This window comes from Xiphophorus maculatus, chromosome 8 (genome assembly GCF_002775205.1).
Source record: "Xiphophorus maculatus strain JP 163 A chromosome 8, X_maculatus-5.0-male, whole genome shotgun sequence".
Classification (NCBI taxonomy): Eukaryota; Metazoa; Chordata; class Actinopteri; order Cyprinodontiformes; family Poeciliidae; genus Xiphophorus; species Xiphophorus maculatus.
The window spans coordinates 10,242,835-10,819,550 of NC_036450.1; the positions used below are offsets into that span (position 1 = coordinate 10,242,835).

At 37.7% G+C, this 576,716-nt stretch overlaps 24 protein-coding genes and 2 long non-coding RNA genes across 42 annotated transcripts in view; 13 read left to right on the plus strand and 13 right to left on the minus strand.

Moving 5' to 3' along the window:
• Positions 1–51,905: 51,905 nt before the first annotated feature.
• Positions 51,906–64,927, plus strand: LOC102227176 (putative helicase mov-10-B.1). The gene is made up of 27 exons (XM_014470587.1): positions 51,906–52,081; positions 52,461–52,554; positions 52,856–53,022; positions 54,672–54,765; positions 55,186–55,361; positions 55,749–55,839; positions 56,054–56,199; positions 56,594–56,687; positions 57,385–57,532; positions 57,672–57,891; positions 57,972–58,055; positions 58,252–58,414; positions 58,508–58,650; positions 59,246–59,434; positions 59,529–59,635; positions 59,716–59,912; positions 60,106–60,209; positions 60,727–60,824; positions 60,901–60,999; positions 61,292–61,397; positions 61,889–62,003; positions 62,076–62,273; positions 63,583–63,651; positions 63,729–63,854; positions 64,491–64,579; positions 64,670–64,768; positions 64,843–64,927. Exons 1-27 carry the CDS (start codon positions 51,906–51,908, stop codon positions 64,883–64,885), a joined length of 3,435 nt encoding a protein of 1,144 aa, XP_014326073.1. The 3' UTR covers positions 64,886–64,927.
• A 1,651-nt stretch (positions 64,928–66,578) lies between these two features.
• On the plus strand, positions 66,579–72,030 carry LOC102226921 (syntaxin-2-like). Of its 2 annotated transcripts, XM_014470585.2 has the most exons (9): positions 66,579–66,732; positions 66,939–67,007; positions 67,993–68,086; positions 68,549–68,623; positions 68,969–69,042; positions 69,730–69,838; positions 70,425–70,498; positions 70,614–70,751; positions 70,850–72,030. In XM_014470585.2, exons 1-9 carry the CDS (start codon positions 66,616–66,618, stop codon positions 71,057–71,059), a joined length of 960 nt encoding a protein of 319 aa, XP_014326071.1. In that variant the 5' UTR covers positions 66,579–66,615; the 3' UTR covers positions 71,060–72,030. The 2 variants fall into 2 exon arrangements, with proteins under 2 accessions (XP_014326071.1, XP_023193765.1); XM_023337997.1 differs by lacking the exon at positions 66,939–67,007.
• A 928-nt stretch (positions 72,031–72,958) lies between these two features.
• LOC102219400 (phosphoglycerate mutase 2) lies at positions 72,959–74,974 on the minus strand. Its single transcript, XM_005803944.3, has 3 exons — positions 74,445–74,974; positions 74,189–74,369; positions 72,959–73,364 (listed from the first exon to the last, which is right to left on the minus strand). The coding sequence occupies exons 1-3, from the start codon at positions 74,859–74,861 to the stop codon at positions 73,195–73,197; spliced, it is 768 nt and encodes a 255-aa protein (XP_005804001.3). The 5' UTR covers positions 74,862–74,974; the 3' UTR covers positions 72,959–73,194.
• Positions 74,975–80,354: 5,380 nt separating this feature from the next.
• On the plus strand, positions 80,355–83,821 carry LOC102226660 (neurofilament light polypeptide-like). The gene is made up of 4 exons (XM_005803972.3): positions 80,355–81,483; positions 81,565–81,689; positions 82,619–83,046; positions 83,127–83,821. Exons 1-4 carry the CDS (start codon positions 80,443–80,445, stop codon positions 83,561–83,563), a joined length of 2,031 nt encoding a protein of 676 aa, XP_005804029.1. The 5' UTR covers positions 80,355–80,442; the 3' UTR covers positions 83,564–83,821.
• A 2,270-nt stretch (positions 83,822–86,091) lies between these two features.
• Positions 86,092–90,758, minus strand: nefm (neurofilament medium). The gene is made up of 3 exons (XM_005803943.2): positions 89,527–90,758; positions 88,742–88,866; positions 86,092–88,656 (listed from the first exon to the last, which is right to left on the minus strand). The coding sequence occupies exons 1-3, from the start codon at positions 90,583–90,585 to the stop codon at positions 86,964–86,966; spliced, it is 2,877 nt and encodes a 958-aa protein (XP_005804000.2). The 5' UTR covers positions 90,586–90,758; the 3' UTR covers positions 86,092–86,963.
• Positions 90,759–111,788: 21,030 nt separating this feature from the next.
• On the plus strand, positions 111,789–189,758 carry LOC102226400 (ankyrin-1). Of its 6 annotated transcripts, XM_023337956.1 has the most exons (45): positions 111,789–112,577; positions 143,309–143,410; positions 147,408–147,506; positions 148,021–148,119; positions 148,383–148,481; positions 149,534–149,719; positions 149,940–150,038; positions 151,447–151,545; positions 151,711–151,809; positions 152,539–152,736; positions 152,930–153,028; positions 153,500–153,598; positions 154,936–155,034; positions 155,225–155,422; positions 155,528–155,626; positions 155,806–155,904; positions 156,098–156,295; positions 156,408–156,506; positions 157,522–157,620; positions 157,715–157,813; positions 157,948–158,040; positions 158,216–158,288; positions 159,007–159,027; positions 160,243–160,366; positions 160,893–160,956; positions 161,174–161,286; positions 161,381–161,605; positions 163,287–163,441; positions 163,651–163,862; positions 164,905–165,109; positions 165,207–165,303; positions 165,429–165,657; positions 165,837–165,965; positions 168,177–168,296; positions 168,927–169,011; positions 171,112–171,186; positions 171,429–171,560; positions 171,823–171,981; positions 172,507–172,578; positions 181,297–181,942; positions 182,030–182,165; positions 182,256–182,300; positions 182,644–182,715; positions 183,669–183,763; positions 184,743–189,758. In XM_023337956.1, the coding sequence occupies exons 1-44, from the start codon at positions 112,452–112,454 to the stop codon at positions 183,735–183,737; spliced, it is 5,745 nt and encodes a 1,914-aa protein (XP_023193724.1). In that variant the 5' UTR covers positions 111,789–112,451; the 3' UTR covers positions 183,738–183,763; positions 184,743–189,758. The 6 variants fall into 6 exon arrangements, with proteins under 6 accessions (XP_023193724.1, XP_023193719.1, XP_023193720.1 ...); XM_023337951.1 differs by lacking the exons at positions 172,507–172,578; positions 182,256–182,300 and having other exon boundaries at positions 111,790–112,577; XM_023337952.1 differs by lacking the exons at positions 172,507–172,578; positions 182,256–182,300; positions 183,669–183,763 and having other exon boundaries at positions 111,790–112,577.
• A 554-nt stretch (positions 189,759–190,312) lies between these two features.
• On the plus strand, positions 190,313–193,990 carry LOC102218543 (eukaryotic translation initiation factor 4E-binding protein 3-like). The gene is made up of 3 exons (XM_005803942.3): positions 190,313–190,580; positions 192,926–193,123; positions 193,208–193,990. Exons 1-3 carry the CDS (start codon positions 190,445–190,447, stop codon positions 193,237–193,239), a joined length of 366 nt encoding a protein of 121 aa, XP_005803999.1. The 5' UTR covers positions 190,313–190,444; the 3' UTR covers positions 193,240–193,990.
• Positions 193,991–194,663: 673 nt separating this feature from the next.
• On the minus strand, positions 194,664–196,806 carry LOC102226148 (nodal homolog 2-A-like). Its single transcript, XM_005803970.2, has 3 exons — positions 195,892–196,806; positions 194,972–195,702; positions 194,664–194,880 (listed from the first exon to the last, which is right to left on the minus strand). The coding sequence occupies exons 1-3, from the start codon at positions 196,190–196,192 to the stop codon at positions 194,728–194,730; spliced, it is 1,185 nt and encodes a 394-aa protein (XP_005804027.2). The 5' UTR covers positions 196,193–196,806; the 3' UTR covers positions 194,664–194,727.
• Positions 196,807–198,411: 1,605 nt separating this feature from the next.
• Positions 198,412–221,055, plus strand: LOC102225628 (low-density lipoprotein receptor-related protein 2-like). 2 transcript variants are annotated; one of them, XM_023337793.1, is made up of 55 exons: positions 198,412–198,474; positions 199,342–199,464; positions 199,552–199,797; positions 200,216–200,329; positions 200,407–200,526; positions 200,692–200,817; positions 201,019–201,222; positions 201,325–201,493; positions 201,571–201,739; positions 202,341–202,563; positions 202,704–202,823; positions 202,967–203,185; positions 203,274–203,585; positions 204,031–204,249; positions 204,347–204,490; positions 204,591–204,839; positions 204,928–205,146; positions 205,228–205,473; positions 205,919–206,086; positions 206,195–206,443; positions 206,515–206,733; positions 207,204–207,452; positions 207,537–207,761; positions 207,929–208,177; positions 208,289–208,480; positions 208,596–208,841; positions 208,947–209,141; positions 209,967–210,218; positions 210,307–210,531; positions 210,642–210,890; positions 211,144–211,317; positions 211,392–211,658; positions 211,731–211,946; positions 212,112–212,282; positions 212,428–212,547; positions 213,089–213,256; positions 213,339–213,554; positions 213,636–213,865; positions 213,937–214,066; positions 214,969–215,162; positions 215,288–215,474; positions 215,876–216,085; positions 216,171–216,354; positions 216,436–216,637; positions 217,000–217,164; positions 217,258–217,491; positions 217,570–217,797; positions 218,016–218,150; positions 218,249–218,450; positions 218,536–218,661; positions 218,889–218,996; positions 219,665–219,901; positions 220,228–220,534; positions 220,762–220,852; positions 220,949–221,055. In XM_023337793.1, exons 1-55 carry the CDS (start codon positions 198,417–198,419, stop codon positions 220,994–220,996), a joined length of 10,548 nt encoding a protein of 3,515 aa, XP_023193561.1. In that variant the 5' UTR covers positions 198,412–198,416; the 3' UTR covers positions 220,997–221,055. The 2 variants fall into 2 exon arrangements, with proteins under 2 accessions (XP_023193561.1, XP_023193562.1); XM_023337794.1 differs by having other exon boundaries at positions 220,830–220,852; positions 220,949–220,983.
• Positions 221,056–224,139: 3,084 nt separating this feature from the next.
• On the plus strand, positions 224,140–229,326 carry LOC111609458. Its single transcript, XR_002753132.1, has 5 exons — positions 224,140–224,220; positions 224,604–224,726; positions 225,791–226,087; positions 226,654–226,723; positions 227,612–229,326. It is a non-coding gene; the product is annotated as an uncharacterized LOC111609458 (long non-coding RNA).
• A 5,296-nt stretch (positions 229,327–234,622) lies between these two features.
• Positions 234,623–236,125, minus strand: LOC102225366 (claudin-23-like). The gene has a single exon (XM_005803967.2). It carries the CDS (start codon positions 236,056–236,058, stop codon positions 235,219–235,221), a length of 840 nt encoding a protein of 279 aa, XP_005804024.1. The 5' UTR covers positions 236,059–236,125; the 3' UTR covers positions 234,623–235,218.
• Positions 236,126–240,006: 3,881 nt separating this feature from the next.
• Positions 240,007–318,891, plus strand: LOC102225103 (tankyrase-1-like). The gene is made up of 29 exons (XM_014470589.2): positions 240,007–240,548; positions 241,962–242,077; positions 242,651–242,759; positions 249,936–250,031; positions 270,666–270,702; positions 274,529–274,604; positions 291,540–291,634; positions 293,157–293,223; positions 293,921–294,107; positions 294,584–294,705; positions 294,793–294,884; positions 295,732–295,810; positions 296,197–296,368; positions 296,948–297,027; positions 299,875–300,020; positions 300,124–300,289; positions 302,265–302,484; positions 306,082–306,191; positions 307,068–307,256; positions 308,414–308,494; positions 308,938–309,124; positions 309,545–309,624; positions 310,473–310,593; positions 311,981–312,078; positions 312,647–312,721; positions 312,901–313,006; positions 314,319–314,505; positions 314,609–314,765; positions 315,329–318,891. The coding sequence occupies exons 1-29, from the start codon at positions 240,050–240,052 to the stop codon at positions 315,413–315,415; spliced, it is 3,837 nt and encodes a 1,278-aa protein (XP_014326075.1). The 5' UTR covers positions 240,007–240,049; the 3' UTR covers positions 315,416–318,891.
• A 758-nt stretch (positions 318,892–319,649) lies between these two features.
• Positions 319,650–328,987, minus strand: LOC102218109 (dual specificity protein phosphatase 4-like). The gene is made up of 4 exons (XM_005803941.2): positions 328,402–328,987; positions 327,514–327,638; positions 324,964–325,183; positions 319,650–323,094 (listed from the first exon to the last, which is right to left on the minus strand). Exons 1-4 carry the CDS (start codon positions 328,769–328,771, stop codon positions 322,706–322,708), a joined length of 1,104 nt encoding a protein of 367 aa, XP_005803998.1. The 5' UTR covers positions 328,772–328,987; the 3' UTR covers positions 319,650–322,705.
• A 17,468-nt stretch (positions 328,988–346,455) lies between these two features.
• Positions 346,456–362,922, minus strand: LOC106699760 (protopanaxadiol 6-hydroxylase-like). The gene is made up of 11 exons (XM_014470577.2): positions 362,387–362,922; positions 362,078–362,155; positions 361,903–361,987; positions 361,756–361,791; positions 361,383–361,522; positions 360,773–360,896; positions 360,322–360,466; positions 360,034–360,144; positions 358,244–358,371; positions 351,032–351,119; positions 346,456–347,322 (listed from the first exon to the last, which is right to left on the minus strand). Exons 1-11 carry the CDS (start codon positions 362,574–362,576, stop codon positions 347,176–347,178), a joined length of 1,272 nt encoding a protein of 423 aa, XP_014326063.1. The 5' UTR covers positions 362,577–362,922; the 3' UTR covers positions 346,456–347,175.
• A 191-nt stretch (positions 362,923–363,113) lies between these two features.
• LOC102224837 (5-hydroxytryptamine receptor 4-like) lies at positions 363,114–402,405 on the plus strand. Its single transcript, XM_014470586.2, has 8 exons — positions 363,114–363,519; positions 370,556–370,610; positions 382,608–382,689; positions 383,380–383,547; positions 383,939–384,139; positions 385,624–385,777; positions 386,528–387,186; positions 401,705–402,405. Exons 3-8 carry the CDS (start codon positions 382,667–382,669, stop codon positions 401,796–401,798), a joined length of 1,299 nt encoding a protein of 432 aa, XP_014326072.2. The 5' UTR covers positions 363,114–363,519; positions 370,556–370,610; positions 382,608–382,666; the 3' UTR covers positions 401,799–402,405.
• Positions 384,064–413,785, minus strand: LOC111609530. The gene is made up of 3 exons (XR_002753169.1): positions 412,870–413,785; positions 387,047–387,181; positions 384,064–384,147 (listed from the first exon to the last, which is right to left on the minus strand). It is a non-coding gene; the product is annotated as an uncharacterized LOC111609530 (long non-coding RNA).
• Positions 408,668–422,414, plus strand: LOC102224577 (sulfate anion transporter 1-like). Of its 2 annotated transcripts, none has more exons than XM_023338584.1 (8): positions 408,668–408,791; positions 416,279–416,762; positions 416,864–417,070; positions 417,597–417,843; positions 417,933–418,164; positions 418,759–418,942; positions 419,665–419,952; positions 420,250–422,414. In XM_023338584.1, the coding sequence occupies exons 2-8, from the start codon at positions 416,349–416,351 to the stop codon at positions 420,823–420,825; spliced, it is 2,148 nt and encodes a 715-aa protein (XP_023194352.1). In that variant the 5' UTR covers positions 408,668–408,791; positions 416,279–416,348; the 3' UTR covers positions 420,826–422,414. The 2 variants fall into 2 exon arrangements, with proteins under 2 accessions (XP_023194352.1, XP_014326062.1); XM_014470576.2 differs by lacking the exon at positions 408,668–408,791 and adding an exon at positions 413,903–414,042.
• Positions 422,415–425,875: 3,461 nt separating this feature from the next.
• Positions 425,876–432,548, minus strand: LOC102217859 (progestin and adipoQ receptor family member 3-like). 4 transcript variants are annotated; one of them, XM_023338753.1, is made up of 8 exons: positions 432,379–432,548; positions 431,858–432,103; positions 431,306–431,468; positions 431,136–431,159; positions 430,066–430,221; positions 429,760–429,957; positions 429,592–429,682; positions 425,876–428,541 (listed from the first exon to the last, which is right to left on the minus strand). In XM_023338753.1, the coding sequence occupies exons 2-8, from the start codon at positions 432,052–432,054 to the stop codon at positions 428,399–428,401; spliced, it is 972 nt and encodes a 323-aa protein (XP_023194521.1). In that variant the 5' UTR covers positions 432,055–432,103; positions 432,379–432,548; the 3' UTR covers positions 425,876–428,398. The 4 variants fall into 4 exon arrangements, with proteins under 4 accessions (XP_023194521.1, XP_005803997.1, XP_023194523.1 ...); XM_023338754.1 differs by having other exon boundaries at positions 428,448–428,541; positions 429,592–429,645; XM_005803940.2 differs by lacking the exon at positions 431,136–431,159.
• Positions 432,549–435,368: 2,820 nt separating this feature from the next.
• On the plus strand, positions 435,369–451,413 carry LOC102224328 (anthrax toxin receptor 2-like). The gene is made up of 17 exons (XM_005803963.3): positions 435,369–435,698; positions 436,716–436,787; positions 437,274–437,345; positions 437,468–437,549; positions 438,813–438,917; positions 439,309–439,377; positions 441,428–441,508; positions 441,603–441,663; positions 444,637–444,732; positions 446,057–446,126; positions 447,396–447,474; positions 447,650–447,745; positions 448,425–448,475; positions 449,414–449,509; positions 449,590–449,763; positions 449,870–449,950; positions 450,941–451,413. The coding sequence occupies exons 1-17, from the start codon at positions 435,571–435,573 to the stop codon at positions 450,977–450,979; spliced, it is 1,452 nt and encodes a 483-aa protein (XP_005804020.1). The 5' UTR covers positions 435,369–435,570; the 3' UTR covers positions 450,980–451,413.
• A 155-nt stretch (positions 451,414–451,568) lies between these two features.
• On the minus strand, positions 451,569–465,884 carry LOC102224072 (ras-GEF domain-containing family member 1B-B-like). Of its 2 annotated transcripts, XM_005803962.3 has the most exons (14): positions 465,681–465,884; positions 457,746–458,270; positions 457,530–457,652; positions 457,108–457,245; positions 456,654–456,869; positions 456,370–456,444; positions 454,756–454,848; positions 453,849–453,951; positions 453,484–453,563; positions 453,257–453,352; positions 453,076–453,171; positions 452,509–452,632; positions 452,350–452,422; positions 452,227–452,260 (listed from the first exon to the last, which is right to left on the minus strand). In XM_005803962.3, the coding sequence occupies exons 2-14, from the start codon at positions 458,262–458,264 to the stop codon at positions 452,227–452,229; spliced, it is 1,770 nt and encodes a 589-aa protein (XP_005804019.1). In that variant the 5' UTR covers positions 458,265–458,270; positions 465,681–465,884. The 2 variants fall into 2 exon arrangements, with proteins under 2 accessions (XP_023193898.1, XP_005804019.1); XM_023338130.1 differs by lacking the exon at positions 465,681–465,884 and having other exon boundaries at positions 451,569–452,260; positions 457,746–458,264.
• A 25,642-nt stretch (positions 465,885–491,526) lies between these two features.
• Positions 491,527–510,561, plus strand: LOC102223814 (chondroitin sulfate proteoglycan 4-like). Of its 3 annotated transcripts, XM_023337714.1 has the most exons (23): positions 491,527–491,592; positions 494,021–494,184; positions 494,715–495,824; positions 495,914–496,324; positions 496,409–496,530; positions 496,790–496,898; positions 497,217–498,545; positions 498,972–499,064; positions 499,587–499,730; positions 499,824–500,084; positions 500,183–500,317; positions 500,903–501,088; positions 501,200–501,382; positions 501,642–501,818; positions 502,813–503,011; positions 503,107–503,238; positions 504,007–504,182; positions 504,938–505,133; positions 505,216–505,387; positions 505,537–505,936; positions 507,036–507,188; positions 507,283–507,864; positions 508,307–510,561. In XM_023337714.1, exons 1-23 carry the CDS (start codon positions 491,532–491,534, stop codon positions 509,408–509,410), a joined length of 7,599 nt encoding a protein of 2,532 aa, XP_023193482.1. In that variant the 5' UTR covers positions 491,527–491,531; the 3' UTR covers positions 509,411–510,561. The 3 variants fall into 3 exon arrangements, with proteins under 3 accessions (XP_023193482.1, XP_023193480.1, XP_023193481.1); XM_023337712.1 differs by having other exon boundaries at positions 499,587–500,084; XM_023337713.1 differs by having other exon boundaries at positions 499,587–500,084; positions 505,540–505,936.
• A 2,778-nt stretch (positions 510,562–513,339) lies between these two features.
• On the minus strand, positions 513,340–522,663 carry LOC102223559 (sorting nexin-18-like). Its single transcript, XM_023338802.1, has 4 exons — positions 521,416–522,663; positions 521,047–521,340; positions 519,100–519,482; positions 513,340–515,322 (listed from the first exon to the last, which is right to left on the minus strand). Exons 1-4 carry the CDS (start codon positions 522,165–522,167, stop codon positions 515,096–515,098), a joined length of 1,656 nt encoding a protein of 551 aa, XP_023194570.1. The 5' UTR covers positions 522,168–522,663; the 3' UTR covers positions 513,340–515,095.
• A 1,361-nt stretch (positions 522,664–524,024) lies between these two features.
• Positions 524,025–526,064, minus strand: LOC102217610 (SOSS complex subunit C). Its single transcript, XM_005803939.3, has 4 exons — positions 525,703–526,064; positions 524,840–524,936; positions 524,531–524,618; positions 524,025–524,437 (listed from the first exon to the last, which is right to left on the minus strand). The coding sequence occupies exons 1-4, from the start codon at positions 525,725–525,727 to the stop codon at positions 524,339–524,341; spliced, it is 309 nt and encodes a 102-aa protein (XP_005803996.1). The 5' UTR covers positions 525,728–526,064; the 3' UTR covers positions 524,025–524,338.
• A 793-nt stretch (positions 526,065–526,857) lies between these two features.
• Positions 526,858–541,117, plus strand: snx30 (sorting nexin family member 30). The gene is made up of 9 exons (XM_023338633.1): positions 526,858–527,262; positions 530,210–530,425; positions 531,957–532,067; positions 532,156–532,314; positions 533,365–533,554; positions 534,360–534,559; positions 535,039–535,128; positions 535,338–535,490; positions 536,918–541,117. Exons 1-9 carry the CDS (start codon positions 527,128–527,130, stop codon positions 536,993–536,995), a joined length of 1,332 nt encoding a protein of 443 aa, XP_023194401.1. The 5' UTR covers positions 526,858–527,127; the 3' UTR covers positions 536,996–541,117.
• An 81-nt stretch (positions 541,118–541,198) lies between these two features.
• Positions 541,199–550,553, minus strand: slc46a2 (solute carrier family 46 member 2). The gene is made up of 7 exons (XM_005803958.2): positions 549,775–550,553; positions 547,721–547,891; positions 546,422–546,640; positions 546,124–546,295; positions 543,584–543,667; positions 542,818–542,974; positions 541,199–542,735 (listed from the first exon to the last, which is right to left on the minus strand). The coding sequence occupies exons 1-7, from the start codon at positions 550,390–550,392 to the stop codon at positions 542,678–542,680; spliced, it is 1,479 nt and encodes a 492-aa protein (XP_005804015.1). The 5' UTR covers positions 550,393–550,553; the 3' UTR covers positions 541,199–542,677.
• A 765-nt stretch (positions 550,554–551,318) lies between these two features.
• The window catches only part of LOC102222530 (A-kinase anchor protein 2), a 78,463-nt gene continuing 53,065 nt past the window's right edge, over positions 551,319–576,716 (minus strand). For 2 of the 3 annotated variants that reach the window (XM_023338460.1, XM_023338463.1), the window contains 7 exons: positions 560,449–560,667; positions 559,723–560,070; positions 559,433–559,531; positions 559,240–559,341; positions 557,468–558,863; positions 555,991–556,169; positions 551,319–554,464 (listed from right to left, as the gene is read on the minus strand). In XM_023338460.1, the coding sequence (XP_023194228.1) occupies positions 554,342–554,464; positions 555,991–556,169; positions 557,468–558,863; positions 559,240–559,341; positions 559,433–559,531; positions 559,723–560,070; positions 560,449–560,667 (2,466 nt within the window). In that variant the 3' untranslated portion in view covers positions 551,319–554,341. The remainder of the gene's footprint in view (positions 554,465–555,990; positions 556,170–557,467; positions 558,864–559,239; positions 559,342–559,432; positions 559,532–559,722; positions 560,071–560,448; positions 560,668–576,716) is intronic. The other variant, XM_023338461.1, reaches the window with a different exon arrangement.

The window sequence follows — 576,716 nt, forward strand, 5'->3', positions numbered from 1 at the left end:
GTAGAACCACATCATGTAAGAATTAATAGTCTTTGCCATGAAACTCTAAATGTATTACAATTTGAAACAAAGATGGAACAATAAAATGTGGATAAACTGAAGTACTGTGAATACTTTCCAGATGCATTGTATGACTCAATAGTAAAATTTTTATCTCAAAACCATTGTAGCCAAAATGAAACTGACTTTAAAATCTGTATCCCTTGGATATGATAGGGTGACAAAGGCTTCAAAAGGGACATGGTATTAAAAATAATATTTTTTCTCTACTTGAAAATATTTTAGAGCATAAATCACTTTATTCTAAGAAAGGAAATTATGTTTTAAACTAATTAAGTGAAGGGTTTAAAGGTAGACAAATATGTAACACTTCAAAAATAGAAATATTGTGATGTGTCCAACTGCTTGTTTTAAATATTTCTTAGCCTAACCAATTTCTGTCAGTAAGTAAATTATTTAACCTGTTCAACACTTTTTCAACAGAGATTCACAGCATGAATTCACTCCTACCTGAAAACAAACAAACACTATTAAAGGGTTTTAAATACAATCAAAGGTGTAAAAAAACTGCACAACCCTTTTTTAATGACAAGTTAGCTTTACTATTTAAATCAGCTTAGAGAATACCCCCCATCAGGGTCTCCAGGCCTAATTGTTGCTGACAAGTTTTAAGCCAGCTGTGGCTATTTGCCAAGGTCTTGGCTTTAAAGCATATCTAATTTTCTCCTGTGGGTCCTCTGTCCTCCAAACCTTGTATTGAAAGCTGATGCTGTGAGACTTCTGAAGCAGGAACCATTTGCTCTTCCATGCAACCACAGGCAATTATGATTTGACCCTGTCATCTCAAAGAAAGCTGGTAGGGCAGAATAAGAATGAGTCAGGGCTAGTAGCACCAACTAAACTTTGACAAGTTTTATGCATGCAACTTGGTCATCATTTGAAGGGTGTTCAACACCTTGAAATCTTTGATCATCATCAAGCAAACCATTAGGAAGTTTTAGTAAATTTAATACAAACAAGAGGTGCTCTACGTACAGTTCCAAATAAACTAACTCGCATTGCAATATGCAATGAGGTGGAATAAACATTTTTTTGTAAAGCATAAAGCCTTATGCAACTTTCATGAATTCCCCACTCTGACAAACTTGTGACCACTTTTCATGACATGACTTAAAGGGTTATGTTACTTCATGACTTCAAGGCATCCAGAAACGTTCAACAGAGCTAAGGTTACACCACACACTGCCATGATTAGCACTCTACATAGACCATGACAGTCTCAGCATTGCTACCTAGTGCAGAATATCTTTCATGTGCAAATGGCTGAGTGGGACAACTAGTATTGTAGAAGCTATCAATCCCAGTAGCAAACAGCACAGCCTGAAAAGGACAGATTTGAGCAGGTGGAACGTAGTGAGGCAGAATATCAACATGTCCCACATGTCCACTGACAGAAAGGCGGTGAACATAGTCTAGCGCTAGTCCCAGAAAGACAATATTCTGTGCTGGGGCATGCATGTTCTCATGGTTGATCATGAAATCCAGATTGAGTAGCTGCCAAATGAGTATCTGTGTGTGTGCTTCTGCTCTGAGCATCCTTCCTCAGAAGAAGTCAGTCATCCAGATATGTGGTCAAACAAGATGCCATGCTATCTCACCAAGGCCATCTGCCACTTTGGTACACCACCTGAACACCCTCTGGCTCAGGAACAGCACAGGTTGAAGGAGAACACGGAGCAATTGTAACAGACATCCTGAAAAACAAATGTCAGAAATATGGATACGTGCATCACTCAGGTCAACAGGTGAACTGAGTGTCTCAGTGCAACAGACAGTGAAAAGATGCATACAGATCCAGGATAGGGTGAATCCAGTTCCCCCCTTTTTGGGAACCAGAAAATACCTGGAGTAGAGACTCCTCTAACTCTGCTCTGCTGATACAGGGATTATTGCTCCTTTCCTCAGCAGAGCAGAAATTTCCTCTTACAGAGTGCAATGTGCCTGGAAAATACATAATATTGCTCCTTAAAAACTAAAATACTTAAGACAAGGATGATCATTTAGTAGGTATTGTAAAACTTCAGAAAGTGAGAAAGTGAGCTTCATAAATCAATCAGGGAACATGTCTTCAAACAAATTTAATTTGTAATGATTTATGTTTTCAGCTCTTTTTCTGGATATTTCTTTTTTATTTTTCTTCCCAACAGTGAAAATGTGTGTGATCCAGCAGCTGGTTCATGATTCTTGTCATGCAATTTGGAAACAACGGCCAACAGAGCTGGTGTGAAGAATGCAGCCTGAGGACGCCGATTGATTCTGGAAAGAATGACAGATGTACATGTTTTTGCTTTAAAGATTGCTGGGGTGCGTTAATCCCACATGTGAGTCCGGAGCCCCATGACATTGATTAAAATCACATTTTGGACGCTGGCAAAATGAAACCATCTGATCCATACTTGGGAATTGAGACCTTTGAGATTTGTTACTGACTTCTTCCTTTATTTTGTTGCAGGGGAGAGGGCCTTGTTGCTTTGGGGGAGGAATGGCAAATTGTAACACCACATATAATTAACAAATGTCAATCTTTATTACGTTTATTTTTCCAGAGGCCTTTGGGATCCAGTGTAACCAACAATGGGTCCCATTGGGTCCCATTGTTGGTTACACAACAATGGAAGATAAAAGACTACAATGAGTTTCTTCAAGGTATGCTTACTGCTAGATTTGTTTCACGTGTAAAAACAAATGTTAATGAAGCTTTCTGGAATGTTTTAATTGTTCAGTGTATACATGCGCATTCGACTAGTGTTGAATTCAGTGAAGTTTTCACTGCAGAAAAGCTTAATGTATGTCCTCAATATTAATTCCTTGCCATTTGCTAGAGGAAGAAATCTTTAAAATATTCAGTTTGGACTTTCCCACTTTCTGGTCTGCCACTTTGAACACTTGTGATCTGACTGCCACTAAAATGTTAGAATTAAAAAAAAAAAAATCCAATCATGGTGCAAAAATCATACTCAAAATTATTCAGTTAGATATCTGATTCACCAAAAGTTCAGTCATGGGCAACATGCACTCCTGACCAAAATCTTATGACCATGGGAAATAATTGCAAGCATTCAAGTTTCGTTCTGGTGAATCAAAACATCCGATGGGTCATTTGTAAAAATAAGAAATGTACGCACTTCATTCATCACTGTTAAGAATTATAAGCGTTAAATGAAACATTTTTTCTACTTTTACCTCACCTTCATAAACAGCAGAGAATGTACAAAATATAAATTTACCCATCTAAGGCATTAAATTAGGTGTTGCAATCACTTCCATGGCAACAAATGTGTAAATGCCAGTACTGAGGCATCCAAACTGCTTCTCTAAACTGAACGCAGAAACCTCATCAGTTTTTCAAAAGAAGACTGGCTGAAAGAATAACTATGTTACAACTCAGACATTTCAGTCTGAGCTTCTCTGACACTCATTGATCCCTCTCCCACTGACTTCCACCCTGTAAGCCCTTCTCCCTGCAGAGCTTTATTCCCCTCCAGAGCTCCATCACTGTGTACTGGAGACAAAACAGGCTTACTGTAAATCAGAAATCAAATCCCACAGGCAACAGGGAATCTATCCTGCGACAAAAAAAGAGCACCTTTTCTCCTCTTGAAATGAGCGACAAACCAAATCAACATAATTTTTCTATAAGTCATTTCACAAGAAATGCTTAAAAATAATTTTCTCAGAGGAGATGAATTTTGGCAATCAAAATTCATTACATGGAGTGATGTAATGCATCATATGCTGTTCCTTTATAAAGTAATGAGGTTAACAGTAAAAAAATAAATAAAAAATTATGCATATTTTCCAACAGGGATGTAGGAGATTCTCAACATACAATAACTTTAAGCAAAATTGCTAAATGGGCTAAAAAGTAAAACAAAAATGTAGACAAAAATATAGAAAGTTACCTAATTTAGCCTTATATAGGCCACATTGAAAATTTTATCGCAAACATGCATGTTAAAATGAGGGTACTTCACAAGTTAAACCTGCATCATAGATGTCATGGTGAGCATTGCATTGTTCTTTGAGTGTCTTTATCAAGCATCCAAAATAAAAGCACACAAATCAACTGTTGTATACAAATGAGAAATTACTTGGCAAAACATCTGTCCACATAAATTGTCCTCTGTTAAGTATATTGTGAACAACTGAGAATAGACATCCAAAAACAGCCTAGAGGAGGTTAATGAATACATTAAAAGTCCAATAAAATTAAGCTTATTAAGAGCTTATTTGAGCTTTTACTTATCTAAGTTGTTACCAGCAGGGCAATTTTGTAATTTAATTCCCAACAATGAACCAGCTATAAAGTACACACTAAAAGATAAACAATCCAAGATGCAGTGCCATTAAAAGGCAAGCTGGTGACATAATTTGATGAATGTGGACCAAGAAAAAGGATTTAAAGGGCTTTTGGAAAAGGATAATTTTATCTTTAGAGCTGCAGGCTTTTATTACTGTTGCTCTGTGGAAAAAAACAACAGATTTTGTCTTGAAGACACGTAGAAGTTATAACAGAATGTAGACCAGCAATGAAACAAACCATATTCTATATATATATATATATATATATATATACACACACACACACACACACATTTTGAAATCAAAGTGAAAAGAAAAACAGATATTTTAATGACGACTTTAGCAGAAACCTCACTGGAAAAAATACGTATATCTAAAGGATTTCCTGTCATTTGACAGATCCAGCTAAACTAGTTCCATGTTGCCCCCTAGTGAGTTCATTTTATTAACTCTGAGGTGTATAGTCTAGCCCAGATTTGTACTCGCGTAAAAGTAGTATTACTTCAATATATTTTTCTCAAGCTAAAGTAAATATTAATACTAGTCAAATTAAAAACATAAAAAAAACTACTCAAGTGCTGAGTATTTGAGTTGTGGCGTTTAATCTCATTTAATTTGTTAAAATTATTTAATCAAATATCCAAACGAGCCAGATTCTGGCACTAAGAATAAACAAATAAACAGATGTGGGAAAATAAGTAACATAACACATTGGAGCAGAAAGACAATTCCTTTTCACAACATAAAAGCTTTGAAATCAAGACTTGCACTAGATAATTTGTGTAAATTAAAATAATGATTCCAGTGACAATTTTTCCTATTCAAGGAATTTTGGTTAGATCTTGCTTTTTTTGGCATTCGGTAAAGTAATTACCCTGACCTGGCAATACTGTGGTATTATAAATACTACCAGAAAGTGCCTCTATTCCAAGAAGTGGCTACTATAGTATTTTCAAGATGTAGATCAACACTTTACAAAATCAAAAAAGGTGATCTCAATATTGCCTTTGAAACTGCAACACATTAAAATTAATCTACAACTTAAGATGAGCTACATTTTTACTGTCACAATACAGTACATATCCATGCTTGCGCAACATTCCATAGAAGAGATGGAAAAATGTAAATCTCTATGATCTCCCGCCACTCTTTCCAGTCAGAGGTGTTTACATGGCAAAACTGGGAGAAAATGTCTTTTCTTGAAGATGGATGCTGAAGTAAAACCAAAACGTAGGCAAGCAAGGGGCAGACTGGCAGAGTTGGTAGAAAAATGAAAAGTCCACAAACAAGTTGCAAAGGGAGAGGCAGAACCCCCAGATGGTATAAAAATGGTTGTGTAAACAGGAGAATCTCATAATGAACCAAATAAACCTTAACGTATAATGTGAGCAGACCGAGGAGGAAGAAACAGGTGAGACTAATTATTTGAGTGGAAGAAGCTGAAGGCAAACTGAAGAAACAAGCAGCAGGGATTGGCTAAATGAGTGTTAGTCCATCCTGAGGACTTGCTGTCTTGCATGTTTTATGTGTTTATCTGCCTCTACACACCTGACTTCATGCTTCATTTGATTCATGTGTGCTGGAGCAGGGAAACATTGGAAACAGGAACAACAGTGGGTCCTGAGGCCCAGGGTTAAACACCACTGGGCTAGACAAACACTACAAGACACACAGATCTGGAACACCAATAAACAGGCAAAATATTGATACATACAAATGTAAAAGAATTAACACAGAAACCTAAAAACAAAATATAAAACCCAAGGTCAACGTATGAAGTCTAAATAGTGAATGCAAACTCAATGCTTTGTATCGTGAGTGTCCAGCTCTAGTTCTGCCTCCTCAGCATGTCAAAGTTCTGCAGAGGCCTGCTAATGAAACACCATTTTATCCAGTTGCATAAAAATACAGGATGCTGGCTCTACAGGACTGACATTGGACAGCACTGCCATACATATTGACACATATTAATTCGACACATCATAGAAATTCCCTCCTAAACATGCCATCAAGTTTTTGCAGAGCACTTCTGTAGAATCACTAATTCAAACCAGGTGTGCTGAAGCAGGGTAACGCATGAAACATGTATAATGGTGTTTCATGGGACGCGCAATTGGACATGAACTATATCTACCACAAGTCCCCAACCTAACCACATAACATTCTTTTTTTTAAGAAAGAGAATAAATAAGTCATCTGAACAAGGGTTAGATTTACTCAAAGCTTTAACACAAAATGTTCCGCTTATTATTAAACTGACTGGATAATGGAAACTCAATCTCAAGATAAAGTCTTTATTAGCCGTTGCCCCCAAAATCCTTACATGCAAGTCAATGGGTTCAGAAGGACACTGGTGACCTTCTGACTTTTTTCAGGTTTTAATAACCTCTTTACATAATCTTGCCTGTCCCCAGTGTTCAGGGTCAAGCAGGGGGACATTTGAGAGCTTGGATTTAGTCTTTACAGCAAGAAAAAGTACCCTAATATATACTCCATATCAGTAAAAAGCATCCTCATAATGAATGTAATATTTTGAAACATGGGGTAGGCTGTATGCGTTCAAGACAAGTAAACAGCTACTTCCAGCCTTGATTGAACACCTACTTTGTGTGGAAAGAACTAAAGCAACATCAGTGGCAATAATTCCACTTGAACTGGATTAAATATCCACCTCATATATTTGGCTTTCAGATAAACAAGCTCTCAGAGAGGTGCTATGGGAAAGGATCAGCACATTAATAAATGGTGAAAATGATTTGAAATGAAAATCCAAGGCTGCTTTTTATCCAGATGCAGTTTAATAAGTAAACAAACTAGCCCTGCTCAGCAAATCAGAGAGGGAAAGTTTAAAGAGAAACAAATAACATGGCAAAATATTTAAAAAGAAAATATGTAGGAAAAAGGATGATAAACAGACTATCATTTAGATATGCAGTGTTAGTCCTTAACACAATAACCTTAAGAGTAATTTCCAGGCAATCAGCCTCCTAAATTACATTCCAAGGGTCTTTTTGATGAACTTTAATGAAATTTTGATGAAAACTAGCAGATTAACAAGTGAGGTAGGAACATAAAAGTACCAAAGGAGGGTGATGTTGCTTTGTGATCTCTGGAAATGGAGCAGTACTGATATGTTTGTCCTAACAAGACACCATAGCTCAGAGTTTGTTCATTTTGTTTGTTTTTTTTGAAGGTTCTAGTGGCCTTTATTTGATAGTGAATTGACAGGAAAGTGGGTAATGAGAGAAGGGGGAAGACATGCGGCAAAGGTCACCAGGCCGGGAATCAAATCTGTGACAGCCACTTCGAGAACTAAGGTCTCCATATGTGGGTTGTGCTTAACCCCTGTGCCACCACAGCACCCCAGTTCCGAGGTTTTTGTGCGCAAGTGGACACATTCTTTGAGGTTGCATTTATGCCATGTTCCATTTGCAGTCAGTAGTCCCAACTTCCCAGTTGGAGAAACCGACTGGAACGTCCCACCCAAGTTGGACAACACAAAGAAAGTGGGAGAACATTTAAGACCCTAAGTTAGGATTTCAAGATGGCTGCCAATTCCAACATTATTAGTAAAGTCGTTTACTTTCGCTGTTGAGGTTTGGGGTTTTTTGTTTACATTTAATCAGCCTGTACAACAAGTCTTTGGGGGAAAAAAACTTTGATAAAAAGGAACAACGACATTTAATCTCTGTTTGGGATTAATAAAGTATTTATGATATGACTTGAACTTCTGCATAGTGAGGGACTTATTAATATCCTCGGCTTACCAAACTGCTCAAATTTTTTTGCTGCTATTGCAATACGTTTTCCAATGTCATTTTGGAGACCTTAGATAGCCTAAGCTGTCTTGGCCAGTGACGCCAAGTTTTTTTTGTTTTTTTTTTACTTAGATTTTACAAAGCAGAGCTTCAAACTGTGCACATTGCATTAGAAGTCTGCAGTGGTAAAGAATTAATCACAGTATTTTCTTGAAGAAGAAAGATCAAGTCTCTCCACAGTGAGTCTCTTACATTAGGGGATACATGAAAAATGCATGAACTCTTACTCCCCACTCGACCCATGGCATTTTGTTGCCAACTCAGAACTCACTTTTAAGATAAAAGTGAGGTTTCTCTAGTTCTGCTAGTTTAATTTCTTTGTGAATGAAATACTAGTATATTATTCTGGGAATACTTGGAAATGCCAATAATAAACATAGCAGTCATACAGATTGTTCCATGATTTTCCATGTCTTTTTGCACAAGAAAGTGAAACAAGGCCACTGTCAACATGTCAGTTACAGTTGCTGGCTTGGCTTGAATATCAAACGATTTTCTATTGGATTTTTTTTTTTTATCCAATGGACTGCATTTTAAATTGTTCTCTTTCGGGAGTGGGAATCTTTACCTCAGATCATTTTGCAAGCATATTCCAGTGGATATTAAGCTAACAATACTCTCATGCAAAAACCAGTTCATACAAAGTATTAAGCATTAAAGCACAAACTCACTAATGTCGTGGTATATGCAGCAAGGAATGTTTAGGCTTCTACATTGGAGACATTTAACTGCAGATACTGGTCAAAACAACTCACAATTGCCTCATTAATGACCAACAGTCTTATAAGTGGTTCTTCTATACACCTGTTACTTCTCATCATGTTCAGAACTGAAAAAACCTTTTAGATGGGAGACAAAATGTCAGTGACAGTCACAATTTGAATCTAAATATCACATGTGAAGCAAACATTGAGAATTTCAATAATTTAAAAACTAAATATTTTGTTTAAAAACTGGATTTGTTTAGTCAAAATAACTTTGCACAATAGATGTAAAAGCTAAAGAATGAAGTCTGGCATTTCTCAATTTCTTGCAGCCATAGCTTTGTTCCTATCATTTCAAATATACAATTAAATATTCCGGGGAGCAGCACTGGAGATTAATAGCTTGCCTTCACCTCCCCTTTCTCAGTGTCAAAGGTACTCTTAAGCAATGTGCAACTCAAACACGTGGACTCTCCATCAGTCTTTGTGTCTGCAAGTGTCATATTCAGCAATCACGACAAGAGCCAACCAAACAGAGGAAACTTAACTTTAAATTTCATTTAACAGCAGAGAAATTCAGTTTTAGGAGACTGGCCTCCTCTACACAGTCACTCAGGAAGCAGCCATGTAGCCACTGTTGTAGCAGTCAGTGTTATTCAATATAATGGATTAAACAGCACTTACTTTTGGAAGAGTCAGCTTTAATTGACAAAGGAGTCTATAGGATGCTTAGTTAAATACATTGATATTTTTGTTACACTTAATGTTGTTAGTACTTTGTTGAAGATGCCTGTCCTTCTATATGATCAATTAACTCTTGATTTCTCATCTCAAAATCTTTAGTCTATATTCAAGCTTGACATTTTTCAGAGAATTTATCAAAAAAGAGCTTTACATTAATAAAAATCTAGCAGTTTTTTGTCATAACACACTAAAATATACTTCACTATCAACTGTGTTTAATGAAGGAGCCTGGAAACAAGTAGATGCATAATTTAATCCTGAATGTGCTAAGACTAATCAGATTTAGGTTTTTATTCTGCTGAAATTTATTTTCTATTTGTTTTGCTAATAAGTTGGTATGGTTAACTTTCAACTGACTTTGCACACTGAATATATAAACATCCAAGAAATCTTTCAAAAGATTAGGCAGCAGTGAAGGATTTAGGGCTTAATTGTCAACATCTCATCTCTCTCTGCTCAATTTTGAGGTCCCAGTTGAAAACAACAAACATTAGACACTGAATATAGTTAGTTCAAATCGACTGCTCCTATTAAACAATTTATCATGTTAACAGCATTAAAGATCACAAATAAGAAATAAAAAATAAATATGGCTTTTGATTATTCTGTTCATTTGTCTTTTTGAGAGTAAATGTCTCCAAGACATTATTGTCATAAAAAAATATGCCTGTTGATGTATTTATTTTTACATCCCGTTGTAAAATGTAAAGAAAAAAAAAAACATGAGTTCAAATAATTATAGTTTCTGATCAGAAACACTCAACAGTAGCGTAACACAAGGAAGTTTAAATGCCGAAGTCTTTTCTTTGATCACAGTTAATGCCTTCTCTAAGAGGATTATATTGTCATTAGACAGATCTGCCTTTGAGGGGATAAATATAAATCCTCCAAGTCTCACCAGTGAAATCTACAACCTTTTGTGTCCTGCCACATGTGGTAGATGTACTAAAAAATGCAAGCCTTCACTGTTAGGTTTAACATTGCTGGGGATAGATCAGGTGGAATCATGTGGGGTGTCTGATTTCATCTATGATTACAAGATTTGCAGGCGTGACTTTTCTTATTTATTAGCACTTTTTACAAAAGTGTACCGTGCAAACCGAATGAAGAGTCTTCTGGTAAAAATAAAGATTACATTTTTAAGCCTTTCTTCCATAAAGACAATACACAAAAATATTTAAATCAGGGTAGAAAAACAGTTTACTTTTGTATGTTGCGTCATTTGTGAAAAGTAAAAAAATGTCACTGTCACGGTGGAGTTGCCTAAAATTAGCAATTAAATAATTTGAGGATACACCAAGAGCTTTTAGTCACATTATCTGAGAACTATATGACTTAAACAATTGGTAGCAAAGCAGTGTGTTCCTTTTTCTTTAAGATTTTGCGTGTTATATTGACAATTTAACAGCTAGAAACCAATGGGAGTCAGCCAGCAGCTTTTTGCGCTGTATTAGCACTACATCACAATTATGCAAATGAGCTGCTGTTGTCCAATCCCTCCTACTCAGTATTTACATTAGTACCTCAAACACATAAAAATGGCATACAGACACACAGTGGTCCAGCCTTACAGCTTTGGCCCCGAAGCAGAACAAAAAGCACAACTGAGTACAGAAAGGCAACTTTTTTAAAATATACATTTGGCAGGTTAGAGGAGAAGCACTTCTCTCCACATGCTTTTTGGGGAAAAAAGAAACGTTGTTGGCAGTATCCAGTTGTCAGTATTTTCACAAATACTGCATCTTCTCAGACTGTCACTTCCATTTTACAACAGTAAATGCGAATATATTACCTGGGGTCAGACAGACAGACACAGGACTGGCAGAGGCGTCATTTAGTACGCATTAACGTATGCTAACGGACAAATCATCTTCATTTTGCTGAACAAAAATACAAAACACAACACATTATTGTGTACTTACATCGCCATCATCTGCAGATTTGCGACAAACACTAGGAACAGAACCTTCCTTTAGTCAAAGGCTTTTGGTAAATCCTGCTGTGTAATGTTGTTGTGAAGTTCCTTTGCCATATTGTCAAAGAAACTACAGATTTCTTTGGCATTTTCGCAGTGCCATTGCAAGCAAAAACAAAAAGAAGCCACACTGTTCTGTTCTTGTGACTGAGATAAAATAAATGGACACATTCTCTAGGGTGCTCAAGTCCAGTCCTCGAGAGCTACCCTCCTGCAACTTTTAAATGCATCCTTACTCCAACAGACTGAAATCAAATGGCTGAATTCCCTCACTAGCAGTCATTCGGCTCTGAACAGGTGTGGTAACGAGCCATTCATTTGATTCAGGTGTGTTGGAGCAGGGATGCATCTGAAAGTTGCAGGATGTTAGCTCTCCAGGACTGGATCTGAGAACCCCTGTCTTGGCTGTCTTGAATGAAGTAGGTGGAGCTCCACTTGGGTTGCCAGGTGAGGGGCTGGACTTGGCTTGGGGTTGCTTGGTAACAAATTGTGACTCAACAATTTTTAGAGGTTTTTGAAACAGACCTCTTTGCAGACACCAGCAGAACATTTGCTGTTTCTAGAAACAGAAGATACCCATATGGTTATATTTACAATTACATTTTGGGTTCAATTATTGTGTTAATACAATGAAAGGATGTAAATTTTACTAGAGACTGTCATCTTGAGAATCTCATAAGCATGTCTAGACTGAAAACAGCTCATTTCTATTGATTGTAATATTCTATTTTATTTAATGAGACACAATGAGTAAGCTTTTATATTGCTGCATTTAAGAAAATGTCTTTAAATGAGCAAAATTGATCATGTGTTACACATTTTCACCTCATTTCTTATCTGTATTCATCTAACCTGAGTTTGTTTACAATTTTTATTAAAAAAACAACACAAGCAAAGTCACAGTTTTATAAACGATACACTGGCAAAGCTGAACTATTATTTCAGTTATATTGCAGTGCTCTGGAAATTGTTTTTGCAATATCTGGACAGTGTGGAAATATATATTTGGGGTCCTGCACCAGCACAATTTGTCTTCCTGTCTTTATCTGACACTTCATAATTCCCTGTTTGAAGCCTTTCTCTTTATTCAGTTTCATGCTCATCATCCTTCCTCTCATTAATTTATTCACCTCTTATGATTATTTCTTCCCTCTATGGTTTTCCCCTCGCTGTCAGCGATGCATTGTCTATTCTCATTTTCATTCCTCCGTATCTTCCTCCTGCCCAATCTTCAGCTTTCTATTTCTGAAAAAGCAAAAGAGAAATCATCTGAAATTCTTCTTCTGAAATTATTTTTTACTTAAAGTGCAGATTCTGATGTTTCATTGAAGTACTTGGCACAAAGGCAACTTTATACTGTAGCTATAGGATGCAAAAACATTAACATGTGAAATTTTGACTTTTATAAAGATGAACCTATATAATATGGTATTTTTTTCATTGCTGGGAAAGTTACAGTATGTCCTTTTTGTGGTTCTGCAGTTTTTAAAGTAAAATAATTTCAGAAAGGAAATTACCATATTGAAAATGCAATCAGTCACTCGCATAACAGGAAAAGCCGCTCGGAGTTTTCCAACTGTATTAAGACAATCTTACCTTAATAAAACTGACTGTGTTTCAAATTTTGCAAATGGGAAAAAAACATATTTTTATGCCTACATTTGTGTTTGTGGTAAGTGAGGAGAAAGTGTAGTAGCCTTCTTTCTGTCAGCTGATTACTATCTAAGAGATAGATGAAGAACACCCCAATGTTGCTCAATGTTCCTCACAGTCATTTTCTGTGACATCCCATTTAAACCACTGGAACAGCATGGCACACTGTTGCCTTTTATAACTGCAAATTCTCAAAGAACTGTATTTTATGAGGCATTTTGAGAAACTTATCCAGATGTCTTGGCAAGAAATAGTGCAAGTGGGCGGTGAACTGTTGTAAAGCTACAAAAACACACATCAGGTCCAAGTTTAACTCTCAAATTTGTGAATGGCAAAGAAGTTATGTTTTATATTCAGCTTTGTTAACTGAACATCTTTGAGTTGACTAATATTTAGCTGCTCTCACACAAGGCATTTTCAGGAACTTTATCTTTCAAATTTAGACTTTAAGGATTATTTAGTAAATGCAAAAAATATTTTTGATTGTATATGTAAATGTGCCTTCCCTTACACACAACCAATGAGAATCCTTAAGAAAGTGGAGATTGTCTATTTTTCTATTTGAATAGGTGGCTTACTTGGTATGTAACCATTTGTTTTCTTACCTGAAATTCACTTTCACCCACACTAATGATGTCCTGTCTGGAATCAAAAGTTATCAGATGACATTATGGAAACATTTCTTGTTCCCACACCAAGCAGAGACTGTTGAGGTTTAATTAAGGAGGCTGTTGAACAAACTTATCTTTGGATATTTTTTTATGCTGCAGCACTATCTCTTCATGGCCTCAGAAAGAGAAAAAAAACATTAAGTGTGATCAAAGGAGTGATGAATCATTTGAGCTCTGTTACCACTGCATCTGTCAGAATACAGAGCAATCAATTGAATCACTTCCCCTTCATCTGTCTCCCCCCACAGCGGCTTACAGAGCTTTGGTGTCTGGTCACCCAAAACCATTTTCTCATTGTGACAAAACAGGAGAACTCTCCGTTAGCAGAGCAAAGGAAGAAAACAGATCAACAAGACCAAACTCAAAGCAAGTGATACTATTAAATGATTACGTCAGGATAGTTCAAGGTTGACAAGTGGGTTGATAAATCACCACGTCATGAAAGGAGAATTTTGTTTGCCTTAGTTAAACACTGAATGTTGGAGAGCAATAGTCATTTAGAACTGTTACCATGACTTCAAACACATCTCTGTGACAAAGTGACCAAAGTAACCAACTTTGCAAATGAATGACTAACAATAGTTTTATCATCAGAGACAAACATACAGTATATTGTCTTCCTGCAGCTCTAGCTATTTGATATAAAGAAACTAACTTCTTTAAAGTTGATGTGTCTTTCTGCCACCACAAGTGTCAAGGTTTTCATTCTCATGATTTCACAAGTGACACATATAGTCAAATGACCCCTGTTTCCATTTAGTACTTTCAAATATTTCATAATCCTACAAATGTCTCAAAGGAGTTGTCTGCCATGGAAGCTTTTGAACCAATCAATTGCCAATTCTAATTATGTTTTGGAACGTCATTTACCCATATTGTTGGGTAAATACAATATTGCAAACTAATAATTGTCGTTTATTTATTCTTATAGTACAAAAAATGAAAAGTGTGGAAATAAGGGACTAAGATGGAGAGCATTTACCAGCAGGCAGTTTTTCATATTTATTCTGAGATCAGGGATAAAATTACCTCAGCAATGATTCGTTGTAGCTGAGACTGGATAGTTTTTATGTTTGTTTGTTGCCATAATTTCATTAAAATATTTTGTTAGAGAGAACTCCTAAACCCTCCTACCACTTTCCATAATACAACGGAGTAGTATGGACAAAAGTTAATCATCATAAGACATTTAAGTGTCTTTTTTTTATCCATGGCTGCAAAATCATATTCAAGGCATAAGAAAATGGTGAACAGCTCATGCACTGCTAATATCACCATTTCCATAAAAGTGTGCCAGCAATAGAAAGAGAATGGTTCTTCCTGCACTTGCATCAGGTTTGGACAAATACTGCACATAAGCACTTCACATAAATGACTCTTACCACTTTACCTATGTTTGATTATTTGTCTTTCTTGGTGTCCAGTTGCTTTCATCAACGAGAAGGTGGTAATACCAGGGACAGTAGGAGCAATTGTTTTGGTATTCAGGTGTGACTATAGCTTAGAAAGAGGACAGTTTTGGCTAGAAAATTCTGCCAAGGCAGGTGGGTTGAATGCTGGGATTACTCTGAGGTTTAATGAACCTCTCATGCACCAGCGATTATTTTACACAAGAGACAAGCTGTTTGCTAACTCAAGTTAAACAATGTGTGAAATTAATTTATAAATATTAATGGGTTTCGTGATGAAACACCTATAATCCTCCTGGATTTTGTTTGCATAGGTGGTGTAGATTAGGTGTGTTGTGTGCTGGCTCCTTCAGGCTGTATATCTCAGGTGTTTATAATGAGAAGGGGATCAATGCATTGATTAAATAACACAAAAGATATATTTAGCTTTTTATCAGCCTCTTAACTCTGCCATCTAGGCTTTAGGTTGGGTCTCCTAATGAGACATAATTAGAGGCACACAGGAGAAAAATGATCCACAAATGCTGCAGAGGGTGACTAATAATCCAGGCTGTATCTCCCTGTATCTCCCACTTACCAGTCGAAAATGGAATTGGTGGCCGTAGGGAACTGTATTTGGAGAAAATGGTTAATTGGTGATGGAAAATTACAAATTCTAAATGTTGATATTAATATTAACCACCTAAAATTTACACATTGTCTACTTACATTTTACAGAATACTGAATACTGGTTATTCTTTATCATCATATTTAGCTGTTTAAATCTCTAAAATATTGTCTGTTAGCTAAAATAGGGAGGAAACAAATGCAACTTTTATTTGCCCCAATCATCACAGCGAATGAAAGGTAACCATTTTATTAATAAGCTCAGCATTCCCTCAGTGTATCGACCTTCTCCTGTGGCCTTTTCCCATGAAGGATGGAAATGCTGCAAGACAGCAGCTCTTAGCAGGATTAAATTGGTGCTGAGTAAAGCCTATTTTATCCCAACCGCTGCCTCAGGACATGTAGATGCTATCATGAAGCCAAGACTTGGCATTTCTTTCCCTGAACAGCGGATCTAAGGTACTTCACCATGGAAAAAAAAAAATTATAATGTACGACTACACACACAATAGCACCTCTTTTAACTGACAGTGAACATTAATGAGGTGAAAATGTGGTTATTTCAAAAAATGAGAAACGGTAATGTTACAGATGATCCGAAAGCATAATATGCTAAGTTGTCGATTTCATCTGGCAACGTATGGAATTTGTATGAAGATTTGAGAAGGAAAGAAGGAAAGTGGGAAATACAGAGACATTAAGGCAAACACACTGAATGGAATGAACAATAGAAAGTGACACCATACAAATAGACTAGCAGACCAGCATACAGTCTCTTACTATGTGTACCTGTGCTAATAGTACATAAAACAATCTGGATGGAACAAGTGAACTATTCTCAGTGCAAACCAAAGACTTCTTTTACAATATTACAACAGTCTGTTCTGGTAGTCATCATGATCAGCCTTGAGTTTAACAGTTGTATAATTTCTAAGTGTCCATTCTAAACTCAATTCCACCTCTTTTTAGATGTCATAGATATTCTCCTTTAGTTTTGTAAGATTTTTTTTTCAGTTAGAAGAATAGATGACTGTATTTTTGCCATAATTTTCTTTTTCTGCTTGAATAAGTCCCCATCAAAGTAAGGTCTTGTTTCTTCTTTCTTTGTATTCCTCCAGTTAATACAGGGTCCAACATCGCCCGTAAAACTCTGTCACCTCCTTCTGATGCCAGCTGACAGGCTCAAAAATCTGACCTTCATTAATAGTGGAGGTCCTGTTTTTGCAACATATTTCACATTCTTAAGTAAATGTGAGAGAAAGTGTGAAAAAATTAAAGTAGAAACAGAGGTGAACCCTGCAACATGTCATTGACGCAAAAAATGCAGTAAATCCACCAAGGACAGGATGAAATCTGAGACATGGAAAGTCAAGTTGTTTGTCCTTTTCAGATGCTGGGGGGTGACTTGAGATGAGGTGTAAACACAAGAAACCCACCAAACATTTTATAGCTGAATGTGAGGAGTTCGGCAAATGGTTTCTCAGCTTGAGGTTAGAGACTCATAGATTGCTACAAGAAACATCTTACTGAAGTTCAGCCAAACAGGGTAACAGTAGCCATTAGTGGTAGGTTCTCATCCTAAAATATTGCTTTGTTTAAGTGAGCATTGCTTAAGAAATGACTGTCCCAGCTTTTTAACTGTACTTGTATTTTTAATTAACCACCCACCTTCAAATAAATATACTAAAATTAGAAATCGACTTTTTCAAATTTCTTCAGTGTGGTGTTGGCTGCTACTTAAAAGTTATTTTATTCTGAAGGTTTTAACTTATCTTTACAAGAGGTTGCCAATAACTGAACATAGTTCTGTGTTAATGAAAAAACAAAACTTACTATTCAAATTATTAAGTCTACTCTTTTGATTTTTGTAATCCATACTTAGTGGGGATAAAGCATATGGAAATGTAATCATTTAAGGAGCAGCTCTGAAAATAAGTAACATATTTCATCAAAGCACTTTTGGAAATCTATTGTTCTGCAGCAGGTCCAAACACATCAAGATGCAAACAGGTAGGCTGTGATTATTTTAACAGAATAAAGATTATACACTTTATTGATTAAAAAACTGCACGTTTGTTTATCTTTTCCGCTATTTGAAGTGGAGAATGCTTTTAATGTTTGAGATTCAAAACATCAACTTTGTTCATCACTCATGAATAATGAGCATATGGTGTTTTACACATCTAATGCCGTAAGAAATATTAATCTAGAGAATTCATTTAACACTCCAAATGACAATTCCTGCCTTGTGCGCCAGAGTGACGTGAGCAAGGAAAGGAGACAAAATGTAACTATAAGTTCAATTCTAACATTTTGAGGCAAATTTATGTTATGTGAACTGCATTGCCTAGAACATTGAGCAGCACATAGTTTGTCTCGGCACCACCTAAGCAGATGCCTTGTTGTAATGAACTAACCTCTGTTCAGACTTTGAATCCAAGTCAATTGATGTTCCAAAATGGCTGAATAATAAGGCAGTTGTATTTTCTGGCTCACCTAATTGTTGAGGTGTCTACAAGTTCTGTAGGCTCACATTGCTTTTCATGTCACTCTTGCTGTTTAATTTCCCACTACAGAATAAATTGGATTTATTTGCTTCCAAGGTTATTTTGTATTGCGCCAGATGCTTCTGCAACTCTCATTGTAAATCTTCCAGCTTGCTGAGCTAACATGCTTTGTCATACCAATAACATCACCCAATGGCTTCAGTAATTTGCTATGCATTGCTATTTGTTTGTTTCCCAGCTTTGCGTAAATGGTTCGTATTCCAGTCCGACCATTTTATTGTGGAGTAACTGACAGGAACCAATGTGAGACACATTGAGAGCATTAAGCCCCCAGCTGCACCTCTTTGTGGTCTTAGTTCACCCCCCCAAAGCATCAGCTTGTGATGATCACTTTTTGTGGATTGGCCTGGGATGCTGCGAGGCATCATATAGATGGAGCAGTAATGAGGATTGCTTTCCAAAGTCCATCACCTGAACTGGAAAACATGTGTAAAGAGGAGGAGAGAAGCAGAAGGGTTGAACTAAAAAAGGATGGAGATAAGTAGAAGAGAAGAGAAGTGAAGTGAAGGAGGATATGATGGTGTTTGTGTGTTGCCACTGTGTCCCTAGGCTCTGTCTGGACCCAGAGGCAACAAAAGTACCATCTGCTCTGAGCTACTAGAGAAGCGGGGTATAATGCATCGGAGATAGAAGAACACGCTTCATTAAATCCATCAGTTAAACCTGTTTTTCCAAAGAGTAACCATGATACTGATGAAGCTACAGGAAAATTTTGAGACAACGAAAGAGACAAGAAATGTAATTTTATTGAATATTTCTAATATAACAACATAATTATAAGATCTGTTTATGTTTATGCATTTGGAAGGCACTTTTTTTCTAAAGTGACTCACAGATGAAGATGTAACAATGGAGTAAATATCAAAGCTAACAATAAAATACTTGGAAGGAAGACCAGCTGTCAGGCTCTACCATAGGCAGGGTTCCCACATGTCCTTGAAGTTCTAGAAAGTTTGTAACTTTGAAAAGATAAACTCAAAGTCCTGGAGAGTTTTGACAAGAGCTGCCAAAAAAACCCCCAAAAAAACACCTATTCTTGAAGGTCCTTTAATGCTTTTTGGCATTTGTAATTTCACACGGATGGTCAATTTTTTTGTTTTATCCACCATTCCTAGCCAATGTCTAAAGTTGAACTAGCCAAAAGACACATACATGTTAATGGTGATTGTAGGGATGGAACTCTGCACCCACATTTGAAATTTGAAAGAAAACTGCTGTAACCTTTGTCAAAAATGTAAACATAGAAAATGATGCAATCATAAAAACAATGGGCAGACTGAAATGAAGCCGACAGGTAATGTGGATGTCATCAATTATTTAGACAGTTCTTTTTCAACTCTAGCAGAATATGCAAACACCAGATTGTTATTATTCAATAAGGCTAAAATTTGTAGAGTTTAATTTCCTTTATTTAACAAAAAAATGATTGCTACAAAAATAAGCAGAAGCTCACAGCATTGTCAAGTGTTAAGTAAAACATTTGTCTTCACATCTGCGGGAGGTATTACTTACTTAAACACATTCTTGCAGCGTGAAACATGCTGAGACTAGGAACACATGATAAAACGAACATTGGAAATACTGTAATCACCAGTGCCTACAGGGACTCAGTCTGTCAGCATGTCCAGAACCTGTAACATAAGCACCAATGGCAAAATTAATCTCCTAGAATGAACTAAAATCTGTGTTTTCTCTATATCATTTTTCAAAATGACACAAAGAAAACAAGACCAGCCTTGATGATTAAGCACATGGAATCCAACTCCTAATAACACTGACATCTGGTGGATGTTTGAGAGAGAGATAGAGGGCAGAGTGGGCAGAGCAAGTAAAAATGATGCAAAAGGAGAGCATAATGCCAAAGGCTGGTGGAGGTTTTGATCTCGTTTTTTTTGTTTGGGAACTGTTCAGTCATGACTACCAAGTGCTTCACAAGCTGCCCTCTCCATCTCCCTCGCTCTCTTGTCTGATTTTTGGTAGTTGTATCATGTCTATGTCCCCTAAAGCACCTCACCAGCTGCCCTGGTCAGAAGTTCTTTATGTCTTGATTGCACTATACCATGCATAATCGAAATGCAATCCTTGAATAATGGAATCTGTAGAAGAAATATCAATTATTCTGATTGCACTATGATTAAATCTTAATCTTACCATTTTTGTCACCATTGAGTTTAATTTTGTGAGTTAGAAATCTCAAATGATACGCTTTTAATAACACATACTACGAAAGAGATGCAAAACATTTAAAAAAGTAATGCATGAATAGAATTTCATATTTTTGTCTGCAGCTCGTTTGCATTTGTACTTTTACTGGTAGCATCTTTCATGTAGTGGTGGATTTCTTCTTTTAGCTTTTACATTTAGGTCAACAATTGTTGGTGGCAAGACAAAGTCATTGTTCTACTTAAGGAACTTGAGCCAACCTTTTAGCAGTAACAGTCAGTTTACTCAATAATAATTTCATTTTATCACCAGTTGAATGCACACAATTAGATTAATGTCAGAGGCTACAGAAGTATAGATAATGTAAAAATTAATAAACCACTATAGAAATACAGCTCAAATTTATGACTAACTTGAGGCGCATTGAAGCCCTTAAGACTTGTGACTTGACCATTGGTCTGAGATAAGTTTTAGTTAACAGTTTTACATTTAATGACAATTGAAAGTTAGCTGCTATCTGAGCTGCAGACTACATATTTGCTATGTATTTTTTACTACAAAAGGATGATTTTGATTACTAGCCAATGCAGTTTAGATTGTAGGCTTGTTAATCAAGACAATCTGCAAATATTAACTCTAGTCACTCAATAATTAGATATGAATGCCTGTATTAAACACCTTTTTACAAGAACAGTTTGGGCTGAAAATGTCAGTCATATTTTTCATTGCTTTAGGAAGTTTAACATTTATTTACTTAATGAACATGGTCTCATTCACTATGTTGTAATTTCTATTTTAAATTTCAACATGTTCAGAATTGGGTAGCGCAGTTGGTAGCACTGTTGCCTTGCAGCAAGAAGGTCCTGGGTTCGATTCCCGGCCCAGGGTCTTTCTGCATGGAGTTTGCATGTTCTCCCTGTGCATGCGTTGGTTCTCTCCGGTTTCGTCCCACAGTCCAAAAACATGACTGTCAGGTTAATTGGTCTCTCTAAATTCTCCCTAGGTGTGAGTGTATGGTTGTTAGTCCTGTATGTGTCTGTGTTGCCTTGCGACAGACTGGCGACCTGTCCAGTTTGTACCCCGCCTCTCGCCCGGAAAGTAGCTGGAGATAGGCACCGGCAACCCTCCCGACCCCGTTAGGGACAAGGGTGAACAGAAAATGGATGGATGGATGTTTAGAATTGAGAATAGTGTAGAAGTAAATGTATGAAAAAAATCCTGGTGACACATATTTACTTCCATTGGTTGCTTCTTACCGGGAGCAGTGTATTTCTGCAGCTGGCAGAAATAATAATAAACACATATTAAAGGGAAAAATTAGCTTTGAATTTTAAAAAACAGATCTGTTGATTCTTGATTAGTGAACTGGTTCCTTGGGTGAGTTCCTGCTTTAACATAAAGGACCGAAACAGATCTTAAATTTCAGAGAACCATAAAAGAGAAACTGCTTCCAACAGATATTCTTTTTAGGTTTATCCAGTATAGAAGCTTACTGTCATCAGTCTTCCTTCTCTGCTGCTTCAGGCACAAGAAGAATTTGTCACTAAGGTGCAATAAAGCTTCTCTGCACTGTAAGGGAGTCTAGTCTCTGTTTGAGCTGTCTATTGGTGAAGAAAAGCACTATATTTAAAGTTGTCCTTAATCTCAACTCATGTCTTCTTTATGTCAGGATTCTGTATCGTTGATTTAAATAAAAGAGCAGACACTTATGCAGACAGTACTTTTATCGACTGATTTAAATGTCATAATTACCAAGAAAATTAAGACAAAAACAGATTGTGTCCTTACCTAACAAATGTTATCTCAGTTGATTCATGCGGCACTACTCTCAGATTGTTTGTTTTGTGAAAATGACTATATCACAACAAAGCACCTAAGGTTAATTTTGTGAAAGGAGTGACATACACTGATGAACTATTCAGGCTGTCTTTGGAAGAATTAAAATAGATCTATGCAAACAATGTACCAAGTCTGGCAGAACCATGTATGACTCAGACACAAGGCTAATAATAACATTGCCTAAAAATTGAGTTGTTTTCCTTTTCTGTCATCACAGCTTCAATCTTTGTTTTTTTGTCTTGTAGCTTGCTCACCAGGTTTGTGATTACAACTTGCTTTTAATATAGAATGAGACAGAGGTCATGTTAAATATTAATTCTGACCTCTGATTATCTTAGAGTGCTTAACCTTTTAATCTCTTAGGATTGTATTCCTGCTGCTAAAACGACAGAATGTGGTTTAGTTTGGTTTTTCAGGCAATGCAACATTTTATGGCCATAGTTCTGGTCATGGAACAGTGGACCACATCCTTACTCTCATATTTAGACCTTGAGCAAAGAACAAGACCAGGGATACTAGTAGCTAAAATAGCCTTTCTGCTTTGAATAGCCAGACTTGGATTTAGTATGCTTTTACTACAGTACAGTTCAGAGAACATGGTTTGAATGGGCTAGGAAACTGAAAAAATCCACACTTTCATTTAGTTTGGTTTACTTTCACACTACTCCTTTGAAAACAACCAAACCACCTGGACAATGTCATAAAGATGTCACATCTGCATCTTTGGACTGCTATCAAATGAAGCTGCTCAGCATCCAATTCCCATTTAAATTGTAGATATGTGAAATAACCATTTGTCCTAAGAATTGCATTTGCCCTATGCAGAATTTTCATGTAATATAGGATCAATATATATGTAGATAAGCGCATCTAAAAAACAATAAGCAGGAATAAAACATTTGAAGTCATTTATCCTAAGAACATCTTAGATTGCTGAAATGTTCACAAATGTTCTTTGTTTCTTAGTTTTTTTGGACACCTGTCCAAACGTATCTATGTCATTAAGAACATAACTCACCACAAGCTTAAAGTATCGATCACTTAATGTAATAAAGTTGGCCACAATCATGTGCCAAAAACTAGACGAGAACCTCTACCACAGGTAAAACAAAAACAGCTTATAAGAAAACATGTACCTGTGCAGTGTTCAACATTCTGTGACATGCTTGCACTGTTTTGATATTGATTTAAATTAATCACTTCTAGATAGTGGATATTCAACAAGTGCAAATAAATCGCTCTGAAGACCTCAAGGCAGCTGCCAATCCAAGAACATCAGTGGCAGAATTACTGGCAGGTGTTTAGTACGGGGAAAAACGTTGCCTAAAACAATTTTAAAAAGACAAAAGAAAACAGAAAGGAATATAAATGGTGGATCAGGTGCACCATATGCTGAGGCCACAATCTTTGACATATCTCTCCTGAGTGTGAGCCCTGGGGCCATTTTCTGCACATCTTTCCATTTTCTCTCAGCTCTTCTTCCCATCCAGCTACTAACAAAGATAACTTCTGACAAAAATCTCTTTAAAAAAATAAAATTGCTGCAGGCCACAAAGAAAAAACAACAGAATTACCAATAAATTAGAGGAAATGCTAATTCTGTAAAGTAGATAAAGTGACCGTTGAGGGAAAATAGCCAAGTTTTAGCATGTAAAGCCAGTCTTAATTCTGCAACTGTTACTTTCAAGGAAGGTGACATTGTATTATTTTGGCAGTCCTTTTGGCTGTTCCAACCAGCCAATTATACAGGTTTTTTAAGAAAAAAATGTTCTTCAGTGTCCTTCCAACAGATGATTAAAACCATGCTACAGTCTGGTCTGTTGTTTAGTTCTGGATTTTTTAAATTGTACTTAAACACTAAAATTGGCTTCATTCAGCTCAAATCTCACCTCCTCAGTCTGTAAACAATTCTGTATTTATTTATGAACTTATAGTCTATATTGTTTAACTGCTTTTGATTGAGCTGCTGTACATATTGGTCCTTTAGCCAAGAGATTTTGGCAAGCAGTTTAAATACCAAGAGGTTTATTTGGTAGATAAATGCAGGTTAAGCAAACTATTCTTTAGAGGGGAACAAAGCATACATTTTTTATACCGTCTGGTCCGTGCCAATTGCCCATTTGTTTCCTCGCAGTAGACAATTATCTTAAACCTCTATTTGCTGACTAATACATTTCACATGGTTACAATGTTTCAGTAGTTATTAAGCCTATGAAACTGCCCATTTTTCTTTTCTTTTAATAGAAAATATCCTTAAAAAAATATATCAATGCTGTCCATTTTCCATTCAGAAAACGGACAAAGTAGTCTTTTCGGAACATTTTGTTCAACTGTCAATTTTTTTGAAGGGCTTCATTTCAGAGAAAATCTCACAGTAAACAAATGTCAGTCCGCATCAACTTCCTGTGCAGCTCTTGATTTGCTGTTAAGAGCTATACAAAATTATTCCATTATTATTCTGATATTTATCACATAAAATGAATACAGTAATTCCAACTAATTTAAAACAAGAAAAGTTTAGTCTGATTCAATGTCAGTGAAAACGTTAGATTTCAACTTCAGATTGCTGCATTATTCAAACCCCTATTCTTTTCTGAAAGTTGCTATCTAAAATGGTAAATGATAAAAGTTTTTAACTTGTTTCAAACATTATCAGATGGTCAGAATCTGTTTTTAATCTATAATTTACAAAAGTGTATTACACTGCAAGTCTTTGTACAAAATTTTTCCATTTTGACTTAATTTTGAAGCTCCATTCACAGAGTCATTGATGTTGAGAACCAGAGGAGCTGTCTGAAAAAAGTGACTTATCTCTATAGTCGGGCAGGAACAGATCAGATCTCACATTCTGCCTGTTGGATCTCTATCACCTGGGGGGAAAAAGACAAATAAAGTCAGACAGCAAGAACATTACTGATAGAGACTGATTGATCAACATAAAGACGTGAAGGTAATGGAAACCAGAGGGGCAGAAATAGCTCTGAAAAAATTAATCAGGAGCTTGAGGGACTACTTTACATTCACTGTAAATTGAAACAATGAAAGCAACCGTCACGAGTCCAGATCATGCACACAACGGTATATATGTGCGCCCTGTTTTAAAGGCAGAGGGAGGAACTCTGGTAGTAGTCTACAGAATTTATAACTATTTAGTTTGTACAAGATTTAGTGGCCCGAAGTTCAATTGTATATATGGATAAAATATATAAAAAGATAATACAGATATTCAGTGGTTACCAAGAATTTTTTGAGTAAAAATCTGGAAAGCCTCTCAGTATTTGAATCACTCTACACAGTGATCTAAAACCGTGTTTCTCAATCCTGGCCCTCAGGGACTACTGCCCTGCATGTTTAAGGTGCTCCCCTTCTGCCACACACCTGCCCTGAATAAATGGGTGATTAACAGGCTTCTACAGTTCTTATAGCATGCAGGCACTAATGCTATCATTTAAATCAGGTGTGTGGAGCAGAGCCACGTTAAAATATCCAGGGCAGTGGTCCCTCAGGACCAGTAGTGAGAAACACTGCTCTAAAACATTTCAAAATCTAAAGTAAAGTTGAAATATGTTCTAATTTATGCAATTATACTCATCATAATTTGAAAGTAACTCTCTTTTTATCTTCTTGCTTTGGTCTTTATGTTGAAAAAGAGCAACCATTTGACCTTGACAGCAGAGTGAATAAAGGCCAACATCTTTGCATCGTTTTTTTTAGGCTTGTTCTGTCCGTTGAAACTTATTTCGGTTGAATTCATTGCAATTTTCTTCTTCTGGGTTACTGGAATTCAACTGTATCTGTGTAAGTACCTGCTGCAGTATGATTCCCGACGGCAAACCCTCAGGGTAGCCTAGTTTTGGAGTGAACATTTTTACCTGGCTTCGGCATTAAGCTCCTGCAATGCATGAATAAGGCTATTTGACAATGGTACAAACATTCAACATGCATTCATTTTGGCAAAGTAAAGCAAGTCATACTTTGCTTCTTTTGTTTTAAATATAGTTCTTTACGTTTTTTGAACGTTTAACAAAAGTGGGTTAATTCAGATCAAGTCTTCTGTCCTGTACACATGAAGGTTTCTGAGTGCTGTTCTTTGAGCTGAGAATCCTCCTTCAAACTGAACAAAAAGGTAGACAAGAAGCACAAGAAGTGTTTCAACCAAGTGCTGATTGTGGAAGTTCTTATAGCTGGTAAATTATTAGACTATAATGTAAATAATAGGTAAAACAGATTCTGATTAACTGACAACATTTGAAACTAGTTAAAAACTTTTGTCATTTACCATTTTAGATAGCAACCTTCAGAAAAGATAAAGGGTTGAATAATGCAGTAATCTGAACTGAGTTGAAAGCTAATGTTTTCACTGGCATTGAATCAGACTAAACCTTTCTTGTTTTAAATTAGCTAGGAATACTGTATCCATTTTCTGTGCTAAATATTAGAATGATAATGATTTTGTAAATACTAGAGAACATAATATGAGATACATTAAATTGAATTGTTGATTAGATTAAAGGACATTCTCTGTGAAAGTAACACAATATATAAAAGTCTTGATCTCACACAAAATTGTCATGTAAATAAATGGAGTAGGTTGAGGGCAGAGGATTGGTTTGATTAGCTCTGGCTTACCTAAACTCTTACGACTCAAGTTATTTATCAGGTTTGCATTCACATATGGTTTTTGTTAATCATGTATTTTGTATCTTCTCATCTACTTCAAAATGTACATATAGCTGTTGGTTTTTTTGTGGCTTGTTGATGACTCATAATGGTACTCTTTACATGTTAGTTCTTTTATGATCTTTGCCATAAGGAAGTTTTCATTCTACTGTTTTGTTTTAGTTATCTTTGAAGACCGGCAGCTTTGGCTATATTGTCAAGTTGTGTTCAGTGAAGTAGTTTTTCTTCAAGCCAGCTGTCTTTTTTTCTGTGCCAACTGCTTCCTGGGGCTTTATGTTTAGGATGTGGTCTCCCAAGTGCCTGGCTTCTCTCTTGCTTTGCCCCAAACGTTCATTCAGCTCTTCCTCTTTCTTCTTTCTCTCTTCTTATTCTTATTTCTTTACAATGCCCAAAGAAAAAAAACAATAGGAAAGATATTTCAAACATTCTTACACTGCAACTAATAGTTGGGTAATGGGGGTGAAAAGAGGAATTGCCTCAGCTTTTTCATAAACTGTGAGAAGCTTTTTCTGCTTTAACACCAGTTAGCTGTTTTTCTTTGTCTCTACTAAAACAAAACCAAAACAATTGTTTGCCTTTTTTTTTTCAGGAACAATACAAAAGCTTAAACACAAACTTAAAGGTGACAATTTTCTCCATACCAAACAAATCAATCATAAAATAATCTTGAAGTTTGCAGAGGCAATTCAACTGCATAATATCTAGGCATAGTCAAAAATCTGTGGAAACTATATTTGTTGTTTGAGTGGAACAAAGTATTTACGAATGTTGATAATGATTCAGGATTTCTTCATATCTTTGCACATGCGTTAGATTCTGTGCATATCATATTTTGAATTCTGTGCCTCGGCTTAACTTCATTGTGATCTTCATTAACAGACCAATCTGAGACCTACGATCAATGATGAGAAAAATAAAACAAAACAGAGAAAATCAATTGGTATTTTTCTTCTAAGCGCACAAGCATGCAAATCGGATTTTTCATGAAGTCACAATATCACACCTAAGAAATATATGCTAAACTGGATTAATCTCTTATTATTATCATCATGCAAACTTCATCATCGGCTTGTTGTGCAGCTCCTGAACAATTTCTGTGAACATTTATGATTTCCATGCTGGTTAAATATAGATTATATCAAGATACAAATTCAGACCTAAACACGAGTCTGTTGCTTACTAATTTATTTATCTATTACAAGTGGTTCTTAAATGGTCTGCCACAGCTAGTCTAAACATGAAACCATTGAGCTCTTTGAAGCACAAATATTTGTGAGCAACTCCAAAGTACGATGAAACTAAGTCTGAGTACAGACATGACTCCAGAGAAATTTAGGTCGGGTGTGATGGGTTATGTTTTGGGTGCCCAGTAAACAGGCTTTTTTTATTTAAAAACATAAATGAACATTTATGTAACTTTTCAAATGAAATAGGTCATCAATGATGATGTAAACAGTGACATGTAACTGTGCATGAGTCACGAGAAAATGCTAAGTAGTTATGCTCAGATTAGCATAAAAGTTGCAGAAACCTAAGAAACTAATATTTGCAGTCTTTGAAGTCTATATCTTTAAATGCAAAATCACACAATGATGTGTGAGAAAAAACAGTCTGCGAAGAAAATGGTATAGTGGCCATGCCAGCTTTTATTTTGGAGTGTGTACCTAAGGGACTTTGTAATATCCTGATCCCACACCTCAAACTCTACTGATGTGTGGTCTTGTAAATGTTAGGAAAAATTCGCCCTGTTGGAAATTTACTAATTTGAACAGAAATTTTAAAATAATTAGACTTACCACTTGTCAAAAGGAAGTAAACGTAGCTAAATAGTCTTATATACTGACTTGTTGTTGGTTCAAACTTTGCTCTAATTGAACTGTGAGTCCTTGACTTTTTTCCACTGCTCTTTGGTGTGAAGAAGTTTCTGATGGAGCAAGAATGAGTGTGATTGAACAATTTATCTTTCTGCTTGTTGGAGCTCATTAGCTCTACTTTGCAGTTAATTTGTTTGCATAAAGCTTGAAAGTCATCCACCATGAATCAGCTAAAACCAATTGTTTTAGTTTGAGAATCGTGGCTCTAAGGTCTGATAGTTGGTTTAGTGTCGTCATCCATTCCCCTCCTCTTCGTTATTTTAATGGTTATACCATCTTGGGATTTGAGGTCTGAGTCTGCCGCCTCCTTGCCTCCCTCCCTTCAGTCGCTAACTCCCTCCTTGTGCTCCAACAATCCCACCAGCAACTTTGCTTACAAGATAATGAGGTGTGCAGTGCCAGGGTTGGACACATAGTTGCCATCTCCTACACTTGTCTGCTCAGTGTTTGGGATTATGTTAATTGCTTTTCTGCATCTACGTCTCATGCAGATATGGGACACACATGGACATGCAGACAGAGTTAGCAGTGCTGCTGAAAATCACCACTGCACTCACACATTGATTTGACAAAAAAAAAAAAAGAAATAGAAGAAGAAAAAAACCCATCCACATTTATGTCATTTCCATAGGGAAATTATTGATTCAGACTTGGATAGCAATCCAGAATGTATAAGTTTTTGCAATAGCAAAGTGGCTCAATACTTGGATGACCCAGCAGAAATGTGCATCTGTTCGCTGGCAGTGGTTTTAATGCCAGCAATGACTTTCTCCTGAGGTCCTTGATGCAGCCACTGGAGCTTGGCTTTGCTTTTTGTTTCATTGAAGTATTTACCCAACCTGTGCAATACCCTTGTCACCTTCACTGATTTTCTGTCACTTTTATTCACAGTTATTTAAGGGACCACTATTGCATCAACTCTCCAAAATAAAAACTGCAATTTATTTAATTGTATAATTAGTTTTGGGGTCTCTTTTTAAATTTCATTTGAATTATTTGTCAACTTCCTTTTGGTTGTTAAAGCTTGAGTGATGAGGAATGACGGGAGGATAGACTCTTTATCTAAAAAAGTTGTAAGTGTTCAAATTTGTTGCTTGTAGATCCAAAGAAGGTTGTCAGTTAAATATAAAAAATTAATAAAAAATGAAGAATATAATAATATATATGGCACTTTTTTTTTTTTTTACCTCAAACTAACATCCATTTGTAAACCTTTCTTGCCTCCATTTTGAAGAAGAATTGAAAAAAGGCTCTCAAATGTTATTTTGGTTCTATTTTCAGTGATTTGTCTGCAAAAAAGAAAAAAAATCCACTTTGCTACTGATGTTGCATATTTTTAAAAACAACTTAAAGAAATTCTTTCATTTGCTTTGAGACAGAAAATTGTTTGAAATGGTGCGGAGAAGCTGGAACTCCACATGTTTCCCACTCATTGGACAACAAACTAGAACTACTTTGCATTAAGATACATAAAATGCATTTTGCATTATTAATACATTTCATTTATGAATTTAAATTATTTCTATAACTTAATATGCATTTTTTTTATGGTGTGCTTGCCTAAGATGCTGTAAAATGTTTTAATGGCCAAGGGAAAAGAAAGGAGGATCACCAACTTTAATACAAATGGCAGATATTCATTTTGTTGGGGAATGCGAATGTCTTGGTTCCGCTTTGAAGAACAGTGTTGCAAAGGATTGATTTCATGACATGACCAATGCATTAACACCTTTGAAAAGATGGAAACGAACGTCTCTGACTCTTGCTGATTAAAGAGGTCATGAGTCTATCAAGACAAAATGTTCTTTTGGGGTTTGAGTTGCGATGTTTCTGAAAACACTTCATGGCTAATCAAACTGACATATTTGACACTTTCTCTTGCTTAAATGAACTGAATCTTGGACTACATGGACTCTTAAAATTTATGATGTGCAGGATAAAATGAATTGTTTACTGAAAAGTGTTTCTCATTTCCCTGCATTAGAGAGTTTTCTGATAACAATCTGACTTTAAATGATTCAGTCAGGTACAACATTATTGCAAACCTCATTTTCCTCAGACAACAGTTCTTAGAATATTTTCCTGTGATGTTCAAACCCAATTACTAGATTAGGAATTAATTCAGCATCAACTTCTCTGATATTCTGAACGAACTGACTTTTAGAGAGCAGGAGAGTTTGATAGAACAGACTTGTGATGAAACAAAAGTTGCCTGAGTAAAATGCTGCCACACTACACGCTTGGGTTATGGCCAACACAAAATCTGACAAAACATCAGGGGTAGAGTTTAATCAGAGACTCTAAAATTGATTATTTAAAATTGAGATCTCAAGACCCACCTGTTTTTAATGTCTTTAATAAGTTAATAACCGAGAAAAAAGAAAAAAAAAACATTTATTGTAACTAACAACTCTTTGTTCTTCTATTTTAGGAAATGTACCTGAGGTTCAAGAAAAAGTTCTTGCTTGGAATTATTTGATGACTGACCTGTAATCCTAAAAAAGTGATGTTCATGAATAGATTTATGACGACAGTAAAATGTCTCCATAACTTTGTGTTATGTTGGACTAATTGCCCCTATTAAGTCAAACTATATAACAAAGAGATTTACAACCATAGATACTATATTAAATGTCATAAAACTTGTTCTGACATTAAATCAGACTGAACTTTTCCTGTTTTAGGTTAGGTAGGGTTATGATAATTACTTACTTTTGTTTGCATTCTTGCTAGACATGAACTGAAGATGTTACTTTAGAGATTTTAAAAATATATATATTTTTCCAAAATATTTCTTTTTAAATATTTTATAAACTTTCACTTCAAACTGTTTCACATAAGTTGCTGGAATATTGGCCCCTTTCTATGGAAGCCCACAATTTTCTTCGTGATATCTTATTTGACATCTTTAGATTTTTCATTGTGTTTTAGGTGTTGCTTTAAAATACATTTGCGTGTGTGATTTTATTCAACTGAAATATTGTGAATTAAGAAAGGCAAAACACTACCATCAAACATTTTTTGAAATCGCTTAAAGACAAAGAGATTTTAATGTATGTAAACTTCTAACTTTGAAGAAAGTGATTTTATCGCAGCAATAGATAATTGATGATGATAATAACCCTAATAGATGAAACACTTTGATTTAATAAATGATGTCTTTTTAAATGCAATGTATGGAAATAATTTATTTTGGCTGTGTGTTTCTAATATTTTTCATAAATCTCTATATTACAATAATTTATTTCCACTACATAGCTTTTCATGTGTTTTATGTTTCTGACTATTTCCTATTTTCAAAGCGGGACAATATACTGTATTTTATTTATTTATTATTTTCTTGACATTGTGCCGGTGGCTATCGAAATATGGTTGTACATTGAAAAATGAAATATTTATAATTTAATAACAAATGTAGATTTATTTCCATGTTCATATCAGTTTTTTCAATAATCAATAATTTCCATGTCATGGCGTAGAAAAATCATTATGGAAGAGAGGGAGTGCCATGAGTGAGGCTGCTGAACTAAATGTGCTGTCAGGATGTTGTCTCCAGGCAGTTGGTGAGAATTGCTGATCTAACACTAAAGTCTCACACAATATCCCCCAGTCCTGAGCCAAGATAAATACAAAGCTCTGCATGCTACAGGTAATGCTGACAGAGGATCAAGTGTAGCATATTGACCGAGCATGAGCTGCTCCATCATTTAAAATCACACCAATATAATCTGGAACTACTATTCATTTGTGATTGTTGGGGGGGGTTGAACCATTGTGTATCGGCTCAGTGTTTTCAAATAATTGGGTTTAGTTTTTCAATTCAACTTGCTACAAGATGCTTTGTGCCTCTTTCCCCCCCTCCCCCCAAGTGCTTCTCCTTCCTATTCCCTGCCAAGTTTGTGAAGATTTGTCAACCCTTTTTATGGAAGACTCAAGAGATTAAAGGGGAGTCTTAATCCCATGTGATTATGATTTCACATAAAAGTAGCTTTCTCTACATTGATTTTAATGTTCTAAATTAAACTAATGATTCAACAACAATACCTTTCTCCAGTGATGATCTCAAGATCGTCTCTGTAGATAATAGTAAAGGAAACGTTAGGATCTCTTTCTGGGTTTATATCTTACATTTTTTAAGTTCATTGTCGTAACATATAAAAGTTCCAGTGTGAGGTGAAATAGACTGTTATATAGCTCCAATAATTACTCTATAAATTCAGAGTTAAACTCTTGGCTGCATTTTAAAGCTGCAGAGTTCCTATGGAGAATACTTACACACATTATCTATGGCAACCTCATGTATATACAAGCAATGAGAGATGATACAAGACTAAACAGTACATAGAGGCACAGACAATTAAATAGTTGTAGGAACAATGACTTTTATGGATATAACTAATACTGGAAAGAGTAACTTTTAGTGAGTTTACAATTACTTGTCTAATAGCTATTTTACCGTATATTGCATCTGCATGGCTATAAAAATGGCTGTTATGCTGCACATTAGAATAAAAACTCCACTGGCCTTCCATCTTTGGGAATGTCTGTGTTTATCTACATATTCTATTCAGTTTTAAAACCAAAAAATGAGAATCAGTGACATTGAGATTTATGGTTTCTTTGGAAACAAACTGATTAGCGTTTTGGAGCTCCATTCTGTTCCTCAGTTTTGCAGAGTTTTGATCTGCTGATGCCAATTTTTGTGACTACTAATTTAAAACAAATTAAAACATCACAAATTTAAAACCATTCATTTATATTAGGACCAGAGAAAACATCAAACTGAATGTGTGAGAGAGAATTCTCTGTAAAATACAATTTTACCATAATTTAAACACAAAAACAAAATTGTTATGAAATTGACATTTTATGACATCTTTGGCAACTTTTTATCACAATTAGGATGGTTAGCATCAGTAAGCTTAAGAGAAAGTATTTTGATATTCAGCTTATCCTCTAAGATTGTGTATTGAAGAAGAATATTTGGATACTGTATACAAAAAAAGTTATTACTCCTGGTCACTGATTGTTTTTACTAACCAAAAAAATAATAAAAAATGTTCAAAAACTTACAATGAATCCATCCTTCTATTGTTTATGAAAAAAAAAATCTGCATCTCCTTGCAGCCAAGTTGGATGAACAGAAAAACATAATCCTGGCCTTTATATATCACTTAATTTATAGTTCATTGAAAGTATATTTCCATCTTCATGAAAAATGTCAGAAAAAATACGGGGGCAATTGTTTATGCACCGTCTTGAGGATGAGTTGATTTATTTGGAATGCACACGTCATTTTAACACCATTTTGTAAAAGTATTCCACTGCAAATGTCGAAATATAATAATGTACTTTTTGCATGATTTACTGTTCTAATATAAGAAAAGAGGCTTGTGCATTATTGAAACCTTCAGAATAAGTGGAACTATCAGAGCCTGGGTCTTTTGCTCAACTGATCCTGGATAGCTTGTTCACAAACAAGCAAGTAGACATGCGTGCAAACTCACACACACACACCAACATATACACACAGGTTGCTTTGAGAGGGAAATGAAGTGAAGCAGAAAATTGGCAGGAATGTGAGAGGTTTGCTCTGATATGATCTATGAGATGAAGCAGTGGAGCTTGTCGCTCCATATAATCCAACATGACAGCAGCATCTCTAGCCACCTATAATCCATTAATCACACAAAAAAAGCTCTCATGCATCCGCACGTAGTTATATACCCAATCATGCACTAATACAAAAACAAAGAGGCACATAGTTACTCCAGTGAGACATCACAAAATTGTCCATGAAAACTGTACCTTCACAGTCAACAGGCATTTATTTTGTTCAAACTATTTCACTTTCTTTTATTCCACATTACCTTTCTTCAGATGTTAATAAACTAAATTATGTTTATGTTTTTGAGAGCTGACCAAAATCCTATAGTCAATGTACTTGTAGAAAACCTTCATGCCCATTCTAACTAGTGGTGAAATATACACAAAATAACATGCTGCATGAGCTCAGTACAAAGTCACAAATATAAAAGAATTAATTTTGGCTGGATTATCAAATCACCAGTAGCAAATGCTTAATATCGCCATGTTTTCCCCACAGTTACACAAAACGGTTGAAGCTGTACGTGTCTTACAGATTTGCACATTTCTAGCCATAAATGTTTTTCTTCTTCTTTGCTAAATGGCTCTTAAGTATGAGCCAAACCATGGGATTGTAGCTCTGCTTTTTTTCTTTTTTCAATAGATCCACTAAAAGTTGACATGAATTAATGCCTTGTGCTGCATATCTCTGCAGTAACCCCAGAGTTGCAAACTTGATCCATTTCCATCTTTGGAAGGCTTGATTTGGGTCGATGTACACGGATACCAGCAAAATGACAGATTATGTGATTTTTGTGTTGTATTTGTAGGTCTCTTCATTCCAGGCTTATTCACTTTGCTAAAAAGGTACAAATCAAAATCAGATTCTCATTCAAATTACAAAGACAGAATTTACATTTGAAGGATGAATTTTTTCAGTGAGAAAACTAAAATGACACAAAGGGCTGCATCTCATCTTGGAAACCTGTCAAACAGATTTCATATTGCCACTATAACCTGAAAACACATTTTTTCAGATTACAACTGTAATATCAAATCAAACAAAAAGGCTAAACATTTTGATGCTGCTAAATTGACTGGCATTCAGTGGTTTAATCACCTTCTGAGTGACAGCCTTCTTTTTGATCACACATGAAGATTTCAGTCCTCTCTTTGAAGGATGCTTGCAAGTTAGAAAAATTGCTTCACTTGACAAAGAAAGCAACTATGCACTCTGGCTCTGAACTCTTGAGTTGCGAGGACTCTATAATCTCTTCTTGTTATGAGAATTGAATTTTACGTGAAGGAAATTTATAGACGCTAACAGAAAAAAAACAAAAAAACTTCCCAAACCCCCAGTTTTCTAACTCTCTAAGGAAGTGAACAATGGGCATTCAAAAAGAATACACATAACTGAATTAAACTGCAGAGCAGCTGCCCAGGTTATTTGCATATAGTTACAGTAAAGGAAATAGCTACAGTCTTCCAAAGGGGCTCTTCCTGTACAGTACTAATTAAATACTGAATGACTCATTGCTTATAAAAAAAGAGCAACTCAATCACCCCGTTTTCTGTTAGTAAAAGTAACTGAGGATTTATACAATAAGATCACATTTTGATTTGACTCTATTGTAATTGTGTCCCTTTTTGTCTCACTTAGCCATGGTTGCTACTGTTGTAAAGTAATAAAACAACATACATGTTGTGACATATTGATTATTTGGAAAAAATGGATGATGAAGCTCATTATGCTGTTTTGCTGATTTTGGTAGGAGTTTAATTTTTTGGTTTGACATTTGATCTACTCCACAATCTTTTGTGGAGTAAATGATCTATGATTGTCAACCATTTGAAATGACAATCGCTTGTCATTTTCAGAAGAATAAGGCGAACAACCAAATGTCCACATTAGGATAGTGATATATCAACTAGATTGGAAGGCATGCAGTCACTTTGACAGGGCAAGTGATACTTAACATATTATAGTTTTGCAGTTCCTGATTTACTCATTTGTATATAATTTATTGTATTATGTTTGTAAAATAAAACGTCTGTTGAGAGCATAGATTGATATAATGATTAAAAAGATTGTTTAGTCGGAATCACAGATGCAGCAAAACAAACAGGCAGCTGTGTTTTGGTTTTTTACAAAATGGAAGTACAAGGGAGCTAACAGATAACATTCCACTATAAGACCTTAAACCTGTGGCACACATCAAACCCAAAACCTGAAGTGGTAATGAAAGTTGTAAGGACTGCCATCAGCTATCAGACTGGACTCAGAATCGTAAATGGATACTTCTGACCAACGGGGAACAGCAGTAAATCTCCCTGTCGCTTTGGTGTCTGAAGATGTGAAAAGTGTCGACCCCAATATAATGATTGTCTGAACAAATTAAGGGATTTTATTTGTAGATATGTGCATAGAAAATTTCATGTTTTTAAATAAGAGAGAGGCAAATATGTATGCAGCCATTGCTCTGGTTACTGACTTCAAAATGTTCATCAGAGAGCCACTGCAAGAAACAATTTCTGTGTTGGTTGTTGGGAAGTTTCGTTACTGACCGCAAATTATCCAGGAATGTTGTGGCACTAATGTCTTTGAATACGCTTAGATGATATCAAACCATACTACCTCAAAGTTAAGCTCCAATTTAACTGAAAAGCTCACCTCTTATACTACTACAGATAAAGCTTGGCATTTATCAAGTCAAAAACCCTATCCCTGTAAACAGTCACAGTTAATCCAAATGGGACATTGGTGGACAGACACACTGAGAATGCAGCGAGTAAAATAAAATGTTTTATGTATTCCAATGTTGACCGAAGTGTTCAGAATGGCTGTGCTGGTTCACAAAGGTGCAGTTGTGCAAGACTGAATAAAGGAGATGAATGTGACAGCCTCTCTAGCAGTCAGCAGCCCCAGAATATAAACAGCAATAAGCAAATAGGATCAGAGTCATAATAAATCCTTTGCATGTATCATTATGCACTTAGTAACTCAGTGTCATCTCAATGTAGACGTGTTTGGGAATTTGTATTTTCACTCTGGCGAGAGTGAAATAATTGGAATCATGACTTGGCGCCACATGAAATCATTTAATTTTAGAAAGTGGAAAAGTGCTGTGTTTTTTTTATTTTCTAGTAGCAGGTATAATAAAACTTTATATAGACTCTTTAATGGTGGACAGTATTTGACGGCAACAATTTTGAGTGCGGATATCATGTGGCTCAAAACATCCAGGAAAAAATGTCTCTCAAAACCTGGAATCAGTGTTGGTATGATGCAGCTTTTTGTAGGCAGGCAAAGACTTTCCAAATACTTAAAGGTAAAATCTACTGGCTATAATCCTTGTTCTATTGGTCAGTTCAATCTTTCAAAATCATTTGAGCAAAGCTGACGGTTTCTTATGTTCACAGAACGTTTGTTTTAATTAAATTCTGTTTAATGTCTTGCATTTGCTGTGTAAAATCCATGAGGTTTCAGTTAAGACAGTTTGACAAATGCATTGATGTTGCTTGTTGCTTCTGGAAGTCTTCTTAGAACCTGGTTGTTATAACATTGTATTTTAGTGTCGCCAATTTAAGAAATAGCCTTGTTTTTGAATCTCCAAAAGGAAGTACAGGGAAAACTTTGAAATCCATTGAAATTACAGCCTGCAAATTCCTCAGCTTCATGCCAACACTGTTAACCACTTTTTCATAACTGTAAACAAAATAAATTTGAAGGCTAAACTTCACTATGTTCTTGTTGATGTCTAAATCTGACCAAACAGCAAAGGCTTTCAAAAATCATGGCGCTCCAAACAGCTTCTGGTTTCACCTCGAGGTGTTGTCAGAAAACAAGAGGTCCATTATCAACACTTTTAAAATGTTGAATAAAGCCGAAGTCACAAGGAGTTTATTGCACTTAAAACATTCAAGTGTGTCCTTCAAATTGTTCAACTTTAGGATGGTTATTTTCTAATCAAGACTTCATTTCCACTTATTAGCAGATTTGTGGAGAGTTAAAGAGGCTGGAGATATGCTTGTCAGGATCCATCCCCTTGAGTGATTGGTGTTGTGTGTGTATATTAGCGTGTGAGTGACTGTAAATGTGCATGAGTGTACTGGGGCATAGATCATAATCCTTTAATAAATATTTGTGTCACTGTGACTGACATTCCCCGCCAGTGCTCCGATAAAAGTCTCTGTTTGGTGCTGTCCTTTTGTGTCCCAACATCTCTCTATCTCAGAGAGACTGTTTGTTTCAGTCAGAAACAATCGAAAGCAGTGTTGGCAAGACATGTAGTGGAAGGGGTGCAGAAACAGAATGCTGTGCTTTTCACCCACATTCTGGGGGGAAAATAATGTGGCAACATGTTGGGATTTAATTTTTATTTTGTTTTTTTATGTGGAAAATGTTTCACTTATCTTTTTCATGCAAGAATACAAATGTGCCTCTTTTGTTTAATAAGCCTTTATTGTTATGAATTATAAAATAAAGTCAGAACTCATAGAAGAAAAATGTTTAAACTGAAATGAAAAAGTCTTCATAGAGCAAACAATATTTTTTTGTTTTCTTTCCTCAATAAACGCTACTAGTGAATGTGAGTCTCTATAAAGAGCTTTTCATATTTTATGTGTTTTAAAGGTAATTTTACATGTCTAAATGTGAAAACATCAAGTCCTGTTAGATCTTTGAAGCATGTGTGGTGCTTATGATGTATCCCTGTTTTGTACAATAGTTATAAAGTTTCTTTTTTCATGACATCAGGGTTGCATCTTCTTGTTTTTGCTATTTAATAATCACTCTACAGTCTTGGGATGAAAGTTCTGGGCTCCAAATGTTGTCTAAGAGTTAACCAAACAGGTCAAATAATTACTTGGTGAATTAATCAGGTAATAAGATTGCCATGTCTTTTGAACTTCTTCTGCACTCTGAGGTGAGAAACTTCATCCTTATGAGATAGAGTGAGATTAGGAAACAGTATTAATGGGTCATTGCCATATGGAATTCACACATCTGCTACTTGCGCTATATTGCAGCAGTGTTGCATATTTTTATTTTATACTGAGAGTCTTTGTGTTGCTCTTGAACTCTTTTGGAAATTCTTAGGGCGTTGGTAGACTGTCATTTACTTTGAGCACATTATTTTTGAAATGCAAGGTTGATACACAACAGTGTTACAGGTGTAGAAAAATATGCACATAAAACCTTTTGTTTTATTAAATTACATACCACTAAAAATGAAAATGAATAAACAATAGTGATGTAACTTTGCTTATAATTAAGCCTTAGTTTGCTGGCAAGCCAGAAAACATTTTACAGAGATTTCATGAGTTTGAAATAGTGATTGTATGTAGTTTGCTCGTAATCTGAGCAAAGTACATAATACACGTAATAACCCTTAGAACTGTTGGTATTTCTATGACAGAGAAACAAATATGCAAGGACTGATGAGCTGCATTACCCAATGCAATTTGTATCCTGGAAGGTAGTATTATACTGTTAAACATGTCATATATACTAATTTGTTGACAATAGCTGTAGTATTTATGATCTTACATGTGTTTAACAGTTTGTAAAAGGTACTTTGAACTTAGAGAAGAATTCCAAATGCATATTGTGTAACAAACTCTAATAAAATGTAAAAAAAAATATCAAGGTTTGAAAGTTTTACCACATCACAATTTGAAACTATCCTCTAATTAACAAGGTCTTTCTTAACAGTTAGTAGAGTCAGCTGTCTTTATATAAAACAATACTCAAATCACTGATAGATTCCAAGCCTCCCTAAATACCTCCTCCTTATTAGATGTACACACGTGCTCCTGTTTTCAAATATATGCTGATGTACCCTGCTTTTGCAGTGGCTCTGCACCAGATTGCATTCATTCTCTTCTAACTAACAATGTGTTACCACTCTGACTTTCTGCACTGTCTTGCCCTTGCATAGCATGAAATCTAAAAGCATAGGCTTTGAGCATCACTAATGCTGCAGCCAACACTTTAAATTAGGCACTCTGAGACCAGGAAAACTTTCAAAGTTCTGGCAATTTGGGAAGAGGGTAGATCCCAGGCCTATTTTGAGGACTATACTGGAGCACTCAAGTACAGCTGTACTTTATACTTTATGTAGTGACGTCAAGACCGCCATTCTGAACATCACCAGTGTTTTCTTGACCAGATGTTGACACTTGAAGGCAATCTCCCAACATTTGGTTGTTTTATTCTTCCTCCTATAAAACCCCTGCAATTTGAGCGACCGTAAGTATAGGTTTGGTATGCTTTGATTTGTTAACTCATGGATCTTAAACAGCTGTACATGTACCACTGGCTCTATTGTAGATGTCTTCAGTGAAAAGAATTCTGATTTCAAAAGTGCTTTAATGAAGAAACAAAAACACCCGAGGAAAGGTCTGTTTTCATCATTTAAAATGTTTCTCCGTATCCTGGTTCTTGGACTATTCTCCAAAGGTAAGACATGGATGTGAAATTTTGTGTGGGACAGATGCCTACTTCAAGGTGGAACATAAAAAATTACTCATTGTTGAATTTCAAAAAACAACAATAAAATATTGATGATCTTTGGCTCTTGCTGTTGAGACAATAAAGAATAGATTCCTTCCTTCAGCATTTTTTGAAAAAGTTGTTGAAGCCTATTGATACAACAATAGACCTCAATGATTCTCCATTGCTCCATCGTTGCTAATATTTGCTTAAGGCAATACTGGAGGGTGATGCTTTAGAGCTCAGTATATGTGCCTGGAAGATTTTTTTTCTCAGTATTCTTTTGTCTTACAATCATATGGGTAAACTGAAGCGAAGTATGAATGCGTCTTTGTTTATTTTAAGTTAATACATTTATTCAGAAAAAGTTTACGGCATTCAAAGTTTAGACATTTGTAAGGAAAGTTAAACTCTTCCCCTTCAACTGCTTTATTGAAATTCTGCTGGCGACTCTCTGACTCTTTCAGGTAAATTGAATTGTGAATGTGTTTCAAGACCTTGTCACTCAGCGAAGCAGACTTATCCTGAAGTCAGCTAATAGCCTCTCTGTCTTTAAAGCTACCCTACTTCAGTTCTTACCCTGTACACATGGAGATTTGATGTTTAGCCCTCCAGCAAAGCAAGTTATTTTTCTTTCTGTCTCAGCTGTAGAAAATATCCCAAAACTTTTCTCTGTGCTAAAGATGAGCTCCATGTTCTTGTTCTGGAAACTCACTTTTACATTCTATTATCATTAAAGGCTGCAACATTTTAATCAACCAAACGTTATAGACTGCGTTTGATGTTGTGTCAAAACACACCAATTAATCCATGTCTATACAGTTAATATTTGCTCCAATTATACATAAGCAACATAAAGAGCCAGATTAAAGCTTGTTAATGGACACAGGGATGAAGACCTTAATTTTTGGAGAAATATCCTTTGGTCTGATGAAATGTAGCTGAAGTATTCATCCATAAGGATCACATTAGAGTTGGACAAGGGAAAGGGAAGCTGGCAAATCTGAGAACCCCATCCTGGCTGTGGCACGAACAAGTTATGTAAATATTTTGTTGCAAAGGGGAGTTTTGTGCTTCACAAAATAGCTGCCATCATTAGAAACAAATAATATGTGGAAATACTAAAGCAATATTTCAAGATATTAGCCAGCAAATTAAGTTTTAGGTGAAAATGGGTCTGGCAAACGATTACTGAATCTAAGCTAAAACACTTGCAACGTGTGCTTTGGAATAGTCATCACACAGCCATGATCTCCCTCAGAAAATATATGGGCAGAGGTGAAAAGGAGCAAACAAGGCGACCTATAAACCGGACTCCATCTGTGTTTATTCAGAAAATTGCGCCAAAGTTCAAGGAACTTTTGGGGAACCACAAAGGTCAACCTTTGGAGAACAAAGGAGTAAAAAATCTGAATCCCACAAAGAACTATGTTTCACAGCTACAAACCCTGTGACATCACAGAGTTAAAATATCACTTTTTAATTTTGATAATCCTCACTGATCTAAAACAGTTTCGTTTGTAAAATATTTTGTGAAGGGCACTTCAAATGTGACATTTCTGCCATTTTTATACGTTAGGCAGAGCAAATTTCTTTGAATCATTTTAATTAAGGATTGTTCTTTAAATTGTTATTATTATTCCAGTAAATAAGACAGGCAGTTGAAGGCACTATTTAATTTCTAACTCCTAAATTGTTTTATCATTAACCTTTGAGCTCTTGTTCATGAAATGGATCTGCAGCGGGGATTTTTCTTTTTGTATTCATGTTGGCCTCTTTGGTTTAGGTCTTACTACAGATGGTCCAGAAGCTATTTTTTTTTTAAATGGTGTTATTTGTCACACTTGCCAGACCTTCTTCTCGAGTGTCGAAGCGGTGGCTCCTCGGCGCTCTTTTAAGGAGTGAGAGGTTATTTAAATTCTCTTCTTCATAAAAACTGCACATTTGGATGAACGGAATACAAATGAGTATTATTCTCCTCTGTTTTCACTTACCCTCCTCTCTGCCCCTACCATCTATCAAAGGTACGTGACGTGACGACGACAAACACAGACTCCATATGACCTGGGACGTGAGTCAGACTCTGAACAGATTCTTTCAGAGGGATTCTCCATTCATGTGTAGTCATCTTCAGTTTTGTTGTTTTATAAAGATTTGGTGAAATGGGATTTCATCTCTCTGTCCCTTTTCTATCCAACATTAATTCTCTGTCTGTGTTGTTTCCGTCTGCCTTTGCCTCTGTCATTTTGCTGCAGGCAAAATGAATAAAATATGGGAGACTAGTGGAAAACATAGAATGAGATCATTAAAAGTTGAAATAATACAGGAAAAGGGTTATCCTTAATTACTTTTCATCTAACTGCATAATCAGGTCATAATCTCTCTAAGTCCAGTTCACTGGTTTGTGTACAGTAGTGTTGATGCAATTTTTTTTTCTAAAGCATTTAACAAGGGTCTAAAACCACTTAAAAATCCAGGTAAGGGGTATTTTTTAAAGATCTACAATTATTACAGTTCTATGAATATATAATGATGTTTTCATATACACTTCAGGATATATAAATACAATAAAAGGGGGAGCTATACTTTCTATCTATAAATTCAAACGACGATCCAGTCAGAGTCAGTATTTAACTACATTTACTCAGTGATGAAAATATCACACTAAGAAATAATTGTTTTTATTGAAATCACTGGAGCCACAATCATTGAAATCCCTTTTTCTTAAGACAGTTAGTAGTCTCCAATAAAATTATTCAACGTTGGATCATGAAGAGAAAGTGTCCTGGGTCCTGTCATGATCTCTATTCTTTAATAATTCAAAATTGTAACTGACGTTAATTTTCTTATTCACAAGTTTGTGACTATGTTGCCCATATTTCTTTAGGTATCTCTTTCTGTCATTGAGGAACTTTGACAGAAAAGCCTTTTTCAACTGTGTGCTTTAAAGTATCACCAGCCTGAGGATCTTATACTTACCGACTCATAAGATAATACAAGAAAAATGTGATAAATCAAAAATTGAAGAGAAGCTTTTAAAGACAATTGTAAGAATAAAGATGATTGATATCCATCACAGGAAGTATAAAACAGGATTGGTGAGCTATCAACTCCTTGTTTCTTGTTAAAAGCCTGCCAGCTGAGTTCTGTACAACTCGATACGATTAATGGGTTTTTGGCTCAGGCAGGTGAAGAGGCAGCTGCTGCAGGAAAGGAATGAGGAGATAGAAGTGCATAAAGTGATTTCCATTTCTTTAAAATCCCACTTCAGCACTCAATAAGTCCTTTTAAACTTGCTCTGTAATATTGAAAGTCATATCTTTCAAAGTTTAGCCTCGAATTACATCAACCTGTGTCTTTAGTCTCTGTTGTTTAATCTTACACATGACAGTAATTCAAGACACAGCCAGACACCATCAGTCCAAACCGATCTGTTGCGTTTACCATTGAACCACCAATCCTTGAAAGCAATAACGTTTTGATGGGGTTCAGCAGGAGGAAGACTCTGTTTCAATTAGCATCACAAAATGAGAGTAAGCTGCAACAATGACATTAATTTTTGTTGGTTAAACTTCAGCGTTTCCACACATAAAAGCTAAGAATACACGTTTACATAAAAAGGAGCTGAAGCTCTTCACACAACACTGCCATCTAGTGGCCACAGCTTTCACTAAATTGATGTAACATTGTCAACAAATTGAAAGTCCATGGTTTCTTTTTTGAAACCACAAATTTTAATAAACAATTTACATATTGCCTTCAATTTGTCATTGAAGAGGATTTTATAGCTGTAAACCTAAGATATGGACATGCAAATAAACAGACTGGTTTGGCGAGTGTAGCAATAATCAGAGAAGAGGACAAAACTTAGGTGGGAGAATATGCTGACAAGACAACTATGAGTCGTACCCTACACAAATGTTGCATAAATCCACTAGTGGTGATGTTTTGCTTCTTTAGAGAAAGGAAAGCTTTGGAAAGTTGAAAGATGGAGCTAATGCAATCCAGCAAGAAAAACTCTGAGGCTGCAGAAGTTCACCTTCAACCTGGACATGGACACCAGTCCAAAAGCAGCAACAGCGAAACTGGTTTAGAGCAAAGCATGGCTGTGTTTTAAATTGATGATACAAATGAAATCTGTATAGTCTTTGGGATCATTTTATGTAAAGGAAAATGCCTGTATCATATTCAAACATTATTACTTCTGGGTAAACTTACATTTATTTTATTTGATAAGATGACATTTCAGAGTCAATTTTGATATAATAAACTTTTGTATTTTATTACTTTAATTGCAGATCTTTACATTTAATATAAAAGTCCATGCAGAGGTGGTGCAGACATAGTTAAATTAGGTGTCAAAAACTTGCGAAAAGCAGCCCTGGGTTCTTATAGTAAACTATCTTCAAGTCTAAAAACAACATCATCTGTAACAAGAGATTTTTACCAAAAAATTCAAATAAACTGCAGAGTGTCAGTTTAGTAAGAATTTTATTGGCAATGTCAACCAGCTTTCATAGATTTTGTTTTATATTTTCCTTCGAACAGCTACACCTAAAATATGTTTTGACTAATGCAGAAAATACAGTGTTCCTCACCATGCAGAGCAGATTATTTTAATTTAATTCTCATTCTCATCAACTTTTTAGTTTTACTTTGGCCTTGATTCACCATGATCCAGCAGCAAGTGAAGTTCAACTTTAGTGAATCTACCTTATATCTGCTATTCTTGATTGTCAGAGGAACTTTCTGTTACACTCTTTAGCTTCCAGTCGCCATTTTGCTTCATCCCTAAATAAGTAGCAGTTCATCTTAGGGCATAAAATGGATTAGTCATGCTTTGTGAATGAGCATATAATTATGAAACTCTCTTGCTACATACACAGTGGCATTTGTGTGACTTATCCAAAGAGAGCACAATATAATAAAACCAGAGATTTGGTTTTGAATAATGAGATTTAGAGCCAGTTTGTCCTCTGAGGGTTCATCAGCCAGAAGTTTTAAGTCTCTTGAGTGGGCCATAATGACACACAGTGATTTACTGTGGAGCTATAATCTGTCTATGAAAAATTAATTTATGAATAGCCTTTTCCACGAAAGGATCCTATTGTCTGTTAATTAACCCCTTTTTCCACAATGGAAGTGTATACGTGGACTTGCGAAGTGTATGGAAGTCTCTTGCAAAAGTATTAATTCTTAAAATATTTCAAATTTTGTATTATGTATTGTCAAGAGGAAGGTGAGAGATACCAGACCCAAGAATGCAGATAACCTACAAGATGATGTCAAAGGAATAATGTCAGAACCGTAAGCTGATCACACAACCAAATATTGTGTATAGAAATGAGCATTCTTTTCAGAAGCCTGACATTTCTGTTTAAAATACAATTTTTATATTAATCTTATAAATACAAAATTTTGGGTTTTTGTTACCTGTAAGGCATATTCATCAAACTTAAGAGAAATAAAGGCACTCTATGTGTAATGAATGTGCATAATAGGAGTTTAATTCTTTAAAATAAGTGACAGCACTTTGTTATATTAATAATTTGATATATTATTATATTGATATAATGCTATTGTATTATATTATTCATTTTCATTAGATGCACCTGTGCTCATGTCCAAGAATTGAGACAAAAAATGTTAAAGTCAGATCAGTTTATATTCAATTTGAATGTTTTGCAGACATCTGTCTTCTTAAGTAGTATTTATGCCTTCTGAGCCTGCTTGTATCACATGTCCTACACTCATTCACCCATTGAATGAGTGTAGGACATTACGCAACAAAACAAAATGGCAGCTTAATTAATACACATTGACATGCTTTGGTCTTTTATTCCAAAGAATTGATCTTTGAAGGGTTAGTACCACTCTAGATTTTGTGTAATGAATGGCATGAAGAGAATATGAATACATTTTGAAGGTGGCTCATTCATTATTGTCCACATGGCACAAAGAGGAGACATAGGTTTCAGTTAGTTCGACTGACTAATCTGCCAAACACTAATTTTCAATTTGATGTCTGGACCGAATCACATTGGGCAGAGCTGTTAACTGGACTGAATGGAAAAATGGGATTTCCATGAAGCATTTCCAGTAATTTAAAAGCTCATAATTTCATATAGTGACTGATACAGTTCAGCAGCATTATATTGGTTGTGAATGCATTCATAAAATGAGCATTCATGGAGCTCTTTCATGTTGGTTGCTTGTAGAATTGACCAGCTGACATTTTTATATGATTTTGCACCTATATATGCACTACTATATGTGATGGGATGAGTTTGTACAACTAAAAAAAACATCTTTAAAAAAAAAAAAAAATATATATATATATATATATATATATATATATATATATATATATATATATATATATATATATATATATATATATTGACTGGACACATCCCTGTTGCATCCCTGCACCTGCCTCACCGGGGGCTCATCATCAGCGAAGTAGCAAAATTGCTTCCCAGCTGCCTGCCTGTCTGCCTACTCCTGGGTGTACCACTCTGTGAAATCACTGCTAAGCACCGGTGAGCCTGCCAGCAAGCATGTATTATTGATTTATATTGAAAACTGTTAACAAGATAAAGTGTGGACTTGCACTGCTTTTGCTGAAAATCGCGGCAACAGAAATGCCAGGTCTGCCGTTACTTTCTGCTGCAGGTTATACATTCTGAAAAGTTACTTTTGTTTACATTTTTTTGTCTTCTGTAACAAACATAATTGATCTCATATTTATATGATGCATTAACTTATAAAGGTTTGTAGCACGCTTTTGGACATTTCAGTTCCAGGTAGGATTTTTTTAACTTTTCTCAATAACGTAAACTCTTCATTCAGTGTTTTAACAGATGAAACAAAATGTCATTAACTTCCATAAAGTTAGAGTGTAAGCACAGTTCTTCCACTGTTATCCTGTCACAAAACTATCAGGAAAAGGCAGAAACATGCGAGCTGTCTATAAGGGCTGGGGTAATAGCAGGGTGCCACAATTATAAGCACCCCTGCTGTTAATATTGTTTAAAGGCCTCTTTTGCCAGTAAAACGAGAACGTAGTCTTTTCCTATTGTATTTCAAAACAAAGATGGGTCTTTGATCATTCCTCTTCGCACAATCTCTCTAGATCATTCATTATCCTCTCATGCTCTTCAGCTCAACCCACAGGCTTTGTAAAGGATTCAGGTGTTGGAAATTAGGTATTTATGGCAAAAGGTTGTTTTTGTTTATCTTAATTTTTATTAATTTAGACCAAGTTTGAATTATTTTTATCTGTTAAAATTTACAATGATCAGTTTTTGGTTAGTGGTCACCATATTTCTGTTTAAATGTCCTGCTAGTTCAAGGAACTCTTGACTGTTTACTTTAAGCAGGAACTTTTAAAGTGAAACAGGCTCTTATTATACTTAAGGTGAGCATGAGATGTTTTACCACATATTTAGTCTTTGTTTGACACTAAACCAACCCCAGAAGTGTTTGTTCCTGACCAGCTCAATGTCAAACTAATCTAACCAAAGCACACAGTTGGAAATAATTTTCTGGTACAATTTGCAAACTCCCTTCCAAACAACCACTACTCATATAAATGTCATTTAGTACTTGCAATGAAGACTTACTGACCTAAAGATTTCACACTTTGCCAACAACAATGTCCATCTTAGTTTGTCACAGTCCCAGTTATTTCAAATATGTTTTTCATTATTACATATATGGGTCCATCTGCCTCAATTCAATTGCATTTTCTCTATTATTTCATATTTTGAAAAGTTTTTTTTGTTTTTTTTTTAAATAGGCCTCTCGGTCACATTGATTGATAAATGAAAGTCTCAAGTTGATTAACAACTTAAAAAAATATATTAAAATGCATTGCAATTTGATAGAAATTATTAAGTTGCCAATAAACAGTTTAGTAAAAAAAATTGTTTTTAAATCAAATTCATGAACAAGTTCAAATTAAAGAATGTTTTCAGTTGTTTAGTGTGAGGATATGCCACTGAAAAAACTTATAGTCACATCTGAATAAACTGCTTAGAAGTTGTTCAATACTACAACTGGTTGAAAATTGGAATAACATTCATTAAAACTAAGCTGCAGGGATAAAGCCCTGATTTAGTAATGTTCAAGCTACCTCTAGTGGTCAAAAGATGTACTTACATGCATACCTAATACTAATAAAATTCTAAATACTGAGACAGTAAAGACTTGTGTGTTAGTTTGCTTGTGAAAATACAATAATCTGTGTTTCTGTTTGCTTTATTGCATTTTCTGACAACAAAAGAGATTGGAGAGCATTGCATTGTTTTATTTGTATATTTGTCTCACAAAGCCTGACAAAGTGTTAAAATAAATATTTAAAAAGACAACCATTGTGAGGGTTTAGAGTCCTCTACAAAAGTTTAACTAAATGACAGAAAAGGTTAAAGGTGGGTTTTTTTGTAAAGTAAATTTAGTCACCGGCTTCTGTTGCTCCAAATTCTGCATTCCAAAAAGAATTTGAAGCAGTTTGGAGAAACTGCGGGTTTATTGTACTACAAAAAAAAAAAAAAAATTAAATAGCGTTCAACTGAACTCACTCTTGGTGCAGTTGCAGGTTGAAAAAAAGCAAAGATGAAAGAATAAAAGATGTACTGTAGCATTCTTTGAGGCTAATAATACGGTTCTTTATTCACTTTAGCATATTATTATAAACCAAGATGTCTATAAACATTGTCTATGCAATTAAAAAACTAAGAATTTAGTTACACAGTAACAAGAAACGAAAACATTTCAGGATTACTTTGTTTCATTCTGGTAAAAAGTTTCACTGTTGGGCTTTTAAATAAATGTATTTTTTCTTTTTCATTGTTTGAGGCTGAAACACACAAACTTAACCTCAGCTCTTTGAAACAACAGAGCAACCCTCAGGACCTGGTGAGACATAAACTGCAGTAGACACATCAGATACTGTTACGGAAAACGAGTACATTTACAGCTTTGATCAACGATTTCCTGGCTCGAGCATTATTAATCGCTGCGATTACGAGAGCTTGCCACTTTGTACACATCAAATTCGTTTTAATGGCTGCACCTGAGTCCCTCCTGCCTCCACCCTGCTGTGATAAAAGGTTTGCCAAATGTGCAGTGACACAAAAGTGAAGGCAGTAATGGCAATTTGTCAGCTGAGAAAGAGCATGGACAGATCGTTTTTGGCCTTCTGTACGTTGCAGAATTTTTTTAATTACTTTTTCTGCATGAAATAATTCTGTCTTTCGTAAAATAATTTAAGGTGAAGCACAGTAACAACACTGGAATTAAACACAAGACAGGAATAGAGGATAACAAATCTTTATAATTCAGTTATTTCAATAAATGTAATAATGATCATTAATACACTACCACATTCTACTTAGGGGTATAACTATTGCAAATATTTTTGTTGTATTTTGTTTTGTCCTACATGCATTTTTACCTTAGAGACGTTTTGGGGACTTTTTTTTAATAGGTTTAAATAGATCTCTTCTTCTGACACTAAATGAGAGGTTTGTAAGTGAACTTTTTTTATGTCATCTTAATACTGAAGGTTAAAAAATATTGTTAAAATACTCAGACATCTAGAGAGAAATCAAACCTTCTAAACTGGAAGATTTAATATAATTTTCACATATTTCTTGTTTAATTAAGAAAAATGTACTATAATCTCTAACCAAGAATAATAACCTTCCAGGGTTTTTTTTGCCTGCTTTCTCCCTGTAATTATTCTGTTCAAACTATTGAGAATTTAGTTCTGCACTCTAGATTTCCTGTTTTTGAAACCTACTTCTGCATGCAAACAACTACTGTGGCCATGGTAATAACACTGTTAAAAATGACAAACAATGCTAGAATTGCACGGAACATCAATAATATACAACAGTAATGTTGTAACTAAATTACAATGACAAAACAAGCAATAAAAGAAAACAATTTTAAAAGCATCAACTTGCAACTGGAGTATTCTAGAACAATAAATGAAAACAAATAACCAGACTGTTGCCAAGATATTTTCAAATTTCAAATATGCCTTGTTTTAAAATCAGATAATAACACATTTAACTTCAGCTTCAACATTAACTGGGGTCTCCACCTGAACAAACTAAAGAGTAAGTGAGACTTTCCAAGAGGTTGTGCTATTTATGTTTAATCTTACTCATAGTGTTGTACATAGGTTTTAAATCTGGTTAACAAAATTGACATGCAACTTTCAAATATTTAGTAAACTTCTGAACGAGTAGCATATCCGTGTAAAAGACATGTCAGGTGTATGGGTCATGTGAATATGTTAGGTTCTATTCAGAAATATAATGGCCATTTTATGCTTGTTTCAATGAGCTTGAAGCCTCGTTCTTGTGTACAAAAAAAAGCTGTTTGTCTATTTGCATTTTTGTCACATCAGGGAGTTTAGGCTTAAAGGTTTTTAATTATATAGAAAAAAAAATTGTGACTGTGACTCCAGATGCCCACTGTGCATCTAAATCAAAGTTGTTTTTTTTGTTAGTTTTTTTTTTTTATTATTCTAGGGGGCACATTTTAGATTAGTATTGTATGAACACTACAATATCAGTAAAGTATAGTTTAGATACAACTGTTTCTCCTTAGATTTTTTTTACATCATGTGTGATTTCTCAAGTTTAAACATCCATTTCTTAATAAAGGAAGTGAGACATTAACACAGACACACAGCCTAGCCTAGAAAAAAAATATGTCTATTTTTTCCCCTTGTTTAACCAGAAAAAATGGATGAAGCTGAGGATCTGCAACTGAAGTCTGAAACACAATCAGGGGAGAGAGAACCAGGTGGCCAGGACCCAACCTTCTTATATACTAAAGTAGAGATAGCAATACAAGTCAAAAAATATATTTTGTCTCGTCATAAGAGGGCAAAGTCATTTCAGAAATTCAAGAATAAACGGTAATCAATTGAAACATTACAATTGTTCAAGGTTTATCAAGAAAAAACATCTATTAATTATAGTCATGTTCAAACATTTGACATCCTACAGGCATGTAGGACGTCAAATGACTAACACATGTCAAATAATGAGTTAGTCACTGAGACCTTCTATTATCATTTTCTGACAGATTAACAGGATAAATACTGATACTATTATTAATGTGTTTAAAGTTTTTATTTTATTCATTCATATTTCAATACAACCTTTGAACTACTGGCAAAGATTGGAGATCAAATAAAATGAATACTCAATATGCTACCAAAATCATAGATACATTTGGCAGTGCAGATGTAGCACAATGATCACATGTATTTTATTACCTTGCCATCTACACAGGCTTGAAGAAACCTTCAAACAATATAAACTCAGAATGACTTCAAGACACTGTGCACTGAAAAAGAAAAAATCTGTCTCTGTGAAAGAAAATGAGGTAAGACCAAGCTAAGTAACTTTAACTTTATTTTTTTAAAGCACTGGTTTAATCCTTCAATACTAATTAAATTATCAATACTAATCAAATTATTATCACAATTTGCAAATTGTGATTACCTACAAATCCTTCTTAACTCATGAAGCTAAAAAGAAAGATTGGACATAAACAACTTACAATTTTATAGAACTATTCCTTTCTTCAGAAACTGAGACATTAATTACCACAAACACAAACCGACTTTACTGGCTTTCAAAAAAAAAAAAAAAAGTATTTAATAAATCTAATCCCGTTTAATCAGAAAAAAATGGATGAAGCTGTGGATCTGCCATCAACATTAGAGAGAGCATCAAGTGACCAGAACCCAACCGTCTTATTTACTGAAGAAGAGATGGCAACACTAGCCCAACAAAACATCTTGCTTCGTCAGAAGAAGGCAAAGTCATTTCAGGAATACAAGAATAAATGGTAAGCAGTTGAACCATAAGAAATATTTGAAGTTTAGCATGTAAACAATATACTAATTGTTATCATTGTTACCTGGCTACGTAGGATGGACTGAAGGTAAGGTGGTTACTTTGTCCTTTCCACATGTGCTGGTGCAATATAGAAAAGATGAGACACAAACATAGAGATTCCATTAGAATTTAGCAGGAAGGTTAAATGCTAATTCTTCTTCTGTGTAATAAACATACTGCGTATTCAATACTTCAGGTACCAAATACTTCAGGTATCACTAAGTAATTGCAATAAATTGCCTTGAGATGACATCACAAATAGCCATAATATCCATTTAAACTGAACGGTTTAAAAGAATATTAATAAAGACATTATTAATATCCTTTTGATTCATAAGGACATTAGGAATGTTACAAGTGGCTTGAAAACAATATTATTTTTTTAGTTGGTGCTTTAACTCAAATACCTTGTCCCTTTTTCCCAGACCTTCTGTATTTTTAACTCTCAAACTTAAAATATATGACTTTGCTTTTAACTATTTTTAATAGCTTTTACAAGTTTTATTCTGCACAAATAAAACATACTTTAATATTTAAGCATTTCAGCTTTTAACTGTATTCATTGCTTTAAAAGAATAAGAGTATTTTATCTCTTACATTAAAAAAAGTAACTACAAAACTGTAATGCTCCTTTAATGCTGTGTCTCTTTACTAAGCTTTAAACATAGGCAACCATTACTTACTCATCAAATGTCATAACAATATGGTTTCTCTGGCTTTTGCAATAACCCACAAAGAAATGTCCAAATGGCAAATAAAAAGACCAAAATTATGTCCTTTGTGGGAAAACCGTTTTGAAAAGTGCAAAAATACAGAATTAATTCTGTAATCATTTAGCTGTTTGTCAGCTAGCTTAACACACGTACGAAGTCCGCTAGCATTAGTATTTAGCCCGAAAAAATATGTCCTGTTTTACACGAAACTGATCACAAACTGCATAACATGGCTCACTTTTTGACTCTCGGTTCAAGAACTTCTTCAACTCTAAAAGGTAAATAACATAAGTGCATCAAAATACAGTTTTACTGACCTGTGAAATAGAAAAGATGACACATATTTTGAACTTACATTAGCGTATAACAGGAAGGTTTATTCTTCTTCTGTGTTGCCACCCTGCTCTATGCCACCAATGCGACAGGCGCCTCGAGTGGCTATATGTGGTATTGCACTGAATGACTGAAATAACACTAAAGAACATATCACAATGAAAAATTAAGGATAGAAAAAGAAAAATAATGTTGGGGTGCCTATTTTTATACTTTGCGTTTTATTTACTGATTACTGTACCTGTTTTTCACCCCTCTACATCATGTTCAAGCATTTATCTCCATAACCAATCAAGAATTGGTCAGACAGACTTTCTATTATAACGTTCTGACAGATACATGGAATTAATACTGCTGTGATTATTTATAATATGTTAAATGTTCTTTTTTTCCCTTTGCATATTTCAATCCAATCTTTGTGCCCCTGGCTCACCATAGATTAGAGGACAAATATAGCAAATTCTCAATCTGCTTGCAAAATTATGGGTAGATTTGGCAGTGCATTTATAGCATGATGATCAAATGTCTTTTTTTCACCTTGCCATCTACACAGGGTTGAAGAAACCTTCAAAAAATATAAACTCAGAACTACTTCAAGACTTTATGAAGAGAGGGACAAAAATTCTGTTACTGTGACAGAAAACAAGGTGAGACCAAACTGCGTAACTTCAATAAGTCTTAAGTATGAGTTAATTTTTAACTGTAAGGTTTTTAAAAAAATCACACAGCATGGACACTGTGTCCCTCCCTTGGTGACCAATCGTTACTATGTTCTATGTGCTGTATTAAATGTCTATGGCTTTGTATTTTTAAGGCATTAGTTTAATCCTTCAAAGAACATTTCAAAATTGATCATAATAATCTAAATAATCATACAGCATCAGTCAGTTCTGATTACCTGGAAGTCCTTATTAACTCATAAAGCTAAAAAGAAAAGTTGGACAAAAACATCTTACAATTTTAATATACTATTCCTTTCTTACTTCAGAAACAGATACATTAATTGTCAAACACAAAAACACTACTGCCTTTCAAAAAAGTATTTATTAAATACTTTGTTCACCCAGAAAGAAATGGATGAAGCTGAGAATCTGCAATTGAACTATGATACTCAAACAAGAGAGAGAACATCAGATGGCCAGGACCCAACCCTCTTATTTACTGAACAGTTGGCACAAGCACACCAAGGCATGTTGCATTGTCAAAAGATGGCAAAATCATTTCAGGAATACAAGAACAAACGGTAAACAGTTGAATCATCAGAATTATTTGGAGTTCAGCATGAAAATAATCTAGTAATTGTTGTCATGTGTAAGCAATCAGGTCCATATGCAATCAATAATTAGTCAGACAGACAGACAGACAGACAGACAGACAGACAGACAGACAGACATTTTATTATAATGTTCTGACAGATTTATGAGATTAACACTTATTAATTGATAATGTAGTAAAGGCTCTTCTTTTTTCCCTTGCATATTTCAATACAATCTTTGCTCTCTTGGCTCTCCACAGACTAGAGGCAAAATAAAATGAACTCTCAGCATGCCAGCAAAATTTGGATATATCTGGCAGTGCAGTTGTAGCATGATGATCAGATTTTTTTTTTTTTACCTTGCTATCTACACAGGGGTGAAGAAAACTTCATAAAATATCAGCTCAAAGTGAATTCCAGATCTTGTGAAGAGGAGAAAAATGATGTCTCTGTGACAGAAAATGAGGTGAGACCAAGCTGAGTAACTTCAATAATTAGTATGATTTCATATGTTAAATCATTAATCCTCCCAGGAACATTTAAATTTATATTAATGAAATAATCAGATTGAATTTGTCTATTCTAAATGTCTAGAAATCCTTCTTAACTCATAAAGCTGAAACAAAAGACTGGACATAAACATTTTACAATTTTATTTTAATGTCACTTTCTTTCTGAAGTCTGATACACAAACAGGAGAGAGAGCATCAGGTGACCAGAAACCAACCCGCTTATTTACTGAAGAAGAGATGGCAACACTAGCCCAACAAAACATCTCGCTTCGTAAAAAGATGGCAAAGTCATTTCAGCGATACAAGAATAAATGGTAAATGGTTGAAACATTAGAAATATTTGAAGTTCAGCATGAAAATTAAACCTACTAATTATTATCATGTTAAAAGATTTAATAAAATAAGCTATCAATAATTAGTCAAACAGGCTTTGTATTATAATCTTCTGACAAATGAATGGGATTAATACTGATGTTGTTAATTATAATGTATTGAAGTTTTTAATTTTTTTTCTTGCACCCTTGTTCCACCACAGATAAAAGGAATACTCAAGCAAAATTCTGAAATTAAATAAAATGTATTTTTAACATGTAAAACAAAAAAAGTCATGATAATAATCAAACTCACAAAAATGTTGTATTATGGGTTTCTTTGGTAGTGCAGTTGAATTACCAAGTGTTTTGTTTTATTTTTGCGTTGCCATCTCAGGCTTGAACCAACCTTCCAAAAATGTCAAGTTAGTGTGACTTCAAATCCTTATGCAGAGAAGGAGAAAATTTCGATCACTGTGACAGAAAATGAGGTGAGACCAAGCTAATTAACTTCAACAATTCTTATGTATCACTTAAATACTAGCTTAATCCTCCCAAGAACATTTAAATGAATATGGCACTGATCGCAAATGACGTCACTGTTGCCCGGATGTTTGAGTGACAGTGCAGGAATCTTGCCAAGTTTTTGCTCAGCAGTTGGTGTAGTTGAAATTATTGATTCATCAATGCTCAGCAGTTCATTTTTCTAATTAGATATCAATTTGGAAAAGCAAATGAGTGCGGTGAGCAACACTGTTGTGAGCAACTCGTACCACTATATTAGCGCGGTGACATATAAAACAGTTTTTCATCTTGAGTTTGCTTGGGGTTAGCAAGCAACAATTTGGTGGGGATTAATTTGACATATTTATAACCTAAATCAGCCAATCACAAACAAAATTAGCTTTTCAGACACACATACGTTTCCCCAAAAACACCGCTCTTGTTGGTCCGAAACTAAAATGGTTAAGGTGCAGTGATATAGATTTGGTAGTTTAATGCAATTTGTGATCAGTGCCATTGAATCTGGCAATTATGCACAGGCTCAACATTTAGATATTTATGAATTATTCCATTCATCCTTTTTATTGCAGTTGTTAATGATTTTACAATTGTTCTTTACATAAATATGTGCTTTTCTGTGACTGATAGTATTGCAGTTATTTTGTGAGATGTTCTTTCTGACAGAAATTTGTGCCGTTGCGCATACAAAACACAGGTGTCGAACGGGTGTATTTCACCTTTAAGACCTTTGATTTTGTGAAAAACATTTTCACTGTCAAAAGTCAGGATGGAAACATTATCAAAACCATCAAAGACCACCTTCTCAGGCCAGGTATGTAAACCTCTGACACAAAGCATTAATCATTCACATACCGTAATTTTTACTCTGAAATCATAAAATAAGTGGACCCAAACTTATCACAAGCTGAGCTAATGAAATGAAAAAATGTTTCCCTACATTTTGGCTCCAGGAGAATCATACAGAATGAAAATTCATTTCTCCTCCGACCACTCCGGCCTCTATGAGCAGCTGCTAGTCTTTAAGTTTAAAAGAGACTGTCAGCATTCAGAAACATTTGACATTATGCGCCTCTTGGAGGTCATCCGTCAAACACCTCAGAATGAGGACTCTCAAGCCAGGTCAGAAGTAGAGAAGAACTTCCAGACTGCAAAGAAGACATCTCTGACAGGGTAAGTAGTGAAACATTGAGCAGTTTGTTACTATTATTTCATGTTGCCCAATGTAACTTGTTTGTTTTTCACTTCTGCAGATGTGAGGTCTTTCTCAGACCAATGGTGTATCTCAGGAAATATCCATTGCCTAAGAACGTTGCAAACATCAAAGACATAGATATGTCTGTTCAATTTTTGATCTCTCACATTTTTTTGTTGTTCTCAAATGTTTAAACATGGGGGTGATTTGATTATATTAATCCAATACCATGGACTTATATTACAACTAAGACTTTTGCCTGCTATTAATTGTCATCACTGAAAGCTATATGGCTCTAAATGTACTGTCACTTTTACCATATCAATGATTTTTTTCAGAGATTTGGAGAAAAAGCCACTTAAGTGGGGGAACTACTCTTGGCGATTTCACTTGCTTCTTTATCTAGAGGAGTACGCATTTTCCACCGCTCTTGAGAAATGCAACCAAGAAGATATACTTGTTGTCACTCATCAAAGTGAAAAACGTATACTGATTTTAAAGGTGACACGTCCATCTGAGACACAAAGTCTAATAAATTACAACCTTGTGTCACATTAACAATAAACTTAAATCTTTTTGCTAATGTTGCATCAGGCAGAAGATGTCTCAAACATGTCTAATGTTGTTCTGACTGGATGCAAGGCACTGGTGACTCCTTTGAAGCAGGGTGACAGGATATACAAAGGATGGGTCGATGACGTGGACGAGGAGCAAATCTACATTAGATTTGAGGAAATGTAAGAATGCAGCAAAAGTAATTGGAAAGTAACCTATTTTTTTCTTTATAACCTTGTCTATTTTTAGACTATTAATTTAGTCTCCCTCTGCAAAAAGAAGTATCAAGTTAATAAAATTAGTTCAAACTATTTTCCAACAAACGAGTGAGTTTACATTTTAAATGTAGGCTTGAATGTGCAGACACTCTATGCAGTTTGATTGAGGTTAAGATATTTTCCATAGCATAAAAATCATAAATTTCTGTAAATAAACGTTCGTGGAGAGACACCCCAAAGGACTTGTAGTATCTACAAAATACAGTAAAAGATGGCTCTAAAGTGCTGGCTAATGGTAGCTGAATATACTGCATGTGCCCCACAATTTTCTGATTTCCGAGTCATGAAAAAAAAAAAATTGAATTCCTTTTAGTTTATGGTACTTTTCATTGGTTTATCATATAAAATACTGATAAAATAAATAGCAGTTTGTTGTTCTAATATGTCAACATTGGAGAATTTCCACAGATGTGAACATGTTTGCAAGCTACAGTATATTTTAACTTTTTTGTCGTGTTCTTGTTTGGTACTGACTCAGTTGCTTTGAATTTAAACTCAGCTTTCCAAAAGAATACAACATAGGCATGAGGTGCAGTGTTGTGTTTTCACTTCAAAGAATACCACTACGTATGCAACACAGAGCAGCAGCACTAGCGCGCAAGCATTTACTAAGGGACTTACTCTTCCCTGTTGGGCTATGTTCTGCATACAATTCATGCCTTGCACCTGTAATCCCAAAATGCACCAGGTCAGTATGTAATAAAGTTAACACTACCTTGAAAATCAAGTTGCTTTGCCTGGTTTGCCACTGAAGTAACTACAAATGGTTTCTTCATCTCCAGTCCACCAATGATTGTAAACAACCCAGAGCAACAAAAGGCTATTAAACACATTTTAGCCCGTTCTGCAAAACCGGCCCCTTACCTCATATTTGGTCCACCTGGAACAGGTATGGTATGAGGTTTTGTATGCCAAGACCAAACTGATTGGCATGTAATACAATATGCATTTCTCTTATCTGTGGGTCAGGCAAAACAGTAACTTTGGTTGAAGTCATCAAGCAGATTGTGTCAACTCAAGACTCCAAAATCCTGGTTTGTGCACCCTCCAACAGCGCAACAGACTACCTCTGTGAGAAGATCCTGGAAGAAAACATTGTACCCCACAAAGTGTTTCGCCTTTACTCTATAAGCTACAAAGTGGAAAAGATCCCTCAACATGTGAAGGTCTGGATTCTGTCTGTTTTTATTTTGTTTATTACAACTAAAATGAAGGAGAGAAAAGACAGCATGACTAACAATGTTCAATATTTTAGAGGTACAAATACCATAAGGCATTTTTTTGTAAAAGTTAACTTCTATTGCATTCATATTAATGTGTACTAGACATGCTTGTATGTGCTGTCTGTTTTAACTGCAGATGCACTGTAGCTTTAATGTTGCAACAAACTCTTTTGAGATACCGACCAAAGGGGAGCTGATGACATACCAGATCATGGTCACCACCCTTCAAACTGCTGGAAGGTATTATATTCTACTGGAGATGTCACAATCAGAATGCTTCTTTGTCCCAAATACTAATCAAATGATACCAAACATTTAAAAAAAAAAAAAAACCTTCATAAGTATGCTGAGCCCCACTTGTTACTGAAATTGTAAAATATTTCAGTATATTTTTTTTGCCAACTTTCTGCTTCAGAGAAATTATTTCTTTGATGATGGCACAATTTTTACACAAATTCTCACATATTCAGAAAGAGTCAGAAAGGCTAAATTGATTTAATGAGTTGATGTTCAGATCTGTGGTATCTCTAGCTGATCTCAAATTTGTCATCTTTGCCATGTTCATTCTAAATTATTTGTAATTTATTTGATCTATTTGAAGGCATCAAAGAAATTGGGCCCATTTGCAGCAGGTTAAAATCTTCTGTGAGAAATTCCTTATTGAAACAAATGAAATATGATGTTTATCCAAGCTGCAACATGTGCAACGATTAACGTTAAATTACTGTATGTAAACATACACTTCTTTTTTTTACAGGCTGGTGACAGGTGGCATTCCTCCAGACCATTACAGTTACATCATTGTGGATGAAGCAGGCCAGGCTATAGAAACAGAGTGTTTAATTCCAATAGCTGGTGAGCAAGGTGACTTTGTTTAAAATACTATATACTAAGAACATATTTTACAGTGTATTCAATGGATTTCTGACAGGATTGCTGAAACCACATAGTGGCCAAGTGGTTCTGGCAGGTGACCCGAAACAGTTGGGACCTATTATTTTATCAAAGATAGCAGAGAGAAACGGCTTGGGTGAGCACCATGCATACAGTGTTATTGATATGTAAAGGTCTAAGTGAATTAATCGAAATATGATTCAAAACATGTCAAACATTTCTGGATTAAAAAAACTTGATAAGCTGCTTTGGTAATTAGATAATCTGACTACCTTAAGAAAATGGAATGAAACATATCATCTTAGCTGTAGATGCTGCAAACTATAATTTCTAAGCTCAGTTTTTGCCTTTTTTAAGTGTGTGAAACAGTCAGAAAACTGCGACTATTCACATGTTTTGAGTAGGAAAATAGTGTTCACTATTTTCAGGTGTGTCCATGCTGGAGAGACTAATGACGGATATCAGACTGTACAAACAACACAAGATCAACGGCTTCAACAGTCGCTATATGACTAAACTGCTGAGGAACTATAGGTTTGCTTTCTGTGAAAATGTTTTTGTGACATAAATTAGTTCATCTCTTTGCCAATTTGAATCTGGTTCATTCCTAATTCATCCCAAACTTTTACCATTTTCAAGAAAACCTTTTGTATCAGTTTATGGGGATACATAAAAGGCTCAGTCTCAAGGTACTTTTACACTGTACAATATAGATTTACCAATCCACATTGTTTCTAATCATTTCAGGTGTAATATCTGTTTTGAACCAACCACATTTCCTTGTTCTAGAAAAACAAGTAGATTATAATTACTTTCAGATCAGTGGTTACCAGAGTGGGTAAGCAATAATTCCAAAGTTTGTGCAAATTATTAGTGTGAAACATCCAATATGACCAAAACTGCAGACGTAAAGTGGCACAGGGGTCAAATGATCATCACTGTTTTCTTTGTCACTATATCCTATCAACAAAAAGCTTCCATCCCCAATTCTCTCCAAACGTTTCCACATCTTTGCTTTTTCTTAGGTCTCATCCTGCAATTCTGAAAATACCCAATGAGTTGTTCTATGACTCCGAACTCCAGTTTTGCAGTTCCCTTGAGGATTGTTTATATAGTAATTGGGAACTTCTGCCAAGGAAGGTAATTAGAACCAAGAGAAAATATCTTGCCATCAATTTCTCTTCATCTCTAATCTTATCTTGTTTCTCTGAGGATCAGGATTTTCCTCTAATGTTCCATGGGGTTGCAGGCATGAAAGAACAAGACCTCAACAGCCCATCTGTTTACAATATGGCTGAAGTGGATGTATTGAAGGAATACTTAAAATCCCTAATCAAATATCGCCGCAGAAATGGTCTAGACAAAATTGGACCAAAAGAAATTGGTATTGTTACTCCATACACAAAACAAGTAAGTATTTAATCTTTATGTTCATTATTAACCCTCTGATGCATAAGTGGGTTCTTTTGGACCCGGTGAGGTCATCTTTTTGCAATATCTTTTTAATGAAAAGTTTTCATCACTTCATATTCCAGGTATTCCTCAACAAACATGCCATTGATATCATGCAATTCGAATTTCTAATTTACTTTTTATACATTTTAAGAAATAGCATGTTTTATATTACTACCCTAATATTCCATAAGTGGGTCCAAAAGGACCCGCATTCATTTCCTATGGAATTTAATCGGAATCTTTGTTTCTTACCAACTGTGACTGTCAGGAAAAAATTGTTTTGTGAACCATACAGAGTCCTAAGTCTCACCCCTGAATAATATTTCACAAAGCAAGAAGTTTTACATATAATTATTATCTTTATTTTTACCTCACAAATGTGTGGGTGTGTGTGTGTGTGTCAATCATCAGTGCTGTGACAGTGTTATTGTCACAAATCAACCTATTAGCCTTCTTTGAAGTTAGCTAATACTAGTTATCTAATCAAGCTAGCTAACATTACTGCCTATAATTTATTGTGCATGTGTATTATTTGTGTGCATGTGTTTTATGTGTGTCTGTGTCTCTCTCTGTGTGTCTGACACCCTGGATAAGAAAACCAAAAGAGAAAATGTGGCCCCCGGGGAAGACCCAGGACATGCTGGAGGGACTATGTTTCTCAGCTGGCCTAGGAACGCCTTGGGATTTCCTCAGAGGAGCTGGAACAAGTGGCTGGGGAGAGCAAACTGTGGGCCTCCCTTCTTAGGCTGCTACCCCGCAACCTGACCCCAGATAAACAGAGGATGGATGGATGGATGGATGGATGGATGGATGGATGGATGGATGGATGGATGGATGGATGGATGGATGGATGGATGGATGGACGCATCCATGATACACAGCATAGCTGGGTTAGCTAGCTAGTTTCAAGAAATGGGTTCTTTCTACCCCCCCCCCACGCACACACACACACACATAATGGGCGCTGACATTGTTCCAACACAGTATCATATTAAACATGATTTTGAATCCAAATGACAAAAGTAGCATAAAAACATGTTGATTTCAACTCGGGTCCAAAAAGACCCACTCTTGGAAAACTGTATAGTCAATATGTCATGCATCAGAGGGTTAATGTTTTCATGACTTCCACAACTGAGGGAAAGCTCTGCAAATTCTTTGTGTCAAATACTGTAAAGACTTTTTATTAAGACAGTCTTTATTACCAAATCAGCAGAACGTGTAATTCTCTTTGCCTTCATTGTCCTGTTTTATGTTCTGACAGGTGGAGAAGATTAATGCAGCCTTTCACAAAGACAAGGATCTAGTCAAAGAGGACTTGGAGAATGTCCTGGTATGACACTTTTCAGAAATTACTACAATTTTGCAAATATATTAAATAAACTCTAAATTTGTTTCCTTTTTCTGAAGGTTGGCACAGTTGAGATCTTTCAGGGCAAAGAGTCAGATGTAATCCTGATGTCCACGGTGCGCAGCAATCCCGGCCTGACTGCACCTAATCAACATTTCAGCTTGGGCTTTGTAAAGGATGAGAAGGTGAGAAATATCTCATTGTTCTTAGATGTGTACTCCTCACATGTTTTTTAACTCATTGCCAGAGCGGTGGTAGTATACATAATGCAGGAGCATCAACAACTTTTACTCTGCTAAAATTAAAAAGGCTTCATTTTTCTCTCATTGCAATAGCACAATCTTACAATTTCTTTGACACCATCAGAACTACTGGAAAAACTTTCAAATACTTCTCATATGTGCAACTTTTTTCTTTAGTCTTGACAATGATGTTTGTTATAAGTCTTTTAATAGGATGTATTTGATTTTCTTCTGAATCTTCCACAAGATTTGTTTGAAAAGAAGATCTTGTTTTAACATTTATTTTTACTTTTCAGCCTAGTGAGCAATTTATTTCCAACACAATCATTAGAGTTCCCTCTACATTTATTTGCACTCAATCTAAAGACGTGCAAAAGCCTGAAAATAGTTGCATTTTTCTATCGCAGTTACATAATCTCACCCTGTAGCAAATTTAAGGACCATAAAATAAATCTACATTTATTCCGATTCTTTTTTAAGTTTATACTACTTTGATAAAAGATACATTTATTAGAAGACCTTTGTCATTGGGCTGTCAATATATTAGACCCTATGTATTTACAATCTGAATCTCTTCAGAGATTCAACGTGGCAATGACTCGAGCCAGAAGCCTGCTGGTTGTGGTTGGAGACCCCAGAGTCCTGGAAATAGATCCAGTGTGGAACAAGTATGGCTCTGTATTTTCTTACAAGTACAAGTAAAAAGATTTAGCAGAACTCAGTCTGACATGCCTTGTGTGCTAATCTTTCTCTCTTAGGCTTATCCATTACTGTTTAAGAGAAAGAGCATACCGTGGCATCAATATTTATGATCTGAAGGCAGGCACAGAGGTCGCTTACCCCTTGTCAAGCTCCGGGTAAATGGCAGATTTGCAGATCCAGAGACACTGTTGTCTGCCAATTATTTTAATAATAAATGTTTGTGTTACAGCCCTCAGCAGAAAATGAAACCAAAGGTCGCATTCAGCTGGTAGAATCAAAAGCATTCAACACAGAAATAAACTTCATCCAAAGCATGTTTCACTATTTCATTCTGTCTTAAGGTAATCAAGAATCTGAAGTTTGGTGCATATTTAATGTAGCATGTGCAAGACATACAAAACAATGTACCATTCAGACAACACAGCCGATCATACAAGTACAAAACCTTCATACAAAACCATTAATAACATTTCATGTCATGGAGACTTTCAGACCCCAAAGTGAGTATATTCTTCAGTTATCCAACATTGAGGTTTTTACCTGCCTTCCTATCCTTCTTACTATGTGAGATTTTAAATTAAACCCACATCCTGGAAAGAAATGAAAGAAGCTATTATCTTGTGGCTTTTTTTTTTTTATCTCTCTATTAGCCCATTTTGAATTTTAAATAGGCCGTGTTAGATGCATATTTCAGGTAAATACAAAGACATGGAATAACTGAAAGTTAAACATTCAGATCAATTTAAAAGACGTTATGCAGTGGAGTAGTAAATTATTTAAACCCAAAAATGCTTCAATTACATTTATTTTTAATTGTATAAAAATATACTTTATTGTTAATGAGTATGGATGCTTTTACCAAGATTAGAACAAATCAGAGAAGAAATTAAACAGAAAAAAACTACCTCAGGGTAAAATTACCTCAGTATTCCTAACTCTTTTTTCGCTTGCTGGTGTTTTATATAAATAGAAAAGAAGAGCTAACAGTCCTGAATATTTTTTATTTTTTTAAGAAAAAAGTTTTTTTTAAGTATTGTCTTGTTGCTTTGGTTATTTATTTATTGTCTTGTTTTGTTTTTGTTGTTGTTGTTGTTTGTTTTGTTTATAAGGCACCAGAGGATTTGCTGGGTGATTTACGCACCCAGTAAATCAAAAGAAACAATTCAATTGAATTTATCTATGAACAATTTCCCCAATGATATAAAAATAACAACAACTTTAGAGCAGCTAAAATTGGTGGAATATAGGCTACTCAATTTGACTTTAATAATCATATATTGTATAGTTTACAAGTTTACAATTGTAAACTATACAAGTTTATATTGTATAGTTTACAATTGTATAGTTTACTCTTATTATTGTACAAAGTCGCCCTTGCACAGGTCATGGAGAGACAGGGTGCGCCCCTTTACTCCTCCAGAAAGCAGGACTGTCCACCGAGTAGGTGGAGTTTATAGCCATTTTACATTTGAAGCAACTCGTAATTATCAACTACAGACTTACTCATATGAAAGCAATACGATAGCTTGGTTGCATACATAACAACATCGTCTCAAACAATGAATAAATTCAATGATTCGGCTTAACATGTGCCATCTGTTACACATGGCAGTCAGTGGTTATGACTTACAGGAACTCAAATCCCTCTAACAAGCTGGCCTCGACGTTACACCTTCGGCAAAAACTCGTTTTCCTCAGGAAAACTCCTCTTTCATATTTTGGTCATCGCCTATTCGTAGGTTGTTCGGCGGCTGACTGTTATGAAACTCACCCAGAAGCTGTAGCTCTCGTCTTCTTATTGGTTAATCCGGCTGTTTACAGGTGTGTCACTCTTTCAAAGTAACCAATCCGAAAACGGGAACCAGCTTCATATTAACGGGAAACTCTGTAAGGGTTTGCGTTTTTGTTAACATTTCTCTACACTTTTTCGCAATAGGCGTAAAGCTTAGCGATAAATATCCATAACTTCGTTTTAATAAATACAGTCATTTTCTGTTCAACCATGGCTTTTGCTGAAGCTCTCTTTGTTTGTTTAGACGGGAACGCGCCTGCGTGCCCACGCCTTTTATTACAGGTGCCTTCGATGACCTCATCCCCCAGGAGGACGGACAGACTTCAGGTGAGGTCTAATCCCGTGGGTGACCTGACTGTTAATAGTGTAGTATTTTGTAGCTGTGACAAATTCCACCGAAGTGGAGTTAAAAACCGTTTTTTCATACAAAGCTTTTAAAAGAGAACAGGAGCTAGTTTTGTGTGCAGCGAAGCACTTTTATATTTATGCCAAAACATTAAGGTGGCGTAGTAAATTTCCACTCGCTTTTTTAGTCACGCCAAACGGATACTATGAGCAATTCAACAACGATAGGAGCCGAAATGGAGGAATTTTTTGAAACGGTAAGTTTGCACCTAAAACTGAGTTAGTCACAACATCACTGAGACCAGAAGCTTTGGCCACATTCTGGTTGCAGTCATTGTTTGTCATTTGTTAGACTTATTAACAGCTGCTTCACAACGCACATGATTAAAGTTACATTTTACAACAGTAAAACTTAAATGGCCTGCAGGGTTGCCTCGCAGCAAAAGCTCCATGGTTTGAATCTTGGGCAGTGGTCATTGTGGGTGGCTTTTGCATGGTTCTTTCTGGTTACTCTGTAGCTCCCACACAAAAACATGGCAATGGTTTGTTGGTTACTCAAAATGGTCCTTTTGTGTGAGTGCGTGTGTGTAAGGTTGTTTTGGGTATTGGTAAGCTGTCCAGACCATGGTGGTTTTTGATATAAGAATTGGGGGCAGTTGTATTGGGCGGCATTCAAGAGGGGAACAGTGACCAAGAACTACAAAATAAAATGTATGTTATGAATCTGTTGTGCCCTTAAAAGTTTACTACTTATATTCATGTGCACATTATATTCTGCTAAGTATTAGGAGACTATAAGCTACCTACTTTCTGCTTGAAAAAAATTCTAATTGCTTGCATTTTAATTGATTGAGCGCATTGGAGTCTCAAATGTGTCCTATTCCTTTTGCAGCTTAAATATGTCATAATTTTATATATAATTTTCAGGTTGCTAATGCCAGCTGATCTACTTTAAGTTCCTAATGTGAAGTGATGGACCACCATACACAAAACTAATTTTAGCAATTTGTTTTCTTTTACTGTCACAGATTCAATGTAGTTTACCAAGAATGAACACTTGCAAAAAGAAGTGAGGAAATGCAAGTTTGTATATGTATAACATCATTTACATAAACAGTAATTTAAAGTTCTCTACAGAAAAAACAAAGAACAGAGATGAAAACATTGACAACATTGGTGGTTGTTTTTTGGCTTGTTCTGACATTTCAAGTAGCCTAATGTTGGTGGGATTTTTGTGTGTAGGTGGGTGAGATAAGAAACCTCATTGAAAAAATTTCCAGCCAAACAGAGGACATGGAAAAAATACACTGCTGCATCCTTTCCTCTTCGCACAAAGGTAAGACTTTCTGGAATATTCAGTGAAGCATTTAAATTGTGTAGCAACTCAGTGTTCTATTAAGCTCCCTAAAGATACACACACAAAAAAACAACAAGAGCAACAGAAATATGAGAAGTTTAACAGAGCTTTATTTGTTTACAGAAGGGACGCGGAAACCAGTATAGCAATGCCCTGTAAGCATATCTGTGCTATTTGGAGATGAAAAAGATTATGTAACCATGCTTCCAGAATTTAAGATGGGAACAACCAATGTTTTGGGATATTTCTATACATTTTCTTTGCACTGGCTAGATTTTGCTTAAATACACTGTTTTATGTTACACAAAATTACTGAATTACAGTTCTACCATAAAGAGAAATGTAGTCTAAGCTTTTTAGATTGGTTTAGACACAGAAAATGCTGAAAAAAAAGAGTTCCTCACTTTATAAAGCAAATTTGTTCAATCTGGGTTTTTTTAGGAAGTAAAGATGAACTGGAGCTGATAAACAACGAGACCAGGAACAACGCCAAGTTGGTCCAAACCAAATTAAAATGTAGGTGTTACAAAATGGAGTCAAAATTGCTCTCTGCTGGAACCTATGCAATATTTGTGTACATTTTTAATATTTCCCTTTGAACAATCATTTGAAATAGGTGCAGCTTTGCTGAACACCAAACTTCCTTAAAAACTTGGAGTGAAGTCAGAATGGTATAATTTGATTGGCAAATGAATAGAAGAGGAAATATCACTGTCCACTACAGCTCATCATCATTCAATCATAAAAAGTTCTCAGAATATTTTGCCTTGCTATGTAAATTGTGAAGGGAAACCTGGAACGCATGTTAGTTGCTATCTGATGTGGTTTGTAATTACATTGGATCTGTCTTGTGTATTTCAGTAATGCAGAAGAACTGTTCATCAGAAGACAACAAAACTAATAACTCTGTAATTTGTCGAATTCGGAGGAATCAGGTTGGTACCTAATACTTTAATTTTTCTCATGGATAGTAATTTCATTTTTTTTAAATCAAATCATTGCTTCTATACTTATGTTCTGAGAAACTAGTGCCCTCTCACTAGCTTCTCAGTCTTTTTGAAAAAGAAAATTATCCACAGAATAACATCTTTGTTTATAATGAGCATGAGGTGCTTTCATACAAAGACATCCTTTGTTTAAGGCCAAACCGACCAGAAGCATTATTTGTTTAAAAAGCTCAAATTTGGTCTCATCTGACCAAAATAAACTATTGCTGTCAAAGTTCCTGTAGGAATTAGAAAACTCCACATTTATATTTGTGATGTAGAAGAAAAATGGTTAATGAGTTCAGTGAAGTTCAACAAACATCAGCCTTAAATGGCATTTCTTATCTTCCACATTTTGTGGAAAAACAAAGAAATTGCTCTGTGCCACAACAAACAAAATAAAAATACATTATTGATTTTTTTTGTGAGATTATGCTGTAACAATAATCCTAATGTCACAGTTTAATTGCATAAAAAATGATAAATTAGCAAATATAAGCCTAGTATCATACCAGGTTGTGATTGTAATTGCATATGCCCTGCTTTATGTCATAGGCTGTCATTGTACTAGTCATTGCATTGCAAATTTTAACCTTGGCTTCCAAATAAATACTTTTGCCGACTCCCTTCTGCCAGCACTCACACCTGACTCGTTGGTTTTCTGAAGTCATGAAGAGTTACCATAAGATACAGATTTCCTTCAGAGAGAAATGCAAGGCCCAAATTCAGAGACACCTCGAGATTGGTAAGTCATTATTGCAATAGTAATTGCTTTTTATTTCCAGTTTCAATGCTTTTCTTTGAGAGCAAACTGAGATCAAAGTCAAATCCCTCATTTGTGTTCATAGACTTGGCCAATAAAGCAGATTCTGGTCTTGTTCTTTACCATTTCTAGTCATAAAATTGCAGGATTGTTTTATTTAGCATGTAAATAATATGACTTACATCCACTCAATTTCCTGCCAAGATTGTTTTGAATTCTGTTACTTTATGTATCGCTGAGCCGGAAAAGGTTGATATATTAAACCACATTCCAATAGAGTATGTGTTAATCTCTTTATCCAGTTTGTTAATTGGGATAACTTTGAAGCAGTGTTATGTGTGCTGTTATGTTTTAGAATAGTATTTTGTCTTAATTAAGGCTTAGAATAACACACTAATTGTGACATTCTACGGCAAACTTCCAGAAATGCGAACAATTTTTCACTTCTTTTACTGCAATGATTCCATTGTTTTGTGTAAAAGATTTTATTTCATTTTGTAATTTCTAATTTGCCTCCATTTTACATGCTACAGATTCTAAGTACTAATTTCTCATTTGTTTCCCATAGTGGATAAAGTCACAACAGATGACGAGCTGGAGGATATGCTGCAACGTGATAATCTTGCCATTTTCGTATCTAATGTGGGTGAAATCCCAGATATTCTTCCAATACAATCTTGTGGTATTTGAATAAAAAAAAAATATTTATAGATGTAAGTATATAAAAATAATGTCCCTTTTTTACCCTCTAAAAAAGATCCACTTTGATGCCCAATTTTCAAGTCGTGCTCTCTCTGAGATTGAAGGACGTCATCAGGACATCATCAGCCTGGAGTGCAGCATTAAAGAGCTACATGAGATATTTACAGACACAGCCATTCTGTTGGAAATGCAGGTAAAATGTCTGCCCCAAAAATAAATGTTCATTGAGAACAGATTTAAAATATAACTGATGAAATGACTAACATTGTGTCTTTTTAAAATTTCCACCAGGGAGAGTTAATCAACAATATAGAAAAGAATGTCACCAGTGCTGGAGGCGATGTACGTGCATCAAAAGAAGAAACACAAAAAGCACTTGAATACAAGAAGAATCGTTATAAGGTTGTATCTCTCCCAAGCTTCTTCAAGTCCTTTAGGAGACAAACCAATACTAAAGCTGCTGATGAAAGTTCTTCTGAAGACTGCATCAAGTATTCCTGACACACATCAGAGCCTTGGAGAATTATTTTTATGTATTGTTTGCAGTTCTTCATTCAGTTACTCACTTAGCCACTAGGTGGCAATGCAACAACATTGAAATATCAGGCTGTACCTCGTCTAAAGTTTCTTCTTTTGTTTAGTTTTTTTTTTTGTCAAAGAAGTTTTCAAAATATATTAAGCAAAAAATAATGTCAAGCCATATGGATACTGAAAAAAGATCGAGTGTTTATAATTTGATGTATTTATAATTGCAATAAAGTTTTAAAATTGATTTAGAAAAGGTAACCTGAGTGTCCAAACTGTTGACTTGTAAAATTATGTTTTGTGCATACTACTTGTTCATAATGAATGCTGTGAAATAGAAGTTTTTAAACTTTGTGTTCTGCCTCTTCAAAATTTGTGGTCTCCTGCTGTGATTAATTAACAAACAGTTTAAATAAAATGTATAAAAATAGCTTTAGTAGTTGCAGTCAACTTGTAAATTAGAAATGTACTGATCAGAGTCTTACTGGCTTATGTCTCGTTTTGCCTTTTTGTGGGTCTGATCTGGTGACTGTAAAATCTTCTGTTTTTAAATTAACAATGACATGTAAATAAACTGCTTTAAAGTATAAGGAACGAAGGCTGGCATAATCAACAAAACGGGTAAAAAAGAAAAAGTTTCTCAATAAAATAATGATGATGGCAGAAAATAGAACATAAGTAATTATGTTAAATATTTTTGATCTATAAAAAGTCTGATGCAAATTTATATTTTGGTATCTAATTTGGTACTAATAACTGATTTATTCGCTTTACCTACGTAATATGCCTATTAGGTTTATTATGTCCAAATTCCTTTTATATTTATGTTCATGTTATTTATACGTATTGCTGCTTCAGTTTGTTTTGTTTTTTTCATTTTTTAATGCACAAATTGGATAGGTAATGTTCACTTATGGTGTATTTAATAAACTGGGAAAAACATCAGATTTTTCAGTGTGTGGCTTCCAGTTTCTAATCACAAGCTGCTCAGTTGGTAAATTACTTAGAAACTGGATAGCATCAAAAAGTGTCCCCAAAGAGTGTATGCATCATGTACATGGAGTAACTTCAGTAAACACACTTTGATATTGTGACCTTTGTGAAAGTGCAGTCTCAGATAGCATTGGATTTAATTTGATGCTCCACTGAGAATAAAGTGGGACTAGTGTGGCTGTAAATATATTTTTTAAAGGTTGAAATTATTTTACTCATGCCTTAACATAAATGAACTGTTAACAGTGTAACATTTCTAATAGTGCACATTAAGTACCACATTGTCTTTAATTCTTGTTAATAAATATAAAAACTGAGAATTTACATAAAGGCTTCATTTGACTTTTATCCTCACTACTGATTCTTATTTGTGATGTTGTTGGACACTTGCATTAGGCAATACCTATAGGGTTATAATTGAATGACATTTGTGTAATTTGCTGCTGCACTTGCTAAATGTGCAGGCTATTGGAGTGATAAGAGTGATGCCATATCTATGTTTAATGTATTATTTCCCACATGGTCCATATGTCTTAAAAGCTATTGACTGGCTGTTACTTGTGTGATTTGTAGTTACTTAAAACCATTTTGTTATCGCATTTTTCTCTTTGATCTGATTAGAGTTGAAAACAAACAAGCCTGCATTGTGGGAATACTGCCAGGATGAACCCATTGACTTTTCTCTCAGACTGCATTTCACATCCAACCCCTCCGCCCCTCCGCTTGTGCTACCTCAGGATAAAATTTCACAGCACCTTTGTACTTTGCTGAAACCACTGATTTCCAAATTGCTATGGAAAAGTGTGGGTGTATAGAAAAAAGATGACTGTGAATATGGGGATAAAAAAAGGACAAGATGTGAGGATAAGAAAAAGCCAGACATACAAACATGACTTATTTATTAGATGTGCCAGAGTGGTGAACCCAAAAAATAGAGCTTGACCACAATTTAAAAGGGCTGAGTGATGTGTGGCTGTGTAAAATGTGGGGGCCTGGCCCTCCTCCCAAAGACCCATTAACCATTTCCCCAATCTGGAATGAAATATGAGGAAAATCTGGAAGAATTAGGGGATGAAAAGTCTCATTTTCTGCTTCCTCGTGGAGCCTCCGTGGCCGGCTTACTTCTTAGCTTTTCCCTGGGCAGCCACAGCCTCCATGGCCTTCTTCACGGTTTCCTCATCACCGAGGAAAGACATGGGCTTGACCGGCTTCAGATTTGCATCCAGTTCGTATACGATTGGGATTCCTGTTGGAAGGTTCAGCTCCATGATGGCTGCATCAGACATATCTGGAAAAGACAACACAAAAAACCCCCTGAAATCAGAAGTATGAGTATTTGAACTGATATAAATATATGGCTAGATAACAGTACTAATTGTCATTGTTCTTGACAAATTGCCCCCAACTTTATTTTGGTTAAATGTGCACAGGAAGTCTAAAGCAGACCAATAAAAGTGTATAGTGCAGCCTTAGCACCTCACACTGACTTTGATGTTATGACAGACTGCTTAAATGAATATTTATTTGTTGCATATAGTGAAAATAAAATTATTTGAAAAATACATTAAAATATTAGATGCTTTTTGTGAATAAAATAAGTATTTTATTAAATTAAATTTAAATGTCTATTTTTCAAATAATCTGTGTTATTTTTAATGAATCAGTGACAAATTTACATAATTGTTTAATTAACCATCCAGTTTCTTCACATTTATTATGTTTTAAATTAATTACATATTTTTATATAGATACAAAATAATCTGCCTTTCTTATTGTTTGCCAGACACTTCTTCTATTATTCCCAGTGAATGAAACTCCCTTATTCATCCCTGACCACTGCTTAAAAATGTACAACCTTTCAACATAAAGGTCGTGACTGTAATGGGAACCAGACTCATGACCCTCTACCCTGCACTCCAGTGCAAGAGTCTTTGCAGACTATTTATAAGCACTGGAATCAAAAGCTTAGTATCTCAAGGTATTTTCTTCTATGTAAATCTATTCATAGTTGTGCTGTTCTCTTGAATTAAATCTCTGGAAACTATTTAAGAGTTTTAGATTTTATAAATAAAAACAACACAACTGTGCCCGCTTGCTCACTGCAAAACTCACCCTCTAGGTGCTTGACTATGCCACGGAGGCTGTTGCCATGGGCAGCGATGATAACATTCTTTCCTGCTTTGATTTGTGGAGCAATAACCTCGTTCCAGAATGGCAAGGCACGTGCAATGGTGTCCTTCAGAGACTCGCATGTAGGCAGCTCACCAGGCTTCAGGTCTTTGTAACGCCGGGACTGGAATGAACCAAAACAGAAGCAGACTGTTGCCCTTGTAGGGAGCTATATCATGGTTAAGTTTAGGTGTCTCACCTCACTGATGATTTTGTGGTAAGAGTGGTCCTTATCCATAGGTGGAGGTGGGATGTCAAAAGATCGACGCCAGATCTTCACCTGCTCCTCACCGTGCTTCTCGGCGGTCTCTGCCTTGTTCAGACCAGTGAGGCCTCCATAGTGGCGCTCATTCAGGCGCCAGGTGCGAATCACGGGCAGCCACATCTGGTCAGTGACCTCCATTATGGTCCACAGGGTCTGAATAGCGCGTTTCAGCACTGAGGTGTAGCACACGTCAAACTTCAGGCCTGCCTCCTTAATAGCCTGGGCTCCACGCTTGGCCTCTTCCACACCCTTCTCACTGAGGTCAGCGTCAAACCAGCCGCAGAAGCGGTTCTCCTGGTTCCAGGCACTCTCTCCATGGCGGACAATAACTAAGCGGTGGACAGCAGTCATATTTAATAGTTTTCCTTGGATTTTTAGCTCTAAACTAGGCACAGAGCTCTCAGCCCTTCTAAGTTGCTCTTTCACACACTCACTGGCTGCCCAACAGTGAGTCCAGACCAACATACCAAAATCTTTTTATAGCGGACCAGCCCCCCAGCATTCCACCTGTGAGGGCATTTCACCCTCTGATGGACACACAAAGCAGGCCAGTAAACCAGACCACAACTGGGCTTATGGGAGAGGCTGGGAAGGCCAGAGGTCAGGGATAAACCAAAATAGCAACATGACTTTTAAAATGAGATCTGTGCAACAAAAGTGTAAAGAGCACAGTTGGTGGCACATAGTTTTCTCATCCTAAAATGAATGACTAAAAAGCTGACAATAAAACTACTGTGAACAATTCTTAGTGACTTTTACATTTGCCATCCATTTGTTTGCTAAACCTTTGACCTTTTATCAATCTATACATGCATCATCCACCTGTCTTTCCATTTGTCTGCCATCCATCCATTCTTTATTCATTCATCATCGATTTGTGTAAAATCTGTGTTTCTGTTTTCTATCAGTCATTGGTCTACTGTGCATACATTCATTTTTTTTGTCATTCATCCATTTATCCATCTGTCCTTCCTAACACTCACCCTTCTTGATTCTTTTGTCATCATCATGAGTCCATTCATCCCTATATCTGTCCATTTGTCCTTTCAGTTTTAATTTATTCATCCAGGTTCCATTGTCCATTTTTTTGTCCATAGTATTTTTAAATCCATTGCATTTTGAAATGTATAGTTTTATATTTTTATACCATATAAACTTTTAAACTTTATGATTTTCCCTCCAGGGATTAAGAAACTAACTACTATAACTTAATCCATTCATTCTTCTGTAGTCCATTTGTCAATAAAGGAAATCATTACTTATAGGTTTAAAACTGTGAATGTGAAATTTTGTACAAATTCTGAGTTGTTTCAAAATCTCTAGGTTTGCAACATAAATTCACCATGAAATTCTTGACAAATATTTAGTCTGATGTTTAGTGTTGTATCTTATGACCACTAGGTGTTGATCTTGTAAAGAATAAGCAAGTGATGTTTTTACCGGTATTACTCCTTCTTTTTTTACTTTTAAAAAAGATGAATTGCAAAAAATTGTATCAGGTTTAATCAAAAAAGTTTAAAAAAAAGAACACTTTTATTTTTTTATATAAGAAAAGTCAAACATTTAGTTTACTCTTATATGTTCTTGTGTTGTATTGAACAAATGCAAGTGTATACAGTATTCTACAAGAACAAGTCTTAGAAGCTAAATATTCTGCTGCATTGAACAGGAAATGTAATGCCAGGAAGGAGCAATGCGCAGAAACTCCCAGAACGGACATAATGGAGCTGGCTTGGAAACTGAACCACAAAATCCAAAAGCTGAAATATGAAGCAAAGTGTTCTGTCATCCTCCTGTGAAATTATGATCCACTAGAAAGGCAGAGGTCCAAAAAAAGAATATTAATGGAATTCTAGGATTAATGCCAACCTGCATCATGTGACCTTGGATTGTATTGTATATAAAAAACTGCATTGTAAGGAAAAAAAAACTCCTTTGCCTTAAATTTCTCTGGTTATATTTTTTAACAACCATATTAAATGTAAGTAATATCGGGAAACTGGTGACCACATTCACCCGTTTGCTAGTTACAGGTTTTGTTTCAAGTTGGTATAAGAAAATGTAGCCTTTTTCATGTTTTTATTAAATTACTGATTCACTATCAGTGTTTGTTAATACCTGACATTCAGTACTCATCATCTCTCTTGACCTAACAAGCTACAAGTTTGTTATTACGCCTTTAAGCATTTTCATTTGGTTGAAAAGGCGACTTAATGATCTGCTGTCTCGGTTGTATCTCCCAGAGTTCTGTAAGCATCTTGTCTGCAACAAATCGCCTCGGTGCAGACTGTGAAGCTGCTGTTTGAGATGGAAAAAGTGGACACAAGGGAGTTTGCGTGATCACAACTGTTCCGATGACTCAGCCTGCAGAGTCATACAGCTTTCACTGTATATAGAAACACAGAACTGCCTTTGAGGGCTCTACTGGCCTTTGGTGCAAGGAAGAATTACACAAACAGCACTGGTTACAGATCAAAGCACGGTCAAATAAAAATATACCGCACTCACATTCAAACTATGTTCAGTGATATTGATGCAAAGCGCTGCAATGAACAGCAAAAATGTATGATGCTGACTGGGTGAGATGAGACTTCATGTGCAAAATGTTGAGCAGGTCATTGCACATTATATGCACAGATTCATGTAATCATTAGGCATAGGAAAATAAAAAATATAAGTCAGCATTTAAGGGGCATCTAATTAACTGCATGTATAGCCAAGCAGGACTTGACAAAAATAGTTTTTACAAAATTAAAGTCAACAGACAGCAAACAGGAAGACTTGCCTTAAAAAATTTAAAATATGCCTTTTGAACATAAACATGCAGCCCACAGTATGTATTTATCGCGACAGATAGAAAACAAAGTACGGTAGTATGAAAATGTAAATGGGAGGACAATTATGTGCAGTATATTGTTTTTTAACAAAAATGTAAATGTTGCGGTCTGCACTTAAATTCAGCTTCACTTTGTAGAATATTTTACTGCAAGCAGTAATTACTTTGAGGTAAATATGTAAATTTATATTCTTGTCCAGTCCTGCAAAGCTGTCCGACCCCTGGCATACTGGACGGCGTTAATCTGTAAACATTAACATTTAAGTCTTGCCACACATTGAATTTATGTCTGAAGTTTTAATGGACCACTCCAAAGTGATATATTGTGTTGCTTGTGAGAGGACCAAATGCAGGCAGCGGGCAGAGTAATTGCAAAAACATATATCTCTTAATGATAACTTTTAAATTTTGCACTTTTAGTATAATAATTTTACACCAATTATTTCTCATGGATGATTTATTTGCAGTGATCTATCATTCCTTAAAGAGCTTTAGACAATGTTTTTTTTTTTGTTTTTCTTTCCAATACAAGTTTAACTTGGTTGTACAAGGCTACTAGTGAACAAACTATACCACCACCTAAGACCTGAGTAGCTTCTTTGTTTATTTAGAATTGACAACTTTGCTCGCTGCGGCTTCAAAAAGTCAAGAAAGGCACATTTTGCTCTGCTCCAAATTTCTGCTGAGGGAGGAGTTTACAGAAACAGCAGCCTAATGAAAACTTTTTTTTTCCTCTCTGTGATGAGGCTTGGATTGTTGTATATCTACCCATCCATCCATTTTCTTACACCCTTATTCCATTGGGAGTGGGAGGGGTGCTGGTGCCTACCTCTAGCTGTCAACAGGCGGGAGGCGGGGTGCACTCTGGAAAGGTCGGCAGTCCATCGCAAGGCAGGTTGTTGTATATAGGCACTTAATTTATTGCGTGTGGGCAAATCTTACTAACAGAGCTGTCTTCCTTCGTCACAAAACAGACAAACGGTGAGACGACAGCACTCTTAACAATCTGTCTCCGTAAATGTCAAAGTAAGGATACACTTTGAGCTTTGGATATTTGTAGCATATAATGCAAAAAACACCAAATTATATTATATTCCATTATTTGTATGCCAAATTCAGTTATTCACCTTAAATTGGCAACTTGGCTTGATTTTGGACTTGACCTGCTTGATCTGGACAGCAGTCAGAATTTTGAGAAAGGAGGATGGCATCTATACTCACCTGAACACTTCTGGGAGTTAGTAGAGAGTCTCTGACCCTAAGGAAGTGCTTGGGTGGTAAAGAAGCTGAAAAGAACCAAACAGAAGTTGGCAGCAGGCAGAAGCACATAAATTATAGTGTACCTTTTAGGTTTTCAGCCAAATTGTTTGGATATGCCTGACATATTCAGCAGAGAGTGAGAGCAATTAAGTATGAAGCAGCTAAAGTGACAAAAAACAGGAACAATAGGAAGTAAATCAAACCAGACATCAAGGAAAGGCATATTTCAAAATGAAGGAGGAAATAAAATTTACTCTAAAGAAAACCGTGACTGGAGACTAGATCATAGATCAGATTATCAAAGACTTAAACTACACTAAAAGTATAGAAAATTAACCTCCAAAAAGTCTAGTAAACCAAACCAACACATATATAGGCTTTGATCTAAACTATTCCAATGTAATTTTGTGTGTATGTTTAGACTTGGTGATCTACTGGAGTGTGATGATCTCGTATGTCTCTAGCAGCTTCTGACAGTTTGTTTGTGAAGGATCACTGTGTGTTTTGCTCCATCTATCATTCCAGTTGCCTTTGTTAGTGTATCCCTAACTGCAAAGAAAAGTATCCAAACGGGGCATTTTTTCAATAAGATCAAATTTGGGAAATACACTATTATTAATTGACCTTCCAACAGATTTTCCCATCTGAGCTGTGGATCTCTGGTTCAGGTTGTGACCTCAGGACATTTGATACATGTCTTCCTATCCTCTCTATTTGCTTGTTTCATGTCTGATAAATGTTGATGGGTCCACTGGTCCCACCAAAAACATCTTACGGGGGAAAAAAATGACAATAACATTGACTTCCTCCACAGTTAAGATGAGGCAATTGGTTGTACTATTTTTATTATTTATGGGTATGCTAGTAAAGGAGGCTGAATACACTTTTCATTTCATCTATCATTTTTGCTTTTACTTCAAAATTATAAATTACTTTGTGTTTGTGTACATACAATCCCAGTAACTTGTAGCAAAGCTTGTGGTTCTAAGTAGACATGTACAAATTACAGCTGAAAAGTTGACACACCTGATGAACAAGTTGAAAGATGACGTCTCTCTCAAGCTTTGGATTTTCTTAAGAGACAATTTGCCTTATTTAAACCTTAACATGCAGTTTAAGCAGAAGTATGTTTTATTAATAGTTGTAATAATGCTTTGCTTTCTTTATGCATCCATATTATTAACAATATGAATTCTGCTCTGGGACAAAAATGGGAAGAACCAACTTAGTCTTAAAAAATACATATACAATGAGTATTTTTGCTGCTTTCACTATGTCATCGTTTACCTTCTCTTTGTGAGGAACCTTAACAATGCATGTTTTTGAGGTCACAGCTGTAATTCTTGTCTCTACCAGAAGAAGGCAAACTGTCACGACTGATGCATCAGGAGAACCCATCTCCTTATGCAGTTTGTTTCTTCCATATTTTAGAAGAATATAAATAATGAAGACATCAAACAGCTGTTTGTGATGCTGTAAAGTCCAGTCTCAAGATTTCAGATAAATCTGGCTGTTACTTGAGTTTTTGTTTCTTTACCTAAAGAACCATAATGTGTTTACTGTCTAAAAAATGTAATACCAATTTCATAGGAGTCTTTCTCCTCCTATGCCTATAGCAGCTCTCTCTGATTTTATGCTACTGCAGTGAAAGCCTAGAGAGGCTGCATTGTCAGAGTTTGGAGAAAGTGCTTGCGTCAGACTCTGTCCTGCTATAAAAGCTCAGCCTGCCGCTGCAGCAAGCAGTCGGGGCTTAAAGCTGAGCCCTCTATACACCTCCCCACCCACACAGACACAAAGAGAAGAGGGAAGAGCAGCAAGTCCCTCCAACACTCAGCCATGAGTAGCATCGGATATGACCCCTACTATGCCTCCTCGTTGTACAAACACCTGTATGTGGAGCCCACCTCCCGGGTGGTGGTGAGAGGGAGGACCCATGCCGGCTACTCTTCCCGTGCATCCCCTCAATCTTCCTCCCGTCTGCAGTACTCCTCCCCCAGCCGGGTGTTGTTCTCCTCTTCCTCCCCGGCCTCTTCCTTGGAGCGGGAACTCAGCCAGGCAGCCCAGATCAGCTCCGACTTCCGAGCCGTACGCACCCAGGAGCGCAGCCAGCTGCAAGACCTGAACGACCGCTTTGCAGGCTTCATCGAGAGGGTGCGTGAGTTGGAGCAGCAGAACCGTGCTCTGGAGGCAGAGCTACTGCTGCTGAGGCAAAAGCATGCTGAGCCATCTCGTCTCAGAGCATTGTATGAGCAAGAGGCCAGAACTCTGAGAGCAGCTGTGGATGAAGCAAGGGCAGAGCAGCAGACTGTCCTTGGCCAGAGGGAGAGGCTGGAACAAACCCTGAATTCAATGCAGGGTCGTTATGAGGAGGAGATGTTGGCTCGGGAAGAGGCTGAGGGCAAGCTGATGGAGGCCCGTCGTGAGGCAGATGAGGCTGCCTTAGGAATGGCCGAGCTGGAGAAAGGTGTTGAAACCCTGCTGGACGAATTGACCTTCCTCAAAAGGATCCATGAGGGCGAGGTGGCTGAACTTCAGGCTCAGGTCCAGCTGGGGGTCCAGGTAGCAGTTGAATCTGAAGCTGCTGCTCCGGATCTGTCCGGTGCTCTCAGGGACATCCGATCCCAGTATGAGAGGCTGGCTGCAAGGAACATGCAGGCGGCTGAGGAGTGGTTTAGGGGGAAGGTGGGCTCTCTGACGGAGACTGTGGCTCAACACAGTAGTGCAGTTAAAAGCTCAAAGGATGAAGCAGGAGAGTACCGCCGTCAGCTGCAGGGCCGCATTCTGGAGATTGATGCATGCAGAGGCCTCAATGTATCCCTGGAGAAGCAGCTGCACGAGATGGAGGAGAAACAGAGTGCAGAGATAGCTGCTATGCATGTAAGTACAGGCATGCTGTAGTGTGATGCTTATGCAGATATTGTATTATATTTAAGGTACTCACCTTGCTTTTCTATTTAGGACACGATTGGAGAGTTGGAGAATGAGCTGAGGGGCACCAAACAGGAAATGGCACGCTACCTTAAGGAGTACCAAGACTTGCTGAATGTCAAAATGGCTTTGGATATCGAAATTGCAGCATACAGGTGAGATCTAAATACAGATGCATAGATCATCAGAGTGTTGATTAATCAAGTTAAAGTAGTCCTGGAAAACAAATGTCTATTTTTAACAGTTTCTCTCATTTAAAAGAGCAAATTCAAAACTTTGAAGACTCAATGTTCAACTTCTATCTTTGTGTAATAAGGGCCAACAGTACCGCAATTCAACTTGAAGTAAATAAATATTAATAAACACAATACATTATTTTAATAAATATGTAGAATTGTATATATTGAATAATAAATATCTCAAATTCTTTAAACATTTAATTAATTTAATAAATCATTAAATGTGAAAATAATTGCTTACAATTTTGATTTGTCATATTTTTAAAAAATAATTGTATGTACTATCTAAGGATTATTATGAATTTAATGAATTGGTCAGCCATATGTGTCAGTGAGTGGGCGGGGCTAGCCCTTCTATGGACAAAATGAGTAACTCAGTAACTGTACAGGTTAACTAACATTTGCTAGGTTCTATTTAATTTGACATAACGACTCTTTCAAAAAATGCATGAAATGAAACAATTATTGTCTAATATTAATAAGGTAGATGATGAACACATAAAAATTATTTTATTTTAAATTTTTCATTTTTTATTTTTTATTAAATATGTATACACAATAAGTTCTTAAGTATGTATTTATTCATGTATTTGAATTTCATTTACATCACATATATAAACACTGAACAAAATAATTTACTATTGAAAAAACTAATAATACATGCTTTTAAATTATACCATGAATCAATTCTAACAAGTAATATTTACATTTAGTTAGAAAATATTAAAAATCTTAGTTTCAATAATGACTAGAGACAACTGTCCTCTTTAATTATAGCACATGTAAACATTTATTTATTGACTTAATTGAATTTAGCCTCTTCCATGTTTTTTTGGCTGAAACAGGAAGCTTCTGGAAGGGGAGGAATCTCGCTTCAGTGTTGGGGTTCCTGGGGGCGTGGCCTCCCTCTACAGCCACAGTATGGCGACACCCTCCTTTGCCCGGCCCATGCTCTTTAGTCTGAGCTCTGGTACCTCGTATCTGATGACCTCCCGCCTGCTCAGCTCCAGCACTACTGAGGGGATAATTTCTGCCAGCCACGCCCAGCAAGCAGAGGCCAGCCCTCCTGCAGAAGAAGAGGAGGAGGAAGAGGAGGTTGAGGAGGTAAAGGAAGAAGAGGAGGATAAGCAGGAAGAAGAGGAGGGTGTAGAGGAACAGAAAGAAGAAGAAGAGGAAGAGGAGCAGGAGGAGAAAGAAGAGGGAGGAGAGCAGGAGGAGGAGAAAGGAGAAGAAGAAGGGAAGGAGGAAGATGAAGAGGCTAAAGAGGAAGAAGGTTAGTGCTTTTATTTTCAATATTTATAAACTCAATAATTAAGACTATGAATAATTTGAAAACTTAATGCGTTTTTTCAGGTGATGATGGAGAGGAGCAAAAGGAAGATGTTGAACAGGCTGAGGGAGAGAAGGAAGAGAAAGATGAAGGAGGAGAAGCAGAGGTCAAAGCAGAAACACAAGAGGAGGAAAAAACAGAAGCAACTGAGGATGAAGATGAAAAGGCCAAAGATGAAGAAATAGAGAAGGGAGAATCTAAAGAGAGTGAAGAGAAAGAGGAAAAGGAAGAATCAAAAAAGAGTGAAGAGAAAGAGGAAAAGGAAGAATCAAAAAAGAGTGACGAGAAGGAGAAAAAAGAATCTAAAAAGAGTGAAGAGAAGGCTGATGCCAAGAAGGAGGACAAACCTGATGTCAAAGAAGCTGCTCCAAAGAAAGATGCTACCAAAAAGGAGAAAGTTGAAGGAAAAACAGCCAAGCCCGAGCCTGCTGAAGATAAAAGCACAACAGGTAAAAAGTGAATTCTTTGGTTGCGACAGTGAAACTCTCTGCTCATTAATCAGATAAGACGCTGGCAATGCTGCTTGGTAACATGGTGCTCAATAAAACAGTCTGATAGCCATTTACAGCAACAAGTCAATCTAAACTGCTTCCCAATATCAAGAATAAACCATTAAAGTCTGACCGCACAGTTCCTCATGTCTGTAAGATGTATAACTGCTGAATGCTAACTTGAGTGTTTGTGTTTTGGGTGAATAAATAAAGATATGCCTCTTGAAGCCACATGTGTGGGTTATTTTTTCCTCTCTTTTCAAATTTTGAACTTCCACAACCATCAGAACTCCTTCATTTAAGTACATTTCTGTTAGTATCTTTCAGATCATCAGTTACAATATATGTTAAAAATGCATTTTAAAATGGTGAAACTTCCTGTTTTAATGAGACAAAATATCTGAGCTCCAATTATAAAAAAAAGACACCCAGGTTTTGAGTTATTGGTGACTCTTTGAAAACTTAAAGTTGGAAGATTAGGTCAAGCTGATGACGCTCCATTGTGATGAAAAATCTGAAAGCCTTTTTGCTATAGCTGGTTAAGTTGGTAACCACTTACGTATCCTACAAAGGTGACAGAGATAAATTGTTTTTTAAATCACTTAATACTCTTAAACTATACATAAGACACAAATATAGCAAAAGTCACTACTTAACTAAAATGAAAGCAAAAATTCTTATTTCTAGAAGTAGAATTCTGTTGTGACATTGTAAGCAGTCAATATTACTCACTTGTATAAAACAGATGTCTTGTCATTGAACTGACTAATATGCCAACAACTAGTCAATTTCCCAAAGTAGCATACACAAGGCTTATTGGAAACCCTGTTCTATAAATCTCAAAGCTGCTGTCACATTTGAAATAGATTACTGTATAGAGATCCTAGAATTTGTTTTGGGTACAATTAAGACAAAAGTATTGTGTTTGCAAAAAATGTGTAACACGTCTAAGCAAATTAGGTTAATGGGAAAAATTGTTTTTTTTATTTTCTAATCAAGTTTTGTTGGGAGGAAAAACACGTACTCCATTTAGAACTAATACATCAGAGTAGAGCTGAGATAAGTTCAGACTTATCCCATGTTAAAAAGTCTCATCACTTTTTGAGAGACTTTTTACAGAAAAAGCATTAGCAGTTAGTGTTATTGCTATTTACTATCCCTACAAACTATCATCAGGTTTGAGTCAAATGACTATTTACGGAGAGTTTTTATTTTTATTTTTGTACAATTAAGCTTGTGATTAATGTGATTCCTACAAAAGCCTATGTCTTTTGTAGGAATTGCCTCCAGTGTAAAACATACCACTACAAAAAGAGAAAAGCTGATGGTATAGGTCCTTATTAAATTGAATTGCTTAGTTTAAAAATAACATTATGACCAATAAAATGTCTTACTTGCAGTAGACGATTAAATTAAAGCCATATCAGAAAAGATACATCATACCTACTGTCCAAGATGGTTGTGGTAGTGTATTGATCTAGGGATGATTTACTTCTTCTGGACCTGTTCTACTTGCTGCAATTAACGATGCATTGCTTTTCAGTCTTTACCACAATATGCTGAAGAATATCCATCCACCAATTAATTCACTCTAGCTCACCCAACTATGACAAGAAAAAGAAATTTAGGAATCCAATTGAGATGCTATGCCCTTGGAAGCATTAACGGCCTTCCAAGGGCCGTTTATGCTGGAAAAACCCTGTAATGAGTCTGAATTAAAACAATTATGCAAAGAAAAGTGGGCCAAAATGTATCCACTGATATTAAAGACCAATAGCCATTTATTCCAATTGCAAAAGCTTGATATCAATTACTGTTGCCAAGTGTGGTACAAATCCTTTTTCTGTTAAGGGGGCAATTATATTTTTTATGTAGAGCCAAGTTGGTTTGTACATCTGTTATCCATAGAATGTGAAATCAACTATTGTAAATTGCTACTCTTACGTACTTAGCTTACATTTCCCTGATAATAATTTGTTTGTTACTCTGAAACTTACATGCATGACACAAAGCAAAGAAACAATTAAACTCTATGTTATAAACTTTTATAGTCTGTTATGTACTAGTAGCCATCTATTGATTTATTTAAAAAAAAACAAGTCTGCTGTATCAATGATGTCTACTTATGCATTAATATGAATAGACTGCAGCACTCTTAATCAGATAGGCAACACAAGGTTGCCTTTGTGGTTTTTTTTGTTTTTTTTAAACACAGTCTTACACACTTTTTGCTGACTAATGTGTGGACATTTACCTTCCCTGTCATCAAATCAATCATGTCTTATTGGGCTTATTTTTATACTTACAGAAAAAAATAGTCCTTCATATATCTAAAAATAACCAATAAAGCTTCATTTAAAGTCATTCTTTATATTAAAATGAAGAGTAAAAGAGTAAAGTATTTATTATATGAAATAGAAACCATTTCCAAAATATCTGGAGGATAGGTTTATTCAAACATAACCCAGTATGACTGCAAAAATGACAAGAGACGATGTTTTGGTTTTGTTATGATATTTATTGAGCAAAGGCTGCTGGGAAGTAGTTCAAGATGAGTAAAGTTATGGGACTGCAAACAGTAGCACCTCATTTATTTCTGTAATTAAATTCAAGTTCATTCTATGCATACAAGGATGCACAATTACATTTGTCTAAGTTGCTCTCAGGTAAACATAACAGACAGTGATAAAAAGCATGTTTAAGGCTAGGAGTTTTCTCAGATTTGTTAAGCTGTCATTGCTTCAGTTATTGGATGTATACTGGTATGGTTATGTGTTTCTCCAACTCATGTTTCGCATTTATTGTTTGTTACTGTTTCTGGCTCAGATGGCATCTTCACAAGTCAAGTAAGGCTTCTTCAGTAGAGTGCATGTCTGCGCCGAGGACCCTCCACCTGCCCAAACCCACCCCCACTACTTTAACTCAAAAATCTCCTCAACAGTCTCATGTTAAGTTATCTCTTTAAAGTGCATTTCTACCAAACAAACAGATAAGAGAGGAAAGTACTCCACTCTTCTGAGCTAGCATGCAGATACCCCATCCCTTCTTCCTACTCCTGGGATCACCTTATAAAAGCAGAAAGAACCTAAAAGAGGATAAAATGTCTCAGTCGCTTGCTCTTCGCTGCATCAGCGGCGAAGCTCGCTTAAAGCTTTCACTCAACATGCAGGTTTGAAGTTTGTCATGTTTTATTTTGGCTTCTCTCTATAATTTGCTTTTAGTGTGGTTTCGTTACATCGCTCTAGCTGTATGTATTTCATTGTTACGTTAGTTCTTTGTGGATTGCTTATGTTCTCTCCTCTAGCTTATGCCCCTCTCACGATTGCCCCCTCCTCTCCTTCTACTTTAGCTACGCCGTCCGGAGTCTGCTCATTCGGCTTCTGCCACTTGCTTGACAGACTGGGTAGACTGCTTCTCTGTCTTCTTGGTGGACACAAGCTTCTCCTGTAGCACCTCCTCCACCTCTTTCACTGTTTCTGTCACTGTGATGGATTTTGTGACGTGCTTGGATCCATCTTCTCCAGTGGTGATTGTCTCCACGGTTTTAGTGATCACCACTTTCTGGCTGCCATCTTCCTTAACAGGGCTCTCATCTACACCGTTAGCAATCACATCTGCATCTTTCTTCTCCTTTTCTTCTGGGCTACTCTTCTCCACCTCGCCATTCATGGCAACATCTTTCTTTTCTACCATTTTATCTTCTGTTGAATCACTCTTCTTTTCAGATTTGTCGTCTTTGGGAGCCTCAGCTTTGGTGGTGTCAGACTTGGGGGACTCAGATTTGGGGGAGCTAGGCTTTAGGGATTCTGCCTTGGGTGAGCTTTCTTTGGGTGATTCAGGCTTTGGAGAAACAGACTTGGGGGACTCAGCTTTAGGAGACTCTGGTTTTGGAGATTCGGATTTAGGAGAACCTGGTTTGGGTGATTCAGACTTGGGAGATCCTGGTTTGGGTGATTCAGACTTGGGAGATCCGGGTTTGGGTGATTCAGACTTGGGAGATCCTGGTTTGGGTGATTCAGACTTGGGAGAACTTGGTTTGGGTGATTCAGACTTGGGAGAACTTGCTTTAGGTGATTCAGACTTGGGAGAACCAGGTTTAGGTGATTCAGACTTGGGAGAACCAGGTTTAGGTGATTCAGACTTGGGAGAACCAGGTTTTGGGGATTCAGACTTTGGGGAACCTGCCACTGGAGATTCAGACTTAGGGGACTTTGATCCCTCTGGTTTTGGGGCTTCTTCCTTGCTGGCCTCAGTTTTTGAAGCTTCTGACTTTGGAACAGCTTTTTCTGTTTTATCTGCTTTCTCATCTTTTACCTCCTTTTCATCTTCCTCTTTATCCTTCTCTGCTTCATCTTTTTCTTCCTTCTCATCTACACTCTTTGATGCTTTATCATCTGCACTCTCTTCTTCTTTTTCAGCACCTTCCTCTTCGGCTCCGGCCTCCTCCTCTTCTCCTGCACTACCTTCTTTTTCTCCACCTTTCTCTTTGTCAGGAGAAGCTTTGGACTCTGGAGCTTTGGAGCACAACACTGTTTCCTCAACTTCTTCCTCTTCTCCTCCTTCTCTGCCCTCTTCATTACCTTCCTCTGCCTCACCCCCCTTTTCTTCTTCATCTTCTCCCTCCTCTTCTTCCTCCTCCTTTTCTCCTTCATCACCTTCACCCTCACCTTCTTCTCCCTCATCGTCACCTTTTTCCTCCTCATCCTCATCCTTAGAAGGAGCACTAGCACTAACTTTGGCTTTGGTGGCAGCTACAACTTCCTCTTCTTCTGCTGCCTCTTCCTCAGCATCCTGCTCTTCCTCTCCCCCCTCCTCTTCCCCTTCTTCCTCCTCGCCTCCTTCTCCTGGTGTAGCGGAGAGCTCCTGTGCTATCTCTGCCAGAGCCTCATCAATGTCCACCTTATCATCCTCCACCCGTGTCTCCTCGATGATCTCCTCCACAAACTTGTGTTTGACTTTCAGCTTTGAGGCCTCAGATTTAGGTTTGGAGATTTTACTAGAAGTAACAGCCTGGCGATATGGGAAGCTGCTGAAGTGGGTCTCCTCTCCCTCAAGGAGTTTCCTGGTTAGAAACAGAGTCCATTTATTGATCATTTAGTTTGAGTAAGTCCAATGAAACAATTAGGAGTAATGTTTCAATACTTTACCTGTATGCAGCAATTTCAATATCCAGGGCCATCTTGACATTCAGCAGGTCCTGATACTCACGGAGATGACGAGCCATCTCCCATTTGGTGCTCTTCAGTTCATTGTCCAGCTGGTGGATTGTCTCCTAAGAAAAAAAAACAGAGAAAAATCAACTTATTTAGAATGACAGCACTATTCTCTTATGCGCAACCTGTTGTGTATCTGGGACTTTCTCAATTTTCTGTCTGAGCTTCCACTGCAGTAAAACTCCTTCTACTTTTGCCTTGGCTGAGGGTGTTGGTCTAATATATTCTGACGCAATTCAGCATTCTAGAGATGCTGAGCCTCTGTTTCAAGGGTAGCCTCCGCCACCCCCACCCTCTTCCAAACTCTGAGCGGTGTGATGCAAGGACATAACCAATGAAGGCATCGATCCATGCCTCTGACTCAGCAAGAGAGAAGGGAGGGGGAAAGAGCGTGCACTGCAGTCTGCCTTTAACCATCTGGAAATCTCCCAAGCTCATAAAGAAATAGGAAAGTCCCGCAGTCATAATGCAGCGGAAAAAACAATTTAACATGTCTGATATATTACAATTTTGATATCGTTGTGTGGGGAAATTATTTTTGTTTAAATGTATCAAATAACAAATGCGTCATCATGACAAAACAGTGAATATTAAATTACTCCAAAACATAATATTTTATCACACACACACATTAAGACAGTTCCTCACATTTCAAAATAAGTATCTATATTTCCTTCCATGTTATTCTCTAAATAACTAAGTTCGGAGTGTCTCCCTACCTGTAGGCTGGCCAGATCGCTGTTGTGTCGATCTTCAATATCATTTAGCTGTCGCTCCAGGGAGTCCTTCATCCCGCGGACGGACTCCAGCTCCACTGTCTTCGCCTGCAGCTGGCGCCTGTAGTCGGCAATCTCGTCCCGGGCGGACTTAATTGCGTCCTTGTTCTGCTCCGCAGCCTCCGTGAGCTTGGCATAGCGGCACATGAACCAACTCTCCACCTGCTGGAGATTCTGGTTGGAGTGGCCTTCCAACTCGGTGCGTATTTCCCGCAGAGCCTCTGTGATGTCGGTCTTCTGGAGGTCCTTCCTCTCCACGGTTACCTGGGATGCCTGGATCTGGGCGATGAGGTCGCCCACCTCCTCCTCGTGGTTGTTGCGAATGAAGGCGATTTCGTCTTGCAGCGACTGAACTTTCTTGTCTAACTCGGACTTCACCAACTCCGAATCACCTGTGTCTTTCTTCAGGACGCGAATTATGGCCTCCGTCTCCTCGCGGATTCGAGCCTCCTCCTCGAAGCGGTCCCTGAGCCGCTGGATGTCCTCCTCGATGTGCTCAGTGTCGAGTTGGATCTGCGCCTTGTCGCGGTGGATCTGCTCCAGAACGGTGCGCAGCTCTTTCAGCTCCTGGTCGTAGAGATCGTCCAGCTGATTGCGGGACACCTGCTTCTGCCGCAGCGCCTGGATCTCAGCCTCGATCTGCTTGTTCTGCTGCTCCAGGTAGTGCACCTTGTCGATGTACACAACAAACCGGTCGTTGAGCCCCTGAAGTTGTTCTTTTTCATTAGATCGTTTGTAGTCACCGTTAAGGATCGAGGTTTGACTGTAATCAACACTGTCGGCGGAACTCAGCACAGCTGAGCTGTAAGCCCGGGGAGCTGGTGCGTTCACGGTCCTCTTGTAGGATGCGGTCATGGTGGAGCCCGGGCTTGTCCGGGACCAGGACTGGGAACGAAAACCGCTTGAGGGGGTGCCGCTGGGGCGGCCGTAGCCGTAACTGGTTGTTCTTGTATCCATAACTCTCCTGAAGGGACTTCCTATCGTGTCCACCGGGTAACTCATCCGGTCAGACTAAAGTAGAAGATGCACACGGGAATGAAAGGAGACAGTGCTGGCGGTGCAGAGGCGTGTGGGTGTAAATGTGTGTGTGCGCGCAGGTGAGGGGTGTATGGCTTTCACAGCGACTGAGAGAGCCCCCGTCTTCTCCTTATATACCGAAGCTTCTGCCGCTAACAGGGCATGTCCAAGCAGTTTTGTTTCGTCCTATGAAGGAAGGGAGGGGATAGAAAGGAGCGTCAGCTGATGGTCCTGGGACCCTGCTCAGCCTGAACCACGTGGCTCAGATGAGCTACGTGGGTGTGGGATTTAGAATAAACTTAGAGACAATGAGGTGATGTGTCTACTTACGTTCTATCCAAGTTATAATTGCTTACTCGTTCCGATCATTTCAGCACCACAGACAGCAACAGTCAGCTGTCAGTCGATTCCCCGCTGAGGGAAACAGCAGCATTTCCGTATCACAGAATATTGACAACAAAAGAGCACTCCATCACAGCTTTGCGATTCTGCTGACTACTGCTGAGCCAAGGTCTGCAAGCAACTCTGCTTCATTTATCTTGTTAGTTCAGTGACTCAAATCAAGGTTAGGCGAACATATCTACAGTTTTTATGTGGTGTGCAGCTGTATTCAACCCCCCTGAATTACTAACTTTCACGACAATTACAGTTGCAACTGGTTTGGGCATAAATAGTTTACACTTAGTCAATATTGATAAGGCATATCTGTAGACAGCATTGTTCACATTTCACCACAGATTCTGGATTCTGTTTTGACCAATATTTAGCTCCATCTCTCTTGTCATTAGCAGACTTCCTTGTATCAGGTGAGAAAAAGTCTTCCCACAGCATAATCTTGCTGATATTACGTTTTACCTTGGATATGATGTCCTCTGACTGTGCAGACCAAGGTTATGAGCAATTCAACATTCAAATTGCACTAGAAGCAAATGAAGTGAAGCACATATTGTTTGTGGCCATTTTTAGGCTTACCAGTAAGAAGACAGGCTGCTGCATTCTGCACTAATTGCAGATGATTAATAATTTCTGATCTATACCGAAGTATAATGAATTACTGTAGCCGTGATAATATTTAAGCATTAATTTTATTCTCTAGATCCATGTGAGGGGTACCATGTTTTATGTAGCCTTTTATTTATCTGCTAATCTAAGGTGGTAAGCCTGATTTAATAACAGAGCTCACCAGCTCTTCAATTTTAAAACCTCCATTAAAGGCCACAAGAAATGTTTCTCTACCAGATGAACACTGAAATATCACACACACACACTCATCCGTCTCTTCTATGTTAAAAACATCATGTCCAACCTTTGTACCAGGGGTAACCATGGAATTGATATTAACCCCCCCACGCCACACTTCCTTTTAAGTTGTGTTGTCTGAGAGTTTTCTCTGAAGGCTTGGCCTCATTAGCCGATTATTGATCACCATCACTCTTGATGCCTTTGTTCATTATTTAGTCACTTGGATCAATGTGAAACCATTAGTAGTTGTTAGAGGTAAGGTGTTGATGGTATTTCTATATGTTTGTTGTGTAATTTTTTCTAAATCAGCCAAATGGGAAAATACTTCCTGAGACATTGTTTAATAAATGTTTCCCAAGAATTATACAGATTTTGAGATTTGAGTTAGTGCTTTCCCCCCCCCCAAATAGAGCAAAGACAATCTGCATTCCATTGCTGTTCGCTCATTGGAATTCCCCTGGGATCTTTCAAGAAGCACAACTAATGCATCAAGGTTAGCCAATTTTAGCTCCAGAGACAAGAAGGCAGACAATGAGAGAGAGTGAGCTAAAATACAAAGAGAGAGAGATGGACACAGTGACTTCCTCACCGTATGTGTACCTTTTTAAAGCTGTGATACCTGTAGTAAATTACTACACTTCACCAACAAGCCACTCTGTTGCTGATGTTGCAGTGTCCTTTGCCTTTGTCCCATGACTTGCTTTTCTTTTGTAGGATTTCAGTTCTAGTTCAGCTTTTCATGTAGGATCTATTAAGGGCAGTGGTTGCGTGATGAACATGATGTACTGAGGGTGTGTGGGTACACAACAGTTCTAGGCTTCGGCGCATTGCAGGAGTGTTGAAGTGTTTTAAAAAGGCAATGCAGCAGAAACAAGCTCGAACAGCTAAGACAAGCCCATTCTAGCCGGTGTCAGTCCGTCCCAGCCTGTAACCTGCAGATGCACATCCACAGGGGTAGAGAGGCTATTGATCCTCTGAATGGGGTCAAGGCCAAGTATTGCTGGGATAGGAAATATATGTATTCACATTTGTAGGCGTCAAAGTCAACATGACCTCATCGCCACTTCGTATACTGTTCTGAACAGCATATCAGGTCCAGATATTGATATATTGACATAAGGTTTTAGACAGTAAATTAATTAAACAATATCAAGCTAACAAAAAAGGTTATACAATATATCATGTAAACTTTCAGTGTAAAAAATAAGCTCTTCCCGTATTCTTTTCTACATTAAGCTCATTTTTATTTGGTTTAATTAATTTAAAGTTTTGATATAAAACGTACACAGCTTGATAAAAGGCTCTGAAAAGCTATTTGTGGTGTTTCCACTGTTGGCTGCTGGTTTTAGCTATGTCTTAAACATATTCAGGAGCAGAAATGGAATGATGCGACTCAGTGGAGAGGAAGAAGGACACATTGATAAAGGCGTAAATAAAACAGGATTGAAGCAGCTCAGTGCTTCCTTTTGACCTCATGGGGGCTAACATCTCTTTATATGTGCAAATGTGTTTAGAGAGAATTAAATAGGCAAGTCAGTAATGATATTAGTACAAAAGCTGCATCAAACTGCCTTTCGCTTATATTTCTCAGCACACATAACTGTGTGTGATGCCCAGTCTGTTAAACCACAGTCTTATTTTACCTGCAGTCATTATGCAGGTGTCCTTCACCACAGAGTAGGTTATTGTGCCCAGACTGTAACTACTGTCTTCAGGTATTATTGCACCTAAGGCTGAGAGTAAAGAGTAATAGCATGAGGCAGACAAAGAAAGTGGGTAACACTTTATTTGACGGGTTGTGAATAAGACTGACATGACACTGTCATAAACATGACATAACACCTGTCGTGAACATGAGTAAGTCTTCATGAACTATTAAACTTGATTAAATTATTAAACTTTAAAAATTATGTAGCTTTATGTTATTCAAGCTAATGTTTAATCCGTAATACTTTTATAACAAATGTATGTCAGATCATGATTTCTTGGTTAATGTCAAGTTGTCATAGCAAAGACATTTTGAATAATGTCAACTTTGCATTAAAAGTGTCCTAATTTACCAAATGACACTTTATGACAACAGTCATAAATATTCATGAAGACTTACTCATGTTCATGACAGGTGTTATGTCATGTGTATGATGGTGTCATGGCAGTCTTATTCACAACCCATCAAATAACGTGTTACCAGAAAGTGTTTATAATCTTAAGGTTAACTCATCCAATCCTTCAGGTTATATGCATAACTTTGTTTACATAATTAAGAGCCAGTTTTAATTAGTGGCTCCAGAAACGTACTTATTTGACTAATTTACACAATCATTGCATTTCTAAACAGTACTGCATCAAATACTTCTGTTTTCATACTCTTGGATCTTGCCATGAGTTTAAGTATGTACTCCTTTAAAATTAATAATTTTCTTCTTTTCTTTTTAAAAAAAAATATTTTACAATAATCTTTAATGTATTTCTTCTCCTATGTATTGTTTTAGCGTTTCTCCTTTTGTACAGGATAGTCATAATTTCAGCCTCTAAAATCAAACTGAAAGTAACCTAATAAACTTGATAAAATATGTCTAGTGATTAATAATGTGTAATTATGGCTTCATTAAGTTTTTGTACAGTCTAAAATAACTTTACAGATGTTCATGGCTGTGAAACAAATATGTAAACTCCAACACTTTATGCATTATGACCCCAAAGACTGAACATTTCAGCTGACATTAGAAGAGAAACCAGTAAATGCCAATACTGTTCACTTTTCCTATTTAGTTACTTGAAAGCTAGCTCCTTTACTTGCTGATTAGGCTAATCGACAACAATGTGGTGCAACACATTCACACTGAATTTGCATATTAATATCATTAAGCAGATGCCAAGTGATCCAGAACTTCTTGTGTATGGAGGGCTGGCTCAGCATGCAGGATATAGACTGCATCTGGGCTGCAGGTGAGTTGAAAAATTGCAGCTGCCATATGTGTGACCTTTTCCCATCGTCAATAAGAATGTAGTACATAAATTTGAAAATTGAACTATAGAAAGTTTGAGATTTCTTCAATTACTATGTTTAATGCATAAAAAGAGTGTGTAAAATGCCTAACTAAAGCTGGTAAAAAAAAAAGTATATTTATTAAAAAAAAAACATTTTATTTTCTGAAATACAAAGAGTTTGATTAAATTTTTTATAAAGTACAACATACTGTTTAAACGCTGCATTTGTATGAATGCAACATTAATTTTGCCTATAAACTTTGTAATATGCTTCAGATGTCCAAACATCCCAAATTGATTCTTCTTTATAATTATACTGTTACGCAAGATTCAATACTTTGAATAATTTGTTGTAACATAAAAAGTCATCCAAAAACTGTCTACAAATATTATTATTTTAAATAAAAGTTAAAAGAAAATTGAACTTTTATTCAGTGAACTGATTTGTAAAACAGTGTTTTGCTACTTGTGCAGTGAAAAACTATTTCATCACGGTCATTTAAAGGGCTAAGGTTTTCTTGGTTTTCTGAGATGGATTGGTTGGACTTGTGAGGGCAACAGGATCAGGTGGTGAGGTGTGGCAGCCTGTGGCAGGTTGTAGATATCTGTATGGGGTGATGATAGTGGGTGGCCTGAAGGCAGTGATGTCATTGAATACATCAACAGTGGAAGGGGGGAGTAAAAGAAGGAAAGGAAGGGAGGGGTTGCACTGCGATCTGCAGTTTATCTGCAATGCATCAGTAGGTCCTCTCTGCCTCCCCCACCTCAGAGAGTGAGCAGATGTAGATGGCTCTATTTCTTATATGTGATCCACTGTGGACGTCTCAGTAGCAAGAGAAATCTGATTCTTGATTTGTGTGTTTGTTGAAGATGGCTGGCCAAACTCCAAGCCGTGTTACCGCAGACACATATTGATTGCAAACGCATGCACACACATATACAAAAGGGCTCAGCCAAATGGGGTTTAACAACAACTATGCAGATGATTTATTGTTAGGACTGGCTGTTATTAATCAGCTGGGTTAATATTCTAAAATCAATAATGGAAATATGTAGGAAATAAAGACGATTGAGGGTATACCTCCATACAAATCACCTGCTCATTTACATTCACTTGTCGGCCATAACTGTAAATCCCCCAGCTCTGCCTGTTTTGTGGTTTTCTTCACCAGCCAGGTAAAAGAGCGTCTATAGGGGAGTCTCAGGTGCTTCACTTGCACTACGCGGTGTGGCATGGATTGTCAAAGCAGCCCATGCAACTGAGCCATACAGCACCATTCTAGAAGCTCCTTTAGTTCTAGGTTCATAGAATAATGTTATGGTACGGTTAGTGTGTCACATAACACGGTCCATTGACTGGAAAAACATAAAACATCACTCCTTGTGACAAGCACAAGACATGCTAATGCGTATGTATTTGTTGCCACAGTAGTATAAATACATTGTTAGGTGTTTACGTTTGATTTGGGACAACGTAGCATCAAAACTCCACCTCCTTGAGTTTCATTCTCAACTTGTATTTAAAGGGGAGATTACAAACTGCACACCGGTTTTTAAATTGTGTTACTAGGCCAGGAAAATCTGGAGTAATGCTAAAATATTTAAACCATCTTTTTATTCAGAATATCAGGAAGCAGATCAAACAGAGATATGAATGCAATTAAACCCATTTTCTGTTTTAATGCAGTTAAAATTAGAGGTGGATTCTAAACAGAAGGACATGAGGATGAGGAAAGTTCTGGAAGAACTCATGGCTGGGCAAAACAGGAATGCAACACACACACACACACACACAAATAAAGCGAGTGCTTAATATATACCACTCACTGAAAGGTGACACTAAATTTAACATTTTCTATCACTGAATTAAACATGTAGATCAGAGAAAACGTTTTCCTTGTGGCCATCCCACAAGTTGTGCAGTCCTACTGCCCAATACCACATCATAAACTGCCAATGTGTAGGGCTACTTTAGACTGATGTAGAGCTTGAGGTGCTGCAGTGGTGCAGGGAGTAAAGCCTGCAGCCCAAATAATGGGTAGAATCCCAACCTTTGCTGCATGTCTTCCTTTTCTCTCATATCCCACTTTTATTTCTGACAACTGTCAAATAAAGGTCACTAGAGAAAAACCTTTAAAAAACAGTTGTAGATCTGGTTTTATTTTAATTAAGTAAATGTTATCAGCACATAAAATTATGTTTATGTAAATCCCTCACATTCTAATGATCCTCCACAATCAACTGTTTGTCCAATTTTAGAGCAGATTCTCCATCTGTCAGTTTACTGAGCAAATGAAAACCTAATCTGAAATCCAAAAACATATGATACAAATTTATTTCCTTGTGTCTCGGCGATGAATGAAAATAATAATGTTATTTAATCTGCAATTGATTCTGCTGTTTGCACCTTATGCAGTATTTGTTGCCACAAATAAATGACTTTGGAGTCTAGCCTGGTAATCACAGTGTTTACTCTAGTCATGCATTATCTAAATGGATGGTCTGACTTGTAGCAAAGCCACCATCAGTTACTCTGAAAGCTTTCTGCTTCTGCTGTGTGTTAAATGTATTGCACACTTAATGGTCACACAACAGTACCATGTTCAGCAGGACCTTGAATTGTTACTTGACATCAGGTAGCCGTTGTAAACAGTGATGTCCTTGTGGGATTTGGTAAAGTTGTCTTTTTTGATTTTTCTTTTGAGCTCTTTTGTCTGGCATTTTGCAGGCATTAAACATGGGAGTGCTAGTGAAGTGGACTTATTTCACATAAAGAATCATGTAAAAAACTGATTGTAGTGTTTTACACAACATTTAATTTTGACAGTGAAGCAACAACAGAAGAAATCCATATGGGGCATTTCTTTGTAGAATGTTTGTATATTAATCCATTTCTTCCCATGTCTGTATTAAATTTCTGGGTATGTGCATATGAGACCGTGGTTCTGAAATGGATGTCAGCAGGTATTATGTGACTGTGTAAGTTGTCAATATGTCCTAGCACCAATGTCATCTGAAGAAATTTGTTTACGCATGTTAGTTTGTAAATAGACGCATGCAGCACACCCGCAGACGTATATCTGTATGTTGGATGTGGTTGTTTAGGCCTGAGACAGACACATGGTCCACATAATATCAGTGTTTTTTGTTTTTTTTTCTGTCTACACACGTTTTGACCAAAATTTTCCCTCTCAACTAACTGTCAAGCCAATTTTAGCAGCTTTCTCTCAGGAGTAACCAACATCTTCTTACCACAAGCCCAGCACATTAAACTGCATCATCCCACTGAGGGTGATCACCTGAGACGCCATAGTTATTGCATCTTCCTTAAAGAAAATCTGCCTGACTCAGGCACAAATTTCTCTTTATAGTTTAATTGAGTCAGGTACCTGGTGGGTCAGCCATAGGGTGCCAACTACTATAAAAATGATATGAAAGATACAGTCCTGTGAAGATGGCAACCCAGATATCAAGAAATCTTTCTGTTAATCCAGCCTTCTTTCCTGTTATCACTACTAGTGTTACAGATTTTCTCAACAATGTTAACTGGAAGATACTTTCTGGTGTTTAATGTCATCCAATTACATACCAGTCATCCACAGTCCCCAGAAGTCAGGTACTTATAATTTTGCAAAGTCATGCATCACCTTTTTCTCCTGCTACCCCTGCAGTCCTTCCTCCACTGTCTTTGCCCATACACAAGCAGTTTTGCAGTCTCTTATTTATGTCTCTATGACCTCCTAAATCATGTATTGGACATTTTAATGTTATACCCCTCCGTGAATTGTCTCCATGCACTTCCTCGGAAAATTACTTCAGTGCGTATTTTCTGTTGCACCCCCACTGCGAGAGAAACCTGAGAGAAAGATAAAGACTTTTAATGACACTTGCACGTGTAACTGCAGCAAAGACTGGGCACGTCTGCCTCATAGCCAAGCACGAGTCATTGAACATTCTCTTTGAGTTGAGGTCACAACAACAATGAAAATCATTCAGATCAAATCCACAGTCACACAGAAATCAGTATAAATTGCCAAAAGCATATTCTCACCGCATCTAAAAGATTTTGCTACAAGAACAAGATTAGATAATTATACTCTAATTTTATTTAATTTTGGCTGACCAACTATCAGGAGCATCTTTGGTCCACTGGCAAACTTTAAATCAAACTGTCGACCTTTTTTTGAGCCAATGATCATGTTTACTGCATCAAAGTGAGCAACACGTCATTTTACTTCAGATCAGCATTTTGAAATCACTTGTCCTTATTACACTAACGACTAATCTTTTCTCAGAATGTATGATGTTATGCTGAATCATTCTGGGTGCAACTGATCAATTATTCTTCATCTGTTCCAACAAATTTAATGCCTGTCAGAGAAAATACATTCACTAAGACCATAGAAGGATGGGGTATATTCACTTGAGAGATTTTACAAAGGCTAAAACAAGCAGGAACGAAGTTAAAAACCTGGAAGTCTGAGTCGTATCTTTGACTCAGGTTTTAAAAGATCTTCAGCAGCAATTACCAGTTATGAAAGAGATAAGCTGTGATATGCTGAGACCTCTGTACGGTTTGGCTGACATTGCTCCCCAGTGACTTGTGGAAAACAAGGACACTGCCTGAAAAAGGTTTGCTGTCAAGTATTGGTAAAAAGAGAAGGCATCAAACCTCATATTTAAAAAGCAGTGATGAAAAACATGACAAGGTTTTCATATATTTCTAGAAAGGTTATGAGGGTTTACCTGTCTTAAATATAGATGATTTATGGTGGAGTTTCTGCATTATCCAAATGATGTTCTTAACCAGAATCTGACACAAATATGAAACTGAAAGAACCTTTTGAGTTAAAGCAATGAAGCCTGTGTGTATGCCTTCTGTATGTCTGGTTCCCTTCAGTATTTCTCAGACCTGTCAGGGGTTTGCCGTAGAGGCTGATTGAGGTGCAGAGAGGAAAGTGGAGTCATGCTGCAGAGGCTGAGCTGCAGAATCATGATCCAGCTGAAAGAGCGGGGATGTAAGGGTGAGGAGGGGTGATTCAGGAAAAGAGGAATAGAAGTAGGTAGGGAGAACATTGTGTTGTGTGTGCTTTTGGGATGTTAACTATCAGTCTAAACCTTGTTATGTAACTGTATCTGTTGCTGCAGAGAAAACACTGATGCAGTGAAGGTGTGGTTTGTCATTTTCATTCTGACCTTGTAATTACTGCTCATCTGTTTATTGAACTTTCAAAGTCGTTGTGTAGTGCAATTTGGATAAGAGAGAAAGAGTTTTATATGACGAGGTCTGACTCTATTAACTGCATGAAGCAGCTAATAATAATAGTATGTTTTAGATAATTGTTTTTCCAGTGTTCTTTCGTTTTATTATTTCCTTAGAATTTAGTGGAAAAACCTTTTAAGATGTATGACTTGAGTCCAACATCTTGGGTATTCTCCTACAACGCCTTTGTGGTCAGCTAACCCTCCACGTCAGCCACATACGAGGCTGATGTGGAGCATCAAGGCAGCATCAGATGCCCGCTTTTATGATGCATAGATCCCTGTAGTGATCTATGCACTACTCACTCCCTGCAGTAGTCCATAGATCAGAAGCGGAGCTCTGCTCACTTCATTATTTGAAAATGAGCACTTTTGGTCAGCTGGTTTTAGCACTGTACAATGGCTGCTGGAAAAGCAAAGCATCTTGTTTTGTTGGTTGCAATGAACATCATGTTCTGGAAAAAGGTTATTGGAAACTGCAAAATTTAAAATAACTACCTCAATTTTGCAAAAAACATGCTTCAAAATGTTTTCCGCTGAAAAAGAGTGAGTACTCTAAAGGGGACATGGAAACACATTTGTCAAATAAGTTCTGTGGTCGCAACTCCCATCTAATGGTGGGTCTATGCCTTAACAGAGGCATAAAACTAAAAAATTTCTAAATCTAAACCTCCAGCACAGAAAGGAGGACTGGGGTGGCCGTCTGAAGGCACTCCAGGTTGGGAGGGGAATGGTGGAACGCTCCCATCCACCGGTTCGTCTGTCGGCAATCTCACAGCTACATTGCCAAAGAAAATTGTAGTTTGCGCTAATCACTCCCTAAAAATGCATGAAAAGGATGGGTTGTTATCCTAATAGAAATTACTTGTAGACGTTTGAAGCCTTACATCAGGTTTCTGTTTGAGGTTTGCTCCTTTTTGCTGCTTCTCTTTGAAGTTAAAGTTCCATATTTTTCAACATGATCAAATTCCACTTTTCTCTGATCCCACAACTACTCACACTTTCATTGTGAACTGTGCATTGTAATTATTTTTTACACTTTGGAGTCCAGATTTAATATTTATATATTCACTGCACCTTTAATCCTCATTTCTACAGCTTTATTGATTATCAGCTTCTCTTTGCAAAGTGTAGTTTTATAAGAGCAGCAAGCCAAGTGACACATTGCAGCAGAATATAATGTGACTTGTACTTACAGCTTAGTGTTTCATAGTTCTCTACCGTTTTTTCTGTTATCTTATTGAAAATTCAAAAGCTTTATTATCAGCTTACTTGGAGTAAGGCTCTTACTATGAGCAGTGCTGCAGTAGGGTCACGGTTGAGTAAGCCGTCTCTTTGGTTTGGGTCATGAAACTCAGAGTCAAGCAACCTCTGCAATTGCATGGCAGTGGCTACGGGTAATTCTACATATTTCATGAGATTGATGCAGCCTGGAGAAAATTGCTGTACTCTGGCAAAATGTGTATTTTCATGTGTGTCTGTTTTAGACAGGCCTGCTTCGATATGCTACAAACTCTTTAAATAACATCTGATATCACTTTTAAAAAAAAAAGACTCAGTCAAAATTAAGAAGTGTTGATTTCCTTCCATCTAATTCCTTTTGCTGATCCACAGTCAAAGGTAGCACTTTTTCTCTTTGGGGATAGATCAGAAGGTTCTAGGCCTGCCGGGATATTTTTTTCTTGCAGGAAGTACTGTGAAAATCTCCAAAAGAAAACATCTAGCGTGTATCCTTAGCAGATGTCTGAACCACATCACAGGACTTTCCAAAATAGGGAGAAGCAGTAATTCTGAGGTCTCCACAGCTAAGCATTGCCTTCCTCCTAAGGGTGTTTTTTTCAGTAGTTTGGGATCCTAGTCTTTGAGCCATGACTTAGTTGTCATGGCTATAGGTGAGGTTTGGACCTCTGGTAGAAATTACTCAGCTACTTCTTCACTGAGATGGCATATAGCAATCATTCCTGAAAGTGAATCTCTATTTTTTAACCAATCAGAACTGATAGACAAGACATCATGATGCTTTAATCTTGAGGCAGAGATTCACCAATCACCCAGGAGACAATGCATTGGTGTATGTACATAACTACCATTAAAAGGCATGATGAGAGTAGATCGGCATGAAGGAGATCAATACACATTGGTAACAAGCTAAGAAGTGCACTGAGAACTTGGGGACAATTCTGAATTTTTGTTATGCAAGGACTGAATGACCTCTAAAAGAGAATGCAGCCCGCTATAGTGTTAATGCAATCCCTTAAAAAGGCCTAGAAGGAGACCGTCATAACTTTGCAAGAAAATAAAAATTTAACATCTGCACCACAACCTGGTAAAAAAAAACAACAACTAATTAATCTTTTTGAATTGCATATTTGCTTGCCCCTTCTGTTTTGACAGTGATAGGCATTTATGTTTGCATTTATTACAGCTTTCCAAGCGATAAAATTGTCAAATAAATGGTGCAGCAGAATATCTAAAAAAGCATGACAAGAGATTTGGATTTTCCTTTGAGAGACTCATGCTATACTCTCAGAACACCCTCAGTGAGAGAAAAACAAAAGGAAACTGTCAGAAGCTGACATTCTCCCCTGGCTGACTTACTCTGATGGCTCTGATGTGCTAAAATGCTTCGTCTCAGCCACATGGGGCAAAACTTCATCAGCATATTGGGTTTCCTCTGAGGTTGGAGAGGTAGATGAAAAGACTGCAGTGTAAAAGATGTGAAGTACTTTTCATAAAGCATAAAGTTTCTTTTCTAAACATAGCCACAAAACTTTTACATCTTTTTTCTTCTATTTTACTCTTGTCCCTGTTTGTACTAACTCTTCAAAGACAAATGATGTTATTTAAATGTAGGTTGCACTGTAGTATAGCAGTTAACTCTCCTCTCTGCAGTGAAATGGCCTCCAGTTCCAATCTTGGCTCATCTGCCCATTGTGTTGTATTACAATCTCAAACTTCAGTGTTCATTACTGAGCTTTTGTATGAGAGAAACTAATACAAAGTCCTTTACATTCTCTAAGATAATTTGTCTTTTATTTAATATCTTGTATTAGAGTAGAATTGATTTGCACACAATGTTCTGTTTTTTTGTTTTGTTCTATTTTGTTTTTGTTTTGGTACGACAATTTGAAATGCCCATGTTATTTCCACTGTTTCATGTGTTTCACAGTTATAATCCATTTTAGGTGTATGTTCCAAATAAAATCCCCAAAAAGCAAGTAGAGTTTGTACGTCAAGGTGACTAAATGTGAAATGGTTCAAAAGGAATACTTTTGCAAGGGACTATAATTCCTCGTAATTAATATATGTTTTTCAATAAAACTTTTTGTACTGTGCAATGTATACATTGCGTTTGTGTGTGTTTAGCACTCATTTGCTTTGTCCCATCTTGCATTACGCACGTTTACATTTCCCTTATTGTTGGAGCCTATTAAGAATTAGATTAATTTATTTTTTTGCTAAATTATTAATGTTACATGCCCTGACTGGCGACCTGTCCAGGGTGTACCCCGCCTCTCGCCCGAAACTTTAGCTGGAGATAGGCACCAGCTGACATTCCCCATTATGGACAAGGGTGTACAGAAAATGGATGGATGGATATATTAATGTTACAGATCTAAGGTTATGTGAATGGTAGATCTATTGTTGTTTGTTTATTTATTTGTTTGTTTGTTTGTTTGTTGTGCTTAGACCCTCCTCCTAGTCAGTTAGCCTCCTGCTGTGATTAACAAGCAGAAGCAGCTGCTGTAGTTAATCTGATTGTTTGGTGAAGGAGTGAGGAGTGAAACAGTTTTTCTAGCACCCATTAACATAATTAAGTCAACTTGGAGAATATTTCTGTTATTTTTATAAGTAAAGAAAACACACCTTTTGAAATCAAAAAACTCTCCGCGAGTGCATTTTATTTTTTCAGTGAGTCGAAAACCTCCAGTTATTTGTTTTGTCTTACATTGTGTGTGAATTGTGAGACAGTTATTTTTTTGTTTTTAAGCATATGCACTGACTGATGGCACTTTTTAAATTTTGTTGTTCTTGTGACAATGACAATAAAGATCTATCTATCTATCTATCTATCTATCTATCTATCTATCTATCTATCTATCTATCTATCTATCTATCTATCTATCTATCTATCTATCTATCTATCTATCTATCTATCTATCTATCTATCTATCCTCTTAAAATCTGCTCTGGCATTTTTTGATTTTTGGGAATTTATTATGTTGCAACAGTAGCCTTAACACTTATAGTTCCAACCTGAAGTCACTAAGAGGCTGAGCTATATGTATCTCATCAATATTTAGAAACACACATTAAATCAGGTTTCAAGTAGCGTATTACTCATACCACTGAATCACTTGGGATAACAATGGGCTTATTTTAGCTTGTGTTGTGTGGTGAACTTAATAGTTTACATACCACTGTCACATCCAAGTTGCTCTGCTTTTCTTTTGTAAATTGTTGCAGAATTTGATATGATCCATCAGATTGACACATTGTATTGTTGCTACACTGCAATGGACTAAAGATACAGAAACAACATTAATATGTAGCTTTACTTTAATCAATCTTTTTACATCAGTTAATGATGTTACTTCTTTTAATTTCCCTTTTCGAATAACACAGTATTTTTAATTGAGTTGAATTACTCAAACATTGAGGAGACATAAATGTCTTCTAGAACTTTTATGCTTAAACTTTTTAAAATTTGTATTAAGAGCATAATTTTTTAACAGAATGTTCAATTCTCTGATTATGCTGCTTAAAAAGAAATATTTGAGTGGGACATATGAAACTGTACCAAACCAGAAGATGAAAATGTGAAATTGAGTGACAGAAAAGACCAGAAATATATGCCAATGACTGAATATTTTAGCACACTATTGTAGGATTAAAGGAGACATAATTTCTCAAAGATAAATCTCAACCCAGTACCTTCTTTGATATTTTTCATTATTCTGAATGTTAACAATTTATGTAACATCAACCCTATTAAAAGCCAAGTATGTGCAAAAAAAACAGCCAAATTTAGTAAACGTAGCCAATTATGCCAACAAGAGCAGTGAAATTAAGCTAGACGTGTGTTGATTGCTGCAAAAAATACATGGTTTTTCTGCATGACGCTAAGTGACTCTTAAGTGGGTAGTGGGGCTGTGTGTACATATTTGATTCTGGATTAGAGAAAATCAACATTCAACATAAAATCAAAACTTTTGAAGCTGATTATTTCTTTACAAATCTTTGAAACTTGTTTTTTTAGGTTCTTTCTGAAAGCAGAGTAATTTAAATCCATTATTAAAATGAAAAATTTATATCATATCCATGTCTGATTATTTAAGCATCTGACTGAAACTGTAGCTACATATTTTCTGTACAGTATCTTATATAATATAACTAGATTTAACAAGTAGTAGAGTAAGACAAGTCCTTAACAATTTGTATTCAGTTAATCCACAATCCACGCTAACCTTTTTAGGGAGCAAATAGGGAGGATATTGATTATTAGTCTAAGTAGAAACATTCAATTTAGAAAACAAAATGCAAGAAATAAAAGTAAGGCAATAAGTACTTTTAAAAACTGTATTTATTGCAGCAAAAACAAGCTTTCACAGTTATACAGTGATCTACTGCTCTATTACATTGCTTTATTTTTGTTAGTGTTATTAGTGTTTCCCATATTTTCCAATATTTTTGACAGATAATCAAAATATTTGGAGTGAAGATTAACTTTATATTGTGATCAAAGTGTGTTTGGATGATAAAACCAACTCATCAGAAAGAAACTGTTAAAACAGGATAATCAGTTTTTGCTTGCAGTGACATTTTACATGCTGCCTCGCCTTCCTTCTCCTGTTTTTTCCTGCCTCCCCCCATGTGCCGAGCCAACGCCCCGTTGCTGCAGTGCAGCTTCTTTCTGTCTCTGCAGTGAGACAGTGAGGAGGCAGCGGGACGGGTTTTACATGTTGGCAGTTTGTCGTGTTGTAGTTGGAGAAAGAATGTTGCTGGGACCTTTTTTTTTGGTAGATTCAATCACAGTACTGCCTCAGTCATAAAAATTATGTCTTTAAAGGTTTTTGGAAATTAATCTGATAAAGTGCAGCAGCTCCAGCAGGTCATTTCACTTCAGTCCTCCCACTCCCTAAAACATAGTTTTCTTAAGCTATTCCACAAGTTCTGAGGAATCATTAAATGTCTAAACTGAGATGTTCCCAGGATCACTTACTAAAATACAATCTTCAAACTCAGACGTCTGCAAGACAGCCAAAGCTTGCCTCTTCCTCCATCAGGATTACCAACTGGTTTGTGATTGAAAAAGCTGTTTTTTTTCCCTCAAGTAAAAGGAAACATTGCCACAGACAAATCATTGCATTCTTTTTTTTTTCTGGCATCCTTGTCATTGCTGCAGGTAAACTTAAGGAACCAAGTGAACATCTCCTCCCACATTACATCACCCAGCTGTCTGAAAATGGGATAGATTTTTTTAAGCAAGCAGTAAACTGTGGTTTTGGCCTCTGAGAATAATGGAAAAGCGAGACCAAAAGCTTAGATTTTATCTTAGAAGATGGATGAGGCCATCAGGGAGTAAGGAAGAGTCGGATGCTTGATGACAATGCTACATGGAAGTTAGTGAACTGATAAATGGAGCTAATCAAAGCCTCACAGAAAAAAAGATTAGGAAAAATCTCAGTAGTTTTTAAACTAACACTGATGGCAAAAAGAAAGCAACTGAGAGATGAAGTTTATGTAAAGTTGTTTTAAAAAAATTTGAATTTCTATTGCTTTAGCATTTTTTCAATACACCAAGATGTTTTACAGTAATTTAATTTAGTATTGAATATGTCTTTGGAGTCATATCTTAAATTTTGACATTCAAACTGGTGCATCTACAAAGTTGTACTCCATATCAAAAGCAAGAAATTTATGACCAGAACTTTTTTGTGGACTCTGTACTTAAAGCTGTTGCCCTGTCATGGTCACCAGATTGGTACAAATCCTCTGTTTAGCAGCATTTTCAAAATCCAGCATCTTACATGTCTTTTATAACCTACTGATACTCAATATAGCCTCTAAACACCTTCCGGGAAAAAATGTACACAACATATTTTGCAGAATCATCAAAGATCAATGATTTTCTACATAATACAACACATTGCAAAAATACAAAAACTCTTATGAGTCAGCTTGCTGGAGTGACTGTTGAGTCTGGTGCAGTACTTTTGATGTATCAAATAGCAACGTTTTTCTTTAAAACTGGAACTATGAAAAATAAATTGCCCTCATGCACATCAGTGGTTCATGCATGACAATCCAGAATAACATCAAAAGCACTAGAGACCTCACCTGCATCTGATAACATCAGTGGTCATAGCTCAACAATAAGTAGGAGATAGGCATATGGAGTGCATATGGACTAAAAGCTATAGCTACAGTTATTCAGGAAAAATAACAAATTACCAACACATAGTTTGGGAATGCTTTGTTACTTTTCTCAAATGGCCTACTCAAAGTATGGGTTCAAATATAATTGAGATCTAGGACCATTAACAGGCCCATGAATGTTGGTAAAGCACTATTTTTCTTCATTAGACTATTGTCATATTGACTGAGCTGTATCTGTCCCATTAATTATGACCTTGATTTCTGCCTTGATTTCTGACTTGTGTTACTCCATCATGACACAATCTGACATAAATTGAAGATCACAACTGCAGTAAAGAGAGACGCCCACTCTGTCAGACTGTGAAACTGGAAGAGGACTAGACTCCTGGCATCTCTGCAGCACCTGCTAATCTATGGAACATTGAAGTTTGCTGAAACACTGCATGGCAAACACATTTACTGTAATCTAGCTCTTGTAAAATTCTAAAGAAGGAGAGAGAGAAAAGATACAAGACACTATAGATTAGTATTGATTGGCAGCAATGCGGGTCTTGTTCTCAAGTGCTTGTGAGTTGCTCTCTCAGGGTGTTGCCAGGTAATCTAAGCCTCAGAGGTCAGCAGGATTCCTGGCAGGTTGAATTAGGCATTCCTGCAGCACCAAAGGAAACCAAGGCGTAGCTGTTAAGACCCTTCATGACTGTTTTAGAGATGATCACCTCATTTCACTTTCATTTTTGTTTTTGAAAACTATCACAGGATGCCTATGCGGTGTTGGATGTCGTGTGTTTAAGGGGAAATACAATAAAGTTGAAGAATATGCAAGCTGAGCTTCCTGAAAAGGTTTTGGCAATAAAAAAGGAGACTGAACTAAAACCAGGACGAATTTCATGTGCGTGCAAGTCTTTCCATCAGCAGTTCAGGACAGAAAGAGAGGACGTTTTTATTATTCCTCTCCTAGGCAGGACAAGGGTCTGCAGTACTGTTATGCCTTGGCTTCAGCATGGGTGACTCTGTGATAATTTGTTGGGCGACTGCCAAATGCATTTCGCCCCCCAAAGCACTTTGATTCTCACAGAGTGCGTCTGGCACGCTCTGCTCCAGTGATCAATGGTTCCTAATGGAGGGACGCTCATGTGCAGCAAAAGTTTTAATTAGAACGCTTTTTTTCTGAAGCCATAAATGAATTTAGACAATGGTTTCTGTCTTTCAGATGTGTGGGAACAATTTTGAGTTGTCTGAGGGCTTTACAAAAAGGACATTTCAAGGATTTAATCAGTAATGGAGCAATTTATAAAACAACTGATAAAAAGTAAAAAGTAGACCAAGAATTATTTAATTGATGTTAATGTAAGTTATTTATACATCCTTGTGTTGCCAGTTTGTCCATCTATCTATCTGAATGTATATATTTGAGAAAATCCACTGGACAAAATTACATATATATAGCATACAACAGAAAAAGGAAAAGGTTACTTGTTGACAAAAATATTTATTTAAAAAAAAAAAAAAGAAAAACCCAGTGGTACAACAGCTGAAATATTTAGAAGACTAAAGTTCTTTTTATTACAATTATGTGTCAGTGCTATACACTAGAAATACAGCATGAGTTAATTGTTCTGTATATTTGTGAATATTAAGCACAGCTTAAGTTAGAATCCAGGGACTTCCACAGAAACAAAGTAGAGACAGAGTTTTGTAGCAAACATTTTAAAATTTGCCCTGTAAAGGATAGTGGTTGATCAATTTTTTCACAATATAAATATTAAAACTTTGCTGTCACCTACAGTTTAAAGTCTGCCAGTGCATGGACTGACCTAGACTGCAGAAGCAGTCCATGTCTATTCTTATTCCACTAACAAGACTAGAAGATGTAAACAAATAAAAACAGAAACACATGATTTTTTACCTCTTCTAAATAAAAGAGTGACTAGGATGCTGCATGTATTTGCAGCAAATTAACAGTGACTCAAAGTGAAAAATCATCATATATGAGTAAAAGGAGGTGAACATTTTTTTTCTTTTTTTAATCTGGCCAGGAGTGGTTGCTTGTGAAGGTGAACTGAAATGAAAATAATTCTGAATAAAAACAAACAAATAAAACAAGTGAAAACCAGAGAACGTCCAAAGACAGTTCCTCACATTTTAAAAATATTATTACTCTCTGACAAAATAACAAAAATGTTTTGCACTGTATGTTTTAAAACTTACCAAACCTTTATAATACTATTATATATACTTCTCCAAATCTGACAATCTGAAGCAAATTCAGTAGTTTATGCATAAGTAAATAGACAAACACATTTTAATTAATTTGAAAATAACAAAAAAAGAAATCAAGGTGAAGGGGACAATATGTCCCTTGTTGCAGTGACCAGAGCTTTTCAATCTACTTTTTGCACTTTACATTGTCCAGAGCAAAACTGGCTGAGTCCCAGTGCGTTTAGTGCTGAGGTAAGCACTCGTCATTGTCAAGGACAAACACTTCAGGACACTCTGTATGTTTTGGAGTGAGGCCAAATGACGTATGACAGAAAGGTAAGGGTGGTGTGAAGGAGTTTTAGGACATTTTAGAGACATTTTTAACATAGGATGTAATATTTATGCAAAAAAGAAATACAAATTTAACTGAGCTCTATGTATGAAAGAATCAGTGATGCCAAAAAGAGAAATATGTTTTGAAAAGTTCTGTAAAATAACATTACACTGTCAAAAATATATAAAAAGATTTTATGTTGTTTATATGAACTTAGGACACATATACTACACATAAAATGGCATTACAAATCTAATCATATTGTTAATAAAACATCTCTGCTGTTAACTGGTATAGACACATACATTCACTTCTCTCCATCACAGCTGATAAAATTACAGTAAATATTTAAAAAATACATTTTATAAAGAAGCTATACAGAAGTTATTTTAATCATTCATTGAAAACCTGAGCAATATTTTATGTTTGAAACGGGGGGAAAAAAGCACAGAGAGAGTAATAACATCTTTTGGCCACCAGGTGGTAGAGTGATACAAATAATGTCACAATGCAAAAGCTGTTGCAATCTACCTTCAAGCTTCAAACAGTAAATCATCAGACATCATCGACTGGAACCCTTTCAGTACTGAAATGTGTAGAGCATGACATCCTGGAGTTAAACAAAGCACCTTTGTGTTTTTAAACACAACTCTTTCTGGTGACAGTGCAACACTGTCTGATTTGGCAAAAACTTTGCTTACACATTTTTTGTGAATAAAATCTTAAATGGCTAAATCATGACAATGCAACATCTCTTTGAATGTACAGCAGCATTTATTTTAAGTCTTTGGGGTTGATTGAACTGTGTGTTACTTGACATCTTTGCTTGTCTACCAACAAAAAACACATCATAACGGAGACTCATCACCTTGTACGTTTGGGTGTTACCATGGAGCACTAAGAAAATATTACTGACCATTAAGATGATACAATATTCATATTCATGTTCCTTACATATTTTCAAAATGCTATGTAGACCTGGCAGGGTGGAGTGCAATAAGTTAATATTATCTTAATATGACAAAAAAATTCATCAGGCATATAATATATAACGGGCCTGACTGTTTATGTTTTTATAGCAAGTCAACAATAAATGCAGCTAATTAATCATTAGACACATTTTAGCCCCATTCTATTATAACTTGCTGAGCCTATTAGTATTCATGTACTCAAAGCAATAGTCGATATACTTTGCTTCATAAAATTTTTGAGAGTTTATTAAATGTCTCATGTTTATGCCATCTGAAAAAATAGAATGAACATTGGTGTGATTGTTAAAATAAACTATTGTTCCTTTTAATACAAATTTACAGTCTGCATCAGAGATTCTTGTTTTGTCAGATGAAAATAAAAAAACATCTGAATTTATTGGTAATGAACTTTAAATTAAAAATTTTTGTGAATAATTATCTGTCAAATATTGAAATCTGTGCCAGCTACTCTGTGTTTATTCAATTCTCTGCCTGTTCTCCAGCATCAAACATCCATGTGGGCATTTCTGATGTGATGGTAAGCGGTGGAACAAAAGGAGGGAGAGGGAAGACATGCAATTTTAATGACCAGTTCATGTTGGGTTTTTTTTTTCCTCTTTTCATTTCTCTGACACAAAAACGTGATAGAAGCAGCCTGATATTGTTTCCATGCTGCCACAACATATGATATTCAACGCATGACCAAGATACTTATGATAAATACTGTATTCTGTCACCTAATGTGTGTTGTGCACCTATTTCATGCGTTTTTTCCCCCCTTTCTCCATCTATTCCCAGGAAGGAGGTGTCACAGTCAGAGTCGGGGAAGACGTGAGAGTATTTGGAGGCATTCCGTGTCTTTGGCGCCCTTTTCCTTTTGTACCTCACTTATGCAATGTGCAGCAACAGCTCATGTACAAGATGCGTGTCACACAGAAAGAAAAGACGCGGAGCGGCTTGAGTAGAAGGATGCTTGACAGACAGAAAGGAGAGAGCTCTGCAGCAGGATCCCCACGGCGCTGCTGAACATAAAACTGCGTGGCTGGTCTCCGCAAGCAGAAGGGAGGAGAGAGGAGAGAAGGGAGGAAGGCAGAGAAGAAAGCAGGGGGAGGGGAGGCAGCTCAGTTCAGTGCGGTGCTGTAGCTGAGTGGATGAGGCAGCAGCATCAGCACCACTAGCTGTAGCATCCTCTCCTTTTGTGGAGGCTGGGGCGGGGGGGTGGAGGGAGCTGTCTTGTAGCTGCTGCAGGATCAACATTATCTGCATACACAGAAACATATCCGGTCACCTCGTCACACGCACCCATGCCGTGGCGGCCAGAGACAAGGAGGTGGTGGTAAGTGACGGGGTAAGCTCGGGGGACAGGAGGAAACAGGGACGGCTGGAGGGATCCCAAACGTGAGGAGGGCTGGAGGGACGGTGACTGGAGCAGAAGCAGCAGCAGCAGCAGCGGCAGCAGTAGCAGCGGCACCATGGCGCAAGCTGCCAAGCAGCTCCGCAAGACCAAGGACCTCGCAGAGGCCGCCGCCCAGGAGCAGCGGGAGAAGGAGGAGGAGAAGATCAAAAAGAGGAATCGATCCAGAGACCGCAGACGCAAGGTACGAATGTTCTACCTCAGGAGGCTGGGCAGGTGGTGCTTACATTCTTGTGTCCATCTTTCCCATCATAGCTGTCGTTTTCCCCCTCGCAGACTCTGTCACACTGCAAACATCGTGCATGATTGGTTGGAACGCAATTGCAGAAGTATAATTGCACAGATGGATTTGTAGGCTCAGCGTGTGTGTGTGTGTGTGGGGGGGGGGGTATGTATGTGTGTAACCAGTCAAGCATTGATGCTCTGGTGCAGGTTTTGTCTGCTCCGTCAGATATTTTGCCATCGGGGGAAATGGCTCTTAATACCAGTAGGGATGTGACTAATACCTGCTGTTTGCAGAATAACACACTATGCCATTCATTTCTTTTACCTGAGAACCCTTGCAGTGGGTGCAGCTTTTTCATGTTAACAAGATTCAGTATTTTATATGTGCACATATTGTTTCCTTGCGCAAAGCCCTAAACAAGCTCTACTCTCTCTCAAAAAGCTCTGCCAGAGTTAGATTTGCTGTCTTCCCCCATATTGCATTTTTTTTTTCTCACTGGGAGAAAATGGAGGGGGAAGATGGAGGTACAGTCTAATAATAGATGCAGTTTTAATGCTTTTGTGCATCTTTTTGGGCTGCAGGTGTTATTTGAAGAAAAATATAACAAATGTTGATCAAGTAACATCTAAACCTTTTGTTACAAACTTGATACATGGAATAATATCAGATAAGTGTGATGCTTTCAGTCACCTTCACATTCCATGCCTCCTGTTCACTCTCCTGCTCTAACTGAGCCACTAAGTGCAGATTTGACTGAGGTTGTGCTTCCTTGCTATTGTGTTAGGGTGATTTATAGTGATAATGTTTGAGAAAAGTTGGCTGTTTGTTTGTGGATCAGTCAGAATCCCGATTCTGATTGGATAGAGACACACGACTTCATTCTGTTTTTAGGTACAGCATATACAGCATAGTGTTACCATCAAAGAAAGAGTCTGATTTTATGCATTTGTGTTTGTGTTTGTTCAAATGCATTTGGAAGTGAGAGCATGCTTTCACAGGATGACAAAATTGCACCAAATGAGTTGTTTATCAAACATTTAATGGAAACTGTGGAGTATGCCAGGTGTTTGCAGAGAAGAAAGCTGCAGCACTCGGGGACTACAGACTTCTTATTTACTGGCTCTCAGCGTGAAACGGATCATTTGTTCTAAATGCCAAATGGTGAAGATGCATCTGCCATTATGAGGCTTTTAGAGAAGAGAGATACTTAACTTGTCAAGCTAACCAGAAAACTAAAACATTGTTGTAGTACAACATAATTATAACACAATGTCTGTCCTTCTAATCTAAAAAAAAAACACAAAACAACTATGATCAGGTGTTTCATTTTAAAGTAGGACTGATTTTACCAAATGCTAGATGCTCAGTCTGCAGAGCACAGAAAGTACACAAACAACAAAAGAATCTCTGAAACGTGGATTAGTATTCTGAGACATTGCAGATGCTTGAGCACAAGCTTTGCTGAGAATGAATTTGTGTGTTTTTTGTAGATGTATTTAGCCCAACCAAGCAGACAATGGTCTCTCTTTGATCACTAAGCATCTATGCCTATTGGCTTATTTTGTATTCTCTGACCAAAAATAGACTTTTTACGTGAATTGTTGGAATCCAGTTGAAGGTCTGCTGTGTTCCTCATAAGAGGCAGTGTTTTGTCTTGGTGTAGCAGCAGAAACATGAAAGTTTCATGATTCTGCTCAGTTTAACATGATAACTTTTCTCAGCAAATTGTTTGTTTTAAAAGAAAGGAGCATATTAAGAACACATTTACTGTAGTAACTGTGGTTCTCATCAAATGTTGATGTTGCACAGGATGTTCTTTTGACCTTGGCAGTTTATTGCCTTCATGATAAAAGTTTCTTTGGCAGTGAGCCATATTCCAGAGTTTGCGTGATCAGCAATATATCGATGAGCTAAAAGTGTTCAATAAATTATCTCTAGGAAGCACCTGCTGCAAGAACCTACTAAATTAAATTTATCTTCAGCTACTCCTTAGAAAATTAGCCTCCTATGTGGTTGTATATTGATGCATTATATAATTGTCTTAGATACAACAAATCTATCCAAATCTGACTCTGATAGTGTCAGATTTAGACAGAGCTATTTATCTGAGTTGATCTGATTTAGCTATTTATGTATATTTGTCTAATAGAGACATACCCCATAGCACCTGTATTTGCATCTGTGACTGCAATGAAAGAGGATTCTATAAAGTGCTGATTGAATACAAATTCATGCCACACTTAAAATATTTTATTAGATAAGCAAATAAGAGAATCTTGAATCATTTCCTATTTACTTCTCAATAAATAGGAGAAGTAAATAGGATCCGATGCCTGTATCTGATAGGTCAACCTTGTGTTGACCTATCAGATACAGGTACTTTTGTAATTCACTGTAGAAACAGTAAGGACAGAGAGGGTTGCCCATTTGTTTAAAGTGTTTTGCTGGGTTTCATAAGCCCAAGGCATATGCAATACAGCAATAATGGAATGTTCGTAGCTCAAATGCAGCTCTGCCTGTCTGGCCATCCTCCCTCAGCAAAACCACTCTCAGCAACCAGGCCCTTTCACTGTGTTCTTAACATGAACCAGTCTTCCTTCTCTCTGAAATATTTGCTACGTGCCCTGAAGTGCAAAGTCAAAGAGACAGAGAGGAGAAGAGGCACGTGCAGGTCTTAGAGTTCAGAGATATTAATTAGCTCCAGTCTACGTAAATCAAACTCAGAAGCATGGGATCTCTCTTCCCTACTTGTCCCCCTTTAACTAATCTTTCTGTCACTTCCCTGAACTGATGAGCCCTGATATAGCAGCAGGAAACGTTCTGCTGTCTAAGGTAAATGCTATGCAGATGCAGAACAGTTTGCAGTCATTTTTTTCTTTGTCTCCACATCTTTAAAAATAAAAGTGTAGACCATTAGTGTTTGCTAATATTGGTCTACTCTTACTCAGGATTATGCTTTGTGTAGAATTGTCAGCTTTTGATATTTGTGAGAGATGTCTGACCAAAGATTTAAACTGATGTGATTAAAATAGCTTTATATGCAGTAACTGTTGTGGTTTTAGCCATGGGAACTTTCTGACCAGGGAGAAGTAAAAAGTGATGTAGCAAAGGATATGGATGAGCAAAAACATGAGTTTTTTAAAATTAAACCATACAATAATACAATGCATTTGATATCACTTACTGAAGATGGCCAGTAGAATAATTATTACTATTGCTGTGATACTGGGACCCCAGTTTGGTTCAAGTTGTTAAACTGAAAGGAGTAATGGACTTCTATGACATGCAGGAAAACAACCCCACACTATAATGCTACAATCATTATAGTTGGTAACATTTATTAGTTTGAAAGAACTTATGCTTCTCCAGACACGTACGTTGTTCTTGTGACCACATCTTTGCCTTGTCTGGTCAAAACAGTTTCCTCAGAAGGCGGGCAAATTAATTTTGGTGGAGGGACTTATTCCCTTTTAGACACCTTTGTCCATTGTAATGTGAAACTACTGTACAAACAGATTCCAGCTCATTCCAGGTTTTTCTGACCCCAGCACCAATTTTCTTTCTTTTCAGAGGGACAGTTTGAATCAGAGGCCTAAAAGTTAGATCAAATTTGGTGTTCTATCAAAACAACGGTTTCAAATACACATCAAAACTGATTTTGGAGAAGACAAATCTGTCTATTAGAATGGCCATTGGTGTCTCCCACCTACACCTTGCTGAAAATGTGTGATCTCTAATTAAAACCCATTTCCGAAACTAGTCAATTTAAATGAGCTCTACCAATTCTAGCAGGAAGAACGGGTTAAATATCCAACTGGAATTAGTTCACAAGCTTACTGGTGGCTACAAAAAGCATGTGGTTGAGGGACAACTTGGTACCAATCCTTGTTTGTTGCATAGTAGATCTGTGCCTTGTCATTTTTGATTGTCAGCAAAAGTATTTCCAATATTCCTATATAGTAAAATAAAGGATTCCCACATAAAAATTCCACCTTGGAAGGGTAGACCTTTAAATCGAGCACTGTAGTCAGCAGAAGCCTGATGGATTCTAGTAATACATTATTTTGTCAATGGAGTTCATGAAAATGATCAAGATAGCACTACTCATGACGTTACTCTGTAGCATGAACCTACTAGGGAGATTAAGCTTTTACTGCAATGCTTAACATGAAGCTCCTTAGGCCCATGCATTTATTTGTTTGTTTTTATTTGCTCCAGGCTTGCACTTACATATAAGTGCCAGATCCAAACGGATCCAGGATTTCATAATGGACATTGCATGCTCTCTTTGTTTCCTCTTTTTAGATAACTTTTTGTGTGCACACATGATATCTTATTCCAATTGCCAAAATTCTGTCTGATATGTCCTTGTACAACATGGATGGCATTATCATTGACATTTTGGAGAAACTACATAAAAATAGGTAAAGATTGCTCTTGTAGAACAAGATAGAATTTTGAAAATCTAAATTTTCTTCAATAAACTGTAAAGATCAAAAGGAAATTATGATGACAAAATTGCTAACATGATGAAATTGTTATAAAGTAACCCAGTTTTCCCCATGCAAGGTGAGGTTTTCCATAATGGCACGGTATGGAACATTTTAACAAGTTCCCCAAACAAATGGTATAGATTATTCTATACTTTCTTCAGATCTTACTGAAACTATATATATATTTAAGACAAGGTAGATTCAGGAGTATGTTTCTACATTCTTTTTTGAAACAAAATGTTAAAGTTGGTTCCTTTGAAAAAGTCTCCAACAAAGTAATACAGCATTATTGGCTCCTTGTGGCCTAACATTTTTAAATATATTGCTTAATTTAAAGAGATGTAGTCAGAGGGTGAATCTATACTATATACTATAAGGAGGAATCTTACAGTAGATTATTTGGGGATTTAAAATGAAATTGTTCTAGGCATCCTCTACAAGCTCTCTTATTATGAAAACAGTGTATAACAAGATTTGGCTTCAAAATAGCTACAACTTGTTCATAACAACCATTACGAAGCTTATTGTGTAAAGTCTTGAAGCTAGGCTAAGGACAGAATTAAAAAAAAGTTTGTATAGTTGTATAGATATTTAGCTGTTTAATATTACTTAACACTAGACCGGCAATAATGTGGGGTGAGAAAAAAGCATCCACACAGATTCATAGAAGTTTGACATATTTTTGCACAGCATTGTACATAGGTGGCACTTCTAGAGATTGTGTTTTTTCCTCTCCTTTGAGGAGAGGAAAAGTATATGAGCCAAGGTCGAGCAGAGCAGACAGCACTCATGACCAACCCAAAGCTGCCACAGGCTATATTTACCTGGCTGCCTAGAATTACACTGCATCTGAGAGCAGAGCTTTCTATCTGTCTACACACCACTACAGTGTGCTAGCTAAGCACCTGGTCTGATACTTTATCTGATGTTCCCTTGGATCTGTGTCTGGCGAAACAACATGGATGATTCCAGAATACAAGCACAATGGAGGATAGTCATCAAACCTCTGTGAAGTTTTATCTAGAGCACTGACACTTTGTGATCTGCAGATCAAAAGAATTGCATAAAAGTATGTCTGGTCAGACGTCTTTTATCTGTGGAAGTCATTTTGTTCTGTTAATGCTAGTCTTAGTAGACATTTTTTCAGTTATATGCCTACAATACTGTAAAATGTTGAAGATTTGCATCTTTCTTGCCAGCATTTTCCACAAATGAGTGTTCGCTATCACTGCTTGCAAGTGATAGTGTGTAGCTCTGGCCTGGTGGGATGGGATAAGAAAAGGATGGGAGACTTTCAGCAAAGTCTTTTGAAATATTTAGGTAATTTAGAGTGACAGATGTCCCTGTAGTAATTATGAATGGACTGAGCACATGGTGGATGGTTGAAGTGGTGGATGAGCAAGTGTCTTGTTGATGCAAGATTATACTTTTGACAAATTACTGGTAGGACAAAAATTGTTGTTGGGATATGAGTTGGAGCCTCCTACACTGAGTCCTGGATTTCTGCATATTCTGAGCAGGATATATGAGAGATCTTCTGGAGTGTGTCAAAAAAAGGTGTACACTCTCCATTATGCATAACTTACCGTGCCCACAACTTCCCCAGTGAGATTGTGGTGGTTATTACCATTATTAAACTTAATATTGAGTCCTGGATGCAGTGTGGAAGAACCTGGTAGCAGTATTGGCAGCTAATCCATGACATGTGACCCACAAACACACTGTGGATCGGTGACAACTTATTGTTTTTAAACAGTGATCTTTAAACATGATCCATGTAAACAGTCTCAAACATGTATTATACCCTAAGCTTTTCACATGTGGAAATACTCACATTAGTGATCTGTTTGACCCATCTGAGCCTATTAGCAAAATCCCTAACATTTTTGTGGGATTAATTAGAGGAAAAGTGAAAGTGAGTGATGTGGACTGGAACAGTGCCACACACACTCTCGTATATAGACAAAGAATGTACACCCCCGCACGCACTTAGAGATGTAACACGGCATTATGTAATGGAATTAGAGCTCCTGAAGGTCTGCAAGGATCATGTGGCTTACAGGAGCCAACTAATGCACTGAAGCAGCCTCTCCCAGGCACACCCTGACTCCATCATTTTCCTCCACCGCTGGCCTGAACACATTTTATAGTGCATGCAATGTCTAATGAATGTAGTGGTAGCATGTTCAAAAATCAAATAAAATTTTATGGTGTTCTTCAAAATGCCATCAATGAAATCATGAGGTTGTGAATAGTATAGTATTGCAGGTTTGAGTTTATTTTATGAAATTGATCTCTGGCTGCCAGCAAAACAAAATTTGACAAAGACTGACTTATTAAATTATAGGAAGTATAAGTTCAGTTAAATGAACTGCAATAATTGCCATGCAGTAAATTAAATCTTTGTCCGTTATTTTATAAGACTATTTATTGATTGATATATTTTTCAAACTAGTCTTTTGTCCACCATGGATAATAGAATATATTTCATTGAAAATACAATGAATCCACAAAGCACAATCAAAAGTTTTAAATTGAAATCAGTGAAAGCTAAATTTCTCTTACTATTTACTAGTTGGTAAATCATCTAATTATAAAACCATTTAGGGGTCAAATAATTGGTAGCATAAAATGTGACAGATAGTGTGATAGTTACTTTTTAAATGAGATATTTACAGTTCCAGTAAATAACTGTAAACATTTTTGTCCATGCTAATTTTTTTCTTTACAATTATCCATACCTGGAAAATATTATGATTCTTAAATTTGACAGATTTTGCAAAACCTTTCCCACCAAAGTTGGGGTTTGACGCAATAAAACTCCAGTTTTCTTACTACTTTAAACTTCTTCAAGCATACGTCTATGTAACTCCCGTAACTGATTTGATTTTTGTGTCTCTGCACGGTGAAAGGGGATGCAGAGATACCCCCTTTCACCAGTCAGTCCTGTTACGTGTCGGAGGAAAGTTGGAAAGCTGTCTCCATTTTCTGGCTTCATCTTTCACCATAACCAACTTTCCGTTATGAACAACTTTTTCATAAATGCACCCAAACAGAAAATAAATAAATTTTAAAAAGCAGCACATTTGTAAACTATTGTGATTTTTGTGATTGGGGCTACCAAAAAGGTCTAAATAATATTATATGATTATCTGACCTTCATTCAAGCTTTTCTCTCAGTGATAGCAGCTGGGTTCATGGAAACACCAGGATACTGACTCAAAGCAGGAAAAATAACAACTTTTAAAGAATTTACTGAGGATGAAAATTAACAAAATGCCGTGTTTGCTTGCTGTATTGCTGCGTTCCACTGAACACAGAGGCATCGAGCTGGAAAATTCACACTGCACTTGTATAAATACTTCATTGCTAATTTAATTTTAAACTCTAGATGGAAGACAGAAAACTACAACTCTTCGTTCCCTTTGTTCCATCAGCTATGTGTCTGTTTCTCCGATGTAGCTGCATTCTTCCATTTTAATCTGATCACTTACCACTCTCTGCTTCAAACACTCTGTCTGCATCGTCCATCGTACTTCATTAACTGCTCTCTTGATTGCCGTTTTATACTGCAAGTGTAAAGTGGTCAAATCTTATGCTCCAGTTTTTGCTAACTCAAAGGGGCTTCATTGAATGAAAAGATTAATGACAACATAAAATATTTACAGTGTTTCTACTGTGCAAATGAGTTGCAGGGACACGAACAGAACAGCTGAATAAGTTCTCTTCTGTGCACTTGACAGTCATTTGAAAAGAATAAATCAATTTACAAGTCTGTAGAAAGAATCTATGAATAGTAGAATCGAGCATGCATTTACCTTATTGGTTTAAAAAACTGAAATAGATATGTTTTTGTTTATTCATAAGTAATGGAATCAATAAACCAATATTTTCAACTCAGAAAAGTTGAAAATATAGGAACATTTATTCCTGCCAACATGAATGAATGCTCCTGTTAGCAGATCATTTATTTGGGTTTTTGTGCCTCATAGTTTTGACCTATCATTAATAATTTGCTTCCGTTGCACACAACCAGATGATTTCTCATCATCATAATTAGCCTTAGCTGTCGCTCTATGAATCACTGTATGAATCACTCAGAGCAACGCTGCTGGTTTAAGGAATCACTGAGAAAAAGTATGGTTATACAGATGGATGAATATCTGACCAAACCATAGAGAATCACAATTCATCATCATTTGCTTTGTCTCACTTGAGCTATGAATTTACTTCAGAGTAATGTTCACCAAATTTTCTCCAAAGTTCTTAAAACTGTTATGTCTTGTACTTGTGACTTACACAAGCTAAAACCGCCGTTCATGACCTGATTGTAATGAAGCAGCAAGTCTGAGTCAGCTTTTTTAAGGTCATATGACTGACTGACAGGGCGACAGGGTGTGTCCTGCTGGCTCTGCACCAATACTCCCAAAGGGAAGACGACCAAGGTGAGAGAAAAAGCATACAAAGTCTTAAATATGCATGTAGCATAGATTAAATCAACGCATTAATCTTAGATTTGGATTGTGACCTACTCGCCTTCACTGAAAGTCAGAAACACAGCTCAGCTCATGCAAAAAGACAAAAATAATTGAATACATACCAATTTACATTATTTTTTTTGTAAAAAATAGAGAAGATGACTCAACTTTAAAACATGACTAAAAAAACTGTTTCTGAGTTCGTAGAAATGTTGGAAGTAATATACTCATGAAGGAAGAATGCTTTTCTTAGGGGTTTTTTTCTAGTAGTGCAGTGTCTTATAGTTAGGACAAAGGCAGCAGTAATTACAGGTTTAATCATTCTGGTATTTTTGCATGTGCGGAAAAAATCCATTCAATTTGTCAACCTTCTTTGTTTTGCGCAAACCTGACATTTGGGACTGTGCGGGCTGTTTCTAGTAGACAGCTGCACACTTTTCTGGTCACATGTTCAATGCACAACACAGAGAACAGGCCCCAGCGACGGGTGAAGGATGATTGATGGTGTTCTGAATGAAGTGCAGCTTTCTGTAAATGCAGTGTGTCAGCTTGTCTTGCCCATATTTTTAGCTTTCCCTTGTGCATAAGATTTATTATAGCCTGAGCTTTGAAAATAGCTCAGTATCTTCCCATTGTGACACTATGTGACTGCTACCCTACTTTTCACTGTTCACAATGAGTGTAGGGAATAGTTGATACTGCATTTCAGTGAACTTATTTAACCTTAAATTAAATGTGTAATGTTTTAAACGACTTAAAATTGTGAAAATGTGATTGACCGGAGAAGCTGCATTTTTAATATGCAGTATTTAATATTTAACATGTGACAGACTTGTTCTGGAAGCCAGGCTGGGTTTATTTTTATTTAATTCACTCTATTTATTTGTTTATTTTGCAGAAATTCTCAAAAATGTCACTAGATAGGCAATATCCAGTCCATTGCAACACTATCCAATCATGCAGTGAGATTTAAATGCAACTATACACAACCAAAGTTAAAATGCAGTGCTATCAGATTTAGTTGATCATTTGATGACTTAGACTTAGACTTAGACTGACTTTATTGTCATTTTGCATGCCGATGACAAGTTAGTTACTCAAAGACGACCAGCAGATTACATCGAGTCATTGGCTTTGTCAGAATCCTTAATCTTGTGCAAGCATGTGGTGACAGTGAAAAGGAAATACTACCTTCTAACAGGATGAAACTTCTAGCAGAACCAGGATGAGACTGACTGGTTGTCAAGAGGACAGGGAAGAGTTAGGGTCTCAGTTAGGGTCACAATAATGGCTTAGCACCACAACACATTCAAGATCTGCTGTTGTTGTATCAACCTTCCAGACCTCTCAGGTCTTCCGGTTCTGGTCTCCTCAGCATCCCCAGAACCAGAACCAAATGAGGGGAAGCAGCATTCAGCTTCTATGCACCACAAATTTGGAACAAACTTCCAGAAATCTGTAAAACAGCTGAAACACTGACTTCTTTTAAATCTCGACTAAAAACCCACCTGTTTAGAATTGTATTTGAAATGTAATCAATTACAAATTTATTGATGGAACCTGACTTAATGCTTTGTTTTGATTGTTGATTCTATCTTGCATTGTGTTTCTGTGTTTGTAATTATGTAAAGCACTTTCAAATGCCTTGCTGCTGAAATGTGCTATACAAATAAAATGTGATTGATTGATTGATTGAATAAACAGGGACAGACAGCATACATAGTTATTCCCAGTGTGCACAACTGGAAAATGTGTGTTCCAGTGTGCAGACTAACTAGATTAATATGTGAAAAGTGGCACCAGGTGTTGGAAAGAGCAGGAGAAAATATACTGCTCTTAATATTTTGCCCAAAAAAGCACCAAATTAAAGATCTGACTTTGTCTGACTCAGAATACCTTTATAAACTGGCCAATAGTTTAATATTTAGATTTTTCTTTCTCACACCAAAACATTGTTATTGTCTAATAGACAATATTAACCAGATCTTAGTTTAAAAGCAATCTCCATTATAATAATGGAGCGAACTAACAAACATATGTGATGTTAAATTCTTCCTTTAATGATTCCTGTAAAAAAAAAAAAAAAAAAAAAAAAAAATATATATATATATATATATATATATATTCTCATATATTGGTCATCACCAAGCAAATCAAAACTTAAATCCACCTGGTTTCAGTTTCATACTGGGCAATTAATGCATTCCTAATTTTAATGGCACATATCTGTTCCTATTTCCATTAAGCTGACAGGCTGTAGTTGCAGAACATATTGCACCTTGCACATCAGGCCTGACCTGCTGTCTGGAGCTGGCTGAGTTGATGAATATCTCCCTGTTGGCTAAAATGACCCTTTCTGTGTGAGCCAGAATGCTGAGTCATGAGGAGATGTTTCTGTTGACTGATTTATGGAGCAATGAGAGTCTTTTGAAGTCACACTGTCAGTTGCAGCATATTTCTTTCTTATTGTCATGGATGGAAAACCTTTCTATGAGTTTATGTAACCAACTTAGCCGTATTGTTTAATAACCAGGAATGCAAGTAATTGACTTTATATCTGCGCCTTAAGATTATATTTGTGGTAAATCGCCTCTTTACATATAAACTGAATTGAAAGTAAATTGAACCGTGTAATTAGCAACTTTAATTGCAAATCTCAAATGTTTGTGATTGAAAAATCTGTGTGATCGAGGCTAATGTCCAGAGCATTAACAAATGCAGCTTTACATTATATTCTGTAAAGTAACTGCTGTGTCATTGCTATTTTTAGCAGCTACAGGGTTCCTCATAGTCATCATGCTCGTTGCAGCCTCACAGCTGAAGGTAGTCGTGTCCTCCTCTTAGCTTGTCCTCTGCCGTCTCTTGTGACTTTTTTCCTCCTTGATCCTCCATCAGCCCCCCTACCTGTACACCCATCAGTCTCTCAGAAAGATACTTACTGGTGTGGATCTCCACCCACTGGGTGATTAGCGATGACCTGCTGTCATTTACACAGACATGCACAGCGGGGAGGCCTTGTGTTCATTTGCTCAAGCTTAAGTGTAGGTCCTCATAGGTACTGTAAGCATGTCGCTACAAACAATGGTGTTTCCTGCTAGCAGAATTGATTTCTTGTTACTTAGCCAGCAACAAAGCTTCTTCAAATACAAATAATCAGTGATGCATTTCAGGAGGCCGTAGGTTCAACCTGAGGTTCTCTGAACTGTAGGGTTGAAGGGTTTCAGGTCAGTTTATTCTAGCTTGAAATACGAGAATAAACCCAGAGAAGCAAACGATACCACAGAAAGACAGAAGACATTTCAAAATTAAGAACTTTAATAAGTGCATCAAAAGTTTGTCTGTTTGATCTGTGGTTCTATACCTATCTGGACTTTGTTATTTGTATTTGAAATTGGTACATAAAAAACAGTGAACAATTTGAAAAATTGTGAATTTTAAAATACGGTATGTGGGAGACAATGTCATGTTTTATTTTCACTCATCTTCTTGAAGTCTTGAAACCTGCAAATGTCAAGTGTATATAGAAAATAATTTAGGTCAGATAGATCCAATGTTTTTTTTTTGGTTAACATTTTAGGAGGTTTTGAGGTTTGTTCAGTTTTTACAACTATGGTGCTGGATTTGCTAAGAGTCCATTGTTGCTTTAAAACCTTTGTCACATTCTTTTTTAGATTTTCTCCTTTTAAGTTTGTCTCAATATCTTGCAGTATTTGTGATGACAATAAAATAGATCATGCAAACTATTTAAAAAGACTGGATATGAATTTGTAACTTCTTACAATCAGAGACTTACATACAGAGAACTTGCTGTAAAAATTTCAAAGAACTTTTCAAAAGTCCCGTACAAAGTAACAATCTTATTTACCATTTATTTAGCAAGCTTTTGAGGTTTGCAAAAATCAGTAAGTAGAAGGATTTCCTGTAGAAGGGTATTTGTCCAGGTGAACACCAAGGTATTTATACTCCTTCACCATTTCCACTGTTTCTTCCACAATAGGCTTTGACCAAACCCTATTTTTCTTAAAATTTACAATAATCCTTGTTTCGTTTACATTCAAGGCTGACTGTTACAAAGCAGTCCACTCTGTACTTAGCTTCTTGATCATGTCTGATACACCTGATGACTGCAGAGTCTGTTTTATACAGGAAGTCGGAGGTGTACAGAGTGAAATGTCTATTGTGTGGTAGTGATAGATCCAGGCGATTGCTAAGGCCTCCACTTGTGTCTTTTGGAGTTTCTCGCAGAGCAAATCAGACTGAATTGTATTAAATGCACTGGAGAAATCAAAGAACACGATTCTCACAATGCTGCCTGCTTTAACCAGTTGACAGTTGATTTGTTGAAGCAAGTGTTTGATGGTGTCATTAACTTTAGCGCCACAGTGATAAGCAAACTGCTGGGTGTCTTGATATGTGATTGTCTGCTCACTTGAGTGGGGCAGCAAGAATCTGTCCAGGACCTTCATAAAGTGGAAACGTCAAGTACAAGACAGAACATCTTCAATCTTCTCTTGGGTCAGGCTAAGGTTGAAGCGTTGTTGCAGAATCCCACAGAGCTGATCTGCACAGGCCTTCAGGACTCTGGGGCTGACACCATCTGGACCTGCAGCCCTGTTCTGGTTCAGTTTCTCCAGCTGCCTCTTCATCTGACTTCTAGAGTCACAGGAAGGTGTGAGGCAAAGAGCTCAGCTGCATCTCCTGATCTGGTTTAAGAGACACTCGAAGAAACAGAAGAGTTCATGGCCATGGTAGCTAAAATATTTGAGATGTGACAGGAATGCTGCAGGTCAAAGGATGGTGGAATCATAGGTCAAGTGTTTCTGTACTTTAATCATAATAAATACAATTTGTATAGAGACATACAACCTACATCGCCCTTTAAAATTTAAAAATTAAAAAAATTAAAATTAAATATTGAAAATCATGAAAATAAAAACATAAATTAAAAAACAAATAAAAAAATTACAATTAAAAAATGTATTAAAAATTAAATATTTTCTTTAAATTATTGTAAAGATGAATTAATACCTCTAATTTGCTTATATTTTACTATTACATTTTTGTTGAGTAAACATTTTCAAATAAGAAAAGAGAAAAAAATGCTCATATTTTGCAGAATGACAAAAAGGAGTGAATAAAAATGTATTTCATGGAGTGTTGTCCTGTTCAGGGATTCTACTATAGCCAACTGCTAGTACCAGGCCAATGGAAATGCTAATGGAAGACATTAACAATGATGCTAAACACTGCTGTCTCAAATGCTTTTAGGAGATATTACAAATATGTTACAGTTGGTTTGAGTTGCTTTGGACCATTCTGTTTTGTATGATTTGTCTCTGTTGTGTGCCCAACATTCTGCTAATGCTAAGCTGACATGCAGGCTTGTATATGTTGGAGTCTGCATCCTGCAGTGAGGAGCATATGTCAGCTTCTGTGACCGCCTGTTGGCATAGAAGTCAAAGATGATGTAGCATGAAAGTGATGAAAGTGTGTTTATGCAAACATGTCTGCAGTAAATATGTGGTCCAAAATCATGATCATGCAGGCCTATATATTTGTACCTTTTAAGCCCACTTGCATTCACATGTATAAGACAGTCTCATACTAAATAAAAGCAACAAATATTACATTTCATTTAAATGTATTTATTAAATGACAGGAAAAAATAAATCCCACATAAAACTGGCCACTTCTGGTAAGACAGGAAAACATGCCATTCAAACACTACAATAAAAAAGCTTTGCAACTAACGTTCCCTATGACTATTATTACATCCACAATAGAACTATAAAGAGTGGCATCTTGGCATCTTAAATCATTAAGTCCTGTTAAAAAAAAAACATCTGCTATCTATGTGAGCACAAATCTCCAGGGAGGCGTGTCAGGAAATGTGTTTTTTCCTACCTCCACAAATGTAAACATGTAGAGTTAACAAACTCTACACAGACTTTATCTTAAGATGTGTGCTTTGATGAGATGAGAGTAAGATATCCAGTTTTTCCAAAGAGCCTAAGAACCTTAAAGGGTGTGACATCATCAACATGTAATACCGGGAAATTTAAAATGACTGTTAGCTTCTTCTAGTGAACTGAAAATGAGCTTTGATTGAATCTTTTGACATAGAAATAACCCAAAACGTTTGATAAAATGAAGAAACAAGTGAAAAATACCACACAACTTAATTATCCAACACCAAGAGTCTTGGATTCAAGTGCTGTCCCAGGGCATAAGGGAGTTTTGCATTTAAGAAACTATAAGCAGGGGTAGCAATAATACTGACAGAGGTAATTTTGTTAAAAACATTTATGTTTTTGAATGGTTGTACTTGGTTGTATGATCTTGTTTCAATCAAATATGAACAAATTTCAAGTCTATACATGCATCTTTACCCGCATACTGGTAAATGCTGAATAGATTTGTTCAGGTGTAGTAGTTGGTATGCACCGGAGCCTTACGCAGCTTTAAAACTCTGATGATGTGGTGGTTAATCTGTCAACGCTACGATGGGACAACAGCACCTGCAGAGCACATCAATCAGACATTTCTACTTGTGGACACACACACTCAAACACCAGGACAAAGCCACAATTTCTCATGATACGTGTAACAGAGGCTTCGTGTGACTGAGTGATACCTTGATGTTGTTAAAGTGTCTTTCCTGGTAAGGATGTTAATTCATCTGCAAGTTTTTTTTTAACTTGGCTGTTAAAATTTTTTTGGTTTTGTTGCCATACTGACACTAAATTGTGAAGTTTTTCTGTTGAATAAGTGACATTTCTTAAAATCTGAAACATTTTTCAATGCAATAAAAACAGGAATACACAAGATGATTCACAAAATACATCACAAAGTCTCTGTCGCTTTTAAAATATCCTTTTGTTTGATATGTTGAAGGCCAAATCCAATGACACTGAACTCATAAATCAGAGACAGAATAAGATGATCACTGAAACCCAAAGTGGGAGCACAGACTGAGCCGTGATAAAGAGCTGTGTAAAGCATTTTTTTTTTCTGTCTCGATTGCAAAAAAAATATCCAGAGACAGCTATTCACAGAGAAATGAACAAGTTGATGGACTGCAGATGCGTTGCTCTAAATGCTGAGGTTATAGCTTCGGACATACAAATGTTACCAGCTGGGACTGAGTCATATTTTAACTGCTGTAGCAGGACATTAAGATCTGTGTAAATTCACCTCCTGGCATTTCTGTCAGGATACCACTGACCTTGGTTCAGATTCTTTACAGCGTCTCCTCAAGCCGGTGGAGCTGTTGTGTTGTTTTTGACCATGACCCCCTGACATCTCCCTGTCAGCGCAAAGCGAGTCAAGAAGCAAACTGCTCTATGGGGATTCATCGCTCTGGGAAATCCATCTTTGCTACCACACGCAGAGAAGGATACTTCAGCGTATTACTCCTGTTATATCACTTTTTTGTTTTTCCATACTTTATTTCTAAAAGCAAGTACAGTTTATAGCACAGTTATCAATACTTCAGTCTTCCTCTTTCACCAATAGGTATAATATTTTTTGCACTCACAAAATTCTGAAGATTTGTTTGCAATGTATAAATGGGATTAAGCAGGAAAAAGTGCCAGAATGAACAGGGATGTCTGTGCAAATCTACTAAAGTCGTGTTTTGGTTTAGTTTTCATTATTTAATGTCATGTTATCTCTTTTTTTTTTTTACCTTAATTTAAAGTGAATTATTGATTTAAAGCCACATTTTCTCTTCATATGTTGTTCTTGTCTATATCTTCTTTATCACTCTGACTCCTCTATTTGCTGACTGCTTTTTCCTGTCATAGCAGATGTGAGTCTGATGGGAAGTATACTGGAATCGTAGTCAACGTGCAGCTGAGTGCTGCATTAGTTACACACACAAGACTTTCAGACACAGGGGCTCTTAGTTGCTTTTTCTGTTTGTGTTTTTGCTGTTTCTGCATATTTGTCAGGTGTCAGAGCTAGAAAAAACTGTCTCCAGCTGATGAATACAATGTAAAAGTCACTTGAAAAATTCAGAAAATTCATCCATCATGTTTTTCCACCACAGCGTTTCTTGTGCGACAGAGTTGATTTAAGAGGCACTTATTTGCTTGTTCTATGAATGAAACAGTTTGATTTTTCCCATCCAGAGAGCCAGTCTGGTGCTCTTCATTATGTGATGTAAAACATCTCTGCAGGAAATGTTTCATCTTCCATCTGTTGTAAATTTCTATAGAGGATCGACTCACAGAGATACACTTTACCGAACAAATCACATAATTTATCACAACACCCCTGGAAAAACTCATCAAAATAACACCAGATGGGGACCAAAGCTGGAGGATTTTTTTTTTTTACCAACTTTCTGACAAGGTTGTCAGAAACTTAAAAATTCAATCTTTTTCCAATCATACATTAGGAATTAGACTGACAGCACTCTTTAGGGTGGAGTTTGTAACAGAGAAAAGAAAACTTAGTTATATATTTTCAGCATGAGCGAGATGCTTAAAACTGAAATCAGAGGGAGCACAAGAGGTATAAGAAGCTACTTAAAATCTTTATACACTACTAACTTTTTCTACAAAGGCACACCAGCTGCTCTTTTAAAATGCAATGAAAGAGCATTAAACTCATGTGGGTGCTGGTCAGTGCTCCATCACTTCATACTGTTGTTGTTTGGTCGTTTGTTACTTGACTTTTTTGATATAAATAGATGTACCATCTGCTACAGATGCCTATTTGTATTCATCCTGGGAACCTTTCATCGACTTGGCAAAGGAGTGAACTGACCTTACACTGCCTTCATTAGATCTCAGTAAGGTTAAGCATCTCGCAGAAAAAATACTTTATTCTTTTGAATTTTCCACCAGTCTGTTTGTCATGGAAATTGATATATTGGGAAATGTTGGCAGCCTTTTGGAAAGAAATATTTCTGATTATAGTTCCAAACAACAAGTTGGGATCGGCTAAAGCTGGAGAGACAGTGAGATTCTGTTATTTTGAACGATGTTGAAGCTGCATGACTTTACTGTTTGTTGTAGATACAGCAGATCGTAAACAAAGCATTTCAAACCATGATGCTCACAACATTTTCATTTTTGGTTGGTCTCACTGAGCCTGTCTTCATTTTGTCATGAAAGCTTATTTGTGGTTCAATCGGCAGTAGCTCTTCAATGCCAGAGTCGGTGCATGCGGTACTGGAAACAGAAAGAAGGGGTGCTAAGCAACTCGTCACTCTTGCATTCAAACCCAAATGGTTGAAAAATCCCTTACGACAGCAGGTATTGTCTTTTAAAAAATAGAAAGTAAAGAACAAAATAAGAAGGAAACTTAAAAAAGAAACCTGCATCTGATGAACTGTGTTTGAAAGGCATGTTTTGCAAAGCAATGAAAAAAAGTTTAACAAGAAAATCCTAGGGACGCATCACCCTGTTCTTAAGAGACGTTTTATGTGAATTAACAACTAGCAGCTTAGCAAACAAGCAAAAAAAAGTATATTCTTATGGATATTACCTAACATGGACAGAAATAGGTAAAAAAAAAAAACAGCATTAATTCAAATGTAAACTTTGAAAATCTTTCAGAAACACTGCTAATTAAATTTTGCGAGACAGTCTAGCTCTTTGGAAGCTAAATACAAAAATAGTGCATTCAGCTGCAGCTTTATGTTTCAGGAGGCTTATTGTGTAAGAGGCGTGTTTCCTAAAATATCGAGCTCCTGCTCACAATGAGACAGACGGCAGACTGTCTTCAGTGTGGTAAGATACATGATAAGTTTTACTGATTTTATGTAACTGTAGTCACAAGTATCAGATGCAGTGACTCCAACTGAGTGTGTTCAGTGTTTACAGAGCTCATGATAACAGACCTTCAGCCACAAATGGTTTGAGGAAGATTGGAAGATGGTTAATAAGAGAAAATGACCAGCTACTAACAAATCAAAATCAGTAGAACAAGTCTGTGTTGTTGTTATTTCTAGAGCTGGTTGATGACACACTGCTTCCTGTGTGCTGCTAAAATATATCAGTAGTTCTGGCAGGGAACTTCACTTTGGTAAAGACATTGAAGCAGGGCAGGGAGCCCAGAATGTCAACACTGAGTAATGACGTCAGGCGCAGGCTTGAAGAAGCAGCTTTACCCAGCATGCTTTGCCAGCAGCATTTCTGCAGTGCTTATAAATATTGAAAGATTACAAAAACAGAAAGAGAGGGTGGAGAGGGATTGGAAGGTGGAGGATCGGATACAGAGGTGAAAGGAGTGGATAGATAGCTAAAAAACTCAAGAAGTTCAAGTGAACTGGGGACTCCAGGGTGGGGTTAATGCTTCACTTTGCTGCTTCTTACTGTCACTTTCTTTTTATGTGCTACAGGGAAAAATACTCCTAACTGTAACGGAATAGCAATCCAGCCAGCCAGCCAGTAATTTCTGGCACATAGAGCAATCATGGTAATTCACAAGTGGCCCTATAGTTCATAATTTTGATCATTTAAATGGTTATTCAGTCCACAGAGATACATCACAAATCTTTTTTAAAATAACTGCGTTAGGAAGCTTTTAAAAAAGTTGAAACATTTCTCATCCACAATCCTGCTGGCATGTGATAGAGACAGAGATGATGACTAGACTTTTAGTCTTAGACTTAAGTTGCAATTAATGCGGTGAAATTATGTATTATATTACAGGCACACAGTGGCATTTTATAGCACAATCAAGAAACAGTGTTACCTTCAATTATTATTATGTGTATTGAACATGACTTAAAATAAATTTGACTTTGCAATTTAACACATTGAGATTGGGCCTCTGTCCCTTTAAGAAACTTCTGCTCTTTGTGACACCCGGGCTTCAGCATGTCATCAGAACAATGTTGCTCCATTAAGCCTTTTACAAACTTTCTTATGAGCATTGGACTGAGAAGTAGTTTGTATGATAAGCTCAGCAGACTCACTTTGTGGAAATAGGTGCCGCTTTGTGAGAGAATGCATTTAGATGCCCTCTGAACGGTTGCCATGGGAGTTTCAATGCATCCTCAAAGAATGAGAGCAACACTGCAGGTGTGTTTTAGATGAGGAAATAACATTCTAACATGATGCAACACTCTAGACCAGTGGTTCTTAACCTTTTTTGAGGTACCGAACCCATCAGTTTCATATGCGCATTCATCGAACCCTTCTTTAGTGATAAATAATATATATATATATATTTTTCCAAATTCAAGACATAGGTATGAACTCACAGCAAGTTACAGTATCACTTTATTCTGGCCCCCAAAAATATTTTGGCCCCATAAAAGAATTTCAGCCCCCCAAATTTTTTTTTTTACTATTTTACTAATTTAAAAATAAATTTGGATTTTTTTCAAAGAATGACAAATTTTTTAATAACTGAATTTTTTTTATTTTAAATTTAATTTGTTTTTTGTCATTTTGAATCCACAAAATACTTTTTTGGGGCCAGAATAAAGTATTGCACAAATGACATACCTGCAAATCAGTGTCACTTCTGCTGTAGTTTTGTGGGAGACCAGTTCAGAGAGGCGTGGCTTCACCTTGGCAAGTGCATCTTCAGAGCAAAGTCTGTTCATTTTCTTCTTTTTTTGCTCGACATATTTAGTATGGATTAAAATATTAGGAAAGAAACCACGCGACGTACAACTACGACAGCCGCTGATACTGCGCGCACTAAATTCCCCGCAGCACTGATTGGCCGAGCAATGTAACATGGTCCTCTGCAGCAAGTGATGGCCAAGCGGGGCGAGTCAACACGACTTTACACAAGTGAGTCTTTACCTCCGCGGCAGAGGCTTCGCCGAACCCCTGAGACCGACTCATCGAACCCCTGGGGTTCGATCGAACCCAGGTTAAGAACCACTGCTCTAGACTTAGACTTGCACTCTAATGACTCAAGACTTAGACTTGCAATCTTCATCTTGTGTAACAAAGGAGTGAAATGAGTCTGTATGTATTCTCTCCCAGCTCTGACAGATGATCTGTGTTATGCTGAAACTGCCTTTGAAATTATGCCCTTGAATTATTAGCCAGTGACATTCATGGAGTGTTGACAAAATATGACTCATAATTTGTTCCTTATTGCTTTATCTTTATAATGTTGACCATTACAAAGGCCCTTCTGGTTTGTTAACATAGTTACACTTGAATAACTGCCTTCAGACATTCAATATTTTCTTTCAATTACTCTCTACATTGCTCATTAAGTTGTGATTTATTTATGTGTACCTTTGACAGTGTTAATTGTGAAGACTTGACAACAAAAGCTTTAAATACAGATGATGAACATGGCTCATAATAAGGGTTTTCATCTCAATGTAAGAAGAACCAAATTCTCCAAGCCCTGTTTAGACCAGTACAATAGTAAAGGAGTAGCTAATATATGAACACTGGGATTAATAGATTCTTATAAAGTCATTATAAAAACAAAAAAAGACAGTTATTTTTCTTGGAATGAATATCCACATTTTTTTAAAAGGTAAATATAGACTTGAACATTTTTTTAAATAATCTAAAGCAGCTCATAACAGTTTGCATGTTGATAATGTGAAACGCCAAGATTTTGCATTATCCAATTTTTCAATACCATCTAGTATAGTCTTGCCATTTATACTAGATGGAAATACTCTGCTAAGAAGAAAAAATAATTTTCAGTCATCAGAGGCTTCACTTCCACTTGCCGCAGAGATGACTTGAAATTTGAATAGTGCAGAACATCTCATTTTGTAAATAGAGCTTATTTCTAGTATTCGGAGAAGAATATGGGGATAAACTGTGAATGGAAACTGGTAAGAGAATGCAATTTAAAAAGTAAGTCGTAAGGTTCTGCATTTAGATGATTTTAGTAAACAAGACAGATATGTTAAAAACTTCAACAAGGTTGTAGTATTTTTTAGCATGCAGTGTCATGTTATATAACACATTTGATAAAATCTTCCTGCAATTTCCCATGACGGTGAAATTTACTTCCAGAGTGAGTGCTTCAAAATTAGATTTTTCATTTTAAAATGAACCCTGAATATCAAAAGCAAGTTTTGTAAGATAAGGACTGTATTTATGTTTAAATACTTGTCCTTTCCACGTGTGATATATGTCTGCGTGAGCATTAGCATGCAGTATGACAGCGTGCACATTATGTGTGTGCGTCAATTTACAAAAACAGGAAAAAAACATGCTTTGATTGTAATGGGCTGCAGAAGCAGTGGCCTGACAGGAGCTATAAATAATTTAGCAGCTCTGTTTTAGCACAGAAACAACAGGAAGATCCTCGTTTTGATGTGTCCCATCTTTTCGGAGGAGGAAGGAGAATGTTGGGTTCTGTGAAATATATCAGCCTGAACGAACCGTTTAATATTTTATTCAGTCTGGGTCTGCTTTTAGAGTGTAAGATAAAGTACAGATCAGTCACATCTGTGAACATTTTATCCTGTTTGATTGAAATGTTGGGTTTGTTTGATATTATTTATTATTTCAAATATTTTACCTTGTTGATTTTTGTGAGAACTATGCTCCATTGTCATTCTTTCTGTGCATCTCTAAATTAACTCAAGTTTGAAATAGAAATGTTTAGGTTGTCTGACCTGTACACCTCAGATACTTCCTCCATTTACCCATCAACTCCATTCTGTTGACTATTGAATTTTAATTTTTTGTTCAGTGACTTCATCTTGTCAGTCATACTCTTTCTCCTCATTTGGTTTTATATTTCCTTGGACGATATCTGTCTTATGATTATCTAAAATGAACCGTTCACATTTTATTTAACTCTGATTTCAAGCGGTTTTGATCAATGTCAAAAAGTTTTTGAGTCTAGCATAAAGTGTTTGCACATAATAGGAACAACAAAATAAATGTAACTAAAAATAAAGTTCAGTTTATAGTTACAAACATTGTTTGCACACCAGGTAATCTTATAATGTAATCTTCTCTTGTTTCTGAAATAATGAGCTAGCAATAAATTATAGGAAAAAGCATTTTTGAAAAGAACACCATAGCCTCCACAATTACTGCCAACCTTGATGATGTGTAAAAGATTCTTCTTTTGCCAACAGTTGTACAATCTCATGCCAAGATTTTCCTTTATTCAATTTCTCAATTTAACTAGATTTATTCAGTGAAAAAAGAAACATCTTAGGAAGAAATTGTTTGGGTTTTCTTACACATATTTTTTTCTACGTTTTAAGCTAATCAGAGCATCCACGAGACTTCCATCATGCTTAAAACAGAAATCTATTTGCTTAGCCAGTTTTTAAATAGGGAAGGCAAGAAAACATACCATTCAAACTGAAAATGTATCACTTTAAATTTTTTTTCCACATTCAGTCCTCTATAAAGGAGGGGAAGAAAATTACACAGCTCACCATTAAAGCTTCATAAAAAGTTGCATCTTGGGGTCTCAGAGCTCAAAATCCATAGTTAGTTTAATATTGTTTAATGTCTCTACCGCCACTGCCAGTCATTATGGTAATGTGTTGATCAAACATGTACCTCTTCTAGATATCAATATTGTTTCAAAACAAATCAGAGTACAGACACGGAAAACCTACTTTAAAATCATATTTATATATTCCATGTGATTACAGCAATCTAGATTTTATTTAGCTTAAGATTTTCTGAACAAAATAATAATAATAAAATAATAAAAAACTACATTGAGGGAATTAGCTAATGTTTCAAACGACCGAAGGGAAATAAGTAATGCCAGGAATAGTGAAGTGATGAATTAGGTTGCCTCGGTACATTTGTTCCTGTGCTCCACATTTCTGTATTTTGCCACAAATGGCGCCTCCAGGTGTGGAGGTTCCTTTTTCTTGTCCAGACCCCAAGCATGGCGTTAACTCTGGTGTGTGAGCAATCCTGGTAAATGATTTCACACATTTCTATAAGGGGATGATACCTTGTTTTACACAGAAAACGATCAGGAACCCTCAATATGATTTGATCAGATTTAAAGCAGCATGGTAGAGCTTTTAAGGGGTCCTACACATTTATTAAGTAGGCTTCTGCAGATAGGTTATCCGTAGTCATTATCTTACATTAATGACTACAGGATTTCTGTCTTCTTAAAAACACTCCTGTCCAATGTATTTCATAGCGGTTTGTGCAAACACCGATTTAAAAACATTTGTAGATCTTTGTGCTGCAGATTGTTTTTTAGATGGAAGTTGAAGATCATAGACTTGAATTAAGATGCCATTTGTTGTTTACAAGTACTGGAAAAAATGTGCAAGCAACAAGAAAAAAGAAGACAACAGAAAAAACTGTGCATCAGGAATGTAAACACAACACGTTCATACTCTGTATATGTAGAACTTGGATCATAACTGAACAACAATATGTTGATACAAATACAGTGTGGTGTAAAGAAACAAGGAAGACACAGTTCTAAACATAACTGTTATTTTATTGTTAAATTAGCAAAGTCTGTAAAATGTTTACTTGAATGTGTAATTTGTTTTTAGTTGGTCTCCTGGTGAAGAAGTAAAATTCCTACTTACAATTTAAGATCTGTGACCAATTTTTCAACCACCAAAACTCAACTATAAACCATTTAGCTTGGAAGACCAGAGTATTTGCATATTCAATATTTAACCCTATCTTAAATTGATTATGTTTTGATGCTTTTTTGGGTTGGGAGGACGACTTCCAACCAATTGATTGTGTGACAAAGACTATTGTTTTATGAGATATTATCCTATGTCTATTTTACAAAGATAGGCACATTCAAGATGATCAACATGTCACCAAGCAACTTTATTTTCTTTGTTTGACTGAAGTTTTCCACAATCCAACTGGCTGTGATTTGAAATGATTGAAATTAGATCAAATAAATCGGACAGGATTCTATGTCATTTGATGTGCTTTGATAGGATATTGTTGTGAGCTGGTCGATACAAAAGTGATAAAATTAATTTAAGTCAGAGTGTTGTGCAGTTTCCACACTTTACATTTCAGCGTGAAATGTGAAATGTATAGGTTGTTCAGACTGTTTCTTTTGCGAAGCAGGTTTTTTCTGATATTTCACAATAATTTGCACAATACTTTGTATTCCTTATTTACCCTGGTTGTGGATGCAAATCAACTTCCACTACTCGTATGCTGAACAGAACTAGCATGCCATGTTATACAGAGTGCGTGTATTTAATTATACGGTTTTGTTCATTTAAAATCAGTTTCTGCGTTTGTTTGTTTTGTTGTTTTTTTTCTTTTAGCTCTGCATTAAACCAAGGCCTGGAAGGCTTAAAGTTGTTTTCATCCTGCTGTCAGAATCTAAAAAATTTGTTCACTCGCTTACACATGTGTGTGTTTGTAGGTTTCCTTGGGAATCTGTCTCCTGTAGTTGAAGTGTGTCTTTGCTAAAGCCCATGAGGGTTCATTACTTTGATCTATCTCCCTCCCTGTTGCTGCCAACACTAACATACCGTGGCGTTGATGCAACTATTTTTAGTTTTGTCCGCATGAGTGTGTATCTGCATGAGTTTGTGGCGGTAATTTGTCTTAATTTGTGTGTTAATCATAATGAATGATTTTCTTGTTTATGCTCTCAGCCACAAAGAACCACCATTCCTCCGTACACAAACATAATCAGTTAATGTCCACTTTAGTAATTTGAGAGACCAGAATCCAAGCTTTGGTTTGTGCGTCATTGGTTTCAATCTAACAGGCTCAAGCTCTTTGATGCAGAGTCCACTGCTTTGTAAAAACCTTTTGATTTCTTCCCTCCCATAAAATGCATAAAAGTCATCCCTTATTTTGTCTGAGCTTTTTTAAATGTTACATTCAAAATCACATAAGTAAAAAGAGCCATCCTAGAGTTACCCAAGTCTTGTGACTTGAGCGAATGTTTAAACATCTTACTTTTTAAGACAGAAGCTTGTATCTCGTCTGGGAGACGAGATTCATGTTGAAATGCACGGAGAGGTCAGAGCTTGAAGTGACACAAAAAGTTATTTCAAAATCAGAACTGACAGGAGCTGTCACTGGAAAAAGTTTACGTGTTTAGGATTCTGCCAATGACTTCTGTCAGAGGAGAGCCAGAGTGCACAAAGTCATCAGATATTTCCAGGAGAGGCAGTTCATTAAGGTTCTGTTGGAATTATTGTGTTTCTAAAATAATGACAGCTTTGACACAGAGAAACCATTAAGCTCAAAACACTGTAGTATCATGGAGTAGACACTGCTTAAACCATTAGTGCTTTAGTATATTGGCTGGTGTCCATGAATCCATTTAATATAATCCTCATTGCTTTAAATTTTGTTAGAGAAGACATATCGATTAAAATTTTCTTATGTATTTCAAACCTTTTAAGTGCATTTAAATGACATTTGATCTGAAAGTTCAACGCGATGCATAATTGTGAAGTTGAAGGGCAGTTTGTATGTTCAAGCTTATGTGCTATGTTAGGGTTTGGTTTGACATGGTTAGGTCACCTTCAAAATGTCCATGTCAGGATAGTCCAGAAAAGACTCTGTTGACATGGAGTTTATTGTTTATAATTTTTCCATTTTTGGATGATGCATTAAAGTTTTTTTTAAATATAAGCCTGTTTAAAACTTCTCCATAACCTGAACCCGGACCTGTCTGCTGTGTTTCTTGGTCACACGTGACTTTACTTTATTAATGATTTGATTCTTAATTGACAAAAATCGGCTGCACTGAATTTGTCACTATTAGACTCAAAGTAGCTAAAATGAAGGCCTGGCATAAATTCAAACTGGAAGACTTTCAACCCCCACCTGCATCATCCAATCGGCGCGTCTCGCTCATCGTCGTCGACCTATCAACGCTGGACCAAGCCACGTCACGGCCAATCACCGACCAAGCCCCAGTTGATAAGGACCTCCATCCATGGCACCTTCCGCTTTCCAGCTGAGCTGCACTAATCGCTGTCTTTCTCCGTCTGAGTCTCTCCAGATTGAATACAAATAAACAGCACTCTTTACAGGTTTGCATTTGTAAAATAAGACATGTATATTAAATGCTACCGTATGCATTTGAAAACTATGGTTAAGTAAAGTCCTTTGTGTATAAATTCAGTTTCATGTTGCTTTAATTAAAAACAGACCTGCTCACCAATCAAAATAGGCATTTCAATAGTTATAATTAAGAAAGTTTAAACGTGTGCTATTCTGATGTTTATAATGTCATTTTTCTCATTTAGAATCAGCTAAAATTTCCATACTAATGATCTGTCTTGTGGTTTCTGTCTAATACTGCAGCATTTTATGCTTATTTATAGTTTTAAATCAATCTCCATCTGGGTTTCTCTTTTTTCACTCCTTCCATTTATGTGACCATGATATAATATGGCGTCATTTAAACAAATGTTCATGTGGCTTTTTCTGTTCGAATGTCTCTGCCAGTTTCTTTTGCTCCTGTCTCGGATGTGTGGCTTAGCTTTGCACTCCTCCATGAGTCACTTCTCTGGGTTTTGAGGTCTACTGTTCTTAAAAAAAAGTTTTTCTTATTTTTAGTTTTGCATTGTATACCCATCTCTTATTTGTTGCATTGCTTATTTCCGTTGGTCTCATCTGAGGTGGCATTTCTTGCCTTCTGGCAGAATTGATTATTTTCTACATGATAATTATTATGATTTGTACCGTACTGAGTTTGTCTAGTTCTACCAATTCAGTCTCAGTACATCACTTCACACGTTTCTAAAAATGTAAGTAAAAAGACATACATTTAGGTTATATGAGTGGTGGTGTAGGGGTCTGACCCAAACACAGACATGAAGGTGGAATTGTTATTGTATGGTTGTTTAATGATAGAAAAAAGAAACTCTTACAGCAGGAGTCTCCGAGACTCAAGATCAGCTGTTGCGCAGGTTTAAGATGCAAATCTTCTCCAACACACCTGAATTTGAACGAATGGCTTGTTATCAGGCCGTTACCAAACTTGATGACATGCTGAAGAGGTAATTTATTTATTTTTGTTATTCTTATCAGTCTGTAGACTGTACCGAAAACAAAACATAGCAACTATAGTGGTGTATGCGGAAAGTAAAAACTGATGAGCTCCAAATTTAAAAATGAAGAACGGACGTCCCCTGAAGGGGACTTTACCAATTTGGAGAACAAGCGGTTCTCCAAATTGATTTGCACTTCTGTCAGTTTGTGTCTCATTAAATTTTCCAAAAGGATAGTACTATACGACCTCAACTGAAGTGTTCAAATACAATAAGTGAAAAGAAATACATGTATTTTTTGTTATTTGTCCATATGCTATCATTAACAACACATAAGGTATTGGAAGCCATAGTTATCATTAAACCATAATAGCTTCTATTGCTAATGGTGTACAGCTTGTCAATGACCACAGTTGTTAACTATTAACAATTACCAATTTGAAACTGAAACAGGGAATTCAATTGAACTCAAATCTCATATAAACTAGGTTTTGCATAATTTAAGATCCATGTTCTGACTTCAGAGGTAAAGAATGAGCCACAAATAGTTGTTGTTCTTTGTTCTCTGCTTTGTCTGCTTCAGTTTATATTAGGAGTTATGGAAATAGACACAGCTGCTCTTCTTTTTTTCGGGTTAGGGGAAAAATCAATCTGTTTGAACAATTCAACTGTTTAGTAGTTAAATAGTCGTGGATATTTGCTGTCTGTGGATTACACAAATATTATAGTTTGATTATTTTCTTCATATTAAGACTTTACCTTCCCCATGCTATTAGCTATTAGATAGAGGTCTATTTTCTTGTTTTGCAGGTGAGGAAAGTTTATACACCTATTTGTATTAACTGTGTGGATTTATTTATAGTATCGTCTTGCTAGATGCTGAAGGAAATTTTCTATTTAATGAATGATTCACTGTCTAATCTCAAGCATAATAATCAGTCGCATTATTTACAGGTTATACAGACATAAAATTATTCACTACAGTAGTCAGGCAGCAGTAAGGGATTGTAAGTCAACATTACTAATACAGTGAACTGTTAAGCAGGTGAGTCCATAAAGAATTTGAAAAAAAAAAAAAAACAACTCAACGCTTTATAGTTTTGACTTAAACATAGGGAACTTGAAGAAAAGTAGATTTTATCTCTAGTAGATCTATATCTATTATCTCTAGTAGATCTATATCTCTTGCTATAACCCCTTATAGTCCATACATACATAGTCTTGTACATCTGTAAATAAATATTTATATCTCGTAGAGCACTTCTGGATAGATGCAAACTACATCTCGTTGCTTGTACTTGTGACAGTGCAATGACAATAAAGTTGAATTCTATTCTATTCTATTTTGTTGCAGGAAGGTCAAAGAGAGAGAGAATTTATGCTGTTCAGAGTTGTGCAAAGGGAGGGGTTCAGTTAATCAAATTACTTGATGCAATTGACAGCTTGATTGCAAATAGAGTTAAAGAACAGAAAAGGGAGTGAAAGGTTGGATGATGGGAGCAGAGAAGAATGAAATAGGAGTGTCAGAGATAGTGGCCAAGCAGGAAGGATAGAAAATAGATTGTAGCCTTGGAGCAACATGAAAACCAACTCTCCTTTGTGCTTTTGAGGATGGCACTAGATTTTTGCCAGCAACACAAATCAAGACTCATTAACAAGCTCAAAGCCCCTCTCCACTGAATTCAGACAGAAAATGTTGCCTGTCATGAGGCAGTAATGTGGTGTGAATACAGGAGTGAGGAGGGTGAGGAGTGACACAGGTGGGAACTATACACAGGGCAGTAAATGTCATTAACAGAACGAAGCAGCATGAAGAGAAACATCAAAGGAGTTACCAATGTACAGCTTTTGACTCTATATTACTTGTCAAAGCATGTAAATTTATTCAGCTTTGGAAGAAACAGAATGAGTTGACAACTATGTCTTCCATTCTGCTAAAAACAACACATCTAAAGGTAGAGGAGCTTGATTTTTTTTAAATTTTCTTTTTATTACGGATTAATTGTCTTGTAACAAACTGTCACAGTAGTGACAAACAACTGTTTGTGCTGCAAGTTAATTTAAGTTACGTTTTAATCTTTCATATATATATAATATACAAAAAAATGTCTAAAGCAATGTTTAATTTATAGAAATGGATAGCTGTCTGATGCATCTCCACTAATGAATTTCTTATATAAGTCTGACATGTGAGGAGAGAAGAAGTAAAATGTCTTTTGGTCTGAAAAGGGTTTGTGCTTCTTTCAACGATTCAGTATAATTAAACCACTCGGGAATAAAAAGCTCTAGCAGATTTATAATTTAGTCGGTGACAGAGGTGGAGGCGGGGTCAAGATTACAGCGCAGGCATCAGTTATCTCCTCTTCAGGGGAAATGAAAATATTTCATTGTTCAGGGCAGCCGTGTTACGTTAGCTGTCAATGAATGAACTTAGGAGTGGGCGTACAAACACTGAGGCAGGCCAAAAGACAAACCACAGGAGTTTTTCCTGGCTGAGATCAGACACACAAGAAAAAAGCAGAGCTCGTGGCAGAACACGCTGAGATGGCCTGCCAAACTCATAGCGTGGGCACAAATGGGCTGCAAGGAGTCGAACATTTTTGTGTTTAAAGGAGAAAATAAGCAATAAATGTATTCTTACTACCGCAGTCCTTGCAGACTTACTTGTAACCTTTGTGGCTTTATTTGAAAAAAAAAAAAAAAACTGGCTAAAAATCATTCCGGTTGTAACCTTGGATGACAGCAGAATCTGTTTTTGCGAAAGGCTTAAACGCATTTTACCAACAGGCTCTCATTTTCTGTTATCTGTTTCCTTCCCAGGCGGATGCAGCCACCAGTTTCCTACGTGCAGCTCGATCAGGGAACCTGGACAAGGCCCTGGATCACATCAAGAACGGGATAGACATCAACATCTCTAATCAAGTAAGATGTCCTGTGCTGACTGAGTCACACTTGTGCAAAAAATATGAGTATGTGTGTCGGTGAGAGTAAGACTTCAGTAAACATGACAATGGATTACATGTCAAAGTAGATTAGAAGATTTTATTAGTATTCAGAGGGTTTTAAAAAACTTGAAACTTTAACTTAATATCCTTAAATAACGAATATACAACTGGTATTGTGTACTAAATTAGATTATTCTTTTGAATATCACCAAAATATTTATTTTCTTATCGCCTTTATGTGCACTTTGACATTTTTACTTCTTTATAAAAGAAAATTATTTATCATTACTAGCTAAGACTGTAGTTAAATGAAAAAATGTTTTCCACCTGTACATGGAAAAGTTTTTTAAAAAAAACACTGTTAAAGCAGAGCATGTTAAAGCTGCCTGCTATGGCAGGAATGGTTTATTTCTTCAGTTATTAATGTTTTAAGTTTCCACCACTGCAGAGTAAACATGTTCACAGTGTCTGTGTTTTTACCCACAGAGACAAGTTAAGAGTTTTTCCTCATTGCTCTCGTCTATTGGACTTGTAATTTCTGTAGGAAAAAGGCCTTTTCTGTGTCAGATCAGCTGGTTTAACTTCACATAAAATTTTGAGTATTTTAGATACCTTTTGGCAATTTTTTGTAAAGATTTGATCTTCAATGTTACAATAGCCTAATGGTTGTATTTTGATTTTTCGTCTCTTCCTCGCTTTTCTTCTCTTGTTGCTCTGTACTCGTTTTATGAGCGGTCCAGTTGTGATTTATAACACTCTGTCTGTGGTTGTTGATTTATGTTGCTAGGCTGTCTGCCTGTGCAGCCCATTTGATTTGTATTCTGTGTGTTGTAAAGCATTTTTAGCTCATCACCAGCTTCATCCAGAGGTTTCTGATTTCATTTTGACTCCGAAAGTCATTTTTGGATTTCAATAAGGCTCTGCATTCCTTATTATTCTGAGTGATTGTTTTACTATTGGTAAAACAGTTGCATTTTTGACAAATATCAGGAAGGATTGCTGGAAGCTGGATGAATCGCTTCTAAGAGATGTTATGAACCCAGAGTATTTTATATTATTTAATATAATGTTTCAGAAAAACAACGGACAATATAAATAGCAATAACAATAAAAATATTAATGACAGAATAGAGTATTTTTAACACTAATATGAAAAACATTCATTGATGTTTTCATCAATGAATGCTTGAAGTAACTTGTTGTAAAGTAGTTGTCTTTATACAGCTAATCCACCACATTTAATGCTACATTTATGCAGAAAATATCTAATCTTTTCTCAGATAACCACCATCTGTGAAGTAGTTAATATGTTACTTTAATTGGCTAAAATATAAAGTTCATTATGTATCTTCAATAGTTCCCAGGAAGAAGTGGTTACTTTAGTTTGGAGCCAGTAAACTGAATCTGTGTCTAGTTTGTTGTTAAGATTTAGAAAAACTGTTCTTGTCAAATAATTCTTGTGCATAAAAAAGATCTAGATGTATTTAAGTTAGATGCATGTTTTAAAGTGGATGTATGACTTTAGACACGTCAGACAATAAATCTCAGTGAAACACTCGTGTGGAGAATCAGCAAATTGAGTCCAATCAGAGGCTATGAAGATAATTAAAGATTCATGCGTTCCAGATAATTTTTCTTCTCTGTCTTTGTTTAACATGCTTTAATAATTGAGATATTAAATTATAGCTTCATAAATGTTTAGTTTTACCTCCTGTACTTCTGCCCCTTGCTGAATCAATGTCATAAAACAATGAAGTTTGACCATACGTACAGGAAAATTCCTGGTCTTCCAAACGGTTGTTATTCACAGGACTGAAGTCTTATTGAAAACTCGACTTTAGCTGCCAGTGTTTGTACTGTAGAGATTAAAAAATGCAGATAGTGCATGTCTGTCATGTCATTTGAACTCTGCAGCAGACCTGAATTTAAAATGAAGTCTGCAGCATCTTCTTCAGAGCATGAGATAAATACAATGATGTTATATAATTCTGCATCATAATTTATAAACAGCAGCCAAACCACAAATGTGGAAAGTAAAGACAAGCATCCTGTTGGTCTTAAATTTTATTTGAGCCATAATCTGATACATTTTTGTTTCATTTGTTCAGAATCAAAACCAGTAGCATCCACAATGGCATTTTTCTGTTAGTTGTTCTTTCACATCCCCATGAGTGTGTATCAGACACGTAATCAGATTTTGAAAAAATAACTCGACATTTTGATCAAATAAAAACACACTTCACCAGCTGGAATGAAACTTTGTATACATTATCAATGACCTTAACCTGATATAAATCCTCAAACTTAGTCCTCAAAATCAGCTAAATTCCTCTAATAACGATGCTCACGTTTCCAGATTCACAAGACGTTCCTTATAGCACCCACATTTCCCTGTTTTTTGTATTCCTTCTGTGAATTTTTTACTCCACGTTGACACAAGGGCAGGTATTTTTATTTGTGATTTATTGGGCTCTGTGTCCTTGCTATAGACACAAACCAGTGGGCTATTTTTAGTATTCTCCTTTTCTCTTTTTGTCTTCATGTTCTTGCCATCACCTGAATTTGTTCAGACATCTAATTACCTTTAATTGTTATACAATACGATTTGTGACTGTCACTAAATACATTCACATATTTTAGAAAATTAAGATGTCTACTATATGAACTACACACAACTATAATAAAAGAATGTTAATCAGATCTTGCAATTGTGGAGGAAAGAGTTTCACATAGCAGGATGTAATAAATATGATCTGAAGGTTCTAGAACAATTTATATCTTACTTAATCAAGAACACACCATTGATTCCACACTATGACTCCTGTATTAAGGACAAAGCCAAAATGCAAAGAACTAAATATACAACATAATACAACAACTTGTAGAGTCACCTTTGGCAGCCATAATCTGAAATAACTTTTTTCTTTTTTTCTCTACATTCTATAAATAACAATAATCCAGTCTAGTTAACAATCAACATTTTCTAACATTGCCAAAAGAAACATTGAAAGTGGTGTATTTAGTTCTTTTTCTTGTACTTTTCTAATCTTTCTTTCTTTATTATTTCTGAATTTAACCAGGAAAGACAACATGTAAAATATAATTTACAAGGATGACCTGAACAAAAATAACACTAAGACTTTTTCTTTGTCTTTAGCTGATTAGATTTCATGTTAGATTTAAATGATTCTACCACGTTTTGTCTCTCTTGGGTTTACATTTTGTTGACTCATAATTACATTTCATATTTAGCAAAACTTAACGCAATATGCTAAAGTACTCTCCCTTCAACAAAGAATTTGATTTATGCAAGGCAATTTTAGCTGCAGCAGCCACGGCATTTATTGCCTATCCATCTCTAACATTGTTATGGAGAATGTTTTGCCCACTTTTCTTTAAAATATTTCCGTATTGAGTTTTGCAGAAACCTATTTTTCAACAGCTCTCTTTAGGTTTTGCCACTGGTTTTTAACCACCGAAAAATGTTTTGTTCCATTGCAGATGAGTGTTTGTATTTTGTATCTTCTAACTTATAAATTAGTTTAGATGTGTGACAGACGGCCTCATATTTGACTCCTGAAGTCTGTGGTGTGAAGACGGGATAAGAGAGTGTGTAACTGAGACTGATACGCAGCTTTCTCCCCATTACTGTGTGCAGACTTTACACAGGGAGCTGCCCACTTGAAAAGAGTGACACTGCAGTACGATGAAAAGGCTGAGAACAGAATAGATCACAGTGACCCCTTGTGGAGAGATTGATTACAGCAGGCTAGCTGCAGCTAAAACATCAATAATTCAAACGATTGTAATAAGAAGATAAAAGAAATCTAGCCAAGAGCTAGATGTGTAAAACAGCTGATAGTAAAATGATAATCACAATTACTGAGTAACTTATTGTTTTAATTTATTCATGAGTTGACGTAAGACTTTTAATTATTTTTTCTCTTGTACCTTCATCTCTCTTTTCTCCTAAGAATGGTCTTAATGGGTTACACCTGGCCTCTAAAGAGGGCCATGTCAAAATGGTTTTGGAGCTGCTGCACTCTGGCATTGAACTGGAAGCAACCACCAAGGTAATCTGACCTCTTAGCACATTAAAAACTTTAGCTTTCACTCTTGGTCATGGACACTGGATGTGACACCAGAATTTGATGATTTGTATGAATGCAGATTATTTATTCTAATGTCTTTTATTTATTATTATTTCAAAAGAGAGGTGAAAAAATTACAGATGTCAGTGATGTAATTCTATCTAATCTGTGAATTATTTTTATTTTTTTTTTTTTTGTCAGATGGATTCAGGGAAATTGCCCACTTCTCACCTTTATACTGTAGCTCGAGCGGCGGTATTTAGTACCTCCACAGAGATCTGAGTAACCTTGATGCCTAAAATGTAAATTTAATTACACTGGACCTGTTTCTAGAGCTTGTATTTCAGTGTTAAGTGTGGAGATCTAGGCCATTAGGCTGCCATAATTGTCTTCTCACTCTCTTTAATTTCCTTTTTCTGACCTTCCGTGTTTTTTTTTTCTGTGGGCGTGTGTGTGTGTGTGTGTGCGTGCGTGTGTGTGTGTGTGTGACCTCCAGAAAGGGAACACTGCTCTCCATATCGCAGCTCTGGCAGGGCAGGAGAAAGTGGTGGCTGAGCTCGTCAACTACGGTGCCAATGTTAATGCTCAGTCACATGTAAGTCTCTCAAAGCTGTTACTCAGTTAAAGCTGGATGAGCAAGTGTGCAGATATTTGTCTGTGTTGTCTAACTGGGGCAAAACTGCTGAAAGTGAAATCTTGTTTGCATATTTATGCAGTGTCCTCTACATTTAGGTTTACGGGCTGTAATGAAAATGTGTCTCTAAGAGTCTCACTCAAATGATCCTGAGAAACAAACTGACACAGAAATCTACATGCATTTGTTTGTGTTTCATGCATGATGTTTTGATGCCCAAACAGAAAGGCTTCAGTCCGCTCTACATGGCTGCACAGGAGAATCATTTAGAGGTGGTCAAGTTTCTGCTTGAGAACGGTGCAAATCAGAGTCTCCCAACTGAGGTTTGTGTTTATGAGATTCTCACGGTATGAAATGCTTGGACAAAAATAAAACTGTTTTTTATTAAAAATATGAAGCAGAATGGAATAAAATAAGAATATCTTATATTTAAACATAAAAACATAAAAGCAACATTTATTCTTATCGATGTTAAAATAATGAAAATAATGGTTATTGTTACGTTATGTTACCTATAACGTTACAGACCAATTCAGTACAATTAGAATATTACTGAAAAGATATTTTATTGCAACTTTCCATTTCTCTATATAGAAAAACTCCAGTACATCTGGTTTTTGTTTGGCATCTTAATACAAATGAATGTATAGGAAGAGAATATTAAAAATTGTAAGTTTATGGTACGTTGAAATGGGCCAGTCCCATTTTCTTTTATTGTGGTTGAAGTCAAAGATGAAAGTTGGAGTGTTTTGCAAAGATGGAAAAAAACTCTTATTAGAAACTGAGGCAACATTGAATCCAAATGTATTGGAATCAAACAAAAGTGGTAAATGTTTTCTTTTGTAATAAATTGTCTCATTTTTCTGAGCTGTTGCATTTCAATTAAACAAATATAATTGAAGATCATCAATTTGCCAAAGCAAACATGTAGCGATTGTGAAATAGAATTTCACATTTAAATTCAAAAATATTTTATTGATCCAAAAAGGAAAATTAAATCATGATAATATTTTACAGGAAAGTGAGTGCATAAAGTTAATCATAGCTACATCTCATTCAGTGACTTTTTTACATTCACTTGAAAAGAGAAATAAAATCATCACCAATACCTGGCCAAGAGTACATTTATTTTATAACACTGTTATGAACACATTACAAATTCACTTTGGCAAACAGCTCATCTGAAAGCTTAAATATCTTGCTGTAATGATAATAATGCAACAGGTCACAGAAGGAAAAATATAATTAGCAGTATTGTATTTTACTGGCAAATGCTCATAAATAATTATTATATATCATATTTGTCTGTATTATTTTAAAGCATCTTGTTTTCTCTCCTTACTTCTTCCCCTCCATCGTCTGTACTGTCCCTCAGGATGGCTTCACGCCCCTCGCGGTGGCCCTCCAGCAGGGCCATGAAAACGTCGTGGCGCTGCTCATCAACTACGGCACGAAGGGGAAGGTCCGCCTTCCAGCACTTCACATAGCTGCACGAAACGACGACACTCGCACTGCAGCTGTCCTCCTGCAAAATGATCCCAACCCCGATGTACTTAGCAAGGTATGCACTCCTTCACATTAGGTTTGCTGTGTAAAGAAAATAGCAAATGAATTAAACAAGATGGAGAAAGAAAATCAGAGGAAAAGTACAGGAGTTTTTAAGTAAATCTTAGTGGTTAGATTGCAATTGGAGATTAGGATTTAAAATACAAATAAATGTGTGAAATGTTGTTCATCTCTCTCTCTTTAACCGTCATGTTCTCACTTCCTTTTCTCTGCAGACTGGTTTCACCCCGCTACATATCGCAGCTCACTATGAAAACATGAGTGTAGCGCAGCTGCTGCTAAACAGAGGAGCAAATGTAAACTTCACCCCCAAGGTCAGTTTTCCTGAGCCTTGATGCATTAAACATTAGATCAAGATGCTGCAGTGTCTTTGCATGAGCCAGGTACAACAACATAACAATGTCTCAGCAAACTTTCACATATAATAACCATCTCTTACGCTCTACCATAGATTCCAAAAAATATAGATTCCCTTGCTTCTTCCACTACCGACCCATAGATTTCATATAATTACACATTCTCATTATCCAGCAAGATGAAGGAAAATTGTTTTGCTTCTCCAGTTCATGCTGCATCCAATAATTACTAGCAAAGGGCCCATGATGATTATGGGTAGACTGTACAGGCTGTAGAGAAATGGATAAAAATCTTCCTCATCACTTCTGTTGGAGAAGAATTGCTCACCATCTATTTCGCTTCTCTTTCAATAAACATCATAGTAGAAATCTGCCAAAAAAGGGAAATAATTGCTATTATTATTATTATATTTGTGATTATTGTTTTGTGATTATTCTGATTGTCACTAATGGTAAAAATGTCATATGTATGTAATACCATTAAACATATTCAAATTAGGTATCCAGAACTTGTAACATGTTAATAATACTGACACCAATCAGTCAGATTCACCATTTTTACCATTAGAAATATTATGAGTATATTGAAATTTTCAAAGAATCACTATATATTGTTATGCAGCCCTCTGGCAATGTAGTCATTTACTACAACTACTCAACCATGTAATAAAATGTGAGCGAGAGTTTCATGAACCTAACATAATTGATTTTTGAGAATCAACTGTAAGTGTCAAAGAAAACCAAGCACGAAAAACACATGTTCAGGATCCAGATACACATGAAAGTTTTGGGCATCATGGATGTCATTGTCTGGTTGGTAGAACCTTGCAGTGGTGCATTATGTGACTGAGCCAGACCTCTGGATGACCGAGTGGCATTAAGTGGTTCTAAAATCTTCTGAAGTGGTGCTATGACTACTGGGAAGATTTCACGGAAAGTGACTTAATATTGTCAGTTGACCTATAAAAGGTTTTAAGTAAGGTGGAGGATCTACAATGCCGGACGTCTGTTTCTCTTCCAAAAGCCCTGAAAACCTTATCTGTGATCATGACATTAGGGATTCCTTGAAAAATCAAGAGATTTTACATCAAAATGTGTCCTTTGTAAGAAGCTGAAAAAAAGTAATTGTTGAGTATTTTACCATTATGATGATCATAAACAGAGATATACACTGCCAGTCAGAAGTTTGGACACAACTGCTTATTCAATTCAATGGGAAGTTGTATCCAAACTTTTGTCTGGTATTGTGACAAATAAAATAAATACTGGTAACTTAAATTTATTTCAAAGACTTTTTCAACATTTTCTGTTTTTCTGGTTGTGACCAATAACATGCAGCAGCTTATATAATTCATGTGTTCTCCAGAATGGAATCACACCTCTTCATATAGCCTCCAGGAGGGGCAACATGATGATGGTCAGATTACTACTGGACAGAGGAGCTCAGATCGATGCCAAAACAAAGGTAGACATTTCAGCTCCAGTCTAACTATACTTTCATGGGAGCTTGTTGATGCACAGAACCATCCCATTGCTTGCTAGTTATGTGTTCTGGTGAATTTTCATGCTAAATGATACTATTATGTAACTATTTTTATATTTACGTCTGACTTCATTTATCTTGTCACAGGACGAGCTGACTCCTCTTCATTGTGCAGCCCGGAACGGTCATGTTCGCGTTATTGAAATCCTCCTGGAACACGGTGCTCCCATCCAGGCTAAAACTAAGGTAACATTATTGCCACTTTCTCTTCTCTCTGTCAGCTGATGATCAACACAAGTAATAACTTGAAATAGTAAAGCGGTCACACAGCAAATGAATGAAACGTTGGTCAGAAATAGGACTCTTTCACACAATATTTCTGTTCTTAGCCAAAGGACAACTGCCATTGAACTATTACTGGCAGCGTAGTATGAAGTATCCCCATCCCATTATTTTCAAAGCAATGATGGTGAATGGGAAGTAGACCACAGAAAATGCTTCAAAGTTAAGTGATGTATCCCACCTTCCTACTTATGTTATTTTTTTTATTGAAGTTATTTCTGACTCTTGTTGATGCTCTTAAATCCTGTGGCTGACAAACTGCACTTCATCACTGCATCACTTCTTCAGTGCACAAAGCCGGCATGCTCTCTTACAAATGAGCTGGTGTGGAGCTGTGACTACTAAACTCGGTGAGTTAGGGGCATAATAGAGGAGGGTTGACCTCGGCCTTCCTCGCCCGATTGGTCTTTCACATTGAACACATTGAAATAGCAAAAAGGGGCCATTATCCCACCTTGAAGTGTTTTTTTGAAAGGGACTAATGACTCTATTCAGTCAATATTAGGACTTCTCTTCAGCTGATTTTCAGAATAAATTTTCCACTATTAAGAAAGCCCCATTCAGACCAATGTTATGCCTCCATTTCTTCCAAATTTGCCCTTTTTTGCTTATCTTCCTTTATTTCTTCTGTAGAATGGTTTGTCCCCAATTCACATGGCAGCTCAGGGGGATCACATGGACTGCGTCAGGCAGCTACTGCAATACAATGCTGAGATTGACGATATCACACTGGACCATCTAACCCCGCTTCATGTAGCAGCCCACTGCGGTCACCATCGCATGGCCAAAGTCCTTCTGGACAAAGGAGCCAAAGCTAATGCTCGTGCTCTGGTGAGTTTCTGTTTTGTTTTGGTCGAAATTGTCTTGCTTAACCCAGCCATACTACATAGAGTAATCTGAAAGTGATCATTCCTTGAGAGTTTTTCTGCTGGAAATATTCTATGCATTAGGTTGTTTATAAAACAGAACTTACTTCAAAGGTTCAAAATGAGTCCTGAATGTTTTTTTCCTCTCGTGCCCTCAGAATGGCTTCACACCTCTTCATATTGCTTGCAAGAAGAACCACATGAGGTCAATGGACCTGCTGTTAAAGCACTCTGCTTCCTTGGAAGCTGTCACGGAGGTGAGATGATGGGTCCAAATATCATGTCAAAGTTTTCAAATAGAAAACAACACCTGGCAGTTCTGTTCCACAACTTTGAAATGAAACGTCATTCAAACATGTAATCATAATCCTACTCAAATAATGTTAAAAGTACTACATTTAAAAAAACACACACATTAATTTAATGGCATTATATAGAATATCTTACAAACAGTGTTCTATTCCTTTTTATGTATGCGTTTTCATTTAGGAGTGAGCACACACTGCTTGCTGCAACTGCATTGTATTAATCCTGCCTCAGACTTTCATTTTTGATTGGTTGGGAAATTCATTCAAGAACTAACACCATCTATTTGAATTTTTCAAAGTTTTACAAAAGGTCTCTTCTACTTGAATACACTTAAAAAAAACAAGAATGCTACTGGTTGTATTGCTTCCTATTTAAATCACAGTGATTTTTTTTCTGTCTCTTTCTGTTCATGTGGATAGTCGGGTCTCACTCCTCTTCATGTAGCAGCATTCATGGGCCATCTAAACATAGTAAAGAACCTGCTCCAAAGAGGGGCTTCACCTAATGCTTCGAATGTGGTAAGAACCATTGATATGCTGAACCCAAACAGGTTATTTTCATCAGTCACTGATTCTTATTTTTATCACATTTTTAATACTATCCAGAAACTTTATCTAAAACATAAAAGTATTGTATTTACTTTTAAATATCATGTATGAAATTTATAGATGGGTGTAACTTTGATGTGATTTTTTTGTTTGTTACAGGAGTATGAGTGGACTACCGTAATTATTTTAAAAAGAGAGAAATTATTTATTTGATTTAAAAGGGGGACTGTAGTACAAAAATAAGTAGGTCTTGTGTTGCATCCAGTTTCATCACCCAGTACAACACTGTCACAACAAGGCTCATTGACTATTACAAAAATGTGAAAGAATGGTTTCCAGGTAATCATTTTAGAGAAAATAGCAAAAAAAAAAAAAAAAAGATGTATGAAGTCATTAAAATACATCATGTTAATATAAACGAGTGAACATGTTGAATGTAAAGTGAGTGAGTGATAAATGACAGAAACCGTAGCGCGACCAAATGCAAAGTAAACAAATTAGGGCCTTGGGGACATGCATGGCAAAGAGAGGGAAGAGAAAAGCCTCCCCTCTCTACATCCGGTCCTCCTTGATCAGAGGGAAGGAGCTTATATGGGGCAAAGGTCTCATAAAGTCAGTTGCAGCCAATAGGTCCATTCCTTCAAATAACCAGGGCTGTCACAGGACTGAGTGAGGATTTAAGTCAGCTGCAAATTTCATCGCAAGGCTTACGAAATTACTTTTTAGTTGACATTGGATTTAATTTATTTCAGCATAAGGTGACACTAAAAATTTATTTGGGAAATGAGCTCCAGATAATATTATTTCATGGTAATGAAATGATTACAATCACAAAATTGGCCTAAGTTTTATTTATTTATTTTTTTTAATATATGTAACCATTATCACTAAAAGAAATGTGCTTGTTTATTGAAGATAATAAGATAATCAAATAATTGGCACAACAAAATAAAGTCAAGGTTTTTGTCATGTCAAAATAATGAAATTACAAAATTGTTATCACGTTCAAAATTTCATTGTCTTGATATAATGAAAAAACTACGGAAGAGTATTGCTGTCACGCAGGGAAAAAAAAATTCGAGAGCTATCACGTTATAATACACTTCCGTAGAAAACTACTCAACTAAAGACTAGAAACATCAGAAATGGAAAATGGGTTCTGCGCATTATCCAATCAGTATCCGATTTTAGCAATGGTTTTTCATTGATCAGCAGTATCAACTGTCTACTGCTTAATAGAGCAAAAATTTCATCAGTTGAGTATTTGAGCAGTTCGATTAAGTGTCTTTTTGTACTGTATGCATCAGAAAGTGGAGACTCCCCTCCATATGGCCTCCAGAGCAGGGCACTGTGAAGTGGCTCAGTTCCTGCTACAGAATGCAGCACAAGTGGATGCAAAGGCAAAGGTATCATCATTTGTACTTGTATTATTAAGAAAAGCACATTTTTTTTCTCATTAGTGGCTCCTTTTAGCATTCACAAAGACTTACATTTAGTTCAGGTTCTGAATATCAAGTTTGCATTGGCGCTGTGATTAATATTATCATTTAATTTGCTGTGTAAAACAATTTCAGCACTATTGTTATGCCCCTGCAGGATGACCAGACACCCCTACACTGTGCGGCTCGGATGGGCCACAAGGAGTTGGTCAAGCTGCTCCTAGAGCACAAGGCTAACCCTGACTCAGCGACGACTGCAGGTCACACGCCTTTACACATCGCTGCACGTGAAGGACACGTCCACACCATACGGATATTATTAGACGCAGGAGCTCAACAAGTAAAGATGACAAAGGTGGGGTAGATTATGAAATCATGGTGTCACATTCTGCAGTGTCAGTGTGCAAATGTATCTGTCAAACATTTGTCGTGTGTTTCGTTTTTCCCGTCTCTGGAGCAGAAAGGTTTCACTCCTCTCCACGTAGCTTCTAAATATGGAAAAGTGGATGTAGCGGAGCTTCTTCTGGAAAGAGGCGCCAATTCAAATGCAGCAGGGAAAGTGAGTCATTGCTTAACTCCTGTACCTCAATAGTCAAACCTTAGTGAGGAAATGTTGCTTTATCTGCTTTTTACCATAGTTTGTGTCCCATACATGCATACATGTTTCTGTGTCATATTTGTGTATGTACATCTCTAGGTTTATATATGTTTACATGTGTATATGTGTGTGGTTGACAGAACGGTCTGACACCCCTTCATGTGGCCGTGCATCACAACAACCTGGATGTTGTTAAACTCCTGGTCAGCAAGGGAGGATCTGCACACAGCACTGCCCGAGTAAGATGCTCACCGATGAGTGTGCACATGCTCACACAAGCCCTCAGCTTATGGGGAAACTCTTGAACCTGTCCTTGTACTTGCTAGAGCTCTTTTACAGAAGCATTCAAGTATTTACTGTGTGTTGCACTCGGACAGGCGTTCCAAAGACCAATGTCCATGCTGGTGTGTGTGCCTTTGTCTATTTCTCCAGAACGGTTACACTCCTCTGCACATAGCTGCCAAGCAGAACCAGGTGGAGGTGGCCAGTGTTCTGCTTCAGAATGGAGCGTCCCCAAATGCAGAGTCCCTCCAAGGCATCACGCCCTTGCACCTGGCTTCACAGGAGGGGCGGCCCGATATTGTGGCTCTGCTCATCTCCAAACAGGCAAATGTAAACTTAGGAAACAAGGTAGGGTAAAATGGAACTAAATGTTTATCTCTTGTATTTTAATATACAAAAGGTGCTAAAGGAGGCAAGCTAAACTGAACTTGGCTGGTTCTTTTTTGCTGTTGCTTTTCAGAATGGACTGACTCCTTTGCATCTCGTAGCTCAGGAGGGTCATGTGGGCATCGCAGACACTTTGGTCAAACAGGGCGCATCCGTTTATGCTGCTTCACGGGTAATTCACACCACCGGACAAGGGCATGGGTTGGCAAGATTCGTTGGATCTGATAAAATACAGAGACTGACATCAGAATCTGAGAGTGGGATCATTAGCTCATTAAACAATATGCTGCTTCATAGTTCTGTGCCTAATTCTCATTTTTGACAGAGGTCAAAACTGAGAAAAGGGACTTGAGATGAAGGAAAGTCTATCAGTCGGATTCATTGTTTTCATAAGTAGAGGTGCTAACCAAGACGATGTTAACCGTAGCAATGTTACGGAGGAGAAAAGAATTGGAAATGGAAATTAAAACAGTTGGTTTTTTAAAAGATTCTTTTTAAATGTAATATGTTAAATAAGATTTAAGCCTGAAACTACTTGATTTAATTTGATAACCTAAAGAAAGGCAGCATCACCAGCATACTAAATAATAGGCATTCAATAAAATTAGGATTTTTCAGGCATGAGAGACTTAAACTGCGTCTCCAGCACAAAGGCTTGGCTTGGGCTTGAAAAATGTGAACTGTAATTTCTGTAATACAGAATGAGCCATTTGAACATAATGGATCGTCATCAGATGGCATTTTTTTTTTCATAGCCAGTGACATGATCATATTAACTATAGCAATGTTTTTTAAGGAGTAGGTAAATGGTACAGCTGAGACATAATCTGCACTTTTTTGGTGAAATTCAAAAGCTGTGAATAATCTTTACTGTCATTTTGTTATTTTTACACTGTGTGAAACATTTAGGCAAATATGTAGGCTTTTGGAAATAGGCAAAATGACAATAGCTAACAGAACTACAAACATATTTAAATAGGAAAGTATTCATGTCGATGTGCTCATTAGTTATTATGTTTTATAATTGAATTATAAATTATAAAACACACCTTCTTATTTGTCAAGAAGGTGTGTCCTGTTTAGATAATGCATCTTTTGTTGCCATGTCTGAATCATTTTAGATTTATTAATCATGTTGAATCAGGCAATTAGAAACTATTCATAAAGTCTTTCTTATCTTCCCTCAGATGGGCTATACCCCACTCCATGTGGCCTGTCACTATGGAAACATAAAGATGGTGAAGTTTCTTCTGCAGCAGCAGGCTCATGTGAATGCCAAAACAAGGGTAAAACTCTTATGCTAACTTTAAGAGCTAAGAACTTTGCTTTATGTCTTTATACTTTTGAATGAATGTACATTTGTTGTTTGTATTCCTGCAGATGGGCTACACCCCTCTGCACCAAGCAGCTCAACAGGGCCACACTGACATTGTGACTTTACTACTAAAACATGGAGCCATGCCTAATGAGATCACATCAGTAAGATATTCAAATATTTTTTTTATTTACCTGCACCTAACAGTTTTGAATTCCAAACTCTGCATAGAAATTAAATATGCTGATATTTTATATGGAAAAGGAGAAAATTCCTGAAGTATATTTCTATATTGCAGAATGGGACATCTCCTCTTGGCATCGCTAAGCGATTGGGTTATATTTCTGTCATCGATGTGCTAAAGCTGGTTACAGAGGAGTCTGTTTCCGCTGTGAGTAACGCATCACCCTCTGTGTGCAATGATTTAAAAATCAAGCTTCAAAATTAGGTTCACTGCAAAAATGTAACTTTTTTAATCAAATTCTTGGAAAAAAATTGAATGCAATGTTTCCTTTCTCTACTCCCACCATTCATCTTACTTTTAATCTCTGTTTGGTTTTTCACAGATGACCACAGAGAAACATCGGATGAGCTTTCCTGAGACAGTAGATGAAATTTTGGATGTTTCTGAAGATGAAGGTATGTTTTCTGTTAGAATTATGTTACATCATGCAGTTTTCAGCATCTTTCACAGTCATTGGCATCACAGTAAATGGATGTTATATCTAGTCATCAGTTAAACATGTTTTCTTTCAGGTTTTAAATTTATTGCACACTTATATTCCATAGAAATAGGAAATCACTGACATTGTAATTGCAGTTCCTAATCACCACAGCTTTAGAAAAAAAGAAATTATTTTTTTAAGTTTGAATCTTGCACTTTATCAAATTTTTGTTTCGTTTGTTTTTTTTAAGATAATTTTATGATGTTTCAACTATGTGTACCTTTTAATTATTGTTTTGAATGCTGTACTGTATGGCCTCTGGGCCATATCTCACTCAAAAAGTAGATTTTATCTCAAGTTTTTGTAGAAATGCACATTTTTGTATTAGAATCGTTCAGTGTTATTGATAATTGTGGCTTCAATGATTTTATAGTTAAAAAAGAATTTTCTAACGTAAGCTTTGTTTCTCCCTTAAATAATTATGATTTTCCAAAGTGTGATTAATTTGTTTTTCACTCATCTTTGCCAAGTATGCCAATAATTGTGGAGAGTGCTGTTGCTTTTATTGTGTTTATTTCCAACTTTTCCTTATTTAGCTAGAGGAAAACCTCATGGGAAATATAAAAAATGCCACCATAGATATTTGTTTATATGCATACAGTTTATAACCTTTCCTTCTATTTGTTTTGTAGGAGTTTGCCAGCTAACTTTAGGTATGATTGTATCCGTTTCTCTGCCTTGTCCAGTCCGGTGGCTAGTGAATGTGTGCCGTCATCGCAGTTACTTTCATTATCTCTGTGTGTCACTAATTGTCTTTCTAATTATTCTTTGTATTTCAACTCCAGCACTGTTTTCTTGTCTTTATCCTCATCCTCTCTATTGTATCTCTGTTCTTTTTTTCTATTCCAGCTTCTTCAGAAATTTATTGAAAAAATATTATTCCTGCTTTTCATCAGCATGTGTAAATGTCTCATTTTGCTTTCACCGGCGCCCGATGCAATTTTTAATGGGTTTATTATGGACGGCATTCCAATTCGTCAAAAGCGGCTCTCTTCCAATATAATGTTGCTCTTCTTTTTGCAACTTAATTGACCCACTAGCTAATTAAGCACATGCTGTGCAGCAGCTGCGACTTTCCTGAAAGCAACACACAACCCCATTTGCTGTTTGATATGAGCGCAGGCAGTTGCACATCAGCCTTGTTTTTCAAACCTCTTAGTCTTGTTTAATGTTTTTGGCGTTTGCGGAACAGCCTGTCCTGATGGATGTCTGTAAACATCTCTGTCTGTTTAAGTGCCTAATTTAGAAGTCATACATATTATTTCCAATATTATTTCTGTTTAATAACTGAGTTGTTTTCTCCTACACAGAACCACGTTATTTCATCCTTAACCAGCATGCTCACAAACAACCAGCTGTCACCAGGTTGCCTTGCAGTCTCCCTTCCATGCAGTGTACTAAGCTCTCCTAATGATCACTGTCTTACCACTCTTCTTTTTTCCACTTCTGTAGTTTCCATTTGTTCTCAGTGTTGTTGGTTTGACTCCATTGTTACTACAATGTTTACAGTTGCCTTGTGGCCGTTGTTCTCTGTGGTTTCTCTAAGGCGAAGGGATGTGAAAGAGATGTATTACCAACTATCTTAACCTTTTGGATAAAATCAGCTGAAATCATTGACATTTAAGTGTTATAGATATGTTTTTAAAATACACAAACAATTAATTACATTGGCATGCATCTATATATATATTTTTTCCTTGCTATAGAAAATTTGTAGAATTTGGGAGATGAGATCGGCCACCATTTTGCATGGGCTACCTTGTTCTTTCTCCTAATCCTGTTCTCTTTACAACCAGTTTCTTTTACCTTTTGAGATTTTTTTTGTCTTTACTTTTCAGCCTTCCTCTTCCTTTTTATTGTATCAACAGGAGATGAATTGCTCGGGCTGGATGGAGCACGCTACTTGAAACTTGATGACTTCAAAGACCAGGATGATGATTTTCTCTCCCCAAAGAAAACCCTCAGAGATTTTGAGGGTGGGACGGGAACCACGTAAGTCAGGTTTCTGAGGTTTAAACCACACATGCTGATTAAATTAGATATTTTTTGCTTCAAAGCTAAGGTTATGCAGATGGTTACTGTTTAAGGGCGTCGCCGTTCAGTGGATAGATTGTTAGTTTCTCTACATGTTGAATCAGATTTCTGGACTTGTTTTTATCAAACAGTATGCGCTATCGTTAACCAAAACTTCATCAAAAGTTTAGTTCAACCAAGTTTACGACCTTGTAAGGATTACAAACTGGTCTTTTATTTATGACTAGTTAGAAATCAGATTCTGTTAGCTCTACCATTATTGTCTGTCTATATATAAAACATTAGCATTGCTTGTACATTTGAATGCCACTGTATATTTTGTCATAATACATAACATCATGCATTCCTGTTGAGAGCAAGCATGCATATGGTTGTTCTTGACAATTAGATACAGAAAACATAATTACCTAACTAATATTTTATTGCATAGCAATATTAAGTCGCTGTGTTCTGCCTTTGATTTTCCTGATTTCCTCCCTCGCAGGCCATACTCCCCTGCTATTCCCAGGATTCCTTGTGTGTCCCCGGAGACAGTGCAGCTCGACCAGGTAGCCTTCAGCTTCATTCACATTTAACAAGCTTATGTTCCTCAATAAAATATTATTTTAAAAAGGTTTTTCTGGCTGTTTCTGTCCTTTCTTTACATTTCTTACATTATGGAGCATTTTTAATCATTTTATTTTCTTCCTTGTTCCTTTTCTGGATCTTAATATTTACCATTCGTGGTTGTGTATGTTTTTTTTTATTTATTATTATTGTTCTCAGCACACGCCCATCCCTTTACCAAAAGAGTATGATGAGGATTCTCTTATCCCGAGTAGTCCAGCTACAGAAACCTCAGACAATGTCAGCCCTGTGGCCAGCCCCATTCACACAGGGTGGGTTAATCAATTAATAATCCTTAATTGCTTATTTTAAAAGCTCTTATCAGTACTATTGCATTAAAACCACCTGTCACCCAACAATGCCCAGGTTTCTGGTGAGTTTCATGGTGGATGCACGTGGAGGTTCTATGCGAGGAAGCAGGCACCACGGCTTGCGGGTGATCATCCCTCCCCGCACCTGCGCCGCACCGACACGCATCACCTGCCGTCTTGTGAAACCCCAGAAACTGACGACGCCTCCTCCACTGGTAGAGGGAGAGGGCTTGGCTAGTCGCATCATCTCCCTGGGACCCTCCAGTATGCAGTTTCTGGGGTGAGTCGAACTTGTCAGTTTGTGCTCAGGAGTCTTAAAGTTTGCAATTTTAAGTATTTCTCAAATATGAGGAGGTGAATTGAGGAAATAGCATTTTCATAATTACAAATGTTTTCACAATAAATGTTCATCCATTCATCCATTGCTTTTCACTCTCTGGCTTTTGCAGGCTTCAAATTTAAAGGCAGACCATAGTAAAGAAATATCTATCGCAAAGTTGGAACGATGTTGTGGATAAAAAAAAATAATAATTCTGGAAATTATAATCTAGAAAGTTTGGATATTTGACCTGAAAAATGTACAGGAACAAGTGTCAAATGAAGGTTTACATGCAAATATGCCTGCCCACAACAGACCATCCCTGCCCAATCAATTATTTTTTTTATCAATTAATAAACATAATAAAACTTTTTTTATACATTTCTAACATCTGCATCAATTAAAACTTGTTTTTAGTCCACAAAAGCATTTTTAAGTTTTTATTTTTATTGTTTGAAACTTTTTAATGTCTTATTTTAAGTATTGTTTGTGTTTAAATGCACTAAGTCACACATAATACTATGTGTGACTTAGTGCAGTCTCTTGCATGTGACTTCACATACAAGTGAAGTCAAAACATTAATTTTGTCTTCTAAATTAATGAAGACAAATTAATTGTCAACAACTATATCTAATATAGCTGTTTCTATATCTAATATAGTTGTTTCTATATCTAATATAGTTGTTGGGGTATATTAGATAACGAGTAACCATTTTGTCCTTGACATTAGAAGCAGGGAGAAGGAGCAAGCATAAGGACTTCAGCCAGTTTGACCAGACACATTTCTGTGGCTATACGGCTGATTCAGAGAATCTCCATATTGAGTTGTTGTTCTTGGTTTGCAGAACTCAGTATCTTTCAAAAATGTTCCTGTGAATGAGCAATGATGCTCAGACAGGACTCATTAAGACAAGTGGAGAGTGAAGAGTGGCCCGTGTGGTTTGATCCATTATCGGCTAGGCGAGCTATTCTGGCTCAATTAAGGAATGATCACAAGAACAACAAACATCCTTATTTCAGTTTTCTCTTCAAATTTTGCCTCTCTGACCTCTACCAAAGAGTTCTATTTAGAGTTCTGCTAAGAACCCCCAGTGATCCCAGAATGCAATACAGAATGATATCCATACCTATTCTCTATGAGAAGTTAATGCTCTAAACAAGTCAATGCTGGTTGCAATAAAAACGTTCTAGAACAGACAGTGTTCTGCAGTTTGTTACGGCATTCTGGTCATAATGTTGTGGTCTATTACTCAGACTTTGGACGGTGTTGTTGGTCCGTTCATTTTGGTTTGTTGTAATTCCTACAATGTCCTTGTGATTTCCTCAATTGTCCTTGTTTTCAGCTCTCACCACCCACATTCTTCTCCTCTTTCCTCTCACCTATCATCCCTGCAGATCCTCCTCTGCTCATGCTTGTCACTGGTCTGGTTGTGCTTTGTTTGCCTCTGAATTCTCTTTGCCTTTGCTTTACTGAGGTCTTTGTTCATTACAGAAGTATATTGTATTATTCTATTGAAAAACAAGAATTTCTTAAACCAGTACAAATATATAATTGCCTCTAATTCACTGAAGACTCTTGATTCAAACTGAAAAGTTTATAAAGACGTTGAAGGCTTTTAAAAGCACTTTTTATCTTTACAGGCCTGTCATAGTGGAAATCCCCCACTTTGCCTCATTGGCCCGTGGGGACCGGGAGCTTGTGGTCCTACGAAGTGAAAACGGCTCCGTTTGGAAAGAGCATCGCAATCGCTATGGAGATGAAGTGCTAGAAACCATTTTGAATGGCATGGATGAAGGTCAGTTTCATTTGAACAGGTACTGTTTTCCACAGCAACTTGCATGTTCTCAGAAAAGTCACTTGTCAGCTTGAGATGCAACCCTCAAAGGAAACTTTCTCAGGGCCACTGCCTCAGAAAACTTTGAAAGTCAGCTGCTCCTGATTTACATTAAACTGATAAAAATCCATCGTTTTGCCTCCCTCTGACCTTTGTTCACTTTGCTGTAGACTTGGAGAGTCAAGAGGAGCTGGAGAAGAAGAGGATACGTCGAATCATCTCCACCGACTTCCCCCTCTACTTTGCTGTAGTCTCTCGCATTCAGCAGGAAAGTGATCTTATCGGCCCTGAAGGTGGCCGGCTCACCAGCAAGCTGGTGCCCCATGTGGAAGCAATCTTCCCTGAGACGGCTGTTACCAAGAGAGTGAGGCTGGGATTGCAGGTAAAAAAATTGGAAGACATTTCTGCAGAAATGCATAGAGAAATAACTCCTTGGATATTTGATGTTTCACACTGTCTTGGAGAGAGAGAAACTTTGTGGTCTGTAGTGGCACATTTACCTGCTGGCTTAATGTTGCCTTTCATTGATTTATGTTTTTGAGCTGCTCTTTTGAGCAAATAAGGGAATACACTACACTTTTAGTTTTTAGGACTCATGTTGACACTGTGCTGCCCTCTTAAGAATATCTAAGCATCGTAAGTCACTTCTTTTCTCAGCTGTAAATCGGCGTCTCAACCTTTCTGTTTCAAGCACAAGATTAAGAAATTTGCCAAACTCTTAGCTAATACCCCTTTTGACAAATCTAACGCAACACATGCACTAGAGTCTAAAAATAAACAAATAACAACTGGTCACTCTATACAATAGTTATTCCTGGTTGCAGTGAACATGAAATAAGTGTGTGAACAAGTGTACATTTCAAATAGCTTGTTTAAACTGCAGTCCTGAATATAAAACCATATGATGGACTATAAAACCAGTACAAGGCACCAGACATGCAATCTTTTTTGTTGTACATAACATGGGCTTTCATTGTATTTTTTTTCTTTGTTTGTTTTGGTTACATTCCTTATTAACATTTTTTTTGTCTTGATAACAGTCAATGTAAAATAAATTGCATGAGTCTGCATTTTGCTTTGCCTTACATTGGTTTGTTTTATGTTTTGCTTTTATCCAGCCGTCCGTCTCTCCTCAGTTGCCTGATTTAAGTTGTGAGCCACACTGACTGAGCTGATGCACTGGTCTGAGTTGGGTCAGATGTGAAATATGACTTTGTTGCATGTGTGAGTATGGCTGTGAGCTTGTTGTTTCAGTTTATTGCACATTTTTTCTTAAGTTCACTTTTAGCACTAATCCCACACTTATCCTTTGAAACTTGATACGCTGGTTTTCTTTATTTTCCTATTTTTTTTCTCTCTCTCCTGCAGTCATGTTTTTTTCTGGGTTTTCATAAGAATGTTTTGTCCCCCTGAATAAATTTCAGGCACAACCAATCCCTGATGAACTGCTAACTAGGCAGCTGGGAAACCAGGCAACCTTCAGCCCGGTGGTTACAATCGAACCCCGGCGGCGCAAGTTCCACCGTCCAATTGGTCTGCGCATTCCTTTACCTCCATCCTGGAGGGAAAGTCCACGTGATGCAGGGGAAGGAGACACCACCAGCTTGCGCCTTCTCTGCAGTGTTATAGGTACTGTTTAAAAAAAAAAGTCCAACTTCGAATTGCTAAGGACTGTAGGAAGCTGTGTCTTTGCAGATTAAACTCACTGTTTGTTTTTGTTACTTAGGTGGAACAGCTCCAGCTCAGTGGGAGGACATTACTGGAACCACCAAGCTGATGTACGCGAGTAACTGTGCCAGTTTCACCACCAACGTGTCTGCAAGGTAAGCAACTCAGCATGAACTTTGTGAAAAGAAAAATTTTCTTTACCACCCTTTTTTTCTCCATTTTTATGTGCAAACATTTAGTTTCTACTGGCTTGAATCATTTGTTCTTCTTTCCCATCCAGATTCTGGCTGGCAGACTGTCCTCGTACAGCAGAGGCAGTGACCTTTGCCAACTTGTTGTACAAGGAGCTCATGGCAGTCCCATACATGGCCAAATTTGTCATTTTTGCAAAGATGAATGAAGCTCGGGAAGGTCGATTGCGTTGCTACTGCATGACAGATGACAAGATGGACAAGACTCTGGAACTGCATGAAAACTTCTCAGAGGTGGCCCGAAGTCGAGATATCGAGGTAAGTGCAAAGGAGAACAGTAATCACGCTGACAGAAAGAAAAAGTGGCAAAGAATTGACTTTTTTTTATGTTCTCCCTTATTTTACTTTTCAGTCTCAGAGATGTACATTTTAGAAATGTATGTAAAAGTGGATGGTCATAGCCTGCTTGTTTTCTAACATTGGCATGGTTTTCACAGCTTATGGAGGGCATGCCACTGCACCTGGAGTGTTCTGGGAATTTAGTGCCCATCCGGAAGGCCACTCAGCAGCCTCGCAGCTTCAGCTTCCAGGCCTTCAGAGACAACAGACTGCCTGTTTCTGTCAAGGTCTGTCTTTATGTGGCTGCTCACTTGCCTAACTTTCTATCACTTACCATTCATTCCATTTGGTTTTTGTTTTTATTTTAGTTAGTTTTGGGGTTTAACACACCAAGGATCCTTTCTACAGATGATCAGTATTCTTTCCAGATTACTTATTGATTAACAGACACTTAATTATGAACCTGACAGTAACTCTTTTTAATGGTGTCAATATCATGTACAAATGTATAGCAGGGAGTGCTATTGAAACAAAAAGACTATTGAAAAATTGATGATGCAAACAATAAAAGTTGAATTTATGCCAACTGTATAATAGGATTTGCTCTGTAATATTATATGGAGAACATGTGACATTTAATTATTTTTTTGCCTTTATTGTGAATTTAGCATTATCAATTTAAAAATAAAGCCTGTCGTTTATCATAGAATTATACAATTACTTGGACATACTGTTGGAAAAGTTTGGTGAAAAAAACGAATAAATTTGAATGATCAGGACTGAGGCAGGATAGCAGTTTTGTCAGATATCAGATTTCTCCTAACATGTTCTAGCTTTCAAAGCCAGAATGTGTTAAAACTCAAGTCCATTCAAATATTATATTTTTCTATGTAACACTGAAATCTTTGAACCGTTGATATTTGACATTTGACATTGGACATTCACATCGCAGATCGCTGTGAAATGATGTTTAATGTCTGGGGAAAACTTGGGAAACCGCAGAGGATATAGTTCTCTACTGCATCAGAGATTCTCACAGAACCACCATTAAAGTTTTAACACCCATTATTTGTGTGACTTCATACTGACAAGCTGTTAAATTGTTGACACTTTTTTATGAAGCAGTATACTTAGTTTTTAAATGAACATCCTCCAGACACAATAGTGGAGCGAAAACTGTGTCACTACAAAGAAAAAGAACAAAACCAACTAAAAGAGAAACTTTTCTAAAGTTGAACAGAAATGCTTTTTTATTTTTATTTATAATAATGGTTGGGAATGTTTTGCTTTCCCAGGACCTTTAGCAAAACAAATATAAAAAAATAGACAAAATATTATCCCTGCAATGACACGTTCATGAAAAGTTCTCTGTTTAACTCTGAATTTTTAAAAGATTGCTATGATTATGTTGTTCATAAATACCAAGCATGGCTCTGTACAATGTAGTTTCCTTTTTATTAGCTTCCTAACTCTCCTACTCCCCCTGACTTACTTTTTTGCACCTTATTTTTCACCAGTCTGTTTCTCTATGCTGGTGAGGTTTAAAATTACCTGCGGTCTGATTTTAACTATTAATGTAGTATTTCAGCCCTTCGCTGTAAATCCAGGACATGCAAAAAAAAAGAAAGAAGTTTTTAACACTTTTTTTTAGGTGATCTCAAATCAACAATGTCAAATCTGTATGTGCAGAGAAAAGAACAATATACTGTATGCATGAATGATGTGTAAACTGATTCAGAAGAGTCAGCCAACAAATTGATGGAGCTTCCAGATTAAAATTAGATCACACTTGGGAGCAAAGTCTTTGAAAACTACATGGAATTCTGTGTATAAACCTTGTCTTGTCCGTCCTGTGACCATATTGATGTAATTTCATTGTGTTGTACGGTGTTCTTTTTCCCTAAGTACAGTCAGTTCTTTTTTTTTTTTCATCCACATCTGTCTGTGTGACTTATGGTACTATGTAGTATCACCTACCTAAATTCTTGTAGCCATGCAACAAACAACTTACCTATCTGTCCCCTGACTCTCTTGGGTAATTGTTTGCATGCCCTGTGTCTCCCTCACTTTCTTTGCCTGCCTTCCAATCTTTGCGGCCTTGCCTGTCTGTACGTGTCTGTCTCACTGTCTCTCTTTCTTTCTCTCATGGTCACTCTGTAACTGTCTGATCTGACAGACGCCCAGGTAAAATGTGCAGGTAAATCTCTCTCTCTTGCCTGCCTGTGGACTGCTTCCATCCCTGTTTCCCCCTGCTTCTTGTCCAATGTTACTGCGCACCAACCTTCGAGGCTCTGTGGAGAGATCTAACTCCTCTTTCTGATCTGTTTGTCCTTTCCTCTTACTCCTCCCTTCTTTTTCTCTGCTTCACTCTAATATTTTCTGATGTGCATCGTCTTGTGCACTCTTTCTTTCACATTCTCTTCTGTTCTGTTCTCCACCTACTTCTATCTATTTTTCTGCTTTTTTTCCTTCTTTGTTCTGTCATCTACATGTGCCAGGTCAGGGATAGTAACAAGGAAGCCACTGGGTTTCTGTCTTTTCTGAGGAAATGCACAAAGTACGAGGACTCGCAGCACGTCTTGTGTAACCTTAATATAACTATGCCACCTTGTGTCAAGGTAAGAATTTGCCATGATACATGAGCACGCATTTAAACATGAAAGCTTATAAAATGAACATAAATGAAGGTTGTGAAGTCAAATTCTTACTGGGTTATGAATTAGTACACATCTCAAGTAGCACAAGATTAATAATGAATAGTCATTTTTTTAGTTATCTTGAGAATTTAATAACTCAAAAATGTGACCAGTTAGAATATTCAGATAAATTTGCAGGAATTCACTTTACTGTTGGGCTAAAATAGTACTTTGAAAGTACGGGGACTTGCATTTTTGAAGATTTTTACTTATAATTTGCTTTCCATATTGGCAAAGTAGATTTAATGACAACTCTCTTGGTACATATCTAAAACTCATGCCTTCTGTTGCATTTTTGATTATGTGGGCCTGTATCTATATTACTTTTTAAAACTTTGTAGCAAAGATAGGATGTTATTAAAATAAAGACATGTCATTTATTTCAAAGTTTTTTATGCATGTTTACCAGAGATGCAAACCAATTTAAAGGCTGCTTTATTCCTTTTATATATTCAGATGTTTTATTTTACTGTTGCCGTTTCCATGTTTTCCAATTAAGATGTTTTTCATACAATTATTGTTTACCATAAGCAACCATTGTCCCTATTTTAGGTTGCTGGGAGTGAGGAACGCAGGCGAACTTTAACCCCTCTGGCCCTGAGAGAGCGCTACAGTGCACTGAACGAGCCCGGTGTGGGTACGTTTTTATTGTCTGTACTTCAGCCCTCTCCTCATAGACACACACTGGAGATGGGCACAGAATGTTGCTCTGCCCTTTTGCCCAGACCCCCTGCTTCCCTAATCTGCCCCTACTCCACCCTCTCTGCCCCTATTTGTCTCATGTGCACGCATGGCACAAAGACTAAAGCCTTGGATGCAATGCACTGCTGTACAGTATGCCCCAGAGTTTGTGGCAGTGCAGTTCGATGAAAGCACACAAGAATGTGAGGCCGATAGACAAGCAGCCGTCTGGAACATGGCCTGAAGAAGCTCCATGGCACCTGGAAAGTCTGACTTATTCTTTCCTGAGTGTCTTGGATGTTCGAACAACGACTTCTGTGATTGGTTAAGCATGGCGCTGGTGTCTCCACTGCGACATCCAATGGCATGGCAGCAGATACTATTAGCTTATGAGCACTGAGAATGAGCAGGACCTCCCAGTGGAGCTAGACAGAGGAGCCCTTTATACTGGTTTTTGGTAAATGCGTAACAGTAACTCTTAAAGTTAAAAAAATGTGGTTTCCTGATGGAGGAGGGAGGAGAAAAGGTCTCTTCTGTCTATTAAGTACACAGCACTGCTACATTGCACCTTGGTCCCTCTGTAATGTTTACGGAATGCTACTATGGGACTAACATTTCAATGAACCCCAAAGTCTTACATCTTATACCCACACTCAGTCCTAACCGTGACGATTACTTGGATAAAAACAATGTTGTGGTTAGTGCTTATTTGGCTGGACAGAGAAGAAGAGGTACGTATTATCATTAGATCTTAACAGAAACCTTGCTCAGTTTTAAATCTTTTTAGTTCACACATGACAAACTGTAATCTTATAACTTTTTTTATAGCTATACTTTACTTAACTTCATAAGGATAGATCAAATGTTACGATCCTGGATGTCCCGGTCAGGATGTATTAGCCCCTGATACAGAAACACTGAAAAAAAGACATTTTTATACTATGTTCTTGAGAACCTTGGCAAGAATTCACAAACTATATTTAGTAAGTGTTATGTGGACAACAATAGTGTTCTGATTGCACAGCATTTTACTCACTCTGGAATGACATTATGAATGGTGAAGTCTATTCTGTCTGCTTTTCTTGATTGTGGCAGATGTTTTTGTTTGAACTTTAGTTTCTATAGGTCAGACTCAAAATGAGGCAAAAAACCTGATATTAATTTGATCAGGAAAGTTTTAACCTCACAAATTCACCTTAAACTACCACTTAGTCAAGTTGGTATATCTACTTCCTATTGATGCAGATACTTCACATACAAAGGTTTATACTGCAAGCAATTTGCTAGTATTTTGAAGTTGAACTAATTCCCAATAATTTTACTAATATCCACTGTGTTATAATTAAAATAACTTACAAATTAGTTGAAAAACAAACAAAACATTTTCTCCTTTATAAATGAAAAGAAAGCGAGGCAGTTATTGGCTGTTCAAATAACCGCCTACATGATTTGTGCATACATTTAAATTGCTCTTGTTGCTGAAGTGTTAGGCTAACACTAACATGCTTAGTATCTCATTTAGTGACTTTAATAATTCAGCTCATGTTTTAGTGGTCTTCCAGTTGCTCATGATACAAAGTCTTAAGAAAATTGAATGAAAATGTTTTAATTCTTCATAAACTTAGCACTTTGAGCCTCATAAAAACTTAATAACTAGTCTTACCAAAAGCTCTCCTGGTACATATGATGATAACTAAGGACAGTGCACAGAGCAACAGCCGTACACTGTTAGACCAGGAGCTGCAGCAGTCAATATGGTCTCTCCCATCCACATTTGTGAGATCAACAAAATAATATTCACTGTCAGATATGTTCACAATATATTTGCTAGTTGTGAATATAAATACAGATGGTAATCTTTTAAAATCACCAGCACGAAACAAATCTTCTTAGGGAATCTAATGCTAGTGAATGCATTCCATCGTGAATTAGGATTAGGAAACCTGGAATCAAGACATTCCTGATTACAATCTTCTGAGTTTAGAAATCTGGTGTTTTTGACACTGTTTTTTCATGATGTTTTGTGGGTCCTAAACTGCTCCTATTTTCTCTTTAGCTTCAGTGAACGCCATGGAGAGAACTGAGATCAAAATCAACATCATATCTGATCAGCTAGGCTTAAGCTGGGCAGGTTAGTAACTTCAGATTTGTACAAGCTTGAGACAAATACAGCGAGTAAACACAAACTAGTGATTGATTTGATTTAGTCTTGCCTGAGGAAAAGTTCCCTTGTCAGGTTATGTAAACTGTAAGAGAGCTTACAGTTTACAGACCAGGAGATAACCTGTGGTATTTACTTCATTTGTTTTTGATTGTAATGTCTTTATTTACTGGTGCAGATATCCAGTTTATTTGATCTGCTTTTTCCTTCAGAGTTGGCGCGAGAGCTTCAGTTTAGTGTTGACGACATCAACAGGATCCGTGTAGAAAATCCAAACTCCCTTTTGGACCAGAGCTCCGCCCTGCTCAACCTGTGGCTCAGCAGAGAGGGCAAAAGGGCCAAAAGTGAGTGAAACAGTTACAATTCTTATTAAACTGACTACCGATTTACTCTGTAGGGGATTAAGAACAATGTTTAAAGCTGTGGAAAGGCTTTAGATTTCAACCAACAGCAAGCAACAGAACAAATGGATCTGTATTAAAAGAAACTCAGAAAGTATTTGAAAGGGTAACTTTACAAACACTTTACTATAAGACATGTTCTCATTTTAAATCTTTTCTGTTATTTTCTCTTTTTGTCTTTCATTTTGGTGTGTTTGCTGCTTAGTGGAGAGCTTGTACACAGCTCTGAAGAACATTGACCGTGCAGATATTGTGTCTTCACTTGAGGGTCAGGCCCCACAACAGGGGCCCGGGTTGTCAGAAGAGGGGGCCTGTCGTCTGGCTGACAGAGACTCTACATTGTTGTCTCCTAGTGTCATTAATGGTAAGAAACATAAACATAATATAGCATGAATTTAAGAGAAATAATTTTATCTATCAGCAAAGCCTTATCTTTATGTATTTAAATAACAATAGCTTATGCTTGCTCGTGATTATCTTGAAGATGATGATGAAGATGCCTTAATGATCACAAAATCCCTTCTACAATGATATACGAGTTTAAAGGAGAAAATGAAGGTTTCTTTATTGTTTATATTTATTCTATTTACAATGGTTTGAAATTACAATTTTGACAATATCCCAGTGTTAAAAATAATTTGGAAGCAAAGGTTACTACAAAGAAAATAACTACGTACATAAAGTAAGGAATTAAAATTATGTTGCTCTGAGGAAACAGGCATTTAGCCAAAATCTCTGTTTTCAAACATCAACTTGCTATTCAATTGAAACATTTACCCTGTTTGAGCCTGAGAAAGTGCTCTGCCGTTCCCCTTCATCTGTGAAAAATTGCCTGCTTCGTTAGAGTGTGGGTAACAGCCATTGTGCCTTGTTTCTGTTGCCCCACAAGAGATCACGGACACAAGGCCTTCACGCATAGTGCACAAGCCGAGAGTTATTAGACCCCCGTTTTTCAGAAGGGGTAAGTTGATCAGAAACTGGGGCTGCATGGTGGTTTGCTGCTCATGATGATGATGATGATGTTGATGACGATGATGAGTCTCAGACGATGATTTTGAGGTCTGAGGAATGGTGTCGTTCTGCCACCATGAAAATGGCTTTTATCAGCATGCACTAACACCGCCTCTGTGCATTTCTCACTGGGGCACAAGTCATCTTTTTTTTTAAGTTACACTTTGTTGCACCTCATAATTTAGATATGAATTATAATGTTTCTACTCATCTAGGAAAACCATCATAGCTCTCCTTTATATTCTGGATTTTAAGGCGATACAGCCATAAAGGTATGAATCCGACAAGCACAGTGTCTTGAGAACATATCCCTTGACGTTTTTTCACATTTTTTCACCCTTCATCCACATACTTCAGTGTATCTAATAGGGATCTTATGTGACAGACCAACAAGGGGTGCATGACACTGAAGTAAAGGAAAGTGACTAATTAATTCATCTTTTTACAAATAAAAGTCTGAAAATGCAACCTAGCTGCATTCATATTCAGGCCCCTTTACTCTAGATAGTCTTCAAAAATCACCAAATTAAAGTGCAGGATTGTTGGAGAGCTCTAGTAAACAAAAAGCATGAAGAAGGGTAATGTTATGGAGATGTTTAAAGCACGGGTAGGTTATAAAACAGTAGCCAAGGCTTTACATTTTTCATGAAGCACTGCAGAGATCCATGGTTCAGGGGGGATAACCAGTTGACATGGCAACAATGGAAAAGTCTTTGTTAAACAAAAGCCTTAAAATTTACTTGCAGTTTTCTACCAGCCATGTAGGGCGCAGAACAAGCATGAGAACATTTTGTCCCACAAGCAAAATACTGTATGTGGCAAAAAATAAAAATTAAAAAACGGTACTGGAGATCAGCCCATTATCCCCATCAATGCTGGGGAACATGGCAGTTTGATCAAACAGAGACTGGGAAAGTGGTCTCAGTTGGTTGGAAGACGATGTGGATAAATTCATCCAGTCCTGAGAGAAAACCTGTTAGAGGCTGCAAGAGACATGAGACTGGAGTGGAGCTAGTTTAAAACAAAGCATATTTATATTCAGGTGTTCTACTGGTCTAAGGAAAGTTCAGTTGTAACAACAGGGGAGAATTTCTGGCAAGACTTGACATTTTTAATACACAAATACTTCCAAACCAATCCGATGGAAGATTTTTGCTGAAAAAACAAAGGATAACGCTGGTGGAAGCATAACACAGATGATGAGTTCAAGGTATAAACTGCTAAATACAAATTCTAATCACCCTTTTCAGATTTTTGTTTAAAAAATTTTATTCCTCTTTACAATTATGCACTCTGTTTTGTCAGTCTGACACATAAAAACCGGATCAGATGTACTGAAGTGTTTGGATTGTGATTTGAAAAGAAAAATAAAAACAAGGGTTATGTGTACCATCTCAATGCACTGTGCAAGAAATTCCTTCCATTTACTATGGATGTCTGGATTACATGTGGGACTGGTTGCGTATGTGTGCACATAAGTATGTGTGTGTGCATACATATCTTTGTGTGTATGTCTGGGATGGATAAAAGAGTCAAAACTGAACAAAATGAAAATGTGCTCTGGGCCTTCATTCCTTGTTTCTGTCTTTCCCTCTTCCTATCTTGCTCTTGCTTTCTTTTTACCTGAGAAAAAGACAACATTCCACACATCTTACTGCAGATGATGTTGGAATTATCTCTCTTCCTCAGGATTCTGTCCAACTTCTTCCTCTTTCTATGAACCTGTGACACAACATACAAGCTGCCCAGCTGCCCTGCTTTTCCTCCTTCTTCTTTCTCCTGCTCTTCCTCCTCACAGCTCTACCTGTCTGACCTCTGACCTCATAAGAACCTCATTTTGACCTCTGGGCCTCCTCTTCTCTTGTCATCTTATTTCCCCCCGCGCTCCTCCCTCGTTCAGTCGAGTGGGGACCCTCTCCTCCTCTTTAAATCCACAGCTCAGTGTGTGTACTACTGTTTGTGCACGTGCATGCTGCATGCCTTGCTGTTACTGTACTGGAGTGTGACTTTGTGTAAGCATAAAAGTGAGCTTTTTGTTTCAGACTAGCTTTTAAAAGATACATTTGTTTAGATACAGTCAATTAGGTTTGAGTCTTATTTGCACAGCAGATAAATATTGAAATTCTGTTGGATTAACTGAGTGAGGTTATTATTTCCAAAGTATTTTTTACATATGGGTTAAGTCAGAAGTTTACATGCACACATCAAAGGCATGAGCACCATATTAATTTTTGGGTTTTACTCATCCTTTTATCCCTTTTCATAAAGTTTGACTGGAGATCAGCACCTTATCACCATTAAGTGTTCAGCCATTCCTAAAAACAAGAACTAATTGTACAAGTTAGAAGTTGTTTTCTTATTGTTTGTAATCCACACAGGATTAAAAATTATTCAAAATGGCCCAAATCAATTCAGTTCAAATCAGATAGTTACATTCACTGTATATAAAGACACTTTTTTTCACTGACTTGTTTTCCTCACAAGCCTTGATGATGATATTATGGCTTTTAAGCTACTAACACCTTTATTCACAACATTTGAGTTAAACAGAGGCATACCTGTGGGTGGATTTTAAGGCAGCATGTCAAACACTACTTCCTTGTGTGACATCATATTAAAAAAGTTAATTAAAATCAATCAGTCAAGAATTCAGAATAAGAATTCAGAATTAGTTCTTTTTGCACAATTTCAAGATGTCCTTAAGGTGCAACATTTATCGGCTAACTTAAGTAAATAAATGCAACTACAACACCCAGTTGTATTTGTTCTTATGCAGATGCAACAGGGTGGTTAAAAGGATGAGGTCACACATCATTACCGGTTTTGAAAAACACATTGCAGCTTTACACTAAGCTCTAAATATAGCACATCTATATCTATATCAATAAAATGTTTGTATATATTTTGGCCTGTATTCCTAATTTTGAACCTGTCTGGAGCAGAGAAAATTGACCAAACAAAAAAATTAAATTCTTGGTCTTGCATCTGTTATATTTCCAGTCCAGCACCAATAAAGAGGGGTTTAAGGAAACAACTAAAGCTCAAAGATAATATATTATTAATGCTGATGATGAGTACCGTACATGTACATTTCTGATAAACACTGTGTATGAGTGGGTGAGGATTTTGTACTGATGAATTGTGGTGTCTGCAGTTTGCCGTTTACGTTCTTAACATCAAACTGTGCCTGGCATGCTTTCAGTGTCTGAATTAATCTTTGCTGTGTATAATGTTCTCTCTGTTCAGTGGGTGCATTCTAATCTTGTCTTATGCTAAATTAACTCAAAAAGTGTTTCCTTTTCTTTTACTGTGAAATAAATGGTGTCATTTTAACAATATGCTGTTAACACATTGACTTCTGCATCGCACATAATGTTCAGAGAACAATGCTGCTGCAACATGAAGTCTTTCTCTCATGGGCAAACTCATTAATCATACAGTTGTCTTTAAGATTTTAAGAGGTCAGTGTTACTGAGGAGGGTTTGTTGGGTCTTTACACTTTTTACTGAACTTAATGCAAAAATTTGCCCAGGTCAGAAGGACTCTCAGCATTGTTGAAACATTATCTGCTGGCAGGGATACTGGTGTGAGGGTGTGTGTTTGTGTATGGTTTGGATGTTCGGGATTTATTACCCTACATCTTAACCTCACCTGTGACCCAAAAAAACTACTTCATTCATTATATATAAAAGAATATGAGTGTAGTTTTGTGTGTCTGTGTTTTTATTTGACCGTTGTTAAAACAGTGTATCGTGAAGCGTGTTGTGAAGTGTGGTGTCCTTTTTTTTTTTTTAGGGCTTTTTCAGTCTCAGTAGAGCTAATCTGTGCTTCACCATGTGTTGTGCCTTGGACACTTGTGTGTGTTTTTTGTTTGTTTTTTTAACAACAGGAATAAAAAGGAAGGACTAACCCTGACTCAGCTAAACTCATTCAAGCTGCCATTCTAACTCATTCCTTCCTGTTCACCCTCATTCTGATGCCACCTCTGATCATCCTGGCCCTGTTCCATCCCAGAGACACACACACTGTAGTTCATAAGTCAATAAATTCTGGGAATAAAACAAATGCATCATAAAGAAGTATTTCACTCACATAAGGAGCTATAATAATTGATTCTTGCCGCTTAAAAGCCTTAAAATACCTTGAAATCCTTCTTTTAATGCAGCAGATTTGCGTCACACTGAAAAATGTAGACAAAATTGATCTTTGCTTTGCATACATTCATTCAGCAGGAGGAAAATCCCATGGAAATAATTGCTTTTAGCAAAATCAGTAGTGTCACAATTGTTGGTACATCAACTTTTAATTCTCTTTACAAACTCACAACAAGTTTTGGCTGTAGGATACCACTTGGTCTTCTAGATTTTTGACAATTCCTGGATCTCTTGTTTTCAGAACTTGCTTTCAGGAGGTGGAACTGAGATTTCCTTGGCAAAAAGTTGATTTTTGTGTCTGCTGAATTATTTATGTGTAGATTTGACCATATGTTTTGCATGATTATCCATGACTTTTTAAACAGTCCAGGTAACACACTCCATGTTATGTTTATCTGTGTGAAGGTGGAACAGGAGAAGCTTTTTTGTGACATTGCTCCCACATAATCAGTTGCCCTATAGATAAATTATAATGTTTTTATTGAACCTCAGAGAAATGATATGATCAACTTTAGAAACTAAAAAATAATTTAAAATATTCTGCAATTACACTTATAAGTCCAATGAATTGGTATAAAATCATTATGATGGCAGTGTCATTATAAGAAACACATATTTTTCCAACAGAATAAATGCACTGAAGTTTTTGCTTCTGTGCTCAGTGTGACATTAAGCTCCTGTAATAAAAGATGAATTTGTGTGAAGGCTTTTTGCACATCTTTACTACGGGTGCCAAAACGTGTTGAGGTTATTTAATAGATAGTCTCTGTAATAACATGTGTCAGCTGTTCTAAAAATTTAATTAAGCTGTAAGGCTTCAAGCTACTACATGCCAAAATGTTCACATCTCCATTACTGGGCCATAATGGGTACTGCTTTTAACATTAAAAGTACGACAAAAAAAATTTTAAGCTGCAGATCTGCTGAATTTCACCTCTGTTAAATGACACATTAAGCACCAAAAACATGTCATTTATGCTCAAACTTGATAGCATGTTGGTTAAATATGTCAAGTTTGGGAACCTTTGCCACATCTACATCCATTAGTATTTAACTATTGCGTATGCCTTTCCTGAGAGTTAGCTTTTTCAGTTAATCACTGACAGAATCACATAAAACATGTTTTCTAAATCCATTTTCATTCCTTTAGATAACAGTCAATAGATTTTGCTATTAAAATTAATTAACAACATTTTGAAAATTAAGATTGAGCTAAATATAGTTTAAGGCTTTTAGTGAGGCCAGGTATGACGGACAACATTAAAAATGTTTAATTTGCATTCATTATTAAAACCCTTGCATTAAAACCTGTACTAAGTGTACGTTTCTAGATATATTTGCATGGATATGTTTCTCACAACTATACTTTGGGCTTGATTTTGGATGAAGACCTTTTCACCTTCACTAATGTAAAAATTGCATATGTTTACATAAGAAATCCTAACTACAATTCCCTCACATTTTCCATGTTATGAAGATATTTTTGACTTAAGTTTTACAAGAAATCGGTATAAGTGACGTGCATCATAATTTTCTAATTCTGTCTATTTTTTCAGCCGTTTGTTTAGCTAATGTTTTAAGTAATACAGAAATTAGAATTACATTCCACAAAATTTAAAATGTAAAATTCTTTTAATTTCCCTTGCTTAATTCCTACAAAAATTGCTTATTGTGATTCAAGTGAGATTCAGAGTGTTCACATGGTGTTCATTAGAAAAATCATAATTACTTTTTGAAGTTTAAAATTACCACCAAAAACTGCGTTAATTCAATTTTGTGTTTGAATGTGTATGTTTGTGTCTTTCATATACTGTCTTTGAAAAGCAAATGAAAACTTTAGTCACCTAAATTAATTATAGGTGGCACTCGAATTAATAATAAAAGTTAAACGCCAAAAACATATATGAAAACATGGAATATCTTTCATATACTTAAAGAAACAGTTTGGATTTTTTGAAGCGGAGTTCTGTGAAAAGGTGTTTTGTGGTAATTATCCTAATTGAAGGAGATAACTCTTTCAGTGACCTCAGATTAAGCAAAGAGATTGTCCATAATTTTCTGATGATCTAACAACGATTCAGAGGACAGCTCAGATAAAAGTGGATTTGCTCTGCTGTTAATCAAAAAATATCATTTCAATTCATTTCATTCTTACAAACATTTAAGCCACTGTGAGGGTTGAAATGATGAATATCTGCATATTGGTCTGAAGTTATTTACTCTGAAGATCGTATTAGCTTATGCTGTGTAACAATTATTATAAAAGTGATGCACTACAAAAACAAAAATATGAGCTAAGTGAATGTTATTCATTGATTTTTACCTTTAAATTAAATTGTTATTCTGGTCAAAGTATGCATTGAAACTTTTTATTTCTTCAATTTTAACTGGAAGTGGAGCCCCAGATATGTTTTTATTAAGGGAAGCATACAGACTGGCACAGCTTAAAGGAGGTGTCTTCTGCAGGTAAAATACTAATTACACCTAATGACTCCACCGTTTATCCAAATTAAATTAGTTTTAAATCTATTAACTGTGTTTAATGTGAGTATGTGTAATGGGGTGTGCGTATGTGTGAGTGTTTGTAGAGGGACTTGTACTTACATGCCCGAGGTACAGAGTAGGATGCATGTTTCTGAATTGCTGCTGTAATAAAGGAGAATGCAAGAATAACTGTACCTTGCATTTTTCTTAGCAAAGCCTACTGCTGAGTCCCACTCAGGAACTTATGACATGGGTTGGAACGATACCAGATATTTCAAAGCATTTTTGTTTATTGTGTTACATTATAACAATAATATTGCAGAGATGACAATTCCTCCAAGCTGCTTTGCTTAGTTTCGGATTTGTATGAAATGAAAGGTCTTTAATTGGGCAAAATTAAAAGACCCATCTACAAAAACGGATATCCTTGCTTTAATGTAAATGAATATCGTGCCAACCCCCAAATCAACATGTAGCTACACTCACTTTTCTTTTTTTCTTTCCTGGGACAGTTTATGTTCTGGGAATTCACTTTCTTTCTTTGGTAAAATTTTAAAAAAATCAAGAGCCCTGCATCATTCACCTCACAAACAAAGGATGATCCACGAAGCTCTGATGATCCACGAAGCTCTTACTGTTTGCCCTCACAGCTTGCACATTTTGCTGTGTCCCAATGACAAAGACCTGGACTGAATTCTTTACACCAGACTAACTTTCTTACATCAACTGGGCAAAGTATTACTGCAAAGAAGAAAAAAAAAACTTAATTTAAAATGTTCTTGTGTTCTATTCAAGGGCATGCAGATAAAATATAATCGCAGGAGTACTGCAGTTCTGCATTAAATGACTATTTTTAAACATAAAATCAAACTCAGATAACAGGAACTTTGAACCAATTTGTGCTTAATTTGTCCTTCTATCATTTGAATAGGTTACTTTATCTAAAATAGGATTTGCATAAACTATCTCTTTTTTGTGACTCGAATTCTTATAACTGTAGAAATCAACTTTGCCTTTTTGCACCACTGTTACTAGTCATTAGCTGGGAAGCTAATATGTGTTTGATCACCAGGGAGAGTCTACTAATAGAGATCTACTGGATCAGAATTTTGTGGTCAAGCTCCGGTCTCTGATTTTATAATGCTTTGACCTGCCAATGCTTTTAGCCATTTCTCTTTTGTTTTTAAAAATGATCATTAATATAATTCAAAATACTCTTTTAGCCTTACACCTGTTATTAGTGATTTATATTAGGGGAATAGTTGTGTGTAAGAATGTAGTATGTAAAACAGGATTTTACCATCCTATTATTACTAAAAGACCAAATGAATATTGCATCGATATTGTAAAGTTTCTTTAGCAACTTATATTTAATTTAGCATGACTAGTACAGCTAGCGAAAATTAAAACAGCAATCTCTTTGTGTTTCACAAGGTAGATCCTTACATTAACTCGAACATTAATGAAATGCTGCCAACATTTGTGGCATAACACATTAAAAATGCAGCTTCCTAATTAGTAGCATAGGCATCTCTGGACATCATATGACTTCCATTATCAAACACTTCAGTGATACACAACACTTTGAAGTTTTTCCCCTCAGTAACAATATCCACTCTGAAGATTGTTGTCAGCATGACCTGGTAGCTCTTCCATAAAGTGACTCTTCCTTTTCAAGCATTTAATTATCAAAACTAGTTTAATTAAAACTAGTTTCTACTTTTGCACACTAAAAGAGCTCCTCTTGCAAATTCTGAGCATCCCAACATGTAAAATCACTGAGGTTTTCAAAACTCCTGTCATCTGAGTCTGGTTTTAATGAAATGCAGCACCGGACAAAATGTATTTCTGACTGATCGGTCCAAATTCTTAGAATGTAGAGTCTCTACTTGTGTATTGGGACACGGCTAAGCTCCACTGTTTCTTAGGTAGGTTGGAGAAACAGTCGACATACAACCTCCCGACCCTCCCCATGGCTGTGCCTGCTCGGTGTTAGTGTTTCTCTTGTCTCGCCCCTGTCTTCCTTCCAGGTTATGGGCTGGTGCAGGAGGAGCTTGTGTCCCCGGCCTCCATGCAGTACAGCTTGCCCTCTCCATTGGGTGTGGAGCCATACTGGCAGGAAGTTTCCAGCCTGGAGTGTGCGCCCATTGCCACCACGGAGGAAGACACACTAATGGAGATGTCGGATGTTCAGGTGTGGCCAGCAGGGGTTAGCCCCTCGCTGGTCACAGTTGAGGACTCATCGCTAGATGGTAGCAGTCGAGCAGATGACTCTGAGGGTGCGACGCTTTCCTTGCCCTGCAGCTTGGGTCGTCCAAGCAGCGGAGCCAGTGGGGCCAGCGGTTCCATCATGGAGCTGGAGGAAGAGGAGGAGGAGGAGGGGGAGGTAGAAGAGGAGGAAGTGCCACAAGAGCCAGCGAGTGCACTGGCAGAACTGGACAGGGTGAGGGCCAGTGGCGCTGTTCCAAAGGTCAATCTGAACGGGCAAGCGGGAGGTCAGAGGTCAGACGCAAGGAGAGGGGACAGTGTGGCGGTGGGAGGAGGAACTAAAGGAGGAGTTGGTGGTGTGGGGCTGGGCTCAGTGGAAGGGATTTCTCTTGTTGCAGGCCAGCAGGTGTATGCCCAGCATGGTGAGATGACTGGGCTGAGGCCACCAGAACGCAATGGGGACAACCGGTACGTCATCTGTAAGGTGCACTGTCTCAACGCATTATGAGATCATAGTTCCCCTGCTAACATCAAGCTGTGCTTCGTTCCTTGCAGGATGGTGGGAGGTGGAGCATTTCAGCCATACTTACCAGACAAGGACTCCCTGCAGGGCTGGGTGGGCTCGGCATCATCAGGACATGATGGAAGTGTGCCAGGCTTGCACACAGCCCAGGAAGCCCTACTGACTCCGGTGTGTGATACGGGTTACTCTTATGTGCTGCGTGGGCACTTCCTGAAGGGCACGCAGCCTTTTGACAAGGGGCTGGGCTTCTCTCATCAGGAGACGGGCCAACAAGCTTGGGAGCAGGAGCAGAGGCGAGGCCAGGTCAGGTTGCAATGCCGACCACCCGCCGCTTCCTGCGCCTGGAGAGGGAAAACATCTTCATTTTGTTAACTTTTTTTTTTTTTTGAATACTCAAATTTATATCCAGCCATTTACTTTTTTCGAATCACAATCATCTGTACTTTTTAATCTTTTTAAACGACTCAGCAATCATCAGGACTGATGATTGGTCATTTTGATCAATTCGAAGACCCAGACTAAAAGGATTTTTTCAAACGAAAAAATTGTTTATCATTAATTTTTCCGATTCAAGAAAGCATCTCAAGCATTCAAAGCTGATATAAATCATTATTTGATTGTATTTTATTATCTTTTCTTTGTTCAGAAAGAAGAGAAGGCGGACTTCTCTGCTGAGGGAAAATTTGTTGAAGAACGCGGAATTGCGCTCTCTAGAAAAGTAAGATGACTGTTTGTTTCACATTTTCCATGAGTCACACATGAATTTTCAGCTTCATGTATGTTATTATTTTCATTCCACATAGAAAAATCATTAATTTAAAAGTAGCATATAGGATATTGGTCTGTTTTAAACAATGAAACAAATATTGCATTTGGACAGCATTTGTTTTCAAGGATATATTAACTACTTTAGGTTTTACGTTGCCAGATAAATATACAGTAGCCAGTGGATGGATAGGCTTAGTCTCTGAACTAAATACTTGCAGGCCTTTTTATTAATTCTTTCAGAAATATACAGGCAACTATTTCATTACCTCTAGTGTGTTTTTGTGTGCACAAACGCTTGTCAACAATACAGTTTAATTTCTAAGATTTTCTAAACGTTGCAGGACCTTGTTGCGTAGAAAAATATGATCAATGCTTCAGTAGCATTTACCAGCTGAGCAAAATGAATGAGAATGAGTTGTAACGATGTTGTAAAATAGATTAAATGTGATTGCATAAGAGACTTATTTTATCTCACAGCACAGTAAAAACATGGTGGATTTGCTCAAGGTTATCGCGATACCAAAATCTCACGCTACCCACACCATCACACAAAGACTACAAGTCTGAACTCACATCTTGTCATTGTAGATCAGCTACTTAGAGTGAAACACACAGAAGATCATACATAGAAGCCACAAGGATTTTGGTTCATGGTGGTTTAAGGAATTTTGTACAGTTAAATGGAAAAAAAAAACAACTATGACTCAGATCATTCAAAGAATGAGAAATTTCATATGGAACAAAAGACAAAATGAGTTAATTTGGTGTCTGATTTGGTTGGTTGACTGCTAAAGCCCTTTGAGACCCTGAACATGTGAGCCATAGTTAGTTTCCTACTTTGGTTTCAGCACTTAACTGGTCCAAGTGTTGTCTCCTTCCTTCCTCCTGCCCTCCTTGCTCCAGGTGGGGATGGATGTAAGAAAGGGTGCTCAGTCATTGCAGCGCACCAGTCTCCGGAGAGTTAAACACTGAAATACAAATACTGCCCGGTCCTTCAGGTACGGGACAACAAAACAAGCACTTGTGCATCCCAGTGCTTGGACAATAACCTGTGTGGTGACTGCTACCAATCTGATAGAGCCTAATAGTTTCTTACACCAACTTTGTTTGTATTTATTTATTTTTGTTTGTTTGGTTTTTTTGTTGTTGTTGTTGTTACTCCAAGTGAGAATCCCTTTTTGTAATGCTTTGAGGGAAAATGTTTGGTTGTTGTGTAAAATGCACAGTCTGCAATTATTTGACAGTAATTTAAATTTTATACTAAACAAATGAAATACAAAGACAGGAAGGTTTTCCTTTTTATTTGAAATATAAGTGGTTAATTCTATGTGATTGCCACGAACATGCTTCAGAAATGACGGATTACTACTTTTTGAATCAACGTTAGGAAATAAAGTAGAGGGGAAATAAAGTTGTTTTAAGCCTAGAAAAACATACTATAGCTGAAGCATAGGAAGAAAAGAAGTTAAGAAATAAAATAAACAACTAAGTAAGCTTAAATCTGAGTATGGAAAATTATAGCATTTAGAAATGGAAATATTGTGGGAAACCTACAAAAGAAACTGCTGTGTTTTTATTTTGACTGTTCCTGTGAACAAACTAGCACTGGTGGCAGCCTACATTCTTTTATGGAGTAGCCATACTATGGTTAATATGTGGGTGGCACTACTACCACCTACTGTCAACTCTAGTGGTATTTGTCAATGAATATATTCAGATTCTTTCATTTTGAAATTCATTGCTGCAAATTTAGCAAATCCATCTATATAAACGTCCCGCTTTTCCTGTTTTCTGTGTTTCCGTGTTTTCAAATCATGACATTTAACAGCATTTTACACAGCTTCCCAGCCTTTTCGAAAACTCGATTATATCATTGTCTACGCTTTCATCATAAAATTTTAGAAGGCCAAAATAATTTTGTATGCATATTAAATCCGTTTTTATATTTCTATTGTTTTTTGGGGGTTTTTTTTCCAGGACCGGAAACCCACTGCCAAAACACCCACCACAAAAACACGACCGGAACGAAGATGGAAATGAAGAAGAAGAAGAAGAAGTGGGGAGGAAGTGGAGAAAACATACCAGGACAACCAGAAACATCCTCAACCTGTGATCATGAAGCGCCACCAAACAAAAGAAGACAAGAACAAAAAGAGGAGTTGAACTTGTAGTTTTATAACATTTGTAAAGAAAAATATAACTAAACAGAGGCATGGTAATTCATTTTTATACAAAAAAAAAACTATAAATGTTCGTAAAACAACTAAGAAAAAAAGCAACAAAGTGCTTCCTGTGAACTGTAATCGCATGATAACTGCTGGTGCATGCCCTTTGACCTTTTGAACTGTCATTATCTACAAACTGAAGGAGTAAAAACTGAAGGTACAGGGGCCGACCCGTGCATGGGTCATAGGTCTTTTTAAAGGACCTCATCCCCACTAACTGGAGTCGTTTGTCAGCAAGTTGAGTCCGTTAACACTGCAGCCAAAAAAAAACAACATACAACTCCCTCAAAGGATGGCTGTATATGCAGCAAAGCCTCTGCTGAGCCAATGCTTCTGTCATCGGACCCTTTCTCCTCTTATTCTTAATGTGATATATGCACTCTATGCTCTGTGGACATGTGTGTGCGCGTGTGTGTTTAAATTGCTCTGCCGCATGTGTTACCTTGCTTCGAGCTCTGCGTTGAGCCTCGCCTGCCCTCCCCTGATTGGCTTGTTGTCTCTGTGATGTCACGGCGTGCTCGACCTCTGCAAAGAGAAAGCCGCTGGCTCTTCCACGCTTGTGAGTTCTCGTCTGCGTGTATCTACGTTTTTATTTAGATTTATCCTTAAACGAGCTCGCTTCCTCTTCAGTATATGTCCGCTTTGGTTCTCCACTTTGTTTGACTTTGGCAGAGAACTGAATCTCTTCAATTCCCTCGTGTCTTCAGGAGTAATGTGTTTTAAAGACATGGGAATGTTTTTCTTGGAAATGAGTTGGTTGCTTGGCGGCATTGCACAGCAGCTCTATGATAAATATCTTGACTTTTTTCTTCCTTATGAGCTTTCTCTGGTTTTTTGTGGTAGCATATCTCATTTTGAGCCATCTTTATTGGTAGCCCTCGTTTATATGCAGTAAAAATCGCAGGTCTCTTCTATCCATTTTACTTCTCTGCTCCATCTTTTTTTTATCCGTTTGTGTCAGCTGCGGCATCTTGCTGTCAAATATTTATTTATCCATTCAATACAAAAGACATAGAAAGAAGAAATACTGAAGAAGTTGACTTTTAAGACATTGTTTGGAAAATTCCTGGCAAGTGTGAAGTTGCAGGTGACAAAATGTAACGCATGGACAGAGAGGTAGCACTGTGACTGTCCGGTTATCACTGACCCCGGACTCGTGAACTTTCTATATGTGGCTTGCAAAGGTATTTATACTTTGTGAACATTTTCTCATTTTAGAACAAACTTCAATGCATTGTATTGAGATTTTATGTAATGGTGAAACAGAAGGTATTGCATAATTGTGAGGTAAAAGGATAAGTATATGTTGTTGTTAATGTTTTATTACAAATAAAAAAAAGTATAGGATGCATTTTCAACAGCAACCCTGCAATTACAAGTTGCACACATTGTTTTCTTTGTAATAAGTTTTCCTATTTAAAGACACCATTTTTCATTTAAAGCGCCCCCCATGAGCTTGTTGTTGTGTCATGCTCTTTCCATCAACAAATGACAAAAACAGTGCTATATGTGTCAGAATACATCCCCAAAATATATACTGACGTTTGTGGTTGTCACATGACAAAATGTGAAGATGTTCTATATAAATACCGTTGCAAACCTCTGTACATTCAGATATAGAACATGAAAAAGCACATAAACAAACAAAATAAACATATGGTTGAAAGATCAGAATGTCAGACAGCTTTGCCACAGCAATAATACCTAACAAAAAGAAAAGATGGATTGATTGTCCAGCACTTATGATCTGTGATGTTTTTTTTTATTATAGTTATTCATTGTTTAAAGCACTAACATAGAAAATCTAATTTCGCTTAAGTTATTTTTAAAAAGTTTGTTTGTTGAGATGGAGTCACCCAAAATCAGTTTTGCTTTCACTGAGTTATTAAGGCTATTAGTGTTTCACACGTTAAAAAAAAAAAATCAAGCTTACATTACTGAAAGTCATGTATCTTTCAACACTTTATGCAGAAACCGGACAGCAGCATTATGTAGACTTTGTATCACAGTAGCACACATTTCTGGAGCGTCTCAACACTATTTTATCCCACAAGTACTGTAACTGCTACTGTAGCCTGAATGAGTGCAGCACAGAATGAATGCACATATTTTTCATATGCTCTCCATGCAAGCAACCTTCATCAGATAATAGCACATGTTTTATAACTTATCACATTTTACACTCAGGTTTTCTTTTTTTGTTCTGCTATGTAAAATGAAAATGGGGTTGAAATACGGATCGCTCGATGGAAAATGAGGATGAGTAGGCAGGAGTACCGGAAACGAGGGTTGTGAATTTTGTAGTCCTTTTGAAGAGCGAAATCTATGTATTTTTATTATTGTTATTAGTATTTTGGGGGACCGCATGAAACAGAAAGGTTTGTGTACAGATGTGTGTCAGATTCTGTTGATTCAAATGAGACCAAAAAGTACTTTTTAATGAGTCTGGATGAGTCCTCCTAACACATAAACATAAGCTTATGTTTATAAACTTATGTGTTATCCTAACACATAAGTTTATCCTACTAATGTGTTAGGATAAACATATAAGTAGTGTTTATCCTACTTCATTTTAACACCTGACAAACAAAACCTAACCAGAAGCACAGAGATGACTGCATTTATTTATTTGTTCATGTCTTTTTAGTTTTTTTATGTTTGAATTGAAATCCAGCACTTTCTAAAATTACTGGCAGTAGCATAATCTTACACTGAAGACTGTAGAGAAATATAACTTTGGGGGAGGCAGAATTAACCTGTGCCACAATTACTGGAACCTCTATCAATTAATATAGAAATAAAAATAAATTTTAAGCTAAGAACTGCTTCAATGAGTAGCCTTTTGGGGTTACTGTGTTTCCATAGCAACCACTGGAGGTTATCTACATACTAATGTGAGGTTTGGGGGAGGAATATCTTGTCAGTCCATCCGTCACAAACTTAAACATATAGAGTTTGCTAAGGTCTAATGTAACTTTAACTGATAAATGTAAATGGACTGCTCTTGCAGTCGCACTGACCACTGTTTCTCTTTTAACAGCACTGGAAATCTTGTTATAGGGCATTGCATCATCATCTCTCTAACTCTCTATTAGATTATGCTGCTGCAATAAAAGATTAATTTGTTTGAAAGACTTTTATGTATCTTTACCCAATGAATGTGGAGAATGCTCCTTGGAAACATTGTACAATCTCACCAAATCAGCTTTATCTGAATGAAACAGGGCCCAGATTCTCGCAATCGTTCAGCTATATTTTATTCACTAATTTTCAGAGTACAAATAATATCAGTCAGCTCTATGTTAGTCTGTACTCAAATGTAAAATATATTTTGTGTTGTACCTGTGTTAAAGTAGCACTACCACAAATATTCACTCTGTACTCCCACCATTTAGTGCTTTTATTGATAATGGTAGCTTTAAAAGGAAACCCTTCGACCTAATTCATAACGTGAGGCACAAAGCCAAAATTTGTAGATCAGTTTCACAGATTGTGTAAAATAATTTGTAACATTGTTTTTTGTTAGTTTTATTTTTAGGAGAGTTGAAACTGTCAGTTGTACATTTGAGAAGGTTGACAGCTGTAAAGTTATTTAGGGCAGTGGTTCCTAAACTGGAGGTCATGACCCTTCTGTGGGTGATGAAAGACCCTGCGGTGGGCTCTCAGTAGAATCTCCAAACATCAACTTAATTTTAAAAAGGAATGAGCCCAGCTTATTTTTGAAATACTTAAATAAAAACAGTACTCGGCTTGAGGCTAGCATATCTGTCATTACCCATGCCAGCCCCTAAGAGGTGAAAGGATACCATTGTTGTTGATAACCTGTAAGGTTTCACTAAAATAAGCAAAACTAAAATCTCAAAGATGTATGCATTTGATATTCCATTATTTTTGTATTGCATACCAGATTTTTGCTTCACATTCAGTGGCAGTTCTGGGATGGGTTTCAATCTGCAGCCAGCAAACATGCAGATCATTGATTTAAAACTCACATGACATGCTCTTCATTTTATTTTTTATTTTCAGAGAGCTTGTGGCGCCCATATTAAGAACCACCACTCCTCAAATTTCTTATACTGGTCACTTATAAGAAAATATGTTAAACAATTTTCTTGTTCTTTAAATTTGTTTCAACTTTGAGAAGAACTCTCTTGTACTATGGTAAGCCTCCCTGCCACCATGTTTGTGTGTTTGGTGTGAAAGTGTGTGAGCATGACAACACCTGGTTCCAAACCTTGTCGAATCAGAAGAAGAAAGAAGACATTTCTACCAAGCATGTGAGTGAAGAGGGTGTGTAACCTACGACAATGTATTTTAAAATGAGTATTGTAAAATATTAACTGTTGCAAAGAATAGAGATCACCTATACTCCTTTAGACTGGATACATGACAGTGTAAACGCAATATCATATAACTATCCTAAGGAATGCAACCGCGCACATGCACAAAAAAAGATGGTTTTTATGAAAATGTATGTATAAATATATGACAAAATATATTTAATTAGAATGCTATGCACCCTCATAGAGTTGTTATGGATGTTCTTTAAGCATTATCTAGTTTAGGCCGACACCCACATCATGGGGAATGTAGAGGCTTTGTAGCTATGACCATTTGTTTTCTTTTCTATTGTATTGTCCTGGAGAGGATAAACAAACGTGAATATGTATACAAGCCTTTCGATCAAACATGAAGATATGTATAGATCATGTTACCCTGTACACCAGCTCTTACCATTTACAAGACTTAATAAACAGAAAAGATGGGACATAACTTTGTGAGAGTTTCTTTTGTAGTTAAGTGCTTAATAATCATGTGTTTTAATATTGTTAATTGACAAAAGTTCTGGGGACTTATGTTAATTCAGTTGTGAATTTAAATCTTAAACAAATGTTTAAATGATCAAGATTAATACATTTTCAAGACTTGCAAATTGATGTTCCCAGATCTCTTGTATCAAATGTGCCCTGTTTTGCTAACAAGTATGGACAAAATATATGTATATATTTTTCTGAATGTGCAAGACATATGACAATTGGGATATACAGATGTAATTAAAGTAAATTACATCTAATTATACATAATGGCATTATAAATTATTAATAAAAATACTTCCTTACCCTTGAGTCAAGTCACCATGATTCTCTAAAAAACTAAAATTGGGTGCTTAATACAAATATTCATGTAACTTGTTAATTTTTTTCAACACATCAATGCTTAGCTGGTTTGACAGCCAGCAAAGGGAAAACTACATCTCCCAAGACCACCGTTTTCTGACGCCCCCTGTTTTCAGCCAATCAGCGCGCTGCGCTCACGTGATGTTTTGTAGGAATCCTGTCACTTGTTTAGAGTTTTTCCTCTCAACCACGTGGAGTGGCGGCTCTAATTCATTGAAATCAGAGGCTTTTACGTTATTATTACTGTGCGCGGCATCGACGCTGCCTCGTGTGTGAGATGTCAGCAGCGGGACAGGCCTCCAGGAGCCTGGAGATCCCGGCTGTCCGGAGGATCGCTATCCACGATGCAGCCCACATGCCCAAGGAGTACTCCACGACCCCGGGAGGAACTCTGTTCAGCACCACGCCAGGAGGTAAACATGCGTTGGACCCTGACAGATGGTGGAAAGTTTAGGATTTGTGTGTGAGTGTGTGTGTGTGCGTTTGTTTTTGGATTATTAGGTTATAAACTTCAGATTCAGTAACATTAATCAGACAAGGAAAACATGCAGTCAGTCATAGACTATTTATAGTGCGGCTCTTTCAGCTGCTGCAGAAACATGTTTACAAGAGGAGGACCCAATTGTGTAATACTAAACATTATAGAAATGTATTCAGTTGTCTCTTGTAAAAACTCAAATTTAAAGGACGCACTGAAAGCTATATTATTACTTTCCTTATTACTGTATTTAAAACTGTTCTTCAGTGATGAAATGGACAGTGTTTTTGCTGTAGATTTTGAGTTTTTCACAGTAGAACAATTTTATTCTCAGCTGTTGTGTTTTGTATGTTGACACAATTTTGTAATAAGTGCTATAACTGAAATTACTGAAAAAATCAACCATTATTCCACCTTACAATAAAATGGTATTTTTCTGAAATAATTACAGAAGGTTAAACATTAGAGATGCAACATGTGTTCACAGTCAATCAGAAAGCCTTTAATCTACTGCTGTAAAACAAAATAATGTTTTACTGTTAGTTGTATTGTGTTAATTTAATATTCATTTTACAGTTAACGTCTATGTATGTTGATGTTGGCAATGAAAACTTAGATAAAAAGAGTATGCATATTTATATTTTTGTTTTAGGATTAATGCTATTGCACAAAGTCCTAACCAGTCATCAATAAGCTGTCAAATAAAGACATCCTGGAGCCTCCTGGGGACATTTCCAGCTTGGGGCCTTTGTTCAAGAAAAGTGTAAAACCATCCTATTTGCTGTGAAAATTTGGCTCAGATGCACATGCTCGTTTTTACTGATAACATGTTCAGTGACATTATCAGCTCAGACCGTTTCAGCAGATAGTACACAGCGTCATTAAAGTTTGGGACTGAAGTCTAGATTCTCGGTCATAGGAACGCATGGAGAGCAGAAAATAGTAACTTGTCACTGACTAACAGCATTTTTCATGCATTTCAGCATTTTTTAAAATCTTTTCTAGATTACAAGATTTATTTAACTCATTTGTCATTAATGCTGATGCTACATGCTGCGCTGATCAACTACGGTACTTGCACCCGTATCAAATATTTTCTAAAAATGCTCAAATAAATTGGATCCTTTGATCGTAGTAGAATAATCACTGAAAAAAATGTGGTGCCCTTTGAAAATTTTTTTTACTTCCATCGTTCTCCCCACATTTGTTGGAAGATAAAACTGAAATATATAAAACGCCTGTTAGATTGTTAGAAATCAAATGGACTTTACCACATCTTTAGTTAGGTATTAAACATGTAAATGAATAAATACCTGTTTTAACTCTTGTTCTGTTTAAATCCTGATGTCAAAACTGTCAAATTAAGATTTGAGATCTAAAAGTTTCTAATACAGCTTCACCAACTGCCAAGGTGCATAAAGAAAGAAAGACTACTTCTCCAAATTAAAAGTTCTCATATGCCACAAATGTTGGCACTAAATAAACACAAAATTTTACAAAATGGTCAGATTGTTTTGGAAAAAGGGATCTATAAATCATCTTCGGTTTGAAACATTGAAAAAGGGTCTTACTTGCTTATCTTTGCTCTACAAAAAGGCTATCTCATGCTGGTATCCTAATTCTGTGTTTGACTTTATGAAATCAAGGCCGCGTCTGGCATCGTTGCACTCAAACTGATGAAATAGTTTGCGTTTGTTTGACTCTCAACTATATGCATGGGTGAGTGAGTGCGCCCAAGTCTGCTTTTGAGAAAAAGTGACAGCATGTTTGTTGTCCTGCGTACTATGAATTTAAAAAGACGGCAAACCATGTTAGAAAAAGCCAAATGTCTTTTGTTTTGTTTATTTTTTGCCATCAATTATTCTAAGAAAATGTGTCCATCTGCAACAACATGCTTATTTTGACATGCTACATTTGTACTTTTTTTTTTTTACTACAGTTGTCAGCCAAAGTAGATTATTCTGGGAGCAACTAATACTTTGTAGCTACACTTTGGACAAAAAAGACACATTTATTTTAGACAACTTTAAAGATGTGATAATAGGTGAAGTTGTGCCATAAGTTATTTTGAATTTATTAAATTTATTATGGATTTTTAGATGTTCGTACCATTTATAAAGTTTTTCTTGGTGGAAAGAAAACCTACATAGCACACTTTAAAATACTTCCATAATCAGCTGCTGATTCCTTTGATTTTTATAGTCCTGTTTAAAATATAACTCAACAATAAATGTTCTTGTACATAACTTTTGCCTGCTGTGTTATTGCTGCCACCTGCAGGCACCAGAATCATTTACGACAGGAAGTTCCTGCTGCAGTGTCGGACCTCTCCTCTGACCCGTACGCCTCCCAAACTTCCCGATATTCCCGGAGTCACAAGGCCGCTTGACCCAGAGTTGTCCAGTAATGAAAACCAGCCTGAAGAATTACCCAGCAACAACGCAGATGACCACAGCCTGAACACAGAGGAGAACTCGGGTACTGTTTTTTATTTACCAGCTGACTTTGTACTCTCCTATTTCTGTCAGCCTTATTGTAATTTTTTTTCTCTCTCTCTTACAGCGGAAGACGCCCAGTTTGAAATGGACATCTAAATGTTAGCAGCAACAAGCAATGAAGTAATGCTGACATTTATGTGGTTATGAGATGGTTGAAACGACAAGTCCAGTCTAAGTCAGCTTTATAATCTGACAGAAAACAACCATGTCTTTTCTAATGTCAACTATTTGCTAAAATGTTGAGCCTAAAACATTAACTAACTAAAACTGCTTTTTCACTTTGTTAGATGTATGACATGTAATTCCTTAAATTGTTTTTTTGTTTTTTTTTTGTGACTTATGTTTACTTTGAAAATAATATGATATGAAGTCTATTAATAGGACTAGTCTAGTTGAGAACCTAGTTTTGCAATCTGTGATAACTTTTATGGCCACATGAGGGCAGCAGACACAAGTTCCATACTTTGAGATCCCGTTGTGTTTGTCAATTTCAAGTCAATTTATTTGCATTACTTGCAGTTGCTTGAACACTAAGTGATTGTGAAGTTACATAAATTATCAGCAGAGGTCTTCTTAATATATGACTGTATTTTACTGTCACTCATCAGTTGTTTGTTCCTTAATTTCCAAGATCATTTTAGAATTATTTCATGCATTTTTTAATGAAAAATGAAACCTCTACCAAGATGGTAAAATAAAAATATTTTATGGCTGCAAAATGTTACATAATAAGCTAATAGTTTTTACAAACTATAAGCTTGTAAAAAATATATATGTTGGAGCTTTGAACTTTTTTTTTACTGTGAACATCATTAAAAGTCACTGTTAATGCATTCTTTAACCAAAACTAAACTATTGTTTCTTTTCTGTTGGTTTTTTTTTTTTTTTTCTTACTATACATCAGAAAGTGCTTGAAGAAAATGTGCAACCATTACAAAAAATTAGCTGAAGCAAAACTGGACACTGCAATACATCATTAACCCAAAACACACTAGTATATCCACCAAGGGCTGGCTGAGTTAAGAAACATGTCATCGCTGAAACTGACCAATATGAGAGGCTAGTTGATGATTTCAGGGTAGAGCTTTTTTTACATAACCCAGTCATATATTGCAATACAAAAAATACATTAATAATGCAAAATACATTAGTATTAAAATTAACCTTAATCCAGAATTTTTGGGTGGAAAAAGCTGATGAAACAGGGTCAGTCCTATCCAAAATGTTCTAAAATTATTTTTTGTAATAAAACACATAACAGTTCTCATTCAAAATTGTGTTAATTTATTGTATTATCAAACACAGCAAACATACAGATGGGTCAGTATGACCTAAACATTCCAGTTCCACCATTCTTATTTTGTCAGTGGCGTTAAAAAATAAGTCACTGAACATAATATGAGTACAACTTGTGCATAAAAGGCACAACTTGATGTATTGTAAAAAATCTAATAGTGCTTCTATTAAGAGAGTCCATCTCAAGTCCAGCTATTACCTCCCTACTGATTTCATTTCTCTTGCTTTTGTCCAAGTTTGAGATTAGATGTAAAGTGCCTGTAGTTTTTTTAGCCACTTTTTGTGTCCTCAGTGGCAGCCACACTCCTCCACGACCATGTTCTCATGATGCTTCATCACCATCCTCCCGTTCTCGTAGTACAGCATTGAAAGTGGTGCCAGGCGTGTGGGCACACAAGACAGACTTGGTACCTTGTCTGGTAGGTGTAGCTTCAACAGGCTCTGTAAGGAAAAACAGAAAATTGTTAGATCATAACTCCTCAAATATGTATTGGCATCATTAGATATGTATACTGCAGCATTTTAGCCTTACCTGCATGTATGCATGGTTGGTTGGAGCGAAGGTCTCATCTACAGGTGTAGGACATGTCCCTTCACAGCGATAAGCATTGAACCGTTTGGGATAGACGATCCACTCGCTCCAGTTGAACTTCTCAAAGTCTATCCACATGTCCTCCTTCCTGCAGAGATCACTTTTCCCCTCCTCCCTTGCAGCGTCTCTCTGCCGCTGCCATTCCTGTCCATGCCTCTTTTTCCTGTGGCTCCTCATCGTGGCGGTGGGCACCCTGTCCAGGTTGACGTACTTGGAGTGTTCTGCAGTGCGGATCAGTGTTGGCATTCGCTGGCTGCGTGGGCTCTGCCTAGAGAAGACCACTATCATCACCCTATTGGCCGTTGGGTGCTGGATTCTCTGCTGCTCATGATCCTCTTTCACCTGAGTTACATCCTCCTCCATTCTCTGAACTGGGGGTCGCCGATAAAGCCAGCGGCGGATCATCTTGGTCATGTTGAATACTTTCCATGCTGAGGTTGAGACCACTGAGCTTGGATGAGCTCTCAGGCGTCCCAGAAGCAGCCTGCTCTCAGAGCAGTCCGTAACAGAACATCGTTCCCAGTTGGAGTGATAGATGTCTATGGAGGCAGTGGAAGACTCTGTGAAGGCAGGCTGACGGATGTGGAGCTCAGCCAGGTGGATGTTATCACTTGGAGACATGGAGGACAAGTCGAAGATAACTGACCATTTCTCACTAATCTGATAGCAACCTGGAGAAAAAGAAATTAGAATTTTAGACAAAGATGCAAAAGAAGACTCCATATTTTCCATCTTATTTGAAACTCGTTGGTCAAAAAAAGGGAAAAAAGGAATAGAATCCAACAGCTTTTCTACCTATTAACTTTAGACAATAAGACAGATGTTTCACTATAATGATGAATAGGAGTCCTACTACTCACTTTTAGCGACTAGGCTGGTCACTGAGTCGGATTCGTGGAGGACGGGGCTATCCTCCCTCTCGATGCTGCTGATGCCTGCCGAAGATCTGGTCCGATCCTCGGTCCTCATTGTCCGATAGAGCTGCATCATGTACACCGGAAGCCTGTTTCCAGCGCGTCTGGAGCCGACGGACCGACCCGTCATCCCTCGGAACAGCGCGTCGGGAAGCATCCCGCGGAATGGCTGCGCACAGAGACTCAAAACCAAATCCACCAGAAGAAAAAACGCAAACTCCACAGTGAGACCGGTCATAGTTCCCATTTATGATGAAGATACTTTCACGAGCAGATGCAGACTGGTCCCCGTGGGATGCTTAAACACAGTTTTATAATCCCGCCTTTTCATCCTGTAGTCCTTTGAAGAGACGCGTCAAAGCGGGGATGTCTCTGATCCAAAGACCTTAATGTGACAGGTCGTTATGAACCGAAACCAAAATGCTCTTTGTAGTGTAACAGGTGTGAAACTTGTAAAAGGAGCTGGTGGGTGCTTTTCTGTGCGTTACAGATCCCACTTGAAAGGAAGCTCTAACAAAAATATTGGTTAATGAGATTACAGGCCGAAAGACCTGCAGTGATTAATGAGATTATGAGTTAATCAGGTGGAGGAGCGCTTTCTGTATCAAAGGTCCTGACATGCTTGGAGTCTGTTGGGGAAGAGCTTGCAAAAAGAGAGAGAGACGGGGACTCAAAAACATAACAAGAAATCATACAAATGTTATTTTAATTCTCAGAGTTTATAGGGAAAAGTCATATTTGAATAAAATTTGTATTGCATTTTCTTAAAATATTTCCTTGCCTGTATTGAAGTCTACACTTTGGCCACTCTACTGATGTAAACCTACTTCTTTTAATGAAGTTAGTTAACACTATAGAAATTGTTTTAATAACACCACCTCTTGAAGATGTATGTTCTTTATTGAGTGATGCAATTAAATGACTAACAGTTGTAAAGAAAAAAGAAATACATCAGTCTGTGAAAAAGACACACAATTTTTAAAAATTACTTCAATTCAGAAAATACTTTGTTCAACAGAAAAGGAAATTAAAAGTTGACTGCTAGCAATCTTCCAGACTTTTTTGTCGTAAATTAGACCATTTTTATTTTTGTATTTAGTCACCTGACAGGGAAATCTTTGTCCTCCAACCCTGCATCACATGAAAGCTTTACTTTGACAGGCCTGCTAATTGTCACCCATTTATAAGACAAACATATCACTTAACTTCTTAGCAGTCTTCTAAGCTTTTATTTTTTTCATTGCAGTGATCAAAAAAGGTCTTTGTATTAAAGAAGCATTGTGCTTAAGAAACTCTTTATAGGGACAAAAACTTCAAAGAAAAAGAGAACAGTGATGTTGATGCAAATCGTTTCTTTTGCTTTTCATAAACATGTGAGTTTTGTTTTAAGACAAAAGATATGCCAGATTTGAAATGAATGAAACCAGTTGTTTTGTTTTGTTTCTTTTAATCAGGGGTATAAAATTTGGGCCGTCTGAGCAGATTTGAACACAAAACATGTAATTTAAAAGCATTACAAATCCTAAAAAAGAATAAAGTGGGGACAAAACTATACAGGCTAACATTTCTAGCATTTGGAAAATAATAAATAACATGCAAAAATGTATTTTGAGCCATATTTTATGAGAAAAGACAATGTTATGTTCACATAAGAAAGAAGAAAAATCTGTACATTTAACCGCATGCTAATAAGATCTAGACTCACAGCTGTGGGGTGATGCATAAACTCACAACAACAGTGAAGTTGATTATTAAATCTGTGCTTATAATAAATTGTGATCTCTCTAAAAATATTCGGACATTCCTTAATTGAGACTAATGTAGAAAGAATAATAATTATCTTTCACAATGTATTCAGAAATCAGCGTCACAAATGACCCGAAGCCTAATTGGCTACTGGTTTGTTCTCGTCGAAAAAATTCATTACATTCAAAATAAAAAAATATAAATATTTTTAACTTATTACTGAAGGAGAAGGTGGGAAATTTAAATGTTTCTTTAGCAACCTTCGGGAAAAAAAAGATTATTACTCTGATATTTTTCCCAAAATGTTTCCTTTCCTCTGAGAAGTAATTAAGTCAGCGTTAGATATTATTGTTAGCAATGTCTGTTTCTCTCAGTATGTGGGCAACTTTTGTTTGTCAGCTTCGTCCGACTCTCACTATAAACAAAATAGGTCAAGATTAGCATAATACGTAGCTCCTTGTGAGATTAACAATGATGGCCTAAAGATAAATAAATAAAAACGTTATATTTTCAAACGTTTTTCTGTTTATTTAAAACTTTTAAATATGTATTTGCTTCAGGTACACGTTTCAGTTGCATAATTTGACTTTTCTATCATTTTACGAGGTAAATTTGACCGGAAGTCAGCTTCTCTGCGGTAATCACGAGCACCTGCAGCAGCACAAAACTGATTAAAAGCTCCGTCTCAGGTGTTGATGTTTGTTCGAATGAGTCGCGGGGCCGACATGGACCTGCGCTTGGTCGTTTGCTTCATTTTTCTGCCGAATCTAAGATTTTCCTCAGGTAAGTTCTGTGTCAGTCGAAAAGTAATCCTTTTCTAGCTTGACGTTCTTACTCCGACACAAACAACTCAAAAATGCGCTCGGCGTCTGCAAGGTCCTCGATGCCTGCATTGTTTGTTTTTTGTGGGGTTTTTTTTATTCAACGTTTAAAAATCTAAAAGCCGTCGAGTAATACAAGGAGAAATGAGTCAAATGGGCATTGTGCCTGCAACTTCTCCGAGTCACATTATAAGTGCTATAATGAATCGATTACCCAGTGATTTATTTAACATTTCTGTTTTGTTTTTCCTATATGACTGGCAGATAATGAAAACCTAAAATTTATTTTCTCAAACTTGAATTGTAAGACTAATTTCGAGAGGGATTTTTTTTCCTCATTTGAACTTTCTAAATGCATAAATCAGTATACTAAAAAGTATTTTAGTACCTTTAAATGTTTATTTAATAGAAAAATTAAAGCGCATAATTTAGCATATCTTCATTTTGAGCTCCACTATCCCTGTTGCTTCTGCCCCTTTTATATAATCTTTTTTTCTTCCACTCAAGTTTTAATTGATATGCTTCCCCAGTTTTGTGACCAGTCACAACATTTCTGTTTAACTTTTTTTTTTTTTTCTCGGCATCAACTCTGAGCTATTCACTTTTTATGCGACTTTGTAAACCTGCTCTTTTGAAAAACACCCAAGTGGAAAAAACTTTAAACATTTATATTTTTTGTTTGCTTAAGCAAGTGAGAAAAATTCTTATAAAATGAGATTAAATTGCACTGTGCTCTCTATCACTTAATTTAGGTGTTAACATAATCTGTACTGAACGGATATGATTACAACTTTTCTAATATGCACTCTAACCTTGTCTTTGTCTGTAGGCCAACTATTGTCTTGCCCTGAGGGTCAGTGGCAGTGTGATGATGGAACCTGCATTACTGCTGTGTGGAGATGTGATGGAGAAGGAGACTGTCTGGACGGATCAGATGAAATGGACTGTAATGGTATGTCAAAAACTCTTAAAACAAGATTGTCAAAGAACTGTCAGATTTTACATGGCATCTGCTTTGACTTTTTCTTGTTGCAATCAGCTGCCACAAACTTGGATTGTCCAGCTGGTCAGTTTCCATGCATGGACTCTGTTGGCTGCGTAGACATGTCAGCCCATTGTGATGGACAGAAGCAGTGTCCCACTGGTTCTGATGAGGAGAACTGTCCAGCCACAGAAGGCTGCCTGGATTCTGAGTGGATGTGTGGAAACCACATCTGCATCCCCAAAGAACAGTACTGCAATGGACAAAACGACTGCATGGACAACTCTGATGAAGAAGACTGTGGTGAGCTGAAATAGTTTGTGTGGATCTATAGATTGTTGTAAGAGTAACTTAAATGAGTTTTCGTAAGAAAACTTTCTCTCTGGAAAAAGAAAATGTGCCAAATGGTTTTCATTGGCTATGTTTGAGATCTTTCAGATTGGAAATGAATATTAGAAATGTTGTAATTCCATAAAGGGGACCAAACCTTTGGATGCAGAAAGCACCATAATTAGTAATTGCCAATCAAATCTTCTGTTGGTGCTTGTTTTGAGTCTTTGTGATGAAGAGATCGGGGTTTTCTGGGGTAGTTGGAAAGTGAAATATTAAACCCTTTAAGCATGTATTGAAAATGTGTTTTCTGACTTGCAGTGATGGCGGTTTTCAGGAGTCTTTCTTGGTTGGGTTGTACCAACAGAGTTTTTATTGTGTCTTTTTCCAGGTAAATGTAGTGAGAATGGCCTTCAGTGTCCTGAGGGAAAGTGTCTGTTTGCTGAGGAAAGGTGTGATGGACACATTCACTGTTCTGATGGCAGTGATGAGCCCATAACCTGCGGTAAGCCTGACTACATTAACTCAAGCTCTGTAAACACGACTGTCTTCATTTTGTAACCACTGTTGCATCTGCTTTAGGTCGTACCTGCTCTATGTACAATGGCGGCTGCAGCCATATATGCGCAGATGAATCCTGGGGAGTTCGATGCATTTGTCCTGTTGGACACAAGCTCTCCCCTAATGGAGCTGTCTGTGAAGGTGAGTGGGTCATCGTACTCTGCATGTCATGAATGACCCTTCCTTTTTGAATGTGTTGAATTAAAATGTCTGTCACTGGTTGGTTTATCCATAATGCTTTTATGGTCTATCCTAACCAATTTCAACATTTTTGCATTTGACTCTCAAACCCATTTCTATTTTTAGACTTGGATGAGTGTGCTTCATCTGTTCCTCGATGTGCACATCACTGCACAAACACCATTGGCTCTTACTACTGCCACTGCAGAGAGGGGTTTATACTCAACGGACACAGTACATGTCAAGCTTTAGGTAAAGTTTTTTCAAACTGGAAATGTTTATCTAAATGTGTGTGTATTTATTTTGGGCAAAAAGTAGACATTTGGACAAAATTAATATGTTGGAATTACATACTTTTGTGAAAAAATAAATTGGAAGCCCAGAAAAAGCACTAAAGTATCCTACTAAAGTGCCCACACTTTGTACAACTTGTGCTGTTTTTGAATCCATCAGGTAATGCTACCCAACTGCTGATGATGCAGAGGAACAGTATAGGACTTCTGAATGTAAAATCCAAACAGTTCACAGCCATCAAGGCTCCAGTGTCAGACCCAGTGGCGTCAACATACGACATTACTAGGGGGTGGTACTACTGGGCCGATGGCAGCGGGAGCATTTACAAAACTAATGGCCGAAACACCTGGACAACTTTTACTGGTGGGTGCATGCTTATTTTAAGTTTGTGTTACCACCATGGTTATTGTTGGATTCCTGATGAAGCTGCCATGTAAAAGGAAACGCATGTTTGTAATAAAACAGGACCACCTGGAATCAAAGGTCTAGCCTGTGATTGGCTAAATGGGTACCTGTTCTGGACCAATAAGAAGACTGAGTCAATCTATATGCAGTCATCTGATGATAAAAGCTTTGCAGCTCTACTGAGCAAAAATGTCAGTCCTTCAGAATTGGTGCTTCTACCCATTGAGAGGTGAGTACAACTACCTGTTTAAATGCTCATTGTCAATTATTACAATATTTAACTTTTTTTTTATATATCCTTGTTAGGTTTATGTTCTGGATCAATGAAGGTCTGGGTGACAGAGTGACTTTAGAGAGGTCCTGGATGGATGGATCAGACAGAAGCACTCTTGTGGTTCTTACTGCCCAGTTTGCTCACAGCATCACAGCTGATGTAGCTGCTAGAAGACTCTACTGGATCAGTGACTCAAAGAGGGTGAGTTCTGGAAAGAAACAGTTTAGGATGATTTTTGTCCCATTTTGAGGTTACTTTGGAAATTCAACTAAACTGTAAAAGCCCATCCAAAAACCCTGAACTGGCTATTTGAATGTCCTTGTACTTTTCACACAGATTTCCTACTCAACCAGTCTTTAGGTAAACGTGACATAGCACAATTCAGAAGCAATAACACTGCTATACTATGTATAAACAGTGTTTCATTTTCAGTGTCTTGCTTTATTTACAATGCTCATATTTCAATTCAATATAAAGCATATGTTAAAGTTGTCTTGAGACAACTCTCCAGCTATTGCTAGATGTTTTGATATTTTGCAGTGTTCAATACTTTCCTGTGTATTTTAGTGGATGTTCTAGCATTTCCAATTTAAGAACACTTGGACAAAGCAACTGGGTCCAAAGTGATTCCTTTTCAAAAAGCAAGACTGTTTGAAATGTCACAGTTCTATAGACCCTGGAAATACTTGTGAGCAGTGGACCAAAATCAACATTTTGAATATGTTTTTATTAAAGACCAAAGAAATGTGCGAAAATACAGCAACTGTCAACCTAAACATTTATAAGTATTTGTCTTTTTCAGTCTGTAGAGACAGTGAAGACAGATGGGACTGGCCGATACTCTTTCACAGGGCTCTTTAACAAGAGACCAGCTTTCAGCCTTGCCGTCTTTGAAAGCATGTTCTTCTGGGTTGATCAAAAGGGACTTTGGCAGGCTCCCCAAGACCAGTCAAATCCAAAGAAGTTTATCAGGAAAACTGACTTGCCTCTGCTGTCGGTCTTCCATGAGCTTCAACAACCAAAAGGTAATTTGTGGATTTAAAATTAGTCTTTCTATATGTTGATACTGATGAGGGGGAAAATGCCAACTTCTAATACTAAATTGTTTTATAATATATCAGAATGTTTTTGTTTTTTTTCCTCTGACTGTCTTGAAAAAATTTAGGCTCTTCTCCTTGTGCCAAGACTCATTGTCTCCTCTGTCAACTGACTAAAAATAACCCTGCTGGATTCACCTGCGCCTGTCCATATTTTAAAGTACTGCTACCTGATGGGACATGCAAATGTAAGTTTATAGTAACTTTAGGTTGTAAAATGTACAAAGTGAATCAGATGTTGAGCATAAATGAAATCTTTTGTTTTTAAAGCTTGTGCTATCACTCATTAGGGGCTGCATTTTCAGAAGAATTTCTGTACTTTATTTTACAGATCCACGGTTTTTATATGGCACTGTAACAACAATCAGCTTGTTGGAGTTTAAAGGCAAAGAGTCCTCTGAAACAGAACTGTTTTCTTCAAAAGAAGGAATCCTTTCTTTTGATGTCGACTGGTTCAGAGAATGGTTGTACTGGGCCAACCAAACTGGCCATGTTCAACGCACCAAACTAACTCTGGACAAGACTGAGTTCATTTCAACACCTTTGCCAGGTGTTATTTGCAAGAAGCCAAATTGTAGCATAAAAATTTATTTTGCTGTCATGCAATTTAACTGAAACAAATTGCGTTTCACTTTTAGTTTGTCTGCTGTCTGTGGACCAGAGGAGTGGCAACCTTTTCTGGGTGTCATGTGACCAGAACATCATTGGCACCAGTGCAGCCAGTAGAAATTACCCACAGCAGCTGTACCACACCACAAAGGAGATCAGCAGCTTTTACCTGGACTGGCTGAGGGGTGGAATGTTCTGGTTGGAGGAGGACAGGATCTTTGGCATGGGGATGATGGGAGAAAAGGCTAAGGAGCTGCTGCAGATAGCAGCAGGAGGAGTCAGAGGGAATGTCGCCTTTGACCTCAGAGCCAGCAGTCTCCTCTGGAACTCGAAAAGAGGAGGTTGGGACAAGTTTCTTAAATATTTAGCAAGTTTTAGATTCCAAGGATAAAGTTCTCCCTGCAGATTCTGCTTGGATTATGAAGCAAAATGAAAAAAGTAAATTTACTTTTAACCACTGCAGTGACTTGTTCATGGAACATTTGTATTGCCAGCATTTAAAGAATTGTCTTTTTTAAAAGGTAGAATTTTATATCCCTTTTTTCATAGCCATTTCTGTGTATAAAGAAGTTGTCGCAAGGTTAACATGACTTGGGGGATTAAACAGAATGTTGGATTCTAGGCCACAAATTAGTTGTGCTGCTATTTTTAGCTCTAGTAATTAAAACCACTCAATTTTTTTTATTGGAGCATTAGGTGTCCAACTACTGAATGAATTTTTCTCGAGGCATAGAAAACGTTTTGTTGTGATCTGTTAAGGGTATTATGTGTGGTCATCTTTTCCAGGTCTGACAACATTGAGTTTGCTGAAGGAGAAAAGCCACCAAGCAGGAAGAAGGTGGAATGTCTCAGGCTCAGTAGTGGCTGCTTTTGAGCCTTTCCTTTTGTCGATCTCCAACAAAGTGATAACTTTGTGGGATCGGCGGGATGGGAGCAAAATTCAATCAGTTTCTGTGAAAGGTCCAGTGTTGAGTATTATCACTGTACTCGGGGATATTCAAACAGGTCAGGCACCGTTCTGTTCCCGAGCTTTTGCTTTAATAAAATTCTAACTTGAGCCCACTGATAAGAAATATTGTCAATATTTATTTTTGTTCCTTAGTGCCTGATACCCAAGTCTGCAATGTGCCGTCTTGGTTATGCCATCAGTCGTCCATCTGCCTTCCACAAAATCTGCTCTGCGATGGCAAAAGGGACTGCCCTGGTGGAGATGATGAGGAGCTCTGTGTCAGTGCCTGTCCTCAAGGTAGATCTATATTTGACACATTTTAATAGCAACTCGGGTTTTAATCACAGGAATGTGTCTTCACAAAGTAACCAAACATTTTGTTTACTTTTAATTTTAGAAGACTTTATGTGCATGGATAGAAGAAACTGTATTCCCAGAATCCTTCTGTGTGATGGCCGTGCACACTGTCACGATGGCTCCGATGAAGTTGACTGTCCGACGGTTGCAGCTCCTTTATCGCGGACAAATGTCTTGAAGTGTCGCAGCGGCTCAGTGCTGTGTCAAGATGGCACGGAGTGTGTTCTGTACACTCATGTCTGCGACGGAGAGGCAGACTGTAAGGATGGATCTGACGAGCTGGGATGCGGTAAGTTGAGCACATTTTAGGGGTTTTTGTTTAAAAACAAGTAACAGAACTTAAAGCTCTAAACATATTTTCTCTGCTTTGTTTCAAGATGCAACTCAAGAACCCACAAGTTCTACGAAGCCAAACAAAAAGCTTCCCATTACCAAAGCTCCTCCCTTCACTCTGTCGGCCTGCCTCAGCCCTTCTGTCCTCTGCCCTTCCTTTAAGGCATACATTTGCATTTCTCAGAGCCAGTTTTGTGATGGCATTAAAGACTGTCCAGATGGCTTTGATGAACAGGACTGTGCTGAGAGATGCCGTTTAAGAAGTAAGCCCCAAATATTTAGCCAATAATTCTTTTGATGTATAAATTTTACAGTGCACACTAAATGTACGGTATGTTTTGTAGGTGATTTTCTCTGCAAGAATCATCAGAGCTGTGTGCCAAAGAGTTCAGTCTGTAACGGCCGACCTGACTGCCTTGATGGCTCGGATGAAGTGGACTGTCCAAACGTAGCTCAAGGTGTACCTCATAATGGGTTAAAATGTCGCTTTGGGTCCAAACGTTGCAGAGATGGCCTGTCATGTGTTCTCATGAGCCACATCTGTGATGGTGAGAGGGACTGTCGGGATGGATCAGATGAAGATGGTTGTGGTAAATATTTATCCTAAACACTGAAAACCTAAAGCTTTAATCCACCTGGGATTTTTCATGTTTGAAGTCTTTACAGAACAAAGAACTGCTTTCATCTAAAATTGTTGGACATTTTGATATTGGCCATAATTTATTGTGCCAAATGACGGCATTCTTTTTAACTTGGTAATGGAAGAAAATGTGTTGCATGTGTGTCTAGCAAATATTCAAATGTGTCCTGTACCACTCAATTCTGAATACAAAGTGAGAAGCCAAGACATGCCATTAAATGAACCACTGACTTTTTCCAACCAGACGAGCTGAGAGGTAGGAATATTGGTAACGCTTGGAATGAGCCAGTTGGCTTTATGAGTGGCGAATTTGGGGGTTGAAACAGAGTTCCTAACTGTGAATTAAATAAAATTAAGTTTAAATTACAATTATCTGTTCTTTGTATAATTTTTAGACACTGCAGGAATTACAACAATCGCTCCCACCACAGCTCCATGCACCAGTCCTTCAGTTCTGTGTCCAGGTTCTTCTAGATGCATCAAACCAACACAGATGTGTGACGGGCAGAGAGACTGTCCTGATGGATCTGATGAGAAATGTGTGAAAAGGTGTTCCTCTGAGTGTAAGTGATGCCCTAAGCACTTTACTGCTCCAAAATTCACATTGTTACAAAAGATATTTCATATTAAGTGTATTGAAACTCATGCAAATTTCTTCTTGTCCTCAATAGCTGATTTCCACTGCAAAGACCGACGAAGTTGTGTCCCACTGAGCCAAGTGTGCGATGGTCGCGCTCAGTGTAACGATGGCTCAGATGAGCTCAACTGTCCAAGTGAAGCACCTCCTGCAGCTCCAAATAAAAGCCTAAAATGCCACTTTGGATCCAAACTCTGTCAGGATGGTCTGAGATGTGTCCTTCTCAGCCACATTTGTGATGGCGAGAGAGACTGTCAGGATGGATCAGATGAAGACAGATGTGGTATTTATCCAAAAACTACTACAATGCAAATGTGAGATTCAGACTTGATTTTGTCCCTTTTTTTTATCTAGACAGTGCACAGAGAGGTGCTATTGAAAATGGGCCACTTATTAAAGCTCCTACACCCACTAAAGAAGTAACTCAGCCTCCCACCATGCCTCCATGCACCAGTCCTTCAGTTCTGTGTCCAGGTTCAACAATATGCATCAAACACACGCAGATGTGTGATGGAAAGAGGGACTGCCCTGATGGTTCTGATGAAAAATGTGTCAAGAGATGTACCTCTGACGGTAAGTTTTTCTTTTGTACACCACATTTTTTATGCTTTCACTTTTTGTTGCATTAAAACCAGAAACGTAATTGTGAAGGAAATGGTTAGATTTTTTTTTTTCCACAACTTGTAACCATGATCGGTGTTCGGCCTCTTTACTCTAAGTGAAATTTGCGACAAACTGCTCAGGAGTCAGTAAATAAGTACATGGGCTCTTAAATTACACCTCTGTGTAATTTAATCTGTAAACGTATAGCTGCTTGAAGGTCAGGTTTATTGGAGAACAAATTGCCTCCATGAAGATGCAGGAATTCAGAGAAATGGTTATGGAGAAAGCTGAAGCAAGGTTAGGTTGGAGAATAATCCCTCACTTTGAAAATCTGATTACAGCTTTTTCAATTATCTGAAAATGAGAGATTCTAAGATCTGGTTGGTGATTTATCTAGAAGTATAAGGGTAATCAAGTTGATGCCATTTTATCTTTTGCAGCTCACTTTCGTTGCAAAGACCGTCGGCGCTGTATCCCAAAGAGCCAAGTCTGTGACGGGCGTTCTCAGTGCACTGATGGTTCGGATGAGGTGAACTGCCTGAGCGCAGTGGTTCAAGAAGCTCCAAAAGAAGTGTTGAAATGTCGCTTTGGCTCCAGACTTTGTAATGATAGGATGGCGTGTGTTCTGCTGAGTCACATCTGTGATGGAGAAATGGACTGTCGGGATGGATCAGATGAAGAAGCCTGTGGTATGCATCTAGAAGTTTTAATTGGATCACAAATGTTTTCATTTATTCATTAAAAATATATCCTGTCTGATTTTTACCTTGAAGATTCAGAGAGTGCTCCTGGTAATTCTATGGGAAATGGGCTCTCAAGTAAATCTCCAGAGCTGACTAAAAAAGTAACACTACCTCCCACTAAGCCTCCATGCACCAGTCCTTCAGTTCTGTGTCCAGGTTCATCTATATGCATCCAACACACACAAGTGTGTGATGGAAAAGAGGACTGTCCTGATGGATCTGATGAAAAGTGCATAGAAAGATGTCCTTCTGAAAGTAAGTGGAGTTTGAAGATGCAGTTCTTAAATTAAAACAGTTAAAATCTTTAAATGCATACATATTTGCTATTTAACAATTGACTAAGATGACTTGGTACATTTAAAATGTAAACTACATCAGTGAACTGAAAACTAACTTGTACCTTTTTCATTTTTCTTCTATAGGGGACTTTCTCTGTAGAGACCGCCGGCATTGCATCCCAAAGACCCAAGTGTGTGACGGTCGCTCTCATTGTAACGATGGTTCAGATGAGATTAGCTGTCAAAGTTTAGTGCAGCCTGCATCACCTACTAAAATCCTAAAATGCCGGTTTGGGTCCAAACTGTGTCGAGATGGGACATCGTGTGTCCTCCCAAGTCACATTTGTGATGGAGAGCCAGACTGTCAGGATGGATCAGATGAAGAAGAATGTGGTATTTACCATTAGTTAACTTGCACTTTATTATATTTTATCAATTTATTTGGGATGAATGTTTTAACTTTGACTTGTAGACTTTACACAGGGCATTTCTCTTACTTTCTAGATGAGAGCTTGACTCAGTCCCCAACACCCACAAAAGAAGTAACTCAGATTCTGACTAAGCCTCCCTGCACCAGTCCATCAGTTCTGTGTCCAGGTTCTTCTGTATGCATCAAAACAACACAGATGTGTGATGGAACATGGGACTGTCCAGATGGATACGATGAGAAATGCGTGGAAAGATGTCCATCTAACTGTAAGTGATTAAGGGCTTATTCATTGTTTTAATACAATTGGAGGCATTGACTAAAGATAAAATATGCAAATGTAATACTGCATCTTGTGAATTTTCTTATTGAACTCCATCGCAGATTTCCACTGCAAAGACCGTCGAAGTTGCATTCCACTGACCCAAGTGTGTGATGGTCGCTCTCAGTGCAATGACGGCTCAGATGAGGTCAACTGTCAAAGTGCAGCGCCCCCTGCTGCTAGTACTAAAGTCTTGAAATGTCGTTTTGGGTCCAAACTGTGTGATGATGGTACATCATGTGTCCTTCTGAGTCACATTTGTGATGGGGATGCAGATTGTCACGATGGATCAGATGAAGAAGGATGCGGTATCTATCAACTAGTTGTCTTTTACTTTCCTATCATGTAATAAATAATCCAACTTCAACAATCCTTTTAAGACTTTACAGAAAACATTTTTCCATTTTCTCTAGACAATGGGAGCTTAAATCAGTCTCCCACACCCACTAAAGAAGTAGCTCTGATTCCAACTAATCCTCCCTGCACCAGTCCATCAGTTGTGTGTCCAGGTTCTTCTATATGCATCAAACCAACACAGATGTGTGATGGAACGAGAGACTGTCCTGATGGCTTTGATGAGAAATGTGTCGATCGATGTCCCTCTGACAGTAAGTAGAGCTGGCCTAAATGAACTTCAGGTTATCGATAAGAAATTGTAAGATGCACAAACAATTAAATGATCTTGATAGTTTCGTTCATGATTCTTGGTTAGGCTTGACCTAAACTGGCAACAGGAAGCCTTTTCCACCTGGACCCATAATCTCCATGTGTAATGTGATGGTGGTAGAGTGGTGTGATGGGATCTGTGATTTCAGCGTGCTATAGGTGGACTCTTCTACATAAAGCTTGACCTTTTACACTGTACTACTTGAGGAGATGCACTGGAATTGCCCATTGAAAGGGGCATTGGGCAGATTTAAGCAAGCTCACAAGCCCCTGCATGTAGCTTGAATTTGCAGCAGTGAATATTTCAAACATTTGTGCTCATCTGCCTAACAGCATAGTAGTTGGCCTCCTTGCATTTTTTTTGAATAATTTTCGGTAATGAGGGCCTCATTGTGCTCATTTCAGGCATTGACATCTGGAGGGGTATGACTGACGGTTGTCTTTTTCTCCAGCTTTAAATTGGGGGAAGGCACTCAACTCAGTTTTTAAAATTGTGCCATTAGATCTACAGCTTTGTCTCACACTGAAGATTAACCCAAAGCTCAACTTATGTCATGTAGACATTGGAAATATGGTAACTGTGGCCTGAACATCTTTGGTGTTGCAGCAACCAGCAGGGATAGATTTGTAGACACTTGTGGTCCTGGAAGCTGTTGAGCAGAAGGTGTTGGGACTTGATGGTCTCTGATTAGCATAAAGATGCCTTGTGAACAGACTACACCCTTGTGGCTGCAGAACATTTTTTTTAAATTTTTTTCTCACCTCAGCTGACTTCCGTTGTAATGATCGTCGAAGATGCATCCCTAAAACCAAAGTATGTGATGGGCGTTCTCAGTGCGACGATGGCTCAGATGAGATGAACTGTCACAATGGCGAGGTGGCTCCTAAAGCGCCATCAAAAGTCCCAAAATGTCGCTTTGGTTCCAAACTTTGTCGGGACAGGATGAAATGTGTCCTTTTGAGCCATGTTTGTGATGGTGAGACAGACTGCCAGGATGGATCAGATGAAGAAGGATGTGGTGAGTTTATCTAGATGCTCATTTTACACTCTAAAGGATGAAATTCAAGGTAATAACTTTACATGTCTTACCTGCTCGTCACTTTAAGATGCTACAGAGACTGATGCCCAAAGTTCTGTGGATAATGACTACATGAATGAGTCTCCCAAACCAGTCAAACGTTTTAGTCAGCCTACCACCTCTCCACCATGCACCAGCCCTTCAGTTCTGTGTCCAGGAACCTCCATTTGCCTCAAGGCCACACAGATCTGTGATCGAAGGAAAGACTGTCCTGATGGGTCTGATGAAAAATGTGTGAGAAGATGTCCAGGCAGTGAGTGGTTAAAATATAATTGTAGTATTTTCATTTACCCCTCAAAGCTTAATTTATTGGAGTTATAACATATTAAACTGTAAATTTGGAAAAAAATTCTCTCCTTCAAGCTGATTTCCGTTGCAAAGATCGTCGAAGCTGTGTCCCAAAAAGCCAGGTCTGTGATGGTCGCTCCCAGTGCAACGACGGCTCAGACGAGGTTAATTGTCGGTCAGTAGAGTCTCAACCATCTCAGACAAATGCCCTTAAATGTCGCATGGGGTCCAGAATGTGTCGCGATGGGACCAATTGTGTCCTCTTCAGCCATGTCTGTGATGGGGAAAGGGACTGTAGGGACGGATCGGATGAAGAAGGGTGTGGTGAGTCTGCTTGCCTAACATGTACAGTAGATATTGCCAGTGTTCAATGGTAGATAAAAGTGCAAACTTTACAGAAAACTTTCTTATTGCACAATTTTTAACGGTTTGGATAGATAGGCCTAGGGTAGATTTGTTTTCTTTTTAAGATTGCAGAGAATGATCTTTAAAAATTGATGTGTATTCTAAGAAACTTTCAACATTAACAGCAATCGCTAAGCTTTTGATTTGATTTTTCTCCGATCCACATTTTTAGATGCTGCAGAAACAATTGATGAATCCTCATCCCCCAACAAACAGTTCTGTAGTTTCCCTTCAGTTCTGTGTCCTGATTCAAATGTTTGCATCAACCCGTCTCAGTTATGTGATGGGATCAGAGACTGCCCTGATGGATCTGATGAGAATTGTGTGAAAAAGTGTGCTGACAAAAGTGAGTTAAAAGCTTTATTTTTTTTTTGTCTAAACACTTTTTGATGTATGCAAAACATTCTTTTATTTTTGTAGCCGACTTTCTCTGCAAAGACCGTAGGAGCTGTGTGTCTAGGAGTCTGGTTTGTGATGGGCGCGCTCACTGCTATGATGGCTCAGATGAGGCTGACTGTCGGAGTGTAACTGCTCCACCGCTTAAGTCCAGTGTGTTAAAGTGCCGCATGGGCTCAAAGCCATGCAAAGATGGCAAAGATTGTGTTTTATTTAGTCATGTTTGTGATGGAGAAATCGACTGCATGGATGGGTCTGATGAAGAAGGATGCCAAGAAACGTGTGATGAAGGTTGGTTATATTAACTAACTTGTAAAATTGAAATCTGTTTCTAGTTGGTCATGTTTGTGCACTACTTTTTAGGAGAGTTTCAGTGTGCCCATGGGAAGATGTGCATCCCTGAGAATGAGGTTTGTGATGGCAAGCCACAGTGTCGGGACCACTCTGATGAGATGGACTGCTGGCAGCGAACAAAGAGCTGTGAACACCGTTGTGCTGATGGCAAACGGTGCATCCCAAAGAAGTTCCTCTGTGATGGAGAGCCAGACTGCTTAGATGGAACGGATGAACTGAACTGTGGTAAGTTTTCAGAGTTGGGTTTTTTTACACAACTGATCTTTAATGGCAATATCAATTAGTAGGTTAAAAGCTGTTATAAAAGTAACATTTGCAACAAGAGTAAGGCTTACTTAGTTGCACAGCATGCAAAATCCAATTGTTTAATTTTTGGACTTTCTATTTCAGATTCTGTTCCAACAGATTTTCCTATTACATCAACATCCGCTTGCATCACTCCTTCAGTTCTGTGCCCAGGCTCATCACAGTGCATCTCTCAACACCAATTGTGCGATGGACAAAGGGATTGCCCAGATGGCTTTGATGAAAAGGAATGCATAGTTCAATGTGAAAACCCAGGCAAGTCCACCCCTGCAAACATTGTTTAAACCATATCCTGATGGCGTAACTGAGTTCTGCAGCCAGCTTTTGGAATGTAGGAATTTTTGGATTGATTTTCATAAAGATTACTAATTTTATTGACCATTTCTTGTCTAAACATTAGCGGACTTCCTGTGCAAGGACCAGAGGAAGTGTATCCCAAAGACTCAAGTGTGTGATGGCCGTAACAATTGTCCAGATGGTTCAGATGAGAAGCAGTGCCAATCAGAACTTACATCTGCATGTAAGAGGAAAAAATACCAGCACAATAACATGTAATAGTACACTGTTCATAAACTGGAAAATTTAATATAAACACGCTTCCCAGCAGTGAGTGTCAAAAACAAACTTGTGGAGTTTATTCAATGCCTTTGGACAGTAGTGGTGTTTTCTGGCATTTGGAATAAATCTTAGGGTTTACAATTACATCTTTAAATTTAATTAAAAATGATAAATTAAAGTGAAGTCATGTTGCAGCAATAAAAATTGGGTTGTTTTGCATAATTTAAGTAGGAATGCTAGTAGGACACCTAGTACTGTACCTACATTTAAATGCCTACTGACCTAAACCAGCCTCATCACAAGCCAGTGTTTTTTTTAATTATCCTCACAATTGCAACATTCTAACATAGATGGGGTTTTTTTTTCCCCTTCATTACTAAGCACCACATTAGCAAAAGTTTATCTTTGCATTTGTAAGGTCCACCATTCTTTCACCCCCAAAAGTAAATTTGCAGAATTGCAATCAGTTCATTTAATGTAACTGAACTTCTCTCTTTTTAAAGCTTCTGTTAATGCACCAAGAACAAGGCATGGGCCTCTAAAGTGCCGCACGGGTTTCAAGCTGTGTAAAAATGGCCTGGAGTGCATCATGTACAGCCATGTCTGTGATGGAGAGCGTGACTGCCTGGATGGGTCTGATGAGGAGGGATGTGAGAAGCAATGCAAGCCAGGTTCGTGTTATGCATTGGAAGAAAATGGTGAATGGGTGAGAGAGGACCAACATGACTGTTGAAAATGTATATTCCCCATCAGGACAGTTCCAGTGTTCTCATGGGAGAAGATGCATCCAACAAGAGCAGGTGTGCGATGGGCAGAACGACTGTCAGGACCATTCGGATGAAACGGACTGCTCAAAACCAATTGAAGGCTGCCATCACCTTTGTGACAATAAGACTCGCTGCGTTCCGAAGACCTTTCTTTGTGATGGAGAAAAGGACTGCACTGATGGGTCAGACGAAGATAAATGTGGTGGGTGAATTTTAGCTGTAATCTTTAGACACTTGACACATAAGTTTACAGAATCCATTATTTGAGTTCATATTGTTGCAGGTTCAGTAGCCTGTGCTCCACATCAGCATCGTTGCGAAAGCGGGCAGTGCATTTCTGAGGCGTTTAAATGTGATGGTTATCCTGACTGCCACGACCACTCGGATGAGGCGGGCTGTCCAAGAGCCCCTCGTTGCCCGGCACAGCTCCAGTGCCCACACAGCCATGAATGCCTGCAGAAAGAGTGGCTTTGTGACGGAGAAGAGGACTGTAAAGATGGCTCAGATGAGAATGTGAGAACATTGATGGGTCTTTATTCCTTATTGTGAAGAGAGTGAACATTGTCTAATAATCCTCTATTCAGAACTGCAACAACCCTCCAACAAAGTGCAGGAAGTACCAATTTCAGTGCAGAGGCAGCGGTTTGTGTATTCCTCAATCCTGGAGGTGTGATGGAAAAGAAGACTGTGACAATGGAGTGGATGAGGATAAATGTGAGTACCTTTATTCACAAAAACAGTTTCCACATTTATGAAACAAAGGTGAACGTAAAATGGAAATACCTTATGATTCAGTAGCTTGTAGAACCACCTTTAGCAGCAATGTCTTGTCTGTCCTTTAACAAATAGTAATTCTGTCCTTTTCCTTCTACAACAGTGCTTCAGTTCATTGTTTGCACAAGCATTTTGGTTGAGGTCTTGAATTTAATTGGGAACACTGTTGTACAAAGGAGATGTATCAAATTCCTACAGCTGCAAAATAAGCTAGTCTTGCAGGATGTTTCAAATTTCACTTCATACAATAAGCTGTTTTTGTTCTGATCACTGTACCTCTTGGAATTTAGATGTCTAAATGTCATGGATGACTGAGAATTTACATCTAGTTTGAACGACTGAATCACAAATCCATCTCTGTGCTTGACGGTTTATGTTATGAGATGCATAACTCTGCTTAAGATGTTTGGCCATATGCTGTTGGGAATTCTACCTGTCAAAAGAACATTGTTCAAGAAATTGTGTGGTTCATTTAGATGCAGCTTTGCATAAAAGTTCTCCTACCATCGTTTTTATAGTAAGGAGGCCTATTCCTCATCTCCCAAACAAAATACCTGTTCAGTTGTTGGACTGTCTTGTCATGAATTTTAACTTCCTAACATACATGCATAATCTAAGATGTTTTATTTTTTAAGTCTCATGAATATTGTGCAAGGTGAAAATCTTAGGTGAAAATCATTCATCAAAACATCTGAGACCAGCTACTCTGCAAAGTTTTTTTTTTTTTTTTTTTTTTTTTTAACAGAAGCCATTTGAAAATTGCTGTCAATTCTGTCTTTCCATTATGACACAGTAATGCATAACTGCCTTTGGTGTGAAAAATCTGTAAAACTGCTTTACAGGCACCCAAAGGAAATGCCCCTACCACCTTTACCAATGTGGCAGCAAAGAATGTCTGGAAACCAGGCTGGTGTGTAATGGGATCAACAACTGTATTGATGGCTCAGATGAAGGTGTGGGATGTGCTCAACGCAACTGCTCAAGTCCTTCAGCTCCTACCTGTGACCACAGATGTGTCAGCACCCCTAATGGACCGGTTAGTGAAGAACTGCTGGTGTTGAATTTCTGTCCAGAGCAGCTTTAACTGTATTTAGATCTTTTTAAAGTGACACAGGAGGACTAATGCACATATTTGGTTGTGTTTGATCTTTCTTACATTAGAGGTGTTACTGCGGTGCCGGTTTCAGGCTGCAGTCCAGCTCCAAGTCCTGTATGGACATTGATGAGTGCACTTCAACACCAGCTACTTCATGCAGTCACCTTTGCCAGAACACTCAGGGATCCTACAGCTGTCTCTGCCACCCTGGCTTCTACCTTGAGCCAGATAACAAAAGCTGCAAGACAAAAGGTGCTGTCAAATTAAATCAAATCTCTGCATTTAATTAGTGGTTTGTGCAGCATGTACATTAATTAAACTTGTCTGAAAGTTTAATTAATATACATTAAAGAAGCCATTAAATACTTAATGGTTACTAGCATAAAGTCAGAATTACAAAATTGTACTGTCTTTTTCACCTAAATGCAAACATTTAGGTTTGCAGTAATCCAATCTGTTTAATTGAAAGATGGCTGTTTTTGGTAGACAACTGTCAATGTTTCTTGCAAAGTTCAAATTTCACAACACAATTACAGTTGGTTGCCATTTAGATTAAACAGTTTTGTATATGTACAGATTTTTCTACTGGGAAGAAAGTGTAAAACAATCAAATTATTTTACTGTTTAATTAAAATCATATTTTTAATTTGTAGATGAGCCTCTGCTTTTGGCTTCGGTGCAGTCCGAAATTCTAATACTTGGAGTCCATAGCGGTACATTGCAGCTTCTCTCCTCTGCTGACCGGCCAGTTTTTGCTCTGGATTTTCACTGGGCTGAGCAGAGAGTTTACTGGCAGAGCCCCGACCACCAGAGCATCCGCTGGGCTGACATGAAATCTAAAACCAAAGGGACGCTGACCAAAGGTAGAGCTGTCCTTTTCCTGTATTCCCACAATTATTTCAAGGTTTCACAAATTAACTTTTCTCTTTTTTTTTTTTAATAATAAAGGCGTGAAGTCTGATTCAATTGCAGTGGACTGGGTTGGTAAGAACCTGTACTGGGTGGATGGACTGGTTGGACAGATTCTGGCTATAAAGCTAAGCAGTTCAATCATGAAATCTCAGGACTATACTGTAGTTCTTGGGGAAAACCTGGAGCAGACAAGCTCATTGGTCCTGATACCAGACAAGGGGTACGACTTATTTATTCATTTGTCTGGCTTAAAATTTGTAGAACAAATATTTGAGCATTTTTGTGTCATTGCTCTTCTCAGATTGATGTTGTGGTCTGAGATTGGCAGCATCCCTCAAATCGAGCAGTCTGGGATGGATGGCTCCCAGAGGAAAGTACTGGTGAGCCAGGACTTGAGCTGGCCAGTCAGTCTGGCCTATGACTTCCTGGATGACAGGATCTACTGGGCTGATGAGAAGCTGCACTGCATAGGCTCAGCCTCGCTGGATGGAGACAACATAAAGGTGGGTGAACCCCAGTAAAAGAAATGTGTAGTCTATTCAGTTGAAGATCTATTACGCCTCCTTGAACAGGTGTGCTCCACATCACTGTTTTGGTGTTTAGGGTGATGTGCAGTTTTGGTTTTCCATCACACTCTGAATGTTGGCCTAAAAGTTCATTTTCACTCATTTGATCAAACTAGAGGACTCTCTTCCTCAGGTTTGCAGTCCTACCACTCCCATGAAGTAGCAAATTCCAATGAAATGTGATTTTCTTTTAATAATAATAATTAGGTGACTTCATTAGCAGTTTCTCCCAGATTTTTTGAGTTTTTACTTTCAGTTTTCATGAATCACACAAAATCTTGTTGGCTTTCTTTTACCAGATCCTCCAGTTGACAGAAACTCCAAGCCCCTTTTCTGTGGCGGTTTTCAGCGACCGCATGTTCTGGTCTGACACCAAGAGAAGAACTGTTCGTTCAGCTGACAAGAAAACTGGCAAGAATCAAACTGTTCTTCTGAAGAGACCTGGGCAGCCATTTGGATTAAAAGTTGGTCTTTCTACTGTGATTACATTTGTATGTGGGGGAAAAGTTGTATTGTGAGTTCTATAACTAATGTCACCATTTTAACTTTGTCTTTAGCTGATGCATGCCCTCTCCCAACCACCTGTATCAAGCCCTTGTGATCATCTTCGATGCTCCAATCTCTGTCTTTTGGCTCCAGCACCAGGAAAATCTAGAGCTGGAGCTCCAGCAGTAAATGCTGCAGTTTGTCGATGTCCAAAGGGTCTGCTTCTTTCTCAGGACAGAATGACCTGCGTTCTTCCCAAAGAGTCATCTTTCATCCTGCTTTTGTCCCGCAACAAAATATCTCAGGTAGAAGTACCGCAAAGAACTGTTTGCTTGCATAAATATTTTTTGTAAAGTTTAGTGAAAATATTTTTTGTGTTTTAGATCTACTTGCGCTCTATGCGCCGTCACGGAATCGCACTGAAGAAAATGCCAAATGGCAGAGACTTCAATCTCCCAGGAGTACCTGAGGCTATGAGTCTGGACATTTCCTTCTCAGAGCTCTTGGTGTTTGTTGCTTATTTAAGACATGGATCTGTGGATGTGCTAAAACTCACCAACTCCCTATCAAAACCAGAGCTTGTGCTTGCTGGACAAATCATAAAGTTACAGGTATGAATACTATTCCTGGGAAACGTCTTAACCATTCAACCCTTGACGGTTAAAGCTACAGTAAGTAACTTATAAGTGGGTTTTTTACATATTTGTCAAAACTCAGAGTCCTGACCGTAAAATGAGATGGCTAGTCTTGTTCTCTGAGCTACAGCGCTTCTTTAAAAATGCAGTTTGATTTGTTTAAATATGAAACTTTTTGTCTTCCATCCTAAAAGGATGACTCGGTAACTGCTCTGGCAGTGGACTGGGTGACCTCCAATCTGTACTGGAGCAGCATGAAGAGGCCGGACATATATGTGACGTCACGTCTTGAGAACCACACCACCTCTCTGCTGCAAGGACCCCTCATTGTAAATTTTCATGGCCCTTGGCTGTACAAAGATAACTTCAGATTTTCAGTCAGGGCAAGCCAAGATTTTAATTGCAATTTTAATTCATTTTTGTTCAGGGAGTTGCATCAATCACCCTCCATCCTTCCTCGGGTAGGCTCTGCTATTTTGCCATAGTAATAATGGGTTCAAGGAGCCAGACGGAGATCCACTGTGCATGGATGGACGGCCGTAATAAAGTAGTGCTGTGGAAGCGGTTAAGCATTCCTATCTCCATGGTTTTCACTAATGATGGAACCAGAATCTATTGGGCTGACACTGGTGAGAAGTTTGAACTTATTCAATGCTTCCATTGCTTTTGTTCCTGCATCATCAAAGTGCTTTTTTTGTTCTGTTGTTTTCTCAGGTGAAGGAATAATAGGATCTATTGGAGTGGATGGATCGGCGTATAGGGAGTACAAAACGGGACCCAATCTGCTTGTGTCTTTCACGCTTATTGAGAACTTTTTCTTTTGGGTCACTCAAGACAAAGGTAAGAAAGAAACAGGACTTCTGTTACAGATGCTTGAGATGCAGGTTTTCATTGGAGCAAGTTTTATCCTTGGAATTGACTAGTGTTGACCTGTGTTTCTCCACCTCATCCAGCAGATGGCATCACAAATTTTATTTTTATCTAATCTCATTTTCCTTTTACCCCCGAAACATTTTTTGTACTGAAATTCTTTCAGAAATTTTAAATGCCGCTTTTATCCTATGCAGATGTCAGCAAATTGTGGTTCAGTGATGGACTCCAACCGAAGCAGTTGTGGTTCCAAACAAAGACAAAGATATCCGAAATCAGGTCCTACAACAATGAAACCCAGTCGGGTAAGTATAACACAGTTTGTAGTTTACCATGAGAAAATCCGTAATAGAATCTTTTGAAAAGCAATTACCAAAATGGAGGTCTAAACTGCCATGAAAATGCTTTAGATTAGGAAAAGTCCAAATTTCCGTAAGTATTACATCCAACTCCATTCACCTTGCATTTTATAAATCACTCTAATTTTGGGGGTGTGGGGATCACACAATGCTTGGAAACAATTTATCCTAAAGATTATTCATTTGAGAATGACCGGAAGAATATTGAATACAATATTAATCAGTTTTAGTTCTTTCTATGCTAATGTGCTTTAACTATCAAACTCTGAAATAAATGATTGATTTAATGTGGTCAATTATATTTATGCATTCATTCACACCATTGATGCCAATAATGCATCAATCAGCTTTTAGTACTGTTTTGTGCATTTCAAATGGATCTTGGTGACTGATCTTAAAAGCTAGTGGAGACATAATGTAGTAAAACATGAGTTTGGTGCAACAAGTGGAGTTGTCCTAATACTCTTGTACCCTGATTAAGAATCTGCTTTTTCTTTAGTTTGTTAAATTGTTCCATATTAACACGGATATCCTCTTTTACAAGGCAACATACTGTAAATACTTGCAGTTTCTGCTACTGAAAAGCTACAATTCTGTTTATCCATTTCATTTAGGAAGCAACCATTGCTCAAACAGCAACGGTGGATGTGTCCACCTCTGCCTGCCCTATCCAGGAGGTCGGACTTGTAGGTGTGCATGGGGCTTTTACAGTGTAAATGACACGTCCTGTGTCCCACTTCCTTCCTGCCCCTCTGGAGAGGAATCCTGTTTAGATGGCAGCCAGTGTATCGGAAGCAAGAAGTTCTGTGACGGGCGTGCAGATTGTCCAGACCAGTCGGATGAACAGGACTGTGAGTTTACATTTACTACAAGTAATAAACATTTGTTCCATTAGTAAATGGTTTACTAGTAAAATCAAGATGATGATGGTAAAATATGTTTTCATGTTGGACTGATTTACACAAAGCCTACTCTAATTCTGTTGTGTGGGTTTAGTAATATTACAGGAATATTTAACACTCTTGAAAAGTAATCCGAATATTACGCTGCAGTGATTTTAAATGAGGATTAGATACTTTGTTGCAACTGCTAATTCATGGCCAATTACCTACTAATTGCTATTAGTCTTAAATGTCTTTGTTAGGCTGTTAACTGTAAACACTAAATCTGTCTTTAGGTCCAGGATCTGCCTCATTTGGAACCGTAGTTGGTGGTGACCAATCCCCACAGTCTTCCCTTCACCAACCTGACACTCGGAAAAACCCCATTGTGCCTAATGAAGTCTTGGCATCATGCGATCTCCAACGCTGCAATGGCCACGGCAACTGCATCACAGAGGGCGAAGTCACTCGCTGCCACTGTCTACAAGGTTACATGGGAGAATTCTGCCAGACTCAACAAAGACAAAGTCACCCAGCGATCATCCTGGTGTCCATTTGTCTGGTCTCTGCAGTAGTAGTGGGTGCACTCGTCTTCACTAAAAGGTAGCCTGAGTGTCATGTCTTTGGCAGAAACTTTGCTTTTTTTAGTAAAACCAGAAAGCATTTAATCTCCAGCAGCTTGCCACTAACCATATTTTATGTGGCATCTTGATTTTTCTGCTTTGATATTACAAATTCTCTTGCACACAGTTAAAATTCTGTGTGGGACGCTTTAAAGTACACAGCCTTCCAAATCGAAAGTAAACTGATGACTTGTTTTGTTTAAACAGAAAATGGGAATACATGAGAAATAAACCTGCAGATAAAGAGAACCTAATGACAAATATGGTTATTCCAGGTGAACAAGATTCTGATTCTGAGGTAAAAACCAATATCTTTAAGAGTATAGCATACGCTCGCTTACACTTTTTTGAAGGATTTGCAAATATCCTAATGTCTCAAACCTTTCTTTTGCAGGAGCTGGAATCCCCTGTAGATGTGAAGAACCCACTGCCAATTAAATGAATAAACTGCAAATGAAATGAACTAAACTTTTACTGTATATAATAAAAAACATGAACCAAAATGATTTTTGTTGTGATTTAGAGAAAAAGCTCTACCATAAATGAAACTGCCCTCATATACACCAACTGCTAATTTTGAGAAATGGGCTTTAGAACAAAGACGTTTTAACTGATCAGGCTATTTCAATAATTTTGCACCAAGATTTTCAAAATGAGAATTTACTACTGAACTTTTCTATTCAACCCAAATACTAATCACCTGCATGATTTGGAGGCTCATTTCCTCTTACCACCAACTTAGCCTGTATGTTTTAGTAACACTTCTGTGTCAACTTCACGGCAACATTTTCCAACAATCTGGTTCCTGTTTCTAATTGTTGGCCATTATGTTGAAATTCATAGGAAGAGCCATGTTTCTGTGCTGCCCTCATAAACACCATTTTGTCAGAGAAACCAGTTTCAAGTATTTGATGGATGATTTTACTTCAACTTTCTGTTTTTGGTACAAAGCGCATGTGAAACACAAGGACCCATGTAATCATTCTCAGTCCTACAGATGGCATATGAAATCAGATCCTGAGGTTGAAAAACTAAATTCCAACAAAGTGGTTTGATGCCCAATGGCTAACAAAAACCTGAAAATCAGGTTTTGAATTTGGATGGGGCTCATGTTTAATACAGAGTATTCATTCACTGAATGTGCCCTTAAAACTTGCAACTCTGGCAAAAATTGCATCTGTGCAGCATGGCATGAAAGCAATAAGCATATGGTCTGCTGAAGTGTTATCGCTCAGCATGGTTTAATCAGCATTACTGGTGCTCCAAACAGCCACATGTTTACCAAATTACTGATTCAAGTATATTTATTTAATGCCTTTTTCCACTTGTGTGAAAGAAAATGTTATGAAACCTAGATCTGTATTCTACTTCATGTGTAAAATGGTGCCTTTTGTTCCTCATTGAAGTTCACTAATCTTCAATAGTCAATGTATGTCTACTATCCTCCAGTGTGTGCAGGAGCATGCATGCATTGAGTCATGCATGATCCTCTCTGGATCTCCGCCTCATGCCAGAGCATGTGAAAACAAACATCTGGCTTTAAACATGCTCAATAGCCAAAGGCGTGCACTGGGACATTCTCAGACATTGATCTTGAAATGAACTGGTCTGAGGCAATATCTTTTCAAGTTAACATTGCCAGAATGTGTTTTTGAGAGGAAAAACCCTTATGTTACATGACAAAAGAAACATTGGCTATGAGTGACTAAACAGCATTTTATCAAATGTAGCTTACTTTCAGAGACTTATCTCTTGCTTTTGCTAATAGCTAGCTGGTTAGCTTATCTCATCCATGCAGACTAACCATCTCTTCATCAAATATCTACTTTAACCTGAAGATTGGAATGTCTGCCAATCATTTATGAAGTCATGAACAGACACTCATACTAATTTGTTTTGGTTACAAAAATGATATCTTTCAGCTTGTTAGCTGGTACTTCTTGCATTCATCTGTTTCCGGTTGAAAACGTGACCTAAACCTGACTCACCTGGTGAGAGGACGGTGTTCAACTGGCAGAAATTGCCAGTTGAACCCATTTAACGTACTGGGGTTGTGTTTCCCTGTTCAAGAACTGAATGAGTGTTTTTTCTGTTTAGTTGGCTTTTATGGGTGTTGATTCCAGCAATGTTTACTCTAACTTTGTCCTCTGTAAATACCCAACAAGGAAGAAAGAAACTGTTTTAAGATGCTGACATCTTAAAAGTTATTGAAAAAATATATTTTCTTTGCGTTTGGTCCTTTTTACATTTCTAGGTATTTTTATTTAATATAGAAACTTTGTGACATTTGTTTTGAACATTTTTTTGTTGTTGTTAGACCAAGGCTGCCTCTTCTTTTGAATTTGAGAGACTGAAATAAAATTGATATTGTACAAACACAAAGAAAGCTTTCATTTTGTTTTATTTTTATAGGGGCTGTGTGAATTCAACATTGTTTCATTAATACATAAAACTGCATTACTCAATTGCTTAAGCTTTTCAAAACATTGCTAGTACTTTGAGAATGTGACTCATTGGTGGAATAACTTTTTTTATGATTATTATTAATCTCTAGTATTGAAGCAATGGATTCAGCAACACAAACTCATCTACCCTGCTTAACTGTTTAGCATTAAAATCAGTACACAAACAGTTTCATGACTGTCATGCCAATGACTCATGTTAATTTTAAACTATCTTTAGCAACTTTCTGTTGCATTTATGTATTGCATTTTTGTTTATTTTTATTTTATTTTTTTCAAACATGTTTTTAAAAACAAAACAAGCAATCAGTTGGACAGAGAAAAGATTTACATACGTAACCAAGATCTAATAAGTGGAGGTTGGATTTCATTTCTGTTTTTACCTATGAACATTTTTCTTTCCACATAATTTTTCTTGTAAAAGGAATAAAATGCTCACTCTTTCATATTTAACTATGTATGTTGAATGTATACATACATGACTGCCGCAGCTCTTCTCTATGTACAAGCTATTTTAAAAGGACAACGGGGTATCATGTCTCATTTGACATTTGTCCAATGCCCATTGTCCTGAGAGTATTTGTTACTGAATATTGCTTCGATGTGGAAATAGTTTAGTTCTCTTTAATCATTCCTTCCCCATTTTTCTGTTGACATCAGAAGTGCTGATAATCCTTGTCTAAGATTACTTGACCAGAAGAAAAGAGGGAGGGGGGAAGTAGATACCAGAGTTGAAATCAGATGCACATAAACCAGTTTGCATCCTTGAGATCATCTTCGCAAATAAAACTATGTAGTAATAAGGTAAAAGATAGTTCAGCTTGCAGCCTTGTTGCAATGACCACATTCTAATGACTGTGATTTGTGCTGGCTAATTTGTGTTTGGATTCAGCAGTGAGCAATTACAGAACCAGTGTAACACATGTGGTACCTAGTTATGGTATGACATGGACATATAAACGCTGTTCAGAAGTGCAGCACTGCCGTCTGAAGAGTTCACAGAAGCTTCATTTGGTTTTGCCTCTCAGTCTGGTTTGCATAAGGGCTCCCTGGGCTTACACACTTGTGTGAGTGTGTGCACATAGACATGTTGATTTTGTCATGTCTTGTACGGTGAGTCTTGCGCTGACTTGTCGGCTCCTCCCATGCCAAAGCTTCCAAACTCACCTACTGTTACCGCTCTGATCAGGATATCATATTTTCAGTAAGTATAAACCTCTTCTGTTCTTCCTTATGCTCATTTAAATTCTTTCCACTTTCACTCCAATGTTCTCGTGACCGTTTTTTTCCAAAATTCTTCTTGTTTTCCACATGCTTTCAAATTTGAAAGCATGTGGGAAACGATGCAAAAATCCAAAAAGCTCTGGAAATCAGGTTGAGTCACTAGCAAACCGAAACATGCAATGAGGTGGATATAACCTTGTGACATGTCAAATTATGACATCCCTGACAAAGGATGTGTGTCTGATGTGGTTCATGTGGAGAGGGAGGAGGGGATTTTCTTTCCTTGTTTGTGGGGGGGGAAACAGGCATTTGTTCACGGGACTCAGTTTTCGTCCTCTGTTCTCCGCCCATTTTTTCCCCCAGGTGATCAGACTGAAAGGGAAGTTGAAAGAATCTTTAGCAAACAGACGACTGGACGAGCCAGCAGCAGCAACAAAACCTCCAGCTCACACTTTTGAAGATCCCAGAGTTTTTTTAATTGCTTCTGTGAGTTTTTTTGGTGTTTATATATATATATATAAAATTTTTATTTTTTTATTTTTTTTACTTCAGAAAAGGGGTGCAGCACTCTAAAGCTATACTAACCAAATCAATACTATTTTTAAACTGGAATATTGACACAAATTGTTTTGCAGAAACTGATGTACATGTCTGGATTCTGTCTTGTGGCAACTTCAAGCTACTATAGCTCTTTTAGACAGAAAACCCGTGTTATAGATTGAAACAGCATGTGTCAGATTAGTCTACCAATTAAGTTAGGACCTTAAGCTCAAAGCAGAAATGGCAAAAACTGATAGCATTTCGTAAGGCCAAAAGAGTAAGGTCATTTTTAAATGTCTTTTTCTTTAAATGGACTGGTAAACTGTGTAAAAAATTTGTTTGTGATGTTGCCTTTAAAATATTTAAGGGCAGGGCGCTAAATCACCAAACAATGTTCTATTCTGTAGATGACAACGCCTTCAACTATTTCCCTGCAGAGTCTGCAGTTTTAAAAGTTAAGAAGTTGCAGATGATAAACCCAGTGAAATTGTAGCGACATGAAAATGTTTGTACTGTCAGTGATAAGTAAAACGTCTAGAAGCATATTTAAGCTGGCCCAAAAACGAAGTGGAGATGGTAAATTTAGCTGAATAAAAGGTTAATTGTTTCAAATGTGATCCGGTGACCTAATTATGAAATTAGCTTTTTGAGAAAAGTTTGAGCCATTTTGCAAGACAAAAAAAGAGTTGGGTTCCACACTGTCCATTCTGACCACTCTTGTCAAACCTGTTTTCTGACTAGTTTTGTTCTTTTTCTTTTTTTTCAAATTCTATGGTAAAACGTTTAGCTTTTGCACGATAAAATGTAGTGGCATTTAAGAGAAAATTTGCTCTACTGTTTTTAATTATTTGTAGAAATGGAAAGATTGCTCATGTATTAAAAGGAGCATTGCCCCAACCCGTCCTCAAGACATTCCAGCTCCTGTTTTTGTCATGCTTGTCATTGTCTTTTAGGGTGTGTCTAACCATTTATTTATAATCTTCCCTCCTTCTGTTCTGCTTTCCACTTAGCTTTACAAAGTTGTAGTGTGTTTTGTCCTCCCCTTGAACTTCTTCTAATACCATGGAAGAGGACCACTGCAGACAAAGCCAGTGCAACAGCCACGGGGCCTGCGTGCCTCCTCCAGATGCCGATGCTAATCTGGTTTGTACATGTGATCTGGGCTACCATGGGGAATTCTGCGAAACAACAGTCAATGGGCATTTGAGTGTACCACTGACCGTAAGCATAATTGTGATCATCGTCGGGCTGGTGATCTTCGCTTTTGTCTTCGCTAAGCTGAGGCAGAGGCAAAAGAGGAATAAGAGGTACTTGGACTTATTATATAAAATAAATTATTGTGGTTTAGAATGTCTTGAAATGTTTTTTTGCTTAATTTTGTTTGTTTAAAAGATTTGTCCATGTCTCTTGCTGACTAAAATGAGAACATTCACTGGTGCTTGATTTGTAGCATTAATTAAATATTTTGAATTCTTAGTTGGTGTTTAACAGCATTTATTTTATTTTATTTTTTAGAATTGGGGAATTCAGGATTGTATAGCTGTCTGAATATTAAGCTACATATCTATTTCAAGATATTTGTTTTCTCATGATCAATTCTTTATTCAAAATTTACACCTCAGTTTGTATGTCCTGTATGGTGTTTTTAGTCTTTTGGGGGAGAATTTGTTTGCCTCTCCAGTAGAGTTGCCTTTTGTAGTTTGCCCCTACAGGACATTTGTAGTTTTGCACTCATAGAAACTCATTGATTTGCACCCATGGTATCCATGGGTGTGTTTTCGTCCCATTGGTGTGTTTAATGGAAAGTATGACAATACTGAAAAAAGAAAATTAACTCAATCCCACTGTGTTTTATTTCTTTCTTTGTCAACAGAAAACAACTGGCAGCAAAACAAGGCTACAATGTATCAGCTTAATGTGGATAAATATGAAATATGTCTAAGGTAAGCATGTTTTGACCTAAACAGCTTCTTATTTTTGTATATTGAATACAACTAAGAGAAATTATTTACATATTTCTTCTTACTTGGGAAATGTGGGTAATCAAATGTATTAATTTAACATTACACATACTGTCAATATTACTACCAATGAAAAAAAATGCATCACGTGTCACTGGATCACATTGCTACAAGCCTGAAGTAATTAACTGTTATTTTTCTAAAAGTAAAATATAATAAACATAAAATAACTGTAGCCTTATTTCTACTTGTTTATATCGGACAATTCAGGCTAACAAATTACTAAAATTAATGTAAAATGCGTTGAAAAGGGGAAGTATAAACTAGGAAGATAGAACTACAACATTGATGTAGAAGCCTATCTAGTTCTAATTAAATTATAACTAAAACTAACCTAATTGAAATTACTCTTGTATTTCACATAACAGGAACAATTAGCAAATACCAGCCAGAAAATGAAAAACTGATCAACTAAAACATTTTTTGAAATGCCTAATATAAACTATAAAAGAAACCCAGAGGATTAAATATTAAAACAAATAGCAAAAACCTGACCTAATGTGAACAATTACAAATTTAATAGAAAATAAAAAACATATAAAATAAACGACTAATTGATAAATACCAAGATTGTTCAAATTAAAGCAGAAATAGGAAATATAGTTAACTTTGTCAGTTGTTGCCAGTTTATGTTAATTAGGTCAACAACTGAGCAAGATCAGCCATTTAGCCATTAATTAGTTTTCCATTAATGTCATATTTTTGTCATATTTGCAGTGCAGTCTGTCATCTAGATGTTAGTTTGTCAGCTGTTTTCTTCAACTTTATATTAATTGATTAAAATTAAAAATGTCTCTCATTCTTGTCCAGGTAAACAATGTCTTGGATAATTTCCACCCCATCATGTTCCTGGTTGTTTGAGTGCGACCCTTCCAAACGGAAAGCAGATATGCATTTTTACTCACTGCAACTGACTTTGTGCTGCAACCTCTTAAAGCCACAAACACTGAATTTACTGAAGCACCTTAACTCATGAGCCTGTTTGCTTTATTCAGCTGACACTCTATGCAAAGAATGTTTTCTGCAGGACAAATATGAGGTTATGTTGGATTTTGTTGTTACAATCGTCACTCTTTGACATTTCTTTCATGCAAAGTCTTCCAGCGCAATTATGCAAATGTTCAACCACTTTGTATGACGAAGCAGGAGCTTTGGGCGGAGGCATTGATCTCATGAGAACCAGCTTGTTGTGTTTAACTGGTGTTAGCAAGGATTTTTCAAGGTCATAAGGTTTTGATATCTCTTTAAACGATATATAATTTACCCATCCCATAATTGCATAGTTTTATGATGGAAATCATTTATGTACTGTGTAGTTCACCGCTTTAGTGCTTTTGGTCTGTTTTTTGTTTTTGTTTTTTGTACTGGTATGTTTTTTTGGTCTGTTTTTTTTTAAAGCTACACAAGGAAAGTTTTATTACTTTTTATGTCCTGACACAAAATACACCATACCTTACTGACTTTTTTATACTTAGAAAAATATGTGGGTCCATTTCATCATTGTCTAATGAAGTGTCATAATTTTTTTTAATCCATTTTATTTCCTTGATTATGCACACAACTGTCCCATAATAATTACAACCCCTACCAATGCAAGCTAGACTGTATAGTTTTCTGTCCTTCTGTTTATGTAAATCTTTCTTTTTCATTTGTTAACCAAATCATTTGTTTGTGTTTGTTTTGGTCTGTGGAGCATTTTTTTGGCGTAAGTATCCAAAAAATATTTTTCTCTTTAAGACGTAGTCATTACTTATCAGATATTTGAGCAATATCTTTTTACAGTCTTCCTTGTAAATAACTATCTGATCCATGTAGTGTCTTAATTCATGGATCAGATCATGGCTCTGTCATGTAATTTCATATAAAATTAGCTTCAGTTTAAAACCTCTTAAATGTTTGAGATGTCTGAAGAAGGCAGAGAGTCAGTTTGGAACCAACTCAATTCTTATTAGCCACTGATTTGACTGTCTGGTTAGAACCTTTATTTCTAAGAACTAAGGTCCTTCAGATGGTTGTCTGCTATAGGTAAGATGATGACTGCACTCAATGTCCCCACAGAACTCTTACGTCAACGATCTAGGTAAACCCATTTTAAAGTAGCGTAGTCACTTTATACACTCTACAGCACCAGTAAAACAAAAAGGTTTGTGTATATAAAGAAGACATTAGATATATGTTATGTTTGAAAAATAGCTTTTTCTTGTACAAAACTGAACTATGAGTGTTAAGCAGATCATTTGTAGATTTCTGCTTTAATAATCTGATTTTGACAAACTACAAGACTCGTTTACAGTCACTAGACACATTTCTAACCACTGCTGCTGAACATCTATTTTGTCACATTACGGTAATTACTCCTTAATTTCTCAGTAGATATTCTGGTGAGTTTAATTTTATCCATCTAAAAATGAAAAATGCAATAAACTTTTTAAGTGCTTTTTATATACACTTAAACAGTGTATCTAAAACAATATAACACTTGTCTTTTTTTTATTCTAATAAAGTCTATACAACTTTTTCTTTCTAAAAACTGTCAGTTTTTGTATTGTTTTTATTGCTGTCTTTAAGATTTGTTGAAGCAGCACAGCTATAAGTCTGTCTCTGCTGCACTGTGTCACTGCAGTTAGAAATTAACTTCTGAAAACCATTCAATAAATTAGACTGTCCATTCTGAATTTGCCCACACAAACTTAATTATTAAATCAACTCATTTTTTTCCCAAATTTACCATCCAATCTGTCATTATCTGACAAATTTGATGGTGAAAATCCTTTTATAATTCTACACTTTGATTTGGCCATTCTGATGCATATGATTTTGACCAAATCATTCTATATTTTTAGTCTCAAGTGTTAAGTTTAAGGAAATAGCAGGAATGTACTTTATTTGCAGAGTTCATACAGTTGGTATAATTTTTTTCCAATACTAAATTATGCCAGCATTTGAAAACTGCATGTTGTATCTAGTTTATCTCTGCCTAAAGCTACAAAGCAAAAACAGAAGATGTTTTTATCAAAACCCTGGAAATGTGCAGCACGAGCATGAGAAACTGTGGGTTACCATCATGGACAGGCATGTTGGGTGCATACTGAAAGATATTTTATTTCAGATGCCTCCTGCTCAGCTATGTTAATCTCAAATTTCTGCTTCAAAAGCAGAAGCGGTTTTTGATATGGCAGATATGCCTCACAAAATAAGGTGGCATTCATTCAAGGACACTTCAAAAAATCTATCACTTGTGTCCTAAACAAGTTTCCTGTTGCTATCAAATCCTCTATATAAGCTCCTTGTTAAAGCTTAGTGTGTTAATCCTGTCCTTGCATACTCTCGCTCATCTGTTTTGATAAACTGCCAACCTGCCTTGACATGTTGTACAGCAGCCACAGAACCTACCAAACTCCTCCAGCAGGTGGTGCCAATCTGCTTTAGGAATGATGTGGGCTACACTGGGGAACATCTGCTGCAAAACGGTAAAGGGGAAGTTAGATTTACCACTGACCATCATCATCATCTTCACTTTTGTTCTCACCAAGAGGCTGCAGAGGCCAAAGCACAGCTTCAAATCAAATTCTCATAATGAATGTGTGTAGAATGAAATTATTTAATTTATTTTATTAAAATTATAAATGAAGTTGAAGGATGAAACCTTTTGATTGACTTCAAGTTTATAGTCTGTACTTTATACCTTTTGTAACAGTAAATTATTTTTATGCATACAAAAGCAAACTCAATGTGTTTTGTCAATTTCTACCTAATAAATTAGGTATGGACTATTTCATATAGCTTTCTTAGAATTAACTTGTGAAGTATCGGCACTGGGCCTTTTCTCAAAGCCTAGTCCCTGAACTTTTCTTTGTCCATTATTCATATTTCACTCACATATATTTAATTTATTTTTTTCTTTAAACATTCTCTTAAAGCATATTTACCCAAAAATGCCTCGTTGTGTTTTATAGAAAATGTATTTACTATCTTGACTAAAAACGTTTTGTAGTCCCCCCCCTAGAGGCGAGCTGGGATTCTGCGATTAAAGCACTTAGTCAAAGCCTTCATATTCCTCAAAAATGACTTCTATATTTTTGTAAATTAATCTGGCTTGTTTTCCCATCTAATTTGTTCAAAATTATCAGTAAGATTAAAATTAACTAAAGTTTGTTTTTCTTTAATCTACAGAAATGTTTGTAGGCACCGATTCTCTAAAATTCACATATGATGAACTCTACGTAAGCTTGTGATTGGAAATATTAAGTTATGTGTGTACGTGTGTATGTATATATATGTGTGTGTGTGTGTGTGTGTGCATATGTATGTGTAACCTACCATATATAGATTAAATGGGTGAATATTTTTTTCACAATAAAATAAATGTCCATCAAATTTTCACGTTGCTCAACAAAATTGAAGACATGTTGCATACGTCTGCTTCACTGCTCTCTCTAGGGATCAGCCAAATATTCACTTGCAGACAGACCAGTAGACTGACAGAATAACAGGTCTAAGGTATCTGCTGAAAATGAGACAAGCTAACAAAACACATTTGTTTTTCAGTATTATAAGTGTTCTTTTCTGATTTTTTTTTCACTGTTTGACTGCCTTTCCTTAATAGAGGTGAATTTGAAGGTCTTTACCTTGGGCTGTAACTGCTGCTCGTAAATATACATGCAGTTATGGAGATTATATTTTGCTTTCTAATTTTGATCACGATTAAGCCATTATTATTGACATGTCTTTCAGAAAAATGCAATAAATCTTCTGCCTAAATATGTTTATGAATACTCTACAGTTTACTTTTAAGTACTTTTAAATTCTTTAGACTTTATGTAAAATGTATAAAATAGTGTTCTTTTTAACTAAGGAAAGAAATATTGTGAGATTTAAAATGGTCAGATAATTAGATGTTCAAACTTTCTTGTATATTACATAAACTACTACAAATATAGGGGATCAGATAATATAGGAGGGTGTTATTTCATTTAGAAGCAAATCCTTAAATTACTATTCATTGACTAGGATAGTTAGATGGTGTACGTACAAGCTGCATTTTAATGTCTTTCTGTATTTGATTGATGAGCTAACATAAACCCCAATACATAAACTCCAGTAGTCATACAAGACCACAAGCAACCAACCCTGGTTACCTGAGAAAGTGTCTGAGACAAGTTCAAACTCTTGCCATGTCAACATGTGTTTTTAAAGTAATGGGCAAACCTCACGATTCCGGTGCGTAGCGACATGAAACTTGAAACTTTATGCTAATATTGACTCTTCTGCATACTAAATAGAAAGTTTAACAGTGCTATAGCACTTTCATTATGTAACTTGCTGTTGGGGAATATATTTTTGTGAAGACTCAAAGTTTATCTTGGCCAGAATCAAAGTGTAGAAACCTTGCAGCAAACAAACTTTCAATGGAAAGTTATTTTAGGTCGTTTGAAAAACTTGCCCCTGGTCAAATAAAGAGGGATGATGATAAAAGTGTTTCATAAGTGCTTTGCTTTTAAACTTTTCACTGAATATATTATTATGCCATTGGTTGATTTTGGCAAGCTAAAATGTAACTTCTAGTTACCTCCTGCAATACGTTCTTTAATAATAATTTTATGTTGGGTTAGTTATTTTATTAAGTGAATCATCTTGTTTCTCTATGAAAACCAAAAAGCATCTAAAAATAAACTACAGAAGGAAAGATTTATCTGTTGAATAATATTGATAATTTTACACCACGACACACAGACATGATCCGATTTTATGTGGAAGAAGAATCACCAAGTGTCTCCAGATGGCTGATGGTTAAGGAACTAGGAAAAAAAAATACTGAATAACTACCACAGGTGGTTATATTTTTTGTTAAACTCTAATTACGACCAACCCAGCACTCAAAGCACAATTAATTGGGAGGACATTTCCTGCAACCAAGAATTATGACAGCATTAAGAATATGGATGAATAGACGAATAGAATAATAAACATACAAAATGGAGGATGGAGTGAATGATGGTCAATGAATGGAAGAAGGGACACACTGATGTAATGTTGGATCAAACAAAGCATGAATGAAATCATGGAATGATGGATTGATGAGCAATGAACAGATGGATTTCAGGAGTCAAATTCATGGATAGATTAATAATGAATGGCTCAAAAGACAGATGGATAGATTAAAGTTGAAATTGAGTGAATACAACTAGAGATTAAAAACCTTGTTTTTGAAAATGAAAGAGAAAAAGACAAAAATATAGATTAAAACCTGTCGCATTATAGCAGGCAGACCACACATACACATCATATCAGATTAGACGAAATGTTTACAGTCAGAGTTTTCTGCCTCCGAGTTACTGAGAAACTACTTAAAATGTTCAATGACCCCATTAGTCATGTGTTGGTGTTTATTATGGGTGGTTAGGTTTCTTGCATTTAGATCTGTGCTTTTGTTTCTCATTCGCTTTGTTTTGGACAGTCTTGCCCTTTGTGTTCTGTCTTCTCTTTACTTCCTGATTTCTTACTGTTTCTGAGTTTCCCAGTCTCTTTATCAAAATTCTGTAAAGACCATAAACCCTGCAGTCAACCAGTAGAATCTGGATAGAACTGAACAGAAGCTCCACCCACAACCTTGTTTATCTGCAATGGTTTCATCCAAAAAAACAATCACAACCTAAGTTGGATTTAAAACTGTCATTAGCACTAAGAGAACTACATTCAAGCATTGAGAGAAAACTTTATTTCTTAAATAGCTGGGTTTTAACTTTGTTCAGGTGTTGGAAGGGTGTGAGAAACTATGCTTGCCGCACTCCAGACACGCCTTCACCTGTCATAAACTAGCACTCTCTTGGGTATTCAATATATTCATAACAATTTACATCTGTAAAGCAGAGAGTCATCACCATGTTTCATTGTGTAGGTTTATTACTACATGCAACACTTTGCCAGCATGAAAATTGTAATTAAAATTGTTTTATTGCATTAGTATTTCTTATGTTGTGCCAGATTCTCCCTCAACACCTTTCTTGCTAAAAAATATTCCACTGACTTCCATGAAATACACTTTTTAATGTCACTGTGGTTATATGCAACTGCTAAAGTATTCATTTTTATTCAATTCAAGTTGTGATTATACATTGTTTATAGTATTCAACCATCTCTGACCACTACATGTTAATACTGTTAATCCAGTATTTATATTATGGAGTAATCTGACTATCAGGAGGTCCCAGAGAATAAAAATCAAATTCATATATATTTAAAGAATTCAGGAAATATGTCACTGATCAGGGCTGAAGCATGCTTTTTCTTCTTTGACCCCATTCAAAACTGCAATGCTAATCAAAACCTGACTCCTACTTGTATGGAGGAAAATACTTCATATTTTGGTTCTCTTTTAAAATAACATTTCAAATCCATAAACTCAATTTTAAATATACAATTGCATAAAAATATACAATGTTGAATATACCGAGTTCAGCAGTTTTGAAGTAATAGTTTTTTAATGCATTGTCATGAAGTTGCAAATTTGAGAAGCGCGTATGTATTTTAAAAAAATGCTTTCATTTAAGCCTGACTGAGACTGTGCCTTAAATAACAGGTTCTGCAAGGAGAACTGCATTGCAATTTCTTGCAGGACCTTGTAGTGACAAAAGACTCACCAGGAACCTCACCTTTCTTTTTTGCTCGAACAAAGAAAATAATGCTGTTGTACAAGATGTACAACAGCATAAAGCTGCCCAGCCTCTCAGACAGGTCAGACTACATTGTCTGTATACTTTGGGAGGAGAAGCCAGTAAACATGTGGAACTGAGGAAAAGAGAAATATAAAATGCAACTTGGAAAGAAGGCAATTGCTTTGTTTCTTTGTGTGTAGGGATGCAAAAACATTGTCCTTAGCCATATTTTTCTAATTTTATCATCATTGCAAATATTTTTCATCACACTTTGCTCCCACAGCAAATGCTCCACCCAGCTTTAACCTAAACCAATAGACATGTACAGCAAACATAAATTTCCACCTAAAGCAAACATCTCCAATTCTTTGCACTTTTAAGTAAAAACGGGGGCTCAGTTAAGAAGCAGAGTGCACATTTAATAGACATTCAGAACAAATGGCAACACATTATCCATTTGGGGAAGCTTCTTTCAACAGAGACTGCCTTTTATAAAGTGCATAAGAACACAGTATTTACATAAAACAGAAGTACAAAAGCTGAGAAGATCATAAGCAGCAGCATTTACAAAAATTATTTCTTCATTCACAACAGATTGATCGCTAGACATACTCATTTTTGTTCTCCAATTACAACAAATGTAACTTTTATAGTTGATGCGTTGCCTGTTTAAAAACTACAATACTCTTCATTTTTTGTTCCCTATCTTCTCATTTTCCCCGTTTTATAACAAGTCTCTGACTCATTTCCCTCAGATGGGTCTCATAGATCAACATCGTAGGGTCTGCCGGTGAAGGAGGGGTTGCTGGCTCCTGAGCGGGCCCCGGGGCTCTTGGCCCTGGGGAAGGACACATCTATGTCATCATCGACGGAGGCCGGATAGCTGCTGGCGGGGCTGCTCCTGGGTCGGCTCAGGCTCGGCACCTCCACACGTCTCGGTTCCCTTTTCGGTTGACTCCTGGGGCCGAGGACTTCTTCAATCGGCCTCTCTCCGCGGTTCCTCCCGCCACAGCAGCGGCAGCAACCGAGGGCCATGACGATGCCACCCAGGACTTCAAATATTCCACCGATGAAGCCCAGTACGATACAGTAGCCGGCGCGGATGTCTATCCGCGCGGTGTCTGTAGTGATGTCCTTGATGATGTGAGTGTACCAGGAGACAGGGATGAGGGTCAGGACGCCTGAGCAGAAGATAAGAACGCCGGCCACTGTGCAGAGCGCCCACCGAGGTTGGTCTTTCCAGCAGCGCACCCCCGGGATGGCCACAGCAATCCCCACCAGATTCACAATCAGGGAGCCCAACATCAAGCCCTTAGAGATCGGAATGATGTTGTTCGAGAAGTAAGCGGTGTCCGTTTGACCACACTGCTGTCTTTCAGTGGCTGTGGCGGCAATGCAGACGTCAAAGATCCCTTGCTCGTAGACCCGATTAGCTGGAAGATTGGTGAAACCTTGCAGAGTCCTCCAATTTGGGGCCACGGTAGTGACGAGACTCAGGATCCATCCGCAGGGAGCCATCACCATTCCGAAGATCAGGATCCCCGGGGTGCGCATCGTCGTGCGGACCCATTCTGTATCTCTTCTTCTGAATAACGACGGCATGGTTGTTCTCAGTCCTTAACCTCGTGTTCAGAGACTAGGTGCGACTGACTTTTGACACCTATGAGTGAGGGCATTAAAAACAAGTCCGACTGAAACTTTGCAGTGGGAGGACACTTTCCAGTTTGTTCCCGTCTCTAAACAGGACAGGTGCGGCGCACCGCGCTGGAGGCGGGCGGGGCTTTTTTCTCTCTCTTTTTTTCATCTTCACCTGCTACCAAAAACAAGGGCAGGGGCCAGTTTCGACGAGACTTTTCTGTTTCAAATGTGCGTATCTGATAAAGATCACACCAGTTATAAAACACGTTTCAAATAGTCAGTCAGAATGAAGACAAACCCTCAATATTTTTCTCAAATGCAATTAAAATTGCGCTACTGATTGAAACTCACACTATATGTAACACCCATCTAATCCACACAGGCTACAAGATGAAAACAAGTCCAGAAATCAAGCCATTAAAAAAGGAAATAATTGAGTAGGCCTATATGACGACAAAAAGGCAAGGAAAAGAAAAGAAAAATCCCTCAAATCTGTCAATATTCAGAAAGCACTGATTATCAGTTTAAATTAATACCAACTGGTTTAGTTGATGGCCTTTAAAATATTCCTCATATTATCACAGCATGGCATAGGTAAAAAGGAAAGGATGAGTGAAGAAATCATTATCAAAAATCTGGAAATAAAACAAGAGTGGATTTTTCTGCACACCATAAAATCAACCTCAAAGTCATATAAACTTTCAACAGGTTTCACGGCGACAAAGTGAATGGCTGTGTAAATGATCTGATTTGAATTCAATTGGAAAGAACAATATCATAAAGATAAAATTTTGATTAAATGGCAGTTTGTGTGGAAGGACATGTTAAACTCAAACGTCAGCAATACATGTGACTATAGTTCCTCCACACACGAGACACACTGACGCTGTCAAAACCAAAAAAAAGTATTTTTGACTAAGTATTTAGTAAAGTTTTATAAGACAGGGTCAATAGTCTATGAACTGATTTGTGTTGGGTTTTTGGTGTTTTTATCACTTCGGTTGTTCAGGAATTCTGGTTTGAGTTTCCTATCCATCATCCAAATAGTAAGATATTGAGTGAGATTTATTATTCATTCAATTTATTAATTTACATTTGTGTATACTTGTGTGTATGTAAAGTTTACCCATTTTATTACAGCAGCATTACACAGCCTCAGACATTTGTTAAGGTTTTTAGGTTTGCTTCGCCACCCCAAGATTGGTGATCGGTGGCCTCCATCTTGCCAGTCTTTTCAAAACTTCTCACAAATTCATCTAAAGCTTCAGAGACAGAGTCTTGTTTTGACTGTAGTTTGAAAAGGTCAAAATGGCTGCAAGAGAACTATTAATGGAAGGAATGCTGTTCTGCTGGATTCTTTTGTGCTCCAGCATCTTTCTCTTTTCTAAAATGAAAATAAATACTCAGTGAATTTCAATGGGCTCAATAAAAGCCCATTTTATTTAGGTATATTCACATATTTCACAGGAATATGTGAATATGCATTCAGTATTCCAAACATATCAAGATTCTTTCAAAAGCATCTGTAAAGTTCATACAGCTCTCAACCAGTCTTTAACTATCAACAAAACAGATTAACTTCTAGAAGGAAAGTTAGATTCTAACCCAATGCAAATGATCTTTTTCATATTGTGACTTTAATCTTATGTAGTTGAAAAATAATTACCTTTTTAACTGATTGGGATCAATCAGTGATTGAATGCTACTTTATGCTAATATTTTCACTAAAAGTGTGAAAGTCCAAGTTTGAGGTCGCATTTTTCTGAAGGTGCATGACGCTGTTTATAGTTTTGTTCCCAGAACGTTGAGAGTTGTGACACATAAAGAGCAGCTGACAGAGGAATGGCAGGCATGTCAACCAACCAGACTGACTTTGCATGGTCATGGTGATTAACCCTTGATAACATCTTATTTTTCTGTCCATATTTACAAAACTGAATCCTTGTCATCGTGACTGTAATCATATATCACCAAGTTTTTTTTTTATTACTAACATGAAACTCACACAAAAGTCCAAATACTATCCACACCACTGAATTATGTGATTTGTTTATCCGATGTCCTCAGTGTGACCAACTTTGTAAGAGCAGAGGTTTTGCTTGGCTGATGCATGCAGGTGTTTAAGACAATGCCAAGGACAGAAACATTAGCGGTAAACTTACAGGAGCAACCATCGCTTCCCATCAATGTGGAATATGTTATAATGCCATCTACAATGCCATCTATTAATCCATCAATGAAAGGTGACAAGTGTTTTCAAATGGAAAACAATTCTGAATTTTCTCAGGAGGGAAGGTCCAAGCAATTTCCCCATTGCCAAGTTTCAATCGTGGTGTTAGAGAAGAGAAGATTCATGCTATATAGCTAACATAGAACCATGACACATTAGAATCATTAGGATGACCATTAAATCCTCTGAATATTAAAGTATTCTGGAGTCAAATGTGTGACCCCATAGCTGAATCGTAGCTAAAACTGAGTCAGCAAAAGGACAGTTTTGCCAAACACAGTAGAATAGATAGAAAAGAATCATAGTGTTGCAACAACCCATTCAAAATTCAGAACTCAAACTGATTCAAATGCCATTTTCAAGCAATCTGTGAAGAATGTGATGTATTAATGTGGAATTGGTTGTGGCATAGGTTCTGATATGCAAAACACAATAACTAAAAGAGGGTGTGCTCTCATTTTATGTTCACTTTCTACACCGAACAGCCTAACAGATTTTTTTTGTCTATGTTTGGATTTTAAGGTTAGCCTTGCAAAAGTAGGTTGATCTAGTTGTTTCCTGTAACTGTTGCCAAATATTTAAAGGTTCACAGTTTCGACTGACGAGCTGACTAACGAAGTGTTCAGATGCCAATGATCCCATTTTAGATGTTTCATGATTAATTTAAAAAGTTGTTAATAAACAAAATATATTGGACACATATGATTAATTTGTATTAATCATTTTTGCTTAGTTCTGGGACAATTATTGAGCTTATAAAAAGCTAAAGAGGTAACAGACACATTAGTCTAAACATATATCAATACATTTTGTTTTAATTGAATTCATAATATTCTAACTTTGAATCATGAATTTTTATTTGTTAAAACATTTGTTTGAGTTCATCTTTAACATTTTCAAGGCATGCCCCAAAAGCTAAACCTAACCAGGCTTTATTCTAGAACTTCTGCTGCCATCTGATGGCAAATAAATGTAAAAGCTGTAACATTGCTGGATACACGTTTAAGGTTTCTGTTTCAAAAGTGCACTTAAACATCCTTATTGTCAATACTGCAGACACGTTGGACCTTGTTGTTTGTCTACTCTGGGTTTAAAGATTTATTTTGTTTATTTTATTACCTTTAGAAATCTGAAAGTGTAAAAAATAAATAAATTGATTTCTGCACCTGGGCAGACGGCCAGTCAATCACAGGGCAACACACAGAGCCACATCCAACAACAAATGCACCAATACATTTACACCAAACTGGAATTTAGAGGGACCAATTAACCTATAAGTTGTGTTTATGGATTTTGAAAGGAAGCCTGGGAAAACCTAATTGAGCCACCGAGCAGTCTGTAATTATTTTTAAGAAAATAAATTGAACTATGCTCCCAGATATGTCAATAATATTGTTCAATATAGCAGCTATAAACTACTGAAACTGACACAAAGAACAACAAATCCGCGCATAAAATAATTACAGAATATAACAGAACAAGACACAATTTAGAAATCTAACGATGTAATAAAGCATTTAATAAATTCCTTCACAAAGCCTGGGGTATTTTCAATTTTTTTTATTTTTGTTTCCGTGAACATCCACCAAAGATGACTTATGTGTCATTTATTGAGTTTTTGCCAAGCAGCTGTTATCCTGGTAATCCCGAGCGGAAGTTGGGTTTTCCTGGCAGGAAATTGTCAGCAGTGTTTTTGTTGCTGCTGGGGACTGTTGTGTTGTGAAAATGGCGACGCCTCGTCGCTCCTCCCAGCAGCAGCAGCAGCAGCAGCTGAGCGCCCTGCTGTCCTCACCTCCTCGCAGCGCATCTATACCCGTCAGCCCGCCGGACTCGCCGTCTGCGCCCACCGAAGATGCTTCCCCGCTTTTCCTTCGAGCTGAAATGGAAAACGTGGCTGATGGTGCGGTAGCGCCGACCTCTCCCAACACCACTTCCCCGGCTTTGGCCCTCACGCCCAGCAGCAGCAGCAGCAGCACTACTAGCTCCCCGACCACCACCGAGGGAAGCGAGACTAGCCCTGGCTCTACGCCGGACTCTGGCGGTGCTAACCCCCGCAGCAGCAGCGGCAGCACTATTAGCGGCGATGCAAACGGCGCTTTTAGAGAGCTATTTGAAGCCTGTCGAAACGGGGATGTTTCCAGAGTCAAGAAACTCGTAGATGCGGTGAATGTGAACGCCAAAGACATGTCTGGACGCAAATCTACACCCCTGCATTTCGCTGCAGGTAACTATATGAAAACATCGCGAAAAAACGATTTTGTTTGGCTATGAAAAGATTATTTTTGTCGAGCCAGAGAGCTACAAGAACAGGAAAAGTGTGAGGACCGAGTGCATTTAATCGCTGTGTGCACGTGCAACAAGTTTTCTTGCGCAACGGAGTGAAAAATAACAGAAATAAAGAAAGTACAGATTTTTTGTCTTCACGTCACTTTCTGATTTGTCGAAATTTGGCCAATATTTAACTTTCGACTGATATCGTTTCGATCTCCAATGCCGATATTTAGAGATCAGGATCGTCAATTCTGTTGTCCGTCATTTTGACTGATGGAATTTAAAAAAAAACGTCATAATCTATTTTACCCGTAAGTTTTTTTTTAAAACATAATGGCATCCAATTACATTTAATTTTCACTTAGTTTAATATTCAAGCTGAACAGAGAATCCACATTGTCCCATCATACATTATGCAGATGAATGCATGTCAATTTCCCTACAGTGACAAAAACCGCCTCAATAATTACATAAACAATAAAATTAAGTGTAAAACTGTGAAATAGCCCTTTATTTTAGCACCAAATAGCAATATTTAGTCAGATACTAAAGTAGGGCCGATACCCCAAGTATTTCTCCCCAATAAATAATGGTTGTTTTTTTCCAAATGACTATTAAAGTTTTGATTTTAGGTTTTCATTGTATACTTTTTCTTCAGTCCAGACATTATAACCAAAATAGCCACAAATACTCAAAATAACACAATTTTAGTAACTCTAATAATGAATTTATTAGAGTATTTTAGCACAGTCTGGATTAACTGTTGGTTTTCTGTTGTAATTAAACATTCTTTTCTATTTTTACTCAAGGTTATCATGCTGTGAGAATATTATGCAGTTAGCTACATATGTGTACTGGTGGGGTGAAATGAACTTCCTGAAGCATCTGCTGCTTTTTGGCTCCATAGATTTGGTGGTGGAAACGATTTAGGGGATTCACATCCCATCGTCTTTCCTCACACACCCTCCAAAAAAAGATTGATTTCCCCGTCTAGATGAAACTGTCAGAGCTTCCAGCCTGAACGCATCAACCAGCATTTATGTTAACCTGTTTCTCCAGTGAATCATTATGTGATTCTGTACTTGACTTCTTAGTAGTTCAGCCTCAACAGTGTCATAAAAGTGACATAACACATCTCTAAGTATTACCTTTGAGTCAACACCCAGATCAAACTGTGCATATTTAATATGGTCATCAGCATGGATGACACAACTGGCTGACTTGAATGTATGCAAATAAATCATAGTCACAGCAAAAAGTGTGAGACTATTTAACATTTGCAAAGGAATTCCCTCAATAATAGCATGCTGCTGGCCATTTTTTAATTTCTAATCAGCACCCTGTCCACTTTCATTTTTTGTCTTAGGTTTTGGACGGAAAGATGTGGTGGATCACCTGCTCCAGACAGGCGCAAACGTGCACGCCCGAGACGACGGGGGCCTCATCCCGCTCCACAATGCTTGCTCTTTTGGTCATTCTGAGGTGCGAACCTTTAACTATTTTACCAATGTCTTTTTGCCTTTCTGCCTTTTAACCGCAATGATCAGACTCATGTCTGTAGGTTTTTGATGTTTTAAAGACATGGCCGACAGGGTTGAGAAATATATATTACGTAATATACATGCGTTATCGGTAATATTGGTTATCGACCACAGCAGAAGTATTAATATCGGCCCAAATTTTCATATTGGTTCCCTATGTGGTTCTATTAAAAAAAGTAGCATTTGGATACATTTGATATTTTTGAGTGGGAAAAGCTAAGTTGTAGTTTTGTAATGACTCTACAATTGCATTCTCATTAAAACAACAAGAATCAATCTGTGTTTCCGAATGCATTCTACTTTTGTAATTAGCTTAAATATATCACAGTTAAAGCATGTTTTTTGTGATATTAGCATTACATACAGTCATGCTGTGAAAACAATATATTTTCTATACTTTGTGCAGCCCTGCTTGGAGCCTTGCTAATACATCAGGATACCTAATTCTGTAAATTTGTAAAACCAAATGTGGTTCTTCAATAGAGTATTGATGTAATTCTAAATCCTGTTTTAGGTGGTGTCCTTGCTTCTGTGTCAAGGCGCTGACCCCAACGCTCGAGACAACTGGAACTACACGCCGCTACACGAAGCAGCTATCAAGGGAAAGATTGATGTCTGCATAGGTAAGCCCACAGAAACAGATGCCAACGCCTGTACATTACAAATGGTTGTGTGAATGGTAGCCGTTTACTGTCTCACTGTCCGGTGAATGTAAATGTCTAAGCTTATTGTCTTTTTGCCCTCTAAGACAAAAGTAGACCATTGTGTGAAGGCAACAAAACGAGAAAAAAAACCTGTGCTGCTTTGTTAATTTCAGCACAATAAAATCTGTTGGCTCCTCTGTGATGTGAATACATCCCTTCATTTCTTTAGTTAATGCCGTGAATAATTTCTTGATGTTAAAATCTGTATTGGCATTATCATAAAGTGTATGTTTGTGGTTGTGTCTGTTAAGGAGTGTGTGTGCGTATCAGGACACAACCTTGAGTTTTGTGGCGTCACAGATTCGTTTTAGAAACTGTAATGAACCACCCACAGGCTGGATGCGTTCATTTCCCATCTACAATAAAGCATCAAATATCCTATAAATTGCAATTACCGCATCAGTGTTTATACTCATCCTGGGGAGAAGAGGCCATTGATTTTTGTGTCTCACTGGAATTTCACATTAGTATTTCAGTGGCTGCCTCAAAAGCATTGCAGAGGTGTTTGGTTCCTTCACTCCATGCCAGCCCTAGCCTTTGTTTGGACATATCTGACATCACGTCTAGATGCCTGTCAGTTAGCCATAAACTGAAGCTGGCAGGCGAGAGCAGGCTGACTGACAATAGACAATCTTCTGAACAAAAATAAGCTGCGAAATTATACTGGAAGGAAACAAATTTGACAATATTGATTGATCCATTCTTTTCATATCTCCATCCTCGCAGTTTTGGGTTAGCAGAATGAGTCTTGGGTAAAATAAACAGATAAGCAACAAACATGTCTGTCAGTGTTTTTGTTTTGAACTGCTTTTGTTGTAAAAATCGCCAAAAACCAACTGAACATCCATTAGAATCCATCTCAATCCAGGCTGTCTGTGCATTCTTAAAAAAGTCTTAAAATTTTTTTTTTTTTCAAAAAAGGAAATTGGCCTTAAATTCATTAACAGGTCTTAAATGTTGTCATGACAACACTATATAATGTTGGAAATTTAGTTTTTTTAAAATCTTGCTGGTTGTTTCTGTCAAGCAAAGTTTGAGTCGTGCGTAAACATATTCATTGGCTTCTGTGCTAGCTAGCTTTTTTTGCATCTATCATGGGTAAGTGAAAATATGTCACCAGTTGGCTGAACGACATTCTTTTTCGCCACTGGCTCACTTCTGTTGCAATCAGTAGAAAAAAGAACAAACTTCTAAGATTAGCACTATTGGGTTTAAGGCTGCAAAGAGCCATAAACCAAAGAGCCCTTTGCTCTTTGCAAACCCTCTGCAAAGAGCAGAGGGTTTGCAAAGAGAAAAGCACAAAGCCCCTGCAGGAGGCATAAACAAAAAATTTACAGTTTTTACTATTATTGATTTTAATACAGAAGAACCAACCATCCCTTATATTTGTAATGTTTTGGTTTTACATTTCATTCACAGTGGCCTCAAAAGAAAAAAAAGAAAGAAAAGAGGGGGGTCTTAAAAACTGAGTCTTACAAACATAATCTTGTACAGGAGAGTGCAAAGCCAAGATTTAAGATTTAAATAAATGATACATGACATTAAGTTGTGGGCTGTAAGTTGAAAAAATGTGGAAATGCCACTGCATACCCATGTACATTATGTGAACAATCGAATTTCATCATTTTGGAGAATATCAAGTGCTGAAACCTCCATACAGTTCAGTCTGACAGAAGGTTAGAACCTGCTAAAAGCAAACATTTTCAGGTCACATTATAAAATAAAATAAAATTCTGCCACCTTCAGGACTTCAAGGTTCAGCGTTCATCGTTTTCACCCCTCTGGCAAAAAAAAATCTACAATGCACTTTCTACTTGTCATTCCTCTGCTGGATCTGAACGTCCTTGACTGCAGTAACAGGGGGGTCTGTCACTGCAATAAGGGAGCAATGGTATGCTGTATTGAATACAAATACTCGTGATGATAATAAATGTGTTTATCTTCAAACAGTCATGTTTTAAAACTGGTTTTCTCACCCCATGTTTGTGTACTTTTGTTGAGTTTAGATATTTCAGTCTTAACGCCAAACAAAACAAAGCATGTACAATCTCATTTTAAAGCAGATTAAGTTTAGAATCCGCTATGAACAACACTACGCAATGCGCATGCTGGCCTTCGTCAAGTTGTTAACTTTTAAAAGAAGAAAAGTTGTTCCTAGACATTCAATAATTGGAAATCTTCCAGCTGATATAAAATTTCAGTTTTGGCATTTCTCTGACTTGTCCTTCTTTAGAAGGTTTCAATTAAAGTCACTGAGAAATATTATTTCAAATAATTTCTTGGTTTATTTAAAACCCTTGTTCAAGAAATTTGAGCCAAAAAACACAATGACTCATAAGTTGCAGAGCTTTGTCTCTTAGTTGCTGAAGTTATAATGTCATCTGAAGTTCTTAGAAAACTTTAAAAACTTTCATTTTCTTCTGGTTCTTTTGTTGATTAGGACTCATACTGATAAATGAAATCCTTCTCCATTTTCAGCTTCTTTGGGTTAAAACTAACCAGTTCATAATTTCATTACCCTTGACAAAAGACATTTTTTTTGTCCTAATCCTATCATCCAAGGTTCTTCAAAGTATAGTTCTGGGCAGTCAGTATCACACTGACTCTGAAAAAGCCTCTGACTGAAGACTGTTGTTGTATATCAGTATTTTTAGGTTTGATTACTGCATAAATTAATCTTAATAAAACACATGGGCGCTGTTATTTTTACAGCTACCCATTTTGAACAGCTCTCTTTATATTTACAAAATTGATTATAGCATAAGGCAGCTCTAGTTATAACTAGATGTGTGTTTTTAAAGGGTGGACCCTTAACACAAAGATTAAACTTTAGCTAGCATTACTAATAATGAGAAACACACACATGGCAGCCATTTATCTTTTAAGATTTATTTGCTAATGTTAAAAGTTTTGTGGTTTACTGACCAGTTTTACCTGCATTTAATAACACATATGTGACTTTATAGACCATTCAACAGTTGCTTTTTGTATTTATGTTGTCTACAAGAATTATTTGACTTGTAGTTGATTGTCTAAATAATCCTTTTGTTTTTACATTCAAGTGGAAGTAAAGCCATTAAATTATGTCCATCATCAGTCTTTTATAATCTGGTTTGAAGCCAAATGGAGAAGGGACATCCTGCTTTATTGGAGGCGTTAATTTATCGGATTTGAAGAATAGGTCAATCAAGTCCCTTGGCGTCACTAATTTCAAACCAAGCAACTAATGTAAAACCTGGCACTGATGTAACAATAAACTCCATTAAAATTTTTTGTTTCTGATTATTATAATTGCCTTAGCTACTGGCTTAGCTAGTGATGGTGCCTGTAAATATGTTTGCCACTAGTTTTCAGAAGCCTAGAGTGAAAACTTTTTTCTTTATTTAGCACATAAAAGATTTGAGGTTCTCTCTTACTAGGCGATGAAGCACCCACACTCGAAAAAATCAGATGTCATTTTCATATTTCTGCATTTAAAAGTTGGAAATAATTGGTTATTTTGCAGTAGAGATAAATAGTTTTACATTTTGAAACAGCGTTAGAAGTTTTTGCTGTTTAAACACCTGAAGGCTTTTATTTGAACTCTGATCGACAGTCGTGCCACGGCACAGCATTTTCTCACTTCTAAAAGTGTGATTGTACTTGAGAAGAACTGCTTTTATTAATGTCTTCCTCTTATCATTTTACACATTTAAAAGCTGCAGGCCTAGGAAGCCCATCTGAATGTGTGTGACTTCTTTTTGTATCGGTTACATGCTTTAGCACAGACGTTGTCCGTCATAAGGCTGCAAATCTGACATTGTCCTGAAAACTAATCCCGCACAAAAATAAAAAAGGATTTGGGTTGTTTGGCGAGGGCTTTAGCAGCTATTATGGGAAAAGCATAATCTTTGGAGATTCAACAGAAAGTGAGTTAGATGTTGACGGTTGTTGATGGAATTGGAGTTGTTAGCTTGCGTGAGGTTGTTTTGTTTGAAATCAGACTGCCATTTTTATAGGCATGGATTTATCCTGTGGATGAGAGTTGTAGACCTACAGTGTCATGGCACTTTTTTCTGATCTTGTCATGTTACAACCACAAATATTATTGGACTTTATGGGGATGTTATTTGATGGGCCAACACAAAATATTACAATCTATAAAATTTATACGCAGACTCTCAATTCACACACAGTCAACTTAATCTCTTTTGTAGTACCGTATGTCGTTACCAACTTTGCATAACTAGTAAAGGCAAAGACTATACAATATATTGCAAATGTATTTTCATCCCAATATCAGTGTGTGCAATATTCACATCGCAAAGAGTGCAATAACTTTTGGCTAATCAGTGACGTGCGGTCAGGGGAGGCAGGTGAGGTAGAGCATCACCTGTCATCATGGAAGAATAATATAATGATAAGATAAATTATATTGCTATTTTCACCCTGTGTTTTGTACTATAAAGTATTTATTTTTCACTTAGCTTAACCAATTTTGATGATTTTTTTTTTCAAAATCGCTGAATTTTCGCAATTTCCCATTCACATGCTCCGAAGCGAAGCTGGTGAGACAGCAGCGAGCTGAGCCTCACCTGGGATTGTGCAACCTCTGGGTAACTACACTGGCTGCCATTCTATGGGAGCATGCTCCTCCTGTCTGTACGTCGCCAATAAAATGGTTAAAAAACATTTAATAAATGAACTGATTTTCCATCATTTAGCTTATCTATATAATGTGCAGTGTTTGTTGTCACCAACTGTGTGTGTTACGTGATTTCGTGTGCTGAGGAGCGATCAGAAACGGCAGAGAACAGACTCGAGGTGAGGCAGGCAGTTCTCTTGCCTCATGGCAGGGGGCGCTCATGATCCCAGACATTGTGACTCCGCGTCTGCAGAGTAAGAGACAGCGACAGGGAAGCTACACGCAACGAGGCTACGTGTAGCTTGGCTAATACAGAGAGAAAAAGGTGGTTTGAGTTGTACTTCAACGTGTTTCCCCTTTGCTGTGCAGCATAGCACTAAATTAATAATATCTATATTTCCAAGTTTCATTGAGTTAACGGAATTATTCTAGCGCGGCTATGGATGGCATGTGAAAGTAAAGTTTTTGCCCTTCAATGTTGTCCGCATGCGCGAAATTTCCGTATGTAAACAATAACATGCAGGGGGTCTTATGATTTTGATTAAGTCATTGCCTCACCAACCATGAACCTCACCGCACGTCACTGTGGCTAATATATTCAAAGTGTGATGATCCTGTGTTTTACATGCTGATGTAATCTTTTGCCAGTTGGAGAGAGTCTCACTGCAGCAGATGCTCATAAATGACTTTGACCAAAATGCTAAAAGTGTAGGAAGCACAATGAGTAATAAGAGCCCTATACTTATTAATTCTCTAAGGTGGGATATGAATAAAAAAGGCAGACGTTTTTGTGAATGTCTTTAAATCTGTCAGGCTGTAAGGAATTAGAGCTTTAAAAAATTGGAATACTTTGATATGCTCCCTCGTATCTGAATCTGAGGAAAAGTTGAGCCACATTTTATGTTGTCAATTGTGTGTATTATTTTTTTTATCGCATTCAACATATTTCATTGTTACACATGTTACAACTTGTTTGTTGTTTGTTGTAACATGTGTCATGTATGCTCCTCCAAATTGCTTTTTTCCAGAGCTCTTCTACAAATGGTCTTGCATGTGTCACATTTATGCCAATTGGTTGATCTTAGCTTTGAAATTAGTGTTGTTGTCCTTATAGAAGGAGAACCTTCTCACCAGTTTCAAGCCTCTAATGACATTTAACAGAATCATCCAACATTGCTCTGTATTTAGCTTTCTCCATCTTCCAATCAGCTGAAGAAGAGCCGTCCCACTGCATGAAGCTGTCATTTCCTTCAGGGTCATGAGCAGTGTTAGTTTCATATCACTTAGCGTTTTGAATATAGAGCAAATGTTGAAAAGCTGTTGCCTTCCAGTTCAGTTGTGTGCTACTTTTGTTGCTCTGTCACTTCCTTCCCCATTAACACACAACACGGTTTGTGATTATGACTCTGAATCCTTTTTCTAGGCGTCTAGTTGTTATTAAGAAGCAGCTATGTTCTGCCTCAGTCCGAAAGCAGAAGTATATGCCCGATCGTCTCTGTTTTTTCTTTCCTCTCTGGTGGATTTTAGCAGTGCATTGTTAAGTGTCTCTGAGTCAAAGGGCATGTGCAGTGGGAGCCGCTCAACAATCACAATAGTGGCACGTCGGGAGGCAGAGAATTGACACCGTCGCCCTCAAAAGAGCTAATTTACAGCAAAACGGAGTCCAGGCAGAGTTTATTATTCAGCTCATACCTGTTTGCAAGGCACACAACTCTCTTCTCTTCCTTTTTCTATCCTCGCCTCCTTCAATCTAATCTGAATCTTTCTATTCGCTCTGCCGCTATTTCCCAGTCTTCTTGTTTTTGCTTTCCCTTCCCATCTTCTCATCCCCTCTCCTCCCTCCCTCCTTCCTTTTTTCTTCTCTCTCTCATCTTCCTCTCCGCTGCATCGCTCACTCAGTCGGAGAGTCGAGAGTCTCTCCGCTCGCACTTCCTCGCTGCCGATGCCTCGATTAGCTCCCCCCTGGTCTTGCTCCTCTCTACTTATCCGTTTTGCTCAGTCGGAAGCTGCCCCTTCCCGATATTGTGGAAGTGCGATGGCTGTCACGTTGCCGTTTAATTAGGTCCCACTGTTATTTTGCGGCGGAGTGCCTCAGCAAAGCAGTTCGGTGCTGTTTTGTTTTGACATGTCTGTTTACATCAGCGGCATGGCTCGCAGGGCAGGGGCACCCGGGGGCAGCGGAGGGAGCAGCACTAGCAACAGAGGAGGAGCTGCTGGGGGAAGAGGAGGAGATGAGAAGCGCGAAGCAGGGCTTGCCGTAACGCTGCCCGGAGGTCCAGGAGCCCTGGCCCATGGAGGGAGAGGGCCAGCAGAGGAGGAAGCTGGGGAAAGAAGTGGCGGCTCAGCCAGGCCAGTGTATGGAGCGGGAGGCGGAGCGTCAGGATGGGGACTGAGTGGAGGTGTTTGTCGGGGAGTTTGCGTGTCAGTTCAGGAGCTCAGCTACTGTCTGTGTCTGCCCTGTTGTTGCACAGTGCTACTGCAGCATGGAGCAGACCCCAACATCCGCAACACCGACGGCAAGTCCGCCCTGGACCTGGCCGAACCCTCCGCCAAGGCCGTGCTCACAGGTCAGTCATCTGCAACACACACATGCATGCACTCAAATGCACATACTTCCTATAAAGTTTGGAAGAGTCTTTAAGTATTACATTTAGTGAGACTTGATTTTTTTTTCCCATCATACAAAAAATATCCATTCATGAGTCATCATCATTAACTTTTATTTAACAAGGATAAAAACATCTTGAGATGAGAAATCTCTTTTACAAGAGTGTCCTGGTAAACATGTCCATCTATCCCTTTCAATCCATCCATCCATCCATGGGCCACTTCAGCCCATTCATCCAGCTGTCCAGTCACTTTGTGTTTTATTTGTAATCAAAAATGGTCTGTAAAAAAGCTAAGGGATTCTTAAAACTTTGGCCTAGAAAGTGAACCTTACGCAGGATAATGCACATATAGACAGATTCTGTTCTGGTTTTTCTTACGCTGCTCCTTTGTCCTACTTTCTTGTTTGTTGTTTTCCCTTTCTGCCCGTTTAGCATTCTGTCCGTTACTGGGGCTACAGGCAGTGTCACCTTTCCATTTTATCTATCATCCATAGACACAATCTTATTGTCATTCAGACTACACACCATACGGCGCACACCAGGAGGAAATATTGTTGCAGTGACTCTGAAAGACAGAATCCTAAGTTGATAATAATGAAAAATGTATACCAATTCTTATACATTAAAAAGAAAAGTTAAACATTGCACCTTGCATTTGTGTGAAATATTCAACTGTTACAACTGTTTAGAATCAGAGGAACATCTCCCACACTCTGCATACGGTACATATGCGCAATTTATTTCTCACACTTCCCATGCCTTTAAGGTTCCTGTTCCCATTTCAAGCTGCTTTTGGCTCAAACAGCATTCATCAGTCTGCAGCTCAACAGAGCCACTGTCTATGGAGGAACTTTCTGTTTCCTACCTTCCCGGTCCCTCTCCAGTCTTTGCCTCGCAGCTTCTTTTGTCATTCTGCAAACAGCATGAAAACACTTTGAGCCCAGAAGGAGTTGGCACCTCTCATTCATTACACCGTTGGTTTGTGGAGCAAGGATCATTATCATGACTACCCTCATCATCATAAGTGTGCAGCTTCAGCTAACATGATGTGACCTAAATGATTTGAGTAAACATTATACAAGTCCTGGTAAATAAGAATTTTCCTTAGAAATTAAATCCAACTTTTGCTGCAGGAAAATCCAAACACAAATAGCAGCCTGATTGGTCTGTGTGCACAGGAATCGAGTCATGCATCTCAGTTTAATTCATTTTTATAAATTGGTTCCACAGAGAGCACCATGAACGTTGAAGTCTTTGGGTTTTCAAAGAGTGCAGCATCTCTGCTTTGTGGCTGCTACAATATGAATCTGAATCTTAATACCCAATTAAATACATTAAACATACAAGAGTAGCAAATTAAAGTTCCCTCTCATTTGGCGTTTTATTTGAAAAACTTTCATTTGGATGGAGCAAACAAAAAGCCCTGTGAATACAGTTTTAATTCAATTAATTTGATTATTACTTAATGAAATAAAAGCTTTCTCTAGCTGGCTTTGCATAAGAATTCAAGTACAAGTTTTAGTGTGATATGGAAAATCAGCCATATCAGTCTTTTCAGTTACTCAGCAGGGAGCACAGAGATGTATTTTGTAGATTATGAGAAAGAAACGGAAACTCTCAGTGAGTGAGTGATTAGAATAATGCATATAAATTTACACATTTATTCACACTGCATTATAGCCCACATGCCATGCAATGATGCGTTTCTGCAGGAATACTCTTTGATCTACTTACTGGTAAGTATTCAAGCAGAGATACATCAAACCATCAGCCAAAGATTTAGATTAACCGATTTTAGTTTGATCAGCTCTGATTAGTGACTGGGAGGCAAAATACTGGCTGACTCAAAGTTAAGACCATCCAACATTTTTGGTCTTAAACACATCAACCAGCCACATATAATTTGCTTTGAGATTTCTAAAAAATGGATAAAGGACATACAACTTCTATCAAAAAACCTGAAGTATAGTTCTTAGAAAAAACTAGCTTCATAAGCTAGGTTTCATTTAGCAATACGGCCATTTTAGTTTGGTTTGTCTTGTTGCTGTTGTTTTCCTTTGTTTTGAGTTTGAATTTTTTGAGACACAATGTACTTCAAGTGCTAATTATTAGCACTTTCTTAATCTTGATATTGTTTGGAAAAATTGCACATAAAGAGATTAGTTAAAAATGTTATTGGGACTAAATTCTCTGTTGTGATTTTCACATAGGGTTAACTGTGATAATGTCACTGAGTCATTCATTGACTTTTTATTGAACATAAGCCACCCAAATAAGGTTATTTTTCAGCATCTCAATTGTATTTGAGTCAAGACTTTTACTGGTCCATTCCAAAACTTACACTTTAGTTTGTCATTTAGAGACGGTGTTGCTGCTGTGTTTTGGACTGTTGTCCTGCTGCATAAGCCAAGTGTGCCAGAGCTTATTTGCCAAAATTGATGGCTAGTCATTCAGCTTCAGGACATTCTGGTTGAGAGCAGAATTTATGGTTCTGTCATTACAAGTTGTCCAGGTCCTCAAACAGCAATTCTGCCTTAGAGCATTAAACTACCAATACTGAGCATTGTTGTGGTTCTTGTTTTTCTTTTTTTTTTCCAGAAATGTTTTAAAGTAGATCAAACGTTGTGTACACCTTTCATAAGGTTCCACTTTAATAAAAATTAAGTTGGTCATCCAGATGTTTTTGGCAAATATGTATTGCCAGCTGTCCCATGGATTCCGTTTTGGAACAGTCTCTCTTATAATGTTTATGCATGAAAACTGGATTTATCTAAGGCAAGTTAAAGTTATGCAGGGTTCTTTTATGACCTCGTCGATTAGTCGTCCATGAGCTTCTGGAGTAATTTTGGTTGTCCACTGTTCTGCGTTTTCTCCATTTGATGGTAATGAATCTCACTGCAGCTCATTCTAGTCCCGAAGTCTTAAAAATGGCTCTGCAATCCTTTCCACACAGATGAAAGGTCAATGATGTTGTTTGTCATGTGCTCTTGAATTCTTTTAGATCAAGGCATGATGTGTTGCTGCTTGACATCTTTTAGCCTTCATGTTATTGGACAGAATCTATTGAAGTGATTTGTGGTTTTCTTCATGGCTGCCAGGGGTCAGGTCTGGGTGTGGCTGGTGAAATTTACTTCAGCTTTCCAAAACAGTGTAGTTGATCACTTAATTAGTGAATTAAAAAAGTGGAGGTTATTACTTGTTTTAATATCGGTTAAGTATAATTTAATAAATTACTCATAATTTAAAAGGTACTTTTTGTATTTAATCAGTTTCTTTGTTTGATTTAAAAGTTGGCGGAGTAGTGAAAACTGAAATATGCAAGAGGCCAAATACTTTTACACAGCACTCTAACTAAATTATCTTCATTTTGTTAGCTACACAAGTAAAAATACATTAAAATCCTGAAGTTCTAACAGAACTCATCAGCTCTTCTTCACTATGGCTCTTGACATTGACTATTGATTTTCGCAGCATCAGATCTGTTTTTGCACGCACTTGCATCATCAGTCCCCATTGTTCTGCATCTGTGGTAAATGAGATGGACCTCTGGACACTTCAGAGATGAGCCAGACTGTGGCAGAACATGAGGGCCAATGATCCTGTGGAGAATGATTTATTTATGGAGGCAAGATCTGGTGTTAGTGTCAGGATTATTAAATGTTACCACATCTGTAGCTAACTACACAGCTGTTGTCAAAGTGGATTTAACACGAGGGGAACTAAGTTGGTACAGAAAGTGTTTCCACATATTACACTCTCAATGAAGTCAATATGAGTGTGCTTGTGGAATATGATGGCATTTGAAGTGGTAACAGTTTAAGATTTATTTTAATCTGTCAAATATTAAGGAAACTATAAGCAGAAACCTCTGCAAAACAATATTTTGCTTCAACAAACACAATCCTCAACTAAGAAAGATGTAGGATGATGATATAATTGGAGCTACAGTAAACAAGTCCATTCTTGTCCAAAGCAAGAACCTGGTGGTGAATTAATTATTGTGGATATCCGTGCTGATTTAGTTTATGTAGAAGCAACTATGGTAACTACAACTGGGACAGAAACTCATGGAGGCAATTAAAATGTATTAGTCACCTCTAGCATTTCTTACCCCCCAAACAATATTAACGTTGGAATCTATAGGGACAAAAAACAATCTATAATTCTGCCTAAATTAGAAATAGCAATGAAAATGGTGGCTACACCTTCATTTGGATCAATAAGCAATCAAATGCAGAGTGACTCAACTTCCAAGTGGATTAAAAATACAGCAATAATGATCGAGGAATCAGCATAACCAAAGTTGACCAACCTGGTCTTTAATATTCTTTAAAAAAAAGAAAAGAAAACTAAAGCAAAATCACTGGAGGAGTAAACAGAAAGCAGCACAGATTTACTGTCTAGATAAACAAAACAAAAAGTATCAGCATAATATCTTAAACATTTTGTTTTTTAATGTCTGACAGCTAACACTTAACCATTGTAAACTGAACACTTTAGGCTTAGATTTAAGAGGTTCAATCCTTCCAATTTCTTCACTCTGTTTATCCATGCATTGTCTCTTGGGGGCTAATGTCTACCTCCAAGCAGTGAGTGGGGGAAGATGGGGTAAAACTAGGTTGTCTGTTAATGTAGGTTCAATGCAGAGATATGTGAGACAAGCAAGTGTTCACACACAGATTCAGAGGGCAGGGACATTTAGGAATCTATAGACCAATGTAAACGGCATTTTAAAAGGGCTAAACTGTCACTAAAGAAGATAGTACAGTGTTTGTAGTATGTCATTTAACAGAGAGCACACAAGACAACAACATAAAATAAATTGGAGAAAAACAAAAATGGGACTGATCTGAACAACTGGGGTGAGTCCAGTTCTGTGTGATGTCAGTCTTTGGTTGTTCCAATGTACATGGTACAAATCACCAGGAAACACATCAACAAACAGGCCAGAGAGAGACGTGAAATCAACTATCATTTAGCCATCCATTTGTGGGAGTGGATGTAAATTTTTGAGCTTGTATCTGTAATTGTAACCCTATTTTGGATCAGAGAAAATCTTTTGCACGTCATCAGAACTTACCAAAGCACCATTAATAAATAAACTGAAAATGTTTTTGCAACATTCAGAGAGCTATTTTGAGTGTAGCCTTTTGTATGTAAGGTTGCTCATTACAATGCTTAATGAATTAAAATAGGTGTGCGATTCTGGAAAAATGTCCATTTATCCCAGCGGGCCTGAAATATTCTCTGATCCTGTAGCTGATATGTTTCTTATGAAAAATAATTAAAACATTTACTCTTGGCTGCTTGAAACATCTGAATCAGCTTTCTCTTGTTGCAGATGATGATTGAAAAATAACTATTTTACTGTGTGTTAAGACAGCCATTTGTTGCTGCTGTTCTTTGATTTCAGTCAGGTAATGTCTTGAAAGTGCAACCTGTCTCTTTATTTGTATTGACGGGCACTAATTACATAAACTATCATCCTGCCACACTTTTTGCCATTCTGGTAGAATCCTACAGTTGTAATTACTGCAGTAAGTGGTGCGTTTAAGCGTTTAATGCGATGCACGGAGAGGTTGTTTTATTAATGGATAAAGGGTCACGGTTCCATACAAGCTGTTACATTTTTACCAAGGACATTTCGTTTCCAGAAAAAAAATCAGATCAAATAGCATGTGTTTATTTCAAGGATAATACTGCCTTGGTAAAGGTAAGGGCTCCGTTTTCTTTTACTCCACTTAGAAGCTTTACTCTGTTCTCTATGCTGTGTTGCAGCACGGCTTTCTGGTTCAGTCTGCAGCAATGAAAGCTCATATTGAGTCATAAATTAGCTATATTGCTCTGCCAAATCCAACAGGCTGCTCTCAGACATGATAAACTCAGATAGAAATGTGAAATAAAATGTGTAAGAAAATGGCTTCTCTAAAAGTGGCTCTACTATATCACAACAATATCATAAAAAAAAGGTTTTAATTTAATGCATATGCAATTTTGTTCAGCTCTGCTTTCACAACAGTTGCTTATTTGTGGTGTTAAAATAGAAACCTACCTATGTTTATACTTATCAAGTGATTAAACAGAACATGCACAAGTTTGCTGGCAAATTATTAAGCACCTCTGGAGCTAATTATGGATGTTTATCATTTACTGGAGGGAATCTGCTTTGTTCAGCCTGACTTAAGGTGAGACAGGTTAAAGAAGCCTGAGCAAATTAGCATTCTGTGATCAAGCAACACAATTTTAAGCACAACCTCAAGGAGCTCCTGTCTGTGAAAAAGGTGAATGAGAATGTGACTCTAGAGGTGCTCATTTAATCAATTATGCACAGCAGATGATGGACTGCACAGTTAATATTGTAACAAATACTTTTCAAAGTTTAGGAACAGTGGAGTTATAGGAACACAAACCTATGAAGTAAACAAGGGCTGGTTGGCTCTGAGTGCCAGTTAGGAAGACACGGTTAAGGCTACATAATATTACTGTAGAACATGTGCCAAACCTGGCTAGGGGTGCACAGATTGCATTTTTGTGACTGATCACAATCTTTAAATAACCTGACTTGTGGAGGTGGTTATGATCAGTTTTACTTGCAAGTATTGGCTGATTATTTAGATAGGCCCAAAAAATCCAACCCAACCCAAACCCGTAGACAATGTGTCGGAGACCCAATCCAACTCCACTAATTAACTTTAATTGTATGTCCGAACCTAAATAAACCCAACGTATTATAATTATGTTTTTACTGCTTTCATTTTTAGGACATAATTTGAGTAATCAGTGTAACTTCTCTCATTTTTAGCTTTTGTTTAACGTCTTCCGGCACCATTTTGTGGCAACGCAGAGTGATTGATGGGAGCGCAGCACGGTGGAGCTGTGTGCGCTTTGTGCCAGTGTGCTGCACTTGTTACAATCTAATGAACTTCTGCCCCTTTATTTCCTCAACTGCCAACTCCTATATTTTGACAATAGTAAGTAGATTAACATAACTTTGTATTGTATATTCTTGTTTGATTTTCTCTGTGCTGGATGTATTGCAGGCTTATTAAAAGCATCACAGAACTCAAGCCCCACTTGACCCGACCATCAAGCAAATAATTTTGGTCCGGTCCTGCCCGAATTATGGGTCATGTTCTGGCTTTACCCATAAATCTAAACTCTTAACACCTGATCACCGATCATCCAACATTTAATAAATGAATGCAGATTTATCGATGTACCCATGAACTTTACATTTAATTTTAATGCGGCATTGTTGTTTTTTTGCTTTTTGCTTTATTTAACATTTCATGATATCTAAAATCTTACTTTTAGACAGAAATCCTATTCAAGATATTATTTAAATTTCTCAATATTGGTAAAATTTGTATTAACCAGGTAGCTTTATGTTCAGATATTTTTAGACAAACAGGCTGTTTTATGATGTGGAAATGTTTACACATATGTTTCTATAGCATGGTTGTGTTGACATTTCCACTTAGATTTTTTTAAAGTGTTTATGTATCAACACTGACTTTTTATTTGCCATCTCTAGTATGATAGGGAACATGGAGCTGTTACACAATCAGTATATTTTTAAACCGTGCATTTCTTAACCCCCCACATCTCTACTAAACTGCTTTCAGCTAATTACGTAAACTGTGTTTTGACTGAGTCATGTTTGTTTGAATCATAGCTTTGATTCACCTGATTCCTATCATGAAAAAAAAAATCTGTTTTGATCTCAGCTGCCTTAGAGCTTAAAAGCAGACACATCCATTACTTTTCTACCTCTATTCACTAGTGTGTAACTGAATTGCTTTCATGCAAGGTCAAAGCAGTGATTTGAAGTTCTTTTTACAACTCTGAGGCCAAGGTCACTTTTTTACTCTCCAGTTTTTGCAGGTAAATGGGAAATTATTAGTGATAAAATCATAACATACATTTTTTTGTCATTTTAATCATAAATGGTCAGTAATTAGTTCTACATGTTCATCAAAGTTTATATAACAGGTTTGGTAAGATGCTATGATAATTTGTAATTAGCTGATAAAATCTAGAATAATGTTCCTTAAAGAGGCTTGGGCTGTCATCAGTTTTGGTATCAAGTATTTATGAGGTAATGGAAAGCACACTACTCACTGAAACTAAGTTCAGTGATACTGAATGGTCGTAATGGCTACATATGAAGCTGTTCTATTTATTTCCAAAGGCAAACTTTGACATAAGTTCTTTATACTGTAAGAGATTCATCTTTTTCATATTAACCTACTTTACAAAAATATAAAAAGGAAAATTGGTTTACATACTTCTCCTTAGGGTATACAGAGAAGTAGACACGATACGAGTCTACTTCTCATACAGCTATGTCAATGGTTTGTTCCAACATGTTTCTTTGTCTTATCACTTTTCTGTTAATGTGAAAGTGACTCGACTCAGTTGTTTGGTTAATTAAAAATAATTTCTAAGTACTGACTGGTGCTAATATTCAGTAATGCCTGGAGCTTGGGTTCATTCCAAGTGCAACAACTAGCTAAGGCACTTGTACACTAACAGCCTGAAAAATCACTTTAGCAAACTGTGGATAAGTAATTGGGGAAAAAAAACAAAGTAATGATGTGAGAAGTCTCAGGGGAGCCGATGTTGGATCACCGCAGGAACTTTCCTTTACATCAGTCTGCTCTGTCGCTGCTGATTGATCTTTTTCTGCCCAGAAAGCAGTGATTAGGACACTTTCATCAAGTTGCGTCTGCCCTTGAACACTCCCCCTTGGATCCAATGATCTCTCAGCCACACTTTTTTTTCCTCCTCATCAGCTAATGTGTTGTTTAATGAGCTTGCAACTACAGCACCCGTCCCCCTTCGCTCTTCATCTTTTCATCAGCCACAGTCTCTGGTCTCACTCTCTTTGACACTTTGTCCATACTTTTTTATTTTCTCCCCCGCTGGTGTTTCTGATTACTTTCACTTATTCCATTTCAGCACTTGAAATATTACACTTGGACCCATCCTCTGCCAGTCTGACAGGAGCACATGACTCGAAACCCTTTCAGTTGAACCGTTGGGTAATCTTCAGCCAACCACCCACACGCTAAAGTGAAGATTACACTGCCAAACATCACCGCCAAAATTTTATAAACCCAGTATGAGGATAGGTGTTTTATCAAGCATATTCAGCCAAATTAAGTGATTTTTACTGGGAGGAAAAAAAAACCCTGCTGAGTTCATTACATCCATCTGTCACTGGTTGGGTTAATAATGTTTCTAAGTTCTTGGTGTTTTACTGCTCAATTGTAGAAAGTTGATTCTATTAAATTTCTAAAGACCAGTAAATAACCTATATTCAACAATATATTATATATACATATATATTACTATCCGTTAGACACCGTGAAAGAAACAAGTGAAGCAGTGACTTCACCACTACAATGATCAGATGAAAAAGTAAAAGGTGCTTGTGTTCAACTCGAACACAAACGATGTGAATAACATTTAATGCACAAAGACAAATCTAGAGGCCGACTGAATCTCTGTGGCTTCAAAATCTTCACACTGTTCCATTTTTAACTAGCCATAACAGACAAAAAGCATGAAAAACAAATGCAATGTGAGGATGTTTATATTCACACCTTTTTGTTTCTTCTCTACTTGCATTGCTATAATTACCAATAAACTCTCTCAACTTAAAATAATGCAAATAAATACGGGTGGGTCATTATTTATTGTCAGTGAATAACTTATGTCTTGTGGGGTGTTTTTTATTTTTATGAGAAATATATTTACAAAAGGCTGGTCTACATATCTGAATGGTGAAGCTTAAACAGAAGGAAGGGTAGCATCTACATTTAGTATGTTTAGATTTCTGAAAAAACCTTATCTAGTTTTTAATGACTTTTAGTATCAGTCTTATTTTCTACTCTTGTTTTTGTAGTTGGCATCATGTAACATTAGGAAATTTGTGTCCCATTTACTTTTCTGTAGGAGAAGAAACCCAACAATCCTAATTGAGGGTTCCTACAAAGTCTTAACCACTCCTGAAATGTTCCACTTAAAGTAAAATATTGAAGTTTGAAAGGTTTTAATGTAGGAGACAAAAATAACTATTAATATTCATTTGTGTGAACTGTGAGTGTTCAGATTTTAGGAGTGAACGAAATGCTGGAATGAATATTCACTCAGAAGAGAAATTAGACCAGAAAGAGCGACAGTCCATTAGCTCCTCTTAATTACCTCTATTGCTATTCAAAGATCAGCTGCTTCTTCGCCTTGAAAATCAATTCTTTTCTCTGGGCCAAGTCACCACACACACTCCGACACGCACACGGAAGAATTTCTCCTTGATCCACAATTTTTCATACTTATACCAGACCCACAACTCAAGTTCAACTTTTTGCTCCAGTTGCCATGAAATGTAAATATACTTAAAGTGACGGTAACACAAAAAATGAATAAAAGGTACATTTAAAAAACTTTTAATTTAGAGATCCACCAATCAAACTTTTATGGTAGATTACCAATTGCCAATTTTTAACCTGGGCTATTAGGGCGTGAGCACTGATTTGGAGAAACAAAATCAAACATTTGAGTTTCTGAGCATTTGGTCATCAAGCAGAGCTGATCCAGCTGAACTTCATATGGTTGCATCGGTGCAACTAAGATGTCATATTTTTCAATTGGCAGATCTGCAGCCGTTTTGTACTGCTTAAATTCCCTTCTTATAATTGTCTGACCAATTTAAGTTTCTCTATAGCTGATATTTATACCTTATATATTTACAAACCAGATTGACTCTTGTATCCATCTTCTATCATTCTGTTGTTTTATTGACTTAGGTTTTTTGTTGATTGTGAATTGGGTAGCTAACTGATTAAGCAATGTGTAACTAGTTTGTATTTTTATGAGTGCTGTGGAAACAACTGAAGTGTTCAGTGAGTGAAAACACTGTAATCTGGATGACAACAAAGAGAGACGTCGTATTTTGAGCTACAGCTGCTCATTCAAGCTGAAAGAATCACAGCGACTGTCACATCAGAGCTGGCATATCTCAAGATGTCCGTTCTAAATTGGTATTGACAAAGCAGGACTTCGACTTTTTGCTCTCCGAATTGATCTAAGGGAATAGACTTCAGATGAGGATGACTTTCTCTCTCTTTGATGCAAAGCTTTAGACAGGCGCAGGGGGTTGTAGGGTTGCTCAGTATCTGTCAGAAACTGCAAGACAACATCAATGTGACATTTTATATAACTGGTTTCTACAGACCTGTGAAGGTCCAGGATTCACTTGGGAATAATATGTCAAAAAGTGTGACCGTGTTTTCTTCAAGGTTGTACATACTGAAGCAGCCTGGAACAAGTAAACAGATCAGAATTGTTTTCATTTTTGTTATTCCACCTGCTTACTTAATTCCGCTACAACCTTGACACTTTAATAATGCTATTCTCACATACCACAAAATGGTACCTAAACAAATTTGTTCAAGTGTGTGAAAAGGTAACAATGCATGCATTTGTTTTTGTTTCTTAAGTCACCAGGTAGTGACACACTCCTGACCCAACCACAAAGTGACCATAATGTGCTAATTTGTCAGAAAAAACTGCTTTGTTAGAAAAAAAATGTGTGTGTATATATATATATATATATATATATATATATATATATATATATATATATATATATATACAGTACAGACCAAAAGTTTGGACACACCTTTCTAATTCAATGGGTTTTCTTTATTTTCATGACTATTTATAAGGCAAGAAATCCCACTTATTAACCTGACAGGGCACACCTATGAAGTGAAAACCATTTCAGGTGACGACCTCTTGAAGCTCATCAAGAAAATGCAGAGTGTGTCCAAAGCAGTAATCAAAGCAAAAGGTTGCTACTTTGAAGAAACTAGAATATAAGGGGTATTTTCAGTTGTTTTACACTTGTGTTATTCATAGTTTTGATGCCTTCAGTGTGAATCTACAATGTCAATAGTCATGAAAATAAAGGAAACTCATTGAATTAAAAGGTGTGTCCAAACTTTTGGTCTGTACTGTATATATATATTTTTTTACCAATTTTTACAAACTCAAAACTATTGTCACTAGCAAAGCTCAGGATCAGCTACAACCACTTAGTTGTTTTGTTTTACCACTAATGTGCCACTGCCAATTGTTGTGGTATATGAATTTGCACCATTAGAGTAAAAGGAAAAGTAAACATAATTGTTAACATTCAGTAAATAGCACATGTACCGAACAAATGCAGCGTTTTTATATATGAACTCTCGCAGAATATTTATATGCAGAACTAAGTGCAAAATGCAGCGTTCTGTTTCTTAACTTTAAAATGTGACACCAAACCAGAGATGACCCCCAGCTGTCACTGAACTCTGCTACATAAGTTTCTCATGCGACCATTAAGATTAAATCTTCAAAACTTCTTTTGAAACTTCATCTGAATGAAGAAAATACAAAAATAAACAACTTTACTTGAGCTTTTTTGTTTCTCAAGAATTTACCATCAGATGGTCATGGTTATTTTTTTCAGCTTCTGGAGAAAGTTCCAGATGGCAGAAACACAGAAAGGTTGTCTTGATGGAGCTGCTAGCTGGCATGAAATGGTCAAGAAAAATGTGTTCTCTGACTATTTAATGGCTCTCAGACATTTTTATATTGTATCCCTGTCATCTTGTCACAGCTGGAACATCTACTAATCTAATTTTTTCCCCTCCTGCCAGACAGATTTTTTCTTGTCCCTTGGAATCAATTAGAGTTTGTGTCCACCGTGTGCTGCCTCTTACACTAACAGAGCTCAATAGAAGCTCCTGGTGCTGTGCGACTGGAGCGAAAAGGGAAAACAAATATAACTTATTCGAAGCTGCGTTCCTGTCTCTCCATGAAGGTTTAGTGCTCCTGCGGCACCAAGATTGCGAGGATCCGACATGAGCAAACACTTCTCTGTTGTAAATAACGTGAAAAAGAAATTGACGCTGTGAGGAAAGGTCCATAGTGGGCAGACAGATTTAACACAGAGGAAAATTGGGCTGCGCTCTTTAACGAACGCAGGCGGAAAATGATCAGATACTGTAGTTAGAGGTGCCATGGGCGTCTGGGAGATGGAGAGAACGCCAATAAAAAGAAAGAACCTTCATTGATGTCAAAAGAGGGAACAAAACAATGTCAGGGAAGATGAAGAAACCTTCTGGTCTGGCTGACAGATAAAGAGATGAATTGATGCGACTTCCAGTGAATGTGAAGAAACTGGAAGAAAAGGGATGGTTGACGGGAGCATATGGAAATCATGCACACAAAGAGCCGCTGTGAAAGCTCCCTCCTGCTAATGCACAGATTAGTCTCACACCTTTAAGTGCGTATGACAGAGAGAAAGTGAATTTGTGTTGCTTTCAGCTCCTTATCTGAGACAAACCCATTGATTACCATGAGGACTGCTGTTCGATTGGTCCCCTGTGATGAATGAACCCCAGTCTTAGTTCCCCTGAGATGCTCTGTCTCTTTCATAAACCCAGACAGATTTTTCTTTCACTATCTTAAAAGGAACAAAAAAAAGGGGGATACCCTAGTGAAAAGAGGCAAAGCAAAAATAATATGTATTTTTATATTATGTGTGCGATGCTTTTTCAGAGTTCACTCACCCCATTTGGGCTCTCTTCCTGCAGCTGAAATTGGCTAGTTTTCCACATCGCTACACAGCTCCACAACTCAAAATGAATGATGGTCAGCCGCTGTGCAAGAGTAAACTGACAATAAAATGAATTAAAATAAAAGTTCAGTGAATTTACATGAAAATTAAGACAGGGACTTGAGTGTGTGGGTATAAAAGACATATCCATATGCATCACTCATCCTCTTTCAAGATTCTGCAGGTTTGAAATTGATTCTCAATATAATTCGAGTGGTATAAATTTGGAAATATTGAGTTATCATGAAATTTGGAGACTATCTTTTGTAGAAAGAGAACTATGTAAACGTGCCATAAATCTTTTTAATGGTCCGATTGTGTTTTTATGGAGTCTCATTGTGTTGAGCTGTCCGATCCGGTGTGGTTGGAAAGCTGCTATGAATCAAATGCAGGAAATTGGTTGCGTGACTTTTTGTTTACGTGAATCGGTCAGGACTGCCACGCTATGGTCTAATCTTATACAAGCTCATCTGTCCAAAAAGGAAGAAAAAAAAACATCGCTGTTTTTAGTTATTTGTATGCAAAAGAAGAGACGATGCTTTTGTGATACACAAAAGCAGACAAATGTATTTGTAGCCTTACTCCTCATTGAGTGGTTCATTTATCCTGAAAGTAGTATAATTAAAAGGAAATGTCTAATGTTCATCTGCTTGCCTTCAGGCAAGGTTATTTTATGTGTGTTGCACATTTCAGCAACGGGTAATTCAAAGTGCTTTACATGATTAAAAAGAAAAAAAGTGAATGCTGCTACTCCGTGTTAGGGTGTTTATAGGGGTTAGCACTCGCTCTTGTCTGGGATTGTAAAGTTTTACATTTTGTCTGCTCGGGCAGATGCCACTGGTTGAGGTGATAAAACAAATCGGTGGTATTATATGGCCTCGTCAGAACATGTGCTCAACCGAATTTGCAGGGCACACTGTTTTGTATTTTGTCCAACTTTAAATAGCCAAAGTACTTCCACATGACTGAAGTGTTCTGGCCCTTCTTCTTGACAGTGAATAACATGTCATTCACTGTCTTCTCTGTCTTCTTTTCCTTTGGGATACACTTTTTTTCAGTCCTGTAAAACCATTTATCTGTAGCTGCACAAACATCAGCTGTTGGCACATCTGACTGCTAATATCCTGTAACTTTACGTGGCTCTGTTCCAGAGATTCTTCTCCAGAACAGCACCTTTGGTTGGCTTTGAACATATCGACACTTGCTGTGCTATGTTAAAGTTTACATTTATCAAGTCCACTATTTCCCAAGAAAACACACTTTCATCTAAATGTTGGCATTTCCAAGTAGGCATGTTATATTTTATTTTTGTTCGAGCTGCTCTTAAATTTCTCTACCTCACTTTAAAATCAAACTAAGCATTTTGTTGCAAAGATTTTAAAACAACCAGCTTTACATAATACCAGAGAGAGACCAAGAAATGTTTGATGATTCTTTACTAAAGCTTCCACAGACGTATTGAGTCCTTGAAATGTTTATTCAGGAATAAAAAATGGGAAACCCAGCAAACGTACCCTGGCTAACTTCTGGATGCACTGAACAAAAGGTTTCTCTAAGGAGATTTAGCTGCTGTGCTCGGATAAATCCCACAACGTGGTTTTTAGTGGTGGCCAGCATCTACATTCAAATGAGAAGGTGGAGGTGGTGACCAGAAAACACATTATTAATCCAGAGCAGCTCTCCTTGGTGCACTTTTGTGAAGCAATTAATCACATGATGTAAGAGGTGAGTGCTGAAACAACAGTCTTTCACAATTTTCAATCCACCTCCCATTTATTCACCCTCCCTCCTTCTCTTTGAAGGGTCTCCTTGCACACAGATCCACTTACAACGTCAGCTCTTGTGACCTTGCTGCAGCTCCAAGTACATCGGTCATCTCCTGACTCAGAGCCGGTCATTGTGTAACAGCAGATAAACCGCTTGTAGAATAAGTGATGTGTGATTTAGAAACACACACACACTAACCCACGGAAGCAGACAGCTGGGCTGTGAGGTTACTTGTTTCTCAGTGAGCATCATCTGCTCTGGTGGAGCTGCTTAATACACACACTGTATACTAGGCCCTTATTGCCTATAAGATAATGAAAAATAAAAGCTCACCTTTGCAGATTCACATATGGAAATGCACAATCGGGCCCTTCGTTACACAAGAACTGGGATTTAAATGATGGTTACTGATGTCTACAGGAAGTTACACGCACGCACGCCCCCACACACTCATACACAGTATCATCATTCAGAGGGTTGCTGGCCTGTCCTGGGCTATAACATGTCCTTGTGTCTTCTGTTTGGGTTCAGCCTCATGCACACACTTTACCTCTCTGGGACATGTTCCTCCATACCCCCTAAAATTCAGCTTTACGCGATGTGGAACACCAAACACTTGCATATGATTTACTTCTCAATGTGATGCACCTAGAATTTAAATGAATATCCTTAAATTAGCATGTGGTTTATGACTTGTGACTCAGAGAATCTTATCACGCAATCTGGTTTTAAAGAAGCAAGAACCTAACATCGTTCTCTGCTCCCCCCCCTCCCCCCCACCCTCTGTAATGTCATGAAATATGTTTAATTTGCCCTTTTAACTTGCATCCATGTTAACATTTTAGAGAGTCTCACCAACTTTGAATAATATAAATTGTCTCCCTTTTTGGCTTTACTCAAAGATTAAATAAGCATATCAGAAAGGGGGGATTGACTTGATGGCACAGTCTTGTTTTCAGTTATAAACTCGCTCTACTCTTCACTATGTTTAGTGGGGAAGGACTAAAGTTCAAGACAGCAACAACATATCTGTCCCAGCCCCTTTTTGCTGTTTAGTCAGTGTATGACACCACTAGAAATGAAGAAATTACTGCAACACCACAAAATGCTAATATTAACATCACAAAGGACTGTTTAGAATTAGGGCTGCAAAGTATATTTTGTATTTATTATTATATCAGTGTAAGTAATATGCATATTGTGAAGAACTGCAGTAGATTTCTGGTATTCATGAGGTTTAGGAATCACAATCTCCCACAAAACGCTGAAATCCATCTAAAGACACTTAAAACTGTCTGTTTTAATGGTTCGAACACCAAGTGCACCTTAAGTACGCAGAGTGGAAATTGTTCTGACTCAGCTGCAAAAACTAAAATCCACGGGTTTTATCAGTTTCTAGAACTATCTAACATTTATTGTTAAAACTTGCATCTATGGTAAAATCTCTAAAAAATATGAACACTTCTAATCGGAATGCAGAACATAATTTCTTGAGACTCGAGTTGAAAATTTGGTGTGATTGATTTTTTTTTAATGAATGTTTTTGAAGGCATTTTTGTAGGTAACCAGGTGTGAAACCAATACATAAACTTAAGAAAATATTTACTCAGGTGACAAATAAATAGAGAATTGTAATTATTGTAAGGACAAAACATCTATTTTTCCCAAGAAGATTTTTTCCCTGCTGGACACATATTAGCACGTAATCCAGGTGAATTTCTATTGGATTTTTTTATTTTTATTTTTCTGTATTTTCTCTGAATTTGCAAGCCTTGGAGTTGGATTCCAAGACTGTAGTTTTATTTAGAATGCAATTTGATTGGCAATAAAATTGTGGCGGTGGATATACAATTATGTAGAAAAGTTAAATGCAATCATTTTGTGTGAGAGAAAAACATCACTGACAGTGAGATGGAGAATGATTTGCATAACAAATGTAATCCAACTTGAAGCAAAGGCTGTCGGTTTACTTATGGGAAATTTAACCTCTCAGCTTAAAAATGGCTTAGAAGTCAAATTTAGTGTCTTGACCTTTTTCTTGTTCTGTCTGTTCCTCCCTTCTCTCTCTCCCACTTTCCTCTGTCTCTCCCTGTTCAGCTCCAGCTTCTGTTTCACCAATTATACTGTGTCAAATCCATGCATGTCAGCTTCCAGATCCCTAATCATCCCTTCTCTCTTTCATCTGTAATCCTTTGTTCCATCCTCCTACCCCACTTTTTCCCCTCACTGGTAACCTCTCCTCTCTTCTTCGGTCGTCACACATCTCCTCCCCTCCGTCTGCTCCACATACTAAACCCATCCTCTCTGTCCCTTCGAGTTTTTGATTCTATTTCTAATTTCTGTTTTATGGTTCTTCCTGAGACTTAAGCAGCTCTGAATTTAGAATTGCTCTCTTGTTAATTTTTCAGTAGAAATAGCAGTGGTAGTTTTAATAGGTGTGTTTTAATATCAAAAATAGTAATATCAAAAAATTATCAAACTTAGTAATTTTCTTTGGTAGCATTAGTATTCTGCTATGGTTAATAAGTTGCAGCTAAATATTTGAATTTTAAAGAAAAACAAGTGTATTATATATACCTATATATTTTTAGTTTCCACAAAACAGTAGATGTGCACAGAAATAACTACATTTCAGAAGAATATATGGTAACAGCTGGTATTTATTGTGTTAACGGGGGCATCAGTGGCTCGGGTGGCGGAGCAGGTGGCTGCTGCCTCGAAGATTTCCGGTTTTAATCTGAGTTTTCCTGGGGAAAATCAAGGGGGTAGCATCAAGAAGGGCATCCGGTGTAACATCTGCCAAGTCTGTGTGCATGCAGCTGCAGCTTGGGGGGAGGAGCCTTAAAGCAACAACATTTATTTTGAGAACAATAAAAGTTGTGCTAAAAAGTTATGTTTAAAAACTATCTGCAGTCTTTTTTTGGTAATGGCCTGGTTGTGGTTTCATTTTACTGCAGTCACTGCCTCACAGGCAAAAAACAAAAATCCACCAGACACATTAAATATTGCATTTTTTTATCATCAAACAACTTAAAATATTCTCCATTTAAGTATATTTTTTAAAGACATTGATGGTTATTATTGCTCTATGAAACAAAATAGGAAAAATATTTTAAAAATCCCAACATTACATTGCTATACAGCATTACATTTTTTTATTTGCACAAGTAAAAATAAAAAACTAAAGCAGTAATTGAAGAAAGCCATTGCATGCTCCTCATCACTGCTGAAAAAATTTGATGGTTCGTTCAATCAATCAAATTTTATTTGTATAGCACATTTCAGTAGCAAGGCATTTCAAAGTGCTTTACATCATATCAAGCACAGAAACACAATGCAACGTAGAATCAACAATCAAAACATGACATTAAGTAAAGTTCCATCAATAAATTTGTAATTGATTATGTTTCAAATACAATCCTAAATAGGTGGGTTTTTAGTCGAGTTTGCATCCATAAAAGATTTACCTGTTACACTCTTACTGTGTTATATGGAACAAAATACCTATTGCTATTTTTATTCCCACTCACGCTCACAATCATACAGTTTACAATGATGTAGACAGCATTTTAATGGGCTTCTAGCACAAGGCTCCGTACACCTCTTTCACGGAATTTCGAGCTGGGACTCCACCGTCCCTCACGGATTTTTGTGCAATTCTATGGTACCTGTTAGTGTCTAGAATTTACAGGGTTTCTGTTACGTTATACCTTTTTCCCCCCATCATTGTACCTAAATAAGAAACATCAATGTTACTAAATAGCAGAGTTTCATGATGAGTAGGAGCCAGTTGAGTTTAGTTTGATTGTTTTTTTTTAAAGTATGCGCATCGTCGTGCGTGATGTTTTTTGCCATTTGACATCAAAGTAGGTTGGATTAATCTTGACAAATGATTACAAAAAACTGTTTATTCTTTTTTAGGTAACTCATCCTAATTTCTGTGAATGCATGGCACAGTATTCACAGCCCACAAACACAAAATAGCGTAAGAGAAAAACATTCACACTTGAAACGGGCTTCTTCATGACGCTGCTTAGTCAAATATGTGAGATGTAATCATACCGATTTTTATTGATGCTCTAATGGAACAAATAGTGGAGAAATTGTAAGAATAACATTTCTGATAATACTGTCAGGTTTTTTTAAATTTAATATCAAATTGAAATTTATGGAGACAACAATAAATCAAAGTACTTCATCACGATAAATGATATGATAATTGCCCGCCCATACCTTGACATAAGTTGACAAGAAAGCAATTTGACCATGGTGCTTCAGGAAATTTCTTTCTTTCCTATTTTAGCAACTTTTTAAAGAAATAGTTCGATCAATGTTATTTTGTTTAACTTGCCCTTTTAAACAAGCAGTTTCTAACTAATAAAAAGAATACAATTCAACTAAAGGACATTTTTCCTTTTTATTCTATTGAAATGATAATAGTAAAAAAGAAATCTTCCATTTTCTGTTTGATTATTATTGTTTTCATAAATGGATGAATAAAAAAGATAATTTGTGGATAAGGCTTATGTCTCCCCCACTCTTGTCCCTGGCAGGAGAGACACATATGGGAAGGTGTAAATGTTGTGACTGTAGCAACAGGGAGGCAGGAGATGGAAAGGGAGTCAGGGCGAGGGAGATAAGGGGGAGGGGTTTGTTTATTTCCCTTCTTTAAAAAAAATGATAACTGCGCCCCCAGAGTCCACTGGAGAGAAAAAAAAGCCAAAAAAACAAAGGTAGTCGGATGTAGGGAGACGGGGAGACAGATGACTGAGAGCGGGGGACAATGGGACGCGGCATGAGCAGCGGCCGAGACTCCCCACAGCGACGCGTTAAAGACGGGAGGGACGGACGGACATACGGACTCACGGAGGCAGCGCGCGTGCCGGTCCGCCGCTCGTTGCCCTAACAATGAACGTGCTGTGGTCGCTGCCGGCAACACATCGTAGCCAGAGGGGTGCGCACTGAGTGAGAATGGCAGAGACGGAGAACCAGAGTGGGGGGGTTAAATAGAAATAGGAAAGATGGTGTCTTCCCCCCATAGATAGCATGTGCTTTTGTTCATGGTTGTTCTGTTTGCTCAATCATGTGTGTCTCAGTCTGGCTGATGTGCATTACCGGGAAACTGTCTGACACCATGATCTTCTGTAACCATTTAGGTGAATACAAGAAGGATGAGCTGCTGGAAGCGGCAAGGTGAGTACCAGACTCTGCATGCTCTTTGTTTTCATTTCTCTCCTCTCTTATCTTCCTTTCAAGCCTTTTAATGCGTTTTTTTAAAAATACTTTATTGCATCTTTGTTTTCTCCTTTTTTAGTCATGCTAATATTTGTTTTCTTTTGCTCGTTTTTATTTTCTTTTTTCATCCATAAATCTTCCAACCTTGTTTTTATTCTAATCTTCATCCCTCTTTAATCCATCTTGTCCTTTTTCTCTTGTTTGATTATATTTTTTCTCCACCTCAGTGCACGCACACACACTTACACACACTCAGCTCCCACACCAGTTCTGTATTTTCAGATCCAGAGAGCCCGGTGCTTGTGGGCCAGCGACACTTGTTCATTTTCGAGGCGTGTTATGGTTTCAGGCAGTTCATGTGGGCTGTGTGCGGGCATGTGTGTGTGTGTGTATTTTATCTATTTATTTATTTTTCCGTTTTTGCCAGGCTCTCCCATTTGGAAGTGAAGTAGCTCTCGATTTGGGATTGTGTGTGGGTGGTGGAGAGCTTGATGCCTCAACAGAACCCCCCTCACCCTCCTTTCCCTCCATCTCTTCAAGCTCAACACACACACACACACACACACGCATGCATGCACACCCCCACATATAAGGAAGCAGCTGGTTTAGAATGGACGTACCCCAGTGTATTGGAGGTCAGAGGGCTGTTTATGTGTAAATCCAGAATGGTCGCCTCCCAGCTGAGCCCATGACTGCCTTATCACCCTGTCATTATGAGGAACTTCCTCTTTTATTTTAGGGTCATGCTCAGTCAGTTCACTCCCACGTTTGGCCTACAGAATGCAGATGTTTGTCTAGTTTATTTATATATCTATTTATGGCCCAGATAGGGCTTCTGTTTGTGTTTGTGCAAAGTTATGCATGGCATGGGAGGAGCCCTGTGGCCCGGCGCACTGCTAGGAGGAAAAATGTTGCATGGATTAGAAAGCTAATGCCGGGTTTCTATCCAGTATGGAATTTGATTCCAGCATTCTCCAGGTCTGAATAAGTAAATAAGTAAAAAATAAGACACTTTCCTGATTTTATTCCCTTTCTCATCTATTAAAATACCAAATCCTCTCTTCTTTGTGCTCATCTTTTCGTCCTTCTTTTTTCCTCTTCATCTTTCCCCATCCCTTTTTTTTGTGTCCTACCTTATTTCTTCCTTGCGTCCTTTATTCCTTTTGTTGTTCCTTGCCCTTTTGTTCCATTGCATCTTCAATTCATTCCTTCCTTGTCTTCCTTTCTTTCTTCCTTCCTTCTTTCATCTTTCCCCCATCCATTTTTCTTGTGTCCTGTTATTCCCTTCCTTGCATCCTTTCTTCATTTTGTTGTTCCTTTTTGTTCCATTGTATCTTCAATTTGTATTCCTTCTTTCCTTCCTGTTTTCCCATCCATTTTCCCCTTTTTCTCTATAATTTATTCCCTCCTTGTATTTTTTCTTCCTCCTTTATTTCTTCCTTTCATACCTTCAGTTTGTACTCCTCCCTCCTTCATCTTTCCTACCTTCTCTGCCTACCTACTTTCTCTCTCTGATACTGAAACAAGCTTTTCCCTTCCTTCAGTTCCAGCTTCCAAACCAAATATGTTTCAGTTTGTTGGACATGTTAGAACATATTCTTGGCGTATTCACTGATCAGGAAATTATTTGATTTTTGAATCTTCAAGCAACTTGTCACCTGTCAAGGCTGGTCAAGTTTAACATTTCTGTCGCCAGCGGATTTCTTGATGCATTTTTAGCTAAAATAGGTTGGACTGTAGTATAGTATGTAGTAAAGGAAGACAGAAAAATGGCATTCGTATGGCACAAAAGATTTTCCTACAGCACTAGATTTAAATATCAAAAGGACTAGTGGTATTTTCAAGTTTGAGTAACATTATTAATTTCAGCTTCATAATCACATCTAGGTGTAAAGTAAAAGGATCTGCTTTTAATTTTTTTATTTTATTTCTTCAAGTCATTAAGTAAGAGCTTAGGTGGTTTGAAAGACTTTAATGAGATGAAAGTCGGAGGGAAGAAGCTTAGCTCATTTTGTAGAGACTGAGCTAAAGAACATCACCAAAAGTTTTACCTTGTAGTTGCTGCATAGAGGCATCAAATATGAACATGCTTGTTTTATTATTTCTATAATATGCTAGAATGTCACATCATATTTAACAGGATTGCCTAGCAATTGATTAGGGTGCTTGATTGGAGTAGTCCGTAAAGTATCTATCAGTAATCTGGAACTGAGTTTAAAAAAGGGGTTTTGAGTGAAAGCAAAGACGAATGATCTCCAAGTCAGCCACCTTATGTCCATCAGCAATAATAATATGGATCCTTACTTTGGTCCAAACTAAAATTCCCAAATCTTTATATATATTTCCACAATCAACTATGGTTGAGCTGAGAACATCGCTCTCAGACCAGGGTGCTTTTCCTCTCCTAAAGCTGACCTCTGAATGCCTCAGTTGTTTCCCTTGAACTTCCAAACCGCATTGTGAACAGCAGAAAACAGAAATCTTGCTCTTCTTTCTTTGGGAAGATTTTAAAGAAAACGCAAGCTGCCCAAAAGCACTGCGGGTAGAATAATTATATTTAAGTGAATCTTAAACAGACTGATCTAATCCGATTGAAGCAACAACATTTGACGTTTTTGACGACTCTTTCTTCACCTTTCCCAGACTCTCAAAAATTAAGCATTATGCTGTCTCCAGGAGAAAATTGTGTTTGTGGCACATTCCTCGATGAAGACCAAATTAAGTTCTGTTCTTTGTTTTGAAACCTTTTTGGTTTTTAAGGAGATGGAAAACACAAGTGCATTACATGCTCCAGATTACCATCAAGTAATATTTGAAAGAGAAACATACACAAGAATACATTCATTTCAACAGCTTTCTGAGTTCTAAACTGGCAGAATACATCTAGTTTAAGAGCATTATTTGACATGGAATGCTTCTAAATGAATAATTTTCACAACAACTCTAGAATCATAAACATTAAGAGCATTAGAAATTGTTAGTTTTGTTGAAAGTCTTGATGTAGGCCTTCTGTAAAAGTTGTGAGATAGCAAGAACGTAAAATGAGATTTCTGAGGTTCTTATTCTTTAAAGTTGTGATTGGATTTTAATTCTGCAGTCACACTGGGAAGATGTTGGGATTTGAAGCAAGGTTGAGCAGGGAAAAGCTGTGAAAAGAGATTGAGGGAGCAGATCAAAAGAGGTAGAGTAAGAGGTGCAAAAGGGCAAGAGAGATGGGAGGTAGATTTGATTGAAAAAGGAGAAGGAAGGCAGCCAGTGTTGGAAAAAGATGAAAGAGTGCTAGAGAGCTTAAAGTCAGAGAATAGGATATAAATGTCAATTTGGCTGGTGGTTGTAATCAGAATTATTGAAGCAAAGAGAAATGGAGAAGACAGACAATAGTAGATGGTTATTGGATAATAAGGCTGCACTACTTTTTTCCTTAATATGTTGAAACCTTCTTCCTTTAAGACTGTCTGGAAGATGAGGCATGACTCCACTTGTCCTGGCTGCATCTCCCGATGGCCAGTCGAGTTCCAGAGCAGTGACCTTAAAAATCAAAAACATAGATCAACATCAAATCCCTTTAGTCGGGCCAAAATACTCGGGGGCGTTTCAGCATGACAGAGCGCCTTCAAATCATCCCCCGAACATTCAAACATTTCCCTGGGTCTCTTCAGTTTCAAGCTTCTGATAACGTTTTCCTCCAATGTTTTTCTTCCAGTCTTGCTTCTTTTCTAAACCTCTGTGGTGGTGGTGGTTGTTTTTCTACTTAATGTGTGCCTTGGTTTGTGCACATTTTCAGGAGTGGAAACGAGGAGAAGCTAATGGCCCTGCTTACGCCGCTCAACGTCAACTGCCATGCGAGCGACGGCCGCAAGGTAAGAGTCAAAGTGTGCGCACAGAGGGACTGTAAAGCAGTAACGAGCGCATCACTGTCATCTATGCAACTGCATTTTTGGACGGTCATTAGGGTTACAAAGCCAGCCTGCAAGTGTTTTTTTTTTTTTCTCAAGAGAAGCAAATGCTGGTATGACAGCTGTGAGCCTGTTTTAAATAATCTGAGCATTCACCAGCAGGCATTAGTGTCCTTTCTTGGCTGTCAGTCATTTAAATGAATAGATGGAGACACAACTTTTTTCTGAATAAATTAGCACTCATGCTGAACAAAAATGATGCAGCACAGCACACAAAAACCTGTCAGAGTGATGGCCAGAGCCATGGAAGGATAAGCTTTTTCTGATGTCTTTTTTGTCCCCCTTCAGACAAGTTTTGTCAATTTGCATGCCTATTTGGGGTGCACCAATTTTCTTGCTGATCACTGATCTTTAAAAACCCCTAACTGCCAATTCTGATTTTGTCTGAGTTTTTTTTTGTCTTAAAACTTGCTAAATATAGCAAAGAAGTTGCTAAGTTGGCAACAGTGGGGCAGTGTTGGCAACAGCCCCAGATTCCTTAATTTTGGGAGATCAGCTGATACTTTATTGTATCATAAGAATTTTTATTTATTGTTGTCCTGATTAAATTTAAATTAATGATGTTAAAAGTCTTCTATTGAAAATTTTATTTTTATTAGTTTTCCTACTTTGTTCCACAAGAGTAACATAAGTAAATTTGAAAATATAATGAATTGCACTTACTTTGGATAAGTCTCACTTCTTTAAATAACATCCTGATGAAGCCTATTGCATATAGGAAAGTTTTTCAAGAGAAATATCCAAGTTTGCAAATGCCATGCCATGCATTCACAGACATACAGTTATCTATAAATGAAGGAATAAATAGTGTTTTGTCATTACTTGTATCAGTATCACAATACTACTGCAAACTATCATAATGTAATTCTAAATCCATATCGCCCACTTCTAGAGAGAGACTGACAGATCACCAGGTCAAATCTGCACACGCACAGTTAACACTAGTCATCCCACTGTTGCCAATTTAGTGACTTTGGTTTTATAATTAGTGATTTTTCAGACAAAAAATTGATAACATCCAAATTTGAAATCAGCAGGCCAGGCTTTTTAATAAATATTGGTGATCAGTCGGAAAATGCAACCAGTGCACCCCTTCTTTTTAGCACATTTTGGATTTAATTTTATTGAAATTGCACCAAATTGCAAGGTGCTTAACAGACGAATCATACCCAGCGGTATAGAATCTGATTGGTCCAAATTAATCTTCATCTTCAATAGATTGTATTTGTTTGCAGTGGAAATAACAATTCTTCGTCGTAAGTTGCAGCAGACATCTTCATGTGTCCAAATACATAACCATGCATATTTGGCTAATGCACCTTCACTTGCTAAATATGAGTTCCAAGTACAAATCTAGAAAAGAAGCAGATTTAAAACGGGTTTCTTACCGAACGGAGTTAACTTAATTGAGTAGTTGAAGCAGGCTGCCTTTGATTTGCTGCTGATGAGCCGTGAAGCAGAAAGAATCCTGGGGTTAGACTTGAGGGTAGGAGGTAAATCTGGGTTTGCTAAATGAAATTCTAGGTACAACACAAGTACGCCGGCCTTTGGAAAGAAGCTTTGTGTTATCATCCTGTGACTCCAGCATCTGCAGGGAGCCCTGAGCTTTGGGTTTAGTTCTGCTGCTTTACAGCAACACGTCTGGCTTATGACTGATTAGTTCCCTGGATGAATGGGTGGAAGGAAAAGCAGACTGCTCTCTGGTTTTAGTGGCTTCTGGCTTTAGTTGGCGAACTCCCTCTAGTCCTCCACATTATTCCCTTCCAAGCTGACAGAAATATAAAGCCCTGTTTGTCTGGTCTTCTCGCATTATCTTGACAGCAGAGTGACAACGAGGCTCCACTCAGCAGAGATTATTATCCAAACAATTTTAGGATCCCCAGTGGATCCTCATTGGTGTCTCTTGGGGGAATAATCTCTTTACATTATCAAACATTTTCTGAAACGGCATTTAAATCATCCAAGCTCAAGTGGAAAAAGTTAAACTCCAGTCTATTTCAAACAAGGCGTAGCTCAGTTTCACCTCAGTGATCAGATTCAGACTTTTCTTTTAAAAGATCACTCTGGTTTATTGGACACTGAAGCGAGGCTCGCTGAGTTTTATAGTGGCTATGACAACTGCAGGGCCAATCCGGGACCCAAAGGGAGCGTTTTACCCTTTACTCTCGGTGGCTGCCAAATAAATGCCACAGAAGCCTAGAAAAGGCTTTTTTCTCTAATTATGGGTCCTTGAGTGATTCGGATGATGCTCAGCTGCAGCTCGTGTTCATCATATTGCCTTCATATCCATTTGTGAGAGAGCATCTCCTAGCTGCGGTGGGTCCGCGCGCCCTGTCGGGGAGGTGATGCCTCCGGGGAAAACCGTGCAATATGAAATCTTCCCAGATGCAGGAGACACACTCATGAGATCATTTCCAATTGCTTGAATTTAATGGAGCGTGAGTACATTATGGCAGCCATATCCAGAAAATAAAAACTGTCCCCAGACAGACAATGAAGCGACCTCTGCTGTACAATCTTCATTTGTGCTGCTCTTTAATTGCTCCACATAGACAGCGTTCAATATGTTTTCCTGCCTGGTCTGTTTAATCCACGCTGTGTTCTGGGAAGTTACTGCTAATTTAAACCGCAGTGGATCTGAGAGCAGAGATTTACCGAGTTATACTTTGCGGGTAAAAGCATTAGATTAATTATGAGTGTTAAAGAAATAAGATGTTCATGTTGAAAATATATTTACTACATTCCTTCACTAAGCTGGACTAATACTTGTCGTTTCATTTTTGGATTGCTTTCTCATGTATGCTTAATAACTAAATTTTTCACCTTTGCATATGAATTATGCCTTTGATGATTTTTCTGGGCATCTTGACTTTGTTTACTGAAGTAACGTGAACGTTTCTAGGAGATCTGACAACTTTTGACTGCAGTACTAATTACAATAGATCGGAATGAGGGTTTGTAAGAGCGGAGTTTCAGCGGCTGATCAGAGGGATCGACCGTCCTGTTAACTAAAGAGCAGCACCGTAGAATATTAAGAAAAACAAATACCTGCAGCAAACAGGTATTTGTTGTCAATTTTTGAACAAAGAAGAAAAAATTATTAAGACTGAGTTACAAATAAATTGTGTAGTATCAATGTGCAAATACTGAGAGCATCTCTAAATACACAACTGCCTGTTTTTATATCCTAATGTACACTAATATGGACAGTCAAGAATATCTTAGCACTACTGCAGAAGCTAATATCTACAGTTTTTTTTTATCTCAGCCAATCAGCTCTAAGGAAAATGAGCCACTGATTTGGCTGCTTTGTAAATGCCAGCAACATGTCGAGTAGCATTGCGGCAAAAATATTTCAGCTTCCCTAGATGAATTTTATTTTGGAGATTGAAGGTGAAGATTAATTTTAGATTTCATCTACGAAAAAATCCGTTGGGAGTTAATTGCCACAGAAAAATCTACAAATGATTGAATTTGCAAACAGGCGGGTGTCCACTGTAACCGCAATCAATGTGGCAATTTTCAGTAAGTATCAGTGAAGTTGTGCAGCCCAAAATGATTTTTTCTGCTGCTTCTAACTAGATGGTACAACACAGTTTTTTGGTGTTCTGTCTGTGATATTGTCAGCCATGTTTAATGTAACTGTTATAACAGTCACATGTTATTTACCTAAGCTATATTTTAGGCTGACTACAGTATTTTTATTTCATCAAAACAATCAGACCAACACCAAAATGTGATAACCACTGATGGAAAAAGAAATCTCAGAAAATTTGAGAAAGGTGGTGTGTTATCAGACCACCATTAACTCCTCTGACCCATATTAGAGCAGCATGTTGGAGCTCCTGCAGAAACTCCTGCTTGGAGAAATATATCTAAAGAAAAGAAAACAACTTGGCTAAACCTCAGCATCATGAACATCAATAGCAAGCAAGTGCAACTCTGATGAAATGTAGTTATTTCACTGTGCTTTAAAGCAATAAAGTTTTAAAGCATATACATGCCTCTGATTTTATTCATTTTAAAGACAAAGACTAAATGGGCAAATGTTTAACTTAAATAATTTGTTCATTACAAAAGCATGGGATGGGGTGTGGGGGAAATGGAGTGGTCACAGCTGCATCAGTGATCCTTAGATTAAAGAAAAATAGATTTTCTCCAGCTCCTAAACATTTGTTTGAGATGGTGTCTCGTGGACATTTACTAGGCAATCTAAATAATAGCAAACTGAAAATAATACACAGAAAACCTGAAGCCATTCTGGGATCACTTTCCTGTTTGTAACATGGGGCCATTAAGATGCCAGATGTAACCTTGGAAAAACTGCAGCAGAAGAATCATTCTGTGATCCAGTTAGTTGTCCTGTTGTTTCCTAAAGCTCCTCCATGTCCCCTATAGAGCAGCAAGTGTAGCAGAACAGTTTCTGTCTCAGCTGCAACAGTCCAAAGCAACTTTCAGCACTCTCAAAACATAAAAAATAGGTGTTGTTTCCCTCTTAATGCTAAAATATGCACATGACCTTCTGATTCAAAAAGGCTAAGTTGTGCAGCAGACTGTTAGCCGACAGAGACAACGTCCGCCTGTATCTCTAAACTTTAAGCAACCTGGGATATCACATGAATATATCTGTTCTATCTCTTTAAAACATCTGTTTATAAGCAATGGATTAGAATACTGTGTATTTTTCAATGCCTGAGTGTACGACAATGCTTAAACTTCAAGAGTAATATAGGCCAAAGCATGCACAGGAGGATGGAGTCTGGAGTGGTGGATGAATCAGGGGCTTCAGCTTGACATTCATTTAATGACATCAACAGCTGGACCGATACTGATATTGGATCCGATTGGTCTTTACCACCTTCGTTTTGTTGAAGCAGAGATAGCGTTACAGTACTTCTGTAATTCGAGACGGTTGACCATGACATATTTTTGGAGATCTGAGTAGGACTCTCTGGTCCAGTACTCAATTGGTTCAAAACTTACATAAAAAAACTGGAATTTCTTTCTTTTTATTGACAACTTCTCATTGGAGCAAACTGATACGGGGTAACCCAAAGTTCAATCCTGGAACCCCACTTATTCAATATAGTGCTCCCACTATTTCAGGTTATAGCAAGAAATTAGTCACCATAACTACACAGTTGATACACAGCTCTGTCAGGTGACTCTGAATCAATTCTCAGCATGCTCACTGAATGCTGAGAACAAACACAAACAAAACGGAAGTCATTGTCTTTGGACCTACAGAGGAACAATCTACGATCAGCACACGGCTTTGCACTAGATGTCATTTATAGATGTCAGTTTTGACATCTATAAACTAGCGATCAGGCCCAAAATCTGGGCATAGAAAACGTATAAAAGCATATCTTTTCATGATGTAAAGCATTTTGTGCTGCCTTGTTGCTGAAATGTGTTGTACAATTAAACTTGACTTGATTCATACTCAGACTTTGAGCTGAAAGTTAAAAGTAGCTGCTCTACGGAGCCTAACAGGATTTGTTTTGGCACCATAACAAGTTATGGTCAAATTGCCACCCTGAGACAATCCATTCAGACACATACAAATTGTCATGAACACTCCAGCAGTAATCATCACAGCCACGACAGAGCATTCCAAGATTCAAATGATTGATTATAATGAAGCTATACTGTAAAGGTGGAGAGCCACCTAATGTTCAATTTCCGTCTTTTTGGCTTTCCTGCACAAACAAATCCAGTTCAGGTGCTTCGGTGATGAAATGCAGCATTTGGGGAGTTGAGAAACTGATTGGATACTTTATGCTCAGATGACTAATCGGATAGCTGTCTTCCCTTATATTTAAGTCCTTAATCACACCTAATTCAAATAAATGTGTTTTTAGTGGGCTTCTGCAGAACCTGATAACAAGCAGGTTCATTTATTGGAATTAGGTGCGGTGAAGCAGAGAGGCAACATTGAGCAGAGCAGAGGGGTAATACCATCTAAACTCAGCTAAGTTTACTCATGTCAGGTTGTTGGGTAAATGATTTGTTTGACATCTGACCAGTTTTGATGCTTTGGAGCTGAGTTCATTTTGACAGCAATGCAGAGATAATTGGTTTCTGGTAGCCATTTTTATACTTGCTCACATGTAGCATATCTACTCGGCTGCAAGCTGCGAGCCTCCTCTACCTACCACTTGTAATCAGTGTAACTCATGGGGGATGATTGGAGTTTCTCCCAATTTGAAGTGAGTTAAACCCATGGTGAGATGGGAAGCTGTGTGAAACTTTCAGAAAGAAGGTTGTTTAGCTTTAATGACATTCTGGCATAAATCAGATCCAGCATTTGAGGAAAAGAATCCGAATCCAACTATAGAGCACAGAGGTGGAAGAGTCATGGTTTGAGAAGGATTGGCTTCAGTAGGACCTGACCAGTTCACCATCTTAAAATCAACCATAAAGCCTACCTATTAAATGGTGCTTCGTGTAAATTATGACATTGTTAAAGAAAATAACACCAAAAACAGAGCTGGATTGTTAGAGATTTTTTGGTATTATCATTTTATTCTTACTTTAGTGCACATTCAGCCTATGAATCATTGTGATTTTCTGTTTAAAGTGTTCTCTTCCTTACGTGTGTATGGAGGTCACTGCTGTCGGTTCAACTTTACGCACCTCCTAATTTAGTAACTACCTGTGAGCAGTCGTATTGTTTTATTGACAGTGCTGACCGAGATTTGAACCGGGCTCAGACCTTTGATCAGATATCACATCTGGAACTGGGTTGTTAGATGTTTGGGTTAGAAGCTTTACGACCTCTGTTGTTTTCCTCACTGCCCCCTTGCCTGTTCTTCTTTGACAATAAAAACAGGAGCTCATGTGAGAGCAGATCAGAACGCTCTGTAAAACTGCTCGTCGGAGAAGTTTGGCAGAGCCTTCCCTTTTGCAAAAGCTCCACGTAAAATTCATATACGTTGTCTGTGGTTCTTTCTTTTATTTAGGTTCGAAAGGAAAATACCTATCAGGATATTCTAATATATCCTGAAATCCACAAAAAAATGGCTAAAAATCAAGAAATGGAAAATACTGGGAAGACAGAAATCTGAGGAATGCATGGCTGAAACTTGGCGTTTACAGGGAAGGTTTATCTAACTTTTTCCTTTGCCGTATATACAAAGACAATTTAGTCTGGTAAGCACCATTGTCTAACTAAACTATAAAATAAAGTTAAAGTGGCTCATACTGAATACAAGTTTTAATATGCATGGGTTGGCTGCTGGAATACAGGCTTATCAAGGTTTTTATAAAGTTACTTTTAGAGTTTTAAAATGGAAAAAAAAATCTTTCTATTCCTAGGCCGTTTACTGAGAAGCTGTAGAAAGTGAGAAAATTTTTTTCTACCTTTGTGTGACAGTCATGTAGCGCTTTTTTCTGAGATATTGTTCTCCACTGCCAATCAGCCCATAAGAAAGCTGCAACACTTTTCTCTCACTAAGAGAAAATTGACTGTTTTGAAATATTTCTATGCGAGAAAGACACTGATCATCATGCTGTAGACTCTAATGGGTACTTCCCGTCACTATTGTAATTAGTTCCAGTTTTCTAGCTTCTGGAACAGATGGCCTGACTAATTCATCAGCTAATATAAGGTAGGTATAATCTATTAAAACACTTCTACAAAATTTAGTGCCTCTTTATTCTGGATTTTGTCTAAAGTCTGTGAATCAAAAGCTAAAGAAAAATTAATTTCTTTTATGGATAACATATAAAAACAAAAATGTTTTGTTTAAGCAGCAGTTGCTGTTGGGTTTATGTCACATTTTGTTTTATTGTGGTATTTTTACTTGATGTAAAATTGATCCTAAAATTGTTGGTTGCAGATAGAGAATAACTTTGGTTTGAACCAACTCTAAAAGTGTGATGTTAAAGGATTAGCATAATTTCTCTCCAACCACTGCAGAAATTATGTACGCTCCAAATTTTCCCTGCTTATTTTGTAACGAGAAACGTATGTTTGGGGCAATATGCGGAATGCAGCTGGATATTTTCAACATTTATCCCTCTGACACACACATATGTGTTTTATTTTGAATGCATTCCTTTACTGTATAGTACAGCCTTCACCTGTTGAGTGCTAGAGTGTTACCACATGCACTCAGGTGATTGAGGACATATCGCAGAACGCTATTATTACCTCAGCTGAGTGGAGAATGTTATCAACCTACCTCCACTGATCCTGCTGTTCACACAGACATGCTCACATACCACCAACAGCGCTTGCTCTTTAAAATGCTTCCTCCTTCCTGTCCTCCCACTGCTGGCAGTGTGGCTTGTTTTGTGTTTTTACCGTCCTCTTAGATAGCTGAAGCCCCTCAAGTGGATCAGTTGTGCTGCTGATTCTATATTCTGCTTTTTGCTTTGATTAGCACACTTCTAGTTTGGGTTTTTTGTCAATCTCCTTCTGTATTAGATGTGTGACTTTGCAGAGATCTTGTGAACATTTGATCCGTTGGCCAACCCCAGTCCTGTCCTCGCTGGTGGAAATATCAAAGCGCCAGATGACTGAAAAGCAAATTTCAGGAATCTGAAGGAGAAAATAAAAGATTTTCACTTGGAGCACTGTTTAAATTTTAATCATAGGTCCATCCTGTTGAGATCTTCAAGCTTACAGGCAGGGTTGATAATCTCTTTTTGATGAGAGACATAGATCTTAGAGGTGAACCTTAACCGCCAAAACAATGGATATTTGATATTTTCCAAAGAGGTTCTCAAATATAGTTTTCCTGTTCTGTGAAGCCCTACAGTATAAACTGCCTTTTTATATTCACTCAAGCTTTCACAGATTGCTGATGGAGAATTTCATATAATGCCAAACATTTAACCAACACCAACACCTTTAGATTTACTATTTTATTGCACTGCACCATTCTACTTGCCATTCCTTCTCTTTGAATCATGATTTGCTAAGTTATAGAAAAGCTTAATATTTTTTTACACATTTTGCTCTAAACTAAACTTTACAGATTTTGGTGATTCTACTGCAAAATAACAGTTAATCAGCTGCTTTAGTTTTCCTAAGCAAATTACTTTTTAAGAATGTGTCGTCGCTGCATAAACACTCTCCTGAGATTGTTTGGTAGTGTTTTGTCGTTTTTCAGAAGATAATTAAGGAGGCACAAAGCTAGCATTTCCAAGCTGGAGATTGTTTCCGTAATAATTATGTTATTTAAGTGAAATTGTGGAAATTGAGCACATTTACAGCATAACAGTTTTAACTGTGTTGTTTAGGTAGATCAGGACTTAACAACTTTAAGTCTAAGCAAAAGGTAGAAAGGATGTTCTTGTCTTCCAAAAGTGATTTTCTTAAAAGCCTGAACTGAACTTTTTTTGTGATGTCCTTGGAAAGGCAGCGTTTCTAGGTGGTAGGCAGAGCAGATAAGATAGACAGATGTAGGCTTAGACACCAGCTCATGTGCTTTTGTGTCCCGCTGCATGAGTGCACAAGAAGAGCATAAGATGAGAGCTCTAGCTGTGGGTTATTTATCTTCCAAGATGCTGGCAGGGCAGAGCTGTCAGCGGCTTTATAATGTGTGTGCATGTGCGTGTGTGTCAGTCAGAGGAAGCACAGACAGTTTTGCTAATATGTTTATTGATTCCAGTAATCTGACACTACTCATCTTGTTAGAGCGTCCACCGACTCATGTCCAGCCCTGACCTGAGTACTTATGCTGTCAAAGTCCAAACTTTAGAGGAATACTACACTCTTCTTAAAGTTCTAATTTCATGCCTGAGATGATCCTGCATTTCACTTCACCTCGGGTGAGGAGCGGGGGGCGTTCCGTCAAACTGGAACCGATGCAAAATCTGCTTGCTCAGCAGTGCTTCTTTCTTGTTTAAATGAGTGGCACTGACTGTTGGTTATACTTTCTGCTAAAAACAGAGAGTAAGTCAATCTGTATCTATAAAGATCATAGGAAAGTCATTAAAAAAAAAACCTTTACAAACATCCAAAAAAAACTAACGTCCTTTGTACTTGTAGAGTGTACATCGACGTTCAGTGTGTACATGCTTCAATTCAAACATTGTTGGATCCCCTTTTCATTTCATTTCATCATTCAGATTTCTTTCTTGTGAACCTGTCAGCTGCCTACATTTAGACTTGGCAGTATGCGCCCACTGTAGCCTGTAAAGAACCTTCTAATGTCGCCCACTGGGGGAAAATTTATTGTCCATAGACTGCTTCAGTTTGTCTTAAAAAAATACCACCAGCATGATGTTTGCTGACAGTGCGACAGTTTTGAGTCTCATTCTTTTGTCTTGGTCATTTGTAACTTTTCTTTGCAAATGGAGGCTTTAGCCATTGGATGCAATTGAACAAATGTCAAGAAAATCCTACTAGGACTGTTGAACTTTATTTAAATATCACTGGATTTTATTTAATTGATTAGTTGTGTTCCCAAGAATACTGAATGCTGGAATCAAAATTTAATTAAAAGGTTTTTATTTAAGGATGCAGCCAGTTTATCCAACACAACTCAAAAATTCTACATTTACCCTATAAAAAGGGAAATTAAATGTTGTCATAACTGACACCATCCAGGTATCTTCAATGAGTTGTGATGGATAGTGATGCTGTGGGCAGGGTGGATCTTTCGTAGCAGTCAGTCGCAAAGATGTGAAGAAGCCTCTAACTGAATCCTCTTACTGTATGACAGCATCATGACTGTCACAACATGCTATCAGCTCAATTTACAGACAGCACAGTGACATCATCACATGTTGGCATGAACTGCTAATCCATCTCATTTTCTTTTGATTCTCCTCTTTAAATCAACATCGGGCCATTAGAAAAACAAAACGACAGACGTTACAGTCGGGTATATAATCCTTTCTGATTAGGATCAAAGGAAAGGATGATTTGAACTTCATCCTTCTTTCACTTTTTTGTCCTTTGGCATCAAGTCTGCTGGGATTTGGAGTCATGGTTCAGGTATTATTTGAGTGTTTGACATGCTAATCAGCTTGTTGCTACTGTTACATATTGTCTGAAAATAAAAAGGTGAGTACAAATTCTTCTAGCTGGATCCAAAACCAGAGGGAATAATTGTCCAAAGAATTGGTGCCTTCACCAAAAGTAATGAATAAATGTTGGAAATGACTTATGATTCTGGTGGTATTTGCCTTGTCGTGGTCAAAATTTCCCTGGGCTGAAAATCCTGTAATTTTCACAGGGCTGCGTACACTTGTGAGACCCACAGTAGAAAAACTATTTCCTTACTCTGTGGTCCCTGCAGATTCAGAATACAAAAGTGTGAAGATCAAACATTTACACAGAAATTGTTTTTCTGCCTCATGACGTGCAAAAACCAAATAGTTTCTTAGCTGTTTTCGTGTTTTTTTAAGGAACCAGTTAAGAATGAGATCCAGCCCTGACCTGAGTATAGGAACAGTTTTTCGTGCGACTTTCATTCCGTAGTGAGTTCCTGTGTTTTGTGTTGAGTCGATAATTCACTGTTCGGAATCTGAAAGGGAGACCTGAAGAATAGCATCCTGGCTGCACACGCAGGCGCTTCAACCACACTAAATAGAATGGGCCAAATCCACCCACCGCTCCTCAGTACATCATTTCCCATTGCTATGGCAACTGCTGACAGCCAGCCGTCACCGTTGTCATGGAAACAGCTTGACAGGCTCGTGAGGAAAAATAGTGAGAAGGTAGGATGGAAAGAGGGATGAGGAATAATGGGAAACAAAGAGGGGAAAGACCACAGCTGTAGATTAAACATCCAGTTATTTTGAGAATAATTTATATGCATGTCGTTTTAAGATGAAAGCAGCATTGAGTTTTCAGTTTTCTTTCAGAGGCAGTGCTGATGAATTCAAATTGAAATCCCAACAAAATGCTTAGGAGACGTTGTTTCCTGACTGAAAGCTGTCCTCTTCTCCTTCCTTCCTAATTTGGCTTTTCTTCCCATCTTCTTCCCCTCCGCCACTCTGGCCCCCCTCTTCACTGAAAAGCTTTTAGATGATTAAAACTTGGGGAGAGAGGGATTGCTCTTTTTATTGTTGGGTGGGCTACTGGAACTCTTGGTTCCACTGAAACATGTCATACAATTTTTTATTGCAGTTACTGTGTTTTGGAGTGCAGAAGAACTTTATGCAGGGTGACTACACGATCCGGAAACATCTGGAATTGGTAGTTTTCAGCTCTGGATTAGTGTGGTGTCAGTTTTATTTGCTAAGCATTTTTTTTTTGTGGAAAAAAACACAAACATAAAGATATCTGTATGATAAATATAAAAGGTGAACATCCATCCATGAATCTTTCACATCTATTGATCCATCAGTTTAGCCATCTTTGCTGTTCATCAGTCTTTTCTCCTTCCATCCATTTTTTGGTTCCGACAGCCAACAGTTCATCTATCCAGCGTCCCATCGAGCTATTTATCAATTTATCAGTCGGTTTGTCCATCTATTCATTAGCTCATTTATTGATCTTGTTCTGTCTCCTCATTAGGTCAGCAATTGTTTTGGTTATCCATCCATTGATTAGTTTATCCATCCATTTGTTTTTATCCATTCTTTCTTCAGTCAATGCATCCATTCTTCCCTATCATCATTTCAGCCATCAGGACACTTACGTCCTTCCTTATGTCCTTCAGTGAAATATTTTCAGTTTTCGGCTCCATCTTCTTTGAACCAGTTGCAGAAACCCATAAACCTAAAGTTGCTGTTTTCATCAGTCTGTAAATGTTTTAACTGAGGAATCTTTAATTTATTTATGATGGTGTTAACTTTTTCTGTTTTCCTCTGAAAGTTCTGTGAACTGTGTGATGCTGCCAGTCTGGGCCAGGATTTTTCTTGTAAAAGAAATTTTTAGTCTCAATTGGATTTTCCCGGTGAAATTAAAGTTAATAATAATAATAATAATAATAATAATAATAATAATCAATCAGTACATTTATCTCTTCATCCATGTGTCGTTCTCGTAATTTATTTTGCGAGGTACGTAGTTAACGTCTGACTTCTATAGAAATGTCCACCATAAAGCTCTGAATGTTTTGAAAACAAAAATGTTTCGGAAATGCATTATCACATATTCGATTAAGGTTGCTGAATTATTTGCTTTTAGAGCATTCTTTGTGTTCTCCTTTTGAATAATGGCAGTGAAAACCAAACAAAAGTTTGCCATACTTTCAGTGTGTCAGACTGAATACTCACCTGTCACATCCCACAGGATTTTTACTCGCGCATCTCTTACGTAAGCTGTAATATTTAGAGAAATATTCATTTCAGGCAATTGTGTAAACGGCCTAATCTGATCTTCTGGCGATATTGGTGCTGGCAGAATTTATGTGCTTATGTAAACACAGAGGCAGTAAAAGCTACTTTTTCTTTTCTTTTTTTTTTCTTTTGCTCACAGCATGGCTTCTGCCCAATTTCCTCTGAAAGCTTTAATTTAGGAAGAAAAAAAAAGTTATTTTTCTCTTCTGCCATCTCTCATGTTCGGTAATACCTGCCTGTAGCTTTAGATGACAAACATCTTGGCATCCTTAATATAAAACAAGATCATTTAAACCAGTTGTGATTTTTATAAAGTGGCAGCAGGCTCGATCACACACACTTATGTAGTGGCTCATACTGGGTTGCCAGATTGAAGAGGCGGAGCTGAAATTACTCAGTCTGACCCTGGCAACCCCAGCATTGTGATGCAACTCAGGGCTCATGCTTTAAGACGGACTAAGATGCAGTTTTTTTTTCTTTCAATTTACTTCTGTTTATTTATTCTTTTCAAGCTATTTGAAATAACAAGTGCTACAGTACAGGCATAGTGAGAGAGACTCTGCATTAGAGATGAGGATGGTGAGTAAGCGCTTACTGTGTCCTGCTTCCAAATGCCGCCGCTGTCACATCCTGTAAATACGTCTCCGCCATCTGTCCCTGCAGCAATGCCTCGCTCTTGCTGGCTGCCGCTGCTTCTCGGATGAACTCCTGAGCTGGCAGCAGAGATCGCTGAACATGATTTATTTTCTAGTGTTTTCTCTGAAGCTCGTTGGGCATTAAGAGTTGTCCAGAGTTGGAAACATGCCGGCAAATCTCAGCAAATTGGAATGTGATGTAACAGCTTCTTTTTTTTTTCTCCCAAACTGTTCCAAGTCAAAATATGAAACTCGTAAATACTATAGATTTATTACATGGTCATGTTTTTTTATTGCATGTTTCTGTTAATTTCGCTGTAAGCTGAAAGCTACTGAAAGCCAAAATTTGCATGTTACATAAGACCAGTAAGAGGATTATTAATTCAGAAGTGTTACATTACAGCTGGCCATTAACAACTCATGCACAAGGAGAGCAGTCATACAAGGCTGCTGCTAAGGCAAGATTTGCAGTATGGAAAGTTAAGTGGAAGGAAAATGTGTATTTTAAAAAGGTGGAAAGCCAAAAGGGATAACTGCAATATTGAGGGGATTGTGAGTCAAAGAGCAGTGAAGAATTTAGGAAAGATTCCCAGTGACACTCCTGAACCAGTGGCAATGTCAGAAGTTTCCCACATGATCTGAGAAGATGCTGATTTAGATTGCTTGTTGCTGCAAAATCCTCTTTTTATATATATATATAAAACCAAATTTAGCATTTTATTGGGCCTTGAAGCACAATTCAATTGAATTAGGAAGAAGAGGGAGAGACACAGAATCCTAACGGCTCGAGGTCCAAGGTGAGGCTTTTGTTGTTAGAGATGATTGGGTTGATCCGCTGTTTTATCATTTCCAAAGTCAGTAAAGAGGGCTGCAAATAAATTGTTGCTCTGCAAGCCATTGAAATGTATAAAATGAGTTTTTGAACCAAATGGCTTAAATTAACAAACTATCCAGTAGTATTGTTATTTCTAAGATGCACCAGTAAAACTGATTAAAAACTGATTTAATTTAAGTGCAGAAAACTGTGGAATTATGACCCTGATTAAATATCGGTGGGAGATATACCTTTGAACTTTTCTGAAGGCATGCACCTGAGTCCAGTGGATTATTTGCTCCAAAGTCAGCCGCTTCAGTTCACGGCTTCACAGATTGTGGTTGACTGATGTTGTGACCTTTGCAACTGTGTTTTCATGGTCCCAACTGATTCCTTTATGGAGGCAGCTGTGGAACAAACACAAGCAGAGGGGGCATGATGTGACTGCACTGAGATTTAGATGGGCTTATGTTCCTTTAAATCCAAAAAGTAAATGGCAAACAAGCTAGGACATTGTGCTAGCATTGTGATATCTAAATTTGAATAAACGTGTCGTCTTGTTATGGCGCCATACAGAGTTGCTTTACCACGCTCAGTGTGAGTAAATCAACAAACATGTTAATTCAGATTTTACACGCTGTATTATCTCCACCAAGGAGTGCATATGCTGCGCTCCGTTTATTTAATTATCAGCGGGAAAGCTCTAAAAGTAGAGACACATTCACGTGTTCCCATAGATTTGGCTGGCTGAACATTTTCAAGCATATTTATGTTTTACGTCAATCTTGATTCATATCCATATAAAATCTATCAAGAAGTTGTTTGTCATTATTTGAGAAAGAAAGTTTAAATTAGTTTGGTCATATTTGATCTGGATATTTTACGACACTGCGGTTTCTATGTTTATGATTCCTAATAACTCAGACTGTGTTGTTTCTGTGTTTGCTCATAACAGCATGCCTCAGTGATGGGAATCTATTATTTCTTTGCAACAAATGTAAAATAAAACAACACAAAATAACCTCAATTAGAGTTATCTGTATGAAAGTCAATGAAAGCCTTTATATCTTTGCAACATTGATGCTACATGATTTTGGGTTAAAATACTTAACATTCTAAGTAATTCAATAATAATCATCCATATTAAGCAAGCCTATTGATATTTTCCTGTTTAATTGCAAAGCCATTGTAAACAGAAATTAAAAGTTCCAACACCCTCAGATTAACTTTAAAAGTAAAATATAAAATCCAAAGATTCTTCAGTTTTCTTTTCCAGGTGTAATTAGTTCTGAAAATAATCTGGGCACCTATGATTTTGTAAAAATTTGCATAACAAGATAAATAGATTTTTTTCTTGTGTCTGATTATACTAGTACTCCAATAAAAGCTGGATTTTTAGATAAGCTTTAACATATCACCAGGTGAATGATACTTAATTGATTTTTTTTATTGGTTAATTGTAAAATTGGTAAATATCCAACCCTAAAACTGTAAAAGGCCCTGTTGAAGTTTAAGGAAATCTTTTCCTCATAATGTCACTAGGCATAAATCAGTTGGCTGATTTGCTGCCCAAATACTGTACTATGCATAAAAGAGGTTTATGTTTAAGCTTCCACATGGATCTCCTATAAACAGATTTTGTTTCTTTTGTTAATGTAATATTTCCCACTATCTTTGGGTTTTTCAGATTTAAACCAAGTCCTATTCACAGTTGGTTCTTTAGTTCATCCTGTTCTGCAAAAAGCTGAGACTTGGTGGCTGTTTGACTGGAAACTTCCCACTGCTGTAGGTTTTCCCTTCAGGCTGGGTGTTGCTCCTGCTTTGAGGAAGACTGGCCTTTGCAGGGAGCAAATGAAGGAAATGCAGCATATGGAGCTGAAAGTATTTCATCCGTCTTATCGTAATGTATTGAGAGGTTCGGCTTCTCATTTACTTTTATAGGAAATTATTCTCAGACTTACGGGCTGTAGATAGGGTTGGGATAAAGACCTGTTCGCTCTTGCAGAAGCTCACTGACTCTAAATTAGCATTTTATCAGCACACACTGTAGAACAAACCTATTGGCTGACATTTATTCTCCATTTTCTGCTGTTTTCCTGCACTCTCTTACTCCGCCTGTCCTCTCTGTCTCTGTCTCTCCAGTCCACTCCTCTCCACCTGGCAGCAGGATACAACAGGGTGAGGATAGTTCAGTTGTTACTGCAGCATGGAGCCGACGTCCACGCCAAGGACAAGGGGTATGTATGACAAAAGCTGTTTAAATCCAGTTGAGGGTAAAGATGGAAAACATCCCTAGAGATGTTCCCAACAGTTGTGCAAAAGACATTTTTTTCTTTGTTTTTTAAGAATCAAAGCATCTTATGTGAGAATAAATGTGTTTTTCAAGCAGCATTTAATACACATGAACTTTAAAGTAACAGCTGTAAAAGATGAAGTGAAATTTATTATACACCAGGTAACCTCTAAAGTTTCTCTAATATCTAAAGAGTTCAAGATTTTTTATTTCCTTAGCCATCATTCTACCTCACATAAACTATATTGCCGTAAGTGTTAGGTTCAATCATTAAAAAATTACTACCCTACTAAATATTCCACCAATAACAGTTAGTGGTCATATAACAAAGTGGAAGTCATTGAGAACAACAGAAGGTCAGACACAAAGTGCTGGGCCATGACGACGTGAGGTCTGCACATTGATGGGCTACAAACCTCCAAACTTCATTTGGCCTTCCCATTATTTTAACTGTAGAGAACTTTATATGATTGGTTTCCATGGCGCCTAAGCATCTGCTAGTACAAAGCAAAGTGTCGGATGCAGTGGTGTAAAGCACACCGCCAATGAACTCAAGAGCATTGGAGATGTGTACTAGGGCGTAATGAGTCATGCCTTTCTGGCATTTTAATGAACCAGTCTGGGTTTGGCAGTTGCTAGGACTACAGCACTTGTCTGACTGTAATATGTTTAGTTGCATTGCTTGGTGCAGAGGGGATTATGGATTGGGTCTGAACTTAGAAAGGAACTCTTAATGCTTCAGCAAATGGACAAGTTCATTATCCCAACTTTGTGGGAACAGTTTGAAGATGGTCACTTCCCATCCAACCGACTGAAACAATGCAGGGCAGCAAAGTAGTTTAGTGTAGAAAACCTTGACTTTAGAATGCCTCAGAACGTCAAGCTAGACCTTCTCATCCAGCATCAGTGTCTGACCTCTCAAATACTGTTACGGCACAATGGGTCAGAATTACACATAAACATATTTAATAGTCCCAGAAGAATTCATTACCTTATGAATTTAGAATAAGGTGTCACTCATATACAAGTGATTCAAGACAAGCAAATACTTTTCCCTAAATAGTGTTCGTTTAGCATTTTGGCTGTCATAGATTTCAGGTTCTTTTTCTAAAACCTCACCACCTGTTTTACCTGAGTGAAGAGCAGACATTCCTCCATTCTTTCTAAAAAGCAAATCACTGATACAGATGCTATAGTTCCTAGGAACAAATTCCACTTTAAAGGGTGTTTTGTTTGCGGAACATGGTAGTGGTTTGGTACTTGGCGATCACTAATTCGAGCATTTTTTCCATTTCTAATCGACCGACTACCACCCCTAGTCTATTTCCCAAAGCATTTTTAATTTCAACAACTGTTAGATAGAATGCCAGCATTCCTTTAGTTTCAGCATTACTACAGATCTTGGAAATGTTTTTCAAACTAAAGAGACGCATTATTAAAGACAACTCTGTGTTTGCTCCTTCCAGTGGACTGGTGCCTCTACACAACGCCTGCTCTTACGGACACTATGAAGTTACTGAGCTGCTGCTAAAGGTACAAGTAAACACACAAACAGGCTATTTTTAAAGGTTTACTAACAGTTGACATATAGCTGAATTTATATTGTGTGTAAATAGTAAAATCTGATCTAAATTAGGGATGTAACTAATGATTATTTTAATAATTGATTATTTTGTCTGTTATTTTGATGATTAATCTGGTAAAAGAATTGGCACATTCTTCAGATCTTTCATTTAACCACTTAAGCCTTTTTACACAATATTAGAAATACATTAAAAGGTATAAATAAATCAATGTATTTTTTTTTAAATAAGAAAACAAACATGTTAGTGCTTTAAATCCAAGAACATAGCATTCCTTTAGTGAATTTGAAGCACTTGAAGATAAAATTGTGCCACTTGAGGAATTTTGGGTAAAACATATTTTCAGACAAATGTGTTTTTTTCTTACATTCAAAATGTAAATATATTTGTTTTGCATATTTGCTTTAATTACTGCTCTGATTATGATGTTTCTTTCAGCAAATTACTTTATTTTGAGTCTGTGTGCTCCAGGTAACAATTAATCGACTATTAAATTAGTTGACAATCATTTCAGTGATTGATCTGATTAATCATTTCAATCCTAGCCTAAACTGTTAATTAAAACTTCAAAGCATCTAATTGCTCTCTCTCTCTTTTTTTTTTTTACATTTTCATTCATATTGTGTCATTTTTTGCTCTACATTCAGCATGGAGCTTGCGTGAACGCCATGGATCTGTGGCAGTTCACGCCTCTGCATGAAGCGGCTTCCAAAAACCGGGTGGAGGTTTGCTCTCTCCTGCTGAGCCACGGCGCTGACCCCACCCTGCTGAACTGCCACAGCAAAAGCTCTGTGGACATGGCCCCCACTCCTGAGCTGAAGGAGAGACTCACATGTGAGCATGGCTGAATGTGACGCTGGTGAAATGAGTGTTCAATCAATCAATCAATCAATCAATCAATCAATCAAATTTTATTTGTATAGCACATTTCAGCAGCAAGGCATTTCAAAGTGCTTTACATCATATCAAACACAGAAACACAATGCAACATAGAATCAACAATCAAAACACGACATTAAGTCACTTTCCATCAATAAATTTGTAATTGATTACGTTTCAAATACAATCCTAAACAGGTGGGTTTTTAGTCGAGTTTGCATCCATGAAAGGTTTACCTGTTGCACTCCTACTGTGTTATATGGAACAAAATACCTATTGCTATTTTTATTCCCACTCACGCTCGTGTTACCTTTAATTAGGATTAGCATTGAAAAAACTCATGTTGGAGTTCTCAAATATGCACTAAAACTGACAAATTATTCCTTTTTTGTAAGCATATTTATAGTTACTTCTTCTCTTTGTTCCTTCAGATGAGTTTAAGGGCCACTCTCTGCTTCAAGCAGCTCGAGAAGCAGACATGACCAAGGCCAAGAAGACCCTTGCTCTGGAGATCATCAACTTCAAACACCCTCACACACACGAAACGGCGCTGGTGAGATTAACACTTGTGCTGCTCACATGCTTACACACTGAAGGCACACTGATTTGTCTAACACTCTCTTGTGTGTGTTCGTGTTAGCATTGTGCAGTGGCATCTCCACACCCCAAACGGAAACAGGTCACAGAGCTGCTGCTGAGGAAAGGTGCCAACGTTAATGAGAAGAACAAGGAGTGAGTGCTCTTTTCAGCTTCTTGTACCGTTCATAAACGCCAAGAGGTTATTTCAGACGCGCCCCGACACTGATTTATTTCAGAGGTGAAGATGACAAGTTGCTTTTCTGACTCGAATAATCAAAAGGAGAGTTTGTTCCCGAGTGTATGCAAGGAATTAATCAGGAAAGTGTGATGCCGGTCCAAGATTAATTTTGGGGCCAAGACTATGAGCCAGGTCCGAATTTAGTTTGAAACCATAAAACTTGTTTTGACCGTTTCTGTTTTTTACAAGGATGTAACATCCTGTGGGTCACAGGCTGGGTTGAAAATGGTGGTCTAGTTTCTAGGTACACCAGTTTTAAAACATGAAGCTTTCAATACCACATAACCTCTCAAGTTAAGCCCTTTTTTTAAGGATTTACCAAAGACAACCCCTCCTTGCCCTGTTGCTGCAAGCACAATTCTTTAAAAAATGTTTCCCCAAATAGATCTGGGTTGTTAAAAAATGGATAGGAAAGTAAGCTTTACTGTTTTTAGATAAAACGCTGCAACAGTTGGCACGTCTGCTTCAAATTTATGGTTCTTTGTCTACAAAATCCATATTTAAATGTCTGAATTTCAGTTTAGCTTGTTTTTTCTTCGCAAACAGTGATTAAACACACTTTGAGCGTTTACTCTGGAGTGATTAAGCAAAAGTAAAGAACCAATAAAGAGCATGGCAGCCCGCCATGAGGCCTCACTCAACAACAGAGATATTTTATCTGTATTTAAATCTGTGATGATGCTGTTTAAAGGAAATCAACCAATGTTTCTGGGAGGCGAACAGTTGGTGTTAAAACTTGCCATATCTGCTCTCTGGTTCTAGTTTCATGACGCCTCTTCATGTAGCAGCGGAGCGGGCTCATAATGACATTATGGAGGTGCTCCAGAAACATGGAGCAAAGGTAAACGAGTCATTTTAAATGTATTTTTCATATCCGTTTTTTAATTTAGCTACTTGTTCAATATTATAAGTTTGACAAATCGCAAAAGTAACATTTTACTCATCTTAAATATCTTCTTAGATCAAACATCATGTTTTTGCAATATAATTTGGTTGATCATCATTCTCTCACCTCTGTGTTTTACTGATGGGAGGTTACTTGGGTTCTGGGTTTTTTAAATCTAATTTACCCAGAAATGATTTCCTTAGCACACATGCAGATCTTTTTTTTTTTTTTCCCAAAATAGATGTAAATCATTAACAATGGGAACATTTATGTGAGTTTTAAGTACATAAAGTGCAGCAGCTCCTTGGAGAGTCCTAACAGCGAGATGTTTGTGTGTGCAGGTAAACGCCCTGGACACGCTGGGCCAGACGGCGTTGCACCGCGCGGCGCTGGCAGGCCACCTACAGACCTGCAGGCTGTTGTTAGGATACGGGGCGGACGCCACGCTGGTGTCCCTGCAGGGCTTCACCGCCGCTCAGATGGGAAACGAAGCCGTGCAGCAAATTCTCAATGGTATGTTGCGCTTTGTGTGGGCGGGCGGCGGCGGGGGGTGGCAGGGTAGCAGGAAGAGCACATGTGTAGGTCGTGCTGGGGTTTGGTTGCTAAGCATCAGCTGCAGATTGGAGGATTATCCGGGAATTGTTCTGAAAGGTCGATATTGATATTTTCACTGTGAAAGAGCAGGGAGGTAAGCAGGCTTTGAGTGAGCCGACTAGGGATTGAAGAGACTCGACGTTACAAGTTCTCACAGGATTTTCTGAGTAAAATGTTTGTTTTTTTTAATGAATGAATTACATCAAAATGTATTTGTCCTCATCTAAACCCCTCATGTTTTTACATTACTTTATGAGCACTAAAGGAAAAAGGCAATTTATCCTCTATAGTGGATCATCACCCATGTATAAATTGTTTCGCTCATATCTCTGTGTACATGTGAAGAGAATTCAAATTCCTTCCTTCCTTTCCTAAAACAGGCGGCTCAGAGTTTGAAGTTATCTTTTAGTTTTTTTTTTCTTTCTTCCTACTGATGTTTGTCCAAAGCATATTCAGGCTCTGCCGCCTCCATTGATCTTCTGGCTCGCTTCTCTACAGAGAACGTCCCGGTCAGAAACTCTGATGTGGACTACAGACTTCTGGAAGCTGCCAAAGCTGGAGACCTGGATACTGTCAAGGTAGTTTATTTATTTTGTAATGCATTTCTGTTAAATGATGGATGATTTTTTTAGCCTTTCACTGGAGGATTACTCAGCCTAACATCTGAAATCAACTAAATATTTACCTCAAAAGCATACAGGGACAAATAGATATGGTAAGACATAACGTTCATAAAAAGGGAAATATAAATACACATCTTGACTCAGCATAATCAAAGTTAGCAGCTATAACAGACTAACTTGCTCTGTCTCTCACATTGTTGTTAAGGAGTTTGTCATTTACAGCATTGGTTGAATCTACTGAAGTTTGCAGACATTTGTTTTGCACAGTTAAGGTGTTAAATAATAATAAAAAACACTTAAAGGTTTTCTAAAGAAGATGCTTACTGAAACCTGCATGTTTCAGCTAAAATGTACGGTAACATGAATTTTATGCTATGCCTTTGTCTCAGTATTTCTTTTAACGTTTTATAACTTCATCAGTGTTGCTAATATTTGTTATTTATTGTATTGTTCTTATTACGTGTTCTTCCTTCCCTCTGCAAATAAAAATGTGTTCTTAATAACTCATGTATAAATAAAGGTTAAGTAAAAGGTGTGAACTTAGATTGAGCAATTATAATCCCTTGATTTTCTGTTTTTTGAAGCAGGTTTGTTGTAGATTTGCTCTTGTGTTTAGGCTCATTTTCCTTTTAATGTCCCAGTCAGATCGGCACAGACAGGTGGCTTCACATTTCAGTTTATAATTATGTGCTTTAATATACGGAAAAGTTAATTGCTGCCTTGATAAATGCAAGATGTTAAGGCTAGCTAGTCTGCAAAACAATAGTGTGTTTGGAAATTGGCTTGAGGTTTTTGTAGTGTAAGTTGTTTGTGGTTTCCTGCAGGGCGGCTCTTCGGTTTTACCTCTGATGTCGACATTGTTAATTTTGGGGCAACTTTCCTACTGCCATGATTCTAGAACCGTTCCAAACAAGAAACACTTTTCCAATTTCTTACTAACATGTTAACTAAATCCTGCGAAAAATTCAAGCAATGGAAAGTTTTTTTTAGCTTCTCTGAGCATCACAGTGTTTTTTTTTTCTTTTCTGGATTCAAACACATCCATATTATTCAGTTTTAGACTAATCTGTCCAACGAACACCATTCCAGAAGTTTACATCAATCTGGCTTTTATGCTTTTCTTAGAGAGGAAATGTTTCCTCCTTGCCCAGCTCTAAAGGAAGTCAAACATGGCTGTACAGATATACTCTTTCATATCCACATTAGCAGGAACCTGGTGGAGCTTGATCCAGGATCGTTCAGGGTTCTTGGCCATTTCTTTTAGCATCTTCCTGTCTTCATCTGCCAGATTTAGAAATGTTTTAAATGTCCTCTATAAATCTCTCACAAGCTGCTCCTATCTTCTTTCTGCAGGCTCCAGACATCACTTTCAGTCTCATTATTGTGTTCGTTCAATAATGAGACTGAGTAATGATGTTCTAATCATGTACACCTGCTGTGATACTCTTGTGTATGCCCAGCTGTAAACAGTTTGATATAGACTGGTTATGAACCTTTGGTTGCAGTAGAGCCAGTGATTTTTCTTTTTCTGTCTTAAATAAAAATGCCCTGACCTTTAGAGCGATTCCTTCTGCTCTGTTAAATGTCATCTGATTATTGTTCAATCTGAGTTGAAGGACTTGTTTATTTTTGCCCTTTTTTATTTTAAGAATAATAAAACCTTTATTCTCATGATTGAATGAACCATGCAGCATTTTGTGTTTTTTTTCCAGTGATAGTGAACAAATGCCAGAGGAAGGTAACAGTTGCTCCAGGGAGACAGAAGACTGATGCCTGGCTTGTTTCCATGTTCGTTTTTAGACAATAGTTGTTAAATGGGTCAAAAGAGGCTCTGAGCCCAGAACGGATGATGATTTGATAGATTAGCAGAGGAGGAGATGAGCTCTGCTCTTTTATTTATGCTTAGGCTTGTTTTTTTTTTTGTCACCCACTGTATGTTTTTCTGAGCTCAGATGCAGAAAAATATAATCCTGTGTTTAAGTTTATGAAGCTGCTGTTGATGCTTTCATAAATGATCAGCCTGTTTGATGACACTTGTTCAGAGAGATTTAGACTAAATACATACAAGTGGGATGTAGCCCAGCCAAGATTACTGTTGGCTTGGAAAAGTAGGAACTTGAGTTAAATATTTTCCAGATCTAGATAAGTATGTAAACGGAAAATAGAACATTTCAGTTTTTAATTTTTATTTGTGTATTGTCTAAAAGCTAAATTTATTCATCCAGTTAAGTTGTATTTACAAAGCAACTTGCACAGATAAAAAAATCACTACATTGAAATATTAATGACATAAATGAATATCTTGCTGCCAATTCATCTGCTCTTCTGACTGTTTAAAATCCGTCTCTTCATCTTTCCATCTTTAAATGTATCCAGCCAGGTAGACTGATGTTTAAACCATTGTAAAAAAAAAAAAAAAAAAAAAAGTTTGACTACTGTAAAAAACATTTGCCATCCTGGTAAACTTTTGCTTTAATACTTTAAATTTATTTCAAAATAAATTATCTCTTGAAAACTTTGACGTAAAATGTTATTTCATTTCAAAGGTATGGGATCCTGCTGTATTTTACTCAATTCAGTAACACTAGGAACGTTGATATCAACTTATGCTGTTTACCAGACAGTTTTTAGGATCAACAGTAGAAACCTGTTGTAATCTTTTAAGTTTAAGTTCAACATGTTTCTCTAAAACAAAGAACTAAGTTATTGCATTCATTTTCTAAGCATTTGTGTGCATTCAATTCAGTGTGCATGTTGAATGTATTGATTGAGGATTCTTTACTCCCTCTTGTTTCTCTGCAGTCGCTGTGCACAGCTCAGAATGTGAACTGTAGGGATCTAGAGGGACGGCACTCCACTCCTCTCCACTTCGCTGCCGGCTACAACAGAGTGTCAGTGGTGGAGTACCTGCTGCACCAAGGGGCCGACGTGCATGCTAAGGATAAAGGGTGTGTGAAAATAAGAGAAACATTCAATTCATTTTTTAAAATTCTTTTTGCATACAGATTTTTAGCAAAGCAAGTTTTATTTTTGACTCTGTCCCCCCGATAGCGGCCTGGTTCCTCTTCACAACGCCTGTTCCTACGGTCACTACGAGGTGGCTGAGCTGCTTGTCCGGCATGGCGCCTCAGTCAATGTGGCCGACTTGTGGAAGTTCACACCGCTTCACGAAGCTGCAGCAAAGGGCAAATACGAGATCTGCAAGCTGCTGTTAAAGGTTGGACTCAAAACTCCTCGTCCATCAAATATAATTCAGATCTTTTAAGGGCGGTTTGTTGTGCTGGCCATTTAAGTTGTAAATCGCATGCAAACCTGTCTGGAAATTAAATCAAAGTGATTTTGAAGCACAAGCACACTTACTGAAATTAAACAACATCACCTGCCTTATATTGATGAAGCAATCAATTATTCAGTATTAGTGGAATGTTTGCCAGCGAAATCACTAAATAAGTCATTTTCTTGACCAGACTGCAGACCAATTAAATCAGACTAAAGGTAACTCTAATTGGAATAACTGCTTCCTTTTTCCCTGACACGTCCACACAAGTCGACACGGCGAGAGTCTAGTGAGAGCTGCTGTCAAAGCTGTGTAAAAACTCCTTTTTACTAACACTCTTAATCACATCTGATGATGTTTTATTCAGCTTATTAAAGTCAACGTTGCACATTAAACTGTTTTCTGGTTGAACTAGTGAAATACTCTCTGATTTCAAATAAGAGGCATTCATTTACAGGAAAGCCTCAGTCGATCTTGTTGAAATGCTGATCTTTCACAGTTGTTTTAGGATATTTATTGTGCAGAAGCTGCCAAGTCTACATAGTCATTTGAAAAATGTAAGTGTGCCTTAAATTCACCAATCACAGGTCTTAAATTTAGTCTGTCACCAGATGCTAATATAGCGTTGGCAGCTACCCTACCTACCTATCACCAGATGGCTGGATGACACCCCAACCATCCCATATATTTAGTTTTTTTCTGTCTTAAATTTTAGTTTAGCTGCTGTTAAAAAGGTTATAAAAAGTTTGAAATTTGTCTTGAATTTGAATCTTGAGTCTGTCTTGAACCTGTAGATGCCCTGATAAAGCATCATGAATTATTCTAAACTAAAGATCAATCTGTGTTGTTGGATGGACATGTTTGATGTTTTCTGAAAAACATAATTTATTTTTGCTGTCAGTCTGAATCAATTAAAGATTTTTTATTTTCTACACATGTACATTTCAATGTTTAGGATTCAAATGAGGGAAATTAGACAGAATTAGGCATACCTTCAACTACCAGATAGCGATAAAGGACTTTCGATACAATCCTTGGTTTGTGTGGAATCGGCTCTAGAGAAACAGCTGATTTGTGGTGATTTTGCAAATTTGGTCAACAACAAGTTATTCCCTTTCACTCAATTCTTTCTTCCTAGGTGGTCATCCTTCTTTTTGTTTTACCCTGTTCTCTATTTGCATGATACTGCCACCACCTTGCTTGACAGTTTGTTCAGTGTTTCTAGCTTTGAAAGCCTCACCTTGACTCCTGCGAACATACCTATAGTTCAGTGAAGCTTAAAAGATGCTGATTTTGCTATTTGGGATGTCTGACAAACATCAGGGTTTTCTTTGAGTCACGATTGCTAAAATCCAAAAATATTTCATCTTTGTCATTTTCTAATGTTTTTCTTGCTGTTTTTTCCTAGACAGATGATAAATTATTTTGTCAGAATGAAATCATAAAGTAGGGAATAAAACTCCCACTAGACATTAGGATCCAAACAGCTTTAGAACCAGCAGTGCGGTAATGGACAGTTCCAGGACACCGGTGGACACCCAGTGGAGTGGTCCCACAACATCCAGTCCTAATGAGGACATTTTAAATTGTCCAATGAAGTGACAAGTAGAAACTGTAACCTAGGAGAAGGTTGAGCGATGAGAGTGTCTGCTTTGCCTTCTTCCCTTGTGGTTTCTGCTTCACTGAGCGTCTCTTCCTCACATCTCTGCTTTTTATTATCATTTCTCCATCTCACCGACTCCTTGAGGACTGTCCAATGTCTTCATCTTACTCATCAAATGTCATCCTCTTATTCTTATTGGCATCAGGGCTCTGGCATTTTTACTGGCTTTGTGTTTTCTTCTAACAGTGAATAATTTTGGAGCGTTTTCCAAATTTTGTTAGCTGAATTTTTTTGTTGTTTCCCCACCGTTAGCACGGCGCAGATCCCACCAAAAAGAACCGAGACGGGAACACGCCCCTGGACCTGGTGAAGGACGGCGACACGGACATCCAGGACCTGCTGCGGGGAGACGCCGCGCTGCTGGACGCTGCGAAGAAAGGCTGCCTGGCTCGGGTGCAGAAGCTGTGCAGTCCGGACAACATCAACTGTCGGGACACGCAGGGACGCAACTCGACGCCGCTGCACCTGGCAGGTAGTGTGTTCTCAAAAGCACAAGCAAACACATATCCCTTTTAGTGGGTGAAAATGCAATGTTCCAGTCGAATGAGCATCACAAAGGTTTCCAATACACTGTAGATCAGAAAGGTCTCGTTAATCCTGAAATATTCAGATTTCATCTTGTTGTTAAAATCAGGTTATAAATGATATATAAAGACCAATAGAACATTATTGCCTTTTGAAAAGATGGATTGCAAAAATAATAAGCATAAAATTAAGCATTTTGTATATTAAAAAAAAATTACTCCACAATGATAGTTCTCCAAACTGTCAATATTATCAAAGCTATGTGTTGTGCACATTAATTTCAGAAATGTTTACATAAATCAGGGATTTTCAGTATGGAATAACTTTTATAAATATTCATCAGGCAGACTGCAGTGCTGAACAAGGCATGCAGTTGCAGTCAGAAGTTTACATAAACTTCAGATTTAAAATAATTTCAGTGCTTTTGGAGTTTTTAATGATTCATAATATTTTTTGGTGGTGTGATGTTACTTATGTAACAAACGTTGGCAGTGAATTTTAGGAACTGGAAACACAGATTTGAATGTATTCTGCTGCTTTTAGTCCTCCAGGTAAAATTATTTACACACACACACCCCCACGCCCACACACACACACACAATATTGGTATAGGAATATAATTTTAACAGGCTTTTTCTATTTAAAATGACTTCAAAGTGTGTTTGAATTTTTTTTTCCTGTAGAAACACCCAGTTTATTTCCAAGTTTCAAACATATTATTGTTGAAATTCAACAATACTGCCCACTTATTGCAGTGTTATCAATAGTAGCCTAACAGCATGATGTTGCCGACGGCAATTATTGCAACATCTTGTAAAGTGTGTTGGCTCCATAAATGATTAATGCAGATACCTTTTTTATATACAAACATAATGCAGTCAATTTGCTTTAAAGTTATTATTTTGCCTTTTAATTATGTATTTTTAAGGATTTTGACATTAATTATTCCACTTTGTGCAATGCTCCAGCATTACGGGCAGCAAAATAGTTCTATAGACTTCTACTGCCACCACCATCTTCTTGAATTTAAAATCCTCACGTCGATTCCTAAAGACAGGCTTTTCATCACTGAGCCCAAAAAGCTCATTTGTTGTTTCGTCTGAATGTAGAAGATTTCTGCAGAAGGTGTTTGGTTTGACCAGTGAAGCTTCAACATGCTTCAACATCCAACCAAATAGAAGTATCTAAAAGGGCTGAGAATGCTGCAGCATGTGAATGGAAATGTAGGTAACCTCGTCTTAGACTGCAGCCAGGAAAGTGTTTCCTTTAACACGTCAGAAAGTGAACGTAAGTATATTTTTGATGCCAATCACTCCCTCAGTCTCCTCCAGTTTGTCTGTCAAAGCCGCCCTTTGTTTTCTGGCGCTGCGTCTTGCCAACAGTGAGGAAGTAAACACAACCACGCAACTGCAGCCTTCAGGATGAAGTCATCCTATTGGCCCACAGGCTCAGTTATGTAATAACATCTAGATCAGTGTTTTACCAGAACTCCTCTATCTTTAGGATTTGACACTCATGTTTTTTGTAGTGGTATAAATTTTCTAGCAGTAAAAATGAAGCTAAAAGAGCTTTACCTATTTGTCTGATCAGCATAAGAAAGCTAATGTTCTTTTAGTTTCTGCTTGCTGATAACATTCAGATACAGCTGCTTGAGGGCATCTTGTACAATTTCTATGTCAAATATTAGCTACAAATGTAAGTATTTATTTAAAATCATGCCCCAATTAGCCAAATGTTTAAAGATTTACATCTCTGTTGTGCTTACAGATAAGGCGAGGCGACCTCAAATAGTCTCACCAGCCAGAAATAATGTTATTTTGGCCCCGAGGCTCAACAAGCCTCATTGTTATTTATATATTCAGCATCTGTAATCATTGTGTCATCAGTTAGAGCGATAACAAATCTGTTTGTTCCACCAAAGACACCTCTCAGGCTCCAACAGGCACAAGCAATGGCTTAATGAGATTCATACCTAAATGAACATCCGTCTGTACAAACCAGAGAAGGCTTTCGTTTCTAATGGGAATTATAGACGTATAAAATCAGAACGGGTTTGTTTGGCCTTTAACTGGCTTTATTGCTCTTTTTGTCAGCATTAAGTGGCTTTTAGCATCAAACTCTGGCATAAAAACCTGTGCTGTAAACAGATTTGATGTAAACACCAGCGAACAGCATAAATGGAAAAAAACACTTTTGGAAAGTAAACTGCAGTTTTTTTTCTTTCTACATTGTTTTTATTTTTATGATTTTTCTTGTGTTTACTTCTATAGAGTTTCCCAAAATGAGCATCTAATTTAATCGCTTGGTAGGGATTCTTGTGAGAATAAATTATATTTCAGATAAATGTTTTGCTTACAGGTTTTTGTCTAAGCCAATTTTCATTTCTGATTTTTGTAAACACTATGAATTTTAGATAACTTTGGAGTCTCTTTAAAAAAATATTGGTTTTAAACTCATTTCCTGAACAATTAGTATTGTGTGTGTGATCAATTTTAACAGTTCAAAAAGAAACAATTGAAACAGACACAAATAACAATAAGATGGGTTTAGTAAGAAATGGGAATTGAGTAAATAGAAACAAAGTAAAAAAAAATAATTAACTGATATATTTTTAGTTTTAGATGTAAAAACAAAACCATTCACATCATGAAGCAACCAAGTTTGTTTTTTTAAAATGTATTATTATTATTATTATTATTAATAATTTAAAATTTTCAATAAAATCCAAAGTTTATGCCCCAGAATGTTTAAGGTTCTTCAAAACCTTTTTTTCTCTTTATTTTTAAGATTTCCAGCAAATTGTATTTTCTGTCAACATATGAGATTTTAACTGTTTGATACCCTCAGAATACCTTACAGTTAGTATTGTTCAGAACCCTGGCAAATTTAGGTTTTAGATGTAGACCTGGAGTACATCGCCAAAGAAAAATCATCAAAATATCACCTGAATCATGCAAAAAGCTGATCAGCAATTGTAAAGGTTTTATTTGCTGTAATTCTAACTGAGATTATAGCGTCAATTGTTGAGAAGAATATAAATAAATGTAGACATGTTGAATTTTTTTTTTGTTGTTTCTTTATTTTAATGTAAATCCAGTTTACTTTTAAAATCCACCTGAAATGCTTCCCCCAACTTCATTCAAACCTTTAAGAGTTTTTTTCGCTCAGGAAAAACTTCCACAGAGCATCGAATCAGACTTACTAGTTGGTCAAGATGAAAATCGGACCAATTCTCTACCTGAGCATTTGGTGCATCCATAGTTTCTGCAATCAATCATTCATTCATTCATTCATTCATTCATTCATTCATTCATTCATTCATTCATTCATTCATTCATTCATTCATTCATTCGTTCAGTAGATTGGAAGACTCTTAAACACTGGCACACTTTCTGCCTCAATGCACTTTCCTGTAAAGGAAAAAACAAACAAACATGTTCAGTTACTTTTTCAGTTCATACAGATGGATATTTGATCCAGCTTCTTCATCTCTAACGTCACAGTGTTGCTTCTTCTCTCTTCTCTGCTGTTTGCTGATTTCCAGCCGGCTACAACAACCTGGAGGTGGCTGAGTATCTGCTGGAGCACGGAGCCGACGTGAACGCTCAGGATAAAGGAGGGTTGATTCCTTTACACAACGCGGCTTCATACGGGGTGAGATGCTTCACCTAGCATTTATATGAGATTAGGGATAAAAGTTATTGACACGTTCTCCCTGATCATTCCACAAACTACGCTAATCAGCTCACCTATTTGAGCTGCTTAAACCAGCATTAACATCATAAACTTTGACCTATGATTTAGGACTGAGTAACAAATTAGCTTTATCTGTTGTGAAATTTGCTTTACTGCTGTAAACCTTAAAGGTAAATTAACTTTATTTTACTGGAGTCCTTGTAAAAGCAACAAAGTTTTTTACTTGAATTTTAAGTATGTTTCTCGGGTTGAATTATAAACAAAAATTTGATGTGCAAGTTTTCTTCCTTGTCACAATTATTTGCTACATTTTTGGTCTTTAACATAAAATGGTGTAATGTGATAAATATAATAACAAATTTGGTTATTTCTTCTTTAATTGCCCCTTGTATGAATCAGTGTATGTGTAGATTCTCTAGAAAAGATACGTGATTTAGTTGTTTTTTTTTCTCCTCCATCTGGAATCCCACGAGCTTTCGGAGCGGAACAGTTCTCCTTTTTAGGCAGCATGGCGCTACTAAAAAACTTATGAAGCGCATGTTTGCATGAACGCTTTATGAGCTCTGCGTTGTAGAACACAAACGTAAACACACTAGGGCATTCCCCACTGTTCCTCATAAACACGTTACAGTGTGTTTGATGCTGAGGAAGGAAATCGAGGACAAACAACAGAGGGAAGCCATGTAGTAAAACAAGAATCCTGACAATTTTTTTTGTTATTTTTGTTCAGCATAACATCAGATGTCATAGTTACCAGACAACTCTGATCCTTTTTTGGTTTTCATCTGTCTCGATCCCCGCTCTCTTCTCGTCCCTCTTCACTTCTCCGTCTAGCACGTGGACATCGCCGCCCTGCTCATCAAGTACAACACTTGTGTGAACGCCACCGACAAGTGGGCTTTCACGCCCCTCCACGAAGCGGCGCAGAAAGGCCGCACCCAGCTCTGTGCCCTGCTGCTGGCCCACGGAGCCGATCCCACCACAAAGAACCAGGAGGGACAGACGCCGCTGGACCTGGTCACGGTAACAACAGGCCGTCCAAATGTTCCCTGTATGAAACTATAACCGTCTCCAAGTGATTATAGCTCATTACTTTTACCAGCGGAGCACCAGGTGAAGAACATGTAAGAGTAAGGATTGTACTTTTTCACTAATGAGGCTCCCTACCTTGACTCCATGTTTGATTTGAGAATCCACAGCTCGTCTTGGACAAAAAACTTTTGCTGCTGACATCCGTGGGCAAGAGGTGTTCCCTTATTACAGCACTTTGTAAAAACATTCATAGCCCTTTAACTTTTTTTTTGTTTAGCATTTGTTTTCCACAAACAGCAATATGTTTTATTTGGATTTTATGAGTCAGCCCAGGAGGCGACAACCTGCGGCTCCGGAGCCACATGTTGCTCTTTGGGCTCCTCCACTGTGGCTCTTACATCATTTTTAGGAGATTTTTCGTAAATTCCTGTTCAACAACAGACTTTTAAAAGTAACTAGCTTCAAACTAAGTTACCTAGTTTTCTTTACTTTTCATATTTATAGAAAAATAGTTGTTGTTCTGGTAATTGTGGATTCATTTTGTTTTAAAATCTTAGCTTAATTTTTTTCTTAAAGCATTTTATGTAGTACATATTTAGAAAACTGATTTTTGCGACTCTAGGCGAGCTTTATTTTGTAGGGACAAAAGTGGCTTTTGAATGGAAAAAGTTGCTGACCTCTGAGCTAGATCTACAGAATATAGATGCGAAGCAAAAGAAGGTCATTGATTCAAGTTTGTAAACAATTTTTTTTATTATTTAAAAGTCTGAAAGTGGTGGCTTAGATTTGTAGTTTTGCGCCTCTCTATCTGAATTTATCGGTTCTCTGTGATATCTTCAAAGTTTATTCACATTGTTTTGTATCTGTTTTAAAGTTCTCATTGTCTCTGACCTGAGGAATGGGGGCCAATACAAATATCAGATTCTAATTTGAATAATTTTCCTGCCACTTCATTATGATGAGCTACTTTGGGTTAGTCTACTCCATAAAACACCAATGAAATACATGGAAACCTGCAGTCTAAACATGAACTCAGGTTTTTGGTTTTTAAAGAACTGTATCTAAGTCGAAGCATAAAAAAACAAAGATGGAATCTAACTCTTTATAAGTTTCCAAGTTATCACACTTTCCGTTTCTCGCTGCTGCAGGCGGATGACATTAGAGCGCTGCTGATTGACGCCATGCCACCAGACGCCCTGCCGAGCTGTTTGAAACCGCAGGCCACTGTGGTGAGTTCCCATCAGCGGTGTTTAAGTGAAGGCTTCTGAACACACATAAAGCAGACAGTTAGATCTCAGCATGTGCAGCCATCTTTAGGAGGCGCCCTTTGAGCTAAAGCACCAAAAAAAAAAAAAAAAAAGAAGCAGAAGAGTCAGCTCCAGGGTAATATCTGAAAGGATTTCAGACTCGAGCTTGAACTCTACAGACAGTTTAGTTGGGAGTGAAAGATGTAAACTAAAACTAATCGGACGTGAGAAACGCACAGAAGCGGGAGAGATGAAAGCAGCGGAGCCATCAGTCAGACTGGCAGCTCAGCAGCAGGACATGAAAGCTGCACAAACTTCAGCTGGAGTGTCAAAGTAGTTAATGCATGTGAGCACGCTAAGAAGTTTCTCTGTTGGCTTCAACTTCCAGTTTCAACGAAACAGTCAAATCTCCCTTTCTCACGCAGGTGAGCGCAGGAGTGGTGAGTTCAGGTGCAGCAGGTGGCGTGGTCATCTCGCCGTCTCCGTCTCCATCCTGCCTGTCGGCGGCGAGCAGCATCGACAACCTGGCCGCGCCTCTCGGTGACATCGCCGCAGCCGGGGCAACGGGCGTCGCCGACGGAGCTTCGGGGTCTGACAGGAAGGAGGGCGAATGTACGCCAACGGTTTTAGTTTCAAAAGTCTTGGTTGTGTTGTTTTTATTTGACCAACAAATGTTTATTTAAGAATTAAACAGACTAAATATTAACACAGACGGTGTCCAAACCTTTTGCCATAAGGCCAAAATCATCTTGATTCTGTTTCATATAAAAACATTCAAATTAATTAATTATGAAATTTTTTCCTATTTTTATCAACTTAGTAATAAACTAAACATGTAGTAAATCTGTAAATCATTGCATATTGAAAACATATAAAGGGTCAGGCTTATCTTTTGGGTAAAATTCCAGTAAAAGTTGCTGGAAAGGCCTTTTTAATGAGTAATCCCTCGTTGTTGTGTGTAAATGATGTTTTAGGCTGTTTTCACATGAGTAACAGCCTCCGGTGAACCTACTGACGTCTCTGTCTGTGCAGCTCTGCTCGACATGACCATCAACCAGTTCTTGAAGAGTCTGGGACTGGAACACCTCCGAGACATCTTCCAGAGAGAGCAGGTACCCTAGAAAACGTCCTCATTCAACTCATTCACTTCTGCAACTTCATTTGTTTTGCTTCCATTTTACATTGCTCATATTTGTTGTTAATTACAGGAACTGAGTCTTTCCTCTGAGATAAAAAAAAACATTTTAAATCCCACAAACCTGAGGACAGTGGTTATCTTGTAACTTTTTATTCTAGGGCTATAAACATTTTAATGAGTCGTCTGCATTTATTATTTACTACGGTTTGTTTTTGTGGGCACGCATCTGCAAACCTCATGGCATTCCCATCTGCCTCATCTGTAATTTGTTTTTAGTCCTAATTAGAAAATTCTAGATAGCTAAGACGGGCAGAGAGACGGGAAGTAGACAGATGGAGAAAAACGAACAGGAGGAGAGGAAGACAACCGTTTTTCCACAGGAAGAAAAGACCGGGCCGAGTGCCAGAGTAGATTCCCCACAAACGCCATTCAGGAAGCGCCGATTTATTCCTGTTATCAGCGAGGAGCCGTATCTCCCATCTGATCTTCGTGAACAAATTTGCGAAGCAGGAAGAAAAATCCGCCATAATTTATTTGCATATCAGTTCTGTGATTACTGCCAACAGTTCGGTGACCTTTTCATCCTCCCTCCTTCCCTTTTCATGAATATTTGTCAGCCCTATTTCCTCCAATATGTCACAGATCTTTCTGGCTGTCATTATTAATGAGTGCTGCTTCTTTACGATTGGGTTAAAATGATGCGCATGCATGTATTTGTCAAATGTACATCTACTGTGGGTATCCATCACAGTGTGTTATTTTCCAGTTTGTGTTCTCTCTGTAGCATAAATCTGACGAGGCGTGTCGTTTGTCTCCGGGCAGATTTCGCTGGATGTCCTGGCAGACATGGGCCATGAGGAGCTGAAGGAAATCGGCATAAACGCTTACGGCCACAGACACAAACTCATTAAGGGCATCGAGCGGCTGCTGGGCGGCCAGCAGGGTCAGGAAAATACACCAACACACACACACGCCCGCACACACACACCTATTGCTTAATTACTGCTTATATAAGCTCATGTTCCTGATAAATGTTGGAACAGTGATAGATTGCAGCATCATCTGAATCTTAAAGTCTCAGTTTATGTATGATAACGTTTTTTAGACACTTTTGTGTTTTTCTGTGTTGAAGCCATAAAGGTAGAACAAATTTTATTCCCAGTTTGGGGGGAAAAAAATAAATAAATATCCATTCTTCAGTCCGTCCATTAAACTTAACATTTTAGAATTACACCTTGTTACGACTGGCTCAAGGTCAGACCATGCAGTGGTTAAAGTGCATAAAAAGGAATATTTATTAACAAAAGCAACAATGGATTGTGGATGTCAGTATCAGTGGTGTAATGCAAATGCTTGGATGTGGTGTATGAGTGCATATGGAAGTGTTGAAGTGCAAAAACAGACACTTAAATGTGCAAAAGGAGGGGAGCTGAGGCCTGGCAACAAAACACCACAAGCATCAAGCAGCAGAGTGGACGCCGAAGGCGACCCAGAAAGTGGAGCGGTCAGGTTTAAATGCTCTGTGCTCCAAATTAACAAATCAGCAGCACCTGTAAAGGGGAGGAGCACAAAGACAGACATGACACCTGCAACCCAGCCCATAAGGCCCAGGGCCGTAACACTCCTAAACAAAAGAGATTCCTTTTAATTAATACGCCTTGGTTCTGTTTCCATTCTGTCCTGTTCAGATTTTACACAGCATGATGCTGCCACCACTGTATGCCATTGTTTTAGACTGGATCTTAGTGTAGTTTATACTAAACATGACATTTTTAGGCTTAATAAAGATGAATGTTGCCACTACAAATGGGATGATTTTAGTCTGGATTTTTATTTTTTTATTTTCTTTTTGAAAACCTCCGTTCTTTTTAAGTTGTATTTGAATTCTCTCTCTACAAATCTGCTTTGAATATCGTTTGGTACCTTTTTTTTATGTTCTTTGTCCATGCATTGTATACTTGTATTTTTAGACTTTGCTGGTACATTCTTTGACAGTGGCTTTGTTTCTACATGCATTTTTAAATGCTAATGTACTCTTATCAGTTTAGTTGAAGATGTGAATAAGGGTAGTGAAACTGGAATGTGATTAGCATAAAACGTCCCATTTTAAATTTCTTTAACTATGATGTTTCACTATTTTTGTTAGAAATTTGGAAAAATCCACAAAACTTTGCCCTCACTTTAGCTATTTTAGCTCTTAAGCTAAAAGATGAACGAAGCGTTTGATTCTTAAGAGTGCAACAGAATACTGTATGTAATCTCTAATTCCATGCTCAGATTTTTTCCATTTGCACCATTTGAGTTCTGAGTTTTCTAATCTGTGTATTCAGGTGGAAACCCGTACCTGACGTTCCACTGCTCCAGCCAGGGCACGGTGCTGATCGACCTGGCGCCGGACGACAAGGAGTTCCAATCTGTGGAAGAGGAAGTAAGCACGTCCTCACATTTCACTTCGCAATCCGCCTGTTTCCATATCAAGTATGAATATGCATTTAGTTTTTCCTCGGAAAACACTGGAGTGAGTAGACGAGACACAAAAAAACAGCGTCGCAGCCGCTCCGAGCATCAGTGACTGAATTACTCTGGTAATGGAGAAGAAGTGATTGAAGGAGACAGCAGATATCTGTGTAAACGGGCCTAAATTAATGAGAAGTGACAGATGTTAACTGGAATTTCACAGGTAATTTTCGACGTAAAATGACTTGACTCTAGTTTGTGATTCGCTCATTAGGGCTCTGTTTCCATCGTCACTTTCCGTACTTTTGTAAGTCTGCGCAGCACAGTTCTTGCATTCCTGCTGAGGCTTCACCTTTGCAGCTGAATTCCTCTAAATTTCCCTCGGGTCCCGTTCAGGTATTTGGTTTAATGAGTTACTGCTCCACATCAGCAGTAAATATATGGATTCTGTAGCAGCTGAGATAGCGGATAAGCAGCACGTTTCCCGCGTGCTTTGTTCTTGTTTTTAATGCGCCGCCGCTTGTTGATGTCGCCCTCAGCTGCAGAGCACGATCAGAGAACACCGCGACGGAGGCAACGCAGGCGGAGTCTTCAGCCGGTACAACATCATTAAGGTGCAGACTGGCAACGCGCTCACACTCAGCCTGCACTCGCACATAAAGACACGTGCTATCACTTTTTTAACCAGGTTACTGCTTACAGCTTAAGATTTAGTCAACTTTTTATACTTCTGCACAAACGTCTCCACAAACCTTCTGCCAACTTTCCCCGCTGACTTTCTTCCTCTCTGCAGATTCAGAAGGTTGTGAACAAGAAGCTGCGTGAGCGATACGCACACAGGCAGAAGGAAATCGCTGATGAGAATCACAACCACCATAATGAGCGAATGCTGTTTCATGGTAAAAAAAATTAAAAAATAACGTGAAAATAATGTTTATGTATTTAATTAAAACTTTTTAAAATAAAATAAAATCAGAATGATACCTATTTTTGATTGAAATAAGTACACATATTTTATTATCTAGGTCATTTAAATTTATTATCAAGTTTTTAATAATTAAGTAAAAAAAATTAAATAAAATCTAAAAAATTTTTTAGAAACATAAAAAATGATGTATAATTTTATCTCAAACAATGAATTTTTCTGTTTATGCTTTTATAAAAAATTATTTTATTTTTGTTCAATGTATCCATCAGCCCAAGTTATATTGTAAAATTTTGTGTTAATAGAAAATATTTCAATGCTTTATAAAATCAATTTAATTTAAATAGTATCACATAGCTTATTATTGCTATTATTTTATACAATAATGAATTTATATTTTAAAAAATTCAATTAAAACATCTAAATACATTTAGATGTATTTAGGTCTTCAGCTGTTAATTGTTTGGTCAAAATTGACAGTTATGTGCAAAAGTTTGTATTTGGCCAGGTTTTTTTTGTATTAGTGATTTTTACTCTACAGTGATGTGAAGGTAGGCAGTGGTTACTATACACTACAAGGTTCTAAGATATTTCTTTTTCTGATTTGATCCAGAAAGCAAAAAAAAAAAAACTGACCATAAAACAAGTTAAACCTCAAAATTTGTTCCAAGCTTTTCACTATTTGAGAGAAAGATCAACAAAATGAGGCAGAATTTTCCCACCCATGTTGGAGATTCCCTGGAGTTTGTAGTGACTTTCTCCTGTTTGACAGACACAAAACGCAGCTTGGCCAAGGTTCAGCCATTCGTGCTCCGGAAGATCAACTTTGTACTTCCACGTTTTCTTTCTTCCAGCTTGACTGGAAGCTTGAGCGGATCTCGTTTATCATCCTTCTCCTTTTTACCACACGGCTTTCTGGGGACAGCGGCCTCAGGACCGCAGCGTAGAGTAGTTCTTTTAAGGCGGCACGCTTGCAGAGCTGGAAATCCCAGGAAATAATCTGGCTTCTCTGATGCCTGAAATGGCCTGTCTGGCTCCAGTAATCTTGGATCATAGATTTCCCAGGAAAAACATCCTGTGATGCTCCCCATCTTTCACACTTTGTGAATCAGAGGCGATCCTTCACATCATTTACTGAGGCATTCAGAGCAACTTGTTTAAGTTTCTGACTAAAGCAGAAAATGAGGTTTAAACAGATTTGCTGTGGAAGATTTTAAAAGAAATGTCCATAAGGAGATAAATTGAGAAGATGTACTGATTCAACAATGAGTTTCTCACGTCCCCAGGTTCTCCCTTCATCAACGCGATCATCCATAAAGGTTTTGACGAACGACACGCCTACATCGGCGGCATGTTTGGGGCGGGGATCTACTTCGCAGAGAACTCCTCTAAAAGCAACCAGTACGTCTACGGGATCGGTGGAGGGACGGGGTGTCCCACTCACAAAGACCGCTCCTGCTACGTGTGTCACAGGTCAGCCACTCCTCAGGACTTCAACTCTTAATCAGTGCGCTGAAGATTGAAGCACACTGGGTGGGGAATTATATATATTTTTTCCTTCTGCACGCCTCTGCAGACAGATGCTGTTCTGCCGGGTGACTCTGGGTAAATCGTTTCTTCAGTTCAGCGCCATGAAGATGGCGCACGCCCCCCCGGGTCACCACTCAGTCATAGGGCGACCCAGCGTCAACGGTCTGGCGTACGCTGAGTACGTCATCTACAGAGGGGAGCAGGTCAGTGCACAGACTGTATCAGATTTTTCAAAATTCAAAACTGAAAAACAATTCAGATTAAATACTTTTTGTTGGATTTTCAGTTATTACGTTGTTTGCACTAGTACTGTAACTAACGATTATGTTAGTAATCAGTTATTTCGTTTCGTTTAACCATTTATGCTTTTCTACGTGGTATCAGTAATACATTAAAAGATGTAAATAAACAAATTCTTCATTTCCTTTTTTAACTATAAACATTTTAGTGATTAAAATGCAGTTCAGTAGCATCCATTTAGAGAAATGGAACTGGGTGAAGTTAAAATTACTGCCAATTGAGGAGTTTTGAGTAAAATATATTTAAAGACAAAGGTGTTTTTACCTTAAATGCAAAATGTATATTTAGCTTAATTACGGCTCTGAATATGGTGTTTTTCCTGCAAATTCTGAAATCACTAATGTATGCTAATATATATGAAGCACCAAATATTTTCATTCATTTTCACTTGTACATCTAGAAAAGATTTGGTTTGTGCTGAAATAACACAACTAAGATCCACATTCATGTTTCCTGTCTCCTTCAGGCTTACCCAGAATACTTGATCACCTATCAGATTATGAAGCCAGAGAGTCTGGCTGCGCCCGCTGCCACTGCAGAGCAGAAGTCCTAAATGACCATCACAGCTGGAACTGAAGATGACCAGAACAATTTCCTAAACGGACTGTAAGCGAAGGAGGGGACAAACAGTTCACACCTCTGACATGAAATCTCTGGAGCTGACTCTAAGGGGGTTGATGTGAAATAATCCCTCGAAATATGCTAAAAGAGCAGGCTGAGTCGGGTTTAACCTTTAAGTTCAGTCCAAAGTCAGCAGACAGCAGAAATCCATTCTTATTTAGTGTGATAATATGGAGGAGACACGAGTTGTTCAGCCGTTTTGCGGCTTAGTCACAAAAACCAAACAGGCTGTTTAGTGTTTTGGTACCTGTGTGCCGCTCATCCATTCTGTCCTCACATTTTAATGGTTTGTTTTGAGAGCCGGTCCTCTTTTGCGGTTTTGAATCATTCACAACGAGAAATTTAGCAACGGTCATGCTGAGAGAAAAGAAATTCAGAGCGTTTAATCTAACATTTCCACCCTGCAGGACTGGACAAGACAGAGGAAGACAGCGTGAAATGAGTCTAAACTGAAATAACAAGAGCGCTGTAGACAAATTACACCCCGGAGGCGAAAAACCAAAGGCTAACGGGACACAGTCGGACCACAGTCCAACGCTGCAGACGTTCCACTGCACTCTGTTAAAGGGACCAGCTTCGCTTTGCATCTAGTGTTGGGATAAATCGGCTCATTTACAGAGTTCAAACATTAAGCTCAAAAATATGGACGCTAATAATAAAAATAATACCAATACATACAGTACTTTGCAAAAGTATCCATAGCCACTGAGCTTTTTTGCAATTTCACATTATAACCACAATCCTCAATGTATTTAATTGGGATTTTATTTTGTAGACCAACAGGAAGTAGTACGTTATTTCAAAGGGGAAGGGAAATTATCCAATTTTTTTAAAGTACGTTACTTGGTCTGACGTTACTTGGTCTGTCTGTTCTCTAATGTTCCCCAACATTCAAGGCCTTCATGCACAACTCCGTCAACATGAGGAGAGTTGCTTGCATTTTATTTTATTTTGTAGTAACAGGGTAAAGAGGGCTAGACTTAGAAGTTTTAGAGGACAGAAAATGTAGATTATTCTTCTGTCGACTGAACTGTTATCCTCTATTACATAGTTGGAGTATCAAAGAAATTTTTTTTGAAATTCATTGGAATTTGTAGCTGTACAATTTGTGATGTACGAAGGTTTAACTGGTTTGAAGACTTTTGCAGCGTACTGCATGTTTGTATTGTGTTTCTGCTCAATTTCTGGGCTAAATTTGAGAGTATATGAGATTTTTGAGGTGTTGAGTGCTAAATCTCTCCTCTCTGCTTTTAGAATCACCTAAAATAGTTCTGACTTTATCAATAAGAATGTCTAGAAATGTAAAAATACACTTACTGGTGCCTTTCCAGACCGTAACTAATATTTTCACACAAGCAGCTACACACAGTTCATTTGGCACAAGTTAAAGACACTACTGTGAAGGATTGATTAAAAAAGAACAACTTTCATTTTTATAAACTTTCAGTGCAGTCACTTTAACATTCACAATTCATTTCAGTGTAAACATCCTAAACATTCCACCAGTAAATGTTTAAACTGCAGTAGTGGGACAGACCAGCTCCAAGTTTAATTACTGCAGCTAAAATTTGCCATTAAATGCCAGAAACACCCAAAACCCAGAGGTGAAATTTTAATAAGTTTATTCCTTTCTTGTATGGATTTTAACTTTTTTTAAAGAAAAAAGTTTAAGATTGAGATGAAGAAACTGAATGTACCGGATTTAAAGATGGAAGATAAAAGGTGCCTCTCCTCTGTTACTCATTCAAATCACATGTGAAGCTAGTTTTGTATAATTATTATTATTATTATTATTATTATTACTATTATTATTCTGTATCACGTATTGTCTCCGAGATGTTTGAAAGGTGTGTTTGTTTACATGAACCTGCTGCCTTCTCGTCCCTTTCCTCTCTGGCTGTTATCTGTTGCCGCCCCCCAGTGGCCGAACAGTGTAACCGCCCGCTTGTGCTAACGAGTGAAAGGGTACGCTTTTATTTCCAGTTGTAAAATTCAGGAGGGCATTACTGTAAAGCTGTCGGGTGGTGGGTTAGTTGTAAATAGTGATGTTTTCTCTCTGTATTTTACTGAGCCATTCAGATCACAGACTGAACAGATCGCTGGTGTTTATTTATGCCACAAGTTCTCAATAACATGAAGCAGAGGCCGACACACACACACACAGAGAGTTTTCCAGCGTTTTATATGTACACAATACATACTGTCTATTTTATTTTCTGACCATGCTCTCCTGTTGATCGCTGGCTGTTTTCTAATAATGACACTTTACATTAGAAGGGACCACATTAAGGCAATTATAGAGTTAAACCAGACTGACAGTTTAGAAAAAAAACACATAATTTCATTTCAACATTTTCCAGCTGTGGAAAAAATGTTTCCAGATTTTATTTTCTATACCATTGACCCTCCCTTACTTCCTCCCTTTGTTATGTTCTTCCTCTATCTTCTTCCCGTTTTTATTTTTCCAGGTTTCATATGAAGAGCCTGGCACAAATTTTTAAAATTAAAAAAAGTGTGGAATTCCCACCTGATGCCTTTGTAGAAACCTGGTCTGTTGTGCTAAATTATGAAAAGAGACTGCTGGTTCCACACATTTTTAAAAAATTACTGAAAAGTTTCTTTGCTCCGATAGGATTTCATTCATGTTTATACTAATTGTGTGTGTATGTTTTATTATTATTATTATTATTTTAGAAAGTAAAGTTCTCACTTCATTATTTGGCATTCCAATGCTTTGGGAAAATCAGACCGTTTTCCTTCACGACATAAAACCAGTGAGCAATGAGACGCTTTGACAAAATAAAAATTCAAATCATTACGGAAAATACCAGAACGTTAATCAACCTGTGGACAGAATAAATTACCGCAGGAGAAAATGGGGAAAAACTGATAAGCATGAAATTAGGTTGGCATGGAAATGTCCATCTGATGAACACTGCTCACATTAAGAGAAGAAGAAGAAGGCTATGTTAACAAATCTTTTGTGGATCACCATGATGCCAGTCTAAAATTTAATTAGTTTTTGGTTCATACAGAATTTTTAATGACATTATTACGCTGAGCATTGTTTCATTAAAAATTGGTGAAACTCCAGATGGATTTTTTAATGGATGATTTGTCTGTGAAAACAGTTTTTATGACTAATTCCTGTTCAGTTTAAATGGTCTGTCTCTTGCTGGTTTTGTCTCCGTCAGCCATGTTTTTGTGTGTATACTGGAGGGACTGTGTGTTTGTTTGTTTGTAAAATAAATCCGTGTTCGCTTTCTGGCTGCCCAAAGCATCAGATGAAATGACACATTTCTTTATCCGTTATGTCCGACCTGCTGTTGTACAAATGGTTGTACAGATCTAACGTGAAACACAAAAACTCCTGTATAGAAGAAAATCCTTAATAAAAAATAATTTTAACTTTATTTTACAGTGGAGGTTTCTCTCTTTTTTTTTTTTACACAAAACAATTGATAATTAAGGAAAAACATTTGTTGGAACTACAGCTGTACCTAATTAAGTGACAGGTTATGTAATTAGATGAGTCAGATCTTTCAGTCCTGAAAATAATCTCTAGGAAAATGTTTGCAATGGGACGGTTCTATATGTAAATACATTGATCTAACATAAACTGATCAAATCTTTTAAAGAAGTTGCAACATTTTACCTAACAGCATCATGATCACATTTGTTTTTGTTCCTTTGCCCTCTTATAAAAGGCTGAAGTTATGACAGTTGCATGTTCTTTCCAGTGGGTGGCGCTGCTAACTAACAACTACTCCAGAATCATTCAGGTCTCAAAAATAATTTCCAGTTTTTCAAAGGAAAACATTTTTCATGTGAAAATGTTTTAAAAATTTGCTGGTTTTATTTTCTTATCGATCAATCCATTTCAGAATGAAGACTTCTAATAGTTGTGGAAAGTGATATAAATCTGTACTTTATTGTCTCTGTTAAAATATCACAATTTTAATCTAAAATAAAACGACTGGAAGTTATGCAAGGAAAATATGCACACACAAAAAATCAGCTGGTATAGTTGTCTTTGTGTTTGCCTGAATGCTTCCATGACTGATAAACTATTTGCTGCATTTATGTCACTTTTAAATGCCATCATTTAGTGATGCCATTTTTTAAACAAAATTTTAAACATGGAATAAAACAAAACACTCACTTTCAAGTTATGTAAGAACATTATTTATTCAACAGTAGATCTTCAGTAATAAATAAATGCACAGGTCATTCATTCCACAATGAAACTGAGGGAAACATGTTTCCATTTGAAGGGTCGATATTGCCATGGTGAACCGGAGAGAGAGATGCGGATGGGACTGAACACAGAGAGGCATATCTAGACGTACAGATACAAACTACACACATCTGTACAAAGTATTGCATTTTTCATCCACTGGCCCCCTTTTTGTCCATCTCTCGGTACAAAGATCGACTCGGTCCGGAATCACCAACGATGTGCAAATCAACCAATAAAATTACAAATACAGTATTGCATCACTTCAAAGTGCTACACAGAGAGAAAGAGGTGCTGACAATTTAAAAAGAAAAAAAAGAAAGTATAGAAACCCTAAACATGTTTGTGAGTCTGTATGGGCTTTCAGGTTTGAGTCTAGTATAAAAATGAACTTTTTTGCCTTTATTGGTCTAACACAGTGTTCATCTTAGCCTGAAACTTTAGTAATGCAGGAGTGCCCACCAATTGTGATGTAAGGATGTGTATATTTTTTGTGCTTGACTGGTTTTGAAGTACAACAGTTAATTCCTGATTGTGTTTTCCTATGTATATAAAAGTGCTCGTTTGGGTGATTTAACACCATTAATTTATTTAATCAGGTAAACCCCGTTGAGCTCTAGATCTCATTTTCAAGAGGGACCTGAAACAAACTTCACTCCCCGTCGGGGAATCGAACCCCGGTCTCCCGCGTGACAGGCGGGGATACTCACCACTATACCAACGAGAAAATTAATGAATAGTAATTTTTTTATGTCGATGAGAAATAGGCATGGGTCGGGAACCAGTTTTAAGGGATGACAAAGATACGATTTAAAAACTTGTAAAATATTTCCCATACAATTCCTAGGGGTTAAAGTCTTTATCGAGAGATACCAATATAAAATGAGTAGTGACGCACCATTGTCCATCCCCAACCTGTTTCTGTTCACTTCCTGTGGAGATTCTACACTTGCCCCTCATTTTCAAGAAAGCTAAACTCCTCTGTTTTGAAGGAACATCACTCATAATTTATTAAGAATCAAAAGCTGATATTTCACAATGTAAACAAGCTGATCTAAATAAAGATAAATTGTCTTATGGTCTCTCTCTGTGCTTTGTGCCATTAAACTTGTGTAAGAATTGTACCACCTGTTTAGCAAAGATGAGTTGAAATTGAATTTAAGGCAGCGTGCTAGCTGGGCCTAGTTGGGAGCTTGCTAGCATGCTTTCAGTAGATTAGCTGTTATTTTGCTGTTATAATTAGACTTTAAAACTAAACTAAACATTTTACAAACATCAAAAGTTAAATCCTGAAGTTTCCTCTAACTTTATCTTTAAAATAACATTTGGTAAATCCACACAAATTAGCTTGTTAACTCCAGCTCTGGTTCTTGGTTAGCTAGTTTGCAAGTGAATTAATTTGTTTAATCATCTATGAGGTCTAGTAAAAGTAATATGAAAAACAATAAAATTGTGCAGGCGTTTATTCTAGATATTTACTTACACTTTAACACTTTTTTTTTTGTTTTTTTTGGATAGTCTATCGAAAAACCTTGCCTGTGAGAATTTCCTACCGGCCCATGCCTATTGAGGATTTTCAGGGGTCTGCCAAACATTCATCAGTTTACTGTCTGGTAGTTACAAAACGGAAAATAAATGCCAAAAAAACTTACTCGGGGGATACCTTAATGAACAAGGCACAAACATCTTAGTGGACCATCCACTGACACCGATGCTTATTTTTGCTTTTTATCTGAAAAACCTTTTTCAAGGCACCAAGCAGGAGCCACTTTGTTCTTCATGTCAAATCACTGTAAGAGATAAAACACTGCTGAGTAGAAGTGAAACCCAGTTTGTTTTAACTTGGGGGAAAAATATGAATAGTTTACTGCGCACATGTTTAAAAGGAACATGTGCTTAAACAGACCGTCTTTCAGGGAGTTCCATCTAAAAAGAGAATCCCAACATTTCTGCAAAATATCCCCGAAATCGTTTCATTCTTGTCAGAAAACACCTCCTACTTCCAGAAATATCAGCCCTTTTTGCCTAAAAATATTTATATATGATGCAGAAGGGCTTTTATTGTGGTGTCAGGGGTTTTCCAGTCCATTTACAAGGGGCCCCAGCCTTTTTATTTGGCATCTAGTTCTATTTATTTTTAACCTCCTTCGTCTTCTCGGTTAGAAGACGAAGACCAGAGAAGGAAAAAAAGAGGGAGGGGGACAAGTCTGACATGAGAGGCAGAGATGAGAGGATGAGGAGGAGGGAGGAAGCATAAAAGGATGAAAAGGGAGATGAGAGGAGAGGAAGAGGACGTGTGAAGGGCAGGAAGCTCCGGTCGGATCCCTGGCAGAACACCTGTCACTGAAGAGGCTCCTGCTCTCTGTCACCCTCTTTTTTCCCTCCCTCTTTCCTTCTCCATCCGTCTCCTTTGTCCAGCGACAGGAGGGACACCCGAGGAGGAAAGAGGGAGTGCTTAAAATTCCCCCCTTCCTTCCTGTGTCCATCTCCTCTCCTAAAGACCTTGTCTCCATAGAAACAAGCTATCTTCATACTGAGCTTATTCAGTCGGCAGGCATGAACGTGTGCGTGGGAGAGAGGGGAAGATAGGTTCGCTGCTGCTCAGGCCTCACCGTGTTAGGTTTCTGTGGGTGTGTGTGCGCGTGTGTCAGTGTGTCTCTGTGCATGTTGGAAGAAAAGTGTGTCTTTGAGTCGATGTCAGTCCAACACTCCGTGTGAATGACGAACAAGTCTAGAACAGACATTTCGTTTTTGGTCAACTGGAATAAATCTCTCGTGAAAACTGACTGAGTGTTGGCTGGTTTGTGAAATTAAAAAAGAAGAAGAAGAAGAAGAAAAAAAAAAGAAGGTCCTTTTCAGGCACCGTGACGCTTCTCGCCTCCGTGTCGTGGAAGTACAGACACACTGCAGAGGTCAGTGACACTGAGAGCTCCTCCAGCCCAGTCTGCTCTCACTTTGAGTCAGGATTTGGGGTAAAGCTGTCCATTAGCAGCCGGGTGAGGTCGTGATGGGGCTGTGGTGCAGGTAGGCCGGGTTCACCACCGACACCGGGAAGTTGAAGATGAACGGAGACGTGGGCGTGACGGCCGTCGAGCTGTTGGCCACCGTGGACTTGGGTCCGAGCAACGGGCTCGCTGTGGCCGCGGCTTCGGCGGCACAGGATGTGGCGAGGACCTGGGACTCGAACTGCAGCAGCTGGCCCATGAAGCTGAAGTTGGGCGAGATGATGCTGCGGCGGCGGCGCACGAACTCGAAGGCTTCGTCCAGACGCACCCGCTTCCTCTTCATTAGGTAGGCCAGGCAGATGGTGGCGGAGCGGGAGATGCCTGCTTGACAATGGACCAACACTCGTCCACTTGAGTCTCGTACTGAATCTGGGGAAACAGATGAATTACAATTCAGAGACGTCTGCTAACAATAAAAGCAATCAAATCTCCAACCAAAACATATGTTGACACAAGATCCAGGTTTCTTTCCTGTTTTGAAATACAGTTATTTGGAAAAGTACAGATCTCTTCTGTGGAAGGGTGGGCGATATGGATTTAAAAGTTTATCACGATATTTTGTGGTACTATTGTGATAACGATAAAAGTGATGATACCTATTTATTATGTATTCTTAGGTAACAATTATAGCCCCACAAACACAAATAATGCTCTTGAAAAACATTCCAATTAGTAATGAACTTATATGGATATGAATCACATTAATAAGTATAATTTATATCACTAAACTACATACTGTAACTGTATTTTCAAATGTATAAGTATTTATTGATACTTTCATTGAAAAAAAATGGTAAAATATCAATCCTGACAACAAGTATAGTTTTGAGGGAATTTTAAACACCATTAATTGGAATTTATCATGATAACGATAAATCAAAATTCTCACCATTATATGAAATGTATCATGGTAAAGTATTGTCCACTCTTACTTCTTTGTTTTGCTTTTTTCTCATGCTTTATTAGTTGTTTAGGAACATCAAATACATTTTAATATCAGAAAGATGACAAGGCTCAAAATATTTCTTTAGTTTTTAAGGGGGAAAGATTTCCAACTCAACCCTAGTGTCAATATAACTGGCTCCTTTAATTATCTAATGTCTCTGCTTTTTCAATGCATTTTTCCACTGAATAAATCTCTTAGTAAAGACATAGCATTTACAAATATAAAAGTAAATGTTGATTGTGTTTTAAAATAAGTCATACTTTAAAACCTCTAACCCTTTCCTCGCCCTTTATGTGCATTATTTTTACACCCAGCAAGTAGCTTCTATCACACCAGATGTACAGTGACGCCTCGGCTAAAAACCGCTGTCGTTTTTCTCTCCTACGCACTTTCATGCCTCTCTGCGCTCTCGAACCGATAACTAACCTCAAAGTGAGAACGCTGCAAATCACATTTACAGTAACTGAAACACACAAGTGCAAAATTTGAATCATTCTCTTTGTTACACTTCCTCCTCTGGCCTATTTATGGCTCCCTCTCAGTGTGCATGCACGCTCTAACTTTCTCATGAAAAAGAAAGAAAAAAACCCCGATTTAGGTAATGGTGTGATTACAGGATTTACAAGAACTAGATTTTTCATCTCGTGTGGCTGAATGCACAAAGTCTGAACCTTAAAGTATGAGGATGGATTTTATTTTTGCAGTACTTCTAAAGAATCTTCTCAATTTTTTTACAAACAAATTAGGCAAGAGGTAGACTGGCATGGAAATTCACTATTCTTTAATAGTTTGCCCTAATTTGCCTCTTTAACAGACACTCTCATGCAAACAGATTGAGAGCTAACTTCAGCATCGCGTTTATTCACTCGGTAACACCGGATGAGTCAGACTCTAGTCCCACAGCAGCTAACTATGACGCATACCAGCAACCTTCACCTGCACACACACGCATAGACACCATGTTAACACTAACTCACCAATATGCAAAATAAAAGCGCACTTGAATACATAATGCACTCAAAAACAAAAATGAGTTACAAGCGCTGCAAAAACAACATTTTACCGAGTGTGTTTGTTCTAGTGTGCGGTGCAGATATTTTAGTACACTTGAAATAAGACAAACATAACTTATCAGGAAGATGTAGGATGTTGTTTTAATTCAATAATTCCTTAATATTGATGAAAATTGCTATTTTCATCATGCTGTGTAGAATCTACACAGCACAAAGCAAAACATAAACATTGCAGCCCATCACATTATGCAAACACACTCCCATAGGTCAGGCACTGACCTATGAACTCGATGGCCTCCAGGAACCAGCAGCTGATGTCTTCTTTGTGGTTGTCCTCCACTGGGATGCACTTGTACTGGTAAGTGCCCTCGAAGTGGTTGGGACAGTCGGCCGACACGTTCAGCAGGGCGGAGATTCCGACGCTGTCCAGGACCTCCTTCTTGGAGGCGTGAAGGGCGCTGCCAAGGTAGAGGAAGGGCAGGATCTCGACGGGGCCACCCTGGAGACACCAACATGAGGAAGATCTTCACTAGCCATCCCTGAATTAGTAATAAATGGCTCATGTTGGAGAGAACGGAGCATTCGCAGAGGCCCAGTGACTTGACTACAGCTTTATATTTTCTAAATCGCATTAACAATGCTTCTTATTAGATAGAAATGGGTTTATTATGTGTATGAGAAACACAGTCGAACTGTTTAGGTTGTATATTTATGGGTCATGTTGATCCCCTGATGAAGCCACATAATTCAGCTGAAATATCGACGTGTTTTTAATGTGGTTTCACTGCGCTGTGCTGCTCTGAGAAGGCCATGTTTGCAGCTGCTCCTCTGTAAGCAAAAGCATCTCGGTGCCATGTGCAATACTCAGGCAAGGAGCTGACGCACATATTATGAATAATCATAAAACTTCCTTGAGAATGGAAAAAATCAACAGCAACATAAAGGTTGTTTTGGCTTTGACTTGTTTAAAAAAATATGACTTGCTGATCAGACATTAAATGTGATGTTGGCTACCATCTATATGAAAACTTCTTCCTCACTTTTATTTCTGAGCCCCTTGTGAACACATTACCTAATGAGCGTGGGCCCCCCTTTTACCGGACCTGAGAGGTCAACGGGTCAGCAGCCATCCATACCGGCAGTACAGCTTATTGACAAAACCTCTGTCTGTTTATGTCACCGCCGCTGACGAATTCGGTACTGACACAGAGTCAGGAAATGATCAATATGGCTAAGAGATGCGGAGCAGGGAGGGGCGGAGTGGGCTGCATCGCTCTCGGCCAGTCACTCCATCATATTTGTCACAGGAAGTTGCATCCTTCTCTTAAACTAATAACAAAAATGCACCTGACAGGACAATGAAGTGATTTTCTTGGAGAACACAGACATGCACACAGAAGCTGGGTTGTCTAAGTCTCTTGGCCTCGTGAATTCCAGGGGAATTAAACCCAAAGCGCATGTGACTGCGAGAGTTGCGTAAAATCCGCAGGCTCAAACAAACAGATCACTGTCCAACAAAAAACAAGGCCAGCTAGGTCACAGGAAGTCATCGAGAGCTGAATCGATGCCGAACTTTCAGCCCACTCCATTAGGTGACTTATTCAAAGCATTTTAATCAATTTAAAGTAGCCCCAAGACTGGTAAAAATATGAAAGTTAGTATAAAACATGAGTCCTTCAATAAAGCACTCATAACCCTGGGATCTGTCTGAAAGAAGGCATGGGCCTGTCTGACACTCTCACTGTAGAATAACCTCAATTAAACATACCACAAAAAAGCAACAATGATTTAGGCTACTGCTAAACTGACATAAGATTTTATTTGTTACAGTTATAATAATGTGATTTGTAACATTTATTTGTTTTTTTTTATTTGTATACTTGAGCAAAATATGGAATGATGACATGCTAAAATAGGTAGCAACTTTCAGGTGCTTATTGTTTGGAACATGAGCCAGCTGACAGACAGTGCACACCAAGAGAAGAGTTTCTCTGACATCTCAGAAAAAGGAATAAATCATTTTTTAAATAAATTTATTACAAATTTTACGTTGGATGATTCCAGAAAACTGTGTAGAACAATGTATGTTCCTACTTGCTAAAAGTAGGCGACAAGACTTTTCTCTTGCTTTCGTGAAAGACAAATATAACTTTATCAATATTTCCGGTCACGTAAAACAAATACAGTCTGGAACCTAATCACTCTTATGAAGGTTATGTCTGTTTATGAGCTGAAAGCAGGCTATTGAAGAGCAAATTCACCACAAGGAGCAGAACAGCAAAAGGGAAAAACATATTTAGCACAATAACCAGCTGAAAACATTATTACATTTTCCAAGTAGTCATTCTATGAAGTGTTTTCATAAAAACAAGTGTAACCATATGTGCTGCTAGGACATTAACATGTTGCAAGAAAAAAAAAAGAAATCAAGCAAACAAAGTGAATATAAAACTTGTGAATGTAAAAATGAATAAAATATAGAAAATCCGATCAAAATGTGTAAATATTACAGCCAAATTGATAAGAATGTGATAACTGGTGATTATTATTATATGAGCTCACATAAACTAAAAGCAAAACTACCATGAAATGTTTTCAGTTTTCTTCTAAATGATAAATATGTTATATTATTTCCACAGATCTAAGGGTCATTGTTAGATTTTGATTTGAAACACATTTGGCCATGTTATACATTTCTGATATTTTAAATATCTGAGGAAATATCACAATGATACCTTACAAAAGTAAATATTTTCAATGTGTTCAAGGTTTTTTATGTATATTTTCTTAATGCAGGAAACGTATTGAAGCAGAGGGTGACGGTGTTACCTGATCGTTGTGTGGTGTCCCACACGATGAGCAGGAGTCGATGCTGGACTGGCTGGTGAAGGACGGCAGTGATTTGTTTTTTAAGCAAAACTCGGGATACTCTGCGTAAAATCTGTCATATCCCCCTAGAAACAAACAAGAAAAAAAAATATTATTAACCATCATAATAATGTCTGATGAACACATTTACACATAATGAAGATCTGCAAACTGAATGTGCAGCAGGATCTCCCAGCATCTTTCAACTGATTTAAAACATTTTCTTCAAAAGGGAATAATCAACTGCAGTCTGACCACAGCGGCTTGTGTCAAACCGTATGAACCATGATGTGTCATGTTTACCAGCCGCTCAGACTCTTGTGCTTCAAGCCGTCTGCATCATTAGGATGCAGGCACACACACAGACGCACACAGAAAAAAAGGGGATGCGCCACGGCTTGCAGCAGCTTCTGCTTTCAGAATATAAAACAAAAAACCTGACTTTCCAATTTTCCATTTTTTTTTTTTAAATTATCATTATTCATTTCAATTTGTCCCTTTTCACTCCCCACGGAGGAATCCTTGTGAAATAATACAGGCTGTGCTGAGTGTCACCAACGTTTTCATGTGGCTTCAATGCATCAGCATTACCTCATCCACTCAGCCACTGAGCTATGAACGGGTGGATGTGAGAGATTGACTATATAAATATATATACATATGGATGTTTCCATATTACCTGATATCATCTGACATCAATTAATCGATTATAATGTCAAATAATTGTGATAACTGTGCACATTATTATTCATATTATTAGTATTATTATTGTTATTATTATTATTAATTTATTGATTTATTTATTTACAAGTGAATGAGTAAAGGTGGTCTAAATGGGAGGTATTTTACCTTTGAGCAGGTACACCAGTGTTCCCTGGGAGTCCCTGAACAGCGCGTTGAGCACCAGGGTCACCGTGCTGTCTTCCTTCACCGAGTCCGAGTCCGGCGTCCTTTCGTCGTACAGCACCACGACGGAGTACATCCCGGAGCGCAGGCGGCCCCGCACCTCCTCGTCCCCGGCCAGGACCTGGTCCAGGCTCAGCACGGAGCCCTTCGCCCTCCTTCGAACGATGGTGTTGCAGCGCGCGTTGACGGAGCCTCGGATGTGCCCGGCGCTGAAGGCGAGGAAGGAGCGGCAGTCCAGCACCAAGCACCGGCCGCCGTCGTCCTTCAGGAGCCGCTTCAGCACCGTGCAGTCCATCTCGCCCAGGTCTTCCATGGCACCTCGATGCAGATTGCGTGTATAAGGGTATGGGGGTTTCACTGGTGTTTAATCTCTTCGCCTTCCGAAGCTGAAGAAAGCTCGCGCACGGATCCTGTGGTGGATTCCCCCCTCGCGCCTGTCTTCTATCTGCGCATCACCGTATCCATTCAGCTTCTTGTTTCCTCCTCTGTGTGTGTCTATCCTAAGAACTCTTCTGTCTTGTTTTTCTTTTTCTTTTTTTATGAATGGGTACATCGCGTCACGGCGGAGGTGACGTCAACCAGCAGCAGCCAATCACAGAGTCTTCGTTTATTCATTGAAAAAAAAAAAAAAAAAAAGAAAAGCAAAAGACATCAATGAAACAGCTCAACAGTCAACAGCTCTTAAACTCTCGAAAAAGCTCTGGATGGAAATCAGCTGATAAAGTTGTATGTCCCTCAATCCAAAAGTCACAACAACTTAATTCAATATTATTTTTCACAGACTCATCAAAGGAAAATTTAATGATCTAATTTTCTTGGCCAAAAATGAAACTTAGGTTAGGAAAAACACAATCTTATGTAGCCTGAAAACATTAAATTAAGAACCTTCCCATATGCATCACCATACTACACTTTACGGCATTGAAGATTTAAAAAAACTAATGATTTACTTTTTAAAACTTGTATGTACTTTTTAAAACTTTAATGCACAAACATCTAGTAAGTGCATCATGTATTTGTTTTCAGACCACCAGAGTCAATATTTTGTATTTACCACAACTTTATTCCTGACTTTTGACTGTGTTCTCTGTTCGCCATTGTGCCGTTTGTTCAAAAACAGGATGATGAACCCTAGAAGAGAGCATAATTAAGAACCGAAACTGACTCACCAAACTTCAACCTGTCTGTACAGGATAGAATTAGTAGTGCATATCGTAGTAGTGCATATAGTAGATAGAATATCAGTAGGTTTTAAACATCCAATGAGCCTCTAGTTCTAAAGCTGTGAGGCTGTTTATGAATATCTGTTATTTGTTGTGAACAATATGAAAATCAATGTGAATAGTGGTTTTAAACATGGATATTTTTGAAGATGTGGCTTTTTACTGATGATTAATGGCCATAATGACAAAAATTTATCTACCCTCAGTAATATACTTTCTGCGTTAATAGGATGACATAATGGTTATAATTGTATCACTTAAGAAACATTCATAAGCAGTAAGATGTTCCTGCACTAGACATGAACTTCAGGTATTTCAATCTGTACTTAACTTAAATATTAATATTATTTGTGTAAGTATAAATTGCTTTAGATTAGGGGGGGAAAACACATAGATCATTACATTATCATTGCTATGTGCTTAGTTTTATTACATTCCCCAACACTTTATCTAATCATGTAGTATTTAAAACTCACCTATAACTTCGGCTCTGTCTGTTTTCGGTGCTACGGGACCTCAGGTGGGAGTGCTTACGTCCCTGCATGCATGTGCGTGTGTGTGCATAAGTCTGAGCGCGCATCGACGTGTACGTGGGTGTGTAATCCTACAAGCGGATGCAATTTGCATCTCCTATCACACAAGCCTCAGAGCCTGCTCAGGTATTTGCATGTTGATCTCATTTCCATGGTTACAGGGGAAAGAGAGCAGCGAGGCAGCAGACGACAGGAAGAGAATTCAGACAAAAACAGACTGAAAGCAAAACAAGCTCAACCTGGAAGAGAGAGAGAGAGGGAGAGAGAGCAGGTGGAGGGACAAATATGGATGGGTAAATGTGGCAAAATATGCAAATGTATTTGATTTATGATTTATATGCAGATACAAATCTGTGTTAGAAGCTTTGAAATGTTCACAGTCTAATTGCGTTTGAAATGCTTAGAGGTATATCTCATGTAATCACTAGTTTATATTGCAAATCCTCCCATCTAATTGAGTCATGTCTTACTGTCAGATGCAAATAAACAAAAAACAACAAATGCAAGGAAAACACGGCAGAAGTTCATGGCAGTGACACGTTTATGATATGTTTAAACTACTTTTGTAAAACCTCAAAATTCTGTGTTTTTCTACAGAATTAGATAATTCTACAAACAAACATAATTTGCTACGATAGAAAGGTCACAATGGTTCTAATGCTTCTTGTCATGAGAAGCTCTTACCTATGAATTACTCAAGAGAGGGACTATTGTTATGTTTCTACAGCTCAGAAAGAAGCCAGTTTCACTGCCAGCAGCCTGGCAAGAATACAGTTGTTTTTCTTTGTCGAGGTCATAAAAACACCAAACGTAACACAAAAGAAGAGTAGAAATATCCTTTTTTGTCCCACAAGGGGGATATTTCTGTGCAACAGCATCAAAGTGACAGGCAATCAAAGCAAGTAGATTCAAACAAAGATAGAATATAAAATACATAAAAACAGAATACAATAAAAATACTGTACAGGGAGAGAAACGTTTCAACATAAATACTGTTATTAGTTATTAGAAATAACCTGCAAAGTGCTTTTAACTGAAAACTAGACACGCATTAGAAAATCAGCTGATTAAGGTCTTTCTGTTTGCCTGCTCAATAGACTGAGATAATGGGTGGAGTTAGTAGGGTTTGTTTCTTATTTGTCCCATCAAACATCCTCTATGATTAATTTGGGGTAAATATTATCTCCCACTCCTCTGACCTATGGTGTACCGCAAGTATCTGTTCTAGGGCCCTCACTGTTTCCTTTACAGTGGATTTGAAAAAATGTACACTCATCTGTGAAATAAGGTTTTTATAGCTTAAGAGGGACACCATGTTGAAAAATTACCATTAATGTCTCTGGAAAGCAGTACTATTTAAAGAAAACAACAACAACAAAAACTGCTAGAGGGGAAATGTGAAAAATAAAAAACAGTAGCAATCTGGTTGGAAAATAATGCACACCCTTTAGGTAATATTAAATGTAACAGTTTTTTTAAGTTCAGTATCAGCACTTATCCTGTTTTAATACACACTTATCTACGACTACTTTACAGAACAGGATTCTAGTGACATTTGCATCATAAACCCACTGTTACAAAACAATGACATTATTTGAATGAAAGATCAAATTTATTTATAGTTGAAATGTATAGTAAAAATCTCACCTTATATTTAAACACTTTGAAATGTTCTATCATGGTCCAGTATTTTACTTAACTTTTATTTTTGTCTATCTTATTGTCCACTTTCTCTTTGAGCAAGTGGGCAATAAGCAAGCAAAAACAAAAAATTTAAAAAAACCTCAGATAAGGAGTGATTTAAAACTTTTGCACACTACAATCAATGCTCTGAAAATCTGGAATATTCAGCAGCTGAAATCTCACATTTGCATGTGAGCGTTGTTGAATACCAACAAAATGTATTCAGATTTGATCCCCAATTTGTCCTTTCTGCGCGTCCTAATTTGTAACTGATTCTGTTATTTTCATTTTACAGGCAATGAAAACAACAATACACGGAAAAAATTCCTCTGACATAGACATGGTAAGATGGAAGATGCAGAACGGTGTAGGGAGAGGAGTTGAAGCAAAGGAGTCAGAGGTAGAGATGGACGACTGGATCTGATAGAATATAAACAGAAAAGCCAGGAGACGACTTCTTCTGCTGGACTGCAGATACTGACGCATCACATGCACACCATGCTGCATTACTATCAACCCCAAACAATGCCTTAACCAGGCGGGATGGTGCTGCTGCCGTAGCAACAACAAAGAGGTGTGGGAGGGTGGAGAGAGAATGGAGTTGGGGTGGGGAGGGACTCTGAGGGGATTGGCCGGAAAGAGACTCCGCGGTGATGTCATCGCTCTCTCCCTCCCGCTGCTCTCTGGTGTCCATCCATTCATCCCCTCACATCACATCCCCCATCTGCACTCCGTCATCCATCAATACAGTGGACAAGAGGGAGAGGACGGGGTGAACAGCTATCCTCCTCCTCCCTCCTCTCTTACTTGCTCCGTTTTCATCCTCTCCGTAAATAACAGAACACAATTTAGCATGCGACCAAATAGCATCCGGGATTCTTCTCATGATATCGTGCAAGGCTGAATTTGACCTTGAAGCAGAAATTTTTATAGGAGAGGTCTAATGTCAGTGTGGCACAAAACGCGTCACTTCCATTTGGTTTGATTTAACAACACAGGTGGAAAAAAAAATACCTAAAGCAGCCCAAAGTTATTGGAGAATGTAACAATTTACAGCTGTGCCACAGCTGGTGGAGCACATCCTCTATCAAACATTCATTTCTGCTCTCCTGTGTTGTATGTCTCGCTCTTGTCCTTGAGCGAGACATACAACACAGATTGCTCCTGGTACTCAAGACAACAAAAGATGTATCTTTTGCAGGTTATATATTAATTGATTAACCCCTAACATAAAAAAGTGATGAACTGCTCTAACCCTTTAAGGCTCTGTTGTTGTTTCAAGCCTGGTGGCTGTGTTAATCTTTTATTTAGGTTTTGCTGTAAGCCTTGCAGCCTGATGAGAAATGAACTGAACTGAACTATTTCTTGGATTGTAACAGTTGTGTCTAATTAAAGCCACTAATTGTCTGCAGGCCCAGCTAATGTACTCTGACTAATCAATAGAACAGTTAGCAGGTTGGTGTTTTCAAATCCAAATCAGTAAAGACGAACTAGCCTAATGTATCAATAAAAACAACACACCAGCACCCACTTGTATCGCTGCATCGTCCACACATTCTGAATTTCTCCCTCTGTCTAATCCCATAATCCACGATTAAGCTTTGACTGACTGCTGCGTTTTCATGAATCAGTTTGTATCGTTTTATCACGTGTTTGTGTTTATTGTCAGACAGGCAGAAAGAGTCCAAGTGAAACGAAAGATGAGAGCTGTATTAAAAATAAAGGGAAAAAAACGGTTGTTATGGAAAGAGGGCAGCAGAGAGAGAAACGGGATGAGCTAAGCAGCGGAAGTGGGCGAGAAGTGGCATGGTGGGGGCTGTTACTCTGTTTGGATCTGATCTATATTTTCTCTTGGAGACACGTTGATGCTTCTGCAGCACCGATATGAGTTTTCATAGCTGGCACTATGAGCTGTTTCACCTACTCAGTAGAGCTGATGAAACCTTAAGGCATAATTTCCTCCAAAATATATATTTTCTTCTGTGGTATTTTTGCTAGTATGCTACTATTTGAGCCTGCTAATAAACTGATGTCTAAGATTTAATAAAGTAATCCATCCAAAATAAGTTAGGGTCCAATCAGGGTCATTTTAAAATATATATGAGAGAACATTCAGTAAATTCACTAGTTGGAATATTATTATGTTTTCTGATGTTATCTTTCTGTGAAGGACATTTCAGAGAGCTTCCACAGCAGAGTTTAAGGCTAAAACTCTGCGGGCTTGTTTTTCAACCACCATCCTGTTTGCCCAAAGCAGTCTGTGGCAACTGTGAGAGTTAATAAGTAATTTGCTCAAAAGGTCACAAAGTATTTACCCCAATTTCTATGCAGCACTCTCCTACCAACTTATTATGAACCCTTACTGGTCTTCTTTTTTTCCTCTGCAGCGTAACATTTTTTTTTAAAGGTGTTTAAGGTCATGATAGCGTAGCTTCCGTTTGAAGAAATGTTTTGTTTATTTTTCAGGTTAAAGTTGTATTTGACTGAGAAGATCAATAAAGAGCAAATAGGTAATTATTTTTAAGGTAAAAGCGGGTTCTTAAAAGAAGAAATAAACAATAAAATAAATGTTGGAACACCATCGGTGGAAATAATCAACAAACTAGAACTTCTGTTTAATTGTTTCAGATCATCTATATAATTTTTGATATTAAAGATTATCTATATAATCATCCAGCCCAGTTGGTTTTAATAGGGTTTTTTCCACAATAAATGAAATCATTGTTTGCAAACATACAAAAAGGGGGGCAATACTTTTTTCAAAGTGCATAGATAGAAGATTTGTGACAATGTTTTAATCACCTGATCCATGAAGATTGGAATCAGATCTGCATTTTTCCAAATAGATAACATTTCCTTTCATTATAGTGTTTTTTGCATTGAAAGCCAAAAAAAAAAACCCTAAGCCAAAACAGATATCACCTTATTCAGTCTCACTCACATGCAACAACAAAAAAATTCCACTATTTAAATCTCTTTCTATGTTTTGAATATTCAAAGCAGGTCAGGATGAAATCGGTAGATCACATCCAAAGCTATTTTTCCCAAACATATACTTCTGCAAGCACAATGTCCTTTTTTTTACGTCATGCAAATTTAATTTTCAAGCAAAATACAAATGTTTAGCTTCTGAGAACAAGGAGGAAACTTATGATCATAACCAGAAGGAAGTGATATGTTTTAATGCCCTCCACTTATAAATACTGTCTTGTAAATTGGGCATGAGCTCGTCACTGGATAATATCACAAGCTGGTGCTTAGAAAGACGTTTATACAAAGGTGACACTCCAAAATGAGTCAAAACCTTAACATCACGTCTGGTTCAGAGGAAAGCTACATCTAAATGAACAGAGATTTTTTGGTCTCTTTGGAAACGTAGGTGTGTTGTACACTTATCCATAATTTTCTTAACTACATCTCCACTAATTATCCTCATCTACCTTTCTGTAAGAGAAAAAATTCTGAAATTATTTAATTTCTCTTAACAAAGACCAAGATCATTTTGGCCAAACGAATTGTTGCTATTTAGAGATTAAGGCAATTATGGCTATTTTTGTTTTTGGGAAGGTGTTTTAAAAAATTAGTGTGTTTTTTTTTAAACACATTAGTAACCAAAGGTGTGTTAAAACATGCAAATTAGGTTGTATTACTGTCAGTGATACATTTATGACTGACAGTAATAGTTTGTTTCCGTCTGTGTCTAAATATAAATCTATTGCATTGGACAATGATCAGCATTGTCCAATACTGATCATTCCTGTTGGGAATTTTCATGTATTTTAGAGTTAATTTATGTGACAGACTCACACAAGGCAGTGCATAAACATAGAAACAACAAAAAACTATGTGACAAAATTATTTACAGCTTAAATTCTGAAAGGTGTTAGAAACCCCCTCTTATTCTGATACCACCAAATAAAATCCAGTGGAACCAGTTGGAATTGTCTGTGTCTGCTCCAGAGGAGCTCCAGCTGGGACCAGTGTCACCAGTCACACCATGAAGGAGAAAGTATCCCATGTCTTTCTATAAATTATAAACTCAGGATGGCTGAATCTAAATATACACTACACTTAACAAGCATAACCGTTGATGTTATGTAAATGGCATTAATTTGCACTGTTACAAGAAGTTTCTAGGTTCATGTTCTAGTCAGGGGTCTTTCGTTGCTACATGGAGTTTGCATAATCTCATCATGTTCAAAACACACGCATGTTAGATTAACTGGTCTCTCTTAATTTCTCTTGGCTATGAGAACGTCTTGTGTGGGTCAGGGCGCATGGTTTTTTTCTCCAGTTTGTCTCTGTGCTGCCTTGTTTCCTGTAAAAAAAAACATCCACAAAGCTGGTTTTGCACAGGAAATAAAACTTTGTTTTGCCTTTTATCGTCCATGTTAGGAGGGACAAGACCGGATTTAGGGATTAACTTTGGAGATCCTTTTATCGTCTTTCAATATGTATGTTTTTGTTCGTTTTTCAGCCGCTACTTTTAGAATTCTTGGTTCATCTGTTTATTCAGTCGGCCGTGGTTTTTCCCTCCAACTATCTTAGAGTGTCTGTAAATGGACAAATGAATGAATGAAGACTGTGAGGAGGATTAGCTGTAGGTCAAATCATGCTAGGACTAGAGCACAACTTGTGTGTGTGTGTGGGTGTGTGGGGGGGTTGCATGTCTGGGTGACATGATGCAGCGTAAGCAGAACAGACACAAGGATTAAAGACAGGAAACAGGAAGCTTTCAGTGTTTTCCCTCATCTGCAAACAAGTCCACTCACACATTTATAGTTGCTATATACTGTATATAGGACATTCACTGTTATTCTTAAATCAAACAATTTAAAGTTACATTTCACTGTAACACAACCCAGCGCTCTTTTCTCTGTAAAGGGGCAAAGGTAATCTGACATGAAGCAACAACCAAACCAAGCACCACACAAAAAACAGCAGCTACAGATCGATAATAGAACCCATCACCAAACAGCTCAAAATCATTTCAATTTGCTTCAATTCTTTTTCACACAGAGGGGAACTGCTCATTATCTCCAGACATCTTGCACTTCGGGCTAATCGGCCTAAAAGGACAGCGAGTTTTCTTTGGTTGCCTCAGACGCAACCTGACAAACCTAGACTGGGTTGCCATGTCCCTTTATTGTTGCAAACCATTTCTAAAAACGACCAAGTTGTTCTAATTCTTACTTTGCTGACATTGAGTTTATCATTTAATGTGCCAACCAGTCACTGTTGAGTCTAAGACGGTGCTTCTACAACTTGCTTTTGTTTTGTTTTTTGTATCCTTACATTTCCTGATCTAAGGTTAAACTTGCTGGGACTTTCACTCCTATTTACACAAATCTTGACCTTCCTTTAAGCAAACCCATCAGAAGAGAGACCGACAAGTCTCTATCTAAGAACACTTTCAGCCATTTTAGAAGACATTGTTTTGTGTCTGTGGAGAGACATTTTTTTTTTGTTACTTCTTGTGCTGACCCTAAGTAGATGCTTCTCTGAGCAGTGAGCCGTCTCCCATTCTTGAGAACTGCCACTGTCTATGAAGATTGTTGTCTTTCTCACTACAGAATGATGGACCTTCAGTTTTATAAAGAATGGTCAGATTCATTGGGAAGGGGTAATAATGGGTTCTTGGAGATCATCAGCAAAGTATTTTCTCCTTGGTGTGTTAATCCATGCCGGAGTGGCTCTCTCCACCAAACAGGCCAGCTTCTGCCGTTTCACACTGAATAAAATGGCTTTAAACTGTTTTGTTGCTGCTTGTGCTACACAAATAAATAAACTTAATTTAAACTTAACTGCATCTTATTTTCTGACCATGGCAGTGCAGACCTTTTTGCATATTGGATCAGTTTTATTTTTTTAAAAACCAGCATGGTTAATTTGTTTGATTATGAAAGTTGTAGCAGGCAGAGAAAATATCATGTATGCAGAAATAAAAACTTATCAACATAGTAGGATGTGTCTTTCTTTTGTTTATCATTGATAAGTGAACATAAATCAACAAAAACCAATCATGAGAGCAAAAACTGAAGAGAGGAAGAGGAAGGGAGGACAAGATTCCTGCAGGATGATCAAGAGGAAGCGTAATGTCCTTGCTAATGTGACAGTCAAGAGACTGAACTTCCTGTAACTAAGTGTGTGTGGGCATGTGTGTGTGTGTGTGTGTGTGTTTGCTTAGGAGCGTAGCTAGTCAATTGCCCAATTGCTTGACAGCCAACATGATTATCAGAGTCACAAAACACACTTAAAACACTTCCCCCCTCGAGGGAAGCTGCCGGAAGCACAACCAAGACTCGCCTCCTCGTGGCGTTATCTCAGTGGGCTTCAATGTGACACGGCTGAATCACACTGTGTCACCACATTTGACTCATGCTGCTTGCTTGGATTCTTTTGAAATATCCGGCTCAGTTGTGAAAGGTCAAGATTGAGTAGATTATTACCAAACTTTAACCCCGAGTCCACTTAGGAGCTTGTAGAGGCATCAAGAAAAACAAGCAGAGTTTTTCTTTAAAGCTGTTCTGTGTAGTTTTAAATCTCACCTGTTTTTTTTTTATTACTACCTTTAAATAATTTAAGAATTTGTTTACAACTGTTGATTGTAGATTAATGTAGAGCTGTATAGTTTAAAATATGACCATGGCTTTGAATATTTTAGTTTTGTGTGCAATGAGAGAGTTTCTAAATAACATAGTTGTGAGGAAGGTGGAACTAATCGGATTTCATGTGATAAACCAAGACAAACAGGACACAGATATACAGTATGTAGAGCCACCTTTCATTAAAACTGCAGCTGCTGATGTCTCTACTAACTTTTACCATACAGACATATTTCTTTGCTTGTGCTTCTTTGCAAAATAGCACCAGTTTATTCAAGCTGGAGATTGAGCATTAGGTAATGTCAATTTGGATTTGGACTGGGCCATTCTTTCTCACAGCTGTGTTTATGGAGGAAAACCAAAATTTGAAGCTAATCAGAAAACACTGAAAAAAGTACAATTAATTCTCAGTATAAACATTTATCTCAAATCCTCTGTAATAACAGTATGAATGTGACCCTACACACTGAGATGTACATGTTCTGCATCATATCTGGTCTTACTTTACGGGAACAGAAGGCAGACTATGAAATTGAACTTGTATCTGGCAGATCACGAGCTTAAATCCACGAAAAGCTAAAATTACTACAAGGATGGAGCCAAAGGCGGCACAGTCTTGACTCCAATGTGAGCACTTTATTTCTAATTCTTTCTAAAATCGATGGTTCATTTTTGTACTGCCTTAAGAACCCACAGTAGAGCAGAGGGCAACCTCACCTACACTTTGGATCAGCAGATTGAAAACTATTTATAGGGAGGCACCCACACAACTCCACATAAATATATGTTATACCAAAAAAAAAAAAAAGAAAAAGCTGATAAGTAAACAAATGTATTACATAAAATATTATCATGGAAATAAATCAGTCATATGGTGCAGCCTATTGAGAATTAGATTGATTTATTCACTATTTGTTTGTTTTTTCCACCATTCTGGGCCTAGAAAAACCAATAGGAGGAGTAGTTGCTGTTTCCTTGAAACAGGTTTGTTATTATGAAGTTAGATTAGCATGTGCGGGAGGAGACCAGTATCTGGATAAAACCCCGTTTTGAGTAGGAAAAACATCCCAGTTGTCTTGCTTCTCCAGGGCAGAAATGTTAACCATCGCTCCCAAATGCAGCTATAAAAAAAAGTCAGTGAAAATGTGTTTTAACACAGATTCATTTTATTCTCCAACTTTTGTAGATTGATAATTTTTGAGATATGTCAAAATATATTCTATATCTCTGAAAGCAAAGCGGATTGACTGCTGTCTTGCAGTTACATTATCTCCTGACTTTGCATACATCTAGATCTGCAGCAATAACAAATGTCCCAGTAGTTATTGCGATGATCAATAATGTTGTTTTGAGACCATTTACAAGTATTACATTGACAATGATACAATTAACGCTGGTTGCTTAACACTGGAACTGGAATATATTTTAAATATCTACAATAAAATCTGAATATGACAACCAAAAACAATAAATAAAATGGACATAAAAAACACAACCAAAACCATAAATTAACTGAATGTTGATGTATCTATAAATAAAGTTGCCCTCCAAAAATATTAACAGAATGGAAATTACTCAGCTACTGAACTCTTTTTAAATGGTCATCCAATGAACTGATTCATTACTTATGGCTACAGGTGGTGTGAAAACTATGTTCTCCTAGCAATAATGTCAATTAAAGGTAGTTGAGTTAAGATTAGATCAACTTTTAGAAAAAGATATATTCAAAATATGCAGAAAACAAATATTCGGATCCCTGAACATGTTTGATTGCATGTTTTCATGCTCAAATCTACATCTGTATCTCTCATCTACTCAGGTGAGCTGCTACATAGAATTACTTGCCAGATAAAAAGGGTCCAGCCACATTTACTGGACCTCTCAACTAGTCTGATTGCATTTTGGCTGACATGACACGATATTTTGCCTTTTTTTAATGCACGCTGGCGTATCTACTTTGACTTTGTCATGGATACTAATTGTCTCTTATTGCTGGGAGGCATTCTGCTTATGCCCTTTGCTTTGAAACACTGTCCATTTAGCTGACATTTTGGTTAAACTCAATTCTTTCACTTCTATCTATAGAATGTTGTGTTTTAAGATAACCCAGACCCAATTGTGGTCACAAAATATGGTTTAAATATGGGAAATCACATTCCCTCTGCCAGGAAAATGATTCCCTCTACAAAATATTCTGCTGCTTGTAGCCTGCCAAACATTTATAATTGTAAATTCTAAGCTAACCAGGAAACACTTTATAACATTTTAGAGAATATGACTCTTTTGATTGAATTCTGTATTTCCTGCTCTTTTAAATGTCATGTTCATCACATTAAAGGCAGGCAGTATTCTGGGCAGTTTGTTACATCTTCAACTGTTGGAGCCAAGCAAACCCCAAGAGAAGGACGAAGTGAAAGTTTGTTGGAGCGCAACTCCTACTCAGTACATTCACTGAAGCCAAAACACAGAGCCCTCGTTGCAGTGTCTAAAAATATGTTTGAGTTTTGCGCAACTGAGAGAGGACTTTTGCTGGCACTTACAATGTTGCAAGCTCTGGTATCATCACTAATTGGGTAAAAACAAACATGTCTTCCACTGGCATTCAGCCTGAAGATAGAGCAAGATTCCTTCTATTGTCACTCTCATGAGCGTAAATGAGACTGTAATAAATAATTTCAAAAATATTTTTTGCATACGTTGCGCAGTATATCCTATAGAATTCAACAAAACCTGACTGTGTTGTTATGTACTGTGCACAATACGACATGATGTGAACTTTTAAGTTGTAATTTTGGTTGTAAATAGGCACAGACGAGGCCCGTGCAACAGTGCTGCCTGCCAACATGTTTTGTTTGTTCCCTTTCCCTGGTTCCGTCGTGCAACACTCCACCTCCTCTACTTCCTCCAAACTGAACGTCACTGGGGGCAAAGCCATCACCCCGGCAGCTAAAAACAGGTCAAGTGTTGTTCCGTGATGTTGAAAATGTTAACCTCAGCCCTCAGGAGAGAAGGGGAGCATGAGAGAACGAGCATCATGGGAAACGGGAGGAGTCAGGGTGGTTCGCATTGTTTGAAAGACAAAGTGAGATGCAGCGAGCGAGTTTGAAGAGCGGCGCGTTTTATCCAGCTCTGCCGCAAACCACTTATTTCCTCTCCATTCCTCCCACTCTGCTTCTGAAATCACATCTGCACCATTGTGGAATGATACTTGTGCTGAATTTTGAAATTACAATAAATTCACTAGAGGATGATGGCTACTCCCGAAATAGTCTTTGTGGGTAGTTATTTGTGGCGTTATCGCAGCGTGAGGAGCACTCGGGTCAGGGTGGAAGCATTAAAGAGAACTAAAAGGGGCCACATCATTTCATTAATGTAACCATAATGAATTCCACTGGTTTATTTTTAGTGGGAGTGTGTTATGTAAGAAGCTTTCAAAGGTTATTGCTAAAAAAAAAAAAAGAAAGGAAAAAAACAAAGGAACTAAGTAGAAATAATGTCCTTTTAAACAAAGTAGAGAAAGATTTAAGTAAAAGAAAATTATGTGGTAATCTCAGTAGAAATTGTTGGGTTTATCACTAAAAACTAATGAAATGCTTAATAAACCAATTAGAAGAACCATGTGGCTCCTATCAAGGGTGGATTATCCAATGATCATTGTGGACACAGGTAGGGACGTAGGGAAGCTTCAGAATGTAACTTTTATTTTTTTTTAAATTGTTTGTTTTTTACATATTTGTTAAAATTATCATTATGCCGTGACAGCATAAGATATGTAACCTGTGGAAAAGTTAAAATAAAATTAACAAAAATGAGCTCCCCTGTCTTTTCCCAGTGCTAACTGCAGAATATACCACCCAGTCAAAAACAACCAATCAGAGCCAGGAGGAGGGTCTTAGCGCTGTTGATTTGCATCGTGTATGCGCCCACTCACCCCCTGCGCCTTCCTTTCTCCTTCACTATAGTTGGTGCTAATTCGCCATGGTAAGGCTAGTTAGCTTGGACACCGATGACATTTAGCAGCACATACACAAACATGATCGATAGCTCTAAAACCCTACTTTTGGCTCTGATTTGTTGTTTGTGACAGAGCGGTGCATTGTTGGAGGCAGTAGGAGGCATATGTGTTCAACATAAGGGAAAAAATATATATTTTTGCAAAAGTCACATACTTCAGTTTTAAGGAACAAAAACAAAAAAAGTTGCTTTCAAATTTTAGATATTATTACTTCCAGCCTGTGTATGAATTCATTGCCTGATTTTCTTTGTTAGTAGGTCACATAAATAAGAAAAACAGCTTTTTATGTTGTGACTTGTCTCACTGCAGTAAATGGTAAACTACATGTATATAAAGTTTTTATATTTTGAAGCTTCGCCTTGACAACACCCTGAAATATTAGCTTGAGCGCTAAAAGCACAGCACTTTTATTAGTGGGCTGCCGAAAGTGGAAGGGATTTAAATTGTGGAGGCAATCATCACACTCTCTGAAAGCTTTCACAGTTTAGCTTAGGTGTGTGATCCGTTCTAAATGTGATTCTTATAAATTGCTTTATTTATGCATGAACTTCCTGAACCCGCTGCAGGAAGCTCTCATCTGTTCTGTGGAGATGAGAGGCCAGAAGCTCACTTACAGTAAAACCGGAAACACTCCTGACCTAACGTGAGTTCCTCTAACACATACACACACGGGGAAATTATGGGACCACTTGCTGCCATAAGTGATAGTGAACTTGTTTTTTGGTGGAGTGCGCCTGAGGGGTCCCTGGTGGATCTGGGCAGCTGTGCAGAACTCGGCAGCTCAGGGAAGATGAATGAGACAATTAAACAGAGCTTGATAGCACCTCTGTGACTAATGGTTTCCTTTGCTGCCTGTCTGAGCACAGACAAACATTAAATAAGGAGCAAAGTAGTATTTTGGTGTCCTTTGAGGGTTTTATATGAATTGATTGCATACACAGGGGGACTTTTCTTTGCTAGTAGGTCACATAAGTAAGAAAAACAGCTTTTTATGTTGTGACTTGTCTCACTGCAGTAACTGGTAAACTATATGAAGTACTCACCCCCATTTATGTTTTACTTATTTTATTGCTTTCAATATCAGTTAGTTTATGAGCACAACTCATTCTGGAAGCAATCTTTTCAAACTTATTTTTCAAAATCAGTTTAATTTATTGAATTTATCAAAACATATTGTGCTTATTTTAAGCATTTTTTTCTAGCACTTTTTCTAGCATTTTTTTTTTTTTTTGGCATATCAGAGGTCCGCAACCAGTGACTTCACATAATGGCACTTAATACCTTTGGCTAAAATTTAAAAGGAAGTAGTTCATATTTTGAAGTACAGATATAACAATAAATGCAGGTTTTTAACTATTTTTAATTTCTTTTCCTGCAATATCTATGATTTAAAAAAACAAACAAAATAATCCTCTTATGTTTATCTTTATATTAAACTAGGCCTTATTGTTTTACAGACAATAAATTTCACCAGTGATTGATAAACATTAACTGTTATCAGTTTCAAGTCATATTTTCATAATGGGTTGAAAATATGATGCCAGTTTGCCTTCGCAAAAACTGATAAACTTTCATTTTGTAAAGAGTACTTCACTCTGGACCTGGAAGATATTTTAAATATCCAAAATAAAACCAAAAACGGTAAACAAAATGGAAATAAAAGCTACTTGGAACTGAAACCATAAATGAAATAGAAATCTATAAACAAATATACTCTTCAAAAAATATTATAGATCAAAAAGGAAATTATTGAGCTAATTTTAATTTATCATGCTTAGAAATAACATAGTTGATTTCTCTATGTTATCTAAACTCAACACAGCTTAGATAACATGATAGCATATTTCTGCACCTGTTATTGTGCAGAAATATGCATCAATTGACACGGTGAAGGTGCATCTCTCTGATGCACCTCCTGTTGTGAATACTCCGTCTGTTTTGAGGGCTTCGTTTACCTTGACTGCATGTTGGAGTTTGTTAGCTGAACAGGTAAACCTGCTGTTTTTCTGTCCAAACATGTGTCGCACTTGCAGGGGGTAGGGTGCACTTCCTTCGCTTCCTGTTGTACACACCATAACGGCCAATCAGTCCACAGCGAGTGGACCGACAGAGCGGTCATGTGGTAATTAACTTTGCTCATTAAACCCGACCTCAGGCTTTGTTCTGCCATCTGGATCCAGCATCCGTCCTCCTGTGTGCGAGACTGACTGACAAACTCTTGTTTTTCTCCAAGATAAAGGACAGAAAATGACCCCTGGTGCATTATTCTGTTTATTTTTTCAGCTTCTTTTCCGATATTTAATTAAGAGATCTGGGATTTTATAAATAATCATGCTGCTGAAAAACAATGAGCCCTTAGTTTTTACCTCTGCACATTAGCCTAATGCATTTTTCCTGCTGTAACCTCCTACACACTACTTACATACGAATGACGCACACAGTGCATTGTATTACAGGATTCCTATCTACATAATGAATGCTAAGGCTTTAGCCTACTTCTCAGTGAGTTGCACTTCATTGTAGTCTGCACACACTTCTGCTCAGCACATTCCTAAAATGCACTCAATGCGAAATTCACAAGGATATTGTTAAGACCACACAGGCAACTTATTCATAAATGCAGCTGAATATGTGAAGAGGTGGTCTGACATGCACATTCCAAGTCAACTAAATTCCTAAGTAATTATGTGAAAAGGCTCAAGAATAATAAAAAAAATAAAAATGATTTGCAGCCATTACTGAGTACAGATTCTTCTTATTCCTGCTCTACAGAAAGCAAAAAGTGAAATAATAAAAAAAAGGATATAACCAAATAAAACAGAGCCATGTGCTCCTATGCATAAGATTTACTATGAGTCATTTTGCCTGTCCCAAACAGTAGCTAACAGAAGCTTTAGCTGACAGCCAAGCGCAGGAGGAACAATGAGTCATACCAGCCTTGCTCACAAGAACCCCATTTTCTGCCAGATCCTATGTGATGTATGTCCGCGAGTGTGTGCACACGAGAGACAGAGAAACACTGACAACTCAGAGATGCGAGCAGGGCCGGCGTGGATACAGTCTTTACAATGGAGTGTGTGTGTGGGGGGGAGGGGGGGGGGTGCTGCTGCAGAGAGAACAGGGGATCTGTTGTGTTGTGGATCGTGTGACAAATAAAATGTTCCTGAGATCGATGAGGGATCACACAGCCTACAGAGGTCAACGTAAACATACCGTTATTTTACAGCTCTTCATTGTAAAATAATGGGTCATCTAATAGCTTAAGGAATATCAAAGTTATGGTAATAGTATTTTTCTAGATTGTACTTCTTACTCATGCAAAATTTAGGACAGTCTATGAAAACCTGCATGCTTTTCTGACATATTGTGGAAATTTTAACAATTGCGTATTTCTGCAAATCAAAGGGAGTTGTGGTCACATTTTGTGGTGAATACCTGTGAAAATCAACTCAAATGGAAACAGGAATTCTGCTCTCTACCAGAAAAATCTCAAAACCAAATTTTTGATTATCACTGGACTGCCTTAACCTTAAGTCTAGACTCACACAAGACAAAAGAGTTTGGTGTGGTATATTCAAACATCTGATTGAAGACAAATCTAAATAAAATTATGTGAAGCATCCCTAAGTGGGTTGCTGAAGCTCAAAATTTTTTAAATATGGCTGAAATAAAACAATTGTGCATAAAAGAAAGGGCCAAAATCTCTTCAAAGCAATGTAAAAAAAACATCCATTTTTGATAAGTGTTGTACAGCCAAGGGTTAGGGGATATATATTTTTTTTCCTATAGAGTTGAGTTAGTTCAAATAGCTTTTTTTTCCCCATTTGACAAATAAAATAATCATTAAAGAGCTCAATTTTCTATTCACCCAGGTTTTCTGCTATTAAATTTAGTTTGATCTGAAACAATTGAGTGCAAAAAAAAAGAAAACAAATGTCTAAACAGTATTTTTTTTATTTTTTCAGGCAAGATGTATACAATTAAAAATATAAGCAAGAATAGTGTGCGTGTGTGTATTGGTGTGAGACATGCATACTAAAAGGAGGCAAGACAGGATCTGTATGACAAACTGTTGCTAAGCAGTGGTTGTTGCTAGGTGGGGTGGAGGGGAGTAAGAAGTGGGTTCAGGTTTGCAGGCAGTGATGGAATCTGAGGGTTTACCCATGTTCCCTTGTGAGCACATGACGTGCGATCCTCTGGAATGAAGTGACATGAATACTAATGCTATAGAGTTTCTGCTTCAGACACACACACCTCCACTCAGGAACATCAAGGCTCATCCCGAACTGAACTGCAATAGAGACAGATTGCAGTTTTTAAAAACAAGACTTGCATGTGAATGAATTCGTAGTTTAAAAAAATATAACATTTCTGAGTCTGTTTCAGGTTCCACAATAGAAGAATGACTCATCTGTCCTGCCTTCACTTGCAGAGCAATCAAGGAACGCTGCAGAATATCTGGCAGAGGAACAGATAGAGCACAACCAGCGCCCCCCTCGGCTTTCCCTGGCACGATTACAGGGTTATGCACAGGAGGGGGAAAGCCTCGCAGTTTGCCGGCATCCCTCCTTCACATCTCCAGACATTCCCCCAGCATGCAAGGCACACATGTTTGTTCAATAAAACACAGCCGGAGGCTGCGTGTCCCCAGTGTAATCTCATTCTAATACGGTTTGATCCAATCGGGTGAAGGACAGACTGGGAAGGTTGGCGGGGCGGGACACAGGCAGCCATTTGTACTGAAGGTCCTGCGACGGAGGATCCAAACACCAGTCGTAGTTCTTTAGCAGGTATCTGCAAGCTTCCTGAAATATAAAAGCAGAGAGTGTTTTCTATTTTCAGTGTGTTTACTGCAGAGCGAAAACAAAGTGTTTAACCGAGCCAAAGCTTTTTAGATTTTCGACGCGCAAAACAACAGCCCCCACAATATTTTGATTCCAAGTCTGAAATAGAAAAGCAGCCCCTTTTAGCAGCCATGCTTTAACACAACGTCAACTGTTTTGGACTGAGAAGGTAGCAACAAGTCTCATATTTGAATTCAGACCCATATTTTCACATCTACTTTAGTTTTCAAGCCTCCTCTTAAGATCCTGATGTCATTCCCAGCATTTCTCATTGGCTTATCCTGCGGCTGCTGAGCCGACCAATCGCGTCTCCCCTACCCTTCACTTTATGAATGAGGATTTTCCTGATGTTGGGGGAGGAGCAGGATGAATGAATGGGGAGGAAAGCGATGAGGGAACTGAGGAAAGATGCTGAGGGCAGGGAGGGGGGAGGTGGGGCAGGAGGAGTGCAGGGGGGAAGGATGAGGGAAAAAGAGCGATGAGTCACATCTCTGACCTAGATCCCCACAGACTCCTTGTTACTCTGATTATATCCTCCTCAGTGTGTGAGCAGAAAATGGTCATCCTGTTAAAAACCAGTCGAATGCAATGGATTACCAGTCGGATCTGCATTTGTAATAAAGCAAAATTGTTGGTTTTCTCTTGAACTAAGCGGAATAAGTTTCTGGGTGTTGAGAACCTCCACAATTATTGACTCCACTGTAACAGAGCTGTAAATAGTCTTAAAATTAGTTATTCTTTTACTGCAGAATCATAATTTTAACATTTACTGGGGGTGGAATATTTATTTACCTCGCTGTGAACTTGTCTTGCTTGTTACAGATCTTTACTAGAAACTATTTGGTCTGATCACAAACATTGCAGGAAGGTTTGGCATAAAACAAAAAACGAACGATGCGAAAAAGCTATACATGTCCTCTTTCAGGTATGGTGGAGGATCGGTGATGCTGTGGGCCTGTGCATGGCACCATGAATATGAGAGCAATTTATATGAAAAAAGTCAACATGGAAAAGTAACCAGATCTAAATCGTATAGAAAGCCTGTGAAGTCAGAACACATGAAGAGACCCAGGAGAGAGCTCCAAAGACTGTTTAAACAGAAAAGGTCAAAGGTCTCTCTAACCCCTGCTAGAGGAACATTTTTCATATTATTTCCAGCAGAGTGTCAATAAATGTAGCAATGGTGATTATTAAAACAACTTCATTTAGTCCCCTTTTGGGATTATAAGCTTGTTTGTCAAAACTTATGAGTTCAGACTCAATTTTCTTAATGGGGACAAAAATGATCATAAAGCAAATTATTCTTCTCCAACTAAAAATATTTCCAGAAGTTAATTTGTGTAATTAATGTACAAATTAATTCAATAATTAATTTGTAAATTAAGTAAATCCTATAAAAGGAACAATATACATTTCAATAACAATGTTTTTGTTGGATTTTTGTTCTTCATTATTTGATCCAAAGGTACAAGAATGTACAAATTATAAACTTATAAAAGTGTTAAGATTTTTCTGTCAACCGGGGACCAGTTTCAATAAATAAATGGACAAATGGTAGGTGAAATAGACGTTACTTTAACCTACACATTTTCTTCTAATTTATGTTTCAGATCAATGCTTTTTCTTATAAGGAAAAATAAATCACCAAATTAGAAAAGAAAGGACAATTGGATAACATTTCTTTGATTTCTGTTTAGTGAGAAAAGATCTCTGGTAATGACATCATCATCTTAAGCCAGCGAATAGAGGAGAGGGTTGTGTTTACTGCTGCTGTGTTGATGTACTGACAAGTTGTCAAAGAAAACATTGAAGCATGAGTTTTGTAGCAGAAGTTTTATCTCGACTCAAAGACTAAAACTGATGTTGGGGGGGAAAAATCTCTATCTTGACATCCCTATATCCGGCTTGATTGGCTCATATGTGATATATATGTGTGTGCAGGGTGTAGGTGTGTTGAGTCACTTCTTGGAGCTGCATTTCAGACAGCTTGAGATACCACCCACCAGCGTGTTGCATTTTTTAATGTAGGACATATCAGTGATGTCAAGGTAAATATAATCTACCTACGCACGTTAAATAACACGCTTTAATTGTGTTAATTAAAAATTATATACATTAGATGTGCATTTCAGCACCTGGAAAACATTTTAGTTTAGTCATAAGCACAAGTCAAGCTGTATGAATTAAATTTTCTTGTTATTCCTATACAGATTGCTATAAAGAAGGACTGGTGAGCTAGAAGTTATTGTCTTTGTGTGTTTGTTGAGGTTACTCCAAAAGAAACGTGTCATTACTTTGAATCAAAATGGCCTCATGTGCAGAAAAATATTCCAGCTGAACAGTGTTTTTTCAACTTGAAAAGAGGTTAAAGATACAGAGGCAGAGAGACAAAATAGTTAGCAAGTTCCAGAATGAGTTTACGCCTAGAGATATACCACAGAATTATTAAGCCAACGATGCAGAGCTTCATCAACCCTGGCAGCAAGTGTGAGAGCATGTGCATGCACAGAGAGGCAAAGACTTTCTAACAATGGTTTTGTGGATGAGCAAGTAAAAAACCACTCAATTACAAGAACATCAAAGACGGGAGGAAATTCTGTAAAATGTCCAAGAATGGACAGCAGAGGACTGGTGCAAAGGGTTTTTCCTCTGGTAATCATCATTCCTTTCAGTGGTTTGGAAGATTTTTTGAGAGATTATTTGTTTCATTTCACTCACTCATTGCAAAATTGGTTGGTCGTGTGAATAAACAATGGATTAAAACAGTAAAACAGCAGAAGAGATGACTCATCTAAGAAAATAAACGTTGCATACAATTCTTGTTCTTGAACGCTCCCCAGCCTGACTGCGTGCATGTACAGTACATGTGAGCTTTGTGGCTATGGTGAGCGGCTGGGCTGCTGTGGTTACGGCTCTGCGTTCTTCTTTAGGTAAATCGAACAAACAACCAGGTATTCCCATGACCATTTATCTGTTTACAGGATACCTGGTGGTGGTTCACCTCTCAATTAGAGTCTCCTGATTTTAATGTTGCACAGAATCGTCCTGACAACAGCCACAGCATCTTACTATATGCATTTTTTCAGAGTACAAAATATCTAATGAGATAATTACAAAAGTATCAATACATTATTAGCTGCACAAAAACTTAAATGTAATTTCTTCAATTAAATGGGGTAAAACCTAAATATACACAGGATATTCAATGCAATTCAAACTCAAGCTTGAGTAATTATTTTTGTTGGTTTGTGTATCTAAAAACCCTTTTTGTGTGTCCTAAAGCAATGAAATCAAAAACACACAATAAACCACCTTTATGACATGGTACCTCATGATCTATGTTGGTGAGATAGTTAGAATAGGAAAAGCAATATCTGCACATATACAAATTAATAAGACACATTAGTAAACACCTTTATATGAGCAGACAGCTACCTGTTTTAACAAAAAAAAATCATAAAAAATTCTAAATGAATTAATTATATACTGTATTTTTCAGTTTTGTAACTTCTCGCTTCTTTGTTCTACCTATTTTCTTTTTTTGTTGTTTGTACTTTTTCACAAATAGGTTTATCACTCATCAGGAACTACACAAGACAACGTTAATAGCACCTTTAATGAAAAGCAGTCATATTCAGCCTAAGGGTGTGGCTGAAGGTTTTGAGCTCACCTTAATAAAGATCTCAGTAAGGGTCGAACCAATGCAGCTTCTGGGCCCATTGCCAAAAGAACACAGCAAATGCTCCTGGCCTGCATTCCTAAAGAAAACCAGAGCATACAAGAAATGTCAAAGAAAATGTTGAGTATTCTAGAATTTTCTATTTCAGTTTTCACAAATATTCAGGGAAGTTTCTCTCTAACTAATAAAAGCCTGTAGTAAACTGCTATGTGATAATGTCAGTTACAGAAGGTGCCAAAAGAAAAAAAAAAAATCTGAAAATAGACATTAATTGTCTGAAGTTGTTTGTCTGTCTCCCTCTGTCATACCTGAAAATGTCCAAAAGAGAAATAAGTGGTGGTAGTTTCCATCCTCTAGTCAATAACCTGCCCATTCAGGCCATCTCCTGTGTCTAATGTATCCTGTCTTCCTGAAACCTGAGCTCTGATTAAAGGCAAACAGGAAGCATTAGAGATGTGCAGAATCTGGAAGCAGTTTGCCAGATGGTTGGTGTGTGTGTGAGCGGAGAGATTATTGGTGTTCTCGCTGGTATCTTTCTAACAATTTAATGTACTATTAGGGAACATACTAGAACATTAAAACAATTGCCGCACTGCGGAGTCCTGTAATGCTGAGAGAGAAGAAGCGCTATAGCAAAAGAACATGTCAAATATGATGAATGGAAGGAAAATGAGTCCAATCTTGAGTATAATACGGTGGACATTATAATTCATTTTACTGGGTAAAAGTACAATGAGCGAGCAGTCTAAGACTCCATGACCCAGACACCAAATGTACGAACATTATGTCATATTGGTAATAGATATATTAGATATAAATTGTTAGAAGAGAAAGCAGTTCATGAAAAATGCATTTAGATTAAGGAAGCTGTGATCACATTTCAAATATTGGTTCCCAATAATGGCTTTTTTAAATACCGTAATTCACTTAGGAGTCCATTAATAAACTCAACTTAATACTTGTTGACAGTCAACTGACTTTGATTTTATGTCCGCTCAACCCGTAGTGTTTGTTGTGTGGATGACGTATCCACGTCTGATTTTAAAATTATTTATTATACCAATTTTTTTGTTGATGGAACAAATCTGGGTTTTCCCTAATAACCTTTAAATCATGTTCACATGAAAACAGAGTGTGCTGGCTGCTGCAGCTCACAGTTTGAATCAAGTTACTGGATCTTTGCACAGAGTTGAGAGAGCAACTAAAACACCAGTTATTGAATTTTATGTCGTTCCAAGAAAAAGGGGTAAATTTTACAACAGGAGAACGATTCTTTTCTTAAATTATTTCTACAAATGATAATGCTTGCTCCCTGATGGATCTGTTTTGCTTGCAATGTTTTGTCACTCCTAAACATTTTAGACCACCAAACAAATTTTTATTTATTTGCACATTGCATTGGCATTTACATGTTCAGTGCAAAATAGTAACATTTCCCTTAGCACTTCTATATTTTAAAAGGCTACATCTACAATAAAAAGATTTACATTACAACCCTTAAGAAAAACATCTTCTGAAATAATTCACGGGTTGAGTTTAATGCAAAAGCCAGACAAGCAATAAATACTAACAAATGTTTTCTTAGACAAGAAGAAATGATCCTGATCTCAAATTCCTCTAAAACCCACTCTAATATCTGCTGCAGTTGCTGAGATTCCTATCTGACTTGGTAACATTTCTGATTATTTGGGGTCGGAGCATGTGTGGGCGTTTGGCTAATGGGATGTTAGCTTGCCTGTTCACTTCCTTTCGAAAGAGCAAAGACACATGAGTGCATAAATGTGCACCATGGCAATATACAGTGGGACTATGTCCAACAGAAATACACAAGAAAACAAGAACAGATGAAACTGTGATGATTGTAGGTGGGCTTGTTATATAAAAGGACTGCAGTCATTAAATTAAAGAGCCAGGTGGCTTGAAAATAAGGCAGGAAACTATCACGGCAGACAGTAAAGCAGTTTCCGGATAAGCTGACAGATGGAGAAGCAGGGTGAGAGGCAGATAGAAGAAAGGGGAAACAGACTGGATGATGAAGGAAACCTTGGAGAAACAAAACAGCAAAAGGCACAAGCAGACACAGTCAACAATCTTTATGAATGTTGTTGCAGAAACTCAGTAGCAAAGAGGAAATTAATGTTTAATTGTTAACCTCCATTTTTTTAGCCCTACTAGTTTCTGCAAAAGACAAACACCTTAAGTTATAAATACCATAATGTAAGAGGGGGAAAATTACGGAGCCCCTAAGGGGACATGGAGAGAAAAAAAAAGGAAAGAAATCCCGACTTATTATCTCGAGATCCCGACTTATTATCTCGAGATCCCGAGATCCCGACTTATTATCTCGAGATCCCGACTTATTATCTCGAGATCCCGACTTATTATCTCGAGATCCCGACTTATTATCCCGACTTATTATCTCAAGATCCCGACTTATTATCTCGAGATCCCGCGACATTTCTGAAAAATCGCGAGTTACTTTTTTTGGGGGGAAAGGCATGTTTTTATGCGGTAAACGTGGGGGAGTGTGTCTACATTGATTATGGAGGACGACTTATATCATTTTCTGCGGTCCAGAGATGTCCCAGAGGAGGATATCATGCACATGCAATTTAGCGTACATCCATCGGTAACCGTGAAGCTGTCCAGAGGACTGTAGCTGGTTATTAATGAATTCTACCAAAACTGCCAAGTCGGAAAAGGACTTGCGCCGAATGAGTCCCCGCGCTCTGAAAACTCTCTTCAGATGTCTCTCACTAATACTAAATCCATGTCTGCTGTCAAGCGCTGATTTAATGTGTTTATACTCAAGCCCAAGCTCGAAATAAAAATCTATATATCTACCCCCACAGTGATGGAGGACACCCACATGGGTGGGTGTCCTCCATCACTGTGATTAGGTCGTTATGTACTGATGTCGGGATCTCGAGATAATAAGTCGGGATAATAAGTCGGGATCTCGAGATAATAAGTCGGGATCTCGAGATAATAAGTCGGGATCTCGAGATAATAAGTCGGGATTTCTTTCCTTTTTTTTCTCTCCATGTCCCCTTAGGGGCTCCGTAGAAAATATCAATGAAGGCAGGAAAAAGCAAGATGCAAGTTTTTTTAATAAAATCATGTGGCTGAGATGTTTTTCCAGTGTCTGTATGGAAGCTTCAATATCTGGAAACAATGGTCACAATTAAGGCAAATTGGAAAAAAATGTAAAACTGTTTTGTAAAGTATGTGTTTATGTAAAATATGTGTTTATGTAACACATTCATTGTGATATTTACCAACATTTTAGATATTGCATATATAACTGATATGGTTGAGTTTCAATAATAACAGTTTTTAAATTATGTCATTAGTACAGGACACAACATTTTGGTAATGAAAAAGTTAAGAAAAATGCGGTAGGTTGTTGCATAATTATAGATTAAAAAAATGACAAAATTCAACTGTTGTTCCTATTCGTGTACAAGCTAGCAATAGCAGCCTAGCTAGCTGCAGGTTGCCAATGTTTTCCTCCATCTTGCTGCACTGCCTTTATACACTCTAGTATTATGTTGTTTTTTTTATTGCAAAGTGTGATTAAGGTACATGTGTTAGCAGGAAAGGCTTTTTTGAGCAACAATTCATCAATCTATGGTTTACAGAAACTCACATATACATTATGTAAATATTCTATTGCATAAATACACCTGCAAAAAGGCAACACTGTACCAACAATGTTTGATGAAAAAAGATTTCTTTGCATTTATTGCATGTGCCAAACTTACTGACTAATGTCTTAAGGCCTTGCTCGCCTGAAGCTGGGAGTCATTCCACTATTGAATGCATTTTTAGACAAAAAAGAAACTAATTTACAAATTAGTTTTAATGACATTTATGGACGATAAAGGCAGTATAATACTCCATCTTTTGTCAAACCCCAGGTATTTAATCAGTCTGGATGACTCACCACATAGATTCATACCCCATTTTTTTGTTATCTGTTTTTTTATAGCTTTATTTTTTTAAACCTTTTACGTCACTGCTGCAAGGAAAATCTCCTCTGACTCATTCTTTAACCCTGCCCCAATCTGCACGATGCACTAAGGGAATCCCTGTTGGTAAAAATAGGTGTGGGGGCAGGGGGACAGTTACTAAGGCAGCAGCTACCTGTCTGCTCATATAGATGTTTCTTTTCTTAGTTCAATTGTCAAAATACATTCTAGAAATGAATTCAAATTAAGTTGAATTATTCATTCATTTAAAACTGAATTCAATACAACTAGTTAAGCATGTTATCAAGAACTACATTGATCAAGCAGGTGTAAAATATCTTTGAACTACTTGTTTATTTGTTTGGACCTACCTATTTCTGCCTGTCCAATGCTTTCTGCTGAAACTGACAAAGTGTAATAAAGCATAAAAGTTTTGTCTGAAAACCTAAATCTTTTCCCACAAAGATCCTGCTGTTACAAGTGAACCCTCTCCGGTCACTTCATTAGGAACATCTGTTCAGATGATTGTCAACACAAATAGCAAATTGTCCAATCCCATTCCAGCATCAGAACGAGCATCAAAATGGGGAAGAAATTGTTGACTGAATGTGGTATTGTTGTTGGTACCCGATGGGTTTCTCTGAGTGGCAGAATGCTCACACATAAAAACCTCCTGGCTTTACAGGAAATGGTCTAAAAAATGGAAAATAACACAGGAAAGAGGCTGCAATTCACAGAGGCTGAGCAAAAATAATAGTTTGGAAACAAGTTTTCAGGTTTTATGAGAATCAATTTCAGCAGCCATTTTCAGATGGGCACACGTTGGTTCCATTAGTACCTCTAGTAACTTCTCCCACAATCAGCATTTACTAATTCATCCTTCCCAAAAGGTGTCAACTAATTTACATTATTTGAAAGACAAAACGATGATAATATGTATGAAGTGTTTCATTGCCTTTGAACAAAGTATCAGTAAGAGTCATTATTACGCCATCAATGCAAACCATGTCAGTGTTGTGAATGACAGCTAATGTTCCAGTGTTGAACTGCTGAGGGGGGAGACTGTGTGTTTGCAGCTCTGCTGTGAAAAGCTCCAAGTCAACAAGCGAAGGTGAAAATGGCTTTGCTAGAATCAGTGCTGCAACTAATAAGCTTCTAATCAGATAGTTTTAGAACAGAATATTGATATTCTTCTCTTTTGGCTACCTGGCAGTATATATTTAGGCATGCAGAGAACGCTTAAAGACAAAGATAGGTGAATAGTTTCCATGGCAACAGATGCATACATTACCAGGGCATTAATAAGCATGGATGGGAATAAACATGTGAATTGAGGAGGTGAATGAAAACAGAAAAGGGTCGACTGGGAGAGGAAATAGGTGAATGGCCCCAGATGAGGTTTTATTTGTCCAGAGAAGTTACAAAAATTTTTTAGGCTCGAATTTTTACACTTCTCAGTTCTTCTCAATACTTTAAAGATAATGTATGTAGAGCATAAATACAGTCAATACAAATAAATGTAATTATAGTTGTGGTGTTATAAATATGTAATTCCCAGAGTTAAAGTATTCACCTACAACAAAATTTAAAGAAGACCTCCACAGTAATGTTTTGGGTGTTTCTGACAAATGTTCGCTTTTTCACATCATAATCTTCTCCTCAAATCATCTGACCTTCTGTTAGTCTTTCAAGTACTGAAATGCAATTTCTCAGCTCATTCAGTTTTTCCAACCAAAAGTGACGCCCTTGACTACCACAACAACAATAAAAAACCTTGCTGCTGAAAGAAATAATTCTTTAATTTCCTTTCCTTTGTAAATGTTTTCCAGAGCGTGAAAAAAAAAAAAAGACTATGTGCTGAAAAAATACCTAGACAAAAATGCAACCTTTTATTCTCTTGCCATTTTAATGAAAAAAGGCTCTTTATGACACATTTCCTCAACATCCTTAATATGTTACAATAACTGAAAGCTTCGTGTCTCTTTCTGCTCTAATGGTCAGTATAGTGTGTGTTACGACATTAAGCCACAGCAGATTAGCAGAGGAATCAAACTTGTGCAATAGATAATGCTCTGTATGGTTCTTGAACACAGGTGAGTGTATAAACTTCACCTATTCTGGTAAAATCACAGAAATTCAAAGTAAATACTCATATACTGGCATGACAATTCTGGAAATACTTTGGGCCAAGTATAACATCAAGTCTTCAGTGCAAGTCTATATTATGAAACCTACACCAACCGAGAAAGACCTCCCCATTCATAAGTTTGCACCTACAAGCTTGCCTACAGGTAGCAACTGTTCACATGGACGAGCCAAAGGGCTTAGAAGTTTGTTGTGATCACATGAGACAGAATATTGAGCTAAAATGACAAGAAGTAATTTTAAAAGTACTCAAAGTGAGGCCTTTAAACCTAAGAACACTGTGTCACCTGTCAAACACGATCCTGCTTCAACTGGTTCATTGTACAAAGTTGATGAAATATCGAAGAGCAAGGACTAGCTTCTCATTCTTCACAAATCAACAATTGAAAGTGTGATATCATAGCGCTTCAGAATCATTGCATTCAGGCCAACGATCCTGAATGAACAGGAAAACTGTGTTTAGAGAGGACAAATCAAGCTAACCTTAACATTCTGAAATGACTTTCCCAAAGCTCAATCCTCACCTCTACTGAAAATCATGGAATATATTTAAAATCCAAGTCTGTAAACCAACTAATTTAAATGTAATGTAATAATTAAATGCCAAAGAAGGACTCATAATTATGTGAGAAGAGTGTTAATGGCAACACGAAATGTAAATGTAAATTTGAGCATGTATGTTTATTTTTAAACAGTTTTACTTAAGAAAACATTCACAACTAATTTATTCCCTTTAATAAATCATTAAAGGCCAAAATGATTATGCTACATGCATAATAATTTTATTATTGCATGCTGAAAATAAGTCTGTGCTCTAAAATAAATCTTAGAGGTTTAATGTAAAACTCTAAGATTTCAAAGCTCACAATAAAAAAAACGTGCCTTTAAAATACATATCTTAACACCGTGTGTGCAATGCATTGGTCAAATCTGGTTTTAAATTTTAAGTGTCCTCAAACTGCTTCAGATCAGAGGTATTCAGCTCTGATATATAAACAAAGCAACAGAAAGTCTCCCTGTTGTTGGATATGCAAAGTGGTCTAAATCTACTATTGTGAAAGTCAACTAGGAGAACTAAAGACCATACCTCCCACTCCATCTTTCTGGCAGGAAGCTATCGGGCTGCTGGAACACCTCTGGGTCACGGTGGATGAAGTAGCTGAGATACATTACATCATAATCTTTAGGAACACAGAAGTCTGCGAGGGTGGATTCCTGGAAACATGCAAGTTTTTAAAATATTGGATGGAAATCTGTCCTTGTGTCTCTATAAAGATTCATTGTTAAAAGGAACAATTCTAAATTTTAAAAGAGGTTTATGTTTTTCTTTCTTCTTACATCTTAGGTTTGACAACTTTTACTTCTGGACTCAAATTTGCTCAGTAGTAACTCATTTTCAAAGTATAAATGTAAAGTCTATCATAAATGGAGTTTCCCAACCATCTTAATACAGCTGTATAGAAGCACATCTAGTCGTTGATGGAAGATACCTTTGCCCTCCTTGACTAACCCAATTAGGTAGCTTAACATAAAATGTTGCATATTTTAGTTCCACCTGATGGAGTCCCCAGTTTTTTTCCACCTGACTGTGAATATCAATGAGTTCCAGCACACTTTTCCACAACCATAAACATCCTGCCACATAATTTTAGAACAAACCCCTTATTATCTATGTTTAAGGTTGTACATGTATTTTTATTTTATACATATAGAATATAGAATTTTTATTATTATTTTTTAATCTTGTCAAATGGAAAACAGTTGAGGAAAGACTAAGTCTATTTTTATGGTTTTGCTAAACTAAGAAGACTTATGACAAAAACAAATTCTGACCCGTGTGTGGTGACACCGATTTTATCCTTTACTCATTTATTAAATAAAAACTTGGGCAGGATGGAAGGCTGTGAGTAAAAAACAGAAAGCTCGACTTTTTTACTCCCATGTGGGAAAGTAGCAGTCAGGTGATGCTATTCATTAACATTAAGTGCAACCACTTCTAACTATTTTAAACACCCATGTATTATAAAGAGCTCTAAGATCCCCTTTGTATCAAAAACAGAATTTTAAAATTGAACCAGATATACCAGACTCTCCCCTGATAACAGCAACTATATCTCCCTAAATATGTCATTTCCTTCTAATATTATCTAAGACTTCCACGCATCATAAACCACCAGGATCAGAATGTTCTGCTGCACAACCTAAAAGAATCAAAACTTTCCACTTCACAGAGTCGCTGGCACACATCTGCCCCACTGGAGACCCTGACCTCCCCGCTTGCTTCCTTCCGGGTTGGCCAATCAATCACAGAGACAGATCAATGCCTCCCATCGGACTGTTGCGTAACACTGTTTGATGAGGTCATAACGATCACAGAGAGCTGTAGCGGGAAGAGGCTGGGTGGAGAGTCCTGGCGCTGTGCACATTAATGTACTTTAAACTGAGCTAAAAAGTGACGAGTCAGATTAAATAGGTACATTTATTGTGTTTTCTAAAATAAGAAACCGGTGTTTATAATCTTATTGAAGTCCTATGTGACATCTCAAAAGCACAAATCTTTCCATAATTTCTAATTTTTTGCCATTTCTCTACACTTTAAGTGGAAAATTCAACAATGTCCCACTTTGCTGACCCAGATTCCCAATGCCAAACAACTCTCAGAACTCCTCAAACACCAAGTCGCTGCATCTAGCAGTCCTAGCCCCGATATTTTAAAGCAGAGCATTCTGCTCAACTGTAAGCAGCATGTAGGCCTCATTAGAAAGGAAATTAGTCGTTTTCTCTCTTGTCACCTGGTGCCATCTGGTGGAAGAAAGAGCAGCACAAAAGCTCAAATTTTTATATTCAAAGCTTACCACGTGAACTTATCCAGCTTACCTTTTCAGTTATTCTGCGTCCACCAATGAAGGGCGGCCACAGTCTCTGCACCTCCAGGAGAACTCTGTGAAGGTGATCAGGATTACGGATGGCTTCATGACGACTTTCCCTCTGATACAAAGAGTTGTGAAGCATAACTGTTATTACTTTCAGATCACGTTTTATGCTGCTAACATCTGGAAGGTTTAACAACAGACATATTTACAGAAATCTCTGCTTTTTTTTCGTCTTTCTGGCTAACAGGATACTTGCATTCCTCTTTTGTATCAAGTGCCCGTCTTTGCATACCTGTTCAGGTCCTCCAAGAGCCAGAGTGAAGGAGGTGAGCAGCGATGCCAGAGCTTTGGGAATGAGTGCTGAGATGAACAGTAGGAGATGTTGAGCAGCAGAACCAGAGTTGGGAAATGGCACGGAACCCAAAGCGCCGACAAAACTGGATTTACATTGAAACCACAGTAAAGTTAAAGAAGTGGTGATGTTGATAGTTATAAAAAATCATTTGTTTTATTTTTGGTGGGAGACAACAGAGGCTCAGTAAGGCTCTAATTCTTACAATTTGAGATTTTGGGTGCATAAACCAGTTGCCAGTTAATCAAACAAACATGCTCAAAACTTTGGAAAGGTAGTTTTTGCTGAATATCTCTAAATGGAAAAGAAATTACAGAAGAAAGCTAGAGAAAGAATGAAAAGAAGCAGAAGAGGCCTTTTTTACACATCAAAGTAACCTGAGCAGCCTCACCCCTGTGTTTCATTCTTTAATTTGTCTTTGATGATCTCCATCAGTTTGCTTCTGGCATCCAGAGCTTTGGCGAAACCTGATGTCCACCAAGGTACCTTCACATTTACTGGAATCGAGTTTAAACCTGCCAGCACAAAAATACCCAGTGTCTAAACCAGGCAAAATAAAGCAGTGAACTAATCTAAAAAGAGGAAAAGAATGCATTTGTATTGCAAATTAATTCAATTTTTTTATTTTTTCCCCTTGTAGATAATGCCTGAAACACACATCTGCCTTATCTGCATGAATTAATGCAGTTTTGTCTTTCCCATCTTGAAGACTGTTTAAGAAATAATTATCCATCTCATATTTATAAATGTCAAGGAAAAAGAAAAATTGCATATATACTCAAATGGAAGTTAGATTTTTCACATTTTTGAAGTTATGTTATTGCAATAGAAGCTTGATTTATTTTAAGCTATTTTGCACATCTTTGCCACAGGTGCCAATATGTGCTTTTTCTTACACATCCAACCTAACTCCCCCCATGTCACTCTGGGCAGGTGCCCATGTTGCCCATATAAACACACTGTTGCCAATAAATGTTGATGCTTTTTCTGTGTGGATCTACCGTGCCAGTGTTCTGTGCAGAGCTCGATGATTTCCTGGAAAACCTCAGGCTGATCCTCGGCTCGTACATTCAGGAAAAGACCCAACACCAACTCCGCCCCCAGACGTTTAAAGATGGAATAAACACACTGTGGCTCCGCACTAAACACACACATACACACACGTTTGGTTAGGTCAAACTGTAAATTAAACTGAAAATTCCTGCATCCATATAATATACAATTGGGAAAAAATTTGGTGCTTGTTTCTTTAGCTTATTGTGTTGATGCCACTTAAGGAAACTGCAATTCATTTTGGCAAAATATGGAATTTGCACAACTTCAATGTGTTAAATAGCTTATAGTGTCAACAATAGCACACAAGGTTTACATAACCTGATTGAGAGGTTCTTCAAGCAGTGATCACATACACTGTGAAGAAAAAGAATATAAATCATTTAAAATTTTCACAAAGAATCATTTTTTCTTAATTGAAACTTTTGAGTGCATAAAAGATAAATTAAAGGCCAACACTGTTCTTACCTGGACATGTAGTTAGTTGAGGATTCCAGACATGTTCCTGTAAACAAGTGGTTGAGAGACAGACGGAGGAGGAAGGCCTCCTCACCTGAAACATAAACACAACCAGAGATTCATTTCAGTACATGTGCAAAGACATGGACGACATCAACATGAGGGACTGTATCTGCATGCTTACCATTCATGGTGACAACAGTGTCTCCATATATGTTTGTCATAAAATCAGTTGGGTCCTTCAGAAATATGTTAGACTTTTCTAAAACACATCACATAACCATACAACTTTAACAACGAAGCTTAGAATATCAGGACAGCATTTGGGGATGTGCAAAAAACAATATATATATATATATAAACTTATTATATTTTGTTTGTTGTATAGCCTAGGATAATTTGCGGTCTTTAACTAGAGAAGGCTAACACGCTATTCAACTAAAAATGTCTAAAAACTGTTATTTATTTCACAGAGGAACACCTATAAACATACCACAGAGCAGCTCTCGCGCCCCCTCGACAGAGCAGATAAAGACGGTCGGTTTGTTCATTAAGCGGCATTGGAAAACTCTGCTGCTGTGTTTTTCAATTCTCTGCAGGCAGAAGAACACCGGATCCCGGTAGAAGTCCAAGGTCTTGTCACCAAGCAAGGAGACGCCTGCATTTCCTGGTAGTTTAGACATTCAGGACCGAGACATATGCGCTTTTATCTCTAACTGAATAAGTTCCTCAAAAAAAAAAGAAATTGCAGTTAGACCGCATTCAGCCTGCTAGTAGTAATGTGAAGTTTTAACTAAACAGAACTGACTTCTGTATCAAGTTAGTAGAAACCAGCTAGCAATGAATGTTCGCCTGACCAATGCCCTGAATGTTTGCGAATGTCAGCAGACGACGGGAGCGCGCACAGTTTTACCGCGTAATAGAGCGGCTGCAGTGCGCACTCCCGACACATTGGGGAGAACAGATTTTCTCAGGGGAACAAAGTTTCGCACAACGTGAGCAGACAAACGTCGGTCAAACGTCAAAAGGATTTGTATTAATGACATTAAAGACTACAGAGTCGAAAGTAACGATGAAAACCCCACCTCTACGATATGAATATAAGAAACATTATAAATGACAATTTCATTTGAAAAATGTAGTACAGAGCATTGATTTTAATGTATTTTTAAAAACCAGTGAAAACGTCAGTATTTTAAAATGTCCAATGCTTAGAAGAATATAGGATCAAAAGTGTAGAGTACCCAAAATTTGTACTCTATTAACAGTAGAATTACTTCAATATATACATTTTTTTACACAGAGTACTATTCTCAGTGGAGCTGAGAATATCGGCGAGTGTAACTAAATCAATAAATTCTTCTGTTTCATTACATTTTCAGGCCACTAGATGGGAGCACCGACCACATTCTCCCTGTCCAGGTGTGCCCTCTCTCTCTTCACGGCACGAGGCGCTCTGTCACACTGTTTGCCTCTCAGTGTCACTCATCTGAAGCTCGTGCGGTTCAGGCTCCATGGGCAATCGGCGGACCAGTAATTTCTACACTTAAGTGGGAATATGAGAGGGAACTAAAACCTATTTGCTCCTGTTTTATCTGGATTTAAAAGGCGAGGAGCCTTTAGCAGGTGGGGTAAGATTTTAAAAAGTTGGACATGTATTATTATTATTATTATTATTATTATTATTATTATTATTATTATTATTATTATTATTATTATTATTATTATTATTATTATTATTATTATTATTATTATTTTTACAATACTAGTTTGAATTCACTAAAGACATGTTGTAATTTGTGTGACTTAATTTGTCATGGATGCAGGATTATGTTATGTGATTGTGGCTTAGTGTGTGAATGGCTGCGTTAGAGCCCAGTTATTAGTATTGGGGGTGTTTGTAAACTGTTTATAATAATTATTATAATTCGTCTGGCAGTGCAATTTCCTTGAAACTTTCATTGAAACTTCCTTTAGTTCTGCAGTTCAGTCATTTTATGATATGGCTAATCTTATATATTATTTGAGCTTGACATGTGTCTACCTCACAATATGGATTCTTAAACATACGGCAGTCATAGTTGACCTGTGATATGACTGGTAATAAGAGGGGATCCACAGGCATCCGGTCATTCTTTGGCTTGAGAAACATGCAGTAAAATACAAGTGCGTCAGTAGGCATTTACTGCCTGTAGTGTAGCCATTTGTTTAGACAAACAGAACAATGTCAGTAATATGTCATTGCACACATGCGGGTGCTTCACTGCTTTTCCCTGAAGCTTTGTCGTTTTGCTGGACTGCAGTTTCACATAACATCAGGGTGTCTGCAATTTCTTACTCAAGTTTAGAGAAAAAGTGTAAGATATAACGAAGATACTTTCAGTATAAATCAGTTAGTCTCACAATCTATCAACAATTTAATTTGAAGGATTTATTGCACAACTTGCTACTAAGTGACCTACATCGTCTTTTTAGGAAGGCACAGATTTCTGTACATTTGAATTTAAGATTCAAGGCTTAGTCAATCAGATATATATATATATATATATATCTATTAAACACAGCAAAAACAAAAGGGAATCTTGTAATGGCTTTGTACAACAATAGACAAACATAATCTAGAGTACCCTATAATGCAAAGAAACAAAAAAACTCTGCTGGATTCACAGGCTGATCGGTCATCTCTCAGATCTGGTTGACCAAAACGTTCTTGATTAGCTCTTAGGTTCTTTCTAAGGTTTGAACTCAGCTGTCAATGAGTCTGCACTTTCAGCGTAGATGTCATATGGAACTAATAAGCTAATTAGAAGAAGCAAAATTTGGAAGAGTTTTGAAATTATATGAAAATATGGCACTATTCTTACAGACCTGAATGTAAACATCAGAAAACATATACAGAACACTACTAATACCTTATTATAACCTCCATTAAACATTTACATGTTGCATATCATACTATACTGTCTCTAGCTAGCTTTGGTAAAAACAACCAAGGCCAACACAGATGTCAGATTGGGTGGTGGTTATTGAGTTCGAAGTACAACTGAATGGTGATGCAGTTTTGGCTTTGATGAAATAGCCCAGATCTAACATTCTGAAGCTACAATAAGTATTTGACTCATATTTATTTCCTGTTTTTGTCAATTTATATATTTATTTGGCCATAATAACACACTCGTGTGATAGTGCATAGATTTTGAGTCTTTTTTTGGCAAGTTAGAGTCTGTTGTGTCTTTAGAGTTTCTGATAGATTTTAATTTTTTGGCATGGTCAAGACCTCAGCCTTCAGCACCTCCTGTTGGTGATTCACCAGTTAATTTCCCCATTCTCTACCCAGATGCTCCAATCTTGACCTTCTATTTGGTACCCATAAATAAACTGGTCCATAAGTTCTTAACTGTTTCATCAGTTTATTAGTTGTGGCATGAGTACATGTTTTGATGAATTATGGATTTAAACACCAATAAAAATGCTAAAATCTCAGGGGGCGTGCTGTGGTGGCGCACAACCCACATATAGAGGCCTTAGTCCTCGACCCGGCTGTCGCAGGTTCGATTCCCTTGCCTGGCGACCTTTGCCGCATGTCTTCCCCCTTCTCTCATTACCCTCTTTCCTATCAATTCACTGTCAAATAAAGGTCACTAGAGCCAATAAAATCTTTAAATATATATATATATATATATATATATATATATATATGCTAAAATCTCACAATTTATGTGTACATTATTTTCTAAAAGTTTAAGATTGCTTGCTATATATTGATGGTGGTCCCGGTCTCCTTGAGGTTCAGCTATCTAACAAAATATGATTGATTTTTACCCCTGATCAAAGCAAAATAACTCTGTGGCCTTCAGGTGGTAGATATTATTCATTTAAGTCACCTTTTATACTCCAATATGAGTAAAGGTGATGAGCATAGAAAATCACTTCAAATGATTGGTCAGCAAAACAAGAGTGAAATGCTGCCCTCGTAAAATGCTAACGGAAGGTTGGTACAAAACGTCCTCTGAAAAATCATGGCCTGTCAAAACTTTCAACTTTCTGTCTATGTGGTGTGCTGATGTATTTTCCTTCTGTCAATTGCATCCTCTCTCTCCCATCAGTTTGTCTAAAAATGTTTCATCAATACCAAGAGTTTTGTCACGTGTGCTGGCAATTTTACCAGCACACGTGATTGATTCCTACATATGATAGTTTTATGTTTCCGTCAGTCTGTGGTGCTATTTGTCTTATCTCCCCTGGCCTGCTTTTTCTGTTTTCTCTTTTGAGTCCTTCCTCAATTTTCGTTCACCTGATTCATAATAGTTAGACAAAGACATACTGTATGTAGATACTGTAAAATGTGTGTGCTTTGAATATACTGGGTATTAGATCCTAATAAAGTGGTTTCATCAATCTGGACTTTGCACAATATTGTCAGTTACTGTAAGCCTGAATTAGATGGAATATTTTAAAATTCTTATCTAAAAACCCATTCATTTTTTTATTTTAAAAGCTTCATAGTTACATGACTGTACCATTTTAGTCTGTTTTTTTCATTATTAGCAATTTCCTCCTTGATCAGCTCTGATCATTGTTCAGATGGTCAACTACTGAATTATTGGATTTTCCTCACTGAAACAAAACTTTAAATTTCCTCTTCCTGTACATTCTGTTTTGAACTTTTTAAAGTTGGAAAAAGACTAAGGACATACAGTGCGCTCAACAATAATTATCTTCATGAGGTGTAAGCACTCTCATAAATGTATCTGTTGTGTTAGAAACATAATTCCATATTGAAACATTAAGAAAAGTTAAACATTTAAGTTTGAGTGAAATAGTTGGCTTTACATACAACGTTTTAAACTTCTGCATCATATATATCATCAATCAATAAATGAACTGTGCTTTTTAGTTGTTAAAAGTGTCCGGGAAGTTTTCAATGGATTCCTTTATTTATTGTTTTTCTGGCGTATATATATTGTATGACTGACAATTTCCCTTAGGCAATCTTCAAATGGGAACACCAACAAAAAGTGTCATTGAAGTAACTCATGTATGTGTTTGATTTTGATGAGAGACATTTGTACAAGATAACCACTGCTCTAAACTTGCCCACAGCTACAAACAGAGCAATATTTTTAAAAAACTGAAAACGCAAACTGCGACCAACAAGACTGAACAAGGACCCATGTTTTCTAGCCACTGCACACAGAGAGAAGGCTGGTAAGGGAAGTGCAAAAGTGTTCCAAAGTTGACTGGTAGAAAACTGCGGCACAAAGATGAATATTCAGGTCAACCAGTCTCCATAGAAGACATTTATTTTAAGGCCTCTGTGTAATTCTTCACTGGGGCAGACAGTCATTTTGGAGGTCGCTGCATGCAAAAAAGAAGGAATGCAATGGACCTCTATCATTTGCAGTTATGTATTTGTGGATTCACCTGCCCATGAATTTTCTTGTGGAATGTAACTCAAAATTATTTATGGAAATGTGACAATTTCCTCACTTTTTAAAAAAATATACCACACAAAATGCAGTTTAAGAAGTTAGAAAACAAATATGCTATTTGACCCACTATTGGCTGCAGCCAATCCACGAGTCATTTTCCTTTGCACTGATTGGCTGTACCCCTAAGGATGGAGCTGGACAATTTAAGGAAGATTGTCAATGTTAACTTCTGCAGTAGTGCTATGATTTCCATAGTGCTTGGGAAAGCATGTTAAAACATATTTGTTGCTTGAACTAATAAAACAGAGACTTTTTGTAGAGTTTCAAGTATTCATAGATATTGACTAGGCAGCTGTGGTCCCTAACGCTAAGGAATACTGGGGGTCCACTATATTTTAAATTAATGAGTTTGTAGATGGTAAGGTTCTTAATAGTAAAGCAAGGAATAAGCTAAAATCAAAATCAGATAGTCAGACTTTAAAAAAAAAAACCACAAAGAAATTACATTTCTACTAAGCTTAATCAGAAAACCCACCTATCTGAATTTTGACATGGAAAGTTAGAGGAACATGTGCCACCCTGAACTTCATATTCAATATGACAGCCTCTGCATATAAAATGGTGGCTAAGTTGCAGGTATGAGCGTTCTGTTTACATTTCTACTAGTTTGTATCAATTTAACCCACTGACACACATGATGCTGTTAACTTAGTGTTTATATCCATAGAGCAGGGCCTAGAGCCACCCTAACCCTAACCCTATCCCACCCTTACCCTAACCCTAACCCTAGAGCCCAAAGTCGCTCCTTGAGGGCCGGCATCCTGCATGTTTTAGTTCACTCCCTGGTGTTTTCAGCAAGTCAGTATTCTTCTTAAGCCTTCTAATAAGCCATCATTAGAAGGTGCATTAAACCAGGGAGTGAACTAAAACATGCAGGATGCCGGCCCTCGAGGACCGACTTTGGGCACCCTGCCATAGAGGATAAAGTTGATATGTGACATTTCAGAGATTTTGATCAAAAAACAAATATTTTGCCTAGAAATTTTTTGAACATTTATCATTTTGTGTTGCCAGGCAGCTGGATTAAAACACAAACATGAAGGTTATTTGCTACTCACATAAAACTGATCACTCCAAAACCTCAGTGAGGCGGTTTTATTGTAGATGCACCATCTTTTTTTTACTGTGGGAAAATCCCTGACAACAAAAGTGTAGTTTTGTAAATCATTGGAGGACTTAATGAGACCCACATTTTATTTTTTATGATGCATAAATTAAACTAGAAAGAGTTTCTGAAATAATTTTTAATGGTCTAAGTTAAAACTTCCTCCTGTTTTAAAAACAGTTCTGAATTTTAAAACGTAGTGAGAGCTCACTCATCTCCTTAAGATTTTAACCTGAAAAGAAATCAAGCAGGGTTGCTCCTCTGGTAATAAACCCTGGTTGCTGCCTTCCAGGAAAACTTAGATAAACCAGCTTTACTTTGCCAAGATGTTTGTCCTTATCCACATGGGTGAAACATTTTACACAGAGTCAAATCTGTGAGCACATTGGACTGATCCAGTTCTGATGACGTGAGCCTCTGGATCCTCATCTTTTCGCGTATCCTCTTATTTTTCCAGGAAAAGAGCAGTATTATTCCCTTTCTTAAATTCTTATGTGAATTTATCATCTTAGATTATAATAATCCCTCCATGCATCATGAAGAAATTGAAAGCCTCAGAATGGCATGCATCCAGTTCTGGGCAGCAGCCAGCAGGCTTCAGACTCTGTAAAAGTTCCCAGGTATCTGTAAATTAACCAGACAGCCAGGTAAAATAATGGAATTTTGTGAACAGCTGAGTGTAATACAATAACCTGACCTGCTGAAAAACAGAAATAAAGAGTTGAAGTGGTTGGTTCAGGCATCAGGCTCTTTGCCGTCCTTTTTTAGCCATTCCCTGCAGACATTTAAGAAAGACAAACTGCCTTCAGGCTCATTTTGAGCCATCTGTACCAACGCCAACTCATTAGCCTGATTTTTTTCGAGCCAGGCAGAACTTATTCATTAACATCGTCACCTCACCCACATATGTCTCTACTCAGTTAATGGCAGGGACGACTTTAAAAGCTCTTTGTTTTCTTGTCTTGTAGATGCAGATAATTCCATTGTTTTATTTGTCTTCAATGTGGAGAATTTATTATGTCATCACAAGTCCCACCTCCATCTTTTAATTCCCATACTTAACACCATTTAACAATTAAATCTCAATTCATCTGATGGGATTAGGCAGTCGTACTTTGAAACATTCACTCATTATGAGTATCCCATCAAGCCAAAGGATTTTTCCATCTATTGATACCTAATGAGAAAAGGAAAATTTTTCTGAAACTTAAAATATCAGATTTCCAATAAATCCAGCCTTGTTGATTCCATTGGAATTATAAAATTACACTTCAGTAGCTGACCATTAGCAAAACAGGATTTGTGGTAGTTTTTGCTGGTCTGGAGCACACATGTGTGTGTTGGTGTAGCATGTTTTTTTCTAACAATATTATAGATGCGAAGTTTCTAAAAAAATTGTGTATTTTTCAAATTGACTTTGTTTAGTCAAGAAGTTGTGTCTCCAGACATTTATGGTGCGTTCACATCAGACGCATATTGAGCCTCACATGCGTTTACATTCAAAGTCTATGCGGAGGCATGTGGAGGGCAGTTCCGGTGTTGAACCGTTTGGAGCATTTGAGCATCGAGCGCGTCCGCGTAGAATTTTAAAGTAAACCAGACCCGCCTGACGCTCAAAACCCGTTCGGTGTGAATGCACCAAAAGTGCGCACACGTCGAACTTGAAACGTCAGACGCGTTTTTGAGGCGCGTAACGCGTTTGCTGTGAACGCACCATTACTGAGGCATAAAGTCCTGTTATTCTGCGCTTGACAGTAGGTGGTTACCATAGCAACCAGTATCTGACAGCTCATCCGCTTTTTCTGTTGGCGTCTGTATCTGTGGTATTAGCTCTGTGTTTTCATTACAAGTATGATATTTTGACACATTTTACACAAATTTAATCATATACAGTGTTTTATGTGTAAGTTTGTTATATTTTGTATATGTTTTTATCTGTTACTATTAATGTTGTGCATTTCACCTATGTTTAAACTGTTAACTGCTGCTAACTGCTGTCGCTGCCATCTGCTCATTGCTCTGTAGTTTGTTTAGGGTTATTTATTATATTTTATTTCATGTTTAGGGGCAGAAGCTGCTGGACGGATGTTAACCACCAACTGGATTTCCTCTTTTGTAAGGTATGTTTTCATTTTTGATGCAAAGTAATGTTTCAGTTATCAATTGTCTGACAGTCTTTGAAAGCAGAGCTATGGCATTGCCCCTCAGATCAAGATCAGCTTTCGCTATCACCTTGTTGAGCTTTTTTAAGGCCCTGTTTACACGACAATTTCTGGTAAAAATGGAAGAGTTTTGTTGTGTTTGTACTGTACATTTGCATGTACAGTACAAACTGTGCCTCTGACAACGGCACAGTTTGAGAACGGGTTCCAGAGTGCAATGGTTCTAAGACGTACCGGTGTCCGTTGTCTTCTTGTAAACAGAATAAATGGGTATTTTCTGTCAGGGAATCCCTAGCTCATGCGTAGTATGACGCAAAACGCAACTGCTTCCTACAATCCACAGAAGTAGGAACTACTGACAAGCTGGTGTTATTACAGTTCGTGTTTCCACATCAGATACGGTTCCCCCAGCGTCTCTTCGCCGCTCCGCTCCGCCCAGGTGGCAAAATACACGCGTGCGTGTTCAGCGATCGTAACAAGCACGCGCTTGTTCAGCGCTCGTATCTAGAGAACTACGGATACCCTGAAAGCTCAAACAACGTGTTTCAGCGAAGTTATCCCACTTTTTTCCAACTGCACCCTAATCAGACACACATAGTGCGTGTTTCCCCCCCAATATCTGGGGGAACGGTACCTGATGGGGAAACGCGAATCGACGTGCCTTCAAGTAGAACTTTTTTTTTTTTTTTAAGTACACGCCCACTTAGTTTCAAAGAACCTAGCACCAAGCTTGGCGAGGGCATTTTTTTACACATCTTTTCCATGTGTACCGTTACTGTGTAGACAAAGATTGTAATTAGAATGTCTTCATGTAAATGTGTTAACAGAAATGGAACAAAAATAAAATTTTTGTTGAATCATTGTCATGTAAACAGGGCCTAAAGTCACTGATTCTGATGCGGCTACTCCAGTAGATGTTGGCAGAAGACATTGCACCCCCCACAGGAGACATAGATGACATACAGTGTTTTGTAGCAATCCTACTACTGAATAACTGAAAATGAAAGTAATCTGATACAATGGCCTATTCAAAGTCAAAAACTTTGCCTGATGGACATGATGTTCCTGCAGAGTCTTTGCAAATTTTTGCAAACCTCATCAGACTGAACAAACAAGTAAGGGAAAGCTGACCGAAGTCCCTCCACAATGACTTGAGAGAGTGACTAGATGAGGCAGGATACATCTATTTATCTCTAAGTGATTTCTGCAAAAGATGGCAACTGAATTATGTGGTATACATATCTATTCAACAACTGTATTTAATTAAAATTCTTTTATCTCTTTGATGAAATTAGCATTTTACTATGAAAATGCATGATATGATGTGGACTTGAATTACAAATTCTCCAATTTAAGAAAAAATAATCAAGCTTCTGTGGATTGGTCTGAAATAAGAATATTACATTACAACTTCCACAATTCTATTGGCACCCACCCAATATCTCCAATATAAGGTACATCAGCTGTGGAGCAGCATAAGATGAGCCTTTACAGTATTACACTTATATCATTGTTCAGTGTTTATATTTGGTTACATATGTCGTTGTCCAACTGATAAGCTGAATGAGTGCATCTATCTTGTGCAACTAACTGGAAGCTAGTTTGTAATGCTTGATGTCTAATAACAAATTTTGGTTAAATATTGTCAGTAAAATAATTCAGGAACAGGAACTCTGCACAGTCACTGATTCGGTTTGAATAAACTGACCTTCTTAGTAGAAACATGCAAATCATTAAGTGAAACATTACAACCCTGACTTAAAGAAGGATTCACATTTGAAGCATTTGTTGCTTTTTAATCAGGCTTATTACAAGATGCGTATTTCATTAAGTTAAGCACAATTTAAGGAACTGTTGAGGGTGTGTTTTGACATGTGCAATGGTACTAAGATAAAGTGTGAACCACAACAGAATTAACTTAATCCACAGGGAGGCACACAAAAGGCCAAGGCTTTAGCCTTTCCTGTTTTCTGCTTTTATCCATACATGGCTTTGTATGAAAGTGTGCACAAAGGTTTTGCGTAGAGCCAGATACTGGAAGTAACAACTTCAAATCTAGGTCCAAGGCTGTGAAATTTTGACAAGTTCCAGAATTTGGTGGTAGAATTGATAGATTTAAATTATGTGCTAAATTCACTGATTAATTTTGCTGAGCCATTTTTTTCAGAATCAAAAATTGTGAAAAAATTAGATTTAAATCCTGAAATGCCTCACTAGTCTGAGAATATGTCTTGCCTTCCTACAAGTGGCACTTTTTCTGACATTCTTGACTAAGCCTAAGTTGTTTTGCTTTCACGCTGGATGTTTGAACAATTTAGCAATATCCTGTTTTATTTGAGCTCCCAAATAACATATTTTAGCAAAACAAAAAGGAAACAAAATATTACCTAAATGCCAAGAGGCTATTTAAGGCTTTACTGCACAGACCTTTCCATAATTTACATGGCATATACACTACAACAAGGTATGGGGTAATATCGGAAACCTCCTGTTTTGCGGCAATCAGATTTTTCTGAGCCAACCCTATCTATCCAATCAGAATTAATCTATTCAATTTTAGCAACTAACTGAATTTCAGCTGAATGTCAAACTGAGATATTTTGCTGCTTAGAAATCCTTTGTTTTTGGGAAAAGTTTCCAAATGTATAAAATGTAAAAACAAAAGAGGATTACATATTCTTATCACTTTCATTGAAATAAATATAGATTCACACTTTGTATATCTAATGGTATTTAATTAATCCAAATGAATTTAAAATATAAAATTTAAATTCATTGATCGTACTCATGTTGACTTTGTCTATGTTAGCAATTTTGTGTGCTTAGCTATTAAGAATATCTTAAGTCTTGAATTTTAATTAAGTCTTTTATTTTTTATAAATCAAAGGAAAGTTCAAAATATTGATACCAAAACAAAAGCTACAGTTACATAATTACAGCTTAGTTATAACCCAACAACAAACACTGAAATGTATAGGTGTGTTCAAAATTAGTTTTCTGGTTTTTAGTATCAGTTTGATGTTCTGCAGTGAGATTTTTACTTTGAACCAACAAATGACAATTTAAAGACAATCTCACAGTGCCAGTAGGCTACTGTATATCGTGTACATGTGTAATGGACTACTGTGGTCAAGCTAAATGTATTAGCTGGATTCAGTTTGGTTCCATGATAGTACTTTTACAAATGGAGTATTTAAATGAATCTATGGAGTTTAAGATTTTTTTCTACATACCTCAATTAATTTATGCTGCCATAGAAGTAATGCTCAGACCTGTATAGAGCTAGATAGTTTGGATTTTTTAGAAAAAATCTAAGAAAAAAATGTTTGAATCTGTTCAGTTGTGTTGAACTTTAACACGTGTTTTTTGAGTGCATCAAAGCTTGCACAAATGGCTCAGAGTATTTGCACCATTGTTTGCTTTATTCAGACTTAGCCAGATAAGTATGAACACACCCTTTATAAAAAGCTATTTATGAGTTCTTATGACTTCCTGTTAGTTTGTTACAGTTTGAGGTTTGGCTTATTGGTGTTCTATTCAGAAGTTGGAGGTATGGACTGGGAGCCTCTACTCCTCTGCTGCAATAAGTACTCTGTTCAGTTTTTTCACAAAGTACGGAAATCCAAATTTATTGGGGGGACACTTGTAAAAAACTGCAACCACTCTTTCATGTTTTTAATTTAAATTAGAATATCCAGGAAATACCTCCCAATTATTGGCGCTTTTATGTCCAGCTTTATTTCTTACAGTATTTAGTAGAGAATGTTGAAAAGTATGTGACTTTCCCTTACTCAGTATAAAGATCATCATTTACTGTGGAAATTATAGAGCTAAAGACAAAAACATTGAGCTTTTAGGATTACCTCTACCACAAGGGGGTTTCTGGCCTTTCCTACCAAATTCTAGTTCTAAACAAGGCTTCTGTGCTGCATAATTTTATTCTGAGTCTGCTGTGCGTACCAAACAAGTGTCTCTTCCCACCATTTCCTGCTGTTTCTGTCACTTGACATTCACAGTAAATTCACAGTGAAGCACAGTGATGTAAAAGCTTCACTGCAAAACCAGATAGATTTTTTTTTTTTTTTTTTTTTTACGTTTTGGCAAATCCTTGCAGAGTTAAACTGACAGAAGGTCTGCTTTCTGTTTGACACGCCTAAAAGCATTAAAGATTCTGCTATTACATCATAATCAGACTTTTTCCACAAGCAGTGAGTTGGTTGAGATTTAGAGCTTTGTAACTCTAGAGCAGGGGATCATAAAGTCTTCATAATGTTGCAGCACAAGTTCTTTGTTTTGGACATGTTCTGTGTTTTTTGGGATAATTGCGGTTGACGTTGCTAAGATCACAGCATGCCAATGATTTTCATAGTTGGTTTAAATGTCAACTGTTTGTGAACATATGAAACAGTCGGGTTTCAGAGAACCAATACGAAGACTGAATGATGTCTTCACTCTTAAATGTTCTTGTTTTAGAGACAACCTTGCTGATTTTATTCAGGATTTAAGATGAGCTCTTTTATCACACTTACATCTCCATCTCTCCACGGGTTGACTTCTCTGTGCAGAAACAGGCCGCCTTGCAGGCTGCTGCCATCAATCACAGTGATTACTCTGGAGCAATTGTCATAACAGTCTGAAACCTAATAACCGACTTGAGTCCAGATAAGGCTTCAGATGAGTCTGGATCCAGACTGTGAAACCCTCCATTTGGGGACGTCTGACTGATCTAGTCAGTGGTAACACATGTCAGATGGTACATATCATATCATATTCCTAAAGAGGACAGTTGACTGAGAATGAGGTTGAAATTTTAGATCCATTTAAGTTCCTATTTTTTATTAATATTTATGCCAGATGTATAACCTTTGTCTGCACTTGTTAAGTAACTTCCTATCATCTTCATGCTATCAACCCGCTGGTCCGGTTTCTAGATGTCCATTTTTAAAGTGTCACTCACTATTGTGTAAATATCTGCAATGGTATTTTTTTCTGTTTTGTACTCCTTAGAAATGTCTCAAAAGTATGGAAAATTGGATCTAGAAATCTGTAGAACTTGGAGAAAATTAGGTGTAGGAACCCTAAGTTACCTGGAGAATTATTATTATCTTTATTTTTTAAAAATTTTGCAACAATTCTCACTCATAGCTTTTTAATATTTTTGTGTTGCTTATGTGAACTCATTAAAAGGAATATTATTAACAAGAGCAAACCCTAATAAATGGCATCCTAAAATGCCAATTACTAACTTTAGAAACTAACATGAACAGATCCAACTTGACTTTCTTCAGGCCTGAGATGAAATTCCCTTCCTTCAATAACATTCGCAGATGTTACCAGTGCACAACCTAATCTGAAGAGCGCATTTTTGGGAGCTATTTTAAGCCTCTGATTTGGGGCATCATTGTGATCTACACAGGACTGAGTCAAAGTCAACTCTTTGTGTTTATGATGTGGTGGGAACATGTAATCCGGTGCAGCTGCATGGTTTATTAATGACATAGAATCTGTTGATGCTCTTGGTTTCTTTTTGAGGCTAACAGTAAGAAGTCGGGTCAGACATTACACACAGTGTGCAGCAAATTTTCAGGTGAGCCCATCTGTATGTGAGGTAGTTATTACTTTGTTAAGCATTTGAAATTAGCAGAGGATAGAATGGAAATTATGATTTATCCCCTTGGCAACAGTATCCTCCTGCAGCCCCTCCACACACAATCTCACACAAACACACACGCCAGCCTGCTCATAATCTGAGGTGTGAGAATATGTGAGTGAGAAGTATTTATTTACGTCCTACGTAGCCAGAAAACAAGTGAATGTTGGAGCCTTTTAATTAGCTGCAGTTTTCAGTAGCACAGTGGCCGCGAGACAGAGTTCGTAGTTTCTGTGTTGTTGTTTTATGTTTTAGAAGAAATCTTTGTAAACTCATTCATACAGTGTGAAGCATCACCAGGTTTTAAGAATACTCAGTTTTAGGTTGTGCATTCAAGATGGAAGATTCGAATTTGGTGTAAACCTGTTGCCATGTGGTTCAGAGGAGTTGAGTCACATGTGAAAAAAATGTATTAATTATAAAGGAGGGAAGCAATTTTACAAAGCATGTACATACATGCTTTGTAAAATTGCTACATACATGTAAGCATGTATGTAGTTTCTGTGTGACCTATACAGTTAATCTATTATATTTTCCTTTATCTTTTTTACAATCATATTTAGATAAATGCTTCAAAAGAGATTCAAATTGGATTACAAAAATACCTGCTAACGGTACAGTTTTTGGTTATTCTTTATTTTGGAAGCATCTTTTTATCCTCACAAAGTCAGCAGCAGTAGCAGTTTCTACCATGCTGCAGTTGTTTCTTAGGATTAAGTGACCTCACTGACAATCTGAACAACTCTACCCCTCTCCACCTCACTGCTCCACTGATGTGTCTGTTAAACGTTGTTTGTACAGGTTATATTTATTTACACAGGGGCAGGACATAAAACAGTGTTTCACAATAAAAAAAAGCGCCTACACTGTATTACTGTTCACGTACAGCAATAGGTGAGAATGTAAGAAGCATAGATTATGGTTTAGGTCGTATTCAAAACATTGATTTTATTAGGGGAAGATATTTTTTCTCTATATTTGCCTGTCTAACAAACACCTGAAGGTTTTCAGACAAAATTGACTTGGAACTTTTCCATCACTTTTACTAAAAGTAACTCTGGAGTATGACACTGCCACTACTAAGGCTGCAGAATATAAATATACGTCTATGGTAAGGAAGAATAGTTGGGAATGCTGCAATGATGATATGGCTTGTGATAAATGAAGAAATATTAGTGTTAAAATCTTTCTGCTTTCCATTTAGACCTGAGATAATGACCATTGCAGCCAAAGCCACCAACATGTTTCGTGTGGGTAGTAATTTGGAAAAGTGTCCAGTTCTTGAAATTTCACAGTTTTTTTAAAATAGTTTTATAACTGTGTGATTTTAATTACTTAAAACAAATTAATAATCACACAGATATCAATTAAATATTTTCTTGGCATAAACCACTTTGAAAACATCCATTTACTTTGTAATTTCTGTCAACTTATGCATCTTCTGGCCCATCAAAAAGTAACATTCACATGAATTGTGCAGCTTTGCTTTGAAAAGTCAGTGCAAGTAAAAGTGACTGATACAGGAGAAGAGGAGAAGCAGCAGTGTCATCCTACCTGGTATTAATTGCCACATTATTTACCAAAAACTGCAAAAGGGCAAGATGACCTGCACATGTGGCAACAGCAATAACAATGATGGCAGCAAACACAAAAGGAAACTTAAAGGATATGGAGTCAAAATTCAAATTATTCCCACACAAACTAACAGACATGAATTAAAAACACATTATGTCCAAAACGTGCTACTCTGCAGAGTCTGCAAGAAAAACAAATCTGTTCAGTCACAGAGTTGAACAGATTTGTTGCTTCATTATTCACAGAGTGCTAATTAAGCATCTAATACAGATTGTTCAAAGCAATTCACTGTTCTTCAAGTTCAATAAATGCATTGTTTCCCTGAACTCAATTAATAATTCTGAATAACATTTTAACATGGGCCATATCTGTGATTACAATATTTTCTATTATCAACCTGCTCCACAGTAAAATAATACTGTAAAGTTTTCTTTTCTTACTGATTTCCGTGTTTTATTCAATTTGAAAAGTTTTGGATTTTTGAATCCTTCTCCCGAGTGATATTTTTGTACAATGAGATTTTTTTAAATGTCTTTACAAACTCTTTGCAAACTTGCAAAGCTTTATTCCAACTTTAAAATGTTATTATGAAATATAGCTCCAGTTAGGACACTAACACTCCACCTGATAAAAATACAGAAAGTTAATTTTTGTAAGTGAGATTTGCAAAAAAAAAAAAAAAAACTGGTAGCATTGTGACTCAGTTTCCTTCCTAATTCCTAATTGGTAACTTTGAAACTGCCAATTAAATGTAAAGTTTAACCTGTGATCATATTGTGCTTTAGTGCAGACATGGAAAGTAGCAATTAGTTTCCCACACCTCCACTAAAGCAAATTTATCCAGTCAATATAACTGGAATGAAGTACATTTATTTATAGATGTAGAAGTGGTATTAACGTTATTAACTTATGTTTAAAGTTAGGTATTCAGTGTCTGTTGGCAGTGATGGTATTAATAATAAAAACTGTTTGCCGTACAGCCAATACAAAACAGACATAAAAATCCGCCTAACCTTTTCCTGCCCCTGCTTTACAAAGTTTATTTTGTTCAGCTCAGCTCTGTGTCAGTCAGTTGTGAAATGAAATCGGTGAGCTGTGAAAACACGCCTCCTTGGAAGGAAATCACTCCTAAAAAAATTGCAGCCGCCACTCAGAAATTCTTTTCCTTCCTTTCCTCAGCCTCTGGATTCTCTCTGTCCTTTGTCCTTACTTAGAATTTTCTTATTTATATCTTTATAATTTATTTTAGTGGGAGTAATTGAGTAATCAAGAAGCAGGAAGACAAAAGGACAAATGAGCAATTTTCAAAAAGAATTGCAGATGCAGGGACTATGCAAGGATTTTAAAACTTCAAGTGACAGAAACCTATGAATGATATTCACAGCTTTTTTTTATAATTAATGTTTTCAGATGACTGTGCTGCTTGTTCCTCTTCACTGGAATGATTAAATTATGACTGTTAGTTAAAAAAGGAAAGGAGGACACAATCTCTGAAGGGGTTTTACTTCAGAGACCTCAGCTAGACATTCTAAAAATATATTACCTCAATCTAGGAAAATACAACCCAGATTTCCAGTGTGTTCCCGTAGCTTAGTTTATATGTATGCATACGTTTGTTTGCAGACATCATTCTGTTTGAAAAGGAGTATATTTTTATTCAGTAATGGTAAAAAGATTTAAAATAAGTTATGATCAAGTCACCCAAAATTCATACAAACCTGCCAACACTAGAAAGAAGAGAAGCCAATAAATAACCTAATTATAGAAAGTAACAAAAACATCTGGAAACAAAACACATGATTTAAAATTCACCAAAAATTTTTCAACTATGAGCTTTTCTGAATTTAATATGACCTTAAAATGATGCAAATGTTTGATTAGATTTTGGTGGACAAATTGAACTGTACAATATCTGGAAAAGGGTAAGAATAACACAGGGACAACTCTGTTTTTATGTTGGTTGGTGTATCACTCTGCCTGCTACATACAGCAGATAAAATATAGAATACACTACTTACTATACAAATAAACTATTCCTAAAATAAATAAATTAAAAAATACTAATCTTACCATAGTAAATTGCAGAAGGGCTGGTAAATGCTTGTGTTGCAGATTTTTCAGATTGCACTACGGCTCATTTTTCTGCTATAAGGCTGCAAAGATGATGTAAAAAAAAAAACATTTTTAAAAATTTGGTAAAATTAGGATTCAATGTACTGTTTTTTAGGTTTGCTGCATGCTCCTTATTATCCATATAGTGTTTTCCCTCAGCTGGAGCCAATCCCCTTTTATCCTTTGCCCAGACAAGGCTATGCAGGAAGTATGTGATCATCCCTTTTGTCTTATGAAAGCTAGAGCATTTTTTTTTTCCTGACAGATTTAGAGTGCAAAAGAGCCGTTTATGCTGTTTGTATTTTTTAAAAATATTCAGTGGGCGCTTGATTGAAAGATTAGGTCACTGAGGATCACAGGATGAAAAGAAACTCCTCTCTAATCCTCACATGGTCTTCATGTGTTCAGAGAACTGTCTCTTTTAAGTACTGCTGGTATGTAGTGTGTAGTGGGAGTGTTCTTAGGCCAAACACAGGGCGATTGTGGTGCATCCTGGGTAAAGTTATTTCATCGCTCTCCTCCATCTGATCATTTAATGAAAAATATATGTCAGAAAGCGATGCAAGTCTGCAATATCTGTGCTATAAAAGCTATCCTTGTGATTTCTTTGCCTTTTAAAATCCTAATTTCATATCTACATACAAATATATTCGGAAATATCCTCAGTTCATTCTCTCATAGCAGTGCTGACACAAGAGTCCTAAGCCTGCAGATGAGTCCCAGAGAAATGAAACTTAGATAAAAGGTAATGTGTCTTTAGGATGTAGGCATTGTTGACAAGGTCGCCTCCTTCCAGTCCATCAGGTGTCGATGTGGACCCTCCAGCGAGATAAAACCAGAGAGTCGCCATAAAACAGGAGACAATGATGTTGTCATAGGTGCTTAAAACTGATATGGTTCCCACAAGTCAGTCAAACAAACCTTCGCTGCTGTTCCTCACGAACAGATGCTTACTGTAACATGATCATCCTTTCTACAAAAGATATTATTATAGCTTTTGTATTTTCCTATATGGACATAAGTGATGAGGCATTTTTTTGTATCTAAATGGTCTGAAATGTTGCAGAGGCCAAATTTTTCAGACAACAAAAGGTAGTTGTGTGCTACTGTCATGATATTTCTGCTGCTGATAATTTTACACAAAATATAATGGAAATGTTGTAAGCGTTTCAAATATATGTAACATTTTTTGACAGGTTTACTGTTAGCATAAACATGTAATTATTGTGTACCTTGTAAGTTAGACTTCAGGGATGTTTTGTATCATAATTATTCTTTACAAATTAACCACGGCTATTAAGCTTTTTATGGTTTATAAAAATAATAACAAGTTGACATCATTACAGTGGAGCCATTACTATTATCTAGTTTCTTTTTTTTCACAGTGTTCATATTTTATTCCATTGAAAGTCTTAAAAAATGTTTCACTCTGTCAAACTGAATCTTTGAATGCTTTCTGTAGTGTCACATGTGTTTTAAGGCATCCAAATTGTGAACTCGCACATTTGGTCAATAAATGCATCAAAAACAGCATCCACCCTACACACTAAATTTGAGTTTACTTTTAAAAAATCAGACAAAGGCTATGTTATACTTTGTACATAAATGGGGGTTGTCTGAATTTTTTTTTCTATCAGATAACTCATAGATTTTATTGATTATGTTTTATTTCGGATATGTATGTTTTTACATTTCACCTTGTGCTTTTGGTCTGGTTAGCATGTTTTGTTTCTTTCTTTTAGAATTTTGCTTTTATCTCTTGTTAGAAACAGATCAATAAACTAAACTAAAGTTTGATTTAAAAACACGCAGTGGCAAATCGCTAGACAAATCCAAGATTTGTACTTATAAATGATGTCAGCGTCAGTGAAAAGTAGAACAAAAATAAAAGTTGCTTTTTGAAAAACACATTCAGGTTTGACCTTAGGTTTATAAATACATCCTGACCTTAACTACTTTTGAATCAACTAAATGGCTTCTTGTCATGCTTAAATACATTTTTAAAGCCTGAATAAATAGTTATGAGACTTAATGCCATATGTTATTCCTTTATGGGAAAAAGTCCTGGACTGTATATGAAGTCTGGTGATCTACAGCAAATCTATTTGAGAAAAAGAAACTGTTTCCAGGTGAGAAATGATATAGTTAACCATATGTTGTTATAAGCTGTTAAAATTCCCATTTGTGGCAGATTTCTGACTTTTGACCTTTGGTGGCACAGGAATGAGGAAGACATTTTTTTTTCTTTCATGACACCTTTTAAAGCACTGACCTATTAAGTTATCAAGCTATTAATATGACCTCTAAAGAGAAACTAACAGGTTGATTTATTCTGGCGGACACAGCTGGTGCTTGTGACGGTCTAAATGCCCTATAAACATCACACATTATAAAGCTGTGATCCAGCTTCTTATTTTTAGCTGCAAATGTTGCATTTTTGGCTTCTTTATGCTGCCACAAGACGGACACACAAGAGCAAGACATTCAGCCAGTTTACAGACGCATGCTGGCTGCTATTTGCAGGAAAAATGCAGACCTGTAGCAGGAGCCAACACAATTACTGTCTGGGTGTGTGTGTGTGTGTGTGTGTGTGCGTGTATGCGTGTGCGTATCATCAGGGCCATAGCATGGGGTGATGAGGACTCTCCTCGGCTGACCTCAGTGCAGATGACTAGGGATGGCCACAGCATCACCTCCACAGTAAGTCTAAAAAGATCCAACTTGATCCAGTGGATTTTGATTATTTCACACACATTTATTGATTCCCATGACTAATTATTGCTAACTTATCAATTAGATTTGCTTTAGATATTTTCAGGTTAAGGACAAAACTTAACTGTATTTTATTGGATCACAATTAGATTCTGATTATAAAGTGAAAGAATAATGAGATAGGTTTTATTTAATTATTTTTTTTACAGATTAAAATCTGAAAAGTGTGTCATAGATATGCATTCAGCTTCCTCGAGCCAATACTTCCACAAAGCACTGCAGTAGCAGCAGCAAGTTTTTTTAGTGGATGCATCCAGATGCGTCGAACATCCGTAGAATAAGACTTTGGTTCCATTTTTCTTGTGCGTGAACATCCGTTTTTCAAGTCTTGCCACAGATTCTCTAATTAGATTTCAGTCTAGATTGCCTGGGAAATTCAATCACATGAAAATACTTAGCACTAACCCGTCCTTGTGGATCACATTTATTGGAACTATTGGAATCCTTGTTGTTAATACTTTTCACGCACTCCTTTTACTAAAATGCATGTCGTACAGTCCAATTATGTGATTGTAAATTAGAGAACTGTTTTTTGATACAAACTAAGCCATGTTCCTTTATGCTGATGTGTCTGCATTTTAAAATGTTTTATTTTGTCACTTCTTATTCCTCTCACAGTTTTTTGGACGACGTAATAAATGATGGGCAACAGCAGCAGGAGCAGCAAGAATTCTTGACCTCTTTGGAGACGGTTTTTCTCACCATCTTCCTCTCCGTCATCATTATTTTGACTATGTTTGGCAACCTGTTGGTTATGGTTGCTCTCTGCAAGGACAGGCATCTGAGGTGAGGTTGTTTTGGGTTGTTGTTTGGTTCCTGAAGTGGAAAAAGCGTTAAAGTTCTCAAGTAAATAAAGTAAAGTCATCCTGCAGCTGGTTGGATGTGAACAGCACTTAAACACCTTCATATCTATTTTTAATTAGATACAAAGATTAGTTTGGAAATGTCTGGAATTTAAGCATTTACTGGAGAAAAGCATTTGTACTTGGATTATTTACTCTCTGTCACAATGTCTAAGACTTATGTCCATCTATTCTCAAATCTATCGTACGATTTGAGACCGGAAAATGTGAAGCTTAGACAAAAAGAACGCAGAGGAAGCCTGGCAAAGAACTAGAACTGATATTTATTCTTCATGTTTCTGAGTAAGCTTTCCTGTTTTGTTGTTTCCTCTTAGAAGAAAAAAGACCAGCTACTTCATCGTCTCTCTGGCTTTTGCTGACCTGCTGGTTGCGCTGCTTGTGATGCCCTTTGCTGCCATCGAGCTAACCACCGGCCAGTGGCACTTTGGAGAAATTTTCTGCCTGGTGCGAACCTCTCTGGATGTTTTATTGACCACGGCATCCATCCTTCACCTCTGCTGCATTGCACTGGACAGGTCTGTGTCTGCGATAAGGACACAATACAGGAGAATTGAAACACTTATACTTTCTTCTAAAGCTCTGACATGCTGGATGGTTGACATTTAGACTTTTTAAGTTGGGAGTAGCAGTTCTCAAATTTGAAAATAAGCCAGGAAGTTCCCAATACTGTAGTTTTCAATTTATTATTTCTTTTTTCACTATTTCCCATTTCTCTCCTATAGAAGGTATGCCTGGGCTAGTGATTGAATGCTTGGTTGTGTGTTTTTGAGGGGAGGCATCATTAATGGGGTTATTGCTGACATTAATTTTGTGTACCCTTCTTATTTTTCTTTCTCATATAAATTACTGCCTACTAAGTACTTTTGTCATTTGCAATATTTCTCTTTAGCACAAAGAAAATGAAATTATTCTAACTATTCTGCTTTCTATCATTCTTTTCTCTTTCAAAGGAAGGTACAGCAGGCCCAGATATTCTGTGTTGAGCGGTGTCTCTTTCTTTGAAGACATCATTGATGGAGCAATTGTTACCATTTGCTTTGTGAACAATTTGTGTTTTTCTTTCCTAGAATGTCCCCCAAGCTCTCTGTCTTTATTTACCAGAAAGTGCTATTAGTAGAGATCATGGTGCCTTTAATTCTGTGCATTCTTTCTCATAGAAAGTTCTCCTTCCCATGTGCTTCTGTGTTTTTTTTTTTACTATATCTCTTTCCTGTAGAAAGCCACTGACAGAGCTGATGCTACTATTAACTTTGTTTTCTCTTCCTGTTTCCTGTTGTAGAAAGGATGCCTGGCCCAATAGCCCTTTGCTACCTGCCGCTTTTATCTGGTCAGAGCTATTAATGATGCATGCATGGTCATGAACTATGTATACTAACTTTTATTTCTTTCCCATGAAAAGTACACATGGATTTATGTTCAGCTGCGTTTCTTACTTATTTTTTTACACTGACTCTGGTTCTGCTGGTAGTTTCTTCCTGTTACAAGCAGGTAATTCCTTTCCATTTGGTTCCTCGGGATGAAGAACTGGTGAAAAGTCAAAGAGACGTCCTAATCATTTCAGTTTAGCTTACTCAGATACGCTTTTACTAACTGGAAATAAATTATCAAGCAAATTTGACTTAATTGTGTTACTCAATGTGACGACATGTAAGTAGTTCCAAATCTATGTAATTGGATTTTATTTGAATGACTTGAACTGATTTAAATTAATTCTCTCAAATAGACGAGTATGAATGCATCATACAGAATAACGTCCTGTAGCTCAGTTTGTCACCATGGAAACATCTGATTCACAGCTTTGGGACTCTAAACATCAGCTCTAGTTTTACAACTTCAAAAATATAGTTGTCTGCCTCCACCCCATTTTGCTGGTGGGCACCACATTTTGAAAACCAATGGTCATTTTATTAAATGAGTTCTATGTATAAATTGCATTCAATTTTGATCAATGCATGTTTAACACAGTGTATAATGTGCAAATCTGTGTTTGTTTTTCTAGATATTACGCCATCTGCTGCCAGCCGCTGGTCTACAGATATAAGATGACCCCAGTCAGAGTGGCACTTATGCTCATCGGTTGCTGGGTCATCCCCACATTTATCTCCTTCCTACCCATCATGCAAAAGTGGAACACTATTGGGATAGAGGACATTGTGAGTTCTCAGTAGCTAAGATTGGAAATGTTGAAAAGGTGTTGAAAATAGTGGCTCTCTTGTCTTTGCTGTTCAGATTGCTGACACAACAATATTTTCTGTGTTTCAAAAAGCACAGGTGAGTTTGTTCGAGTCACAGATTGCCAAAGACAGACACACGAGCCATATCATCAACTTATAGTCAGTTTTTTTTTGACTAACAGTCTTTATTTCCTTCTGTGATGAGACAGGAATGCCGTAGTCAAAACGTTAAAGCCACGTGGAGTGAATGGAAATGTACGCTATGATTTTCAGATTATTAAAAGAAATTAATCCCTGTATCATATTTCTTCTCTATTATTATCCACCATATTTGGCATATCTTGTAAAATTCCAGACAACTAAATTGAGGCTTGTCCAAATGCCAAAAAATGACAGAGTTGTGAATAATTTGCCTAGAAACCATGGATTATATTAAATTGTTTTTACATGTTGAGGTTCTGCTCCATCTGTGCACTTTTTATTTATCCCTTGTTGTTTCTTAGCAGTTCCAGGGCAGTTTGCCAGACAGACTAAACCTTTTTTAGTTGAAAAGGATATTACTAAGTACATTTTTATTATGGCTTTTAACATAACTGTTTCTTCAGGCTGTTTGGAATAAATGATGGAAACCGTCAGCTTGGGTCTCTCCAGAGTTCCTGTGTTTATTCTAAGCTAAACTAATCCTCTCCATATAGAATATATCACGATTATTTCTTTGTCTCCTGTCAGATTGAAGAGAAGCAATCCCTTTCGGGAGGCTCCAACACAAGTTGTGTGTTTCTGGTCAACCAGCCTTACGCCTTGATCTGCTCTGCCGTCGCCTTCTACGTGCCGCTGGCCCTCATGGTTTTGGCCTATCAGCGCATCTATGTCACTGCCATGATCCATGTCAGGCAGATAGAGACTCTTCACCGTGCCGGCTCCTTTCCGCCTACACATTCGGACCAGGTCATAACCATACAGTCTTCCAACTCCTCGGATCCACTGAATCACTACCGCCTGAGGACAGCGACCGGGCCCTTGTTCTCAGAACAGTCTCAAAGAAGACACAGACGCATGCGCATTGAGACGAGAGCAGCAAAGACACTGGCGATCATTATGGGCTGCTTCTCCCTGTGCTGGGCGCCATTTTTCATCACGAATGTGGTGGACCCCTTCATCCATTACTCTGTACCCTGGCAGGTTTGGACAGCCTGGCTGTGGCTGGGGTACATTAACTCAGGATTGAACCCCTTCCTGTATGCCTACCTGAACCAGGCTTTTCGAAGGGCGTTCCTTGTGATTCTTTGCTGCGGAGACGACCGTTACACTCAGCAGGGCACCTGCTCCACAGGCTTCCACAGGCCATCCTCCGTCCAGTCAGCCAATGGGACCTCCATGGCTCTGAGGTAAAACACAGGAAAAAAAACAACCACATTTAAAGATTCTTTGCTCCAACAATAATGCTGGGTTCCAGCTGTAGTCAGAGTTGGAAAATCCTACTTCCCAGTCAGAAAAATCAATTGCATAGCCTTCCAAAGTTGAATCTGTGTTTCAATATGGCCGTATCTCACATGAACAGTAGTAACATTTAGTGGAAACGTGTGCATTTTACAAGACACACATGTAAAAGTGAATCTAAAATCAATTCAGCCCCTGAAACTCTAAACTGAACAAATTGAAAGTTGTGTTTGCTTACTGAAGTAAAGCTTAAAAATAAGTTCGTAAGAGCTATTGCGAACAATGTTTGTAGGTGTCGCCATGTTGAATTTCCGACTTCATAACTAGAACACAGTTACCTCGGATCTGACAGTAAATCCAGTTCCAAGTTCCCAATTCCCAGATAACTGGAACGCAGCATGAGGCTGTATTTCTGAAATATAATTGCACATCAAGCTTATTGTCAGAGCAGTAATTATATGTGTGAGAGTAAAGGTGTAAATGGACTTGTTAGAGTGAGCATCTGCATGTGGGTGTCTGTCTCCTACAGACCCGTGGCAAAGAGAAAACAATTTCTACCTTTGGTCAGAAACAGATCTAAACATCACGTTCATCAAGGCAACACAAGTATTATATTATTGTAAAGAGTATAGTGCCTATAAAAAGTATTCACCCAATCATGATCAATAAAATTTGGCTTTTTTGATAATAAAATTTTAAGATAAAAATACAAAATAATAAATAAAAGTCAAATAGATATGAACTCCCTTCCGGTTCATATTTAGTAGACCCACTTTTAGCTGCAATCACATCATAGAGTCTTTGTGGACAGGCTTGAACATCTGGATGCTGTAATTTTACTCCATTTTTCCTCACAGAATTATTCACAATCTGATATTTCATAGGAATTGACTGTGAGCCGTACTTTTCAAGTCCTCCAACAAATTGTATTGGACTGATGTCTGGGCTTTGACTGGGCCATGCCAGAACATCTACCTGATTCTCCTCAAACCAGTTTTGTGTAGCTTTGGTTGCATGTTTCGTTGTTTTGCAGGAAAATAGATGTTTTCTTTCAGAAGGAACAATGTATCCTCCATAATTTCTCTATATTTAGTAATTGGTGCTCACCAAACACAGTATCTTGTCTGATGGCCAATAAGCTAAATCGTGGTCTCATCAGACTAAAGAACTTTCTTCCTCTTGACCATGGAGTCTACATGTCTTTTGGGATACTCTAATCGAGCCTCGTCGACCTCCCAGACACACGTGTCTTTATACTAAAATCATTTAAGACACATTCACTGCAGTCTGTATTCTATTCATTTTCAGAATACAAGCATGAACGGGCTGGACTTATATAGAATTAGGCAAGTCACCTGTGGGATGAATATTTATGTAATCACATAAATATTAGAAAATACATTTTCTAATATTTTCTATAATAATAGAAAACACATTACATATTTTTATTTGTAATTTTTTTTATAGAAAATGGTATTAAATTTGATATATACAGTCGTTGAAACATTAAGTGTTTTTGCAGAGGGGGGTTGAACACAGATGGATGCAAAGCTTTTCTGTTTTATATGTGGAAATGATTTTTAAAACTACATACACTTTTCTTTTTCTAAATTATGCATCATTTATTTTGGCCTGTCACATTAAAATTAAGTCAATCTACATTGGTGTTTCTGGTTATGTGATGACAAAATATGATAAAGGTCATTTTGTCTTGAGTACAACATGACAAACGAAATCACTATGCTCGTCATAAATGTACACTAACAAATACTTTTATGAATCACAAATCCTGATTTAAGTATAATGTATATTACAATAGATGTAATAGTGTTTTTCCACAGTAGGGTCTGTGTTAACGCTGGTGATTTAGTTGAAGGCTGAGTTTGGATTTTCTGCTTCTTCGAGTCAGGTGGATGATGAAGGAGGCGGCCTTCATGTGTCTGCACTGTTTAACATTTTCACAAGTGCTTCACGCTCAGAGAGAAACAAAGGCGAGCACATGATCACTTACAGTCACACAGATGACAGATTCATTGAATATGGAATGTAGACTTGACAGTAATCAACATAATGAAAATGAATTCAACATTTCCTCAAAATAAATCGCAAGAGCGTGAAATACAAAGAGAAAAGAAGTCCTATTACAGACTCCTGAGGCATCCCACAGCCAAAAGATGATCTTGAAGTATCATTCTGACACTTTACATTTTTAGTTAAAGAAAGAAATAATTCCCTCTCGTGTTTTTCCTTCAGCTGTCATTGTGAGTGTATATATACACAGTGGCTGAGCCGATATCTCTGCTCTAGTCTTAGAACTTTTGCCTGGAATACCTATTTTGTGTGGGCTCATGTTTCTCTACCATCTCTGCACACATTTCTTTGGGCTCTTCATCTGTGTGTAGGAAACAGTAAAGACAAATCAGCCTTAACTCCAGTCTGATGTCGTCTCTTAAAATCCGTCCATGACGGAAAACAGACTCAATCAGATTACTGCCGACATGACACTGGAAAGTCAAATTACAGGAGGAATCCTGTTGTGTTTTATCACGGAGCTTTAGATCTCTAAGGCAGGTTTGGAGTGCTGAGGGTCTGTTGAGTCAGCTTGGTGTTTTTCCATGTATTTCTTGCCACTACAAAGAAACAGAAGTGTTTTCATTACCATTTAGCCTATAGGCAAATTTGAAATGTTGATATGCTTGTGCTGATGTCACTACAATACACAAATAGTTAAGTTTACTTGTCCTGATAACACTATTTTTTTTGTTTGTGGTTCATACAGAGTCAGACATTTGGTTGTGTACTCTGACATACAGTGTGCATTGTAAAAGGTATTCATACTTTTTGAATCTTCCCACATTTTGTCACTTACAACCCTAAACTTTATTGTTTTGGGGGATTTCTTGTGATGGACCATTACATTAAAATACAAAAAAAAAAAGATTCACAGTTTCCACATATTTTGGGAAATAAAAAGATGAAAACTGTATCTTGTATCCAGGTTCAATACTTTGTAGAAACATTTCCCTGAAACTGTAGCTGCTAGTTTAAGGGTGTGTTTCTATCAGTTTTGATCATTTACAGACAGAAATTTGCCAAGTAGCTCAAACTTAGTCAGACTGAATGGAGAGCATCTCCGAGCAACATTTTCAAGCTTTGCCACGAATAGTTAATTAGATTTAAGTGTGGAATTTGACTCAGCCAGTCTAACACATAGTCATATGTTAGGATGACCCAGAATCATGACTTTGATCCAAATCCCTCCATTGTATGTGTGGCTGTCTGTTTAGGGTAAGTGTCCTGCTGGAATGTGAAATTCTGCCACACTGTTGAGTTTTTGAGCCTTCAAGTCCATTTTCTTCCTGGTCTGGTCTGTATTTAGCACCATGCACCTTCCCATCAACTTCTCTGTCTCTTTTAAAGAAGAGCTTTCCCACAGCATGAGGCTGCCACCACCACATGTCTCTGGGGATTGTCTGTTTTAGAGACTTTGATTTTGAGGTCAGCTCTACAAAGGGCAGTCTATTAAATTCCACAAATAGAGTTAAAAATACTACAAGAAAAATAGTTGTTAGGTCAAGGAAGTCAAAATCATGGGAGAATAAGGCATTAATATTACCAGAATAAAGTTGTAGTACTAGGAGAAAAATAGTAATTTTATGAGAATGCCAACATGAAAATAAAACATAAACAGAAAGTTGACTTCTTGTCAAGTTATATTCACCAAATATGGAACGTTTGAAGGTAAATAGTTGCACTATTTATTAGAGGTATTGGGGTTCAGAAAGGTGAATAAAAATACAGACTATTTTAGGATTTCCATTGTAAAAAAAACCCAAAACAAATCATGTCTAATTTTCTGTTTAAATTACAATTAGATGTTATATATACAACAACCCAATGCAGTACTTTGAAGTTTGTGGTTCTAATGTGTTAAAATGGGAAAAAGCTCAAGGGACCTGAATACACACTTGATTTGTGTTTGGTATCAAAACAAAGTTGGACACTTCTTTCCCCTGGAATATAGACTGTCTTCCTGTTTTCTACAAGTGAAATCACAACAAATCTTAAAGTTAAAACATATTTTGTAAGATAGTTTGACTTGTTGGCATTGCTAATGAACTTGATAAAATGTTTGAATGCAAAAGACTGAACAAAAAGGGGAAGTAAAGAGTGGAAAACATAAACAGAAAAGGAAAAGAGAGAGCAGTAAGGACGTGAGAGAAGGCAGAGAGCTGAAAGAAATGACTGTAAGGAAGGCAGATGAGGATGGAACAGAGAGAGAAAGACCAGGAACATGGAAATATGGAAGGAAACGTCAAAGAAAGGGATGATCACAGTGCAGGCTCTTATTACGTGTTTTTATGCACTGTCCTCATAAATTCCAGCACATGTGTGTGTGCACACTTGTTAGCCCTGTGATGGACTGGCGACCTGTCCAGGGTGCATCCGAACTCTGCTGCTGATGTAATCTATTTTCCTACCTCCTGACAGAAAAAGGAGACTTTGAAACCTCCCAAAGCTTGGTACAACTTTTTGTGTGTTCATATACAGCATGAAGTTTACAGTTTCTGTTATTGGAAAGTATACATTGGCTGTCAGAGCTTGAGGGCTGGCTGAAACATCCAGAGAGAAAGAATGCACTATGCTCTGATTAAACCAAATTGGAAACTTTCAAAAGTTATGGTTAAACATGAGTACTACGCTTACAGTGAAATAGAGCAGTTTCTGTTACCAGTCAGTTTTGACTCAAACCTTAAAATGCTAAAGCTGACATTTTCAATTCATTGGTCAACATTACAGTGAATCCAAGCTTACGTCCAAATTATCAACAGCAGCAACTTATCCAGAGCCCAGAACTGCATCTTACAGAAAATGTCTTAGATCACCTAAACACAATATGTCCTCTCAATCAAACAGATTGGGAAACCTTTTGTCAGGGAGTGTGGGCAAATATTGCTAAGTCAGCATGTCAGTCAAACAAAGAGCTAAAATTATGGCTCCAACAAACCTTTAGTTTAAGGGTGTGAACACATATGCAACAATGTTCAAGGTTTGTAGTTTTTTTTTTGTTTTGTTTTGTTTTTTTAACAGCTCCCCAAGGATTAATCTCTTATCTATACTCTACACTGTACATGTCATAATAAAGAGTATAAAAGTTTGTGCTTCATTCATTAGAGTCCCATAATTTTACATCAGGCGTTTGAACAGCTCTGAGTACATTTTGAGTTGGGAGTTAAGGTAGAATTACTAAAAGGTTAATTTGAGTATTAAATATCAAAGGTGGCCTACATTTTTTCTCTGTGTTTCAGTAACAAGTAATTCTATGAATTTTTTGCGACTTCATAATCTGCTTTGTGTTTCAATTTTCCTGTTCCCCCCTCATAGATTAATGCATAAGAGGTTATCCTCGATTTCTCTCAAAGGGCTTCTGTTCACTCAACCTTCACGTCTTTATCTCCTTCAGAGAAGCTAAATTTAGCACTTTAAACATAATGCATCCAGTCACCATAAATTAAAACAATGTGAAAATAAATCATGCTATACATTAAAAACCCTAACCAGTTTTTCAATTTGTTTGCACGAGAGAAAGTGTATAATTCTTGAAGTTTGGACATTAGAGGAAGAGAAACAGACATGACAATTTGTCTCTCTGAGTGTTAGATGAGCGAGAAAAATATCAAGCATCAAATCAAGACTGTCAAATTGTTCCAGTAACAGGATCTTTGTGATTCTCTGCGAGTTCCCCTTCAGCTCTGACTCAAACAACTGTTCTAAAAATAAACAAAGTTTTACTAACTTTTCTATAGTTTTTGAACAGAAGATACCAAAATACAGAAGCCATGTAACTTGGAAACTAAATAAACTCCAAATTCTTAAACTCTCTTTGTAGGAATTATTCTCTTTCCAAAATTTTAATGTTCCATAATTATTAAGAGCCGGTGAAGCTGAGCTTCATGCTGCAAAGAAATTTAAGAGCTGTTCAGAAACAGGCAAAATCTATACTCAGGAATCTAGATGGAATGATTCTTTATTGGATAGCCCTCAAAAAAATAGAGGCATTAAATATTTATTTTAACATTTACTATTCAATTGTAAAATAAAAAGCTTGCAGAACTTATTGCATTGGTTATATTTATGTAATTTCAGATCTCTTTGCACTTATCCCTCCATGTTTCCAAGGAAAAGAGAATTTGAACACAAAGGGATACAAAAATTTTGTGCTGAATGTGAATATGGCTCAAGTTTGAGAGAGAAGTCGCTCTTGAAAATTTGGAGTATGAAGCGCAAACACTAATGAGGGGTTAAGGTAAATGTATTGAACTGTCAAGGCACAGACATTCGTAGGTTCATGCAGAAAACCTACTTTACGTAAGTTATACCACTGTCACTTAAAAGAAGGCATGCACGGATCCATGTGTTTCATTATGTGTCATAACAGAAAGTGTACTGATTAAGCTGCAATATAAAGAGCACTCCACACCAAACTACTGCAATAACAGCTGGTAATAACACACGTTTGCTTAATTTTAATTTGAGAGTTCAGGTCACTACGATACTTGATCTGTAACTGCAGTGGGAATCAGTTGGCTGCTTTCCGGCTTTTTGGCTTAAATCAATTGTACTGACAGGGCTGGTACTATATCCTTAATTGAGCAGGACATTTTCAAGAAAAGCACCAGTAGACGCTTAAGTTCTTAAAACGTGCCGTCTAGAGTTCAAATAGTATTACACAAATGATAACCATTAGAACTATTGATGTAAGCTGGCCATCATCACTGCACACAATCTATAGATCATACAAGTTCCCTAACCTCTCAGGACTTTCTGTAAACATTTTCATAGATCTCTTATTAATAATCCCAAAACTGAACTGGAAATTAAAGTGTCCTGTAATATCAGCCTATTGATTCTTACTGGATACTGCACATTTGGTAACTTTAAATAGACTAGATTCCATTTGTATGATGAATCAATGCAAACAGGAAACACTAAAGAGCTTCCACCTTTTTTCATTCCTCCCAGTTTGTTGAACTCCAAACAATCACATCTGTATTTCAGTGGTGCACACAGGGGTCACTAGTGAATCTTTAACCATTCAGCCTATTTTAGCTTCAGGTGAAGTACATACTTTACATTTCTCAGTCTGCACAAAAAAGTCTGCAACAGTGGGTATCTGAAGCTGACGAGTGAAGGGCTCAGTTTAAATCTGACAAAAATACAGACACTGAGCCTGTGCACTCGGTGCAGCTGCAATTTAATTTCAGTTTAAATGTCAGACATTCTTAAGATTTATTTAGTTTATTTCATATTTCGTCTCTCTGATCATGTGTTTTTATTTAAATCTTCTGCAGCAGAAACGTTCCCCTCAGAAGCAGATAAAATACAGAGTAGTTCATTTCAGTTCTGTTCAATGCAAGTAAATTGTTTTTGAGGAAATGGATCATTGTGCTCGCAGTTCAGTAAAGTCTACCTGCATGCCAAAGCAAATATGAATTTAATTTTGGGGCATTGTGCTGGCAGCACTCTGAGTGAGTTATTGTAGCACTCCAGCCACCACAGCTCTTGTGTGTATCACATGCTGCCAAAGCTGTAGCTTCAGATGAATGAATGGCTTTAGCCACGTTGCTGGTACAGAAAACAGTCCACTCCAAAATATACCATAGCTCAGAGTTTCAGTGGTGGTTCTTGCATGAATGGTGCTTAACCCTGTCCTACTGTTGCCCCTCAACCAATTAAAATACAAGAATGTACCTGAGATTCTGGTGGCCCAAACTGAAGCTCAACCTTTAAGAAAGCATTTGTTACCTAGTCTCCTGATCGTCCTCATTAAGCAGATTATAATACATTATAGTCTCTTTGGGGGAGATCTGACACCACAGACATGTCAGATCTCTATTTCATTCACAAAATCCATTGAAAACTTGTTTAGGGTACAACGAACTAGCAAGTCATATTTTATTATCTGACATATCCACCACTGTGGTCAACTACCCATATCAAAAGCAATCTATAGACATAAAAAAAAGTAGGGCTAAAAAGGTACTCCACTTGGTGAAGATGCGCACACGCCTCCAAATTGTGTCCAGCTACACTGTGCTGTTTGTTTGGCAATCTGAAGTAAGCTGTGAGTGTTTTCAGGCAGGAGTTCAAATGCAAAGTCTACCTATTTGGTTCTACTGAGACCCATGAAAATCAGCTGTAGGTTTTTAGGCGTATAGTTTCACACATTTAAAAATCCTGTGTCGTTCTTGCTGTAACACATGCTCACAGAGCAGCTGGTATTGTATGAAAAATATATAGCTTATTTCAGATAATTGCGTAGATACTCAAAGACCTTTCAGATGTCAGGATAATCACCACACCACATTCCAATATAAATCCACACGTGAAAACAAATTGATATTTAAGAAGCAGAATTATGGCCAACAATGTTCTGGTCTAACAAAAACAGATGAAGTTTGGATCAACACAAATTGGCCCCAGACATCTTATCTTGAAAAAAATCTTCCAATGGGTGAACGATGGACACCTTTGAGCTGACAGACCGGCTCGATCCAGCCTTGATTTTGCTTTTCTGCACGTTTTTCTGAGACTGGTATAAAGTGCAGACAGCTTCTAATAAGTTTCAGCTTTTTCCAAGAGATGGTATCAGGACGGGCCGGTTTTTCACACGTTGGTTAGAAAGGCTGACTGGTGCATAAGCATATAGCTTACTAATATTTAGCATTGGCTTAGCTTCTTAAACTGCAACATCAAGCTTAAACATACAAAACTCCAAAGCACTTTGTTAAATGATTACCTGTCAGTTGTTTTAATGATGTCCCCCCCCATTGTACACAATACTTGCAGGGGTAAATGACAGCTGTCCAATGACTGAGATCAAAGTACTACAACAGACCATGAGTGGTTTTTCCTGTAATGTGCAGTGAGAGTGAAGTTAAACTAGGTAAAATTTAAGCCCAAATGAGGAGAAAATTGAGAATGATTGAACGAATGCAAATAAGATCAACCATCAGTTCAATGCCCTTATGTAGAATCTGGTTTGTACATCAAAATGCCACAAAAAAGATCTCTAAAGGCTTTTGCTTGTTATCGAGTTGTACATCTATAAGCAGGAAGTGAGTTGGTTTTACTTCAGTGGAATGGGAGAGGATCAAGAAGAAAATCCTGGCAGATAAAATCGTTTTTTGGCCTTATCTGAGAACACCAGGCCTGTTTGGAGAAAGGAGCGGCTTTTCTTTTGATCTCTGACAGGAGACACAGTAGAGCACAGTGATGTGGATAAAAGTAACTTTAAACTGTAGAAATTTTAAATTAATAATTAAAAAAAATATCTACATTTCCGTACATTAATTTTTACAATGACAAAAACAGGTATGATGGAATAATAGAAAACAAACAAATGCCAAAGGATTTTTCTAATGACATGCTAGTATGCAATCATTTTAAGCTTTTATTTAGATTATGCTGATTTACTAGCAAGTTTAGCTGAATTCTTTTAAAGTAATTGGAACCAAACAACAATAATAAAGCTGATATGGACGCTAGAAAGACGCTTTCTGATCTGTCCAGAGACTTTTCTGCCCCAGAAACCCAGAAACCAGTGCGGACTGATGATAATTTATTCTGTTTATAGTTTTGTTGGTCATTGTTGAAGTTTCCTTTCCATGAAGAATCTGAGCTACAATCTCTTCCAGACTTAATTTTCCTTCTGAGAGCAGTCCCAGTTAGGCTAGTGCTACATGTGCAAAAAGCATTTTTGATTTGTTTAGCTGCAAAAATTGTGCCAGTGTTTGTTGTGACACATAAATAATTCTATCCAAGTGGTCTGGTTTAGATTCTTCTGCAGTCTATCTATAAAACACTTATTAAAAATATTAAAGAGAATCAAAAGTATGTGTGGATATGTTTTCCTCTCATTCCCAAGTTAATGGGCAAGTTAACTTCCACAACATATTTTGATGACTTACCCTTAGCTCTTATAACCTAACCGTATTTAGATTTGTTTTTTGTGATGTTTATAAAGAAACTTCAAAATCTTTCACACCAAAAGACAGCATTAGCTGCCCACAGTGGTGAGCAATAACTTTTTATAGCTATCCATGTGATACCAAATGACTTCCTGCAAATTTTACATTTAAACAATGAGAGTGCATTGGATTACGTATTGCAGCTGAGGGAAATGCAACTAAAATCTAAAATAATAGACTTCTGTCTGAATTTCTGAAGTGAGAGTTGATTATTTTTCTTGCCATAATATAAGTTATGTTAAGGCAGACTTGTATGCTTTCTTATTTAAAGGAGCAGTATGAAGGATTTAGTGACATCTAGTGGAGAAGCTACAAACTACTGCCAATCTATCATGTTCCTCCATTTTATTTTGGCATGCGTAGTAAATATGACATTCATACATGTGTTGTTGCAAGGTGATTGAGCTGCAGCTTATTAACTTTCTTACTCTCTCTTCTTAAACGTACTTTGGATTATTTGGTACAAGACAATATATAAACCTTGCATACAAGAACCCCACTCCAGGAAAAAGGAGAGGTTATTTGAAATCCATATATGAATATGTTTACTGTTTAGAGTTGGCAACAAAGTTTAAAAGGAAACTTTAAAGTATGATTCCTAAGAATAATATTTTGTTACCTGCATTTTTGCTATCTTTTTAGTTCAACAGTAAACAGGAATACAAAGATCCACTGACTTTCACGCAAAATCAGTCTTGGGCTCACCCTTACGATACTAGTATCTATTTGGGATACTTCATTAGCATCTACTTGGGCAGATACCAATGAAAATGCCTTTTTGAAGGAAGAGTGGTTATTTTCTGTTCTTGTTGCTAAGACCAGAGAAAAAAATTAAAAACATCCTGACTACAGGTTGTTGTCCCAGTAGCCATCTTCCAATCTCTGCTTTTTGTGTGGTTGAGGCAAGTTTAGGGGGAAAAAAGTTACAAAACATTGTTATATTACTGTCATTTCAGTATGTAAAAATATTAGCTTTGTGCTTTTACATAAACTAGTTTAGTGAAAAAGGTATTTCCCAAACATAAGTGATATAAAGCGACTTTTTAAAGGACATGCATTTGTTAAAAAGGCCACTTGCTGGTCACACCAGCTCATCATGCTTGGACCTGCTTTTATTCTGCTAAACTGCTTCTCTGTTCTTGTGGGAAAACACAACTTGTCTCCTTTTATTTCCCATTAACCCACAGCTGCGTCTATCCCGTCTCATTGCCTCATAATAAAAAGATGATGAGACACAATTTGATTATTTAATGTTCCCAAACCATAGTGGGACAAAATTAAAGGAACACAAAGCTCCCCTCTATCTCGTCTTGATCTCCTTTAAAGGTCACATAACAGATCAGTTGATGTTTTGTTCACAAACGACAGAAATGTTGATGTTTTCAGTGTAAGGAGATGAACAATTATTTCAGTTCAAGTAGCTGGACCACAACAACATTTGGCTTTTACTGCAAAGAAAATGTTTTTCTCTCTCTTTTTTTAAACCAACAGATTGCACAAATATTACAATTTATGATGCCTTTTAAAATGTAAACTCAGTAGGATGAAAGAATTCTCCACATTTGGAATGTTAGGCTTTCTAAAAAGGTTCAAAGAGGACATTTGCTATATTACAACTAGAATTTTAAAAGCCCTTTTGTTCCCATGAGACAAATTAGTGAAATACCATAAGGGCCGACATTCTCCCGTTTCTCGCTGCCAGTAAGAGAGCGTACAAAGAAGCCTCAGCTGTTCTGCATAAATCTGAATTTGTATAACAAGTGACAGCTGGCACATCCTAAACAACATGAAGTGATTTAAAATTACAAAAACGTGCTGCAAGACAAGTTACCGCCTTGTTCAGCAAACTCTCCCAGGATATAGTCAGCTATGCATTTTTCATAAACTGATGCTGACAAATTTGATTTGGCAAATCCCTGTTTCCTATTCTTTTTTTTTATTATTGAAATGTTCTCTTTTGATGGGGATGACAGATACTTTTGGGTCACAAATAAAGCTCAGTATTGACTTCATACTGCCTTCTACCGTCTGAGGAAATACCCATATTTTAACCCATGTGTCAGTAGGACTTACATCTTATATAACGATAGTACAACCATTAATAAATGGAATTTCTGCTGAGATGCGATTTTATTTGTTTTTTTAGGAAAAGAAAAAAAAAATTTATGTTTAATCAGATTTAATGTCAAGCAGTGAGAAAAAGTAGATTAGCTTTAGTAAATGTCTGTTTTAACATCTGAAAATGTCATTGCTTGACCTTGCAGATTAGCTTGATGACCTATCTTGGCATCCGGCTCAAAAAGAGTTTTGTCTGAATCATTTTGTTTTTATACTTCCGATATAGAAATTCAAACAAAGCTTTTGAAATAAACATCATGATTCTTGTGTTGTGACTGTGAAATGCAAGTCTGTTTTTTCATTCTTTTAATAGAATGATTATATGTTTGGACATTTTGAGTACACAAGCAGCTGCAACTGTTATTTACGTTCCTTTCTCTTTAAGAATGTGGTTAAAAAAATTAAGAAATTACATTTGTCTTGGCTGTGTGAAGCAACATGACCACTCTTACCAGAGTCTGCTTTTGTTTTACTGATTGGACACTTGTGACATCGTATCCCTGCAAGAGTGCTGACTCAGCAAAAGAGAGACAGAAACCAAGAAGGAGAATCCCAATTGAAACTAAACATGATCAACTTGACAGATTTGAGTCGAGATAAACGTTTTGTTTGTATCATATTCTTTGCTACTGTGTGTGAGAAAAGTTTTGTCTATTTTCTCCAAGTGGAACTTTGACATGAATCTATTTTGCCCATTAAGTTTTAATAACTTTTTTTTTTTTTACCCTTAAAGCCACATTAGACATTTCTGTGTAACAGCTCAACTATTATAACTTCATTGAGTTATTTTCTACATTAATAACCCTATTAATGATGCACATATTTTAGAGTGTGACTCAAACACACTGTTTACCTGTTTACCTTTGCTGTTTACCTTTGGTCTATTTGGCATTAGGGTTATTTATGTGGACTGTCTCTTTTAAACATTCTAGTTAATAAATAACTTATATAGCTTTCTTTCTGAGAAAGCAGGTCATGAGCATGTGTGGTTTATGTGTTAGTTTTCAGATCCTAACAGGTTTTTCACATTTTATCCTCAAGACCTGTCTTAAAATCTATGAAGTTTTCTATTTTTACTCCTGTAAGAATAAAAGACTGAATCATAGCCTTAAAAGCATCCAGGAGGTCAAACATAAAATGGGCTTCTGACTAATGAGGAGGATGTTTTGGCACTATGACTAGGATCAAATGTAATCCCAAGAAAGTGTTCATGTAACTGTTTGAAAAAAATATTAATGTTAGGTTTTTTTAGTAACTAACAGATGGCTGGATGATCATGTTCTTTGCATCTCTTGTGGAAGGTAGTAGATTTGAGCTCAGTTTTCAGTTTGTTGATCTGGAGTAGAAAGATGTTACCACAATGCCGAGATGGAAATTTCCTTACTGATCGACAGTGGATGCCATTTCTATTCTAAAGACAGCAAAAAACAAGGTCTAGAGAAGAGAAATGGTTGTTTGTTGTTAGTTTCTTTCTGGGAAGAAAAAATAAAGGTACATTTCAAACTTTCTCAACTCAGTTAAAGAACAGTTAGAAAAATTATTCGCAATTGGGAAATTTTTAAGGAATTTTTCAGTTTTCCTGGGACTAGTCCAAAATATGAACCCAAACTCAGACTGTGCAAACTACAGAAAAATTAGAAACCATCCAAGAGTTTCCTCTCAGACCCAACGTGCCTCAGGCTGGCCAGTGAAATACTACATTTCCATGACTGGACCATTAGAGAAGGCCTGGAGAAGAATGTATCAGTTGGAAGTAGTGTCAGGAGAAAGCCTCTTCTCTCTAAGACAAACATGGGTTCATGACTCCAGAGTGTCATGTTGCATCCTATTTAATCACAAGACCTCTGGAAGAATGTCCTTTAACAACAAGTGAGACCATATTGGAGATGTTTAGCCAATTATAGGGAGGCATGTTTGGAGAAATCCAAAGAGTTGTGGGGTCAAGTGTGAGACCATCTCTGTTGAAGCTTTGTACAAACTGAATCATTCAACCAATAAAGCAATCCTGTGGAAACGATAGCTGAGAATAATAAAGACATGCAGAAAATGGAAAACTCAAGCTAAATCTGCTAAGGTGGTTCTGCTAAATGTGTCAGTAATTCCCAGTGAGTTTGATTCGACTTCCCTTGACTTCTCCCCATTACTGTTCCCAGCAACTCCTACCAAGATCTCTATGGCAGTAGTTTACAGCATTAAAAATTTTCAGAGCTCTACAATAACTGGAAGAGTTTTTTTTAAAGATGTTTATAACTTGAAGCCCACTTTCTTGCATTAAGACTTGGTTAATGTGGACTAACAAAGTTTTTGTCTCTTTCAGATTGTCCTTCCTGCCAAACAGAAGCTACAGCGATAATGGCCAGACAATCCTTGCCATCGAACAAGAGTCTCAGGACTCTCTTGGGCCCCTGTGAGGATAACTTTACGCGAACAGAACTGTGAACTGCTCATCAGATTTAGGGGACATTTAACGCCAATGTCTTGGCATCTGTGATCTTAAACAGTGTGCTTTAATGCTAGCTGACTTTCCATAGTGATGCAGTTCCCTCATGATCCTTGGCTGTTTCATAACAGCAATGTAATAGCTCAGTGAAGATGAACTCTGCTTACAGAATGTGACATACAAGACAACTGCTGCTACTCTTAAAATCTAATGTTTAATTTAAAAAAAAGTACAATATAAGTGCGTTTTTGAGGTAAGCATAAAGCATATTGAGGTTGAAATGGAGATCTGATGTTACGCTTTTATTTTATATTTTGAAATGTACAAACTCAATGTGATTTTTGAGCACTAGATGGCAGTAAAGCAACCATTGATGTCCTTCTTGCCAAATGGGAAGGCAGAATATGATATTTCAATTAATAATTGACAATGAAAAGCTGATAAATGAATGTATCTTAACAATAACAAGGGTTTACCTCCATTTGGTTTTTGATGTCTGGTTGAACGCTGACTGTCTCCAGCCCAGAAAACGTCTCCCAAATTATGAATTTTAAGGTGGATAAAAAGCCATCCATTGATTCATGTCCGTTTTTTCTTTATTGTTCAACTCTCTCTTTTTTTCCCCCATCACTCATGAGTTTAGGCTTTAAATTTCATGAATCAAAATAAAAATAATTTTGGTTCATGCTTCAGCAAAAGGGAGCTTGTTTAAATCTTATGAAGCATTATGATCTGATGCAAATCTCATTGATCATGTTTATTAAATATAAACATGATATATATATTTTACAAAATTCTTGAAATTTCTTGCAATTTCAATTAAGTAACTAAGGTCAAATTACAACTTATAGTTTAATTTATTTTCATCCGTGTCTTGGAGCTGTAATCTAAGACCTCCTACTTACCATAGATATAATTGACACAGATACCCATTTTTTTTTGCTCTCTCTGTAAAATTAGTAGAAAGTACAAATGGCTACATGGAAATATCTTTTTCACAATCAGAGTAAGACTTCAAAAGTTTCAAACAAGGTGTGACCAACAAAGGCGAGTGAAGTTCTAGGTTATATCTCTAGCACACAGAGTGAGGAGAATGGGGGGTAAACTAAAAGAGGGAAAAATGCTCGATTGCCCATCGTTGTGCAACTGCAGCAAGGAGTGACACACCTATCACTATGTATCCATAACGACCATTGGACTCCATCTACAAGGCAGGAAAAGCCTTAGCTCCTATAATCACATAGCAAACGCTGCCGGAACTTTAACTGGAACTGTGTGGTGTGGTCAAATGATACGAAGATTGAGATTTATTTTTTCCTAGCAAACACTCAAAGGGACTCTCTAAGAAAAAGGAGTAATTTGTGGGAATGCTACCTGTTAGGTGTAGTGGAGGTTCTGTTTCCAAAGGTGGCATATTAGAGTGTATAGTGTCTGGACATTTTGGAATGGTTTTAAATAAAAATCCAGTGACTTCTGCCAGAAAACTGAAAATAGATTGCTCTTAGGTCTTTCAGCAGGATAATTGTGGTCAACTCAAGACAAATGACTCACTACACTCAGTAACAACCTTTTTTTCTTGGTCATGTCATGTTGCTTCAGAAAGCAAGGAGAACTGAAGAGAATAGAGATTGTAAAGAGGAACCGTCAAAGCGTTTCTCAAAAATGTATTTTAATTCAAAATGAAGAGAACAGCAGTAATAAAATATTTTTTAACTGATTACCTGATTGGAAATACCATAGAGCCTTCTTGCAATCATACATCAGAAGAAGGAATGCATTACCCTTTTAAAAACATTTCACTCCTGCACACTTTAGTGCGTCTTATCTGATCCTAAGGCTTTGTCTCACAGTCCCACAGAGCCGATGCAGTATTTTGGTTTTACTCTAAGGTGGTGCTAACAACAGAAAGATATTTTTAACCATACAAGACATAAAGCCAATAGTTTGTCCTTTTAAGGACCGAAGGAAACCAGTAGTGTTGCTATTTTGGTGAGAACCAAGGGCTAGCTGCCTTTTCTTTAACAAATCGGTCCACTGAGAGGGGAAAAATGTTTCTTATTTCATTCAACACATAAGAGGTCAGGCTGACCTACAACTTTAAAATAAGAGTCGTCTTACTTTGTCTGAGAAATAAGCATGTGCGAAGTGGCTGCCATGTGATCACATCAAAACAGAATAAGTTTCCCAAATCAATTGACATTTTTAGCCATATATTTGCTCTTCTGCTCTAAAAAAAAAAGAAGAGAAAAACTGATATTTAAAAGTAGTTCAAACAAGATTACTGACTCAGGTAGTGATGGCCATCTGAAGCCAGATGTGTGGCGTGTACCGAGTAAAAAGGGGGCGTGTCAGATGAAGCCCCGCTTCGATGCTTGTGTCGTCTTGCTGAAAACCACGTGACTGACATCAAACGATGCCTCGCATTGCATGGGTCACGTGACTGCTTCATTTTGCGTGTCGGTTTTCAAAATGAAAGCGTGATGAGCCGTGCCGCTTCATGGGTTGTGGTATTTGATCGCGCATCAGAGGAGTATTTGTTTTCAGCAGTGGCCGAAATAAAAGGAACCTTGACCAATTTTCAATTTCAACATTGAAAATGTTGAAATTTTCAACATTTCAAAATGTTGAAAATTCTTCAACATTTTTGAAGAATTTTAGTTTTTCAGGAAGCAAATCAAAACTCAAAGAATACTGTCTGCCCCAACAATCACTGCACTCCGAATACACTAAAACAAATGTCTACTGTCAAATCAGTCTGAGTCACAATGCTTCCACAGTTTCAACAGCAGATGTCACTAGTGAGAAATGAGTGAACCACCCAGTAATGAACTTTTGGGTGAAACAATGGGCTGGGAAGCTTCACTGCTTCATGAGGCTTCATTTGGCCATCACTAGACTCAGAACCTATAGTGTCATGTTTGCCATTGGAGTCAGGGGGAATAGAAAACTTACAAAACATGAGGGAGTCACAGAAGCCAGGGGAAGATCAACCATAGGAACCAGTAGAGAAGAGCAGAACATGAGAGACTGGGGACTGTGATTACTGGCGTGAAGGCAGGAGAGCTTAATTAGCAGAATGGATGTCAGCTGTGACATCCTGACCTTAGCTGCGTTTCCGTTAAAAATTTGCTCCGCACTTTGTTGACATTCTACTAAATATCGAAGGGCACAATTTTGAAACTTAATTAAAATCACACGTTAATGAGTTTGTTAATGCAAATAGTCATTAAAAAACTTATGCGATGCCATCATCTTCCTACAACTTCCTGTTATCGTTTCCGCCTGTATTAACGTCCCGTTGTTGATCACGTGACTCGTGTGACGCAGAAACTTTTTCCATTGCAGTTTTGAGATTCTGATACACCTTTTGTCGTGAGTTTTTTCGAAATTGGCGTGTTTCCATTAAGCTAAGTTTTTTTGTAATTCCAGTTTGCACAATTATATTCAAGCTTATAGTCCACAGTTTTTGGACTGTGGCAGAAGGCCGGAGTGGCTGGAGAGAATACACAAAGTTTCTGAAAAACTTCCAAAGTAAAACAAGAACTAAGATCTATAACCATATCTAAACACTGTGACTCACAAAAGACAATAAATACACGTATAGCACAGAAACGGAATGAACAGAACAAGGTAAAGAATGAAAAATACTGGATACTGAAAGTCCCAAAGATTATGATATATAGTGACAGTTCAGACGGAAAGGAGACATTCAGGACGAGTTGTTGAAATTATTTCTCAAGCTTGAATTAACGACATCCTGAGTGCTGTTCATCTTAGGTTTTTATTTTTTATTTTTTTTAACTGTCATTAAAAATGTGTGTTTATGGAAATTGTAGAGAGAACAGGCTGGGGAATAAAAGAAAAAGCCCGTTTTAGTCTAGCCACTAGGTGTAGCAGCAGCACCGGAAACCGGGATGGTCCTCTGTGGATAAAAGTCTGTACATAAGAACTTATGTCTGCTTATTAGTAACAAAAATCTACAATAATAAAAACAGCAAAAATATGGTCAATGACATCACCTGCCTTCCATTATTATTATATGAACAACAAACTTCAATATCAACCAAATAATTACTCTCGCAAATTAAAATGCAGACAGACGGGCCTTTTGAAAGTTAAAAAAGGTTTTCCTCCATCAGAGGAGGAAAAATATATTTTACAAAGTAGTTAATGTTATTGTTGTTTCTGGAATTACCAAGTGAGAATCTGTATAAACATTTGCCCTTATTAAAAATATAAATGATTTCCTTTTTTGCCCCTGTTCCATCTTTGATCAGGGCTTCCACTGGGTTTGTGGTTTTCAAACTTTTACAGCAGAAAAGCTGATATCATATGAAGTTTTGCAAACTGAACCAAAGGCAACAAAGGTAATAAGCAATGATTTAAACAATCTGTGTGTAGTGTATGATAATTCAGTACATGTGTGACAATTTTGGTAAGTATGATTTACAGTGATCTAAATTGGTATAGATGACGAATACAAGGAGTAAAAAGTAAAATGACTTTCACCAGCCGACAAAATCAGAGTTTAAGTTCAGCATTGTGATGATTCATTTATCAAACATATAAATAATTAAATTTCTTTATTTTATAAACTAGATATTTTGCACTAGGTTGTGTTCAAAATTAGATGTAGCATGTGTAGGAGCCTTGTGTTAAATAATGCTGATAAGTTCCTTAAAACCAGGAATCCAGTTAAAGGAATAGGAAACCTGCTTGTGACAAAAATCTGAGAGTAAATTATTAAGCTTGTGGCTTTGTCAGCACATTAGTTACTATGTGTACCTTCAAGAGAAATGTTTTTTTTTGTAATGGATAACACATGTCTTGATTCCCACAGTGTCTCCGAACTCCGCACACTCAGCACTACTTCAGAGAAGACTCGTCTGGAGCACTTGTACTTTTGCAGAATACAAGTGCACTCTGTATATTACTAAAGTGATATAAGTGAATTATAAACAGCAGATAAGCCCTTGCTACATGTCAAACTAAGCTTTAACAAAATTACTATCCTGCTAGAAATCAACCTAATCTAAACCTGCATATTAAAGATCAACAGTGGTATGAATTCTAAGAAAGAATAAATGCTTTTAAAGTTCCAGATGATAAAGTCTAATATTCTTTAGTCAGGATGGACTACATAGTACGCAATACAGTACTCCAGAGTTCTTTGCTTTCTGGATTTTCTGTGTCCACTTGCACCAACTTTTCTGATTTTACAGTCATAAAAGTTGATTGTTAGCTGGTATTTCTTCCATTTCAGATTCACTAGGGGGCGACAGGCCTTCTACTCAGGTACTCACTAAGGAGTAGTTTTGCGTTGCTCTTGTTATGGGTGGAAGATAATAAATCGCTCGTTGTTGAGGAAAAGTTGCATGGCCATGCTAGGAGATTTATGGTAAGTTGCCGTGTATATCGTAGAGCTGATCTGGAGATTATGGGTTTCGCACAGGTTTTTTTTTTTTTTTTTTTGCAATTTAATGTAATAGATTGATTAAATTAGATTTTCTTTACAGCTGGAAGTGTGCATACAACAGGTACATCTTCACAGAAGAGTTGCTTTTGAAGTGGCTCAATTTCAAAATTACTCATTCTGGCTGGACATACTATCTTTATCAACTGTAATGATTCAGTAGTATTTAAATGCGCAGTCTAAGTCTCTATTGAAAGCCAAGACTTTAACTAGACCATTCCAATATCATCTTGTTGTTATTGCAATTCAGAGGTGGAGCCACTAGTATATCTTGAATCATAATCCTGCTGCACAACCCAACTGCACTTGGTCTTAAATCCAAATCCTGAAGAAAGGCAGCCAGATCCATTACACCACTTCCAAACTTGCTGTAATATTCTTTTTCTGAAATGGTGCATTAGTTTGTGGCCAGCTGCAATAGGATGAATAATATCTCAAAGGTTTTTTGGCAAATGAGAAATGGGTATTTATGTTTTCTTCCAAACAGCTGGATGCAATAGATGCATTTTGCTCTTTCTTAGATATAGCTATTATTTATTTATAATGACCGTAACTGAGGCAAGTGAGGTCTGAAATGCTTTAGATACTGTATTGTTCTGGGTTCTTTTAAGAATGTGTAGATGAGTTGTTGACGGGTTCTGGGGAGAATTTTGGTCGGCCTGCATCTTCATGAAAGGTTGTGGATGATGACTCCACAGTGTGATTTCACAAGCCTTTTAATAAAAAAGCATGGTAATTAATTTGTTTCTCATATGTTCTTGAATTTCTTTTCATGGCCTGAGGTGTTGCTTTTTAAAGCTTTTTAACCTACTTCCTGTTGTTAGTCAGGTGTGTCTGGCAGAAGTGAAACTGTCCCACAAATGTGGTAAGTCATTATTTAACAAGGGCTGTCATTACTTTTTGTCAAAGTGCCAGGTTAGTTTTATTACTTTAAGAAATAAAATCAGCAATTGAAAATGTTGGTTTGTATTTCCACAGATTGCCTTCGTCTGAGGTATTATTGTTATTTTGTTGATGATGTGAAGATTAATATGTGACTAAAAAGGGGAAAACTGAAAACATTTGCAAAGTTACTATTTTTTCCAGGGTAAAGCAGATTTTTGTTGCTGCCACTGTTATGAACTCATGTGGTATCAAACTCTTAGAGACAGACTGCGTGTCATTTGCACAGCATAAATACACTAGGACTTGCTGGAATTTAGTCACCATGGCAACCCTCATCCACAGGCACTTGCCCCTCCTCCTTCCCCTTTGCATCCCCTGTCCTCTCTGCCCCCCTCCGATCCACATACAGAAACGAGACAACGACTGCTGCTCCCGTCATGCTTTGCAGTAGGAAACAGGAAGAAGCAAGTAGACACACTGCCAGCAGCCAGGAGAGTGGGGAGCAGCATAGGCTCAAACTCCAGACTGATGGTGGATGAGGAGGCACCACGCGTGGAGGCATGGCTGATGTCGCCTCCGGGACGCACTCAAGCTGCTGCTTCTTTGGTGAGTTCAACCCTCCTTTGAGCTGTTTTTCAACACAAGTCATGTAATCGCATGTAGAAAGGGCAGCAGACCTGCAGACAGATGGATGCTGCCGGTGGATTTAAAGCTACAGTGCGGTAATCCTCTCAGATGGAAAAGGATGAGGGGGTTTTGGGGTCTCTTGCCGAGAGACTGACAAAAAGGTGATAAGGAAGGCAGGCAGAAACACTTCACATCTTTAGATTCTTATTCCTTTTTTTACTTTTCTTTTTCGAGCAGGAAATAACACAGTTACTTAGTATTTTAAGTTTCAACAATACGTTAAAATTATGATGCACTCTCACCAATGACTGAGTACATTAGAGGAAATAAGCAGCCACATCTTCCACCCTGACAATGATGGCATTGAGTGCAACACTCAGATAAACCCACATGCAGATCCACACACAGACCCTTACTGTCTCACATCCAGTCCATTTCAGCTGGATTTATTCCTCCTCACTCACTCTCTGACATGATTTGTTCTATGCATTCAGTGATTAGACTCTGGAGGTCAAACATGCCAAATAAAATAAAAAGAAAAATGATTTTAAAAAATAAATACATTTCAATATGTCAGTATTTCCCCCCAGGATAAAAAGGGCATTTGGCAACAGCACACATCTAAGAATAAATACTTATGTCACTTATTAACTGCAAATCCAAATGAAAGCAATCATTATTACATCAAATAAATGTGAAATTAAGTAAAATAATAAACTGAAATATAATTTTGCTATTCCTTTAATTTTAATTGTCTGTTGTTATCAAAAAAAATTAACCTTAATTTCGGATTGTTCACCCTGATCAGCAAATATTAAAGGGTGTTAAGTGGATTATGGACAAAATTTTACTTGGACATAATTTAGAGGTTGTGTGCAATTTCTTTTCTTTTTCTATGCATACATTTATTAATGACTAACTTTATTTATTAAATTAGGAATATTAAAATATGTAGAATTTCTAAGCTAAAGTGTGACAATAACAAAAGGAGTATTGACTAAATTTAATGCAATAAACAAAACACATGACTCACATTCATAACTCAGACTGATCCAAAGGCAATAACACAACCTCGTACCTTCAATGTGGTTTTAATTATGTGTCTGAATATTTGTTTTACTTGCAAACATAAATTAAACGTGTTGAATTCTGCAAAACACATGGGACTGGGTTAATGGTTCACCTGCCGGCAGGATGACGACCGTAAACGTAAAACGAGATCTACAATGAAATGGTTTTGAATGAAGTAAATCTGTTTTTGTCTTTTGTCAAAATCTGGGGAAAAAAATTCAAAGAAAATTTACAGACGCCCTAAAGACATGTTGAACTATTTTGAGAAGAATGGACAAAGATTTCGGTGTCTAGATTTGCAAAGCAAATACAGACACAAAAGATCTGCAGCTGTTACAGCTAAAAATGTTTTTTTTTTTGTTTTTTTTTTGTACAACAAAACACATTAAGTGATTTTGTTGTAACATTACAAATCAATAAAGAAAGGTTCCAGGGGGATGTAAACAAATTTGAATATTTGAATTAAAAGGTGTTTTTGTCCTAGTTTTGTGATGAAGGTTGAGCAGTTTTGTGCCGAGGGCAGATTGGGTTAAACCAACTCTAATTGAACAGGATATTGTGTAGTCCTTCAAAGTGATGGCAGGAGATTTCATTTGTGCTATATTACCTTTGTCAAGAAAATTGTTGAGCCTGTCAGAGACTTCAGCTAGATTAATGTTCTAAATGTAACAAAATGAGATAAAGCAAGGCTGATTAGATTTAGATGGTGGTAGGTTGACATTAAATGAAAACTAATCTAGTGCAATTAAAAATGAGTTAAAGCAGAGCAGGATGCCAAGTCCACGATACTTCCTGTATGATCTGCAGGAAAGTCAACATATTTCTCTGCTTTCCGATATTCAGTAACAAAAAGTGTGTCATACTTAGAACGTTAGACCAGACTAACACTGTTATGTTATGATCCGTAAATCATTTTCAAATCAAGTTAAAATAACAAAAAATACGTTTTTTTTTTTTACTTTAAACAAGCTTTGGGGAAAATAAAAAAAATTATAATATAATATATAATTACAGAATAAAATTTATAAGTAAGACTGAATACATTTTTTTTTAAAATTATTTTACTGATATATTGAAGTATATGAAGATTCATTCTTTTGCAGGATAAAGTACTCAGAAAAAAACTACTACATTTATAAACTAAAAATCTGTAAAAATGCAGACAATTCAGAGTAAATTTATTGTGTAAAGTCAAATATGAAGCAACTTATTTTTCATGGCAAACTGCTGAATCAAATCACCTTTTTAACATAGCTGTCTTGCCATAATAACTTACTTGTGAGCAAAGAGAATATAAATTTCTCAAATGCATAGAAGGCATAAAGTCAAACTGACTACAGATAGTCTCTACAATTCCAACAACATTTACATTTTCTGGTAAACCCTTAAAGGCAATTACATTTTTATTGCATTAGCATATCCTCGCACAAAAAAACATATAAAAAATATTTCTAAAACTTTTTATTTGAATACATGTGTTGCCCTGCAGAAAAAAAATATACTGCATTATACAAATATAGTGATTTTTTTTTAAAACAAGAAACCACACCTAAATCTCCCTTTATTATTCTATTTAGGTACATTTCTTTCAATTTAAAGTTTCTACTTCACTTTCAATAAATAAAACTTTAAATAAGTAATTTGTTTGTTTAGATACAGTGGGAAAGACAACAGAACATGCCATTCAAATAAGGAAGACTTGTGTTTGCTCATTCTGTCAGAAAATTCCCAGAAAACTGTTCTGTACACACTCAGTTCTGTATCACCAACAAATGTAAATGTCTGTAGTTTAGGATTTTAAGTAAGGTTCGGTCAATGAAAGCATGAAATGGAAAAACACCTCATATACCTACTGGATCATCAGTGATTCTGCTATTTGGGAACATTATTAGAAAACATAGCATAATACCAGTATATTTTAAGTACAAAACTAATGGAATTCACCACAAAACTGGGCACATTTCTACATGGTAATAACTTCAAGCATATGGAGAAATTCACCAAACACAAAATCAACCTTCTCCCAAAGTTTTCTCCATATTGAAATCCTGTGGGGTGAGTTGCAGAGAAGAGAGCATGACAGACCCAGAACATCTATAAACCTTATGAAAAGATTAAGTATAACATAGAAAAATAAGTCATTTTGAGGAAAAACGCTTGCATAAAGGATGCATTTGCAGCAGAATAGTTAATAATTGTGCTACACATAATTTTAGGTCAATGTTAAATTTTTTTTAAGTGGCATTTTCTGTTTGGCTCCTCATGTCCTTCCTCCTAATTTGAAATCTCAGCAGCAGAGGATTACTTCACTGACCTTCTCAAGTGACCAAAACATTTCTGCTACCAAAACCCAAAGAACCTTATCGCGTTTGATTTCATGTATGTGACTAAACTTGCCACCAGGTGGAAATGACATTACATGACATGGCATTTTTTAAAGCTCTGAAACGGCATCATCTAATTTAGGTGGTATGACAGCGTAACAGCAAAAACATCAGATTTCAGATGGCTCAGGCATTCAGAACTCGCTCTGATTCCCTTCACTTCAGTCTGTTAATGGTTCAACCTGCTGTGGTAATACTCAGCTCTGTGCAAACACCCCCTTCACAAGCACCGCTGCTGCACTCAGTTTTCAGCATGTTTTTAAGACAACATAGTAAAATCGCATTAAGATAGATTTAGGTTTATCCATCACTTCGACCCAATCATTTTGGAAGTTGTCGTTCAATGAATTCTTGAGTCAAATATTTTATAAATGACCGACCCAATTGAAATCAGATCTTTACACGTACTGCATAAAAGACACAATCTTATTCTTCTCGCTCTAAATCAGACTAAACTTTTCCTGTTTTAGGTCAGTTGGGCTTATCTAAAATATTTCTACTTATTAAATACCAGAGTGATGAGCAAAAGTTCACACACAGCTTCTCACTTCTGCCCCGGGGGTTTGTAACTGATTTGGAGGAATGCACATATGATTCGTTACCTTTTCTACTTGACGTCCTTTCCTCGTACTGCCATCTACTTTGTGAAGTTCACCAGTCCATCCTGCAGCAGAAAGATCAACATTGTTTTTCTAGAGTTTTGCAACACTCTTTAGGCCCAACTCTTTAATTTTAATTTCATCAGACTGCAAGACACGTCTCCAAAATTATTACTGAAAACAGGCGAGGAAGGTTTAGTTTCATCTCATATTGGACTTTAATGGGAATAAGAGTTGTGTGTGTTTCTGTCCTGCTGAGTATAAACATCTGGTTTCAACTTTAAATAAATATCAGATATGGTTTAAAATTCTGCAACTGCTTTCTGCAATTTTTGGTTTGCAACAACTGATGTAGGCAATGTCTGACTTTATATTTATGTCTCTTAAGTTATCCTTTGATGTATTGGGTTTGCAAGCCAATCAAATTAGTGTGAATCTTGCAGCTTTGAGTAACAAGAAACATTTTCCAATTTAAGACAAAAAAAGTGAAGAAATTATTCAAAGTTATTATTAAGGATCAGGTGATAAAAATGTTCCCGCAATTTCTTTTTCCTAATCAGAAGCAGAAATTACACATCCCAATGACTAGAATAAACTATTACATGTTTATTTTGTGTTACGCAAACACTCCTTTTCTCATATTTGCTTTATTTGGTTAAAATAAAAACATTACACACCTTTTCCATTTACATAAATCAAAGCACCACCTCTCCACTGGTTAGTTTTATCTTTTGTTTGCCATGTAATCGACTCTGTCCACAGGATGTATTTAAACAGTGTGACATGTTGACACATAAGGTTGTTCACCGTTTTATTTTCTTTCTGCAATCACTATTGCCGACCCAAACATCCCACAGGAAAGATAAACACCACTATCCAGTAAAAAATGGACTATATTTAACCTCTTCTCTAAAGCCACACACAACATGAGGTCACACCCACTCCATGGGATCAAGCCAATAGGAAGCAGGGCGAGGGTGAGCAAAGGGCTCGTTCTTATCTTGATATAAATTCTGAAAGAGATCGTACCCTCATCTGCTGAGTCTGAATGCTCGGATGACGAAGCAGAAGTCACGCAGGGAGCAAAACAAAGAGAGAAACAGGTTTAAAAAGGAGCTGCCAACTCAGATTAAGACAGCAAAACTTCTGGTCGTCCATAAAGCAGTGACTCTACAAGTAAGTACATCATTACTGATGAGATTGTTCACATAAATTAATGCCTGTAAGTGTTTTTATTGCCTGCTTAATGTTTTTTTTAATTATACTGTTTCAAGATTGTATGGTTGAATAAGTAGCATTAAAAACTTCAAATGATTTTTAAAAATATTAATGCAGTAATGAATGGGGTTTTTTTCACTTCATCTTCTTGGCTTTATAGTCTGAGAAACTCAAAACTTTAGAAAAGAAGTTTGTCTTTCAAGTATATTTCATTTTAGATTAAGGTCACCGTGATTTAAAAGAAAGGAATTCAAAGAAGGAATTGTTACTTCGACGCTGCTGTTGAAATAATATGTTACACCTTCAGCATAATTCAGCAGTTTTGTATTTGGCAAAGCGTTGCCGCTTGTTTATCTCATAATCTCAAATTGTGGTGATAAACTGTATCCTTGAGCATAAAGATCAATAAAATGACACCCTAAAACGCTCAATTCCCCGACTCGTACCTTTAATAAACGCGGCTTAATTGCACCTTTAGTAATCTTCCTTTTAAAGAGTGTCAATGCTGTCGTCAAGGTCAGTATCAAAACCAGATTACAGCTACTAACCTGCAGCCAAATGTTTCTGTTACTGTGATGCAGACAGGCCACACATGGCTTCATTTAAAGGAAATTATTTATTTTTTTCAAATATAATTAACCACGTGTTCTTATAAAATGTTTTAATTTCAACTTTGTAGACTTTACACCTGATTAAATGAATTGTGTCCGTCCCTTAATAAAAAAAGACAGGATTGGCCCTTTGATTTATTCTCTAAGCAGGAGCAGGGTGCTATTATGTCAGGTGATAAAAGAAGGAGAGCGGTGATTAGAAAAGGCTGGCAGAAAAACCTTTAATCAGCCGCTTTCACTGTTGTTCTGAGCTGACACTTTGGTTCATTTTATTTGTCTGGTCCCCAAAGACCCTTGGTGGGACTCCAGCAGGGATCAACTGTTAATAAAAACTTTTTCTCAAGCTGTCAGTGAGAGCGAACTACCTCACAACAGTAATCCAGTTTGTTTTAAAAAAAAAAAAAAGAAAAGGGTCATTATTCGTCTTCTGTCATCTAAAAACGTCAGGTGAGATTTATAGGACCCATCTCAACAGAGGTTGATCTTTGTAGCCGCTTCTTTAAAGTGAACATTGCAACGCAAACTGAGCTCTCCATTAATTCAAGGTTAAAACGTTTCTAAAGATGATGATTTTAACCTAAAAAACAAGAGGATACAAATTCAATTCCTGATTAAAATACTTTGTAAAAAGAGTTTGGTTTTTCTTTTATCTTAAAGTAAACAAGAAACCCAGTCATCCTGGTTTCACGTCATATCTGTTCCTGAGAGCCGGCGCTGCCTCCGGAAGTCTAAATCACAACACATAGCAGTGTTGTGATGGCCCAGGCAGATTACATGTCAATTAGAGAGCTTTATGGTTTCTGACACATGATTTCTGCTGCTACTCAACAGACAGTAGCCTCGTTAGAAAAGCCTTCAAATAATCACAAGTTTTATTTATGAGTGTCCTGCATGTGCAGATCACTTGACCAACGAGTCTTTTGACAAAGACTATCATTTCAGGATTGTAAAAGTCAAGAAAGCGTTCATCGTTAAATAACTCTCTGCAAAATAACCCCGAATCTTCGGATTTCTGAGACAAGCATCAAAATAAAGAAATATTTCTCACAGTTTTTCTTTCGCTTTTGATAATTGTTGTTTTTTTCTCCGTAGCTGTACGACTCTCACAACAGTAATCAGAATTTCAGCCCTCTGATTGGTATTAATAAACAAGACTTAAATTAATTTTTTAAATCAGAATTCATAGACAGCAGCTGGAAATAACACCCTAATAGTGTTTATTACCTTAAATATGAACTTGTTTTCTTTGCATTATTTGAGGTCTGAAAGCACTGCATCTTTTTTGTGATTATGACCATTTCTCATTTTCTGCAAATAAATACTACATTTTTGCTTGCAATTTTGAAGACATGTCAGTAGTCTAATGTTCATTTTATTCAAACATTTACTCAAACAAATACCTATAAAAAGCTAAATCAGAGAAACTGATCTTAAGTCGTCTCTTAATTTTTTCAGGAGCTGACTATGTTTTGCAGAATACAAATATTTCCAAACTTTTGCGACATACCTTAAAGATATTGTACACAGATGAATGGTGTAAGAATCTATCATTCTTAGATCAGAATCCTGTGTTTCTGATCTAGGAACGCAGCTGACAGCGTCTGGACCTTCTCCTTCCTCTCCTTGTGCTGCCTCCTCTTCTTCAACGAGAACATGGAGGAGGTTTCTCCAGACACGGAAACCCCGTTGGCCCCCCAACCACCCCGGCTCTTGGAGCGGCGGGTTCGCCAGCAACAGCCGGCAGTCGCCGTTCTCAAATCAAAGCTGAAAAATGGCTTGACCTGCTCTGGACCAAAGGTCCGGTCCACTCTGATGGGGTTTTTCCCCGTGGTGCGCTGGCTACCAAAATACAAGCTTAAAGAGTACATCTGGGGCGATGTGATGTCTGGGGTCATTATTGGGATCATTCTGATTCCACAGGCTATCGCATACTGCCTGTTAGCAGGAGTGCCACCCATTTATGGTCTGTACACCTCATTTTACGCTAATATCATCTACTTTCTCATGGGGACATCCAGACATGTGTCTGTTGGGATCTTCAGCCTCATGAGTCTCATGGTGGGACAGGTAAAGCACTGTTTCAGAGAAATGTATTTGTTCCTGAAGAGTTACAACCATTGTCACTTTTATCACGTTTTGAATATTGGCTGTTGATACTGTCTCTGTAGGTGGTGGTTAGGGAGGTTTTCCGGGCTGGTTTTGATCTCAATGAGGACTCCACACCATCTCCTCATGAACTATTTAATGACACGCTGGACTTGAACTTCACTCGTAAACCCGAGCTCACCGTGGAGCTGATGGGTATGCAGTTGGGGAAAGATTCCTACGCCATCACCGTCGCAGCTGCTATTACATTTCTGGCTGGTGTCTATCAGGTAAAGGAAGGCGGGTGATTTTAAATAGTCTTATACCAAAGCCATAGTTATCTACACCCATTCAAAATGAAAATGTATTATAAGATCCTGTTTTCTTTTGCAAAGCAAAAAAATCAACTTTTAACTGGATTAAATTATGCTATAATAACTATTATTATAAGTTCAGTCATAGATTTCTGAAAAAATTGGGGAAAAAAACTGAATTATACCAATAACAGGGAAAGGTGGCAGTTTTAAGACAAAGTAGAGGCAGTGATATAACAACATATCTGCAAGAATTTTGTTAGCAAAACCTTAATTTGGTTCTTGAATGTAAGGTTTCGACACTTTATTCTTTAATAGTTCCTGAGACTGTTTTAGCAGTGGAATCAATAACCTTGAATAGGTAAATACACAAAAGTCATACATAAATTGTATGCTGCTTCAACTTTGTTTTTAAGCACATATTTTGTAAATGTTTTATTTGTAAGCCTCAAGGATGAAAGATTGCTCAGAATGTCTGCTGTTTTTGTCTCCCCTCTATCAGATTTTGATGGCGGTGTTTCGGCTGGGCTTCGTCTCCATCTACCTCTCGGCCCCCATGCTCGACGGGTTTGCCACGGGAGCTTCTGTCACCATCCTAACTGTGCAGGCGAAATACCTGTTGGGTCTAAAGATTCCTCGTCATCAGGGCTACGGGACAGTAGTCGTTACCTGGTTTAACATCTTCGCCAACATTCACAAGACCAACCTGTGTGATCTCATCACAAGTGCCATCTGCATCACAATTTTAGGTCATTCATCTGTTCTTGCATCTCAAAATCTCAGTGTTCTTGTTGAACTTTACTCTCACATGGTATAATACTAAATATTTTTATTACAGTTGCTGGAAAAGAGATCCAGGACCGCTACAAGGACCGCCTAAAGATCCCCTTACCTACAGAGCTGGTTGTCGTAGCAGGAGCTACGCTTGCTAGCCACTTTGGGGAGTTCAATACCCGATACCACTCCAGTGTTTCCGGTCACATTCCCACAGGATTTACTCCACCTCAGGTCCCCGCATTCAGTATTATGCCACAAGTGGCACTGGATGCCATTCCTTTGGCAGTCATTAGGTAATTTGTAACCAAACTACAAGCATGTTTGACATTAAAACGTCTCTTGTCTTGTCATTACAGACCCAATCTAGCGGTTTTATGAATTTCCAAATAAAGCAAATGTTCAACTCAATGATTTAAGTAAATTTTTCTGAAATACACAAATCCAGAATTATATTCAAAATTGCAAATCTTCTTATTTTAATATTATAGTGACAAACTTAGATTAAATGTTTAAACCACCAATAATAAGGTGTTGAGAGAATGTGGTCACATTAGCTCAAATATTTGTGCTGGTTTCTCATTCAAAAACTAAAATTGAGCAAAAAGGTTTTGCCGGAGTGTCATTAAGTGGCCAGGAATATCTAAAATACAGTGAATGCCAGGTGCATTCTGCCAATACATTTCTCCAAAGAGTCAGTGAAGTCCATTTGGGTTCTGGGTTTGCCTGATTTCACCAACCCCACTCTTAGCCGCCAACTTATTGACTTTTTTTCTTTCAACTCTAGGATAACTTGCTGAAATACTTTTTCACAATTACTGAGCAGTTTTACTCAAATGCCTGAGAGGGAAAATAATCTTACCCTTTATGTTTGATGGGATTTCTTGCAGTTTTGCCTTCACCGTTTCACTGTCTGAGATGTTTGCAAAAAAACATGGATATTCAGTTCGTCCCAACCAGGAGATGGTGGCCATTGGACTGTGTAATGTCGTTCCCTCCTTCTTTCACTGTTTCACCACAAGCGCTGCGCTGGCAAAAACAATGGTGAAGGATTCAACTGGATGCCAGACTCAGGTGAGTTTCAGGCCATGAAAAAAAATACAAACCTAGCGTGAATTTTGATCAAGACCGAGAAGCTAAGTCTTCTAAGCCAATAAAACCACAATCTGGATGCTGTCAAATCAATCAAATGGCTTGGATCCAAATTTAGAATCAAGAACATCAAATATTTAATTGAAAGTAGATATTTCCATACATCCAGTAAAAATAAAAATTTTCCCCTGCTGCTTGGCACTAAATCACTCTAAATGTTTTGAGTTTTAGCCTATTTTGAATTTCTAAATTTTTTTTTGTATTTGCTAAATGTCAGATTGAGAGATATGTTTTTTTCTCCTAAAATTCAGAAGTGTTTTTGAATGATGAAAATTGCTCCTGAATCAGTAACACTATCTCTGACAACATATTTAGACCACAATTTAAGGAAAAATATTGGTAAAAAGGTTAAGTGTATCTATGTAGTCTATTGGACTGCTCTTTCCTTATGATTACATTGTCCATTGTGAAGAGCTACTGCTTTGACCCTTGTTTAATGTTTTATTATCTGCTTGATGTTTTGAGATGTAATGTCAATATTTCCACATATTGTTCTTTCCTCATGATGCAATTAATTTCATGAAATTCTCCAGTTCCTCGGACAGCAAAACATTACCAACAACATCTTTCCAGCCCCTTACTTTCTACTTGCGATGGCGTTCTCAGGCTTAGAATCTGACGCTGCTATATTTTGATTTTTTCAGGTATCGAGTCTGATCAGTGCCCTTGTCGTCCTTCTTGTCCTCCTCTTCTTCGCTCCATACTTTCAAGCACTTCAGAAATGTGTCCTTGCTTGCATCATCATTGTGAGCCTTCGGGGAGCACTGAGGAAGTTCAGGGATGTACCGGCTAAGTGGCGAGCCAGTCGAATGGACACCATTGTTTGGCTGGTTGCCATGTCAGCCACAGCTCTGATCAGCGTGGAGCTAGGGTTGCTTGTTGGCATTGTCTTTTCAATGAGCTGCATCATCTATAAAACTCAGAACCCAAAGGTTAGTAAGTTGATAGATATCCTAGAACATTGGTCGTGTTCTCCAGTTTTTAAGGGCCGGTGTCCAGGAACTTTTAGATGTTCCTGTTTCAATGCACCTGAATCAAATGATTGGGTCAATAGCATGACTGTATGCCAAGAAGGTAGTTCAGATTATTTGATTCAGATGTGTAGGACAAGGAATGCTTCTTAAAGTTGTTGGACATTGACTAGAGTTTGAAAACCATGTACTAAACATTAAAGATGACACGTTTACAAAATGATACCATAACTGCCACGATCTAATGTTTGTTTTCAGGTCTCCCTCCTTGGCCGGGTCAACGACATTGATCTGTATGAGGATGTGGAGGAGTACAAGAATCTAATAGCCCCAAGTCGGGTTAAGATCTTCCGTTTCCAGGCTCCTCTGTACTTTGCCAATAAGAACTCTTTCCTCAAATCCCTCTACAAAGCTGTCGGAGTCGAACCTTTCTTGGAGCTCACAAAGAGGAAAAAGGCAGAGAAGAAGGAAAAAGACAAGTCCAAAAAGCAAGCCAAGACAAATGGGGAGACAACCAACTTTGATGTCTTTGTGGGGCTTGTCCAAAAAGAATTAGAGTTCCACACTATAGTTTTAGACTGCTCAGCCATCCCTTTCATTGACTCAACAGGCATGGCCACTTTCAAAACGTTGGTTAAGGAATATGAAGAGATCGGTGTAAGTGTGCTTCTTGCATGCTGCAACACCTCAGTCATCGATGTTCTCCAGAAGGAAGAATTCTTTGGGAAGAATAACAAAGACATAAGTAGCCTGTTGTTTTATACAGTTCATGCTGCTGTTCTTCATGCAAACAGAGCAGCAGAAGAAAAGAAGGCTGAGGACTCTGTGGTGTAGATTGACAGGAGGAAATGGTTATTTTCCTTTCGTCTACATGCTTAAAAGTGATTGTAATAAGGGTGCATTGGATAGCGCTGAAAGAAGAACAGAGAAACTTTGTTCATAAAACAAAAAGGTACAAAGAGTAGACTTAGCAGAATGAAGAATGTGTGCATATAATTGTATCCCCTGGAGTAATAATGAATGATGCTTTTTTGGGGATAAATTTGAAGGTCCAAAGAACTGGTTTGTAAAAAGCCAGCAAATATATATAATGATGAACAAACTGTGTTTGAGAAATTCCCCTCAATATTAAATTTCTATTTTTCTAAAATGTGACTGAAAGTTGGAAGGGAAAGTGATTAAAATAATTTCACTAGTAGCAGTTAAATCTGTCAGTGTGTTTTGGTTCACCAGGTTTCGACTTTTGCTCTCTTTTTCTGCATTGTTACAGATTTTAATCTATTACCTACACAACGGACTGAGTCACTGGTGGAATATTATGTCGCTTTCTCCCATGGAGTCTCTCCTTCCTTCCTTCCTTTCTGCACAAGGGAAAGGAACTCAACTAAAGGCCAAGCCAAACACACCCATGGCTTTATACCCAAGAGAGTGCCTGTGCATTATTTTTAAATGTTAAGTGTAGATGTGTTCAACGTTTTTATGAAGTCTGACTAGACGTGTTTTGGAATTGCTTTAGGAATCTTATCAAAGCATTAAAAGAGGTATTAAAACAGATATAGCACTCTTGAGTTTCTGAAGGAAAGCTTGTTTAACCTAACTTGATCCTTGTTGGAAATATGTTCAGGTAGGAGTGAGTGGCTTTCGTTATTGATTTATGAGTTTTCCATCAACACTTGTGGAAAAATAAAAGCAATTTAGAGAGAACATACAAAGTCCATATAGTCTTTACTCCACACCTCCAGAGTCCAGACTTGTAAATTTAGCCACCATTTCCTTACGTGCCAACTGTCGCTTTTGCTATAAATCATTTCTTAAAGGCTGGTTAAACTCTTCCTGACTAGCGGAAGAGAACAAGGACTTTGCTCGTCCTGAGAACCTTGCATTTAGAAAACGGGTCAGTAGAACACACTTGTGCACATACCCTGTTCTGAACAGTCAGCAGGAACTATAAAAAAAGGTTTGAGTATTAGATCGTTTGGTGCTTTTAAAATGTTTTGAATTTTTACTAAAGAATCCAGTGGCAGCAGGTGATGTCTCCAGAGTATTTTGTAAAATCTTTTTAAACGTTTTGTTTTTTTAATCAAAAACTTTGTGACTAGTGAATAAGCTCAACCTGCTGTGTTTTATTTTTGTGTTAAACTACTGTTTTTCATTGTCTCTTGTCCTGTTGAGATCAAGACTGACAGCACGTCTAACTGTACAATGTGAAAAACCTTACAATAATATGTAGACATGATCGTAAATATGTACTGCATTACTATTTATATAAATTAATAAGTAAACTCTTACACACACTAATTTAATTTGTGTTTAGAGGTCTCTGTGTGTAATTGTAACATCCTTTTGTTAGCATAGCCATTCAGGATTCAGGAAAATTTTGTAATATTCAGTACTTGGAATAAAATGAGTCCTTAGTAAAGCAAGTGTATGAGTCTGGGCTCTTTTATTAAAGGGGGTTCCTCAGTATTTTGCAATTTGGATAAAATATGGGGGCAACAGGTATTTCCATCGTCAGTTAGAGTATATCTGATATATATTTATTTGTGTAGTTTACCCACTGCTCACTGAATGATATCCCTTTTTCAAAACACTCTCTCTGAACCCAAGAAATGCTTGAGAGTGAAAAAGCTAGTCGATCCTAAAATACTTTGTCCGGTCCATTTGGCACCAACAGCCACGCTCTCTTCAAAGTCACTTAAATCCGCTGTGGGACGATCAGTTTAACAGCAATAAGCCATGTTTAGATGCCTAAATGCTTGAACTGCTGCAGTCTTATTTTAGTATTACAAAAATAAACAAATTAAAACTCAAAATAATAAGTAGGAAGGAAAATACCACACATCCACAATCTTTCCGATAATGCATTTAAAAACAGTCAGCTGTACATAAGTAACCATTAGGTGCCGAGTTAACAACATAATCATCATACTTTCAAACACTGAAGTCATGTCTGGTGAAAATAATTCCTCCTAACCACCATCTTTTCTGACTTCAAATGAAAGGATAGGAGAAACTTTAGAAAATGTGATCCTCCAAACAGAAACCACAAACCTGTTTACAGTTTACTGACTCCAAGTATGCAGGTACTATCCAAGAGGTTCATCTTTTACTTATTAATGGTAAACAAGCTGAGAAGAAGCTCGCTGTCCACCCTTGCGGTCAATGATTGATATGCCTACGTGCAAATGTATAGCCGGTGTAATTAAAGCAACACACAGATGTAGTGAGCCTAACATTTTTACCAAGACGAGAAAGGATTGGTTATGATTAACAAAATGGCACCACGCTGAATTACAAACACGCTAATGTTTCTAGCCAAGGTTGTGTCAAACAACAACAAGATTCAGGCATAACTCTGGTAGAAACAGTGGAGGTTCTTTAATAAATCTGGTTTTAGGAATGGTCAGCACATTTTTGTTTATCGTTTATCAATTTCAAAATTATTCAGTGTGTGTTTTGGATCAATGTCCTGATGGAACATTCAACTATATTGTGTTTCAACCATCTAACGTAAATGTCCTCATCCTGTGTCATCCCCCAGGCTGAAGCCTGTAATGAAATGGAAACAACAGAAACACCAGTGTTGCTGTTTTACACTGCCATTCACTGAGAGGGTGGTGACGGCTTCAAGTCTGACTGAAGTATGTAACTCCCCACATAGACAAATCAAACACCTTCTGCAGAAACTCAGACCAAGTTTGGGCTATTTGCCAAGATTACGAGAACTATATCTGCAAAACTCAAAACCAGGCTTTTGAAATGAAGGACACTGTACAAACTGTCAAGCATAGTGTTGGTCATGTCATAATGTGGACTAAAAGAACAATTTAAAGGAACCCTGCTATTTCCTAAAAGAAAAGTGGTCAAATACCCAGCCAGTATTGCTCAATGACAGCATAAAAATATTGTCACAGTGAAACCTGCTAAATAAAATTTAATCACACACTTAAACCTTTTTGAGAATGTCTAGATTACACAAAATCTTCAAATAAATTCAAATGTCCACTTAATTCTTCTTTTAAAATTCATTGAAGTTGTAGAGTCATTCCACCCCGGAAATAGAAACATGTGATAAGAGGTTAAATCAGCCATGTCATGCAGGAGCGAATGTGTTTAACATGCATGAAGGGAGCTGGTAGTCAGCTGATAAAATAAAGACATATGTAATTCACAATTTTACCTCCCGCCTAAGGCTAAGAAACATGGGAAAATTAAGTTTTTGTCATCAAGTAGTAACCCTTGGACAACCAATTGTGCTTATAAACAAAGAGGGAAAACTTTATTCCTATTGAATCAAGTTAGGAACAGTATAAATAATATCATGCTTCCAACCCTTCCACTAAGACTGAGCCCAACCACCAGAAAAAGGAAGCTCATTTCAGTCACTTGTATCTGGCATCTCGTTTTTCTCTTTTCATGATCCATATCTCCAGGCCATAGATGAGGCTGGAATGTAGATGAACTGGTAAACTGAGACCTGAAGTTTATAACTCAGCTCCTACCTTACAGTGACAGAGCACATTACTACAGACAAAACCCTAATCTGTCTAGCAATCGTCTGTTTTATGCTTCCATCACTGACGCATAAAACACTGAGATACTAGAACAACTTCGATTGCATGAGAGACTGAGAAGTCCACCGTTTTTCAGTTGAGTACCAAGAGTTCAAACTTGGAAGAGGTTACTGTCTTTCTGGCTGAAAAACATTGTTTTTGATGTTATGGCTCTAGATGCAAAGGGAAATGCATCATCTGCAAAAAGCACATGAGACTTCTAGGCTTTCCAATCTGGACATCCTCGTCACCATGACTATGATTTAAGATCCTGTCTATATCTCAAACAGCATCTCTGACGTTAGGGAATCCAAGTCACCAAGCAAGCCGGATTATGGGCCATTATATGCAGACATGTTCCTGCTTTAGTTATTTATTAAAACTTTAAGTAAAACAAACCAGTAAAAAAAAGAAAACTGCCAAAATGTGAAGTCGCCGTGCAAAAAACAGTTAATCCTTATTGGTTGCAACAAAATTAGAGATCAAGTGGGAGAATGTCTCTAAAACTAAAGCTCTAGCATTTTCTGGACCATATACAGTATAACTAAATTTAAGGCCAATGCAGGAAATATCAGCAATAATGCACAACTCTTAAAACACTGCTTCCGTATTTTAACAAAGCTTTTGTTGATTAGTACTTACAGACTAAAGATTCGAGTTCTGTCGTTCATCTCAGAATGTATTTTTACATCGTTTTGAGACAATTCAATCTTTTAAATATGTGAAGAACATTTTCTGGGATCAAACTGTGTGTATGTGAGAACTTTCATGTTTTATATTGTCAGTGTTTTCAGAGTCCAGTAGATGTGAATGATTAGTGGACCTGAGGGAAAATTTATGTTTTTCCACAGTGAAATTTTAACATTTTTCCCACCTGTTTTTAACATCCATATATTTTGCAAATATATTAAACACATTACTGGAGTTGGCACTACTAAAAGCTAAAAGACTATTTTATAGCTTGTTTGGTATCAGAAAGCTTTGAGAAACTTTTCATCCTCCTAAGATATACCCTCAGTTCTTCGTAGTTTAGTCTCTTTTATGGAGTTATCTTTACAAAGATTTACTCTGCAATTTCTAAAGGAAACACCTAAATTTTTCTAAGTACCTCGTAACTTGAAGTAACTCTTTATAATGTGAATCTTTAGGTAAACAACTCCAAATATGTTGTTTACTCAAAGATAAGGCAAAACCTAAAACCTGAAATCACCCGTTTCAGTTCTGCCCTCTGCTGTTCAACAATGGAGCCACAGTCTTGTTGAAACCAACAATAAGGTGGAAGATTTATTTTATTTTATTTTTAGACAAAAGAACAGTTCTGAGACCCATACTTTAGTTCTTTAACACTTTATTTGCTCAAATGTTCAAAAAAATATCTTTTCACAGATGAAGTGAAACAAATGTTCATCTCATCTCATTGGTCAGTGCTTTTTTCATCATAATACCACAAGGAAAACATAAACACCCAAGAGAACATTCAAGAAAAAAATTGCATTGTATGGGGAGACAGTTGTTTATTTTGGTATCTGTCCATGAATTCAGTTCTGCAGTCGGCAGCAGTAAGAGCTTTTTATGGTGCATTCATTTTCATGTTTTTTAAATTAAAGAAACATTTTGCTCTAGTTTGTGAGAAACAGTAAAAACACAGCACAGTTACTCAAAGATAAGGCAAATGAAACACAAACAGGGCTAAAATGTGCAAAAATAAAATCATTTAATGCTTGTTCTAATAACAGATCTCCTTTTATGCAAGAACAAAAAAATAATGAACATAAGTAGTTTCCATTTTCTACTGGCCTCATTCAAGCAACAATAAGGAAACAAACAAGTTTTATAAAGGGGAAACTAAAGGATTTTAGAGGCTGTAAAGTAAATTCAATTATCTTTAAGAGGTCCATATTATCACAATTTATACCAATCAGCCTATAATTGCTACTTGCAAAACCAAAGAGGCTTTTATTTGTCTTCTGGGCTCCATTTACCTTGCAGATGAACACATAAATAAGCTGCTGGACACACAAAACATGTCCTACCACACCTGATCTTTTTGATTTTGTCCGTATTTTGATTAAGATGTGTTTGTATTTTTGTTTAACTCAGCACAGACAGATCACAATGAAAACCCCGAGATTTAAATCAACAAAACTTCCATCAGCTTTTCAAGCAGAGTAAAGATTTCAGTGCGGTTCTCCATTGGTATATTTCTGTGTTAATCTTAAATACTATAATGATTGGTCGTTTACATTCATAATCTGTTATTTCAGTAATCTTGATAAAACTTTAACCAATTCTAAAAAATATTCTTCAGTTTGCAACTTAAACACAAAAGGATGAACAGCTAAGGTTCGTGCATATACATAATTGAACTGGACTTAAAGTGCAAACATGCAATTAAAATGATCTTTTTGAAGTTATCCAAGTTACAGTTGTTATTAAAGATCAATATTGTACATTCCTCCATGCAAGCACAATCCAGAGGATATTACATCAACATATACTGTACTTGGCAGTAGAGGAAAATAAAAAAATAGACTCTTATCATCATGCCCTGCTCATATTTAAGCGATTACCTTAGAGTGATTGTTGTGTTCATTAGGTTACAGCTGAATTGTGAAAAGAAAAACAAAAAAACTAAGCAAAATTACAGCATCAGTCTGGTTTGATTATCAGTGATCATTCTGCTCTGTGGTTGACTCTGTTGCTCATGATTTATCCTAAGGAGGTAGGACTAAGTATAAAAACAAGAACAGCAACTAAAACAATTCTTTCAGATCTAATGCCGTCACACATAATTTGTTTTTCCACAGGGAATATATGAGACACACAAAAAAGAAAAACACATTTTTGTCACATTTTTGATTTGATTTTTTTGATTTTAAGAGGACATGTACAGCCATATTTCACTAATAAAATTCATTTCCGCTCTCACTAGGAGAAGACATTTGTGTTTACAAGTTTCTCACATGTGAATAGGTGTAAACATTAATGCCTGGAATGAAACAGACACTCTCATGTGTTGTTAATGTTATCGCCACCTACTGGCACTCTATGGGTGTTTCAGCAATTTGGTTAAAAATTTTTAATCCGTGTGAATTGAGACTTATTTATATAGACTTATATATAAGACTCACTTACTTTTAGAAATGGAAGCAAAATAGTAGAACAGTCAGGAACGACGTCTTTATTTTTTAACATCTTCGCCAGAAAAAAGTCTCATTTGGAATATGCAATGAGTTGTGTGAAATGTCTCAGTCTTTGTTATCCAAATCACACAACTGCTATAAAACTAGCTCCAGTTGATTCAGAGCAGAACTGCAGATAAATTAGACATAAAATAAGGTTTAGAGGTAAAATGTTGCTGTGCATGTGAATGCCAAAGATAGAGATAAAACTTTCTGTTCAGATGTTAAACCAATATTTCTATTTTTCTCCCAAAGTTCTTATAAAAACACAAGTAGATAAAAGTAAAAAACAAATGCAGGCAAAAGAAGGCAGATTTCATGCAGGCAGTAAGATTGGATTCAAATAACCCCCTCTTTAAATACTTCTACACAAAAAACAGACAAAACCTAATTAATTGTAAATTATGATGTCACTTAAAAACATCAAAGTTGAGTTTGTTTCTACAAAATTAATATTTCAGCTTCATGCATTGATCTAATAGTCAATTTTCTGTTCACTGTTGTGAAAACAAGGCAACGCCACAGTCACAAAACTCTAAGAGCTTTTAATATTGGTCAATGTCTATCAGTCAGCATCAACATCATAGGCGCCTCGCACTTACAGCAAGAAAAGGTGAAGGCAACAACTGAAGGTTGTTTTAAAGTAATGTGACGTTTTGAGGAAAGGTTCACTTATCTGCCGCCGGTCCGGCTGAGACAGGGCCGGCTGTGTCTGAAGTCCATGATGTGTACGGCCGTCTGGTGCCACCAGTAAAACATCACCACCACCAGTACATGCCACAGCTGGTGGCTGGCGCCGATGTAGTTCACCTGACCTGGAGGGGAAGAAAAAAAGAAATGAAGTTTATAATCAAAAGAGAGGTTTTGTCCAGCTAAATAAAACTTGCAACTGCAAATGTTACATGATCTTCTGAAAAAAAAAAAAAAAAACTGCTTATAATTTTTGATAAATGTTTACAAAAACGTTTTTCTCATGTCTAAAGAACCATCACTTTATTTCTGTTTTTAGATTTTGGAAGAAAAATAAAAGACAATATTTTTGCAATAAAGTGAAGGGGTACATTTTCTTCTATGGGATGTGGAAATTTGTGGAAAATTATATATTTTTTATTATTTTATTTCCTCTAAAGTTTATTTGTATATAATTATGTCTGTACACAGTAATATTGAAATCAACATTTTTGCTTCGGCACGCAATTATGCCCTATAAAGTTGATTCTGAAAACAGTTTCCAACCAAATGTCAAAAATGGAAAAAAATAATAGATGTAAAATATATTACTGACTCTTTTAGTCAATCTTTTGTGGAAATTTGCAATTATTCCTTCAAAAAATTGTTAAAAATCCTTAAGGCTGTATTTGTTCTTATATCTATATTTAAAAACATAGGTTGGTTCTTTATTGCTTTTTGTAAAAGTTATTAACAGCTACTGTGAACGTTTCAAAGAGTCGCAGGTTGCAGACCAACTAAAATGCTTTAAGATCAAATAATGTTTCTTGCTTCTTAGACATAAATTAATGGCATAAAGTCTGGTCTGTGTTGGAACTTAAATATAAGTTGGTATTTTCCACAGAAACACTAGGACTTTATTCAGTTCGTATTGCACCAATTTACGGTGAGAGTCATCTCCAGAAACTCAGCAGGTTGCTTTAATAGATCACAGCCATGGATGATGTTATTGGGAAGATTTGTTAAAATCAAACAGAATCCTGGGTTCGCTTTTTAAGTGGAATTTAGATACTAAGTCTCAGTTAGTCATACTTGGGAAATTCCAGTGCAGGTAGTTTCATGACTGAATGGTTTTTTCATCAGATCTTGGGAATCACAGCACAAAGAGACAAATGAAAGACAAAATAAAATCTCACCAGGGAAATATCGCTCTGGAATTTTGGTGGCGTAGAACAGGAATGCAGATCCAGCTATCAGGTACATTACAATCACACGAGGCAGAAACAGCTACAAAGTAAATGGATTGCAGATTTTATTTTTGGTTTTCTTCTTGATTTCTTACGACACTGATTTTCCTTCCGCACCTGCACAATCTCAGAAGCGAACCCTTCACTCAGCCAGATCCAGTGGCAGGCAGGAATCACACCGACGCCCGCCACGCAGCAGAAGATTGTCGTCCTGATAATTTTCCAGTCGTTGCTGAGGTAACGAGGGTGAACCTGAGCGCAGAAGATGGCCAGGATCAAGGAGAGCACCGTCAGCAGGTAGACCTGTCGCCAAAACTGGAGGGGGGAAATTAGGCATAGTCAAAGTCTTCAGTAGGCGGATATCTTTAAAGAGAAATAATCCTTGGATGGGTGGAGAAGCAGATGCTAAACGTCTTCACTCACAGCATTACAGTAGAAAGCATAGAAGATCCCAGGAACATAGCAGCCCAGGATCCCGATGGAAATGCCGGCGTAGTCCAGCGCCAGCCAGCGGCGGCACGTCTTTTCCAAACGGTGGCATGAGAACAGATGGTATCCCACTGAACACAGCATGCAGACCTGGAGGGAAAACAGTTCAACTTTTATTTATTTAAAGACCAATAAATGAGATACAAAGCTATTTCCAGCAACTAGATTACTGTTGGTATCGCAATCACACGTTTCTGCATCTACAACACGTAAATTTATCATTTCAAGACATCCACAAAACACACAGAGGAGTAACTATGCAAAATGTAACATGTAAATAAAACCAGTCGAAGTCACTGGGTTAAGTCAAAGGTTTTTGATTTAATTACTGGTTTCTACACAAACTGACAAAAACACACAGCTAATATTTATTTATGCCAACTTCACTAAGATGAACTACTATTCACCTACACACACCTGTTAAATGATACTGCCACCACTGTGTTTAACCGTGGTAGGGTGATCTCTTGGTGATGCAGCGTTGGTTTTGCCCCAGATGAATAAAACACATTTTTCAACAGGTTTTGGGATATTTTAGCTGCAATATGAATCGTTTTTTTTCGCATTTCTTTTTAAAAAAAATGTTTTTTGTTCTGTTGCTTTCGCAAATATTCTCAGGAAGGTCACTTGCACTATAGAGGCCTCATGTTGCTACATAAAGTACATAAAAATGTAATTGGTAAAGTTGTTTGTTTTTATTGTTTATTCTGAGAGTCTCATGCTGCCAAATCCAGACATACAAAGAACAAAGGAGATATTTGCAACATGCAGAACACACCCACTGCTCTCTGAAATGATTTCAAAAGATGTTTCAACCAGGTATTAATTTGAGGATGTGCACAATTATGCAACTAGGTTACTGCTTTTTTATACGTTTTTATTTCAGTTGAACTGCACATGTCACATTAGAGATGAGAAAGTTCCTAAATGACCTAATTTAGTTGACTTTTAACAGGGTTGTGTACACGTTTTCAATCTACTGTGACTCCACTGTCAATACACACCTGAGAGGGTGCAGCTGACTGAACCTGCAGCAGGAAAAGTAACCCTACATGAATCAGTTTGTTAAAAAAAACAATGAATCAGCTCACCAATGATGGACAAACAAAGAAAATTCTCTGAAAAAAAAAAAAAAAAAAAATCAACTGTAGCAGCAGACTACAGCAGCTGTTACCTGGAAGCAGAAGAGCCCTATAGCGTAGATGACGTAGTCTTCTCTGTTTGCTCCAGCGGCTGGTAGTACTGAGGAGAGGTCATTGACCCCAAGAGAAAAAAAAAGGAGAAAACCCAGAAGGTGGCTCCAGATATTCACAGTCTCATTGGATAGAATAAATATACTGTAGGGAAACGAAAGCAGGAAACCGTAAGCAACATGTAGAATATCTCAAAAGGTTACTTCACATGTTATGTTTGTTAAATAACATGTGCGGCTGTTTCATTTCCTCCACATTTGAATAAACAAGGAAATATATATATATTAGCATTTGAGTCAATTAAGAAAACATTTCAAATTGTTTGAAATATATCTACTCATTGAAATATATCTACTCATTGCCACTTTTAAGTGGCAATGAGTAGATATATGTCACGTAGAGTTGTGCAAATGATGAATAATGGTTTATTTTGTCCAATTTCACCTGTTTCAACGACTGCTGAGCTCTGGAAAAACGTATTTCAGTTGAGTTCTTTGTGATATAAATTCGTGTGTAGAGTCTATACGGCTCACCTCTTCAGACAGAGTTTGGAGGTCAGGTGTGCCCTGTAGCCGTCTGTGATGTAGGGGTTTTCTTTGAGGAAGAGGGGGATTTGTTCGTAGGTGTACAACCGAATCCTGTGCGGCAGCAGCACCGGCCAGTGCTGGTAGCTGCCCAGCTCTATGTAGTGGGCAGTTTTCAGCAGCTTCTTCGGCATCTTCAGCAGCATCTTGTTCTGGGCTCCACGGACACGGCGAAGGAAGCTGGAGACGTTAAGGCTGCGGGGTAAATTAACAGGGAAACACAATGATCAAAAATGTAGCGACGTGTAAACAAATGGGGAAAAACTAAGCAATAATTCCAACAAAAAATATTTAAGGATGGATTTAAATGTTACGGCTCCAAGTTCTGAAACCAGCGAAGCAAGAATGTTCAGTTTTTTTTTTTGTTTTTTTTCTGCTAAACTGGTTTGTTGATGTTGCCCAGCAGGCTAAACCTAAGATGCTAATGCTAACAGGTTGATAAACTTGTATAAAAATAACCGGAAGCTCACCATTATCAGTCCGACTGTCTTCGAACAGGTATGTCAGCCATATCCGGGCGGCTGTTAGTTTTACGCGGCGGTAAAACAGAATCACATTTTGGTAAATGTACACATTTTAATAAGCTAACATGTAGTATGAGTGTAGGACCTTTTAGCAGCATCAGACCTGTTTGTTTGGACTGGAAATATGGAAGCTGTGCGTTACTGCCACATACTGGTGAGAAAACAACATTGCCTCTGGAGCCATTTATTACACGTCAAAACTAGAAAAATGCATTATATTACTGTAAGTTACATTTACATTGAATGGAATTTTTCTATTTGGCACTTGCCATAATTTACACAATAATAATAATATTTATAGTAATAATAAGATACAGTATCTGCAGACAGTATGTAATTTGGTCTAAATCTGATCACATAATTGGACTGTACTGGAATCACTTGAATTAACCTGAATTTATTTTGTACCACTAGATTCCAGTGGTACAAAAAGTTGGACCTGTCTTCCCAGTAAAGTATCTTGAGATAATGTTGTGAGTTATGTGAATAAATAATTACATGTACTAATATCCATTCACACATGGACCCACAAATCCAATTATATGTTAAAAACAAGATCATTGGAGCAACCTTTTCCTGGAAGCCTTGTAACAATAAGTAGTAGGTCAGTAAATAACCAGTTAACCATGTTTTGTGTTTGTTTGGGGCCTTTAAATTACAGGTATTTATTTCTTTTTGAGAATATTTCTTTAATCTTAATTTATTTTCTATAGGCTAAAAATTAAACACCAGTATATATACATCTTGAGCGTTGCCATTATAAAAAATCCCAGTTATGCATTTGACGACAATGTAATTAAAACACAGCTTGTTTTCTGACCTCAAGCTATAAGTCTTGCTTTGTTTCTTTATTTAATAGGCGAGGCTTATGACCACAGAGACAGTTTTTTTTTACACAGTGATGGACTACAGGGATTAACTGTGGTCACAATATTTCTCTCTGGGTTTTCAGCTGTGGCAACAATACTATTCAATACTATTAACCACACATTTGCCCAGTATTCATCAGTCAGCAGAATAATTGCCCTTCCGGTTATGAGGAACTCATCCTGTTTCTGCTTTTTTAATTTACAAATAATAAGATAGATTTTTAGCCTTTTGTTTTGAAATTTTAAATAAAAGAAGGTCCAACCACACCCAAAAATACAACGGAGATCGCATCATCCATTATGAGGGAGGGGGATTCATTATGCTGTGTTATTATATGAGGCGTTTGCTGTCATGATTTAATTCAAACGGTTTGCTGAGCTAAAAAACAACTTGGAATCCACATTGCATCCTTGCACACTCCACAATGAAATATGTAATTACAGGGCTGCTGCATCACTAAAGGACAGACAGGAATGAAGTCAACATCTCACCCTGACGAGGTCTGATAAAGTTCAGCTTTGTGACAAGAAATTGATCTTCTTGCTCCAATGTCAAAGGACTTGAAAGACAAATAAATTATGAGTTAATCAATATGTTGATGATGACATAACCCCTGACTCATGACATGGTGATCACTGTAATTCACCATTTGGGAAATCACATTTTGGATAAGCTTTAAGCATACGGACACACCAGGGATGTCTGAAGAGCGTATTCAGTTACAGTTTCATCTGCAGTGGATTAACACAATGATGATGCACTTGTTTAAACATTTTGGATACTGATTTATAGGACAGTCAAAGTTGTAGAGCATACAAATTTTAATAAGCCACTGGGTTGATCTCACACAAAGTGACATGTTTTGTTAATTCTTAAAGTCATTGGGACATTATTTAGCTTCTTATGCTGAAAGAGAAATATTTTAAGTCTCATAAAGATGTTTGAATTTTTTATTGTAGTCATGTGTTGGTTGTCTCTGTGTTTTTCTATTGTGGCATTGTTATCTGTTTAGTCAGCTGATCTTGTAGAAGGCACAGGAAGAGAATGATGTATCTTCAAAATAAAAGTCCATACCAAATATGTCCATGTTTTCCTGGCAGCCCCAGTGTTAATAATTTGTTCTAACAGATTTCACATTATTTAAAACACAACGTCAAAATAAACAAATGGTATGTTGTATCTCTATTTCTGGAACAATCTGTGCAAGGAAACCAAAGACAGTAGATACATTTTAAAAATATATTTTAAAGAAAATAATAAGATATATTCTATCAATATTGACTCAGTGGAGTGTTGTAGAATTACAAAAATATATCTTGTTTTCATTATTATTATTATTATTATTATTATTATTATTATTATTATTATTATTATTATTATTATATGCATTTCCTGTTTTGTAATGAAATATGTAAATGGATAGTTGATAAGTTTTTTTTTCCTTCCAACTGCTCCTTTTCATTTTAAACGTTTGTTTAAATATCAGCATGTAACATGTTTAAAATTAAAATTTTAAACTACATTTTAAATGATTGAAATAAACAAACAAATGGGATGACTAATTTGTTATTTCAAATGGTAAAAAAGAAACTGTAAAAATGATTTTGTTATATTTATTTTAATCTCGGAGGCACCACTAGCTGACAAATCTCAATTAATTCTCAACTTTGGATTATTGTCCACAGAAAGAAACATACTCAAATGGATTTTTCTAAATCTGCAACGTGACAGTGTCAGTAAAAGTAAAAGACACTGTGTAAATAAATGAGCGATAAAGTCCACAAATTCTAAATTGTACCCTGCATCAAATATATTTACTATCCTCTATCTGTATTATACTTATTCCAAAACTATTCGCATAATTAACTTTTTTCTTTCAACGAAGTAACAACTTAAATAAGACTCAACAAATGTGTTGGTTATCTTTTATGTTTTAAACACGAGTTTATTGGTGATTTTTTATTTTATTTCCTTAAATAAAAACCTGAGTTGGTCAGCATAATAGTGAGGTTCTTTAATCCTGACAGGAAGTCGGCAGGAAGTTCTTTGTTTTCATCGTGAGAGATTTGACGGTGGTGCCTACAGCTGCGCGCGCCCTGCCCCTCTCTGCTGCTTTCCTTACTGACGTCGCTGCTGCGCACACATGCAAAGTCAAAACAGCACCGACTCAACATGTGAGCAGCCGGCCAGAACCCATACTAACAGTAGTGGCTCATTTCTTCAATCCTCCCTTGAATTAACCGGGTGCTGATATGTAACGCATGGACCATGGATCGGATCTGGACGCGGTGCCAAATCCTGCTGCTGGTTCTGCGCGTTTACTCCACGAGTTCAACGCTCCCTGAGGAAGACGCGTCCTGCGATGGAGCGTTTGATATTTATTTTGTTTTGGACAGGTGAGTTATGTGTGCTGTTAATTGAAATAGTAGTTTCTACAGGAGAGACTGCCTTTATCTCAGTTTTGTCCATGTATGGCTGTGTTTGTCTTCCCTTGTCCCGCCAAATGCAAAACACTCGTCTTATATTAAACATCCCTGACCCGGACTTAGTTTATTCATTTTCAGTATATATTATTTTTCATGATGTCTTAATATTTTTGCAATATATGTATATTTTTAGTTACTTTACAAATAAAACGTAGCTGCTGCTCTAATCTCTGACATATGCAGGCATCATAGAATCACAGCTGCTCTTAATTCTCCTAGTTTAGTTTTTACTGTTAAAACCTGCGTTTTCTGTCAGTTTATGGGTCTCTACAAAGTATTTTAGAAATATATGTTGGCTTACAAAGTAACTTGTTTCATTAAAACCACAAACCCCAAAGTGTTTTATTTGAATTTTATATTGTAGTCCTACTTGTAAAGTGAAAGGAAACTCATATTTTAAAATTGCAAATAAAAAACTAAATTTGTGTTCAGCCCCCATGAGGCAAACTCTGTTTAAAGGTATATCTCCACCAGTTTTGCACTTCCAGAGACTATAATATTTGCAAACCAGCTCAACCTTAGTAAGATTGGATGGAGAGAGTTAGTAAACAGTTTTCTGCTCATGTGAAATCTTGCATCACATTTTCAGTTGAACTTTGACTGGGCCATTCTAACTCATAAATTGTTGTCAGGGTTTTTGTCCTGAAGGAAGGTGAACTTCCACCCCAGTCTCAATCTTTTGTTCTTCCATTGGCAGGGTTTCTGTCAAGATTTACTTCCATCAAACCATATTGTGTTTTCAACGTTTTGTGCAAAGATCATTTTCTTACACTCGTACCATTTTGCATGGACAAAACACCAACTGTGTGTACCCAAAATGACTTGTGGCCAGCTGTTGATCTGTCACATAAAATCCAAAATAAATTCAGGTTTGTTACACAATCTTCAACGTTTAAAGTGTTTTTTTGTTTTGTTTTGCTTTTACAGGTCGGGCAGCGTTTCTAAACACTGGAACGAGATCTATGGCTTCGTGGAGCAACTCACCAGCAGGTTTGTCAGGTAATCCAAATAAAGGTTTTACACATTATTCCTCCTCTTTTTACTCTCAAGGGAGAAACAAATATCCTTCTCCTGCAGATTCAAAACAACAAACTTTTACGAGTCACGCATTCAGAAACAGACATTAACACGGAGCAAACCAGAACTATTTAAGTAGTGGCTAGTCTTTAAATACAGTCCAACAAAAGAGGGAAGGGAAGTAAGGCATGGCTATTTGAGGTTGCAGACGTCACACAAAGCCAACAACTGCTCCAAAACTCCTCTGGGTAATGGTGTGTGGTATCTTTAGTTGTAATAACAGGGTGGGTAAAACTGGACCTTAGCATGCAACAGATGTTAAATCTCGTTCTGACCTCTGCAGCCACTTAAAAGATATTAAAAACCAAAAGCTGCAGAAAGAGTGGTAGTTAATTTTTAGCTCAGGTTTTCGGGAAACATTAAACACATTCAATGTTTAATAATACTTGGTGACGTGATGTGCTTCAGCCCCAGGATGAGGGTCTCCTACATCGTTTTTTCATCCAGTGCATTTGTAATACTCCCTGTAACAGGAGACAGGTAGGTTTTCACCTCTTTTTTTGCTTTGTTTTACAATTCATCTTTTATTTTTTAACTAAAAATAATGCACAGAAATGTACATTTTTCTCAAACCCATGTTGTTTTGTGATTTGCTCCAACAGGTCTAAAATAGAGGAGGGTCTAAATGAGCTGAAACAAATCAAACCTTCTGGTGAAACATACATGCACGAAGGCTTAAAAGCGGTGAGCTGAGCCACAATCCTTAATCATAATCTCATAAAACTATTTTGTTTGGTCATATAACCTCAACAATGCACCTCAACCATCCACTTTTTATAGCCCTTAATAAGCTTCTGCGATAATTCTGTCTGGATATTTGACCACCTCTTGATGGCAGAAGTAGTGGAGTTCGTTTAAAATAATTGTTTTCCTGAAACAGATCTGGCATTTGAGCACAGTCCACAGTAGGGTTGAGTTTGGGATTTGGCCAGGCAATTCCAAAAACTTGATATAGTTGGGTCCACTATCTCTATTATCAAAAGGGTTTGGATATGTGATTTGGTTTATTGACCTATACAAGTATATCCAAGGATGTTCATGGTTTCTATTGAGCTAAGTTAAAGAAACAGGAGGAAGTAAAAAAAAAACACTGTTCCATTTACTTCTGTGACAAAGACTTGGCTTGTGCAGAGTTAGTCCAGTGTTCCTAGTTTTGAAAGCCTAGACTCTCCTGATCATATTTCTTATTTTTATGGCTGAACTGCTCAGTTTTTGTGTTTACAGACTATAAAAACATTTCTTCAGATCATACATGACAAGTCTGAGCTTCAAAGTGTTCATTTTGGAGCAAGGGCTTCTTGTTTGGTTCTCAGTTCTCAGCTTTTAACTCATGACAGTTTTTGGAAACCAGGTAATATTGCCTGACATCTGAACAACTTGATTTTTTTTTTTGAAAAGTGAGAAGACATCCACATAAAGACCTCTAATAATGCCTTGTGGTGATTGAAAGGGGATTTTAGTTGATCAAATGAGCTAACCATTGTCAAGGCAAAATTAGGATAGGATTTACAAGGTAAAGAAGTGATATTTTCATTTTGGTTACATACTGGTCAAATTTACCAATTGATGTTTTGAGTTTTGGTGGTTCCTGGGTTGTTCCTGAACACCCTAACATTTTGTCATTCACTTAAAGGTGACAGGTTAGCTCTTCTTCCAGACTGTGGCAAAGTGGCGTAAGACAAAATTAACTTGTACTTATACTGGAACTCTTGATCCCCAGAAATCACTCTTCATAAGAATTGTTCTGACATGCTGGTACTCTCTTACTGACCTGAATATTGGTCAGAATGAATGTTGTTCAATTATTTTTACGTTGCAAAGAGAAACTACCTGTTGCACTGACTGATGATTACCAAAAGTTAGAAATCATTTAGTAATCTTTAGAACTCGTTGTTGCACCTGGTTAGTAATGATTCAGATAAATGAATGGAATATTTCACCTGTCAGGTGTCAGAACAGATGAAGACCCAAACTTCACTGTCATCCAGTATCATCATTGTTCTGACTGATGGCAAGCTGGACATCTACCTGTATGAAATGAGTGTGAAGGAGGTAAAACACACACACACACACACACACACACACACACACGCACACACGTGCATACAGAAACACAAGCTGCTAAAAATAAATCTAATAGTAGAGGATGTGGGTGTGGGGAAGGTTTGAAATAATCCCCACTTCATTTTTTCCCAACTGGACTATATTTATGTATAAACCAATGAAGAACATAGCTGGAAAATAACTTCATCTAATTTGACCAAAACAGGTTTATTTTTAAGGCTTTTATCAGTGCTGACTTCTGCCTGAACTGAGGGTTTAATTTGAATTACTTTGCCCTAGTTACCTTTTTTTTTTAGCAACTTTCATCTGCTCTGATCTTGTAAACTGTGGGTCAGTGTTGTTTGAAGCAGAATTTCCTTTCCTGTGTTGTGATTCCCAGGCTGACAAAGCCAGAGGATTTGGAGCCAGAGTGTACTGTGTCGGGGTTATGGGCTTTGATCACAAACAGGTAGGAGGTACCTCTCTTCTTTTACTATTCACTCACATGAAGCCATCTAGAACCGTGAGAGAGAAGCAGCTTGTTCAAATATTGACTTTTTATTTGCCTTTCGGTCTGGGTAATTCTATGTTATGTTAGACTGTAAGGACTCAAAGAAAAGCCTGTTGTTTCTGTCCCAGTAACCTTCTTTGACACTGTTGTTTAGTCTGAGGTCAACCAAACCTTTCCGGGATATGAAAAGTAAGCAGCTGGCAGGTGTTTGGAGATCCTGTTATATGAGATTTTGACTCATCTGAGAGAAGCCAATGTGCAGTTTTAAGAATGCGTCCTCATGTCTGAGCAGGACAAACAGAAATATCCTTTGTTGACTGTAAGAACCATCAGGGAAATGAAGCCACATACATTAAAACCCCACAGTGATTGAGAATCACTATGGTGTGACATGTGGTCTTTTCCACAGTCTGCAGTGCCTCATTACTCCTAATGAGATTTGGAAGGCAAAGGAAAACTCTGTAATTACATTGGAGAAATGATATACTGCATTATTGCATCTTGTTGTGCATCTTTGAGTTGTGTCAGCATCAATGGTGCTATCAATCTGTGTGAAAAATAATATGAAATATGATGCTAAGATGCTCCTCTCCCTAAATGTCCCTTGAAGTCTTCAGTGCAAACGATCTTCTGCCCAGTTTCAGACCCACAGCTCTCACTGGCCTACAGAGGAAGTAATTACATCATTCTCTAATGATATAATGCCAGAGAAACTTCCTGCTTTGCTATCATTAGCAAAAGGCTGCAGACAGCTGTCCGGAGCTTTCATCTCCTAGGACAAGACTTGCCCTCCTTAAATGTTGCTGAAGCAAAGAGCATCGCATCATCACAGGGCAAAGACCTCCCTGAAAGGCATCTGGATGAACTTGCAGAGCTTCACTTCAAAGTCCCTCCAAATGTTTTCATTCCCTTTGGACTTAAAAATCCCGACAGTCAACTTTCAGCAGGTTCTTTTTTCTTCAAAAATACCATCCACTTGGCTCCCTTCAACTCTATGATAATCTGACTACCTTTCCTCTCTGATTTAGAAAGGCGTCACCATGGCATAATCATTGATGGCTATTTGGTTTCCATGGTGCTGTGTGGGCTTTCCACCACCCATTTAAACCAGAGCACTTTCCTCCACATATTTATGTCCCCTAAATGGCTTGTGGCAAATTGAAAACTGGGCTTTTTATGTCTTTTTTCTTGCAATGACTTTATGCTTGTCAAGTCTCCATAAAGGCTCGATTTGTTAAGTGCATGACTAGTAGATACTCAGTCCTCTGCTGTGCATCTCTGCAGCTCTTCCAGGGTTACCATGGGCTTCGTGGCTTGGATTAAACTATTCAAGTCTTGGGTTGGTTGTTAACGATGTAATTTGTGAATGCAACTGATGTTGCTTATGGGGATCAAAGTACACAGAGCTAATTATAAATATAAGTTGCACTTTTCAGATTTTTATTTGTAAAAAAAAAAAAAAAAAATTACTCGAACACCAATTTTTCTTTCACTTCACTGTTTTGCTCTGTTTTATGTTGACAGATCACATCAATTATCAAAATCTTATGTGTTAGATATTGAAGCTTGGGACAACATTGTTCATGGACAGAAACAGAACTGATCCAGTCAAAACTACAACTACAAACTAGTGATCAAAACAAAAATCTGGGTGTAGTGCTCGACCTGAATATTCAGAGTCACATGAAGACAATTACAAAGTCTTCCTTCTATCACATAAAGAACAACTCCAAGATTAAAAGACCAATGTCTCAGCAAGAGCCAAAAATACTCAAACACTTCATTTATCTTTAGTCGTATTGATTACTGCAACAGTGTCTTCTCAGTCCTGAACGCTGCTGCTGGCATTCTCACTAAAACCAGGAAGATAGAGCACATAACTCTAACCCTTACACTGGCTCCCTGTAGTTCAGCCAGTGTATGATATAAAGCACTTTTAAGTGCCTCGTTTCTTAAGTGTGCTATACAAATAAACTTGAATTGTAAACATTTTCTACTTTGGTCACAGCTTGCTGAGATAGCAGACGGCACAGAACAAGTGTTTCCGGTTCTTTCTGGATTTCATGCCCTCAAAGACATTGTCAACACGGTAAGTTTGTGTTGTAAAATTCGATCCGGAAAATCTGCACAAATTGGTGCAAACGCACGTTAGTCTTGTCTGGTATCGTCTTTGTGCTTCGCAGGTCCTGAGACAGTCATGCAGTGACGTGTTCACAATAGAGCCGTCCAGCGTCTGTGTGAATGGTAGGTTGGTTTTGAGGACTTTGTTTTATCTGTAAGGTTGTCCCAAAAAGTCAAATAATTGTTAATGACTGTGTCAGTATGAGGAGTAACCTTTTTGTTTTTGCTATTTATATTTCTGTCATGATAACAAATTCATTGCTGTTTTAAGACCATTTCCGAGTAGTGTGTTTATAATGGCACAATAATTCAAGTTCACCATGTCTAAAACCAATAAACTTTAACGTTGTAAAGAACCATTGAAATTGAAATAACCAAAATAAAACGCAACCAAAAACAATAAATAAAACGGAAATAAAAACCACATTCAACAGAAACCAGAAATAAAATGGATAATGATGTCTGTGTAAACAAAATTTCCCTTTAAAAAATATTAATCACGAGAATGGAAATTATTGAGCTCATATTAATTTAGCATGTGATTAATTAGTTAATTGCTTAATGCGACAGGTCTTTATACATCTCTGGATATGTTTATACATTTTTTTACTGGATGATTTAGCCTGGGAGTGTCTTAAATTTCTAAATGATTCATTTGGGAAGAAAGTGACAACATTTTAAGATGTTTTGGTCATAAGTGATTCCAGACCTAAACAATAAAACAAACCTTTGGAGAAAACCTTTCTCATCCACATAATGTCCCCAAAACTGTTGCTGAAGTTGGATAGGGTGAGGCTAGCTTGCTGGTGTGTTTTGTTGTTCGACTTGGTAATGTGTTGCTAAGACGAACTTGTGTAATCAAAATGTTTCACTGTTCTTTGTTTTTGGCCATGGAGTGTCATTCCAAAAGCTGCAGGTCACTGAACATCTGAAGATGTCGTTTCCTGACCACAGGCCAAACATGAGAGTTGATTTACTCATGTTAGCATTGCAGGTACATTCGTTTCTCCTCTACTTGGCTTAATATTTTACTGAAGTACCTTTGAGACGTCATCACGTGCTCAAGTCTTCTTGGGTGTGTCGTTACGAGGTTGGCACTTGTTTGGGTTGTTTTCTACTCTTATCTGTCCAGATATGTTTGATTTAAACTCTGACTGTGACACCCAAAAACGTTCACAGTCTGCTCCTGATGCTTCTCCTTCCGTTATCTTGCCTGTGTGTTTTGGTTCATTATCGTGTTGGAAGATAAATTATAGGCCTGATTGTTGGAATGCATTAGCAAGGGGAAACCTTCTGGATGGGTTTCAGATCTACAGGGGAAACATCAGATCTCCACCTAATAAACATTATGGTTGATGGTCATCTTTGACTGATTCCTTTCTTCCTCGCCCAGATTTGTGTATTGGCACGATCCAGTTTTAGATGTCTACAGAGACTTTATAGAAAATGGCTTTCTCAATTATAAATTATACTCAGTCAGCTGAATTTACCGCAGGAGGACTCCGATCATGTTGCAGTATGTCAAGGGTAATCAGTGGAAGTGCCTGAGCTCAGTTGTGACTGAAATAGAAAAGGGTTTGAATATTTATGTATGTATAATCCTAATATATTTACATTTTTTAAAATTGTATAAAAATATTTTAAGACTGTTTATCATGGCCAGATTTTAGTTCAAAAAAACTTTTGTCAAATCAGTTTTACAACAACCCTGTTACAAAATGTAGAAAGAGCGAAAGGCGGTGTGAATACTTTCTTTTGACATTGTAAGGTGGAAAAGAACTAGTTCAAGTTGCAACATTTGTTTTTTTTAATTTTCATATTTGTTCTTAGAAAAATTTGAATTTTTTAATTGTCTATTACTCACATTTGGTCCCACCCCCAAATCATAACGTCATACATCTTCTGATATTTTCTTATGACTTTTAGTTTTCCTCAGTTTCTCTATGAAAATCTTCTACAGACAGGGGGAACCAAAGTGGGGCTCTGTAGAAACATGAGAACGTTTTGTTTATGTATAACTAAATGATGCCATGAGGAAGAGGAAAACTCCACCTACAGATAAACATTGGGGGGGTCCTATCTTGCTCTGAATAAGTACGTTTCAGATGACAACTTCAGGGATTTTTTTCAGAATGACAGAAATTTGATGTTGTCGGCTTGTTTTAAGCCGACAAGCCTTTACAGACTTTAATTCAGTTTAGAATATTTTGGATAAGCTAGAAGTGCTCATTGTTTTGATCTGCTTTGATGTTTTTCTCTCCATCCGCCTCAGAAATCGAAGATCTGCCAGAAATTCCTAAAATAACTATGACTGTGAAGATTAAAGTGTGTTAAAAGTGGAAGAATGGCAGGTTGAAGAAATGTCCAGATGGCTGAAAAAGCATTTATTATTGCCAGTGATTCTGTAGTCAAGTCCGTTTTATTTGGCATTGTGTGAAAGTATCAAATGAAGCTTGAGCTGCCATCTGATGGTGGCATATGTTGCATCAGGCCCTATTAATTAAATATAAATTAATGAAAAAAATGTTATTATATTCTCAGCAGATCAGATCATTTGGAGCTATTCTGTATTTCACATTTATAGCTTGTCAATTTGGCTATAAACCTTTGAGGTTGAAAATAAGCAAAGACTTTGTGGTTCTTTTTTATGTTCTTTTTTATTATTTTATGTATTTTTTGTCTTTTGTGCTACTCTCTTTTTTTCTGCCTAATAAGACAAAATATGAATCTGACCAAATGTTTTTGGCTATGCAGTTTAAAAAGAATATAGAGTTTTTTAAATTTTATTGGGACTTTAACTGGAACTGGTGCTTCGGTTGACTTCTTCAAACACTGAAGCTGCTTCTGGTCCAAAAAAAAAGGATGTAAATGTGGAAAAGTACGGTAGAGAATCTGTGATGCTGTGGACCTGCTACACGAATTTCACTTAGTTTTAGATTTTGTTCCCTCCACTAAATGAATTTACTAAAATTCAAGATTAGGCAGACTTGACATTTTGATAATAAAAGCTGACATACACTATTTAAAGTCTTGTTGTGGAGGATACTGTATTAAAAAGTCACTTGTTCTTGTCATTCCCGTTTTATTATCTTCCAGAGTCTTTCGACGTAGTTTTAAAGGGGACCGGATTTAGTGGAACCAAGAGGATCGACAACCTTCTCTGCTCTCTCACTGCCAATCAAGTGACTTACTGTAAATAACACACTCATGACATCTCATACCTGTTTGTTACGGTTCGACCAGTAAGGCACAAGGACAAAGGCATATATGAAAAAATATTTTCTATTTATTTTTCCAAAAGTCTTAACAAAAGCCTTTCAACAGCAAATCTCAAAAATATAACAAAATGGGCCCAAAAGAAATCAACTAAGGCATACCTAACTCAGGATAATAAACCAAAAACTGACCTCACACAATGAACATACAGGAGAATTTATACACAAAGGCTAACCTACACAAACGAAGAGGGGTGGGAAATGAGACAAGGACAAACAATGCATAAACATAAAGAAGTAATTCAAACCAACACATTTTTACTACAAAACAACTATAAAAACAAAACAACCTAACACCAAAATTGTTTAAGGACTTATGCTATTAATAGAGAGAGAGGCAGGTCCTTTAACATCAAGTCCCCGGTTTCCAGCAGCCTGGTGGTTTGTTCCACTTCCTGGTTTGCTTTTCAACCAGTCCTCTCACTCAGCCAGTCCTTCAAACTCAGCAAAACAAAATAGTTAATAATTCAAATAAACAAAAGGAGTTTACTAAACGTGTGCACCCATAATAGTAAACAACCTAATGCAATAAACACAAAAAGAGTGAAATTATAAATATATTGTGTGAAAACATTGAAATAAATACTAACACTGGGGAAACGATGGAGGAACCTCCACACTGTTCATGGTTTTCAACTGCAATTAAAAACTGTTACTTGTTGCTACTGCTGTAAACCACCCGAAGGAATCTGTTTGCACCAATTCTTCATGGAACATCGACAAGGCGCCATATTGCTCTCTGGGAAAAACTATCAAGTGCCACTTGGAACAGTGTGCAGATATCTGAGCTGCAATGGAAAATCGGGAGCCATGGCAGTGAGAAACAAACAGTAGCTGCCTTTTATCAGTTGTGGCGAGAGAACAGAGGAGACATTATGAGGCTGAGCACAGGGAGGGAAGAGACGCTCTCTGCCCATTAGTCTATTAGCAGATCGATGGCATGAGCTGTGCTGAGGTCAGTGTCACTGAGAGGACGAGCACACACAGCATGGGATTCCTGTTGAGCTGCTGTTAGCAAGTAGGGAAAGTGTTTACTTAACTCCCAACTTCCCTGTGGTTTGTATAAAAATTAACTTAAACAGAAAATCTAACAAAGATGCTTATGTTTTTAAAATGATTTTACCTCTAAAGTTAAATGTCAAAACAACAAACACCGCATGTCATTAGTGTACAAAATCTCCAGCTTTATACAACGTTCCCCTTATTTTGGATTTATTCTGTTTCTGTGTTTTTCCTCTCAGATGAAAAGCCGACAGTTGTCCAAGACGGCTATCTGCTGTGTCCAGCTCCTCGTCTGCATGAGGTTGGACAGTAAGTCTGCAAACAAATACAGACTTACTGTATGTAAGTTGGAGCTGTATGTAATCTAATAGTTACTGTATGTAATAGTTGAGCTCATTAATAGCTCGACTATTAATGGGCTGTACATAAAAACAATTGCTTTACGTCAAAGATTGTTTAGATTGTGACAGTAAAATATTAAACCTTTTTTCAGAGTATAATTGCACAGTAAAGCTGCAGTAAACTAGTTTTGTTCTTTAAAAAAAAAGTCAGGTCATTCAGGTTTGTCATGTGTCCATAATTTTATACTTTTCAATAATTGCTGGATATATTATCAGGTTGATTAAGTATTACCTTGTAGCCATTTCCTGCCTTATGTAGATCAACACACATCTGCCTTGTATGAATGAATTGAACAAAATCTGTGTGGCATGAACGAAGTGAAAGAGGAAATAATTTTTCACTCTAATTGACTTTTTAGAAAATTAAATACAGAGTACATAGAAATAGCATAAAAATAGACGGCAATAACTATGGCATCTGTTTCAACGTTTTCAATATTTCCCCCCACTTTGTTAAATTAAATATTAGTGTTTTCTAGTTTTCAGTGTCAACTTTTGCAACTGCAATATAAGGCTTCACTTAGTTTTATTGGGGGCGGGGGGTTGCATCTTCACCTGCTTATTGTAGAAGTAGTTAGGTTTTTTTTTATTTATTTTTTTTACATTGGCTGTTTTGTTACTCATATGTTCCTTGGAATCCTTAATTATGACTTTTACAATTTTTTATTTTTTTTTTATGAAACACTTCTGAGTGTTTTAAGAGAAACCAGCACAGAGTTTGCATAAAGCTGTCTCCAGGTTTTGGATAAACCAAAGTAAGTTTGGCCTGGATATCTCTGGGATTTAATGAGCCAAAGCCGATTTGACCATATGGACCTCAAATAGAACACTGTCATTTCTCCCATTCGGGAAAAAGTCTCTACAGACTGCAGAAATCTTTGGGTTTTCTCAGATCAGATCATCCGAATTTCTGCATAATCTACAGCAGTGAATAAGAAAATCTAGTCCAAGCTTAATTAAAAGAAAAGTTTTTTGTTTTTTTCCCCTCCTCTAGTCCTTCATTATCTCCAAGTTTAACCTAATTTGATGTTTGGATACGTCGATACTTTTGTCTTCTCATTTAGGACTCAGTAGTTTATTTCCTAACAACAAATGTTTTCCTGGGAGATGCTGTTGGAATAACGTGTCTTCTTCTCTTTCCGAGGAGTTTTTCAATGCCTCTGTTTGTTGATTACAGATCAGTTGAAGTGCTGATTAGCCTGAACAATGGACAGTCGTACATCTCCGCTCCCATCGCCATATATGCCACCTCATGCGTGGGTATCAATTTGAACTCTGTTGTGCTAAATAAAACAACCTTTCTGTTGGTGTAGGAGAAAATCTGAGAGAGGATGTAGGCAGCACTGCTGTTTTTATTTTATGTTTTATATATATATGAACATATTTGCACAGTTAGTGGGGATCACACATTTTGTGCCTTGTTTGCTGCAGTCAGATGGCGTCTGGGTGCTGTGGTTGCTGCTGGCTTTGTTGCTGTTACTGGCTCTTGGTTTATTCTGGTGGTTCTGGCCTCTCTGCTGCACTGTGGTAAGTTTTCATTTCATTTATTTCCATATTCTTTTGTTTATCAGGCTTTTGGTCATAGATTCCAAATTCATCCAAAGAAGAACACAAAGGTGGCCGACCTAAGTTTCTATCTATTTCTAATTCAGTTTAAAGGTTTTACATATTTGTGACTGAGATAAAACTTCTGACATGCAAATATAAACAAGGTAAACAGACGTTTCTGTGCTTTACAGAAGTCATATTGGATTTAGGGTCTCACTGACTAATGTGGAGCGCACACAAAAACACAAGTGTGCCTATGATTACATAATATACAAATAATATTACATTGCTAAATATATATAACTTAGCATTTTTAAGCAGTCTCAGGCAGTTAATGCAATTAGTATAAAAAACTAAAAAAAAAAAAAAAAAATCTAAATCTTAGAAATCCAGTCTCCCATATAACTAAAAGTAGGCTGGATTATTCCAGTTGATTTATTTGATTTGAAGCCCATAAATTCTGATTACCAAGTACAAATGGAAATATTGGTACTTACCATTAACCAGGTGTTTTTTCCATTATTACTACTTTTGGTTTGTTTTCATAAAGAGTATTTTATAACTACATGTAACAAGGATGCCGAAGGTTGACATTTGAAATTCTCTCTTTTTTTTTTTTAAACCACTGTTTAAAATGTTTGATATTGTTTTCACACAGGTCATCAGGGACCCTCCTCCTTCTCGTCCTCCTCCACCGCCTCCTGTTTTTGTAAGTGAAAAAGTCTTTTCTGAAGAACCCCCATGTTTTTGGGCAGTATACCTCACGCTGCTATCTTGGCAGAGGTGATTGAGAGAAGATCTAATTTTGGGTGAACGCAGAAGGAGCGTCGGTGGAGCTTGGGAGGCTGACAGAGAAACGCTTTGGCAGGGTTCATTTGTTGAGCTGGAGTGAGAAAACTGAATTCCTTATATTTCTGTCATACTTAGACTTAGACTTAGACTGACTTTATTGTCATTTTGCATGCACAGGGTGTATACAGAACGAAATTTTGTTGCATACGGCTCAGGACAGTGTTTTGAGCTTTCAATGTTGTGAGGTTACTCCAGAATAAAATAAAATACAGTATAAAATATGAATATAAATATAGAATATAAAGTGCAGGACTTACAGTAAAAAGGAAGTTACTTAGCTCTGTACATGTGCAAGGTATAAAGTGGAGACCAGATTTTAAGTGCAGTCCAGTTAAGAGTTCAGCAGTCTGATGGCAAGTGGGAAAAAGCTGTTTCGGAACCTGGTGGACCTGCACCGGACGCTGCGGAACCTCTTTCCAGAGGGCAGCAGGGAGAACAGTCCATGGTGGGGGTGTGAGGGGTCACTGATGATGTTTCGGCCTCGGGACACGCAGCGCTGGGATGAAATGTCCTGAATGGAGGGAAGGGGGGCCCCGATGATCCTTTCTGCTGTCCGCACCACTCTCCTCACGTTCTTCCAGTCGGAGGCGCTGCAGCCTCCACACCATACATGGTCATACATGGTGGAGATTAAGTTCTAGCCTGACTAACATGTCACAGTAGCAAGTTAGTGTCAATAGGCTTTTACTAAATCATATTATATTTAAAAAAAAGGATTTTGGAGGCATAAACTTGTGTATATTTCTTTACTCCCTAATTTTATTGTAAAGTATATTTTGATGTTTTTTCACTCAGGAACCAGAAGAGGATCCTCTGCCCAAACACAAGTGGCCTACAGTAGATGCTTCGTACTACGGAGGCAGAGGTCCTGGAGGAATCAGACGCATGGAGGTGAAAATTTTAGAGTATAAGCCGGTAAAATCTTTTCAGAATTTATTTTCGTAAAGTCTGTGTGCGCCCACTTCCTGTAGGTGAGATGGGGCCAGAAGGGATCCACAGATGAAGGGTCGCGACTGGAAAAAGCCAAAAATGCCACAGTCACCATGCCAGAGGAAGTGGAGGAACCCATCATTCCTCGGCCCCCGCCAAGACCTCCGCCTGTTCACAACTCCCCGACCCAAACCAAATGGTACACTCCCATCAAGGTGAGATACGATCCAACTTATCCATACGGTCTCTAAAATAAATAATATTTAGGCAATTTAATGCAAATTTTCTTCATAAAAAGTTACATGTTGATGTCCTCTTCAGGGGCGTATTGATGCACTGATGGCATTACTGAGAAGGCAGTACGACAGAGTGGCAATCATGAGGCCAACACCTCAGGACAAGGCAAGGAGCAGCCTCAATACTCCACTACTACACCAAATACAAATGAATCTGATCATTATAAATTATAGATTATTATTTTTAGATTTTTTAGAAGAGCAGAAATATTTTCAGAATAGGTTTTCACATATAGATTTTCTTTTAAAATAAATAAACATATTTAATTTGATAAATCGTATTTAGAGTTAATCTTAGCTATTATCACCCAGACAGATAAATAGCAGCTTTCTGCATACACTTAGCTTACTGTAATTAGCAGTGAACGCTTGCATGTATTGTCATCAAAAAAGAGCTCACACAAACACTCTAGTGTAATAGGATTAGTTTTTTGTCGTTGGTTTTTAGTGCTGATGATTATAAAAGCAGTTTGTCCATTGGAATTAAAATATCAAGGCGTTAAATTAATTACAACCTCAGATGAACAACCAGACATGACTAGATGTTTTTATTTAAGATTAATTTATCAGTTTCAGACAAATTTATTCCACTCTTAAACCTGTTTTTTGATATTATCCATGTCAAATTCCAAAACACTGTTAGATTTGCTCATTACCTGAAAATGTATTTGATGGTTGGAATTGGTTGTTTGTTTGTAGTGTTTGGGTAATTACTTGTTTTTTTGGGGGGGGGAGGATTTGGTGGAGTTCTACCTAAATTTGAGATATTAATGGAACCAGATAATATATTTAACTAAATCATAAAATAGAAAAGATAAATAATTTAGCAAATATGTATCATGACTTTATTTGAAAGCCTAATTTAGGTTTTAAAGTTGTCAAGTTGCTTCCACAACCACATTCAAATAAACCAATCGAATGATGTGTAGGTCCCCATTTAGAATTGTGGATCATCTTTATATGTTGACTTGTGATTACAAAGTTTGACTTAACAAGAAACATGCATAAGAGATAAATTATCTATTACAATTGTGCTTTTTAAGACTTATTCTTGGTCATTTTAAGCAACACTATTCACCTTTCTGTTGTCTTTTAGGGCCGCTGCATCAACTTCACCAGAGTTCGTTCTCGCTGAGGTGGATCAGCTTTCACTCTCTAGTCTAGTTTTTTTTCGCCAAAGATCACCAACACCTACTTCCAGAAGTTAATGTCTAAATTTCTGTGTATTGTAAATAAATGTCTTGATAGTTAAACGGATGGTGTTACAGCAAAATACGTATGTAAAAGCGTTTGTGTGTCTAAGGAAAAACAAAGAAACCAAATATTGATATTCTGTTTATTCAAAAGAGAAAATGTCTCTTTCACAAAAAAAAAAATCTTTCATACAAGTACCCCCTGATGACATAAAAGACGCACAAGAATCTTTAAAAAAATATATAACAAAATGACACATAGACGGTGTGCCTTTTAAAAACATGAAAAATGCATCATCACTTTCACTCAAAGCTGGATATTACAGGTTCTCTCACAAATCTACAAGCGGATAAGAGAGGCTGGGTCATCTCTATACACACATACAGGTTTTACTTCACTCTAAACAAATACTTGTTTTAACATAATACATGAACTGGTGTAAAAGCTTACCATCACAGAGCCAGCCAACCTGCAACAAGCTCATCGTGAAACTCATGGCGAGTAAAAGAAAACAAAAACACTTTTTAAGCTTCTGATACAAAATACAACATGATTAGAAAGGATACAGTGACTCATATGAGCTGGAGTCACAGAATACTATGATACACAGCACAGGGACACACACTCAGGTGCATTTTGTTTGCATGATGCTGCTGTCACTTACATAATGTAGCTTTACATGGAGTCACATCGCACATTACTTAAATGCCGATAATACTTATCACATGACTTTACTGTCCAAATTCAGATGGATGATTTGAGGGTAGAGCCGCGTCACCGTGTACAAGCAACTTATAGGCTGTAATTTGTGACACAATTAATTCATCATGGCTCTTTCTGTCCATAATTCTTATTCAGCAGCTGTAAACATGTTGAACGTCCATTTACTGGTACTTAGGAATACAAATCCATGCACATTTTTGCCTGGTTTTCTTTTAGTGTGTTTAGATGCTTTTAGTTTTTTTCTTCAAAAATCCTAGCTTCACGATGGAGTTATGTTTCTGGCACTTAAGTTTTCTTTATGCAAAATTACTGGCACTCTTTGTAGTCCCAAAGGGTTGAAACGAACTTCTTTATTGTTGATGATGCTTAAGCTGCATCCATTGTTCTGCAGGAGCATGCTTAGATCCAGAATGTAAACTTTGGCCTTGGGAATATAAATCGAAAGTATCAAGTAGAGAAAACTTCTTAAGAGCGGTTTTCTCGATGGAGAAGGGAAGATCTGGAAGATAAAACAAAGAAAAGGTTGTTATTTTCCATGTTGGCTTATTTCCCTATGTGAATTATTTATCAAAATGTTCCTTCACCCACCTCAGAGACCTGCGGCTGTCTTTCTCCATGTTGTTTTCTGGTCCTTCGCTCTCATAGGAGGCCAGGTGCAGCTCTGCAACAATAACACAAATTCAGTTTCATTTCCCCGTGGCTTACAAATTTGATAGTTGATGTGAAAGTGTTCTAATTTGTACTGACCGTCTTCAGTGTAAACGGACGTGGTGACCAGATACTGAAGAATGCGGCGGTCTCTGTCGAACGGACAAATTACCTGGCGCCAAACCAGGAACTCGCTCACTTGCTTCGCCAGCTCCCACAGTTTCTGTAAAAATGTCGCAAAAACAATAATCATGATGATATGCATGTATTAAGGTTTCTAAGGCCAGGATATCTGTCCAGTTTCCACACATTTTAAAGGTTCAAATTCTGAAGATTTCCAGACACAAATGATCAGAATTCTCAGTGTTTTTGAAAATTAATAAGAAAGAAAAATAATTCCCATATTATAAGTTAAAATTTCTTATTTCACTGGCAGATTATTTTATTTATAGCAAGTACTTTTTCCATAAATATTAAGAGATTGTCTTAAAACAACCTCCTACTTCTTACTGAAGTTTCTTATAAGTTAGTTTTGTCTTATATTTGCACTAGAAACTATAGACTGTTTCTTGTGTGATTCAAGAGCTCGTCCACAAGGGGGGGCTGTTGGTCAGCATGAGAAAGTCACTTCTCCAGTTTTTATTTTGAAAAATACTTTGAACTGACCTCAAAGTTGATGTGTCCGTTTGACAGCCTGTTGGCGCAGCCTTCGTTCAGGAAGTAGATGTCTTTAATGAGGAGGCTGAAGAATGGAATCACAATCTGCAGGAAGGAGATTTAGTTATTTTAAATGTAGAAGAAGAAGGTTTTTCTCTTTCAATGAGCAGCACGCTCCGGGCTCCCTCACCTTCTCCTGGCTGCTATGTGCGGTCTCGGACCTCTGGGTGGCGCCGCGGAGCGCAGTGCGGTAGTTGCTGAAGTTACTAGACGGGTCCATCTGGTGCTGGATGAGATCACACACATCGAACGTCAACAGACAACAAAACCATGCTGACGGTTCTAAGATCCACAGCTGAGCTGAAAACTAGAGCGTCTAATCTGCGAACTGCTGACGTGTGTGTGAATAATTCTGACCTCCAGGATTTCAAACTTGTCTGTGTTGACTTTATTCCAGGTTTTCTTCAGTCTGGCGACCGGACTCATGTTCATCCCAGCTGAGAGACACAGGAGAAAGTGTTTAGAGACAAAGCGCAGCCTGCAGAGCTCCAGGCCTCCGCTAACTGAGTTTAGACTTCCCTAAACTGATTAAAGTCAGCCTAAACTCCAGCTGGCACTGCATTTGTTGGCTTTAGTCAATTCAGTGGTTCTGCTCCACAAAGACACCAAGGGAATAACGGCTGACTTTTTGTTTTTCCTCCTTGCCATATTTTACAGCAAAAATAACCAAAAATTACAGGACACTGGTACAGATTCTTGATAAAAACGGATCAAATACTCACTGATGATTGCCATGAGAGAGTTAAAGTTGCCGATGTTGAAACACTCCTGAGCCACATCGATGAAGAACTCTATGATCCGCGCTCGGTGTTTCTTCTTCGCTGGCTTGAATAAAAAGAAATAAAGAAAAAGAATTCAAATCTGCTTCTAAATATATGAAAAGCTTAATCTCCATTTAAATTTTCAGCATGTTTACATGCATATACTTTCCTTTGTTGGGCAAAGGAAAGTTGTTTTGGTTATTTAAGTTTCAAAGAAGTAGTTTCAGTATTGTTTTAACGTTTGTTTGTTTGAACAAACACCAACAAACCAGAAGTTTCATCAATAGATCAATAAATCCATCAATCAGTTACAGATGCTTTTGATTTTCACTGTGTTTAATGTCTGGAGGAAGAGAAATACACAACACATTATGGTTGATTGTTTTCTAATAAGTGAATTAGGGAAGAAACTAGTGATTATTTCAGTCATCAATTATTCTGACGTTTAATCGGATAAAAAAAGAAATGGGTACATTTTCATATTTTTTCATTTAATTACGTAAGCCTTTTTTATACCATCTCATGAATACATTGAAGGATGCAAAAATTATATTCCTTTTTTGAATAATAAAATTACTTTAGTAAATATGAACCAGGTGAAGCTAAAACTTTGCCACTTGAGGAGCTTTGGGTAAAGCATATTTACAGAGATAAGTGTTTTTATCTTAAAAATAAAAAAATGTACGTACATTTTGTATAGTTTTGGCTGAATTAAGTTTGATTTGGCAATTGGTACCCCTTAAACCCCCGAAATGGTAACATATATGTTTTTTTAGTTTATATTTTTCTATTTACATTAAAATGATGCAACTATAAGAATTAGAGATTGTTCTCCAACAACTAATTTGCTTGTTTGTGTGAAACATACCATGCAGATCTCTGTTGCCACCAAGTAGCTGAGCCTGTTGAACCAGCTGACGTAGGCCTCCAGGTTACTGGTTTTACATTTCCGGAAGAAACCCTGGAGGAGGAACAGAAGAAGAGAAAGACGCGAAACCAATGAACTGTTAGTAAACATTTAAAGAAGGACTAGGTAGAAACTCTTCCAGAACCACACCAAGTAATGCCTGCATAAATACTAAACTAACTTTAGTGGCAATGAATTTGTTTTAGTACTTCATTTTATTTATATATAACTACAGAGTAGCTACATTGGAAAAAAGGAAAAATGTGAGATTTTTAGCTGCTTCCATTCACTGCTGCTGTTTTATATTTGCTTGCTTGCTAATTTAAGTATCATGTTGACAGTTTGAAAAAATGAGATTCCTCGGTTAAATTCTCATATCATGTGCTACATCTGCTTATTTCTTAAGTTTTCCCATAAATGTGACAAAGAAAACTGCTGCTCTTCCACAACTTTCTTCCTTAATAGAACCTGTCGGCTTTTCACACCCACACAATCTGCCACCGTCACACTCTGACACGTCTCTTTTTACGTACATATGCTTTCTGGGTCCCCTGGCTTTTCCATTAAACACGTGGTTTCTAATGTGGCAAAGCTGTTTTCCAAAGGTCCTCTTACATAAATAAACATTATAAAAGCTGCATATAAATAAACTGGACTCGGCCGTGATGATGCAATCCCAGAGGTTTGAGGCTCCACTAAAAGCTTACACAACACCGGCATCCCACTCCACTCCAAACTTCCCCCTCTCTACACCTCAGGACCCCTTTTTTAGTGACTCAACTGCTCTTTTACACAAAGTGGCTCTTATATAACTGCAGCAAAGCAGGTGGGAGCACAGCAGCGGCAAACGCCGACTGAGAACGACCCTTCAGCTGATTTCTAGGATCTCTCGGTTGGAAAAGAACCTTCTCTCCGATGAACTGAGACACACACAGCAAAGGCTCTTTTTGTTCTCTTCCAGACGTTTTCAAGAGCTCAGATAAAAATAAAGCAGAAAGCCGAACAAGTCCCCTTCTATCTGCCGCAAGACTCTTTCATGTGGTTTTTGTGGCAAATAAACTCAAACTGGAGATGACCACAACACTCAAAGCAGGCCCAGAACACAATCAAAAATCAAAAATCAAATCAAACGGCTTAAAAATAACAACAATGTGTGGTTCGTCTGGGCCGGGACTTTGATGTAGATAATTATAAACAGGTTATTTTGCTGTGTTTTCAAGCTTTCTTGAGAATAAAGCAGCCCTAACCCTAACCTATCATTGCCTCATGCTGAAACTAAAAACAAAAGGAAACTGCTCTGGGCTGTCTGGGCTAAAATATGTGAAAATTTAACAAGACTGGATGAGAAATCACACTTGTGTGAAATATGTGGTCAGAAGCACACCACGACTCAATATCTTGCAAAAATATACCCAACCTTTAGTACATTTTATTACCTTCAAATACAAGCTTTAATGTATTTTATCTGGATTTGATTTGATGAACCCAAACTAGAAAATTTAATCTGTATTTTTTTTCCTTCCATTTCACAAATTAAAGCTAACTTGTGCATGAAATGCTTCCATTCAGCTTTACCTTGTGGTTTTCCAGAGGATCCTTCATCGCAAAAGACTGAATAAACTCCTCAGGACCAATGAAGCTCAGTCTGTCCTAAAGGCAAACGTCAGGCAGAGAAAAGTCAGAAAAAATGACAGGTGATGTAAAAGATGATATATTTATTCTAATTACTTTGTGTGTCTGCTGTGTTAAAAACTGATAAAACACAAGATGACCGTCTGGCACCGAGCCCTAAAACAGAACTGCTAAAAGTAACCTAATTCTTATTTAACTGGTAAGAGGTTAGTTATCTGACCTCTTACCAGTTCAATGTGTGTCAGCTGCTGAGCGAGGATGAAAGGATCGTCGCACACGCTCAGTATGTCGGCCCTTTGAGCTGAAGCCTGTTTGGTCTTCAGCGAAGCCGGACGTTCCTGCGCCGCAGCGTTGAGCGCAGCTACGGCTTCCTCGTACTGACCGAGGGCGGACAGGCGCTTGATGAGACGCTGGGTCATCTGCTGCATGGCCCGCCAAGAATACTAGAGACACACATGAAGACACAAATGAACTAAATAATGACACTAATCTAGGTGTGGTTCCTACAGATAGATGGATGGATAGAATAGTTGATGGCTGGATGAATAGAAGAAACACAAGACGGGTGGATGAATGAGTGGTTGGTGGGATGGATGGTTGGGTGGATTGGTGGGTGGATGGATAGATTGATGGTTGGATGGTTTGATGGATGGTTGGGTGGATGGCTGGTTGGATGCTTACCTCATCCCCTCGCGCCACGTGGAGCGTCATGTCCTTCAGGCATCGCATCATGCGGTCGTCTCTGAAGTCGTATGGAAAGGTTTCCGTCCACTCCGTCAGCAGCTGCACCAGTTTCGGCGCCACCTCACGGAAACGGATCTGAACATTTTGCAGACGGCACAGAGTCAGTCTAATGACGTCATGACGATCATTTAAAATATGTTATGTGTGAATATGACTTCTTCTTTCTGGTGTCTGGATTTGGCATAAATCTCTGCTGCACTGCAGTGAGATCTCTTTCTTTCTTTATTCCCCTGGATTTGTGGGTTTGTTAGTGGGAGTGAAATTGTGTGGGACTAAGTGAAAGTGACAGCGCGTGAAATAAATACACCTGCACATGTCTGTGCCTTTGTTTGTGTGTGTGTGTGTGGAGGTCCACCCACCTTATCCAGCAGGGCATCTCCGGATCGCTGCTGCTCCACACACAAGTGACAAACCCTGGTCATGAGCTCATATGGGTGCAGGAAGAGGCGTGAACTCAGCAGGAAGGTGAAGACATATGACCTCTGAAGATCAGGAAGCAGAAATAAGTTAGGATTCTTTTACAACAACCACAAAATTTACTGCATAATCCTTAAAAAAGTGGAACGGCTACATACATCAGGGTAATAATCCACAGTGGGAACCAGATGCTGGATCAGCGCCTCAAGAGAAGCTGAAACCAAGCTGTTGTCATGGTAACACATCTCTCCATAGCTGGTGGCGACGCCGTGACCGTAGAGCCGAGCTTTCGCCGCAGCCCCGTTGTTCCGGCAGGAGTGTTCACTGCTGCAGCTGCTGCTCGTGTGGCGGTACGCTCGGCCCGGACAGGAAGTGCTGTGCTGGCGAGGGCTGTGGGGCTGTGGCGAGGAGTACGGGTTCTCCGAAATGGTACAGCTGCTGCCGTAATGGTGCTCCTTGACACTCCCAGAGGAGACGGAGGTGGTCCGATATGCGCTGTGAGGCTGCGGCACATCATAAGGGTTTTCGGTTGGGGAGTAGGGCCCGTTGTAGATGTTGTCTCTGGACAGTTTGGGAGCAGAGCCGCTGTGGTACGGGCTCGGAGGCTGAACGTGGTTGTTGTTGCCGTACGACGGGCAGGAGTTGAACTTTCCTGCGTAAGGGGTTGTTGGGGGCATGATCACCTTTAGAAGAAAAGAAGAAACACAAATATGAAGATGTTAGAGGTGGGCGCTCATACTGAGCATGGATCTGCTGATGTAAAGCAGGGGTTACTTTCCACTTTCACCACATGCTTGCTCAGGAACCACAACAGCTGAAAATTTAACAAATGTTGCAATCTTGGTCACCAACTGAACAGAGTGTATCGAGCTATCAGGTGTGAAAACACCCTACGGGTGGTTAAAGAGCATTGAGGTCACATTTGTTGTAAAATGGAGCTATAAAAAAGAAAATAATTGAATTGAATTAAATTAAAGATGATAAATTAAATTTCATATGTGCATTTTCGGCCCCAGAAATGTTTAGAGAGTTTTTGTTTTTAGAACCATGTTGTAAAATCAACTTAAAAAAACATCTATTCTCACACTTTCTATGCTATGTTAGAAATACATGAGCAAAAAGGGGAACTAACCCTGCATTGTGAAGCTGTGTAAAGTCCTCGCCCTATTTTTTTCCAATTTGTGGATATGTTGTGGGTGGAAGGGTGGAGTATATTTCAAAAGAATCATTAGCAGTCATTTTCAAACACTGTTTCAGTGTAAAATATCCATAATCAATATAAGCAGAACCAGACAAGTTTCTAAGAGGTATTGAATGAAGCACATTTACATCAACTAATTCCCTTTTTATCCAAAACCATCATATTTCTTTTTTATGGTGAACCATTTCCTCAAAAGCCACTGCTACTGTTTTAAATTATGGGGCTTTTAGGTTTAAGACTGGCTTAATTGCAGTAAGGCAGAGTTATAATGACACGTTCTCACCACATCATTTAATCCAGCTTTATTTAATGTATTACTTTTGTAGTTAGCAGACTATCCTTCAGTCAACATGAAGACAAAGCTATATCTCCTGCAGTGCTGTAGATTTCCTGGTGTTATAGTATCCCTGTCCACCTCATTCCCTGGGAATGTGGTTGATGTTTAAACTGCGTTCAGCTATTGTGAAAGTATCTCACTCTGTCTCTCAAAGCTGAGACTCAGCAAGTGTCTGTGACGATAATCGCACCTAATCCCTCAATTTTAGATCTCCTCTATTTGTTATTTGGTGCTATCAACGCCTTATAAATCCATCTTTTTTGGAAATGTTTCTCCAACGAGTCGATTTGTTGGGAATTTTACAAATGAGCTTGTAAGAAATGTCTGCTCCACCCTATTTCACTGTATCTTTTACAACATTCTTGAAGTGAACTTGTTGGCAGTAGTGCAGCATGTGGGCGGAAAACATCATGACAAATGGATGATCTCTCAAGTCAGCAATGATATTCTGTCTTAACAGTTAAAATAATTGGATCTGAGGTCGGTAAGCTGATCCCAGATCTCCAGTGGAGAGTGCGTTAGCACTGGAGCCATCTTTATTCTGCTACTGTCCATGAATCGCATGCATATACGTCTGGAACGTTTGGCACACACACATGCGTGTGCCAGAAAACCCCGCAGGAATCCAGCAGAGTTTTGTTTGTCCATTCCTGCGCCAACTGTGGAGTCTGTTTCAGCCAACATCTTACACACTCTCTCACACACCCTCGTCCACCGTGGCGCCTTGCCCCGATGCCAGTATAATCCAGACTCGTATGCACAAGTCACACACAAATTCAAGACGGGAGGAGCAATGCAAACATGCAAACACACACACAGTCACAAGGATACCGCAGCTTCTGGCATCCTGCCCGAGGAGGCCTGTCCAACTCTATGTTCTGTGATCTCAGCCTGCTGTTAACCTTCTGACTCGGTTAAAAGATCACAGCGTTTTTACCGAAAAACAAAGTCAAAAACGCTAAAAGTTGAGATAACAGTCCAATGACTAATATTTCCTCTGCGTCTCTGTGTTTATGTTTTCAGAGGGGTAACACGTCTCGGAATTTGAAACCAGTGGCGATTTTTCCAGACCCACTTCCTGAATAGTTGACCCCGTTTTGGGTTGTTGTGGCTTCCACGCTGCGGTGCTGAAATTGCACTCTTTCTAAATCATAGGTTGGATTCCCTTTCGGACGGATTAAAAATGGCATCGGGAAAATAGCTTCATATTAAAGGGGATTGTTTGCATTCGCTCAAACTTTGAAACTGCAGCCTTATGGGTCGGTTTGATGTGGGTAGACACAGAAATGCAGAAAACTTTTCCTCTAGTACTGGAAACGCACCAATCATTGTTTTGTGGGAAATTTCCGATTACCTTTTTTTTCTGTAAATCTTTGATCTGTCGATATTGACTGAAAACAATTCTGATTTTTCTGTATTCTTATAACTTCCTGCCACAGTCACACATTAATTATTTATATTTTTGAAGCAGAGGCGATCTCACAAAGTTTGCTGTTAAAATTAATGTTGAGTACATTTTAAATAAAGACTAAAAAATAACATTTTCAACTGTCTTAGCATCTCTGTGGTTAGCATGGTTAGCATTAAGCAGCAGAAGATGGAGATTTCCCAAATATTTCCAACATTTCCAAATAGAGTGTGCCCCATTACACACATATTTTGAAAACAACATCACTTTGGTTTGTCCAGCCTTCCTGTTATCAGCTGGAATTCTTGCTCTCTTTCATAAGAAGTACATTTTCCACACCGATACTGAAAGAATCTTCTTCTCTAGGTAGCTGCATTGATACCAGAATTTTGTTTTTACTGATAGAAAACAAACTGGAATTCAGAGTTTCAGACCAGTCAGTCAGCAATCCTCAAGCTAAAAATCGACATCTAGTCAAAAGCTACTTTCTCACTAAATTTCTCCACACAGACCTAAAATAGTTAGCATGCTTTTTGAAGCCAGTTTTGATTGATTCAAACAGTTATGTGCTTTTTGTTGTTTTCCTAATGTTTTGCATACCTTTTTCTTCTGATGCACCATCTTTACGGTTTCCACATTCAGCGTGGTTTCAAAACAAGCACAGTGCGTTGCTGAGACCAACGAGATGGTGGGGGTTCTACAACAATAGAGGCATTATCTCTCCTGTCATGGCATTAACAAAAACACAAAAACCCCCAGGAGGAGATCAGAAGAGATCAGAGCACATTGGACACACACAGCAGCTTTCACACACTCTGGCTCCTAGGATCACTTTTCAATCAGTCGTACGAGTAAACCTTAGTTTGAGCCAGAAAGTCAGAATCTACTCTCAATGTTTAGGTGCAAATGTAAATGTCTGTGTGCTCTTGGGAAGAGGAGTACCTCCAGACCAACATGTTGACTTAAGCGTTTCGCAAACCTCAAGGACAGACAGCAGCAACTCCAAAAATTGTGCAAAACAAACGTTGAGGTTTCACATTTATGCACACACAGCACTGACCGACAGCAAAACGTTGCACTCATGAAAAATAGCATGCAAACAGTCTGCGGCTAGCTCGGTCATTCTGACTTGTGCTTATTCAAAGCAAATTGACTGTACATGCTGACCAAAAACAAAAACAAAAAACTGTTTGCACAGATATTCCCAAGACTTCCGGTCAAATTCAAATGAAAAAGCAACTCTCATCCTTTTAACCACTTGTGAAGCTCTATAAAGTCTGGATGCTTATCTGAAAGCAGAATACAGTTTTATTAGTACAATAGAAACCTGTGCTCGTTATAGGCTGAAGTCCAGCATGAAGCATAGGTTAACAAACACCGAACATTTGGGAGGTTTCTGGGGCTGAAGGAACAACCTGCATCTGATAAGAGTAGCTGTAAAACAGTTTGTCAGAGTGGAACAGGCCAACGTAGAGCTGCTATCTCTGCTGAACTCTGCACCTCACGTACTTTGACACCAATAAGACAACAACAGGTATAAGGTGTGAGCAAGGAATGCATTCAAGACTGAAGGACATTCCTAAGTCAGACTTGTTAACCTGGACGTAGATCACATGAATCCTTTGTCATCCATATTGCAAATGAAAGGTTTTTACATGTGCTGCTCAAGTATCCAGAAAACAGAGGGGAGGTAAAGTTTCACGTTGAAATTTCTCTAGTATCATGGGTGTCATTCAGGTAATGCAAAGAAAGACTAAAGTGCAAAGTGATGTGATTAATTTTTATTTAAATACTTTTGGTTACACCCAGATGTGCTCTCAACCACTAACAGATTCATATGTATATCTAATGAGATGTAAGTAGAGCCAACAAAACTGCTAAATGAAGCTATTTTGAGAAGAAAATGAAACCAAGAATAGATCTCAGCCACCATCTTTGTTATAAGGTCAAAAGAAAAGCTCAGAGGTCAAAACTCATACATTTACTAGTTTAGCAAGTTCTTCCTGCTACTCCTGATTTTGGGTTTTCACTCGCTGTAACTCTGTTGAATTAAGTTAAAAAGTTAAAATCAGGTGTAACCTACCAATGTTTTGGTTTCATTCTAACAACTGATGCACTAAATAATCAGAAAGTGATCAAAATCAGCCTTTTTTTTCCTTTTATTGGCAGGTTGGATATTGACATTCTGGCCTTTTCTATATTTTTATTAAACTCCTGGTTTAATAAAAGCCCACTTTTAATTGAAAAGACACACATTTTCAATGCGGTCTTTTAAAACAAACATTAAAGTATACAGTAAATTTTAGAAAAAGTACAGTACAGATGGATGAAATCTGTTATGCATAAAGTGAAAACTCCCACCTTTTTCTGTCTTTAAACACATAATCAAGTAGCCTGTTCATTAGTAAACTAATTCTAGTTTCATTACAATTCAATAAAGGTTAGGAACTTGTGACTGGATGCACAGTAGTTCTATCCTCAAGCAAAGCCAAAAATTGGTAGCGATCAATAAAGAGTGCATTTTTAGTTCTAACACAACATAAACACAAAATAAAGTGAGCTTCACAGAAGCAGGCATATTTTAGCATTTTCCTCATGCCAGTTGAACAACACAATCAACCACTTACTTCCACTTAACACATTTGTGTGTTTGAGCGTTACTGAACGTTGCTTTAACAGCCCTGGTAACTCACAGCCAATTCATCATGCAGCTTTCCCACGTCATTCACGTAGCGGGAAAAGTGCTCTACTAAAATAACGAGGAAACAGCCCAGAGCCCAAACAAACGCTCGAGGAAGCGTGTGGGTCAGGAGGGGGATCCTGCAGCCACTTTAGGCAGACCCAGTGACCATTACAACAATCTGATAAAGGAACCAGAGCCCAAACCAGATTCACGGATAAACAGGTTGACCAGCAGAGCATTGAAGCAAGGGATACTTTGTGGTTTCAGGTTGGTGTCACAAACACACCTGCTGCTTGGATCATTTGGTAGGCTAGTACAGTATTAACCCAGAGACAAAAAAGGATAAAGACACTTTATCTCCTCAGCTGCAGGGCTCTAAGCTCTCACACACACAGTTTCTGTTGTCTACAAACCTAATTCAGAGCTCCTAAAAATAATTAGAAAGAAATCTAGCTTTCTGCTGGGATTTCTCTAACTTTCTTGGAATTTGGGTTCAAAACATCCATTTGGTTGGGGCTTGTATGTTCAGCAAATCATGACAGTTGCTGCACATTTACCAGTGTGGTCATTTCATTTCATTGATTTTTTTTGTGGAAATCTAAAAAAGCTTAAAAACCAAATCAAATAATGAACTGGACAATTAAGTTATCTCAAACTAAAGACAGAGGACAGCATCCAGTATAAATCAGTATAAAATGCCCTTTACCCAGACAGGAGGATCGTTTCTTTTTTTATCTGTTAGATAATAGAATAATCAATAGTGTCTGAAAACATTCAAATTCTGTATTTTTCTAGACTTTTCAAGACTGTAGGAACGCCTTAGACCAGTGGTTCTCAAATGGGGGTACATGTACCCCTGGGGGTACATGGAGGTACTGCAGGGGATACGTGAAGCTTTTCAAAATATCTTTAAAAAATCAGTAGGCTCCTCATAATAAGTCTTGGGAAAAATTATTTTGTGAAAAGTTCGATAAAATATAAATGTGTGTTCATGCACTGAATTTTATATTCAGTATTTAGTTTCAATATCCTTTAAAATAAAACGGTTTGACTGGTTTTATACCTTCCTGGTGGTCACCGTCTTCTGTTTTTCTTTTTTGTTTAACCATGCAATGTTTGCAATATGGATGTATTTGTCAGGTTCACTGATATAAGTTGTTTGGCTTTAATAAATCAGACAGTGATTTTACAGCACTGTACCCCTTTTTAATTCCAAAAATGTTTTGCTCGTGACAGGGGGTACTTGACTAAAAATATATTTTTAAGGGGGTACATCACTGAAAAAAGTTTGAGAACCACTGCCTTGGACCATTTGTCACAAAGGTTTTTAAAAGCTTGTTGAAATTTTCCATAATACCATTCCTACTTCTTTTAATGAGATCTGGAGTGACCAGAGTTTTGTTTACAGTATGGACCACACACACAGCACAGACCCTCTCCCACCTGTTTCTGCACATTGCCAGAAAAGCTCAAATATTCTACACAATACGTACTTGAGGAGTATTACTTACTTCATTCTATTTTCATTTTTGCTTAAGTCTTTACATTAAAATAAACATTACATAAAACTGGAATCCTGTATTTTATAGATTGTACTGTTTTTCTGCAACTTTTGGCAGGGTAAATTCAAACAAATTAAAAACACTTATCTTTTCATTTAATTTCACCGCAAATTGCATAAAACCACAAGACTTCACCAATTACTACATGGAACATTGGAACTTTATTTCAATATTTTCAAATCTGATATTCTCGCTTCTGTAGTAACAATATCTAAGGTGAACCAATAATTTGAGATGGTAGTTATGCTGCCTGGAGCGAAAATGCTTGTTAGGTGCTTGAAGCTGCCAGATTACAGCCAATGAAGGGAGGAATAAAGTCTTTTTTAAAAAAAAAAAAAAAAACAGTCTGGCCAAACATCAAGCTTCACACACATTTTCCCATTCCTTCCCTACAGAGACACACACACACACACTCAAAATCTGTAAGTTTCTCTCACACACAGCAGACCACACGCCTGTTCCACATTATGAGCTTCTTACTGAGTCATAACACAGTTATAAAAAGTAGAGGCTGACTGTAGAGAAACCATGCTGTGCAACCACAGGTGCTGGGTGAGTAATGTTTGCTTCTATCTGACTGCCAGCCTAATTATAAACTCACATGGGCGGTAAACAATAACAACAACAAATGCAGCGACTCCACAGGGAAGAAATTGGACGTTGTTATTATCACCTAGAGAGGTTAAACTTTGCATTTGTCTTTCAAAGAACCAAAAACTGTTAGAAACATGTTGGTATCACGCTGTTTTTAGGATGCTCAGTCTTTTAGTGATACTTAATGTCATTTAAATGTGTGCAAGTACACTGTCTAAGAAAAAACAATTCAAGTGAAAACTATTATGCTGTAGGTGCAGCTAAATGTAGACATAACGCTTAAGCAAAAAGGAGAAAAAAAAACTTACCTCTTACTTATGGCGCTCAAAGTCCGAATAAAAGCGCTTTAACTTGAATAAGAACTATGTCTATCTAAACTATATATAGTATCTTCCACACTATCGCTAAAAAGATCACAAAGTCTATCAGCAATGTGTCCGTATGGCAGGCTCCTTCATTGTGTGTCTCCGCTCCTGATATTTGAGTCAATTATTTGAACCAGCAGGGCTGTGTTGACTGAGCCCCACAAAGCGAAACGTATTCAAATGACTTCACTAGAGCCGGGAAAACTAGCCAATCAGCGGACAGGGGCGGCAGCCTCAAAGGAATACACGGACCAATACGTGAAGACCTGGCACAAAAATCGAACTCTACAAAGATTCTGATTGGCTGAGTCTCTTCTCGGTTGGTTCTGTGTTTTCAGGGCTTGCAAGAGGAGCTGGTGTTTTTGTTGGAGAGCTGAAATATGGAAGGTGTAAGGTTTCCACCCAGGAATGCGTGCGTGTGTGTGGATGTGTGTTGGTCTCGGTGGCTTACGAGTCAAAAGGCTGTAAATGAAGCAGTCTATAAAGAGACAGACCATCAAAAACTACTGCATAACTGTAAAACAGAAGAACAAAGATGTTTACAAAATAAATATTTCAAAGTAATGTGGATTGTACGTAGCCCCCCTGAGAACCCTGTGGAATAAAAACACTTTTTTCAAAACTGTTTTTATTAATTTTCCATTTTAATGAACCAACATTTTTAAACATATTAACATTCAAAAGAGAACAAGACAAAAACAGAAACAAAACTCCACCCTATCAATAAGATATGGTAAATACTGTAGATAGACTGAAATACAAATTATAATACCAGTATATGCTTTACACATGTTTCATCATAAGTCTTCGTGGTTCATTTTATTTAATCTCTAATTGTACTTCACAATACTAATAGTCTTTTCATGGAGCTACCTGAAAGTGAGGACTATGTTTTACTGAAATTACAGCTGTAAATCTTGTAGTTTTGCCTTGACCAGGTCAAAAAAAAAAAAATCTGTGTAAAAGTTCATGAAGAGGTGTTAAAACATTACGGTCTCTATTCAACAGACCTTAGATGACCATCGGTTTTCCCTCACTGTCTTCTGCAGGGCTGTGTTGCTAATGCAGTGAGTTGCATCCAGATTTCAGCACAGGTTTTTTGAAGCAATTTTCTGCATATACAGTAGGTGCTCTGTACTGTACTTCTGAACTTTGCAATCAGTGGAGCAGCTGTTAAAAAGGCAAATGTGCTAATTTTCAGAACTCTATTCATTTAAAAGACTCCATCTTTCTATGACAGATCTTTACTTATGTCAAACTATTCAAAGTTATGTTGAACCATTTCTTGGTGTAGCCCCACAGCTCATACACTGTACCTGAGATAATTTTTATTCATATTGACATCACTTACCTCCACTCTAATCTGAAACAGCTGAAAACGTCAAGACCAGCTTACACTCACCCAGCCTGAATGAAGCTCAAATTGAACCTGTGGTTTGAGCAGATTGCCCCATGCGAATGCCTGCATGTTGTTTTAAAGAACCAGTGTGTAGATTTAAGGCTTTGAGTCTTTGACTGCTTGTGCACATATCTGACACGAGTTGGCCCATTTCTGTACATATTTGGGGCCATTCAACATTTTTTTTGTTGTCTCACAGACTGAGATATGATGTGGTGGTACAAGGAATTATATAGATCTGAAGGTTTAGTTTTGATAACAATCAGCTGCTAAAAATGCAGCTCATAAACTACACTACAATTTAATTTGTCTTGTTTTAGTGAACCTGCTTTAATGGGGGTTTCTTTTGGGCCCCTCATTTTTCCAATAAAAATTTAACAGGATTGCAATGTGTGGGCAAGATATCTCAATTAATATACTAATTGGCAACAAAAAGTTTCTACTTTTGATGTCTTTATTAGAAATTGTGTCCTTGATGAGCAGAGGTGCAATTGAAAGAGGGATTCATCATGGTTTTAAACTCCAACATAAAAGATTTTAAAGAAAATTTACAACCTTTTGGGTATCTTGATTCTACTTTTCATCAAAAATGTTTACGATTGTGGGATTGTAAACACGTTTTATTTTTTACTTTATTTGATCTCTTTCCCACAACATGTGCTCTGAGAACTCCTTAAAGCCAGTCAGACAAATGGAATATGGTTTAGCAGCAGGGCCACGCCTCAACCACCCATCTAACTACCCTGCAGTCTGGGTAATTAAAGGTGTGGTTGCATTTATTTGTCTTTTATACTCAACTCTCCTGCAAAGCACTGTCCACCTTCTGCTACTACCAGATGTTTCTTTTTCATCCCTTGTCAATCTTTCAACTCTTATCCATCATCCCAACCTCATTCGTCCCCTTTCCCAACCTGAAGCGCCCTAAATTCCTACCTCATTCGTCCCCTATCCTATTCTCATTAATCCACTATCCCTTCATTATTCATCTTATATTCCTGCCTCATTCGTCCCCTATCTAGACCTCATTAAGCCCTCACCCTTCATCCAAATCTCTATCATCCCCCATCCATTTTCCCATTGAGCTACTGTCGTCATCTGTTAGCCCTGGTTCCTCATCCATCATTCCTACCTTGTTTATCCTTTCATCCTTCATTCATATCTGCCTCATCCATAGATCCTTCATCTCTCATTCTTCCTCCCTACCTGCGTCACTCCTCATTCCTACCTTCTTCTTTCCTCATCTATTTCTTCACTACTTCATCCACCATCCACACCTCTTACATTCATCTCACACATTTCAAGTGGTTCTTTTAATTCCTTATCCGTGCTTTCTTCATCATGCTTCATGCACTCCTTCTTTCTTCATCCCAACATCCTTCAAACTTGCATCACTACCTCCTTTTCCTTATATGATTAATTCTTTCAGCACCTCATTTAACTCAATTCAGTTCATTTAAATAGTGCCAATTCACAACACATGCCATCTCCAGGCACGGTACAAAAAAGCACTTTTACGTTAGAGAAAAGTAAGAAGTTCATGGCAGTGGCAGCTCCTTTAGTGACTTCATCTTGGAGAAAGATGCAACTAAACAGATGATCTCTGAGCTGGTTTTAAAAGTTAGTTAGTCACAACCAAACCTCAGCCAATAAACATGTCTAGAAACACTGAAATACAGGACAAAGTGAGTCATCTATTGCAGGAGGAAGGTGCCACAACTAAACAGAACGCCAGACGTGATATAGCTTCTATGAAGAGATAAAAACCAAAGGAAAAGGTTACAAATTTAAATAACAGCAAATAAGGAGAAGAATGTAGCAAAGGATTCCATTCTTTCATCCCTCGTTGCCTCCATCTTTCATTCATACCTCTGTCATCGCTCTCATCACTACTTCTTTCATCCCTCATTTTCTGTAACCTCTCACCTTCTTGACATATTTGTTCACCCCTGCCCTAACATCTGGGAGGGTCCTTATTTGGCCTCTAGGAGTCAATGTACTGAGGCAGAAGCACCTCTCTGAGTCTCCATCTCCAGCAGCAATTCTCCAGATTCCATCAAATTTGCTTCTCCAACAACATCCACAAATCTCTCCCAGAAATCTTTTAAGCTGTGTGTTGTGGCGTGGTCCTTGCCAGTAAATTGCTTATGCTGCAGCTCTCCTAAGCCATTTAATTGCACCTGATTTGTGTAAATATGTAATCTTAGTTGTTGACTCTCAGTGGGAGTATAATCCCTACTCCCAGGGAACCAAAAGGATTTCATCATCCCACAACCTAAGAGACGTCATTCAACTTATAACAAAGTTTTGCCTGAATTAGAGAGAAATTCAGGAGATCATGGCAACAACATTCTTGGAAAACAACAGAAATACAATTACATTTTTTACTGGTGTTTTTATGGCATGTCCATGTAGATACCAGTGAAGTTGGACAGATTGAACTTTCACTTAGCATGACTGTACAAACACATTTCATACACCTCATCTGCTTTTCTAAATGTTTAGAGCATACTGTAAATATATATATAACGCTCCTTCCCACGTTCTAATTTCACTCGATGCATGGCAATTAAAGCAAGATGGCTGCACATACACCCTCCCCCTCAGTTACCACCATCCACCTCATCCAGGCAGATCCTTTTCTCCCTTGCATAAATGTCAAATTACATAAACACTGATTTAGTCTTGCAGCATACCCAGGTTCTGAGGTTGTAGGCGGCACTCGGTTTCTCTGATCACAGACGCCTCTTACATTCTGACACATCACCATTCAGGCAAAAATAGCTGATTTCTGACTCGTTTGGGGCTGCGGGGTCTTCTCATTTCAATAATCCGACTCCTACGCTCCCACGCCAGGCACCCTTAGCACACAGCTTCCGGCTGTGGTCATCTATTCATGGATCTGAAGCACTCTGAGACAAAAGCACTCCAATGCAGGCAGAGACGTGCAGGCACTTGCATCTTTCACTGGTAGTAATTGATGTTCGACAGGCTCTATGAATACTTTTAAAGACTTGTCTCCTTTGGTGAATGGTTCACATCGCCGGCTGCCAAAAGTGTTGATGAAGATTTCCTGTTACAAATGAAGTCAAAGCTGCTATTGTAAATGTGAAAGAACCCAACTCACGCCATCATATCTTCAACATCTGTTTGGATTGTTATCTACTGGATATGACATCACACTCTTTTTGTTTGGCATTACCTGCATTTATAAAAGATGGGCTTTCACCAAATATTTGCTGTTGACAGTAGACTAGTTAAGTAGTGTCTTGCCCAACAAGGTGTAACCATGACCTCTTCAGTGGAAGCAGGTTTCTGGTGGGTTGAGGTGTCACCTTAAATCAGGATGACATTTAATTACATTTGTTATGCATTGATGTTCTGATGACATAAATATGCAAGGTACAATAAGTATATCTTTTACTGGTTAATACCCAGCTAGGAATTGACCATATTCTTCTCAATATGAATAAAAAAAGTTAAAATTTATGTTAATTCCTTGGTTCTTCTTGAAAAATGTTGGTGTTTTCCACAATAGAATATTCATCGTGGCTTTAAAGACACATATTTCTTCATTTTATTTTCTACTCATAATGTTGACCTCTTTTTCAAATATTAAACTCTCCAAATTTGATGGTTTGATAAAATGTTGGTCCATGGTGGTTGCCAATTTCCACCACTTTTAGAAGAACATAAAAGGTTTGGATCAACTCACAAAACTTGCGACTGAAATGCAGCAAAAATCTAAGAGAAATGCTTGAAATAACGGCTTTGACTTAAAAACCTGTTTCCTGGTTAAAGTAGAGTCTTTCTGGGAATAACCAAAATTTTCACACCCTAATAGTAAATGTCTTCTTTCTTTGTCACAAAGACATTTAAGTATAAAGTAATGCCAAAAGGTTTTAGTATAAAAACTATGATCTTCCCTTAAGATTAATTATGGGACATTCTAATGCTCAAATTTATTGGTGACATTTTTTCAATTTCAAACTTCAAAGCTTTATCAGGAATAACAATGAGAACAAATTCCTTTTCGTTGACTCAGTAAGGGTCCTCATTCGGTACACATGCTTTTTGCCCACATGCATGTGGGCATTTTTTACCAACCATGCAGAAAATCTGCCTGGGGGACATTTTGTACCTGCTTTGACAACCAATCTACTGTTTGTATAGTTCGGAAAAGCACCCACAATTAAATAATATTGGTCCCTCTTTTGGTTTGAACCGGGGTTATAATTACATTTTATTGAAGTGCCCTAATGGAGATCATTCTTTTTTACATTTGAGCATTTTTGTGATAGTTTGTCAAAAAAATTTTGCAAAAGACTCAAAGATAACAATGAAACAAGTCAAGTTTTATTTTTATGTTTGGATAAAATGGCAACACAAACATAAAGAATGTAGTCATACGTTGCCAGCATCTCAATGATTTCAATGCCAATGTGAATTATATTGAGACCAAAACAATTAATTGCACATACGCAACAATATATTTGCATATTTAGAAGGGCTCTGAACATTGTAAAACTCTGTTTTGCAATTTCAAGTGAAATCATGTTTGTTTCCAATGGAAAATGTTTTTGTTTTTTTTTAAAAAAATTGGTTCAAATGATGAAGAGTGTTCTCTGTAAAATTATACAAGTTGCAACATTTAATTCAAAAATCTTTGACTTCCAGTGAATTTTGGATTTCAGGGAAATTGTGACACACAAAACAAGTGGTGTAAGCCGCCAGCAGCAGGGGACATGCATGCTGCCATGAGTGTGGATGGGATTACACAGTGACAGCTGTGTGAGATCATTACAGTTCAGGAAAAGAGGGGAAAGAAGGGTGGGGGTTGAACCCGAGAATCGTGAAGGGAGTGGGCTATTATGAGACTTAAGAGCAGAGGGGTGGGGCGCTTTGGCAATACCGCTTCTTACTGTGAGGAATTCCTCTAAGTGTTGCATTTAGAATCTGCGATACAGGATGTCATTAAATGTGATCACTGGTGCTTTGCATTTTGGCTAATATTTATGCATCATGTTAACCAAGTGATGAGAAACAGAAGCCTGATATGTGGGATAAACAGAGGGGTGTGGGTGAGGAGAGAAACAGGGAAAAGGAAAATGGGTGACGCAGGCAGGCCTTCCAGTAAGAGGTCTGACTCAGCCCCTGGAAGCCCCCTGACCCTGTCTGGAGACAATATGGGGGCAATAATCTGTGTTTTGCAGAACAGAAAGGTCACTGAAAGACTGCAGCTAGAAAACATGTACACCACGCAGCCTCGACTGGGTTGAGATCATGGTTGTTTTTTTTAGCTTAGTCTTTCACTTTTATCAGTTTTGATCAACCTTGATAAGGCATCAGATTAAATTTAGTGATGTTTAGACTGCAAAAATAACATCTGTGAATCTTTATCATCCCTCGCTTTCTAAAATAAACAACCCATAGTCAATCATGAAGACAATGTTTTTATTTCGTTGAAGTAACTGTTTTCTGTAAAACCTCATTAATTTATTATGTCATTCTCTGAGTTAGTTTGGTGACTATGGATACAACCTCCACAGCACACAAAAAAAATCCCTGTTTCAGCATGTTGTAGCCTTTATATGGTGAAACAATAGGGGAAATGCAGGTGTTTGGTTATGCAATCGGTGACTAAGGTTTCAAACGTCAGTCGTCATCTGCGAGTGCTTTCTCCTGCTGTCAGCCTCGAGCGGGCATCGAACCAGCAGAGAGGATCTGTTTGAGTATCAGATGAAAACAGTTGTCCCTTTCTTCTCCTCATCACTGGCTTGGCAGGGATGGAGTTCTCACTCCTACAGAACGATAACGCAGCACAACAGGAAACAAGGGCCGGCCGCTGTGGTTACCTGGTTATATAATCCAGACTAAAAGAGGAAACTAAAGTGCAGAATCCATTTTCCAAGTGACTTAACTTTTCTAGGACCTAAATGAACCATTATATCTACTTCTCCTAGTGATTTATTCTGTTCAGACACTAAAGGAACATTTTCACAAGTTCATTGTTCAAAGCAAAATGTTGTAAACCATAAGATTAACTAATAATCCCAGCAATTGTACAACATCTACAATTTGCATGCAACCTTGCCTAACTAAGGATTCCTCAACTGTTTGTTTTTCCCTTGAATATACACTACTTTGTGAGGTTATCTTATGTAAAGTCCTAATAAAATACCTTGCAGTTAACACTGACAAAATCAGAAAAAGAAACTGTGTGGATACCTTTCGAGGCACTGTGCTTCTTCCAGTTTTGTGTGTGATTTGGCGTGGCACACCAATGATGGATGATAGTAAGACAGACGGCCTGTTTCCTGCATGCACCCCTCACTTCCATGTCACACACACAGATATCCTTTGAGGATGGGAGGTATATGACAACTTGACATGCATGGCCCACATTTACACACACAGACAGACCCACCTAACATCCTCTTTGGGGAGAAAAAAAATGCTGAACGTTTTGTGCAAACCTGCACCTAAAAAAGAAAAAATAGGATTTACTAGGTCAGCCAAAAGGTTCCACCAAAAAGTACAAACTGCTTTTCCACTGATGAAAAACATCTGAATCACTGGGAGGTTTTTTTTTTGTTTGTTTTTATAGTTGTGACTTGCACTTCTTTAGAAATGTGCACAATCTTGTGTGTGTGTGAAAATACAACTCATGCTATCATGTGGATTTAATATAAAAGTCAGGACCTTTACAAAGGAGTAGACCGCATCTGTCATCTCTCTCTCTCTCCCCAGCCCTCTTACATTCTTAATGATACCTCCACTCCCATTCATGTTCACTGTCTAATTGAAACTGACAGTCCATGCAAAGTAAATATTTACAAGGAGTCAGTGAAACACACATGCATGTAACATTCTCTTTTAAAGACACAGTGTAGTCACAGCTTTCCTTGTAGTTTCATCCTCTGTATCTGCATGAAATGCCCACTCTGCTGTCTCTCCAATCCAAGTAATAAAGTGTTAAGCCAACAGAGGTTTGAGGTGGGATGTGGGCTGCCCACGCTCCTGCTAAAAACAAAAGTATAAAGATACATCTGGGATTGAGCACAGACTGAGAGTGTTTTGATTTACTTCTGTAATTTCTCTGTAGCTCCGGTGGTTTTACTGTAAACCACTCCTACACTGTCTGCAGATGTGGCATCGAATCCAGTGGGAGGGGATGGATTTGTGCAGCTGTGTGCTTGTGTGTGCTTCTGCTTCCTGCTACATGTCCAAATTAAAATAGGGGTTTGTCGGCATTGTCCAGTCAAATTTCCACCATTGCAATGTTTTACTCAGAACGATAAAGTATAAAGTAATTCTGTAGACATCATTGGCTTTTTGTTCTTGGTTGAATGTGGAAGAAAGTGGAAAAAGCAAAGTAGAAAAGGTGCACCATGCCCTAAAAAAGAGTTTAAAGCATAAAAAGTCTATCTATAAATGATATTCTTCGGTAAAAGCATCTAACAAAAATATTTAGGAATGCCCCATTCTTGGAGTGATTATGTCTGCATGGTTAATTTCTCCTTTTAAACCCAATTTCTTATGAGTCCAGAAGCAAAGACCAATTTTTAAATTGCTTATTTTTTTTATTTTTCACATGAAACTAGCTCATCACTTAATGAATTCAGTTTTCTAATGCTTAATGAGGTCAACAGCTTTGAGTTTATTGGTAATAATAATTTAAGGATAATTGCTGAAGTAAAATTGGTTTCACAAAATGTAATAAAAAGGAGGTGGAAGAAGGTGTTCTGGTCGAATCAAATGTATTTTTTTGCTTCTAGTGTTCCCCCTTGTAGAAGGGAACACTGGTGTGGGAATGCATTTTTAAGCAGGATCTAAGTCACGTCTTGGTGCAGTTATGAAATCTAATTCAAGTATTGGATGATTCATGCATGAATTTCATGATGAAATCAAATGTCTTTTGTTCTAAAGCTTTTTGTGTTAGTAAGTTGTGGCCAAAAGAAACGGAAAAAACTAGACAAGTTTGGACAGGGTCAGACTGAGCTTGAACTCAGGTCAGTCATTATGACAGTCTGAAGATAAGCACTTCCAGTAATACCCAAAGAAATGTACTTCCAAATGTTTCTGAGAATGAAAACAAAAAAGCATTTTTTAATAGCTTGAAGTTATGCAAATGTCACAGATATGTCACAAATTTTGTCGGTAAGCTTACTTTATTTAAATAGTAATAACTAATTGGACCTTGAGGAGCAACTCTAGACATATTTTGAGGTCCTGTAGTTACTAAACCAGACTTTTAAGCCTATGAGCTTAAGATTTGGTTTGACTGTTTTTCAGTGTAGTGGAATGAAGTGATGTACGTCAAATCTTTAAATCAAACCTTATTATATTTTATCATTGTATTTTTACATAATTCTTGTGTTTTCTTTATATTTGCTCTCAGGAATATGAGAGCAAATATATATTGGATTATTGTCCACGTCATTCTTCTCCTCTCTGACCCACTGTCCTTATTTTTAAGACTAGAGGATCTGTTCACATTCCTTCCATTCTTCTGCATAATGGGATAGATATAATATCTATATTCGCCACTGTGACAAAGTGTAAGCTGTCAACATGTAATGCAAAGAATGCAAAGGAATAAAATGGCATCCTGGACTTTGTATTGTCTACTGTGTCAATAGTCGGTGGAAAAACAAACATATTTTCACCAAGGAGCGGCATTGTTTTCCATATACAGTTTGCTGCCGGGGCCCTGATGAAATCAGTGTCCATTCGAGTGGCAAACAGCTGAGATTGTTTGTGCTGCCCTGAGGCTGCAGGTGCACAATCAAACCCGAGGGAAGGAAACAAGCGAGGAGGGGTTTGAATGTGACACAAACAGGAAGCAAGCAGAGTGTTCTCTCTGCTCAGTGGGTCACACAAAAGCTTCATTCTAAATTTTGCTCTGGTACAAACTGTTTTTGAGGCCTTTTAGGCACTTACATAACATGGTGTTATGAAAGATATTGACTTGCTTAATTTACCACATTTTTTCCCCCTAAACATTTCTTTTAAGATCTCGGTCTCCTTTCCCCTTTTTGTTTCCAGACTTTAATGTGAGAACAAATTTGAGTCAGTGAGGGCTCTGGGCAGAGGGCCACTCCAAGTTCAGGACTTGGCTCTTGGGTTTGAACGAGTTTTGCCAAAGAAAATCTCCTACTTTTATGAAGTCTGTTTCATTTCCTTTTTTAAATCAGACAGTCTGGGGTTACAAGTCTTATCCCATAAAGATTTGTGATTGCTCAACTCTTTATAAGGACCCCAAGTTACAATTCTTACTTTGACTTCTTTGAAAACACATTTTCTGAAAGAAACGAGAAAAGCAAACTTAAAAACACTAATAACACAATTACATTTGAGCAGTTTCTGGAAGATTTGACCCAAGCTACTGATTGATAGGTTCTCAAGTTTAAAAGTTTTAAAGCATTTTATTTTTAGCCTGCTGACATTGCACAGGAAGTGGGGGCTTCCATGTAAACAAAACCAGAATAAGTGAAAGGAAACAATATTGATATTTACTTCTTTTTTTAACATTTTGATACCTAGACAAGGTTTTGATTCTATATGCATAGCTTAGACTTTTTCAATAAAATCTTATAATAAAATTGCATGTTGGAAAATCTTTATTGGCAATACACCTTTTTGCATATTTCCACTGTTTTGACAATCTGTTGATGTATCACCCTAACTTTAGCTTTCTCCATCAGATTCACGTCAGAGCTGTGGTTGGGTCACTCCAATACAATAATATTACTTCCTGGCACCTGAATCTGCCAAGAATTAAACCCAACAATTTTGTGTTTAACTGTAAAAGAAGTGAACCTGTGGGGCCTTTGACCTTAATCAGGTTGCAGAACGGACATATGTTCTTATATATTGGTTACCATCTGAATTTATAATACATAGAGTAGTTTTTATTTTCTCTAATTTATCAATGTATGCTACTTCTATAATTGTATTCTTTGTGTTTTTGTAGAATGGTTTTCTGTGAAAGCCATGAAAAAAAGTTATTAGTAATAATTCATTAAAAATGGGCGATGATGCATTGAATCAAGGTTTAATGAATTCTTTACAGCACCAGGAAAACCAAAACAACTTTCATCATGTGTTTACGTTATGTACACGTAGTATAGCACAACATTATTATTGTCTGCATGCAAATTGTGAGGTTTGTGTGCGTGTCATTGAGGGTTGACCTGCACACTGTGGGAACAGATCCTTTATCCATACAAGGAGCAACAGAAGCTTTGGAGAAGAGGGGAGGAAACGGGTGGGGAAGCTGATGGGGTGGGAGGTCGCCTTTTCAGGGAAGGACGGAAACGAAAAGAGAACACTCTCTCTGTCTCACAACAAAACCCCTCCCTCCGGCCCGTTCCTTCCCCCCCCCAACAAGTGCACATAGTGCCCCTCTCCCACAATGAGAGCGCTGCAGCGTGGCACAACAACAAATAGTGCGTCACTAACGAGTCACGGCAGACATTACCGGTCGTCTGCGTTTGCTTGGCTTCTACTGAGTCCCGCCACTTCAAATGTGTTTGGAGACGGTTTGTTATGGGAGGGGTCCTGTCTGTGTTTACCTCTCGTTTTGAATCCCTTTAGAAGCTCTCTTCGCTTACTCTTGTGTGGTTGATTGTATAGTAATCATAGGATTACTTTAAATCAGCTTGGTTTGAGTTTAAACAGCATGTGATGCTCAAACTTCCCCAAAACCATTGGCATTTGCAGCTTATTTACGCAACGCAGAAATGCAGATAGGCGATCTTCCAGTTAAGCTGAATGTGCTGAGATAGTACTGTAAAGCTTTAAAAAGTTTTTTCTAAAACATTCTGGGCAGATGTCAACAATCTCTAAGTTTTTCTTACTTGATTAAAAAGTGTTTTTATAAGATAGAGGGCGATGAGCTACAAATCTTATCTTGATTCAGCAAATTATGAGCACAACCAGGCCGAGGGTTTACTTCATAAAGCAACAGTTTCTCACTTAAATCTGGGCAGCAACCCACTCTTCAGTAAACACAAAAAGGGAGGGAACAGTTTGCTTGTTTTTAAAGTGAACTGCTCCTCCAGCTCCACTCATGGGAGTGATTCATGTTCCTGTTGCAAAACAGAGAAACAATAGGGAAGAGAGGTTGAAAAGCGAGCAGGAAAACTGAGTAAAAGGTCCATCAAAGGTGAAGCGAATACATTAAAAAAGAGAAGCACCTGTTATTGTGGGCTCTCACTGGAAACACCAGGTTTGTTTACACCTCTCAAGCACTCAGCTCTGGTACCATTTACCAGCTCATCCCTAAATGTGCTGTGTGCTCGTTTTCAGGCATAGCAACTACAGCTGACACCAGAAGTTAACATGAAGTTAACACAGGGGCAACATACAGGGGAGGAATAGTTATGACAATTCTTATTGCCCCTGACCAACAGGGGGCCCTCCACAATTTATTTATTTATTTTTTGTTCATAGAAATAAAAATGTAAAAAATTGGGTCCTGTCAATTACAACATTAATCATATTATATTTTCAAGGATTGTTTTTAAGCAGTAAAAATTTAATGTTCCCACTCCCAGACCAAAAAACACATATCCATATGTCAGTGATTATTGAAATCACTGACTGATCAGTAGTAAAGTTCATGAAGTTAAAACTCCCAACTAACAGTTTTTTCAGACCAGCTTAAATCAAACACAGCAAAATTAGCAATTCAGAGTATCTGATGAGTTTCTATCTCAAGATTAAACTGAAACTGGGTTAAACTGAAACTGGGTTTCAGTTTAACCTTTTGACCCCCAATTTTTTTTTTTTTTTTTTTTTGTCTGTGATTCTCAGTCACACACTCCTAATTGCTGTCGTTACAATTGGCCCTTTCATATAATGCACACACCCTCTCTGCCTTCCCAGGCCATTGAATGTCTTTTCTTAAAATACGACACACACTGTTGCACTTTTGAGACTTGTAGTGCTTGTGGAGCTTGTTAGGCTGCAAAAATTGAGAATATTAAACAGTCCTGGGGGGATGGGTTTGCATTTGATATATGGTTAGTAAATTATGCACACTTTGCACAAAGTTTATTAACCATGATGCTTGTTATTTGCAGTCGTGCTGAGCATTAGGCATGCTCCTCTGTTCTTGTTCCAAGAAGCAAAGAAAAAGAAGCATTCACAGCCTTCAGCTAAAAAGCTAAGTAAATGTAATACTGCGAAACTACGTCACCATAGAAAATGCAATTAGATACTGCATGGGAAAAGACCACAAGAAAGCTCCATCAAAAGGAACTTGAAGTTTGCTTTGGGTGTAGCACGGGAAATGTAACTTCGTTCATGCTTTTAACTTCACCAACAGTCTGACTACATGTATTTTTAAGGCTGGCAGATGGGAACACAGTAATGATTGAACTCTAATCAGCCTCAAAGTTGTGACAGAAGACCTTTTCGCTTAACCTACCATGACCTGCACATGTCAGCAATCTCATGTCTGATTATTCTGTTGCTGTAAATGTGTCCAGTTTACACAGAGTCAGCACAGGACTTGTTTTGTTTCAAAGTCTGTATATTGAGCTAAGCCGTCTGATATGTTGCCGGCTCTGACGGTTTGGAGGTGAGTCAGGCAAGCATCTGCTGACAGCCATTGTGTTTGCAGACTGACCTTTATCACAGAGATGGAGTGGAACAGTACAGACTCCATATCAATTTAGAGCAAATTGGGCCAGATTTTATTTACAACATTGCTCCAGTTCATTGCTGTTTTAACCTTTCTTAGCAGTTCTTTTTAAATACACATTACATGTCAGTTTGCTCAAGTCCTGCACTTTGACTAAGGCATTGCAAACTTAAACTAATTTCTTTTTCAAACATTCTGTTGTTTGGGAACAATTTCCTAGTAAAGGACAATTCTGCTTGTAGCTTCAGTTGTCGGACATATAGATTCACGTTTGACTCTAGAATACTTTGATGTACAAAATAGGTAATGATCAGCTCAGTAAGTTTAGGTCCTTCACCACCATGCTTAACAGCTGTGAGGAGCTAATGTGGATTTCAGTGCTGTGTAATGCCAAATTCTTTTGACAGAGAGAAATGCTACAGAAGAAAAGAAAAAGCCATTATATTCAGAATTATTTTAGAATTTTTCTAAAAATAATGTCATAAATTTTAACATCTAGCATGCTAACTGAAGCCTGTGTGGTCTGAGATTAAGTTCTGCTAATTCTTTTAGCATCTCACAGTCCACTTAGAGAAAATTTGAAGGGATGCAGTGCTTTGCAATCTATTTAAGATAGCTTTTCCTTAAATGTTTTCCACTTACTAATGATATCTTATACTCTAGGCTGATTGGAAATTTCCTTCTAACTGTTCCCAGATTGATGGGCTTCAACAATTCCTTTTTTAAAATCATTGCTGATGTGCATCCTCCTTGCCAAAACTCCTACATTTACAGTAGTTATTGTGTTTGCTGATTATCAGTTAATTAAAAGCGCTGCAAGTGTATTTAGATTTTCACAAACAGCTGTTCTATTTGACTTTGTTTTTGAGTTTGGAGTAATGAAAGAATCATAAATCTGCAAGCCTTTTCATTATGTCCATATTGTATATGTAAAACCCTTGAATTAAAACAAGACATTATTTCTTTTAACTACAGTAAAATATATGTGTGTGTGTGTGAGCTGAAAAATGTTGCTTCGTCATACAGAATTTTCCTCAGTGATAATCGCCTGTTTCTCTTGTTTTGATGGAGCTAAGCTTTGAAAAAGCAGATGAAGACCTCCCAGCGCATTTCCATTTCTTCAGCTTCCTTACCCTTCTTGTAAAATTGTTTCCTCCAGTCACCTCCCAGACTTCCTCCACTCAATTTCCATTTTCCGTTTCTCATCAGGATGAGTGCTGATCCTGCAGATACATCTTTGTTTTTGCAGATTGTTTTTCTTTTGGCCCTTTTTGGCTTGAAACCTTAAAATAACTGTAAGACTCAAACAGTTGGTTGGGATATGAGATGGTGGATGCTAAGCCCATTGCTTTTTCCCAGAGTTACACACATTTATATCAACTGTGTTAAAGTGACTTAAAGATTACATTTTGAATATGATGAGAGATAGATCTGGTGAGTCGTGTCCAATGAGTATGATTTAATTTCAGTTCTGATCTATTTATGTGGTTTGAGCTTATGAGAAAATGAGTTAAAAGCGCATTTAACTGAACTTTATATGAATATCTGCTTCATTCATGTTTTTTTTTCTCAGTAACAGGTCACTCAGTCATACGTATATTGTACAGAAATTACATCCTGTTGTGTTTGCCTTCAGCCAATCAAAGCTTTTCTGCCAGACTGGCTCTAATCTTACTTATCTTAGACAAGGGAAGCAGCTTTCAGTTCACTCATACAACAAAACAAACTGAGGAATGGAAACAAGTTGGTTCTGCTGAGAAATGAATAGAAATGGAAGATTCTAGATGAAATTACAAAATATTCGCTGTAGATGATGCACTATTCACTGGTAGCAAAACCGAATACAAATGTAAAATCCAGATTCGTGCTCTTACAAGCTAAAAACCAAAGCAACAAAATTTATTGGTGTAATGATTTTGTGTTTAACACATTTTAGGGGAGTTTAGTGAAGCTAAAGTTTAGAAAGAACTGCCTTGAGCTTTGAAGCTGAATTAATACATTATGAAAGAGAACATTTTAGTCCTGAGGGTAACTTATTGTCAGTATCAGAATGAATGTCTTCAAACACTCTTTTGATCAGAATGATACATTGGGCTGGATTTATTATGTTTATTGCAGTTTGAAGTCCAAAACAAAAAACCTTTTCATTAGCACAAATCCCATCTGTGCTAATGGGATCGGTGGCAGATCTCGGAATAACGGTCAATGACATGTATTAGCTGAGATTCTGGGACGTGTGTGTGTCAACCTCCTCGACTGCATATTCATAAAAAAAGATTAACTTTTTCAAGGTACAACCTACAGATGAGTTAGTTTCTCATCGAGTCCCCCTTCTGATAACATGTAATTAGTGACCCCAATATGTCACTTTTCTGCTAGAGGTAAGTAACAGAAAGCTTTGGAGACTTTTCTGCACTCCTTTACCATCCTCTTCACTCTTGATGTTGGCAACTCATATTTGAGGTTTTCCTCTCACAGTTCACATTATTTAAGGCTTTGAATGAATAATTTTACTGCAGATGTAGGTGTCAGACGCCTACATCTGGAGCCATTACCTGGCCTTAGATGAATGGCATGTTTCTTTCCTGTTTGGTAAACTAAAAAGAAAAAAGGAAATTGAGTTTTACCAGTGAAAAAATAAATAAAGTATAAAAATATGTGAGAATTTATTCAAATGCGTATTCTTTTCAGGAAAAATAATGAAGTAGTTTCTGTTATCAGAAAAAAAACTGTCAGGATCATTAATAATAAATGTGCATATATGTGAATAAATTGTTGCCTACTGGGCAATTAAAGTATGATGATCGTACTTTAATGTCATGCTGATAGCACAAATTGTTATTCATGCTCATTCTTGTGATCTTTCCAATGAATATCAGATCATTTTCTTTCAGCAACTGAGCTAAATAATCCTAAATAATCCCTGTGACTCAGTGTGACTCACACTTTCATCACTTTGCACATACACATATTCACAAAGCCTCTGAGTTTTCCCCAGGGCAAAAGTGACAGCTGCTCTCATATTCACGTTTCACGTATTTTGGCAAAGAAATATCAAATTTATTCAAAGCTACATGCACACACGTGCTCTTATGAGCAAACTGCATTATTATAAAGCAGCTAACGAAGCAGTCAAATTAAAAGAAAACAAGCAAGCTTCAGAATATTCCTACATAGAAACACAAATGTTCACAGATCTCATCACGTTCAGAAAACAACTCTCCATCTTCCTGTTTCTCACTCTGACCTTTCGCTACATCGCCTTTCTTTCTATGTTCTTATGCAACCGTAGCTCACAAATACAAAAAGGATGTGTCACTCAATTATTGTATTCATAGATGAAATAGACAACAGGCTTGCAAGCGTCCTTCCATTAACCTGCATGACTCATTCAGTCTATCTGCACAGGTGCTTAATGCCACAGCATTTCTGTTCTTTTAATAGTTTGTTTAGTGGCTTAAAAATCAATAGTTGCAATCTCTGTTCTCCCTCTGAAAACTGAAACCATTCCACAGTCAAGCTTGAGCAAATATGCCCAAAGTTTAGGACACAAAAGGTGAGAGCGGAAGGATGGAGAGCTGGGAACGGATGCCACAGGATGCTGGCATCCGTTTATTTTCCAGAGAGGGAAGCGGCGGGTTTGACTCAATGTTTTCCTAACATGTTTGCTTGAACATGCAAAAAAAAAAAAACTGGAGGGAATAGCGGAGACTCTTCAGACTGCTCCATCCACATGTTTGGTGTGTTTTTGTTGTTTTAGCTGCTGCTGGAGTCACATCAGTCCCAATCCATTATCTCTTCCTGCTTGGTTCAGTTGGCCTGATCCTTAGCCAGGTGGTTCCTGTCTTCTACCTACCAGACTCAGGCTGTGGGTGGAGCTCCCACAGAGTCAGTAAACCTTTCTATAGCACATTAATTGTTTGCAGTTAGATTTTTATTAACAACTAGAACTGTTTTTGCTGTGGACTTTCTGCTTAGTTGCTTTTCTTACTGCTTTTTGCATTTTTTGGCTGGTTTTACCAAGCAGTGTGCTCAGTCCCAGGCTGTTAATTAATCCCAGCAGTGTTATTGACACAGTTTACAGAAATGTAAATCCCACTGAGCTCAGTTATCAAAACCAGAAATGTGAAAGTGAAAACCAAACACACAACACATGTTAAGCAATGTAAAATCACATTTTTTACCACTGTGATTTCAACAAACTGATGATATGTGCAGGAATGTTTTATTTATGCAGTTTGGTTTCCATAAACAACAACACTGCGACCTTTAAGCAGTATTTTTTACAGTGCATTTGTCACTAGTAGCTTCAGTTCTCACACAAGTATGGGCCAATAAATTAGTCTGGCATATTGATAGTCGGCAGTTCTCCAACATTGAACGTTTTGACACGTACTCACTTTCCTTATCATCCACCTCACTGGTGTGTGGTCACATGATGAACTTCTCCCAGCTGTTTCATTCTTGTTAATTATTGATTTGACTGTAGATTGACGCTAGTTTAGGCAATTAGCTTTTTTCTACAGTCAACTCATTTCTTTTGTTGGTCCATGCAAATCTGGTTTATTTAAATCGCATGTTCTGTATTTTTGTGATTTTATAGTGCTGTGTTGTAGCTTATTGATTTATTTAACATGTCAACTTTACCCAATGGATGGAACATGAAATGATAACATGATTGGTCTGCAGTTGAATTGTTATGAGTGTTAACCAATCAGAAGTTAGGATGCAGTTGACGAGTCAAAGAAAGATTATTTTCTAATGGAATGAACAACAGAAAATGGGAAATAATTTAATAATTACATAATCTTATGATTTAAATACACAATAAAAGCAACTTTTTAAAGTGGAACTAATGGTCTTTAATCATTTGTATCTGTAAACATGAATGTTTATTGTTTTTTAAAATGTATGTAATGTGTTTATTACAATCTTATCATAATATTCATTCATATAAACTTTTATTTTCTCCTTAACAGTCAATAACAAGCCAGCAGTTTGTAAGAAACTATTTCTTTGCACTGAATATTTTCTTCCATTGAATGTTTGTCCCCAAATTAAACGTTGGATTTTTTAGGAAAAAAAAGAAAACATTCAATGCAAAGTTTTGCTACTACAATAACATTTTAAATGGTTTCACACACACAACCATGGATGCCAATGATTCTGTGGGGAGCTGTAAAATAGAGAATTTCAACAATTTCTGCAGGTTGTGCACTTAGAATCTTTCCAGGCCAGGGAACAGCACTGTAATCCTCTCAGCGTGGGATTCAGGCTCATTAAAGCACACCGACCCTCTCACCCTGAGAGGATCCATCACCGGCTGAACTGTGACCTATTTTTTGGGTGTGACTCTTTCTTTTTCAGAGACTTGGTTCCGCAGTCTATTATTCAACATCCTGGGAACTAAACCTAAAATTCTGCACTTATCCCAAGCGCCAGCCAGGTCAGTTTGAAACGCTCCAACTCACAAATTCCCATTCATCTAAACATCTTATAAGTAAAACCACTTATCCTTTTTTTTCAGGGTGAGTGGGGGAGCTGGAGCATGTCCCAGTTTACATTAGAGGTGAGACACTGTATCCTGGATTATCACAGCGCTTTGTGAAAGTTTTTCCTCACCAAGAAGGAAACTAAGTGTCTGATGTGTTTTGTTTATTTTTGGCTGTCTCCTAGCAATAAAAACCAGCAGGTTAAACTACATAAACATTGGTGGAAAGGTGGAAAGTACCAATATAATATGCTGTGAAGCCCCCAAGACTTTCATTTCAGCTGGGAAGTAAAACATCTGCCAACAGCAGTTTAGTTTAATACCGACTAGAAAAAGAAATATAAAACACCCTGGAGTGGTCCTGCATTATACTTATAGTTAACAAGAAAAAAGTGACTTATAGATGTAGAGAATATAATATGGTGCCTTGCAAAACTGTTCATATGGCTTGACGTTTTCAAAAAAGCAGTATTATGTTTTCCAGCCACATAGTATTATTTTGTACCTCAATCAAGAAATTACCTTCAGTTGTTATAAAAATGCACTATATATCAAAATGATTTAAAAGTAATTTGACTAAAAGTAATTCAACACCTTGAAATTGGGCCTGTCTCTTTAAGAAAGTTCTGCTCTTTCTGGCACGCTGCCTTCAGGATGTCCTTTATTAAACCTTTAACAATGTTTTAACCAGCTTTCCACTTATAAGTAGCTTGTATAATGCGCTCAGCAGATGAACAATTCCACAAGGTGTTTGCTAATTGCTGCTGGCTAGTCTGAAGGAGCTGAGTGAGGGAGCTGCGTCTTGAAGTCCCTCCAAGTGTTTTGCACAGCTGAATGGTTGCCAAGGGAGATTAAAGGATTTCTCAAACATGCATGAAAGAATCAAAGGTTCACTCCAAGTGTGTTTTTGATGGGGAAATAACATTATACCATAATGTAAGACTCAAAACAGTCGATTTTACATAATACTGCCCCTTTAACATTTTGCCAGTGTATTTAACTGGGACTTTTTTTGTGATAGACCAGTGGTTCTCAAACTTTTTTCAGTGATGTACCCCCTTAAAAATATATTTTTAGTCAAGTACCCCCTGACACGGGCAAAACATTTTTGGAATTAAAAAGGGGTACAGTGCTGTAAAATCACTGTCTGATTTATTAAAGCCAAACAACTTATATCAGTGAACCTGACAAATACATCCATATTGCAAACATTGCATGGTTAAACAAAAAAGAAAAACAGAAGACGGTGACCACCAGGAAGGTATAAAACCAGTCAAACCGTTTTATTTTAAAGGATATTGAAACTAAATACTGAATATAAAATTCAGTACATGAACACACATTTATATTTTATCGAACTTTTCACAAAATAATTTTTCCCAAGACTTGTTATGAGGAGCCTACTGATTATTTAAAGATATTTTGAAAAGCTTCACGTATCCCCTGCAGTACCTCCACGTACCCCCATTTGAGAACCACTGCTCTAGGGTGTCCCTACGCTCTTTCAGGTCTCATACTGATGTTTCCAGTTTTGTTAGAGCCAAATTATAGACAGCGTTTCACCAGGAGACCTAGAGTGAGGAGCCCCGCCCCTTTCCCCCTTGCGCCTCAGACAGAGTTTGGGGAAGAAAACGGCGGTTGATCTTCGTTCGCTAAAGCTGTTCTTGTTTACAGGCTTCCCACTCGGAAGAAAGGAGAAGAAGAGACAAAACAAAACAAACATCAATTGTTACAACTGTTTCAATACAGCTGAGACATGTAACATAGGTATAAAAACCTTTTTTTCTGAGGTAACAGCCTGCGATGTCATCGATGACATCACGTCCGTCCCTGACTGTCACTGATGACATCAGACCGACAAAACGAACGTGATGTCATCGATGACATCGCAGGCTGTTCCTTCAGAAGTGCTTGAATAAGACGACCACGTGGTAATGAGAAGGCCTGTGAAGGCCCTCGCACCGAACGTGGACGCGAGGGCCTGTGAAGGCCTGGGATCCTTCAAGGACCTGGCCTGTGAAGGCCCTCGCACCGAACGTGGACGCGAGGGCCTGCGAAGGCCAGGGATCCTTCATGGACCTGGCCTGTGAAGGCCCTCGCACCGAACGTGGACGCGAGGGCCTGTGAAGGCCAGGGATCCTTGAATGACCTGACCTGTGAAGGCCCTCGCACCGAACGTGGACGTGAGGGCCTGTGAAGGCCAGGGATCCTTGAATGACCTGACCTGTGAAGGCCCTTGCACCGCCACGTGGACGCGAGGGCCTGTGAAGGCCAGGGATCCTTCAAGGACCTGGCCTGTGAAGGCCCTCACACCGCCACCTGGATGCGAAGGCATGTGAAGGCCCTGGCCTGTGAAAGCCCTCGCACCAGCACCTGCATGCGAGGGCCTGTGAAGTCGTGTAAAAGTAGTATTCAGTATTTATTGAAACTAAATACTGAGTATAAAATTCAGTGCATGAACACACATTTATATTTTATCGAACTTTTCACAAAATAATTTTTCCCAAGACTTATTATGAGGAGCCTACTGATTTTTTAAAGATATTTTGAAAAGCTTCACGTACCCCCTGCAGTACCTCCACGTACCCCCATTTGAGAACCACTGCTCTAGGGTGTCCCTACGCTCTTTCGTGTCTCATACTGATGTTTCCAGTTTTGTTAGAGCCAAATTATAGACAGCGTTTCACCAGGAGACCTAGAGTGAGGAGCCCCGCCCCTTTCCCCTTGCGCCTCAGACAGAGTTTGGGGAAAAAGATGGCGGTCGTTCTTCGTTCGCTAAAACTGTTCTTGTTTACAGGTTAGTAGTGTGAAGCTGGTGGAAACTGTCCCCGCTAAAATGTAAATTTACAAGTTCATTCGGTGCTGATTTCGTAATTACTTGCTAGACGTGTTTAGACGTTCGAGGGAAAAAGAGTGATTTTGTTTCATAATTACGGTTTGTAGCTATAACGGTCGTAAAACAGCCGTTATAGAAGTTGGCTACATGTATCTAAACTTCGATACACTCTCCGACCCAACCTTATGAAGATTTCGGTGGTATCCTGACGGGTTGTGTTATCTTTTGATAGGAAGTGTTAAAGTTACTCTGTTACATGTACCGGAAATCAGTTCTCATCAGTTTCAAACATTTATTATAGACGTTACCACTTTTCCCCTATTACCCTGTAATTGATTCTACTGTACTAGCTTAAGCTAGATCTAGTCCTCTAAATATGCCCATATTAAATTATAGAACTAATAATATGATTACATTTTTCAGAGTTATTACAATTCAAAGAAATTAGTAGCCTTACAATTTCACTGAACTTGAGGAATAGTTTTCTTTTTATGTAAATCTGTAAGATTTAAATCGATTGTTGAATTGTTTTGATTTGGCCCATGGATGCTGTCACAGCTGGTGTGGGCTGATGTTGTTTATTGAAGTAGATGGAATATGGTTGTTTTGGAGCAACGGAAGGACACATGGACATGAATGCACAAAGGAATGTTCAATGTATGATTGCATGATTTCATGATTTTGACAATTTGTAATAAAACAGACAGAGTTTGGGGAAGAAAACGGCGGTCGTTCTTCGTTCGCTAAAGCTGTTCTTGTTTACAGGCTTCCCACTCGGAAGAAAGGAGAAGAAGAGACAAAACAAAACAAACATCAATTGTTACAACTGTTTCAATACAGCTGAGACATGTAACATAGGTATAAAAACCATTTTTTCTGAGGTAACAGCCTGCGATGTCATCGATGACATCACGTCCGTCGCTGACTGTCACTGATGACATCAGACCGACAAAACGAACGTGATGTCATCGATGACATCGCAGGCTGTTCCTTCAGAAGTGCCTGAATAAGACGACCACGTGGTAATGTGAAGGCCTGTGAAGGCCCTCGCACCGAACGTGGACGCGAGGGCCTGTGAAGGCCTGGGATCCTTCAAGGACCTGGCCTGTGAAGGCCCTCGCACCGAACGTGGACACGAGGGCCTGTGAAGGCCTGGGATCCTTCAAGGACCTGGCCTGTGAAGGCCCTCGCACCGAACGTGGACGCGAGGGCCTGCGAAGGCCAGGGATCCTTCATGGACCTGGCCTGTGAAGGCCCTCGCACCGAACGTGGACACGAGGGCCTGTGAAGGCCAGGGATCCTTGAATGACCTGACCTGTGAAGGCCCTCGCACCGAACGTGGACGTGAGGGCCTGTGAAGGCCAGGGATCCTTGAATGACCTGACCTGTGAAGGCCCTCGCACCGCCACGTGGACGCGAGGGGACTGTGAAGGCCAGGGATCCTTCATGGACCTGGCCTGTGAAGGCCCTTGCACCGCCACGTGGACGCGAGGGCCTGTGAAGGCCAGGGATCCTTCAAGGACCTGGCCTGTGAAGGCCCTCGCACCACCACGTGGATGCGATGGCCTGTGAAGGCCAGGGATCCTTGAAGGCCCTGGCCTGTGAAGGCCCTCGCACCGCCACCTGGATGCGAAGGCATGTGAAGGCCCTGGCCTGTGAAAGCCCTCGCACCAGCACCTGTATGCGAGGGCCTGTGATGTCGTGTAAAAGTAGTAGAAAAAGTTGAGTACCTTTCTACCGTTTCTACTCTCTGCTCCTTCCATGCGTTGCTCTAGACCAGTGGTTCTCAAACTTTTTTCAGTGATGTACCCCCTTAAAAATATATTTTTAGTCAAGTACCCCTTGACACGGGAAAAACATTTTTGGAATTAAAAAGGGGTACAGTGCTGTAAAATCACTGTCTGATTTATTAAAGCCAAACAACTTATATCAGTGAACCTGACAAATACATCCATATTGCAAACATTGCATGGTTAAACAAAAAAGAAAAACAGAAGACGGTGACCACCAGGAAGGTATAAAACCAGTCAAACTGTTTTATTTTAAAGGATATTGAAACTAAATACTGAATATAAAATTCAGTACATGAACACACATTTATATTTTATCAAACTTTTCACAAAATAATTTTTCCCAAGACTTGTTATGAGGAGCCTACTGATTATTTAAAGATATTTTGAAAAGCTTCACGTACCCCCTGCAGTACCTCCACGTACCCCCAGGGGTACACGTACCCCCATTTGAGAACCACTGTGATAGACTATTACAAAGGAATGCATAATAATATATTGTAAGTAAAATGACACTTGCATTTTTTGAATTTCTTGCAATTAAAATCAGAAAAATGTTTATTTTTTCTTTATACATGCTCTCTGCATTCATGCAATATGGAAGCACCTTGTCTTCTTGGTTTTACCCAAATCACCTCATAGCAGCTCTGGCTGTCTGTTTGGAGACATTGTTTGACCATCTTTCCATCTTTTCCTCCAACCTGTTGTAGTAATGCATCCCCTCAGCAAGACGCTGCCACCAACAGACACCCAGTTGGACTCAAGCCTCACTGCTACATGGTTTGTGACAAACCTGCAACAGGATTTCTTATGGTTTTATTTCAGAAGGGAATGCATAGAGTCTCTACATCTCTACATCTCTACTACTCGCCCAGCAACCCAATGGAACTGCAAAGACAAGTGAGTATAGCTAATAGATGAATGGTCCCAGATAAATAAACATATTTAAGGAAAAAAAATTAAACAATGATTTAATATATTCATGCCAAACATTTTCTTGGAAATGCTTCTTCTTGTACTTTCCAATCATGCACTTTCAGTTGATGTAAATGTCTTTTTGCTGCTAAATACTTTTTTGTTGTCCAGCATTTCGGTGTGTAACAGTAACTGTCACCGATTTTTGCTTTCCCATGATATAACATGAGATATAAGAAAAGTTAGAATAATTACAGAGTCTCATCTGTGTCTTTAGCAGTGAAACATCAGCAGGTATCGAGTTTCAGTCTTCCTAAAACCGGAAGCTCCACACAATCTGCCATTCTTTCTAGAAAGCACTGCTTGATCCTCCTCCCCCATAGACAAGCCCTACTCTCCAGCTCTCACTCTTTATGCTGCAACACCTCTCCCTTGTGTTCCTGTTAGGTACTGCGCCCAGACTGAGAGGCCTCCTGGATTTGATGGGAGGGTCTGAGGGTGGAGCTTCTCTTTTGGCTGTTCTGCAAACAGCTCAGACACAGGTATATGCTTTGAAATGCTGTAATCCAGACTGTCCAAAGTGAGTACAGGCTGTGTGGAAGTTACCATTAAGAGGAATGCTATGCAGAGCCAGCGCTGTACAGTTAATGGAGCGTGCAGCCAGGCAGCCAGATGTTGCTCTCATCTGATTTGATAATAATAACCTGACCAACAATGGGAAGTTTTTTGGCTGATCTGCTAATACTTCTGATTTCCATAGGACACGTTTATGCGGGTAAGATGCTGCAGAGATTATTTACTCCTACAAAATATGCAACTGGTAGCAGAAATGTAGAAGAAACTAGGTTGCTACTTACTAAATTCATCACATAACTATATAATTGAAGAAACCATAAATATTTTCTCAAAAATAATTAATGTTTACGCTGTATCTGTTAGTGTTTTGTTGTTTAATCTAGTCTGTTATTGTGAACTGGTAATCCCGTAAACTGGATTATATTTGACGAGACGTGAGGATTTACTTGTTTTGACAGTAACATGTTAGACTTAACTTATAAAATACTCCCTTTGACAAACCTGTAATTTACAAGCGTAAACACAAACACAAAACAGTTTATTAGGAGGATGCAGCACAGAGCATAATTTAATTTGATTTGCTTTTAAATAAGAACATTACATGTGGTCTTGAATTTTGCCTCAAATAGTTGCTCACCGCCCCACACCTTGAAAGACACACATCCTCATTCAAGGTGTCTGCTTCTGTAGGAAGATTACTAATAATCCAGAGTGCGCTGTATCATAGAGGCAGATTAGGTCGCACATGGGTTATGGGTTATACTGACAGTAGGTTTATAGGCTTTATGCAGAGCTACATGCTGGGCCAGCCTGCTGACAGGGTGCTTCTCACTGGGACCAGTCTTATTACCCATAATAAGTGCTTTGCTAACAAATTTCAGTAGTTGCAGATCCAACTAATTTTCCAACAATAAATTAGAAAGGATTATTTCTCAATTTTCAAGATTTATTTGGGTAAATAAAGTGTTTTGGAAACCATACTTAAAAACTGAATATTGCCTTCAGTGGTTGGGGGTTTCCGCTGCAGAAAAGTTGACTTTTTCCAATATAAAACCAAAAATGAAATAAGAACTTTCTTTCATAGATTACATTGGTGTTTATTTTTAGAGCATTCAAGGGTTATTGTTGTCTCTGCTAAACACCAGCATGTCTCTCTGACCTCCATTCACTGTACGCTGTGGGATGTTTTCACAAATTGATTATCGTTTTGACTGAGTGTTCCATTACTGCCATTTTTACAGGTCAAATCCTTGAAAGCAAAGATAGCTTTGCTTTTTTAAAATGTTCACACATTTAATGGAAGGCGAAAACCCGCTCATCTTCTGTGAAGATCTTAGAGATTTATTAAAAAGAAAATCAAAGCAGCAGCACAAAAATGAAGGAACACAGCAGACAAATCACAGATAAAGTTGCAAACTAACTTCAAGTCCAATTATCATAAAACAACATCTTTGAATGTGTCACAGAGCGATGCTCAGTCCACCATCTAAAAATAGAGCATGGCACAACTGAATCAAATAGATGTTTTTAAAAAATATGGATTTCCTATTAAAATATCACCATGTAGATAAGATAAGATAAGATAAGATAAGATAAAATAAATCTTTATTGTCATTGTCACAAGGACAACGAAATTCAAAGGGTGCCATCAGTCGGTGCATATGCCCAAAAACAAAAAATAACTGTCACAATTCACACACAACACAAGAATCAACAAACAACTGGCAAAAAAAAAAAAAATGTGTCATGTGTATTACAAAAACAAAAACATACCCCACATGATGTTTTAAGGTGCCAATTACAACAAAATGTTCAGCAGAATTTTACAATGAGTGGAAAAGATTATAACCTTTGAATAAGCACCACAATAAATTTCTGTTTGACTCATTTTGATTCAAAATTGACCTCATTTCACTAAGATGTTGTTAGTCATACTCAGTGAACATTAGCTTGTAAGCATGTTAGCATATCTTAAAAAGAGGGCAAGCCAAATGTGCTATGCAAAAGAAGAGTATTATGTAATGTCCAAACCACGATTAAACTGCAGGTTTAATCAATTAATTAATCAAATAACAGGTTGGGATCAATTAAACATCTATATTTATATTTTGGAACTGTGAGATTGCTATTTAAGTTCCACAAAATGTAAATTGCAAAAAAAAAAAAAAACCAAAAAATAAAACATACATCTAATGTTGCCGTTGTACTCTGGATGGCTAAAGGGTCAATTTGTGTCATCTGGGTCAACAGAGAAGTTCAATTAGCATCAGAACATTTCATTAGCAGCTGTTTCTAAATGCATTAACTATCATTAACTGAAGTCAGATCGAAGCTGCAAAGTGCAGAATAGACACCACATTGACTAACAAGTCCACTAGCATCAATGAAAGAGTGAGTCATCATTTATAGTTAAGTGTAAACTTTTAGGTCATTAGGACCACCTGAATCAACACTTAACAAAACATTTACATTCCAGTGAACTATTTTCATTTCCATAAGATCAAAATCATTTTTCAAAAGCTTATGGCTAAAAAGACAAAAATATATGAGTAAGAAATGAACAGAAAGAGTTTTATTGCTCTTGTCACAGTCCAGTTCCTCATCTATTTCCATCTTCCTTGTTGCAGTTTCCTTCTATGGCAATGGCTACATTCACCTGCAAGCAATAGAAAAGTCCATTCAGACGTTAATCCACATACGATTTCATACCTCAAGTCAGTCTGGGCTACTGCTTTTGGCAGCAGGACAGAGAGACTTTTTGCTTCTTGAGCTGATTTCCGGACGCCTGCAGGTAAGCCCTTACAAATGGAGTAAAATAGAAGAAGCGATCAGCCACAACTGGAAATTGTTGTCTTTGTTTCAGTCTCCAAGAATATTGTGAGAAGACAAGAAACAGTTTGTAGTTCACCATCATCTAAAGTTGATCTAAAGTGAAGAGCAACTAGGTCTCCTGGGATACATATAACTGGAGAGATTCACACATTTAAAGAAAGGGAATCTACCTTAGCATATTGCGGTAAAACATTTCAGCATAGATATGCTGGGTTTTACTATACAAAGAAGAGTCAGCAAGAAAACATTTAATTTAATGTCAGAATGTTGACGCTGAGATAAAAATAAATCCTCTGGCTCTGGTTTTATGCCAGAACATGTTCCTTCATGAATGAGGCTGGAGAAGAAAACCATAACTGTGCTTATTTGCTGCCCTTATAAAGTCTCAAAACCTTGGTCAACTTTAGAGCATGAAACTGTAGCAGAACAGTAAGATAGCAATGTTTCATCGCTCTCTGTTTGCTTCTCATCTCCTACCTCTCACTTCAGGTACGACTGAACCTGGGCTCAGGTGAGCGGTTGCTACGTTCAGAAAGGGGTATCCATCTTAACGATCTGGCCTGGCACACAGTGGATCTAAACCATACACACCACAACATCAACATGATTGTAGATCGAAGTTCTCACACTAGTCTCCGAATGCCAGGACCAGATTTGGAGCTCAGCATTGAGGATGGGCTCTTTGTTGGTGGGACAGCTGGACTAAACCATCCGTACCTTCTAAACATCTCAACTGGGTTTAGGGGTTGCTTGGATGAGGTTGTCTTCAATGAACACAACCTACTGTCCAGCCTTCAGCCTTATTCTGGGTACAAAAGCATCCACGAGGTATCCCTGGGTTGTAGTCCGCAGTTTTTAGCAACAGAAGAAGATCCTGTGAGGTTTTCCAGCTCTAAAGCCTTTATCTCTCTCCCACAATGGGAGGTCCTGCAAGAGGGGACGTTTGAGTGTGAACTTCACCCTTCCTGGACAGATGAAAATGGACTTGTGTTGTACAGCTCTGGGAGTGACGGAGGGTTTGTCTCTATTGAGATCAGAGACGGTCACCTTGTGGCCTCAATAGGAAATGGAAAGGGTAGTAAAACTGAGCTGCATTCACTGACACATGTCTACAGCAAGCACACCTGGTACCCCATCCAGCTGCTCCTGCAACCTGATAGCATCCAACTGAAGGTAGGCAAGGAGTTAGTGAAGGCCAGCCTGAGTCAGGAACTTCAGGCCATCCAGCTCAAAGGACCTCTCATCCTTGGAGGACTGGATGATGTTGCTGTAGGAAAAACAAGAAGTGCTGGATTATCTTCTGTTCCTTTGGGAGAAGAAGGAAGAGGAAAATCATTTAAAGGCTGCCTCCAAAAAATTAGAGTGAACACCCTAAAAACTGGCTTACCTCATGCCATGGTCACCAAAGACATTACTGTGGGGTGCAATATAGGTCAGGCTCCAAAGGTAGTGATCATTTCCAATCCAACAGATCTCCCTGACTTTGATGTTACCACAACACAAATGATCAGCAACAAGAGGACCACAAACCTATTGGTGCTTCGAACCCTGGAGGTAGCTGAAGGAGGCCAGGCACTACTTGAACCCAAACATATGAGGGTAGGACATTTTATGTTCTGGTAGTATCTCACGAATATTTTCTGTGCTGCTTGACAAATTTACATGTTTCCATTTGCACATTCCGCCAGGTGAATATTGATTTTCGCAAACTGGGGATCCATCCATCAGAGCTGATGTGTCGCATTGTTGACCCTCCTGTTCATGGTCAGCTACATTTGAACCCCAAACCAGATCCAGATGGGTTGCCTGAGGAAACACAGGAGAGAATTATAGGAATAGGAGCAAAGGAGAAGGACCGATCTTTCAGCATGCTCGACCTGTGGCAAGGTCGGGTTATGTACGTTCACAGTGGCTCAGAGGACCAGAATGACTTCTTCATGTTTTCAATCTTCTCTAACAATAAGAAGCCGCTGCCTGTACTTCTGGAAGACAACCATGTGCACAGGTTTAATATCAGCATCACTCCAGTTAATGATCCTCCTGTTCTCAGCTTACCACAAGGAAACCTTTTCACTCTGCCGGAGAAGTCCAAACGACAGGTAGACACATCAGAATTCCTTGATATATAACACCTTGAATTATTCCACGTTAAGATAATCAAATGAATGTGTTCTTCATGACAGTTGACAACAGATATGCTGAGAGTCTCAGATCCTGACAACAGTCCTGAGGATCTTGTTTTTAACTCAATGGGGAACCTTAATTCTGAAGCTGGTTACCTCGAGAACCTAGATTACCCTGGCAGGTTAGTCTCGTGGGATGTTCTCACAATACCTTGCAAACCTTTTTAGACAGTTTAACCCCTTCACTGTCACCCTAAAGTGTTTACATGTCATCAAATGTGTTCATGAGGACAGCAAATTCCTAATGACACTTAGGGGTTTAGCATCTATATATGGGTTGTAGTTGTAACTTCCAATAAATCTTTAAATAAAGCCTGCAAGCACTCATTTGGCAGAAATGCAGATAAATGAGTGAATAACATGACGATGTTGCTCTTCCAGGCCCATCAACCTGTTCTCTCTAAGTGATCTGGAGGAGGGTAAAATCAGCTTTGTGCACACAGGAGTTTCTGCTTCTAGGCTGGTCCTCAGAGCCAGTGATGGGCATAGAGTAAGTAAACATATGGCTACTTTGCTAAATTCTAACCAACTAAGTAAAACTATTAAAAAAAAACATTTCAGAAGGGTTAAACTGATGTTTTCCTCTTTGTCAGTGCTTTGGCTATTTATCCTTTTACACTGCATACTGCAGCTTAGAGGTGCATAGCATCCTTCTCTTGTGGCAGAGAACGTCTTAGCAAGAATTTATAAAGACTTTGTAGATATGTATGTATTCAGGAGTGATTCAATTTCTGTGGGTCAAAAAATGGGGAAGCAAAAACATATTTTCCATTAATTTTTCACATTTTGTTTCCTTTCATATTTACAGGTCAGCAACGCTGTAGTTTTAAGGATCATGGCAGTGACTCTGGAGTACAAACTAGTGAATAAAACTGGACTGGAGGTGAATCAGGGAGAATCGGCCATCATCAGCACCAGACACCTTGCAGTGCAGGTCAATGTGGCTGATAGTTCAGTGGATGTGTGGTATGATGTAACAGACTTACCACAGTTTGGCGAGATCCAGAGATTACACTCAAGTGGTGAATGGAAATCCACTACCTTTTTCTCACAGAGAATTCTGGAAAAAGAAAGGATTCGATATATTAGCACCTACCGTGGAATTCAGACTCAGAGCAACATTACAGACCAATTCAAATGCAAGATAGTAATCAATTCAGCTGCCAAAGAGGAGGTTGTTTTCCCTATAGAGATCCACTGGATTCAATTAAAGGTAACAAGGAGCAAGATGGAAGTGACCGGCCTTGAGAGTGCTGTTCTCACACCTGAAGACCTTCATGTGATTTCTAAAGGTGTTAAAACCAGTGAGCGTGACCTTTTCTACAGAGTTCTGACCGTTCCAAAGAAAGGGCGATTGTTCCTCAACCAAATGGTTATGCAAAAGAACTCAACCTTTAGTCAAGAGAACATCACAGAGGGTTTGGTTAAGTATGAACTTTTTAACAGGCTGCATGATGACACAAGAGATTCCTTCAGCTTTCAGGTGTTCTCTGCTCATGCTGCTTCAACACCTTATGACTTCAGAATCAACATTAAAGCCGAGTCAAGTGCATTAACCATCATTAATAAAGGCCTTTTAATCCTTGAAGGAGCAAGTAAAGTAATTACGAAAGATATTTTGTTCACTCACACAACAAGTAACCGGGAGGTTCATTATAACGTAACAGTGAGCCCCAGGCATGGCCAGTTAAGGAAGATCAATCTTTCCAACTCAACTTCCATTAACGACAACATACTGACTTTCACCAATCAGGACATCACAGAGGAGCGAATCATGTACGTTCACGATGACAGCGAGACCAAGCAGGATTACTTCACGTTTCAAATTGCTGTTTACAAACCGCACAAAAACACAAACAAGAAGGAAGAAGGAAACACCGAGGAGCACACCTTTAACATCTCTGTGCAACTTGTCAATGATCAGAGACCCGTCAGGGTTGTTGATGAGGTCTTTCACGTTGCCCGGGATGGACAGAGGTTGGTGACACTGAAAGATTTGCGGTACCGAGATGACGACTCGGATTTTGAGGACAGCTGGCTGGTCTACACTCGGAGGGGGATTCCAATGGGGGAGCTTGTGCTGGCCAGTGATCCAAGTCACAGGCTGTATGAGTTCACACAACGGGACCTTGAGCAGGTTAGCATCTATTTCTAAATAGATTTGATGTAGGGGGTAACAGAATCATTATGTAAAAGCTTTTATACACTTACTGGGAGAAGCTTAAACATTTTTGGAAAAGTCTGCACTTCCTGGTTTGTTTGCTCAAGCAGAAAGTTGGAAATTTTAGAACAATATTTATAGTAAATCTAGTAGTGCTTTAAAAAGTTTAAAAAAATCTAATAAATCATAAGAATTTATTAGAATGGTAAAAAATGGAAACAGTTGGCCATTTGCTGTTTTTTGCTCTGCTTTTTATTTGTGTAAAACAGTGGTGTCTTCTAACCACTTCTTTGATTTGGTTTGAAGTTAGTTGTTTAAATATTGTATCCTTTCTAAGCCATATTCAATGCCATACATTTTGTCCTAACTCTAACTGATTATTGTGTCCCTTTCTTTCCTCAGAATAAGGTGTTGTTTATCCACAGTGGGGTCAGTTTTGGCCGCTTTGTGCTTTTCGTAACAGATGGAAAACATTATGTTTCAGCCCTGCTGGAGGTGAATATATATATTTTGCTTTGCATCTTATTCTTTTACTGTAAAGATAATTTTATAATTAACAGTGAACAATACATTATGTTCTCTAATTCGTTTGTTTTTTTCCTACAAAGTGTAGGAATAAAACAAACAAATATGTGTATGTAACTTTCCTACAAAGTGACATATAAGTTCAAATCTTATATGTCAAAGATTTTAACTGTTTGTTCACAGCCACATAATTAGATACAACTGATTTGGTATAAAAGACAGAACAGCACTCAAAGAGAACAGCAACTTTAACAATCTCTTTAAGTCAAATTAGTCTTGAGTGTCATTTAAAGTAGCCAGATGTTCTCATAATTTCCAAAAGTGGTTTTGATCATTTTTCCAGAAGGCCTTTAAAAGTGTCCTGTTAATAATGGCTCCTTTGATTTGAGTTGGATTTATGTAGTTGGATTTATGTTGATATTTTAATCCTTAAATCAGTCATAACGTGATTATCGTATATTTCTGAACAATTTTTTTTGTGTATTGGGGTAGGTGATGGCACAGGATCCATACCTGCAGGTGGAGAACAACACAGGCCTCATGGTCCAGCAGGGTGGGATTGCAGCCCTGACGTCTGTTAACCTCAGCGTCATCAGCAACCTCGACATTCGGGATCCTCAGGAAGTGACTTTCGAGGTCTACGTTCCACCTAAACATGGCGTTCTCTGCTTCAATGATGGGCAGAAGGAGGCGATCATAGGAACTGATGCCATTTCAGTTTTCACCCAGAAAGATCTGGTGGCGGGGCGTCTGGCATATCACCACAGCGGAGGTCACGAGTTGTTGGATGTTTTCAATGTGACGGCAAGAGCAAGGGAAAGAAGCACTGAGAGGCGGACTGAAAGAGGGAGGAGGGAGGTGCATCTAGATATTGGAGTGCCGGTGAAGATATACTTAGAGAGTCATCACAGACCTCCAACTATCAAAACCAACCGTCCAGTTGTGGTGGCCGAGGGACAGAACACCTCCATTAGCAGAGAAGACGTAGAGGTGAGAGATTCATCATTCCCAACCCATGACATACTGTATATGTGTCAGTACTATTATTCTGTCAACAACAATTCCCTTTTTGTGTGTTTTTACACCAGGTTGTCCATGAGGACAGTTTACCCTCAGATATAATCTTCACTGTCCAAGAACCTCCTACAGTGGGCATCATTTATAGAGTATCAGGCAGCAACAATCTGGAAAATGTTCATGGAGAAAAACAGGACCTTGAAAAGGTGTGTTCACTGTTGGTCCAGTTGGACAGAAATTGTTCCATATAATTAGCAACAAATTGTGTCCTATCATGACAACATACTATTTACTATTAGACATATTGATTGTCTAAACTTACAAGTTTTACTTCACACTGAAAAATGAACTTAGAGAAGAAGTGAGGGGAAAAATAAATGAGTCCGTCTCTGAAAATTAGAAAAAAACCTATGTAGTTGTGAAACCTTTTGTATTTGACTTCTTTACCTTGCATTGATGTGACTGACAACCATGTGTAAATGTAACCTTTTTAGCTTGCATAATAACAAAACACATATTAGATTGTATAGTTGTTTTTTTCATTGTATTCAATTGCTGTTTGGTAAGTGACCAGATGGTGGTGCTTATCACCACCATGTGGTTATCTGAAGCACACATCAACAGTCTTGGTTTCTAACAAGATTCAAGAGTGAGTACATTTACTCCTTAAATATTGATAATGTAACGCATTTTTTTTTTTTTTTTTAATCTCATTATGAAGTTAGCCCAGGTGAGTTTCACCCAATTATTTACTTAGAAATTGTGTTTATATATGCTTTGGTTCTGCCCAGGGTTTCAAGGAACAGCCTGTAACTTCCTTTACCCAAGAGGATCTTAACCAGAGATCAATCAGGTATCAGCAGCAGACTGTAGGATGCATCAACGACTCTATCGTCTTGGAAGCAACCAATGGGGTGACAAAGGTTGGACCTATCAGGATGGTGATTGATATCATACCTATCCTGCTTCCACTGCAGGTAGCAAACTTGTTCGAAAAATGAGATGAATAAATGTCTAAAACCTATTAATGGAGCTCTGTTTACAAATCTACTAACTGCAGTATTTTTTTGTCCTTCTTGAATCTTCAGGTGTTGAACTTGACCCTGGATGAAGGGTCGTCCCTGCCACTCACATCCAGCATAATCAAGGTTGCCAGTCATCACTTTGCAGGGTTGAATTTCCTTTACCAGGTTATTGCTCCACCAAAGCTTGGACACTTAGAGCACAGCCGTATCCCAGGGATGCCTATCAATGCTTTCACTCACACAGAGGTACGACTAAACACATTTATAAAGATCCATACTGTTAACTTTATTCTTTGTTTTCAGAGATAAAAATAACTACAGCATACCCTTTTATTACAATACATAAATAGCCTAACAGTCGCTGTTAGTTTTTGTATCTAGGTGAATTATTACATAGATTTCATTTCAGTTTGAATCCTTTCTTTCATTTAACATAGAAAACAAACTGATTTCCAAATTTACTACCTGAAGTGGGCCATGTTGGAATTTAAATATCTGTGTCTAGGTGGAGATGGAGTACATCTCCTATGTCCATGATGGCAGTGAAACACTGAAGGACAACTTCACAATTGTAGCCAATCAAACTGAGATGAAAAAGCACAGCTTGCCATGCACTGTTTATATCACAGTCACACCTGTCAATGACGAGACCCCTGTTGTGACCACCAACCATGGCCTAAAGGTAGGAAATTCTCCAAAATATGTTTATGTTCAAAAGTCAGTGGTTTGATCTGTTTGAGTCATTGATGTCTAGGAGGGTATTTTTGAATTGTTGAAGAAACGTTATGTGTGCTCCATGAAGCTAAAACAAGCTAAAATGTTGCATTGTCTGTTGCATCCCGGACAAGCCCCCTAAAGTTGTTTGGATGGAATTCAGCACAGAGAAAGCTTGATTGATTTTAAGTATTTCCAAAGGGTCTAGCAGTATAGCTCTATATCTCTTGTGTTGGTTTTTACAAATGGTTCACAAAACACAAACTATTTAAATAAAATAAAAAAATCAATGTAGAATAATTTAGTCCATGTTTGACAAGTCCATATGATGCAGTTTTTATACTTATCACTATTCAGCGTAAAACTACTCTATTCAAGTTTGCTTTAAGTTTTCAACCAATGATGTTCAAGCCAAAGGGATGCACTGAACCAGATGCTAAACTCATTATTTTCAGTGGGTAGCAATTAGCTTGTCATATTCCCACAGTGCTTACAAATGGCTCGCATTTCTTCTTTATTTCTCTCGACCACATTGCAAAAGTCAAAAAAGCTACCACATCAAAGATCTTAAAGTGGCTGAGACTTTCACAATGCTTGTTTTACTGTCTTTGTTATCCAATGTCATCAGCACAACAAAGCACCTCAAGAATAATGTATTTTCTTGCTTTAAATAAGAGTCTAAACATAAATAATGCAGGGAGTCAAACTTATGTCAAGCAATGTTTTTCATACTTATGGCCTACAATAATAGCTTACTCTTGCTTAACCAGAGGTCACGTGCTGTGTAAATGAATACCATGTGGGAGTATTTAAGAATAAAAGTAGTTCTTGTTTTTCAAATAACAGGTAATGCAGGCGTCAAATAGTTGGATTTGTCATAGAATGTAAAAAAATATTCTTGTGTTAGTTTATTAAGAAAGACAATGTAATATTCTTTCTGTTTTGCCTTTGTGATGCTGCAGGTTTGGGTGGGTTCTGTAACAGAAATAAGCACAAATGAACTCAGTGCAGATGATGCGGATACCCCACCTGAGGGCCTGGAGTTTGTAGTCACCCCACCGAGCAACGGTCACTTGGCTCTGAAGAGCGCCCCCTCCAGACACATCCTGAACTTTACCCAAAATCACATCCAGAGCAGAATGCTGGTGTTTGTGCACAGTGGTAAACACATATTTATAGCTATTTGTACTGTCAGTGTCCAAATGGGGCTCTGGTGTAAAGATTGGTTTGTTTAAACTGTCTTATCCCCCCTGCAGGTGCATTATCAGGGGGCTTTCACTTTCAGGTGAATGATGGAGTTAACTTTGCCCCTCGGCAGATCTTCAGCACAACAGCCTATGCTCTCGTTCTTACCTTAGAGAAGAACCACCCTATGGAGGTGTACCCAGGTATACCTCACTCGTCAGTCCTCACAAGTGGCATTTCTTCTCAACAACTAGAATGAATTGAGTATAAAGTGGCTGAAATGTCTCACAAACACATAAAATTATTATCACTAAGGTAACTGGAAAATTGTGCATAGTAAGGCTGCTACCTTCCACTGTAATATACAAAACTGACTCTAGGTGGCAATGCTACTTTTGGAATATATTAAAGCAAATGTAGCAGTGCATCTTTTAAATTTAAGCAAAAGTGGTTTTATTTGCACTCTTGTTTATCTTGGTAATGTGACTAAATTAGTTATTGCAATATTCTCAAGAGTGGGGCAACATGTTATGTTTGCCATATTTGTGACGATAAGGGGATTTTAACATATATTTTTTGGAAGAATAGACATTGTGTATGTTGTAATGTGAAAAAAAACAAAGGAAGTATAAAGTTAATGCAAAAATATGCTTTGGTTTTATTCATAATCCTGATTGTCCCCAGGGCCCTTCTGGTGTGCAGATTTTTTAAATGATTAGGTGTTTGAAAAATTTAAACTGAATGATTAAGATGAAAGAATATACCTTATTTTCTTTTTAACTGATGTGTGCCTGGTGCTTTTCTAGAATTAAGTCACGTGTTAAGAGCCCGTTGTTGCTTTTTTATTCAGAACACAACCGTCACTTGCAGAAACTGAAGACCATAGCTCACGTAAAATATATAGCATGGCTACTAAAATACTTAGTAGCCAGTCAAACATTTTTTTCTCTCCTCTTTTGTTCCTCTTGAAGGCTCTGTGACACCAATCTCAGAACAGGAGCTTCAGGTTGTTACTAACAACATCAGTGACATTGGAAGGAACCAGTCTGTGGTTTTTGCAGTGACTGCACCTCCTAAATTTGGACGTCTGGTCCTACGAATGCCTGACAACTCTTTCAGAAACATTTCTACATTTACACAAAGCATGGTAGGAATGCCTGACTTTTTTTCTTTTGTTTAAGCGCTTCAAAAGATTGAAACAGTCTGCGAATAGAAAAAAGTTACATAAATACATTTTTTTTTTCTAAAATGTATCAACAAAACAAAAAGAAAAGTCATTGACCCATGTGGTCAAAATATTTCATTTTAAAATACCATTTCTTGGAATTCATTGTAGTCATGTGACAGTCTTTTGAACATATATAGCAGTAGTCCAAATATATTTGGCATTTTAATGCCAAATATATTTAATCAGACATCTGAATTTATGCTTTTTCCAGTTAGCATGAACATTTTGCATGTGCACGTGTGTTAGGTATTGTAGAAACATTTTATAAATGAATTCACTTGAGTCATTCTAGCAGGCATTAAGATTTAAAATATGTAAAACCACGTGTTAATTACTTTGGATTAACTCATATTTATACCTTTTCTTTTTACTTAATATATTTAATTTTAATATATTTGACTAAAACATACGGAATTTCAAACTGATAACTACATTAACTCCATAATTGTGTTTTCCTAATATTTACTAATATAATATTGACAACTAATAATATATTTCCTGATATTGTTGACAAATTGCAAACAATTATTTTATGAGATAAATATTATTCAACCCAAAAAATGATTCAATTGTAACATTTTATAAGATCACTTTATTTCCTTGGGAAGATTTTATTCAAATATTCGTAAATGGAAGTCTTTCCCTCCTGACCGGATCATCTCTCTCCCTCTCAGGTGAATGACGGACTGATTCTGTATGACCAGAACCAGCCAGAGTCGGTTGGGTGGTCAGCTGCGGACGCCTTTTCTTTCACCGTTTCCTCTCCTCCAGCTTTTCTTCCTCCGCACACCTTCACCATTTTAATCTCCTACCAAGCCAACGAACACCTGGGCAACCCTCATCATAGGACTAGACTACTAAACAATGCAGGTACTGAATCACTTTCAGCTGGACACAATTCTCAGAGAAAAGTTCAAAAAGGAGGAATTTTCCATTTGTTTGTGTTTGCAAGGTGCCGTGGTGGCTGAAGGAGGCAGAGTGACCATTGACCGCTCTAAGCTCGATGCCTCTAACCTGCTGGGAAACCTTCCAGAGTCGCACAGAAAGGACCACCACATCATGTATCGAGTGATTTCTCTGCCCAGACATGGAGCACTGACCATACAGGGACACAATCTCACCAGGTGAGACCCTGCAGAACTTGTAGATTTTATCTTTAAATGTAGCGAGTCGCACCCGAAGTGGCCTAATTGCAAGTGTTGAAGTAAATTTGGAGAAACATTTTATTTAATTTTAATTAAGTCTTCCTTGGGTTTTTGATATTTTTTCACAGCAGACAGTCAGATTTCTCTCAGGCCACCCTAAACAAGTTTGGCATCATGTATCTCCACGACGACTCAGAGACGACGAAGGACAGCTTCACTTTTCGGGCCTGGGTGGCTCCTTTGCATCTTCCCTCTTCCTCCTCTTCATTATCCCTGTCTGCCTTTTCCTCCGATTCCTCTTCCTCTTCCACGTCTTTCTCTCCTCTCTTCTCTCCATCGTCATTCTCCTTTCCAGCACTGGGCACAGCCTCTCATCGCCACCCTGCAGTGGACAATGTGGCAGTGACAGAGATGTTCAACATCACTGTGACGCCAGTCAATGACCATCCGCCGCTAATCAGGAGCAGAGCTCCGAGCATGAAGGTTGTGGTTGGGGAGAGAGTCATTCTTGGACCTGACAACCTTCAGGTGAGCCGGTGTTCTCATTTTTACGAGTTTAATTTTCCAGCTGTTGGACCCGGAGGGGAAAAAAGGTGCAACCTGTGGTATTTGCTAAGGAATCACTAATTAAAAATCTATTACTTCTTCTATGATATATTATTTCAGACAAAGAAAAATCAGCTCTCAAATATATTTTTCTAAATTACAGCTAGAGGTGGAGCTAAGGGCACAGGATTTTCCAAGACCAGCACTTTTTGCGGCTTGCAAGTTTGGGGACATATTTGTAGTTTCTGGAAAATTAATTGACGTAGATGCATAAATTGTTGAAGGAACATCCTGTTATAAAGATTTGTTATAAATTTGATCAAATCTAACATACCTGGACATTTTAGGACCCTTGGGCAACATCTGGTCTTTTATTTTTCCACTGGCCTGCATGAAATCAAAAATAAATGAACCCGTTATTCTTATAATAAGCTGCTTCTAACTTGAAAAATCTGTTTTTATTTTGAATACATTTCTACATACATTTTGCAAAATCCAGGAGTGTGCCATTGTTAGAGTCCTTTGCATGAATAAAGAGAGAAAAACGCAGGTTACTGCAAGAAATCTTTAGTTCATGCAATTAGAAAGAAAGACTGATGGAGAATGTAGTTTTTAATTAAAAATAGAGGCTTTGCATCAGTGCACTAAAAACATCTACATGACTCATTTAATTAGAAACAACATTCTGGATGGATGTAGTCATCTGTTTTTCTTAAAGTCTTGTCTGGACCTGGTTTTATAGAACCTCCCGTTTGTTCGGCTCATGCAAAAAAAAGGACAAGTAGTACAGGAAGTGAGAATAATTTGGTTCTTGTCCAGACAGTGCACACAAAAGATGTGGAAAAATTAATTTATAACTTTCTGAATATACCCCGATTGGTAATTTAGAAGCCAATAGCTAAGTTCTCTGTCATATTTTGAATGCCATCTCCTGAGCAAAATGAACCAATTCCACTCAACAATGTGTTCATACTACTTGTTAAAAAGGTTGTTGTGCTTTGATTTTACACTTGGTGAATTTCTCTTTTGCAAAACATTTTTTCTGAGTCTTTTCTGACGACTCTTTCTTATTTTTTTTAAGGTTGAGGATCATGACACGCCACCAGAAGAGCTGCACTACCTTGTGATCAGTAAGCCCAACAATGGCTACCTGACTTTGGGAGAAAGACCTGAGATAGTGACCTCTTTCACCCAGTATGACGTCAACCACGGTCGACTACATTTTACACAGCAGGTGAAACAGACTAATCTCAATTCTTATTAAAACTGCGGAACAGTTTTTAATTTCAATTTTGGTTTTCATTTATTATAATTGATTTCTTCTATAGGGTGAGGTTTCAACTGGAGTTTTCTACTTCAATGTCACCGACGGCCATCACCGTCCGCTCTACAAGCTGTTTAGTATGGAGGTGGTTAAACCGGCTGTATCCATGGTTAACAACACCGGCCTGTCGTTGGTTCAAGGTCGCACGGCGGTGGTGCTGACAACCAACCAGCTGGCGGCTCAAACCAATGGTCAGAGACAGGCCAATATCTCCTACACAGTCACCAAGCACCCACGCCATGGACGGATCGCCATCAACGACCAGGAGGTCACCACCTTCCGGCATGAGGACCTCCAGTTTGGGCGGGTTGTCTATCACATGACTGATCTCAGCGAATCAGAGGACAGCTTCCAGGTGTCAGTGTCAGCCTGGTCTGCTGGTGTTGACTATGGGAGAGTGACAGGGCAGACGGTGAACGTTACGGTGCGTCCTCTGGTCTACCTGAGAGAGCCAGTCAGAGTACCGAGTGGTATCGCAGTGAAACTGGGCAAAGCCATGATTGATGCCTCCGAATTGGCCAGAATCAGCCGGGTCGATCCGGTCTTTGAGGTTCTTTCTCCACCGAAACATGGAAAATTAGTCAAGGTAAATCCATTTGATATGATCTTGTGGTCTATCAGCGGCTAAGAACACTTTTTATTTCATGAATATTCATTCAGGTCAAAAGCTTATCTGAAAGATGTTCTCCATCTATTAATGCAAAATCTTCTATATCCTCTGCAATGATTGACACCCTCATAAAAAAAACATAAATTGATAAATCCTGGAAAACAGGATTTTAACAAGAGTATATTTTTTCCAAGTTGTAAAATGCTGTAAAAGCATTTTAAAATCCTTTTACAGCATTGTGAAAGTTTTGATTGAGAATACACGACATGATGTGACACAGAGGACAGCTTCTCCAGCTACTCATGTTTTTGTAGTTCATGTTTAGAAAAATATTTCCACAGGGATGGAGGTTAGTATGGAAATTATTGCAAAATTAATTAAAGCTCTTAATTCAATTGTTTTGTTCCCACATATGCAGATTACCTACGACCCAAACCACGCGTTAGAGGCACTGAAGTCATTTACATTCAGGGATGTCGTTCAGGGCCGAGTTGCCATAGAAGAGACTCTCAGTGACGGCAACAGCCAGATTCACAGTAATGAATCCTCGCTCACAAAAGCGCGAGGCCACACTCCAGCCACACCCCTCAACGATTCCTTCACCTTCCTGCTGAAGGCCGGGAACGTCCAGCCAGCAAAGGGTGAGCTTCACTTCACCATCTTCCCCCACCACCAGATGCGTCACGGCACAAGAGGTGTCCACAAAGCGCACGATGCGAGTCACGAACGCACAACCCCCCAGTTGGGAGCACACAACAGAACGACTCTGGGAGCTGGACACAGAGACTCTGTGACACACAGTACAACTGCCGAGAGCTCGCACCCTCACATTTTGTCAAATAAAAACCACAACAAGACTCAGCGGAAGGTGAAACCCCACAGCCGCTGGGGGAACCGAACGCGCAGTCATGGAGAACGATTGGGGAGCGTCCCAGAGGTAGCAGTGGAAGAAGGCCACACTCATGCCCCACAACCTCACACTCCTCCGGTACCAGAAATGCCAGTTCCAATAAGCCCTCCGATCCCCGACCTGGTCCAAGTCGAGATCCTCCCCCGTCCCGCCTCTGATCCCCTCCTCATTATTCTTCCACTGCTGACTTGTTTGCTTCTCATCATAATCCTGGTGGTTCTGATTCTGGTTTTCCGGCATCGCAAAGAGAAACAAGCGAGGCAGAGATTGATGCATGAACTGGCTGCGGTGCAGCTGCCCACCGAGGACAGCCCATACCTGGGCCAACCGGAGAGAAGCATGGCCATGCCCAATGTGCTGGTCACCCAACTCGGCTCCGCAAGCTGCCCCACCTCCCCCAGGATCCCCATGAGCCCAAGGAGGAGTCTGGCTCCAGGAATGACCTTCTGGGGGCCGTTTGAATCCAACTTAGCAGGCAGGGATGGAAATATCAGAGGTCGTAACAACAGCGAAAGAGATTCTGGTGATATGCCCCAAGTTTCTCCTGCAGAATTTAAAACCTCTTGGAGATCCCAGTCTCCAACTCTTAAAGACAGCCAGTATTGGGTTTGAAGACAAGTTCTTCATACATAAACTGTGCCTTATAAAGGTGTATTAATAGATATGTTTGCTTTCTATGGGTCATATGTGGCATTTCAGGCTGATCTAACTTATATATGTATATATTTTAGAAAAAACCAAAATATGCATTTTCCAGCTAAGTGGTTTAGTTTCACTTGAATTGTTTTGCTAAACTTTGCTCTGATGATAGAAAATGTCAATGTAAAGTGACTTTTGTTGTCTTAAGGGCAAGAGTTCCCTGGGTTACAGTTAAACAAATATTTAATGAGGAAGGTTGTTATTATACCTTTTAATTTGTTCCCAGACAGCTAAGTTAAACATTAAAAACAAACACATTAAATGGCTAACATACTGTATGTCTCAGTGAGGTAATAAGTTATTACAGAGTCCCTTTCCATAAATTTGATGTTACTTCCTCTAACTTTCATATGTCAGCTGTTAGATTGTATTTTACTACGTGTGCCCCTTCAAGTATTATAAGTTCTACGTATGCAACAAACAAAGCATTGCAAAAGAATTCATACCCCATGACTTTTTTTTCCTATACTTACAACTTTCAATGTGTTTTATTGGGATTTTATGTAATACACCAACACATGGTTATTGGACATGTTTCATTGTATTGTTTAATGTATTTTTAATCTTGCCGTCCTTTTGGAATACAAATACACGTTATGCTCCACAAGCTGTTCAGCGTGTTAAAATTATCAATACTGTTGGCAGATATTACATTAAGCACAAATATAAAGACTGAAAAGACAATAGTTTGTTGTATTGTACTGGTTTGCTTTGAAATTCTTGAAAAAAAAGATAAGATGCATTCAAAAATAAATACAAGTATGTAGGGGCATAAATGCTTGTGCAAGGCAATACCTGCATTAGCATTGTTTCGCTTTTTGAACTCTCATGTTTCATTGGTCAAGGTTTGTAACCATTTAAGGCAATGAGCCGATGCAGCAGCTATTGTTTTATAAACAATCACCTGTGAAATGTACATGAATGATATAGGCTGTTACTTCTTAAAATGCTACACTTTTGTCATTTTGAACCTCTCCATTGTGTGCTTTATTAACCTGTGTTGTTTTACTCTTTACCGTTCAAATGTAAAATTGTTTTTAATAAAATATGTTTCTTAAAAATTACTGTTCGTGTAAGATAATGAACTAGAAATTCAACGTTTCTAAAAAAAAACAACTCAGTTTTCTATTGAGGTAAAGTTGCAGATTTTTAAATACATAAACTCTCTCTTAGGTTTCCCTTTAAGATACAAAGCTTGCAGATTTAATGCATTTTGATTTCTAAAAGTAAATAAAATATTTTGCAATTTTCTCTTTTCACACTCTACTTTTAAAACTTAAAGTATAAAATAGGTATTAAAATAAAAGTATTAATATAAGTGAGAAACAAAAGGTGTAAAATGGAGAGTGAGTAAAGAAGGAAAGGAGGCAGTTCTAAATAATAAAGGCCCTGCAGCTAAGGTAAACTGATCTTAACTTTGTGATTGTGGAGTCAGGTATCAGGGATGTTACTGCCTACACTGGAAAAAACTAATTATAGAACTCTCTTCCAAGACATGCATTTTAACTGATGACTCCCAATATATGCAATTTATTATTTACTCAATATCTAGATGGGTGAAGTGGCCTCTGACATTTTTAAAATGAAGGGAATGTATATTATTGTGCATTTAGAGTTATTTTTAAAATATAAATTAGGACGACTTCTAAGGAAAAAAAGGTGGACTAAATACTATAACTTGCAATACTGAGGAAAAAATAGCATTGTGCTTTAAGGCATACGTGTAAATCAGCTGCTAAAATTTGACATTGATGACAAGACGCAGGTCCAAAATTATACTCCGAAAAACATTAAAAAAAGACAGAGTAATTTACTCAATGAAATCTTGTCAAAGTGATGTTTCAGTTTTATTTAAATATTTGAAGGACACAGTTAAATAGAAAAGTGAGGATTGTTCTGTTGTTCAGTCCCAGGAAAACTAATGTGAAGCCTCACCTGCAAGAACCATGTTTAGCAAAACTGCAGCGTTTAACTGTAAAACCGACGAGAATAGCTATTAAAAACCGTAGTAGTGATAGGAAACGTGTCTGATCATGACGTCAAACTAAGTCTGGACCCGTATGAGATTCTAGAAGAACCTTCAGCAGAAATACCACAATTTTATGTTATTATGATATATAACAAAAATTTAAGACAAATATATATATATATATGAAAACAACTATGCAATGATATGCATATTGTTTTTTATTCTGCATATACAGTAATAGATGTTCCTATAAAAATTATTTTTAAATCTATAATATCAATATTTGTGTGTTTTTCTGAGAAAATTGGAAGTAGGCGTCAGCTAAAACCCCCACAAGCAGCAGGTTGATTTTTTTTAATAAACAGATGTGAAAAGTGGTAAAAAAAAAAAAAAAAAACCTTCAAGAAAATACAAAGTAAAAGTTTGAGATATAGTTCTGAGGTAACTATGCCTATTGAAGACTCATTATTTTTGCAATTTATAAAGAAAATATTGGCTTGTTAGTTGAGTCAAAGACTGTATATTACTGATTACTTATTACTAATGTTTACTAAAGAAAAAAATTGAACTTAAAAATCTCAGATTGTGGCCTTCCTCTGGTAGCTAACATTTTTGCAACAGGAAAAAATCCACACAATTTAAATATTTTCAGATCAGATCTTTTGTCCGTTGTCAGACATCCTCAATGAAGTAACCTATTGTGCCTCAAGGCTCCTTCCTCGGACCTCTCCTGTTTTCTTTGTAAATGTCACTCCGTTTACAAGCCAACTGTACATTTCCTTTAACCCAAATGGAATATTTTAAACTGAACACACATTATTACTCCATCCCAGATATCAAATGCAAATAGATAGTACGTAACTCCCGGCAGCTAAACATGTACAAAACTTGGGTAATCTTTTTTGACTCAGATGTATGTGACTCACTAGTACACGCCTGAACTCCATTCTTGTAAAAACCTTGTATTTTGTTACTGTTACTTCACCTTCAAGGCACTTCAGTTATGTTGCTCAAACATTTTTCATGTAGCTCCAGAGACTCAGCAAGGCCACTTTAAAGAGTTTCAGATTTCCGATTCATGCTGCATCTCTAGTACATTTCAATTTTGCAACTTGTCTGATCCTGCAAAAGTTACGCAAATTGCACATCACACAAAGTGCAGCAGCCAGAATAATTACGTACTAAGGCGAATATGTGGAACATATTGGTTCCCCATATTTCTGCTCTGCCAATAAGCAAAGTTCTGTTGGTCGTACCAGAACCTTGACTTAGGTGTGAAGGAGCTTTGTGGGTTTATTCTGTGAAACACTCTGCCTACGGGGATCAGATTAGCATTCTCAGGCTGGTTGTTTCTTATGTTACTAATTTTAGTTTTATTTGTGTTTAATTGTCTGATATACATTCTTATTACTGCTTAAATGTGTTGTGTTATCTTGTATTTAATTTATTTTTTTATTCTCTGGCATTTATTTTTTAATCAAAACATTTTTGCCTTTTTCTGAAATGTGTTGGTCTTTAATCTTCTCATGTAAGGCATTTGCTACTGGTGTTTTTGAAAAATGTTTTATTCATCAAATGTATTGTGTTTAAGCTAATCATTATTATTATCATTGTACTCTATATCTGGAATCACAATGACATCAGACCTGGTTCCTGCAGATTAGACTGTGAAATTAATTTATACAGACTGTTGGTTCCGCAAAAGACAACTGACCCATATCCAGATTTGTGAAAGAGTATTTGCCAATTTACAGATTTCTTCTGTTTTTGGGGTTCTTGTTACATTTAAATGTCCCAGTTTGTAGCTAATGTTTGTGAATGTGCAGTAAAAGACAACAGTGAATACAAAATACAATAATACAAATATTTTTAAAAAGGTGATTTACTTTATTAGGGTAAAAAATATATATATATCCAAACCAACCTGGTCTTAGGTGTATTGCAGCCTGGTGAAGGAAGACATTTAGCCTTTAATTAAGATCAAAATGATTTAGCTACAGGGAGGTGAACACTTGTGCTTCAGTTTATCATGCTATCTGACCCAAGTGTACTTAATCTTAAGGTCACAAACTAAACATTCTTCTTTCTGCCAGAAGGCAGAATTTAAGGATACATGAATTACAGCAAGTAGTCAAGATCCAGAAGAGGTAAAACAGCCCCAGATCATCATGCTACTACCATGTTCCAAGGTTAGTGTGATTTTCTCATTTTGAAATGCTGTCAGTTTTATGTTAACTGCAAAAAGACACACAACTTCCAAAATGTGCCAATTTTACACAGGCTGTCCACAGAACACTTTCCAAAAGGTCTTGAGGATTACAATTTGTTTTGTTGCAAATGTGTTATGAGCCTTTGTGCTCTTTTTGGCCAGCAACGGTTTTTACTTTTGGGACTCTCTGACACCATTTTGCAAACTCTTTTTGTAATTGTCAAATCCTTAAGCATGTTGGGCCTGCAGAGTTTTAAATGTTCTTCTTGGTTTTTTGCGACTTCCTGAATGAGTCGCACAAACACTCTAGCTATGGCTAGCCTATCCAAAGCTAACAGCAGCCTATCCATGCTAATGGACAGCAAAAGGAAGTAGGCGATTCAGCGGGTGACCAGCCTCAGCATGCTAATCACTAGCGCAAGTGACTAGTCGCTTTCTCAGTTACCAGTACTGGCTCATTATTAATCAGATCAGAACCTGGCTTCAGATTAGATAACCTTATGCCACAAGGAAGCAAACACCACTGGCTGCACAATAATCCTAATTTTGACTCTACATCAAAGGCATGATCTAAACCTGTCTTTTTGGTGAGGAGTGTGAAAGGGGATAACTTTCAAACTCCAGGCAGAAACTGGAGTTTAAATTTTCAAATGCAGAAAGACGTATATTAGAACAAAGGACATTCTTGCTGCAAGGCAACAGTGCTATCAACTACACCAGCATGCACCTTTAGTCTGATTTCAGAGTTAGTTCAATGATTTGACACTTTTAAATGTAACAAACTCTATAAGGGGGCAAATACTTTTTCACAGCACTTTAAATAAGAAGGGAATGTAGAATAGATTGTAAAACTTTGAAACTGTTGCAATATCTGAATTGTCCAAGGGATAATATTTTATTTTATTTTTATAAAATGTTTGAATTTCTCCAAACTGCACATTCCAACAATACTGAGCGGGTTATTCAAGTAAAACTTACCCATGGGATAATGATTACAAATGTTAACTTAGATTTCGATATAGGCTGTTTGGGAAGTCTTTTGTCCGTGTTTTATGTTGGTTTAGACCCACATCCCTTCAGGAAGAAACAGGAGACAGTGAGATGACCCAGAAATCGTGATTCAAACAGCAGAACACCGAGGGCTGCTTTAAATGTTGCATGGAGTGTTCACAAAATCCCTGGAACTGGTACACTCATCAGAGCTCTCCAGATAATCCCACAAGTTGTCCTGTGGCTATTTTTGCAGATGCACACCTTCCAGAATGCCAGATGGAAGATCCATCACATCTTCAAGTTTTTTTTTTTCCTTTTTCTTTTAAATGCTAAGATGTCGATCATCAATCCTTTGATTTTGTACTAAAGTTTCCTTAGATCTCCGTCAGGCTAGCACTCCCAACCTCTTTCCTTATTTGGCCCTGTCCTATTGGTCAATGTCGTATTTGTGCAAGGCATCCTCTAACTTGGCAGTGATCTTCTGGAAGAAGCTGATCTGCTGGCGCAGGTGATGCTGCATCTGCATCCGGAAGTCCCGCACACGCGTGCGGTGGAAGTGCTGGATTTCTGCTAGTGTGGCACAGGAAATGATGTTGCAGCGATCGTGGAGCTCGCCCTCCTTCTTTGGACAATCTTTCACCTTGGTCAGCGCACCTGGTAAACAACAGAAAAGATTAAATGAAAGTTAAAGTTCACTTGTTTCCTCCTTGATATATAAACTTAGCAGCGTACCAGAAGACTGACAAGATTGAAGTTGTGTCAATTTTGTTTAGATTGGTTCCAATTGGTGATCAAGGGTAGAAAACTGAAAGGTATTTTTCCTATTTATTAAGTGCAAAACAGGGTTTTATTAATTTACTCAGTAAAGCAAAGAAGAGAGAGTTATGGAGTTGACATTTCAAACAAGTTCAGTATCTTATATTAGCAATTAGCACAATTAGATTTGTAAATCTCTTAAATGTACAAATAGATGGCAACATTTCCAAACCAATCCAAGCTACTGGCCCTGCAAACCCTTTCAGACCAGGCAAAAAGTCACATTGGGAAGAAGCTGACAAAGATCACAGCTTCCATGAAAAGCAGAAATGAGACTCTGAAGTTCCCAAACCAGCCAACCTCTTGATCTCAGCTACGCATTAAAATTCTCAGAAACAAAACAAAAAAAAAAACAGTTAAGAAAAAACTTTGTGCATGCTGCCTCTGCAGTCAGTCTTTTAAAAAACTTTTTAGTTTTGTGGATAACATTCCTATTTGCAGCCATCTCAAAATCAGCAACATTGACAATCTGATCTTGCAACTGTCTATAAATCCTGGTTTGAAATTATTTTTCAAACCCCTCAGTGAAAAGAAAAATACATTATTTTTGATAGAACTGATATTCTACAAAGTGTTGGCAGTGTTCTTGGTACACTGACCTCAAAACGTTGCCATTTTGTCATAAATCTGGGAATTATTCTTTATACTTCGCTAAACCAGAGCAAATAGATATGCTTAGTTTCATATGAGTGTTATAGTAGAAGTAAAGCCTTGCCCTCCACTAAGTATTTTAAGTAAGTCATGTTTGTCTTTCTAACATAGTTCAATGCTCCATATGCTGGCCTCTCTGCCATGGCTACTTTTGTTTTTAGGATGATTAGATAAAACACAACACCAAGTGACAATAACTGGATGAAATGTTTTAAGTCCGAGCCCTAGATTTTTAACAAAATGTTAGTTTAGGGTGATCACAAAAGGTAAATGTAGAAGATGAAATGTTTCATCATAATCCAAAATTTTGAACCTCCAGAACTTGAAACTTTAACAGAGATGTAGATAGTTTTGAGAGACATGGAGTGTCAATTTTAGATGACACTCTAGGATTTTTATTTATGTTTATTTTGTGAACTGGTTTTATCCATTGTTGTGTGTTTTGGTTACTGTATGTACAGAACTTTTGGAAGACAAGGCAAGTTTGTAAATGTTCTCCATAAATACATTTGACATTACTGCTTGAAAAAGGTGCTAGCCTCATGTCTAGCAGACACATTTCCTGCTCTCTATTTATACCGTCTCCACTGAAATAGCCTTTTCTGATTCACCCAAGCTTGCGTTTGGCACAAAATCTGAACTCCAGTAGCCTATTTAGTCAGAGCATCTACCCGCATTCACAATGACGACATCAATCTGACTTTAGTTTGACTTTTTGGGTTTGAGTTTTCCTTATTTTGTAAACGCACTAAAAATGAGCTGGCTGGCTTTTTCCACGCTTCTTTGGCATTACCCAACACCCGAGACATGTCTCAGTGCTTAATCTGACTCAACTTTTAGTGCGGAAGCGGTCTCAGCAGACCTGACTAATAAAAACGGGGATGGAGAGGAACTAAGAGTGAAGCCCTGACATGGCAACAGGAAAAAAAAATTCTTTCCTTTTGTTTCTCAGAAACAAACAAACAAAAAAAAAAAACAATCTGCCCTCGCACAATCATAAAAGCGAGAAGGACTTTGCTCTCCCCCACTGCCAAGGCGATTACAGCGCTGTAATTTGAACTTGTGTACCGCAGTCCTGGTGGGAAACATCTACCAGAAAGAAGAAAGGGGGGGAAAAAGTGGGGACAGAAAAAGAGGAGGAGGGGAAGCTAATCTGATCCTAAACTGCTCTGTTGCTGCATTCCTGCAGTCCGGGGGCAACATGGGACAAGAAGCCCTGAAATCTTCGTTCATTTGAATCAGATGTAAACCTTTTGCTCTTTCCTCGCAGAACTATGATTAACAAAACTGGAAAGAAGAAAGCTTGCCCTTCATTTGGATTGTTTTTTGCACCTCAGTGCCACACGTTTCAAAGCACAGCTGCAGGACAAATAGTTAGACCAAATATAACGCTGTCAGATTAAACTTATATATAAAAATGTACAATAATTCTATTTCAGACTATATGAATCTGTAGGTAAGTTTTGTCTATACAATGTATAGGAAATGGGACTAAGTCTTCAATTTTTGGCTAAAGGTACTAATTCCACCAGCCTGACAGCAGACTAAGCTATGCATTAGGGCAATGAGGTCACAGCAGTTCTTCTGCTGGCACATGCAGAAAACTTGGCAGCAGCAGTCTGCACTAACTCAACACTCAATTGTTATCATGGGGGAATTCCTGCTCTCCCCATTCATTAGAAGAATCAACGCTGTACATTTTTTGCGGTATGTAAACAAGCTAAAAATGTAAAAGATTTACTTAAAGGTGTAGATCATTCATCTCAAACAAGGAAACCAAAGCAATTTTTCTTTTATGGACTTTTGCTTCATTTATTTGTTGAATTTAGTAAAGTTTGAATACATTTATAGAAAGACAATCAAAATGGGCCGGCCAGACCTAAAAGAATATCGACCGGAAAAAAGGCTGAACGGTGCATTGTTTCTTGCAACATCTATTTTTTTTTTTTTTTTTTGCTACTCAGTTTCTTTTCGGTGATGCTGAAACATCATGATCAGCTGTGTCTTGTGACCTTAAAAAGTCAGGACATTTCCCCCATCAGGCACCATCACAGCAATGTTGACCTCAACGTCTCGTATCACATCATTAACAACTTTAATCTGCTTTAATCTTTCCGGTGAGTATCAAAAAAAAATAAGTGTTTTTCCAAGTGAAATAGAAGGTGATGTCATGTCAGTCTCAGGGACATTTTCAATTGGGGCTGCTTCAATAGCTCAGGGCTGACATTGTACCAGGAGAACGGAGCTCAGTGGACTAAAAGAATCGGTGCCTCTAAGTTTGGCAAATGTCTGGCGTTTGCATGCCAGCAGCGACTCCCTCCTCCCAACCTGCAAGGAACTAACAAGCTAACTCCTCTGGAAATGCTTTGTGAAGGTCTATGTGTCTGTGTGTGTGTGCGTGCGTGTGTGTGTGTTCTTACATTGAGGCTCAGCACTTGTGTTACAATGACCCACTGGTTTCAGTTTTCAACCCAGATTTACTCAGCAGTCGGGTAAATGAAAACAGATGTCCTCCTTGGTATGGAAACACACAGAATCTTTGCATATTTTCTTCCTTCATATTTGACGTTGTTAATGGAGAAATTAAAGCCTGGATGAACTTTAAACGCTGTTGGGTTTTTTTTATTTAGATGGAAAAATACAGAATCCTGTTTAAAACTGCAGTTTTGCAGAGTGGAAAGGGAGAGCCAGTGGCCTCCAGTTGTTTAACACGGACACCACTGTGTCTTTTTCCCCCCTTCTCACATCTGTATGTAGCTTCTGATGCATACTTCTTTCATTACTCACCACACAATATTCTGAAAGCAGTGTGAAGTCACAATGTTAAAGACAATAAATTTGAAGAAACATACCACAACAAAGTGGTATGTTTCTTCAATGCAGAAACATATGAAAAAGTTGTTTTTTTTTCACTCTTACTGATGAAAATGATTTCACCCACAGAGCGCAAACACGGTTCCCCACCTTTCTGCACGTGGATGATGTCGGGGAAATTGGATAGATGTCCTCTGTAGAGGTCCAGCAGATCAGAAATGGGTTCCAGGTCCTGCCGCGGCTGCTCTGCAAAATACTCCCCTATGGCCTCGTAGGCCTCTCCGGTGTAGCAGATGGCTTTGTTCAGGCCTGTCGAGTAGACCTGCTGATCCAGCTCAAACGCCTGCGCCAGATGCTTGAAGGACTGCCCAACCTTCTGGTACTCCTTTTTGAAGCCCGTTATCTGCTTGCGGGCAAACTCGTTGATGGACGTGTTCACCACAACAATGTTCTCGTCCATCTTCTTGGTGAAGCTCTTAAAGCCCTCGATCTTGCTCTCGACTTCCTGAAGGTCCAGGGGGACGACTGGAGTGCTGAGATCAAAAACAAGCAGGGTGGACAGTGTTGTTACTCTGCTCGTTTTGATTCCCCGTCCATTAAAATCCGATCAATCTTGTTGTTTAACCTACTGAGTCAGCAAAACACTTGGGTGGTGTTGGTCATCAGCATATGCTTCTTGTTAGCTGCAGTATGACGGTTTGATGGATTATAAAGAAGAAAACCGTTTGTACCAGAGAGGAGTTTCGAAACGACTTAAAAATTAATGTGCTGAAAAATTATAGTTTCTTTTTTTTAAACATTAATTTTATTTTATGTGTTGTTAGGCTTGGGCAGCGAGACTACTCAATGCACTCTGTGTACTCTCTGTTTTTCTTGTACTATTCAAGGTATGATGGGTTTAATTGTGTCTCCTGAAGGAAACGCTTGTCAGAATTATTTCTATCAATGACTCTGTTCCCTCTCTTTGCTTTTCTTTCCTAAGTAAGTACTCCTGGCTCAGGGAGTGTTTGCTTAGCTATGCTTCTATGTTGTTTGAGTTACTGTCGGAGCTATTGCTATCTTTTCTTTCCCATAGAAACTATTCCTGAGCTGGTGCTTTCATATTTTTTTTATTTTTTCCTGAACACAGCTTCCTGTCCTCTCAACCCCCAGTCGATCACGCCGGTCGGCAACAAACCTTTCGTCCATTAACAGGTTTTTAACCTGTTAGATGCATTGCATCTATTGTTAGATGTAATGCATCTAACAATAGCAATGTTACCAACTTGGAACATCTGGCTGCAGACTCATAGTGTCCTATTTCCCTTTCTGAAATCTATCAGACTACCCTGCACATTAAAAATTAAACTATAGCCACTCGAGATGTGCATTGCTTTCCAAAGGTCAGAGGGCATTTAAATATGTAAATTACTCCCGTGACTCTTCTGTGAAGCATTTTTATGGCACCCAGGCTAGGTCAGAGCCAGCAACAAAATTAACAAACAACTGTGTGTATAATAGCAGTGGTATCATTGAATATCTGACCAATTGTTTTTATGAATTGAGTATTTTTTAAGAAACAACACAGCCAGCTAAGAACGACTGACTAAATGAATAATTTAGTGCTGTACTTCAGTTTATAGTCCAACCATTAACTTGAGTTTTAAAGGAAAGGAAAACTGACAAATCTTGAAAGGCAAGTATCAACGCAAAGTCCAATAAAATAATATAAAAGATCAAAAGGACATTCACTACTTTCATAAAAACTGACTTCCTTAAGTTGTTCTGGATTGTCATTAAATCCTTATTAGGGTGTAACCAGTTCTTCTATTTGTACTACAACTGTGTATTTCTGATGACAATGATAAGGATTAGAAACTATCTTCAGAGAATGACCTAGAATTCCAGATAGTGTGAGCTACAAGGACAAGTGTAATATTTTTTTAATAGCAAAGCGATGTAAGTAAACTAAGAATCTGACGTATTTGATCTTTGCAGTCCTACTATAATTGTATATCCCTTCTAATTAACTAGGTGTGCCATTTAGAACCAATACATTTACAAACCTCAGTAATCTCAAACTCCAGCTCCCATCTTCTTTAGGGATGAACTTCTTACCTGATTGTTAGGAAGAAGTTTGCGCCGACCAAGTCGTCCCTCTCTGCCTTTCTCTTGCCCATCTTCCAGGCTTTCTCGTCGGCCCCGCAGGTCAGGAAGTGCTGGAAGACGTCACAGTGGGCCAGGACGGGGTGACTTGTCATGTGGTTCATCCACCAGATGAGACCCTTCCTCCTCTTAGAGATAAAGTCCTCCTCAAAGCGGCCCGTAGCCTGCTTCTCTGGCAGGTGGGGTACCGAGATTACAGGGAAGCGCTCAACGAGCCGAGCATAAAGCCAGTCAAAATGTTTATACCTGCAGTGAGATAAGTTTGAGAATCAAATGGGAAAGCTTGGATGGATGGAAAAGGAGATTGCACAAACTGAATACCTGCGGTTAACTTGAACATTAGTGTGCGTTGGGGTGAGGCCATAAGACATATAGCTCTTCATGCCTTTGAACTTGGTCTGCTTCGTGGGGTCGTCAATGGTGCATGTGAATGGGTAAGGGTCCTCCTGCCACTCTGGTCCATACTTCCCCATCACCACACAGATCCTGTCCCCGTCTTTGACAAAAGCAGAGGCCTCCCCGAGCAGGAAGGCCTCTCCGCCAGACTTGACGAAGGTGGAGAACCTGTTGAGGTTCCTCCCAACTGTAGCTGAGCTCTTGGCCTGCTGTTGCTGCTGCTGCTGCTGGCCGGTCCCCCGACCTGGCAGCGAGGTGGTGACCGGGTACAAGGGAGGGGTGGTGCCTGCCTGAGCAGGAGAGCTGTCGTCCCAGTCGTCGTCCCAGTCATCGTCGCTGCCCTGGCTGGTGTTGAAGCTGCTCCCTCCACCGCTGCCGACCTTAAACCTCCTCTGGGAGTGGGAATCTGGCGACGTGTAGGAGGTGTGGCTGGGGGACTGGGTTATGGTTTTGGGAGAGGAATAGCCGTTGTTGCTTGCACTGGAGGTGATTTGGTCCCTGATGATGTCAACGTAAGAGGCAGGAAAGAGGCCAACCTCCCCTTTGCTGTTCTCCCCCTCCAGCCAGCCCTCCAACTCCTCCTCACTGAACAGAGTCACCAACTCATTCTCTGCTATGGAAATCTCTCCTGGGTTTTCAGCGTGAAAATCATACAACACTTTGGCTTTCAACGCCATTGTTTCACATTTACTAAATGCTACCTTCAGATCTAAGCTCGTATAAAGTTTCCTTAAGAACTCTCTGGTCAAAGTTAAAAGATCGTCCTTAAAATATTCATGAGATTCTTCAGTTTGCGACTTTATTAACTACAATCCAAACAAAACACTGCACAAAACAAGAACGGAAGACAAACAGCCTTGTATCCAACACCCACCTCCTCTCTCTCCGCCGCTTTTGGTGGGTTCAAATATCATCTGTTTCCACGCAGACATCAGACCTCATTAAAGATAAAACGTGGATCTTCTGCGAGCGGAAAACGATCGATTGAGGTCGAAAGTTGACAAACCTGCGTCGGCTGAGAAAGCGGCTTGTTTCCTTCAGATAAAAAAAAAAAGCCAGGACAAAGTTCCTCTGGGATGCTGGCTGGTTAAAGGCTCCAAGCTCAACACGTAGTTGACTGAGTAACGGAGGGTGGAGCCAGCTGCAAATTCAGTCAAGTCGCCTTCAGTTCGGTCATGGAAAAAACAGCGACTGTCCATGAGAGAGAAATCAACACACACACACACACACACAAAAAGTGAAATAAGATGTGATGTCATCACTGCGTCAACGAGTAAATAGCTTCTTGAATAGTCAGAAAAATTTGGGGATTTGGAAACTATCTTCAGGTTTAGTGGTTTGTGAAAGAGTTCAATTTTGAAGAGCTTAGTTATATGTAAAACGATGAGACGGATGTACGTACGAACTTGATTCAATAACCAAGCAGTTTCTTGTTTAGTTGAAAATGATTTATGTAAGGAAAAAGTACGTGTTACAATAATTGATTTATATATTTTGTGATCGCATATAGATTGAGTTTTTGTTGTTTTGCAACTTGAGAATAATTTTTTTAAAATCAGTTTTGGCGTTTTCGTTAAAAATAAAATCGTGTGATTTGAAAAAGCACTTTACATTTATTTAAGGTCGTAATACATTCAAGTAATTTACTTAGAAAAAGTATTCTTTTCTTCAAAATATGTAGCTATTACATCTTCAAAAATACAATTTAATTTAAATTGCAAGAATAGCACATCTATATTATTATTATAAATGGTGGATATTGCACACCTCTGATTTCGGAACAATTTTTATTTTTCATATATTGTGAATAGTCTGTTATGTTTTTAATAGAAAATACATATGCACTTTTTAAAGTGATCCTACACATTTGCACATCCCTTACATCGGATTACCCTACTTCTAACTGCACAGTATTTCAATCTTGTCCCTTCTGTTAAAGTATTTTTTAATCGAACCACTAGAAGGCACTGTTGCAGCATGTACTGCAACTTTCCTTTCAGCTGACGTTACAGCTGTAAAAGGATGCTAAGAACTAGGTAATGTAAAATAAACTAAATAATGAAATAACTGAATACTAATAATGCTTGTTACTATTACTGGTATATTATTATTAGACTGCATTTTCCTTATTGTCCACTAGAGGATGGTGTTACTGCAGACACTTCAATCTTCCGTTCAACTGACTATATAGGATGTTAAGAATAAGATGATGGAGAAGAAAATAGGTATTGGGGACTATAAAGTTAAATAGATAAATCTAATTATATGCTCTTGTTTAAAATTCGCTGTTGTAATGGTGTTGTTAAATACAAATAATTGCAGGTATCGTGCCGTTTATTTTTTGTAGCGACAGCAGTGCTAATGTTGCAGATAGTTAGGAACTTCTTACCTCCAACATGTGTTCCAGTTAGTTTATCCTAGTTGCACCATAAATCGTCCATCACATTATGAGTATGTCATCATACAGTTTTTTTTTATTATTATTATTTTTAAAAAGTTAAAGAAAACAATATAAAAAGAACAAAAATGTTTGGTTGAAAGAAGAATTATTTTATTGTCCAGAATTTTTCACAAACACAAATTTAAAAACTCTGCAGAATGTGCCTTGAGTTGTGCCATGACAGAAAAGCTGAACCATGTCTGTGTTGTGTGTCTTGTTTGCCATCTCTGGAGAGCAAAACAGGACGTCTGATTGTCATTTACCAATGTGAAGAATGTACGAGAGACTCTCCAGATAACACAATTAAGTCTAATTTCACCAGACTCAATTAAAAACAAAGGGAACAATAGTTGTGTTCATGCTGTTTCAGAGGTGCTGCAGGAGGATGGTGGACCAGGACGTCGAATGTCATGACTGCGGCTCCAGACGGGGAAGGACAGGGAGGATGAGATTTCCGAATGAGGAGTCCTGAGTGATGAAGAAGCCTGAAGAATGTGCGTGAGCATGCTGCGAAGAAAACAAACAAAAAGAAGGAATTGAAAAACAGGCATTAACACTGAATCTATCAGGCTGCAGTTTTGGTTTGGTTTGATTTCTCACCTGTAATGCGGCTCTCTGCTGAGCAGCGATGTGCTGCAGCTCTGCGCTGTCTCTGAACTCCTTCATGTTTGGTCTGGACAGTGGGATGCTGTGGGATGAGAGGATGACAGCAGCAAAAACATTTACAATGTTCACATGGCAGCTCTCTTCAATCTTTGCTCCAAAAAGTCTCAAGTTGGAAACATTTAATAAGTCTCAGTTTTAGATTAGGCTTCACGTTTGTTAGTAACTGACAGTAATGTAAAAAAGGTTTAATACTTTGTCACAATGCTAAAACGTAGACGTTTTGTCAAAAGATTATATCTCTACCTGGCTCCTGGGACATTCATGGACTGATTCTCCCTGAGTCGCCTCTTCTCCTTCTCCAGCTCAGCCAGGATTGCTACTCGTGCTTTACTTGGGATGGCTGAGTGACAGAAACAGGACCAGATAGACACAAACACAGAATGAAAACTTACGAAATATCAGACAAGAATAAATGAAAACAGAAGGGATGGATTGCAAAACAAGCTAAGCAAAGCTCTCATTTTGGGTAACCTGACTTCAAAAATATAAAAACTCCTCTATAGAGGGAAAGATTGTGATGCGATTTGTCAAGTTGACTATTTTACTGCAAGTTCTGTGCGTGCTGAGATGAAAAGGGAAGTTTCACAGATCATCCAGATAAGGCTTGAAAAAGAAAAAAAAAAAAGTGCCCACAGCACTTCCTTCAGAGAAATGACCCTTCACATTCACAAAGAGAACAAAGAGGTGATGGTGGTATAAAACATTTCGCTCCTACAAAAAAACGTAAAAAATAAAAAATGCAAAACATAGCATATAATTATTTTGCAGTTAATGTTATGTTTATGATGATGGGTCATCAACATTTTGTTATTAAATACCTTCGCCACCAAAATAATGAATAATACTTCAACAATCCATGTACTGAATCCTCTTAATAATAACAACTTACTCATTTATTTAATTAATTAATTCAAAAAGTTTGCACAATTCAGAATTGGAGTTGTAAACAGAGTTCATTACATTGGGGACTTTTTAAAATATCCCAGTCTGAGGTTAACGGGGGCCAGGAAGCAGGAAGATTTCACCACTAGGTCTCTAGAGGTTATAGCTCCGCCCCTGCAGTAAACAGGAACTTCAAGTAGCTAAAAACAGTTTTAAAGCATTACCTTGTCCCGGTGGGTTAGCAGCCATGTACCTGAAAGGCAGGAACCAAGAGGTTGGAATGAGCAGCGACTAGAAATAATATAAAGGATTTAAAACTTGTGTGGCTTTCGTTTCTTTTACACTCCAGCCTGCTAATGTTGCAACACGAAGGAGCGTTAAATGTGGCCTGGTTTTTAAACAGCAAAGATACGCAAAAGTTGAACAAATGAAAAATCCCGCTATATTTGTTTAGGAACACCTGTAACAGTAAAGCTGGGTGTTTAAAATAACCACAAAGCTGTGGTTGTGAAATGTTTGAAGATAGTCGAATTTTACTTCTGTGTTTTACCCGGCTTGTAGTTTAGATGGAGGCAAAAAACGAGGAGGTCTCACTATGATTATATTTCGGGTACTTAGAGAGTTAGCATACTGGTGGCGATTAGCTGGAAGGAAACATGCCTATATGAGAAACGTAAATATATTCCCATTTTTTTAAAAAAAACAAAGTTGGATAATAATAAATGTTCAAATTGTGATATATTGTGTATAATTTCTGAACATTACAAATACCAATCAACATTAAACATCCCAAAATCGAATTATTGATTTTTCCAAAATATGTCCCAATAGATGTTTAATTAACATTCAATCCCAATCTCTGATCAAGTGATTCCTCTTTTCTATTTCATTTAAAAATTCAGGACTTTTGATTCCCACTTGATAATTAAAATACTTAATACTTTCAAACTTGAACTATGCTGTTTTAATGCAATCAAAAGTATTTTCTATGACGCAAAACACTTTGAACTGCCTGTTGCTGAAATGTGCCATACAAATAAACTAGATTGATTTTACACTGATAGATTATATGAAACAGTCTGTGACTTCCAAGAGCTATCAGTTTGTGAAAATAATAAACCTAATTTAAATTTCTTCCTGGTGAAATGTGACATTGTATGTTTTGAAATGAATGTTGGAGCACATGAAATTGTGGAGGAAACATGGGCTCAACACCACGTGGCTTTCTGAGGTCAACATTTTTAACCATAATTTAGCTTAAAAACTCCAACTATAAAGTTACTTTTTGCTTCAAATCTCGTTAATTCTGGCTAACCATTAGCATTAGCTCGAGGCGGTTTAAGGCTAATTTGCTAGTAAAATAGTAGAGCTGTAGATGCATCTATTTCAACGGTCAGTTTACGCCTCTTCTTAATAGACGATCTTTGGATTGTCAGCCGTTGACGTGTTTACAACCGGGGTCTTTTAGATGAACATCCGGAGCTGGGCAGTGTAGGTCAGCTGACTGTTGTGATCAACTAGCGGCTGTTAGTAACATCTCATCTGAAGAGGAGCTTGAAAAACCATCTCCTCTGTCCGCCCAAACGCACCGAGCCGCTCGCCAGCCGCTAAGCCCGATAAACGGCCACGTCTTCCCGCCCTCAGCAGGGATGAGTGTCGGCGCTCCGAGAGGCCTGGCCAGCTCGGGGCAGAAGCTCATCACGGAGATCCTCCACCCGCTGTCCGCCGCCGAGGAGCCCCTGTCCCCGGGGCAAGATGTCACCATCAGCGCAGAGAAAGATAAGGTGAGGGTGGGCTAGGAGCTAGCTGTGAGCTTATCGGAAAACACGGGGGAAAAAAGAGAGGTAGACACCAAACTTAACTCTGTGGAGCGAACATATGGAAATTCTAACTTGTTTGCTTCCAACATCGTAAGTAGGTTGGAGCTTGATTTTTAGAGATTAAACTCAAGTTTGCCTTTTGAACTGAATCAAATCTCATAAATCAAAACCGAAAAAACTTTTTTTTAAAGATCAAATAGCTCACAGTGCAACATACAGAACATATTTTGTCAAGTGAAAACTAACATCTGTAATGTTTTTATTGAGTTTTTCTGTGACTGATCAGCACAATGTCGTGCATAACGGAGACCACAAGCTTTTTTCCAATAAAGACTGAAATCTGTGCACACTCTTTGTAAAATAGCTCAAGCTTAGACAGATTGGACGGAGAGCATCTCTACACATCGATTTCAAGCCTTATCAAATTCTTAATTGGATGAAAGTCTGTGCTTTGACTAGGTCAATGTGACACATGCATGTTTAAGGTTGAAGGAGGCTGCTGGAGGTTGAAACTCTGTTCCTGTCCCCAAAACATGATGCTGCCACTGCCACAATGTTCCAAAGGGTGTGACTTTTACAGCTCCATTGTGTTTATATTGACAGTAAATCGCACACAGGTGAACTCTACATGCAAACTGTGTTTTCTGGCAGATGTTAATTTTCAGATTATTATCTGTTAGAAAATCCACAGATCAAGTATGTAAACGGAAATATTTGTGTATTCTTGTATTTTCACCCCATTTTTATTTTTTTTTTTTTTTACACATTTCTTGCTTGACACCTACTCAACTTCATCTGTTTTCAGCTTAAAAAACACAGCACACACAACGCATAAGCAGGGTAGAGGATAAATGGCCTCCTTAGCAACCTCTGAGTGCTGTGTCAACATAGATGGAACATGCAAGCAGGTCACAGAGCGTTTTACTCATCTTGGAGCTGCGACTGTAGCACCCGTCTCAAATCAGCGGTTAATCATTGCCAGTAAGAGCACCCAAAATTTGCTCGTCATGGTTTCTTGCTCTGAGTGTTGTTGCTGCTCTTGTCCTTCTGTTCTCTCTTCCTGTTAAATGCAGGACAGTGAGGTCACTGTAATCGACTTAACTGGAGAAATACAACATCACTGGGAAGTGGAAGAGAATGAGACGTGGTGATTAACAGATAAAGATCTTAAACGTGTGGTGTGGATTTGTTTACGGTCCCCTTTACTCTAATGTCTCTAAAATAATTCAATTAAACTGCCTTTAGATTTCATTTATTTAGTTGTTTTTTTAAAAAAAATCCAGCTGGTACTTGGAGTGCTTTAGAGGTTTGTTAGAGAATGTTAGCAAACAAATATAATCATGGAGAGGCAGAAACACGGGTCAGGGATAAAGAGGAGACAGTTAAAGCAGGGTTGGGTCATAAAACAATATTTAAAGCTTTAAACATCACATGGACCACAGTTCAGTCCACTATCTTAAAAAAATATGACACAACTACTTACCTATCCATCAGCAGCTAAGGACCAGATTGACACTTAAAGTCTAATATTTTTTGTAGATAAATGTTTCTTGTCATTATATTGAAAATGCTTTTATTTAAATATAATTTTCCAATTTTCTGTTTGCATAAGTTTATTTTTTTTTAAACCTAAACATATTAGTTAAGTTGTAGTTCTATAGTACGTATTCAAAAGGTAACGTAACATTCGTGGCTCTAAATAGGTTTTATGTAGCTGAGCTGAGGGTAAAAATGTTTGTTTGGGTTGTAAAACTTGCAGACTGCTGCCCCAAACAGACATGGTGGTGGCAGCATCATAGTTTGGGATGCTCTCCTTAAATACAAGGTGGAAAAACTGTTGAGGTGCTCCAAAAGATGCGAGACTGCTGAATAATCTTAAATATTGAGCCAATGAAGTGTGTTGGATCAAAGTATATTTATATTCAAGTCCAGACCTAAAACAATTTGATAATCTGTAGTAAGATGAAATGAATATTTTCATGGCTTTTAACCAATTTAAAAGCTGGTAGAGACAAACTCCCAAAGACCTGTAATTGCACTAGGAAGTGGTTTTTGGAGGTGAAAGGAAGGATAAAAAATGCATTTTTTCCAGTTTGTGGTCAAATTACAAGCTATTGTCATCTAACACATCAAATGATTCATACTTTCAGTAACTGCTTCTCTTTCTGAACCCAACAGAGAAGTGTCAGTTGCTTAATAGTAAAAAAAAAAAAAAAGATCAAACTAAAAAAAGCAGTCCCACAGTTTCACAGTTTAATTTCCAGTATACGTTGTTTGCAGCTTTGCTGGCCTGGTTGTTCATTCACAGTAATGTCCTGATGCAGTGTAATTATCTGAGCTGTGATTACCAGAGCCGGTCAGCAGTCCAGAGGTAGATTTCCTCTGTCAGCAACCTGTTATTGTGTGTTTTCTGTCTGCCAGCGGTAGACGTAATGTATTTGTGTGTGCATGTGAAGTGGACTGAGGAAAGGAAGACAGAGGGGCAGTGCTTCTCTCCTCTTCTCGTCACGCTGCCTGAATTTGACACGTTGCACACGTATCCTCTTTAAAAGAAAAAAGGAGATTTAGCTGAAGCACTGGTTTTCCTCACTTCCTGTGGTGCACTTCACTCCATTTCTAGGTGAACGTTCTGCATATGAGTCAATATGCATTGTTACTGGGTCTGTTGGGAAAGTTTGCAGCTTCCTCCAAGACTGAAAAAAGAAGCCCTGAATTCTTCCTGTTCTGTTATGAATCAGAAAGCTGATCTGGGGTGCGCATCGTGTTCACGCTGTCCCGACAACGCGCCATTGACGATGAAAAACAGCTTTGTCAGTGTTACGGTCGTTCTATCAGGGAGCTCTTTGTCTGCCAGCCTCCCTGTAAGAGCGCCACCGTGACGTCGCTGTCGTGTTCCTCGTTTTCCCGGCAGGAACCGGGCCTGACCAACGGCACGCCGGTGGAGATTTCCAGCCCCGCCTCTGCGTCGGTGCTGCTCAGCAGGCTGCAGCTGGACTGTGAGCCGGAGGCCGACGCTCACGACGCGTTTGGCTCCGGAGAACCCCGCGACCTCTTCGTCACCGTCAATGACCCCAAGAAGCACGTCTCCACCATGGAGACGTACATCACCTACAGAGTCTCCACTAAGGTTGGTTCTCGGCTCATGACATGCTCTGCCTGGTTTTAAACCAGCTCTAACTATATTTGACTAATCCTTTAACAATCTTCAAAATTGCACTCAGCATCATTGCGGGACATAAAACCTCCACCATGTTAAAGCTGCAGTACACAACTTTTATTGAAAAGAAATGTGTTTGTTTTTTTACATATTTGTTAAAACAGGAGATAGATCATTTGTGAAAAAAAATCAAACTCCTGCAACTCCTCCCTGCAGAAATACAGTGCTCCTTCAGAAACAACCTCTCTGCGAGGCTATAACTTGTTCCCCACACCAGAGCTAGTGGTGAATGCTAAAGCTAATTAGCATGAATAAATAGTTTTTATGTCACGGTAAGTTTGTTTCTCTGCAATTAGCAGCGACGGGGCTTTCCCATGCTGCACCAGCACCGAGAGCCTTTCCTCTCCACAGCTCTCGAGACTATCCACATTAGTTGTGAATACAGCTAATGTATTCACAATTTAGCAGCGTGTTCACAAGCATGATTGACAGTGCTAAGACACGCCTCCTGACTCTGATTGGCTATTTTTGGTCGGGAGCGGTGCATTTCTTTAGATGGCAGTAGTAGCTCAGGAGGAGATGATGAATCTTTTTCACAAATGATCTGTCTCATACTGTCGCACCGTGGTGATAGATTTAACAAATATGTTAAAAAAGATGTTTTTTATAGAAGTTATATACTGCAGCTTTAATGCTTATTTTTTTCTCCTTGTCATAAATGGATCTGCTCAATTTAAAGGTTGCATTTTTCAAAAAACAATTTTTCAGTCTAGAAATGATAAAATGAGCTCAAAAGCAGAGTTCTTTAATCCTAAAGCTTCAGACATAAAGTTGAAATTACCTTCACTAAAGCCTGGAGGAAAACCTCAATCTTACTTTGGAAAGAAATGCGTCAGGAACAGCAAAGCGCGTTTCGATCGCAGCGCTGCCATGAACCGAAAGTCCCTGCAGCCAAGGTTTCCGTGATTGGAACTGGGAGAGAGAAAAAAAAGAAAACCTTTGGCTTCAAAACTGACACCACTGTGACAGTGACTTCCAAACATATGGCAAGAAGTGTTTACATTAATGGGTATGGAAAGGCTTCTCCGAGGTCCTGACCTCAACGCTGTTTAAATTAGAGGGAATGAGTCAGCAAAAAGGAGAAAAGTTTGTTTAACTTCACTAGTTCTGTTATTTTAAGGCCTTCAACAATCCAAACTGAAAACAGAGGAGTGCCAAAAACGACCCGCAGCTCCTTCATAATGTCATTCTGAAGGTTGTGATGAAGTGAAGTGTGTCAGAAGATTTTGCTTCTATATTTAACAGCTATAAGAAGTTTATGCTTCCTTGTTATTATGGCAGTAATACGCTAAATCTCAGGACTACATGGCGACAGTTGCTATGAGCAACAAGGCGCTTGGTTTCTGAGGCTGCACAGCAGCCAAATAAGAGCACAAAGTGTTAATAGGGACCCTGTGTGTGTGTAAAATGTTTTTATTTATTTCTTTCTTTTCCCCCCCAGACGACACGGATAGAGTTTGACCTTCCGGAGTACAGCGTGCGGCGGCGCTACCAGGACTTCGACTGGCTGAGGATAAAGCTAGAGGACAGCCAGCCGACCCACCTCGTCCCTGTATGTCCCACAAGCTTCCCCTCTTTGCGCTGCGTTCCTGTCGAGCCTCCCCTCATTCACATTCCCTCCCCCTCTGCTCTGTCTCCAGCCGCTGCCAGAGAAGTTTGTGATGAAGGGTGTGGTGGACCGCTTCTCCGAGGAGTTTGTGGACACGAGGATGAAGGCTCTGGACAAGTTCCTGAAGCGAGTCGCGGACCACCCAGTTCTGTCTTTTAACCCACATCTTAATGCCTTCCTGACTGCCAAGGTAAGGCAGTGCTGGACTCAGACTCTAATAAATCATCTCAAGTGTGCCAGAAAAGGAAAACAGACCTGCAGAGATATGAATGTAGAACACAGTAGAGAATCTTTCACAGCACTCTCTGCATGTAAAAAGACTTTAAATAAATCCATCCAAAACATCCTACTTTAAAAATCTATATATATATATATTTTTTTTATACAAAATCACTGGAAATAATGCCCAGCCAAGTCCTAAAAAATAAAGTAACTTTAACCAACTTTAAAAGACATAAACGAATAATGTATGTAAGGATGTAAATACCAGTTATAGACGATTTTCCATTGTGATATGGCAGAGATCTGCAGCCTGTGGCTCTTTGGTTCTTCCTCAAACCCTTTTAAATTGACTAAAAATAGTAAAGAACCAATGAATGTTGTTAAAGATGGATAAAACAAATGAAGGTTTTAGCAGGTTTTCCAGTTTTTTTATCTCAACTGCCAATCATTTGCGAAATAATTGCAATAATTTCCACATCAGAAAGCTTAAAGTACCAGGAATATTCCTTTATATGGATGTTCCTGATCAGTTTTTGGGTCCTTTTTTTTCTTTTTTTTAATTATATAGCCATAGAATCAAATGCACCCATCCTTTTTTTTTCTTTGCTTTTTTTTTTAAGGTAATTTAACATGTACAGCTCTAAATTGATCAGAGAAAACTTTTTAGTGGGTAAAGGTTGCCGACCCCTTGATCTGTGGTGTAAATATGATGACACCCAGTTACTCAGGATGTGACTATACAAGTATAGTTACTCACCAAAACTTGCTCATGTTTACGGTAAGGCCAGTCATTTAAAAGTTCAGAAGAACTTGAACTGCTATAAACAAGTCTGTAGGTAAACTAGACTTTCTTTACCACTCTGTTAGGAGGGAAGAATAAGTCCCCAAAGTTCACAGTTGTTCTAAAAAGTGGCAGCTTAACATGACCAGGTTTCCATCTGCTACACATGTTAATAAATAGGGCCTCTTTTGTTTTTTTTAATCTTACTGGTTACCCTGACGACACATGTCTTTGCAGGACCTGAACAAGCGTCAGGGTCTGGCCCTGCTGACCAAAGTGGGCGAATCTGTGAAGAACGTGGCCGGTGGCTACAAGCTGCGGGCGCGGCCGGCTGAGTTCAGCGCCATGGGAGAGTATCTGGACACATTCAGCCAGAAACTGGGAACCATCGATCGCATCTCTCAGAGAATCCTCCGAGAGCAGTCAGGTATAATCAGAGAGGCTGCTGGACACAACACACGCAGCAGTTCACTGCAAACACACCATTTTACACCATTTATAGTGCAAATATCTTTGTGCACTTGAAATAAGACAAAAGTAACTTTCCAGCAAGAAATTGGAGTTTGTTTTAGTCAATCATTCTTTAATATTGACGAAAAAGTAACGGGTCCATTGGCAAATTTTTTTTTTTTTACGTATATCCAGTACAGTTCATAAATAATAAGGAATTATTGACTTAATAGAAGCTCCTATATCTTATTGAAAAATTGCTCTTTAGTTTTGTCTTATTTTAAGATGTTTCCACTAGAAACTAGACCAAAAATACATAGTAAGTGTCTAATGTTAACTGCAATTTTACATCCATTCTAGCAATAAACATACAGCCAGAGCTGATGACGTTAATCGGAATGATAGTTTGAACCTTTTCATCATAAATCTAAACAAACAGGATGTCTAAAATAAGTTGTATGTGTGAAAGAGAAACTCTTCCTGCACTCAGCAGTAAGGAAAGAGGAAAAGCTGCTGACCCCGCTCACCTGACTCATGCATGATGTGTGATGCTGTAAATACCTGCCGTGTGAAATGCACCATCTGTTTGGGCTGTTGATGTACAGCGTTAGACACAACCATGTTCCCAGATAAGATGGGGACTATTTATAAGTAATCAGTTGCAGAGAGTGTGCCGGACTGTTTAGTCCCAGTTTCTTCTCCAGTGAAGAAAAGAGAACGATTCGCTCTCTGGATAACGCCTCGCTCAACTTACCCTGCTGTCCTTTCATTTTTGCTCCCAGAGTACCTGACAGAGCTGCGTGAGTACGGCGCAGTCTACTCCACCTGGGCTGCGTCAGAGGAGCAGCTGCAGCGCCCCCTGGAGGGCGTGGCCGGCTGCGTGACTACGAGCTGCGGTGCTCTGGAGGATCTGAGCGACAACATGAGCCAGGACTTCCTTCCTGTTCTCAGAGAATACGTTCTCTACATTGAGTCTATGAAGGTAAGAGCGCAGTTAGATCAATGTCATCATAACTCATATTAGGAATGCAACAATATGAACATTTGGACCGATATTATATATATTTCTCTACCTTTTTGACGCCTTTGGGGAATAAAACCGAACTCATATCATCTTCAGAGTCATTGTCATTTCCGCAGCCGATGCTTTCCAGCAACAGTCAGTCTTGCCACAAATTTGAAGAGGCCTCTGACCGAAGACTGTTGCAGTATGAATATTTCATCAGTATCATGATGAAACATAACTGACTTCATTATATTTCACAAAATATAATGAAGAAAGAAAAAAGTTTCTTCCACTGCCTTTCAAACCTAGAGCTGCATCCCCTTTGCTCGCATGCATCATGTCCTGTCCAGCTCAAGACTCAGCAGAACTGTCTGCGTCTCACATTGGTCACATGCTGTTTCTCCGAGGCTGCGCTGTGTTCCTACTAACTTGGAAAGCTTTCTGTCTGATAACAGAGCGTTTTGAGGAAGCGAGACCAAGTCCAAGCGGAGTACGAGGGCCGCCTGGAAGCCGCCGTGTTGCGCAAACAAGAAGATCGGACGCCCGTAAGCAACGCTCTTCCTCTCATTTGATTGAATTTCACAATTGTCTATTAGGATTGTTTGATTTTCAGCTGGTCCTAGTGAACTGTCGCCGCATCTGTTGCATGCCTAGAGAGTAAAAGTGTGTCTCGATTCTTTTCCCCCCTCCACGCTGCAACTTGTAGCGTTGAGCCCGGTCCCCGCTAGCTCTAGTTTTGTCTGCTCTGCTGCAGATTCCTGTGGAAGTGGAGAAGTGCCAGGACAAAGTGGAGTGTTTCAATGCTGACCTGAAAGCAGACTGGGAACGCTGGCAGCGGAACAAGAGGCAAGACTTCAAACAGCTCCTCACGGGCATGGCCGACAAAAACATCAACTATTATGAAAAGGTACGCGGGCCGAGGTCAACCTGAAAGCAACCCAGACCGCCGCCCTGTGATGTCACAGTGCCCTGCAAAAACGTTTTTGTGTTTAATGCAACGACCCCAAACTTTTGTGTTGTCTTGAGATTTTATGTGATGTTGCACAATCAGGACGTCCACGCATTCTTAAAAAGTCGTCTGTATCTAAAAATAAAACAAAATGTAAACTGGCCTTAAATAATCTTAGTCATTGACACAGTGTGCAAGTCCAGCACACTCGACGCAACGGCAGCAAAAGTTGAACATTTTTCAATTTTCTTAGGTTGCATCTCAAGTTTGCGTGTCATCATGCAAGTTCCATAGTACATGAATGCAGAGTGAGAGATGTCACTTTCTGTAAGTCAAGTTATACAGAAGGATCCTTCAACCCTCACAGATTTATTGCTTTTTCTGTCTTAAATGTCATTCAATTATCATTAATAAGGTCTTAAAAAGTATTAAATTTGACTTACTGAAACTTGTTGATACCCCGAGAGTTCCTAAGTGGATGGTAAAGGGTATATTGGTTTTCCAAATTATTTCAAATGAAAATCATAAATGTTGTATGCATTTATATGCACCCTCACCCCTCTTTATCTTAATACCCCTAAAGGAACTTAGTGCAACTAACAGCCTTCAGAGCTCATTAGTATGTAGTCTTTCTCTTAGTGATTTAATCTTGCTATAAATACGGTGGTTGTGTGCCGACCTAAACTGACTCTTCGTTCCAGGAGAGTTGGGTTTTGTAGCTCTAGAGGAGCTTCAACGATCTGCAGCTCAGGTTGAAGAAAACATTCTTCAACATTCTTCAACATGACCTTTATGGAAGAGTGGAGCGAAGAAGTAAGCCAAAACAAGTCCAGTTTGCAATTTTCCTAAGTGGTTCCCAAACCACTTCCAACTCACAAAGTAGCAGAGCAGATTTTGGGAGTAAAAAATTGACTTTCCAATGAGCTATTTTCTAATAGTCACTATTTTCTCTGTTCCCATTGTAAAAATGGCCGACCTGCTGAGCACCGTTCCTGGGCCCGTTTCAGTTGTAGGTCCATGTAGGACAAAAACGCAGTCCGGTTAGGGCGGAGCTACTAGCATCGCACAACACGGCTCAGAAAAACGCCACTGCTAGCAACAAGCAAGAGACTCACAAGTGCGACGTGAAGCGTTTGTGTTGAACCCCGCCTGCTCATTGACCGTAAACTAACGGTGGAAACACTCTTCTGAATACAGCAGAGCATAAAAGCAGCATGTGAACTAATTTTACATCTCTGTAAGCACCGTTTAATCCATGGTAACATTTCCAAATTAAAATATGCTTTACTTTTATTGTTTGTTTTTTTTTTGTTATTTTGTTTATTTCAGAAGATAATCTGGAGAGGTATGAATTGTAATTACAAATAAATCTCCCCTCTGTGCAGAGCCAGGCAGCGTGGGAGTCCCTCATACCGCTCCTCCAGGAAAAACAGACTGAGGACAAAACGAGTGAGACGAACTGAACTGAACGCGTACTTGAACGTCACGCTCAGCCAAGCCAAGGAAAACCAGCGACAGGGCAGCAGGTTCTAACCACCAGCGGTCCGCCTCCTGCTACCCTGAGAGAAACAGTGACGATGACACGGAGAGCGGCCGCCTTCCAGGCCGATTCGGCCTGGGAAGAAAGGTAATGAGTGGTGTGTTTGAGGTCGGCTGGGACAGTGGAGAATCTTCTGTACAGATCCGTCTTTTTTTTTCTATTTTTATGGACTTTTTCTACCTAATATTTCAGATTAACGGTCGTTTTTGTTTGTTTGTTGTTGTTGCCAATGCTGCTTGTGTTTATTTATCTACATTTGTGGAGAGATGCGTTTTTCGTCCGCCCTCTCCGTTTTCACACTGAGCCAAATGGGTATCGAGGACCGGAAATGCCGCAGTTCAATATATCAATAGGTTGGTAAATAAATATCTATATATGCGCTAAGTCAATTAAAGTTGTAAAAAAATTAACACCTTTACAGATTTATTATTTATTAAAAACTTTATTAAAAAGAATAACGAAATGAGAAAATGTATTATTTTTTTGAGCTAAAAGCAGACATGATGATTTTTCTAAATTTACTTCACACTTTCATCTGCTTATTTTGTTAGAACTGGTAATGGAAGTGTTTGGGCGGGGCTAGCATGGCTACAGACAAGAGGATTGGTCTACAGTCGAATTGATATGCAGCCTAACCAATCAGATTTGATACTTTTAATAATTTCTTTCTCAAATGCAGCACAGAACATATGACAAAATTTAATACATCTGGATTTAGTTGTAAATAATATGATCCATTGTTAATTTTTCATTAATAAATCTGGAATTATTTTTAATTATTAGCTAAATTTATAGGTTTGTTTATTTAATGTGATACAATTTGATGTGGATTAAAATTGTATATACATATATATAAGTATATAAATGTTTATTTACCAAATTTATTGGATTGTGGCCTTTTGTTTTGCTCTTGACAAATGGGAATAACTGCAAAAAATTTTGAGTTTGATTTTTATTTTGTTTTTCTTATTATTTTTTGCTTCTACTAGAAGGTAAAACTCTGAAATTGTTACATCAAAACTTTTAATTTGACTAAATAATTTTTTCAGCTGAAACATAATTGTTTTTTTGGATCCTTACATCCAAACATTATCACAGGAATATCAACCTTGACTCCCTCTACTGGCTGTTTAACAACATTTCATAAATATTTTCCTACATTTTCTTCCAGCACCAGTTAAATCAATAATAAGTGTCATGATAAAACCAAACCATGAAATATCTTAGTTTTGCATTCTGGGCTCTATTGATAAGTGTCTAACAGCACCACCTAGTGGCAAAGTTTTACTCTACTTCTCATTCTCTACTTCTGCTGGATTAAAGTGGTTGTAACGATCATTTAAAGTCACGGTATTTTAATATTCCAGCCTTCCTCGACACGCTATTAAGTTGGGAATGTTAAGTCGTGTGGGACATGGCCTTGGAATAACTTTGAGGGAAAAAGCAAGTGCTTTAATGCAAAAAAAAAAAAAAAAAGTTTAGAGCTGGAAATAGCGAATCATTCAACCCTGATGGAGTTTAAAAACCGCCCAGTAAAAATGTGATTTTGCTTCAGAACGGCAACCTGTTGCAGGACCTACATCCAAGGTGATTCCATTGTGCTTTAATATATTCAGCTACTTATCAAACAGAAACTGCATGAAGCCAATTGACAGAGCAAATCCTTTCCAGTATACATTGGTTCAGCTTGCTCACAGTATTGACTTTGTGCAATCATCTGCAGAGCTGTGACTCAGTTGGAAAATATTAGAAAACACGGAAGCAGCCTGCCGAAAATATCCATTTTTTCCCCCTGATATTCTTTACTTGATCTCAATTTTAAAGGGGAAAAGAATCACTTTGCTGCCCTCGGATCAAACGGTGCTCCTTTGATGGCCCTCAACCACAGGAGGAAGATGAAACCTGCTGAAACGTCATAATTTATTTCCTCTCCTCAGCTGTGTGTGCTTGAGTCAGTGAGGCTTGGCGTGAAGTAGCAAAATGTGACCAAGGATTTCAGGGCAAGCTCAGCTATGTGACATTAACCCAACACCATGGTAACGTTTAGTTTTTGTTCATTTTTGCACAGATGTAGCCTCAGACAGTATTATCTGTCTGGTAAAAGAAGAGATTTTCAAAATAAAGGTATGTTTTGTTTTTTTTTTAAGATTTCTGTTTTTTGAAGCTGATGCCACATTACCAGACCTGCCCTCTCTACAACCAAACATGAAGGCTGTTTTAGTGTCTGCAACTTGTGGATGTTGTCAGCTTCCTTGTTTTTTGTTCCTCATTCTTATTCGTCTATCTTGACCTTTTTAGCCTTTTACAGCAGCTGCTTCTATAACTGTTCTATCAGATGTGAAAAAGGCTAAAAATGAAGGAAATAAAATAATAAAATGCTTTTTTTTTTTTTTTTTTGGCCATGTGAGGTCCAGAATGAGGTCATGGTTCCAGGTAGCTATGACAACACGAGGCAGATGTAACAGAGGTTCAAACTAAAAGCCTGAATGACTGTTACTGACTGAAATAATATCAAAATATGAGGATGCACTAAAGAGGGGAACAGAAGAGATCCAAATACTTGTTTTGTTTTTTTTTGTAACTATGATACTGCTGTATTAAAACAAACTATTTTTAAAAATATTACATTGAATACTCGCTTAAAAAACAGTGACTTTTACAATTATTGGCACCCCTGGTAAAGATGTTTGAAGAGTATTAAAATAAGCTAATCCTTGTCAGCAGTCTAATCTCACAATAAGTGACAATGTAAAAACAACTGTGGCTAATGTAGCGAGCCACTAGTGATGCTGTGGGAGTGAAACAGGCCCTCAGCATCACAGATCCAGAACAGTGTGCATTATACATCCTGTTTGTTTCAGAGTAAACTCACCTTTAGTGTTTTCTCATCGAGCTTTGATGATTGTAATTTTTTTCTGTGTGTGGGGAGATGATATAAAGTTGGGTACAGTGCATGTTTAGTTGACTTGAGAGGCAAGTTTTCTTCTCTTTCCCATTTTGAAATGATTAGGAGAAATTGACCTCCTTTTGTAAGTCATATTTCTACCTCCATTGAAACGAACGCCATCAGTTGCTAATTTAAAGTTTCTTGATATTCTAATGAATCTAAAAAAGTATAATTTGTTGCATTTGTTTTGTAGAAATAGTTTCGGTGCCAATAATTAACTTTATTTAAAACACGTTTCCTAACCTTAATTTGTTTTCTTGCTGACTAAAGAGACTTGGACTTTCAGTAGGAGATCATGTTTCTCAAAAAAGCTGAATTTATTTATTTATTTTTTTACATTGTTTTACCAGGAGTGCTGATAATTGTAGAGGGCGCTGTTATCAAATAACTAATTGGAAACCTCTACAATGGTACACAGAGGTCCTGACCTCTAATAGTGGTAAGAATAGAGACCAGGAGACCAGTTTAAACGAATCCTGGTAATCGTAATAAAAATGAAACAAAGGGAAGAACTTCAATGTCAAGCTTACATAATAATTTACTAAGCAACTAAGCTTGAGATTTCCACGCCTATTTTTTGTTTAATTTGTTTTAAACGCACCCTCAGTGAGAAGTATCTTTTTTTTATTATTACTATAAACAGGTACGAGTGCATCCACGGATCTCTTCCAGGAAAAAAAAAAACTTTTTCCTTGGTGTTTGGTTTTGTAACACCAAAATGAAGTTAAAAAAAGTGTTACTCTTGCATTAAGGGAGACATATTTTGTTTTTTGATTTTTTTAGCGTCCAGTTGCATCTCAACGGCCGCCATTTGACTCACTAGCGAACCGACTGAACGGGTGTTTAAGTCGGGGACGTTTTTTTCTTTAAAGCTCTTAAGCCAAATGTCCTCTTCTCTTTCCACACGTCTAATTAGATCTATTTTTGTTTTTCTCTTTTCCACCCCAGTGTGCTCTGTTTACGTCCCTGATTGTACATTCGAATGTTAATAATTTGTTGTAATTATAAATAAGCTTGTATACTGATGTTTTGATGCAATTTATCTTTACCACATTTTTTTGGATATACTGGACCAACAATAAAGAGAATAAATGACGACTCATTTGTTTTTGATTTGAATGCAATGAGAAACGCTAATTATGTCAGAAGATGTGCCAAAACATAACGGGACTAAAACGGTTTTGTTAAAAGTCTTCAAAACTTTATGTTCATTTAAATGGATGCATGAACAAAAAGATACATGAACAGTAAAACACCCTGTAGTGCATCAACACTACAATAAGAACATTTCAACACAGAAATAATTTTAAGATGCAGCAATAAGTCTAATGTATAATAAAAGCATTTCAAATTGTGTAGTTTTACTTTTACAGAGACTAAATAATGCCTTTTTCATGGTTTGAGTGCAAATGCAGACTTCAGTGATCAAGTATAAAAAGCGACAGCGAAAAATATGAATCATGTAAAAATGACATAAAAGAATATTTACAATGCTTAATAGAAATTTGTCTCCTACACAGACTCATTTTTAACTTAATGTTTGGTAAACAGCTGAAACAGTAAAACTTGTTAATGTGACCAAATATACAGTCGCGGTAAATTCTAGGGATCAACGAGTTGATCTTTACTGAGTCCCACAATAATTTATATCTTAAGTGTACAAAACCAAACGCCACTGATTCCACCAGGCCATTATTTACTAAACAAATATGAAGTTAAAATGAAGTAAAAAAAAAAACAAAAACAAAGTACTCTTAAACACTGTACATAAATACAATAGCGTCACAAATTAATAATCCCCCCAGCAGATATAGGCTTAAAGTAATACATTCATTTTCCCAGGATATTTCTTCTGACGAAATAATACCAATCAATCATAGTTTATGTTCTGACACATTTCAGCTGCAATGCAGTTCAAAGTGCTTTACATCATGAAAACATAAAAAAATCATATAGTCACCAATGACTGTACGCAGTGACCCAACCCGAACCCTGACCTGAACCCAACAGGGAGTCCAAGGATGTTTGAGTTTAAAATAAAAAACCAACAAGTAAAAAGTAGAGCTTTGTAAATTTTAGGTGGCTGGGTCAACCAGTCTGACAACAGCATTTCTGAACTGGTACCAAGCTGAAATAATTGCTTCAAGTTAATAAATCTCCAGTGTCGAACATGTAACATACGACGGTAATGAGTAAAATCTGAGAGCCAAACATTCCCCCGACTTATGTAACGTTCTCAGTTCAGATTCACTCCCTAAATCTCCAAAGTGTTGAAAGCACCCGGCGTGCGTCATTTTCAAAATGACTTCTTCTTTTCCAACAGAAGCCATAAACACAATCTTCTGATAAAGTCATCTGGACGATGACGTTTTCCTGTAACCTTTGACATGATTTCAAAATCTTAACGTTTTTTTTTTGTTTTTGTCCAGTGGGTTTTGCATATTTGTCAGATTTGAATTTCGTTGTCCTTGTGACAATGACAATAAAGATTTATCTTATCTTAAAGTTCCATCCATCACACCACAATGGAAATTATGGTAGGCAGATATTTTCAAAAATGCTGCGTTAGCAGCTTTGAGGAAGTGGCAAACACTTGCGTCTCATTTCCCAGTTTGCTTGTAATAGAAAGAGCTCACTGCTCATGTCTGTGGTGCTTCTTCAGTCTCCCTGAATCCTCACGTACTCTTGCTTCTGAGCCAACCTGCAACCGACGATGCTGGAGGAAGAACACACAGAGAATGAAAATGAGACGGAGTGTACCAGGAAGAGGTCTCTCCGTAGTTTTCTGTGTGGCGTACCTGACGGGTATCATGGAAATGACTGTGATGACGCTGGAAATCATAAAGACTAGGCCTGGGAACCAGGTCAGACTGTTCTGATAGATCTTTGTGAAAGCAGGAATGTAGACAGCGCCGGCCACCTTTAGAGTCATCTGCAGAGAGGTCAGAGCGATGCCTGACAAAAATAAAACAACAAAGAAAATCCAAAAAAGGTGTTGAGGATAAAATACAAGAAAAGAATCATAAAATAAAAGCTGTGTTGAAGGACCTTTTTCAATTTTTATTTGGTTTGAAACTACTGATCTACTGGGATTGGTGAACCAGCTAATCCACGTCTTATTTCTAGTAAATGACTCTGCAACTTGATTTCTGCATAGACTATTTAACATAAACAACCTGAGGCAATAGATATCTCTGAGGCCAATTTTTATTTGGCTCAGAGATATGGCACCCTGATGGCACCCTCTGAATTTCGTTGTCCTTGTGACAATGACAATAAAGATTTATCTTATCTTATCTTATCTTATCTATCTTATCTTAAGGACCAGAAAGCCTGACACCATAATGACTTATCTGGTTTGTATCCAGTTAAATGAAATATCTAAAAAAAGTTCATTGTTTTTTTCTGTGCGCTTTGAGCGAACTGTGCTAAAAAGGACAAACAGAGAGACTTTCATAAGGAATAAAAACATATGTATTTTTCTATAGGCAAATATTGCTTTGAATTGTGTTTTCAGTAGCGTGTTTTGCTACCGTCACACATAGGCCCGGTTCGGGAACTCACCACATCGGGACGCAGGAACCTGCTGAGAAACCAGGGCCCTAATTGTCGGCATCGGGATGAGCGCAAAGAGGTTTAATAGACGGGCTGTGGAGACAAAGTTGAATTAATTATTATTTTTATTCTTCCAGGCAGCGTCCCCCTGCTGCTTTGGAGCTAATGCCAACTTCTTTCGCCCCAGCTAGCCTTTTCCCACCCATGTTGCTTGACTTCTTTCTGGTTGGCTGGATAGCTAAACTTATATACCTTTAGTTTCTTTAAGTGCTAGTGGATCTTGATCAAGATACAAATAAACTTGGCAGATAAAAATGAACAGGCATGTTGTCAAATAAACAAAATATTGTAGAGAAATCACATAAATATTAAGCAATCTTACCAACATCCCCTGACAGGGGCGCCACCAGGAATCTTGGGCCCCATGACAAAAAAATTAAATTGCCCCCCACGCACAATTTTTGTTACAATTTCTTGAGTCTATCTGACCCATCAAAAGCGTCACAATTTTAAAGGCTTGCAACGGCCTTGCTTTTTTTGGTTCAATACTGATACTAGCACAATTTTACATGAAACAGTCTACATACAGTAGTCAAGCAGGTTGCTTAAATTTTTCTCTATTAGTTTTAGCTTACTGAAATGTCTCTCCCCATGAGCAACAGTCATAGGCAACGTGGAAAATAAACATGACGCAATCCAGACTGCTGTGTTGCATTTTATTCAAGCTGCAGTACATAACTTTAATAAAAAAATATGTTTTCTCCATATTTGTTAAAGCTGTCACCATGTCGTGACAGTTTGTCACGAGACATTATCTGTGAAAACAATCAATCTTCTCCACCTCCTCCCTGAACTACTATTGCTGGGTAGAGTAATGCAAAGTTCTGGCCAAATACAACCAATCAGAACCAGGGGGAGGGTCTTAGTGCTGTCAATCAACCTCATTCACTCACTACTAAATGTGCTAATGATGGAGAAACAACTTATGGTTATTGCTAGCTACAGCACAGAGCAATGGGAGGGAGGATGAGCAGCCACATGAGATTGTGATTGACGGCACTAAAACTCTCCTGTCTCTGATTAGTTGTTTCTAGATAGTACTGGGAGAAAGCAGATGAAATACATTTTTCACTGATTATTTTTATATCATACTGTCACAACATAATGACAGTTTTAACAAATATGTAAAAAAATATTTTTTATAGAAGTTACATACTGTAGCTTTAATTTCCCTTAGGAGAGGGCAGGTCAGGAGGGACGTGGGCCAGAGCTGCTGCTGACTGACTCATCTGTTGTTAAGTGTGGTAAAAGGTACAGGTACAAGTTAAACATGTAAATATGTTGGTAAGTTTTTTCCTTCGTTCATAGAATGCTAGTGAAATGGAGGCAAACAGTAGTCTGAAGCTGAGCTAATTATGCTAAATGGTTGATAATCTCACACAGTCTACCCGCCTCTCTTGGATAAAAACTGGGTTATAAATTGACACTTGTTTTTTTCTCTCTCTATTTCTCTATTTTTTTGAAAACCTGACTTTATTATTTTTCTTGGCAGTATAGTAACAGCCACAGTCGTTCTTGTCTTCCACTGACTGCTGCTGAACACGTCACCGTCAAGCTCCAAGCAGGAACGAACCATTTCATGCAGATCCAGGGGAGTTCAGGGCAAATATGGTTGTCTGCTTTTTGGTCTGGGAGGGGCAACATTTGATTTTTAGTGCTAAAACCTTTTAGAAAACACAATATGATTAATTCTGTAATTGACAAGGCCCCAATTTATTTTTTATTTCTATGAAAAAAATAAATCAATAAAAATTTTGGAGGGCCCTTGGAATTGTCATAACTTTTCCCTCCTATGCGGCGCCCCTGTCTCCTGACAATATGCTCCTAGGTTACAAAACAGATTGAATTGATTAGTTAAACAGAAATACCACCAAAAATAGTTATACAAGAGTAGCCTATTATACTTACATAAAAAAAAGCAAATGCCAAATAATTTCCAGTTGTTGTTCTTGTTTGCACACATACTAGTATTAGCAATGCAGTACAGCTAGCTAATACAGGAAGTCAGAAAAGTAGAACTTCAACGCAGCTTAAAACTAATTATTAGCTACCATAATAAAACATAAAGTCATGTTTTGTTGCAATTCTGTATTTCACTTAATTATATCCCAGTCACTTTTTTATACCCTGGAGATTTGGCAGATATTACATAGTACTATAAAAAGCACACTGCTGTTTCCTTGTGAGTACAGAATGTATGTTACTGTGCTGCTGTAGGCTTTCAGCACTGTCTGAAAATCTGAGAATAGGAAGAGTTTATGGCTTCAAATCGTTTTCACTTCCTCTTTCTTGTTCCTGTGTTTTCAATAACTTTAGATAAGGCAGACTGAATGGCTGAAATTGCACAGCTTGACTTTAACAGCCCAGAAACAGAACAACATCAACACCGACTGGTGTCTCCAGTGCCAATAGATGTTATATTAGACAACAGTTTGTGGAAATGATCCCTCATGGTGCAGTTCTGAATCAACCAACACGCTCCGTCTCACCAACGTAGAAAAGGGAGGTCGTAGTGACGAAGGACATGACGTAGATCCCCACAGCGAAGGACAGCATGCCAATCAGGATCATCGTTTCGTCACCGACGCATTTCCGGAACACGATGACGCCAAGGAAACTGGTGATGAAAATCCCGCAGCCCGCCGCATTTCCGTATCCCACCTCGAGAGAGAGAACAAAGAAAAAAATTTAAATAACAGTTGAAAGATACTGTGCTTTACATTTGCTTGAAAGCACAGTATCAAAAAGTATTTAGCCACAAGCCAACAATTACAAACGTGACGTTACTTGTGTGGCGGTCCAGCTGAGCGGCGATTTCAGCACAAAGGAGCCCAGGATCTCGATGGCTCCGCCCACAGCAAAGTCGTAGAGAAAGGCCGCCGCAAACAGGAGAGCCACGTTCACCATGTTTACCCCAGAACAACACCCGACGAGACGAGCATGACGGGAGGCGTGGGAGAGGAGGTGGTAGCTTTCCTCTGAGTCCTCGCTGTTCACTCGTCTCACCTGTCATTGTGAAGGAAATGCAAAATGTGCTTTCAGTGGGAGCGTCACAGAAAATCAGAAACCTGGAGAACTACAATCTGTAGCTGCACCTTTTCACGTTTTGCCATATTACAGCCCCAAACGGAAATGTTTTATATATTAGCATATTTTCTTCCTTTATTTAACCAGATAAAACCCCATTAAGATCCATATCTCATTTGCAAGAGGAACCAGGGCAGAAAATCTGCAACACACAAAAACCTGGTTACGTTATTGATTTTATGTGACACTATCACAAAGCGGCTCATAGTTGTGAACTGCAAGGAAAATGATGCAGTTTTCTGTTCTGCTGAAGCCTAAGCAGTTTGTTAAAGAACATAAAGAAAGTTAGCGAACCTGTTGCCAGGACAGGTGAATGTCTTGCATTCTACAAATCTGGTTTTATGGTATCGTGGTAAGAGAAGCTACAGGAAGTCTTTGCAGTTTGCCACAAGACATGGAGGGGAAGAACAAACAGAACAGAACAAAGCCGAGCTTTATGGCCTGTGAGCCAAATGCCACATGTAGCAGAAAACTTACAATTAGCATCATTGTACGTTTCATTCTGCTACTTTGTTTTGGTCTGTCAGGCTATAAAAAACATTAAAGTTTGTGGCGGAAACGTGATAAAATGTGAAAAAGCTTATAGGATATAAACTTTTGCATTGTTTTTTTTTTTTTACCTAAAGCCAACTATGAAGCTGGCAAACATGTAACTGCAAGGTTTCCCCCAGAAAACTTGCTAAACCCGGTGGTTGGGTGCTAGGGCAGCCATTCATCCAGCGGCCCGTCGTGTTTTTGAGTTAAAAGTTGTTTGAAGTTGACAGGAAATTTGAAAATATCACTTGATAATTATGTGGTATTGAAAGAGTGGAAGATTAATACCTGAACACCAACTACAAAGTCTTAAAAAAATGCAAACAATTTAAAAAGACATAAATAAATAAGCAATGCTTAGCCTGGTGGTGGCACAAGTAAAGCCTGGTGGCCCACCAGGCTTATAACACACTGGAGGAAACCCTGAACAATCACTGTGAGGTATGACGAAGGGAGTGCACTGACCTGCAGCAGGGCTGCAGCCAATATGAAGCAGAGCAGGTTCACGAGCGTGCTCACAGAGAGCAGGATGGTTCCGTTTCCCAGACTGGAGCTGTAAAGCAGGAACAGATGACCTGACACCAAGCTGCCCACCACTCCTGTTAACCCGTACAGCAGCTCCACTCTCATCATCACCTGCGTGGCAAAAGAACAGGAAGTGATTCCTCCGAAAGGGCAAACGAGCGATAACTGAAAAATGCAGCTTCCATGCCGGCGGAGCCACTTGCCACACTCCAAAACCTGAAGCTACACTACAATGTAACAAACAGTTATTACTAGAAAACGTCTACAGTCACATGATTCAATTTGACACATACAGGAAAATGAGAAATAAAACAAAAGTCCCAAATGTTGCAACAAAAGCAAATATTTGAGAATAGTGAAAGCTAACCTAAACCACTCCTTTCACATGTGATCGTGTGACTGTGTCTGTCTTTGCATTAAGAGGGGAGAGGAAGCTGTAAAGTGGTTATGATGGAGCAGGAGAAATAAAGGCTGGCAGGTGAAAAAAAAAAAAAAGGTAAATAGAATCACAGATTATTAAGGAGAAAAAAATGTTTTTGTCATACCGGGTTTATATCAGCCAAAGCCTACAAGTGTTTCTCAATGACTTAGGATGCCATTGAAAAGTTAACTTCCTTCACTCATTGAAATACAAGAACAACATGTCATCTCATCCTATACAGATTTAGGGTGAAATACATCATATTTTCATTTACTTATTCATTTTATTTTTGATAATTATAATGAAAAAAAATATCAGTTTTTCAATGTTCAAGAAGCTGGTTGTTCACTGAGTGCTGTATCCAAACAGAAAGTTCAGCGTAAGAAAAAACTGGAAAAAGGCGGATAACATGGATGACCGCAGTCTGGAGAGGAAAATGTGTTCAAAGATTATATGCCACCAGGTTGAAAAACTTTATGAATCTTCTTACCATGATAATATGGTGAGATTAGCTGAAGGTCTTCTCTGTTTGTGCTATGCCACCGTATGCAGCAGTGCTGGAATACTGCGATATGTTAACTACAGCGGTAGTCTTTGTTTCCACGGCACACAGACGTATCCAGGACATGGGGAACAACGGCCCATGAGTTTAGTCACCTGAGCCAGTGATAACATCTGCAGCGGATTACCTGGTCAAAAAGTATCGTTTTGTGTGCCAACGTCCTCTTTTCAGATTAAAACCGATTTTGGAATTCATATGAAAATTAAGATCCTGCTGCCTGTGTTCCAGGTTTTTTATTTTATTTTATTTTAAAAAAAAATCAAAAACAGATTGTAGTGCACTTCCCTCTGCACACAAGGTTTATGGAGATATTGATTCCACTTTCCAGCAGGACTCGGCAACTGACCATGCTGCCCATGGTAGTGCAAACCCACCAGCTCTAAACCCTACAGAGAAGCTAAGAGAGTTTTCAATAAGAAGATGAGAAAAAGGAGAGCTGAATCTGGCTAATGATTCAGCTACAAGCTCATTGTGTTCCTGCCACCCGTCTCTGAAGCAGCAATTTATTTTACGCAGGGCTCAGAAAGTTCAGGTATTTTATTTTCTGCAATGGGTTTTACTTCGCAATTCTGTCAAGGTTGTGGTTATTCCTGTTGCTTCAACACATTTTGTCCTTCCACTAAACTTTCCAATGATGACTCTGCCCTTAGCTCTGTGTGGACAGGCTGCTTCTTTATCAATGTCCATGTCTGGCTTACCGACTTTGTGGAGGCCGATAATGACTGTATGCAGTCTTTGAAATGCGTGTGTACAATAGTATTAACATTGGTCTTATAAGACAATAAATAATTCATACATATGAATGAGATATGCTAATCTTGAACCTTCTTATTTCCGAAAATATACTTTTAAATTTATTGAGATGCGCATTTAGTTATTTCTTCATGTTTTTAACGACATTTTACCCAATAATAGTAATTAAACTATTAAAGTTTTTGTTTGTATGACGGTGGGAATAGATAACAGGTAGCCTTTGAAATCAAAACTCACTTTACGTGCTAAACCACCAACCTTGGAGCGATCAGCCGCCGTGGAGCCGAGCGACGCCAGAGTCATGATGCCGGGCCAGTAGGCGCTGAAGCCCCCGGAGAGCCCGAAAACCACCGAGGCTGCAAACATCAGCTTGAGAGGAAGACCGAAAATGACCACCAGGAGCAGGGCGAGCCTGGACAGCAGGTACCCGCTCAGGGGCACCACGATGGGCGCCCTCCTCCAACCGCGGTCGCTGAGACTGGCCAGGACCAGCGCGGGTATGATGGGCGTGAACTGGATGATGAGGTTATAGGTCATGTAGAAGTTGGTGATGGCCGTCTGCTGGCTCTCCTCGCTGGAGTGGCCGGGGTCGGTGATGTTGGCGGTCCTATCCCTCACCACCATCTGCAGAGCGGTGTCGAAGAGAGTGCTGCCCAGCTGCTCCAGCACGATGATCGGCTCTATCTGCCGAAACACCGCGAAGGCTGCTTGGCACAAACTCGGCGTCGCCATGACTTTGGGTGTTGGGCTCTTCAGAGGGACCAACAGGGACTGGTTGCTGCTGTTGTTGCTCTTTTTTTTAATGAAAATCACACAATGCGTCGCAGAAGTGAACTGCCTCTGACTGGGAGGGACTCTGCCGGCCCATTTCCTCATCTGTTCGGTGCGATCTGTCAGTGTCTCATCCGATGTTCCCTAAAATGTAGGAACCTAACTGGTTGTTCATCAGATGAATTACTATAGTGTTGGTGATCAGTGCCAAAAAACAAACAACCTTTTAGGAATTCTCCCAGCATTTTCTCAACCTTTTATTCATGTATTGTTTCCTGAAGGACCTGTGTGAAAGTTGCGACTGACGACAAAAGTAAACCTGGAAAGATTATTTCTCGCGGATCACTAAATGTTCATTGCTACTTTCACAGGGTGACCCTCTGCAAAAATAGAATCTACAAACTTTCTCTAAAGTTTCACTGTGTTGGTTGATATTTTCATCTTTTGATAAATGGAAACCTATAGACAACATTTGGGAGCCTTGGGAGAAAAACAGAGTTGAAAAACTGGCTTTATTGATTCTTCATTCTTCATTAAGATTTCTGCCAGTTATTTACTGTCCAAAACCAACAAACAATATATTTTTAAACCAGCTTTAGGTCTTAGTTGAATTTAGAGCCTTTATGAGAATACATTTACAAGAAACCACTTATCTAACTACTTCTATTAAGAAAAAAATTAAAGTTTCTAAACCATAAAAACCAGTGGCACATGACTTTTAAGACATGTGCCACTGGTTTTATTAACCGACATTAACACGGTATTTTGATCTTGTTGAAGTCCTGTCTGTTAGGATATAAACGATTCTGAAAGTGTGTTCACATCATCACTGCTCTAAGCACAGGTTACATTCAAAACTGGGTGTAAACCACCGATAAAAGGCTTTTGTGTCGACAGACTGAACTGTTGTGTTCAACAACGGCACTGTTTACTCTCAGTTTCTGTTTCAGTTCTGTTTTTAAATGAAAGGCAGTTTAATAAACTTTCATTTTGTTAAAACATGTAAATGAACCACTCTGACGCCACGCATGTCCAGGTTTTACTTTTAATGAGAAAATATCCATAATATGTGTAGTAGGAGTATACTGTGAGCCTTACATGTGCTATAAAATAACCAAGCAGATTATGAGCATACAAGTGGTTAACATAGGAACAGAGGTTATGTCGTATATTTAGCAAAATATTACTGGTTTAATCACACACACACACACACACGCACACACACAGACAGCGTGGGTCACACACTGATGCCTCTTGAGCTTCTAAAAGGAGAAAACTGAGCTACCAGCATTTAAAATGACAAGTAAAATCATCTCTGCACCTTGAGTTCAAACATAAAAGCATCATCATAATGATAATATATAAATCACAACAACTCCTCTGTGTGTGCATGGGACTGATTGTGAGAATAATCAATGAAATTTGGGAGTTGACTGAAGATGATCAGAAAAAGTTCTTGCAAATATTCCTCCTCATTTACCTACATGTGAATTATTAAAGCTTAAAATGCTGTGCTGAAATGTTATTTTGTAATTACATACTACATATTTCTATAAAGGAAGTAAAGCAAAGGATTTGCTTGTAAGTAGTTGCAGCAGCTGATGTCACGAGGACTGGAGAACAGGTTTTACCTGTTGCTTTTTTCCCCTCCTACTTGTCCTCCAGATTCTTTTCAGCGCCGCACTACAATTTATCTAACATCTGAGTTTGTGGAAAAGGGACACAATTCCTTTAAAAAAGTAAACGTGAAACATTAATAACATTAACTGAAGATGAAATGAACCGTTCAGGTTGCTACTGGCACTTTGTTTCCACAGTAACAGCAGCTTCTTTACCTCACCCACTACAAGAGTTAATACAATCAGATGGTAGTGTGTGTGTGTCCTTCATTTCATTTTCTCTAAAGCTCTCCTCAGAGTAGGTGAGGGGTGTTTAAGTGTGTTTGGGTACACAGAGGTTTAGTCCCATTTTGAAAGACGCTTGTCAGGGACAGACTGCGACCTTTGGTTTAAAGAAATCGTTTTATCCTCATGCCTGCAGCATGGCAGAGAAAATAACCTCACAGGTTAGCTATGAAATAGAAATTTGCCTTTCTTTCAAATTCCTGTGAAAGATCATCTAGGCCTAATAATTAAGCATGTTTCCACAAGACTACTGCAAAACTACGGTACACTGTTCCTACGATTTAAAGTCAATCACTGCAAAAACACAAAATCTTATCAAGTATTCTTGGTCTTTGCACTAGAACCTAGCTTAGCTTACTACACTTGAATTAAGAAAACTAGCAACTTTTCAGCATGATCTAGGATATTAAATTATGGTACATAAATAAATCCTTAATATTGATTTAAAAAGTACTAGTTCTGATTTTTACACTTAAAACAATACATTTTTCTCATGTATTAAGTGTAAAAATCTGACATTGGAACTTGAGTTATATAGTTTTTCATCTATATTAAGAAACTGCTGACTTAAAACAAGCTGCTATATCTTGCTTAAAAGTTACTTGAAAATTAGTTTTGTCATATTTCAAGTGTGCCAAGATACCTGCACTAGAAACCAGACAAAAAATATTTCCTACGATGTTGTGTTTTTGCAGTGAAGATAAGCGATAAGTGCCTGGAGTTTTCTCCAGCTTTATGGACCATAGAGTAACAGAGCACCTCCCTCCCCCACCAGTTGCTGCACATTTCCAGTCAGCTGGCTAAAAGCAGCTGTGTATTTTTAGCCACAGCTCATTCTACTTACAAATTATAAAAACCGTATGCGGAAAAACAAGACGAGCAGGGTGCAGGCTGAGCAGGAATGTAGTCGCTTAACATCAGTTCCTGCCGTTGCTCTGCGCTTGTTTCAGTTTGGGGGAAAAGAGTGCAAAAAATCCATGCACACAATCAATACTTCTTAAATAGATTTAAGAGCTTCTTTTTTTTTTCCCCCTCAAAATAAAATTTTGTTTTGGTATAACGACCTTTTTATACAAAACCTTTTCAGTATTCCAAGTCAAACTTTATCTTCAGCCACATGTTCACACATCTGAAACACTTCGCTGTAATACATGAAACAACTGCTTACATCTGAAAGCACAGGTCAACGAAGTCAACAAAATTGAAATAACTGATCTTCAGAATATAAAACAAACACTTAAGTCTACCTTAAGCCTTAAAAATCTGTGGAATTTGGAGATTACAGACAAACTTTCAGTCTGATGTGGTTCCATCTTCTCTCTAGGTCCTATTGACGGTGAAGTAATACAGATAAAAGAGAATCAAACACATCATACCCAGCAACTACTGACAGTCTAAGGCAGGGATAGGTTTTGCTATTGTTTTTTTGCAGATTTACTTACCAGCATTTAACAATCCAGGGATGCTGTCGATCCGGCACTTTAAATTTAATAAAGATACTTAAACAAGTGTAGAAGTTCCCATCAACATTTGAAATAATGTGTGCACATCCTAAAACAACGTGGGTTTGAGAGTCAGTGGTGCCCTTTGGTTGAGTTCCTCCAAGACACTGTGGTCCTTCTGCAGCGTTGTAAAAGGTTCAAAAATGTCGGAAATGTCAAAAATGTGTTCATGCTTTCTCTTGGCTTCGTCTTTCTTTCCACAACACACACGCACGCACACACACACACACCTGGTTCTCTTCCTGTTGAGACTTCAGGGTTTTCTAAAACAACCGCAAGTCCATTCAGCAACTCTCTGGAAACAATCTTTACATCTTAGCTTTTAGTTCAATCATTAAACTGCAAATAGGTTAAAAAAAAAAAAAAAATTGACAAAAGTCACTCAGCGTCTACCAGCTTGTGGAGACGATACGCCTTAAATGTCGAAACTTCCGTAAAAACCCTTCTAACATGTCAACTATCAAATATCAACCTCACTGTTACACCTTCAGTACTCAGGTCCCCAAACTGATGCGTCTCATCAGGCATCTTGTGATCATCAGGATACAGTTAGCATAATAAATACTGGTTAATTCTCCATTCTTTTCCCCCTCATCATCCTCATCATCCCACTCTGTCTCCTTCTTCACAGTCCTTGAAAAAAGTTGTTCACTCTTCCTCCTCTTCTTCTTCTTCCTCTTCCTCCTCTCCTTCCTCGTTGGCATAGATACCAGCTTCCCACTTCAGCGCCATGTTGCTCTTCCTCCTGGTCATCCTTGTTGCCTCCAGAACCTGAAGTAGATACAATGTCCAATCAGAGTCGAGCTTGGTGTGAGCAAAGTAGTGAACAGCAGATGACATGAGAAGATGTCGTTTCCAAGTAAACAATGAAGTAAAAGTCAATAAAGGTTAGCTTGCTTCCTGTCTGTTTTGATATCACTTGTTGGTAACTCAGGAATGCTAGGGTTTCAGTTGTTCCGCTAAACTGAAAGCTGTCTAGGGACATCTGAGGGACGCAGCTCACACTATACACTGAGAGAGGAAAAGGAAGCAGCTGCAGCCTCCTGTACTCAATTGTACAAGGTAAAGAACACTTAAATTTTGAATAAAAGTATTTTGTGGCGCACAAAATAAGGCACATGGTGAAAATTACAGTTTTGACAAATGTGCACACATTTTTTAAAACCTTGCAGATCAAATTATAGCACGATGTACTAACAGCATAGTCTATTTAGGGACTGAATAATTATTTGAAATGCCATCATGGGGAAACTACCGGTAGTTGGACATTTGAGACTGTATTAGGTAACATAAAGTGCTTTGATGCATCCTTGCTAGAAATAAATAAAATTAAAATGGAGACTGTACAATTGGATTACAAAAGGCAAAATATAAATGAAGACACATGCAGAACCAACACAACAAAACTGAACAATGCAGTAAGACAACAAGCAGACCTGGGATCAGATTTACAACCATTTTTGCTTCCTTTAAGAATTAAAACAAGATTTACATGTATAAAATGCATTGCTTTCTTAGTTCAAAGGAACTAAGAAAGCAATGCAGTATCAAACTGCAGTTGTAAGTATCAAGACATTCAGTGGTTGTCTAACTGTGCGTAACCAAATACCTCTATAGTTCAAAGACGAACAGGAGTGTGTGAATTTTTCTGACCCAGGTCTGTTTGTAAGGGCAGTTAAGGGAGCGGCGAGATTTCGGGGCATATTGAATACCTCAGTGGTTACTTCATTAGCCCGCAACAAATGTGCATACTGAGCGACCAGCAGGAGAGAAGCAACAGGACAGAAAAGTCAACACATGATGCCATCATGAATAAAAGAATCACAATTCATCATGTAGTCAAGGCGAATTTAGTTTAAGGAATGTAAAGAGGTTTTGCAGTTTGCAAACTGTTCAAACTGTTACTTTGTGTGTCCTTCTTGGCATATCTGCATCATGTTGGGTCATAAAATGAAAGGAATCCCCTTTATTTTGCCTCATGTGAGTTCTCAAGCTGAATAATATGTGGGAACAGAAAGCCCCAACTTCAGTGACTTACTTTCACTTTGATTTTCACGCTTCAGACGGGGAATTTCCCCTTTTCTGTTGACCAGTCTAAGCTCATGCCAGCTGCTGACTTTATTAATCACAACATGTGATGTCTGAGGTACTCTCTGTAACTATCTAGAATTGTCACAGAAGAGCTGAAGGCTCATATATCCAGGGAACACACAAAGGAGGATGGGTGAAAGAGATTTACACCCTCCATTCTGTAATATTGTATTTGCTTATTTAAATCCTAAATGTGAAATACTTACACTATTGTCCTCCATCTTCTCTTTTCTCTTCACCTTGTGCGTTTCATAATCTTCCAGAAGCGTCTGCATCAAGTTTTTGGGTCGTGATCCTCCCGAATCCTCACTGCCAGCATCAGACAGAGCCCCTTCTGAGGGGGAGGGGGAGACCGGCGGTGCAGGCCGAACTTTCTCAATTTTCCCTGAAAACCACAAATCAAAGTGACCTTACGTAAAGCAGGTTGTTTTAACGAGCTGCTTCCTTTTAGGAAAATATGTTCACAGATCTAGTGTGTTGGAAAAATATCCATGCCCCTTACATTTTTGAATACCATGTTAGGTAACAATAACAAGCATCAACTGGAGCTTTACATCACAGAAAAATACAAAGTTGTGCATAACTGTGCAATGAAAGGAAATGATTTATAGTTTAAAAAAATATGCTAATGTAAATCTGAAAAGTCTGTAATGCCTTTATAGTCAGCTTTCCTGAGTTAAATAATGGCAGAAGAACATCTGCTGCAATTGCAACTGCAAGTGTTTTGGGGGATTTCTACCAATTTCGTGTAACCACAGACATAAATTGTGTCATTTTCTACTCTGAAACAGTTCAGTCTCACTCAGAGTGGATGGAAAGCACCTGGTAACATTAGTTTTTAAATCTTGCAACAGATTCTCAATTAGATTTGGATGTGAACTTTGAACACATAAACATGTTTTTAACAACTCCATTGTAGTAACGGCTGTACTTATGGTTGCCATCTGCTAAAACATGCACCTCTGTTTTTCTTTGTGTTGATCTATCATAAAATCTTATAGAATACGCCAAATGTTATGCTTTTAATGTGACAAGAACAGTCAAAAACTTAAAGGAGCGTGAATATTCTTGCATGAATTGTGTAAAAGTGTGACACTATTACCTGCAGTTGAAACAATCAGATTATTTATGATTATTGGAATAATCGTCAACTAATTTGGCAACTGATTAATCGTTAACTGGAGTAAACAAACCCCAAAACAAAAGTAATTTGCTAAAAGAACAACATAGTTAGAGCAGTAATTAAGCTAAAACTGAAGAAAAAATATCTACACTTTGGAATTTAATATAAAAAACACTTTGATCTCCACAAGTGGCATAGTTTTGGATTTGCCAGGTTAAAATTCTATATGCAAAAAAACATCCTGTTAAACACCTTGCTTGTTTCATTAAAAAAAAAAAATCAATAATCCCTACACTGTACCTATATTACTCTTTGCTACAAATGATCAAACGTACATGAAAGGAATGCTATGTTATTACATTTTAGGCAATAAAATGTATATGTTCTTATTTTAAAAAGGAGACGAATTATTATTATTCTAACATTGCATAAAAAATGCACATAGTTAAATAAGAAATCTGCGGAATGTGCCAATTTCTTTATCCGATTAACCGATTAATTGTCAGAATAATCGATAGAATAGTTGATTCCCAAAACATTCAGTCCTAGTATTAACTAACCTGGCGCTGTCCGTGCTGTCAGGGTGAGCCTAGCTGGCAGGCTGTTGCTCTTCATCTTGTCTGCGGGGGAAATGGTGCCGTGTCTCACTCCCGTCCTCACCGGTCCGTGACTGTTACTGGGCGCGGCGCTGGGCCGGAAGACGACGGTGGGCTGCGTCTCCCGTTGCTTCTTCAGCTCTTCCTCTCTCTGCTGAGCGGCTCGGATCTCCTCCTCGATCATGGACAAAGTTTTCTGCTTTTTAGAGCGCAGGCGGAATGGGCCTTGAGCGGTTGCTTCCACCTCGGGGCCTCGAGATGCCGCTGCCGTGCTGCGGAGCTCAGCCGCCTCAGAGTATTTACTGAAGTAGCTGAACTCCGGCTTCTCTGGGCTCGGAGGAGATGGGGGGCGGTAGACGGGGGTCGGCCTGGGGACGTTAGCTGGAACAGGAGCGGGCGCAGGAGCTGGAGCTGAGGACGCGAGCGCCCGCGTGTAGGACGACTGGATTTTGATCCGTGGGCCTCCGTTTCTGGGCCTCTGCGGTGGGGAAACAGGCTGGGAAGGCGGAGGAGAAGGAGTCTGGAGCTGGGAAAGTCGGGATGAACTGGAGGACTCTGACGCCACTCTTTCACCAGACTGTGTGTCCGGCTGCGGGGACGGGATGGACGGCGCAGGACTGGAGGACGCAGGCGACTGGAAGCTGGGAGCTCCAGTAGAAGACACAGGTGAGGATGAGACTGGCACTGGGCTGCTTGTGGAGGCAGAGGATGGAGACACTGGGCTGCTGAGCTGGGAGGAGTTCAGCTCCCCTCCGTTCTGAGCGGCGAGGGCGCTCTGGATGGCGTTTTGGACCAGGACCCCGGCGTGGAATTCCAACTCGTCTTCGTTTGGGCTGCCGCCGGCACTCTGCCCGTTGACTGGAGTTGTGGGCTGAGGGGTGGGGGGCGATACTGGAGTGAGTGGTAATGGAGTCGGGGGTAGAGACGCCCCGCTGTCTGAAATATTATCCAAACTGAAGAGAGTTGTGTCCTGAGAGCGGACGGACAGCTCATCCAACCCAGAGTCAAACTCTTCTGGGTGGAACGGTTGGCTGAGATCCTTTCCTTCTTCCTGCTCCGGCAGGATCGTCATCACGGCTCGGGCGCAAGTAAATTCTTCTGCCAGCCCCTCGTTAGACCACGTCACGTGAGTCTCTCCAGTTTCTGCAACAAAGTCGCTGATGCCTGGGCTGCTCCTGGTTCCGGATTTACAGAAAGGTTTGGCAGAGTACAATTGAGGAATGAGGTTCTTCTTGGCAGCGTCTCCCTGCAGAAACTGCTTCCTGGCAGATGAGAAATCAATCTGCTCTTCCAGAATGTCCTCCTTCCTAGTTACATCAGGATCAAAGGTCACCATTGTTGGGGGACCAGACATGTGGGGCTGCAAGAACATATTAGAAACATGGCAGTGAAAATGAGATGTAAACTTAAGTCATCACAAGCCATCAGCTTTTTCATATTACAACACATTATAACTGAAAACTATGGAGAGAAATTTGTTCCAATATTATTGCAAGCAAAGTAATTTAAAAATTTAAATTTGGAAAAGAAAGTATTTAAAAATAAAAACTTTGAAAATTTGCAATGTGTGTATAACAGTCGAACCTACATTAATGCAGTTTCCTATTTTGCCATATTTTATTTTTTTTTATATTTTACTTTGGAAAAAATAGCTGAACCTACATGAGTGGAGTTTGCTATTTTCCTCAGATTTAATTTTTAAAATTTTTTTTCTGCATGTTGTGTGTGTATGTTACCTGAGCGTATGGATAGGGATGATTTTGTTTCCGCTGTTTCCTCTCCTGATATTTCTTTAGAGATTCCAGCTGGTCTCCGTCCAGCTGCTCTTCCAAAGGCACCTTAAATGATTAAACAGCCCAACAACTGATAAATCAACCTGTCAGGGGGTCAGAGTTCACAGAAAACCAAAGACTGAGGGCTAACGTCTACCTCCAGAGGAGGATTCCACCAGCGCTGTGCAATACCAGGGTTCTTCTTGACTGCCTGGTCTTTGATCAGCTCCTGGCGCTCGCGTTCCAGTTCCTGAACCTGGACAAGAAGAGCAGTTTTTGAAAAAAGTGTGTGAATATAAACATATTAGGTCGTAATGATTTTAATTCATGATTAGAAAAGGAAAAAGTGTTCTACTCAAAAAAAAATGTATCAGAGAAAAACCCAAACAACACACCGGTGTGTATTTTAGCTGTGGTAGTGGATCTACTACACACGACACACATTACCTCTTCTGATGGTCGCCTCCTCGTCACCCTGACCTGCTGCTCTTCTCCGGGTGTGAAAAGTTTTGCTGGTCGTCTCTCCTCCTGAAACGCTCGCAACTCAAACTTGACCGCGCCATGCCCCGACTCATCTCCCTGGATGTGACCATTGGTTCTTACGGCAGACTCCAGGTGGGGGAACGTGCTCGACCTTTGCTCCTCCACAGTGATTGATTGGCGATTGTCAGACACACACACAGAAGAAGATGTTCCGTTGATACTGATTGGTTTTGTATGCTCTGACAGTGAGGGGTCTCCATTAGTGGGAGTCTCTGAAGCTGCGTCCAGCACCTGATCCAGGTAGCTGATCTCCTGTGAACACATAAAATGAAGAAAACAATATTTTACTGGCAGAAATGGGAAAGTAGGCATTTTGACGCAGAATATAGCTCATCTTAAATTGTACAAATATGTATCTTTTAATCATATCATTTCAAATAATTTGGACACAAAAAAATCTATAAAATTGAAAAAATAAATTGTACAAAACTAAGACATAAAATAAAAATGAATGAATATTCTAAGCATGCTTTCTTAAATCAATCAGCATTTTAACAAAATGAAAAGTAAAAATTCAAAACATTTGACTACAGGACTCTGGAATTTCAAAATAATTACTTTACACCAACAATCATCCAGCAATCGTGGATGAATGTTTTTACAAAATAGATGGAATAAAACGCAGCATACTTGCACCACCTCGCTGTCTGGTGTCTCTGCTTTCACAACTACACTCTGGCCTTGGTTGCTGGGGCTTCTGAGGCAGCCATGTTGGACCTGCTGGCTCTCCAGCTCCATGTTTGCAGGTCTGTCAGTGATAACGCTGACTGATTCCTGGAAACTGACACTCTTTACGGCTCGCTCTCTTGGTGAAGAATCAGTGGCATCCTCGGCTGCTCGCCACGGGTTCTGTGTTGGCAAACAAACATGTGCCTCAGAAGGTAGTTTAGTCACAAAAACAACAGTCAAATCCACTTAGCAAGAAGATTAACTTCTGACTTTTCCCTGGACCCTCTAAGAAAATACACACACACACTTCCTGTGTGTGTAAATCTGCATTGCAGCAGGAAAGTGTTTAATCCTCTGCTATCCTATAGTGCATTGACTAGCACTGACCACTAGAGGGCACCAATCATACGCTGCTCCATAAACTGTCTCAATCAAAAAGGCATTTCTAAACTGGTATAAAATAACTTGGGAAAATGATGTGTAACATTTTTCTAAATCCAACAAAAGTCTTAGTAAACTTGGACAAATGCGAGAGATAATAATGATGCTTATCTCTAGAAGTGACTCATGTTTTCAGTGCCCCTTGGTGTTATTGTACTACAACAAAAAAACATTTATGTATTTTACTGGAATTTTATATAATACAGCAAGGAAAAGTTAAAATCAAAGGAAAAGATGATGTACTTTTTCATTTTTCTTTCACAAATAATCTGAAAAACATTTCAGGGCGGACATTTGTATTCAGAAAGTTTTACACATCTACAACCTGAAATTTTTGAATATTTTTCTTTGCAAAATACCTCAAAATTATTGAGATTGACTGGACATAATCTGTTAATAGCAAATAAATCCCACCACAGAATACTAATTCAACTTAGGGTGCATTCACACCAGCCCCGTTTAGTCTGCTTTAATCAAACTCTAGTTTGTTTGCCAAGAAAATCTGATTCATTTGGGGAATGTGTGAATGCGCAATCAAACTCTGATGTGAACCAAAAAGAGCTAACTCTGGTTCACCAAAAACCTGGGTAATGATTCCCCTAAAGTAAACTCTGTCAACGTTCAAATGCACATATGAATGCAAGCGGATCGGCATTCATAAATGCTTTTGCATTTATGAATGCAAAAGCAGGAAGTGAACTATAGCACAGGGCATTCTGGGTTAATGTAGAAAAAAAAACACGAGTCTAGACCTAGAAGAAGAAATGGCTTGTGGTCTTTCGCCAAAACTAAAGAGAAATCCTCTAACAGCTAAAATCTGAAGCCACTCTATTTTAGTTTACATTTTGCGAAGAAGGAAGTTGCACTCATGTCTTCTTCTGAGGTTTTCGTCTTGTGTCCTTCAGTGGTTTTTGGTGCAGTGACATCACAGGTGATGTGAAAGTGAAGCACACCAAACTGAAAATGTAACAAATCTGGCCATTTTGGTCTCCAATCAAATCGACTCTACCAAACTATCAGGTGTGAAAACATCCTTAGTTCTTAACTTTGACTCCAAACCTCCAATTGAGTTTCAAGTTTTTTCTGGCCTCTGTACATGTTGAAGAGAAGCATCCCCACATCATAATGCTGAAACCACCATGCTTCGGTGTCTCCATGTTGATGTACTGTGTAAGGTTTCCATCCCATGTTTGCAACAGATCATCTTCTCGGCTTTCTTTTCACAACTGCAAAATAATAAGATGTGTGACTCATTTTTAAATCACTGTATTACGTGTAGCTAATGTTTCACTTTCACTGAGATTTTCCAAGAAAGTAATCCGCCCAGGAATCAGAGCTCCTGGTTCAGTGACCCATCCATACCAAACATTCCTACCCTGCTGTTCAACAGGAGCTACATTTACACACTCCTGTGTTTATGACCCGTCCCTTTGTTCTTCTGAGGGTCTCTGACAAATAATCTATTGGCCTCCGCTTTTTAAAGGTCTTTGCACCAACTGCTTCTTCCGTAAGCGTGTGTTTATCTTAAAGAGAAGCTGTTAACCTTTGTGTTTCCAACTTTTGAAAGTGTGTGTGGAGATTAATGAGGGTCACTTGAGCAAATTGGCTCAACCTTCAGTTAAAGCACGCAGTGGCATAGGAAAGTGGTGTTTGCAGCTTTTTGAGCCTCTAACAGAACCAGTGACAGATCGGACCCGGACTTATCATCACTCAGAGGGGTAAATCTAGGTCATTTTCATTATGTAGCCCTTCTCTGCCTGCCTGAATCCCCTCAATCCTCTTTTTGCATCTTTTCCTTCCTCTTGTGCTTCCTCTCGCCACAGAAACAGAGACAGCAGCCAAAGGAGTCACATGGTGGATTATAGCAGCCTGCTTGCTGAAAAGGACTTCTTGTCTGTCTCATAATCAGGCAAAGATTTTCTTCTACACTTCGGTGTGGTCTTCTCCACCCTCCCCTGAGAAAAATTGTGGGTTTGAGGGTATTTGGCTCACTTAGTTAGCTGAGTCCCATAAAAAAATACTTATTTAATACGGTCCTTTTGAGATAAATACACCAGCACATTGTGTCTATTTTCCATTAGACTTAACAGACTTACAAAGATGTCCAACAGGATGACTTGAATTTCAGTCCAAAGTGAACTTGGACGCTCCATGGCATTTGAAAAATTAGCCTCTTTAATTGTAATAACTGCAGATATCAGGGAATCATCAGGTTAGAGCACACCATCTATCTCTGAATGAAGTGCTGCAGATTACTGAACAGTTTTTTTAAGCAATTTTAAGCATATGTAATGAATGCTACCTAAAGCTAGCACAAACATCAATGAATCCTATCAAAACAGAGAGTAAGAACGCTAGCATTAGCCTAGCAGTTCAGGAAATGTCACAGCATAAAAACTTCCAAAGGAGAAATTTATTGAAGACTGTAGCTGTGTGTGTTGAGTAAGATTTCTTTATGAACAGTATCTTTTATAACATTACGGTAGATTTATCAAACAAGTTAACCTCTTGTTGGAGAATTGTATGGCTCTTTTCAATGTTTTGAGTATTTTTAGAACCAGAACACAATTGTTGAACAATTACTACATTGCTTTTAGTAAAAGGTCAAAATATTACACAAATACAGAAATAGCCAAACACTTGACTAAAATCACCAAGTAGGGGAAGTAGGGCTTTAAAAGTCAATACCATAACATAATGATTCGCTGTGGTCAAGATAGCAAGGAGGAGAGTTGCAGTAACTCACAATGCAAATCCTGGATGTATACAGACACAAACAGGGAGCAAGGAGGATATTGGGTGAACCAAGAAGTATTGATTACTGGATGCAACACAGGTGAGTAAACGAGTAGATGGGAAGCAGCTGTACAGAAGGAGGAAACTGAGGCACTGGTGAGGTAAAAAGCAACACTAGTGACTAACAATACAGCAGTAAAATGAAACATATTTGGAACATCTCAACCAAAACAATCAAACTAAACTCAAAATCCAATAGATCTCTTCAAGTTTTAATCAACTTTTACCAACATTTCAGCAAAACAGCTGTCAGATTAAAGCAGTTTTGCCTTTAAACAAGTCAAGTAATTTTTTACTGTTAATTATGTCAGCGATCATATGAGGACCAGATGTAGCCTCTAATTTCACACTCCCATCGAGCTCACTGTATTTGCGACACATGCATGATTGTCCACGCAGGAATGTGTGTGTTTGTGCAAGTGTAGGGGTGTGTGTCCAGCAGACAGAACAGAGGGGGAGGATATCCTTTTACTGCCTCAGGAAAACAGAACTAAAGTACAGGAATGTCTCCTATGCAACACAATTCTGCTTCAAATGCAAGACTGAAAAAAGGGTGGCTGTGACTGCGCAGCGGTGCATCCACATCAGTGTGTGTACTTATACATGAGGTGTGTGTTGGTATATGATTTTTGTTTCACACTGAGGTGAACACACACATTCCAGGCATAGCTTGCTGTCCTCAAGGCGCAGACTTTAATTCTTGTGATGAAGGACAATGTTAACCTTTCTTGTCCAAGGAAAGTTAAAAAGGAGAATTTCTGAGAATGGATAAAAAAGAAAGTAAGAAAAAGTAAAACCGATCATCTGTAGAGCTGTTATCAGGGAGGACTTTCATTGGTATTAAAAGGGGTGGAACTGGGTGAATTATGTGGAAACACATACCAAGCACTGTTAGTCAATCGTGAATGTTTCTGAGCCTGCTGCGCTCTAAATCTACAAGTTGTCTCCATTCAGAACATCTGGAAATGCTTACACTCTGGCCGTCATGCACAAAAATCCCCAGCAAACACACAGACACAAAAACACAATGTCAAAACATGCGCGCTAAGCTGCATGCTTAGAGAAGAAATCCAAATCCATCCTGACCAGAAATAAAAGTCACATAATATTTTAAAGCCTTGATCATGGGTTTTCTATAAAACTTTCACCTCAATAAGATACAGCCCTAACTTTAAATACCACAAACAGTCTTCTATATTAGCTTAAATCTGACGATTTGGATTTTAAAACTCTGACTTCAGAATAATCATTCCTGTGTCAAGCAAGTACAGTCGGTTCCTGGCTCTGTTTCTTGGATAAATACGATCCTGTGGAGTAACTGGAACTGTCTGCAGGTTTGGCCTCCTCTTCTCAGATTCAAACAACCTGGACTGTGAACTCTGAGCAAACACAACTGTCCTGTGCGTATTCATGACATCAATGAGTATAGCCTAGAATCAGTTTTTTCATGACAATATTCAAGCTCAGTGACATTTTAGCATCAAGATTAAAATACTGAAGATTGCATCTATTGCACATTAGTCCTCTTCAATAAATATTGTCAACACACTGCAAAAAAAGAAAAAAGATTCATCCTCACCTGTTGCTCTCAAAAACACCAACGGATTCATCTATTTCAACAAAGTCAGCTTTGGATCCATGCTACGGCAAAACAATCATTTCTACCATTAGTGTGTCTTCTTCTCTTAATCGTTATCCGTTTTCCTATTCGGTTCTGTCCACTTGGGTCCAGCCCTGATCCGTCCTGTTCCAGATTGCGCGAGCACTGGACTTTTCCGCGGCCAAGCCTTTTCCTCTCCTTCTTCCCCTCCTTTTCCTCCCCTCCCGTCTCTTTCCTCTCCTCCACAAAGCCTCTCCTTTCTGAGCGGCATTCCTGTCAGCTGCGTGGAGAGTCGTGATGTCATGGGCTAAATGTGTGCATACGCCCGTAAGCGTGCGCGTTTCTCCAGATGCCCACATGCACAAAGCTACCTACTCTGCAAGGTCTTAGACACACACACACCCACGCACACGCCGGCCTGAAAAAGCATCCACACTGCGCTTCCTCTTCACACACACCCAGGTTCCATTTGGCCCTCCAGCTTCTATCAAAACTGGGGAAAAAGCAGAAAGAAGCAGGTGGGGCTGCTATGATGAAGAGATGATGACTGATTGGGGTGCTGGCATTTTCTTCTGTCATCATCTGTATGAAACCTGTGACTCAGTATCTTGTGAGGGTTAGACAGACTTAGGGGCTGCATTCACAATTTAATGAAAACAATGAAACCTGCAGCCAGATTCTAATGTGAAGCCTCTAAGCTTCAAAATATTTTATTATAAGACAAATTAGGGGCAAATAAATACTGATCTGAGACGTTTGAGACTGTATGAGCATAAAGTCCAAATTCTACTGTAAATTACTTCAGTAGTACGTGAAAACATTAAAAACAAAAATGTCCACATTTTGTAACATTATTAAAACAAACCTCAATGTATTTAACTGGAGTTTTAGTGCATAGCTGTAAAGGAGGAGGAAAATAAAATGTTTTAATTTTCTTTCTTATGAATAAATACTTGACATACTCACAGGAGCATCCCCAGCATTTTTCAAGGGAGGGGTTGGGGGCATGGTTCCCCCAGAGAGTTATGTTCATGTCAGAGAAAGGCATACATAAATGTAAAACACAATAAATAATTATATAATAAATATGGAATTTAGTTCCTATCGGATCAGAGGGACCGGCCAGATGGAAATCCAATGTCTATGTTGGTCTGTAACATAAAAACTCAATAAAATATATTAAAGCTTGTGGTTTCTACATCAAATACTGGTGCAGTGGTTTAAAAGTACTTTACATTGCAAAGTACTTCACAAGGTACTTTAAATCTTGTCAACTTTCTGCCAGAAAGAATGTCAAAATCCTAAGGCTGTGTGTCTGCGGGTGTTTTGTGTGATCAGATACATGTTGGGACATAGGATCTGTGAAACCAGAGCTGACCTGAGTCATGGTTCACTTTCTCTGCTCACAAACACCACAGCAAGACGTAAAGGAGCTGGAAACACTTTCCTCAAATTTACAAGAGCCATTACAGGCTGCTGCAAACAAGCAACACAGGTCAGGATGTATGGCAATACCTAGTAAGAAGGTGAAGATGTGGTTCTGGGCTGACATACTACATTTATTCCAGTAAACAGTTTGAGGAAACTGAACCAGACCAACAACTATTCAGTTTTTTGCTGATTATTGTTCTTTCAAGCCACTTTGTATATACTAACCTGAAAACGGAGCCATTTTGAAATGAAACGTACTTCAAAGCATGAGGTATTTTTTTGGTGGACTTGTCTTTCATCAGCCCAGACCACAAAACAGTTGCAATTAGACTTTCAATTTAATGGGTATACTAATTTTGAACCCAAACTGATGGAAATCAGAAGAGTTTGTGGAGAGCAGCAGGGTGGTCCATAAGTCAGGGGACTATTCTAATGTGAGTGAGACAGAGGCTTCAACAACAGCATTTATGGGCCCCGTTAACAATTATACATATCAGAATAAAACAAGTGGTGCCTAACCCTTTGGAACAAGTCTCAGCCCCATAAAAGAAACATAATGAAAGTAAATATGAGCAAAACACCTATTATTTTCAAATGACAATGCACAAGCTGTGGTCTCAAGCTAAAGGAAATATAATGAAACCTAATCAGTCACACAAAACTGGGGCACTAACCCAATTATGGCCCATGTGCACCGGAGAACTCGCATCCAGGCTGATTTTCCTGCAACACCGCATGTCAGTGCTAGTGATCTATAAAGAGATTAGCTAATTACATGGAGTCCAGGCGACGAACAAACTGGAAGCTAATAGCAGAAAAATAGAGAAGGTCAGGAGGAGGATAGTTTATTTACGTGCTTTTGTATGTGTGTAATTACTCGCATCTGGGTCAGTTTTATGAAACCCATAAACTGTATCGCCCAGAGCAATCTTAAGCACAGGAAGTGGGCTGTGATTGATCCAAAAGGCAAATAATGAAACAATAAACTGTAAGAGCATATTGTAGTACTTAAGAAACAATAGTTTACACATTATTGAAGTCCAGGCAGCCTTCTGTGCTACTGATAAAGTAAACAATTATATTTTGTTGAGGATTGCTATTCTATATAATGCAACAACACTAATTTTTGACCAAATGTAAACTTTAGTACATAAAACATTAATTGGGCCTGAGGGTGTTTGGATTCTAGATGGTGACAGGACATTTTCCTTCAGGATTTTGTTGTCAAGAACAAAAGCAACACCACCACCATATTTAACTGGCAACATAATGTTTTAGTTCTGAAAGGCTGTGTTTGTTTCACACCAAAGTTCTACTTTTGTCCTGTCAGCCAGCTGAATATTTGCCCAAAAGTCTTGGGGATAACAGAATGTTTTTTTCTGGGTCAACAATGGTTTTAACCTTGGACACCATGAATACCATTTGTGTCCAATCTCTTTCTTAACGTCTAATCATAAACACCAACCTTAACAGAGGCAAGAGTTGAAGTCTGTGCTATTTATGTTAGACTCCATTCTATATCACAAACTAATCTTTGTGGTAGCAACACTTCAAAATATGCACATCATAAAAAACTGTTTGGACAACAATGAATGTTAGCTAATTAAGTACCAGGCATCATGGCTCTTTAGGCACAACATATATTTGGAGACACTTGTTTAATGCAGTATAAAATGTTCAGTTAGTAAGGAGGTTGTACATGATAAGTCATGTTCAGTTAAATAGAAAATAAAATTGAGTTTGAAGACTTTGGTGGACAGTTAAGGGGTGTTTTTAGCAGGAAGGAGTGTTTTATATTTATGCTTGAACTTCAGAACATAATTTATCTATAATTTACTGGAACTGACAGTGTTTATCCAGAGAGTAAGACCTTCCAGGCAATACCATCTTCCCAAAAGCAATTCCTTCCACTTATGGAGAAGCCTGGTTCATCATCCTGATACTATAGTAGAAATTTATTTAAGAAACAGTCTAACTGCATGATAAGATCATTTAAGTAAAAAATGAGGAGTACATGTTTTTTAACCTAAAATTGAGACTAAAAGATGTAACATACTGGATAAAAGCCTATCACAACTCACAGGTCATTTCAACAGGAAATCAGGACATTGTGCACAGTCGTATCTGTGGAAACAGCAATCAACACAGGAAATAAAACACAAATCTGAGCCCATAGCACAATAAACAAACAGATGTTCACTTCAGGCAGCAGAAAGTGATCAAAAATGGAACGACTTGGCTCTGATGACTGATTACTATTAGTGACTCTGAAACATCTGTTAGCCAAACAAACTGACAGAAAAAGCTAAAATCCAAGCTGTTTCTAAGCAGAACTAGTATATTAGAAAAGCTGCTGAATGTGTATCTTTATGCGGTTACACAGCCCTCCAATCTGGCAGAGTAATGTCAAATTGCAGCGCTAATGAATATTAATAAAGGCAGTTCTCACCTACCCATCGCCACAGAGCATAAAACAAGGAGACTGAAATCATATGAAGGTCCCTTCAGGTTTGAGTGCTGAAAAAGAACGTGCAACATGTCTGGACCCATAGCAAGCTATTTGTGTCCCTTTCCAAACGTCTCTCGCCACCACTCACACACATCTCCGACCCCCACAGACTCCTTCCCAGAGCAGCAACAAAGGGCCCCGCAGGAGCTTCGGTGCCATTCTCCAGACAGAATACTAATGCTGCACTCCACAGCAGCGCCTCCCCACACACACGGCCATGCACACCGACATGCTCACAGACGAGAGCCCTTCAGAAGGAAGGTCTGTAGCCAGAGAGTGCGGTGAATTGTGTGCAAGGTCTTTAAACGCAAGACAGACAGACCGATTAACGCTCCCAACAGATGTAGTGCACAAACTGGGATAAACATGATCTGAGGGTGACGGAGAAGTACTGCTGTATTATTTTCTCCTTAGACTAAAGGTTATGACATTGCTTTGGTGTGTAATCATGTTTTTATAATAATAGCCATAGCTTTGTAATAAAAACACTACTTATTTTGGCTGGCTGTCCACTGAGTGGTTCACTGTGCGTCTCTGTGTTAGATAATGTATACTCACAGAGTTGAGTAAACAGTGTTAGAGTACAGGTTGACCTGATCTATCTGAACTAATAACACAGTCATTTGTTTCTGCTTCTATCATCCAGCTGTGTTAAACATAAACATTGGCCAGTTATGCGTAACAAGGTGTATCATAGATTACAGTTAAAAAAATAATAATAATGTAACCCGTTATCATATAGTTCTTACTGTTCAATGTCCTTTAATAAAATGTCAGAGGAAATTTCATCCGGTTGTACGGAGCAGTGCCACCCATGTCTTAACTGTTTCGGCTCATTAGTATCACACATGGTTCTTGTTTATAAGAAAGAAAACTGGCTGTTTGGAAAATCTTGATGTAAAAACTAAAAGAGAGTTGGTCATTAAGCAATGTCATGTTAAACAACAGAGTCCAGAGTAGTTAAAGATTTAAACTAAATTAAACAAATATTAACTCCATATTTTGCTTTACTCTTCCAACTCTGTGTACATCTGATATAAATATTTTCCAACTACTGCTTTGGCTGAAATATACTTTAAATTTATCTCTCTACTTCTGATTAAAGTAAAATTGAGTCTTTCAATTTTCTAAATAGTTAAAGTAAACTGCTTAAATCACTGTTATAAGAACATTAAACCTCTTTTTCTGATTTTAAACAAAAGGGACTAACTCTTGTATAATGAGAAATAGCTAATAAAAACTAAATATCATAGCTATTATGTTATTTTAGCCTAAATAATGCAATAAGAGTTGCGCTTCGATTTAAAATAACATATTTTTTGTGTTAATTACATCAGGCTGTGAAACTGTGGCATATTTACTCAAAGTTATATTATTACAAGAATCTCATGGCTAACTGGACAATGTGATTAGATCTTAGGTTAGGTTTTGGACCAATGAGAACTACAGTATGGTTTCTTGTAAAAACAAACCAAAAAAAATCTAAATCAATTAACTGTGTTCAAGTTAAAATACAGCAGATTTGACAAAAATCTCGTAAATGAAAAACTAAATGTTTGTTGCCACAATTTAAAGAGTTGTACAAATAGAGACGTAATAAAGACACCAAGTATTTAAAAAAATATTCTACACACATGAACCAAAACAAACCCAAAGTGTAAAGGTTATTTATGACAAACTATGTTCACCTGAGCCAATTTCATATTAATAATAAGAATACGTGTTCCTACAAATACAACCCTTCAGTGTGACCAGTGTGCTCCCTAAAAAAGCAATAGTTTTGGCCGTTCATGGTGGGAAGAAGTAAGCAATAAACTTAAAGAAACAATTGTTGCTGTCCATCAGTCTGGGAGGCTTGAATCACTTTTCCAAGACATTTATAGTCCATCATACTACAGGGACACAGATTACACACCAGAAAAGAACGTTACCACTACAGTCACCAAGCTTCCCGAGAGTGAACGCCCCAGCTAATTCAACACAGGGTCAGTGCATGTAACACAGAGAATGTGCAAAAACCCAAACGCTCCACCTATTTGCAATAGATCAAACATATGACTCATTTGAGGTTTTAAGGATCTTTCACAACAAAATGGAAGCATGACTCAGGTTTGCTAAAATCGTATCTAAAAGAACCTCAAAACTTTTTGCACAATGTCTTACTTTTTGTTATTGTTCTAAACCCAATACTATGAGCAAAAACATGAATAAATGTTGATCCATGTTGTTTAGAAGATTTTTTTTGTAAATAAACTTGTAACTGCTCCAATGAGAAACATGTCTCTAAGTTTAAGATTTTTTTCTCAGCTGAACCTTCCAGCAGCCACTCAATCAGTAAATGTATGTCATTGAGATCATCATTTCCCACTTTAAGAAGGAAACTGAGATCAGGTCTAAGAACTTCCTTGAAATCCAGAATAATATTTGTGTAAACGCACCTTCCCAACATTTTCTCGGACTCCATTATTCAACAGTTCAATTCACCCTGTAGTCCGCTGAGCAGATTCCTTTGTTTCATATCAAATCGTCACATCACAAACACACAACAGTACACCAACAATGCATTGCAATGATTTGTTCTCCTTCATTCATTGCTCAACTGTTTTAAATTCTTAGCCATAAAAGGGAGGAAGAGGCAACAGAGCTGCCAAGAAGGCATTTTTTCTTTAAACTCATGACTGAATGAAAACCTGAAGGTTGGGAAGTTTGAACAAACACAAAGGAAGAAACTGGTAGTGAAGAATGACTGAATTGTGATTTGGGGCTTTTATGTGGCTATATGTAAGGATGGGGAGAAAAGGCCACTCTAATCCTCTCCAAGTATGAATCAAAATACTGTGGTATTTTCTCCACAGGACACAGAGTGCATAGACCACACAGAGAGTCTAAATGCTAACAGACCATTTGGCAGCTTTCTTTTTTTCAATGAACATGACGTATCTTTTGGGAGACACAGACACATGAGTGCACTTGTGAATTTTAAGTAAAGCTTTGGTAAATTTTGTTAGTTTTAGATTTAGGCCTACTTTAAAACTTGCATAAGCACTGTCATACAAAAACATCAAGTTCAGATCAAAAATAAAAACTGAAATTATTAAAGACAAGAGATGTAAAATAAGCAAATGTTTCAAAAAGACCAAAGTTTTCAAGGTATTGGTGTCTACAATGAAAAGTCCTGCATCTCCATGCTGTTGCAAGGTGTTTATTCCAAACCATGAGATAAAGCATGTTAACATGTGTGTGTTGTCAGGACAGAGTGAATCTTCTCACTGTGAATGTTCTCACTAGCTTATAGCATTAACCTGCCCTGCAGTGTGAGGCCCTGAGAGGAACACCGAGCTCATCAGCAGACTATTTCTGGAAACTAGCTCATTAGCCTCAAGTATTTAGACAAAGAAAAGAGGCTTCACGCTGGACTAAAACAGCCCACGATAAACAAGTCTGGGCTTGAGATTAGCAGTGTTGGCCAATTATTTGAATGACACTATCTTGTTGCATTATCTAAATTTTTTTTTTCTAACAAAGAGAGATTAATTTTTTTATAAAAACTCACAACAAAATATTTACATCGTTGAATGTGAATATATATGATTGGATATACAAATAGTTTCTCTGTACTTAAATGTATATCTATAAAGAATAATTATAACCTTTCAAGTGTTTAGTGGCTAACATTAACTAACACTTGTCTATGTAAGGCTTTGTTCCCTTGTGATGTCAACAACCTAAGAGAAAACAACATTCATGCTAAAACAGTCTTGTGTAGGTTGGGATCTTGCAATAAGTTACAAAACGTCTGCTGCTCAGTCTTTGCCCTGCAGGCTTATTAAAAAGTCACAACATCTACAGCTAATACCATTTGCTACAGCTTCATGGCTCCTCCATGACTTCTTCCAAAATCTAACTGCTCTGCACATGATAAAATACCAATCTGAACGGGTTCTGACTAAGAGTCGGAACTCTTAGTCATAAGATAACTTGAGGAAGAATGAGCCAGACAGACTATTATTAAACTGGTAATGGGAGAAAAGAGTAATTCGATGCACCAATAAGAAAATTTGGGATGATATCGATAGTAGCAACAGTTGAAATGCAAAAACATCCTTGAGGTTTTATTACTCAGTAGGGCTTTGAGGTTACAACACAGTTTCATACACAAAAATAGGCTCCACTTTCTCATGAGCAAGCTCTAAGATGGAAGGGTTTTGCATTAGTTCACCTTGAAAATGATCTTCCAAATTAAAAACATTCCAACAACCAACCATGAAATGTAAACCCGCATCTCGTCTGGTGTGACACTGTTTTAGCACTAAGTGGCACTTGTTAAGAATCCAATGACATTTTTTATTTACTCGTTTTCAGGTGAAAAATATGCCCGATATGAAAGATACATAAGAGACAAACTGTTTGATAGAAAAATTCCATTAAATTGACAATGAGCTTACCATACACTAAACATACCCACTTTACTTCTGACACATCACTGAAAACTCAAACTGTGTACTACTAATTAAAATTACTCCAAATTTCTGTCATCACTAACAGCTATTCTTATATTACATTGTGGAGTTTTTTAGACAATTCTCAATTCTCCCCTTTTTTCTGTCATGGCACAGTGTCTTCCAAGTAAAAGTGGTGATAGCTTATGAAAGAGGTGTTTTTCATCTAACTGCATTTACCCAAGAGTGACATCTACAACTGATAATGCCATCATCACAAGTGTCAAGTGATTTTAAACAGATACAAGAAGAAAGTGGTTTGTGTTAAATTTCCTTTTAAATCATTTTTCACCACACAAGGAATTTTTCGCAAGAAGGTTTCTAACCATATAAACATTCTTCTGCTTAGGTCTAAAAATGAAACTGGTTGACAATTGAACTTGGAGGAAGCACCTCTGACCCTGGAAGTCAACACTTTCCTGGATTCCCAGAGCAAAAGATAAAACTCTTTTTACTTTCATTTCAATGTAGCTGAGAGCGGCAGAAGTGCAGCTTTTTTTTCCAAATATTGAACCAGTTTCCTCTGTTTTTTGCACTTCATTCTTATCTGTGTGTCTGAGTATGTTTGTGTAAACAGTGTTTGTACTAGCAGGTATTTTGTGCTCTGCTTTGTGTTCAATGAATGGTTTGTGCTGCATAGTACAACAATAATAATCGGTGGATGTTGTGGACAATAGTGGGCAATGGAGGTTGTGTAAGTGAAGCCATTATATGGCCGAGTCGCATTGTTTTGTTTCCTGAATCTTTCAAATTCTCTTCCTGTCTGGGACACAAATATAATCACGGTGGACATAACGCATTTCTAATACGGATGCTCGAAAAAAGTATATTATTTAGGTTAGAAAAGAAGCACTAAAGCAGAGCCCTTTAAAAATGTTTAAATTGTGACTAAATCTGAATTGATAAATGGTGGGAGAAAAAAAATCTGCTTTTTGATGCATGGAGCTGGATCTTACCCTTACAAGCTTTGATTATCTGATTGCACAAGGCGGAGCTCTGAAATGCAGTAAGTGTGTCACCTGACCAGTCTATGGGGAGTATCACAATCAAAGAGAAAATCAATAGGACAAAATATGCAGGATGTGTGAAACTGAAAGCAAATATTTTGAAACAAGAGACATGAACCAAAAATGCAAGTAAAAAACACTGTCAACCCGAAACCTATGAAACTAGCAAAAATAGCCCCTAACTCAAAAAAGTTGTTGAAAAGTTCATTCCTATTATTATGGTGAAGGATGTCCAACCATCAACAGATGCTTAGTATCAGGACTTTTCTCTTACGAAGCGGTCTTTGGATAGAAAATTCTACCTTGAAGATAATTCCCTGAAATGCTAAACTACACCCATTGCAACCAGAGTAAAACAAAGTGATGTGATTGTAACAGCTCTGACAAACTATTCCCACAGTTATAGCAGCTGCATAACTGTCCAGCTGCTAGCCTGTTGTGTTAGGAGTCGTGCATGTCTAGCAGGAAAACGGCAAATTGCTAAGAAGGACTCAGTTTTTGTGAAGTGGAAAATCTGTCTGGAGGCATGTTGGGTGGGGTCGGAGGTCAATGTTAGGTCATTAATTGATATATAATCGCATCATAAGACTTTTAAATTGTAATCAAATCTATTTGCAAAGTGCCTAAAGATTCCCACCCCTGTAATGTATTAACAAGGTATCTGCAGGTCACAAGTCAAATTTAAGACTTTAAAGACCTTTTTAATGTTAGTAAATAACTAAAGCAACATAGATATTTGGTCACACTTTGCTTGTACAAATAAAATTAATTTGAAATTTTATCTACCAAATACAGGTTGTGTTTTTAAAAACTACAATTCTTAAATATATTTGCAAACTGCAGTAAAGAGCGACATCTTGGGGCATCAAGTCTTTATGACAACTATTAGATGCTATTTACATGTCAACCGGTTCTTATCTTTCTTAAAGGTAATGTTTATTTGCTAAATGTTACTTGGATTGCAATTGGAATGCTTTGATCAGATGAGACTTTGGATAGGTCAAAATTTCAGAGAAAAACACTCCAGGTGGGTCAAGTGTCAATCTAAGGATAGATTTATGAAAAGGTTCCCCATGTGCACTGTAATGTATGGTGGAGTACCTGTAATGTTGTGGGGCAGTTTGTCTTCTAAAGTCCATGTTAATGTTGTTTTGAATGCATCATAAACTTATGATTCTCATGGTCACAGTTTCGAGGCAAAATGTTTGGGAACCACTGATCAAGAGAAAACGTGCAATGTCCCTTGAAGCTCCAGTCTTGTAAAGTGTTGTTCTACAGGCCAAAAATTTTTTTTAATGTGTTTTAAAAGGGTTCTGTAAGTAGTATGAGCAATGAGAAACCACAATCACACATAGACTCTACTGTGTCACTGTCATTTATTCCCAGAGGTTTAACAAAAATAGCCACAAAGTGTCATTCACAGCCTAGAGACCTACATTAAGCTGCACAAGTATAAGAAAACGTTGTTTAAACACTGGGAATTTTTTTTTATTGTTCAGTCTGAGAGCTGGCCAGAGGGACGTTCACATGACTTCTTCTTCATGATGAACACCCAAGATACATGTTTGACGTTCTTTTCAAGTTATCCACTCACTATCAGCTGATGCATGTAACTCATGAACAAAGAGGTGACAGTAAATATGCCATGACACAAGCTAGTGTATAATTAGTCTGCTTCCTCTGCTATCTTCTCTTATCCGTTTTTTCTATCTCCACAATGCCTTGTTCCTATTTCTACCTCGGCAAACTTCACCAGCATCAAAAAGCTGTTATGTAATCTGTGATTATATGTTTCAGTGTGCGGGGTTGGCTTTCTGGGAAGAGGGTGAGGTCTGAAGGAAGAAGACATCAGTGATAACTTTATTGTTCCTGCCAGTGTTCTCACAAACTCTACTTTGCCAAAACGGGTGGAGGTGGAAAATGTGCTTCCCTCAGATACGCACTGC

Bases quoted from the DNA above. Each gene is read 5' to 3' on its own strand.
- LOC102227176 (XM_014470587.1), top strand. From the start codon at position 51,906: ATGGATGAAGCTGAGGATCTGCAACTGAAGTCTGAAACACAATCAGGG. The intron at 55,362-55,748 runs GTAAACAGTTGA...CTATCTACACAG, and splicing joins CAGGAATACAAGAACAAACG to GGGTGAAGAAAACTTCATAA. The intron at 61,000-61,291 runs GTGAGCACCATG...CACTATTTTCAG, and splicing joins AGCAGAGAGAAACGGCTTGG to GTGTGTCCATGCTGGAGAGA.
- LOC102226921 (XM_014470585.2), top strand. From the start codon at position 66,616: ATGGCTTTTGCTGAAGCTCTCTTTGTTTGTTTAGACGGGAACGCGCCT. The intron at 68,624-68,968 runs GTAGGTGTTACA...TGTGTATTTCAG, and splicing joins GGTCCAAACCAAATTAAAAT to TAATGCAGAAGAACTGTTCA. The intron at 69,839-70,424 runs GTAAGTCATTAT...TGTTTCCCATAG, and splicing joins TCAGAGACACCTCGAGATTG to TGGATAAAGTCACAACAGAT.
- LOC102219400 (XM_005803944.3), bottom strand. From the start codon at position 74,861: ATGACTGCTGTCCACCGCTTAGTTATTGTCCGCCATGGAGAGAGTGCC. The intron at 74,370-74,444 runs GTGAGACACCTA...GGTTCATTCCAG, and splicing joins ACCACAAAATCATCAGTGAG to TCCCGGCGTTACAAAGACCT. The intron at 73,365-74,188 runs GTGAGTTTTGCA...TGTCTTTTCCAG, and splicing joins CATAGTCAAGCACCTAGAGG to ATATGTCTGATGCAGCCATC.
- LOC102226660 (XM_005803972.3), top strand. From the start codon at position 80,443: ATGAGTAGCATCGGATATGACCCCTACTATGCCTCCTCGTTGTACAAA. The intron at 81,690-82,618 runs GTGAGATCTAAA...TGGCTGAAACAG, and splicing joins ATCGAAATTGCAGCATACAG to GAAGCTTCTGGAAGGGGAGG. The intron at 83,047-83,126 runs GTTAGTGCTTTT...GCGTTTTTTCAG, and splicing joins AGAGGCTAAAGAGGAAGAAG to GTGATGATGGAGAGGAGCAA.
- nefm (XM_005803943.2), bottom strand. From the start codon at position 90,585: ATGAGTTACCCGGTGGACACGATAGGAAGTCCCTTCAGGAGAGTTATG. The intron at 88,867-89,526 runs GTAGGGAGACAC...TTTTTTTCTTAG, and splicing joins GCGATCTGGCCAGCCTACAG to GAGACAATCCACCAGCTGGA. The intron at 88,657-88,741 runs GTAAAGTATTGA...GTTTCTAACCAG, and splicing joins ATTGAAATTGCTGCATACAG to GAAACTCCTTGAGGGAGAGG.
- LOC102226400 (XM_023337956.1), top strand. From the start codon at position 112,452: ATGGCGCAAGCTGCCAAGCAGCTCCGCAAGACCAAGGACCTCGCAGAG. The intron at 150,039-151,446 runs GTCAGTTTTCCT...TGTGTTCTCCAG, and splicing joins ATGTAAACTTCACCCCCAAG to AATGGAATCACACCTCTTCA. The intron at 171,561-171,822 runs GTGAGTGAAACA...TTTGCTGCTTAG, and splicing joins AGAGGGCAAAAGGGCCAAAA to TGGAGAGCTTGTACACAGCT.
- LOC102218543 (XM_005803942.3), top strand. From the start codon at position 190,445: ATGTCAGCAGCGGGACAGGCCTCCAGGAGCCTGGAGATCCCGGCTGTC. The intron at 190,581-192,925 runs GTAAACATGCGT...TGCCACCTGCAG, and splicing joins GTTCAGCACCACGCCAGGAG to GCACCAGAATCATTTACGAC. The intron at 193,124-193,207 runs GTACTGTTTTTT...TCTCTCTTACAG, and splicing joins GAACACAGAGGAGAACTCGG to CGGAAGACGCCCAGTTTGAA.
- LOC102226148 (XM_005803970.2), bottom strand. From the start codon at position 196,192: ATGGGAACTATGACCGGTCTCACTGTGGAGTTTGCGTTTTTTCTTCTG. The intron at 195,703-195,891 runs GTGAGTAGTAGG...CTTTTTCTCCAG, and splicing joins GACCAGCCTAGTCGCTAAAA to GTTGCTATCAGATTAGTGAG. The intron at 194,881-194,971 runs GTAAGGCTAAAA...TTTTCCTTACAG, and splicing joins CCAACCATGCATACATGCAG to AGCCTGTTGAAGCTACACCT.
- LOC102225628 (XM_023337793.1), top strand. From the start codon at position 198,417: ATGGACCTGCGCTTGGTCGTTTGCTTCATTTTTCTGCCGAATCTAAGA. The intron at 207,453-207,536 runs GTATGCATCTAG...TTTACCTTGAAG, and splicing joins ATCAGATGAAGAAGCCTGTG to ATTCAGAGAGTGCTCCTGGT. The intron at 209,142-209,966 runs GTAAGTAGAGCT...TTCTCACCTCAG, and splicing joins CGATCGATGTCCCTCTGACA to CTGACTTCCGTTGTAATGAT.
- LOC102225366 (XM_005803967.2), bottom strand. From the start codon at position 236,058: ATGCCGTCGTTATTCAGAAGAAGAGATACAGAATGGGTCCGCACGACG.
- LOC102225103 (XM_014470589.2), top strand. From the start codon at position 240,050: ATGGCGACGCCTCGTCGCTCCTCCCAGCAGCAGCAGCAGCAGCAGCTG. The intron at 306,192-307,067 runs GTGAGATGCTTC...TTCTCCGTCTAG, and splicing joins ACAACGCGGCTTCATACGGG to CACGTGGACATCGCCGCCCT. The intron at 307,257-308,413 runs GTAACAACAGGC...TCGCTGCTGCAG, and splicing joins CGCCGCTGGACCTGGTCACG to GCGGATGACATTAGAGCGCT.
- LOC102218109 (XM_005803941.2), bottom strand. From the start codon at position 328,771: ATGGAAGACCTGGGCGAGATGGACTGCACGGTGCTGAAGCGGCTCCTG. The intron at 327,639-328,401 runs GTAAAATACCTC...GTTTGTTTCTAG, and splicing joins ACTGGTGTACCTGCTCAAAG to GGGGATATGACAGATTTTAC. The intron at 325,184-327,513 runs GTAACACCGTCA...TGGTGTCTCCAG, and splicing joins GGACACCACACAACGATCAG to GGTGGCCCCGTCGAGATCCT.
- LOC106699760 (XM_014470577.2), bottom strand. From the start codon at position 362,576: ATGTCTAAACTACCAGGAAATGCAGGCGTCTCCTTGCTTGGTGACAAG. The intron at 361,523-361,755 runs GTTATGTAAACC...GTGTGTGTTTAG, and splicing joins TTGAAGAACCTCTCAATCAG to TGCGGAGCCACAGTGTGTTT. The intron at 360,145-360,321 runs GTATGCAAAGAC...TCTTTGTATCAG, and splicing joins CTCTTGGAGGACCTGAACAG to AGGGAAAGTCGTCATGAAGC.
- LOC102224837 (XM_014470586.2), top strand. From the start codon at position 382,667: ATGGCCACAGCATCACCTCCACA. The intron at 383,548-383,938 runs GTGAGGTTGTTT...GTTTCCTCTTAG, and splicing joins TGCAAGGACAGGCATCTGAG to AAGAAAAAAGACCAGCTACT. The intron at 384,140-385,623 runs GTCTGTGTCTGC...TTGTTTTTCTAG, and splicing joins TGCTGCATTGCACTGGACAG to ATATTACGCCATCTGCTGCC.
- LOC102224577 (XM_023338584.1), top strand. From the start codon at position 416,349: ATGGAGGAGGTTTCTCCAGACACGGAAACCCCGTTGGCCCCCCAACCA. The intron at 418,943-419,664 runs GTGAGTTTCAGG...TGATTTTTTCAG, and splicing joins CAACTGGATGCCAGACTCAG to GTATCGAGTCTGATCAGTGC. The intron at 419,953-420,249 runs GTTAGTAAGTTG...GTTTGTTTTCAG, and splicing joins ATAAAACTCAGAACCCAAAG to GTCTCCCTCCTTGGCCGGGT.
- LOC102217859 (XM_023338753.1), bottom strand. From the start codon at position 432,054: ATGCTGCTGAAGATGCCGAAGAAGCTGCTGAAAACTGCCCACTACATA. The intron at 431,469-431,857 runs GTGAGCCGTATA...GTTTCCCTACAG, and splicing joins TCCAAACTCTGTCTGAAGAG to TATATTTATTCTATCCAATG. The intron at 429,683-429,759 runs GTGCGGAAGGAA...TTTACTTTGTAG, and splicing joins TCGCTTCTGAGATTGTGCAG to CTGTTTCTGCCTCGTGTGAT.
- LOC102224328 (XM_005803963.3), top strand. From the start codon at position 435,571: ATGGATCGGATCTGGACGCGGTGCCAAATCCTGCTGCTGGTTCTGCGC. The intron at 437,346-437,467 runs GTAGGTTTTCAC...TTGCTCCAACAG, and splicing joins CTCCCTGTAACAGGAGACAG to GTCTAAAATAGAGGAGGGTC. The intron at 447,475-447,649 runs GTGGGTATCAAT...TGTTTGCTGCAG, and splicing joins CCATATATGCCACCTCATGC to TCAGATGGCGTCTGGGTGCT.
- LOC102224072 (XM_023338130.1), bottom strand. From the start codon at position 458,264: ATGCCCCCAACAACCCCTTACGCAGGAAAGTTCAACTCCTGCCCGTCG. The intron at 457,653-457,745 runs GTATGTAGCCGT...CCTGATCTTCAG, and splicing joins CTGTGGATTATTACCCTGAT to AGGTCATATGTCTTCACCTT. The intron at 453,952-454,755 runs GTATGTTTCACA...TTTTTATTCAAG, and splicing joins TGGCAACAGAGATCTGCATG to CCAGCGAAGAAGAAACACCG.
- LOC102223814 (XM_023337712.1), top strand. From the start codon at position 491,532: ATGGGAAGTTTTTTGGCTGATCTGCTAATACTTCTGATTTCCATAGGA. The intron at 496,899-497,216 runs GTAAGTAAACAT...TCATATTTACAG, and splicing joins GAGCCAGTGATGGGCATAGA to GTCAGCAACGCTGTAGTTTT. The intron at 499,065-499,586 runs GTGAATATATAT...GTATTGGGGTAG, and splicing joins ATGTTTCAGCCCTGCTGGAG to GTGATGGCACAGGATCCATA.
- LOC102223559 (XM_023338802.1), bottom strand. From the start codon at position 522,167: ATGGCGTTGAAAGCCAAAGTGTTGTATGATTTTCACGCTGAAAACCCA. The intron at 521,341-521,415 runs GTATTCAGTTTG...ATCTCACTGCAG, and splicing joins AATGTTCAAGTTAACCGCAG to GTATAAACATTTTGACTGGC. The intron at 519,483-521,046 runs GTAAGAAGTTCA...TTTTGATCTCAG, and splicing joins AACTTCTTCCTAACAATCAG to CACTCCAGTCGTCCCCCTGG.
- LOC102217610 (XM_005803939.3), bottom strand. From the start codon at position 525,727: ATGGCTGCTAACCCACCGGGACAAG. The intron at 524,937-525,702 runs GTAATGCTTTAA...TCTGTCACTCAG, and splicing joins TGCTAACCCACCGGGACAAG to CCATCCCAAGTAAAGCACGA. The intron at 524,619-524,839 runs GTAGAGATATAA...CTCATCCCACAG, and splicing joins ATGAATGTCCCAGGAGCCAG to CATCCCACTGTCCAGACCAA.
- snx30 (XM_023338633.1), top strand. From the start codon at position 527,128: ATGAGTGTCGGCGCTCCGAGAGGCCTGGCCAGCTCGGGGCAGAAGCTC. The intron at 527,263-530,209 runs GTGAGGGTGGGC...TTTTCCCGGCAG, and splicing joins TCAGCGCAGAGAAAGATAAG to GAACCGGGCCTGACCAACGG. The intron at 532,068-532,155 runs GTATGTCCCACA...CTCTGTCTCCAG, and splicing joins AGCCGACCCACCTCGTCCCT to CCGCTGCCAGAGAAGTTTGT.
- slc46a2 (XM_005803958.2), bottom strand. From the start codon at position 550,392: ATGAGGAAATGGGCCGGCAGAGTCCCTCCCAGTCAGAGGCAGTTCACT. The intron at 546,641-547,720 runs GTCAGTGCACTC...TCACAATGACAG, and splicing joins TGGCTGCAGCCCTGCTGCAG to GTGAGACGAGTGAACAGCGA. The intron at 542,736-542,817 runs GTACGCCACACA...TTCTTCCTCCAG, and splicing joins ATTTCCATGATACCCGTCAG to CATCGTCGGTTGCAGGTTGG.